Source organism: Anolis sagrei, chromosome 6 (genome assembly GCF_037176765.1).
Source record: "Anolis sagrei isolate rAnoSag1 chromosome 6, rAnoSag1.mat, whole genome shotgun sequence".
NCBI classification, from domain to species: domain Eukaryota; kingdom Metazoa; phylum Chordata; class Lepidosauria; order Squamata; family Dactyloidae; genus Anolis; species Anolis sagrei.
The window spans coordinates 76,301,206-76,834,751 of NC_090026.1; the positions used below are offsets into that span (position 1 = coordinate 76,301,206).

General features: G+C 40.0%; 2 protein-coding genes and 1 long non-coding RNA gene across 4 annotated transcripts; 2 read left to right on the forward strand and 1 right to left on the reverse strand.

Moving 5' to 3' along the window:
* Positions 1–70,136: 70,136 nt before the first annotated feature.
* On the forward strand, positions 70,137–271,052 carry ULK4 (unc-51 like kinase 4). The gene is made up of 37 exons (XM_060781768.2): positions 70,137–70,211; positions 72,810–72,978; positions 74,607–74,706; positions 76,278–76,417; positions 76,517–76,676; positions 79,239–79,340; positions 79,540–79,623; positions 81,152–81,227; positions 81,341–81,436; positions 82,148–82,278; positions 82,396–82,465; positions 83,203–83,308; positions 84,009–84,113; positions 86,284–86,344; positions 87,376–87,557; positions 89,192–89,238; positions 91,146–91,224; positions 94,630–94,737; positions 98,149–98,232; positions 105,821–105,982; positions 111,012–111,194; positions 113,061–113,188; positions 115,659–115,792; positions 122,377–122,498; positions 125,097–125,153; positions 129,922–129,973; positions 130,067–130,161; positions 137,529–137,580; positions 137,672–137,813; positions 139,140–139,232; positions 141,667–141,715; positions 163,180–163,285; positions 194,230–194,396; positions 196,243–196,341; positions 204,686–204,871; positions 268,281–268,369; positions 270,187–271,052. The coding sequence occupies exons 2-37, from the start codon at positions 72,841–72,843 to the stop codon at positions 270,257–270,259; spliced, it is 3,858 nt and encodes a 1,285-aa protein (XP_060637751.2). The 5' UTR covers positions 70,137–70,211; positions 72,810–72,840; the 3' UTR covers positions 270,260–271,052.
* CTNNB1 (catenin beta 1) lies at positions 270,666–303,105 on the reverse strand. The gene is made up of 16 exons (XM_060781769.2): positions 302,992–303,105; positions 283,906–283,964; positions 283,374–283,601; positions 283,041–283,294; positions 282,603–282,841; positions 282,318–282,519; positions 281,253–281,397; positions 279,899–280,002; positions 278,452–278,790; positions 277,927–278,085; positions 275,975–276,094; positions 275,252–275,402; positions 273,686–273,807; positions 272,485–272,545; positions 271,668–271,888; positions 270,666–271,423 (listed from the first exon to the last, which is right to left on the reverse strand). The coding sequence occupies exons 2-15, from the start codon at positions 283,916–283,918 to the stop codon at positions 271,680–271,682; spliced, it is 2,346 nt and encodes a 781-aa protein (XP_060637752.1). The 5' UTR covers positions 283,919–283,964; positions 302,992–303,105; the 3' UTR covers positions 270,666–271,423; positions 271,668–271,679.
* A 3,824-nt stretch (positions 303,106–306,929) lies between these two features.
* Positions 306,930–452,069, forward strand: LOC137097273 (uncharacterized). Of its 2 annotated transcripts, none has more exons than XR_010910104.1 (3): positions 306,930–307,203; positions 343,748–343,790; positions 451,707–452,069. It is a non-coding gene; the product is annotated as an uncharacterized lncRNA (long non-coding RNA). The 2 variants fall into 2 exon arrangements; XR_010910105.1 differs by lacking the exon at positions 451,707–452,069 and adding an exon at positions 359,216–359,536.
* The last annotated feature ends 81,477 nt before the right edge of the window (positions 452,070–533,546 follow it).

Sequence of the window (533,546 nt, forward strand, 5' to 3'; positions counted from 1 at the left end):
ATGGTGGCAGGTGCTTCCTGACAGAAGGTTGCTAACAACAACAGTGATTACAATGATAAAGACATATTCCTACCAATATTTATTTTTAGGGAACCCAACAGTTCTTTTGGTATATGGATCTCATTATGTTTGCCATCAAGCAAGACAAGACAAAGAGAGCAATGTTGTTCCCTTTCTTTCTGAACACCACCAATATCCTCATTTAAATAGAGGTAGTTTTCAGTTTTGGTGCAACAGCCTAATTTACAAAAAATAAAACGGGAGACAGAGTTATTTCCGCATAGGTCATAGGATTTCACATCTATACATGAGCACGTTTATAATGGGGCTGATTTTTTTCCTGGTCAGTGCTGAATCCATCTGGGAAATTCAATCTCAACCCCTGAGTTTCACAATCTATTTTCAAAATTTTTATAAACAATTTAAAAAACACTACAAGAGCTATCTACTTGAATTTTATAAACAGTGCACAAGATAACCAGGGCATCAATCTCAAGAAGTTTCAGAAGGATTCACACATCTAAACATTTTGGGGGATTTTAAAAAGTAATTAATCTCCCCAAAAACAACAGCAATCCTCTTGAATGTCTCTCTGTCTTTATGACACGCAACAACATAACTTCAACTTAGCACAAATTTTTATTTATTTATGATTTTACTACATTTCTATCCTGCCCTTCTCACCCCAAAAGGGGGAATCAGAGTGACATTACAAAAAGGCAGCAATTTGATGCCGAGCACATCCATACATACAGGAAAAATAGACATATACATATCTGACTTGGCCACGATAGTCCACGGTCTGGTTACATCCCGTATAGACTACTGCAACGCGCTCTGTGTGGGGTTGCCTTTGAAGACTGTCCGGAAGCTTCAAATGGTCCAACGGACGGCAGCCAGATTAATAACAGGAGCAACGCTCAGGGTGCATACAAATCCTCTGTTGCGCCAGCTCCACTGGCTGCCAGTCTGCTTCTGGTCACAATTCAAAATGCTGGCTTTAGCCTATAAAGCCCTAAACGGTTCTACCCAAATTACCTATCTGAACACATCTTCCCTTATGAACCTGCTAGGACTTTAAGATAATCCGGGGAGGCCGTGCTCTCGATCCTGCCTGCATCACAAACACGTTTGGTGGGGATGAGAGACAGGGCATTCTCAGTAGTGGCCCCTCAGCTATGGAATGCCCCTTCTGGGGACATTAGATCGGTCCCCTCCCTCTTAATATTTCGGAAAAGAGTCAAGACTTGGTTGTTTGAGAAAACATTTGAAAATGCAAGGTAAAAGACATAGGAATTGGAACGACTGGATGAGGAGATGGGACAATGTTTTTTTATTAAGAGACGCAAATGATCTATGTTTTAATACTCTTGTTATGGTTTTATATTATGTGTTAATGTTTTTAAATGTTTAATGATGATTTTGGGCATCGAACCGTTGCCATTGTAAACCGCCCTGAGTCACCTGAGGACTGAGAAGGGTGGTATACAAATACAACAAATAAATAAATAAAACCAAAAATCAACAGTAATATTAAAACGATTATTATACTATTACTTACTTTAGTCCTCTTTGCAAACTCAATTGTTGTTGTTGTTGTTGTTGTTGTTGTTGTTAGACTGATTCTAAATGGCTGGTTGTTGTAGCCCTCAGTGGGGCTTTCTCGTGCTGAGCACTGCATGCTAGGAAATGTAGGTTAGGGCAGGGCATTTTGCATTCTCTGCCACAGGGAGCCTCGCCTCCCAAACTACATTTCTAAGAATGCTGTGTTCTCAATCTCCCGCCAAGTTTGCTAGTTCCACCCCCAGTGCCTTTACTTGTGGTGATCGTGCCAAAGAAAAACAGGAAAACAATGTTTTTTAAAACACTCTATGTTCTCTTAGCTTTACCAAAGTTGCTTAATGCTTATAGTGAAAATTAAACTGACCTTAGGAGGCATCCAAATGTTACAGAATCTGAACAAAAATGATGAGTGTTTTGATTCTTAGATCCCCCCACCAAAAAAAACCACATTTCCTGCATGTTTCTAATATTAATTCGTATGGACAAACTTAACAAATTTGATACAAAATACAAAGAGTAACGATAACTTTGCACACCCCTAGTATACAGGACAGCAGGGGTATTTTTGGATGTACAAGTGGTTCAAGCAGCTGGAAGTTGCTAGCAGCAATCCTAGTGCCAGAACACATAAAGCCTTATTTAAAGGATGGTAAGAAACATGAAAGAAAAACTAGGTTACATAATGGCAATTATGGAACAAAATTAAAGAGTTTTGTATTAACGAAATTGGCAGTAGACAGAGACTTCTTTCTAAATTAAATGTCTAAATTAGAATATCACTGTGGATATAGCTAGGAGGACTGTTTCTGTATTACCAAAGACATTAATTTCCAATTGCAATTCTTGGAGCGCAACGAAGTTTAGTATATAGCTAGGGTTGGGGCTTGGAACTGTTATACAATGACTAATCTATGGATTCTAATCCAATTTGCAAGCCGCCTTGAATCACCTTTGGGCTGAGAAAGGCGAGATAGAAATACGGTAATCAAGCAAATAAATAAATAATGCACTGAGCACTTCTAGAAATGTATTTTAGTATGTGTATTTCTAGAATCTTTTAAAAATGTGTTTTAACTATGTTGCAAGAAATAATATTATTATGATTGCAATTATTATTCTAAAAATATTAAACATGTTTTAAGTTGTTATGCCATGAAGAAATCATACTCCATTATGTACATGTCACTAAACACTCTTAAGTTGTAATGATACAATACTTTCAGAGTACTTCAAACATAAAGCGAAGAGAGCCCTACGGTATTGCACTCCTGAAAAGGTCAAGTGATCAAATTTAGAGATGGTTCTTCAGACCAAGTGTCTCACTGGTGCATTTTTAAAAAAGCACCAGCTGTCAGATCTTGGCTCACCTCTACAATCATTTCAATGTACATTTGAAGCCCTCGTGTTCTCTGCGCAGAGATGTGTACAGTAGGGAAAGGGTCACTTCTATTCTAAAAAGAGATCCATCGTGTTCTTGGTCAGGGGCATGATCATGGATGGCTGGATAACTGGGTCGTTGCAACTAAATTACTCAGCTCGGTAACATAGAACAGGAGAAATCACTAGTCTTCTATGGATATGAAATAAGAACTGCCCGATTGAATATCACATCTGGAGATCAAATCAGTTTGGTTTGGTTCGGTTCATATATTAGATTCCGAATAATCTTTCATGTTCAAGGCGTACAGGAATATCACTGTTCAGAACGGTTCCTCTTTTCTCACCTTCCCTGAAAATCCCAGTTTACCACCTCAAAAAAGATTGCAAGGGCAGGAAAGGCTCCAAATATTTTTGTATGTATGTCAAGTCACATTTTCCCCAAACCTGTAATTTGAAGGAACTTGAATGTTGTTGTTGTAAAAAAAAAACTATACTTATTCAACAAATACCATTAAACAATTTACTCAGGAGTTTTTATTTAGCAGTATTCACCTCAATGGAAAATCTAAAAGCTGTTACACTGTTATAGTTATATTATGTTACAGCTGTTATATTATGCTCTCAAGCAAAATGCTGTCACGTGGATCTATCCTTCACAACATATATTAGACTATTTTTAATGAGAAATAGACTAATAATGGATACTAACAAAAAATTTACTGTATTTTTACTCTGCTCTATCTCATCTGTCAGGACCCAGAAGCCTTAAACAATGCCAGACACAAAATAAAGGTTCAAAACAGCTTTATTGAATACAAATGGACCTGCAGAGCACTTAACTTCAGTGCTAAGGGCCTCAGGAGTGATTTGGCATCAAAAAGAAGTCATTACAAGAAACAAAAATATAATCCAGATTATAATGCTGCTTTATAATCCAGATTAAACAAAAACTGAAGCAAACTGCTTGAAAATCGAAATGGTATCAAAACACAGTCACAGAAGCAGGGAAAACGTGGTTTCAAAACTAAGAAATGTTTCAGTCACAAAGATATTAAAGTTCAAAGTCCAGAAAAGCCAAAAGCGTAGTCAAACCGGTCCGTGGTCAATCCGTTGGTAAACAAGGCTGGGATGCTGGAATCACGAGGAAACAGGAGTACAGGAACACATGAAGCTGTAACCCAGGACCCAAGATTGAAAGTTGGCAGCACAAAGAATTATGTCCTATAAAGACACTTTGCCTTCTGCGAAGTATAGTCCAAACTGAACTCCCTTTAATCTCAAAGGTCTTCCTCAGAGCTTGATGAGCTCCCCACCCTCTCGTCATCACTCTCAGCTGCCCCCAAACCTGCATCTGAGTGCCCATCCCTCCACCTCTGCCAACGACTGTCAGGGTTCAGATCCTGCCAAGAATCCCCTGGCTGCCAATCCCCAGTGAACCCCTCAAACTCCTCACTAGAGGTGGGTTGGTTACAGATGTCCCTTATGTGTTGCACACGGGTCCAATCTAATTCCTCCTCTTCTTCCATATCACTCCCAGGCCCAGAACTCCTTTCAAACCCAAGGAAATCTTCATCTTCTGTTGGTGCACAAAGTATTTCCTGAATATGCTTCCTTTGTAATTCCCCCTCAGACTCTGGCTCATGAACAGCCCTTTTTACACCTCTGCTTACTTCCCCATCCCCCATCTCACAATCGGAGAAGCCTGGAAACGTATCAGTATCACTTGGAGCCATAATGATTTCCCTAATGCACTGACGCTGCTGTTCTCCCTCTGACTCCAAAGTAGACCCGTTCTCCCTGCTACCAGGAGTAGCAACTCGACCAACACACTGAACTACAACATCATCTCTGAAGGGGATGATTACCAACAGTTGATTGCCTCTAATTGTGACTGTTTGGGTGCTTATTTGTGAAATCACGTATTTGGGGTCACTCTGCACATGCTCAGCAATCCTTGGAAGCTTCTAGAACTAGGCATATTGGCAGAAGCCCTACTCCTTTCATATCATACACATGTACATAGCTTTTCTCCCTCTTTTTTCACTTTCCTGTTTAATCATAGGACATAGCCAGAAAGGGATGGGCAATATACAACAGGTAAAGAAGTAGGATTGTGGGGTGCAAAGATGACCATTTGCAGAACCACTGTGAGAATGTACCACAGCCCACATGAAATGGCTCTTCTGTTGTAGTACAGCCTAAGCAGATGGGTTCACTGATTATTTAGAGCAGGGGTCCTCAAACTTTTTAAACAGAAGGCCAGGTTGTGACCTCAAACTGTTGGAGGGCTGGATTATAATTTGAAAAAACATGAATGAATTCCTATGCACACTGCACATATCTTATTTGCAGTGCAAAAAACACATCAAAATAATACAATAATGAAGAATTTTTTTAACAAATATGAACTTATTAGTATTTCAGTGGGAAGTGTGGGCCTGCTTTTGGCTGATGAGATAGGATTGTTGTTCTTGTTGTGTGCTTTCAAGTCATTTCAGACATAGGTTGACCCTGAGCGAGGGCCGTGTAAATGACCTTGGAGGGCCGTATCCGGCCCCTGGACCGTAGTTTGAGGACCCCTGATTTAGAGACTATTGTGGGATTTCCTGGGGCCCAAAATGGTGAAGATTCAAGTCAGGGGAATAACGGTTCTCTCTGAGAGTAACCTGACTCAGAAAGTGCAGGGCTTCAAGGTCAGTCAGAGGATCCAGAAACTACAACATTAGATAAAGAGCCAGAAGACTCCCAGGGAAAACACCTGGAGGTACGGAAATCAACAAAAGTCTTTGCTTTTGAAAATAAAGCAATCACTTGGGAAGCAGAACTGATGCTCTGTTTAGCACACATGTTATCTTTTAGATATTAAAGAAATTGAACCCAGTTGCTAACCCAGGGTGAGGAAAGCATTTGTGTATTAATCAGCAATGTAAGATTACCATTACAGTTTCAAGACAGTGTGCTAACAGCTCTTTTGATCTTTTGGACCATATTACTTCTAGTTAGTACAGATAGGGACAGCCTCCTCATCATTCAGGGGTTTCCTGTCATGGTGGCGGACATATAATTACAAGTAGTCTGACTACATATGATCAACCTCCAATCCTAATGTTAATGCATCATTATACATTAGCTGGGACCACACATTGATACAAGAGGTCCCATGCTTCCTCTTTTTTGCATTTCATGTGTAACTTTTTGTGCATCCGTTTATAGATCCCAACTCCCTTTATTGGTACAGCACACTTGGCTGAATGTCCCAGTCTCTAAATCATACTTTTCTACAGCTCAAGTATGATCTCTTCTCAGTTATATTATAGCATTGTCAAGCCGCTATATCATGCTCTCTGCTTCCATTGTTGATTTTTTTCTGAATAGGCTTCTAGGAGACATATGTCTTTCATTTGAGTTTATTATGTAGCTATTCTTATCGATATTAAGGACATTCCAAAGAACTATGGCAGGAATCCCAGACTAAGACAATACAAAAATTAAATAAAGCACAGCTTCAGCATGGCTTCAAAACTGTAATCTTCACTGGGCTAAAACTACCATAATTCTTGACAGATCTACCAGGGCAAGAAACAGATCTGACTATTTCAAAATGATGCTCCTTAGTGAACTATATGATTAGGAACACTCTGAGATGTTCTTTTCATCTCCCTCTTTATGTCTTGTCATTCTAACCACTTTTCATATGGCCTACTCCTCTGGCATCCAAATCAACAACTGCAAGATCTATTTTCTCTTTCTCTTCCTTCCAATGTTCACTTTTCTCCTTTTCTCCCATTCTTTCCTTTCAATGAACACGCATTCATGGAACACATTCAACCTTCACAGTTTTTCCCACTTAAAGCCAAAAAAAAAAAACATTACTACTGTGACTGCTTGATCAAGAAAGAAACGAAGGTTAGCTCATTTTTGAAAACATAAACCCAGCTGTTCCAGAGAATTATGGTACACGTGATGACTCAAAATCAAATTTCAAACTTTTATTTAGTAATCTTTTTGCATGATGCAATGTGTAACAGTACTCGCTAGTACAGGGGATCAGATTCCCCTATGATCTATTGGTACTAGGATAAATTATAAAAATTAGGCAGTGATCAGCCTTTGCTTTGTAGTACACTTTTGGCTGTTTTCCAGAATTAGTCTTTCCAACACTTACTTTCTTGCTTATCATATGCATACTCTAGAACAGAACCTCTTAATTTATTCAACCTATGGCACCTTTTGCTCTGAGAAGTTTTTATGTGATTCCTAGTATATACAGTAAGTATTTCCCTCCAAGCTTCAAAGAGGCAATTTCTTACTCCCAAAGACTATGACCCTGTGAGGGAAATGAAGTAGAAACAATAGAACACATTTTATTGCAGTACAGCTATTTCACAGTGCAATGTAGACCATTTTTATATCCACTTTTGTCCTGCATGACCAGCCACACACACCCCCACCGCAGGGGAGTGCGAGATATCTTTTAGAGCAGGGGTCCTCGAACTACAGCCCGAGGGCAGGATATGGCCCTCCAAGGTATTGTTTTAAAGTGTTTTTGCACTACAAATAAGATATGTGCAGTGTTCATAGGAAATCATTCATTTTTTTTCAAGTTATAATCTGACCCTCCAAAAGTTTGAGGGACTGTGACCTGGCCCTCTGTTTAAAAAGTTTGAGGACCCCTGTTTTAGAGGATAAGTGCCACAGGGGCAAAATACCTCGCAGTGACAATAAGGCTGAGTAAGAAAGAAACCTCAGTTAGGGTTATTACTTGAAACCATATTAATCTTGGACAATGTACTTCTCCTGAGATGGGAGAATTGATTAATAAATGTTTGTTCACCGATAGGTCTGTGGACCATAAATAAAACTGTATGTATTTCGTATATAAGTATATAAAATAGGTATAAAGATCAAATATTTACTGATAATAAATCAGCATTTGCAACACTTGCTAAACAGACGGAGTTTTCTTTTTATGAAGTACAGCCGAAGAATCATCTGCAGAGTCAACTGTAAACACTATACCACAGATTTGTGTAAATGTGTAAAACGGTCGCTATGTGACATTCAGAAAAACCTTTACTGTTGGCAGATTTTCCAGGACCCCAACATTGAGGTAATGGGGCCCCATTTGAGGTTGGAACCCACAGCTTAAGAAGTAGTGTTCTCAAAACTATCACCTAAAAAGGCTATCTTCCTTTAACCGCAGAAATTTCACTTCACTAATTTCCCTCCATGCCCAAATAGAATCTATATAAATAAAAATGTAATATTCATTTGTGGGATTAACATAACTCAAAAACCACTCGACAGATTGACACCAAATTTGGACACAATACACCTCTCAGGCCAACAAGTGACCATCACGCATAAAAACATCGAAAAACACAGCTGAAGGCTCTTAACAAGCCAAAAAAAGCAAAAAGATACTATAGCGCATGTGCAAAAATGACTCCCCCAGCAAACAAAACACACAATAGCATATCCACACTCTCTTCTGGACTACAGCTCCCAGCATCCCCTAGACCAGGCCTTTTAGGAGAGGAGGATGATCCAAATGCACTGCTTCCAAGCTGCAAGCTTTCTTCTTCTTGGATTTCTTTGAGAGCATCCCAATCCCAATATTTCCAATTTCCTATTCCTGGACTGCAATACCCAGCATTCCTCCAGATAGATAGATTAGATAGAGATAGGTAGTAGATGGATCAGGTGGACTGCTGGAAGTTGCAGTCCAATAACAGGTAGAAAAGGAAGAAAGGGGAGTAAGAGGAAGGGAAAGAAAAGGTGGGGAAGGAAGAGGAAGAGAAAGAAGGAAGGAAGGAAGGAAGGAAGGAGAGAAAGAAAGAAAGGGAAGGAAGGAAGGAAGGAAGGAAAGAGGGAGGGAAGGAAGGAGAAAAAGAAAGAAGAGAAAGAGGGAGGGAGGGAAGGTTGGCCACAGCAACGCCTGGTGGGTACAGCTAGCTTTTATAATATTTTTATTCAAAAAACAGACAAAATAAAACACAGACAAGCTTTTTGATGTATAAAATTACCAAAAGTATACAACTACGTATTATTCACTACAGTGGATACTACTCTCTATAGAAAGAGAGAAAGGTCAACGCAAAACATAGAACTGCATTTTTTTCTATTTCTCTTCTCTCTCTTTCTCATTTTTCTTTCTTTCTCCTATACTTCCACTACTTTACTATACACACATTGTTCCCCCACTTTACATGCGAAGAAAACTTTTTCTATATATTCCTTTTCTTTATTTCTATTTTTAAAATTTTTAATGATGATTTTTTTCTCTTCTCTCTTTTTATTTTTAAAAAATCAATTAAAATTAATAAAAAATATTCACTACAGCTAGAATTTTAAAGTACTTGTCTTCTACAATGCCACGATGATCCCAAAGATTTACAGTATCTTCATTTGCTTTTTAACAGCTATCTCTGTTTGGGGTTTTCTAAAGAACTTGTATCTAACTTCCTTGGAAATATAATGATTTGGCTTTTAAAAATCAATCCCTTTTGTTCCATTTGCACTGGCTGCCTCCAGCTCTGTTTCTGCCAGGACTATGTCCCTCAGTGACTCTAGGGAAGTAGATTGCAGCCATGTTAATTCTAAAAATAGTCCCTTTGCTAAAAAGGCATGGACATTATCAGCAAAATGCAGGCCTGTTCACTTGGTAGCAATCCAGGAGTTACTGGATTGCACTGTACATAGACTGCAGTGGTCAGACAGGAAGGTAACAATACAATTCTGAAATAATATCAGCAAAAGGATACATAAGTGTGGGATTCTGCAGAATACAAAAGGCAAGAGTTGAGTTAAAAACTGAATACATTATCATCACTATCAAAATTATCATTTTAAAAAGATTTAACTAGAAACAAGGAGGAAACCATTAAAATGAACAAAATCTGGCTACCAGTATTAAAAACCCTAAAATTACAACAGCAAAACAACAGAAGGGAAACAATTAGGGACATCTAATCACCTCTCAACAAAAGATTGCCCCAGGCGCAAATCATTTGATGGCCTGGGGCAAAAGATTGCCCCAGGTCATCAAATGCTAATCAAGGTGGTCAGTTGAAACAATCACACCTAGCTCCAACAGACAAGAGTTCTTTCTCCCACCCTGGTCATTCCACAGATATATAAACCAATTTCCTAGTTCCAACAGACCTCACTACCTCTGAGGATGCTTGCCATAGATGCAGGCGAAACGTCAGGAGAGAATGCCTCTAGAACAGTGTTTCTCAACCTTCCTAATGTCACGACCCCTTAATACAGTTCCTTACCTTGTGGTGACCCCCCAAACATAAAATTATTTTCATTGCTACTTCATAACTGTAATTTTGCTACTGTTATCAATTGTAATGTAAATATCTGGTGTATTTTCATCAACTGAACCAAATTTGGCACAAATACCTGATACACCCTTGTTTGAATACTAGTGGAGGTTCGGGGGGCGGGGGAATTTGGGAGTTGCAGTTGCTGGGATTTATAGTTCACCTATAATCAAATAACATTCTGAACTCCACCAACAATGGAACTGAAGCAAACTTAGCACTCAGAACTTCAATGACCAACAGAAAAAACTGTAAAGGTTTGGTGAGCATTGACCTTGAGTTTTGGAGTTGTAGTTGACCTACATCCAGAGAGCACTGTGGACTCAAACAATGATGGATCAGGACCAAACTTGGCACAAAAATTTAATATGCCCAAATGTGAACACTGGTGGAGTTTGGGGAAAACAGACCCTGACATTTGGGAGTTGTTGTTGCTGGGATTTATAGTCCATGTAATATCAAAGAGTATTCTGAACCTCACCAATTATAGAAGTGGGCCAAACTTCCCACACAGAAACCCCATGACCAACAGAAAATACTGGATTTTCTGATGGTCTTCAGCGACCCCTTTGACACCCCCTCGAGACCCCTCCAGGGGTCCCGACCCCCAGGTTGAGAAACACTGCTCTAGAACATGGCTATATAGCCCGGAAAAAAAAACCTACAACAGCCCAGTGATTCCGGCCATGAAAGCCTTCGACAATACGATGGCTACATTGTTTGTGAGTGGATGGAAATGTGCCTTGTAAAGAAACAAGTCCTAGAAGAGGTTATTCAGGACTTACTGTTTATTGTGATTTTTTAAAAAAATCTGGAACACTTCAGAATAGTCTGAAGGCCAGATAATTTTGAAGAATATATATTTTTTAAAAACAATTTCAAGAAAATATATTAGGAATATATAATGAATGATACATTACAACATCCAGTGCACAAACTTCTAAAGATTTCTCCTTCTGTTTTTACTCTCATTCCTCACTAAAGAAGTATTGAACTAACACTGTCCCATCTCCTAAGAAAGAAAGTTCAAACAGAACTTTTCCATCCAACAACTTTCTTTTTTCTTGTCCTGCAAAAATTATCTTCCACTTCTTTCAGGTTTTGGGTTAATCGTGTTTGGCATTTTGTCTTCATTTACATTTTTGTAACCCTAGTAATCGTCACACTCAATTGAAAAAACTACTTCTAGTCATGAATGCAAATGTGGCTTTGGAATGTGTTGCTATTGTGTATAGTTAGCTAAAACTCAGTGCAGACCTATAGTTAGCCATTTCCAGTTGAGCAAAAAATGGAACAGATAAGGTAATTCCTATAATAAGATGAGAGGATGTGAAGGGAAAACCTTTCAAGACAATCTCTTAACTATGGCCAAAAGTCTTGAGTACAGGAAAACATTAAATTGCCAAGTGGAAAGGGAAGGCGAAGTGGAATAAAGGAAATTGCTCATTAAGAAAGGTTTGCAGACTACAAAGCTATCAAAACTGTGTTGTCGGAGGCTTTCATGACCAGATCACTGGATTGCTATGAATTTTCCGGGCTGTATGGCCATCTTCCAGAAGCATTTTTTCCTGACATGTCACCCACATCTATGGCAGGCACCCTCAGAGGTTTGGAGGTCTGCTGCAAACTAGGCAAGTGAGGTTTATATATCTGCGAAATGTCCAGAGTGGGAGAAAGAACTCTTGTCTGCTTGAGGCAAATGTCAATGTTGCAGTTGATCACCCTGAGTAGCATTTAATGGCCTTGCAGCTTCAAAGCCTGACTGGTCGCTGCCTGGGGGGAATTCTTTGTTGGGAGGTGTTAGCTGGTCCTGATTGTTTCCTGTTTGGAATTCCCCTGTTTTTTAATGTTGCTTTTTATTTACTAACACCTCCCAACAAAGGATCCCCCCAGGCAGCAATCAGGCAGGCTTTGAAGCTGTAAGGCCATTAAATGTGGGTGAAATATTAGAAGAGAATGCTTCTGGAACATGGCCATACAGCCCAGAAAACTCACAACAAGCCAACTTTATTGTACTGAAAAAAAGGTCCAAACTTGGCACACAGAGCCCCCATGACCCACTCTACATCCTGGTACAGTTTAGAAGAGTTTGGACCATGGATGATGGGATTTACAGTATCTTCACTCACTTCTTGGGACCACTGTGACCTATACCAATAACTGACCAAGAGCAAACTTGGCACACAGAGGCCCCATGACCCACTCTAGGTCCTGGTGTGGTTTGTGGAAATGACAGACCATGGACAATGGGATTTGCAGTACCTTCACTCACTTCCTTAGACCATTGTGACCCGCACCAATGACTGATCAAGACCAAACTTGGCACACAGAGCACCCATGACCCACTCAACATTCTAGTGAAGTTTGGAGGATGATGGACCGTGGACAATGGGACTTGCATATGGAAGTTGCAGTTCACCCGCACCCACTGAACCCAGATGACATTGGATGTTGACTAAACTTGGAGCACAGACAAACTATGCCTTTCGCAAATAACCCGGGCACTGCCAGGTCCCCAAGCTAGTATATAAATATAGACATGGCTTCACATGTTCAATCATTTAGCTGTATTGTGGCAGATATGAAAATATTAACATGCCAATTAACTATCAAAACTGTCTTCTGCTCAAAGGTTTGTCAAACAATAAAAGGTGATTTTAATGTATCTTGAGACACAGATATGATGCGGCAGTGAAGTTTCACACACATGAGATCACATTACAAAGTAGCATCTGTCTGCTTTCTTTCCTGTTCTACAACAAAAAAAGTAAATATACCTGAAGTGCAAGCCAGGAAATATTTACTGACGTGTTATCTCTGGCTCAACCAATACGGAACAAATATTGCCAGATCACCAACAAAAAGACTGGTGGTGAAATAGAGGGAGAAATGAAATATTATTATTATATTTATAAAATCTGCATTTTCCTCATCACAGTATTCATTGTCAGCGTTCCCTCTGAATAATCCTGAATAGTTATACTCAATAGTTCCATAAAGATGTAAAATACTGTTCTAATTCATTCCCTAGTATTAATAAAAGCAGTGCTTGTATGGCTGCTGGATGATTATGTCAGATTCCTGACTAGTAGTGCTGAAGTAATGCAACATTTATGAAGAACATTGTGCCCTACTTTTTAGAGATTTAGTAAGAGGTAGAATGAAACACAAAAAGTGGGATCCATTATTATCTTTAAATATTAGTGTATTACTGACAGCTGTTCAGAGCCATTCAAAATCATAGGAGCATTCAGTCAAAGTACAATAAAAACATAGATTTAAAAAAAATAATAATTAAAAAAACACTAGATGGTAACAAAAGCAAGGTCTCTGACAAACAAGTTCCTTTAGAAATAGCTTTTTTAAAAACTTTCCTGTTTAAATACCCTTAACACATCAGGTCCTATCTGAGCTTGGAAGTTAAGCCTGGTCAGTTCTGTTTAGTTCTTGAATAGGAGACTATCAACAAATACAGGACATTGTGGACTATATTTCAGAACTCTGTGTATTCCTTGCCTAAGAAAACTCTGTGAAACCATAAGCTGACATACAACTTTGAGGCACATATACAATGCTTCTTGATCCCTGTTCTCAATCTTGTTGACTTTGGAAAGGCCTGACCTTATTAGAAATCATAACCTTTTGAAGAAATGATGCCATAACCTTTTGGAAAATGGAATCTTCCTGAAAACAGTTAAAACCTCACTTGAGTCAACCTCCCTAGTGCCTCTCACCTCTGCAGGAGTCTACCGTATACCATGCAGCTGTGGACAAGTCTACATAGGGACCACCAAACGCAGCGCCCAAACAAGAATCCAGGAACATGAAAGGCACTGCAGACTACTTCACCCAGAGAAATCAGCCATAGCAGAGCACCTGATGAACCAACCTGGACACAGCATTTTATTTGAGAACACAAAAATGCTGGACCACTCTCACAACCACCATGTCAGACTACACAGAGACGCCATTGAAATCCACAAACATGTGGATAATTTCAACAGAAAGGAAGAAACCATGAAAATGAACAAAATCTGGCTACCAGTATTAAAAAATTCTAAAATTGCAACAGCAAAAACAGCAGAGAGAAAAACAGGCAGGGACATCTAATCACCTTTCAAGAAGAGTTTGCTCCAGGCACAGTCAGCCCATTGTATGCTAATCAAGGTGGTCAGTTGAAAGATTCACACCTAGCCCAACTTACAAAAGCCCTTTGTCTCACCCTGGTCATTCCACAGATATATAAACCCCCTTTTTCCCCAGTTCCAGCAGACCTCACCTCTGAGGATGCCTGCCATAGATGCAGGCGAAACGTCAGGAGAAATGCCTCTAGAACATGGCCATATAGCCCGAAAAAAACCCACAAGAACTGAGTGATTCCAGCCATGAAAGCCTTTGACAATAGGATATGAAATAGTTTCTCTGTGTAGGTAACACAGGGCAACTATCTTATAATCAATAGTCCATGGTCTAAAGCAGGGGTCCTCAAACTACGGTCCCTGGCACCCGATATGGCCCTCCAAGGTCATTTACCCGGCCCTCACTCAGGGTCAACATAAATCTGAAATGACTCAAAAGCGCACAACAACAACAACCCTATCTCATCAGCCAAAAGCAGGCCCACACTTCCCACTGAAATACTAATAAGTTTATATTTGTTGAAATTGTTCTTCATTTTAATTATTGTATTTTAAAGTGTTTTTGCACTATAAATAAGATATGTGCAGTGTGCATAGGAATTCCTTAATTTTTTCCAAATTATAATCCAGCCCTCCAACAGTTTGAGGGGCTGTGATCTGGCCCTCTGTTTAAAAAGTTTGTGGACCTCTGATCTAAAGTGTCTCTCTGTTCAGAGAGTCTAATAGAGTCTCTGTCCAGTCTGAAAGTTCAAAGGAGTCTAAACTGTACTGTTTTTAAAATGGAGTCTGAAAGTATACCGTTTCTAAAATGGAGTCTGAGTCCTTAATTATCCCGTTTCTGATCACATGGTCTGCAGCCCCTCCCACAACCTAGCATTAAGGAAAACTGCATACCAATGCATACATATACAATACAGTAAGCAATTTGAATTATATACATAAAAAACAACTAGTATAGGAGGCTTAAAGAAGGCTGCTATTTCCAACAGTTGTGTCCCATCAGCATTGAGAAGATGATCTGGAGAAATAAGATTCAACACTAGACAATCCCACTGTCACTTTGTGCGCCTGTCTACAATAGGAAAAGTGAACACTATCTTCCCCCAGAAGCATGTGTGAACAGCAGGACAGGGAAAAAGGGGGTGAACACAGATAAATTAGTCCCACAAACAACCTCCAAACAAGTTATAGAGGCATAGACTGTCAAATTTGGCCAGAAAAATGGAAATCTTAAAAACAATAAATGCTAGGGGGGGAGGGGCACACATATCCTTTAGAAAAAGCATATTCGATATCCTTTAGAAAAAGCTTTCAAGTGGTTTCTAAAAGTTTCAATACATTATTTAGGCAAGGCTGACCTAACCTAGTTTTCTTCATTTCACATATGAACACGCTACTAGTCTTTTATGCAGAAATGTATTTCTATTCTTTCAAAAGTATTTCTGTCTCTAGTGCCAAAGTTTTTGATAAAGAAGCAATGCTTTGGAACAAATATACTTTGTTCTAAGATATACCTGTAAAGATAAATGCTTTCCAGAATAAAACAATTTTCCTCTATTAGTGAGGACAAACATAGGGCCACCTAAAACTCATATGGCAAGACATGCCACAATGTTGATAGAGCCACTGAAATTTACAGAATCAACCAGCAAACTGTGTGCTAGTTATGAACTGGGTAATAACAAGCTTATCCAGAATGCTAAATGACAGAGGTATCCCTGTTCTTAAAGATTACATTAATTTATTATTTCTAACAACTCTAATTTCAAACCTGCAATAGATTTTAAAAACTGAAATCAAACTCTTTGAATATATTAACTTTGCCATGAAAACAGATTGTTGTTCTATTATCCGCTCTCAGTAGTTCATAGCAGATGCACAATTTGAAATATGAAACAGAATTCAGAAGGAAGAAAGTCCTGCTCAGAGTTCCCTGACAGCCTTCCAGATTCATTTTTCCCATGACACTTCTGTTAGAGGGCAAGTCACATTGGAACTAAACTTTCCTGACCCATTATGCTAATGACAATTCCAGAAATAAATTCCAAAGTTCTAGACTGATGTTCACTGTTAATGTATTCCTCACACATTATAAAGATTTTTGGATAATGGGAAAAGATAGCTTGCTTCCCAAGTTTCTAAATAGACCAAGATTACCAATCAACCTTTAAATCACAAAGTCATTCACAAACTGTAGAAACAAATCTCTCTCACACACACACACATACACACACACATACAAAACTGAATATAAATCATGCGATGTGAAGCAAAACATCCAAAACCATAAACATACCGAAAATGTATTTATTGATGTTTTATTGATTTATATTGACTGTTTATTATGCTACTGTTTTAATTGTTTTTAACTGTTTTTTGATATTTTTGAGCATCGAATTTTGCTATTGTTAACCGCTCTGGGTCGCCTGAGGGCTGAGAAGAACGGTATACAAATATAGTAAATAAATAAATAATAAATATTTATTAAAATATGTATATCCCTGCTCACCTTGAAGGGGACTCACCCCGAAGCACCAGTCTCACCCGAAGGGGACATACAAACAGCAAACATTCAGCCGGGACATGAACTCATTACCAAAAAACTCCTGACATTATTCCAATTAAAGATCATTGGTCAATTATGATAATGAAAAGCCACTAATTACTTGCTTCTCCCTTAATTAAGACTCTGGCTCACTTCCTCTCAGCAAATGCCCCAACTTCCTGAGATCAGGTGTTCAAGCAGATGACCTGAAGCTACAAACACTAGAACAATAGACTCTAATAAACTCTTAAGCAAGTCTCCATTCAGTTCACACAAATAAACAACCTTAGCACAGCAAACACAACAGTTTTGATACAATAAAATAACTCTGGGACTGGGAAGGTTTAAGCCACACCTCTCCATTTTGGTGACACACTTTTTACACATGCATCATTTTGTGTTACAGTAATTCAGTTTTACTAGCAAACCAGAGGTTAAACCAACCCCTTATAAGAGATATAGATACATAGATAAATTGTAATAACGAGATGTATGGAGGCACAACAAATCTCATAAGAACTTTTAATTATATTTTATATATTTACTAGCTGTCCCCTGCCATGCATTGCTGTGGCCCAGTATGTGTGTTTTTTGTCTGTATATGTGTGTGTATATATTTGTGTATATGTGTGTATGTATGTTTGCATATACATATATATGTAGTTTTACACATGCATTGTAATGCATTTTTTTTGCTTTTTTGGCTTTTTAAGTCCCTTCCACTGTGTTTTTCAGTGTTTTTATGAGTGATGGTCACTTGTTGGCTTGATACGTGTATTTTGTCCAAATTTGGTGTCAATTCCTCCAGTAGTTTTTGAGTTATGTTAATTCCCACAAACAAACATTACATTTTTATTTATATAGATAGATGTATAAATAAATACATACATACATTTATATGTTTAAAATACATGCTTATTTCACATAGATGCAGAGGCTTCTTGTTACACTGCAGCCAACACACAAACATTTCACAACACACAGTTTGGAAAGCTCTGGTTTAGTCCAACAGATGCACGGTTACTTTATGTCTTCCCTTCCACCACATCTATTCAAAGTACCCCTCTTGACTTGCCCCGTGTATGCCGAGTTCAACGGACTGGGGCCTCAGCTATAGATACAACCAGTGGCTGCTAGCTGTTTACCCAGACAAGTCATTTCCTCCAGCAGATGCCCAGGTGCTCAGCCAGACATCTGGAGCTACACAGACTAGAACAACAGAACCCTAGCAAACCCTGAAGCCAGCCTCCACTCACAAAGCCTCAATGCAACATAGTCTGTCAAATGACATACCCAGAGAGGACATCCATTATTTGTCTCGTTCCTGCATGTTGAGCTCCAAGGACTAGGGCTGCAGCTATATAAGGGATCTAATGGCTACTTGCTCCTCCCACAACTAAGTCCCTGACTCACTTCCTCTCAGCAGATGCCCACGCTCCTGAGACTGGTGTTCTGGTAGAGGACCTGGGGCTACGCATACCAAAACAACATAACCTTAATGAGCTTTTAAGTCAGCCTGCATTCAGCTCACACAAATGAATGGTCTTACCACAGCAGAATGGTCTTACCACAGCCTTCTAACCAAGGTGAATGAAGAAAGTGCAAGAGCTGGGTTGCAGTTAAACATCAGAACAACCAAGATTATGGCTACAAGACTGATTGATAACTGGTAAATAGAGGGAGAAAACACTGAGACAGTGAAAAACTTTGTATTTCTAGGTGCAAAGATTACTGCAGATGCAGACTGCAGCCAGGAAATCAGAAGACATTTACTTCTTGAGAGGAGAGCAATGTCCAATCTCGATAAAATAGTGAAGAGTAGAGACATCACACTGGCAACAAAGATCCGCCTAGTCAAAGCAATGGTATTCCCCGTAGTAACCTATGGATGTGAGAGCTGGACCGTAAGGACGACTGAGTGAAGGAAGATAGAAGCTTTTGAACTGTGATGTTGGAGGAAAATTCTGAGATATCCATTCAATATCCATTCAATATCTCCTGGACAATGTATGCATTTTAATGCAAAAAGAAAACAGAGCAGTTAGAAAAAAGGTCATGTTTCCATCTTGCAAGAGGCAGAAATAAACACAGATTCATTTATATTAATAATACATACCTACACTGGAATTTCCACATGATATCAAAGCTGTCTATATTAAGCTGCTCCCACTCAACTAAATTAAGCTCCTGAACGTCTTATCCTTCATCTGATTTTTAAAGTTTCATCAGAGAGCTGGCTCTGTTTGCGTTTAACTATCCTACGGCTTCTTATTCTTTAATCAAGTTTCTCTGCAGCTGGAATCTTTCACCAAACTAGTAATGTACCAACAATTAAAATTAAGTGTCAAAATACAAATATCTCCTTTTCTAAGAGATAATTATCATAAAATCGAGTTTTGACACTACACTAAAAGTTCAGAGGTAAAATCTCAGTATTTGTATTTTTATGAATGTGTGGCATCAAATTGTTGCCAATCTGTAAGCCGACTTGAGTTGCCTTAGGGTTGAGAAAGGTGGGCTAGAAATACCATAAATAAATACAATATGATGTTCACATCTAGTTTTGAAAAGTGGGGGAGGGATACTTCAAGTAGTAGAAGGCGACATTGGAATTTGCAACTATTGCAAGGAAATTAATCTTTTTTTCCCTTTTTAGGCAAAGGGATAACAGCATATGAAAACAGAAAAGATGAGTAAAAGTTGTACTTTGCCCACTCCTCCTTGCTATATGTATCTACAAGTCATATTTATCTCATACCGGTATTTTAGTTCCTGCATATTACATTAGCTGAAACCTCCATGCTGTCAAGGATAGGCTGATATAGAACACACAGCACTAATCTCATATATTAATGCATTATTTACCATGGCTAGATTATTCTCTCTAGGGTAAATAGTACCTAATGGGCCAAATGAAGCTGCTTCCAGCCATTCTGTAATACCTAGTCCATATGGCACAAGGTGGGTCCACAATAAACCAAAGGAGCTCATTCCCAGTAGGAGTTCCACACTATCTAGAACAAATTGCTTGCCCAGTTCCCAGATACAAGAACCACCAAGCTTGCATTATTTTTTTAAAAAAAGCTTGTGCTTCTTCTTGAAACTCCTGACTAGTTTCCCAAACATATCTAAAGTACTCCTGTACTAGAGTGAACTTGCCATGTTATCTCCTCCATTAGAAATGACTGTCAACACAGGACATGAAACTCACCTCCGATATGTTCTACAGTGCTTGTCCAGTCATGAGCCAGGCAAGCATTCCTACTTTCCACCAGAGTTGAAGAGGAAAGATAATCTTTGAACAACTCCTTGACACATTCTTATGGGATCCTCAAAAGGTCTAAAATGTCTACACTGGTGATTTAGGGGTGATTTGTCAAATTCGTGCTCACTCTCATGGTATTACTTCTGAGTGAAATATATTAGTATACGGTACTTATTGGCCTCACAGATAGCACTATAGGAATTGATTTCCTTTGTTATTAAGAAACAATTTTGAAATCAATGAAATATATTTAAATTAAAATCCATCACCAGAAGTCTTTATTCTAGTAACTATCACCTCAGCAATAAACCCATGTTCGGTGTTTGCTGTAGCTGACAGTGTCCCCGAAACCAACCTAGTCACCTGTAGCATGCTACTCTCATAATAAGTTGTGGCACAAACTCCAGAATTTTACCAACTCCAAAAAGCTTCCTCCATACCAAAACCCACTCACCCAATAAATACACAAAGGATTGTAGATTTTTCTCAAGTTATAGTTATTGCTTTACAGCAGTGTGTTTCTCTTTTCTCTCTCTATTGTATATTGTACTTCCAAATAACTGGCTACTATGTTCACCACAGCAGTTAGCAGCACTTCATGTATTATTAATTAGTCTTTTTGAATGTTGACGGTGTAATTACTAGCAAAATTATCGAAATGGGATGGAGATACTGCGGGGAGATCTACAAACTGCAAGAGTAAGAAGCAGTGGGGATGAAGCACTTATCTTTGAAATGTTGCATTCTGTCTTACTTAAATTGAGCATTTACTGTCTTACAAACCAATCTCCTTTGGTCTCCAGCATACTCCCTTTCTCTCTCTAATCACTGATTGTGAATACAAGCCATTATATCCTCTGCCCATCTACAGACAACCACTTGATAGCTCTATCAATCTTTAAAAAGAATATCACTTCTATATTGCTTTTGTGAACGTGGGAGGAGAAATAATGCTTGTGGATTGAGGAATGTAGGAATATTTTTATGCTTTCATTAAAATACAGATATACTCACTAGCAGCCACTGAAAAAAATACTCACAATAACCTGTTCCTTTGTGCAGATATTTATCCTTCCCAGTATTTCAGAGAGCTGTAAAAATGAACTGCAGAAGGAGCAATGACAGATGTAGGCCAGGAAGTGCTGAAATGCTATCCCAGCTTGTAGAAAGTATCGTATTTTCCAGTATATAAGACAACTGGGTTTGTAAGACGCCCCCCAAGTTTTCCAGTTAAAATATAGAGTTTGGGATATACTCGCCATATAAGACTACCCCTCTTCCAATGCATACCAAATAAAATTTTAAAAAGCAGCAGATTTGATTTCAATATGGTAATTTTCCTATTACTGTACCTCCTTCTCTGCCTCTCAGATCTATTATATGTACACCTGCATCGCTTCACTGCAGTCTTCAGGAGCGAGATCTGAGAGGCAGAGGTGGAAGTACGATAATAGGATACAAGGGTGGGCCAGACAGGTAAAAGAGGTGTGTTTTTCTGGTCCCAGAGCCACTCTATCTCATTTTTCCATACTCCGGGAGCCCCAGGCACCTGTAGCTTGCGCCGACCTTCACTTACACCTTCCTGGTGAGGCGCACCTTGACCTCACCATTGGGACCGCATTAAGTCCACGAATCCTCATGAATGGGTTTTCTTCTACTGTACTTGTACAGCATCACCCTCAATGCTTTCATACAGTCGCTGCATACGGCAGGGACGCGGCCACTGCCATTTTTGAGCTCTCCCCACCATATGCTGCAACAGATTCTCCAATCCAGATTGGAAGTTTCAGCACCCGCTCTATAAGACGACTCCCGGTGTATAAGATGACCCCTGACTTTTGAGAAGATTTTCTTGTGTTAAAAAGTAGTCTTATACGCCAGAAAATACGGTACTTCCAAAATGAGATTGATTTTTGTCTTAGCATTTTGCATATTTTTTTCTTCCTCTCTCCCAAAATGAACATGCCACAGTATAAATCAGTGGTTCCCAGCCTTTTTTTGACCATGGACCACCTCACTAGGAACCACTTTGTCCAGGGACCGCTTTGACCAGGGACCACTCTCCAACATGTAACAAAAGGGTTACAAATCAGTTCTTGGGTCAGCTTTAGATTCAATTTGGTTACCTGGGGTGCTGATTCAGAAAACCGCATGGGATAGACCACATCAGCTCTTGTTTCTGATTCAGAACATATGCCACCCAGTAGTCGCCATCTGCTTGCCCACAGAAAACCATATTTAATAATCTAGAGCTGTGGTGATATAGCCAATACAATTTTCTGAATCAGCACCCCAAAGAGCCCCAGGATCAGGCCTAAAGATGAAGAGACCAAGGCACCCCCACTTCCAGGTGCCACACGGAACAGCTCTGCTCAGGGGGAAGGAGGAAGAGCAGAAACAGCAGTCAGGAGGCTTGTTGTCGTGCCTTTTGTGGGTAGTCAGCCTCTCCCCTCCTGACATTCCAGTTGCCTCAGCACTATAAGAGGGTTTCGCAAGACCAGTTGCTCTCGTTGAAACGGTGTAGTAACGGTGAGGCCACGGACCATATGTATTTCTTGGGGGCCAATGGTTGTCCACAGACCACAGGTTGGGAACCACTGACATAAGCAACTTGATCACCATGAAAAGATACACAAGAATCCAATGTCATTTTTGAGATTAAATGGGGGGAAAGCTGGTTTTTGCCTCTGTGTCCATATCATCTGATGAACTGAACACAAATGCTAGAAATTTACATCTGATAACATGGTCTTAAGTCAACTGAAGATCATATTAGAATTTCCCACCCATCACAAAGCTGCAACTGAAATTGTTTGTGTCTTTTTAATGTTAAAACTGATTAATATGGCTATCATTTTCAATACTGGCTCCCATGGTGATGACTTCATGGGGGTGGGGGGCGGACGCAAAGGTCTCAGGAGCAGATAGCAATATGAACATACTTTCCAAGACAACGGTTTGGCCAGTGGCATAATCAGGGCTTTGAGGTCACACGTTAAACTGTCCTAGCAATAGAGCTGTGAAAATATTCATATCATGAAGGAAGGTATTAACCAATCCTTTCCCTTTCAAAGCTATTTATCTTGAGCTCCAAGATTAGGTCACCTAACAAAGAACTATATTGTGATTTTAACCCGGCAATCCTGGATGGATGTTAGTAAGTAAAGCAAAGATCTATTTTTCCTTCGCTGCAAAGGAGCAATGGATAGATAGGAAATGAACAACTCTATTTTTAAAAGGAGCTGGTTGAAGGCAAAATTCATTGTTAGGTTCAGAGGAGAACACATTTGGGGAAAGTGACACTGGAAGTAACTTAATCGGGTTCATTTTCTAGTTACTCTTGCTTTAGGTCTCTGCTGTCTGGAAATAGCACAAACCAGAACCAAACCTGAGATTCTAGTTCACATGTAATGATAACCAACTCTTAAATCAATCTGAGATTCACAATAAAATTATAAATCACAGCTTCAAGCTGCCAAAAACAAAATAACTCTCAGCTGCTTGGTGTAGGCTTGGATGTACATATTTAGGGCAAACAATTCCAGCTTTAGAGATCTAATGTTGCGCATAATTTCAAGACATAGAATCCTATTTTCACTGGTGGAGGCTAAGAGACATATTTTAGACCACAATAGAATGAACAACACTGTAAGAAAGGAGCGATAGGAAACATTACCAGGCCAATTAGACTGATGATCAAGATGGTTTTAAACACTGTATTTTAATATTGAGCCAAATGTTTTTAATGTTTGTGTATGCATATAATGAATTCTTGTCCCAGCATTGAATGTTTGCCGTATATATGCTGTACTCTCTGCCCTGAGTTCCCTTCAGGGTGAGAAGGGCAAATTATAAATGTTTAAAATTAATTAAATAAATAAACAAACACTGAAGTATGAGGCACAATTTGCTCATAAAATAAAATAAAAAATCAGAGCTTTTTTTAAAATTTAATCTCGCATTTACAATATTCAAAAAGCAATGATGTGACTTTGTGTATATTCTTGTACAAGGAAGTGAAAGGTAAGGCAGAAAAACCTATGCATACCTAGAGTCTTTGACTCTCTTTTTTAATGTTCTTTTTAGGATAATAAGTTCTCTAGATTTCTATCTAATTTAAAGAGGCAACCATTATTCAAGTCCATGAATAAAATGTCCAGTTTAAATATTAACATTTACAATCGAACAAAACTTTGCCACTCTAAGGTCAGTACGAAAAAAAGCTACTTTTAGTTTACTAATTAAAGCTTTTGGTTGCACTCTATGCCTGGGAACACCTATGACCAAAGCATCATACAAGAATCCAGAATATAAGCAAACAGTTTCTTGTAAACACACATAAGATGTATAGGACAAATCAGGAATTAAGTCAAAAGATCTCTCATCCAAAAAGGTTTAGCAATAGGTGATAATCCAACAGGAATCCAAATGTCTCACATAGATTCAAAGGTCATATAGTCCAGGAATAGCCCAAAGTCACAAGAACGGCTTAAATCCACAAGCAAAAGGTATACTTAGTGAAATTTTAACAGGGACCCCAAAAACAGGAACATAGCAACTTCCAGAACACTTTAATCCAAAACCAAAGCTTGTCTTGAAACAAGAATCAAGAGAACTCAGGCATCGTTTCTCTCTTGAACGCTACATTGCCTGAACTAACTTTAGGTAAGCAACCAGATACCTTATAGATACCCATGACAGCAATCCGTTTCACACGAATTCTCTCCACAACTTTCTCACATAATTGCTTTCAATGCCTACATTCTGCTCTGATCTGTAAACAAAGATCTTTGTTGATCACCTTAGCTTCAGGTGTTTTTTTCCTGGGACCCTTAGCTCTTCGCCCAAATCCTTATCTAAAGTTGCAGTTTCTGGCTCCTCTGACTGACCTTGAAGCCCTGCACTTTCCAAGTCAGATTTCTCACAGGGAGAAGCATCATTCCCCTGACTTGAATCTCCATCCCTTTGTGCCCCAGAAAATCCCACAGTCAATCCCACAATCCTTTCTAACTCATCAGTGAACCCATCAGCCTCAGAAACCTCAGGCTGATCTACAACATTTTCATTCATGAACCTCTCTTCTATTTTCTCTCATCAAACATCTTCAATGTAAAGTTACACCCCACAACTTCTCTCACACAAAAAAATAAAAATTACATTCGAATCTGAAAGAGATTGGATCTTAATGAACCAAATGTATTGATAAAAAAACACTTTTAACACACATACAAGTGCTATTTGAATTTCTCTTCTTTCAGCTATTAATTTAGCTTATTAACCAATCTTATGTGTCTTTAAAAAAATCCCACCAGATCCAAAAAGGACTTACAGTATTCCCGGGAATGTACATATAAAATTACAGCCAAACCTTTATGTTTTATACTTTTGTTCTCCAATTTCTTGAAGTTGTATCGCTTCACGTGGCTCATACATTATTGAAGTTTGACTTTTGTTCAGTAAAAAGAGATTGCTGCATCAGAAAGATCAATATTGTTTCAGCATGCCTGAAATCCTCCAGTTTCTAACAAAAGCACAATATCCCAGTCCTTAAGAGACCCCTTGAAACTAGGTTAAAGATTAATAGTTGGAGTATTATTAGTGAAAGCATACATGGCTGCTAGTCCAGCTCCAGATTCATTTTCTCGTAATACAAGTTACCCCAAAAGTTAAAGATTACCCCCAGTAAAACAGCCAGAATGGTAGTTAATAGATGTATATGCGCCTATCTATGGGGATTACTGGCCTGTTAGTTTACGGACAAGGAGACCAAACAATAATTACCTGCAAAAAGGTAAAAAACGAAAAAGGAAACCAGCAAATAATGGACTACTGTAACATACTCTACACAAGGAAGTTTTTGGAAAATGTTTAGAAATTTCAGCAAGTTTCAAAATGCTGTGTTCAATGTACTGATTGCAGATAGCACAAGAGAAAATTTAAGCCCCCTTGTTGAAATATCTGGCTAATAACTTATCTGGGAATAAATAAAATATGACTTAGGTCCAGATTATCTGTAATATCATATCCTCCTATATGAACCTGCAGGAATCTTTAAGATTCTCAGTGGAGACCCTCCTGTCAGGTCCCTTCTACACTGCTATATAAAATCCAGATTATCTGTTTTGAACTAGATTATATGACAATCTAGACTCATATAATCCAGTTCAATGTAGATAATGTGGATTATCTATTTTAATAACCTGGATTATATGGCAGTGTAGAAGGGGTCTTAGCCGTTATCAGGACCTCAAAATCGAACTGCAAAGGCACTGGCATAAACCAGTACAAGTGGTCCTAGTGGTCATCAGCACACTGGGTGCCATGCCAAAAGATCTTAGCCGACATTTGGAAACAATAAACACTAACAAAATTATGATCTGTCAACTGCAAAAGGAATTATGTGTGGATCTGCACACATCATTCAAAAATACATCACACAGTCCTAGACGATTGGGAAGTGTTCGATTTTGTGATACAAAATCCAGTATATACAAGGGGTATTTTTAAAGTAAGGTCCGTTTTGTTGTAGACACTAGTAGTTCACGCGCATACCGCAATGAGCGTGTGCGTCGTGTACCGGCATGCCTCAGGAACAACTATGCTCAGTTTCCGCTCTGTAGCTAACCTGTATGGTTCTGTTCTGTGCCGATGAATTTCTGCAGCTGGCAGGTTCCTTGCTGACAAAAACCGTATCACTGAGCGAACCACATGCAGCGGGTGAGTTGATAGTCTTAAACATTTTTAAAGCACAGAACAGAACCGTACAGGTTAGCTACAGAGCGGAAACTGAGCATAGTTGTTCCCGAGGCATGCCGGTACACGACGCGCATGCTCGTTGCGGTATGCGAGCGAACTACTAGTGTCTACAACAAAACGGACCTTACTTAAAAAATACCCCTCGTAGATCTCATTTGCTGTAACATACTGTATTTTTGTGTCAGTAAAATAAATAAATAAATAAATAATAACTTTGGATTGTTGTAGGTTTTTTCGGGCTATATGGCCATGTTCAAGAGGCATTCTCTCCTGACGTTTCCCCTGCATCTATGGCAAGCATCCTCAGAGGTAGTGAGGTCACTACCTCTGAGGATGCTTGCCATAGATGCAGGTGAAATGTCAGGAGAGAATGCCTCTTGAACATGGCCATATAGCCCAAAAAAACCTACAACAATCCAGTAATTCCGGCCATGAAAATCTTCGATAATACAAATAACAACTTTATTTTTGTACCCCACCTCCATCTCCCCCCAAAGGGACTCAGGCAGCTTACATGGGGACAGGCCTGAGGTTCAACACAGTTAAAATATAATAACAAAATTCATAAAAAACATTTCAACAATATAAAACAACCACAAAATACAATACATAGCAAAATCTAACAACTTTCAATGGTCTGAGTAGTGCATAGTTCTGTGTTCGGGTAGGCGACTGGTGCAAATCACTTGCCAAAGGATAGGGTTGATGGAATAAAGTGCTAAAGGCAGATGGCAAGATTAGGACCTGGGGGGTAGTATAAGGAGGGCACTATGTCTCTAAAAGGGAATAGTGGTCATATGCAAGATCTAATCATCCATCTGTATAGCAAGCCCATTGCCCAACACTGCCCTCCACAGTAAGTGTTCTTAGGAAGGGTCCCCATGAAGGCTGCACAATAAAAAGGCAACAATTTTAGTGTTGTGTCAGAATACTGCAAATTATGAAATGTCATTCGTTATGAAAAGAAATGTTTGCATCTATCAGCTCTATGACTATTTTTAGTGCATTGGTAACATGGCTTTCTCAAATTGTAAAAACTGATTATTAGTCACAATGAATGAAAGCATTTAAAGACTGAGAAGGGTCTTTAGTTTAGATCTGATCATAAAAATACTTTAAAGAAGCAGATTCTAAGACATGCACATAGTGTTTCATTCCATGATTTTTTTTAAAGTGAACATGGACAATAGTCGAAGACTGCATAAAATGATGTCTGGAGAAGTTTCCAAGGCTATGACACTGACAGCTGTATAGTGGAATATTAGACCTTCAGATCAATAGTCCCCAGATGGAATCCGGCAGCTCCAGATGGCAACTTGCGACTGGGAGAGTCCCCAGACAGCTTGTGAGAGCCAAACTCAGCCGCATAATTATCTTGGTCAAAAAATACATTGGGTATAAGCCAGCAATCTAAGAAACATCACAAATACAGACCAATCTATTGATTCATGTTTGGCATTTATCATGTGTTTCTGTCAAGCAAACTCATTTCTAGTTTCAACTCCAGATGCTCTCTAAGGTTTGCTATTCCAAATGCCGGATACTGGTATTTTAGTTCAAAGTCTCTCATGCGTTGTATCAGGATGTATTTTTTATGTTGGACATATGCACCAGTAACTCGTTTCCCCCTTGTACAATAAACCTGCATGGAAGTGCATGGAAGATGTGTGGAACTGTCAGTGGAAACCTAGGAGGTCAAATACTCAATTTTTGCACTCCAGCTCCCTCCGTCATTGAAACATTATACACTTTTCTGGCTCAAAATCACCAACATTTGGCAAATGGATATTCATTACCTTTTGGGAAAACCAGGAATCTCTGCAGGCTTTTGGAAGCATGATCCTTTCAGAGATTAACTGCCATTCACACTATTTGGAATAATTATAACCTATTGGAAAGGTATGATCTTTTAGAGATCCTAACCTTTTGTAAAGTACGAACTTCCTGAGAAGAGTTAAAAACTCACTTGAGCCAACCTTCTCTTCAGTGGTAAATATCCACCAGCATTCATGCACAGCGATTAGGTTTCTCAGCTATTAGATTGATATACCTAGATATCTCTTTGAACTATTAGGAACAAAGATATGCCAATGCACAAAAATCAGCAGAATTTCAGAAGTGTTCTTTCCAGTTGCCCAAAAATTTCTACTGTCCCTTAAAACATCTTGGTTTACACCATGCTCTCAAGAGACCAAAAATTAAGTAGTCATCGTTAAAGTACATAGTTTGTTTATTCACAAACTTCATGTATTCAGCATATAGGAACATTGCTTATCAATCCAGTTACAGATAGGATCTGAAGTAGTTTCTCTGTGCAGGTAACACAAACGTATTTCGTATAATTAATAGTCCAAAGTCTAAAGCAGGGGTCCTCAAACTAAGGCCCGGGGGCTGGATACGGTCCTCCGAGGTCCAGATACGGCCCTCCGAGGTCATTTACCTGGCCCTCAGGATCAACCTAATGACTAGAAAGCACACAACAACAACAACAACAATTCTATCTCATCAGCCAAAAGCAGGCCCACACTTCCCACTGAAATACTAATAAGTTTATATTTGTTAAAATGGTTCTTCATTTAAATTATTGTATTGTTTTAAGTGGGGGTTTTTTTTTTGCACTACAAATAAGATATGTGCAGTGTGACTAGGAATTCATTTATGTTTGTTTGTTTGTTTGTTTTTTCAAATTATAATCCGGCCCTCCAACAGTTTGAGGGACTGTGACTTGGCCCTCTGTTTAAAAAGTTTAGGGACCCCTGGTCTAAAGCATCACTTTAATCTGACAGTGTAATAGGGTCTCTAAAACATTCTGTTTCTACTGACTTCTGAAAGCATACTGTTTCTAAAATGAAGTCTGAGATCTCAACAGTCCCAGATTTGATCACATAGTGTGCAGCCCCTCCCACAACATAGAGTTAAGGAAAACTGCACACTAATGCACACATATACAATACAGTAAGCAATTTCCATTATAGACATAACAAACAACTAGTAAAGGAGGCTTGAAGAAGGTTGCTGTTAAGTCCCACAGCATAGGGGTGGAAGTTGCTTTTCCTCACTCTGTAAAGTTCTTTGTTTTTTCTGCCCTTCCACCATCTTGTCACTTTCCGCTTCAAAAAGAAACAAACAAAACTCGAAGAGGTACATATAAGGAGAGGAGGATTGGGGAACTTCCCAGAAAAAAAACCAGAAGAGATTTGGTCACCTTGGTCCACCTTTATTTAATACAAAACAACCATAACATAGGAGCCCCCGGTGGTGCAGTGGGTTAAACCCTTGTGCCGGCAGGACTAAAGACCAACAGGTCACAGGTTCGAATCCGGGGAGAGGTAGATGAGCTCCCTCTATCAGCTCCAGCTCCTCATGTGGGGACATGAGAGAAGCCTCTCACAAGGATGATAAAAACATCAAATCATCCAGGCGTCCCCTGGGCAACGTCCTTGCAGACGGCCAATTCTCTCACACCAGGAGTCACTCCTGACACGACCAAAAAAAAAACATTAACATATATTTAGACTAAATTTTTTTTGTTGTTGTTTATTCGTTCAGTCGCTTCCGACTCTTCATGACCTCATGGACCAGCCCATGCCAGAGCTCCCTGTCGGTCGTCACCACCCCCAGCTTCTTCAGAGTCAAACGAGTCATTTCCTGGATACCATCCATCCATCTTGCCCTTGGTCAGCCCCTCTTCCTTTTTCCTTCCATTTTCCCCAGCATCATTCTCTTCTCCAAGCTTTCCTGTCTCCTCATTATATGGCCAAAGTATTTCAACTTTGTCTCCAATATCCTTCCTTCCAATGAGCAGACAGGGAAAAAAAAATACAAGGACTCAATTCCTATGCAGCACTGCTCTCACCATTGCAAACTCCGAGTGCCAAATGACAGTTACCCACACTACAAGTGATCAACAAGTAGGTGAAATTAGACTGATTTATTTTAAGTTTTCTTTCAGATTATTTGCACCATAGACAGACAAATCCTTGCCACTTTTTACCTGTTTTTCTTAAATAAGCAGAAAACAAGCAGCACAAGAAGATGGGAAGGTATAGCCTGATTGATAGAAGCTTTGTAAAACGTTGTTACCTATTATTCCACCTCACCTAGTCAAGTTGGCATGGAACTAAACTCTAGCAGCAGTACCGTACCGTTATAATGCATCGGACTAAGTGGCATTCCGTCAACCTTGACCATCCAACACTCTTTGAATACAATCTTGCCAATCAAAACAGCGTTTAATTGCAATGTTGCAAAAACATTGTAATTATTAATCAGATTATAACTTGGAAAGAATAGAACAGTTAACGGCCCGCTGCTCAAGAATGGACACAGTCTTGTTAGGCCTGAATACATTTACTGTACTGAGTAAGCCATGAAGCAACAATTACCACTGAATTATTAAAGGGAGCCTGGAATGCGGCAGTTTCCTTCATGATGCCAGAGGAAACATTCTTCCAGACAACAAATCCACACAATGAACACTGAGGCATCTTGCTCTCATTGTGGTTCAAATGGCACCGCATTCCAAAAGAGTACACTAATATCTCTAATAAGTAGGTGACAAAAAAAAAGCCTACAGCCTGACGTGTTTGTGCAGTGGTTGCTTGCTATTTATAGGTAATTTGTATGAACCAGAAAAGGCTTGTATGAATAGTCACTACTCTTCTTTAAAAGTTGTAGCATTTATGTGTTTAACCGTAAACAGACACACAAGCCCCAAAGCAATTCTGTATTTCTGTTTCCAGTGTTTGTTTTTTAAATTGAGAATAATCTGGTCCTGCTGCCCAAGAGGAATTTTCTAGTTCTCAACAACGGAATAAAACTGCAATTCCCACTTTCAACAGATATTTCCGAGACACCCTTTTTTTGGCCTTAAAAGGCTAAATGACCATGGAATGGCTCATAAAGGGTAATGACACACTTGGGCATTAGGCAGCTGATAAGGAGGAAATGCCTGCAGAATTTGTTATAGTTTGCTCTCTATAGTTTAAAAACAACATGCATGTGCACACAAGTGTGGCTGTAATTGAACCTCAATCGCTTCCCATGATATGGCCTTGAACTGGCCACAAAGCATGTGTGGAAAAGTGATATATCCCACTTTAAACGCCAAGAACAAGTTCAACTCTCCAACCAACCTCCCTCCCCAAACACACACAGAATGGGGCACCCTCATTTACTTTATCAACACATATATGGAATATGATAAAATATTATGCTTTGGCACAGCAAAGCTTGCTAAATTTGTCACCTACATATCGAAAAGGAAGGTACAAACACTGTAACAAAAAGAAAGCTGAAAAAGCTTACTTAAGAACAATTTATTAAAGTCCAATAGAAAAAAATAATAAAGAGAGCCGGTATAACATAGTGGCCTCAATGGTAAACTAGGATTTAGATAGACCAGGATTGGAATCCCTGATCAACAATGGAAACCCACTGGGGAACCTTAGGCAAGTCATACTCTCTCAGCCTCAGAGTAATAATTTATTAAAAAACCTATGAAATGACCACCACATGTCAAAGTCAACTTGAAGTACTATAACAAATAAAACAAGCTATACTGTTGTTGGAAATGAGATTTTGCTAAGCTGCCTTGAAAATGTCAATAAGGGAAGAAAGCTGCACAGATTTTAAAAGTAAACGAATAAATGTGCAGGCAGTTCCCAAGTTACAAACAAGATAAGTTCTGTAGGTTTGTTCCCAAATTGAATTTGTATGTATGTTGGAACATGTACAATTTTAAGTGTAACTCCAGCACACACGCACACACATGTAAGCTTTGAATTGCATAGGGAAGGGTTAACACCACTGTGGTGTTTGTTCTGCGGTCTGTACCCCTGTTCAAAAGATTTCACCACACTTTCTGTCTTTGTGAGAATTGGATTTTGAAAAACATGGCTTGTTGTTGAAATAGGGATTGGTGATAAAGCTTCAGTGGAAAGCCCCTTTCCCCATGATAACTCTTTCAGAACTGAATTTCCCTTCCAAGGGGTAGATTTCTTTTACTTCCTGTTGTCTCACCCCCGTTCTTAACTATGAATCATTTGTAAGTCAGATGTTTGTATTTCGAGGACTGCCTGTATTTCAAATTGTTGTCCACAGAGAATCTGAGCTAATTTGCTCCCTTAATTAAGTTAGTTGTATCTGAAAAGGGGTGGTAGCCTGCTATGATTGCCTTTGTAGATAATCTCAGTCTCAACACTAAAAAGGGTTTTGTGTCCCTGTGTGCTTTTAGACCACTCAACGGCCTTTGATATCATCAACCATGGTATCCTTTCTGGAACACCTAGAGGGGCTGGGAATCAGAGGCACTGAGATGCAGTGGTTTCCACTGTAGCTCTCGGGCAGGTTCCAGATGGTGGTGCTTGGGGATAGCTGCTCCTCAAAAAAAGTTGTTATATGGTATCCCACAAGGTGCCATTCTATCCCCAATGCTCTTTAATATTTGTATAAAGAGATAATCCATAGGCATGGGGTGAGATGTTATCAGTATGCTGATGACACCCAAATATATTTCTCTATGACTGCCAAAACAGTTTCAGCTAAGGATAGTGTGTTTCCTCTAAATAAATGCCTAGAGGAGGTAATGGGCTGGGTGAGAAAAAACAAATTAAAACTAAATCCAGACATCAAGGGTTCTCATCTGGGGATGGGGGTGTGTCAACCAATTCTGGATGGAGTTACACTCCCCCTGAAAGACTGTGTTCAAAACTTGGGAGTGCTTCTAAATGTCAACTCAGATAGATACGATAGTCAGGAGTACTTACTATCAGTTTTGGCTGATACCACAGCTGCGCCCCTTCCTAAATTTGGAGGACCTTAAGATGGTAGTATGTGCGCTGGTAACATCAAGGTTGGACTTCTGCAATGCGCTTTACATTGGGCTACCTTTGTAAACAAGTTTGGAAACTCCAATTGGCTCAAAATACAGCAGTTAATTGGTTACAGTAACATTTAGTAGTGAGCATATTACACCTATACTAAATTACTCCACTGTTGCCAATTAGTGTTTTTAAATGATTGCGTGTTTTTATTACTGTATGTTCCAGCATATAAGACGATGGGGCGTATAAGATGACCCCAACTTTTCCAGTTAAAATATAGAGTTTGGGATATACTTGCCGTATAAGACTACCCCTCTTCCAATGCACATCAAATAAAAATTTGAAAAGCATCAGATTTGATTTCAATATGGTAATTTTCCTATGACTGTACCTCGTTCTCTGCCTCTCAGATCTCACGCATGAGCATCTGCACCGCTTCACTGCAGTCTTCAGGAGCGAGATCTGAGAGGCAGAGGAGGAGGTATGGTAATAGGATACAAAGGCGGTCCAGACAGGTAAAAGAGGTGTGTTTTTCTGGGCCCAGAGCCACTCTATCTCTTTTTTCCATACCCTGGGCATCCCAGGCCCCTGCAGTTTGCTCACTTATACCTTCCTGGTGAGGCACCCCTTCACCTCACCACCGGGACCGCATTAAGTCCACAAATCCTGATGAATGGATTTTCTTCTACCTTACTTGTACAGCATCGCGCTTAATGCTTTCATACAGTCGCTGCATACGGCAGGAACATGGCCACTGCCATTTTTAAGCTCCCCTCACCATATGCAGCAACCACAGATTCTCCAATCCGGATTGGAAGTTTCAGCACCCGCTCTATAAGATTACTCCCAGCGTATAAGACTACTCCCGCATATAAGACAGCTCCCACGGATAAGGCTACTCCTGCATATAAGACAACTCCCGCGTATAAGATGACCCTTGACTTTTGCGAAGATTTGCTTGGATTAAAAAGTAGTCTTATTCACCAGAAAATATGGTATGTGTTTTACCAGTGCTATAACCCTGATCAAGCCATGAGGAGAGGTGGGTAAGAAATAAAATAATAATAATAATAATAATAACAATTATTATTATTATCATTATATAAACTGTTTATGGCACACCTTTCAAAAATTCTTCTCTCTTCCTCCTAAATAGCCTAATTCAGCAAGGAATATAGCTTTCTCTGTTTCCATTTTCTACTCATCCCATCAGCATTTTTTAATTCTGGTTTCATCCTGGAGACTCAAATAATTTGTAATGCCTTTTATCTTATCCATAAGCTTTCCCCATTATTTGGAGCATATTTGTGTATTGTTTTTCAAGTGCACACACTTTTTGCTGCCCACATTTTAAAACATGCCAACAGTTTTGTGCATATTTGATATTGTGAAACATCCCTCTCAAATGTGCAGCTTTTTAAGGGAAGTGTATTTCTCCTTGCAGCAAGTCTCAAGCAGCTACTTTTCAGGCTTCTGCATTGACCCAAGGAACTCTTTTCCATCCCTGGTCTCAATTGTCAGAAACCCTCCAATAGACAGGTGGCAGTAATATGAGCCCACATCTATATTGCTTTCCATCTTGACAAAACATAAGCCTCCTAACTAAGGAGATAGACGTGCTGTGAGGCCATGCATATCAAGAGGAATATGCTGCCTTCCTTTCTGTCTTGGCCCACTGCCTCTCGAACAAGCTGAGAACTAAGAAAGGACTGCTTGTCTTTGAGTTCGAGATTCAAATGCACAGCTGTAGTCCCTGTTGCTCCAGGTTCATCACATGCAGAGATTTTGCAAACAAAACAAGTTAATATATAAACTATGACAGTACTTGGTATTTAGAAAAGCCCGTCACATTCGCTTCATGATCACAAGGGGCTCATTCTTCCTGGCTCAGCTGTCCATATCAAAACAGAAACATTTCCATTTTTCAAATTCTCGCACTGGTCAGGAAAGAAGCAGCAGCAAAAGTCTTTGTAAAAGACAAAACACTTTTCACAGTTTTCCAGGACGATAATCTTCAAAAAGTCTTTCCAGTGAAGTAGACAAGCTTAGCCCAATGCTAAGTGACTAATCCTCTTAAAAATTTTTCCTAGCTCCTGAATCATAATTTCAGTTGTTCTGTACGGAGGGACTCTTCGAAGGGCAACTAACACATTCTAATTCATAAACACAAATATTTACTGCCTCTAGATCAGGGATCCTCAAACTTTTTAAACAGAGGGCCAGCTCACAGTCCCTCAAACTGTTGGAGGGCCAAATTATAATTTGGGGAAAATGAATGAATTCCTATGCACACTGCACATATCTTATTTGCAGTGCGAAAAACAAACACACACACACACACACACTTAAAACCAATACAATAATAAATGTAAAAACAATTTTAGCAAATATAAACTTATTTTAGTATAGTATTTTAATGGGAAGTGTGGGTCTGCTTTTCGTTGATGAGATAGGATTGTTGTTGTTGTTGTTGTTGTTGTGTGCTTTCAAGACATTTCAGATTTAGGTTGACCTTGAGTGAGGGCCGGGTAAATGACATTGGAGGGCTATATTCGGCCCTTGGGTCTTAGTTTGAGGACCCTACTCTAGATTAATATTTATTAGGTACTTCATAGACCACCATTCATAAGCATATCAGTTCAGCAAAGTTATACTTTCCAGGGTAAACTTTACAGATTTTAAGGATCCACCAGTTATATAGCACTTCCCCATGCTAAATTTAGTTGATTACATGAGAGATATTAAAAAGACAAATTGATATCAGAAAGAAAAGAAAGTATTCTTTCTTTAAAAAAAAACACAGAGTAGCTTATATGTAATCTTTCATGTACCCTTAAATGACTTTAGAAGTATACATATATTGCCTGGACTAAAGAATTTTGAATAAGCAAAGCAAAATAATCTCTTCACAAAAGATTATCAGAGCAGCACATTTGGCACAACTAGCATTCATCCTCTTTTGGAACCACCTCACCATGGAAAACAATGCCAAATAACACACTTGATAGTTGAACGGACAGTATACAACTATCATACAAGTCACTGAAGCAAGCTGGTGCCTTAGTGGGCATAATAAATCTTTATAATATGGCATGATTCCTGTACCAGTACTTATGGTTTCACCATCCTGCATTCAACAAAATGTGTCTAAAGAATAGTTTAAGTCCTCCAGGTAATTCAATGGGTTGCTTTCATCAAAAGAGTCTCCCTGAAGGACCTAGTAAATCCTTGGAGAGGATTGCATTTGATCACATGTCAGACACTTCCCAAGTGTCTAGGACTGTGTGATGTATCAGCAAATAATATGTGCAGATCCGATTATAGTGGCGTTTGCATCTATCAGATGGTAATTTTGTCAGTGCCAATTGTTTTTAAGTGCAGGCCAATGTCTTTAGGCACTGCACCCAGTGTGCAAATCACCACTGGAACCACTTTGACTAGCTTGTGCCAGAGTCTTTGCAGTTCAATCTTTCAACCCTCGTATCGTGTAAGCTTTTCCAGTTGCTTCAATCCTGCTGTCGCCTGGGATTGCAACATCAACAATCTATACTTGGTTTTTTTCCCCACGATTGTGAGGTCAGGAGTATTGTGCTCCAAACCTTTGTCAGTCTGAATTGACAAAGTCCCAGAGTAGTTTGACGTGTTCATGTTCCATAACTTTTCAGGCTTGTAATTCCACCAGTTCTTCGTCACACACAGATGGTATTTGTAGCACAAGTTCTAGTGGCTCATCTGAGCAACTGTGTTGTGCCTCTACTTGTAGTCCATCAGCGCGAACTTCTTGCAGCAGCTGGGTATGTATTCCATCATTTCATCTGCTTCCTTGCAGAATCTACATTTGGATTCTGTCGTCAACTTTTCAACTCTGGCTTTGATGGCGTTGGTTCTAATGGCTAGTTCTGCAAGAATCAGGCCCTCTGTCTCCTTTTTTCAAAGTTTCATTAGTGAGCCACATCCATATTTTTCCTTGTCAATTTTGTTCTTAATTTCTCCTAGGAACTGTCCATGGAGAGCCTTCTCCTCAACATTTAACTATAACAACAACAACAACAACAACAACAACAACAACAACACACTGAAGAAAGAGACAGAAGGCCTGATTCTTGCAGCCCAGGAGCAAGCCATCAGAATAAATGCAGTTAAGGCCAGGATTGAAAAATCAGCTGATGACCCAAAATGCAGACTGTACAAGGAAGCTGATGAAACCATTGATCATATCCTTAGCTGCTGCAAGAAAATCACACAAATGGACTACAAACAGAGGCACAACTCTGTGGCCCAAATGATTCATTGGAACTTATGTCACAAGTACCACCTGCCAGTAGTAAAGAACTGGTGCGATCATAAACCTGCAAAGATAGTGGAAAATGAACACGCAAAAACACTGTGGGACTTTCGAATCCAGACTGACAAAGTTTTGGAGCAAAATACACCAGACATCACAATTGCGGAAAAGAAAAAAGTTTGGGTTATTGATGTCGCCATACCGGGTGACAGTCACATTGAAGAAAAACAACAGGAAAAACTCAGCCGTTATCAGGACCTCAAATCGAGCTGCAAAGTCTCTGGCATAAACCAGTACAGGTGGTCCCAGTGGTCATCGGCGCACTGGGTGCCGTGCCAAACGTTCTCAGCTGGCATTTGGAAACAATAAACATTGACAAAAATCATGATCTGTCAACTGCAAAAGCCCACCTTACTTGGATCTGCACACATCATTCTAAAATACATCACACAGTCCTAGACACTTGGGAAGTGTTCGACTTGTGATTTTGTGATACGAAATCCAGCATATATCTCTCATTTGCTGTGACATACAGTGTTTTTGTGCCAGTAAAATAATAATAATTAATTGAACGGAAAAGGCTCTTGCATAAACCAGTACAAGTGGTCCCAGTGGTCATCGGCACACTGGATGCCGTGCCGAAAGATCTCAGTCGGCATTTGGAAACAATACACATTGACAAAATCACAATCTGTCAACTGCAAAAGGCCACCTTACTTGGATCTGCGCACATCATTCGAAAATATATCACACAGTCCTAGATGTTTGGGAAGTGTTCAACACTTGGTTTTGTGAAATCCAGCATATATATCTCATTTGCTGTGACATACTGTGGTTTTGTGTCAGAATTTATTTTATTATTATTATTTTTGTCGTGTCAGGAGCAATCGCTCCTGTTGTGAGAGAATTGGCTGTCTGCAAGGACGTTACCCAGGGGACGCCTGGATGATTTTTGATGTTTTATCATCCTTGTGGGAGGCTTCTCTCATGTCCCCGCATGAGGAGCTGGAGCTAATAGAGGGAGCTCATCTGCCTCTCCCCGGATTCGAACCTGCGACCTGTTGGTCTTCAGTCCTGCCGGCACAGTGCTTTAACCCACTGCGCCACCGGGTGCTCCTTGTGTCATAATAATAATAATAATAATAATAATAATAATAATAATAAAAATGAACACATCAAAATAGTCTGGGACTTCCGAATTCAGACTGACAGACTTTTGGAGCACAATACTCCTGACCTCACAATTGTGTTAAAATACAAAGTATGGATCGTCGATGTTGCAATCTCAGGCAACAGCAGGATTGAAGAGAAACAGCTGGAAAAGCTGACACAATATGAGGATTTAAAGATCAAACTGCAAAGACTCTGGTACAAGCCAGTCAAGGTGGTCCCAGTGGTGATCGGCACACTGGGTGCAGTGCCTAAAGACCTTGGCCTGCACTTAAACACAATCGGCGCTGACAAGATTACTATCTGCCAGCTGCTGAAAGCCACCTTACTGGGATCTGCACGCATTATTCCCCGATACATCACACAGTCCTAGACACTTGAGAAGTGTCCGACGTGTGATTCAATACAACAGCCAGCAGAGTGATCTTGTCTGCTGTGGACTCATCTTGTTGTGTTTCAAATAACAACAACAAGTATTCAGGTTTTCGCAAACTGCATTTTCTATTAATGTGTACGCCTTTTGCAATATATGGTCTTTCCCTTCATTTTTTCTCATGCCCAGGATCTTCTTACCTAGCTTGGGGAATATTCCTAATAATATAAATAATAATATAAATAATATCCTCCATAACATCACTCCGCCCCTAAATGAGCAGAGGAAGGAGGGAAGAGAGGGGAAATCTTTTCACGGAAAATAAATTTGGCAGATATTTCGCTTCCACAGAGTTCATGAGCCAATATGCAAGCAGCCTGGAAAAGAGCCTTGAAACATCCAAGGCAGACGTTATAAGCCTCTAATAATAGTGCAGCTGGTGTTCCCTGCAGAGTGATCTCACCACCACACCATGTGACTATTCCTCCCTCAAAGGCACACTGCAACAAGCAGCAGGGACACGGTCCGTCCATTCATTCTCAAGGTTTTATTTGCATTGGAAATTAACATTTGTGCAATGGTGAAAAAGATACACATATAGCAGGAAAAATCCTCCTCTGTATTTTTTTTAAATCTTCAACAAGATGACTAATAATTATCAATTTACAGGGTTAGTCAAAATGAATAGGCCAATTCATTTTGACTAACCCTGTACATTGGCCTATTCATTTTGACTAACCCTGTATAATCAGACACAAGCCTCTAAAAATCCAGGCATATTAGGTTGCAAGCAAAAAATACAAAAACTTCAATACTTCTCAGAGGGCAAAGCTTATGCCAAAACCTGCCTAGAGTAACTATTAATATTACTGCTTGGAGAAGAGAAAAGGGAAAAATTATTTATTCATTCATTTATTTATGACATTTATATGCCGTCCTTCTTACCCCGAAGGGGACTCAGAGCGGCTTACAAGTAATATGTAAATACCATATATTATATTATTACCATAGCACAATATTAGTAATAAATTAAATTAAATTAAAACAGGAATTGGTGTTATTTTACATCACCCATTTTCCAAGATCGCAATCCAATGCAATGTTATAGAACTTTATATATGATTTTATATGATTTATATGTTAATGTTTTAATTATATTTTATGTTATTGGAAGCATTGAATTTTGCCGTTTGTAAACCGCTCTTGAAGTGACTGGACTGACCTTGAGGGAGCTGGGGGTGGTAACGGCCGACAGGGAGCACTGGCGTGGGCTGGTCCATGAGGTCACGAAGAATCGGAGACGACTGAACGAATGAACAACAAACCGCTCTGAGTCACCTCGGGGCTGAGAAGGGTGGTATATAAATATGGTAAATCTATATAAATAAATATATATATAAATAAAATATATATAAATAAAAATGGGCAAATTGACACCAAATTTGGCCACAAGACACAATCACGCCAATGAGTGTCCATCACCCCTAAAAACACACAAAAAACCACAGCAGAATGGACTTTTAAAAAACCCAAAATAAACCATATATACATATACACATTCATTCATACACATATACACACACATATACAGACACACATATACGCAAGCACACACAAATATACACATATACACACCTACATATACACCTACACACACATACATATACACATATATAAACATACATATATGCATCTACACAAGCACACATATATACACAATATACATATACACATGCACACATACAGACAGACACACGTATATATACACAAGCACACGCAAATATACGCATATACATACACATACATATACATCTACACTAGTGTTTCTCAAACTGAGGGTCGGGACCCCTATGGGGGTCGAAAGGGGGGGTCAGAGGGGTCGCCAAAGACCATCAGAAAACAGTATTTTCTGTTGGTCATGGAGGTTGTGTGTGAGAAGTTTGGACTAATTCTATCGTTGGTGGGGTTCAGAATGCACTTTGATTGTAGGTGAACTATAAATCCCAACAACTACAACTTCCAAATGTCAAGGTCTATTTCCCCCAAACTCTACCAGTGTTCACATTTAGGCATATTGAATATTCATGCCAAGTTAGGTCCAGATCCATCATTGTTTGAGTCCACAGTGCTCTCTGGATGTAAGTGAACTACAACTCCAAAACTCAAGGTCACTGCCCACCAAATCCTTCCAGTATTTTCTGTTGTTCATGGGAGTTCTGTGTGCCAAGTTTGGTTCAATTCCATCATTGGTGGAGTTCGGAATGCTCTTTGATTGTAGGTTAACTATAAATCCCAGCAACTACAAATCCCAAATGACAAAATCAACCCCACCCCCCATCCCACCCCCCCACCCCCCGGAACCAAATTTGGGCATATTGGATATTTATGCCAAGTTAAGTCCAATGAATGAAAATACATTCTGCAGATCAGATATTTACATTACTATTCATAACAGTAGCAAAATTACAGTTATGAAGTAGCAACAAAAATAATTTGATGGTTGGGGGTCACCACAACATGGGGAACTGTAATAAGGGGTCGTGGCATTAGGAAGGTTGAGAACCACTGATCTACATGCATATACATGTACACATACACACACACATATATATATACACACATATATGCATATGCCCAAGCACACACATATACACAATACATATACACATATAAACACAAATACACAAATATATGCACACATATCTATATAAATAAAAATGCAATGTTCGTTTGTGGGATTAACAGAACTCAAAAACCACTGGGTGAATTGACACCAATTTTGGACACAAGACATCTAACAACCCAATGTATGTCCTTCACTCAAAACAATGTTTTTGTCATTTGGGAGTTGTAGTTGCTGGGATTTATAGTTCACCAAAAATCAAAGAGCATTCTGAACCCCACCAACGATGGAATTGAATCAAACTTGGCACACAGTTCTCCCATGACCAACAGAAAATACTGGAAGGGTTTGGTGAACAGTGTCCTTTGGTTTTGGAGTTGTAGTTCACCTACACCCAGAGATCACTGTGGACTCAGACAATAATGGATCTGGACCAAACTCTACACGAATACTCAATATGCCTAAATGTGAACACTGGTGGAGTTTGGGGAAAATAGAATCTTGACATTTGGGAGTTGTAGTTGCTGGGATTTATAGTTCACCTACAATCACAGAGCATTCTGAACCCCACCAACGACAGAATTGGGACAAACCTCCCGCACAGAACCCCCATGTGGGCCACAGCAACGCGTGGCAGGGGATGGCTAGTACACACATAAATACACACACACATATATACACATATACACAAATTATACACAGACATAAACACATATATACACACATAAAACACATATACACAGACTGGGCCACAGCAACGCATGGCAGGGGACAGCTAATAAATAAATAAATATATGCTATCAAACTAAACAAACTTAAAGAAGTTGCAAACAGTTACTAAAGGTTGATCGGCCAAAACAAAGTGTGGGAAGATTCTCCTTTAAATTTGCTTTCTCGGAAATAAACTGTGACTCTACAAGCCCTTTTCAGTCCTGAGTGACACTAATCCGAGGAGCAAGGAACCCCCAATTAAGAAAATAACTTGCCGAAAAGTGAAGACAGCTTTTCTTCAGAGTTATAGTCCATTAGCAAAGTACAAAGAAGTGAGTGTTGTCAGTGCTGGTTTCCACAGTAACTTAGGACATCTACACTGTCTATACTGGAGCCTTCTACACAAAAGACCATCCATCGTACAGCTTACCCTGTGATTAACTAAAATGCCTTGCTGCTATATCTCACAGACATGGGAAAAGGAAGTTTTGTAACTAATCAATAGTCATGTTTCCCTATCACACACAAAAAAAATACAAAACATTTTCTTGAATCCTTCGTTATATATCTATTTATTTTTGTAGAGTACTCATACCCCCCTTTACAGTCAAAAAGGCTTTCGGAGCAGCTTACAATGTGTTGATTTGAGTTATTTTAAACAGGGGTGCCTACTGAACAACTTCATTATACTGAGAAGAGAATATGCTATCACATATTATATTTGTGTTAAGAGTATCAGTTTACATACACTCTGTTCATTACACAATTACTTTAATCCAGCAAACAACTTAAATTCTAATATTAATTTTCCATAAACCAATTTCATTATTGGGTTGTTGTGATTTTTCCGGGCTGTAAAACATCCTCAGAAGTTGTGAGGTCTATTGGAAACTAGGCAAGTGGGGTTTATATATTTGTGGAATGTTCAGGGTGGGAGAAAGAACTCTTGTCTGCTTGAGGCAATATAGTAATAATAATAACAACAACAACAACAACAACAACAACAACAACAACTTTATTTATACCCCTCGGGGCGGCTTACATGAGGCCAAGTCCAGCAAAACAATACATCAATAAAAACAGAATAAAGCAATAAAATCTAAGAAAATGAAAATACAATACAAAAACCATTATAAATAACACATTAACAATACAAAATCACAACGTTTAAAACACAGAAATCAATCACTGTGGGCAACTGTGAATTTTGCAACTGGCCATCTTGATTAGCATTGAATGGCCTTGCGGCTTCAAAGCCTGGATGGTTGCTTCCTGGGCGGGATCCTTTGTTGAGAGGTGTTAACTGATTAATTCTTGTCTCGAATTCCCCTGCTTTTTGAGTGCTGCTATTTATTTACTGTCCTGATTTTAGAGATTTTTTAATATTGGTAACCACATTTTTTTTCTCTAAACTCTGAAATCAGGACAGTAAATAAAGAGCAACACTAAAAACGGGAATTCCAGACAATAATCAATCAGGGCCAGCTAACACCCCCAGTAAAGGATTCCCTCAGGCAAGAAGCAGCCAGACTTTGAAGCTGCAAGGCCATTCAATGCTAATCAAGGTAGCCAATTGCAACATTCACACTTGCCTCAAGCAAACAAGAGTTCTTTCTCCTACCCTGGAAATTCCAGATATATAAACCTCACTTTCCTAGTTTCCAACAGACCTTACAACCTCTGAGGATGCATACCATAGATGTGGGCGAAATGTCAGGAGAGAATACTTCTGGAACATGTCCATACAGCCCAGAAAACTCACAGCAAGCCACTAATTAGGAATACACTATTACCTAGTTTCCAAGAGACCTCACAACCTCTGAGGATGCCTGCCATAGATGTGGATGAAACGTCAGGAGAGAATGCTTCTGGAACATGGCAATACAGCCCGGAAAACTCACAGCAACCCAGTAATTCCGGCCATGAAAGCCTTTGACAACACTTTCATTATTTCAGTTATACATACATTCTCTATCCTTTTCCAGTGAATAGCGAGGGCCCACTGTATTAAAGAGCAAATATATAAATATATACATGTAATCAAATGCTTTCATGGCCAGAATCACTGGATTGTTATAGGTTTTTCGAGCTGTATGGCCATGTTCTAGAAGCATTCTTTCCTGACATTTCACCTGCATCTATGGCAGGCATCCTCACAACCTCTGAGGATGCCTGCCATAGGTGGAGGCAAAACGTCAGGAGAGAATGCTTCTAGAACATGGCCGTACAGCCCGAAAAAACCTACAACAACCCAATGTATACATGACTTTACTTGTTCAATCATTTATCTGTATTGTGGCAAATATGAAAATATTAATATGTCAGTTAAGAGCCCCACTAAATTGGTTTCTCCCTTCACAAGTTCCTTTGGGTAAGATCTTATGTTTCTCCTTCCTCCCACCTATACAATAAAAGTTCTGCAAGCAAAGGAGGAAGTCAAACAACAGGAACATCCTCAACGGGAGACCAAAACCTCTGTTTACCGTGTTACTTTTGTTGGTGGTATTACAACTGAACCATATATTTAGTCAGGGTGGGGATGCTGTGATCTTCAAATGTTTTGGTCTACAACTTCCATAATCCCATACCACGGACTGTGCTTGGCAGAAATTGTGGGAGTTGACATTCAAAACATTTGAACAGCAAATTGATCCCTCGCCTTGCATTACTTAGTTCTTTGTCATGTATGCTATGATTCTGTCAAGACTGATCACCCTGTGGAAACTAATGCTGAGTACACACAAAGTTGTGCTGGCAAAATAAAATACTGATAATTTTTAGCCATGCAAGAAACCTGTCTATCAAAATGTTTGACGTGCATGGCGTTAGACCAGGCTTATTAATAAACATCAATTTAATACAGATTACATATTGCAAAGATGGCACAAGAGAACTACCACATAAATAAAAAGGAATCATGTTGAAAGCAGGTTAATCCTGTATTACTGGCAGTTGCTGTGTTGAGAATAAGATTTGAAACAGCCAAGTTATTATCAGTTCCTGAACAATTTTGTTGCTCCAACTCCCAGCTTCAACAGCCTTCCATCCATAGATGTAGACTGAGTTAATGATATCTTTTCTACAGCCCCATTAAGTAGATTAGGAAGAGGGACTTACTTAACCACTAAGATTAGTGAGTGGCTCTGGCTTAAAGTCCAACTTCTAGTCCAATTCTATGGAGCTTGCTTGATTTCCACTACCTATAGAGATAGCGTTAACATCACTGGGATTTCATAAATCCATTCAAATAGATTCATTTTACATTCTTTGTGTATATCTTGATAAATGGATTACTGTATAGATTTTATTAAATGAAATATCATCTATCCATATCTCTATATATAAAAATGCTCTGTGCATAATGAGTACCTTACAAACAAAAGAACCAATGAACGAAATCACACCAAATTTGGCAACAAAACGTCTCACAACACAAGGAGTGACTATTACTTATATATATATATATATATATTATATATATATATGATTTTGTTATTTGGGAGTTGTAGTTGCTGGGATTTATAATTCACCTACAATCACAGAGTATTCTGAACAATGGAATTGAACCAAACTTGGCATACAGAACTCCCGTGACCAACAGAAAATACTGGAAGGATTTGGTGGGCATTGACCTTGAGTTTGGGAGTTGTAGTTCACCTACATCCAGAGAGCACTGTGGACTCAAACAATCAGGCCCATAGCCAGGATTTTGATTGGGGGGGGGGGTGAGTCTGAGTGAAAGAGGGTCTATCCTAGCAAATCTTTTGTATCGTTACCCCAATACCCCCATGCATATGGGATATATTGAGTATGGTGATCAGATCATGATATTAATAAACATAACAGTTTAAATAATGTACCTGTAAGGCCTTTTCGCAGACCACCATGAGAATTTCGGGGGGGGGGTCTGAAGCCCCCATAGCGCCCACCCTCCCCCTCCCCCCAGCTACATGCCTACAAACAATGATGGAACTGTACCAAACTTGGCACAAGGTATCAATCTACAAATGGTATAAATTTGGTGTGTTCATGAGCAAGTATATGACTGATTTTCTATTAAACTGCATTTTTAAAATAAGAAAGCTTATTCAACAACTACATATTTTTTAAAAAAAATCCATGACTACTGCTATTTACTAAGATACTTACACTTAACAACAGCGGAATGTTTGGAATGTTTACAACAGCGTGTACCACATTTGTTGGCCGTGTTTACAAACTTATCAGTGGCTCATTTTTCAGCATACCCTTTTCTAGTTTGATGGAGAACTCACAGATCTCAATTCCCCTGAACTACAACACTAAAGTTCTCTGGCTGAGAAGTTCAAGTCCCTCCTCAAACTGCAGTCTCAGGAGTCCATGAGGTGGAGTCATGGTAGCTAAAGTAGAGTGAAACTATGCAGCCAGCTACAGTGAAGAGAGGAAATGAGGTAATTCTATTACCACTGACTCTTTTCATTGCCATATATAAGAGATCCTCCATGTTAATAGAAATTAAGTGTGCAAGACTCCTACAAAAGTCTGTGATTTTTTTAAAAAAGAGGAAATATCTTTCTAGGAATCTCTATATCCTCTAGCATGTATATATGCTCAACATCGGACAGAGGTCAAACACAGAGTTACACTGAAGGACCCAGATATTCCTTGAGAGAACATATTAATCAAATCGGCAAATGACTAAATTTGAAAAAATTAAACCTGGAAGTGTGAGTGGTCTCTATCACTAATAAGCCTTTATGATTCCAATATACTAAATTCTGTAACTGGTAAATAGATGCAAACTGCCAATCTGCTGCCGATCACAATTCAAACTGCTAGCTTTAGCCCATAAAGCCCTAAATGGTTCCGGCCCAGCCTACCTGTCCGAATGCATTTCCCCCTATGAACCATCATGGACTACACAGAGAAGCCATTGAAATCCACAAGCATGTGGACAATTTCGACAGAAAGAAGGAAACCATAAAAATGAACAAAATCTGGCTACGAATATTAAAAAAACTCTAAAATTACAACAACAAAACAACAGAGAGGAAACAATCATGGACATCTAATCACCTCTCAACAAAAGATTGCCCCAGGCGCTAACAAGCCACACCAAACAACTGCCAGGCCATCAAATGCTAATCAAGGTGGTCAGTTGAAATATTCACACCTAGCTCCAACAGACAAGAGTTCTTTGTCCCACCCTGGTCATTCCACAGATATATAAACCCATTTTCCTAGTTCCAACAGACCTCACTACCTCTGAGGATGCTTGCCAAAGATGCAGGCTAAACGTCAGGAGAGAATGCCTCTAGAACATGGCCATATAGCCCGAAAAAACCTACAACTCAACCATCATGGAGATTAAGATCATCTGGGGAGGCCCTGCTCTTGGTCCCATCTTCTTCGCAAGCAGGGTTGGTGGGGACGAGAGACAGGGCGTTCTCAGTGGTGGCCCCTCGCTTGTAGAACTCCCTCCCTAGTGATATTAGGACAGCCCCCTCCCGCTTGATGTTTAGAAAGAGAGTCAAAACCTGGCTCTGTGAGCAAGCATTTGAAAAATAGAGCAGTGCAGGAATGTTAGTATGGAATACGTTCAATTTGATTGGTCTTTAGACTACAACTCTGGATGATGTGATTCATTGAAATGTATTTTTATTATGCTTATGTTTTAAAGTTAAACTTATGTTTTAACCGATGTGGTATGTTTAAGGCACCATGGAGGTGCGATTGTAAGCCGCCTTCAGTCCCCCTCGGGGTAGAAAAAGACGGGATATAAATAAGCTAAATAAATAAATAAACTGTGTTTATTCTAGCAACCAAGAATGGTGGTTCTATAAAAAAACACCTCTGTGAAGAATAAAGTATATGGAGATTGGGTTGCCGTGAGTTTTCTGGGCTGTATGGCCATGTTCCAGAAGAGATTGCAATATGGAGATTGCAATCCTACACACACATACCTGGGAATAAATTCCGCTTAGTTTAATTGGTCTTACTTCAAAGTAAACATGTATAGAAGTGCATTGCAGTATTTACACTTATCCAACTAAGAGGCTTATTGATACTCGAGAGATTAGCCATGGCATACTGATTCCAGTTAATTATTCTGGCAGATTAGTCTCTGTAATTTAGTACAGATTACTTCGCATGTTCTGCTCCAGCCTGAGAAAGTTTTCTGACTCAGTGTCTTAAGATGCTTAACCATAAGTCACTACAAAATTCATTTGACTGCATCGTCCCTCAATGGATTCCTTGTAAAAAATTTGCCCGTAGTGGGGCACCGGTTTCTGCTTACTGAAGAAACGTCAAATATACTTTATGATTTGCCGCTGACAAAGCTTTTTGTTCTCCAGCACAAGCGATACAGAAAAGCTATGGATACATTGTTGTTTGTTTCTCAAACTGAAGGCAAGGAACTTGGGAAACAATTTTGCACACTGTGCATAAATGCTGCAGTTTGAAATGACTCATGCTGAAAACATGGTCTGGATGGCTGAAGTATGTCACAGTGGGAGTTGGGGGACCAACAAACAGGGCTTGGGAAAACAGAACAAAGCAGATAGAGATATTGTGTTTAATACAGTGGAGTTTATATACACATGTGTGTATTGTATACAATCTTTTACTTGTTGAGAATAAGCCTTGCTAAACACAGTGGGACCTACTTTGGAAGAAAGATAAATACCATTCTGTTGCACTCCAAAGCAGGATCCCCTCTGCCTTTAAACACCACATGATTGAGTTAAAATAGCAAGCAGTTTATTGAAGGTAATAAAAGCCAAAGCAATAAAAAGTAAAAGGTAAATCCAATTCATTGGGAAGAAAATGGAGCAATTAGACCAAAACGAAATAGTCCAAAGAGGTCCATGAATTAGATGCTTGATTTCAAAGGCAAATAATAGCAAAGGCACTTTAAATAGGAATCAAACAAAGACAAGAGCCCAGGAACTTGGCATGAAGAACTTAACATGAATCCAACGTTGCTTCGTCTGAAGCTAGATTCCGTGCTTGGCACTTATATCCCTGCCCTATTTCCCAAACAGCTAAAATGGATTTTTCCATAACTTTGGTTTCACTTATAACTTCTGCTGTAATCTGGATGAGCACCGTAATTGCTGGTTTGTTTGTCTTTGTTGGCCAAAAACACTTCTGTTCAAGGCTTCATTAAAATCAGTACCTGGAGATAACTGACCAGGGGAGTGCGGTGCAAAGCCTTTCCCAGGCTCAAGAACTTGAGAATCCTCTTGCAGCAATACAAGCCTCTCTGACCCATTAACTGAACTGCATTCAGGCCCCATGTCTCCAAAACCAGGCCCAGGAAACAGACCATCATGCCCATTCCCTTCAGGAACATCTTCATGGACAGCATTCCCATCAGAGGAATCAATTTGAACACGAACAACACTGTCATTCCCATCATCCAAAGCAACCTGATTATTAGACATAATCACTGGCTGAACAGGCTAACATACAACACATTCTGATATCCGGAAAATTAGATAGGCACAAAACTCAAACATCTTTAAATGTACACTTCCACCTATTATTTAGAGTTGCAACTTTTTAAAGCATTAATTGAATGACTTCAAATATCAACAATAACTTACCAGGTTAGCACTCATACTGTTGACTGACAGTATGAGTGCTAACCTAGTAAGTTATTGTTGATATTTGAAGTCATTCAATTACTAGAATTTCATTCTAAAGCAGGAACCCAGCTGTTGAAAATCCAAGGAGAAAGTTACTCTAGAACCACAGCTCATGATAAATGAAGTTGGCAGCACGACACTATTACACCGCCGTATTTCTGCCACCCTCTTCCTCTTGAACACAAAATCAGCAATCCCTCCAAGAACTATGGCAAGAAAAAGCAAAGGCTGCAGCATCAAGAGAGCTATGTGACAATGAAAGCTGCCTTAAATTAGGTCGAAGGCTGCAGCTTCCTCCCCTCAGGCATAAGGAGTCTTCAGATATGCCAGCGAAAGGTCAGAGAACTGACACAATGGACTAAGTAAAAGAATCAATACAGGCTGGCAAAGATCCCAAAACTAAAATATTAACAGCTAAAGCATACTAAAATTGATCCAACAATGATTGCATGAAATAACACTGAAGAAGAAAAGGTTTCATGTTTTTTTCACAAAGCAAAAAAAGGGTAATCTGTATATATAACAAATAGTAAGAGTACCATATATACTCATGGATATGTCAACCTAAAGTTGGTGGAAAGAGGAGAGGTCAGTGCTTCTTTTAGATTCTCCTGAGACAAACTAAGCTCTTGCCATTAGTCACACTACACAGAGAAAGGGTGGTTCCTTTTTTGTTTAGAGTTAAGGGACAGATCTTACATTGTCCCATGGATAAACTAACCTAGATTTTTGGACTGATTTTTAACAAACGTTTCTAGACTTATACCTGAGTATGCCAAAAGTTTTCAATGAAAGATATTGAACTAGATGCTTGTGACCAATTTGCCTGTTTTTCAGATTTGTCTTTATTTTAATAACTTCCATAAGTGAACAATTGCATTGTAAGAGAATGTGCAAAGACAGATGGATAGAAACACACATCTAGAAACCTTGACTACTACAAACTATAACAAAGTAGGCTGTTGCCTGGCATGCTTTTTTGCAGACAATGTATTATATTGTACCAACTGCTCTGGCTTCTCATTTCTTTTCAAGTCTGATTTAATGTTCTGTTTTTTATGCAAAAGACACTAAGTGGCATTGGTCTGGAAACTCATAAGATGTCTAAATGCTGAAGTCTTTGCCAGAGCCATTCTGTAGATCTCACCAACAAGATGGACAATATACTAAATACTGACTTTTCTGTGACATCACCTGGACTATGGAATTTCCACTCAAGGACTCCATCCCTCTCTTAGACAGATAGTAAAGCTGCATTGCTTTGCCAAAAGTTTGGATTTTCACATTGGTTTGACATGTATTTGGCCTAATTTCTGAAGCACTTTACAAGTGATCAATTCTCTAGCCAATGCCATTTGTCTTTCTCTCGCCTGACAATCTAGATCAGTGGTTCTCAACCTGGGAACCCCAGATGTTTTTGGCCTACAACTCCCAGAAAACCCAGCCAGTTTACCAGCTATTAGGATTTCTGTGAGTTGAAGGTCAAAAACATCTGAGGACACCAGGTTGAGAACCACTGATCTAGATGGAGGCCTGGGTTGATTCTGGCCAATCAACTGGAATATATGGCAGTGTGGACTCAGATAATCCAGTTCAAAGCATAGATTGTCGGATTTTCCGCCTTGATATTCTGGGTTATATGGCTGTGTGGAAGGGCCCTGAGACTACCCTTCTGGGATTGAAAATAATTCACTAGCCCTGATGTAATAGATTTACTATCCAAATAAATGTCATGCAAATCTACACACTTCTACAGATACCCTTTTAAACCTGACTGATTTAAAATGCACCAGGTTCCTGACCAGACAGGAAAACAACATATACAATAGACTCTCACTTAGCCAGAACTCATATAACCAGAACTCTCAAACAACCAGCAAAATTTTCAGAAATAATACTGCATTCATAGTAAAACTGTGATAAGTTAAGACAATCTGACTTTATTGATCTTAATTTTATTTTTATTACTGTATTTCAATATTAATATCAAATCAATATGAGTTTATTGTATGCTATAGTATTAGTTAGGCCTTTTTTTAATAGGAACTGTCAATCAAGCAGAAACTACATTTATCTGGCATCTATCAATCCCCATGGAAGCTGGTTCACTGAGAGTTTACTGTATTTTCATGAGTACTCCTTCAACATTCATTAGCTCAGATATAGTTTTGCAATCTGCTTGACCTTCTGCTACATTACTAACTGCTTCTGTAAACCCAGCTAACTAGAGAAAGGTAAGAAAAAATATTCATTTTGCTGTCCTAAAAAAAATATCTGCTAAACTTCATGCATTATAACATTTCCCACTAGAACTTTGTTGTGATCATGCAACAAGACATAAAGAACACATACTTCAGGGATGAGAATTATACAGCCTATAGAATTCATACACATGATTATTTTTGTATGCTCTGAACCCCATCATTGAAAAAAATGGAAAAATCATACACCCAGAAATATTCAATGGGCACAGTTCTTTTTCACTGGAAGTTCTGCTAGGTGTGGAAAAAGATCCCCAACCCTTCATGTTTCCTCACCTTTAGTATACTTCCTACTTGTGGGTAATTAGGATAACTTTAAACAATACTTTTTTAAAAGATCCCAGGATAATACATCATGCATTGAATAATTTTGGCAGTGACTCTTATTTGAGAAGAAAGAGCATCCAGGCCAAAAATTTCCATGAACAAGTCAGGAAATTTCCATGAACAAGTAATTAAGAAGCAATTTCTTCAACCCTGCATTCAGATACACATACAACCATAACATTTTAAATGAGTTCTATTTTTCTAAACTGTCAATAGGACCTCGGGGTACACTCCTAGTTAGCTTTAATTCAGAGGCAGCTCTTAAAATTTATGTTGAAAGTTATCAGTCCCAAAAGGACCACTAGTTTCCTCCCCTCTTGCTTCATATTATAAGATTTGTGTCACACAGCAAGAGTTCTTAAGATTTATTATTCAGAGCATTGAAAAAAGTACAGCCCATTGTAAAAAAGGAAGGCAGACAACCCAATTCTTTGTTCAGTGCATTAGAAGAGAACCATGGAAAAGTGCTAGGCTGACCAAGATAAGCAAATCTCTAGTGATAAGAATGGTTATTACTACGATTTTTTATCCACCTACTCTTTCTCCAGCCCTGGCACACAAGGCAACTTACAAGAGTTAAAAAGATACAATTGAAAGTTTGCTGCAGAGAAAAATTAAAACAAAATTATGGACATTAAAAGTAAAACAAAAACAGAGAATACAACACCTTACAGAAGGCCTTTTCTCAAGATGCACTCAGACCTCTGAGTCCTGTAGAAATTTCATTCAAGATTGCAAAAGTTGCCAGTCTAACCTCTCCACGAAGGGAGCTCCAGAGTTTGGGAAGGGTCATAGTTCAGTAAGCAGAACTTGATAATGAGCAAGCAAACAATCCAGTTTGTTCTGTCACTTTTTAAAAAACAATGTAATATATTGTAATATATTACATTGTAATATATGGCCATACTGGCCATATAAAGCAGTTTCAAATTGCATTATATGGCAATGTTGATGACGCCAGAGAAATACTACAGACACTTCCAACATCTGCTCTTCTCCTATAAAAGGGCATTCTTACTTTGCCTCTACAGAGCAGAAAGCTAGACAGTCAAGCATAGCAAGTTATAATAGTGGATGATAGAGCCATAACTTCGATTTTATGCTATCTATACATGTAATAATCGGCCTTTGGTGTCTCCAACCACTTAGGAGACACCAAAGGCCGGCCCTCCAATGGCATTGCAGGTTTTAGTGAGTGCCATGAAAATGTACATGAACCCTAGAAATGTCCTCCACAAACATAATACTGACCACCATCCAAGTGAAGGCTTTCATACAGGGACTATTTCATACTAGATTTTGTGTGTTTCCTCCACCATAGACATCTCAGTGTTTCTTACTCTCTCCATTGGTGCGGAATTTGCATGACCCCGTTTCACTGGCCCTCCCATAACTCTTTCCTAGTCTTCTCAATGACAAACAGCAAACCGAGAGAAATTGATCAGAAACTGAACATACTGGAGGGGTTTGGGGAACTGACATGATGGAAGTTGTAGTTCACCCTGCACAGATAACAGATTGGGATCACATTTGGCACACAGAACCCCCATGACCAACAAAAAATACTGGAAAGGCTTGGGGGGAGTTGACCTCTATGTATAGAAGCTATAGGTATTGGGCTGTATAGTTCACCTACAATCAAAGAGAACTCTGGACCCCACCAATGATGGACCTAGAACTAACTTGGCACATGAGCAACAAAAAATACTGGAGGTCTTTGAGGGGAATATATAGGAGTTGTAGTTCATCTACATCCAGAAAGCACTGTGAACTGAATTTGGGTCAAACTTGACACACAGACCCAACATGGCCAAGTTTGAATTTTTGGGAATTGCAGTTCACCCACATCCTTATGCATTCATAAGAAACAAAAGCAATGACTGACTTTTTTCTAATAAATGATGTTACAAATTACCTAACAGATATTAAAAAACAAACAATGCCTTTTTCAAATAACTTGGGCATCACCCAAGCTAGTTATTAATCAGACAAACTTCCAATATTAAGGGGAGGGAGGGACATAAGTAATGGGTCACTATAAGGACAATGGGCAACCAAATATCTTAGGAAGATATCTTAAATAGCTTTAGATGCACTAATTATACCTGAATCCAATAGGCCAGGCTAGTTTTCAAAATGGCATGTCTATCATTAATGGCATACCACTTGAATCTAGAGCAAATTGATGCTAAATAGACTGAGGAGAAAATCAAAAACATTTTCTCTAGGCCAGCATTTCTCAACCTGGGGGTGGGGACCCCTGGGGGGATGTTAAAGGGGTCACCAAATACCATCAGAAAGCACTGTATTTTCTGTTGCTCATAAGGGTTCTGTGTGGGAAGTTTGGTCCAATTCTATTGTTGGTGGGGTTCAGAATGCTCTTTGATTGTAGGTGAATTATAAATCCCAGCACCTACAACTCCCAAATATCAAGATCTATTTTCCCAAACCCCACCAGTGTTCACATTTGGGCATATTGCCAAGTTTCGTCCAGATCCATTATTGTTTGCACCCACTGTGCTCTCTGGATGTAGGTGAACTACAAACTCAAGGTCAATGCCCACCAAACCCTTCCAGCATTTTCTGTTAGTCATGGAAGTTCTGTGTGCCAAGTTTGGCTCAATTCCATTGTTGATTGACTACGGAATACTCTCTGATTGTAGGGGAACTATAAATCCCAGTTATTACAACTCCCAAATGAAAAAATCAATCCCCCGTTAACCCCACCAATATTCAAATTTGGGTGCATTCAATATTTGTGTCAAATTTGGTCCAGTGAATGAAAATACATCCTGCCTATCAGATATTTACATTACGATTCATAATTACAGTTATGAAGTAGCAACAAAATAATGTTATGTTTTGAGGTCACCGCAGCATGAGGAACTGTATTAAGGGGTTGCAGCATCAGGAAGGTTGAGAATCAATGCTCTAGGCACTTTTGTTCCATAGCCCTTCATGATCCCAGGAAAAAAAATATTATTCTTTAAGCATACGTTGACCAATGCAAACTAGAATTCCTGGCTGGTTTAAAACTTTGTTATATGCTAACTGATTACATTAAACTACGGTGAAAGTTTCTAGTATTAAACATTTAATTGTAGCTAAGGTGATGGACAGGATTTTTGCCCTACACATTGAAAGGATAGGTGAAGAATATGTTCTACTTTCAAACTGGTGCAGTTGCTGGAAATAGAACAACAATAGTCTGCATGGTGTAAACAAAGAGGGAAACACTACTGTTTTAAGCTACTGCAACCAATGCTCTTAAACTCCTTTTCAATCCATTTATCTCTGCACCTTTCCCCAGTGACATCTGGCTTGATGGTGGCATCAGCATGATCCATAGGTCCCTGCGGAGACACTGATGATGACTGACAAGCCTTAATAACCCATTAGCATGCATTAAGATATCCATGTCTCAGCCGCTGTTACTAGTCAAATATTTATTACAGTTGGGTTAATTTATTGCCGAAAGAGGGCTACCATTCTATAAGTTAGACTTTATTTAGTCATAAGCTTCTTGAAATCCCAGATTTTTTTTCTGGGCCATGTAAAAGTCAGCTTGGGGTTGAAATTGGTATAATATTTTTGCAAGCAGATCCCTAAGCAGACATGAAGAACAGAAGCATGCCCATAAATCTTTACTAGATTGACACTAACCACAAGTACATGTAAATATGACCACATTTTGTGTGGCAAAGGGCTCCAGATCTGTTTCCAAAAAAATAAACATACTAAAGAAATGCTTATATCATATGGGGAGATTTCTGCTTCAAGGGGATGAGAGCTAAGCACCAAGGAATGATGGAGGGCAGGATTTTAATTGTCACTGCACTGACAATTACTTGGCATTATATCGATATGTGTGATTTCAGGTAACGTGTAACACAAGCCAGCACCACTCTCGCGTTAACTTCAAAACATATGCTGTTACAGTAGCAAAGCCGAGTTTCATGTATTTGCCAACCAATTTCTTGGATTCAATCTTCCTTTAGCAGTTCAGTGGGATTTGCTCCTGAACTGTGTAGTGTATTGCTTTAAGCACTGGATTAAAACTTTAGAGACCAAGGTTAAAATCTCTGCTCGACCACAGAGTCACTGGGTGACCTTGGGCAAGTCACGCTCTCGCAGTCTCAAAGGGACACAAAGGCAAACCTCTTCTGAACAGATCTAGTCATCTTACATTGGAAACAGCCATAAGGTACACAACAACAACAAAAGCTGGCTGTGTGTCAGCTGCATTAAGATAACTTCTGACCAAAAGGTCATGAGTTCGAAGCCAGCCCAGGCCGGAGTGAGCTTCTGACCAATTGTTTAGCTTGTTGTTGACCTTTACAACTCGAAAAGACAGTTGCATCTGTCAAGTAAGAAAATTAGGTACCACCTATGTGTGGGGAGGCTAATTTAACTAATTTACGAGGCCATAAAAAAGACTCCAGCAAAGCACTCCAGCAAAAAGCATGCGGGGAATGCGGAAAGTACTTCATCAGTGTCGCAGATGGATGATGAAAGCGACAGCTCCCCTGCAGCCAGAAAAGTTAAATAGGCTCTGACTGTCTGTCTGTATCTGCTGTGTGTCTTTGGCATTGAATGTTTGCCATTTATATGTACACTAGCCATCCCCTGCCACGCAGTGCTGTGGCCCACATGGGCATTCTGTGTGGGAGGTTTGGCCCAATTCTATTGTTGGTGGGGTTCAGAATGATCTGTGATTGTAGGTGAATTATAAATCCCAGCAACTACAACTCCCAAATTTCAAGATTCTATTTTCCCCAAACTCCACCAGTTTTCATATTTGGGTATATTGAGTATTCGTGTAGACTTTGGTACAGATCCATCATTGTTTGAATGCACAGTGATCTCTGGATGTAGGTGAACTACAACTCCAAAACCAAAGGACACTGCCCACCAAACCCTTCTAGTATTTTCTGTTGGTCATGGGAGAACTGTGTGCCAAGTTTGGTTCAATTTCATCGTTGGTGGGGTTCAGAATGCTCTTTGATTGTAGGTGAGCTATAAATCCCAGCAACTACAACTCCCAAATGACAAAATCATATTTTTTTGAGTGAAGGACATACATTGGATTGTTAGGTGTCTTGTGTCCAAATTTGGTGTCAATTCGTCCAGTGGTTTTTGAGTTCTGTTAATCCCACAAACTAACATTACATTTTTATTTATATAGATTGTAATCCGCCCTGAGTCCCCTGCGGGGTGAGAAGGGCGGAACATAAATACTGTAAATAAATAAATAATAAATAATGCACAGGAATGCACCATGACTCTCTAAGATCTATATGATACCTGTCTACAGAGGGAATCCTGACAGAAAGAGTATATACACAGCTTGGAAAAAGTTAGAGGAAACAACCAAATCCAATACATAAAATCCTGGAAGGATGGATTAGTATGAAAATGGCTCAAGAGCTCAAGCAAGGCTTGAGTAGATAGCAATAAATCCAGCAGTTACCTTAAAACTCTGCTTCCTATCATCACTTTTTTTTCCAAAGTAAAATTCGAAGTCCAGTATAATTTCTGGGCCAAGTTTCACACAAGTCAAATCATTTATTTCGGTCATAGACCAGCACAGGAAATAAAAGTCACACACACACACACACACATATATATATATATATATATACACACACACATACACACACACACACACATAATAAAAGCAAAAACATGTATGTGTGTGTGTGGCTGGAGTGTCCACTTACACAGACAAGTTCCTACCTCCACAAACAGCTATACCTCCCACTACTCAGGAGACACCAAAGACCCTCCCTCAAATGACACTGCAGGTTATAGTGAGTGCATGAACATGTACAAGAGCCCTGCCAATGTCCTCTAGAAACACCATACTGCCCACCACCCAAGTGAAGGATTTTCTGTTTTTCCTCCACCACAGACATCCCAGTGTTTCTTACTCTCTCCATTGGTGTGGAATTTGCCCACTGCCTCTCCCTTAATCCTTTCCTATTCTTTTCTATGGCACACAGCAAACAGAGCAGCAAATGAACATACTGGTGATAATTCACCATGATTTATAGGAGTCATAAGTGCTGGGATGTATAGTTCATCTGCAATCAGTGAGCACTTTGAACTCCACCAATGATGGACCTGGAAGTAATTTGGCACACAGAATCCCCACAACCAACAAAAAAATACTGGAGGTCTTTGGGGAATTTATAGAAGTTGTAGTTCACCTACATCCAGCACACACTATGAACCCAAACTATGATGGATCTGGTCCAAACTTGGCATGCATACCTGGTATGCCCAAATTTGAATACTGGGGGGTTGGGGGGGGGGATTGGACTAGACATTTTGGAGTTGTGGGTCCTGGGATTTATAGTTTACCTGTAATCATTGAGCACTCTAAACTCCATCAAAGATGGAATTGGATCAAACTTGGCACACAGAACCCCCATGACCAGCAGAAAATACTGAAGGGACCTTGATCACGGGGAGTTATAGCTCACCTGTATTCAGACAACACTGAACCCAGCCAGTGACAAATCTGGAACAAAACTGGCACACAGACCCAACATGACCAACTTTGAATACTGGTGAGGTTTGGAGTGATTGACTTACAATTTTGGCAAATTGTAGTTCACCCACATCTTTATGCTGGCAATGGGTTTTTAACTCTTTGTGTGTTACTGTTTATTGGTTATTATTTATATGTTATTTATATCAATTGCCCCGCATCTTAGTCTCCAGGGCAGCAGAAAACAAGCTTGCCCCTCCTCCCTATGACTTCCTCTCACATATTTATACATGGCTATCATGTCTCCTCCATACGAAAGCTGACTGGCACAACCTGGGGATCACAACCAGATACAGTGAAGACATCTGCCCTTGCGCTGTGCTACACTGCTGCTGAGTATGCATGCTCAGTGTGGAACACATCTCACCACACTAAAACAGTGGATGTGGCTCTTAATGAGACATGCCGCATTATCATGGGGTGTCTGCGCCCTACACCACTGGAGAAATTACACTGCTTAGCCAGTATTGCACCACCTGACATCCGCCGGGAAGTAGCAGCCAATAGTGAAAGGACCAAGGCAGAGTCATCTCCAGCTCATCCCTTGTTTGGGTGTCAGCCAGCACGCCAACGACTTAAATCTAGACATAGTTTTCTAAGATCTACAGAGACACTCGCTGGAACACCTCAGCAAGCGAGAGTCCAAAAGTGGCAGGCCCAAACCCAGCACCTCAACCAATGAGAGAGACCCTCCTGGGCACACAGAAGACTGGGTGACTTGGAAGGCGCTGAACAGACTGCACTCTGGCATCACAAGATGCAGAGCCAACCTTCAGAAATGGGGCTACAAAGTGGAATCCTCAGCATGCGAGTGTGGAGAGGAGCAAACCACTGACCACCTGCTGCAATGCAACCTGAGCCCTGCCACATGCACCATGGAGGACCTTCTTGCAGCAACACCGGAAGTACTCCAAGTGGCCGGATACTGGTCAAAGGACATTTAACCAACTACCAAACTCACAAGATATGTATTTTTCTGTCTGTTTGCTTTGTTCTGTTAGAAATGTAATATATAATGGACTGGTTGCTCTGACACGACAAATAAAATATGTCTCCTCTCAGCCTTCTCTTCTTCAGGTGAAACATGCCCAGCTCTTTAAGCCGCTCCTCATGGGGCTTGTTGATCATTTTAGTCGCCCTCCTCTGGACACATTCCAGCTGGTCAAGTTATGAAGTAGCAACGAAAATAATGTTATGGTTGGGGAATCACAAGATGAGAAACTGTATTGATGGATGATTAATAAAGGCTGAAAAACACTGCTGTAAACTGGAAAAAAAAAAAACAATTTTCCAAGGAGTCAACTCCCCATTCATTCTCTGGGAGAGTTTGCAGTGTCACCTGACCTCTGGCTAGCAATATACATACATAAACACACATTAGGGGTTCATATAGCTCTGAATTAACCCTTCCCAAGGTCTGCCAGCACAAGCTTTGGTAAACAAGCGCCAAGCAAGAGCTACGGAGGGGGAAACGGGTCAGAAGGGAGTGGAGGACAGGTTTGGTTTTTAAAGGGGCCGCTGTGTTTTTTTTCCAAGGTCAGGGGGAGAAGAGAGAGGGAGAGAAAGAGAAGGGGGCAGGAAGAAGCCGGCTTTTTCCCAAAGAGAGCGGCCTTCCTGCCTCTTCTATTAGGGGATCGGCCTCGAAACATGACCCCGGAGGGATGAATGATGGAGAGCCCGGGAAGTGGCTAAGAAGAAGCGGAACTCACCGATGCGGGGCGGGAGGGAAAGGGTTAGGCTGCTCCGCTTCTTTCTCCAGCAGGATCTTGCCACTCTTCTTCCCCTTCTTCTCCTTCCACGCCGCTTTCAGAGAAGCCCCGCCTGCCAAATGCCCGATCCGGGCTGCATGCGCCCAGCCGGCTTCACACGTGGAAGAGAGACTTAGAGAGAGAGAGATTGAGAGAGGAAAGGCGGCTTAGGCGGCTTCCCTTCCGCAGGACGGCGCTCCCGCTACGTGCCAGGACCCCACGCCCCGAGGAGGAGGAGGAGGAAGAGGAGGAGGGAAGAGAAGCCCACCCGCTGCTGCTGCTGCTCCCTTCCCTGCTCTCCTCGGCCTGCTGCTCTTCTGGCCGCCCGGGCTGGCTTTGCCGGCAGGGCGGGCCCTTCTTCCCCCGTAGGCCCTGCCTCCTCCCCTCGCCTCCCCCCGGGAAAGGCAAGCCAGGCCTCCAGGTTCCCAAGCAACAGCCACCCCGGCCCCAACAACAGCTGATTCCCGGTTTGGCCAGGCTTTCAAAAGGAAGCGCCGACCTTCCCAAGCATGCCCTTGTCCACAAGGAGCCACTTGGGCGCCCTAGCTTCACTTTGGGAACGTTTTCAACACCCGACAAGCTAATATATACTACTAGGGCGCGGAATAATGGCTTCAAATTACAAGAAAGGAGATTCCATCTGAACATGAGGAAGAACTTCCTGACTGAGAGCTGTTCAGCAGTGGAACTCTCTGTCCCAAGGTGTGGTAGAGGCTCCTTCTTTGGAAGCTTTTAAACAGAGGCTGGATGGCCATCTGTCGGGGGTGCTTTGAATGCAATTTTCCTGCTTCTTGGCAGAGGGTTAATCATAGAATCAAAGAGTTGGAAGAGATCTCATGGGCCATCCAGTCCAACCCCCTGCCAAGAAGCAGGAATATTGCATTCAAATCACCCCTGACAGATGGCTATCCAGCCTCTGCTTAAAAGCTTCCAAAGAAGGAGCCTCCGCCACACTCCGGGGCAGAGAGTTCCACTGCTGAACGGCTCTCACAGTCAGGAAGTTCTTCCTCGTGTTCAGATGGAATCTCCTCTCTTGTAGTTTGAAGCCATTGTTCCGCGTCCTAGTCTCCAAGGAAGCAGAAAACAAGCTTGCTCCCTCCTCTCTGTGGCTTCCTCTCACATATTTATACATGGCTATCATATCTCTTCTCAGCCTTCTCTTCTTCAGGCTAAACATTCCCAGTTCCCTAAGCCGCTCCTCATAGGGCTTGTTTTCCAGACCCTTGATCATTTTAGTCGCCCTCCTCTGGACACATTCCAGCTTGTCAATATGGTACTGGATAACCCATGAAGTCTCTTCCAACTCTATGATTCTACTTTCAAAGCAACTTTTTCCAAAGCTTTGGGTTCTAATTCAGATGCTGGAAAGCCACTGTTTGCTCTCCCAAAGCATTTTAGGATTCACTAGCAGTCCCCTGCCACACCTTGCTGTGGCCCACTCTGGTGGTCATGAGGGTTCTGTGTGGGAGGTTTGGCCCAATTCTGTCATTGGTGGGCTTCAGAATGCTCTTTGATTGTAGTGAACTATAAATCCCAGTAACTACAAATCCCAAATGTCAACGTCTATTTCCTCCAAACTCCATCTGTGTTCATATTTGGGCATATGGAATATTTGTGCCAAGTTTGGTCCAGATCCATCATTGTTTGAGTCCACAGTGATCTCGAGATGTAGGTGAACTACAACTCCAAAACCAAAGGACACTGTCCACCAAACCCTTCCAGTATTTTCTGTTGGTCATGGGAGAACTGTGTGTCAAGTTTGGTTCAATTTCATAGTTGATGGGGTTCAGAATGCTCTTTGATTGTAGGTGAACTATAAATCCCAGCAATTACAACTCCCAAATTACAAAATCGATTTTTTTGAGTGAAGGACATACATTGGGTTGTTAGGTGTATTGTGTCCAAATTTGGTGTCAAGTTGTCCAGTGGTTTTTGAGTTCTGTTAATCCCACAAATGAGCATTACATTTTTATTTATATAGATGAGGATACAATTGTAATGTATGGGTTGTTGTAGGTTTTTCGGGCTGTACGGCCATGTTCTAGAAGCATTCTCTCCTGATGTTTCACCTGCATCTATGGTAGGCATCCTCAGAGTCTGTGAGATCTGTTGGAAACTAGGATAATTGGGTTTATACAGAGTGAGACAGCATAACTTCCTTTTTTCAAAACTTAATAAAACCCATTGTATGAATCAGAACTTTTTTTTATAATGTAGGCGCATACCTAAAGTTTTGTTTTACGTAGTTTTGAAGTTCAAATTAGGTAGGTGACGTCCCCCATTCTCCATACACTGAGTAAACCGATTTCTGGCATTTATCATGACTCTTGCCAGCATAGCAGGCGTTATGTTGGCAATTTCTTCCTGCATGTTGGTCTTCAAATCTTGTAGGGTCCTTGGACAGTTCACAGAAACATTGGATTTTAAAAAAACCCATAGAAAAAAATCACAAGGGGCCAAATCTGGAGAGCGGGCGGGCCATTCCAAATCCGTTCGAAAAGTAGGCCTCAACAGCAAAAGTACGCTCCTCACTGTTCCTACACATGATGGCGACTGAACTGTGTCAGGACAAAACTTTATACTCCCGCCTCTTGAACGAGACCACTAGCGCTCCGCTACGTCTTCAACCGACTGAATGGCACGCATTTTAAAAAAGGAAGTTATGCTGCCTCACCCTGTATATCTCTGGAAAGTCCAGGGTGGGAGAAAGAACTCTTGTCTGTAGGAGCAAGGTGTGAATGTTTCAATTGGCTATCTTGATTAGCATTTGATGGTCTGACAGTTTTTAGGTGTGTCCTGTTATTGCCTGGGGGAAATCCTTTGTTGAGAGGTGATTAGCTGTTCCTGTTTGTTTCTTGTCTGGAGTTCCCCTGTGTTTGAGTTTTCTTCTTTATGTACTGTTATAATTTTAGGGTTTTTTTTTAAATACTGGTGTTCTCCAATAATATGCTATGTCCAGCACAGAAATGATGGACTACTCTTAATAACTACCATGTCAAGAAAATACTGGAAGGGTTGACATTCACCTACATCCAGAAAGCATTGTGGACTCAAACAATGATGGATCTGGACCAAACTTTGCACAAGTCCTCAATATGCCCAAATGTGAACACTGGTGAAGTTTGGGGAAAATAGACCTTGACATTTTGGAGTGGTAGGTGTTGGGATTTATTGTTCAGCTACAATGAAAGAGCATTCTGAAGCCCACCGATGATAGAATTGAGCCAAATTTCCCACACAGAACCCATGACTAACAGAAAATACTGTGTCTCCTGATGGTCTTTGGTGACCCCTCTGACTCACCCTCACAACCCCTCTCCAGGGGTCCTGACCCCCAGGTTGAGAAATGTTGGGCTAGTTGGGAATCGGCGTCTGTCAGAGGACTTCAGTATCCTAAAGATCTATCAGATTGTACAGAATTGTTCATACCTTTTGTATAGATCCATCTTAGCTATTACAGAAACAAGTGTCCTCTGTGTGCAGTGGAAATGGGTGAATTGCATGTCAATGGTGTGATATATACACTCTGAATTGTCTCCTTCAAAGTTTAGGCAAGAATTTGACACTGATTCTCCACCCCAGTGACATCATCTGTTTCAAATACCAATACGACTTGGATTCCGCCTTTCTGGCCGACTGTATCTTTCCTTGTGAGTCTGCCCAGCCCAGAGATCCTCATGAGAGGATCTCTGGGTGCAATGACACTCTACAATTAGTGCAGTTTGACACCACTTCAATTGCCACAGCTAAAAGCTATGTACAGTAATCCAGGGAGTTGTACTTTTACAAGGTATTCGCTCTGTCTGCCAATAAGTGCTGGTTCCTCACCAAACAACATATTAGAATTCCAAAGCATTAAGCTATGGCAGTTCAAGTGGTGTCAAGCTCCATTAATTCGACAGTGTCACAGGCATGAGTGGTGAAGATGCATGATAGGACCTCATCAGTGTCTGCCCCTAGAGCTTTGAACCCCCTTCCAAAGAAGACTAGAATCTCTGTTGTCCCTCATAGAGGCTTATAAAAAGTTATCTGTTTTTAGTTGTATTGTTTATTTTTAAATTGAAAGCACCTTGAGTTTTGGAAGACGCAGGATAAATACTACTGTTACTGAAACATATATACACAGAGCTGTCCTTGAAGGAGATTTGGAAATTTAACTTGGTACAAAAGATAGGAGTTGGGATACTGGTGGAAACTTGGCATTATGATTTCATTATGCCACTGTTGTATAATCTTCACAGTCTCATTTAATTTTCAAGTCCAGTTCAAAACATTGCCCTGTATAGATCTTTACTGACCAACCCTGTCATAACAGGAATAGTTCCTATTCCTATATATGTGTTAATTGTCCTTTTATTCTGGGGGATGATAACTGCACAGGACTAGACCCTTTCAGTAATATTTAGTTGTGGAATATTATATCCACAAAATTCTGCTCGGTAAAGCTTTGTTATATTTCTGACATTGTTTATTCTTTCTGCCCTTTTAATCACATTATTTCTATTACTAGTGGTTTTTGTTTTGTTTTTAACTTTTGTGATATTTTTAGATTTTGTGTGGGTCATGTCTATTTTAACCTCTGCCTTTTTTAATTGATTGCTGCTTAACTTCATTTGTATGGATTTTATGTGTGGGACATTGCCTTGGGAGATATAAATTTGGGAGTTTGCCCATATATTGGTCATCTATAGGGTGGTATTTGAAACAACTGTCATGCAAAGATCCTCGAAATAAAACACTATAGACTTGTTTAAATGACGGATTACTATGGGGATATATATGTGTGTGTGTGTGTGTGTGTTCGTGTCAGGAGCGACTTGGGAAACTGCAAGTCCATCCAGAGAGCACTGTGGACTCAAACAATGACGGATCTAGATCAAACTTGGCACGAATTCTCTATATGCCCAAATATCAACACAGATGGAGTTTGGGGTAAATAGACCTTGGCATTTAGGAGTTGTAGTTACTGGGATTTATAGTTCACCTACAATCAAAGAACATTCTGAACCCCACCAATAGAATTGGTCCAATCTTCCCACACGGAACCCCCATGATCAACAGAAAATACTGTGTTTTGGCGACCCTTTTGACACCCCCCCCCCTCATGACCCCCCCAGGGGTCCTGACCCTCAGGTTGAGAACTGCTGCCTTAAGACCATCCAGTCCAACTCCCTTCACCAGGGCAAAAAACATAATTAAAGCCCTCCTGACAAAGAGCCACCCAGTCATAGATAAAGATAGATATCTATATGATTTACGCACACATATATGTATATGGCAGATATAGTATCATAGATTTAAAAGGGACCCCTAAAGGAGGACAATTATATGTTGCATGTTCCAGAGCAGGCAAACCAGACTGTCTCTACATCAACACTGACAAAGAAACAACAACAAAAAACTGTTTACCCACAAGCATAAAGAAATTACGGTACATATATTAGAAATCAACACCTTTTCATTACTTTATTTTCTAGATCACCAGACTGGGCCACAGCAACGCGCGGCAGGGGATGGCTAGTAGCTTTATAAACAAGCATCTTGGTCTCCCAAGGAATGTCCCCATCCTCAAACACTCTGCTTCTTTCAGAAGAATGCTATGATTGCAGATGGTGTTGTATTTCAGCATCAATGTTGACTTTTGTGGAGAGGTGGCTGCCAAAGTAGCAGAAATGGTCATCATTGTCTAATGTTACACCATTAAGCTGTATTTCTGGCATTGCAAAGGGATTGGGGATTTTATACTGCTGTGTGGAAGGGCCCGAGTATTCCTTGATGAAGAAATCCCTGTGGAATAAATGGGGTTGTCCTAAGCTGACAAACAGCTTGAAGGCATATACATAGGCCAGTTAGGCCTTTTCTTGGGATCTATACTAAATGTGACTCCCTTGTTGTTATTTCTCTCTTTGTTACCTCACGGACCAGCCCACACCAGAACTCCCTGTTGGCCGTCACCACCCACAGCTCCTTAAGGGTCAAGCCAGTCACTTCAAGGATAACATCCATCCATCTTGCCCTTGGTCGGCCCCTCTTCCTTTTTTCCCAGCATAATTTTCTTATCCAAGCTTTCCTGTCTTCTCGTTCTGTGGCCAAAGTACTTCATCTTTCAACAGAAAGGAAGAAACCATGAAAATGAACAAAATCTGGCTACCAGTATCAAAAAACTCTAAAATTATAACAGAAAATAAAGAACAACAATCAAACACAGGGGAACTCCAGACAGGAAACAATCAGGGACAGCTAACCACCCCTCAACAAAGGATTCCCCCAGGCAGGAACAAGTGACATCTAAAAACTGTCAGGCCATCAAATTAATCAAGGTAGCCAGTTGCAACATTCACATTTATCTCAAACAGACAAGAGTTGGGTTGTTGTAGGTTTTTTCGGGCTATACGGCCATGGTCTAGAGGCATTCTCTCCTGACGTTTCGCCTGCATCTATGGCAAGCATCCTCAGAGGTAGTGAGGTCTGTTGGAACTAGGCCCAAACACGAATCAAGGAACATGAAAGTCACTGCAAACTACTTCAACCAGAGAAATCAGCCATAGCAGAGCACCTGATGAACCAACCTGGACACAGCATTTTATTTGAGAACACAGAAATGCTGGACCACTCTCACAACCACCATGTCAGACTACACAGAGAAGCCATTGAAATCCACAAGCATGTGGACAATTTCAACAGAAAGGAGGAAACCATGAAAATGAACAAAATCTGGCTACCAGTATTAAAAAACTGTAAAATTGCAACAGCACAACAACAGAGAGGAAACAGGCAGGGACATCTAATTACCTCTCAACAAAAGTTTGACCCAGGCACAGTCAGACCATTGTATGCTAATCAAGGTGGTCAGTTGAAACATTCACACCTAGCTCCAGCAGACAAGAGTCCTCAGTTTCACCCTGGTCATTCCACAGATATATAAAGCCTTTTGCCTAGTTCCAACAGACCTCACTACCTCTGAGGATGCTTGCCATAGATGCAGGCGAAACGTCAGGGGAGAATGCCTCTAGACCAGGGGTCCTCAAACTAAGGCCCGGGGGCCGGATACGGCACTCCAAGGTCATTTACCCGGCCCTCACTCAGGATCAAACTAAGTGTGAAACGAATTGAAAGCACACGACGACAACAATCCTATCTCATTAGCCAAAAGCAGCCCCACACTTCCCATTGAAATACTAACTAAGTTTATATTTGTTCAAATTGTTCTTCATTTTAATTATTGTATTGTTTTTAAGTGGGGGTTTTTTGCACTACAAATAAGATATGTGCAGTGTGCATAGGAATTCATTCATGTTTTTTTTCTCTTCAAATTATAATCCGGCCCTCCAACAGTTTGAGGGACTGTGACCTGGCCCTCTGTTTAAAAAGTTTGGGGACCCCTGCTCTAGACCATGGCCATATAGCCCGAAAAAACCTACAACAACCCAGTGATTCTGGCCATGAAAGCCTTCGACAAGACAAGAGTTCTTTCTCCTTCTTTGGACATTCCACAGATATAGAAATCCAATTTTCCTAGTTTCCAACAGACCTCACAACCTCTGAGGATGCCTGCCATAGATGCAGGCGAAATGTCAGGAGAGAATGCTTCTAGAACACGGCCATATAGCCCGAAAAACCTACAACAACCCAGTGACTCCGGCCATGAAAGCCTTCAACAAGACTTCATCTTTGCCTCTAATATCCTTCCCTCCAGTGAGCATGTTGTTGTTGTTGTTGTTCATTCGTTCAGTCGTCTCCAACTCTTCGTGACCTCATGGACCAGCCCACGCCAGAGCTCCCTGTCGGCTGTCACCACCCCCAGCTCCTTCAAGGTCAGTCCAGTCACTTCAAGGATGCCATCCATCCATCTAGCCCTTGGTCGGCCCCTCTTCCTTTTACCTTCCACTTTCCCCAGCATAATTGTCTTCTCTAAGCTTTCCTGTCTCCTCATGATGTGCATTGGGCACGATTTTCTGGAGTATGGCCTGGTGGGATCTTCTTGCAATCCATGGCACTCTTAGAATGTGACTCCCTACTGAAGGTGAAAAACAAAAATAGCTGCTGTGACTGAGAATCAAGAGAGGCTTCTTTATCACAAGGCTCTAAACTCGTGGCCTCCCTCCTGGGCCCCTCAGCCAGCTCTGAGCCCATTGCTCCAGCCCTCTAGTTTGTAGTGGAACAGGTGAGACAGGAGAGGATGGGGTTGCCATGGCGACAGGGCGCAGCCCTTCCTCTGCTCTTGTTTGCGCAGGATGGGGGAACATCCGGGAACATCTGATAAAAATGGGGCGGAAGAGGAAGAGGAGCGGTTGCGAAGGATGGAAGAGCGCGAGGCGCCTCTGCTCCCTCCCCTTTCCCCCTCAAAAGAGGCTCTAGCCTTGTTTCCGGCGTCCTCTACCGTAGCTAAGAGACTGAGAGAGAGGTTGGACTAAACCATAATCCATAGCGGGGGGGGGGAAGAGAAATTGTTTATATTGATTTCCAGAGTCGTAAGCAACTCTTTCGAGAAAGGAAGCAGCTGGACTACACTCACTCCCAAGACGAAATTCTAACCTTTCTTTTTCGCAAGGTGAAAAGTGACATTTTTCATTTCCCTATAAATATTAACACCCCCCCCCCGGCGCTTGTGAGACATGGACCAGTCCGCGAGGGGCCGGGCTCGAGTTTGGGTTAGCGGCGGCATTTGTAATTTGCTCGTTCCCGTTGCAGGTGTTTCCAGGTTTGGCTCATTCTGCGGGGAGCAGGTATTGGTGGCTTACCTCGAAACAGTGCAGGCGGGGAGAAAGTTTTTTTATGAGGTTATTTGAGTGTTTGAGGAATAGAGTTTTGCGACACAGTTTCCCCTCAGCTTAAGCGGCTGAGAGGGAAAAGGGAAGGGCCTGAGGCTGTTAGGAATGGGGGGAGTTGAAGTCCAAACACCTGGAGGGCCCAAGTTTGCCCAGGCCTGTCCTAGAGTCTTAATCCATTCAACATAGTTTGTGGCAGCCACTAAAACGAAGTATCTGGGTTATAACAACAACTTTCAAAGTAAGGACTGCACAATTAAACAGGAAATAACACTTTCAAACCAGGAAAAAATCCCCCCCCCCCCATTTTGTTGTATAGTGTAATGGAACCTGATAATAAAGAAATGGAACCTCCAGATTGGACTACTGTAATGCGCTCTACGTGGGGCTGCCCTTGAAAACGGCCTGGAAATTCCAACTGGTCCAACAGGCGGCCAGGTTGTTAACTGGTGCTCCTTACAGAGAGTGGTCAACCCTCCTGTTTAAGGAGCTCCATTGGCTGCCGTTCATTTTCCGGTCCCAATTCAACCTACAAAGCCCTAAACGGTTTGGGACCCGCCTACCTACGTGACCGTATCTCCGTATACAAATCCACACCATCTCTTCAATCAACTGGAGAGGCCCTGCTCATGATCCCACCTGTGTTGCATGCACAATTGGTGGGGACGAGGGACAGGGTCTTCTCTGTGGTGGCCCCCCAACTCTGGAACTCTCTCCCCAAGGACATCAGACAAGCCCCAACATTGGCAGTCTTCAGGAAGAGCTTGAAGACGTGGCTGTTCCAGTGTGCCTTCCCAGAATAGGAAACTCCAAGCATCATGTACCAAATGCACTTCACTAGAGATTTAAGATTGTCTACATACCGCACCTATCTCCAAAAACTTATTCATTTCACCTGGTCATAACAAATAAAAACCATCTATAACATAAAACATAAATAAGCATTTAAAACCATTTTAAGCAGTTACTATTGTTGCGGGAATTCGTCAATTCAAGTAACATGCTTTGCTCATCTCACTACAAGTTAGCCTTTTTGTTCCTTCAAGTTCAATTTCTTAATTGAATGTTGACTTGAACAGGAAGGTCTTCAGCTGTTTTTAAAAAGATATCGGGGAAAGGGCTGTTTTAATCCCCTTGGAGAGGATTTTTATAATAATTCTTATAATAATGGATTTTTTCCCACTATAAGGTCTGCTCAAACTTTTAGACATAGCAGTATTAACTCTCAGTTAACCGGCATCCATGGGGATTGGTAGATGACAGATGAATGTAGTTTCATGTTTGAGAGTTCCTATTTAAAAAAGGTCCTCATACTAAGTGCTATATTGCATACATGAGTGCTGCCCGATTACTCATGGGAAAAGAAGAAACCACTGCACTTTGCATTCTTTGATCTTGAAAAAGCATTTGACTGGGATCCCCATGACCTAATCAGGGGCCCTTCCACACGGCCATATAACCTAGAATATCAAGGCAGAAAATCCCACAATATCTGCTTTGAACTGGGTTATCTGAATTCACACTGCCATGTATTCCAGTTCAAAGCAGATAATGTAGGATTTTATTCAGTTGTGTGGAAAAGGCCTTGGCGAGCACCACAGTCACATGGAATACTATTTAACATGGATAAAGCTATTATACAGTAATACAAGTATGGTCCGTTGCCCTTCAGGGATTTCACGAACCTTCAACATCAGTGTTGGCATGCATCAGGGATCAACTCTCTCACCATTACTATTCATACTCTACATGTTAGAAGTGACAAACTTCTTCAGGCTTTCTCTAGGAATGTTTATCTATGATCCTGTTGCTTACTGTTTGTATGTATGTTCTGGTATGCAGCTTTCTTTATTCTATGGTTCTATTCTGAATGCATTAATCTGACTCAAGTGGTCCCGAGTGCAACCCCCCTCTCAATAACACTGGCTGATGAAAGAGCCCCTCACAAGAGTTATGGAAACCCCAAGTCCCATGAACTCTTGTGATAGTAGATCAGCAACCAACATGAAGTTAGAAAGAACCTGGGTGGGGAAAGAGCAGTTGCTAGTCTTTCATAGAACCCCCCCCCCCCCCCCAAGCTTGATCTGTAATGAAACCAGTTGTTGTGTGAATTGGGATTTTCTTGGCACAATTCGTTCAGTTCGGGTTTGCCTTTGCTTTCCTCTAAGGCTTGAAAGTGTGACGTGCCCAAGGTCACAGAGTGGCTGAGTGGTCATCCGAAACCAGAATCATAGTCTGATGTTCAAACCACTAGTCAGATCACTTTGGTTCCTTAATGAGGCCATTGCTGCATAACAAACACTGCCAGATCTGTTTCTTATGAGTACGGCTGGCATCTGTTCTTCCAGCTCACGTGGCAGGTTGCCTTTGTTAAAGCCCTGTGCAAAATGGGATAACTGGCAAGCCTGCCAAAGACATAGCATATAAAATATTGTGGTTTTCAATACAACCTACATTGTCATCACTTGTAAAATTATATGACTCAGGCCTTCTTTTTAAAAATTATGCATAATCTTGATGCATTACACTGAAGGTGCTTTTTTTTCTGTCCTGCAGGCGGTGCTTTTCTATTGCAGCATACATTGTGATGGAAAACTTTATTTTATATGAGGAGATTGGAAGGGGGAGTAAGACCATTGTTTATAAAGGCAGAAGAAAAGGAACAATCAACTTTGTCGCTATTTTATGCACTGATAAATGCAAAAGAGCTGAAATCACAAATTGGGTAAGAAGCAAATTTATTATTTTGAGAAGAGATGTGTGCTAACCCATTTTAATTTAAAAGGAATTCCTAACAGGCTTCAGGTAATTCTGTCCTGGACATATACGGTTGCTTTCCTGTGCTAATAAGACAGCAATGAACTGCAACACCTGTTTGAAACAAAACAGAAACTTTTCAGACTTGGATTGATTCATGTAATCGGCATTGATTATAAGAACACTTACGTTGTGTTTTTTTGTTTCTTCAGATCTATCCTTATATTTCTCAGTTTTTTTAATATCTTAATTTATTATCAGGGATTTTATTTTTTATTTTCAAAATGCATGAGAAAAAGAAAATTCCAATGGAGTGTGTTTTATCATTGTTCTTGAAATTTAAGGTCATGCACCCAGCTGTGTTTCAATATTTTGAAATCAGACGTAGTCTTTGTTTTCAACAACCATTTTAAAGCTATGTATTGTATCCAAACTATAGATCAACAATGTTAGAAATGGTTAAAAGAGTTTTCAAGAAAAAAACTTAGTTCTTACAGGATTTCCATATACCGTATATACTCGAGTATAAGCCGATCTGAATATAAGCTGAGGCACCTAATTTTACCACAAAAAACTGGGAAAATGTATTGAGTATAAGCTGAGGATGGGAAATGCAACAGCTACTGCTAAATTTCAAAATAAAAATAATGTGGATACCAATAAAATTGCATTAATTGAGGCATCAGTAGGTCCAATGTTTTTGAATATTTACATAAAACTGTAATTAAGATAAGACTGTCCAACTCTGATTAAACCATTATTCTACACTTCTTCAATGTAAACGTGCTTTCATATCCTTCCAATAATAATGAGAGTAAAATAATAAATGTTATAAAATAAATAACAGAGTAAAATAATAACTTTGACTCAAGTATAAGCCAAGGGGCCTTTTTCACCCTAAGAAAGGGCTGAAAAACTCTGCTTATACATGATAATATACAATATGTATATATTTTTCTTTTGTCTCAACTGATTTGGCAATTGTTTTGTTATTCTATCACTTCTGAAATATTATTTTTAAGCTGTTCTCTCATTGTGTTTGCTGTGTTTTCTGTCTATCAGTCTGAATATGTATAAACAGTTACTATCTTTTATGTTTTCTGCAGATGAGTTTTGTCTTTTTTGAACTTTTAATGGTCCCTTCTCATGCAGTTCAGTAAACAAAGCCTCTGACAAAATTCCTTGTTGCCAACTCTTTTTGGAAGATCAGCCAATTTTTCTGGCCTTCTGTCTAGCTAGAGGTTTTTTGTTTGTCTTTGCAGCATTGGGTTTGAGGCGATGGTAAAGAGGGCTGGAGATACAGCCTTTAAAATAGATTAAACCCCATATTAATGCTGTTCCAATTTTTTATTAGTGTGTGAGAAGGGTTTCTCTATGTTTTGGCCCAGACTTCTCCTGAATTAATGGGGTTGAATACAATTCTTAATTAAAAGTATGCCGGTTGAATTCATTTGGGCCTACATTACACATAATCTATTGTGAGTATATTCCAAACATGACTAAATCTGTGCCCAGCCCTTATTCCTGCAGAGCAATTGTTTTTCCAATTTCTGATTGAGCTCAAACTATCCCATATGTATGAATAATCTGTTACAGGTGCGCCTTACTCATGAAATTAGGCACAAGAACATAGTAACATTTCACGAATGGTATGAAACAAGCAACCATCTCTGGCTTGTAGTGGAATTATGTACAGGTAAGAAGCTTTCTAGCCAAATATTGAGTGACTATTCCTTAGTATAGCCTTTGAAATAACTGTTCTTTGAAGTAACAATTCAGGGAGGTGCCTGAAATAATGATTGGTTAGGGTTCAAAACTTTACTCAAGTCTTCATTTTGGTGTCATTAGATGCCAGATTTGGTGCTTTGTTTAGAACAAGATTTGGTTTCAGATGTTGCTGAACTAGTACACCCACTAGTTAGTTAACATAACCAGCAATGCTGGTTATGCTAGTTAACATTGCTAGTTAACATAACCAGCAATGAGGAACCAGCAATGAGGAATGCTGGGCATTACAGTCCACAATATTTGGATGACCATATTATTTTCACCCCTGGTTTGCATAATGGATCATCAAAGACTTCAAATTATAGCAAAAATAAATATGTGAGAAGTCCTCTCTCTTCTTTAATTCAACAATTAGAATACTGTATTACTAAAAGCAGATTTCCAAAGAAGATTTAGTCTAGTTTCTCCCAAACAATGACATTTCCTTCCCTCACTTCACTATTCTATGACAAACATATTTTGATACTGAACTTAAAAACAGCTTGTAACAGAACAATGTTACAAGCTGTTTTTAAGTTCAGTATCAAAATATGTTTGTCATAGAATAGTGAAGTGAGGGAAGGAAATGTCATTGTTTGGGAGAAACTAGACTAAATCTTCTTTGGAAATCTGCTTTTAGTAATACAGTATTCTAATTGTTGAATTTTTCATGTAATTTTCTTTTATGTTATGAATTTCCAATTTCTATTGAGACCATAAATTTGGTGCAAAGTAGAATTCTAACTTATGTAGAACAAACATGAACAGTAATGTGTCTCCAGTTCCCTAGAAATTTAGGGAAAAAATGTTGCAAGGCTCTTAATTGAGAAAATATAAATATTGTAAACGTTTTAAAGTATTCTAAATAGATGTACATGCTTTTAGTTCTTCTCCTTTGTATCTTCACAAACCTGTTCTCTACATTTACAACAGTGACCCGAACTAATAAGTCATTTTACCTAGGTTTGCGCCTTAATTAGAGTAATTGCAATGAATCAAGTCTTGGTAAATGCAAGCATATTGTCTATTTGTTTATATTTGTACTGCTTTTCTTCTCAGGCATGTACTCTAGACAGCTTACAAAATTATAAAAATATCAAAGTGATAAAAACATACAAAAATTATAAAATGTTATTAAAATAAAGTATTTTAAAAATTATTTTAAAATATAAAAATGTTTTAAATAGCACTTTATGAATAGCAAACTGTTCAAATCCTTTTTTTTAAAACACGAGTCCTTGCTTGCTGCCAGAAGGGCATCAAGATTGGGACCCTCCATCATTTCTAGGAAGGTGGTTTATGAGAAGTTACTGAGAACGTTCTCATGTTTCCTTTTTCCTCAAACCCTTACTTGTGAATAGTCTGTAGGTTACTATTGTGGGATCTGCTTTGTCAGGGCAACATCTTCACAGAAAGGGAAAGATACATCAAGACAAATGTAACATTATACTTATTAGTTGTAATTCTTTTTACAAATCATTACTGATTGTTTATAAATAGGTGGATCACTCGAACTGCTAATTACTCAAGACAAACACTTACCTGAAGACGTTATAAGAGAATTCGGTACTGATTTAGTTGCTGGACTTCATTATATTCATGAACTTGGAATTCTCTTTTGTGATCTTACACCAGGAAAGGTAAGAGGGAATGTATTTTATGGTGATACATGATTTCTGGAAATAGGTAACAACGATTTTTTTTAAAGCAATGACATTTCTAACTGCTGCTTATTACAGATTCTTCTGGAAGGGCCTGGCACTTTGAAATTCAGTAACTTTTGCTTGGCTAAAGCAGAAGGTGAAAACTTGGAAGAATTTTTTGCTTTAATTGGAGCAGAGGAACAGGGAGGCAATAGTGGTGAAAGCAGAGGAGAAATATTGAAAAGCAGACTTAGAGGTACTTGCAATTATATCGAGCTAACAGCTGATGCAGTAATATAATTATAAAACTGTGTAAACCATGAAATGGTTGGTGGTGGAGACAGAAGGAGGAGAGTTCAATGATTATATCATTGAAAGTGACACTACTATATTGATATAAAAATGAAACCAAACCAAGAGTATACCATGAAGCATTATCTGTGCAATGGCATTGCTCCTGTTGGAAGCGTCATCAGCTAATGGAAGCTGCTTTCTGCCCTGGCTTTATCTCCAGTCCTTGCTCGATCCTCCTACACTATGTGATTGTGTAAAAGTGGAGAGCCAGCTGACTTCATTTTAGCTGTTTTTTAAATCACTACATATTTAAACAAAATTGATAAAGCAGTGGAAACAATGCAGTTGTCTTCATCTGAATCTTCAAGCTTTCTCCTTTTTCCTCCCTGTTCTCTCTTCTTCTTTTTATACATTCTTGCTTTCTTGGTACACGGGGCTGCAGCATAGGTCAAATAATGGAATTATCACCCGGAAGAAATAAAGGAAGGTGGATCATGAATGTTGTATGCTCCTGAGGACTTCATTTTGAATGGAGTCATGTGAATTCCAGCTCAAAGCATGCATTTCCCTTGAGTCACTAATGGGAAACCGTATGTCTTCCCTCCTCCTCCTACACCTTGGGAGAGCAAATGAATGGGCTGACTCTATAGGATGGATGTTGATTGAAAATTATCACTTTGTTTACTCTAAGGGCTAGCCCTTATATAATTCAAACAATGAAAAGTGCCCCCCCCCCTTTTACAATTATTGGAAATGATTAGCTGCCCCCTGGTATTGCAGCGGGTTAAACCACTGAGCTGCTGAATTTGCTGACTGAAAGGTTGGCGGTTTGAATCTGGGGAGTGGGATGAGTTCCTGCTGTTAGGCCCAGCTTCTGAAACCAAGCAGTTTGAAAACATGCAAATATGTGTAGATCAATAGGTACCACTTCTACGGGAAGGTAACGGCACTCCATGTAGTCGTGTTGGCCACATGACCTTGGAGGTGTCTACAGACAACGCCAGCTCCGGCTTAGAGATGGAGATAAGCACCACCCCCCAGAGTCAGACGCAAAATAAGGTCAGGGGAAATCTTTAGCTTAATAGATACTTCTTGATGTGTGTAATCAGTTTATACAAAGTATGTCACAATTGCTTTGTGTGACGAGATCAACAATTAAGTTTTATTTAATTTGTTTTGCTTTGTCAGAAAAGATTTGTTTGATGTTTACATTTTGATTTATAGCCTTAGTTAAAATAGTGCTTGCTTTTGTATTTAGATCCTCCGGTTACATTATAGCAAGCAAAAAATGGGAAAAGAGCTTCATTCGTTTTCTCAGTCCCATCTTCCAACTGAATTTTATCTGCCCAATAAATTTGTGTGACCTGCAGGAATCTCTTCCTCTCCCAAATATTGTAAATGATTTTATTTATTTATTTATATATTTATTGAAGATACTTCTGTATCACCGGGGAGCGCCCAGTGGCACAGTGGGTTAAACTCCTGTGCTGGCAGGACTGAAGACCGATAGGTCGCATTTTCGAATCCGGGGAGAGGCAGATGAGCTCCTTCTATCAGCTCCAGCTCCTCATGCGAGGACATGAGAGAAGCCTCCCACAAGGATGATAAAAACATCAAAAAATCATCTGGGCATCCCCTGGGCAACGTCCTTGCAGACGGCCAATTCTCTCACACCAGAAGCGACTTGCAGTTTCTCAGGTCGCTCCTGACACGACAAAAAAACAACAACAAAAAACAACCTGCAAATGCATGTGTGCTTGCTGCAGTAATTGTGAAAACAAAGTCTGAAAATCTGTTTCCAGATACCTCAAAAGTTAGGCTGCACATTTTTTGGATCCTTGAACTCTTTCATCTCATTCATCTCAATTTCCTACATAGAACTGGGAAGAGAGGAGGTGAGAGAAAAAGAATGGTTTTAACCCAAAATTTGGTTGCTTTACCTACTATATGGCAAACTGTTGGCTGTTTTCACAATTGGCGCATTTGTACTTTTTGCTTCCATGACACCTAGCTGTTTCTCTGGCCTGGTCCACCTCCGAGTCCTGCTCTCACAGTCTCCCTTTGGTCCCCCATGCTATGCTTTCTCCTTTGGGTGACTTAATGCACATAAAGTGGTTGATATAGGTCAGAGTGGGAATTATGTGGCCCTCCAAGTATTGTTTGATTACAATTTTCCAGCCGGTCTGAATTCCTCTGCGGAGGTAGAGAAAATTGGGATATAAAAGTTTTAAATAAATAAATGAATAAAGGATGAAGAACATTGACAGATATATTTTAACAACATCCCAGAGAACTACATAATCATTATCTCCTCTGAATGTTTTCTAAATATCTCTGCATCTTCTTTCTTCTCTTGAATGGATTTGCAGTTCTGTGCTGCATGGCTGCATTTCTAGATGTTCCAGTGGTGGGAACTGGTTTAGGACTGAGCAAGAAATTTGGTTTAGCTGAAATCGTTAATAACTTATACAGAAAAGTGTATTCGAGCTCAGAACAAATCAGACTGCTTGATTTTCTTTTGCAGGTTCACTTAAATATGTTGCACCCGAAGTGATAAAGGGAAATGACTTCTCAACAGCTAGTGATCTGTGGTCGTTGGGCTGTTTACTATATGAAATGTTTTCAGGTATCATGATAACTAGTATTATTTCATTGTAAGAAAAATAAATAATGTAAGAAGTTTATTTTATGCTAGAAATCCTGAAAATTATCTTTTAAATAAGCATATTGCAAATGTTGTAGTAAGCACACTTTTAAAAAATTACTGTTTTGGAGTTTACTCGAGTGTTGCTGAATTTCTCCCCAACTGTACATTACATTTATAGGAAGACCACCTTTTTTCTCTGAAAGCGATACCGAATTAACAGAACAGATTTTAAATGAAGATCCCTTTCCATCTATACAGCAAGGTATGTTTTAAAGGATGAGCAGTTCAGTTATGGCTTGTTAAAAATAATCTTTAAAAAATATGAATTGGAAGAACAATATACTGTATATACTGTATAAGCCGACCCGAATATAAGCCGAGGCACCTAATTTTTCCACAAAAACTGGGAAAATGTATTGACTCAAATATAAGCCGAGGGTGGGAAATGCAGCAGCTACTGGTCAATTTTGAAAATAAAACTAGATACCAATAAAATTACATTAATTGGGGTACCAGTAGGTTAAATGTTTTTGATTTACATTTAGCTGTAATGTAAGACTGTCCAGCTCTGATGAAACCATTATTCTAGCCTCCTTCAATGTAAACGTGCTTAATTATGTATCCTTCCAATAATAATAAAGAGAGCAAAATAATAAATTTATTAACAGTAATAAATAGAGTAAAGTAATAAATGTAATAGAGTAAAATAATGTAAATGTAATAATATCAATAATATTATTGAGTAATAACATAAATATAATAAAAGTAATACTAATAACAGAGTAAAATAATAAATAACCTTGGTTCAAGTATAAGCCGAGGGGAGCTTTTTCAGCCTAAAAAAGGGGCTGAAAAACTAGGCTTATACTCGAGTATATACAGTATATGGCTCTTCTCACTTACCATTGAAGGTCAGCTGTGCATCTCTACATCGTGTTTGCTCTCTGCTTATTAATGAATCTGATAGCTGTATCAGAATGATAGAACATAAACTTGCTTCCATCTCAATAACAAGGTTTCTTGGAGTTCTCTCTCATAATGCATGGAAGAAAGAAAATACCAGAAGAGATTTCCATACACGCAGTTTCTGTTTACAGACATCTGACTTACAAATGACTCATAATTAAGAATGGGGGTGAGACATTAGGAAGTGAGAGAAATCTACCTCTCGGAAGAGAAATTCATTCCTGAAAGAGTGATCATGGGGAGAAGGTGTCTCATTTGAAGTTGTATCACCATTTCTGTTTCCATAACAAGCCAATATTTTCAAAATCCAATTATCACAGGGACAGAAAGTGAGGTGAAAATTTCTGAATAGGAGCACAGACAGCAAAACAAACAGCACAGAATTGTTAGCCCTTCCATATGCAATCCAAAGCTTATATATATCTAGAGTTACACTTAAAATGGACCTGTTCCAACTTATCAGCAAATTCAACTTAAGAACAAACCTACAGAATCCATCTTGTTCATAACTTGGGGACTACCTGTAGTTGCTTTCCTACAACTGTCAACACAGTTACCTTTAATCTATGCATTACTGCTTTAAGAGATAATGCAGTTTGATAGTGTGCCATTTGTTTTAGTCTATGCCATTGGTTCTCAACCTGGGGTCCCCAAATGTTTTTGGCCTTCAACTCCCAGAAATCCTAACAGCTGGTAGACTGGCTGGGATTTCTGGGAGTTGTAGGCCAAAACACCTGGGGACCCACAGGTTGAGAACCACTGGTCTATGCTATTTATTGGAATCACATTTATTCCTAACCATATGTGATGTGGTTGTCTTACAGGGTCTGCAGTTCCAAAACCATCTTCTGACTTCCTTAACTTGCTTGTCTCTTTGCTTCAAAAGGATCCCCAGAAGAGGTAAACTGATGATTTGATGGTGTAGCAATTTGTATTTTTTTTTTCAAATGACTAGTAGTTTGTGGTATTTATACATCACTCCTATACTTTTTCTCATTTTGCTATGTTTAAAGATTGAACTGGATAGAACTGTTGCAGCATCCTTTCTGGCAACATGCTTTTGTTCAGATTTCCAAAGAATTGATCACAGGCAAAGACACCAACTCCAGGTATATTGGTCACATTTCGTTTTAGATTTTGAACAGCACTGTATAACAAATGTAATATAGCATAATCTTTCATAAGCCAGAGCCAAATTCATCACATGCATTGTGGTGAAACACCTTATTTTGCTTCTGTTAGAAACTAATGTTATTCATCTTCACCTTGGGCTTCAGTTTTCCTTGTGGCATTAGTTTAGAGGAGCAGGAGAAACTGCCTCAAGAACCATTAAGCTATTTTGGATTTTATGTTAGGCAGCATTCTATTGAACTGTATCCCTTGCAATGATTCCACAATTTCCCATTATGTAGTTTATTCTACTTAAAATCATTGGGAGTAAACCAACTAATGTAGCCTGGGGCCAACCTTCTTGTGCATCACTGTAACATTAAGCATCTCCACAATATTACATTTTTACCAATTGCAAAAAATAATATTTTTTTATTATTGTTCTTTAGTTAGCAAATTGTTTTCTAGGAAGTGTCCTGAAGTTAGTTTCCCCAAATTATTTCAGTATTAAATAGTTCTTAGCTTATAAAGCATAACTCTATAATTTCTGTTTGATATGTAGACAGATCTCTTTATTATTTTTTGCCATAAACAACCCTATTAATTGATCTTTAAAGTTATTTTTCCAATCATGGTCGGTTCAAAGTTTTGACCAAAATAGAATACAATGAAAGCTGCATTAACTTCAAAGTGAATTTGTTTTTCTTTAGTTTGAACAACAGTGGAGATGCTGGGTTGTTTGTATGTGGAAAGTCTGAGGATCAGTTGGAGAGTAAAAAAACGCCAGATGCTCTTAATCTAAGAACATCAAACAAACAGTTGAACAGATCTTTCAAGCTGGGTGAGGTTACAGTTTCATCTTACAAATTACTCTTACATGAAACTGAATAAAATTAATATTTGGAATATTACATTCTTAAACTTCAGATTGGTAAATGAGGTATATTTTATTTGACAGAAAAGCCGGAGGAATTACGCCCTAAAAGTGCTGTTGATGGTGAATCAAATGAATCTATTTTCCTTCTGAGGTATGAGTACAGACGTTTGAAACACTTTGAAGACATTTGTGGAACTCAATTTTCTGAAGTAGAAAAGATTTATTTTGTAAATCTTTGGTGAGAGTGAGAAGTAGACATGGAAGTCTTAAAAACTTTCAAAGAACCAACTTCCTTGTGGAATCTGCAGACTATATTTATATCAAACGTATCACATATTAGAATACTGAAATTCTTAGAAGTGTAAGAGTGAATATTCTGTGTGAATGGCTATTTCAGAGAATCAGAATTCCAGAACCCTAAGATAAAAGTAAAAGCTTCTCCTTGACAAGTTTAGTTGTGTCCGACTCTGGGGGGTTGGTGCTCATCTCCATTTCAAAGCTGAAGAGCCAGCATTGTCCATAGACGCCTCTAAGGTCATGCAGCCGGCATGACTGCATAGAGCGCTGTTACTTTCCCACCAGAGTGGTACCTATTGATCTACTCACATTTACATGTTTTCAAACTGCTAGTCTGGCAGAAGCTGGAACTCACCCTGCTTCCCTGATTCAAACCGCCAACCTTTTGGTCAGCATGTTAACCCGCTTCACCATGAGAACCCTAGTGATAGAGAAATATTTAAGAGTCAACAAAACTAGAGAGCCCAAATCCCAAGGAAATCCAGCCTCAGTGGATTTATTTTGTGAATGATAATTGTGTGGAGAGTTCAAATTACAGGAAAAATATCTGTATTTACTTTGAAATATCTGTTTTATTTATCTATTTTTTAGTTCCCGTCCTACACCTAGGACTAGCAACACAGTAGAAATAAGCTGTACCACTGCCATTATGTCTTCTAATTCATTACAGAGAACTTTTCCATGTTCTTCTGTAAAGGTGAGTGCAGGCAAAACGAAGAAAGAGTCTGGATATGTTTTTGTGTAGCTATTGTATTAAAACAAGTAAAGAATTGAGCTGTCAGTTCTAGATAGGAAAAATGACCAAACCAAAATAGAGTGAAAAGAATGAGGATAAAGATGTCCTTATATTTGACTGAAAAATGCAGTTGGGAACTTTTGGTAAGACTAAGTTTAGTGGACTAAAATATGCAGAAGCTAAATAGGAAATCGACACAGGCAGCTAAAAGCCACAAAACAAAAGTACAGCCTGTGATCTACTCTTATATAAAGTAGGGGTTTCCTAATCTTGAACTACTGCAAATAGGAAGGGTATTTTAGAGACAGTCAGCTTAAATTCAGATTGGCTTATGTTTGGGTTGTCTTATACTCAAGTATATAGGTAATCAGAGTTGGACATTCTTATCTTAAATTACAGTTTTTACTTTCAAAATATTAAATATTCAAAACATTTACCCTACTGATGCCTCAATCAATGTAATGTTATTGGTATCTATTTTTATTTTTATTCTTGAAATTTACCCTTAGCTGCTGCATTTCCTACCTCATCTTATACTCGAGTCAATAAGTTTTCTCAGCTTTTTGTGGTAAAATTAAATGCCTTGGCTTATATTTGTGTCGGCGTATACTTGAGTATGTATGGAGGAAAATGTTTGTTGTAATTTTTGCTTATATTCTAGGATAAAAACAGACCCTACAGTCCACAGGATATGGAATCCAAAGTGAAAGAGCTTATCTACACAGAGTCTGATCTTATTGTGTCTCCAATTATTGACAATCCAAAGGTATTGCAGAACATTCTTGATACCTTTCCAAATATGTTCAAAATAGTGCAGTAGGTTTTGCGTTACATTGATGCATCTTTTATTCCTACACTTCCACCTAGTGTCCATATCTGGGTGGTTTTTTGGGTAGCTTTGTATAAAAGTATTATACTTTTTTTCCGTGTCAGGAGCGACTTGAGAAACTGCAGGTTGTTTCTGGTGTGAGAGAATTGGCTGTCTGCAAGGGCGTTGTCCAGGGGACACCCATATGTTTGATGTTTTTACCATCCTTGTGGGAGACTTTTCTCTTGTCCCCGCATGGGATGCTGCAGCTAACAGAGGAATCTCAACCTGCTCTCCCCGGATTTGAATCTGTGACCTGTTGGTCTTCAGTCCTGCCGGCACAAGGGTTTAACCCACTGTGCCACTGAGGGCTCTAGTGTTGTACTACAAGATTGGATTATTTTACTAGTATATGTCATAGCTTCTGGGTATGTTGATGTTTTCAAGGTTGCTATACATACGCCATGGAATCCACTGAATGTCTTGAGACATCAAGCTAAATCTCATGCATTCCTTTTTATTTGTGAAACATATTCATATTAATTTCACATTAGAACGATGAGGCAGAATAGTCAGGGACAGTGATGTACTTGCAGTTTGAATTCAAGTGCTGGAATACATAAGTGTCATACAAATGATAACAAGAAGTTGAAGTAATTTGTACTTTGGGTTGCTGTGAGTTTTCCGGGCTGTATGGCCATGTTCCAGAAGCATTCTCTCCTGACGTTTTGCCCACATCCATGGCAGGCATCCTCAGAGGTTGTGAGGACTGTTGAAAACTAGGCAAGTGAAGTTTATATATTTGTGGAATGCTCATGATGGGAGAAAGAACTCTTGTCTGTCTGAAGCAGGTGTGAATGTTGCAATTGGCCACCTTGACTAGCTTTTAATAACCTTGCAACTTCAAAGCCTGGCTGCTTGCTGCCTGTGGAATCCTTTGTTGGGAGGTGATTAGCTAGCCCTGATTGTTTCCTGTCTGGAATTCTGCTGTTTTCTGAATGTTGTTCTTTATTTTCTGTCCTGATTTTAGAGTTTTTTTTAATAATGGAAGGCAGATTTTGTTCATTTTCAGAGTTTCCTTCTTTTTATTAAAATTGTCCACAGGCCTGTGGATTTCAATGGCTTCTCTGTGTAGTCTGACATGGTAGTTGTTAGAGTGGTCCAGAATTTCTGTGTTCTCTTATAAAATGCTATGTCCAGGTTGGTTCATCAAGTGCTCTGCTATGGTTGACAATTGAAGTTTCAATCTTTTGTCATTAAGATTACATTATTAAAAGTATGCTCATGTTATTAAGATATAAAGAAGAACTTTTCATACTTAAGATAACTTTGACTTTGAGTGTCTCAAAGAGCAACTCCCCATCTTACATATAAAATTACTCCAGGAACTGGGGAAAAATCTAAAATTATGCTATAATATGGCATAGTAGAGAAACCTGCAAAAATACTGTTTAACTCACCTAAAAGTGTGTATTTGGATCTTGGGTTGTATATAAACATCGATGGATGGTCTTCAGTAATATTTAGCAGCTGCAAGTATATTATACAAAACTGTTAAAATTTAAAGATTTAAGTACCTTTTAAAAAAGAATGCTAGTGCAAGTATTTGTGTTGCCACTTACATGCAGCTTTGTTTTTAAAAAATCAAAATAGCTAGGAGATACCTAAATTTATTTAGCTACTTTAGTTCTGTAGTATAATGAGCCTAACATTTAGGAGGGTGGAATTCTTGGGGTTTGGAGAATGTGGAGTTTGTTATACTTCCAAGTCAGCCCATGTTTGCTTTTCAGTCTTATTCAAAGATTTTATACCAGTTTTGTAGTTTGAGTTAATTTTATAAATTCACATATCATTGGATGATTATGGTAGAAAGTATTTTGTTCCATAATGGCTGTTGGTTGATATATTGGGAGGTGGTAATTGGTTATATTGAGTATTTGATTTTAACTATGTTTTAACTTCTGTATTGTATGGTTTATATGTTGTAAGCCCCTTGAATCCACTTGCGGAGAAAGGCAGTATAAAAATATCTTAAATAAAATAAAATAAAAATAAATATTGGCTATGCAGTTTTACCTTGGTCTGTGATATAGTTTCCTCAGTTCAATCCATTCTTTTTTCCTCTCAGATAGTGAAGCAAGTAGCGATGAGATTTGACATGAAAAATTTGCATATACCAGCACATTCAGGTATTTTTTTTTTTTTTGCAAATTAATTGCGGCTATTAACTGTGCACTTAGATCAGTGGTTCTCAACCTGATGTTTTGGCCTTCAACTCCCAGAAATCCTAACATTTCATAAACTGGCTGGGATTTCTGGGAGTTGTAGGCCAAAACACCTGGGGACCCCAGGTTGAGAACCACTGACTTAGATGTTGTTTTCTAGACTAATTTTGAAGGATGCAGCTTGAGATATGTTTATAAAAACCCCTTTGCTCTATGTGCTCCATGTAATGCATAATTTTCTGAGCAAGATTTGTTTTGGTGTGCTTCCTTGAAACTAGGATTGACAACTATGATAGCAAATTATGTAATGAAGTTTTCGATTTAGCCAATCCAAAATTTCCCATTGGTTTCTCTGAGTAGGATGATGCACATAAGTGCAGATTTTGTACCTGATCTTATAAACTATAATGTACAATTATATTCAGTAGTTGCTGAAAACTGTAATTGAGATTCTTATACAAATTACCTTTTCTTAATAATTTTAGTTTTAGCTGATTCTGGGGTTTATATTTTCTAACAGGTGATTGGATTATATACATAACTGCCTCTGTTCTGTTTTTGTTTATATATTAAAACTACATATATAGGCCAGGGATTGGATTTGTGCACACATCCAGATGTTGTTGGACTGTAATTTCCAGGAGTAGCAACTAGAGTAAACACACCGAATCAGTAGAATTAAGATAATTTGTTGACTTACCTGGTTTCAGCTGAATCCATGAAACTTCTCTAGCTGGAACTAACAATTTTGTTTGGGTCTCATAGATCTGAATGTAGTATTTAACATTGAATTGAGGATAAACCAATGGATATCATATTTTAATTCCTACTCTATTCACTGAAACAGTGTGTTGTTTTACAATTATTTAAATACATATTGCCTGATAAGAAGCTTTTGATACACCTTAATTAACAAACATATTTCAGTATCACAATCTAAAATACAACAATAGAGTATTTTCATGCAACTATTCTTGCTTTATTTTTCTGTGTAGCTGAGAAACTATTGATGCAAAAAGAAGAAGAATGGAATGACTTCTTACAACAAGTGCATCAGCTGATTGATTCCCAAGAAAAGACTACAGGAGCGGCCAGAGTTAAACTGAATTTACTTTGCTATTTCTGCACTGTTGCTGGCAATAAAGAAGTAGCAACCAGATTAATTAGCACACAGCTGGTGAGTTGTACAGTTTGTCAAAACCATAAAGGTAGATAATACCAGGAATGTGGAAAAGTCAGCTACCTCTTGTATTTTGAGAAACCAAGGCTGCAGTTCTGTGGACACTGAGTTTTAATTAAGTCCTGTCAAGCACATTGGAACTTTCTAATAAACATAGTGGCATCCTAGGGAATTGTGGGATCCTCCCACCTCTTGCCAGTGCCAAAAGACATTTACAAGGTCTTTTGATGACCTTCATTTTCTGGCTTTTCTCAATTACAGCAGCATCTGAAGGAGAGGGGAAGGCAGGCACAATACAGTTTAGTTGTGCTGTCACCATAATCTAACATTTCATTTAGAAGTTCTTTGTCACAAAAGGAGCATCTCTAGATCCATTCCATTCTGATGGATGAGCTATGCTGTTGATACTATTGATGATGATATCCTTCTGAGTCACCTCTCTGGAATGAGGCTTGGAGGTACTGTCTTCATTCTTGGAAAGTCTTCATTCTTGGAAAGGGTGCTATTATAAAATAAAACAATTCCCTCTCATATTAACTATACAGATATACAACTGACTAAGACTAGGTACCACTGTTGAGGTTGGTCATTTGCTTGTGCACCACACTGATCTAACGTGATTGACCAGAAGCACCTCTGTCATGTCTGGATAAAACTTCAGTTTGTTTCTCTTCATCCAGTCCATTACAGCCGCGGGACAATAGTTTAGCACAAAAACAGCTTCCTTGGAATTAAATGGAAAGAAGAGAGAGCTAGATATCAACATACTGATGTGACACCTGACCCCAGAACTCCAGAAAACCTCTCCAAGTGGTTGCATGTAGATAGCATGAGGAACAAGTCTGAACACTCTCTGTTCAGTACCCTTCCAAGAATTATACCATAAAAGATTGTGTCTTACTCTCAGAAGAGGAAAATTAAGATAAAAATTGATAATCAGATCTAGTTCAGTTAAGACCAGCAGATGTGATGCACTTGAAAAGAGTGTTAGGTGTTTTGATGTCAACAATACAGCTACTTCAGTCCAGCTGATGTGTGTGGTTCCATATGAGAACTCTGAAAATTTTCTTCAGACCATGTCAATTGGCAATAATAAAAAAAATTGTTACTGATCATACCACACACCATTTGGTCAGATTTGTAGTGATGCCTGGAAGACAATTCAATCTTTTTCATTCCTCAGGAGATGTTGGTTATGACAACAGATGCCACTCTTTACGGATGGGGTGAAAGAGGGAGAGCAAGTGGATAAAATGTTTAGGGCAGGCAGTTCACGGTAGCAAGACATGTGAAAGGGAATGCTAGACTGTTTACAACGGGGAGGCTTTCTAAATCAAGGATATAACATATGCAAGGATTACTAAAATACCAATTTTGGCACTCAAAAATGGGACTGCAGCTATCATGCACTGTCAGCTATTATGGGATGAAATATGGTAGTTAACCCATGTATACTGGATTGCTCCTTCAGCCTCACTAGAATGACCATTCACAATGGATATCAATCTTTTATTTTCTTCAGTGCCTTGGACCATTGAAAATAAAACAATAACACTAAATTGTAGTTTTTTTATTTGCTAACAATTCATAGTGAATAACTTAATACCTTTTTCTGTGTTCTTAAATTCTAGTTCCCAGCATTATTACAACAGTTGCGAGTAGCTTCAAACTGGGACATGTAAGTATCATGTAATCATTATTCAGATTCAGTACCGTGGCTTCATCCTGCTTTTTCCATGTTCTTTCTGATGGACACACTTTGGAGCCTCTGTGCATATTATGGGTCAGTATAGTACCTTACTGGACATACACAGCTGAGGCAAAACCAACCATTATCATATAGTAGTCTGAGCACATGGCATTTTGAGCCTTTACTTGTGGTCTACTCTTATATAAAGCAGGAGTCAGATCCTCCCAACAACAGCTCCGCAGTGCCAGGTTACTGTAGTGCAGTGGTTCTCAACCTATGCGTCCCCAGGTGTTTTGGCCTACAACTCTTAGAAATCCCAGTCAGTTTACCAGCTGTTAGGATTTCTAGGAGTTGAAGGCCAAAACATCAGGGGACCCACAGATTGAGAACGACTGTAGTGGATTGCCTGTTGAGGTTTCTCCAGAAAGAGTTCAGTTATTTGTTGCTAAATCATGGATAAAGAAAAGTTGTAGGCTGTTTGACAATATGCCTACTAATTACTGAGTTCTCTGTGGATCTGTTAGCTTTTTCATATTTGTTTAGCTTTCTTGTAAGTAAACAGAACTTCCCAATCCCAAGCAAGAGACATTATTCTGTTAGTGTATCCCTTAATTGCTGGCATCCCTGCATTTCACTCAAAGAGCAAGATCATGTCTGCTTCTTAAGTGGCTTCTCTGAATTTAGAGAAAGCTTATAAATATCATATCAGGGCCTATGAACTGGTACCTAAGATTTACTGTGAAAGAATAGTCAGCAATATCAGCTCAAATACTGCAAGGCTTGTTGAGATTATGGAAGGGGTATTGTTGAGTGAAATGCACTCTATGGGGATCTAATATTTCTAGAATACTCACTCAACATAACCTTTCTATTATTTTATTGTTAAAGATGCAAAAATGTATATATCTATATCTTCTAGTCTTCTGGTTTTGAAAAAAGGCATAGCTTTAACTTAGTACGTTTTATTGATTAGCCCATTCGCCATATCAAAAACATTTGGCAAACACATACACACACATACAGTACAACATGAGTTAAAATAAACAAGCTGTTAATGAGGCCCCAATCCAAATCAAATATCTACATCACTTTAACTTGACATTTTGAGAGGAAGGAAACCAGGAACGGATTAAGTACAACACTCACTAAGACACACAATTTCTACAGTCATCCCTTCATATTTGCTGGGGTAAGGGTCACAGGAGTGGAAAAACCTTGGATTAAAAAACCCACTGTTTTTATTTAGCTGACAGAATACCTCACAAGGCACTCTAGTTCTGCCAGCATGACTCTGAGGTCAATTTCCAAAAGAATTTTTCATAAGGACTTATAAATGTCTAAAGAAGTGCTCTCGTTAGGAATTTATATAGTTATTTTCTACTGGAAGTTAATGGTAGAAAGCACATATTCATCAAATTGAATCCAAAAAAGTGAAATTTGCAAAATTGGAGGGCCTGCTGGAGTCACTGGTAGCCCACTGGGAAAAGTACACTATAGGTAGCAAACTTTGACAGTAAAGCATATTAGTTGTTTGCTAACAATTGTCTATCCAATTCTGGTACTTACATAATAGCAATACCAAGGTGCTGAATGAAACATAAAGTCTTCCCATGATGTCTGTTTTTCTGTCTTTCATATCAGTCCATGTGAATGACACAAAAACTTTCATCATGGGAAGACTGCATATTTCACTTATTACATTTTTTAAAATCTTTACAGTATAATTATGTAGTGAAATGATTTTGTGCTAATTTGATGCTAGTGATGTTATCTAGAGTGTATGATTCCTTTCAATTCAATTTTTTATGTCAACCAGTTTATATAACATGAGCTCTGCAATAGTTTCTAAACTTGCTGATTTGTGGTTTTCATTAAATTTTTAAATTTAATTACAGACGTGCTAAAGCAGCCCGAGTTATTGGCTTGCTTGCATCTCATACAGCTGAACTTAAAGAGAATGTTCCAGTTGTAGAGGTAATATTTTGTTTTAAAACAGTGGAATATAAGATGTGAGTTAACTTCACAGAGAAATCAGTGTTTCAATTTTTAGAGCGACTTAAAAGGTGAAAGCTAAATAACTGTGATTAATTATTTCTTCAACTTTTATGCCATTCCCTTGAAAATTCAGAGCTGTGTTTTTATTATCTCCCCACAAAAGAGATGGTCACTGGGCAAGATCACTTGGTGAGCTTTGTAACTGACTGAGGATTTGAACATTGCAGACAAATGTCCAAATGTCTGTCATGTGCCATCCGTTTTGTTTCTGACTTATGACAATGTCAACCTATTACAGGATTTTCTTGGCAGAATTTGTTCAGAATGGGGCTCTCCTTACCTTTTCTGAGAGCAGGTAAGGTGCTCAAGGACACCAAATGTATTTCCATATCTGAGTGGGAACTGAAACACAAGTTCCTCAGTGTTCTACTCCAACCACTACAACATGCCAGCACACTGTGTAACCACCTACTATGTAACATTTTGTTAAAATGCATTTCTTAGGCAAAGGGAGGACTGGAATGCTTGGTTAAGGAAATGTTTAAGGGGATTAAATATAAAATATTTTTAAAAATGATGCAGTCTGCTCAATATCCCTTAAATAACCTGCAAAAAAAGCATCAGCACACCATTTTGAAGAATGTTTATCTCTGAGACTTTAGAAGAAAATTGCATTTGGGTAAACCTGTATTTAGTGAAATCTTATCTTTAGTTAACAGTGCACTGCAATAAAGATTACAGTATATAAGATGTTATCAATCCCTGCAAATAAGTTGGTATTGTATTCCTTGGATTTTTGTTCTTGGTTCAACCACCTGAAAGTAGTCTTTTCCGTGTGTGAGTATAATGCTTCTCAAATGCTTTAAAGATGACAAAGGAATAGAAACGGTGAACTGAATGTCCCAATGCTCTCAGTTGATAAATACAGTATAAACTTTATACTATTATTGTTGTTTTAAGGACTGCATTGATAACATCTTTTAATGGTTGATGATCATTTTAGTGGCATATTCGATTTGTGTAAAAGTTGTCTGTGGCAAGAAATACCTTAGATATTTCAAGGGGAAAATATTATGTTTCATTTATTCACCTTTAAGATCAGTTTCCCTTTTTAAATGCTTGGTTAGATAGTAGCAGCACACACACACACACAGAAACTATGTGTGTATATGCATATGTACACATGTGTGTATCAGGGGTTCCCAACCTTTGGGCCTCCAGGTGTTTTGGACTTTAGCTCCCACAGTTCCTAACATTTCGTAAATTGGCTGGGATTTCTGGGAGTTGAAGTCTAAAACACCTGGAGGCTCCAAGGTTGGGAACCTCCTATATATATGCTTTTCTTGACTTGGAGGAGATTTTAGGCCATGAGAATGCACAACTTTTCCAGTCATGTGTTGTTATGTTTGCAACAAGGTCTAAAGTTACTGGTCTTTAGGTTTTAAGGCAGTTGGGAAGAGTTGCTGATCTCTTCTTTTAGCAGAAGGAACTTCACATGGACAGCAGCAGATGAGGATGAATGAACCATGCAAAATTATTTCCAAGATCTTATCATTTCTGCCATTGTCTCAGTTAAATAATTGCTAGCAAATAGATTAGTAATTGATAGGCTATTCCACATTATTTGGACAGATTGGTGTTGCATTGTTATAGAAACCTCCACTAGAGGTCACTTATACATCAAGATTAAATACTGGAGAAAGATCTTGACTTAGTAACCAATGTAAGCCTTAATAAAATTAAAGAATTATTGTGTTAACCACTGGAAGTAGCTCTGTTTACCCCATATTCTCTGCTTGACATAATTGTATATTTTTCCAAACAATTTTATATCACTTAAATTGCAATGATATTACAATGGGACATATTTATCTGTTTATTATTTAAATTGACAGTTTGGGAATGTTGATTTAGATCACACACCATCCTCAACTACAGATTTTATCCACAGTATATGTCATGACCCAGAAGCCTTAATTAGAGCCAAACACAAAGTAAGAGTACAAAACACAGCTTTATTAAACAAAAATAGTCTTCAAAGCACTTAACTTCAGTGCAAATAGTCCCAGGAGTAAATTGCGATACCAGAAACAAAAATATAACCCAGATTATAGCGTTGCCTAATAATCCGGATTAAACTCAAAGTTAAGCAATTCGCTTGAAAATTGGTAGAGCACAAAAACACAGTCACAGAAGACAGAAAAACAAAGTCCCCAAAACAAGGAGTTGCTCAAACACAGAGTAATTAGAGTTCAAAGTCCAGATAGCCAGAAGCATTGGTCAAACCGTTCCGAAGTCAAGCTGTTGGAAAACAAATGCTGGAATGCAGGAATCACCAAGGAGCAGGAAAACAGGAACACATAAAGCTGCAGCCCACGACCCAAATTTAAGAGTTGGCAGTACAAAGAGTTATGTCACATAAAGACGCTTTGCCTTCTGCGAATTAGCATGCAAACAGAGCCCACTTTTATCTCAAAGTTCCTCCTCAGAGCTTGATGAGCTCTCCACCCTCTCGTCATCACTCTCAGCTGCCCCCAACCCTGCAACTGAGTGCCTATCCCTCCACCTCTGCCAATTACTGTCAAGGTTTAGATCCTACCAAGAGTCGCCTGGCTGCCAATCCTCAGTGAACCCCTCAAATTCCTCACTAGAGGTGGGCTGGTTACAGATGTCTCTTATTTGTTGCACACGGGTCCAATCCAATTCCTCCTCCTCCATATCACTCCCAGACCCAGAACTCCTTTCAAACCCTAGGAAATCTTCATCCTCTGTTGGTGCACAAAGCATTTCCCGGATGCGTTTCCTTTGTAATTCCCCCTCAGACTCCAGCTCGCGAGCAGCCCTTTTTACACCTCTGCTCACCTCCCCATCCCCCATCTCGCAATCAGAGAAGCCTGGGAATGTGTTAGTATCACTTGGAGCCATAATGATTTCCCTAATGCGCTGACGCTGCTGTTCTCCCTCCGACTCCTGAGTAGACCTTTCCACCCTGCTACCAGGAGTAGCAACTCTATCAACACGCTGAACTACAACAGTATATGAGCAATGCTTCCAGAGGACTCATTCTGGGAGATTTTTATGGGTTGTTTTTACTGATATATTGTATTTGTATGTTTATGTTTATTGTGTCATTGAATTATTGCCAATTTGGAAGCTGCTTTGAGTCCCCTTCAGGGTTGAGATAGAGCGGGTTAAAAATACAGTAAATAAAATAAATAAATAAATAAATAAATAAATAAAATGATCAGTTATACAAGGCATTGTATGAAGCTTGTTTTGTTTTTGTAATCCTTTGCATTTTTTTCTGTTAAAATGAGAGTTTGCCACTTTCCATGCTGCATTCCTCTTTTGCTATTACATTTTTTGTTGTCATTATTGTTACAGGCAGTCACTCTCTTAACAGAATTGATTAGGGAGAACTTCAGGAACAGTAAACTAAAACAGTGCCTTTTACCTACCCTTGGGGAGTTGATTTATCTTGTGGCCTGCCAGGTAAGATAAACAGTTCTTTGCCAGACTCATTCGATGTGGCAATTCTAAACAATTCTTAGGGTCTTACAATCCTTAAATGCATAACTCATGTTTTATTTCATGAGAAAGAGCAACATGTACTTATTTTAAGGTATCTAGTCTGTCCTTTAGTCTGCTTTACGGATTTCAAAGTTTAGGATTAATCCACTGTGTTAATCCAAATTAAAGTAGATGTACTGAAATATGTAGTTGTTTTCTGTGAAGAAATTGCTGTTCTCAAAGCAAGGATCTGTCAGTAGAGGAAGTGTGCAACTGTTACCTATCAGAAGTATCTGATGGGATTTGACCACCAATTGTCACTATTACTACCAGTGAGGTGTCATTGTGGCAATCTGAAAATTCATATCAATGATATAATTGGAAGAGAGCACACCAACCATGCAGTGGTTCCCAACCTTTGATCCTCCTTTGATCCTCCGGGTGTTTTGGACTCCAGTTTCCACAATTCTTAACATTTGGTAAGATGGCTGGGATTTCTGGGAGTTGAAGTCTAAAACACTTGGGTTCTAGAGTTCTGTTTTCAAGGCTATTGAGATGTTCAGATCTTTTCTTTGGCACAAAGCTATTCAGATTGTCAACAATTTTACTGCGGCATACTGTTTGAACAAACAAGATGGTATGTGATCCAGACATCCTCTCTGCTTCTTGCTTCACATTCCCATTCCCATTTGAACATTCCCATGCCCATCTATGTTGTCAGCATGGACAATGTTCTGGAAAATACAAAGAGCAGGACAAAATAGGCCACAGACAAATGTGCCTACAATATTCTTGCAGATGCATCTGCTCATGTTGGAAAACTTTGCATCTCTTCACAGTGCAGCGTGGCTCACACGGGTTAAGATATGTATGTTTGTGGAGATGCAAATGAAGGGAGAATTTCTATACACTTTCCTCATTCTGTACACTCTTTCCCAGATCAGGAACCTTTGCAATTCAGTGAGGTCTAGGCAGCATTCTTTTCTTGATAACGAAAATCCGTATCTTCCTTGTCATTGGACTATTGCAGTGGTTTCCAAACTTTTTTTTTTTTTTACCAGGGATCACTCTCCAACTTTAGTGCCAAAAGGTTTTCGGTCAACTTTAGATTCGGTACGGTTATCTGGGGTGCTGATTCAGAAAATTGCATTGGATAGACCCCATCAGTTCTAGTTTCTGATACAGAACATATGCCATCCAGTAGTTGCCATCTGCTCATCCACAGAAAACCATATTTACTAAGCCTTGGCACTATAAGAGGGTTTTGCGAGACCACTCACTCTTGTTGCAACGGTGTAGTAATGGTGAGGCCACGGACCATATTTTAGTTCTTGTGGACCACTGGTGGTCCATGGACCACAGGTTGGGAACCACTGGGCTGTTGTGACCCCAGGTGGCAACACAACAGATCATTTGAATTTGGCCTTCCTTAAGTTGTCTGTCTGGAGACTCCATCCTCTGTACCATAAGATATAGAGGTGCAGATAGTTAATGTGGTTTGGTAACCTTTTACTTCTCTGCCCTCAAATAGAAAGAAAATCTAGAAATTTCCTCAAACTGACCCAACCTGCTTTTTGAGCTCCTGGTGGTATTGTAGTTCTTTATCTTTCTGTATACTAAAATATTATTCTTCTCTCAAAATGTATTTGGCTTCCAGTTCTTTTTATCAGCAGGACTGTATTAACAGTCCTGAGTTGTTTGCTGATCAATCACTGAAAAGATCCATCAAGGATTTGAAATATCTGTATCCTCTGGTTGCAGCACTTGTACCACTGTGGTCTCTATTTGAGGTGCTCTCCCAACTCATGGGCAAATCCTTTGACCCTCTCATCATGCCAGAGCTACAGTGTTACACTTCAATGTCACCTTTCTAGTAGCCGTTACATTGGTTACGTTCTATAGTGTAAAAGGATCTTTTCATTCCTTAGGCATTTGTAAGTCTCTTGCCTTCTTTGTTTCATACACTAAGCACAGCAGAACTCACTCTTTTTGCACTGTGGTGGTGTAGGGAAGGGGATGCCAGTCTCCTCTCAAAGACTGTTTATGTCAGGGGTCCTCAAACTTTTTAAACTGAGGGCCAGGTCACAATCCCTCAAACTGTTGGAGGGTCGGATTATAATTTGAAAAAAGCATGAATGAATTGCTATGCACACTGCACGTATCTTATTTGTAGTGCAAAAAAACACTTTAAAACAATACAATAATTAAAATGAAGAACAATTTTAACAAATATAAACTTATTAGTATATCAGTGGGAAATGTGGGCCTGCTTATGGCTGATGAGATAGGATTGTTGTTATTGTTGTGAGCTTTCAAGTAATTTCAGACTTAGGTTGACCCTGAGCAAGTGCCGGGTAAATAACTTTGAAGGGCCGCATCTGGCCCCTGGGCCTTAGTTTGAGGACCCCTAGTCTATGTGGATGTCAGATACCATTTCCTTGACATGCAATCTGGTCAAATTACCCTTAATATCAGACATATTCTACCAGTGATAACTACATGAACTGCATTTATTGCAGAAATATAATTCCCAGACTCATTCCATGCTGTTACCTAGTCATAACAACCCACCTTTGTAGCTCATTACAGGTTGTAAGATAGAACATGTGTTGATATATGTCTTATCCATTCTGTTATTTCTTCACTACTAGCGTGTCATCTCCTGACTCCAATAAGTAAGGTAGCTAGTCTTCCATTTGCTTGAGCCAAAGACTTTACACAACTCCCCCATTTCTCATCTACTCATATTCTGTTAATTTTTGGACTTGTTGGAGAGTAAGAACCGCAGGAGGTGTATTGGTTTGAAATATGCATGATGGAGAATGATGACAATGTTCTGCCAAAAAGCTATTTAGCTCTAGAGTGCTCCAAATAAGGCAGAAAATCAATTTGTCTGAGTTCACAAATGACCATTCAGAGAACCACAATTCCAAGTATGTAACACCCAAGTGTAAATCATGTGACATTTTGCATACTATAAAAAAGAAAAAGTAGATTCAAATATTTGCCTTTGGTTAGTATGTGGGAATAGTCTAGCGACATTAAACATGTAGTGTGATGCTCAGAAAAGAGAGAAAGCGTGTGTCATAATCTCATTCCATAATGTAATCTAATTCTGTAATCTAATTGTCATAATTTCATGTGTATTTTCAGTGATTTCTCTGAAATGCGTATTGCACCCATTATTTGGAAACCTGACAGAACAGCTGCTAATTTGTACAGAAGTTAACATCTTGCACAGAGGTTCAAAATGGTATTCGCTAGACATTAAAGGCACAATTTAAAACAAACAACTTCATAGAGATTATGTTTTTTTAATTATAATTTTTGCAATATGGGGGTTATCCTTTTTTGTGCTGTTCATTTCATTTCTTCCACAACTCCTCTTTACAGGAGGAGAAAAAAGAGCACTCCAGAGAACGCTGGGTCCTTCCTTCAGCTGCTTACACTGTGCTAATGAGGTGCCTTCGGGAAGGGGTAAGGCTTTCTGTTGTTTTCAATAGAATTTCTTCATTGTAATGACCCTTTAGGCATTATGTGAGAATTGTAGCCTGCAGCAGTCCAAAGCATTATCAACCGATTGCTTCTGAATTTAAATAATTGTAAGACCATGGCCAGTAGAAGAACAAAGTACAAAAAATGTTTTTTCTAGTGTGCTGCACATGTATAAATTATTGTTTAATTTTGGAAATAAAATCAACTTGCTCAATATTTTTTTAAAATTATATAATTCTTTTAAAAAGTGCTTGACAAATCATACAATTTCTGTCAAATTGACATTTGTACATTTCTAAATTTTTTGTTTTGTTCTGCTAGCTAAACATTATGCCTTTTATATTATATTCGTTCTCTTGAGTTTTGTCCTATCAGAGATTACTAATTTTGGTGTACTGATTTCAACAATTATTTACTTAAAACCCAAGATTGCAAGTATATTATTTTTCAAAATGGAAAATGGATTATCACCAGATAAAATAATGCATTTACTATTTACGAAAAGTCAATTGCCATTGCCTCATCCCAAAGTAGAGAATGTATCAAGCAAACACTTTCAGCTTTAGATTTATATCCTTTGAAATATAATTTTAAGATAACAGCAGGAGACAAAAAGACAGATTTCTTCTGGAATAATAGGGCAGTTGTTATTATTGGATTTGTGTCTAAAATAAACAATGAAATAGAATGAAAGATTATGTATCAGAAAGAAAAAATGAAAGGGGTTGATATTTATCTTGGTATATATGTATAAATCCATGTTTTAGTTCCAACTAGAATTGGGTTGTTGTAGGTTTTTCCGGGCTATGTGGCCATGTTCTAGAGGCATTTTCTCCTGACGTTTCGCCTGCATCTATGGCAAGCATCCTCAGAGGTAGTGAGGTCGAAATGAGATAGTGAGGTACTGAGAATGCTTGCCATAGATGCAGGTGAAACGTCAGGAGAAAATGCCTCTAGAACATGCCATATAGCCCGGAAAAACCTACAACAACCCAGTGATTTCGGCCATGAAAGCCTTCGACAATACCAACTAGAGTTGTCCAATTAAATCTATTGCTGAATAAAATATTAGTTGCAGTTTTAAAATATTGATTATTGATCTCTGTAACCAGTCGTATTTAATTACTAGTTCTAGGACTAGCCTTGGTCACCAAAATCTGGGGATGTTCAAGTTCCCTTATGTACAATGCCATGGTTAAATGGTGTGCTTTGACACCATTTGAATTTGTGGATGAAGCATCTGTGGATATGGAGGGCTGGCTGTGCTTCCATATGCTAAATGTAGGAGTGGCTGCTGAAAGATAAATTCAGCCGAAGTTGCAATTATGTTCTCTAGATGTCTGGAGGAAGAATCCCAGACACACATATTATTGAGAAAGGAGTCCAAAGTATTGAGATGTTGGTACTCACTGTGAATGGTCATTGTTGGATAACTTGAAGAACAATCTGCACCCATTTGGGGTTGGGACTGAGCATTTAAAAAAATTCCTTTTTTTCTGTATTTTAATTTTGATTAGAACTATTCAGCTCTTTGTTGATAGATAGATAGATGTAGATATAAAACAAAATCTTGTATGAGAATTGAGTAAATGTTTGCAACTGTCAGTGAAGTGCTGAATCTTCTCTAGATAGGGGATGATCTGGCAAGGGGGAAAGCTTGGCCTCTCATCTAATGTTGATAAAACCAAAGTGCACCAACCAATCTGTCTGCAATGTCAACAGTACAGCTTTATGGTGTAATTCTAGGTAATGTTGACCATTTCTACTACCTAGGCAACCACCATGCCACAAAAGTTGACATTGACGCTGAAATACAACACCGTCTGAGCTCTGCAAGTGCAGTATTTTTTTCTAATGAAGTATAGAGTGTGTGAGGATTGGAACATTCATGAGAATGCCAAGATGCATGCTTATAAAGCTGTTGTGGTTCCAGCTCTGTTGTACACCTGCAAAACATGGACCACCTACAAATGTCACTCTCAACTTCTGGAATTCTTCCATCAGTGTTGCCTTTGAAAAATCCTGCAAATATCTTGGGAAGACAGGTGGACAAATGTTAGAGTTCTGGAAGAAGCAAAGACACCTGCATTGAAGGGATGATCCTTCAACATAAACTTTGCTGGACTGGCCACATTGTCGGAATGCCCAATCACCATCTTCCAAAGCAGTTACTTTATTCACAATTCAACGGAAAATTGAATGCCAGTGGAAAACAAGAAATGTAAAAATGGGCTTAAAGCTGACCTAATAAAGTTTGGAATAAACACCAAAATCCGGGAAGCCCTGGCACTTGAGTGTTCTAACTGGAAACAATCTGTTGTGAACAATACTATGAATTTTGAGGAGGCACAAATACAGGGTGAAAGGTAGAACTGTGCCAAAAGGAAAGTACACCCTTGCCATTACCACCTTCCATCTGGAAATATTAGGACCACATTGTGAAAAACCATGTAAATCCAGAGGAATCTTAGCCTATTTAGGGTTTAGCACCTTGGGTAACTTTTTTAGAAATGCAACCTAAAAAGTAGAGTGGACATGGAAGCCACCATCTGCCATTTCTTTTAGTTTTTATTAAGAAATGAAGTACCCCTAAATCCACTAAGAATGATTTTTTTTTTAAAAAAAGTGATTAATTTTAATCCATTCCAATTGTAATTGGTTAGGATGAAAATTACTATATAATAAAGTCAATGTATACTGGATTTGCTTTATTTTTAAAAAAATAGCTAAGGAACACATGAACCCTAACTGAAATGACAAAGTAGCACAGGCAGTAGTGGTGGCGGGAGAAGTAGCCAGTTCTTTGTTCCAGTTGACTTCATTTTGGAAGCACTTCAGATTGTCTCCCCAGTTTCCTGGAATGGAGTAGTCAGTTGGACTGTGTGGTCTCCATTTAGACTGGCAATTAACAAGGTAGTTGACCGAGTTAGTCAACTGCATTGTGTTAGTGCACTTGGCAGCTAGCCACTAAGTTTCAGCAGCAGATCAGAGAATTTTCAATTTATCTTTCTTCTGAGGTCCTTCATGGGCACAAAGAGGGAATTGAGTGTTGCATGTATGTAGTGTGATTGCATTTGAAATATGTAGCTGGTTCTGCCATCTCAAAAGAAAGGGAACCATGAAGTCACTTCCTTATTAGGATACACCATTAATTTAAAATGTATTATTATTTGAAACACAACAAGATTAGTATACAGCAAATAAGATCACTTTACTGGTTGTTGTATTGGATCACACACCGGACACTTCCCAAGTGTCTAGGACTATGTGATGTATCGGCGAATAATGCGTGCAGATACCACGGTGGCCTTTTGCAGCTGACAGATGGTAATTTTGTCAGTGCCGATTGTGTTTAAGTGCGGGCCAAGGCCTTTAGGCACTGCATCCATTGTGCTGATCACCATTGGGACCTTCTTGACTGGCTTGTGCCAAAGTCTTCATTATTATTATTATTATTATTATTATTATTATTATTATTATTATTGTTATTATTATTATTATTAAAATAATTTTTATGTCTTAAACAGAGACTACAATTACAAATGGCCTTTTGAAGGCAACTATAAAGTTGATATGGCCCTCTGTGAAAATGAGTTCGACATCCCTGATGTAGAAGGTTGCTTAGAAATATTACTAGTACTAAATAATTCTATTTTTAATTTTTACTAAGGAGAAAAGCAGCCAGCTGATCTCAAAGCTCTATAAACAAAAAGCAAAATATACACAATTATACTGATTTGCATGCCTCTTTTTTATGTTGTCATAACTTACTAGTTTCGTATTTTCCATATTTTATTATCTTCGTACAAAGTAGTTGGACTTTGGAAAAATTCTGGTAAGTTTTTAAACCAAACTCTAAGAATAGTTTGAGTTTGTACAGGACAGGTTTAAGGAAGCTTGTACCATTACTTCTAGATTCACTATAGCTCATGTGTTTGTGAAATGATAAAGTACAGAAGACTAAATATTAGTTTACTTGAGACTTCCATTCCAGGGAGGTAATTAAGCAGAAAATGGCATAATCTTCCTGCCTCTACACTCTTTGATAATAGGTCCCAGAGGGGCTTAAGTGAGCCTAGCTCAGGTGGCAGCAAATTGAATTAGTTTGACAGCCTCATTGAGTTGATAGAACATAGTGACAATCCATGACCCTTTCCCAGACAAGATGCTGTGGTTATCCAGCCCAGGGCATGCTTCATGTCATTACTGGCTCCCATACGCAAAACTAAGGAAAACCTCAAGGGACACATTTGAATGTGTGTAACCAAAATCATGGTTCTACATTGGTAGAGATTTTTTTGCCATTCATAATCATGGATGTTTGTTGAATTTATGTTGTTGTTGTTGTTCTTTTGTTACTACTATTATTTGACACAGTCAAATTTACAGTTAAAGTAACATGCAAGCATAAGATTACGGAATAGAAAGAAGAACAGAAAAAAGAATAAGAAAAAATATATCAGAATAGGTCTCTGATCTCTACTTGCTCAATCCTAATTACTGAAAAACAAAGAATTTTTTTTGTGTCAAAAGGATTGCATAAATAAGTATAAAACTGATAAAATAGAGGGAGCACAAGCCCTAGAGCTCAAAGTATTCAGAAAAAGAGGGAAATATGAAACTGGGGCTAGAGTGGCATTCTTCCGATCCCACCTAAAGTTAATAAATATAAAATATATAATATGTGGTAATAAAACAATTCTAAACACCGAGTTAGAAAATAAAAGTATTAGTATATAAAACATTGGTGTATAAAATGTATCTCTATATAGAACATTGTTCAGTCTACATTTATATTGCAAACAGTTTTTTTGCAATGAATGTGTGAGAAGGAAATCTACACTGGATTTCTACTTTGAATTGATTATCTTGGTATATTATCTTGGAATAGGATTATATTCTACAATATAATTGTGTGATGAGAACAGTAATATTGTTGATATTGATCTTCTACATTAACCTCTCTGGAGATATCCCCTCCCAAGACAGGAAAGGCTGCAAGACTATCATATCAGATATAATTGGTTATTCTCAAATCCATGAATAAACTATTGTTGCTGTACACAGAAGTTGTTTCCAATGTGTAGCAATCCTAAAGTGTACCTATCAGAGGGTTTTCTTGGCAATATTTATTCAAAGGGTTCTTTGCCTTCGTCTAAGACTGAGAAAGTGTGACTTGCCATGCAATTCTGATTCCTGCCCTGGAACAATTTTATTACATACTGGTCACAAATCATTCAGTGGAAAGGAAGAAATGGATGTTACCCTTCAGAAGCTCTTGATCACTATAATTATAGAGAGATTTTTGCAGAGAAAGAAATGAACACATTTCTTTAAATACTGCCTTTTAGCCATTATAACAGTGGTTCTCAACCTGTGGATCCCCAGGTGTTTCGGCCTACAACTTCAAGAAATCCCAGCCAGTTTACTAGCTGTTAGGATTTCTGGGAGTTGAAGGCCAAAACATCTGGGGACGCACAGGTTTAGAGCCACTGCTTTATAAGGATATTTTCCACCGTTTCCCAGCAAGTGGCTGAGTAGGCAAGTTCTGTTGGAAACATTATCCTATCAAAAGTGTAGTCAAAGGAAAAAGTCCAGCATGTTTGTGAAACAAAAATAATGGCACATCCCATTCTTAGAGATATCAGAGGTGGGTTGTCCATTGGGAATATTTGGATGTCCTTACTCATTTTTGTCGGCCCAGTCTCTCTTGAAAACCACCATATTTTTCACAAAGAGATTGCCACTTCAAGGTTCAAAGAGGTGCTGCTAGCCCCCTTGATACACCTCCAAAAAAGGTTCTTACTAGGCTTGTGCAATCTAGGCAAACTGCAATCTGTTTTGGTGTCCTGGATTTTTTTTGGGGGGGGGGGGAATCTGTTTTTCGGGAGCCCCCCAAATTAGGAGGACAGAAATCTGTTTTTGTTCTGGGAAGCCGAAAGATTTGTTTTCTATCCGGCTCATTATGGGGGATGACTTCCCAGTCTCCCATTCCCATCATTTTAGGCATTATCTGTTTTTATATCCTTCATTAAGATCTGGATTAAAAGCATTTCTCTCCTAGTCCTGGATTAAAAACATTTCTTTCCAAGGCATTTTAAAGAGGGTTCTTAAAGCTGTTTCTACTCTAGAGGAGAGGTGGTACAGGCAGGCAGTCAGCCAAGCTTTTTCTCCCAAGCCTGCACTTTCTCTAGAGGAGAGGCGCTGCAAGCAGGCCTGAACACACTTTCTCTCCCGGGCCTGAACCACACCATACACTCTTTCCAAGTCATTTTAAGGAGGCTTCCCACTTCTAGCGGCTATCTCCCACACTCCACTTGCAACTGAAAACAGCCAGATTCAACAGCTACTGTTTTGTTGGGGCTGAAAAACGTGGAGACTGAGCCCTTGCTGTTAATGGCCACCTGAGCAAGCCGGACCAGCCAGATTATCCAAAGGGAAATGGCCAAAACAAATCAGTGCACAAGCTAAACTAAAATAAAAGTCTTGTTCCTGTTATTTGCACTATTTGGCCCTTGGTGGGTGCTGAGACGGAGCAGTTGGCACTTGGATTCAGGCTTTTCCTGATTTTTTTTAAAAAAATACAATGTCATTTACAGAAAATGAGGAGTAAAAAAACAATTTGAGATCAGGTTACTGGGTTAGTGGTCCTGTGATCATATACTGTAAACCTATTGTCCTCCCAACCTTGCTATACGCTTGTGAGATGTGGACAGTCTACACACGTCACACTCCTGGAACGATTCCATCAGCGCTCCCTCCGAAAAATCCTGCAAATCTCTTGGGAAGACAAGTGGACAAAAGTCAGCGTGCTGGAAGAAGCAAAGACCACCAGCACTGAAGCAGTGGTCCTCCGCCATCAACTCAGCTGGACCGGCCATGTTGTCCGGATGCCCCACCACCATCTCCCAAAGCAGTTGTTCTATTCTGAACTCAAGAATGGAAAACGGAATGTTGGAGGACAGGAAAAGAGATTTAAAGATGGGCTCAAAGCCAACCTTAAAAACTCTGGCATAGACACTGAGAACTGGGAAGCCCTGGCTGGCCCTTGAGCGCTCCAGTTGGAGGTCAGCTGTGACTAGCAGTGCTGCAGAATTTGAAGAGGCACGAGTAGAGAGCAAAAAAGAGAAACGTGCAAAGAGGAAGGCGCATCAAGCCAACCCCGACCTGGACTGCCTTCCACCTGGAAACCAATGCCCTCACTGTGGGAGAAGATACAGATCAAGATTAGGGCTCCACAGTCACCTACGGACCCACCGCCAGGATACTACACTTGGAGGACCATCATCCTCGGATTACGAGGGATCGCCTAAGTAAATATATACGGTAATGAACTTCTTTCCTTGCTACTGCCAAACAGGTGCTGTTTAAGAATATAGATGTCACTGCAGGAAGCACTGTAATTTATTTGTGATAAAAAATAAATAAACAATAATTTTAATAAATAATCATAGTTATGGAAAATCTATTAACAACTTAATCAATTAACAACGGTTACATTTTTGTGTTTAGTTTCTTTATAGCTTTTACCAGTGACAGTTGACTAAAAAATCATTTTTTTTCTTTCCAGGAAGAACGCATTGTAAACCACATAGCGGCAAAGATTGTTGAAAATGTGTGCTCCACTGTCTCTTCTCATGCTCAAGGATTTATTACTGGAGAAATTGGACCTGTATTGTGGTTTCTCTTTACGCATTCAACCATAGATTCTTTGAGAATAACTGCTATTTCGGTAAGATTTTGTTGTTCATGTCTAGTTTCTAATTTTCATATTTCAGTGTCTTTTAAAATGCTATACTATAATCAAAGTTCACAGATCTCAAGAAGTTTTATTCATCATTGAGTGCCATCAAGGTGCATGGCAGTTTACAAAATGCCTGCTCCAAGGAGCTTGTGGTATTAAATGTGAATAACAGAGAACAACAGATTGGAAAGAAAAAAAGGGAAGGAAGAATTTCATTTATTTGGGGGATCACAGGACCATGCTGAAAGCTACCTGAAAGCTACCTTTAGATGATGTTTTGGCAAATATTTCAGGATTTAAACCTTTTAAGGAAAGGCTGTCTAATAAATTAATATAGTTAATATTAACCAAAAAACTGTGATTCCTGATTAAAATATTAATTTCCATTCGGAAAATATTTTTAGGATAATAACAGGATAAAATGGGAGTTGGAATCATAAATCTTATGGATCAGTGTGCCCTCAAACCATTTCTGTGCCTCCATGCCCCTCCTGTCCCTTCAATTTTTTTTTTTACAAAGATGAATACTACTGCTCTTGGAAGTCACTGGGAAGGGCATTTCTTTTTCAATGCAATGCACCCCCCCCCAACACCTTTTTCCTCCATGCCCATCAAAAACCCTCAAATGCATCTTACAAAATTGGAAGTAGATAACTGACTATTTCCAGTTTTCCAATAAAAATAAACAAACAAAAATTACCCAGTAAAGTCATGTCAAAGGATTTTTATTAGGTAAGATAAACCCGAACATGTTTTGACACATAGTCTAACTTCAGCAACAACGGTGATATCAATAATCAGACTTAAAGAAGGGAAATCATTTTATTTACAGCACCTGTCCTTAACATCCAGTATGGATAAACATTATTTGTTATAATGCCTTCATAATATTGATATCTGGTTTCAACTGCTTGATCCACACTGCCTCCTTTATCTTTTTCTTTGAAGGCTTGATTGAATTGCTGAAACAAAAGGTCTTAAGTGAGACTGCTCTGCCATATGTTTATCTTTCTCTCACATGTGTATGAACTACAATTTCCCCTGTATTTTATTATACTAAATGTTTGTTTACTTAATGTTACTTATAACATTGAGCAATGATCTTCTTTTCCCCCTTTGTAGAATTTACTGCATTCTGGACAGTTTGATGTACACCTCATTTCAGTCTGCGCTCAAAATCATATTAGGTTTTTATTTTATTTTTTCATTCGGATGAGATGTTACTATCATTACTGGGATGATACAGCATTAGTCTTAATTTACTGGTGATTTAAGGTCTTTTGATCTTCCCATAGAAGCAGTGTGAAGAGTATATTAATAGACAGCAAATGGTAAAGGGATGAAAAAGTCAACTTTATGAACAAGTCTACAACACTGAGTGATAGGTCTGAATGATAATTAAAAAGTAGACTGCTAGCAAGATAGAAAAGATTATATTAGGAGGAACCTAAACAATGGTTGATAATACCATTGGGGGGTAATGGCTATAAATATATTTACCAATATAAACTGTCAGAACAGGACTGCCTGTTCTGAAATTTTCATTTATAATCACAGGTTTGAATGAGCAGGTTTTATTAATTCCTTCATTCTTGCTATATGCTTGATTATGCAACCCACTCTTATTGATGAAACTGGCATGTACACAGAAGCTTTTAATGCTTTACAAGTTTGCCAGTGTTATTTTAGTGGGGATGAAAATAGGTTTATAGTGATTTGGGGCAGAAACTGAGTCCTGTTTGTTGTTTTCATCATCCGTATGATTATGTGTTCAAGGTTGTCTGTTTCTTCTTTAGCACTCCACTCATTTTTTATCACTAGTATGTCATGTTTTGGTTTCACTCGTTCATCTCAAATATTGCAATATTTATATATTTCTTTTCACATTTTTTACAATGTTTAGCTTTCTCGATTCATTCTTCTCACATCCCATGTTTCCCTTTTGTGAGTTATATAGCTTTGGATTTTTCTTTAACATCTGAGCACGTCAACAACTTGACTTCAATTGTGTCATTAGACTAAGGACTTCATCCCATGGGTTTAGAGCGCTGTTTCCATGTGCTTCAAAAATGGAGCCCCGTGGGAGTCCCACGGAAGCCATGACATGACGTAAGGGCACTTCTGGTGGAACTCCGTTAGGCTCAGTTTCCATAACACTTGGAAACTGAGTCCTAAACCCATCTTCGGGAGTCAGGTGTTACTCGACTCCAGATAGAGAAAAGTAGGAGAAAGTGGGAGGGAAACAGACATTGACGCGGCAAGAACATGGAATGGCTGGCCATCCCAGAAGATGGGAAAAAACCAAGAGGAAATGGGTTAAGACAATTCCATTCAGTTTCCCCAGTTTTCCCCCTGTTCTTTTGAGAAGTCCACAGAGCTATTCATGCTTGTCCTTTGTTCTGGTCTTCTGAGTCTTGTTTAACTTTTTTTCTTTTGGATTGTGTCATCATAGGGTATTCAAGGTAAAAGATATTTAAAAGTTGTTTACCATTGTATAGCAATAACCAGAGCCAAGTACACTGTCATTGTCATTTGCCACTACTCCTGCTTCCCAGTAGGCTCCCCTCATCAATTTAAAGTGCTTGGCACATTTAGCGTGGCTCCTTGCCTCCCAGGAGTACCAACACCCACTACTTTGAGAAGTTAGTTCCATGATGGACAGCGTTTACACTATTGTGTTTTTCATTAGCATAATTTCTGTGCATTTTTATTCTTTTCTATTGGGAAAACATGTAAAATAGCTTATATATTGTCTGAAAAAATCCATGCTAATGTTGGGATTTCTTTTCAATAGTAACACCAAATCTAGTACAAATATTAAGGACTTTCTTTATATCAGAATTATGAGCTATGCTGCCTGTGGGTCATATAGCAAACATCACTGCCCTCTACAATCTTATCTGTCGTGGGTGATAAGCCAAAATGTCTTACAACTCCTTCTTTTTGCCTTGAAGCATAACCTGCCTCAGGTATGTGTCACAGGTGTGCATTCTAAAGGGATTGATTTTTTTTACCATGTTGGTGGTGGCAGAAATGAGAAATAATTCCATGAAATTTCACAAGTCAAACATAGTTTATCCTTCCAAGTTTGATGGTTACTTATTTCCTGAAGATACGTAACACAGCTGTGTCTGTCTTCACCACAATGTCTTTGAAGCCATAGCCCTGCATATTTACTAGCAAATAGAGAGAATGGGCTTCACTTTTGTGGTCTTTGTGACTCATACAAATGGATTATCTTGGAACCTTCATGTGAGATGAACAGCATAAGCATAAAAAAGAAGAAATAACCAAGGAGAAATATAAACTCTTCAGACTGTATCCTTGATTTATCTGTTTCATAGATGCTAACTTTGTTTCACAGTGGGAAGGTGTGCACACTAGGTTTGAATCCTTCCTTTTGCCCTTTGAACAACCCCTCAGATTTTTGCCAAATGGCAGTCACAGTTGCTTGACTTCAGCAGAAGCATGTTGTTCTTGTTCCTTTTGCCTTTTTGGGTAGAGTGTCTCTAGGGGAAGTCTGCAGAGTTGACTATCTGGTTCCAGCCTTTCTTACCACCTGATAAATGGAAGTTCCCAGGTTGATGCTCCTTTTGGGATTGTATTCCTATCTTATCTGAAGGCACAACACTCTGTCCTTCTTGCTTAGTTCCCATTTGAATGAACCACAGAGAATATGAAAAAAAAACCCAGATTGCTTACCAGTAACTGTTGTTCATTGAGTGCTTATCCATGAACACACACATCCCTGCCAGTTTTCCCCTCATTCACATCCTGCCTGCCCTTAGTTTTTTGGGCTATTGTGTCAGCATCCATGGAACTTATATAATTAGAACAGTGGTTCTCAACCTGTGGGTCCCCAAATATTTTGGCCTTCAACTCCCAGAAATCCTAACAGGTGGTAAGCTGGCTGGGATTTCTGGGAATTGTAGGCCGAAACACCTGGGGACCCACAGGTTGAGAACCACTGCTCTAGAACCTTCTCTAGATTAATTATATAAGTTCCATGGATGATGCAGTGCAAGGCACATATAACATATATGTGGGAATTCGCAGACAATCTCTCAAAGAAACCACAGTTACTGGTAAGCAACTTGTTCTTTCACATGCACCAACGTGTAATAGAAGATTGGCTGCCCAAGTGGGTAGTCACCTGCATATACTAGTTTTAGTGGCATTCCCAGAGAAAATATAAATGGATGCAAATTTAATTATAATACAAAGACAATAGAAAGTGCTAAACCTTTCTCCCCAGAACTTGAAGTTCTCATTGTTTCTCCTTCTCCCAAAAATATTTTTCTCTTATACGAACTATCAACCACATGTTACACTATCGTCCGTGTGTTTTTTTAATAATACTATATACTAGTGCAAAGTTGTTTGACTTTGAAATAACTCCGAATGTCTTCACATGTCTTTCTGTAGACAACTGTGGAGATTATAGAATCATAGAATCATAGAGTTGGAAGAGACCACATGGGCCATCTAGTCCAACCCCTACCATACAGGAAAAGCACCCCTGACAGATGGCCCATAAATAATTAAAGCATCAAATAAATAAAAGCAGCATTTAAAATGTTTACTCCAAAATAGTTCTGCCCAGTAAAAGGTCTTTAATATCTCTAGGCATTTGTCATTATCACTTGCTTAACAAGAGCTGTTCCCATCAGATAGTACCACTTGCATGTTGACTACACAGCACAATGTTGTATAATTTTGTCTGCTTATCACCTTTGCACTGGCTTTTTATCCTGTTGTTTTGTTGAAATGACTATGAGAGAGAGAATTTATGCAACCTGCTTCCAAATACTGCTTACCTCTTTCTCTGGTTATTAGCTTTCATCATCATTAGATACTGTGGAATGAGAGAAAATGGATGAGTATATTCAGGAGACAAGGTGACTGCTATGCTTGATGTATGAGAACTTGAAGGACTTTAGTTTTCAGGTGACACCTACTTAATAATGGCCAGCAGTTCCCGGATTACTCTGTTTTTGTTTGTTTTTTTCTTATAAAGGCATTATGCAAAATTACTCATCACTCACCAAGTGCCTTCCAGAGTGTGATTGAAAAAGTGGGACTGCCAGCTGTGATACACTCCTTGGCAACTGGAATATGCAAAGTTCAGCAGTACATGATGACTATGTTCTCTGCTATGTTGTCATGTGGTATCCATTTGCAAAGGCTAATTCAAGAAAAGGTTTGATTTGAATGGCTGTTTCTTACAAATATATATTCATAAATTTCCTGTTGTAGACATTAAAATACCACACTAAGGTTGAGTGGCATGTTTATGTGTCTTGAAGGCTTGATTGAATTGGAATCATTATTATTAGAAGCAGTAATGTGTAAAGAAGGGATGGAAACCTCATAGTAGCTCCTAGCATGTCTTGCTATTGATTATGCTAAATAAAGGCTTGTGGGACTTGCCGTCCTACATCTGAAAACCTGAACCCTGCCCCAAGGTCATGTGAAATACATGATCATAAAGTTTGTTGTTTGGCTGAAACATATATATCTTGGTTCTTGTGGGGTTTTTTTGGGCTATATGGCCAGAGGTCTCACCTCTGAGGATGCTTGCCATAGATGCAGGCGAAACGTCAGGAGAAATGCCTCTAGAACATGGCCATATAGCCTGAAAAAACCCACAAGAACTGAGTGATTCCAGCCATGAAAGCCTTCGACAATATATATATCTTGCCTTACCATCCAAAACTGTCACAAAAGTTTAAACTTACAAAAAAAAACCAGAGACTACTAAACTTCTGATATAAACAATAAACCATTGCTTTTAAAAAAGTAAAGCAAGAGGTTAGGGTGGTGGTTCCATATGCTGCTTCATTTTTGTTCATTTACCAAGTCACTAGATTTTATTCTCATACTGCTTTTATTGTTCTAGGTCAGGGGTTCTCACACTTTTTCAAACTTGGAGCCCTTTTTGAAGCAAAAGGTTCTCATGGAGCCCCAATAAATGTTTATATATTCTATTATATATAATGTATATGTGTCTGCCACAGACAATTTTAGACGCATTGTTTTTTCAAATATGACATGGGCTGGGTCAGTGACAGATAGGTGGAGATTAGTTTGTGTGGACTAATTTAAAAATGAACAAGTTTCTATGTATACTGCACATGTCTCATTTGTAGTGCAAAAAAAGGGAAAGAAATTACAAAACAATATTTAAAATGAAGAACATTTTTAACCAACATAAACTTGACAGTATTTCAGCAGAAGGCCCCAGGGGAAATCTAGTCCAATCTCCTTTTGCCATGCAGAAAAAGCACAATTAAAGCACCCCCAAGAGATGGCCACTCAGTCTTTGAGGTAGTAGTGGTAGTAGTAATAGTAGTAGTAGTAGTAATAGAAACCTCAGGGGTCATCCAGTTCAACTCCTTTCTGCCATGCAATAAAAGCACAATCAAAGCACCCCCTGAGTGGTGGGTGGAAAATAGGGTTTTCGAAGCAAGGAAGGCAAGGGGGAAAGGATTTGGGCAGTAATGAAAGTGACGGAAAAATGATTCTGGCAGGGAGGAGGAAGATGGAACGATGGAGCCTCTCAGTATGCTTCGTAGAGCCCCAAGGGCTCTGCGGAGCACATTTTGAGAGCCGCTGTTCTACGTTATTAAATTATTAGCAAGTTGGGAATTATTTAGAGAGATGTGGAGTGAAAAAATTAAGACTGAGACTGATATTTGAAATGGAACTTCTGTAGTATTCTAAATAAATTGCATGTACAAGGAAGGGAGTGTAGGAGTGGGATAAAACAATAATATAACAATTGAAATAAAAAATTAAATCATTAGCAATACCATAAGTAAGAGATCTCAAAGCAGAAGCTAAGCCATCAGACAAAAAAGCTGTGAACACACAATATTACAGTTAGTAGGGGATGGATTTGAGTATTGGTATAATCAGTTGACTTGTGACATAAATTTATATATTTATAGATTTTCCTTTCATCAAATTATTAGAAATTCAGTCTTCCAATTCAAAATAATTAGAATAAGTTGGATTCTAATGTTCCCCTTACTGAAATAATGTTTGCATTCTTCCTTCCCTCCAGGACTTTGTGACTACAGTTATTACACTCTTTGAAAGCCCTTCCTCTCTTATACGAGCAAAGGCTTTTTTGGTCCTGTTACAAGTTTTAATTAATAACAAAGACATGCTACTTCTGAGCTGTCAAGCAAGGTAAGGTGGTGTTAAAACTATAATTGAACCCAAGAGTGTATATATTTCAGATTTTCTCTGCCATTTCTATCATGTTTATATCTTACTAGCTTACAATACTGAGGCTGTAGATGATTAACTAGGAGGTTTTAAAACAGGAATGAAAAATGCAAAGTGGACTTTATCTAATATCTAAGACAAAGATTCTGTACTACTCAAGAAACTTTTGTAGGCAGATAGAATACATCTGGCCTCTCCATAATTTAGTTACAAAGTTGTGATATGATTTATTGATAAGTTACAGAACTAGCTTTTCCAATATGTTCTGAAATGCTAATCCAGGTTGCATTGATCATCTTACTGTATGATGATGGATAAATTGAAATTTCTCTTAAGCAACTTATTGATCTGGGTTCTTGAATGCTCTTTAATTCTCTTTTTCCTGAAGCATATTTATCCTGCACCAGCTTGTTACTATTTTTACTTCTGTCCTCTTTGTTAGACATCTGTTTTTCCTTTGTTTATCTTCCTGGTGAATTACTACGTTTTTAAACAAAACATGGTTTTTCTGCTCCCACTTTTCTTTTCAGCATCAGCTTCCCCTATTATTGTCTATTTTTGTTTCTTACCATTTCTGAATGCACGACATTTCCCCCATATGTTTTTCAAACAAATAGAAACTTGGCTTATCTTTTTGAGTGAAGCTGGGGAACAAGAAGTAAAAAAATCTCAAAGGTTTTAGAAAAGAGAGTGGTAAGGATACACAAAAGGTATTGAAATATTTGCCCAACAGCAGATAGTATGAAGAGAAATAAATGTCTTGATTCTTAGAAAATGCTGCCAGCCACTTGAAGGCTTGTTTCCTTGATTCTCAATAAGATGTTTTGATTTCTTCTTTTAAGTCAATATAGAGCAGTTTATTTTGTTCTGTATCAGACGATTCTCACAATAACAAGCAAGTGTAGTCAAGATGAGTAGAAGTAACACTCTGTAGGCACCATGTGCTCTCCATAAATCTAAGAGGATGAAAAGTATTTCCCCCTTTTTTGTACTTCTCCCAGGAGATAGATTTACACAAAATTGTGACTGGAATTAACAAAATCTCCACCAATGAAGCAGGCATTCTACAAGATGTTTAGCTATAAAGACAAGATATTAAGAGGCAAAATAATAGAAGAGGCTTTGTAATGGATGCATACTGGCAACAATATTAATTTCAGATTCCATTCAAAAACCAGCCTGATTTTTCCCAGACAGACTTCTTCCAATACTATCTGATTCTCTTGTGTAATATCAGAATCTCAATTTGGAAAATCCAAAAATGTATATGATCTCATGGGCAGTCTCTTGGAAATCAATCAGCAACAGTAGCAGTTGCTTGTCGAAAAATTAGATAATTTTTTCAGGCTCTTCTGTCTGAACAGATAGACAATGAGATAGGTAAATAATAGAGTAATAGAAATACTAGAATTGGAAAAGACCAATCTCCAACCACCTCTTGAAAGATGGCCATCCAACCTCTGTTTAAAAAACATCCAAAGAAGGAGACTTACCTGCACTCTGTGAGTATGTATTTCACTACTGAACAGCTCCTACTGTCAGGAAGTACTTCCTGACATTTAGATGGAAACTCTTTTCTGTAGTTAGAATTCATTGCTCTAAGCTTGCTCCTCAATATAAAGTCTTTTAAAATTGTTAAACATGGCTATCATGTCATCTTAACTTTCAAGCTAAACAAACCAAGTTCCCTAAGCTGCTTCTCATTCGGCTTGACATGGAGCGGTGGTGATGCTATGGGTTAAACCTTTGTGCCGACTGAACTGCTGACCTGAAGATTGCCAATTCAAATCCGCAAGACAGTGTGAGCTCCTTTCTGTGAGCCCCAGCTTCTCATGTGGGGACATGACAGAACATACATACAGGAAACAGTAAGCAACAGGATCATAGATAAACATATTACTAGAGAAAGCTTGAAGAAAGTTGTCATTTTCAACAACCACATTATCGAAGGGTTATTTAATGAAGGAAGTCATAGCCCTGAGCCCTTATAGATGTTTTCAAATGGAAAATTCTTTATTTTAGCACTTAGAAGGCACTGTGGAGCTATTCCATCTTTTTCCCCCTCAATGGATTTTCCACTGTAAGAAAAAGATGAAAGAAGGAAGAGGTATGAATAGAATGCAACATTGGCTGAGGCACCTGCAAAATTCACTGAATTAGGCAGAGCTGCGTTTTAGTATAGATCATCAGGAACTAATCTCAGAGGATTTTGGTTCTTAAAGTTGCAGAGTTAGCCTGTTCTTGAAATAACTCACATCCATGAGGTTTCCACAGTTGTGACATTTTAAATTCAGCATACATTTTGATGTAACTTTTTTTGACTTAGCCTTAGTATGATTATCTGGGTAAGTCTGAATACGCCCACCTGTCCTTTGACAGCCATGCCATTTTTTATCATATAGCGTAATCTTTTACACTTCTTTGTGTGTAGGTTGGTGATGTATATTGAAAGAGACAGCAGAAAGACCATGCCAGGAAAAGAACAGCAAAGCAGCAATGAATACCTGTCAAAATGTCTGGGCCTTCTCATCTGTCACATTGTGCAAGAGCTGCCACATATTTTAGGTAAATTGAGCTGCACCGCTATAAGAATCTAGTCCCCCTTTTTCTGTTAATTTGATATTCTATTAATCTCTGAAGGGAGACGTGGCCATTTTTCTTGGACAGAGGGTGTCACTGGTGACTAAATGCATCATACCTTCCTGGTGGGCAGAGTCACAATCTCCCCCATCTTTCATCAAAAACATATTAGACCAGGAAAGGTACACACAATTGCCTGTTGTGCTTGTAGTTCTATTAATTGGGTGAAACATACGCTTGTCTGGTAATATATGCATTTCTTAAAATTTGTTTCTCACTAGATTTTGTACAGAATGGACCAGAAATAGCAATTTTCTGAGGGGAATGGCCCAAGTTTAGTAATGGGCTCAAATATTTGGGATATCCACCAAGGTGTAAATACCAAGTTTGGTCAAAACTTTGCATTTTAGAGCACATTAAATTACATAAATCTGAATTCTTTTCAGTGGGAGGTACCTGAAGTAATTGATATTACTTTATTATAGTCTTTGTTTTGGTCCCATTTAGTAGCACACTTTGATTACTCGGTGGTGAAGTATGTGGATTTTTATAGCCCAACACACAGCAACACATTCTGAACCAGGGATTCCCAACCTAATGGGCCAGATGCGGCCCTCCAAGGTCATTGACCTGTTGCCATCATCCTCTGTTCCCCCACCCTAAATTTTAGACTTAGGCTTGCTCTAAGTCTGAAATGACTTAAAGTCATGTCATATAACAACAATCCTAATTAACTTGGCTATCTCATCAGCCAAAAGCAGACACACACTTCCCACTGAAATACTGGTAAGTTTATGTTGGTTAAAATTGTTCTTCCATTTTCTTCATTGAAATTAAATCCAGACAAGGCAGAGGTACTCCTGGTCAGTCGGAAGACAGATCAGGGTATGGGATTACAGCCTGTGTTGTATGGATCGCATTCCCCCTGAAGACCCAGGTCTGCAGTCTGGGGGTGATCCTGGACTCATTGCTGACCCTGGAACCCCAGGTATCAGTAGTGGCCAGGAGTGCCTTTGCACAGTTAAAATTTGTCCACCAGCTGCACCCATACCTTGAGATGCCAGATCTGACCATGGTAGTCCACGCCTTAGTTACATCCTGTCTGGACTACTGCATCCTGTCTGGACTACTCTACGTGGAGCTACCTCTGAAGATAGTTCAGAAGCTATAACTAGTGCAGAGATCGGCAGCCAAATTACTAACTGGAGTGTCATACAGGGAGCAGACGACTCCTATGTTATGGCAGCTGTACTGGCAGCCGGTCTGCTTCTGGGCTAAATATAAAGTGCTGGTTATTACCTATAAAGCCCAAAACAGTTCAGGCTCGGGCTATGAAAAACTGCTGCGGTCGACAGAGGTGGTCCTCCTCTCAGTCCCGCCTGGCTGGTGGGAATGAGAGAGAGGGCCTTCTCCATGATCACCCACCACCACCACTCTGGAACTCCCTTTCTGAAGAATTAAAAAAGGCCCCCTCTCTCCTCTACTTTAAGAAGCTTTTAAAACGCATTTATGCACTTTAGTCTATGGAGAGGAGGAGGACTAATTTCACTTTTATATACAGCCCGCCCTGTTGAACATCTGACTTTGTTAATCCGCTGTATACCATCTCAACCCCAATTATTTAATCAGATATTAAGAGTTTTAATTGATTTAATATGTTAAATGTATTATGTCATGTTCATTTAAGCTGTTTTTTTAATTTAACTGGCATTAAATGTTTGCCACTGTGTCTTATATTGTTGTAAGCTGCCCTGAGTCCCCTTGGGAAGATAGGGTGGGGTATACATAAAGATTATTATTATTATTATTATTATTATTATTATTATTATCATCAGTATTGTATTCTTTCATTTTTGCACTACAAATAAGATATATGCAGTGTGCCTAAGGATTTGTTTATTTTTTTAAAAAAAAAACAACTATAGTCTGGTGTCTCAATAGTCTGAGGGACCATGAACCGGTCCTCTGCTTAAAAAGTTTGAAGACCCCTACTCTAAATTATAGTGAGAACAGAGGAAGAGCAGGGTTAGCTTTCATCTTGGAGACTGGCAGTATTACTACTCCTAAAAAGTAATATCAAAACTAGTACATGTGAGAAAAGATAAATTAGACATTATTAATGTATACAGAAATTTTGTTTTAGTGGTATCAATAGAAACTTGTTTGGACCTTACAGTTGGAAGGACTGCTTCATTATAGTCTACATCTCTACCGCAAATTCTTTCCTCCGAAAAGTTTCCCTTTTTCTGAGAAAAAGGTTGGATGGTTGTTATTCATGCTTGTGAATAGTGTATAATTATCTTAATTGCCAGTGTCAAATTTCTATGCATTTCTATGTAAATAGCATTAAAGTATTTATCTTTTCCAGTAGGTGTAGCTATGAACCACACATTCAAACCTGTTTATTTTAAAACGGAAAGTCACTGCAGCACATTTTTTGAATTTACGTTTTATTGACTCTAAACATGCTTATTAAAGACTGATTAATTGCCTTTCAGCCTGAGTGTCAGCAGTTCAAACTGTGAATTTTGCCACTTCTGCTGAAAGCATATCTAATTTGCAAGCTATGTCCTCCTTGCTATGTAGCTCCTTTTACAGGAACTGCTGAATTCAATAGGGAAATACCTTCCCTGTGTCAAATATAAATTGTTTCATGATGGAAGCAGACTACATGATAAGGTCAATAAAGTCTCACAAAAGTAAAGATAGTTCAATTTTATTGAATATGGATTTTATGCATTTATCAAGAACAACAGGGTGATATAATTGATCATGATGGTATATACAAACTAACTGGATACCTTTAACAGTTGGCATGACCAGTCCTCCAGACCTACGTAGATGTAAAGCTTTAGATTTCCAATTAATTCAGGACAATGTTTTGGTTATGGTTGAGACTGATAGAGCTATTCTGGAATCTTGATGTTCGGTTTCCTTTTTCAGACACATTGAAGCTAATTATATTGGACAAGTTTTGCTTGCTTTTTCTGTCACTTAACCCACCCACCCCCCTTGATTTTTCTGTTTTTATATTCCTGGTTGCTTTCATGAAAAAAATCTACCTCCCTTCGTTGTCCTTGTATGCAAAGATAAATAATTACACTAGTTTGGGCCCCACTGTGAGAGAAAACAAATATTCCTCGGTAGTATTGTCCATGTATTTGAGTGCCCCAATTTGTTATGGGGGTATTATTTGACAAGAGAAAAATGTGTAGCGTTTTTCATTAATAATCCTGACTTTTGTACAGAAACTCACTTTTTTCCATACAGAATAATTCTTCCACAACACTTTGGGCCATTAGAAACTGGGACAAAATTCTCACTGATCTGTTACTTTTCCCACAATATAGCTTTTAAACTGTAGGTAAAACTGATTTTGATTAAGGAATAGATAATTATTAATATTACTTCATTTCCTACATTGGGGCTAAAACATAATCATGATCTCATCTTTATATTTATATATTTTGAGAGGGGACATTATAGTAATCAATACAGAAATAAAGATCTGTTATCTCAGTGAAAGTGGAGTATCCACAAAGCAAATTATATATAGCCCTCTCCATGACTGTCTTGTTCATCTATACCAAACTCGGCACATTTCCTTTTTATTTTCTCATTCCTTTCCCAAGTGTCAGTAGCTTTGTGTCATGACTTTTTAAAAAGTTAACACTAATTTCAGATTGTCACTGAAGATATCAGTGTCTGATTGTAGCTTCCTATCTGTGCGAACAGCAGTTGGAAGGAATTATTTTTGTCGGGACCATGACATAGAAGAAAAGAACTAATTGAGACTTTAAGATTCAAAGCAATGCTAAGAAGATGTCACCTCAGAATGTATGCATAAAGCCTCATGGTTGGTAGCATGATCTGAAATGAGTTTTATAAAAATCTGTGAGGAAGGTACAGTTTTTTATTCAAAATCTGGAGGGTTATGAATATAATTGTTCTGTAATAATAGTAATGGGTAGTAGTATGAGTTTTATTTAGTCATGACTAACAAATGGAGACCCTGGTGGTGCAGTGGGTTAAACCACTGAGCTGCTGAACTTGCTGATGAAAAGTTCCACTATTGGAATCCAGGGATGAGCTCCCGCTGTTAGCCTCAGCTTCTGCCAACCGAGCAGTTCGAAAACATGCAGATGTGAGTAGATCAATAGGTATCGCTTTGGCGGGAAGGTAATGGTGCTCCATGCAGTCATGTTGGCCACATGTTGGCCACATGATCTTGAAGGTGTCTACAGACATCAGCTCTTCGGCTTAGAAATGGAGATGAGTACCACCCCTCAGAGTTGGACATGACTAGATGTCAAGGGGAAACCTTTACCTTTATTTATTTATTTATTTACGACATTTCTATGCCGCCCTTCTCACCCCGAAGGAGACTCAGAGCGGCTTACAAGATATATATACATACAATATATTATATTATTAGCATAGTACAATACAATATCAGTACAATATCAGTATTACATATTACTATACTGCACTATACCATTATATTGTAATATTATTGTAATATTATTAGTAATATCACATGTAATATAAATATTTAATTATAAATATTTATTGTATTGTCGAAGGCTTACTGTATAAATATTTATTATTGCTAGTATTATATTGTATTACATTATAATATTATAAATATTATATGTATACACAATATATTATATTATATTATATTATATTATATTATATTATATTATTAGTAAAGACATTTTTGCCTCATTCCTCCCACCCGCCATTTTGCCCACCCACCATTCTTGCCTCCTCATTTCCTTCAGGGAGGAAGGCAACCCACATTGCCATTTTGGTATTTATTATTATAAAAAAAACCAACATCTTGACCAACATCAAAGCCCCCATTTAACTTTAGGACCTCTTGCTGGGCCAGCTCCATAAATAGAAACAGCATAATTTACAGCAGGCACGGGCTAACAAGTATCCATGATGAAATACAATCATGACAGAAGAAGAAGAAGTATAATACCCATATTTCAGCTGATGCCAAAATACACCTGAAGCCCTATGATGGAATAATTCAAAATGAAACAAGAGATCATGCTGCAAGCTTAGACTCAGACGCTAAAAGGCTACTAGGGAAGAGCAGAGGACAAGTGCCAGTAGCACTGTGACGAATGATTCAGCTGGACTCATGCCCAAAGGACGATTCCAGTTATGCTCAGATGTGAAAGTAAAGTCCAAATCTGCATAAAATAGGGACCTGAAATGTCAGAAGCATGAATCTGAAAAACTGAACATTGTATACCAGAAATGGAACATACAAACATTGCAAAACGTGCTGGGATAAAAATGGGCAGGTATGAAACATTTTCAATAAAGTACATAAAGTGTTTTATTCAGGAAATGGCAATCAAAGATGAAATGGAGTGGCATTAATGGGGGTGATGAGCCAAAATCAGTCAAGGGATATAGTGCAAACTTTGATTGAATAATATAAATATTGGGAAAACCTATCAATATAACCAGAATCCAAGTTTAAGGTTTAATTACAGAGAAGAAAAAAGTGAAATTTAAACATTCTGTGCTAGAGGGAAATGTCCAGAGGGAAATGGATCACATACCAAAACAGGATACTGTATTTCATTGCATTTCAGCCACACTTTGTCCCCCAAGGCAGCCCTCTAAAACTTGGGGGAAAGAGGAGCGCAGTTGGGCAGAGCTGCCAAAATGACAAATAAATCAAGCCTGAATTTTTCTAGAACAGATAACTTACTTGATGCTATCATTTTTGAGGCATATCATGAGATGAAATGATTTATTACAAAATACAATAGTATTTTCTAAGGTGGGAGTCACAATGGAGGAAAAAGAGGATGGATATAGGAAGTTTCCTAGCTACAAAAATCTGACTTACCAAAGATTCATAGTTATGAATGGGGGTGAGATAATAGGAGAGAAATCTATTCCTCTGAAAGGAAATTCATTCCTGAAAGAGTTATCTGGGGAAAAGGTTTCTCAACTGACGCTTTATCCCCAATCCTTGTTTCCACAACAAGCAAAATTTTCCAAAATTTTAGGAAGAGAAAGTGAGGTGAAATCTTCGGAACAGGGGCACGGACAGCAAAATAAACACCACAGGAATGTTAACCCTTCCCTATGCTATCCAAATAATGGCTGGAGTTACACTAGAAAAAATGTACCTGTTCCGACTTAACAAACATGCAACATCAGAGCTAACATGCACCTCAATTTTAGCCAAAAAAAGAGTGCGTTACTTGAATAAATAAGGTTTTTAAGGCTAAATTTGCTTGTTAAGATCCATTGAGACCTTTTGAATCAATTGGAACTTGAACACTTACGTGTGTCTCATTGACTCAGGGATGTGTTCTAATTGGCAATAGTAACTGGATTTAGATGTTAGCATCTAAGACAGATAGACATGAAGGGTAAATCTAAACTTGATTTAGAAGTAACCAAAACAAACTTAACAGCACTTTCATGGGGATGTTTTCTTAGCAGTCAGTTCTTCTGTGTTTATTTCAAGGTAATTTTTTTAAAAAACCCAGTGTTAATCTAATGTATTTATTTTTTAATTTGTTTTGTAGGTGACATTATTTCTGCTTTATCCAATGTATCAGGACGTAAGCATCCATCAACAGTTCAAACCAAACAGCTGAAAGGGTGCCTTCCTATGATGCCTGTGGTCCTCCATCTTATGACATCCCAGGTATTATTTGCAAAAAACCAAAGCAAACAGTATCACAGGTTGTTGTAGGTGGCTTGTTTTGTACTCTGTCCAGAATTTCTCCTTGCTTATTTCTTTTTTTAAGGGAAATAATTAATGTATGCCACTCAGTTATACCAGGTTCTTCCACTTTGATTTTATTACACTAATGAAACATGTCACATTTTCATGGTTCATTTTCTCCCACTGCAAGCTGTCATGTATTCATAAAGCCATGACAGAAAGCCTTACAAACTTATGTACGAACTTAGAGAGCCTCAGATCTCAGACCTCAGATGTGCTCTAGATGTAGGTTTTAGGGCAAGTTATTTCCCCTTTCTCATTTGATTGTGTTTAGGAAAATAGATGTTTTTCTTGCAGAGGCAATCCACTACATCTGAGTTAACCTTTACCCTGCTAATCTAGGGGCAGGTGTCACATGATATTCTCAGGAACCCTCCCTGTGGACTCCTTTCCCTAACCTTTCAGTTTTCTATCTCCTGCCTAAGACATGTCCAAAACTTATATTGTTATTGTTATTATTATATTTTGTTACCTGTCTTTCCACTTAGCTTGAGGTGGGACACAACATGCTTAAAACATATCATAACATTATAATACATATATTAAAACATATTTCTATAAAATTTTCACATTAAAATATACGGAACAAAGATTAAAACACAATAGTCATAGAATGTAAATTTAAAATTGACTAGATAGGCTGCTTGAAGAGATAGATCTTCAGTTGTATCTTGAATTTTGACAGCTGGTTTAGCTGTCAAAGCTCTACCAGCAGGTCATCCCACAATTTTGAGGCAGCCAATGAAAATGCCCTCTGGGTGCTGGTTGCCAGTCAGATTCTGGCTGGTTGGTGTAAGCATTCCCCAGAGGACCTTAGTGTTTGGGGTGGATTATACGGGGAGAATGCGATACTGTAGGTAACCTGGACACAAACCATGTAGGGCTTTAAAGCTCAAAACCAACACCTTATATTTTATATACTAATTGGCAACCAGTATATGGCTTTAATATTGCTGTAACTCCTAGATGTTTCAGTAAATAGTCTGACTGCCATGTTGTTAACTAATTGGAGTTTTTAAATTTGGCACAAAGATAACCCAATGTAAACCTTCATATGATACAACTAGAAGGGTTTTTAGAGAGAAGACAGTCTCTCAGGTAACCAGGTACCAAAAATGTAGGGCATTTTAAACTAATAAAAAAAATACTCAAACCAGATACAGTAGCCACTTCATGAACTTCAGAAATTTCAGTGGCCCCAAAATGCTGCAGCCAATCTGCTGGCTGGGGCTGATTATAGGGAATACATAGTTCCCTTCTTGCAACAGTTTCAGTAGCTAATCAGTCTTTCTGGAGAGAGTTCCAAGTGCTGGTTATAAACTTAGGCTTTATATGGCTTGAGTTTAGACTACTTTAAACATTGTATCTCCCTGTATGAGCCTGGCTTGAGTTTTAAGATCTTTGGGGGGAGAGTCCTGGTCCCACCATTGTCATAGACACATTTGATGAAGACTTGCAAGAGAGTCTAGAATGTTCTCCTCCTATCCAGTTAGATAGCTGCAAAAGTATTTTCAATTTTCATGACAAGTGAGATATCTACTTTTTCTAATGTATTTGTCATTGAGCTCAGTTATTCTTTCCTTTGTGTTTGTCTTTCTTTCCCTTTATAACTAGTTCTAGTCCCTTTTTGTTGTCTTTTACTGTCAGTGATGAAGCTTTGTCTGAAGCCTTTTATAGATTCTGCCCACAGTTTATTTTTCTGTGGTGGTGATTTTAGGATTGACTCTTCTGAGTCACTCTTGCTTGTTTCTGAAGACAATAGATCTGCATTTTTATTTGTCTATTGCTCCATAACCTGCTGAGCTGTGGTTGGTCACAGGAGTTGGTGGTTTATTTAAATAGTCTTCCACTTGTCTTTTTCTCAGACAGCAACAGCATTTTTGGATTACTATCTATAATTTTAAATCAAGTATATTTCTCTTTTCCTTATTTTTTTTAAATTTTGCTAATCTAAAGAATAAAAGGGAGGGAAAAAAGTAAAAAAACAAATATTTTGGAAAGGCAGGAAATTAAAAATCAGAGGAAAGGAGAACCAACATTCCTAAAGAAAATTATTGTAGACTCCTCCTTTGAGCTGTCGGTGCATGGGGAGAAACTCATGCGTCATGGATTTCTCCTCCAGATATCCAAAAATGATCATTCATGGTAAGTCAGATCTCTCATTTTTTAATCTGTTTCTCATTGATCAACTGAAGAAAAGGAGAAAGGGAGTCAACAGAAAGTTTACAGAAAAGCAAAATTGTGAATCTTGCCTGTAGTGTGTCAGAGTAAGTGTTAACCCACATGGCAGGGATTACTTCTTTGTCATGTGTGTCTATTTTTGGCCACGTTAGCTTGTAGTCATTTTCTGCCCTGGTCATGAATGCTTTGATATTAGCCATGAGTGCCCACTCAAAATTCCAGATGTACCCACTGACTTAGAAAGGTAAGAAACCCTTGACCCCAAATTATATTACATACAGTGCTTACAACAACTTCCAAGTACATATTAATGTTTTTTCAAACTCATGCTCACAGGTATTTCGTCCACAAATTGTAAATGAGGAGTTTCTTTTCAGCTATGGAACTTTACTGGTAAGTAATCTAAAGTCAGTCTCAAGATAATGGATACATATAACCAAAATGAGAACAACTTGTATGAAAGTTGAATTTGTATGGGTAATATATTAACGGTACATACAAAATAATTTAACTTTAAGATTACTCCACTTGCTTTGAGAAAGAACTATTTGTGTGACTTTTCCTACAGAAATATTCTAAAATGCATTTTTAAACTTTTACTTTTCGTTGATTGTGACATTTTAATTAAAATAATAAAATAATTAAAACTAAAATATATTCTAATTCAAATTAGTTAAATTTATCCACAAGTGATAATTTATAATAATCCAGAAATGTATAGTTTACTCTGTTGCAGATGCTACACTTTGCATTCAAGTTTGTTGTTACCCATCAGATGTCCATTGTTGTACCGATCATTGTAATCTTGATGCCACATGGCAGTTCTCTCTTCAGCAACCTTACCGTTAATCTCTAGAATTACCATTGTTTCTTGGATGTCACATAATCTTGGTGTCACAACGTCATTATGACATTAGTTTTGTTGCTTGTTATTGATGGGGGTTAGTTCTGCCACCAGTGGATTAGAATTACCACCTGATGAAACGGATGCTGGAGAAATGGGAGCAACAATGAAATGTTGAAGGGCAGAACTCTGTGCCACATAGCTAGCTCAGTATGTTATACAGTAGCCTCCTAACCTCAAATGTAGTGGAAGATGTCATTATGTTGCCAGCTTTGAAATACCATTCAACATTGAGTCTGATTATCTACTGTACATTGCATAGGGTAATGGTGGTTCTACCTTGCTCTTTATGTCAGGGAGCAATGTATCCTGGCTCAGATGTAACTTCATTGTGAGGCTTTAAGGAATGCCATTTTACTTGCCTGTTAGCTGACAGTTGCACATATTATGTATTTAAATGACTTACCAAAAATCTCTCATCCACTTACACTAAGGGTATAGTAAAAGCCAGCCTTGTTGAGAGTATTGTAAATGGGAGGAGAAATCTTTTCTAACAAATATTTTGAATAATGAAATATTTCTGGTAATTTTTATTAATATAGTAACTAACAATATCCCTGGGATCAAACTTTAAAATGGAAGTATGAGTAGAAATGAAAGATTCTTTCTCATTTTTTTGGTAATATTTACTTTGAAACATTGTTTTGTATGCTTAGGATGCTGTCTGCAAAAATTACATTCTTTTTTTCTCTCTTTGCCAGAACATTTATGTTATATTTAGTTGATGAAAGTTGTATAAACTAGAAAACCCAGACATTTATCACACTCAATGTCAGCTCTACAGCTTTGATATTAACAATAAGATCTGTATTGAGATTTCCAGGGTGCCACAAAGGGCTGCAGTTAAAATGAAGCACTACTTCCATTTCGTATTGTTAGTTTCAGCTACAACTTGTCACAGCTGCTGTCAGATGACAGTTATATCTTCTAAAAGGATCATCTTTCTTTTGAAACAAAATTAAGTGGATATACATGTCACCAGAGTAGTTACTGAGGTGAATGTTACATACACAGCAGACTGCAGTATTCTGTCATGGAAGGACTTATTTGTGTGTAACTCCAAGACAATGAAACAAAATAGCTGGGATTTGGTGTGCATACTAATGGGACCCCAGAAGTGTGTGCTTTGGGGTTATGTTTTAAATGTGTTAATGAGTTTTAATTAATTTTGATGTGTGTGTTTCCTATGGTAGCATCTTCCAGTAGTAGTCATAGAAATTGCTTTGGAGATCTGAAATATAGCTAACTACAGAAATCACACACTAACTACAGAATATTTAATGTTTCCAAAATATTTTTACTTCGATTCCCCCTTGGGGGTCCTGGTGAGTTAGAAAGCTTTCATAAGCTAGGATCACATGGGCCAGAGGCACACCAGGCAAAATATACTGGACACAATTGCACTATGGTACTCCCAAACTATTCCGCCTAATAAGGGAAGGCAAAAAAAAAAAATCTGATCAATTAATTGAAGAGAGGAAATCAAAAACTAGCATGAAAAAGAAGACTTGTGGGACAAATTGGAGCACCACAGAAGGAGGTAGAGAACAAAACAGTGTTTGAATGAGGGAGGAAGAGCACCAAGGTAGGTAAGGAAAGACAAAGAACACTTAGCTCAATGGGAAAGAAAGTACATTGGAGTAAATAGATTGTTGCGGAAAGGGAAGGGAACCATCTGGGTAGGTAAGGAATGAGAAATATTGTCAAGTTGGGATGGAGAGGCAGATAAGGAATATAATAATAATAAGAATAATAAGAATATTCTAATCTTTTTTTGAAATTGAACCGTTTTGCTGGTTTGTTTGTAGTTAGCATTACAGACCTTTGGTTGTTAGTTAGGAGTAAAAACATGCTTTTGTGATCCTAGTGAAACTAGTCATTACTTCAGTGTAGGGATCCTTGTGCATACTTGACAGAGTATGCCTGTTTTAATAGAGAGTCTGCTATATTACCTTCTATTTGTCACACTATTCTACCAAGGAAAATGAACAGCATTGTCGTTTATTTCGATTTAAAACTCTTGAGAAAAATAGAATAAAGTGCTGTGCTATGAATGTTTTGCAGAAAGGTCCTATTGGATTAGCAGCCAGTGGCATTTCTTAAAAGGAAAATGTTAGAATAGCTGATTCCATAGTAACCCCACTTGTGAAATAGCCACCACTCCTAGTGTCTGCTTATTAGTTTCTCAACAGTTTGCTTTCTACTTTGTTGTCATAGCAATCCTGTCTTTCATTTACAAGCTATCATTCTTAATCTTTGCTAACATTTCAAGATGGTGTATACCTTACTCTGCCTGAGCTCATAGCAGTCATTCTTACACGTTTCCAGCAGTATTTGACTCTCAGAAGTTTCCTTATTGTTCCATTACAGTTGGAATTTGTAGGAGTTGGCATAGGGCTTTTCTAACCACATACTTTTATCAGCTTTCTACCTGTAACTGGCACTTTGAATTCCAAATTATTTCTCTCACTCCAACTCGGATGCTTTTCTTCTCTAAGATAAAACAGCCAGACTCTGGAAAATCTTGTGTATAGTTATGGCTTGTGCTCTTTTTTGTCATTATGAATTCCAAAAATTTTGTTCATCATTTAGTCAGTACAAACTGCGATTGTCTGTATGGAAAAAGGACAGATGCTTTTGATGAAAAGATCTGATCTGACCAATTTCAGAAAACTTTGTAAAGAATGCCCATGCTACAGTAGTTTTAACAGTTTGTCATGAAGTACATGAAGTTGCATCCTATCTGAAGTTGTTATTGTGCAGAACAGAGAGGTCTCAAATTAATCCTATTTTCATATAGATGGCTTTCAAAAGTTCAAAACATGAAAATGTAAGTGTGAACAGAAAATCTATAGCATATTCCTCACATGATGAGGTTTCAACATTCAAATTTTAATGAGTAATTTAATGGCATCATGCATTTATTTGGCAGACTAAAATTTCCATGTTGTAACTGGACTTTATTTTGTTTGATGTGTTATTTATAATGGTTTTGTATTTATTTTTACTTCCTGATTTTATTGCTGTGTCCTGTGTATACTGATGTATTGTATTGCTGGGCTTGGCCTCATGTAAGCCACCCCGGGTCCCCTTGGTGAGATGTGGCGGGGTATAAATAAATAAATAAATAATAATAATAATTATTATTATTATTATTATCATTATTATTCCCAGAGCCATTTGAATGCCTCAGCTGAAGTACAAGTCACCCCCCGCCCCACTCACACACTTAATTTACAGAAGCTAAACAGACTAGCAGTTGAGTATTACCTTGTTATTTACAGCAAGACAATGTCTTCACTAGGCCCCAAATGTATGGGGTTTGTTTCCAGGCATCTACAGTTCTGATTTTCAACAACTTGCTGATGCTTTTCACCTCCCCAAGCTTCTCCCACTCCCTCTTTTACTCTACCTCAGAAAGATGATTTACTAGGGTTATCCTTAAAATGTGGGAAAGTATACATTTCTGTAATTCTTTCTGCAAGTAGGGTAGGTATTATGTGATGAGTTCACAACAGTGATAAAAATGAAAAATACTGTATTTCCAGAGTATAATTATTTTAGCATAGCTGTATCCTGAAACTGAATTTTTTTAAACAAAGTTTGATCTACTAATAATGCTCATATCTTTAAAAAAATTGGTAATTATCTCATGTTTATTTTTTAGCATCCTGTAGTTTTGATATTGCTGAGCTTCATCTGATTTCCAAAATTATGGTATTTTCCAAAGAAGGAATTGTGTTAATCTCTTGCAGCATATAAAGGAAGAAAGAAATAAGGCAAAAAAGAAATATAGCAGCACATTTAAGACAATCTGTTTTTTATTTTTGTATGCATTTTCATGGGTATATAATATATATATCTTTCCACAATATGAGTTTACATTCATAAAGGCTCTTGTGAAAATAAAAGCCAGTTAAATGTGGTGTCACATTTCTTTTCCCCCCCTTCAAGCCCATTCCTTCCTCCTTTTTATGTTTCAAAGTTATGTTATCAGCTGTTGAATCTGAAACATTGATGCTTCATCTTGTACAGCATGTATTTAGATATAAATCCAATTGAATACAATGTATTATCGGTAGCAAAGTTTTTAAAAAACTATATTCCATGTGTAGGGATCTTCTGCTACTTAAACTACAGGGGCTGCCTATATTCGACATTATTTGTGTTTAACAAAGATACAAGTCATTAAAAAGAAGAAAAATGTGCTAACATTTTATTATTTGTGCATTCTTTTCCACCGTGCGTTGACAACAGAATTTTGTCGTATTAATAGATTCAGGAGAAACTAATTTAGATGGAGCAATAGGTAAGAGCCTTTTTGGATATTTGCAATACTATTTAAATATAAGCATTTTTCTTCTTGTATTAAAGAAGATGTGCTATGATTTTTCATCAACAGGTCAAACAGGTACAGAAGAACTGATTAAAATTACTTTATCAACATTTGAAGCAATAATTCAACATCCAGTATTGCTGATGCCTCACCACTCAACAGTAAGTCCCGATATCATATGAAACACTAGCATTCTTATTGTCTGTACCCTCAGTAATAAATGGATTATGTCCACATCAACCACGATGATTACGTTCATGGCTTTAAAATACTTTTTCTTGATAATTTAGCACAACTGTCAAAAATAATAAATAGTTTGCACCATATTACATTTGTTTGCCAATAGTTTCACTATTATTTGTTTTCCAACCAAAAAAAGGAAGAGGTCTCTAAAGTTGAGAAAACTCAGAGGTGAGAATTTTGCACAGTTTTTGCTTGGTGGTTGAATTCTTGAAGTGTTTTTGGAAGTTATACTGCTTTCTTTTGCAGAAAGATCATGTTTCTCGTGCCCCCCCCCCCCCATTTCACACTGTCTGGAGACAGTGGTTTTCTGCAGTCAAAAAGAAAGTTTCCTGTTGACATTACATCTAATTGAGTCTGACTCTGGGAGGTGGTGCTCATCTCTATTTCTAAGTCGAAGAGCCGGTGTTGTCTGTAGATGCCTCCTAGGTCATGTGGCCAGCATGATTGCATGGAGCACTGTAACCTTCCCACCAAAGTGGTACCTATTGAGTTACTCACATTTGCATGTTTTTGAACTGCTGGGTTGGCAGAAGCTAAGGCTAGCAATGGGAGCTTACCTTGTCCTGTGGATTCGAACCACCAACCTTTCTGGTCAGCAAGTTCTTCAGCTTAGCAGTTTAACCTGCTGTGCCCCCACAGCCCCTCTTTCTGCAGTAGAACCTGTGATTTTCGGCACGGAACTATTTCCTGAAACACGTAACATTCAAGAACTGCTCAGAAATATTTGTTTTCTTTTATAGCATTATCCATCCAGGCATTTGAGAATTAAATAGCCAAATATTGTGGTTTTAATTTCATCCTATGATACTTATTTTATTATTTATTTATTTATTTACAGCTTTTATATTCCGCCCTGCTCAGCCCACAGGGGACTCTGGGCGGATTGCAGTGTACACATATATGGCAAACATTCAATGCCAGTTTTTGACATACAAACATATACAGACATACACAGAGGCTATTTAACTTTTTCTGGCCGCCAGGGGAGCTGTCGCTTTCATCGTCCATCTGCGATGCAAATGAAGCACTTCCGCATTCCCCGCATGCTTCCCCGCTGGAATGCTTTGCTGGAGTCTTCTTTATGACCTCATAAATCAATTAATTTAGCCTCCTCACTTTTAAGGTGGTACCTAGTTTTCCTACTTGACAAATGCAACTGTCTTTTGAGTTGCAAAGGTCGACAACAGGCTACACTCAATTGGTTGGAAACCCACTCCAACCTGGGCTGGTTTCGAACTCATGACCTTTTGGTCAGAGTGATCTTAATGCAGCTGACACTCAGCCAGCTGCGCCACAATCCCGGTGCTTATTTTATTTGTTTTTTTAATTTCTGTTTGCTGTCATGGGATCCAGGGCAACACTCAGTATGATACATTGTAGGCTGTTCATACTTTATTCAACAATATGAAGAAAATAAAACTATTGTAAAGCTATGAATGATCGATCATGTTGTGTAGCTATGGCAATAATGCTAAATCAGAATTACAATTTTAATTTGTAAAGGTGAATAAATTCTCCTTTGATTCACTGAACCATCAGAGGGAGATCTTGCACAGCTAATAGGCAAAACAGTGGGTTTCACTGTTTCTAGCATAGAAAAATGAACAATGTTAGATTGTAGAAGGTGCTAGTTTTCATGTATGTTGCTGAAAATCATAACCAATTTTCACGATCTCCCCAGCTCCTTGTTAATCATTTTTCTATCTCGTTCTGTAAAGCTTATAATTGTGTGTTACTAAATTGTATGATTCCCTTTTTTCTTTGTTGACATAATTATAGGGAAGGCTAAAATGTTTATTTTTTTTCTCCCTTGTTAATATATGAAAGGATAAAAAAATAAGCAGATTGTGACCTAGTGATGTATTAGATTATTTCAATAACTAGATTATGAAAATAACTATTATTCCTTAAGCACCTGATAAATACTAGATGATTGATAGTCACTTATTGGCAGTATACGTGTGTTTGGCATCTCATTCAATTTTTTTATTATATTGCATATAATGCACACTAAATACTTGATTTTAGAATTAGAAGTCCCAAAATATACTTCCTGCTTAGTCTATCACTGTACCCCTCTCTACCTCTATGAAGATAATAGTGAATATGCCTAGCATTCATACTTAGTTAAAACTTCCTTCTTGCAACATAGTAGGGTTAATTTGCATAAAAACAGTATTTTAAAGGGTTGTAAGGGTATGCTGAGATCTCGATAATAAGCACATTCATTTCCTTGTTAAACAGAATTGTACTTACTATTCAAGAGATTGAAAATGAATATTCGTACAAACATGTGGTTACTATATATCATATTTGGAACAAATTCTCATTCGTGTTTGGTTATAAATACATAAAATATATTTATGTGTCATGCATAACAAATGAAAATGAAGTATGCAATTGCATTCTAGCAACGTTTGTTTAAACTTTTTTTCATACAGGCATCTATGATAACTTCTCCCTGACTTTAGTAGGTGTTAGCAGTATGACAAGTAACAAAATGTGTATGATTTTATTTATTTATTTATTTACAGTATTTCTACCCCGCCCTTCTCACTCCGAAGGAGACTCAGAGCGGCTTACAGAATACACACATATGGCAAACATTCAATGCCAATTATACACTTTATACAATTATATTATTAACAAGGACAGACAAACACAAACAGAGGTAAAGGCAGTTGTTCTAATTTTATTTCTGGCATCTTGCATGCTGTGATCAACTCTGGTCACCGGAGAGGCGTGCTGTCGCTCCATCTTCCATGCCAAGGAGCATTGATGTCCTCAAGGACACCTTTCTTACCTCCCCACTAAAAGTGGTACCTATTTATCTACTCATATTTCTGCTTCTAACCTGCTAGTTGAGCTGGGACTAACTGCGAGTGCTCATCCCAACCCGGGATGTAACTGCTGACTTTTTGATTGGCAGGACTTTTCTACAGCACAATGGTTTAGCCTGCTGTGCTAAGCCAGGCCCTATTCCAATGTATTCCAATTATCTGGAATACATTGCTTCCAGACATTGTAGATTAATATAGCATATTCCTTGCGTGACACATAAAGCATTCTAGCAACATTCTCATTTATGAGATATCTTCTAATTGGTAGTTGAGCATGACTTGAAATCTGTTAATACAACATTCATTGCCCAAAGCAACTTGTTGCTTTCCTGCTAATTGAAACAAGACGGGTTCACAGTTCCAGATCAATACTTTAAATATAAAACTTCTTTGTTGTTGTTGTTCATACGTTCAGTCGTCTCCGACTCTTCGTGACCTCATGGACCAGCCTACGCCAGAGCTCCCTGTCGGCCGTTACCACCCCCAGCTCCCTCAAGGTCAGTCCAGTCACTTCAAGGATGCCATCCATCCATCTTGCCCTTGGTCGGCCCCTCTTCCTTTTGCCTTCCACTTTCCCCAGCATAATTGTCTTCTCTAGGCTTTCCTGTCTCCTCATGATGTGGCCAAAGTACTTCAACTTTGTCTCTAGTATCTTTCCCTCCAGTGAGCAGTCGGGCTTTATTTCCTGGAGGATGGACTGGTTGGATCTTCTCGCAGTCCAAGGCACTCTCAGCACTTTCCTCCAGCACCACAGCTCAAAAGCATCGATCTTCCTTCGCTCAGCCTTCCCTAAGGTCCAGCTCTCGCATCCGTAGGTTACTACAGGGAATACCATGGCTTTGACTAGGCGGATCTTGGTTGCCAGTCTGATGTCTCTACTCTTCACTATTTTATCGAGACTGGACATTGCTCTCCTCCCAAGAAGTAAGCGTCTTCTGATTTCCTGGCTGCAGTCTGCATCTGCAGTAATCTTTGCGCCTAGAAATACAAAGTCTGTCACGGCCTCCACGGTTTCTCCCTCTATTTTCCAGTTGTCAATCATTCTTGTTGCCATAATCTTGGTTTTTTTGACGTTTAGCTGCAACCCGGCTTTTGCGCTTTCTTCTTTCACCTTGATTAGAAGGCTCCTCAGCTCCTCCTCGCTTTCGGCCATCAGAGTGGTGTCATCTGCATATCTGAGGTTGTTAATGTTTCTTCCAGCAATTTTCACCCCAGCTTTGCATTCATCCAGCCCCGCACATCGCATGATGTGTTCTGCATACAAGTTAAAAAGGTTGGGTGAGAGTATGCAGCCTTGCCGTACGCCTTTCCCAATCTTGAACCAGTCTGTTGTTCCATGGTCAGTTCTTACTGTTGCTACTTGGTCCTTGTACAGATTCCTCAGGAGAGAGACAAGGTGGCTTGGTATGCCCATCCCACCAAGAACTTGCCACAATTTATTATGATCCACACAGTCAAAGGCTTTAGAATAGTCAATGAAGCAGAAGTAGATGTTTTTCTGAAACTCCCTGCCTTTCTCCATTATCCAGCGGATATTGGCAATCTGGTCTCTCGTTCCTCTGCCTTTTCTAAACCCAGCTTGAACATCTGGCAACTCTCGCTCCATGTATTGCTGGAGTCTTCCTTGCAGGATCTTGAGCATTACCTTACTGGCATGAGAAATAAGGGCCACTGTGCGGAAGTTGGAGCAGTCTTTCGCATTTCCCTTTTTTGGTATGGGGATATAAGTTGATTTTTTCCAGTCTGATGGCCATTCTTGTGTTTTCCATATTTGCTGGCAAATGGCATGCATCACCTTGACAGCATCATCTTTTAAGATTTTAAACAGTTCAGCTGGGATCCCGTCGTCTCCTGCTGCCTTGTTGTTAGCAATGCTTCTTAAGGCCCATTCAACCTCACTCCTCAGGATGTCTGGTTCTAATTCATTCACCACACTGTCACACTGTCACTATTCACAGGGGAGAATAAAACTTCTTTACTATATATATTCTCCCCTGACTAGAAGTATTTAAGATTAATCCCAGAAGCTGGACTTGTGAGTGTCAATAGATTTCCTGGTATTCACAAAAATTGGTTTTAAAGCTACATTAAATTGTGGACAATAGGAGAACAAAATAACTTATTTGAAATTTTAAAGCTTTAACAATAGGGATATAGTTATGCTTCTTTATGTTTACAGCCATTTTGAGGTGATCTGTAAGTACTTGATTTTAATTGTATATAATTATACAATCAGTATCATTCAATTGCATGGTTGACATAGTTCCCTTTTTTTGCACCGGGCAGCATTGTATTACTGACATTGTCAACATAAATTACATGTTAACTAAGTATGAATTTAATATGATGTAAGTAAATGTCAGTAGAGTGATATTTCAGTAATCACTTTCTAACACTTTTATGGCACAGTGCTGTATATCTCTGCCTTTGTAATTAAGCTGACTTTGTATTTAGGTCTTATTGGGTACACATTTTCTTTGTAATTGACTATGAGATTTCAATGAACTATTGTACAAGAATGGATCCTAATGTTTTCCAGCTTCTCAAGTTTTGAAACAACAGTACTACGACATCGTTCTAATGTGTAGGAGTATTTGAGAGGATAATCTCTTAGTCCATTTATCAAGTTGTTTTGGTGATAAATTGAAAAAAAGCCAATCCAGTTGATGAATGAGTGTACAGGCAATCCTCGAGTTATGAACATCTGACTTATGTACAATTCAAAAGGGTCTCTCCCCTCCCTCCCCGCCATGAAATCTTAGCACTGAGCTCCACCCTCTTTCCCTTTTCCTCCTATCAATATCTCTCCAAATCACATTTCCTTTTTCTTCTTACGGATCTCTCCATCGCCTTTTCTTTTTCTTCCTGTCAATATCTCTCCAAACCCCCTTTCCCCTTTCTTTTTGTTGGTTTCTCCAAACCCCTTTTTCCTGTTCTTCCTATCTATTTCTCCAAACCCATTTCCTCATTTCTTCCTATCTCTCCAAACTCTTTTTTCTTTCTATCCATATCTCTCCAAACCTCTTTTCCTCTTACAGATATTTCTCCAAGTCCCTTTTCTCTTTCTTCACCTCTCCTTCATGTCTGACAGCACTTTTAATTGTCCTGGCACAATGCTATGCAATGCTGGGATTTGTAGTTTGGGGAGGCAGCAGCAGCAGGTTTTTTTTTTTGTGGCCCATTATGGGGGAGGGGGTTTCCCACCCAGGCTCCCCTTCCCAGAGCACTCTTTAAGGAGGCATTTTGTCAGGGTTTGGCTCATCTTCATCTGGAGAGTCAAAAGGGATCCCTGGTTGGGGCCTAATACACCCCCGAGACAGAGGAAAGAAGAGGGATTGCACTCAGGGTGAAAAACTAGCCAGCTCCGCTGCCATTTCTTGCTGCCATTTCCCCCTTCAGTCAGGAAACCTACCTTGCATGTTTTGGTTTTATTCTGCTGTAAAATGTTGTTCAGGCTTGGCCCCATGTAAGCCGCTCTGAGTCCTCATTGGGGAGATGGTGGCAGGGTATAAAGATTATTGTTATTATTTTTATTACTATTATTATTATTGCACCACTACTGAGGTCTCTTCATCAGAGCCAGGGGTGGGCCCTCGGTGGGATCCTTGGCACGGGGCTGGGACGTGCCACATTTGCTGGTGGCTTGCTGGGGTTTGCCCTCCATCGTGTTTGCCAGCAGCCTTGTTCCGCAACCATGCAGGCCCAGAAAGGCATGGGTGCTTTCTGGGTCTGCATGCCACACACACACTCACTTTCCAAGGAAAGTGCATGTGCGCATGCAGGCCCAAAGCATCCATACCTGCCAGGGCCTGCAGCCGAATGCTGAGTAAGAGGCGCTCTTACTCAGCACTCAGCTGTAGGCCCTGGCTGGCAGGGGTGCTTTAGGCATGCATGCGACACACGCACTCTCCTTGAAGTGAAGGGGGAAATGGCAGTGAGAAATGGTGGTGGAACTTGCTTTTTTTCACCCTGGGCGCAATCTCTCTTCTCTCTTTTTTAACTGTGATGCCAGAAAGCAGGCTTGGAGCCTGTACCCCCTCTCGCCTGCTTTTGTGTCGAGTTTATTTTCGTACCGGAAGGGGCCTTCCCATTCTGTGCCTCTGAATGAATGAAGTAAATGAAATAAACGAATGAAACAGGAGAAATGAATTTTGTGGACATGACTAATGCTCAGTCCTGCTGAGGCTAATTAATGTAATGGTTCTGTGATGTGTTGATTTATTAATCTACTACAAACCTGCATCCTCCTCTAGAATGCATTTATTACGTTTTCAACTTTTTGTACTACAGTACAATTAGCAGTTAAAGCCATATATTGTATTATTGCTGCTTGCTGTTTTTTTTTAATTCAGAAAAGAAAGATTGCAGTATATGGGAGTTATGTTTTTTATCTTAGAATAATATGAGCCAGAACTTTTCTGTTTTTTGTTTTTTTTCCTTTTCAGGTTATAGATCACATCCTGCCACCCTTAGTTACTTTGGTCTCTAGTCAAAATGGTAAGTACATCGCCACATCAATTAAAATGCCCATTTTGCTTTAATTAAATGTCAGCATGGTTACATACTTGGCACATTGATTTTTTTCTAGTGGAATGGAGACTCTTCAGTTTGCGGTTGCTCTCTGAAACCACATCACTGCTTGTTAGTCATGAGGTTATGGCTGAAGAGAAAGAGATCCTTAACTCAAGCAACAAACTTCTGTCTCTTGTTAGAGGCTCCTTGCTGCCTCAGTAAGTACAGAACAGTTTTTCTAATCAGAACTAATTCTATGACCGATCTGTTTTGACTGAACATTTTAAAACTGCAGTTGATTTAAATGACAGAAGTCAGTCATAATTAATGGTGAGCAATATCATACTTTGCCATATGTCTCGATTTAAGGGCTTTATGCTGGTTTCCATCATGTATATTGTAGGAACTATACAGCTGCAGCACAGACAAGTTTGCATTGCAATTTTACAATCTGCCTGGGTCTCTCCAAAGAGAAACGAGGTACCCCTAATTATCTGAGTGGAATACATTGCCTTTCCAACAATGTATTTTGTTGGTTATACTCAGCTTGCTCGCTCTTGGATTGAAATACATTGGACTTTGGTTTATTCAGTGCTGATTTGTTTTTGTTTCTTGTCCTCTGAGTTGGTTGCATTGTATCCATAGTGGGAGAAATAATAGGATTAAGAGAAAAACCTTTTGGGAAGAAACAGAGTTGGAATAGGTGCCTGTCCTAGAATAAAGGGACAGCAAATGTGAAGTTAAAAATGTAGTGAAGCACGTTTAGAAGAGGTATAGCTTGCGTAATTTCTTTTACTATGCAGCGTCACTTTATGTAGAATTACTATGTAAGTAATGTGTGATAGCATCCCTTTGTAAAATGCAAATGAGTATGCTATTAGTCAGCATCTTTTTAAAATAAATGTGGCTGTTGAGGAACTTCCTATCTATATTTACTTGGAAGTAAATTTTAAGATGTCCAGCAGAAACTGCTTCCAATTTAAACTGAGAAAATATATTGCGTCTAAGATAAATGAACATGGGAAAATGCACATCTATTACTAGAATTCAAAGTAGTAGCAATTTAGCTGGAAAAAGCTACCAGCTTTGTTTTTCTGTTAGTCACTAAGATGTTAAAACATCCCTTTGCATGCATCTTTTAGTAAAGTTCGATTTAATTTGCTTGGTGCTAAGGAGTACTATATAGAAATAGGGAAATTCATATTTTGGAAAGCACTACAGTTGGATTTCTGTGACTGATTTGTTGCACAAGCAGGGAACCTGCTGACAGATTGGCATCTTGTTTTTGCTTGACACCCCTGAGGAATTAAGAAACCTGTGTACTATAGTTGGGCTAAGAGAACAGAGATCATGAGCAGGAATGTATCATGATATTAGGGGAAAGATAAGGCCAGGGACTTTGAAAGTCATGATAAAATTCCTGTATTGGATTTTTGGACAGACAGGAAGCCAACGCAGGGATTTTTTGGAGAGGGGGATTATTTAATCAAATCAGATATTTCCCCACAGAAAATATGTTTCATAATTTTTTCTCTTGGTTTCAGATTAGAACACATTTTAACTGCACCTCACCCAGTACCAGCTTATGCTCTGAAACTCCTTGTTGCCCTTACAGAGTACAGTCCTGCTTTTATAAGGTAAAACAACTATATTTTAAACCAAAGTCCAAAGAGATTGACTCTTATGATAAAATCATAAAGTCTACGATTGATTGTATGACTCTGTGATAAACTTCCAACAGAAGCTTACCATGGAGTTGCATCTAGAGTATTCTGGAGAGCACATTTTAATAAAATCTGTGTATAATCAAAAGTCAAATCCACAAATGTGGAGGGGCAACTCTGTATCTGTGTGTGTGAAAGAGAATGTATTTATGTATGAATATGGTTGGAAGTGGTGGAGAGTCTCAGGATTGTTGGAATAAAGCCCAAGATTAAAAACTTCGGCAAGTTCCAACATTACAAAATTTTTGGCAATTTCAACCAGAGGCAGCCAGGTTAGTAACTGGGGCAGCATATAGGGAGCACACAACTCCCATGTTAGGTCAGCTCCACTGGCTGCCTCTTTGCTACCGGTCACAATGCAAAGTGCTGACTTTATAATAATAATAATAAATAATAAACTTTATTTCTACCCCGCTACCATCTCCCCAATGGGCCCCCGGCTATGGAACTCCCTTCCTGGTGAGATTAGATCAGCCCCCTCTCTCCTGTCATTCAGGAGGATGGTGAAGACCTGACTGTGGGACCAGTGCAATGCGGCAATAATAGGTGTTTTAAGATGGTTTAAAACAGTTGATTTTAAAGTAGATATAAGTGATTTTAATGTTTGTATATATTTATAGTTTATGTCCAGCATATATATAGTGTGCTCTGCCCTGAGTCATTTGCAGGGTGAGAAGTGTGAAATATAAAATTTTCAAATAAATAAATAAATAAATACATGGTAGTCCTACTCCCCCTTCTTTCAATAATATATTAAGGAGGTTGTGTGCACACTCTCTTTAACAGTCAGTGATTTTCTGCATGATTGCTTCTTTTTAAGTAGATGACCATAATACTCCTTATGTTGAAGAGTTTTGTGCTTAAAATATTATACTGATTTCAAATAGTAGAAGTATTGGAAAGATTAAGACCATGCTTCATTAGAAACATCCAGATCAAATGTCAATGTATTAAAAAGCCAAGCTACAAATGAACACACTCTGAAAAACAGATGTTTGCATGTTTTCATTATTTGCTTTACCTTTCAAATTTACAACTATCTAAACATTCAAATGTCAAAACATTTTAGGGAGGTATTCACTTGAGCTAGATTTGATCAGCTTGATAAAATGATCAGAAATGGGAGATTTAACAGCATCCTTTATAATGAATGGATTTGTATCTGCTGAGCCCCTGAAATTGAGAATGTAGTACACATATTATTTGGTTGTAAATTGTACCAGAAGATGAGAGACATATACCTTGGTTCGTATATCAAACGGACAATTTGTTGGGAATCCCACATCAGAACGACATATTTTATGTTTGACCAAGACTCAAAAATAACATATAAAACAGCTCTGTTTTTAAGCAAAGCAATATGTCTGAGAACCACATACGTGAGGCTGATTGGGGTAAATTTTAGGGGTGATACGGAAACATGATGTATACATTCAGTTTTATCATATTTATTTACTTCATTGTTATAAGTGTTTTACTAAAGTTACTATATAGAGCGTAATCAAGTTTTATCAAGCCTTTTGTTTGATTTAGTATTGTGATATGTCCTAGGGCTAATCAGTAAAATTTTCTGCTACTATTATTTGCTTTACCTAGCCATTATCGAGCTCTAATATGAAGGATAGAGACATTTTAGCTTTTGGCCCACTTTGGGCTTAATTTAGGTCAGGAGTTGCAAAATACAAAACTAAGTCAAACCTGCACTTAAAAGTGGCGTACTTGACAAACGTTACACACACTTTAAATGGTTTTATAGTACTTTTTGAAGCTCCTGTTATAAAGTTGCATGTCCTCTATTTGAAATCTGCTGGTTAATCACTTTTCAGATACACAAAATATGATTCTAATGAGATTCTAATATAATTAAAAGTGTTAATGCAGAAACTGTAAAAGTAGTTAATGAAGCATACATAAAAAGCTGCTTTGAGAGTATGTGTTTTAATTTCAGCATATTCATTATAGACTGCTGGCTCCAATTCTTTTACTAACTATGTTCCCACTTGGAAGACTTAATCATATTCCTCTACAATAATCCAGTGGGTCATCCATATTTGCTGGCTCCAGATCTACAATTTTCACCAAACACAGATTGTCACACCCTGTATTTAAAATGGTAACAACATCAACATGGACACACAATAGCATCTGAGTGGATTCTGCCACCATTTAATAATATGGAATGTGATCACTTGCTTGTTTAGAATACCTGTGTGTGTGTGTGGAGGGGGTGTTTCATAACCAAATCACCATGGAATCAGAGTTCCCACAATATTTGTCTTTTAAAAATATTAATTTACATACTTTTCATATACAGCAGTTGAATTCGAAATGTGTTCTTTCTTCACAGCTTGATTGAAGAGATGTGTCTTGTTCCAACAATTTTTCAAGTTATTCTGGTAAGAATGTGTTTTATAGAATTTGATTTTAAAATAACCTGAAAACTCTGTTCCTCCATATTTTTCATACTGGTCTGCTATTTAAACTAGTATATAAATGACTGGGAAGTCTTAAGTAAAGGTAAAGGTTTTCCCCTGACATTATGTCCAGTAGTGTCTGACTCTGGGGGTTGGTGCTCATCTCCATTTCTAAGCTGAAGAGCCAGCATTGCCCGTAGACACCTCCAAAGTCATGTGGCCAGCATGACTACATGGAGTGCTGTGACCTTCCCGCCAGAATGGTACCTATTGATCTACTCAAACTGCTAGGTTGGCAGAAGCTGGGGCTAACAGCAGGAGCTCACACCACTTCCCGGATTCGAAGTTCAGCAGCTCAGCGGTTTAACCCACTGCGCCACCGCGGGCTCCCTTGGGAAGTCTTATCGGACGTTATTTGTTATATTGAGTGGTAGATACGTAGCTGCTCTCCAGTTCCTAATATACCAACTTGGTTGTCTGTTTTTAATTAGCAACACTTCATCAATTGGGATAAATATAAGATCCTGTATTTAGACAACAAAGATTAGGGACAAAATCTCTCTCAGTGTTTCTGGACTGTAAGGGGAATTTGTTATCATCTCACTTTAGTGTGAAAAGAATTTTTTTGGAGGGACTTCCAACCATTCATAGATTTCCTTCATGCAATTTAAATCTGGTATTAAATATGTTAATCAAGTCACAATTTGAACCATTGAAAAAGGCTTCACTATGTTTTTGTCATTCAAAGTAATGCTTTTGGTAGAAGCAATGGCACTGGCTAAAAAAGGTGAGTTAGTATTTTTGTCCATTAATCCAAGTTTTGACTAGTTCGAAAGAGAGAAGCAATCTTTGATGATAGATCCTTCAGTTGTGACAAAGTCATTGACACTGAGAATTGGAGCAATATTCTGTCCTTTGGGGAAAAGTGACCTTATTTGAAGGTCAGAAGAGTTGTGAAAATTTATATTCAGAGAACAAAAGGGTGTAAAAGAGCTGAAGCCTTATTTGTTTCCTTCCATTCTATAACTGTGGGTAATAAAGCTTGAAAGCAAATGATAGCTTGATGATAAAGCATTGTGTTGATGCATGTTGCAACTTTGCTGCAGTACGAAGAATGTTTGGACACATTAACTCATTTGCTATATACTAACGGTATTATTAAGAGATGTTTGCAGAACGGCAGGATGGAAGGAGCCATCCACATTTGTCTGACATTATAAAGTCAACAATATAAATAAAGACAGACAGTCTTTGGAAAGTCAGTTTACTGAGTAGTGTTGTAATAGAATAATAGTCGTTAGGTGCAGCTAAAAGGTAGTTGCTTAGAAATATCCTCCTTCAGCCTGTCAGAGAATGCAAGATTGATACATGTGACAGACAGTCATTCTAGGGAGTTAGATAATATCCCACACACACTTCTTCTGTCCATCTTTTTGTACTCAGTGTTTTCTATCTGGGTAGCAAAGATGTGAAATCAACTCAAATGGCAACAGTGGAGTCAATCGTATTAACAAAATGGAATTGAGAACTTCTGCCTTGCTGTTATTGGTGCATGTGGTAAACCCACACGTGAATTGCTCTTTCAGCCTTTCTAAAATGGCTTTTTATTATAAGTATCCACTTTTTATTTACAAGCGATGAGATCTGTCATATGTGGAGAGATAAATGTGTGAGAAACAAAAATTTTTTAGCCTGATGATTCTGTGTGAACCAGGCTTTAAGGCAGTGGTTCCCAACCTGTTGTCCGTGGGCCACCAGTGGTCCGCAAGAACTAAAATATGATCTGCAGCCTTACCGTTTCCGTGCTCTACAGACCATGCTCCCTTTCTCGTAGCCATGCGCCCATGGTGAGGAGGCAAGAGAAAGCCAATAGGGACAGTTTCTTGGGTTTCATGCATCCTTTTTTTTTTTTCAACATCCGCTCCTTCCCCTTCTTTTTTTCACCCCATGAGCATTAATAAAACCTGGTCAAAGGACATTTAATCAACTACCAAGCTTGCAAATTCTGTGTTTTTTCTGTCTGTCTGTTTGTTTGTTTTTGTTAAAAATGTAAAACAAATGTCTGGTTGCTGATGACACGATAAATAAATAAATTAACAAAACCCACAGGTAGTAACAGCCCAACCAATTTTTTTCTTGGTGTCTTCATTTTTAGGCATGTTCCCGGGGTTATTTGGACTGTTGATTCAGAGAATTGCATTGGATACACCATATCATCTCTAGATTATTAAATATGATTTTCTGTGGGCGAGCAGATAGTGATTATTTGATGGCATATGTTCTGTATCAGAAACTAGAGCTGATGTGGTCTATCCAATGCAATTTTCTGAATCAGTACACCAAATAACCAAACTGAATCTAAAGTTGACTAAAAACTGATACGTAACCCTTTTGGTGCTAATGTTGAGAGAGTGGTCCCTGGTCAAGTGGTCCCTGGTCAAAAATAGGTTGGGAATCACTGCTTTAAGGTAATTCAGAAATAATGGTTAGGAGCTACAAGTATACAGAAAAATAGATTTGGTTGATTTTAAAAGGAATTTTATAATGTTCTTGAGCAATTATTACTGATAGAATAATTGTTTCTACAGGGATTAGAGCATCACTTTTCTCGCATCAGCAGATTTCGTGACTAATTCATAGCGCCTTGTTTTAGCAGCAGATCTCATGGCAAATTCACTCTTTAATTGCTGTGAATTGGTTTTAATGTATATAGATTGTTAAAAGACTGGAATAGATGAAATGACAGGGGAAAATATTATGTTAATGTTAGTTTCCAGAAACAAATTTCAGTCTTGTAGGCATGAGTTTCTTCTATTTCATTAACTTCATTAAATTTCAGATGCTTTGAGTGAGGACACTATTTGGAGCACAGTGGATATGTTTTTTCTTAAAGTTAACGTATCTGTAAAACAAAACAGAACATTTGTTTTATCTTTTAAAAAATTAATCTCTTTGGGAAGTAAATAAAATATAAACAGTAATTAAACAATTAGACAATTAAAATAATCCCGATCCCGCCTGCAACACAGGCTCGGTTGGCGGGGACGAGAGACAGGGCCTTCTCGGTGGTGGCCCCTCGGTCCGTGCCCTTCCCACAGACATTAGATCGGCTCCATCGCTAATGGTATTTCGGAGAAAGGTGAAAACCTGGTTATTTGAACAGGCGTTTGAATAGGCAGTGCAATGAATATAGGAAAGGAACAACGGATGACGAGCTTGGATCATGTTTTCAGTTATGAGACGCCAGTGAGTGGTTATTGTCGTTAATTGATTAGTCTGTTATTGTGTTAATTGTTTTTAAATATCTTGTTGTTGTTGCATTGAATTTTTGCTGCTACTGTTGTTAACCGCCGTGAGTCGCCTAAGGGCTGAGAAATATATATATATATGTATATGTATATGTGTATGTGTATGTGTATATATATATATATATACACACTCCACTTGCCTCACTACCAACAGAACCTCTGAAGATGCCAGCCACAGATGCAGGCGAAACATTAGGAGAGAATGCTGCTGGAGCATGGCCATGCAGCCTAAAAAAAATCACAGCAACCCAGTGATTCTGGCTATGAAAGCCTTCAACCATACAGTCAAGCACTTAATTTGAGAAAACGTCTACATTTTTTCTGCCACCACACAAAAGGGAAACTGGTGGTTTCTTCTTCGTGTTGGGCTGCTTGGACCAACCATCATGGAGCTTTATTCCACCTCTACACATCGAGGCATATTGTGGATATGGCAACTGTGGCCAAGATAGTGAAAACTGTAAAGAACAGTAAAAAAGATATGGAAAAATAACATCAGCACAAGAAATTTGGGGCAGAACAGTAGGACTGCTGAATCAGCTCTAGCATATCAGAACTAAGCCCATATCACATGAAGCCATAGGCATTATCTAGGCATGTGGATTTACACTGGATTTCTGAGGCTTGTGTACAAAGTATTTAAATTTCACACAATCAATCAATGAGAAAGGGCTGATCTAATTTATGTGTACGACACCACAGACTGTGGACATTTAATGAATAGTGCTCTTGACAGTTTTAATAAAACATAGCATTTGCCAGCAGAGATAATTAGAACTGAAGCAGCAAAATTCTAGTGTTTGGCAACACAGATGAAACAACTTCATTAAAATGTACAGCTTCAGCAAATGAAAGGCAAGAAAGCACTGGACCCTGAAGAATCAGCCTTCTCAAAACTAATTGCTTCAGTGCTTAAACAGGCCAACTATGAAATACCAAGGGCATAAGAAGGAAAGCAAAGAAAATAAGGGACTGGTTTGCAGAAGAGAACCCACTGAAACAACTACAGTCTTTTTAGGGCACAAGATTTTTAATTTGCATTTTAAGGAATGCAAGATGATAGAAGAAATTATTTCTGAAGATTGAAAATGAGCCTGGCATATAGGGATAAATATAATCTCGCAGAAACTCTGCAACCAGTAATTTGCAGTTTAGATCTTAACATCCATCTACACAATATGTTTTGAAACAATTTAACCTTTGGAGATAATCAATTCAATATTAATTCCAGTACTTTGACAGATCAAAAACACCGTAAGGGTTAATTTCAGATACGTAATGTAACTAAATCACTGGGTGCCATGACATTTCACAGTGTAATTTTATTCCACTTAATAAAATTAGAGTGGTTAAATTGCAATTACTTGGGGCATCTTTTTCTCCCTCTCTTTCTCCCTCTCTTTCTCCGAGTGACTGCATGACCTTTGTTGGCAAACAAGATAATTATTGTAAAAGGGGTGTGTGCCTACATACTGTCTGCTACAGATTCAATGGTTTAGAAATTATATAAAGCAAAATATAGTGATATCTAACCTAGTAAATGTGATCTAGTTTATCCTTGGTGAAAAAGAAAATAATAAAATATACATCAATATTTGGTAAAAACTGACTGCTGAAAATATTTAATAGGGTTATGTTTTCTTATTAATCACTATACAATAATTTCTCAGATCCACATTGAAGTCCAAATAGCAGCACCTAAAGACAGCTGTTTGGATCATGGCTATCTGAACTAAAAGACAGCTACTCCCAGATCGCTAAGGACATTAATTTTAATATAGTACACAACTTTGCTTCTTGGTATTACAATGCAGAAATGCTTGGAACTATAAAAACAAGCAATCATATAGTATGTTGGTGTTGTGTGTCATTTGCAATCTAGAACAACCCTAAGGTGAGCCCATCATGGTTTTTTGTTTTTTGGTAAGAATTTGTTCAAAAGGAGTTGGTCTTTGCCTTCCTCTAAAGCTTGGACTTGCTCAAGGTCATCAGTAGTTGGTTTCAATGGCCGAGAAGGGTTTCAAATCCTGGTCTCCAAAATCATAGTCCAATACTGAATCCACTACATCACACTGGCTCTCTCATATAGTAAGCTATACTGCCAGTATTAGAAAAGTTCTCCCTTTAGCTTTAATTTTTGTTAGTATTAACAGACTTACACTTTCCAGTCAGGCATGAAAGCATACCATTTTTCAGTTATGATGAAAGAATAAAGAGATAATAAAACCTCAGCTGTACTTCAGTTGGGTGTCTCATTCTTCCTCAACCTTTCTGTGAATTAACCTGCAGTGCATTGCTAGGACACCACACAGTGAAATTGAAAGCAAGCACATGAATTTAAATTATGAGAAATTCTAGATGTAAGCATTATTTTGCAAGTGACTTCTTCCCAGAACTAGATTTTAATCTTTCTACAGTAGCTCGAAGATGGCTTTGAATTGCTGCATTATTATTTTTGCTGTCCTATCTAAGAAGTGTTCCTGACTGACTACATGAAAGATCTCAGAGCGGGTGGTGAGCAACGAAGTGTAATGAGTAGGAAAACCAGGAGGACAAATCAAGTAGCAGAACTAGGAAACAAGTCAGAGATAAGTACTAAAGAAAAGTACTAAAGAGAAGATTTGCTTTGGGATTTTTTAAAAAATATATCTTCAACCTATGAATGGTCAAATCCATGGATATGATGGGCCAGCTGTAATCCACCGAAATCTTTTTGCGTTAAGGGTTCTCAAGTTCAAAATGGGAGTTGGACAGATCAAACACAGAAAGCCAGCTTCAGTTACATAGCTTCTACAATAGCTGTGTAATAAGATGTTAAATCACATGCAGGCAGTCTGCGAGTTACAAACATCCAACTTACTAATGACTCATAGTTAAGTACGGGGGTAAGACAGCAGGAAGTGAGAGAAATCTGCCCCTCGGAAGTGAAATTCACTCCTGAAAGAGTTAGAATGGAGAAAAGGTGTCTCCACTGAAGCTTTCTCACCAATCCTTGTTTCTACAACACACCAAATTTTTCAAAATCCAATTATCACAAAGACAGAAAGTGAAGTGAAATCATCTGAACAGGGGCACAGACAGCAAAACAAACACAACAGGGTTGTTAACCTTTCCCTCTGCTATCCAAAGCTTGTGTGTGTGTGTGTGAGAGAGAGGGGGGGGGGGAAGAGAGAGAGACTGAACATTTTTAAATGTTTCTGTTCCAACTAACATACAAATTCAGTTCAAGAACAAATGTACAGAACCAATCTTGTTCATAACTTGTGGGCTGCCTGTATACTACTTTACCAAAAATGCCTTTTTTTTTGGAAAAAAATCAGTATCTGGGATGTGATACATAATGTATTGGAAGCCCTTACAGGGAAACCCAGTCAAGAAAAGGAAACAACTTTGACAGCAAAACGGAATGGTTTTCTAAACAATTCCTGCTTTGCTCATGTGAAAAGAATGAGCAAGCTTGTCTACATCCTCTGTGAGTGATGATCAACTGCCTTTCCCCCATTTAACTCACTTTTGATTGCATTTCAACATACGAGGTCTGCTCTTCTTTAACTATCCAGAAGCAAAGTATAATACATACAAGCATCAAAACATTCACTTTTGGGATTTACTCTTGCCTTTAGGGGAATATGTAAGGGTTTGGATGTTTAATCAAGGCAGGAAAATATGTTAGACAAATGCATTGATCTTTGTTGCTATCAAATGCTACCAGAAAGGACTTCAAAAAACAAACAAACCAACAAAAAGGACTTTAAAGGAATAGTATTTTTACAAAGCTAGGAATACACATCTCACAAAATTCAGTATTTCATGGGAATCAGATGGTTATAAAAACAGCATTATATGAAAATATCCATTTACAGATTGTACCATCAACAGTCTAGACTTAAGTCTGTATTGTTAATGTTTTATTAGTTAACAATGAAACAACAGAAAGTTTGTCATCATCTGTTAATATCTGTTCACTTGAATCTCATACAGTAAGGGCTTGCCATTCAGTTCTGGAAGCTGCCACCTTTAGCTATTTCTGAGGCCACAGCCAGTCTAATGATGCTTCTAGTCATATAGGTGTGCACAGGTTCAATTTTAAGGAAAGAATATCAACTGTGTTTCCCTAATTCCATATTTTCTTGATTCATGATTACGGTGCAGATATGAAGGAAATGGTGAGCCCACCATATAGTGAGCAAAGGAATTGCTCTGGAATGAGCCCAGTGACCTTATGTGAGGAACTGTGAAATCCAAGGATATGAACAGAATTTGTCTTTCTCACTTTTTGCTGAGGTTATGGTGATGTAAAAAAATCAACAGAAGTCAATTTCCCCTGTAGCTATTTCCACTTCCCACAGAATAAAGGATTCTCTGGAGGAGGCATCTTATAATGGCACCCTAAAAGAATGTGAAAGTGTTTTGTGAAGGCAAAGTTTTCCAAACCCTGTGTCATAAAACATTTGTGTAGGCTGCTGCATATAGGTGTGTCGTGTGAATGTAACAAGAAACCTCTGAATTTATGTGAAATAAGCAATAAATCAGATATTTAAAAAATACAAATGAAAAGTTTTCATGAATCCCATACTTGATCCTTGGTGCAGGAGGATGGGAAGTCTGAAGAGAACAGTTGTTTGGAGGTTTGTGGAACTAGAAAATGAAGAATGTGTTGGCTAGTTGAGGCCAGAGGAAATACATCCACATCTTGCTCTTTAATCACTTACATGGTGCTGCGGGTTCTGGTACTTGGGATTCAGAGAAAGGAGAGGAAAGGCACAGCAGAACTTTTAGGCAGTCTTGAGATGAGTTTATCTGGCCTAAATCTTGACCATTCTGGTCTACTGCTCAGTATGTAAAGAAAACAAGCTCATTATCATTAAAGGTTTCAGTTGGAGTGACCACACTCCTGGCAGTTGTGCCATTTGGCCTGGATGTTGAACATGTTCTTTCAATCCTCAATTTCTAGGAATTGAAGGATATGCCATGACTATTGCCATGACTACTTGAGGAACTTCATGGCTTCAATTATCAGAGTTCTGGGTTTTCTGCTCCTCTCTTTGTTGAAGAAGGATTTTTCTTAACTATTTTTGTTATCCTTACTAGAATGGAATGGATTCACAGATGTGTAGAAAAGGACAGAAGGATGGTTCTCTATTCAGGGAAACAGATGGTCTTCTGTGATTCCTCTATAATCCTCTACCAAGAGGGTTCCTGCTGGGTCAGGCTGGCATCTATTGTCATAATGGAATTGTGTAGTTTTGGGATGTGGACATGTCTGTTGTTGATCTACCAACTTAAGAAGTGCTGGATCTGTGTGAGAAAGGCAGGCTATTTGTGGTTTCTACCTGGAAATCAAGGAGAGAACTCTAGAGGCATAAATCTCTGGCTTGCTCAGTGGAGTGAGTCAAGCTAGAAATCTATCATTTCCAGTAGTCTTGTTCTGGAAATTATTTTATGATGCTCCTATTTAAATGTGTTTCATTTCATGGGTTGCTTTGCTTTTATGTTTCTACGTACAATTGTTCCATATGTAAACCACCCTAAGTCCCTTTGAGCAGATGGTGGCAGGGTATAAAATTAAAGTTATTATTATTATTATTATTATTATTATTATATTATTCTGCTCATGATTTGGAAGTGACTACCATTTGAGTGATTGGCACAACATGGTCTGCTGACAGAAAGACCCCTTTGGAAACAATTCTCATGTAGAGGAGAAAAGTCACTAAGTAGTACTGTTTGTGGTCCCTGGCCATGAGTTACTGCTTTGGGAAAGGTTACTGGGAATTTTGGGCTTTGGTGTCACCAGTATAGTGATGTTTGTTCTATCTATTTAGTATAGAAACTCTATTTAAATCCAACAAAACTGTTTTGCTGTCAGTAATGGACTGGATGAAGGAAAACAAACTGAAGTTTAGTTTAGACAAGACGGAGGTACTCCTGGTCATCAAAAGACAAATCAGGAAACTGAGAGTCAGCCTGTGCAAGATCCACAGCTTGCACATACTCCTGGACTTAGATCCGAATTCTCACACAAGTTTTGGCAGTGGCCAGGTGTGCATTTGCACTGCTAAAACTTCTGCACCAGCTACATCTACTCTCTGAGAAATCAATATAACTACAGGGACACATAACTTGATCATATAATAGTTGGATTACTGTAACATTCTACATGGTCAGTTCTATTCAGAAACTTCAGCAGGTACAAAATGCTGCATTTAGGCTTCTGACCAGGCTTGTCAGAGACAACAAATAGCTCCCCTGTTGAAATGGGTTCATTTCCAGGTTAGATTCAAAATGCTGGGCGTGCTGTTTAAAGCCACATAAAACTTGGGTTTAGAATATGTGAAATGCTTCTATTTTCATATACAAGTCTTTGACGGTGGGCTTTCTCTTGTCCCATCCTCATCAGAAGCATATTTGATTTGGGATACTTTAAAAACATATTTTCTTTAAAAAGAGCCTCTCGTGCCAGAATGAGCAATAAGGAAGAGATTGCTGCCCTCCTCAAGGTAAGAAACTGAGCCATGCCCTACAGCTCTGAAAATTATGATGGGAACATGCCTCTCACCCTCATCATGAGCTCTTCATCATACTAGTTGGTTTTCTGAATATGAAGCAAGGAAGAAGAGCACAACCAGCACACCTTCTAATCTGCATTTTTCTACAAACCCCCCCCCCCTCTTTTCTTTTAAAATAACATCGTTGATTAATAACACAAATTTTAACCATTCTTACATTATCCAAAAAGGATTTTATTGTCATACTAATCATAACGCATTTTGAGGTATTCTTTTTCATACAGAAACAACAAACAAAACTATATTAAATTCTCACATGGTCAAGTTAGCAGGAATACTTGATACCAAAGGATCTGATTTCTAACACAGCACAGACAGTATAACATCATTACTGGCAACAAAACGACTACTCTTTCAATGTTGTACACTCAATGTCTAGTGTAAACTCATAAAACAAGAAAAGAATCAATGGAAATAATTGGTTTCTGCACAGAAGATAGAAGAAAAGTATTATTTGCCTTGACTACTTTGGAAGTATTGTGAGACATTTCCAGTTTGTGAACAGAAGTGTGCTGATGATTGACACCATCTCCTTTGAGGAATCTGATTACTACTGCAAGCCCTCATATCAGTACTCAATTTTATTCCATCAAATTTATTTCCATAGTAAACAGTTCTTTATACAAACAAATGATTTTACTTACCAAGGGTTTCAGTTTAAGACTGGCAACAAAGTTTCCAACAGGAAATATCAATATTATATTATTTATCTTTTTTATTTCCTAACAATGTATGTTTCGGTAGCTGTTACAAACCTAACTCTGGAGATTCTGCTAAATAGTCCAAATTAGGTGTAAGGAAGGATAATGTACCTTAATGATTGAGATAGTATGAAAATTAAATCTAATCTTGTTCCATTAAGCAAGTTCTCAGTTCCATTTTTACAAAATTATTTTATTACGGTTCCTCTACTGCCTATTGAAACACGCTTTTATAGCCATTTAATTTTCAACTATAAACAAGCCCCATTTTTCACAATGCACCCCCTTGAGATTAGAGAAGGATAATTTAAATTTCTCCAGTCTTGCGGCTATACTAAGATAACCATTTGCAGAGGCAAAGATTTTGTTTTCCTTTTTGCAGTAGAGATCATTAAGATATAATTAGACTCTTATTCATGAGTATGAGCACGCTTGCTATGGAGATGCTAGTCACCCAATCAGCATCCTCTGGACTTATGTCGAATATGAAGGGCAGCAGGCATAATCCCCACTTCATTCTCTGGAGAGTTCTACATTAAACACACTGCACTAGACATCTTTTTCTCCCTCTTTTGTTATTAATGGAATCCTATTCATGCCTCCAGTGTTTTTTCAGACTCTATTATTATCGATCAAAATTGCTAGACTATTTGCTTTCAGCAATATGCTGCTGCATTGCCATCCAGATGTGAGTCCTAACGACAACTACGTGTGGTGAATTTTAATCCCACCCTGCCTGAAATCTATCACAAGTCACACAAATGTGGAACTTGTGCTATATAGAAAAAGACGAAGCACCCTCGGTTGCTTCAGAAACCTTTTTTAATTCAACCTTTTTTACCCTGGTTGCAAAAAAAGTTCTAGGATGATATTGTATGGATATAAAATGGATATAAGCTTGTCTCTAATTCTTTTGTGGTTGCATAGAAGAAAGAGTAGGAAAAAGTCCACAATGAACTCCTAAGGAGATGCTGGTAGTGTAAACCAGTGTTCAGGCTACAGGCTACAGTTGAACAACTGTAGCCTCAAAGTTGTTAGACTGTGACTCTCATTACTTTTAGACAAACAGCCAATGGTGAGAAATGACGGCAGTTGTTTAGAGTCTGATAAAATATGGAGGGTAAAAGGTTTCCAATCTCTGATGTAAACATTGCTCAAATAGACAGACCAATGATCTGATGCAGTACAGGCTGAGTATTATTCGAAATGCTTGGGAATGTTTTGGGCATGTTTTGGATTCTAGAATACTTGTATTTGCACATATGTATATAATGTAGTATCTTGTAAATGAGACCCAATTCAAACATAAAGTTCATTAAAATTTCATATTCACCTTATACACATAGCTTTAAGATAATTTTATACAATATTTTTAATAATTTTGTGCATGAAACAAAGTTTGTGTACACGGAGTAATCGGAAACAAAGGTATCACTATCTCAGACACTGATGTCAATAAATTTTGGAGTATTTCAGATTTTGGAATTCTATATAAGGGATGTTCAACCTGTACAAGGCAACTGCCTATAAGATCTTCAATTTCTGCTCATCCAGCTCTCTAGCTGCAGCATCTCCCCACCATGTTGAACCCTATTTGTGGGATTGTTTCCATAACCAAAGTAATTGCTTTTAGGGAGAACCAAAAGAGGTATGACAGTGCCTTTCTGCAAACAGGACTCTGCACTAAGGATAAGAAAGACTTTCTCAGGTCTAGGCATTGATTCCTACAGGGACATCTTAAGAGTGATTCTGTCTGATGAATCTGAGCCGATTGGAACCAAAGTAAAGCACAAAATCATAAGGCAAAGTGTCAATAGGAGACCCAATAGAGGTCAAGAAGAGCAGTCTGTTCCTTAGCCACACAGTATGCAGTTTAAGGAAAGCCTTAAGTCTGGCGCAGTGGTTCCCAACATTTGGTCCTCCAAGTGTTTTGGACTTTGCTTCCACAATTCCTAACAACTGGTCAGCTGGCTGAGATTTGTAGGAGCTGAAGTCCAAAATAACTGGAGGGCCAAAGTTGGGAATCACTGGTCCGGAGGAACTAATGTGATGTGCCAAAGGTTGAATGCTTGATAGTACAAACAAGCCCCTATTTTGTGCTCTTCTGCTCCCATGCACTAAAGACTTTGTATGGCCATCTTTTCCAGGGATAATACCACAGAGTAAGAAGATCTCTTGAAGGGCCAATAGCAGCCATAAGTCCTTGAGTACACTTGCAAAACAAATAGGCCAAAACCCAGAACCAAAGCCAAAACATGAAGAGCAAAGTAGAGCAACTAAGTTCACATTCAGAGAAAACCAAAAAAATCAAGCTGAAAAATATCAAAGAGAAACTAAAAAAATCCAAATGATGGTGGCAGATGTAAAGAACTAAAGATCTTGAGTGGGAGTGCTGGTGATATGGGCCAAGTGGAGAACAGGCTGCCAAGACACTTGTTCCCTAGCTCTAGAAGGTTCCGAATAATCCACCAGGCATATCAACCAGGGGAGGTTGAAAGAAAATGAATGGAACTTAGAATTTATTTCTACTGTTTTCATTGTAATGAGTTTAATACAGAAATGAACCTGCTCTAAAGTAATTAAATCTATGAACACAGGCACATTTGCCCAAGTACATAGGTACCTGCTACGTTTGACCTTTCCAAAATGAAATCCTCTTTCTCAACTACCAAATTCTTGAGTCAATGTATTTAAAGTGTTGCATACCATTTTGATTCTACCAACCTTAAAAATAAAGATAATTAACAGAAGCATAATGAAGAAGTATGTTCAGATTATGACAGCATCATTAACCTGAAAACATCATCCAACTTGTTATTCAATTACAAAATGGGCAATAAGATTGAGAGGTTTATAATTAGTTCATTAGCTGCATTTAGATTGAAATGACTATCCATTCAACAAACCTGAGTTGTATGAGAACATAGTAAGAGCACATCTACACGAATGTTTAACCTCAAAAGGGGGCTAGAGAATCATGACACACAGAGCTGTTTCGAGTTCATGTAGACCAACGTCATTTAACATAGCCTTGAATTGAGTTTTTAAAAGTTGTAGGTTGCCCTGGAGTTTACTCAAAACTTGGGAGCAAACCCAGATTCTGGACCTGTGTATCAAAACAGGCTACAACTGTTTACATGGCAATGCTGTATTCCCCATAGCATGGGCAGCCTGAGGACATGGGATGGCATTTACTATCCCCTCCTGTTCTCACTGTAGCAGTAATAACTGCATAATTATCCATTGGTGTCAAAGCTATAGTCTCCAAATTGGAAATTACGACTTTTTTAAACTTCAAAATGCAGTGCAAACCTTTGAAGATGTCCCAATTTACCCTGTTAGGCCTAGATTTAGCAAGGTATACAGATTCAAGACATCCCTGTTGGTCAGCTTCATCACAATTACTGCCACAGATAAAGGCAAAATATTGGTTCCAATATGTGCTTAGACATACAGTTCAATCACCATAGCTGTAAAACCAATATACAGGCAGTCCCCAAATTACAAACATCCAACTTACAAATGACTCATAGTTAAGAACAGGGGTGAGTCAAGAGGAAATAAGAGAAATCTACCCCTAGGAATGGAAATTCACCCATGAAGGAGTTATCATGGGGAAAAGATGTCTCCAGTGAAGATTTATCAATCCTTGTTTCCTCAACAAACCAAATTGAGGTCTGTGCCCCTGTTCAGAAGATTTCACCTCACTTTCTGTCCCTGTGATAATTGAAATATTTAGAAAAAAAATGGCTCATTGTGGAAAAAAGGATTGGTGAGAAAGCTTCAGTAGAGACATCTTTTTCTCATGATAACTCTTTCCCTTGCCTTTGATTGAGGAGGTGAGGAATAAAGTTGTGCTTTTAATCTTTTTCTCTTTTTAGAAAAAAATGGAGTATAGTTTGTTTTAGACAGTAGGGATAGATATGACATTGGGGTGGGAATGGCATTGGAGTGAGAAACATGTTGGATTATTTTTAGGTTTTATTTTTCTGTTTCATTTTATTTTTATTTATTTATTATTTCTTTGTGTGTGTTTTTTTGTATTGATATATTACTGTTATTTACATCGCATGTTTAGAAAATCTGATACAAATTGTTTTTTTAAATAACTATCTTGATATTTTTTCATAACTGGGCTCAATTGTTAATCAGAGTGGAGACTGCAGTCAAGAAATCAGATGTCGAGGATTTGGAAGATCAGACAGAAGTAGACAAGATAACTGACTATACAAGTTGGGATGGTGCATGCCATAGTATTCTCCATTACTATATATGATGTGAAAGACGGACAGTAAAAAAATGTGATAGCAAGTAAGTTAATTCATCTGCTAGAGAAGTTCTGCAGATTACATGGGCTGCTAAAAATCGTAAAGGAATAGATTACCCTTTCCGCTACCTTGGCAGCCACCTCTCCAGAAAAGTCATAATTGAACTGAAATACAACACCGCCTGAGCTCTGCGAGTGCAGCATTCTTCCGAATGAAGCAGAGAGTGTTTGAGGGTCGAGACATCTGTAGGGATACCAAGGTGTTTGTTTATAAAGCTATTGTCCTCCCAATCCTGTTATATACCTACGAAATGTGGACTGTCTACAGACATTCCACAAACTTCTTGGAATGATTCCATCAGCGTTGCCTCCGAAAAATCCTGCAAATATTTTGAGAAGATAGGCGGATAAAGGTCAGCATGCTAGAAGAAGCAAAGACCACCAGCAATGATCCTACACCATCAACTCTGCTGGATTGGGCATGTTGTCTAAATGCCCAGTCACTGTCTCCCAAAGCAGATACTATACTTCCAACTCAAGAACAGAAAATTGAATGTTGGTGGACAGGAAAAGGGATTTAAAGATGGGCTTAAAGCTATCCTTAAAAACTGGAATAGACACCAAGAACTGGGAAATCCTGTGGTCAGCTGTGACCAGCAGTGCTGTGCAATTTGAAAAGGCATGAATGGAGGGCGAAAGGCAGAAACATGCCAAGAGGAAACTGCATCAAGCCAACCCTGACCTGGACTGCCTTCCACCTGGAAATCAATATCCTCACTGTGGAAGAATATGGAAGTCAAGAATAGGGTCCACATTCACTTATGTATCCATTGCCAATACACTACACTTGGAGGGCCATCATACTCGGACAACGAGGGCTCGCCTAGGTAAGTGACTATATGTCCTAAAGGGCTATGCTGTCTCCAGAACTTAAGATGGCTGAACTCAGGCTGTTGTACTTTGGTCAGATCATGAGAAGAGATGAATAACTAGAAAAGACAATAATACTTGGTAAAGTGGAGGACTGAAGTGAAAAGGGATATATTAAATGAATCTGTAAGATGTAAACAGATCTGTTGAGAATAGGATAAAGTAGAAGTCTATCATAGAGTTGCCACAGGTCAAAATCGACTTGAAAGTAGTTAACAAGTAGATTGAAGTTTTGCATACTTTTCTTCTGTATTATATAATTCCAATAAATTATTATAAAAAGAAAATCCAAGCTATGAAGGTACTTATGGGGGGAGCAAGCACTTTACATTTAAAACATTTAATCTACCTTGTTTCAACCTTTTCATAAGCATAGTTTTAAATTAAGAGATTTGAAAGAAACCCCCCAAGGATGTAGTTTAATTTGAAAATATAATTAACTTTGGAGTAATTATTCCAGCTACTTTCATCACCACTCTTCCAACTTCCCTAGAGAAAAAGCAAACTTTTGCCTAGTATCCATGAAATGAGAAATTCGTTGTAATTTTACAGTTTTTAAGAAACAGAACTACTGAGTACTGACCAAGACATAATAGACTTTTGTTGCTTAAGGAACAGAAAGCCATATTTACAACAAAACACTCAAGCAAATTTTTAAGGAAGTAAATTGTCAGTTAATCTTTAAATTGTTTTTCAAAAGCTAAAGCCTCCAATTAAATTTCTTTTGTTCAGTATGCTTTGTTACTTCAATTTTGAAAGTTCTGCACACTATGCTCTCTTAGTAATTAGCGAGGTTTCCAAGCTCTGCTCCCAAGAACTGAATAAATCATGTTGCAAAATTATTTCCATCTAAAAATTTTGGGAGCATAGTTTCTTTGCCAGAACTTTGAATGTATGTATGTATGTATGTATGTATTTATTTACAGTATTTATATCCCGCCCTTCTCGCTCCAAAGCAGACTCAGAGCGGCTTACAGAACACACATATGGCAAACATTCAATACAGGTTATACAAATAACAAGGACATACAACACAAACAGAGGTAAAGGCAGTTTTCCGATCTTATTTACGGTATCTTGGAGGCTGTGCTCAACTCCGTCAATGGGGGGAGGGGATACTGTCATTCCATCTTCCATGCCGAGGAGCTTTCCTCTGATCAATGTCCTTAAGGGCGCCTTTATTACCTCCCCGCTAAAAGCGGAGCCTATTCTATCTACTCACATTTCTGCTTTCAACCTGCTATGTGGGCAGGTGAGCTGAGGCTAACGGTGGGTGCTCACCCTGACCTGGGTTCAAACTGCTGACTTTTCAATCAGCAGGATTTTTCTGCAGCACAGCAGTTTAGCCTGCTGTGCTAAGCCCGACCCCTAAAGTTGCAAATTTAATTATTTTAAAACTAGAATCAATATAATTCTTGAAACAGAACCTAGATTTCCTTTTAACATTGACATCAAACACCTACACTCAGTTTTTCTCTACACCCACCTATAAGGAAGAACACTTTGTATGTTTCCTTAAGCACTGATAGCTTCAGTGGTGATGATAGTAATGGTGACACATGTTATATGTAGGGGTGGGCCCTACATATAGTAATGGTGACACATGTTATATGTAGGCGTGGGCCCTATCATAGGATTTTCTTGACAAAAGTTCTTCAGGAGAGGTTTACCATTACTTTCTTCTGAGGATGAGGGAGTATAACTTGTCCAGTGGGTTTCAGGGCCACATGGAGATTTGAACCCTGGTCCCAGAGTCAGAGATTTAACACTCAAACTCTACAACACATTTTTACAAAAGGTATTTTATCACACATCTTTAGTTACATCAGTTTTTAGGAAGAAGAGCAAAAACAACTAAATGCTCTGAAACAGTATCTGAAATGGATTCAACATAACATCAGTTCAGATTTGTAGATATGTGGATAAGAGACTTAAATTCATTTTCAGTTATACCAGTGTTATGAGTAAAGACAAACTATATCCTTAGGGAAAACACATATCACTAATTTCTTTCTCGTGGTCTCAAAGGTGCTGCAGTACTTCTTTGCACAAAGAAAGCTATGTCTTTGAATTCTTTTGAACCTATTTATTTATTATTTATTTATTTATTTATTTATTTACTTTATTTGTATACCGCTGATACACACACACACACACACACCTGTGGAAAGTCCTGGATGGGAGAAAGAATCCTTGTGTGTTTAAAGAAAGTGTGAATGTTAGTAAGCTTGAATTAACATTTGAGTAGTCACAAAGTTTGCAAAATCAATCTTTGAGGGTATCTGCATAGAAGTAGCCTGGTGTTTGTTGCCTGGAGTCATCCTCTTCTTGGGAGGTGAAGTACTTCACTTTTTCTTTCCTCAAGGGGCCTCCTCCTTTCTCAGGTCTTGATTTTGGCCAAGCATTGAGGTTTCAGGGCAAAAGACTAGCCCACATCATACTGTCTAAATCAGGGTTTGACATCCTTGTAAGTCACATAATGCTGTTGCCAAAGATAGGCATGGCGCTAATTTAAATAGAACATTCTGCAATATCTACCTTGAGTTTATGCAGGTTTATTTTTCATTCCATGCCAAAAGCATTGCATAATAAGTATAAAACTGATAAAATGGAGCATATGTGGCTAAATAATTTTAAACCGAAAAATGGGCAACAGCAACCACATTCTAGCTTTAAGCAATTCTTCCTCTGTGTATGAGGCAGGGCATTGTGGGTAAGCATACAGATGCGGAGTTGTTTGTTCTACTCTACAGTTGCACAAGGAAGTGGAAAAGCCATTTAGGTAGTGTCATTTAGCCAGGTTGTCTTTTGATCTGCTCACTCCACTTCTGGGTCTGTTCAGGGACTTCCAAGTTGCCCATTTTTGATTTGCTCCTGGAGGAAGACCCTCATGGGGGATGGGCATCCAGTTGGGGTTTCCTGGTATAGTTGCCCAGAGGGATACTCTTGCTGTTGCTGGGAGAACGCTAAGAGGAGTGGTGGTTCTCATGAAGCTTTTCCTTGATTTGAGTCTACTGGGAGGCGGCTGATATCCATGCAGTGGATGGCTTTCTCAGTGTTCAACCTCATTTCTCTCACAGTTAGCAGCAACTTCCTGTCACACATCAGGTGGGGCAATGCCAGCTAGCTTACAGAGTCTATCAACAGGTGTAGTTTTGAGAAATCCTGTGATTATTCTGCATATTTCATTCAGTGCTATATTCACCTTCTTTGCATGGGCAGACTTGTGCCAAACAGGGCAGGCATACTCAGCAGTTGAATAAGACAAGGGCAGGGCTGATATTCTTACTAGTTACCCCATGCACTGCCAGTAAGTTTCCGCAGGATGTTATTACATGCAGCTACTTTGTGCTTGGTGTTCATACTGTGTTTCCTAAATGTTAGTATTCAATCTAAGGTGACACCAAAATATTTGGGATGGGAACAGTATTAGAGCTCTTGGCCTTTCCAGGTAACTTTCAATTTCTTATTGGCTTCACGGTTACGTAGGTGGAAAGCACACACTTGCATCTTGGCAGTATTAGGCTTCAGGTGGTTATCTTTGTAGTAACTGGAGAGATCTTTCAAGTTTTCAGTTGTTTCAAAGTCTTTTGCTTGTGTTATTAGGCCAAGGTCATCAGCATATAAAGAGCTCTTAAAGCATTGCTTTACAATATTATGCAGGTAATGCAGTATTGATGTTAGTCATTGAATGCATGTAAAATTGTTTCATTAGACAGGTGTATAATCTGATGATTCATTCTGATAAGAGAAGTATAGTATCATTAAATCCCGTTAACCTTGTGAAAAATTATAGTGCACAGATTTTTTTCTCTATTATACTGATTGATTTGTCAAAATGAATTTTATTATGAGGGTGTTTTAAACATCAAATATATGCTTTGGACACAGATTGGCAGATTTATTCTGCTGAATTGAATTGTATTTGATGCATCATCATCCCTGACTTTTATCTTGGAGATGATTTTGCTAGTTTTGCAATTTGCATTTAACATAGGGGCATGGTTTCCTACAGCCATTAATTTTATTGTAGCTAATATTCTTTTCCCTTCACATTTATTAATGTCTGAGTTCCAAGCATTCTTTAAAAACACTGTCTAGAATTGGAATACTTAGCAATCATGCTGCTTTGAATATATTCCTATCTGCAATTGGTAACAGGCAGAAGTATTGAAGGTGATAACTCCTAGATGCAGAGATTTGCCCATTAATTATATCCTTCAGTTGTCTTCTGCGGTTTGAGGGATTTGCATCTTAGTCTGATATAAAAAAGAGTATTTCTGGATTTACTTCTTACTCCAATTTTGGATCTTCATACAGAAGCATAGTTCAGCAGGTATACAAAGTAGTGTACAGTCCTTTACTAGTTTTATTGGCTTACATGACATTCAAATGAAAGAGGAAGAGTAGAGAAAACATGTTGAGCATTTTCAGAGCTGCCTTTCACTAATTCACTAGTTAGTTACATTCTGTAAATTGTGTCAGTGCTGATAAATGTAGAATGGGTTTCACATTATCTGCTGTTCTTGGCTACATACAAACTGAGAAATTACTGAGGAGAGTAAGAACTGGTTGAGGGCAGGATAGCTTACATGAGCCTCCTAATGGATGCAACGGCTTGTGTTCTGTGGAGCAACTCTGCTCCAAGGGTTAGGTTGACCCCTTCTGGCTTATTGAACAGGCCGCAATGGGGTTGTCTGAGTAAAGTTCAAGCATAGAGTTATAGAATTGGAAGATACAACTATTAATGCTTCTTTAAGGCAGGTTCCCAACATGCCTGACAGAAACCTATGTAAGACCGTTTATTGAAAAATCTTCCCTGGATCATACTAAGAATAATTAACATTTCCAACTTTCTGTTTTGTGGCACAGTACTTGAGCTTATGGTGGCTTCCCAACTCCACTTATTACTGAATGAGAAAGGTTACTTAGATCCATTTGAGTCTGGTTTCAGGCCTGGTTAGGAGACATAAATAGCCTTGGCTATCTTGGTGGGTGCCCTTTGACTAGAACATGGAAGTGCATCTCAAGACCCGAGAGTCACATCTGAAAACGATCCATTTCTGGTCACTAACTACACAAATAGGTCAACTTGATCTTAAAGTTCAGGCAGATAGGAACTTTGCATAAGTCCCAAACTGTTTATGGAATCAAGTGTTATAGTCAGTATCTTAAATTGTGCTTAGAAATGAGTCTAGAAATGATAGAGTTATTTAAAAACTGCTAGATATATTCTGTACATCATGTCCTAGTCAGTAAACTAGTTGCTGCACTTAAAACTGAAGTCTCTTGTTTCAAAGGCTGCTGCATGTGGAGTTCATTTCTATAGTCCTGATAGGATGTTTTTATACAATTAGTGGGAACTGATTAAGAATGTAATATCTAACTAAGTCCATGCATTTGAGTCAGATAGTTCTTGCTAATAGTAACTCTACAATAATGTCTAGATCAGTATTGTTTATAAAATTACTGCTTTAAATGCTCTATATTATTATAATGGGGCAAAATAAAATCTTTCAGAATGATTAAAATCAATATGTGTTATGCTCAGATCTTTCAGTAGTCCCAATCCAGAGGACTAATCAAATCAATATGATCCTAATTATGTATTGCATGTATACTTGCTGGGAAATAACCTTACACAGTTGTTTGTTTTTTTTACTCGTTACAGGATCATCAGGATATGCTGCTAGGAAATACTATTCAGAGTGCGACTGCTCTCTTAAGTAACCTAGTTTCCAATAAAAATACAAACATGGCATTACTTTACGAACAAGGTATGTATTTCACATGTCTATTTTTCACTATGCATGTATTGCATACCATTGTTTGATAGCAGGCTTCTGCAGGAAAATGAAATTCCTCAGAAGGAGGAATAGTTATATTGCGGTTGTTGGGGCCTCATTAGTTCCACTTACCTTTCTTACCATGTCAGCTTTAATTTTTCACCTCAACTGTGATGTGGAACTAGTAGTTGTGCATAACAATTGCCCAACATTCCAAAAATTAAAAGAAGGCTTAGTGTTTCGTAATAATCATATGGCCAAGGCCGCTGGAAAACCTTGGGGAATCCATAGCCAGTAAAACTGAAAAAAAAACCAAAACACTATATTTTCATTATGCAGATCAGAAAAGGCCAAGCATGTGTATGTGTGTGTGTGTGTGTTGCTATTTGAGGAATCTCTGAGTTAAGAGGTCTACCAGTTTTTCCATTCTCTACATCTGGGAGTGAGGAAAGTGGGTGCAATGGATATCACAGCTTTTGGATACAGAAAAGTGCTTAGGTACTGATTCTTAAGCAGTGTACCCCTAACTGGATCTTCTGAACAGGAAGAGCCTTATGGAGGAGAGGAAGGAGGGGGATAGCAATCTAACAAAAATGTGGTATACAATAGTGCATTTATGGGTGATTAGTGCATTATAATCATAGCTTCTAAGGTTTTCAAGATGGCAGTCTCCTCAAGCTAACTCTGATAAACTACTATCCAGGCATTCCATCTTTTGCTTCTTAATTGATGTTCTAAAGATGTGTAAGAAAACAAATTAAAGTAATGGTGAAAAAGGATGTATAAGTGGAGGATATTGTTGTCTGACATCCCTGTAGAATCAATTGAATGGCGCAAGGCGATAGATTTCTAAATCTTGTGTGAAAATACTTGTTTTCAGATTCAACTACATGAACAGAGTGGGACATAATATTATTATAGATTGGGAAGATGATGTTAATATGATGTTTATAATACTATAAAGTAATACAATACATTACTAGTAATAATAATACAATATTATAATTATAATTATATATTTACATTACATGTAATATTAATAATAATATTACAATATAATGGTATAGTGCAATATAGTAACATCATACTGATATTGTACTATGCTAATAATATAGATTTGTGTTTTTTTATCTGTTTGTTTTATTGTTCTGTTAGAAATGTAATACAATGTTCTGGTTGCGGATGACACGATAAATAAATAATTTAATATATTGTATGAAAATATATCTTGTAAGCTGCTCTGAGTCCCCTTCGGGGTGAGAAGGGCGGCATAAATGCCGTAAATTAATTAATTAATCCATCCATTACTACTTCTAACCAAATCCAGTGATTACTATTATAACAGGAGGATGTGTTTGGGAAGATATAAGTGTTTACTAATATGACTTCAAAATCCTTATATCTGAATTTCACAACTAATAGGTGAGAAAAATTGTTCTCAATGTATAGTTTCTCACCCAACCATTACAGTTCTTACTTAATAAGAATGCAAAGTCCACCAGAAACTCACCCTTTATTTTTTAGTTTTGGGGCAGGTACATTCCAGCTTGGGAAGCCTTGGAGTTTTCCTGGGCCCTGCTCCCTCATTAACCAGGTTTTCTGAATGGCTATTACATCAAATTTGGAAAGGAAACCTACTAATTCACTATCCACCACTTCCTTCCAACAGCTACATTCCAAGTGATCATTAGGTGGGACGTAAAGGTCTCCCATAATTCAAGGGGCAATGTGTGGACTGTCATGGAGAAAGAGAGGTTGGGCAGGTCTAATTTGGTAGGTTAGATTGCCATTTTCAGTATCCATCCTGAGTTGGAGCAGTGAACATTGGGGCTTTGGTGTTCAATTGTATTACGAGAACAATCGTTCTGTGGTAATAACGCATAATCTCCATGCAACCGGGTCCACAGTGTAAAGAAAATCCCTGGTAGACCTAGGACCACTGGCGTGCCAGAAAATGCGGAAGCAGTAATAGCATCATCCACTCAGCCATCGCCAAAACGGATAATCATGCAATGGTACTGAGGATACCAAGTAGGGTTGAGGTGTATTCTGCATGGAGATTTAAAACTGCATCCCTCCAAAATGATTTGTCTGGTATGATTTTTAAAATCCATTAAAACAAAACTGTTTTTATGTACTTTTCAGAAATATATAACTTTTTTTCTAGATCACTTCATTCAGTTTTTATACACCTTCAGAATGTGGGCGATTTTTATGCCCAACCTTGTATTTTGACTTGTTCATCAATTTGGTTCACTCAGCTATTTTATATCATAAGAATCATGCCAGTTCCATACCTTTAGCCTCCATTTCATATAACATCTTGTCATTATTAACTCTAGAGGGTGTTTGATTTTCTTGGGGTTCTGAAAAGGCATTCCAGTTATGATTAATTTGCAGGCTGAGCAATCATTTTTGAATTAGTGTGACGGCATTTTCTGAGCAGGTTCCATTGTGTGGAAATTGATATTCTCACTGAGTTTCAAAACACAATCTGATAGGAAAAATCCGCTCCTTGGGATCAAGTATTTTCTAAAGGAGCAAGAAAACTTTTCTTTTTTACCTGCAAATCATTAGTTTGGTCTGGAAAACCATTGTGAGAACAGAATGGTTCATGATTACCCTGAAAAGTATTTTGACTGAGTATAGATATGAATTCAGTTCTCAGTTTAACCAATTTATCACACAGTAGGATTGTTCCTCGACATTGCAGGTTAAGTGTTCATAGATTTTATTATTTGCTACTGCCTCTGCTGCTCCTCTATATGAAGCCAAAAATATGTTCTCTCTAGGCATTCGTAGACCCGCCTGTGTGGTTCTGTGAATAGAATAACTGGTAGATTTAGAAATGTTTAGGAAATGTTCTCTTTGGTTAAAACAAATAGCAAGCCTATATTTGTGGTTTTTCCTACTTTTGCAGTGATTCTGCATATCTAACCTCTGCAAAACTTGAGGGTCAATTATATCCTTATTTTAATCAAGCATATTAAAAAGTACATTTTCATGCTTGAAACCACCAGAGCAGCAGGAAGGAAGCTATTTCATGTCCTCATACTAATTGGAATGAATTGCCAGAAATTTGTGTGGCTGAGCTGTATTATATTGTTATAGTTCTTGGATCAATTTGCAATCACACTTGATTCTAAACAGGGCAATAAGTTATTGATGAAAACATTTCTCAGTAACATTTGCTCATATTAAGACTAGGGTTTCCAAAGTTGGCTAAATAATCTTATGGCTGTTGGATAAATCATCTTTCCAAAAGTCTAATAATTCATAGATCTGTTACACAAATAGGAGAGATGCATATGATGTAAGCCCTTGGTTGCCCTGGTCAGATCGTATCTATTCTTTCTCTTAATCAACCTTTAAAAGTTATAATTATGTGCAATAGCTTCAGTAGTTGATGTGGCACAAGGGGTGCTCATTATGCAAAGGGATCTTGAAGAGCCTTTGAGACTGAGAAAAAAAGTTGATAACATAATCTGTCATAGTCTTAAATCTGCTTCATTGAATGTAGATCAGTTGTATCATTAGATATGGCTGAAGTGAAACATGATCTGGGATTTTTAACAGAACAATCCTCCAGATGTCTTGAATTACAACTCCCATAAATTGTAATAGTGTGGCCACTGGTCAGGATTATGGGAGGAGTTGTCCAAAACATAGAAAAAGCAATAATAATAATAATAATAATAATAATAATAACAACACTTTATTTGTACCCCGCTACCATCTCCCCAAGGGACTCGGTTACATGAGGCCGAGCCCAAACACAACAATACAAGCAATAATTACAACAATACAAGCAATTAAAATAAGAACATAGACAATAAACATATAACATTATCAATAAGACAACATACAATTAAAACTGTGGGAAGGCCAAATGTAAAATTAAAATTGGAAATAGTGCTGCAGTAGAGCAGTGGTTCTCAACTTATGGGGGTCCCCAGGTGTTTTGGCCCACAACTCCCAGAAATCCCAGCCAGTTTACCAGCTGTTAGGATTTCTGAGAGTTGAAGGCCAAAACATCTGAGGACTCACAGATGTTGAGAACCACTGCAGTAGAGGTTGAGGAATTGATTGCTCTGGCAGTGTAGCCTGTTGTTCTTCAGAAGGCATCCTTGAACTGCCACCCTCCAACTGTTTTGATCTCCAACTTCCAGAAGCCCTAGTCAGCCTGTTCAAAGGTTAGAAATTCTGGGAGGTGGAGGGCCAAACAACTGGAGAGCCGCAGTTTGAGGAAGCCTGTTCTTCAGTATCGCCTATGGGGTTTCCCTGGGCACAGTCTTATATTCCTTGTATATTTCAGATCTGATCATAGTAGCACAGCAGTTTCTTTTAATGATGTTGGCATATCTGCTAGTTATGCTAGTATTAGAATTTTGTGCATTGAATACGATTCTCTCATGTAGCAAAACTACCAATTTCTACCCATTCAAATTGGGATTTCAAAGTTTCAAATATCTAACCATCACTAATCTTCTCCATGAGAATATAAATTTGTAGGATGGAACAAAGAATCGGTTTAATGTCATCCAAGAAGACAGTGATCTCTGTGGCTCTTCAGTCCAGAAAACTGAGATGTCCTGAAATGGGTAGATCTACCTACTTTGATCTACCTACTTAGATCAAAACAACTAGTAAGGACATTAGTGGGTGGCTAAACAGATTTTTTAATCTATGAAGCTTGTGTTCTCCCCAGAAATTAAATGTTGATAAATCGATTGAAGATAGGTTCATTTCACATTTTCAATGCTCAGACGGTATAGGCATGCTAGAATTATTATGATCACTAGGATTGCAGTAGACTTTTCTGTCCACCAGACTGATGCCCAGAATGATAAAAGAGATCATGTGCAAAAGATTGTTGCCAGATAAAGTCATCATTTGAGGCCCATGCGAGATTATAGATTACAACAAGAGAGAGCATATTTTTTAGAAGTGACCCACATCTATGGGATGTCCTTCTCAGAACCCCTGGTGTTTACATGATGATCTTTTCAGTGCTAGGTGATGATGTGTAAGAGTCTGCTTTCTGTCACTTTTCATTAGATTTACATAAATACATTAGAACCAACATAGTTAAAACATTAACAACATTGTCCCTAATTGCTAGTCTCAACTATTTAAATTACTTCCTGACCCTTTACTGGTGAGTGAGCAAGTGATCAAATGGGTTAAAATATACAGTTGCAGTTAATATGTGATCAAAGCAAGAAAACAAGATAGTTCAGGAAAATTGTAGGTCCATTGCCATTGATCAACTTCAAACTGAAACCTGTACAGAATCATAAGCAGACCAAGGTGTGATGCTTCATTTGACTACAATAAGAACAGATTAATTTGAGATACCTTTTAAACATTTTTTGTAGTGATGTTTGTGATCCATGGATTGTTCTGCAGTTGTGTTTTGAATTTTTTTTAATGCAAACCAAAGCATATTAGCAGGAACCTTGTCACCTTATAAATGTCGATTCCTAGGGATGGTTCATATTATTGTCTTGGCTCCTTTTTGTCTCCTGGACCAACCTGCCAAAATAGTCTTCAGTTGTTATCCAAACCTGATTAAAGATGAATGTTCTCTTTCAATTGATGTTTTAAAAAATATATTCCGTCTTATCTTCCTCGATTTTCTGTCTGTCTCCTTTTCTATCATCCTCAATTATCTCACCAGCCCTCAGGTCTTCTTACATGTAAAGGCTTAGTCGAAAAGTGTGTCAGTTGCAGGTGTATCATTCCACCAGCTGATGGACACTCATAGAGTTTGTTGTGCCTTAGGGAAGTACACGTCATGCCAATGCTGCTAAATATTTGCTAGGTAGGCGAAAGAAACTGCTGTGGGCTGAAACTCTTGCTTAGTGCCAATGGCACAATGCCTGCAGTCATATTGATCTGTGGAGTTTCTAATTCTTCTGAATTTATTCTCTTAAATGTGATAGAGGATTATAACATATAGTGTAATAATTTTATATGCTATGGCAATCCCATTTTATGATGATCAGATAAATTTTAGTAACATGACCAATTTTGGATTATTATGTAATGAAACCAGCAAAGGGTCATGTGATGAATAATAGCCAAAGATCACATGGTTCTCTGAATGCATGTCTGTTATTTCTAAAGGCGGGAAGCAGTGTGCAACTGTATATTTATATTGAATAAAATCTACATGAAATAAAATTTGAATTGAACATATTACATGTGCAAACTACAAAAGATACGCACAAATCTTAAAACATTATCTATACATAGATCTAAACTAGATAACAAAAACCACAACTAGAAAAAAATAATGACTTCCAACTATATTTTCTGTGATTGCTTTTTACGAGGGTTGAATGAAAAGTAATGCCTCCACCTTCGTTACTTGGGTTTGGATGGGAATATTTTAATAAATCAAATGCAGAAATAATCCTTAGAATGTGCTCTTTAACTACCACTATTAACTTTTCCACATAATCGCCAGACAATTGGATACATTTCTGCCAACAATGAACAAGTTTTCTGAAGCCGTCATGGAATAAGTCGACACTCTGCTTCCGCAACCCATCGTGCACAGATCTTCCGATAGCCAAGCAAAGCAATAATGTGACCCACACATTCTTGTGAAATGCCAATTATGCTTGAAATTCCTCTCTGAGTGACAGACGATTGTCCTGAATCAATCTGTCAACCTTTTGCTTGTGAAACTCAGTGGTTGCTGTCCCTGCGTGATCACAACACATCTGAGCGTCCCTTGAGCAACGTCTTTATAGATGGCTCGTTCTCTCACTCCAGAAGTGACCAGAAGTGACTTGCAAAGGCAAAAAGCTGCACATCACAAGTGTTGAACCTGACTCCACACTTAGAAGATGGTTTTTAAAAGGCACCAGATTTTAGGAGCTGTCTTCGTAGACCTGTCAGCAGCCTATGATACTGTAAATCATTGCCTTCTCCTGAGGAAAATTTATAATATCACAAAGGACTACCACTTAACTCACCTCACAGGAATTCTGCTATAAAAAAGGAGGTTTTTTGTTTAATTCCATGACCAGAGAAGCAGATGTCAAAAACAGTTGTACAAATTGTACAAAAGTCCAATGTCTTTATCATAATTTATATGCTAACAAACTCCCAGATTTGTCCAAAAATTCAAAATCCTTTTGTTTTACATATTTCAACTTTTTCAAATGTTTTCAAATTATCATTAACTTTTTCAAATTATCATTAACATTGATAATTGCCTCGGTGGAGCTTTAATCTGTCCATTAGTTACAGCCTTTGAAGGATATTTTTAAACACTTCTTGTGTATTTATACCTCGTCCAAAATCAGCTGAATCATCTCCTTTTTAAAAAAAATATGTTTTATTGCATTTATTCAATTTAACATAAACACATTAAGTAAACATACCTTTATCACTAAATTATTCCTATACTCTATAACTACTACAAATTCTAACTAAATCAATTCAGACTTCTCTCAATTTACAAAACAAAATAATAATAATTAGAATCTGATCAATCCTTATAATCAAGTCACTCATTCACTCTCCAAATACAATATGATCGTAACATATATGCAACATGCAAATTCTAGACATGTCCCATCATTCAATCTTATTCTGTTTTGGAAACATAATGATGAGCACTCTTTGGATATTGACCATGGTCCATTCCTGATGTTTCTCTTTGATACTTTTTCCCCCTCCCTCTTCCCCTTACCCTTAATTTGTGCCCCCTCCATCAGGAGGGGGCACAAATGTTGTAGGTTACTACAACATTGAATGAAGCATTCGCTCATGAATACTTTACTGGCATCCCTGACCATTCTAATATAGTTATCCCTATCATAGGTGTACTCAAACATATATTTTTTTGGTTATATTTCTCGACAACCCTCTCATTTTGCAAAATTGACTCATTTAAACTCTGTCTGAAACTTCCTCTTATTCTTTTAACACAGGATTGCAATCTGAAAAATCTTTGATATTGAATCAAACTTTTCTGCCCTAGTAACCAAAAATTTCAAACCCAAATCATATCCATGTTTGAATAAAGCTCTGGGTCTTTTCGAAAAATATGTATAGTCCTTTGTCATTCCACTTATAAAACCATTAATCTATTGTGTTCAGATTATCCATTAAATTGAAATGCACCTTTGGTCATTTATCTTGGGTTGTCTTAGGGCTCTTCCAGATAGCCCTACATCCCAGGATCTGATCCCAGGTTTTATATTATCTGGCAGTTCAGACTCATATAATTCAGTTTAAAGCAGAAAACCTGGGATCAGATGCTGGGATAAAGGGCCTGTCTGAAAGGGCCCTTAATCTTTCTGTCCAAAGTCCTAACCTTTTTGGAGAATGTAACTGCATTCCGATCACTCAATAAACACCAACTGTTGTAAGGCACATCCAACATTTGCCCTCCTTAAATCCAAGAATTCTCAAATATTATTGCCATTGGTTCTGAAATTACTTCTGCTAGTTCCTTCAATACTCTTGGCTGTAGTACATCTGGCCCTGGAGACTTGCATTCATTTAGAGTAGCCAGGTATCCCCCATTACATGTTTTGCTCCTTATCTCCTCCTTATTTTTAGAGTTTCTGTACTGGTTGAGTCGTGGAAACTGAAGTCCCTTTAAAAACCACCAAACAAAATTCAGATTATCTGCTTTGAACTGGATTATATAGTAGTGTAGACTCATATAATCCATTTTAAAGCATATAATGTGGATTATCTGCTTTGGTAATCTGGATTTTATGGCCTTTCTACACTGCCATATCAAATCCAAATTATCTGCTTTGAATTGGATTGTATGACAATGTAGACTCATCCAGTTCAAAATAGATAATGTGGATTAGCTGCTTTGATAATCTGGGTTATATGGCAGCGTAGAAGGGGCCTGAGTCTACACTGCCATATAGTCCAGTTCAAAGCAGATAATCTGGATTTTATATGGCAGTGTAGAAGGGGCCTAACAAAACTGAAATTCTAGGTTACCATCTAAAGTGGCTTAACTGCTCTGTTTTGAAAAGAACTTGCACAAACTAGCTCTTTGCACACTCTACTTTGTCAAGCTGTCAGACTTTGTCAAGCTCGGTAGGAGTGCCTTCTCCACAGCTGTAAATACACAAAGAAATCACAAAATGAGATAATGCAGCAGTTGTTGTATCCAAAACTCTGTTAACGGAAAACAATAGGCACTTAACACACAGGCAGTTATTAAAAAGAGGATTAGGGCTGCAATAAAATTTGGTACAAGACATGTAATAATTCATTTACAGCTCATGAAAAAAAAGATAATAGTAGTCAACCTTCACGGGTGAGGTGCTTTGTTCGTCTTGTAGTCCATTGCTTTGACTTTTAGTCAAATGTCAAGAGATTAATTAGATTTCAAATGTCTTTGTGCCCGTCGTATTGTTAAAGTCTGTTAAATCTTGCATCCTTAAAGTGACTCCTCTGAGAGCATCAATCCAGCATTAACGTTTTTAATCAAAAAAAGGTCATGTGTCGCCCTTTTATATTTTAAATATATAATGGGCAATTTTCAAAAGGTTCTGAGATCCTGTTAAGTCCCCAAAGGAGTAAAACATTCCTAAAGACCCTTCCCATACTGGCAAGTAATTGTACAAAAGTCCAATCCCCAGAGTCAACTTTATTTTCTCTTCTGTCAGTCATTAGCCAACTCCTGCATTACAGAATGGTAAAATAGATATTCAGTCCCTCATGACTTTCCATAATTTCCATTTTCTTCTCTTACCTGATTCCTTTTATCTTCAGCATTGTCTTGAAGATAATGCATACTATTTCCAATATCTTACAGTGTAATAATAATATTGGACGAAGCCTCATTATGGTTGGGCTTAAGGAAGAAATCGCGCATGATTTATAAACTATTTAGTCCAGAATTGACTGGGGATTTTTCTTGAAGCAAAGAGTTCAAATAAATTGCAGGAAAGACATAGATAATGAAATAGGTCACCTTTCTAGTTGTTCTTTTGGAAGCACCCAGTACATAAACTGCAATTGCTTAAGTTAGAGATATAGCTGAAAATAAATGAAATGCAAGTAATGAGTTACATTTCTGAACATACTTGTGTTGGCTGTTATATCTTTTCTAATTTGGGAGTAAGAACGTCTTTCCTTCCTTACTGCTTTCTTCTCTTCCTCTCTCTCTTCCTTTTTTGGCTGATGGATAATTCAATTAAATCTAAGTGTTGTAGATATCCTGAGTAAATGAATAGAAGACATGAATGAATTGAATTTCTATAGATAATTTCCGGACACCCTGTAGATGCAGTTGGCCTGGAGGTAGCCTTGATCGTGCTGGTTAGATTCAAGTGTGAATCTAATAGGCCAGCATAGTGTAGTGGATTGAACATTGTAACAGGATACTTGGAAGAGCAGGGTTCAAATCCTCACTCGGTTATGAAAACTCACTGTGTGACCTTAGCCAAGTCACACTCTCTTGGCCTCACAGGAAGGCAAAGGCAAACCCCCTGTGAATTAATTCTGTCAAGAAAATCCAATAAAAGGGTCACCTTAGGGCAGGGGTATCCAAACATTTTAAGCCAAAGGCCAGTTCATGGTCCCTCAGCCTGTATGGAGGCCAGACAATAGTTTGAAAAACAAATGAACACATGACACTGCATATGTCTTATTTGTAGTACAAAAATGATATGTACAACAAAGAACAATTTTAACCTACCAGTCTTTCAATGGGATGTGTGGGCATCATTACACAGTCCCAAAGGCTGCCTTGTTACACAGTCCCAAAGGCTCGGTCCCACAGCCACGTTTATATCATGCTTCTAAAGGACAAGCGGGAGGAGGCTGACCAGATCTTATTAGGAAGGGAGTTCCATAGCCAAGGGGCAATAACTGAGAAGGCCCTCTCTCTCGTCCCTCTCAGTCGTACCTGAGAAAGTGGCAGGACGGAGAGCAGGGCCTGCCCGAAAGATCATAATCTCCTTGATGGTTCGTAGAGGGAGATGTGTTCGGACAGGTAAATTGGGCTGGGGCTGTCTAGGTCTTTATAGGCCAAACCAGCATTTTGAACTGTGCTCAGTAGCAAACTGGGAGCCAGTGAAGCTGATGTAACATGGGAGTTGTATGCTCCCTCTATGCTGCTCCAGTTAGTAACTTGGCTGCCTCTTGCTGGACTATTTGAAGCTTCCGAGCAGTCTTCAAAGGCAACCCCACATAGAATGTGTTGCAATAATCTAACCTATATGTGATGAGAGCATGGACCACCATGGCCAAGTCTGACTTTCCAAGGTATGAGCGCAACTGGTGCACAAATTTTAATTGTGCAAAAGCCCCCTAGCCACTGCTGCAACCTGAGATTCCAGGGTCAGCGATGAGTCCAGGAGGACTCCCAAGCTGTGAACCTGTGCCTTCAAGGGAAGTGTAACTCCATCCAGAACAAGCTGTAACTCTATACCCTGCTCGGCCTTGCGACTGACCAGGAAGGACCTCTGTCTTGTCTGGATTCAAATTCAGTTTGCTCACTCTCATCCAGATTATCACAGCGGCCAGGCACCAGTTCACAACTTCGACAGCCTCTTTGGCATCTGGTGGAAAGGAGTAATAGAGTTGGACGTCATGTGCGTACAAATGGCATTGGACTCCAAAACTCTTGATTTCACCCAACAGCTTCATGTAGATGTTTTATGTGCTGCTATATATGAAGAGCTGCTGCATTTGTGCAAGCCTGTGACTTTGACATTAGAACCACTATATCATTTCTCCTCAGAGTTATTGCGTATGTTGGGAAGGAGTTTGGAGTATCTGAGTTAGCCCTTAAGAGGAGAAGTTAGTAATCTATGGATTACATAGAGGAGCATCTCGGCGTTCTCTTCCCTGGATCTCTATCTTTCCCCATTATAGAAAAACCTTGCAGCAGTGAGGGCAAAAGCTGTTTTTCCTCCAAAAAAAAAAAAAAAAAGCCACCCAACAATAACATTAAAACAGGTTTCATATGCCACCTGCTTTCTTTAAGAAGAACATAGACCTCTGGAAACTTTCTTAAACGTCTAGTAATGTTGATACATGCACAATGCATTCTTTGTTTCCAACACAATTTTTGGAATGGTATTAAAACATTTGTTGCTTTAGTGTTAATAAGCAATAGGGGTAGGGTGAGATTAGATTTCTACTGCTGCTGCCACACATTACAGTGTGAATTTGGCCCTCATAAACAAAGGTGTTGCCCACCACTGTTGCAGGTATTTTCCTAGTAGAGAATTGACAAGACAATGTTATGGTGTTGTCAGAGTAAGTTTGTATAATATGCAAATCAATTCATGATATCAAGGACAGAGATTTTCTTGCAGATTTAATTTACTTTAACATTAAAGGCAGAATGACAACTTTAAATTCCCTTCAGTTATCCAGCTTTTTAATTTGCTGTGGTGTGGTGAACTTGAATGGTGGTTGTAGAGAGGGGGTATGTCTTCCAGATACCAATCTTAAGTTTTAAGTGTAATTTCCCTTTCTCATATACAATGGATTGACATTTCTTTTCATACTAGACTGTGGCCTGCATTCTATATTCTACTGTGCAATGAAGGGCCTTATTGAAGGGTCCAGATCCATTGGTGATTGGGTTCACAGTGCTCTCTGGATGTAGGTGAAAGACAACTCCTACAAATCAAGGTTAAATTCCTTCAATGACCTACAGTATTTTTTGTTTGTCATGGAGGTTCTGTGTGCCAAGGTAATTCCAGGTCCATCATTGGTGGAATTCAGAGTGCTCTTAGATTGCAGGTGAACTGTATATCCCAATACTTACAACTCCTATAAATCATGTGGAATTCTCCCCAAACCTCTAGTATGTTCAGTTGCTAATCAATTCCTCTGTTTGCTGTGTGCCATGGAAAAGAAAGGGTTATGGGAGAGGCAATGGGCTGTATCATGCAAATTCCACACCAATTGAGAGAGTAAGAAACACTGGGATATCTGTGGTGGAGAAAATCTAGAATGAAAGCCTTCACTTGGGTGATGGACAGGATTGTGTTTATGGAAGGCATTGGCAGGACACTTGTACTTGTTTACAGCACTCTTTATAATCTGCAATTTCATTGGAGTGAGGGCCATTGGTGTCTCTTGAGTAGTGGGAGTTATAGCTATTTGTGGAAGTGGGAGCCTGGACACCCCAGCCACACACATACATATACATACACATTTTCCCTTTTATTATGTGTATAGATTTTTTTTGTGTGTGTCAAGAGTGACTTGAGAAACTGTTTCTGGTGTGAGAGATTATGTTATGGAAGCAGGGAGTTGTGAACTGGACCTTTGAATGAAACAGGGAACATAGTTTTCCTGCAGATAGTTCCCGGTTCAATCACTGGGATTGCTAAATAGAACTAGAAAAAAACCCTTGTCTGAAAACCCAGAAAGGCACTGTGTTTCAGCATAGTGACTTGAGTTAAATTATCCAATAATTGTTCCTTGCATAGGATGGCTTGAGGTGTTCCTATGGTACAGAGGAACAAAGGCATTTTACAAACAGCTGTTCTGTATTATGAGAAAATCAGGTTAAAAAGGTAGATTTGTTTAATACAGCTTTTCAGTTTTGGAAGATCTTTGCAATGGTCATTCTTGTGATAGAAATGCCCCTTCTTCCATTGCTCTTCGTTTGTGGTCAAAGTGAGCTTTTCAGTCATGCTCAGAATTTCAATCAGAGACATGTCCATGCTTTAAAAAAAACACCTCCAAAAGAAACAGTGTTGTGGTGTTGTATGTTTATTTCTGCAGAATTGAAAGCAGGCAATTTTCAATATATATTAATTTTTTTTCATAGAAATGTGGTTGTCATATAAAACATGATCCACTATCACTGAGATACAGTAATCATAGATGATGAAATAGGATTTAAAAATGCCAGTGCTGCTGTGTAATTTGTCCAATATAATTATAAAAGCACTCAGAAGTTGCTGGAGAGTAAAATTCAAAATATGCTTTTAAGCTATCCCTTCCAATCCCTTGTAATACCTGACAGACAGAATTTATCGTGATTTCTGTCAAAAAGACACCCTAAATCCAAGATCAATGTGTGACAGAGCAGTTAAGGCTTGAACAGAACTTTGAAGATGAAAAGTGCTAAAACGTAGTGAGAATTAAGCATTTTTAATTACCCTTCCACCATTCCACCAAATATCTTTATCTGTGATATTTAATTGGCTCCAATGGAATTAGCACATTTTATAAGTGTTTGAACTCAGAATATCCCTTGGAAGGGACAGTTCAGTGCAGGAATCAGAGGACCTATATGATCTCATATGTTTATTATTTGGTTGTGAAAATAATCAGTACCTAATTTCTAGAATAAGAAATGGAAATCAACTTTGCCTGGAAACCCTAATTTCAGATCTGGATGTGTGTTGCTAATATAACGTTGTTACAAATTCTGTTTTCAGATAGATACGGCTGTGTGCCTGGTGCAGTTATTTTAAGACTGGCATTCTATGCTGTCTATATATATATTCCAGTCAGGAGTAGAGTTGCTGAATTTTGCACGAGCTGCACCTTCCTAGCCTCCTTCAAGGGCAACCCAACATGGTAGTTAAATTTAGAGGCTACTAGTGCATTGTGGTTATATTACCTCTTCCTAATAAACAATATAACTGTTGTATCAATCATGACTGGTGCCATGATTTATCAGACATTTGTTAAAATCTATTAAACTAATTTATAAAATTACTAATAATAACATGAATAAATTCTACCTTTCCTCCCCCACCTTCCTACTATACATTCGGGGGGGGGGGGGTTAAAAATCTTGGCTTCCATCTACCACATTTACACCTAAAATCGGTGTCTGTAATCAGTAACGGACTGGATGAGGGTTAACAAGTTAACAAGTTGAAACTAAATCCAGATAAGACGTAGGTGCTCCTGGTCAGTCAGAAGGCAGATCATGGTATTGAGCAGGGGTCCTCAAACTAAGGCCTGAGGGCCGAATATGGCCCTCCAAGGTCATTTACCCAGCCCTCGCTCAGGGTCAACCTAAGTCTGAAATGACTTACAAGCACACATCAACAACAAACAATCCTATCTCATCAGCCAAAAGCAGGCCCACACTTCCCATTGAAATACTAATAAGTTTATTTTTGTTAAAATTGTTCTTCATTTTAATTATTGTATTTTTTTTGTACTACAAATAAGGTATGTGCAGTGTGCATAGGAATTCATTCATGCTTTTTTCAAATTATAATCCGGCCCTCCAACAGTTTGAAGGACTGTGACCTGGCCCTCTGTTTAAAAAGTTTGAGGAGCCCTGGTATAGAGATACTGTCTGTGTTGGACAGGGTTACACTTTCCCTGAAAACACAGGTCTGCAGTTTGGTGGTAATCCTGGATTCATCGCTGGCCTTGGGATCTCAGGTGGCAGGAGCGCCTTTGCACAGCTAAAACTTGTGCCCTAACTGTGCTGTACCTTGAGACACCAGATCTGGTCATGGTAGTTCACGCCTTAGTTACATCCCGTTTAGATTACTACAACGCCCTCTATGTGGGACTGCCTTTGAAGATCGTTTGGAAGCTTCAACTGGTTTAGAGATCGGCAGCCAGATTACTAACTGAAGCGCCATACAGGGAGATAACCACTCCCATGTTTCAGCAGCTCCATTGGTTGCCGGTCTGCCTCAGACTATTTGAAAAACTGCATCTCCATTTACAAACCTGCTCGGGCTCTACAGTCAGCAGAGGAGGCCCTGCTCTCGATCCCACCCTTGTCTCCAGAGCAGCTGATGGAACGGGAGAGGGAACCTGCTCTGTGATTGCCTCCCACCTCTGGAACTGTCTCCCTAAAGAAATAAAAACAACCCCCTCCATACTCATTTTTTAAAAAAACAGCTAAAATGCATTTATGTACTTTAGCATACAGAGAGGAGGTTTAGAATATTATGTATAATGGTATTTCATCTTAGTTTTGTTGGCTGCATAACATTTTAATAATTGTAAATGTATTTTTTGATTTGACTAGATTTGTGTTGTGTTTTAATGTTGGATATGAAGTAATTGATCAGTTGTGTCATTGTTTCATTTTTTATTATGTGTTATAATTTTATGTTATATATGGATATATTTCTGGGATTTGGTTGGTTTGTTTATTTGTTTTGTTGCTTTATTACAGCATTGCATGTTTGCCCTTCTTTTGTTGGAAACCATTTTGAGTCCCTTTGGGGAAATGGGTGTGGGATATAAATAAAGTATTATTATTATTATTATTATTATTATTATTATTATTATTATTATTATTATATAGCAGAAGTGCTGAGTACATTTTTGCTGTCAAACTGTTATTGTCATAAATTTGAGGTAGTTTAGATGTTATGATGACACTTCGTACAAATGATGTCTTTTATCGACAAAAACTCCTGCTCATTGAGATCAATGTCTGTGGACCTAACTTTTAGTACATCACAGCCTTCCAGGGATTGTCAGACTACAATTTAAGAAATGCTGCCTTATACCGATACTAGTTCCCCTAACAAAACAATATGGAAAATAGTTCTTTCGCAGTGAAGCTTTTCAAATTACTTGATGCCTTATACACATTTTTCTTGGGGCCTGTTCACAGGTGGAAAATATTTTTATTTATCATTGGTCCAAAAAAAATCCATGTTAAAAACCTTATCTCTTTGCCCTGAAGAGGGCCTATAAACTCTTTTAAACTATTATGACTATATTTTAAAAGCTTTAATAAAGATACCAGTGATACCAAAAAGAAACTGATGGTTAAATTAGTATCAAGCCCTTTGATAAAGAAAATGAAAACATTTGAAATATCTTTCTTTGGCAGTGTTCCTTTTGCAGATTTGATGCTGTCAACAAAATTCTACCGAGCAAAAGCAGGCCTTGATGTTGTGTCAGAAAAAAATGCTTTCTTCCTTTATCATCTTTCAAAGAATTTAAAGAAAGAGATTTTTTTAAAAACCGAGTAATCCAGTGGACTCCATATGTTAAAATCAAAGATCAACCCAAAACAATTTGGCTAGATGGAAAAAGGTTAGGTATGACCTAACAAGCAGCCACACCATACTACAGTGTCTTAAATAATCTTAACTGGAACTGGAGAAATGCTCATCTGGTCAACATTTTTTGGACCTCTTTAGATTTCTGGCAAGACTAGACTCTTGTTCCCAATATCATGATACATTGGATATAGCGAGCTTATCCAGATTACTGAATAATTTTACTCATTTTTCAGATACTGCAGAAGAGCTGTACCTGATAGATTGGAGGCTATAGTACAGATTTGTTTCAAGATAACTTGTAGTAAGGTTGTTTTTCCCCAAATGTTACGATATCTCTTTGCCTTTCTACCAAGCCAGTCTGCAGCTGCAACCAATAGAAGTTTTAGCCAACTAGTTTCAAATAAAATTGTGTTAGTGTTGTTGTTAACCAGAGCAGAATTTAGCTCTTCAAAAAGTTCTTATTTTCTTTTTTCACCTTAGGAAATAATAAAATTTGTCTAAGATTCCATGAGAATTAGATATCAGGGAAGGGAGAGGTATAAAATGAGCATAGCTCTCCATGTCTTGTTTACATAGAATGACAGCATTATTTTGTTTTGCTGGGAGGCAGGATCGAGAGGTTTCTCAAATATTGCAAATGTTCTATATAGATTCCTGATTTCTTTAAACATCAGATGCTGTGTGTGTATCTCTGACTTCTATTTGTTCCCATTGTTGTTTACAGAAAGGAGTATGCCCTGTCCTATTGGAAGCTCCTGTACTGATTGCTTTTTGTATTGCTCACACCATCAGAATCCAGGGTAGACTTGAAGAAATATGAAAGAATGGGGCAATATATTCTGCTGGGAACTTTGTGTCATTATAAGCTACCCCCTTCCCTGCAGCACACATTGTTTTTGGGTCAATATTGACACCATTGAAGTCCCTTCAGGAGCTCTCTTTCCTCCTTTTTCTTTTTTGAAGTCAGACTCTACCACTAAACTTTCAATACCAAACCTAATTCATCCAAAAAATATAGCCCACTGGGGCTATGGGACTTTTTGCATCATTTGCGGAAGGGGTCAATTCTACTATTTCACATAATCACCTTTTAAAACACCTTCCCCCTGCTCGATGAGTAAGGTGCATGTAACTACCCACTAACTCTGCCTTCTGCATCCAACCATAATTAGAATGATCAATCAGTATAGAAGCATTTGTTTATTTTGAATTTGATTATTGTGTAGTAATGATAAAAGAGGAAATTTAATTTGAAGAAGGAAAATTGAGTTGGATCATGATCTGCCTGTAAAATCCATTGGGGCATTAACTTGAGAGGAATATTTTGGTGTTCCAAGAATGGGCTCAAAATTAATTGACTTGTGAATTTTAAATTGTAGTAATAAATCTCAAGATTCTCATCTTTATGTGTAATTTAATACAGTCTGCTCTCTGTATCCGTGGATTCTATATCTCTGGATTCAACCTCCCATTGCTTGCAAATAAGTCCAAAAGGCAAATCTTGATTTTGGCATTTTATATAAAAGGCACTATTTTATTATGCCACTGCATATAATGGCACTTGAGCATCCATGTACTTTGGTATCCATGGGATGTCCTGAAACCAGACTCCCAAGGTCTCACTGCATATGTTATTTATCATATTATACCATATTATATTTGGATATTTTTGCCACATTTCAACATATTTTTCCATACTACGTACAGGTTTTTGGTGATGTGCAAGTGACTATTCTAATAAATAAGTTATACCATATTTAGACCATGTTTTTGTTAGCATTTAGCACACCATACGACTCCTCTTGGCATCCCCTCAACAACAGCAAGGGTATCCCTCTGGGCAGCTAAATCAGGAAACCCCAACTGGATGGCCCCCCATGAGGGTCTTCTTCCAGGGGCAAACCAAGAATGGGCAACTTGGAAGTCCCTGAACATACTCAGAAGTAGAGTGGGCAGAACAAAAGACAACTTCACAAAATGGCACTACTTAAAAGAATCCCACGCCTTATGTGACTGTGGAGCAGAACAAGCAACTCCGCATCTGTATGCTTGTCCATTATGCCCTGCCTCATGTACAGAGGAAGAATTGTTGGAGGCTACAGACAAAGCTATTGCTGTTGCCCATTTTTGGTCAAAAGATATTTAACCACCTGCGCTCCTTCTATTTTTATCAGTTCTATACTAATTTATTGCAATGCTTTTGATACGAAATAAATAAACAAACCATATTTATTGCAGTAAAATAGCTTTTAAAGAACCTCCGGAGTCTTGGTTTGTGTTATTTGTTCTGAATCCATATATCACAGTTTTCTAATCTACAGCTTTTGTAAAACTGCTTTTGTTAGTTGTTTATAATTTAAAACCTCCCATTTTCCCCCTTCCAAGATCTTTTCTACATGATGAATCTGACATTTCAAAATGTTGTATAGGCTGTTTCATGTTGCAACATTCATGTAGAAAGAATGATCATAACTAGGTGTTGTAACCATCTATCTTACGGAATAGAAACAGCAGATTTATTATTAATTTCACTGACTGATTGCAAAGTGCAACAGTTTAATTCAGTAAAGTTCTACTAAAAAGGAACTCATACTAGTTAGTCTTCAGGCGATTATATTCCCAAATAATTATATATAGAAGTGCAGCTTAAAGTTTTGGCTCTTGCTTTCATCAGGACACTTCGCTGGTACAATATCTCTCAGGAAGAACATGTGAGATTGTTGTTGTGGGATTCAACCTTGGAAAAATGCAGATAAAATTTGATGATGAGTCTTCTCTACTCTTCTGTGTCACTCCAAGTAGACTGATTTTGTTCTTGTCCTAAGAACTCTAGCTTTTTTTTTTTAACTGAGCCATAGGGGAAAGCTGAACCATGTTTTCTGGTAAGCACTAAAGACATCACAAGCATTTCTCCTCTCTAGCCAAAAGTGGGAGCTTGTTTTCATATTGGGTTGTAGAAGTGCTAAGTACCCAAATTGTAAGCCCTGGCCTTTTTTTTTTTTTTGTCTTGCAGTTGGGGAGAGAGGGTAACAATGAGTACAACTACTGCTTCTGTAGTGTGTTTCACCTTCTGAAACTCATCACAACTGCCAGGGGTGATTTCTACCACCACATCTCTAAGCTTGAAAAGAGTGATGTTTTCTCTGTCTTCATGACAAGGCAGCAAGCATAATTGTTGACTACAGCTTGATCTGATGAGGCAGACATCATAATCACCATGGCCTTACATATGGAACAAAATGTAGTCCAAAGGACCATCTGTCCCCTTGATCGCTTACAGATTTCAATTTGATAGGCATCAGTGGTATTGGAGTGTTTATTCTGGCTTACTAAATTTTAGCTTGGTTGAAAAGAAAAATGACTGATGACAGGTTTTAAACAACATATATATGTAATTACATTTGTGTAGTTTCTTTTTGTGGGCACAGTGACATCACCTAAATATATCTGTGTATAGTCTGTTATTTGTGCACAGTGTGCTAAGTGCTAACAGAAACATGGTCTAAAAGGAAAAGGACATCAAATAAAAAGATTATTTAAAATACAGAGATCTTGATACAAGTATTACAAACTTTTGGCTTTTCCTCTGCCCGTTGTTGGAATAATAAAACTGAATTGTGAATATTCTGACACTTTAAAAAGGCTCTAGGCAATGCTTTTTAAAGTTTTAATTGCCATCATGAAATATAAGATGTTGAAATTAGAGTCTAAAATGCCTTGATGAAAGGATTTAAAAGGTGTACTCTCAAATGTAAGGAAGTGCTCAGATTGATTGATCACCATATTCTCTGTTCTCCCACATGAATTCCATTTAGATTTTGAGAAGGGCATGCAGGATAAAACATTTCAAAATTAAATAGCAGCAGCAGTGAAAAATGATCACTTTCAACCCTCAGGCTCACGCGTGTTGGTTAAGAACCTGGAGAGTAACAGTAGATAAGTGGACAATACTTAGGGAAACTATTCACAGTGGGTACTTAATACCTCTTCTATGGTCGTAATTGAAAAGATATGTGTCAATAGTTAGAAAACAGCTATTTTTGTTATAGTGAACAAAGAAGAAAAAGATTTATGGTCTGTTGAACTTTCTGCAGGTGGGTTTATCTGCAGAAGCAAGTACCAAATATTTAAGCATCTGGATAATATCTGTATTGCCACTGAGGCCGAAACAAGTTCAGTAATCCTATTCAGAGTATTCCTCTGCAAGTGTGGGGTGGGGTGGGGTGGTGGTGGTGGTTAGCCTGGCTATGGAAACCTACTGGATGATCTTGGGCAATTCATACATTCTCGGACTAGATCTACACTGCCATATAATGTAGTTTAAATTGCATTATATGCACCTACCAGAGGTTCTCAAACGTTGATACTCTAGGTCAGGGGTCCTCAAACTATGGCCCGAGGGCCAAATACGGCTCTCCAAGGTCATTTACCAGGCCCTTGCTTAGGGTCAACCTAAGTGTAAAACAACTGGAAAGCACACAACAACAACAACAACAACAACAACAACAACAACAATCCTATCTCATCAGCCAAAAGCAGGTCCACACTTCCAGTTGAAATACTGATAAGTTCATATTTGTTAAAATTGTTCTTTATTTTAATTATTGTATTGTTTTAAGTGTTTTTGTACTACAAATAAGATATGTGCAGTGTGCATAGGAATTCATTCATGTTTTTTTCAAATTATAATCCGGTCCTCCAGCAGTTTGAGGGACTCTGTTTAAAAAGTTTGAGGACCCCTGCTCTAGGTGTTTTGGACCTCAGCTCCCACAATTCCTAAAAGCTGATTAGCTGACTGCAATTTCTGGGAGTTGAAGTCCAAAACACCTGGAGGACCAAAGGTTGGAAACCACCAGTGTAGACACATATTATGCAGTTCAATGCAGTTCAAATTCTATTATGTGGGTCTACACTGACCTTACAATGCAGACCAGACTGCATTATTTAACAATAGAGATTCAGCCTCGGAGGTAAACAAAGCAAATATTTGACTAAATCTTTCCAAAATAACTCTGCAATAGGTTTGACTTAGGGTTTCCATAAATCGGAAACAACCTGAAGGCATTAAACAACAACTAGACTATATCTTTAAATTATTTTGACTTGGTGCACTGATATCTTGAAATTTAGAAATATCCGTATGCTCTTTAATGAATCCTAGCTAAAAAGGCTTTGAACCTCAAAGGTAAGGAGCATATCATATTCTGTTATCTGTGTATATCTTGAGAAGAGTATAAGAAAAACCTATATACTTTATTCTGCCTTTGGACATGGAAGACATTTAATGGAATCCACTCGAATAATCTTTACTTAAGTGCTTGTGGCTTAAAATCTAGCATCAAGAAACAGTGATGTGAGTTTGAACTGATAATATCTCTATTGTTTATATACTACCTCTAAATTGCAGCTGTGCCCGTCTTACTAGATTTGGCCTTTGTACCCTTGTCACCAAGCATGGATTATAAAGGGAATTAAGTTTAGTATAAGATTCAAAATCCAAGCAAATGCCAGTGGTGCATTATTCTTTAGAACAACCACCCACAGTAATTATTTGAGAATATTCCAGTTTACAAAATAAATCATTACTTTTTTTAAAAAAATATTAATTGTAGACACAAAAAGAGTAATACAAACCTCATTAATGAAATTCCACTTATATTTTTACTCAATATAAAGTATCTTATTTTATTGAGCCTCCGGTGGTGCAATGGGTTAACCTTTTGTGCTGGCAGGTCTGCTGACCAACAGATCAGAGGTTCAAATCCAGGGAGAGCGAGATGAGCTCCCTCTGTCAGCTCCAGCTCCCATGCAGGGACATGAGAGAAGTCTCCCACAAGGAAGGTAAAGCATCAAAAACATCCATGCGTCCCCTGGGCAATGTCCTTGTAGACAGCCAATTCTCTCACACTAGAAACGACTTGCAGTTTCTCAGGTGGCTCCTGACACGAAAAAAAAATCTTATTTACTTCACCTTACCAATCCCAATTCCATCCTTATCAACCACTTGTGTCCAGGAGTTTTTCTCCCCACTCCTCAGCTTCTGACAAATTAGCAAGTCAAAAACATGCAAATGTGAGTAGATCAATAGGTACCGCTCTGGCGGGAAGGTAATGGTGCTCCATGCAGTCATGCCGGCCACATGACCTTGGAGGTGTCTACAAACAACACTGGCTCATCCGCTTAGAAATGGAGATGAGCACCACACCTCAGAGTCGGACACGACTGGACTTCATCTCAGGAGAAAACCTTTACCTTACCTAATTTCCAAAATAGTACATGCAAATATAATTTTCTTATGAACCAGAGTCATAGTGGAGGTCATCACAAAAGACCTAGGTATGCAGAAATCTCTGTTGCTCTCCTAAAAGAATAAAATACCTAATCTTTACATGGGTTGATGTAGGTTTTTTCGGGCTATATGGCCATGTTCTAGAGGCATTCTCTCCTGACGTTTCGCCTGCATCTATGGCAAGCATCCCCAGAGGTAGTGAGGTGATTATATTATATCAGAGGTCTATTTCTTACAAGTCCTTAAAAGTATTTACATGAATTAAGTTTTTGGTATTTATTGGGAGGAAAAGAAGCCACGTCAAATGGTTTACATTTTTTTAAAACTGTGGTTATATCATTTGAAGATCTGTCCTTCGGCACTTCTGGTTGACTAAGCCTGTCTTTAGGGAAAGAATCTACAAAAAATCCACCGTGGGTACATTTAGAAGTATATTGACTAAATCCAACATCCAGATGAGTAGCAACGGATACGCTGTATTTTGAAAATCCTGAAGTATTTTCCCCTTTAAAGATGGAAAAGACTGGCAGAATCTGGTCAATATTCTGAGCTTTGAACATAAATATTTTTTTTCAGCTTTAGTACATACCATGTGTATATACAAGTTGATCTCATATATATAATTATTCGAGGGCAGGTTTTGGGGCCAAAATTATGGATTTTGATATGATCCATGGATACGTCAAGGGACATTCCTCAGAGAGGGGAAACAACTCATGCTGTCTCAGCAACTGACACCATTCCCCCACCCAGGTAGTCAAAAAGGCCAGATGTGGGACCACAGCAGAGAGCATAGAGGGAAGAGGTTTGATGCATCTTTCAGCTTCTCCTGGAACAGAGTAAGCTCTCGTTTCACAACTCTGCTCAGAGAAGGGGATAGTTCCTGTCTGAATACATCTCCCTTTATGAGCCAGTTAGAGCGCTAAGATTGTCCGGGGAGGAGCTGCTCTTGATCCTACCCCTCCTCACAAGTGTGATTGGTGTGGACGAGAGACAGGGCCCTTCTCGGAGGTGGCCCCTCGGCTGTGGGACTCCCTCCCCAGTGAGATTAGATGCCCCCCCCTCCTCCTGGTGTTCAGAAAATAGCTCAAAACTTGGCTATGCAAGCAGACATTCGGCTATTAGAAATACCGAAGCAGCTAAAGGAGAACCACAGGATTGATGCAATGTTAAAATGTTTTATGGTCATGTCTGATGGTTTGTATAGTTTAATGATTTTAATTTAGAGTTATATGTTATTGTTTAAGATATATAATGTATTGTTTTTATGTGTGTGAAGCATTGAATTTTTGCCTTTTATTATGCTGTACACCACTTTAAGTCCCCCTAGGCATAAGAAAAGCGGTATAGAAATTCAATAAATAAAATAATAATTGCCGATAATCACATAGTCCTAGACACTTGGGAAGTGCCCAACGTGTGATCCAATACAACAACCAGTATAGTGATCTTGTTTGCTTTGTACTAATCTTGTTGTGTTTCGAATAATAATAATAATAATCATCATCATCATCATCTTACAGAGACAGTTAAGATACATTGACTTTTGGATAAGTCAACTCAGGGTTTTAGGTATTTTTTTTAATTAAAATTTCTAGACATTATGAGTATATCAGGTACATCACAATATATTGTAAAATATGAGGAAATTTACTATTAGAATTAGCATAGCTAACACTGATTACTGATGAAAATAAACATTTTAAATTATTTAATAATTTAAAAGATTTTAGGTAGTTGAAAGCACCATTGTGACTGTGGCTGCAGTTAAGACATTGTACCTGTATCATTTAACTCTTCAAGCCAGGTACTCTACCAGACTTGGAAATACTAGATATATTGCAGTTTTTGAAAATGATAGGAATTCCAGTTTCAACACACAAATGTCTGTTTTTGTATATATAAGATGAAATATATCTAGATTTAGATGAGCTCCAGGCTAAGTGGGCATCCAAATTAGAGATTTTGTTAAAATAACACATGTGGACAATTGTTTCTAAAATGGTAACAGACATCTTTCCATTTATGTTTGTAGTTGATCCAGCGTAAAATCATATCATTATAATGAATGTTTGAAATCTTCACTTGCAAATTCAACATTAAGACATATTTTAGAGTTCTGTCCTATAATTAACTCTTTTTGGAATGAAAAAATTTAAAACATTAAGAGTGTGATAAATACTACAAAGACCACTAGCCGTAGCTCTGGCTAAATATATTTTTCTTAAAAATTGAAAATTGCATTGTGTTCTCAATAAAAGATCTATTTAAAGATTCATTAGATTTTGCAACTAAAGTAAGGGTTGCCATTGGTTATTGAGAAAGTGTCAGGAAAAGACCAAATATTGCAGATTTATTTTATTATTTTTTGGTAATTGAAAAAAACAATAAAAATAGAATTAATAAAGAAAGAGTCATGTAAAACTTTTCCATCATATGTGTTTTATTGATTGGCTAGCCTGGGAGAGTTTATACCTTTTCATTTTGAGTGTCTTTGAGATCATTGTCCCATCAACATAATCAGCATCACCATCCTATAACTTTCAGACAATTTACAGAATATCAGACTCCACAGTATTTTTGAGCTGATAGTCAAATTTGGGATTTTGAGAAGATGATAGCGATACTCTCACAAAATGGATACCATGGTAGAAATGGGCAGCCACAAAGCACCAATTTCCCAGAAGGGCAGTGTGTTACAGCCAGAAGAAAAACCACTTGCTCAAGAGCCTAAATGCAAGCTGAAAATTCTATCAGAGCTTCAGAACAAAACAAAAAAAACCAAAAACCCTAATTTTTGGAAATGAGATTTCCTCTCTAGCATAAGCTCCACAGAAGGCAAACAGAACAGGCTCTTAGATAAATACATGCAACAGATGGTATTTAGAGAATTAGCAAGATATTATTACTAACTTACTCTTTGGAGACCTTTCATAAACCTAGCAGGAACATAGCAGGAAACCTGAAATCGGAATAGTTTACAGTCTTTCACCTTGTAATAGTCACACTCTTTATCCCTCGTTTTTCTCCAAAAAAGCGGGTGCAACTATTATGCAGTGAAAAAAGGGGGCCTCCTGTCAGCTATGGTCCTTCTCTTCAACTTAGTGCTTTTGGATTCATGTGCCATAACTAACAGGAGCGGGTGGGCACACAGGTGAGCAAATAAAGGGGACAAAGCTGTTTGTATAGCGCAGTGAGACACATGGAGAGGGAAGCCTAGGTAGACTGTTGTAAATTGTCTGCTGGCAGGTACTTTGGGGAGAGGAATTGCAGGTGTGACCATTATGTGATGAAAGCAAAGAAAATACTGATTTGGAGGGCCAAAAAAGTATGTGCGACCATTACTTGGTTAAATGCAGTAATTTCCCCTCCATTTTATTTACATATTTTAAAATTTATCAATGGATTTAAAAAGCACAGGTCGCAATTTTGTCTGTTGTGGAAGTTTGTTTTACCTAACATAGCTAATGTCAATAGTGTAAACCAAATCACTGTAATTTTTCCATATTGCTAAAAAAGCAAGCCATGTCACTATTGTGAATAAAACGGAATTACATATGTAAAAAGGACTAACTATTAATCAAGGTTAAAACAGTAAATGGACCTTGAAGAGGAATTCAAATAACATACATTTCTAACATTTACTAGTACACGCATGCCCAGAGTTCATCCTGAATATACAGACAGGTGGTTCTTTATTTATTTATGTATTTATGTATTTATTTATTTATTGTGTTAGAAGCAAATGGAGAATACAGTTATAATGTATAGAAAAACCATAAACAAAGTTACAAACTTGGCATTGTACTAAATTTCCTTTGACCTGAAACTGGCCACTTGGAGTACCTATGGGGTCGCTGTGAGAAGGTCCTCCATTGTGCGTGTGGCAGGGTTCAGGTCACATTGTAATAGATGGTCTGTGGTTTGCTCTTCTCCACACTTGCTGGTTGTGGTCTCCACTTTGTAACCCCATTTCTTTAGGTTGGCTGTGCATCTCATGGTGCCAGAGTTCAGTCTGTTTAGCACCTTCCAAGTTGCCCAGTTTTCTGTGTGCCAAAAAGAGAGTTTCTCATCTGGTATTAGCCACAGATTGAGGTGCCAGGTTTTAACCTGCCACTTTTGGACTCTCTTGCTGAGGTGTTCCTGTAGATATCAGCCAACAAGCCAACACCTTAAATCAAGAAATAGCTTCCTAAGATAGATGGTTAAGAAAAGAAAATAATATCTAAAAACCTAGCATTTGAAGAATGCTTGGAGTGGTGTGCACTTAATATCATAGGACAAAGTGATATCATTGCTTTGGATCTTCACATGAGGATATTCTTCCCTGAATAACAGTTAATTTTTGAAATGGTAAGGAAAACCAGCTGTTCAGCCTCTAAATCCCATGCCTCATGAGCACAGCCAATAGAAAAGGGCACTCTGGATCAGCCGTTCCCAAATATTTTCAGTCCTGAATCTCTCCAGAAGGTTTTTCCCCTGCGGAACCTTAACTCTGTCCCTGATTTTCCCACAGAACTCTAACTCTGTCACTGAACATTATCAACCCACAGTGTTCTTCATTTTTTCATCCACCCCTCATTGCCCGAGTGCTTTGTACAATGCATTAGGTTTGGAAATAAAGACAAAACATTTTAAGTATAACCATACATCCTTATTTTCGTACAAAATAAGGATGTCCTTGCAGACGGCCAATTCTCCCACACCAGAAGCGACTTGCAGTTTCTCAAGCTGCTCCTGACACACCAAAAAGAAATTTGGTACAAGAAAATATTGGATATTGGATATAACCACATTTATTCTGGTACAGGAAAATTTTGAAATTTTGAATGGAATTTTTGTCCTTAAAATAGTTTTGAAGTTGGGCTTTAAATCCAACCTCTCAATGCATAAATCTGGGGCAGTATCTAACTTTGTTTTTGGTTTAAAATAATCTGAAAAGCCTGATTTTAAGTGGCCTAATAGATGGACACAAAGAGGAGTATTGCTTAGATAGCCTTTCTGGCTACTGACAGCTAGACGTACTCAAAAGTCATTCAGTGGCACAGATTCAAATCTTGTTTTTTAAAGCAGAGATGCAATGTATTTCAATAAGATCTTCATACTCTGGCATGGATGGATATGTGTGTGTGTGTAGATAGATATATATATATATATATATATATATTGTGGAACCTCTGTAATGTTTTTTCAGAATCCCAGGGTTCTGCGGAGCACAGTTTGGGATTGCTACTCTATATACACACAAACCTGACGATCTAGTACCTGAGATGAGAATTACCACAAATATTGGGGAGGCCAGCTTTGTTTGTAGGCAGTGTTCCAATACATTATGATTTGATCAGTTTGTTCGTTAAATCACTTTGTCTTAATTTGATTCTCGTCTGATTTTATATTCGAAGATTGGGATTGACCCTGCTATGTATCTCATGATAGACATAGCTTAACAGCTCAACTCATGCTGTAGTCAGAGACCAGCAAAAATTCTTGGCTTCATTTTTGAGGCAATTTATGTTGGACTGCATGTTGAATTAGTTGAAAGAATCAAGATCTCAGTTGCCCTGGGGTGGCTGTAAAGCACACTTCTTAAATAGGTTTTTTTCCCTTCCTCGTGATTCTGGGAAGCCCTGTTTGCCTTTGTAGTGAGCACTGCCAAGCCAAAATTAATGCTTGTAGCAGTCTGCAGCTGTGTCCATAACTGAAGATTGTTTTTGTTTAGTTATGGGTTTTTTTTTTTCTTTACGAGGTCACAAGTTTGCAGGAGTGCCTGCTTACGGGAAGTTTAGTAATTCAGTTAACTCTGTGTTTTCTGGATATTGGGAAGCTGAATCCAGGGAACAGCAAAGTGAAAAATCACTAGAAAATTCAAACATATTGTGGAACCAAAGCAAGAAAGTGATATTTCAGAGCTGATCCTTCGCTATATGGTTACTACAACAGCAGTGCTTGTCCAACGACAAATAGCCTTTTAATGTTTTCCTTCCCTAAAGGGTAACTGTATTGGAATAAATGCTTCATTTGACAACATTTATAAGATACTTGGAGCTTTCTGCAGAAAGGGGATATATATGTGGTTCATTTAGTACAACAAATATTCTGTGCCCACTGGCTTATCGACCATGTAGATATGATTCCATTTCAAGAAATAGTTTCAGAGAATATACTTTCTGATACTGTGCTCTAACATTTTCATGTAACAATTTTATTGCAATGTTACTTGATCAGTCCATGCCAGGTAATCATCTAGCATTTTGATTTTTTTAAAAAAAAAATAGCTCATTTCAGTCATAATAAGACTTATTATAGAAAAATTAGCAATTTATAACAAAGCTATCTTTAACTATATAGGGCTGTGGTTGTGTAGTGGGTTAAACAGCTGAGCTGCGCAACTTGCTGATCGAAAGGTCAGTGGTTCAAATCCGCAGACAGGGTGAGCTCCCATTGTTAGCCCCAACTTCTGCCACCTGTTTGTTTATTATTTATTTATTTGCGATATTTGTATACTGCCCTTCTCAACCCCGAAGGGGACTCAGGGTGGTTCATAGTGTTGCCAACAATTCAATGCCATCGATAAAACAGTATAAACCATCAAAATCGACTCTCCCCAAATAAAATATAAAATATTATTAAACACATCACATAAGATAACATCACCTATCACGCAGAGACATAGCTGTTGTCGTAAACAGTCCTGGGTCATTGGACTTTCAACTTTCACTTTAACTTTAAATATTCCTATGATGGGCCAAACCTAGCAGTTCAAAAGCATGCAAATGTGAGTAGATCAATAGGTACCCCTCCGTTGGGAAGTAACGGTGCTCAATCCAGTCATGCTGGCCACATGACGTAGGAGATATCTACGGTCAACGCCTGCTCTTCGACTTCGAAATGGAGATGAGAACCACCTCCAGAGTCGGACTCAACTAGACTTAATGTCAGGGGGAAACTTTTGTCTCTAACTATGCAGGATTTTATATAGTTTTTAAAGGGATCTGAGGGAACAAATCTGTTTTCTGTGTGCTTTCCTTAATGAGAAAACACACATAAGTATTTTAAGCATACATGACTGCCGTGTGGCAGGAGGATAGGGAGGAGGGTGGCTCAGAATGAAAGAGACAAGGAGATGGAGTTGTCTGGAAGGGTGAGAAAAAATATCTTTGTTGAAATGCGTTTTTGTTGTAGCAGAAAATTGTGGGTTAAAGGAATTGTTTCATTTCACAAGTCTTAGAACTTGTTTCTCCTTAGATTCCATCTGCTTGCCCTTCGTGATTTTCCACGACAGCCCGAGGCAATTTCTTAAATGTGTCCATGTTCTAAAAAGGCTGTAGACATCTGATCTATGGACTTGAAAAAATTGATTCTTTCATCATGGTTCTTCTAATTATCTAGAAGCAAATTGTCTTAAATTCCATGTGACTGCCTCTTCGGTAGAAGCCACAGATTCATCAATTGCCTATAAAGGCATCTTTCAGAATACAATTGAAGGCCCTGTTTTTAAATGAGCATTCTATTTGTTTAAGATTTCATTCATCCTTTAAAATATATGAAGAGAGAAAGAACAGTAATGTAATTTGAAATGAAATCTCTTCTTTCTTGTGTTTTCTTCTTGGCTGCCTCTTGTATCAATTTTCTCAGCAAATACTGTGTACATTTATTCTGTCTGGCTATCTGTTTAGGTCTGGTCCATCACATCTGTAATCTCCTAATAGAAGCTGCTGCTCTGTGCTTGGATGCAGATGATAAAAGCAACATCAAGATGGCAAATGCTTTTCTCCTCTCCTTGCTTGACATTTTGCACCACATGCTGATACATACAGCTAATATCGTCCGCCTGACACTGCAGGTATAGAGTCTATTTTCTGGTAGAATGAACATTGTCGTACAAAATTTTAGTCTCTTTTCCTTCACTCTTGCTGGATCCAATCCACCAAATTAAATGGAACAGATTTGTTTAACAAGTGAGTATCTACAAGATTTTTTACAGGCAATGGCTTGTTAACTACCTGTGGGTTAAACAACCATAGTGGGTATCTTTGATTTTCACAAGCCCATTTAGGTAATTTGTTTCTTCTGGGTTGTAGATTTTTCGGGCTATATGGCCATGTTCTAGAAGCATTCTCTCCTGGCATTTTGCCTGCACCTATGGCATGCATCCTCAGAGGTTGCGACACCTCACAATCTCTGAGGATGCCTGCCATAGATGCAGGTGAAACGTCAGGAGAGAATGCTTCTAGAAGATGGCCATATAGCCTGAAAAATCTGCAACAACCCAGTGATTCCAGCCATGAAAGCCTTTGACAATACAATTTGTTTCTTCGTTTTTTGTTTGGTTTGATAATTAAGTCATTTCTATACTGTATTGTCGAAGGCGTTCATGGCTTCTGATGTTTTGCCTGCATCTATGGCAAGCATCCTCAGAGGTAATGAAGATGCTTCCATAGATGTAGGCAAAACATCAGGAGAGAATGCCTCTAGAACATGGCCTTGTGGGTACAAGGGAGAGAGCCTTCTCCTCTGTGGCCCCCCGACTCTGGAATTCATTGCCTGGAGAGACCAGGAAAGCCCCTACTTTGGAAACTTTTAAAAAGAGTCTCAAGACCTGGCTCTGCCGTTGTGCTTTCAGAGAGTAGCCACATAATTTTATGCTAGTGCTCCCTCAACTTTCTTGTCCCAGGACTCCCCCCCTATGTACGAAGATTTGCTTATTTTCCTATCTCTCTATGAGTTCTCCCTTACAATTAGTTCTGCCCCCTTATCTCACCCGGGGCTTTAAAAATCATTTTATGTACATGCAACCCGTCCTCTGTCATTTTGTTATTATGTTTAGTTCCTATGGTCTGTGTATATTGTTTTATATGCTTTGATGTTTTATTTTAATGTTATTTTGCTTATTTTATTGCAATTTGCAATTTGTATTGTTATATTGTAATTCTTGTTCGGGCTTGGCCCCATGTAAGCTGCTCTGAGTCCCCATCGGGGAGATGGTGGCGGGGTATAAATAATAATAATAATAATAATAATAATAATAATAATAATAATAATAATAACAATTATTATTATATAACCCGAAAAAACCTACAACAACCCATTTCTATACTGCTTTTCAGATATAAAAATCTCCAGAGAGATTTGAATCCCTACATTTTGGATGTATCTTCAGGAAGTGCCAAGATTATAATACACTAAAATATAGTTTAGGCAGTGTGTGCAGTAAACATGTGACTATTTAAAGTGTTCCTGATATAACCCTGCATTTCTACTCATCACACTGACATATTGACAACGTCTTCTGAGTAACAATTGTTTTTATATCTTAGTTTTCAGTTGCCCCTTCAAACTTTAATAAATAAATATTATGGTGAAAGTATAATAATGTCACATCCAAATGCTGGTATTAAATGAGGGCAGATGTAGACCAGATGGAGTGGTCTATGTTGTTCTGAGTTCCAGATGTGGGGTTAAAGCAGTACATGTTTAATTGTGTTTTCTTTATTAATTTGTTTTCCTTAGCTTGATTCTCCCATGAAAATGCTAATCAAAAATTAAAATTATCAAAGTAATTGTAGTATTTAAAAACTATACTTGTAATACCTGCAAAGGAGTATAATCCTGTTTATATAGATTAACACAATGATAGTCTCTGTATTTGCTTCCCAAGACTGTTTTTTTATTATATTTTTCTCATTAAGGCTCAGAAATCTGGCACTGGAGGGGATACCCAAACTGCTGAAGACCTCCTGCTTATCAATAAACCCTTGACAGATCTAATCAGCTTGCTTATTCAGCTGGTAAATACTTCCTTCTTTGTAATATTGTTTATTTAGATTTTACCCTGCATATCCCAAAGATTCAGATTTCATTATAATGTGACAAAAAAAATCAAATGTTATCATTTTTTAAAAAATACTTATCCTAAGTTACCAGCAAAGGAACTGCATAGTATTAATTCACCATCTCAGTGCCTGAACAATTTTTTAGCAGTACCTATTGTCTTCCAGACCAAATGCCTTACTGCCTGAAGCAAAGGGCAAAAAGATAATACACACATGCATATGTTCAGTTTACAGAATCTGACCAGCTATGAATGGAATCGTATGTCAGTATTGGCTGCCTCTGTTCTCTTGAGTTCAGTGATGGGGAATTGCCTTCTCTGATAATTCTAGGATAAATTAGAAAAAGAAGTCTGATGAATCAAGGATCCACCTTTGCTGAAAGAAATACATTTCTGTCCCACATCCTGAGTTACAGCGTTTTGGGGGTTTCCATTTTCATTTTCAGAAAGGAAAATGATTTTGTTCTCCACACTGATTTTGTTCTTTCCACACTGAGACATGTCATGGCATGAAAGTGCACAAGTTGGCCCAAAATGAATCAGAGACCCCAAGTGCAGGTTAAACCGAAGTACGATCCTCTTAAACTGAGCTCCAACCAGAGATCTGGAGTCACAGATCTTTTTTGTTCGCCAACCAACCAAGAATGACTTCAGGCCAGTCTACCTTCTGTGTCCAAGGTCTCATAGTTCGACATGTTCATCAGAACTTGCCAGCAAGGAGAAGCAGAACTCTATCTCTTCATTTCATAAAAAAGGATTAGTGGGAGAAAAAAGAAAGAAAAACAAACAACTATTGGCACAAGCCCAGAACAAACACTGAAAGGAATATGAGTCTAAGCAAAAGGTTCCCTCTTGCTCTTCTTGTTCCTCCTTGTCACAGCAATAAGTGACCACTATTTTAAGAATTTTATTCTTCAAAAATATGCTTTGTCCATGTAATTGCTCTCTGACATCCCAAAGGAAACTCTTTGGAACTCCTGAGAAAACAAAAAAAAATGATTCTGCATGTGAATTTGTGTTCTGTGAGCTTTACAAAGACAACTCCACACTTCCAAGGTTATTCTACTTGAATTTAATGTAGCGGATCACAGCTTTTGCCACTATTAATTTCACAAATGCTCAGAAGAGATTCCCAAGATCATAGTCCTCTCTCTTCCTAATATTTTCTCAACATTTGCATCTTTTTATTCCCTATAATTGCTATTATTAGTTTCACACAACTTGGCAGAGTTTTGATGTCTCTTTGAGATGACTCAAGGGTTGAGGATCTTTAATTGCTCACCTAGCTGTATGGGGTTATTGGATAACTCCTCCCACTGAAGAAGCAAAATTGTTTTTTGTATGCTCCAATGGGAGGTGCCAATCAGAAGCACAAAAACATGTGGTTTCCGGAACATAAATTTGTGAGAAGAGACAGATTTCCATTTTTGTCTTCAGTCGAGACAACAGACGAATTTGAAAGCAAGCATAATATTTTCTCACCCCTTAGTCAAATTCAGTCTGTTAAATAATGCAAGATTGCTGTTCTTGAAATATTTTAGAGAAAAATAGCCAAAACTAACTTTAGCTATAAAAATGCATCTCTATATCGTTAAGTTTAATCATCCAGTGTAAAATTTACTTCTAGGTTTTGCTAGAGTTAACTTTAAATAACTTAAAAAGTGATTACTGAATTGTTTAATAAAACTATTGTAACTATTAAAGCAGATTTCTGCTATTTTTGTGCAATATAGTGTTCTTTCAAATACTATAAAGGTTTGATAAATGTTCCTAAACAAAACATTCATTTTGTTAATATTTACATCATTCAATTCCGTATAAGTCAATACTGTGTATTATTTATAGATGTCAATTTTAGTGAATGTTATCCACTTTTCAGTTTTTATCTTTTCTTGTATGAATCTATTAATTGAACAAGAAGTATAGATTGGCAAAACTTAATACAAGAATTGAAAATACTGCATGTTGTTCAGGAAAGGGAATACAAAGAGGAATGCTATGTAACCTGAGAAATGGATAATATTCTAGGAAATAGGAAGCTAGAAAGTTAAGCAGATTGCTGAAGGCTAGAAAGTCCAGGCAGTCCCCGAGTTACAAACATCGACTTACAAACAGCTCATAATTAAGAACGAGGGTGAGACAACAAGAAATGAAAATAATTACCTATAGAAAAAGAAATTCAGTCCTGAAAGAGTTATCATGGGGAAAAGGTGTCTGAACTGAAGCTTTCTTACCAATCCTTGCCCAGTGTTAAAATAGTGGATGTGGCTCTTAATGAGACATGCCGCATTATCGCAGGGTGTCTGTGCCCTGTACCACTGGAAGAATTATACTGCTTAGCTGGTGTTGAATCACCTGACAGCCATTGGGAAGTAGCAGCCAATAATGAAAGGACCAAGGCAATGACCTCTCCAGCCTATCCTCTGTTTGGATATCAGACAGCATGCTAACGCCCTAAATCAAGAAACAGCTTTCTAAGATCTACAAGGTACTCACAGGAACACCTCAGCAAGCGAGAGTCCAGAAGTGGCAGGCTAAAACCCAAAACCTCAATCCATGGTTGATACTGGATGAGAAACTCCTCCCGGGCACACAGACGACTGGGAGGCTTGGAGGGTGCAGGATAGATTGCTCTCTGGGACCACGAGATGCAGCGCTAACCTTAAGAAATGGGGCCACAAAGTGGAGACCATGACATGCGAGTGTGGAGAAGAGCAAACCACAGACTACTTACTACAATGCAGCCAGAGCCCTGCCACATCCACAATGGAGGATCTTCTCACAGCAACACCAGAGGCACTCCAAGTGGCCAGCTACTGGTCAAAGGAAATCTAATATAATGCCCAGTTTTTAACTTTATGTTTTAAAAATACATTATAACTGTACACCCAATTCCCTTCTGACACGATAAATAAATACCAATCCTTGTTTCCACAGCAAGCCATTTTTTTCAAAATCCAATTATTGCAGCGGCATAAAGTGAGGTGAAATCTTCTTAACCTGTTTCAAGTTACAATCAAATTCAACTTTAGAACAAACCTACAGAGCCTATCTTGTTTGTAACTTGACTACTGCCTGTAGACTAAAAAGCAGCGGTAATGTCAATATGAAATGAGATAAAGGGGGAGAAGGGGCAGTGTGGTGTAACTGGGTAATGGATTAGTACTCTGGAGATTCTGGAAACAGGGTTTGAATCCCTTCCCAGCCATATAAATCCATCAGTTGACTTTGAGCAAGTTGCTCTTTTGCCCACAGAGGTGCCTCTCAGGTGGCAATAGCAGTGCCAAAGGAACACCCTCTGGGCGTCCCCTGGGCAACGTCCTTGCAGACGGCCAATTCTGTCACACCAGAAGCGACTTGCAATTTCTCAAGTCGCTCCTGACACGACAAAAAAAATCCCTCTGAAGCCAATTGTCAAAAAAATGTGTGATGAGATAGGAAACAACTTGAAAGTAAACAACAGCAAAAGGGTGAGATGGGGGACTAGATTTATCTTAGTTCTACTAGGTACTAATTCTGAAAGGGAGAGGCAGTGTGCTTTGGGTGTTGAATTAGAATTGTGGGAGATCAGGGTTTGAACCCTCATTTGGCAGTGGAAAACCCACTGGGTTACCATGAGCAAGTCACACTCAGAAGTAAGACAATGGCATTCCTGTCTGAACACATTTTTTTTTAGAAACTCCTATGAGAAAGTTGTCTTAGTGTTTCCATAGATTTGGATGACTTGGTGGCATACAACAATAATAACAAAATACAAAGCAAAACCCTACAGCTTCTGCTTCTGGACTCAGTCTAGTTTCTCTCTTGTTCTGATATGCTCTCATTGTAAAGCAGGGGTCCTCAAATTTCTTAAATAGAGGGCCAGGTCACAGTCTCTCAAACTATTGGAGGGCTGGATTATAATTTGAAAAAAAGAAAAGAATGAATGCCTATGCACACTGCACATATCTTATTTGTAGTGCAAAGAAAAACCACTTAAAAACAAATAATTAAAATGAAGAACAATTTTAACAAATATAAACTTATTAGTATTTCAATGGGAAGTATGGGCCTGCTTTTGGCTGATAAGATAGGAATATTGTTGATGTTGTTGTTGTGTGCTTTCAAGTCGTTTTAGACTTAGGTTGACCCTGAGCGAGGGCCAGGTAAATGACATTGGAGGGCCGTATCCAGCCCCCGGACCTTAGTTTGGGGACCCCTGTTGTAAAGTAAGGGATATAGCCACCCAGTGGCCTTTGGGTTTCTTGACACATGGATAAAGTTCAGAATGTGCTACCCTATATAGAATATATTCATTAACTTCAAAATTATTTCATTTACCTTTCTTTCTCTAAGCAGCTGACATGTGGAGTCAGTGTACAAGTCAAGATAATGCATATGCTTTTAGCATGCAGTGCATACTTGACATGAATCAAAAATCCCATGGTAGGACAGAACAATACAGATATGGACATGTATTATTCAAGTAGTAATGTAATAAAAATCACAGGTTACACGACTAATGAAGTTTGATTTTACATTTTTCTTAATATTTGATCTTGCTTATAACTCTCAGCATCCCATCCATTTCAGCTTGTTCTGTTATCATATCTCTTACATAACGAACACCTATCTCTTGTCATAATAAGCCCTCTTTGTGTGCAATCTCATTAATGTGCTGAAATAGGCTTCCCTCTGGGTATTAGATGTTCTAGCAACTCTGCTGGTGTTAAATCTGCTATTTAGCAAAAATCATCGTATACATTTCTTGCAGTTCTTCAATGCTGTGCTAGCGAGGCCAAGACAAAATGCTGTTATTCACCTGAAACTACATAAATATGACAATAGCATAATATTGTCTTAATCAATGCTGTATTATGCTGCTGCGGGATTTCTCCATGAATCATAGAGTTTGAAGAGACCTCATGGGCCATTCAGTCCAACACCCTGCCAAGAAGCGGGAAAATTGCATTCAAAGCACCCCCAACAGATGGCCATCCAGCCTCTGTTTAAAAGCTTCCAAAGAAGGAGCCTCCACCACACTCTGGAGCAGAGAGTTCCACTGCTGAATGACTCTCACAATCAGGAAGTTCTTCCTAATGTTCAGATGGAATCTCCTTTCTTGTAGTTTGAATCCATTGTGCGCCAGCTGCGACCTTACCTTGAGAAGTCTGATTTGACCATGGTGGTCCACGCCTTAGTTACCTCAAGATTGGACTACTGTAATGCTCTGTACGTAGAAGACGTACCCTTGAAGACGGTTCGGAAACTACAGCTGGTGCAAAGGTTGGCGGCCAGGGTGCTAACTGGAGCAAGTTACAGGGAGCTGTCAACCCCCCTGTTTAAACAGCTCCACTGGCTGCCGATAAGTTTCCGGTCCCAATTCAAGATGCAGGGTGTTACCTATAAAGCTCTAAATGGTACAGGACCTGCCTATCTGTGCGACTGCCTCCTCCCCTATGAGCCCACGCGATCCTTAAGATTGTCCGGGGATGCCCTTCTCTCGCTCCTGCCCCCGTCTCAGGCGTGATTGGTGAGGACGAGGGAAAGGGCATTCTCGGTAGTGGCCCCTCGTCTCTGGAACTCCCTCCCCAAGGAGATCAGGCTGGCGCCCTCCCTAGCCACATTCCGTAAGGAATTAAAAACATGGATATTTCGTTGTGCATTTCACTGACGACCCCATGACATACGACCGGTATCGCAACCTAATTATCACTCAACCTGAATTTCCAATATTACACTACTATTCAGATTTTATAAGTCAAACTGAATTATTTCTGATCCTGTTGGATTGCTCTGTTTTAATGGTATTTCCTATGCTATTATACATTTTCATCCACCTTGTTGAACCAATTACTCTTTAATCAGGCCGTATTTTGGCCTCCCCCTCCCTTAGTTCTTTTGTGGCTTGATGCTTGTCTATTATTGTTATGTTTGTTTTATGCTTTTAAATTGCATTTTGTTATTGCTCTGCTTTTAATTGTATGTTCTCTGGGCTTGGCCCCATGTAAGCCACCCCGAGTCCCTTCAGGGAGATGGAGGCGGGGTAGAAAAATAAAGTTGTAGTTGTTGTTGTTGTTGTTGTTGTTGTTGTTCTTCTTCTTCTTCTTCTTCTTCTTCTTCTTCTTCTTCTTCATCATCATCATCATCATTCTTCCTAGTCTCCAGGGCAGCAAAAAACAAGCTTGCTCCCTCCTCCCTATGACTTCCTCTCACATATTTATACATGGCTATCATGTCTCTTCTCAGCCTTCTCTTCTTCAGGCTAAACATGCCCAGCTCTTTAAGCCGCTCCTCATAGGGCTTGTTCTCCAGACCCTTGATCATTTTAGTTGCCTTCCTCTGGACACATTTCAGCTTGTCAATATCTGTCTTCAATTGTGGTGCCCAGAATTGTACGCAATATTCCAGGTGTGGTTTAACCAAGGCATGAGATGTCTACATGTTCACAATAATGGTTCTTTAGACAAATATAATCTTGCATTTATATGTTTCTGAAGTCAAGTGCATTTGCCATTCCATAAGCTTGTCTTTTGTTGAGTAAAGGTTACTTTCAAAGTCTTCATGATTGCAAGTCATCCTCTGTGGAATGTAGTCTGTGGAAAATATGCTTTGGAATAGTAGAACCATTCTATCTTTTCCTAGCCACATAAGGCGAATCTGAACCAGCAAAAAAAATGCCAGTTCTGAGTCACATTAAGGCCCCACAAGGATGTTCTGAGTTGCCTTGGTGATGAAACATTAGCCCGACATACCAGCTGTGCCAAAGCTGGTTCTTTTAGAAAATGGAAATCTCTATAACCTTTTGGAGATTTTATGAGCTTTGGAAAGGCATTACCTTGTTAGAAATCATAACCTTTTGAAAAATGATGCGATAACCTCTTGGTAAAAAGCATGACCTGTTAGAGTCATAACCTTTTGGGAAAATGGCATTCATACAAGGCAATTGGTTTTCTCAGCTGTTAAAAGGATGTACCTAGGTATGTCTTTGAACTGTTAGGGACAAAGATACGCCAATGCACTATATATATATATATATATATATATATAGAGAGAGAGAGAGAGAGAGAGAGAGCAGAGTTTCAGAAGTGTTCTTTTTAGTTGCCCAAAAAACATCTACTCTCCCTTAAAATGTATTTCCCTTTAAATCATGCTCTCCAGACACAAAAATAAGTAGACTTCTTTAAAAGTAACCCAGTGATTCCGGCCATGAAAGCCTTCGACAATACATATAACTATTTTTTTTTCAGGGGGATATGGATGCTGGAGGACAAGAAAGGATTGCCATCCTACCTCCACAGGCTGCTTGAACCTGAGGTAGTTTGATATGGCTGTGGGGGATATAGGGATCCAGGACGGTTGCCCCCTGTCCCAACACAGGGGAAGGTCAGAATCCTGCTGCAGGATTTGAACCTTCTCCAGTGGATTTTTTTAAAACTCTGGGTCTAGTCACATTAAATGTCTTATCTTATCCCAAGTTAAGTTGCATTAGCCTATGTGCATTGTATGGGCGCACCAGCCTAATGCAATTCCCACACTGAATTATACAGTTGTATAGATGAAGTCTCAGAGGGGATGTTTAATTTTTATTTGAAGTTGGGGAAGGAGTTTTTATCTTTTTTCCTCATTAGATTTTTCTTAAGTCTCTTTCTTCCTTCAGAGTCCAGTAGGGGATAGTAATGTGCCAACTTCTTCTGTTTTAGTCAACAGGCTTCAAGTTATTTTTGATTTATGGTGAGCATATAGTGAACTTATCATAGGGTTTTCTTAAGGAGGAGTTTGCTTTTTGCCTTTGTCTGAGGCTGGGAGAGTATGATTTGCCCAACGTCACCCAGTGAATTTCGAGGGCTGAGTGGAGGTATTGCCACAATCATAGTCCATCATCCAAACCAGCATAGTACGATGTCTGTTAGTGTCTCAAGTACACTAATTAACATATATATTCCATCTTTCTTCTATTGTGGAACTCAAGACAGTCATTTCCTGACAGTCATTCATGCCAGTACTCAGAAGACTGGTGCATCATTTGTGCTTTATTTAGAACCTTACTATTTATATGTTAACCCTCTGTTTGTTTGCCAGTGAGCAAGTCATAATACAGTTTGTGCTACATGCAAAATACGTAGTTGACAAAAACACTTATTTCACCATTTGACAGAACCTCTCTCTATAACCTTTACAATATGTATTGTCTATTTTTACCAAGAGAAAATGAGATCAAGCATCCAATGAAATTAAGTAAAGTGTCTGTTACTAAATCCAAAAAGCCATCACACTGAATTCTGCGATGTTAAGGACTATGTTTATTATTTTATTTTTAGCTTCCCAGTGAAGACACTGAAATATATGAAAATGCATCACAGTGTTTATCACTGTTAGTTCAACTGTATGGTGGGGACAACATGGATAGTATGTCTCCAGAAAACATGGACAGCTTCACTGAAGTACTGCAGTCGAAAACCGAAGTGAAAGATCAGAAACTTTTGCTGAGAGTTATTAAGAGACTGGTAAGTTAACTAGTTTCCAGAATTTTATGAAATATACCTATTGCTTAATTTGCATACTGCAATATGGAAATTAGATAACCTTTGGGAGGTGAACTTGAAGGCGATGATTTCTCTGCTTATGCAAGTATAATCCTATTTAATACTAAGGCAGCTTAACGTTTTCCTATGGGTGGCTTTTTTATTTGCTTTCTAATGAAATTAATCATAAATAAAAAGATAATTAATAAAAATAGTAAATAGCTTAATATGCACAACAGTATATTTTTGTCGATATCAAAGGATGACTGACAGTTCCTTTAGCCATAGTAAGTATGAAAAGAATCTGAGGACCTTCATAGACCCCAAGGTAAAAAGTAGACAATAGTGCAATGGAGTGGTAAACAATTGAAACAGAAACAGTTAATGCAATTTTCTATTACCCTCAAGAAGTATCTGATGTCAAGGAAGCCAATAATATCACTTTCTCCTTTGGTAAGACCCCAGCTAGACCACTATATGAAGTTTTGTGCCACACAAATGTTTGAAAGAGATTAGCAAATTGGACCGTGCCCAGAAGAATGTGAGTATGATAGTGAAGGGCCTAGAAAAGAACCCTTGGGAGGAATTGTTGTGAGATAGTTGGATAGGTTTAGCCTGGGAAAGAAGAGTGAAAATGATACCCATCATCAGATGGACGGTGGAAGATGGATCAGATTTGTCCTGTGCTGTTCTTAGGAACTAAATCATGTAATTCTGAAGATAGAAGGAATCCCAATGGTAATCTGGTCCAGTCCTCAACCAGTGCAGGGATCCACATGTGTGCTTGAGCAAATCAGATTGCTCATTTTGGATACTGAACTGCATATTAGTTTGTATTCCATATGCACAAGACAGAGAATATTTGTGATAAAGCAAAATAGAGTGTGAGATAAATGTTATTATTACTTGTGTCATAGAGGACTTTTTTCTCTCTTCTGCAAGGAAAATTGCTTTGATTTTTGACTCTGGTAATTTTGTTGCCTTGCAGAACTACAGGTTATTGATGATTCTTATTAAAAAACGGAAAAGCACTAATGATAGGGAGGTTATGACACATATTAACAATCAACAAAATCACACAACAAAATTCAGGCTGTCAGTAGAACCATACTGAAATGTAATGATTTTTCATTCCTTTCACACTTCTCCGCTATAAGTAGCAAATTAGTTTCTCAAAAGTAGATTGGATGGGAATACATGGCAAATCATGTGATATACACACTTGTGATAAATCTTATTGTACATCTCACCTCTATGTCTCTTGGGAAGATATTTTAGCTGGATTTTCAGGTAATTAGCTCTTCCCCTACAATATCAAGTGCAGTAAAGTTCTTCTAGTACAAAAATACCTGTTCTCAGAATTTGTCATTTCAGTTATAATGAAGACAGACATGTAAGCATTCTGCAGGATATGTGGGAGTTATGACTGAATACATAGTAGAGCAGATGCAAAACAAACAGACAGAACCATAGTACCTTTCCTGACATTTATACCCGAGGCTGTGCAAGTTTATAGCAGATATGAATCTCACTGCAGCCCTTCCAGTTAATTCAGAATTCGGTCTAATTCTGCCATATAAAATCCATATGAATTGACGTGTTATTGTGTTGAAGGAGAATCCTTTGGCATTTGGAAGGCTAACAAGATACACTGTAGAATGAGTTCTGATAGGTATTCTAGTAGATGCATTTGATACCTCATGGGCTCTCATATCCTCATGGTCTCTTATATTCATGCCTATGGACTCTATGCTTGGTTTTAGGATGCCACAAAAGCCTGTTGTTTCTGCTGGATAATATCCTTATAATCATACAATCTCATAGGGCTATTATCTAGGCTTTTGGGCAGGTTCACTGGCTATGCCTTTGAGTTCTTGTAATGTGTTATTTGCTCAAGGCTACCTGTCATTCTGTGTCTTTTAGTTCTTTTCACATTTCGGATTGCAAAATGGACACTAGCAGTATTACGCAGAGTAATTTCTCTCTCCCATATAGTTAAGGGAATATTATACTTGAACAAGGTTAACCAGGCCAGCATAATTTGGCTCATTTCCCAAATTTACTATCATGCCCATCTTGTTTTTTTACATAATAGACATAGCATAGCTCTACCTAGTCCAACTGTTGTTGACACTTTTTGTTGAGAGTAAAAAGCAATGTAATTTCAAAGACATTCGTAAAACTTCATAATAGGCCCGATGCTTAAGGACAGTGCTACTCAAAGTGGTGGTTTCACCAACCCATCTGTTACTAATCTCTGAAGAACTTATGGGAAAGAAAGACAAAATTATAGCCAATGGGTACAAATATGGTACTGGTCCCCAGAACACTGGAAAAAAGACATTGCTAGTCCTGCTTAAGAAGCACTGCTTTAGGATAGTTCTGAGTTGTTGGATTGCAGTTAGGGCTGTTGCAATATTTATAAAATGTTGCATGTATTTCTGTCACTAAACATTCAGTTCTCCTTTATAAGTTACTACATCCTCACAGTCTTTCTTTTCAAAATAAAGTTTGTTGGACCTTATCAATGTATGTCCCTGAGGTATGTAACAAAGCACCAAACTAGATGTAGTTCAATTGACTTGTATTGTGTCATCTTTTTAAACATTTAAAAGGATTATATGAAAGGAGGAGGACAGAGATTGGTTGAAGACTTCATTTTGGGAGTAAGAGCTTAATTTTCCCCATCCTATGCTATTTTCCCATTCAGAAGTTTCTTCCTCTAATTGCTGTTTAATTCAGCATGGAAAATAACAGATAATGTTGCCTTTTTTTCTTCAACAATGACCCTATTGATAGCTGAACAGGGGGTCGTAGATTGGGGAAAAGAAGTGGGGCAGAAGTGGGGCATCAGCTCCCTAGCATGTAACACTGTTCTATTTTACCTGCCTTGTGACTTTTTTGAGGGTGGAGGCCAGGGTGTGGATGGCCATACTCAACCTCTGGCTCATAATATCCCATGCACCTCTTGGTCTTGCCCCACTAACCATGGAGGATGACTTCCAACGAACATGGAAGCAAGCGATAACATCCAAAATCTCCTCATTGGGATTTTCTCCAGGCCTACTACTCACTATGGATTACAATAAAGCCAAAGAACTTATTAAAGAACGTATCACAGACACAGAGTGCCAACTAGATCTGGCCTCTGTTCCAACCTTTTTTATCAATGAATACAGCAGATATTTTGCCTCCCCTATGGCATATTTAACAAATTTAGAGGTTCCTATTCATCAAAGGGCTTTCACTCTGGCTCGATGCCATGCTCTCCCATCAGCTGTACTCGAAGGCCGCTACCGGAAGATCCCTTTCCCAGAGAGATTCTGCCCCTGTGACTCGGGTCATATAGAAACCATAGAACATGTGCTCCTCTAGTGCCCGTTCTACAGGGATATTCATGCCAGGCTTATCTTACCTCTGATATAAAAGCACCCGGGCCATTCAAGACAATTTTATACCTCCCTGTTAATTGTAGATACTAGTTCAGCTACAACCTACAATGTTGCAAAGATTTGTGCAGCAGCATATGAAATCCGTCAGGCAATGACTGGTCTCAAAAGTTAACTGTGTATCCAGTAATCATCTTCCTTGATTCTAAAATTTGCTGATAGACCTGTGCATTGTATGTTTTTACCCTGTTTCCCCTTCCGCTCCCTCACCCTTATTGTGCTTCAGTATTTATATTTACATTTTAAATGTACTAAACATTCCAAGTTCATATGAAACTGTGGCTTTTATTTCAGTGCTGGTCTATGACCTAAATAAATGATTTGATTTGATATCTGCCTTGTGACACCATTTAAGTTTTGAAGAGATCTCAAAAGATCCTGTCATTGACCTAGAAACGTAGAGTTGGAAGGGGCCTCATGAGCCATTACGTTCAAACCTGTACCCAGTGATGATCTCCAGAAAAAGCAGCCTCTTTTTGAAGGTGCTGAAGGAGATCTAGGCAATTTGTTCCATAGCGAAATCACTGTTACTTATTGGTTAGCATGAAGTGTAGGACTTTAGTGTTGTCCCTCCCACTAATTCAACTTGGCCCTTATAGCCCAAACTTATTATCTAGCTCTTGCATTTCTCTACCAGCCTTGTCCTTGCAGTTGTATTGCACAAGCCTTTGCATCTCCCCTTAGTTTTGAAATGTCCACTATGCTCAGTTACTGGTTGCTGTATGATGAATTATGTTTTTATGATGTTGTGTATGTATTTTATTGTGTATATTTTAACTCTGTTTGACTGGGCTTTGTCCCCATGTAAACTGTCCCGAGTTCCTTCAGGGAGATGGTGGCAGGTTACAAAAATAAAGTTGTTGTTGTTGTTTTTGTTGTTGGATTGCCTACCCCCTTGTTCCTTCCTGTGTTTTTTTAATAGGAAATTATCTGGAAGGAACATCAGGAAATTTTAGGATAACCGATGCTTAGCAGAGTTAGTCTCCTAGCAATCAGGGTAGTTGAAAGCCCCTGTGAAATTGTTTGTGTTTCATCTATATTCTTAAAAAAGATGCTTCAGAATGAAAATTAAATCAAAATTAAGATACATTTATACTTATTCAAATAAGATGCAAGACAAAACGTTTGGGGGCAAAGGATGGTATTGGTATTAATATCAATATCCGTATTAATATCTCTAAAATCTATCTCTTTGTTGTTGTCGTCATCCAGGCTTTTTGTGCAATAGTTATGAACATATTTTAATGACGTGCTATAGAAGACTTTACCATTATAGAGTTGCTTAGCAACCTTAAGCCTTTACTTTAATAAGCTCTTTTATAACATATAGCTCTCTATTACAAGTACCTGAAGAAAAAGGAATGGAATTCATCACTTTTTAGGCATTGTGTTCTAGGGATCAAATGAATGTTCTCTGTATCGGCAGCAAGAAAGGTTGGCACGTTTGTCCAACTACCTATATTGCTTCCATATACCTGGTTAGATTGTTCCTAAAGGTGCACCCCAGGCACAAATTTTACAATGGCACACAATAATTATTCAGAACTTGATTATTTATTAATACCTAGTAAAATATCTACAGCCTTAAGCTATACTGGGAGAAGCTTCAGTTTCAATGTCTATAGGAGTCTTCCGGTTGATCTTGAGAATGTCATCCTTTGTCTAAGAGGAAATAATGACAAACCTCCTATGAACAAATCTTGCCATTAAACCCTAGGATGTGATCATTATAATTAATGCCTACTGGAAGGTATATCATAACAACAAAGGAACCTTTTGTAATTTCTTTATGGCAAATTCATGTGTAAGATGTACCAGATCACCCCTACTTGTTCAAACATAATTTCTGAAGCAGACATTTTGAACGTTTATTTATTGAGACTATTAGTCCTCTTGTTGTTTTCCAGTTGATTAGAATATAATTGTTCTATACTCCATATGTCTAAATGGGAAGTAGGAGACAATCAGTTAGGAAAGTTCCCAATAATGGGTGTTATGTGCCCATGTTTCCAACTTCCACTTTATAGAAACAATAAGAGGTGAGAGGAGAAAAATAGTTAAGAAAATATATCATGGCAGATGAAAAATCTTTCTGGCTAGCCAAAAGGAAGTGAAAAGGATGCTTCCAACCTATGACTGCCTCCAGAACTTTGATAATTTGGCTGCCTTCTTTGTATCTTTTCGTGCTCTGTAATATACTTTCTGAGATGGAATGACGATAATTATATATAGTAAGTAGTTCAAGTATACAGTATATGGTAATCCAAAGGTGGTGAAAACACAAGTATGTTTCTAAAAATGAAAGATTGTATTTTCAAAGAAGAAGGCTTTAAAGATTATGTTCTATTCTCGAGTTCTCATTGGATGGCAGTTCAAGATTTGCATGTGTGTATCTCAGCATTCCACTGGTACCTACTGAAAACTTGATTATGCTTACAGAAGAGGACCACCACTTTGCCATATACTGTATGACTATAATGGAAAGCAGTAGAAAATAAAAAAGAAGGAAAGAGCAACATATAACTGTCTAGTGCTCTATGAATTCATGATTTGAAAAGACATCTATTGTGAAACTATGATTTGCAAGGGATGTTTAAAAATAGCACTGGAAATTGGGTTGTGCTTTCAGTGTATTTCACAGTAATTGACTTTTTTAGGTTTAGTCAATGTTGCAATTCACATTTTCAAAGATGAAGCCTAAACATTTTTGAATTATGAAGGACATGCTAGTTAAACATTTATACATGCACCCATTGCTGTCATTCCTTCAGACTATTAAAATGTAATGTTTTTGTATGAATAGCATTATAAATTTATAACAAGTGTAATTTGTATAGGGATGGTGATGGTTTATGAGCTGTGAACTACAATATCAAATTTCAATCAGCGTATGCTTTTTTGGCAGAATGTTCTATATTAGCACAAATGGATAAGGCTATCACTCATGTATATGCCCACCCCATCTATGAGTCAAGAGCAGGCCTGGGGGCCAAAATTATGGATTTTTCTTTGACCTGTGGATAAACCATAAATAAAACTTGGGAGCATATATCATTTTTTTAAATAAGTAAATTGGCAGAAAGAGAGAGTCTGTTTATTTGAGTGGTTGCATTGCTGATATTAAAATGTCGACATCTGTACAAATACAGATCAGAAAAGTGATACAAGTTAGAAAAAGAATGAGAAATGTGGCCTGAAAGAAGTGAGTGGGAGAAGAGCAAGGAAAGCAACTTACCTCTATTAGTAACCCAGTGTGAAGGTTGGTTCCCTAACAGAGGCAGAGGTAAATCTGTCCTGACATGGTGGGGCATGGAAGCAGTGTTCTCACCCCATTACCCCTCCTTTGCCCAGAAAAGAGAAACAAAGACAGCCCTCCTTCTTTCCCTCCTTTCTCGCCTATCTTTTTGGACCAAAAAGTGTTCAGCGGCAATGTCGGGGAACCCAAAGAGGGCAGCACACTTGAGGTGAAGCAGAACAGCAATGGCCATTTTGCATAGAGACTTCCTGTGATCTCTCTGCAAGTACTGTGGGGCTTGCCGAAAGACAACTAAGCCCCTATTAAAAATGACTGCCACCACTATGCTTAATTTCAAGTGTCCAAAATAGTGGGGAGCATGGGGCATTTCTAGCATTAACATGTGTGTAAATTAACCCAGGTTATTTTAGATTGCTTTTCTTTTGTGCTTCGTTTCAAGTGAAATTAAGTTACTTATAAACAAATTTGCTACTAATTACATTATTATTTAAATTCATCATGAGATATTTATTTTTTGAAAAATGAGAAATGTTGAATGAAAGTAAGATTCCCACCATCACCATCCTATTTTTATATTTTCTAATGAGTTTTGTAGATGGAAAATAGTTCATACCTATTTTTGTTCCCTAACTGCAATCAAATAGGTACAGTGCAGGAAAATCTTTTTCAATTGATTCTATGCAATACACGCACACGCGCTCATGCACACATACGAGGGATTTGTAATCTGCGGTTCACTCAATATTATTTAACCATAATTGCCATTGACCATTTCCCATGCTGGCTGAGGTTGGAGTTCAGCAACATCTGAATGATAAGTTGTGCCTAATTTATAATATACTTCTAGCATGTGATTGTGAGCTATTCCCTTTTTCTTTACAGTTGAGGTGGGGAATGGATGGCCTTTCAAATGCTGTTGGAGTGCTGCTCTCATCAGCTTTAGCCAGGATAGTCAATAGTTGTGTTAGTTCAACAAGAACTGGAATTCTCCATCTTTGTTTTTAAGGAAATCAGACTGGATTATTTTTGGAGAAGGGGTGACATAAATTGAAATCCTACCTGAAATCTCTCTTTTTGTATTATTCTAGTCTCAGCATTTATAAGTAACTAGTTACAGATAACAGATACAGATAAATTCCTTTTCCCAATTACAGAGAGCATGTTTTGTACTACTGTCCAATAGCTTATAGCATTGTGATTTTTTAAGGCAAAAGTAACTAATTTTGTTATCTCAAAAAATCAGAAAGCTGTTATTTACTTTTTAAAATTTAATGTTGACTGCAGTTAACTAATTTGAGGGCCTTGGACCCATGACACATATTAATAACTTTTGAAAAGTAGCTTTGCATGCTTTCTTTCTAACACTTTCCCATGTTTCTTCATTCAATCCTTCTGAATAGTGAGGTATTAATTTCTTATTTCTACCTTTTCAGCTCAACTAAGGCATAAGCCACACTGCAATGAACTGATCAAATCTTAAACATAGAATATGTAGATATCTACAAAAATGAATTATTCTATAAAATCATCATGCTAATTTCGTTTTCATTTTTAATTGGTCAGGAAATGTCTCATTTTAGAGACTGTGAATGAAGCACAAGATCCCACTAGAGGGCTGTAGCAGCATGCTTGTATATAGTGAAATTTGCACCTTCACAAATTAGTTAACATTTACACGCAGATAATTGTCTGAATATGATTTTTGTAGTGAAAGATTTGCTTGACCTCTACTGCCATCTTTGTGTCACTCAAAGTACACTAAAAGGCTCATTCAAAAATCTTCATAGATAGTAATAGCAGTATTTTTAAATTATTTATTTCGTATCAAAAGCATTGCATAAGTTAGTATAAAACTGATAAAAAATAGAAAGAGCGCAGGTGGTTAAATATCTTTTGACCAAAAACGGGCAACAGCAGTGGCATTGTCTGTAGCCTCCAACAATTCTTCCTCTGTACATGAGGCAGGGCATTGTGGACAAGCATACAGATGCGGAGTTGTCTGTTCTTCTGCACAGTCACATAAGGTGTGGGATTCTTTTAAGTAGTGCCATTTTGCCAGGTTGTCTTTTGATCTGCCCACACCACTTCTGAATCTGTTCAGGGACTTCCAAGTTGCCCATTCTTAATTTGCCCTTGGAGGAAGACCTTCGTGGGGGGGCATCCATTTGGGATTTTGTGGTTTAGCTGCCCAGAGGGATACCCTTGCTGTTGGACGCCAAGAGGAGTGGTAGTTCTCATAAAGGTTTCCTTGATTTGAGTCTACTGAGAGGAGGCTGGTGGCCATGTAGTGGGTGGCCTTCACAGTTTTCAAACTTATTTCTCTCACATTTAGCAGCAACTTCCTTTTGCACATGGGGAGGGTTGGACAAAGTCCTTTTAGAGTTTATCAACAGGTGTACGTTTAAGACATCCTGTGATTATTCTGCATGTTTTATTCAATGCTATTTTCACTTGCTTTTCATGGGCAGACCTATGCCAAACAGGGCTGGAATGCTCAGGAGTTGAGTATGACAAGGCTAGGGCTGATGTTCTTACTAATTTTGGGCCTGCACCCCATGTGCTGTGAGTAAGTTTCCGCAGGATGTTATTGCGTTCAGCTACTTTGTGCTTGGTATTCAAGCAGTGTTTCCTATATGCTTAGTGTTCAATCTAAGGTGACACTGAAATATTTAGGATGGAAATAAATTAGTTAACTGGGTGGACAACTAATTTATTTCCAAATTGTCCACATAGTAGGGGAAATCAGGCTATGTTGATAATGTGTACAAGGCTATAAATACATCATTTTATCTGTTTAAATGCCACATGCACAATGGAGGACCTTCCCACTGTGTCACTAGAGGCACTCCAAGTGGTGAGAGGCCATTTAGTATAATGCCAAGTTTTTAAACTTTGTTTGTGGTTTTCTATACATTACAACTGTACCCTCAATTCACTTCTAACACGATAAATAAAAATCTGTATAAATTTGGCATTGTCTTTGCTCAGTTGAGGACAAGTTGTACCTTGGGTGTTTTGAACTTTAGCAATTATAATAATTAAAAATATAGGTAAATCTGGATTGCCAGAAGTGTTTTTTAATGTTTATTTATATATATGTTCTTTTACTTTAATGCTTTGCTTATGTAGAATATTTAGTAATAAATATTGTTATTATATGTCACTCATTACTTTACCTGAGAACCTTTTACCATCCTATGTTCCTGCTCTAACTACAATACAAATCTCATGTCTGTGGGGGGATATATTCCTGAACTTACCTAGAAACAGGAAACTGTGGATCATAGCAAACCCTATTGAAATGAACATTTACCTATGGAAATTACCATAGAGTCACCCTAGAAGTATCCTCTCTAGGAATGTGCTCTGTCCTCCAGATCAACTGTATGTTAACTTCCAGCAGAAGTATATCATAGCATCACCTGAAGGACCTAACAAATTCCTAAAGATAACATATTTTGTTGAAAGCGGGTAGGTGAAACCACAAGTACTTTTCCCGCAAGCACAGGAGTTGTACTTTCTAGTGAATTTGTGGGATATTTGCACATTGATGTCAGCATGCTAGGTACCTGCAAACCAAATATCAGTGGTAGCGGTCTGTGTGCAGATTGTAGTTAGCCTTTACCAAAGTCAAATTAGAAAAAAGGTAGTAGAAAACCAGTCCAGAAGCTCAAAAGCTTTGCTTTATAATACTTTGCTTTTCATTTGTTGGCTGTCATTTCCAGGTAAACTAACAGCTGGAAAAGCCCCAAGTCTTGTTCTCTTCTCCCACCCACTCAATTTTCTTATCTCTTGGGCTTTTGAAAAATCTTTTCAGAGTCCAATTCCTCCACCCACATTTTGCTTATTCTTTCCTCATCTTCTGTCTCAGAGGTATCTGACAACTTCTCCTAGCTTATCTTCGACAAAATGAAACTGACAAGTTGTATAAGACTCAGGAGTAACAGTAGAATATTAAAATATCTTGCCTTAAATCGCACTGTGACCAACACAGGTTCTGTGTAGCTCTCTCTCCTGAGGCTTTGTACTTTCATTTTGTAATTGATTACAAAATAATAGGAGATACATAGAATACAAACATGGATGTATGGCAGTTTACCTATTTGTAGTTAACTAGAATCATTTGTTCTGTCAATTTTAGGAATATGAATACTCAAATCTTTCTGCAGTTACCAGTAACTGTGTCTACTCTAATGGTGACATGTTTAATTTCAGTTATACTGGAGAATCTGGGTTTTGTAGTGAATATCAAGTACAGATCTCAGTTTACAAATCCTCTGACAATGGATCTCCTTTCTCTGAAGTATTTTATATCCATCTGGATCCCCCCCCCCCCTTTCATCCTTAACCTCAGCTAGATATCTCTTAGAAGCACTGGCATTGGGAGAATTGTTAAAGAGGACTGGAATCACAGGTGTTGATTCCGGGAAAAAAATCCATACCCATCTTGATTCTGGTGCTGTAGAAACACATGACATACGACTGCTTTCATATTGATATAACTTTGGAATTTAACCCATTATTATTGAGGTACACTTGTTACTCCACAGTTCCCAGAAAAAAATGTTGCTTTTCTAGTGTGTCCGTCTGGGTTATATTGGGGGAGTGGGACAGATTGGGGTCCTTACTGTTGAAAAGGAATTGAGTATTTCGGGATTCTGAAGAGCCACACTTACAAAGTTATGAGGTCTGAAGCCAGAATGAGGCATCTGACCCAAATGATCCTCTTCTCACAGATCTCGTTGCTGGATGGCTGATTCTGACCTCAGAGCAAGCGATTTCACAAGTGGTGTATGAACCTATTATTTCCATGTTATTGTGGTCTCTGCTATCATTTCGTTTGATTATGCCTAGAGTGACATTTACTTCATTAATTGAGGTACACCTGTATTTAGAAATCTATGCCAGATTGTGCTACCAAACATAATTTTCTATTTTTGAATGTGTTGGTAAATGTATTATTGGTTTCACTCATACAAGACATCTGATCTAGGACGGGGCTCCTTTACTTTTCCACTCACAACCCTTTTTGACCTGAGAAATTTTTACATAACCACATGTAAATAGGTGTGTTAAATAAGTATACAAATCAAAAATATACTGATAACAAATCAGCATGTACAAGACTTGCCAAACAGGCTGATTTTTCTTTTTATGAAGTACAGCTGAAGCATCTTCTGCGGAGTTCATGTAAACACTACACAACAGGTTCATGTAAATGTCTAAATCAGCCAGTAGGTGGTATTCAGAAACCTTTTTCTGTTCCCAAATTTTTCAGGACTAAAACATTGAGCAATGGGGACCCTATTTAGGGTAGGGATGGACAGTTTAAGAAGCAGTGCTCTAGGCTAATAAACAGGTATGTTCATCTAGTGGCACATATATCAGTTCAGATTTTCCAATTGCCTTACTGTTTTAGTTCAGGGAAGTATTATTATTTTCCTACCAACTGCTTTATATCGTTCAGGGCCAGATTATATCACCCTTTTTATTGCCTGTCTTTTCCCCAGTGAGCCCAGAGTCATTGGGACTATGGTCTAATGAACCTGCTTTGATAGTCTGTAGACCCTTTCTTGTTAAACCAGCTCAAGGCAACAGGCACACTATCTGACTCCAAAATCATCACTTCTTTCCTCTGCATACTTTTTTAAAACTGCATTTGATGGTTCTGAAAGTTTGTTTACTTGTTTGGCTGGCTTAATAAATGTGTTACCATAATATGAACTTAGGGCATAAATTGGTCTTAAAGGAATTGTACTATTGCCTGTAATGTTTTGTAAAACAATGAGAGCATTAGGTCACACAGCATGCTTTTTTTGGAGAAAAGAAGAACCTTTTAATCTAGATTCTGATGTATGCAGATTCCAGAATATATTTATATCAGGAACAACATTTATAGCTTAAGATCTGTCAAACAGACTTTGATTCTTATACTGGAAAAGGCAGACTTTTCTCCCTGCACATAAAATAAGATGTTATTTTGGGGTCAGATGTCATTGACCCCAGATGATGTTCAGCTCTGTCACTCCTTCCCACCTGTTACTAAGGAGGCTGTGCAGGTCCTGAACCGGTGCTTGGCAGCTGTGACGCTCTGAATGAGGGCGAACAAATTGAAACTGAATCCAGACAAGACAAAGGTCCTTCTGGTAAGTCATAAGACTGAACAGGGCACAGGGTTACAGCCTATGCTGAACGGGGTTACACTCCCCCTAAAGACACAGGTTCACAGTTTGGGAGTGATCCTAGACTCATAGTTGAGCCTAGAACCCCAGATCTCGGTGGTGGTTAGGGGAGATTTTGCACAATTAAAACTTGTGCGCCAGTTGTGCCTGTACCTTGGGAAGTCAGACTTGGTCACGGTGGTCCATGCTCTTGTTACATCCTGAATTGTTTACTGCAACACACTTTACGTGGTGTTGCCTTTTAAGACTGTTCGGAAGCTTCAGCTAGTCCAACAGTCGCCATCCAAGTTGCTCACTGGAGCTGCATACAGAGAGCATACAACCCCTCTGTTACGCCAGCTCCACTGGCTTCCAATCTGCTACCTCACACAATTCAAAGTGCTGGTTTTAACCTTTAATGCCCTGAATGGTTCCGGCCCAGATTACCTGTCCGAACATATCTCCCACTATCAACCATCACAAAGTTTAAGGTCAGCTGGGGAGGCCCTGCTCTTGATCCCACCATCATCGCTAACGCGGCTGGTGGGGATGAGGGACAGGGCCTTCTCAGTGGTGGCCCTTCGCCTACGGAACTCTCTTCCCAGTGACATCAGATTGGCCCCCTCCCTCCTGTCCTTAAAACAAAACTAAAAACCTGGTTATGGAACCAAGTGTTCGAACAATAGACGCAGTAATCAAGAATAAAACTTAAGTGATACGAATGATAATGGACTGACCCGGACTCTGATATTAATCCTGCATGATTTTAAATGAATGTTTTATTAATGTAGTGCTTTTTAATGAATTGTTTTAAATGTATTCTATTTATGACTGTGGTCGGCATTTGAATGAAGGCCTGCTGTAAAGCCGTCCTGAATCCGTCCGTGTCCTGTCCCCCCGGGGTGTGTGCGAGAAGGATGGGGTACAAATATGCGAAATAAATAAATAAATAAATTGGTAGAGAAAAGCTAGGACTGGATCTTAATCCAATTTTCTTATGTTCTGTTGGGATTTTGTTGGCATCTCTATGTCCTAATAACATAATCTGTAATTTTCTCATTCCATGTTTTCAATTCTCCTTTGCATTCTGGTTTTCAAACATTTAGACTATCCCAATCCTGTTGCCAACTTCTTGGCTCTTGCTTTTGTTACTTCTTCTATACACATATATTCAGTGTGCATATCTTTCTTTGGATAGTTTTTAAAACAACAATGGCTTTTAAACAGCCTCTCCCAAAAGAACTACTTAGGTCATTACTTGTTCATTGCCTCGTATAAACTTATTAAAAAATTAAAATTACAAGGGCAGGAACATGGATGTAAGGTGAGCAATGTTCACAGATTGTACAGCAACAATTCAGTAGAAATAAGGGAGGTTGGGAAATATAAATTGGAAGCCTGAGAGAAGAATCGGTAGTGATAAAACCAGTCTGTCTTAGATGACAGGCATTGGAGATAGTATGGTGAATGGTAGCCCTTTGGGGCAGGAGCTGTCTTTGACTGTGTCTGTTCTATGGCTAGTCTTGATAATGAGCTCAGCCTTTGGGCACTGTTGTTATATATTTTTGCAGCACTAATGATTACCGTGATCACAAACAAAAGATAAATCTAATGTGGGGGTGCACAAATCTTACAGAGGAATTTTTCTGCACATCATCTGTTGTACTCCTATTCCTCTTTGAGGCTGGGAAAGGCTTGAGTAAACTATTCTGGGCTGGAGAAGATGACAGATTGTGTGGCACACCTCAACAAATAGTTATGTGGTGATTTGTTCAAAAACTGATAAAACTAAGATAAAAATTAACTTTTCAGTACCTATACTGTATAAAAACACATTGTCTTGCTGTGTTTTCCCTTCTTTGCATATATAAGGTATTACACATATGCACAAACACATAACTTTTTTTCTGGAGATGTCAGAGCAAAGCAACAATCATTTTTTTAGAATTGTTTCCTTTATTGGCTACAAGATGTTAATTGCGCAGATACAAGGAGAGAATTTTCCGACTAACTAGTTACAGGGTTTTGTTGGGACTGGGAACTGAACTACCTAAAAGATTCTCCTTTGGTTGTTGTTTTTATTGTTGTTGTTGCTGCTGCTGCTCTTATTGCTGCCTCACCATTTCCTTCATTTCAAAAGGAAATTCTTCACAGGAAAGAGACATAGTTCCAGCCAGCTTCCAGCCAGCTTAAAACAAGCTGTGATAAAACCGCTGTTGAAAAATCCATCACTGGATCCCACTGATTTGAACAACTTTTGGCCAGTTTCCAATCCCCCCTTTTTGAGCAAAATCTTGGAACGTGCGGTTGCCTTACAGCTCCAGAGATTCTTGGACGAAACTGATTATCTGGATCCGTCGCAGTCGGGTTTCAGACCAGGACATGGAACTGAGACAGCCACGGTCGCCTTAGTGGGTGATCTCCACAGAGAGCTCAACAGGGGGAGTGTGTCCCTGTTGGTTCTCCTGGACCTTTCAGCAGCCTTCGATACTCCCTTCGATACAGAGAGTTCTCCTGGATTCATCACTGAGCCTGGAATCCCAGGTTGCAGCTGTGGCCAGGGGAGCGTTTGCACAATTAAAACTTGTGCGCCAGTTGTGCCCATACCATGGGAAGTCAGACTTGGTCACGGTGGTCCATGCTCTCGTTACATTTAGAATAGACTACTGCAACGCCCTCTACATGGGGTTGCCTTTGAAGACTGCTCGGAAGCTTCAAATAGTTCAACGAGAGGTGGCCAGGTTAATAACTGGGGCAGCATACAGGGAGCATACAACCCCCATGTTACACCAGCTCCATTGATGCCAGTTTGCTACCGGGCACAATTCAAAGTGCTGGCTTTGGCCTATAAAGCCCTAAATGGCCCCGGCCCAAATTACCTGTCCAAATGCATCTCCCCCTATGAACCACTGCGGAGATTAAGATCCTCTGGGGAGGCCCTGCTTTCCATCCCGCCATTGTCACAGGCACGATTGGTGGGGACGAGAGACAGGGCCTTCTCGGTGATTGCTCCCCGGCTATGGAACTTCCTTCCTGGTGAGATCAGGTCGGCCCCCTCCCTCCTGTCCTTTAGAAGGATGGTAAAAACTTGGCTGTGGGACCAAGCTTTCAGGACAGGGCAATGAAGCGGCAATGGGAAAGATGACAGGGCCAATTGGATTTGATGCGGATGGCTGGGACGGTTTTAAATGGTGTTATTTTAAATGGTATATTTTAATATTTCGATAAATGTTTTTAATGTTTATGTATTGTATCCAGGCATTGAATGTTTGCCATGTATATGCTGTGCTCCATTCTGAGTCCCCTTCGGGGTGAGAAGGGTGGAATATAAATGTTTTAAATAAATAAATAAATAAATAAATAATAGTTCTGCATGTCCCCTCATGACTGTCTTTCTGAAGGATAATCCCCTTTGTCTTGACATAACAGGCATTGTTTCTCCGTATTTCATGTGGAAAAACAGTTTCCATGCTAAAGTGCAACATTGGTGTAAAGGCGGCTTTCTTCTTCTTTCCTATCCTGCTGGTGCGAACCAAGTTATTCATGCCCTCCCCATAGATGGATTGGGTATGTTTCTGGGGCACAAGCAGAACTACCCAATCCAGATGACTGGATGGCCATCTCTCAGGGGTGTTTTGAATGCGATTTTCCTACTTCTTGGAAGAGGGTTGGACTGGATGGCCCACAAGGTCTTTTCCAACTCTATATTTCTATGATTATTTCCTCTATGCCATTGCTGGGAAACGAGCAGGCTTTGTTCAGATTGGTACACAGGACTCTTTCTGACCCATCTGGAAGAAGCAGAATGTGGAGGCAGTTGGTCTAGCTTACACATCATTTCAGCAGCTACAAAACACATCTAACAGGAATGACACCTTGTTTGGATGGTAGCAGGTGCCCAAAGCATTGGCACTTACACTTGCTGAGATGCTATAAATCATTCCACCCAAGGGATACCATGACATATCCTCTCATTTTGTTTTACCGTAGTAGTACTTCTGGTATTGCCTTGCAAATGTCTATTTTTACTTCTCTTTTGTAGCTAACAGATGAATTTCAGGTTAGAGATGTGAAGAAAATTCACCAACGTTCTTGTCCTTGCTGGAGACACTGGGCTAAGGAAACCAGCTCTTGGGGTCTTTGTTTGGGAAAATTAATTTGCACAAAAAATGGGGTCTTCCTGAATGGAAAACCTGGTTTTGGGTCCTCTTGTGTGTATTTAGATCCTTAGGCTTAACTTCTTTAACAGAAACATTTTATTAAAAATGAATATTGTGAATGTGTGAAATGAAACATCCAAGTCAGGTAAGCTTTCTATAAGTAAACAAGAACATCTTGTCAAAGGCTTTAATGGCCAGAATCATTGGGTTTTTGGGACTGTATGACCATGTTCCAGTAGTATTCTCTCCTGACATTTTGCTGTCATCCTCAGAGATTTGTGCAGAGGTTGGTTTGTTCAGAGGTTTATTCAGACCTCTGAATAAACCTCTGAGAATGCTTGCCATAGACGTAGGCAGAACATCAGTACAGAATACTATTGGAACATGGCCATATAATCCAAAAAACCCGCAGCAACCCAAGAAGGTTTTGAATATTCTAGAGACCACTGTTCTTTCAACAGCCTCCATGTTTCTTGTGATTTTCATTTTCCCAGTAATTGAGAGAGGAACATCCTGGAGTTTTAGTAGCTCCTCCCATTCTAGAATCATAGGGAAGCCCAAATTGAAACTGACATTTAATTCACATGATTCATAGAATGCAGAATAATTTTTTTAATTTATTTAACTTCATTTCTATCCCACCCTTCTCATCCTGTGGATGACTTAGAGCGACGTACATCATAGATTTAAGCAAAAATTCAATGCCTCATTATACATAAACAAATAATACAATATAAAATCAATAAAATCAATAGACATATAAATACAGATTAAAGCCCCCTAAACACATTAAAATGTAGTAAACCTCCAACACAAATAACTCATTGCACCAATCTCTTAATCATATTTTGGCTGTTTCATTTCTGTATCTGATAGGCTGTTAAAGTACATTTCTGTCACTCGCTGAAGGCTTATTTGAACAGCCAGATTTTAACTTGTTTCCTGAATACCAGCAGGGAGGAGGTCGATCTAATCTCATTAGGAAGAGAGTTCCACAGCCAAGGAGCTACCACTGAGAAGGCCCTGTCTCTCGTCCCCACCAATCACACTTGTGACAGCGGTGGGACCGAGAGCAGGACTTCCCCAGCAGATCTTGATGCTCGAACTGGTTCGTAAAGACTTAAAACACTTGAAAACAGAAGGAATCAGATGAGGCTGTTATGTTACTAATTCAGGAGGGTTTACTACATAAGTTGTTGCTTTTTGTTGCTATTGCATTTCTTTTTAAATACTATTAAAATTAAAATTACTTTAAAAATAAAATCCTACCTAGATGCCTCAAGAAGCTTTTTGAGCCCATGCTTCCAGGAAAAACATACTCATGGCACACACAAAAATTGAATGATGTTGCCAATGATTACCTTGTTTTTCTGTCCTTGTTATTGTAAAAAAGTAATGTGCTACAGGTAACATAATTGCTTGATCTTATTTATAAAGATATCTGAGCTGAAGTAAAGGACTGGTTGTCCACAAAACTACAGTCAGAGTTTTGGTTGTAATCAGCTTCCAAGGTCAATAATCATACGAATAATAAAAGAATATTTGTAGATCATGCGGATGTTTGTTTCCAAATTTATTGCGTGTCTATTTTTATTCAGGCTTTATCTACAAGAAATATGAATATCTTTTCTCTACAGAGCATTCCCCTGAAACCCAGCATAGAATATGGATCTTACTGCTAAAAATAGTTAACATCATAAACCTACAAAACTAAAATGCTAAACATTGTGGGTCTATGTAAATTGCTAATTAGGGAGCATTGCTAGCTTCAAAACTACCATTTGTTGCTATATAATCTTAAAGAGAAGGTTGTCTTCCAGTGTTCCTGCAGAATAATGTCTTGTCAAGCAGATTTTCTAATACAGCCAAAGAAGGGCATAAAAGCCAGCTCATGCTTAACAATTTTAGACTTCTATCAATCATATTATTAAACCATTACATGCATGCTTGGTGTTTTTATCTAATGATAGCATCAATATCACTAATTACGGGAGTGTTGTGTGGTTTCTGGGCTGTATGGCCGTGTACCACACAACACTCCCGCCATGAAAGCCTTCAGCAATACATATCACTGATTATATTCTCTCACTAACATTAATTTAAATCCTGCATCTATTGATTAACCAAATAACATACATATTCATGTATAAATCAATCTCGTGTATAAATGGCGGGCAGGTTTGGGGCCAAAATGATGGATTTTGATATAGCAGATGGATAAGTAAAGTGTCATTCTGCAAAAAGGGGAAAGTGCCAATGCTGCCTCAAGACAGAAAGCCAGTTGTCCTGGCCACGACCACTGCCATTTCCTCATCAGAAAGGCATTTTAAAATTCCCTTTGCCACTGGGTGCCACCATCACAGGGGATGACACTAAAACGACTGCCACTTTTGCAGTTTCTAGGATCCTGCAATATGTGTAGGATACATGGTGTCATCCCCATGGACCTTCTCCTGTACCACAATTCCCATGCTTCATGTTCCCTTCTAGACATCTCAGAGTGCAGAAAGATGGTTTACCCATGAGTAAGTAAAAGATCATGCACCACCACCACCACCATCCCCTCCCCCCCCCCCCCCCCCGTCACTTTTGTCTCACCTATTTGGTGTTGCAGCAACCATTGCCACCATCCTTTCCTTGCTCATGTTCCTGTTCCATCTCCCTCTTTCCCTTTGACAATGGCACACTTCCCTCCTCTGGCTGTCGATGACATTTAAGGCTGGTCCAGCCTTCTATCTTTGTTTCTTGCTACAAATTGGATCTCCTATTTCATGACTAAATAGCTTTTGGTCAAGTCATATTGTCTTTGGCTATGATGGGACTGCTTCCCAGTATCCTGGTTAGTAGCTTTATTGTCACCCTTATCTGTGAGTGAATGTGTTCATGAGGAACATAGACAGGTTGCTTTGCTGTAACACATTCTTTGAGTAGTCATCTCTAAACTCATAGAACCGTAACCAGCCCTCTGGGTAATCCTGGTCTGCCTCTTTCCAGGTTTGTTGCACACATAGCAGACTGCAACTGGAGGGATGGGACAGGAAGGTGCTGGAAGGAGGGGCAATAGATAATAGCTGAGGCTTCTTCCAGACAGACATGTGAACTCTAGACCAGTGGTTCTCAACCTATGGGTCACCAGATGTTTTGGCCTTCAACTCCCAGAAATCCCAACTGCTGGTAAACTGGTAGAGATTTCTGGGAGTTGTAGGCCAAAACACCTGGGGACCGACAGGTTGAGAACCACTACTCTAGACCCATTTCTCATGGAGGGTCACATTAGCCTTATGGTTGCTGTGAATGTTGATACCAATAAATATGTAGGGGGAAAGAGTAGAGAAGAATAGTGTGGTTGAGCACCTTTTTATTATATCTGTTTGTATGAGGTTTTACTTTTTAAAATGTTTATTTGTGTCTTTTTAATGTGTAACCCAATGCTGTAAACTGTATTCAGCTCCAATATGATCTTCAGACGTCTTCCTGTAGAATATATTCAATTTATTTATTTATTTGGGGTGCTTCTACCCCGCCCTTCTCAACCCCCTAGGGGGGACTCAGGGCGGCTTACAAAAGGCACAATTCGATGCCTAACAATTACAACATACAATGCAATATATAATACACAAATTTACCACATAATATCACAGTTATAACTGATTAAAATAATCAGACAGCTCTCCCATCGCCTTAGCCCAACAGCACCTGTGGCTCTGAGGTTGTGGAAAGGTTAAGGGGCTTTTTAAAGTGGAACATCATATCCATAAGCCTTGTATATAAATTCAAACCCCACTATCCTGATTAAGCAGCAAACTGCAGCCTTCCAGATGTTACTGTATCACAATTCCCGTATGCTCTAGTCATGATGCCTAATGATGAGGAATACAGGAGTTGTAGTCCAGCATCTGGAGGGCTGCATAAAATTACATGGCAAGCCAGATTCAGCCTATGGGCCTTAAGTTCAACATATGTGCCCTAAACATTTCCAAACATTCACAGGTGACCATTTGAAGAACCCTATTTGTAAGCAACTTGTATTTCTGCTGGACTTCTCGGATGTTTTTGATCCCATCACCCTTGGCAAACCCAGAAGCTAATGCTGGGGGATTCTTATTTGATTCCTCAGCTTCTGGTCTGTGAAGTACCTCAGGCCTCTATTTGACCCAGATGGTATTCAAAAAATGTATATGCGATGTATGATACCCCTAAGAAAAATTGTGCAAAGGTTTGGGTGTAAATGCCACCAGTACACTAATGACACTCAACATTATTTCCTATTTCAAGTAAACTTCAAAGAAACTTAGTTCTTTGGTATTAATTGGACAAATATGAGAAAAAAGTCAGCAAGACAGAGGTGCTTCTGGACAGTTGAAAGGAAGCTCAGGGAATAAGAATGTAGCCTATACTGGATGAATTACAGTTTTGGCTGAAATTCAGTTTTGGCTGAAAAGGAAGATTTCCACATCAACATCTCAAGAAAACATCTGAAGGCCAGCAGATTACATGATGAATGATTAGAGTGTGCTGGTAACAAATGAAGATGACATTTGAAGGGCGTTGGATTAAATTTAGCATATTAATCCTGTAGTATGGAACAGCATATAAATGTAAGTAAAGAGCAGTGTCTAGGTGTACAGATTGAGGTACATATTTTATATTGACTCAATATTAGAATATTGGTGTAGAGCAGGATATAATATAGCTTAAAATAATAGTAAAATAGTAACTATGGATATTATTTATTTATCGTGTCAGGAGCAAGCCAAACAGTTGTATTGCATTTTTGGTAAACAAACAAAACACAAAGTTTGCAAGCTTGGTAGTTGATTAAATGTCCTTTGACCAGTAGCTGGCCACTTGGAGTGCCTTTGGTGTTACTATAAGAAGGTCCTCCATTGTGCATGTAGCGGGGCTCAGGTTGCATTGCAGCAGATGGTCTGTAGTTTGCTCTTCTCCACACTTGCATGTCGTGGATTCCACTTTATAGCCCCATTTCTTAAGGTTGACTCTGTGTCTCGTGGTACCAGAGCACAGTCTCTTCAGCCTTCCAAGTCGCCCAGTTTTCTGTGTGCCCAGGGGGGAGTCTCTCATCTGATATCAGCAGGCATGTAGCCGGGGGGGGGGGGGTGGGGGCTTGGGGGGCTTCAGCCCCCCCCCCCCCCGAAATGGTGGTCTGTGAAAAGGCCTTACTGGTACATTATTTAAACTGTTATGTTTATTCATATCATGATCTGATCACCATGCTCAATATATCTCATATGCATGGGGGTATTGGGGTAACGATACGATAGGTTTGCTAGGGTAGACACTCTTTCACTCAGACTCAGCCCCCCCACGCCCCCCGAATCAAAATCCTGGCTACAGGCCTGGGTATCAGCCATTGATTGAGGTTCTAGGTTTGAGCCTGCCACTTTTGAACTCTCTCTTGCTGAGGTGTTCCAGCGAGTGTCTCTGTAGATCTTAGAAAACTATTTCTTGATTTAAGTCATTGACATGCTGGCTGATACCCAAACAGGGGATGATCTGGAGATGTCACTGCCTTGGTCCTTTCACTATTGGCTGCTACTTCCCGGCGGATGTCAGGTGGTGCAACTATGGATGAGAGGAGTGACACATGTATATTTTTACAGATTCCACAGTTATGACCAATGGGAGATCTGAGAGATAGTCTGTTCCAAGGCAGACATTGATCAACTGATCTCCTTTGCACCACTTATAATGCAGACTATCATCTGTAGAGTCCCTCACCAGGCATCTTCTGATCTGTTTAATGTATGTGGTTTACACATGCCTATCCAAACCAATACATTTTGCATTCCTTCCAAATGTTTCCCCTCCACTCTTCAATCTCATTCCTGTCACATATATGTATACTGTGGCTATAAACACACATAGTTTTACACTCACGTTAAAATCACTAGAACTATTGAGTTCTCCCACACACCCACGCTAATGCTGTTACTATAGTGCTTAGCTGCTCTATAAAGAAACTACAGCACTGTGTTGAATAGAAGGGCTAGATTTTGAACTGAAGGAAAAGTGCTTGGGGCTGTATCCAGGGTTTAGCAGTTAGGAAGACAGATAAACATAATTGTCACCTTGAAAGGCTTTTCTTCAGCAAGACAAGAGCAAGTAAATAGACAAAGAAAATATAAACGTTTAAAATAATATCCATTGCGGCAAGCTTTCTGAAGCAAGGCACTCTTGAATCTACCTGTGGGAAGGCTTAAAGTTACTGTGCTGATTTTCTTACTGTTCAGGTTTTCTACTACTCTAATTTATTAAAACAATGCAAGCATTATCTTGAGCAATACACCATTCCACAGGGAAGACTTCAGTAAATTTTAACTAGCATAATATTTGGGCTGTGAGGTATTGCTGATCATCTCCTTCTGTATTTAAAATAAATTTTATGGGATTTTTAAATGGAAGGTCTTCTGTAATTATCGAGACTCAGAGCGGAGGCTGAAAGGAAGAGGAATTACTGCACAATGTGGGGTCTTGGATGGATGTCAGGAAAAAAACGCCACCAAAGTTTTCTTGGAAGCAGCTGTTTAAGCTCTTTCATGCTGCTTTTGCGTACATTTGACCACCCAAAAAGTAAAACAGATTTTTGCAAGAAGCAGCATTCAACGCCCATGCTGGTCATGGACCGTAATAAAGTCTTGATTGATTGATCGATTGATTGATTGAATACCCATTCTTTAATTATTCATACATTTGAAATAACACTGGCTTTTTAAAAATGGCATAATTTTGTTTACTTACCAATTTGCACAAGTGATCTCTGCATTTATATCGAGTAGCACTAAATATTTTCCATATGTGAGTAATCTTGACATACTAATTAATATGTTTGTCTTATGCCACATAGACTTAAAGATCTTCCAGCGATTTTTTAAAAAGAAATGTGATGGAAAAGTAGAATTTGGGATTGGCAAATCTGCAATGGTCTCTGCCAACAATAAGGTCTTTGCTGTCTTCCCTAATATAAAAATAAAATACCTATTGATCTATATTTATTTAATTCTTTACTTACTATCCTGGTAGAAATTGATAGATGTTTCTGGATGTTGGTGGCATTTAGTTCTCTCCTCAGTGAAAAAGAAAGCTAGTGACGCTATTGGTGATTAGTTTATCTTCAATATAGTGCTTGGGGGCCAAGCTTGGAGTCTACATGGACAAAAGGTAATCCTTACCTTTTAGCTGCCTTGATCCTAACAGACAATATATAACCCCTTTAGCAGTTAAAGTGCATGCTTTTGACTTTAATGCAATATACAAAGGCTTCTTGCTGTGCAGTTTCTAGGAAAAGCTGGTCTGTTGAGGTGTGTCGCTATTTATGTATAACTAGCTGTACCCGCCACGCATTGCTGTGGCCAACCTTCCCTCGCTCTTTGTCTCCTTTCTTTCTCTCCTTCCCTCCCTCCTTCCTTCCTTCCCTTTTTTTCTCTCCTTCTCTCCTTCCTTCCTTCCTTCTCTACCTCTTTCCTTTCTTCCCCTCCCCTGTTCTTTTTCTGCTTTCTTCCTTCTCTACCTATTTTTGGACTGCAACTCCCAGCAGTCCTCCTGATTGATATATCTACCTACTATCTATCTCTATCAAATCTATATATCTGTATTGTCATTTAGCTTTTTGGGGTGTTTAAGTCCTTTCCACTATATTTTGGGAGGGGTTTGAGTGATGGTCATTCGTTCGTCAGTTAGGGATGTAGTGTCCAAATTTCTTGTCAATTCATTCGGTGGTTTTTGAGTTATGTTAATCCCACAAACGAACATTGCATTTTTATTTATATAGATTTATTTATTTATTTATTTATTTATTTATTTAGGTTGCTGATCATCTGGTAGAGGGGGCAGGACAGGTTGCTGGGTGGCAAGCATTTTCAATTTTTTAGGGTTTCATTCCCATTGCTACTTGTTGTGGTGTGTGTTTTCTGTCATTAAAGATCCTTTTATTTTTGCAGTGGGGGGAGAAAGGCAATGAACAGAGTTGGTGGACCTAAACAGAAAAGAAGAGTCATAGACATCCTTAACCCCTTCCCCTTGCTTCCTTCCAGTGCAAAAACGAAGGGCAAAGGAAGGCAATTGCATTCCTTTCTTCTTTATTTTGTGCTGGAAAGTGTCAATGGAGAGTTAGGGAGGTCCTGACTCTTCTTTTCTACTAGGGTTCATCACCGCTGGCCCAACAGCCATCACTGCTGGCCCAACATCAACCGCTGGCCCAATGGAAGAGCCCCATTGGAGAAGTCGCTTGCTTAGAAGGAGGTGGCAAGTGTCAATCAAGTGACCAAGATTTGGCACCATGTTTTTATATCCAAGTAAATAGACTCCCCAGCAGAGTTTAGCTGGAAAGCTGTTTGACTTGAAAGGCAGCAGCAGGCAAATCACTTCTGACTATAAAAACAGCGCTGATTTGAATTTAGCATGTAGAAAGCCATACATTTTCAGTGCAGTATATTGCTGTTAGGTATGGTGCCAATAGGATGAAGCTAGGGCTAAATAACACTAGGTAACAAAATTTGAAAAATGTTCTATTCCTAGTTTTAAAATGTTACTTTCAGTTTAACTGTGTGGTACATAATTTGAAAGTAGTTGTTATACCCCAAAATTTAATTGGTTGAGACTCAAATGAGATATTCATTGAAAAACTATAGCAAAATATGCTGCAGGATTTCCCACAAAAACAAAGTTTTTGCCGTTTAATAAACGTTTTCCATGTTTTTATGATAGAACCAATTAGGAAATGACATTTATAACCCAGGAATAAAAATTGTGTTACATAGTATAATTTGTATTTATTTATTTATCATGTCAAAAGCAAGTTGAGGACACAGTTAAAATGCATTTAAAAACTCAAACGAAGTTTTAAAAACTTGGTATTATGCTTAATGTCCTTTGACCAGAAGGTGGCCACTTGGAGTGCCTCTGGTGTTGCTGTGAGAAGGTTTTCCATTGTGCATGTGGCAGGGCTCAGATTGCATTGTAGTCTGTGGTTTACTCTTCTCCACACTCGCATGCCGTGGACTCCAATTTGTAGCTTCTTTTCTTAAGGTTAGCTCTGCATCTTGTGGTACCAGAGCGCAGTCTATTCAGCGTCTTCCAGTTCGCCAATCTTCTGTGTGCCCAGGAGGGAGTTTCTCATTCAGTCTCAGCCACTGACTAAGGTGCAGGATTTTAGCCTGCCACTTTTGGATTCTAGCTTGCTGAGGTGTTACTGCAAGAATCTCTCTCTCGAGCTTGTTGGCATGCTGTCTGATATCTGAAGATGAGCAGGAGATGCCACTGCCTTGGACGTTTCATTATTGGCTGCTACTTCCTGATGGCTACTACTTCCAGGTGGTGCAATATTTGGTTTTATTTAGTGTGAAGCCAGAGGCTCCTATGAGTACTTTCTGTTAGAAAGCCTGTATTTCATCTACTTTACATTTCAGCTTTGAAGTGCATGAAATACATTCAGTTACCTGGTTAATAAAGTTTAGAAACTAGCAAAGCCAATGAATGCAAGTGCAAAGGATTCCTTTGGTTTTTTTTATTGCATTTTAGTTAATTGTTACTTCCACATAAGAATTGCAAAACTGAGTTCAGGAAGTCTTACTTGGTAAATAAAAAGAAAATATCTATTCATGGTAATCAGGCATGTAGCTTGGGGGGGGGGCTTGAGGGGCTCCCCCCCCCCCCCGGAAATTCTCATGGTGGTTCACGAAAAGGCCTTACTGGTGCATTATTTAAACTGTTATGTTTATTCATATCATGATTTGATCACCATACTCCATATATCCTTTATGCATGGGGGTATTGGGGTAATGATACAAAAGATTTGCTAGGGTAGACCATCTTTCACTCAAACTCAGCCCCCACCCCCGAAACTCAACCCCCCCAACCCCCCCTGAAAAAAAACTCAGCCCCCCCCCCCCCATTGACAGCCTGGCTATGGGTCTGATGGTAATTGAGGCAAAACTGCATGCAACTAGATAAGGTGAAGTAAGTATGCTTCCTACATCAATGTATAATTGATGTTTCGTTGGTATGCTATTGCCCTTGAAAAGAATAGCATCTAAAATAGCATTCATTCAAATGAAATACTAGATTCATATCTATCCGTTTGTTTAGCTTTCTAGCTATCTAGCGCTATCTCTATCCATCCATCCACCCTCTCTCTTTGTTATGTGCTTTGCTGTTCAATCTGCTGTTTCGGAAAATATAAATATCTTCCTCATTAGGAGCACTGCTATATAAGTATATTTTGCAGTTTTGCAAGCATTTTGTCAGTAAGAAAATATGCGCCATTTAATTTAATCTCTGGAGGTCCGATTAGCACTGGTGATGCTTTCATTCTGGCACAGTTAAAGACAGCTTTGTATTAACACCTTTGGACCTAATGATTTTATAGTTTCAAACACTTTTAAAGGTTGTGTGTTTTCAAAATTGTTAAACTATTTTGACTCTTTAATTTTTCTTTTAATTGGTACCCATTCAGATTTTTATTTTGTGTACTATTCTGGAGTAAGTGAGTTGAGAAAATAAAAAGGAAATCCGCTTTTAAAAGCATCTTCCATCATTAAAAATATTGACATTAAAAAGGTTCAGTATATGCCATATCATTTGAAAGGCCTTGGCATGGATTTTCTGCATAAAAATACAGGGTAACAGTATATAGGTATTTTGGCTAATATTGCATACATGTGGCAGCATAAGGCACATCAAGGAAATGAAATACAAAAGCACATACCTGTTATTCAGAAAAACCCCCATAATATTCAAGTAGCTCTGTGTTTATATATTTTAGGGAAACAGGACTCTGTTGCCATTTTCTGGTATGAGTTGCCATCTTCAAATGATGCATTCTGGAGTCATTGTTTACTAATTATGTAAGAATTGCAGCCTCCAATCTTGTGTATACCAGTTACAAAAATTATCAATCTCTGCAAAAAGTTGGTAAATAAGGCTTCTTTAAAATTCATATCCAGAGTGTTAAAAATCTTAGGATCTCCAAAACTCAGATATAACAGCTTCTTTCCAATAAACTAGTGTATGTGACTGAGTGTCCACTTACACAGACAAGCTCCTGCTTCCACAAACAGCTATAGCTCCCACTAGTTAGGAGACACCAAAGGTCCTCCCTCCAGTGACATTGCAGGTTATAGTGAGCACCATGAACATGTACAAGACCCCTGCCAATGTCTGCCACAAACTCAATCCTGCTTTCATATGGGGACAATTTCATCCTAGATTTTATGTGTTTCCTCCACCACAGACATCCCAGTGTTTCTTACTCTCTCCATTGGTGTGGATTTTGCATGACCCGCACCCACTGCCTCTCCATTAACCCTTTCCTATTATTTTCTATGGCACACAGCAAACAAAGGAAGTGATCAGCAACTGAACATACTAGAGAAGTTTGGAGAGAATTCACCATGATTTTAAGGAGTTGTAGGTACTAGGATTTATAGTTCACCTGCAATCTAAGAACTACATGCTGCACTCCACCAACAATGGACCTGGAACTATCTTGGCACACAGACACCCCATGACCAACAAAAAAATACTGAAGATGTTTGGAGGGATTTATAGGAGTTGTAGTTCACCTACATCCAGAACACACTATGAACCCAAACAGTGATGGATCTGGACCAAACTTGGCATGCATACTCAATATGCCCAAATTTGAATGCTGATGGGTTTTCAGGGAAACTGGCCTAGGCATTTTGGAGTTGCAGGTACTGGGATTTATAGTTCACCTGCAATCAGTGAGCACTCTGAACTCCACCAAAGATGGAATTGGACCAAACTTGGCACACACAGGCCCCACGACCAGCAAAAAAAATTACTGAGAACTTTGGGGAAAATTCACCTTGATTTGGGGTGTAGTAATTCACCTACATCCAGAGAGCACTGTGAACCCAAACACCAATGGATTGGGACCAAACTAGGCACACATACCTGATATGCCGAATTTTGATTACTAGAGTGGTTTGAGGGGAACTGACCTTCCTTTCTGGGAGTTGTAGTTCACCTACAACCAGAGAAACTGTGACCTCCCCCGATGATGGACCTGGACCAAACTTGGCACACAGAAACCCCCCCCCCCCCCATGACTAACTCAATCTATAAATACTAAATCCAACAGAACTGCATTTTCTGGTGGTCTTTGGCAACCCCTCCGACACCTCCTCACGACGCCCCAGGGGTCCCAACCCCCAGATTGAGAAACATTGTTCTAAAACATGATAACAGAGCTTTGCAAACTGTGTGTTGTGACATGTTAGTGTGACAGCTGTAGTGTGTAGGTGTGTCACGGGGACATGATGCAAAATGACAAAAGTCTTGGATATGTATGTTATTATCTTGGAAATCATATTTTTTTAAAAAAAAAATCTTAAGGAAAGTTTTTCATGAGATATCTTGTGTCCCCCATACATTTCATTATTGCAATGTATGTATGTACTGTATCCCTTATAAGGGATTGGTTTAACCTCTGGTTTGCTGTGTTGCAAAATGATGCACCAACATGAAATGTTTGGAAAGCTCTGTATGATGGGATGCACAACATAACAGCTGCAGTGAGTAAGGTAGATAGAAGGGGCACATGGCAGAAACCGTGTGCCCCTTCTTCGTGTGAGCAGAAGAGCTCCTAATGCAAACCCAGTGTTAGTCACAAATCAGTATCAGAATGAATTCACCTCATCATAATTTTAAACTGTATTTTATTGGTGCTGTGACTCTATATCTGTTTTCACCGTGTTGTACCCTGCCTTGAGTTGTAGGGAGAGATGAGTAATAAATTGTTGTTGTTGTTGTTGTTATCATCATTGTCAGAGGTAGTGAAACATATTAAAGTTCCATTGTCTCAGGTATATGAAATACATATGCACTGTAATAAGCAGGCAGTTGAACTAGATGGGTCTTTTGGTTTTATAATTTTAGAAACTATCAAATATGTGAATCAGTATTTGTTACTGTGAACCTAAAAGATCCCATGAATTATTATTGCTTTTGTTGATTTTTTTTCTGACTCTGGTCCTTTAAAGTGAACACTTGGTTTCCAGCAGTTGCTTTTTTCCCAGAAAATGGGGAAGAAGATTTCCTGGCCATTACTGCTCCAATTAACACCTTTTCTTTTTCTTCTTTTCTCCCCCAAATGAGCCTGAAAGAGTGCTAATGGAGCCATGGGAGCTTTTGTAGGGAATGATATCCTGGTGTGCAAGCTTGCAGCATGAAAGAAAAGATGGGGGGAAGGAGGGGATCAAGGTGTGAGACAGAACTCACTTTTAATGGTCCAGACAATTGAAAGAAACTCTCCAATCGAGAAAGATAAATACTGCCAGTCTCACGGGGAGATTCTGCAATTCTGTAATCTGAAATAGCTGTGTTGAAGTCAATGACACTAGATTTATTTTTATTTTGGTTAGAAGCTGTTCAGGAAGAGAAAAATATCCTAGATCCTGCATGCCATGTTCTACTCTGTGGCAGTTTTAGCTCATCACTTCTCTGGTTATTGGGCATTTTTAGTGGTGGGAAATGTTACAGGTTGTGCATCCCTTATCTAGAATTGTGAAGTACGAAACCCTCCAAAATTCAAACTTGTCCACCTGTGTTGCTGATATAGTGACACCTTTTACTTTCTGATGGGTCAGCATGTGCTTTGTTTCATGCACAACATTGTTTGAACTGTATATAAAATTACTTTTGGACTATTTGTATAACATATACATGAAATATAAATTGATTTTGAGTTCAAACTTGGGTCACACCTCCAAGTACATATATGCAAATACATGTATTCCAAAATAAAAAAAACTCCAAGCAAAACTCAACCTGTAATGATAGTTGAGTCCAAAGGATCCCACTGACCATTCAGCAACTTAACTCTGTCCATCAGGTGGCAGTATGTTTTAAATACTGTGGGTGGTGCTGTGCCTCTGTGTAATTATCATTATCTGGAATTGGCAGTTGGCAAGGAATGCAACTCAGAATTAGAAACTTTCCTTTTATTGGCACAGGCCTCTTGAATTCATCTATGCAAAACTCTCAACTTCATCCAGAAAATAAAAACAACTCTTGCACTGAGTCCAGGTATTAACTTGTTCAATTCCCCATGTTCTTCCTGACTTCATTTAATATCTGATTGCTATCACTGTTGTGTCATGAACTTTGTCATGTTGACCTTCTTCACAAGCATCTCTGCCACCCAGCATCCCTTCCAACCTATCTTAGCATCAGGAATAAACAACATGATTGAGTCATCTGAATGGCATCTTTGACTCTTTGATCAGTCATCTCACTTTGTCTCTTTGTCAGGGTGGGCAGTTGCCAAAAGGTGGAGCCTGCATTGTTCTCCTCAGAATCCTGCAATGCTCTACATGTGTTTCCCCATGCTTGTCCCTACTCTTGATCAGAATGTTGCAGGTTTAATAATACCTACCTAGAAAAGCCTATGGTGCTTTTCAAGTTCTCCAGGTGATGCCACTGGCCAGTATGCTACAATTATTAATCATTAAACAAATAATTAAACATTGTTAGATATCTTTTGCTTTGGCAAGGGGCTTTATGTTTCGTTTCTTTTTTTTCAGAAGAGAAAGTGAGAACCAGTTGAAGAAATGTAGTTGCAAACAATAGTCTGCAACTACATTTCTTCTTCTGCAACTACAAGGCTGCAAACTACTTCTATAAATATTTTGCCATTCTTCCCTTCCTCCATTTGCGCCATGTCAGATCTGGCCGTGGTGATACATGCCTTAGGCCTGTTGGGTAGAGCTGGCTTTGAAAAATGTTCTGCAACGGAAACTTCCATTGTCCGATGAGCTGCAGCCACATTGTTAACTGGGGCTGTCTACAGGGAACACAACTGTTCACCAGGTCCACTGGCTTGTTGCACCAGGTCCACTGGCTGCTGGTATGTTCTGGGCACGATCCAAAATAGTTTTCTAACCTATAAGTGGCTCAGGTCCTAGTTATTTGAGGAACTGTATTCACCCTTAAGAATCTTCTCATGTTTTGAGATCTGCTAGGAGACCCTTCTCTTTGTCCCAACACCATCACAGGTCCATCTTGCGGGAACATGGAAGACAGCCTACAGGCTGAAATGGCAATGTAAGGTTAGTGTAGACTCATATAATGCAATTTAACTATTAAAGTGTGTTTTATGAGTCTATGGCAGTAGTTCCCAACCTTTTTTTGACCAGGGGCCACTTGACCAGGGACCACTTTGACCAGGAACCACTCTCCAACATTAGTACCAAAAGGGTTATGAATTGGTTTTGGTCAACTTTAGATTTGGTTTCGTTATTTGGGGTGCTGATTCAGAAAATTGCATTGGATAGACCACATCAGCTCTGGCTTCTGATACAGAACATATGCCATCCAGTAATCACCATCTGCTCTCCCACAGAAAACCATATTTAATAATCTAGAGCTGATGTAGTCTATCCAATGCAATTTTCTGACTCAACGCCTCAAATGACCCTAGGAACAGGCCTAAAAATGAAGACACTAAGGCGCTTTTGCTTCCAGGTGCCACGTGGAATGGCTCCACTCAAAGGGAGGGAGGAGGAGGAGAAGCAGCAGTCAGGAGGCTTGTTGTCGCACCTTTCGTGGGTAGTCAGCCTCTCCCCTCCTAACATCCCCATTGCCTCGGCACTATAAGAGGGTTTCATGAGACCAGTCGCTCTCATTGCAATGGTGTAGTAACGGTGAGGCCGCAGGCCATATTTTAGTTCTTTGGGACCACTGATGGTCTACAGACCGCAGGCTAGGAACCATTGGTCTATAGACTGGATCTATACTGCCATATAATGCAGTTTCAGAATATTGATTAACTGCATTGGACTGGATTATATGAGTCTACACTGCAATATAATACAGTTCAATGTGATTTATCTACATTTTGTAACTGCATTAGAATCATAGAGTTGGAAGAGGCTGCATGAGCCATCTAGTCCAACCCCATGTCATGCAGGAAAAGATATTCAAAGTACTCCTGAGAGATGGTATATATTTTGGAGTAATTTCAATTCTTCCTAAAATGGTGAAATGACATAACATAATCATTTTCTTCTTCTCTTCTTTTAATTCTTCTACGTGTTTTCTTCTGAGCCCTAGGTCTTCCTATTGCACCTCATGTGTTCATCGACTACATGGTAGTGGTGTTGCTGCAGATGAGCTGCCAACAGTTGACATTTTCCCCATTTCTCTATTATTGGTTCATCTCATTAACTCCAGCAGTAAAGCTAGTACGTCATACTTATATGCTGTCTGACCTTAGCCCACAGGTGAACTTGTAAAAATAGCAGTGTCACCATTCAAATTTAATGCAATTCATCCGTCATCATATTTTTTCTCAGCCCTTTTCTTTCCCATGACAAGACAAAGACTTGTTATGTATTGTTCATCTGATATATGCTGCTTAGGTTCAGCTGGATTCTTCAGCTTCTTAGCAGTATGGTGACCACCAAATCTATCACATTATTCACATGGTTGTCATGTTTTGGTGAGCACTGCTCCTGATACCCTGTCAGACATTTATTCTCCCATTGAACATGTTCATTGTGCTTCTTTTGGCTTGTCCCAGGGCAGACTAAGGTTTTCCTTTTTGCCACTCTACTCAGAGAAGAGAATGGTTCCTTTTTTGAGAAGAGTACTCATGTTGACCTATAGATAAGTCAATCCAGGGTTTGGGGGTTGATTTCTGATTAGAATTTTTAGACTTATACATAAATATATGGGATAGTATTTCATGGCATTTTAAAAAAACAACTAGAATATCATCTAAAATAGACACAAATTTAATGCATAATCCTTAATGAAGGATATATAAGGGTAGTTCTGACTCTTTATACTTTGAGTGGGGATATGGTCAGGAGATATTCTGTATGGTTGGGGGAAAAGAATCTTCATGTATTTACCAATAACAGGGCATTTATTTAAAATGTTGTCATATGAACATGTTGTTTTGTGCACTTGTACAATGAGTTATCAACTGGTTAAGGCAACTTTAATATTGTGTAGCCCAGATTGCTCATTAGTTGCCCGTAGTTTTTTGGGAGAGGTTTCAAGCATAGATTGCTTTCCATAGATACCAACATGAATCAGGAAAGACTATATAGCCTTGAAAAGGAAATATTTGAGAACTCTGCCTCTGTCACCTTTAAAGGAAGAAAAATGGGGAAAGTTTGGTGCACTTTAACAGCAGGTTGAGAATGTGGAATAAGAATCCAAACCTGAAGCTAAAATTGTCCTTGCTGTCAGCTGCAAATATGCACGCTGAATGGAGGTCATGCTATTCTTTCTAGAAATCTGGAGGAGGCTTATATTTTTATTTTAACAGTTACAGGCTGTCACTTCTCTTCAGCAAGAATGCTGAAATTGCTGAGGACATGGACATTTCCCTGTCATGACTTGAAAGCTGAGTTATTTTTATACTTCATTTACTGTGGATTTTTCTTGCCATTTTTTTCAACTAGAATATGGCAAGTTTAGCATTCATCTAATGCTTAGCTGACCTATGCTTGTTTGTCTCCTGTACAGAGAGCCATTTAAGACATGTGAATACCTAAAAATCCTTATAGTGATCAAATATTGCATATTCTTTACAAAAGTTAGCTTAACTGTATTTCCCTCAAAGCTGCTAAGAGGGAGATGGTCTGGAATTCCTTACTTTCAAAGACTATGCCCCTGTGAAGGAAATGAAGTAGAAACACATTTTGCTGAAGTGCCGCTATTATGCATTGTAGCCAATTTCTATATCCAATTTAGTCCTGCATGATCCGCCACAGGGGATTGTTAGATATCTTTGAGAGGACAAATGCCACAGGCTAACCCTCATAGTGGCATTTTTTTTTTTTTTGCAGTGGCAACAAGGCTGAGAAAGAAATTGACCACAGATAGGGATATTACTTGAAAACATGTATATTTTCCGGTCCCAATTCAAGGTGCTGGTTCTTACCTACAAAGCCCTGAATGGTTTGGGACATGCCTACCTGCGTGACCTGCGTGACCGCATTTCTGTGTAAGAACCCACGTGATCTCTTCGATCATCTGGAGAGGCCCTGCTCTCGCTCCCCCTTCTTCACAGGCTCGATTGGTGGGGACAAGGGAGAGGGCCTTCTCTATGATGGCTCCCGACTCTGGAACTCACTCCTCAAGGATATCAGACAAGTCCCCACATTGGCAGTCTTTAGGAGGAGCCTAAAAACGTGGCTGTTCCAGTGTGCCTTCCCTGAATAAAGGAAGCAATGCCCTGCACTGACCAATTCCTTGCAAAATGTCCTCTGAAGCACCTTAACTACCCATTGAGTTGATCTCCCTACATTTCTTTTAAAACCCTCCTGCTTAGATACATCCTACCTCTGTTCACGCCCAGTGTTTATTTTAAAAATTTTAACTTTTACATCTGGCCTGGCCATAGGTTTTATACATTTGTATTTTTTGTATGTTATTGCCTATATGTGAGTTATATTAATTGTATTGTTTTATTTGCTTATTGCTTTGTTGTTTTACTGATGTGTTTTTTGGGCTTGGCCTCATGTAAGCCGCCCCAAGTCCCCATGGGGAGATGGTGGCAGGGTATAAATAAAGTATTATTATTATTATTATTATTATTATTATTATTTATCTTGGACAATGAAATGGGAGAATTTATCAATGACTGTTTGTTCACTGATGGGTCTATGGTAATAAATGTTGTTGTTGTTGATGATGATGATATCTCATGTTGGATAGAAGCAAAACGCTACTCAGAAATCAAGTTCCTGTATCCAAAGAAAGGTTTGGCCCACCACTAGTTTTTTCCAAGCAGTTATATTCCAACCAATGATGGCTCATTTTGGCATCAGTGCTTAGAGACAAAGCAGAACCCTGCAAAGTGGCCTTTGAGTCCAGATATTAATAGATTGTTTTTATTTCTGATATCCAGGTGAGTCCTAGTCTCATTGTCGACCTAACACAAGTAATGTAGAGGCCTTTACTCTGTAAGCTGTTCATGACTGTCAGCAGATAATGAAATTTACTAGGCTCTCATAAACTGGGCTACAGAGGAATGACAAAAAAGAAATCTTCCAGCCGTCTTGTACTCTTCCCTCAGCTCACAAAATAGTCAGATGTACATATGTGGAAGATGCTTCATGAAGGTCAGGATTGCAGAATGGAATTTCATTAGGCTATTGTCAAACTGCATTGGTATCTTGTAGGTCAAGGAGTCAGTGTGAATCAATTTCCATCGTGTGCTTTTATCACAATATGTCTTCTATTATTTTCTTTCAAAAGACCACCTTGGTGTCATTATAAATACGTTTATATAGGGACAATTGACTTTCAACATTATAGACAGGAGAAAAGGGGCATTGGGAATTGAATCTGGTGAGAATTATTGCTGAAAGGGGTTTTGTTTAGCTGTTGTCAATAGTCAGTTATATGTAACAGTCAGTGTGTGAGAATCCTAGAGCTTAGAATGTTATTTTTTTTTAAAAGCATTGTATCAGACATCATTCAGTATTATTTCAGAGTAAAGAGCCAGTTATTACTAATGCATTATATTTTCTTTCCTTATAAAAATACAAAAAAGCCGAAGTCCATCCATATGGCCTCTATTGAGCGGTATTTTAGAAGTAACAAATTCGTACTAGTTGTTATACAAAAAAACAGGCATGTTTGTAAAAATAACATTTTCCTCACCATTGTCCCTGAAACCAAGGTGTTATAGGTACCTGTGAAATAATATAAGGAATGATGTAAAATTAAAATGGGATTTGTATGGTAAGTAGCTCCAGGGTTGTATGTCTCTGAATAAAAAAAAAAGTGCATTGACATATGGTTGGATATGAGTGAAAAGGAAAAGTTAGAAGTTACCATTTGAAATCATGTGGCAAGTAAGGATAAAAGATATAGATAGGACTGGAGAGGCCAGTTTGTAAGCTAGACAGCCTACTAACACTGTGTTTCTGAGTTGCGAGGAAAGCATATCTTACAAGGAAACAATTAAGAGTGCATGTGAAAGATGGCATACAAACAAGATTTAGTTATACATAGAGATCTATCACAATATTTGCTGGTAACCAAATATTAATATCCTGCACTACAGTTAGATGAGTGGTTAGATGTAGTTATATAATGTCCCGTGGTAGTAAATAATAAAATATCCTTTGTATTGTCGAAGGCTTTCATGACTGGAATCACTAGGTTCTTGTGGGTTTTTTCGGGCTATAGAGCCATGTTCTAGAGGCATTTCTCCTGACGTTTCGCCTGCATCTATGGCAAGCATCCTCAGAGGTAGTGAGGATATCCTTTGTTTCCTTTGTTTCCTTTGATAGACTTTGCTTACAAGTTGTCACAACTGTAGGAAATAGGGAAACTAATAATAAATGCTCAACACATGTATGCAGTTGGGACATTGAAAATTGAATTTGTGTAAACATCCTGGTGGAAGTGAAAACCTAAACAGAGAAATAGTCTAAAGCAGGTATGGGCAAACCCAGGCCTGGATGCAGCCACTTGGGCTTTTTTCTCAGGTCCTCCTCTCTCTCACTATCCTATTCTTTCTTCATTCTCTCTTTCCTTTCTCCTTCCCTCCCTTCCTTCCATCCTCCCCTCCCTCTTTCTTCCTCTCTTTCTCCCTTCTTCCTTTCCACCCTTTTGTCCTTCCTTCTTTCCCTCTTTCCTCCCTCCTTCCTTCCCTTTTGTTTGTCCTTCTTTCTCTTTCCTCCCTCCCTTTCTTCCCTTCCTCCATTCCCTCCCTCCATTCCCTCCATCCTTCCTTCCTTCCTCCTCTTTTTCTTCCTCCTTCCCTTCCTCTTCCTCCCTCCCTTCCCTTCCATCCTTCCTCCTCTTTTTCTTCCTCCTTCCCTCCCTCTTCCTCCCTCCCTTCCCTTCCTTCCACCCTTTCATCCTTCCCTCTTTCATCCTTCCTTCCCCCTTTCTCTTTCTCCTTCCTTCCTTCCTTCCTTCCCTTTTGTCTTCCCTCCCTCCCTTCCATCCTTTTCTCCATCCCTCCTTATCTTCTCTTTTTCCTTCCTCCTGGGGGATATTTAGCTGGGAGAAGAGAAGGTAGAGAGGGAACATGAGGATCATGTTTCAAGATTTAGAAGGGTGTCCTGTTGGGGGAGGGGGAGGGAAACTGACTTTCTGCTGCTCTAGAGACCAGGGTACAAGGGAGCAATGGGCTCAAATGGCAGGGAAAGAGGTTCGACTGAAAAGATTAGGAAGAATTTCCTGAGACTGTTGGAGAGTGCCATTGGCTGCCTCTGAGTGTGGTATAGTCTCCTTCTCTGCAGGCTTTTCTGCATAGCCTATCTATCTGGGATGCTTTGATTATGCCTTCTTGCATGACAGGAGGTTAGACTGGATCGCCCTTGGGGGTCTCTTCTAGCTCTAGGATTCTAGGATTTTATATCAGGAGTAGGCAATACAGGTTCTAATGAATACAATTTTTCTCTCCTGTCCACCATCTCATCCTGACCAAGGCAGAACCTTTTGGGAGACAAACATTTTCTGTCTTTCCTTCACTTTCTGCCTCCAAAAGGGAATAGGAAGGGGAGGAAAGGACAGGGAGGGGACATAAGGAGAACCTCCTCCCTTCTGGCCCACCTACCCTGCTCCAGCCCGCCAAGCAGCTCCCAAGTTAGACAGTTTGCCCATACCTGGTCTAAAGGCATGCAATTGGCTTAAATACCCCAAAGCCAACAAACCCTAGTTGGGAGGCCACCAACAAATCCCAGGTGCTATATTTCAGAGGAAGTAATTGACAAAATCACCTCTGAGTTTTCATTTCCTAAGAAAGCCCTGTGAAATTCAAGAGGTTGCCTAAGTCAATAGGCAATCTGAAGACACAGACATACACATACCAAGACATGAGCCTAAAGTCATGAATTGGAAACAGACATCACTCCTTAAAAAACAGGGTTTAGCAGAAAGAAAATTTCCATTAGAGAATGACAAAGATGTGTAACACATTACTTCCATAATACATCAGAAAAGCTATACATCATACAGTTATGAGAGTTGACTTTGTCTGAAGGTCCCTACTATGTATACCTTCAGCAGCATGTTCTGCTTCCTCGTTCTGCAACATGACTCATCTCTGTACATGTGCCTCCTCACAAGTAAGACTTGTATAATACTATGACCTTCCGAATTGTTACCTTTGTAGGAGATGCTTCCATGTAGTGCATTTACTATATTTTTCAGCTTATGAATTATGACATCATGGTAATTTGCTTGTTATTTGACAGCTCAGGATTTCCTAAGAAACACAGACACCCAGAGGAGCTATTTTTTTTAGAAAATGTATTTATTTATTTTAAGGATATAGTGCCTACCCTTCAATAGCTTTTCTAGGATTTCTTACCTAATATACCTGCAGTAACTGGTCTTCTGAAGTTAAAACAAGCTGCAAGTAAAGTCATGCCCTATTATTATTAATGCAATCTTTCCTCTCGCCTCTGGAAACACTGCAGGTAGCAACAGTTCTGTGTTGTACTTGTGGCCCAAAGTATATTCCCAGTTTCCAGTGGTAACTGTCACTTAGGGAGCATCTATGCTGTACATGACATCACTTTAACTGTCATACTCAATGCGATGGAATCATCTCAGCCGTAGCTTTACAGCTAGATATCCCAGGATCCCATATCATTGAGTCATGACAGTTAAAGTGATTTCAGCGTAGGTGCATCCTCTGAACTGGATGTGATCAGTCAAATAGAAGTGAAAGTGTTCATATCTCATTAATGATCCCTTGATATACTTGAGGGAAGCAAGAACATTAAATGTTCTTCCTTCCCCCAAGTATATTAGAATTAGATATATCAGCTATTATTTAAACACCTGGATTTAACTTTGTCTCTGACATGATAAGACTTTCCCTCTTGCTACTCAATTCTTCAATCAATCCCAGTGGGCTTTAAGCTTTGATCATAAAAGTCCTCTTTTAAGCAATTAGTAATTTTAAATGTTGTTTTCACATATCAAATCGTTTGGCAGAAAGTAATACAAATTTTATGTGCAAGGCTGATGCCTTCAAAAATGGAACTCCAAGCTAAATTTGATTGATGTTAATTCTTAGACTAGTTTTTTTTAACAAAACCGTTCTTTAATGTGTAAGGTTATTTCTAACCTGGATCACAGACTTATTGGAGGGCATATGAGAAAAAGAAGGGGAGGTAATATATATTCCTGAAAGTGTATATAAAAAAATAAAATCTTAGGTTATTAAGACTGTTGGGCGGATCCAGTCTTGCCCCTTTAAACATGGAGGAAGAAGAAGAAGAAGTTTATTTTTCTACCCCGCCTCCATCTCCCCGGAGGGACTCGGGGCGGCTTATATGGGGCCAAGCCCAAAGCAAAATACAATTAAAAGCAAAACAATAACAAATTAAAACAGCAAAACAGCATAAAACAGCATAACAATAATAACAAGCATCAAAAGCAAAAGCATCCACTTGGAAACCACTTTGAGTCCTCTTGGAGAGATGGAGTGGTATATAAATAAAGTTGTTATTATTATTATTATTATTATTATTATTATTATTATTATTATTATTATTATCCAAAGGAGTCTTCCTGATCTTCCAGTGCAATGTAGCAAAGATTTTCCTTTCCTCTTGCATCCTCCAGCCACAAACATGTATAAATAAAATGTTTGGGACAGTGTTCTGGAAAGTTTTTCTGAATCAAGTTGTTTCAACAATATGTAAAAAAAAAAGATGCGAAAGTCTGGCTAGGTGTTGATGTGTTCTTTAGGTGGAGTTGTTAGTCTCTACTGTTCAGCAAAACTATTGCAAGGAGCTGCGTCATCTGGTTGTGACACTAACAATGCTGATATTATCTTGACACAATTAATATGTTTGCTTCATTGTAAAAACGGCAAAATCCTGGTCTCTCTGAAGCTTACAATAGCAAGTGAAACTGTAATCTTGTCATATTCCTATTTTGAAGACAACAAAATTGGACAGTCATCTATAACCCCATTTACCATTGTTACCCCATCAAGTTTCAAAACATTTCACTCTTATACAGATTTTTGGGGTATTTTCAAAGTTTTTATAAACATAAACAAAAACTACAAGAGCTAACTCCTTGAATTTTCTATACAATGACACAAGATAACAGGCGATCATTCCTTCCAACTTTCAGAAATACTCATACATACAATATACACCATGGGGAGAAATCTCTCCCCTATCCTGATTGGGGCTTTCTGATGCAGAGCAGAATTCTGGGAAATGTAGTTTAGGGCAGGATCTTTTGAATTCTCTGGCATAGGGCTTCTTGCCTTCCTAAGCTACATTTCCCAGAATTCTGTGCTTTCTCAGTCTCTTTCCCAGTGAACTCTGCTTTCTCCCTGCTGCTTTCCTCTTCTAATGGCGAGAGGCCATTAATTTAAAGAGGAATGGTAGCCTTTTTGGCTTTACTTTGCTAATTTGTGCTGAAAATGAAACTGACTTTGGGAGGCTTCCAAGGTTTACAAAATTCAAACAAAGAAGTATTGAGTAAGTTTCGATTCTTAAGTTTTTGGTGCGGGCCATGCCCATGTGTTGTATATCTCATCGTAAGTATGAATTTAACAAATTTGATCTGACTTACAAGGACTAACGATAGTTTTGCACAGGCTCTATCTATCTATCTATCTATCTATCTTACAACTTTAGCATTCTAAATGATCTACAGGTGTAGCCATCTTCTATTAAATGTGCCTTGTTTTTAAGTGTCTCTAGAATAGGGTAGTGTCTATGTCCCATCACCATCTGAGCTACATTTGGCAAGGACACATTAAAAACTTGCCCATAGCTGTACCTAGATCTGATCTTTAAGCTTCGCATCAAACTTCCACCAGCACAAAAAAAGAGAATGCTGCCTTATTTAGATAGTAATTCAGCCTGCAAAGGTGATATGTTTTTCTGCAGCACATTTTTGTTTTTGTCTAACCTTGCTTTTATGTACGGTCTTTGAAAATATAAATTTGCTTTTATGCTCTATTTATATATTAGCATTGTTAGATGCCTTTGTGCCTCTTGTGCAAATGCAGACATAAATTTAAATGCCGGTAATAAATATTTTAAGGACTTTTTGTGCCTGCTTTTTTGTTTGTCTTCTTCCTAACAGATCTTTTGGAAGAAGGTATCTGAACTGATTATGAATCCTGTATTTCCTCTCAGATCAGATAATCTGTACTTTTACAGCACTGCTCCAGTTGGACCACCTAGAACAGACATCATGACAGTTCCTAGCTTTGAATGTTAGATTGGGAATCTCTAGAATAGTTGGGAATTACTGCTTTTAACACCTAAACTCTGGGAAATATGGTTCCCATTTGCACTGCCAAAATGTAGTATAGCTGTTACATTAGGGAAATATCAGGGAAATACAGTTTAATATGGAATAAGATTTTTAATCTAGTTTACACCCAGGTTTAAAAAATACTTGTAAAGATCCAGATCTCCCATAAAGATCCAAATCTTTGCAGGTGCTGAGACAGTGGAGACTTGTCATCTGGGTTTGTCACCTGTGATCCCAGGTGCCATCCCATGCTCCCTGGGCTCAGACTGCCTGGGAAGGTTGAATAGCAGTACCTTCTTACCTTCTCTGCTCCCTATCCCACCCCAAAATTAATAGAAGACCTCCTTACTATTCCTAGAGGCGGTCCCATTTCCTTGTTCACCCTCATTGATGACACAACTGAGTTTTGGAGAAAGACAGAGGGCTTCCCTCTCCAGAGCTGCAAAATGGACAGCTTCCAGAAACAGTAAGAAGGATTTCCATGATGGGAGAGAAGGAGAAAAGGAATGGGATACGGTGCACTGTCCATATCTACACGTGGCAGACCAGTGTCAATATAGATGGACTGTATGACCAGTCCCATGCCAATGGGGCTTGGAACTGGCATTTTTGTGTCAGTCCTAGGTGCATTATGTGACTATGTAGGAGCGACCAGGGGCGGCTCAACCCATTACACAAAGTAAGCATTTGCAGTATAGTTGATTTTGCCCAGGGGTGCTCTTGAGGCGCTCTTGGGGAAAATAGACCTTGACATATGCGAGTTTTAGTTACTGGGATATATAGTTCACCTACAATCAAAGAGAATTCTGAACTCCACCAATGATGGAATTGAACCAAATATGGCACACAGAACTCCCATGACGAACAGAAAATATATATCAGTGATTGGTTGGGGGGGGGGGGGGGAGTGCCAAAATACTGTTTGCTTATCGTTGAAAATTACCTAGGGCCGCCTCTGGGAGCTACCATATTGTTCCTATCTAAATAGTTTTAATTTATTCCTCAAGCTTATAGAAGTAACCAGTTCTGTCAATTGGGGATGGGAATCTTAGAGGGAAAACCAGATCCCACTTCTGGAACCTGCATAGGCCAAATGATCCCGAGTGATGGGACTGTGACTCTTAAGATTGGCTGGTCTTGAGAAGCATCTGGGAAAAGCACATGTGCAATGAAACCAGGTCACTCCCAGTACTCTTCCATCCAGCAGACTGTCTTTGCTTACCCTGTGGATAGATACATAACCAATGAAGCCCTTAGCATGCTATTCACTCTCTCAGGTGAGACAGCGAGTAGCATGTGGAAGAATCAGTGATTGGAGGCAATGCCATGGAGTTCTCTTAAATGCACTGCCTTCCCTTCCTAATATTACCTACTATGGCTTAATTGTCTAGTAGGACAGTTCCCCATTACAAAAGATACAAGAGGATTGGTTGGAGACCATATTTCTAGATCTTTACTTTCTGGTGCTAATCTGTTGTTGATAGAGCATTCTAGCCTTTCAAGTGGCAGGTGTCAGAGGGAGAAAAAACATATCCCTCTGACTAAATTCCATATGTATGTCGCCTTTTGAAGTATTACCTTATTTTTCTTGATAGTCTCCAGGAAGGGAGTGCTTGAGAAGGTATTTGTGGGAGGGCTTAGGTGGGTGCCTCTGTGACCCATACTGTGTAAATGTTTGCAGCAAAATAATTAAACCTCTATTTTCTTGGTAAATTTCATTTTGTGAGATCAGTGGCCAGTCAGGTCAGTGTAGGATGTTGCAATCAAAATGACAGTTGTCTGCTTGGAGAGTTTCTTCCCAAGGCTGTCCATTTATGGTAGCAGAATGCATTTCCCACTATCTTTTGAAACATATGGTGCAATTACCTGTTTATTTCATCAGTTTTGTCATCCTACTTATCAGCAAGCAATTCCTATCTATATATATCCAGATTTTGGCTTGATTTTTATGCAGCGTTGTAAGTGGCTAACACAAGTATAGTATTTTGAATGATATTTGTATTACATCAAAAATATCTAAAATTGCAATTGTATGATTATTAGAATGATATCTTTGCTTCTGTAATAATTGTGTGAACTGTGGTCACATTCTCATTAGTGATACAAGTGATTGCGTATTCTACCATGTTCAGATAATGTTTATGCCCCAGTTTTGAAAATAGGAGCCCACAAATAGTGTGAACATAACCTTTTGTTAAAATCAAAAGGAGGGAGGAAAGAACATGCTTGATGAATTGACTCTGCCACTTTACTGAGGAGCCGAGTTAATGTAATGTATTTGGTTAACGCTTGTTCATCTTCGGAGCCAGTTTCTAAATGCTATCTCACATGAAGCACATTGCAGCCACCCAGAATGCATTGCATTCAGGTACTGGGCTTTCAGCCAGCCCATTATTGTTTTCAAATGTGACAGGGACAGACTTGTCCCTTTTTGGAATTCAAGGAAAAGCATTGCTATATCTAGGTCAAATCAATATAATGATGATTCTAAAGTCAAAAGCTTGCAGAATATATAATAAATAGCATAGAAGACAAGTTGTATTGTGGGACACCTTGCAGGACTATTCCCATGGGTCAAAATAACCATCTTCCAACACTTTCCTCTTAGGAGCAGACTGTTGTAAAGTATGAGGGTTGAATGAAAAGTAATGCCTCCACCTTTGTTACTTAAGTTTGGATGGGAATATTTTAATAACTCAAACGCAGAAATAATCCTTAGAATGTGCTCTTCAACTACCACTATTCACTTTTCTACATAATCACTAAACAATTGGATAAATTTCTGCCAATGATGAACAAGTTTTCTGAAGCCGTCACAGAAGTCGACACTGTTTCCACAACCAGCGTCTCACAGTTCTCTCAATGTCTTCATCAGAAGCATAATGATTTCCCCGCAGATCTTCTTTCATTATCAGGAACAGATGGAAGTCAGATGGTGCTAAATCTGGACTGTATGGAGGATGTCATAAGGTGGTGAGATCCAGTCTCTGAAGTTTCAAGTCTGTGCACTTTCCTTTCAGGCGTCAGCATCCTGGGTACCCATCGTGCACAGATCTTCCGATAGCCAAGAAAAGCAATAATGTGACCCACATGTTCTTGTGAAATGCCAATTATGCTTATATTTCGCTCTGAGTGATACAACAATCGTCCTGAATCAATCTATCAACCTTTTGCTTGTGAAACTCGGTGGTTGCTGTCACAGGACGTTCAACTCTTTGTTTGTGATGCAAGTCAGATGTTCCCACCTCAACATCTTTAAACTTACTCGCCCAGTGACGCACAGTACTCACATCAACGCAATCACCATAAACAGCTTGCATTCTCTGATGAATCTCCTTTGGGGTGACATCTTCTGCTGTTAAGAATTCAATGACTGCATGTTGCTTAAGTCACATTGACTGACTGTCTGCACACGGTTCCATATTTTGCACTTTAACAACACAACCGTTCAATGCTAAGGCTTCCCGTCAAAATGAAACTGTAGAGGAGAGTCTACTGAACAAGCTAGTACCTGCCGCATACCAGTACTGTCATCTGCTGAGGAGTTACGGAGGTGGAGGCATTACTTTTCATTCAACCCTCATAGTAGATTCTACTCCCATCCGGTCCAGAAAGATGTTGTGGTCGGTAGGATCAAAAGCTGAGCTGTCCAAACTAATGAAAAGAAACAAATTCTCCTTTCTACTAATGAAGGAAGTCATCTATTCTGACCAGATGGTTTCTTGGCTCAAAGAACACATCTTGTTTTGTTGTGATGGTGCCTCATCTTTGGATCTTCCCTTCTTATGTTACAACTCAAGAATATAACTAATCATTCACCATGAGATAATTGTGATCCTGTAAGGAGAGTGCCTGTGAGTCAAAAGATACTTTTAAAATATGTTATCACAGGTATCAGAAAATGAATATCATTGGCATCAAAAAACCACAGATCCCAGCTTAGATAAAACTTGTTTAGTTAAATGATGAAAGAAAGGGTGAAGTACAAGTTTGTTTGAAAAGTAATAATGTCATTCTCTTGCCTGTATTAATTTCCTGATGGAAAAATGCACAGGAATACTTAAGGTGTGTCAGACGGTAAAACTTCAGTGATTCACATGTTAGCACATCTGTCTTCTGACAACAATTTCTAGAGTTTCCGCCAATATTGCACAAAAGTAAAATTCAAATTAAATGCAAGGTTTCTTCCTCAGGCAGAACACCTGAGGAATCTTGAAGTAAGCCAAAATGATTTTGAAAAGATTAATAAAATTTCTCAAGGGGGGGGGGGTCTAACCAGTCACTAGATTTGGCCTTAAGCAATATTTGAAGCAAGCATGGGGCTTCTTGCTCTAGTGAACTGCCAATGGAATTTAGATGGAAGCCAAAAGAGAAGAGATGAGCAACATTTTGGTGGCTTATTATCAGGTGTGCTGGATGAGTTCCTGACCACTGTGACGGTCTAGATGAGGATGAACAAGCTGAGGATCAATCCTGACAAGACAGAGGTCCTCCTGGTCAATCGTAGGCCGGATCAGGGTATTAGGTGGCAACCTGTGCTTGACGGGGTTGCACTCCCCCTGAAATCACAGGTCCGCAGCTTGGGTGTCCTCCTGGATTCAACACTGACGCTTGAAGCACAGGCGTTGGCGGTGGCTGGAGAGTCTTCGCACAATTAAAACCCGTGCGCCAGCTGCAACCATACCTTGTGAAGTCAGATTTGACCACGGTGGTCCATGCCTTAGTTACCTCTAGATTGGACTATTGCAATGTCCTCTACGTCAGGCTGCCCTTGAAGAAGGCCTGGAAATTCCAATTGGTAGATTACTAACTGGTGCGAATTACAGAGAGCGGTCAACCCTCCTGTTTAAAGAGCTCCACTGGTTACCGTTTATTTTCCGGGCCCAATTCAATGCCCTGCTTCATGCACAGAGGAAGAATTGTTTAAAACTACAGACAATGCAATCACTGGCGCCTGTTTTGGTCTAAAATTATTTAGCTGTTTGTGCTCCCTCTTTTTTATCAGATTTATGCTTATTTGTTTATGCAATGCTTTTGACACAAAATAAATAAGTGCAAAAGAAAATCATGCAATAATCTAAATCGTTGTTTAACATGAACATTTTCTGGGCACTGCCACTAAACCAGAACTTAGAAAGTTTGCACTAGAATCTCCTAGAACCATCTGTTGTAAAGCAAACAACAGATAATTTATAGAATTATCAGCCTACAAAGCAAATAATATCTGATAGCATATCAACACTTCTGGGAAGGATGGTTTTTTTCCCCCTCTTATTTTCATCAGACGTCTACTGAGAAACAATTCACTTGATACCTGAATTCACTTAGTTTCTTCTTTCCTCTTTCCTTTTGAGTCATGCATTTTAGGGCTTCCAATTGTGTTTTAATTCATTAGACATCCTGGGAAGCTGTCTGGATGAAGAGTAATGTCATAAAGAAATAAAGCAAATTTAAAGAAATCTTCCTGGAGATGATGTTCCATAAGCCAGACTCTTAAAAGCCTTATCCTAAGACAGGGCTTCTTGAAAATTTTCCACTCATGACTGCTTTTCATTGGATAAAGTTCCAGTGACCCAAGTATACCGATATATATAATAGGTATAAAAATAAAACATTTACTGAAAATAAACCTGCATTTGAAGGCTTGCTCAACAGGCTGATTCCCTTTTTTGTGTTGTAATCTGAGGCGTTTTCTGCAGCGTTCACTGCAAAACTGCACATTGTTGCAAACGAGTTTGTGCAAATAGGTAGTGTTCAGAAACTTCTTACTGTTGCCAATTTTTTGTGATCTCAACATTGAACTTAGGGGATTCCATATGTGATCGGGACCCAAAGTTTAAGAAGGTTTTTGTAGGTTTTACGGGCTGTATGGCCATGTTCTACAAGCATTTGTTGTAGGTTTTACGGGCTGTATGGCCATGTTCCAGAAGCATTTTCTCCTGACATTTCACCTGCATCTGTAGCAGGCATCCTCAGAGGTTGTGAGGTCTGTTGTAAACTAGGAAAATTGGGTTTATATATCTGTGGAAAGTCCAGGGTGGGAGCTTGTGTGTTGGAGCTAGGTGTGAATGTTTCAATTGGCCACCTTGATGGCCTGACAGTTTTTAGGTGTGCCTTGTTACTACCTAGGAGAATCTTTTGTTGAAAGGTGATTAGGTGTTCCTGATTGTTTCTTGTCTGGAGTCCCCCTGTGTTTGAGTTTTGTTCTTTATTTACTGTTATAATTTTAGAGTTTTTTTAAATACTGGTAGCCAGATTTTGTTCATTTTCATGGTTTCTTCCTTTCTGTTGAAATTGTCCACATGCTTGTGGATTTCAGTGGCTTCTCTGTGTAGCCTGACGTGGTAGTTGTTAGAGTTGTCCAGCATTTCTGTGTTCTCAAATGATATGCTATGTCCAAAGTTGGTTCATCAGGTGTTCTGCTATGGCTGATTTATCTGGTTGAAGTAGTCTGCAGTGCCTTTCATGTTCCTTGATTCGTGTTTGGGCGCTACAAACTATCTACAGACACACTAACAAAATCCAATAAATTCTACGTTCAGCAAAGGACAAGAGGGACCCTCTCACCTCTGCAGGAGTCTACCGTTTACCATGCAGCTGTGAACAAGTCTACATAGGGACCACCAAACACAGCCTTGAATGCCCACTCGCATGAACAACTTAAGCAGGATGGGCCTGTGGTCTGAGTCATGTAAGGCAACTATGTGTGTATGGAATGCATGCTTGCCTGAAAATGTGATTTCTGCAAAATTTTGACCTTATAATGAATTCAAATTATATGTTTTCACCATCTAAAAGGTTCAGAGTTATTTAATATGTAGCAAGCCTTGTCTTTAGATCTCTAAGGTTTAATATTTTCCATAATTCCACCTGCATTAATAAACTCGGCCATCCTGGGAAATGATCAGATGGTAGTTGCATGACTCTATGAGAAAGTCCAATTTGCCGTGTACATATGGCATGGCTTTATTTAATTATTTTGGGAAAGAAAAACTATATGAAGAAGGATTGCTTGATTCATTGTCTTTTCTTAAAATCAATATCTTTGAGTGTGGGAAGGAAATCCTGGTATAGACAAGTAAATTCCTAAATGAGACTTATCTATAATTAACCTAGAAATTTTTTCTTCCCCACCACTGATATGTTTTCAATACCATTTTTTAGACTTGGTACCTCTCTCCCATCCTCTCCCTTTCCAAAGTTTGCTATTTTAAAACAACAATAACATTTTAATTTTGATAAAGTAACGGTTTCTGCTCAATGTATTCAGATTTAACATAATCCCAGCTAAAGTATTCTATTAGTTTCAAAGACACCAACGAGAAAGCTTTACTGGATCAGATCAGAGCTGTTTTGAGGCCAGAATTTGAAATGTAATAATAATAATAATAATAATAATAATAATAATAATAATAATAATAATCTTTATTTATACCCCGCCACCATCTCCCCAAGGGGACTTAGAAATGTAGGATGTGGCTTTTACATATCAATGAGGGGATTGTTGTCTGAATTCTCCTCTGCCCCTTTTTTCTTACGCTCATTTACTATGTAATCTGAGATTAGTATCGTGATGCTGATATGTCAAGGAAGTAATATGAAATAATTTGTTGCACTATTCATGTATGTTTAAAATAAGCATCTCTTTCGTCCGTCATTAATTAAGCTTGGTCTTTTCCCATAGATAGGGCTCCACAGATAGCACAAAGATAGTTCTGTACAGGCAGATACTCTACTCAGTTGTTCAGTATTTCGGAAATACAGTCCCTCTATTTCATTCCTCATGGTTGGAAAAGGAACCTGAGTCCCAAGTGTAATGGACGAAGTAGAGCACTGTGAATGATCCTTAATCTTTGAGAAAGTTCAGAAGGCATGACGCAGTGGATCCTTGGTATCCATTGGGTTTGGTTCCCGGACCCCGGTTGTGTTATACAATCAATGGATTCTCGAGTCCCATTATATACAATGGCATATATGAAACAGCAAAAATAAAAGCTATTTTAAAATATTTTCAAACAGTGGATAGTTGAATCTAGGTATCAGGAATCAGTAGCTATGGAGGGCTGACTATATATGTATGTTCAACCTTGTAGTATTATTTTACAAATAGCCAATTACTAAACAGAGTAACAGCTTCAGGCATATGCATACAAGTCTAGCTAAGAGCTGGCTGACCAGCAATGTTCTCTTCCATCCTCTCCCTCCCCCATTGGTTTTCCACTCATTTAAAATACTATACACTGTTTTCTTACCCCATGAACAAGGAGTACATGACATCTCAGGATGCTCACATAATTCCCCCTATTATTGTGAAGAGAGGGGAGAAGAGCTTCATTTTATTATAATGAGACAAAGATCTACTTACAGCTTGATTTGTAATAGCCTTGATTACATGTCATGCACTGTCTCTGGAACTCAAAACCATAGTCAAGATGCTACAGTTCTGAGAAAGTGAAAAGATTTCTTAAGAAGTGAGTTAATGTCGGGAGATAACTCTATTACATTATCTACTTTAGGCACAATCTTGCACTGTATTTATTTCTGAGATTTTATTGAGTCAGAAAATGGTCTGTCTTTCTTTCTGCGTAATCCCGTATCTTACAAAATAAAAAGGTACTACCTTGAGAGCTGGTTTGGTGCAGTGGTTTTGAATGCTGTGATGCTGGGAGGCCAAGGTTTGGATTCCATCTCAGCCATAGAAACCCACTGGGTGACCTTGGACAAGTTACATGCTTCCAGCCTCAGACAAAGGCAGACTACTTCTGAACAAATCTTACTAAGAAAACCCTGTGACAGATTTCACCTTAGTGTTGCCATAAGTCAGAAAAAAACTTGATGGCACACGAGAAGTACAAACATGGATGTTAGACATGCCCTCAGTTGTCCTTTATAGAATCCAGGTTTCTAGAAAATTGAAATCTCATACGTTCTGGAGAATCTTGCTTAGGTTTAAGGGTATTAACAAAGGCTAGTTGAGAAACTGCATCAATCTTGGGATCCTGAGCTAATTTCCTACTTAAAAGGCATTACAGTATATAGTTTAATACTCATTGCTCTGCACTGTGTTAGGAGATAGGGCAGCAATCTGAAGACCTGTTTCCATATGTTCATTAGGCATTATCATGTCAGTACGTTTGCATTGTCTGAGGCAGCTTTTGTTGATGTGTTCTTACTGAGAAACAGCCTTGATGTGTGAGAGATAGTGTTGTGTACATATACATTCATCATAATGTCTTGGCAAAATGGAGATATAGTGTACAAAATAGGGCCCATTTTGTCATTTACCATACTGGACTTTAACTGCCAAAGAATGGCCATTGGGTTAATTCAGTCTTGAGTATGTATATCAGTGGTTCCCAACCTGTGATCCGTGAACCACCAATGGTCTGCAAGAACTAAAATATGGTCCACGGCCTCACCATTACTACACCATTGCAACAAGAGTGACTGGTCTTACGAAACCCTCTTATAATTCCGAGCCTTATTAAATATGGTTTTCTGCAGGTGAGCAGATTCTGACTACTGGATGGCATATGTTCTGTATCAGAAACTAAAGCTGATGTGGTCTTTCCAATGCGTTTTTCTGAATCAGCAACCCAAATAACCAAACTGAATCTAAAGTTGACCAAAAACTGATTTGTAACCCTTGTGGTACTAATGTTGGAGAGTGGTCCGTGGTCAAAGTGATCCCTGTTCAAGTAGTCCCTGGTCAAAGTGGTCCCTAGTAAAAAAAAAAAAAGTTGGGAACCACTGATTTATATGGATACTGAGCATCCCAATAATGTTGAACTAATTGGTCAATAGTCAAAATTGTGGTGAAGATGATTGGTGAAGGAGGAGGAATCCCCAAAAGTAAAGGTTATCCCAGCTTAAGAGTGGACAGATATGCTAAATTCAGCTTTTCCTCCCATCCCCTTCCTCCAGCAATTTCCAGGTTTATATATATTGTTACTCTCCCCTCACCAATATAAATTAGGCTGAAAAGTATTCATTAGGCTTAGTAGCTGAATAGAAATTCCATAGAGCCATCGTGTTTTTAGTTATACATGGGCCATTTTGTCCAATCCCCACCATACGTTTACTCTCAGATTTCTCCAAGCCAAGTTTGCACGTTACCATATAACACACTGAGTGTTGTGTGTATACATAATACATGTTACTTATGTATAATATACTGGGTTGTTGTAGGTTTTTCTGGGTTATATGGCCATGTTCTGGAGGCATTTTCTCCTGACATTTCGCCTGCATCTATGGCAAGCATTCTCAGAGGTAGTGAGTTCTGTTGGAAGTAGGAAAATGGGTTTATATATCTGTGGAATGACCAGGGTGAGACAAAGGACTCTTGTCTGCTGGAGCTGGGTGTAAATGTTTCAACTGACCACCTTAATTAGCATTTGATGGCTTGGCAGTGCCTGGGGGAATCTTTTGTTGAGAGGTGATTAGATGTGCCTGATTGTTTACTCTCTGTTGTTTTGCTGTTGTAATTTTAGAGTTTTTAAAATATTGGTAGCCAGATTTTGTTCATTTTCATGGTTTCGTCCTTTCTGTTGAAATTGTCCACATGCTTGTGGATTGCAATGGCTTCTCTGTGTAGTCTGACATGGTGGTTGTACAGGGTTAGTCAAAATGCATAGGCCAATAAGCCATTCAATTGAATGGCTTATTGGCCTATGCATTTTGACTAACCCTGTATAATATACTTTATGTATAATATACTTTATTATATGTATAATAATGGCTCTATATGTATAATATACTTTATTTATATTCCGCTCCATCTCTCCGAGTGGACTCAGGCAGATTACAGAGCACATATGGCAAATTATACAATTAACAAGGACAGACAATACATAAACAGAGGTAACAGGCTTTTCCTGTCTTTTTTGCTCTATATTTAAAGATATAAATGTATGCACACATACTTATACTGCAATGCATTGACTGCAGTATGTAACAAAATTTGGAAAATGTTCTGTTCCTGGTTTGAAAATGTTATTCCTGTTTTATTGTGCAGTCCTTACTTTGAAAGTCATTGTTATACCCCAAAAACTTCATTTTTGTGCTGCCACAAACTAGGTTGAATTGGTTGAGACTTGCTGAGATATTCATTGAAAAACTATAGCAAAATGTGCGGCAGGATGTCCTGCAAAAACAAAGTTTTTGGAGTTTAATAAACTTTTTTTCCATGTTTTTATGATAGAGCCAATTAGGAAATGACATTTATAACCCAGGAACAAAAACCATGTTTCGTAGTGTGATATATCCCACTGAAGATCTCACTCCTTCCTGATTTTTGCCCTTAATCTTTCAGTAGAGTATACATTTCAAATGAAGAACACCTTGTCGGTTGTGAGGCCAAAGAGCAATCACAGACATATTGAAAGAGTTGCTTTCAAGCAGTATATGCCCTGCCAAGTTTTAAGTGTAAACGACTTTGAACTCTTAAAAAGATATGTCACCTTGTAAAAGAAGAAAGGGAAAATAAGTTCAGGTGTTTGAAATGTAAGCTCTCCTCTCCTGTCTTTCCACTCTGTTTTTTCCTCGCTTGTTCTAACGTGTTTTTGTTGAGATCTGAAGGGTTACAAATCTTTATAATCTGTCTGAGTATACAGGTCTGTAATGATGCGTGCCAAGGAACACCTGGAACGCTTCGGCTTTTATCGCTTTTAGTTTGAGTTTAAATGGCAAATCATCATTACCAAGGCCTGTTTGTACAAGTCAGCGGCTGACAATAGGAACTGAACTTGCCTAACTTGCTTCGCTCTTGCCACACACACACTTCGTTTGTATACAAGCAATCCCCAAGTTTCGAACAAGATAGGTTCTGTAGATTTGTTCTTAAGTTGAATATGTATGTACATTTTTGAAGTATAACTCCAGCCAAATATATTTCGCCTCACATTTGGTCCCTGTGATAATTGGGTTTTGAAAAACTTGGCTTGTTGTGGAAACAAAGATTGGAGATAAAGCTTCAGTGGAGACCCCCTTCCCCCATGAAAACGCTTTCATTATATCTTACATTTCATCTTATATTGCTGCTCCCCTTCAGTGTTAGGTTTCTATAGTACACTTCCCCCTCCGGTATGAAGGTCCTTTCTCGACCCCATCTTGATGAGGTTCTCCCGCACAAACAATCTGCTCCATTTCTATCTCACCTCGAGTTTTTAGCTTTTAGTTTTAGCTTTTAGTATTTTATCATGTCCATGCGGCCTGCTCTCTGTCACTGTAATTGTGAAGGATTTTATTGTAATTTGTATTGCTTACTGTATTTTTATGTTTTATGTATTTTATTTGCTGTTGTTTTGTGTTTTGATTTTATTTTATTGCATTGCGTTGTTGGGCTTGGCCTCATGTAAGCTGCCCTGAGTCCCCATCAGGGAGATGGTGGCGGGGTATAAATAAAGATTATTATTATTATTATTATTATTATTATTATTATTATTATGAATAGTTTTTATTGATTTTATGTGATTTACAACAATAGGCAAAGGTAGGACATGAAAAAGAAAAGAGAGAGGGGGAAGTGCTTTAGGGGTTGTGTTGGAAGGGGGTTGTGATAAAAGAAAGGGAAAAGAAGAAAAAAAACCAGGGTCCCTTAGGACCCTTTGTGCCTGTGATATGACTTCCCAATGTCTTCTGAGAATATCTTAAGAGATAGGGAGACCTATATCTCTCCTTATGTTCATTCTTATGTTCTCGAGTCCATTTTCCGGCTTCTCTTCTGCCGCTGATGTTCTCTATATGCGTTATTATTATTATTATTATTATTATTATTATTATTATTATTATTATGGTTATTTGAAACACCACAAGATGAGTCCACAGCACTCTGTTGGCTGTTGTATTGGATCACACGTCAGACACTTCCCAAGTGTCTAGGACTGTGTGATGTATCAGCGAATAGTGCGTGCAGATCCCAGTAAGGTGGCCTTTTGTAGCTGGCAGATGGTAATCTTGACAGCGCCAATTGTGTTTAAGTGCAGGCCAAGGTCTTTAGGCACTGCACCCAGTGTGCCGATCACCACTGGGACCATCTTTACTGGCTTGTGCCACAGTCTTTGCAGTTCAATCTTTAAATCCTCATATTGTGTCATCTTTTCTAGTTGTTTCTCCTCAATCCTGCTGTCACCTGGGATTGCAACATCGACAATCCATACTTTGTTTTATAACACGATTGTGAGATCATTATTATTATTATTTCAGGAGTGAATTTCTCTTTTGAGGGATAGATTTATCTCACTTCCTATTGTCTCACCCCGTTCTTACTGAGGAACAGCCTTGAAGTGTGAGAGATAGCATTCATTATAATGTCTTATAGGCCATGATACGGCAAAACAGAGATAGTATACAAAATAGGGACCATTTTGTCTTTTACTGTACTGAACTTTAACTGCCAAAGATTGGCCGTTGAGTTGGTTCAGTCTTGAATATGTATATCAGTGGTTCCCAACCTGTGTCCGTGGACCACCAGTGATCTGCAAGAACTAAAATATGGTCCGCAGTCTCACCATTACTACACCATTGCAACGAGAGACTGGTCTCACGAAACCCTCTTATAGTGCTGAGGCTTATTAAATATGGTTTTCTGTAGGCAAGCAGATGGCGACTACTGGGTCGCATATGTTCTGTATCAGAAACTAGAGCTGATGTTGTCTATCCAATACAATTTTCTAAATCAGCAACCAAAATAACCAAACCAAATCTAAAGTTGACCAAAAACGGATTCGTAACCCTTTCAGTACTAATGTTGGAGAGTGGTCCCTGGTCAAAGTGGTCCCTAGTCAAGTAGTCCCTGATCAGGTGGTCCCTGGTCAAAGTGTCTCTGGTCAAGTGACACCACCAGTGATCCACAAGAACTAAAATATGGTCCGCGGCCTCACCATTACTACACCATTGCAACGAGTGACTAGTCTCGCGAAATCCTCTTATAGTTCTGAGGCTTATTAAATATGGTTTTCTGTAGGCAAGCAGATGGTGACTACTGGGTAGCATATGTTCTGTATCAGAAACTAGAGCTGATGTGATCTATCCAATGCAATATTCTAATTCAGAACCCCAAATAACCAAACCAAATCTAAAGTTGACCAAAAACTAATTCGTAATTGTTTTGGTACTAATGTTGAAGAGTAATCCCTTGTTGTTGAAACGAGGATTAAAGATAAAGCTTCAGTGGAGACCCTTTTCCCCCATGATAACTCTTTCAGGAGTGAATTTCCCTTTTGAGGGGTAGATTTTTGTCACATCCTATTGTCTCACCCTGATCTTAACTATAGTCATTTGTAAGTCGGATGTTTGTAACTCAGTGACTGCCTGTACTTGCTTCTTGGGGTTGACCTTGCAACTTGGGCTAGACCTGTTGCACTTGGGACTGAAATCTGCCTGTAAGCTGTAAGTGCTGAAACTGAGCTTTGAGAATAAATGGTGGTCCCCACAAAGATACACTTTAGAGCAGTGGTTCTCAGCCCATGGGTCCCCAGATGTTTTGGCGTTCAACTCCCAGAAATCCTAATAGCTAGTAAACTGGCTGGGATTTATGGGAGTTGTAGGCCAAAACACATGGGGATCCACAGGTTGAGAACCACTGCTTTAGAGAGATCCCTCTCCTATTTGGTTTCTCATTGCCCTGATGGTTTCACCTTCTTCTATCCCTTGGCAGCACTTTGTCGTCGTCCCCCCCCCCCCCCATTCATGCCCTCTTCTCCGTGGGGAGCCCATTAACTCTCTCTGCTGTCTTCTCCCTCCCTGATTACCTAGTGTCTCCTTTTTTCTTCCCATATCCCCAATTCTCTCCTTGTTCTTGTTCTCCAATTACCACTACCAGCTCAACCTTTAACTTCATCTGATGCCTTCTTTTTAACTGTTAGCAAAAGCCAAGCACGCTGCAGAGAAGGTTGGGAGTCATTTCCCCTCCTTGCCTCTGGGCCTCTGCAGCTCTGTCTAAACACACTTTGGGTTAATGAAAGTTTCAGGCACAATTGCGGTGCACCAGATCCTTACTCAACATTTAAAAAGGCAGTGGAAGAAAAGGTGTTTCTGCTACTTCCTTGTGTTGGGGAGCAAGCACTAGGAGTATGGAAACCAAAGGGAAAAGATGATGGAATGTGTGTGCTGGGAGGAGGTTATCTTTTCCTTAAGATAGCAGTTCATTTGGGAAGACCTGAAGAATGTAGTCCTTGGATGTCTTCCAGTGCTTCAAGGCTGATACTTAAAACCTTTTCTTGCCCTGAGAACCAAAGTATGAGAGGAAGAGCTTGCAATATCCTATCTTCCACCAAATAAGACAGGGATTTATATTAATTTTTGGAACCCCCAGTGACACAGAGGGTTAAACCACTGAGCTGCTGAACTTACTGACCGAAAGGTCAGAGGTTTGAATCCGAGGAGTGGGGTGAGCTCCCGTTGTTAGCCCCAGCTACTTTTTTGTGTCAGGAGTGACTTGAGAAACTGCAAGTCACTTCTGGTGTGAGAGAATTGGCCGTCTGCAAGGACGTTGCCCAGGGGATGCCTGAATGTTTTGTTTTACCATCCTTGTGAGAGGCTTCTCTTATGTCCCCGTATGGGGAGCTGGAGCTGATAGAGGGAGGTCATTCATGCTCTCCCCGGATTCAAACCTGTGACCTGTTGGTCTTCAGTCCGCCGGCACAGGGGTTTAACCCACTGTGTCACAGTTCCTGCCAGAACCTAGCAGTTCGAAAACATGCAAATGTGAGTAGATCAATAGGTACCACTTCAGCAGGAAGGTACTGGCACTTCATGCATTCATGGCAGCCACATGACCTTGGAGGTGTCTACGGACGATGCTGGCTTTTTTGCTTAGAAATTGAGATGAGCACCACCCCCCAGATTCATACACGATTAGACAATGTCAAGGGGAAACCTTTACCATTTTACCTTATATTACTTTTTACTCCAAAAGACATATTTGAGAAAACGGGGTAGTATTGCTCGAGATAGAACACTTTGGTTGTACTTTGAGAGACACCTCTTTATGACTTCTTCGGGACTGTACTCTTGACTGTGGAAACAAGTAAAGAGGTGTGAACTTTACCTTAAATGAGCACTTGTTTTATTTACAGGAGTAGGAAAAACAGCATTAATATCATTCTGTAGACTTTCTTTACCCTTTCAGGTGTAAGTGGCCCCTTATTGTTGCTTTTGTTGTTTATGGCCAGTATGAAACAAAAATGCTTTTGTAAGAAGACAATAGTTTTTTTTCTTGTGTCACTCTTACACCATAAGGCATTGCGTTCTATAATCTCCTACACAGCCACGAGGGCTCCGTGAACATTGCAGATTCCATTATAAAAGACTCTGGCAGGCATTTGATTACTGCTAAGAACAAATGTCACTGCAGTAAATACTAAGCGAGAAGCACAGGTCAGCCCTCTGTGACTTTTGAAGATTTACATGGGAGGGAAGAGACTCCTGTCCAAAATGCTTAGCCTTAGCGTGCTTCTGAATAAAGTTGCACAGGCACAATAATAATAAAAAACAGTTTTTGCTCTGCATTGAAATGTCAAGGGGCGAGAGAGAGAAAAAAGTTGACTAAGGTGGCTGTGCCGAGTAAAATAGGATGCAAACAGAACTGTCGAACACAAGAAGTGTATGGAACTCTATTGTCAAAAAAAGACTAGTTCAGATTTTCAGGACATCCATAATTACAGACAAATTAATGAAAGGAATTATAAATGTACAAAACAATGCAAGTACTCTCAGACTTCTGTGTGGAAAACCATTATCCATGCAGATAGTTACAAGGGGCGTTCATTAAAGATGTCCCCTGACCCACTTCTATTTATCACAGGATGCTGAAACTGCACATGTGTAATGATATAAGTCTCTATAGGTTGTGTGCCAATTTACAACTCAAAACTGATAACGGTCTTGATTTTACAGGTGCTGAAGTGGTGTGAGGTTTGATAATGGACCCAATGGAATACAGAGCAGTCATTAAGTTCCTTTACTTGAAAGGCCACACTCCAGAGGAGACGTTTGATGAGATGAAAGAGGTTTATGGTGATGATTCCCCATCATATGATGTAGTCAAGAACTGGCATCGCCAACTCAAATATGGTCGGACTTTGGTGCAAACAGCTCGTTTCAGGGCGAACCCACTCTGCTATTAATGAAGACACCATCCAGCAAGTGGAGGTCGCCAGTTTGGAAAATTGCTGCATAATAATAATACTTTATTTATACCCCGCCACCATCTCCCCACTGGCTTACATGGGGCCAAGCCCAGACAACAAATTACAGCAGAATAAAACTGAAAACACAAACAATAAACATAACCATTCACCATCTAGCTCAAAATGTCAATATGGAAAAAAACCATCCAAGACCATCTTCACATGCATAAGGTATCCACTTGCTGGGTCCCCTGTCTGTTCACACCTTCCCAGAAGTAGGAACAAGTCGAATGCTCTCAGTCTCTATTGACAATGTGCCATAGAAACCAGGAGGATTTTTTCAACAGGCTGATCACACAGGATAAAAGTTGGACTCATCACTATGATCCTGAGACTAAAGTCCAGTCGATGCAATGGAATTATCATGACTGCCTCCAAAGAACGCACATGCCAAACTCTCGGCAGGCAAGGTGATGCTCACAGTATTTTGGGACCAGCATGGAGTAGTATTGATGGATTTCCTAGCAAAAGATATCATGATCACTGGAGCATACTATGCTTCACTACTTTGGAAATTGCAGGGGGGGGGGGGGAGCATGCTCACCAAAGGTGTCCACCTTCTGCAAGACAGTGCACCAGTTCACAACTCACTTGCTGCCCAAATGGAAGCATGCTCCTGTGGCTTTGAAATTCTACTGCAACCCCCTTATTCACTCCACCTCACACCTTTGGACTTCCATCTCTTTCCAACAATGAAGGGCAAGCATTTTTCAGATGATGAGACTCCGATTTCCGAAGTCACAACGTGGCTTTTGGAGCAACCCGCGAGGTGTTTACAATTGCCTAAAAAGATGGTAGACGTGTGTGTCCGTAGTTGGCACCTATGTAGAGAAGGGCTAACAACTGTGCCAAGTTCCATTGCTCTCAGTCCATGGGAAGTGGATCAGGGGAAATCTTTAATGAATGCCCCTTGTAAGTCTATCGCCTTTCAGATGCTGTTGCATTGACTGCATTAAAAGAGCAAGTTCTTTGCCCTCACTCCAGCATTGCCAGAGTCTCCTTCAGTCCTCTGTAGTAGCTTTCCTAACCAGAAACAAAACTTTGACATAATTGAAGTTGCAATGGGGCAAGAGAAAGCCATCCCTGCAACAAGGATAAAAGTAATTCCTTCTTCAGGTTAATTGATTTTGAAGGTCCTTGTAAATTGAAAACAAGTTGTGAGTAATTGCATTGAGAGGGGAGCCTAACTCAGTAGGGTTGGAAAATTATTTATTTATTTATTTGGGGTTCTTTTACCCCGCCCTTCTCACCCCGAAGGGGACTCAGGACGGCTTACAAAAGCAAGGCACAATTTGATGCCTGCATCATAAAAACAATAAAACACAAAATTACATCAATACACAGTTAACACCAAATATACATTATAACCATAAATCAATAAAATCAATAAAACCAAATACAAACCCAGTTTCTCCTCTTACATAGTCAGTGTTCGCTACTCATAGATCTAGTTTTACGTTCCACTTCATCAATCCTGCTGGTCTTACTCGCCTGGTTGTCTGATTTAATTGCCGGAGTGCCCAAAGGCCTGGTCCCATAACCAAGTCTTCACCCTTCTCCTAAAGGCGAGGAGGGATGATGATGCCGATTTCCCCCGGGAGTGAGTTCCACAGGTGAGGGGCCACCACTGAGAAAGCCCTGCTCCTCGTCCCCACCAGCCTCACTTGTGACAGTGGTGGGGTCGATAGCAAGGCCTCCCCAGATGATCTCAGACTCCGAGGTGGGACGTAGAGGGAGTGAAGTGAAGGAAAGGTTTTCTAATTTATAATTAGAACTCTTGTAAAATACTTTTTTTATTGGTGGGGAGCAAGTCTTTACTGAATTTGCGAAATGTTCTTACTACACATTTCCCAACTAACTGGGATATTTATACACCAGTGATGTTACTTGTGCCTCATCCTTGTCTAATTGCATTAAACAGAGGGAAGCTGTAATATGCTTTATTAGCTTCATAAAGAAAAGTCATTTTGAAATTCTCACAGAATTGCACTGAATGGACACTGCAGTGAGAGTTAATTACAATGTTTTAATTAAATGAATAGCTACTGCAATTGTAAAGAATTCAGCATGTGCTTGGAACTCAATCACAATAAATTGGTGCAAGCAGGAGAAAGGAATTTGCATCCCTGAAGTGATGTCACAAAAGTATGTTGAGAGTGCATGTACATTTCTCATTGAGATGTACTGCAGAGACATTTGTACTTCATACACTCATATAAGTGCTCTAAGACATTGTGTGGAATACCTATTTGCATATAACCAACACACAGTAGTTTGTGTTATGATTTAAGCCTTAGGTCTCTTGGTATTAATATCTGTCTCAGCTCACTTTTGGCCAACTCCCTGTTGTAGTTTAGTTAGCTTCCTTTTATCATGCAGGTTTTTTGTCTTCACACCAATTGCAGGGAAGGTTACTAGGTGATGTCTCAGATTATAAGATTTTATTTCTCAAGACTGTAATGAAAACAATAACCACATCATTGTAACACATTGTGCAGACTCAGGGTGCATCGGATTTACGACGACTGCGGTCACCCATTCCAGTTCAACAGGAAACGGTTCCTGCACATTGCTTGTTCATTTTAATGGTGTGGGAATATAATTATGCTGCTGTGTTTCTGGCAGATGATGCATTGTGATAGTCCAGCATTTTGTGAGACCTTTTCTAAATCAGCAGTGATTTTAAGCACTTTCCAAATGTTTCTCTAAACAAGCATAAGAATTAATTGCCCATGAAAGTTTGTGTGTTGCCGTTCATCCTACCATCAAACAGGAGGGGGAAAACTTATGGCTGCCTTCCTGTGCAGTATTCATTGTATGACAGACTTGCACTCTTGTAACTTTTTGGATTTCAGTTAGTAGTTGTTAATGAACAAATGTGATCCCAAATCTTCCCTCTTAAGCCAGGCAGTACCAAAACGGAAAGATTCCTATGGCACTGCATTTCAGGGTCCTGGGAACGGACATCATAATGTCTTGCCTGTTTGTGGGGTGCATTGAGACAAGGACCTATGGAAAGACCCCTCCTCCAACTGCCTGTCTCAGCACACCCATGACCTTATCAATTCTTTGGTTGAGGATGGTTTAAGAGGTGGGTTTTAGCAGCATAGCAGTAGCAGAACTAGCTACGATAGTGGACCTTTGACTTTTGAGTCTGCCAATGCAGGTTCTTGATCAGCAAAATCTGCCCTTACGATTTTGGTTAAGTCACTTTAGGTCAACTAAAATAAAATCCATTTTGTCAAAGCCAGTGGCCTCTGATTCATCAAATGAACACTGGGATAAAAACCAGAAATGAAGAGTTCAAGAAACAAAGCACATTTTGTGCACAAAGTCAAACTTTTCTGTGGAAAGTTGCCGACAATTAATTCTGGCATGAAATTTGTGCAATTCTATATTGTGTGCGACTGGGATAAAATATACATGATTTAAAACTAAACTTCTACAGCAACATGTTCAATTCCATGTGAGGTTATAGTTGAGGGCATAGGAGCATAGAACTCTTGTCAAGGTGCCACTCCAGATGGCATTTCTGGATACCCTGTAGCTGAAGCAAATGCTCAGAAAGGAGTAATTCTTGGAATCTAAGACTAGAGAAGACAATTATGCTGGGGAAAGTGGAAGGTAAAAGGAAGAGGGGCCGACCAAGGGCAAGATGGAAGTGACTGGACTGACCTTGAAGGAGCTGGGGATGGTGATGGCCGACAGGGAGCTCTGGCGTGGGCTGGTCCATGAGGTCACGAAGAGTCGGAGACGACTGAACGAATGAACAACAAGAAAAACTAGGGTGGAGTAAGAGGGAGGGGAGTGCAACAGGTGGTCAGGTTGGAGTTCTGCTTAACTGTTGTCATCCCCCCCCCCCCCGCCTTAACCAGAAATGTCTTTATAGATCTTTGATAACTTTCCTTTGTGATTACAGATAACTTCAAACGAGAAGCATGCACAAAGCCTGAAGAATGATGGAGGTGGTCTTGTCCGTACACTAGAAAGATTGACCCAAACGGCCAGGTGAGATCCTTTGGGCTTTTTAGAGTTTACATTCCATGTGTACACCTCTCTGCACATGCTTCTTGTATTGCCAACACCTCTTCCTACACAATGCTGTTATCAAGCTCGACTCAAAGTTTTATCGTTTCTTTCCCACACTCACCTTTTCTTTTCAGCATTTCACTTCATGTCCAGAAAGGAGCCGGTTGCTCCTACATGCTGTCAGAAGATGGTCTCTCGACTTCTTTGATTGCAGTGGTGGTGAAGGACATTAAATATGTTTATAGAGTGGTGTGTGTGCTTTGTATCTTTTATGAGAAGTAAACATGTGAACCTGTAGGATACACACGCGCACACAACTGGCTTTGGCTATAGCAGTTCAAGCAGTGCCTTAAGCCATTATAGCAAAAGCATTTGACCATCTGACAAGGCCAACACCACTGTCCACAGACGGTCTGCTTTGGAGACTTGCTGAACCCAGGGTTATGCCTCTGGTTCAGAGTTCTTTGTAAACCATCGCCTTCAGCTGTGAGATAGTCTAAACGCTAGAAGAATGCATCTATTAGTTTGCCCAGCATCTTAGGGTATTATCTATAAGGTCAATATCAACTTAGTTTCTCTAACTATTCAAGCTGGTGGCGTATTTTGTAAAGCTCCCTTTCATTTGCAAATGGGAAATGGCTCATGTGGCTGAAAAAGTCAGAATGAACTTTATTCTTTTCTAATCCAGTCATTTGCTTTGGATATGTGCTAACATTTTAGCTCAGACCTGGATTCCGTAACAGGCATTGGGCTTGCCGCATTTTCCTCACTGCCTGTTTCCCTTCTGCAAAATGAGAGCGCGCAGGAAATACCACATGTGTGATTCACAGGCTGACCACGGGGGTAAATCTAGATAGACGTACAAACTGATTTTACCTAGATAAGGACTGATGTAAAAATGTGTCAATCTCAGTATGAATAAAATTATTGAAACACAGGTTACTGAATGTTCTTTGAAAATGATTTTAGATTCCACTGCAGACAGAAATGGCAATAAAATTTGAGGACCTCTGTTTAGGGCAGAGGTCCTCAAATTATGGCTCACAGGCCAGATACAACCAACAAGGGTGTTTGCCCTCACTTTTCCAAAACTTTCCCCTCAATCTCCCAAGTTTTTATCCTTGAAAGAAAAAGGAAGGAAGGAGAGAGAAAGGGAAGACAAAAAGCTAGGTAGGGGGGAAAGAAGAAAGGAAGGGAGATAAGAAAACAAGAGGGAAGGAATTCAGAAAACACATAGTGGTATGAACCTTGGACTATGGCTCAGAACCCACTGGATGACCTTAGGCAAGTCACTCTCTGGGTCTCAAATGAAATTTGCTATCTGTTATGATGGACCTTTAGCCACCGGTTTGGTACATAATGCAAACAGGAGAAGGGCCTTTTCCCCCTAGATACACCCCACATTTTACATTGCTGAAAATGGTAGTGTGTTGAGAGATAAAACTATTTTTTCCCAACTTAAGAGTATTCCAGATGATTGGAGTACATTCCAGATCACTGGCCATAGTTGGCTAGAGCTGAGATATGAAGACTATATCGTATATGGTGTGCTATGTGAGCTCATCAGGGCAAAATCCAATTATGTGGTATTAAAATATGCCATTTTCCAATTCTGCGGTGGTTTGGTAAGTGAGAAGCTCTGAAGTAAAGGACATTTTCTCCTAATCAATGGGGGAAATGAAACTCATGCACCCCTACCACTTCTAAACAATGGTTACAATGGAATGTGAAAGAAATACTTCAATTAATCCTTTAAATGTAGTGTGCTAACTGGTGTTTTATTCTATTTTTGTTAGCTTCCATGCAGATATAGTAATTGCTTCCTTGGCTTCTGAAATCCTCAAGAAAATTGAACACTATCAAGGCTGAGTCAACTAACGCCAATACAACAGAGAGAAGGGGGGAGGGGGAGGTTCTGAATATGTATTTCTAAATAAAATGATAATTTTTCATTGTTTTATTTTTTTATATACAAGTTACTCTTCAAGGAATGTCTTTAATCTTTTGCATATATAAGTGGAGGAGAAACATCAAAGAATAGGAAAAGGGCCATCTTAGATATATAATACATGTTATTAAAGACACAGGGACTTCTGAGTAAACATGCTTAAAACTACTGCAGATCTAAGCATCGTACATCAAATACCTGATAACAGTGCATGAGGTTTATGTAACGTGTTATGACAACAAGAACGTTCTATCAGTTTGCCACATTTTGTATTTTACCGCACTGAGTTTGTACAGGAAGTAGCTGAAATAACTTGACACAGCAAAATGAATTAAAAGTTTACTTTAATTCTGAACCATTTGTATAACTGTTCTCATGAAGCATCTGTATCACAGCAGGCTACAATAACTTTGGATAAAAGGCAACTGGTAAACTGTCCAATACAAGGTTCCATACAACAGTTCTTTACTGGCCCCTACCCAGACATCTCCAGATAAAGTTTTTGATCAAAAACATGAAATAGATCCACCTGCTTATTTTAAGCATATTAAAAAGGAAACTAATTGGACCATTTCTATTTGTCTAATTTTTTTATACAAAAAGGCTACACAATGTTACACTTGTCAGATTACAATTAGAGTGATTATGAATTAGTGTTCTACACCATTACTCGATCCTTAAAAATCAGAAGTTGCTGTAGCATGTTCACTATAACTTAAACACAGAGACTTAAAAACCCTACAAGTTTACTGCAAAAAAGAAAACTACTTTGAAAGCAAGCAAGGTCAGTACCATTACAGAGATTTAAAAATTAAAAAAAAGTTTTAAACAAGCAAGGCTAGGTTTGATAAATTCCATCTTGAGATTCATTCTTGTGCATTCTTCGTTTTCGTGAGTCACTCCCCAAATCCATTTTGTTACTCCTCGACCAAAAGGACCAGAACAAAAAGTTTACTTCGGTTGTTCCCATAGGAAACTCAGCTTGGTTAGTGTGTCAGGCACTTTCTGAGATACTAGCCCACCCCTCGAGCCCTCTCAGCAACTCTACAGGCCAATCACAATGCAAGATCATTCAGACAATACAGCTGCGTGGGAGAAAAAAAGAAAAGAAAATTGGGTTAAAATCAAGACACAGCTGCTCCTGTTAAGACTTGCATCTGGCCTACAGCATGACACTCCTACGTTAATCACGTCCACAAATCACATCATGAGTCAGTTTCAATGCAGACAATGCACTAGACATTTGCGACTACAACCAACACGGACCATTCCAAACCGTTCCCTCCCTGCCAGCCAAGTTCTCAGGTGTAGGCGAGTGGAGCGTCTTACCTAAAGGATGATTTACAGGTCAGTATCGAACCAGGCCAACTGATTACTGTCACCTGGAGGCAGCCCATCCATAAGGTCCTGGGCATGTCCTAGATCTGGCAGCCCATCAACTGGGTAGTCAGCACCCGGGTGGTGGCCCCCCATTTCATGTTCCATCATTGGGTCCATGCCCAAGGCATCCTGACCGTATCCTCCAGAGTGGAAAGAACGGTAGCTAGGATCTAAGAAAGTTAAGGGCGGCAAAGGGGAGAAGGGGGGAAAAGCAGGTTAACATGTTAGAGGCTCCAAAAGCTTCAAAAATATCAGCATGTGAGAGTTTGTAGCCCAGCCACACTGAAATCACATTTTCTAGACTCAAAATTGTATGGACAAACTGACAAGTCAGTAAATACATTGGGATAGCTGTACAATAAAGCATGCTACCACCAGAAGCACATCTCAGCCAAGCTTATTAGGTCTGCTTGCTACTGAAAACCTTAAACAGCAATGCGGCAATACTATCACAACTGAAACACACACTATAAGCCTTTCTAGTTGCACAATTAAGCATTCGTAACCTACTTTTTGAAAAACAAAATGTATCACTAGCACATTTTAAAGAAAAGTGCCCATTATGCATTTTTCATGGTTAGAATACACACAATTAATTCATAATGCCTTGGTGAGGATCTCTCACTGAACAGTGCAAGGAACCCATAAATTATAATGAGAACTACCAACAGAACAAAATGGGTTTGCAGTTCTCTACAAATACACTGCGACTACAATTTTGGTTTGTTTGTTGCTTTTACAAGTCAACTAACCAATTTATACATACCATCCGGGCGATAGCCAAGAGGTTCTCCCTGTGCACCAATGTCAAGTCCCAGATCAGCAGTCTGTAAGGAATATGTAAAGTAGCACCTGAAGCAGGCAGTTCATTCCAGGAGTAATATAAACCCTTACGGCTTTGAATTAGTGCTAACATCTACTTAAATATGTGTACGCTTTCCAGACATAACTAAAATATACTGTTTAGCTAGAGATACAGAAAAAGCAAGGGCAACCCCCCCTCTGAACAAATCTTACCAAGCATAACTAAAATATATTGTTTAGCTAGAGATACAGAAATCACACGTACAGAGAGCTGGACCTTAGGGAAGGCTGAGCGAAGGAAGACAGATGCTTTTGAACTGTGGTGTTGGAGGAAAGTTGAGAGTGCCTTGGACAGCGAGAAGATCCATCCAGTCCATACTTCAGGAAATAAAGCCTGACTGCTCATTGGAGGGAAGGATATTAGAGGCCAAAATGAAGTACTTTGGCCACATCATGAGAAGAAAGGAAAGCTTAGAGAAGGCAATGATGCTGGGGGGAAAGGAAGAAAAAAGGAAGAGGGACCGACCAAGGGCAAGATGATGGGTGGTACCCTTGAAGTGACTGGATTGACCTTGACAGAGCTGGGGGTGGTGACGACCGACAGGGAGCTCTGGCGTGGACTGGTCCATGAAGTCACGAAGAGTCGGAAACGACTGAACGAATGAACAACAACAAACAAAAAAGGCAAGGGCAACCCCCTCTGAACAAATCTTACCAAGAAAACTCCATGACAGGTGGGTTGCCCTAAGTCAGCAAAGGAACACAAGAACAGAATAGGCAGTTCCAGGCATGTTTCCATGTGGCAAGCATGTCACTTTGCCTTGCTAGGGATGATTTTTTGCTGAATGATTGGAGACCTAGAATTGCTGCCTTATTATTTAGAAATGTACAAGGAAAATTTATTCTCTCTTGTGAACTTCAGGTGCTTTTTATAAGCATCATGCAATTCAAGGGAACTCGTCTGGCGCCAAGAGTCCATTTGGCTCAGCCTGTTAGCAATGTCAAACAGGAGCCAGCAGGTGCCTTGTCAGATGCTTAGTGAAGCTCATTTATTCCTGCTAACGAAAACAGGCCTATCCTTCACTATCCCTTTAGCCACAACGCACTCTTTGAAACAGTCCCAACTAAATTCTAGGAACAGGAAGGGAGTAAAGAGAACATACCTCATTCCAAGCCATTGGTTCAGTCCTGAAGAGAGAGCTGGTCAACTCAACTGAAAGCCGTTTCTTATAATCCTGTGGTTTATCTTCAGACATCCTAAACAACACTGCAGCTGCGTATGTTGCTGTTCAAAGAAAAAGGGTATCAAAACCTCTCTCCTGCTTCACTTATTAAATACGCACTCAAACTGTCCGCCAATTGACATTTCCTGGGCAGTATGAAGACTATATATATATGTGTGTGTGTGTGTGTGCATGTATATGAGAGACTATGACTAAAAACATAAACATTAGCACTCGTGTGATTGAATCTAGTTTATTGGCTCTGATTAAGTCCCTATACATGCTCAAGGACTTGTTCAGAGGGTCAATCTGCATTAAATAAAAATGGGGGGAGAGATGACACCTCAGTCTTGGTTAACACTGCACACTTCATGTAGATGGAAGGGGGTAGAACAAAGTGTGGAATTTCAAAGCTTTTAGAAAGTAATTTCCAGCACTTTACCATTGCGTATGCCTAGCTAAGGCTGAGGGGACTTGCAATCCATCAGAATCTCCACTTTGCCCGTATCTTATGGATCAAACCTTTCCAAATTTTTCATGTTGGTGGCATGCATTTTACATATGATCCTTGTGCAATATGATAATTCAGTTTTACTAAAAAAAACTAGAAGTTAAACCAATTCCTTTTAAGAGTTTCATAACATATGTATATTATATGATATATCATAAAAATATGTTTCATATAGTATAAACAAAGTTAGGATGAGTTCCCCAGCCAAGGATAACAGGGAAAAGGAGGATGGCGAGGCCACCCTCAGTGTTGTGTTCAGTGTCAGTATTGTTGCTGCTGCCTGTCTCCTCCTCCAGGGGCAGTCAACACAATCGTGTGCCAGGCACAGCCAGTCTTTGTTTGTGTGTGTGTGGAGGGGGGGGGGGAGGGGGACTTTTCATGCTACACACTTGTGGACTAATGTGTATCACCTGTAGTTAGGAAAGCTCTGTTATAGATATTAAGGAACAAAATAGCCGTGAGTATCACCATAGCACCAAAGCCACGGAGCAAAGCAGCAAGCCCCGAGTACTACCATTCTGGATCAATCATTCAAAAGAAATATAAACCACTACAGTACAACAAGCCCTTAGTATCCGCTGGTGTTTAGTTCCAGACCCCCAGATGCCAAATTCCTGTTATATGTAATACCACTGTAAAATGCCATCCCTTATATAAAATTGCAACATCAAGATTTGCTTTTTGAGTTATTGTGGTATTTTGGGAGAGTGAGGGAGTTGGGGGTGGTTTCCAGCTGTGAAGTATTCAGTATGTTTCCAGCACGTATGTATTTAAACCAGTGGTTCTCAACCTGGGGTCCCCTGATGTTTTTGGCCTTCAACTCCCAGAAATCCTAACAGCTGGTAAACTGGCTGGGATTTCTGGGAGTTGTAGGCCAAAAACATCTGGGGACCCCAGGTTGAGAACCACTGATTTAAACCGTCTCTACCATGCTCCCATGTCCCAAACTACCTATCAAGAAGGATGCCATGGTGTAAGCACTGATGGCCACTTACCCACACCCTCGTTCCTAGAGTGAAGCAGTTCTGTCAGTGGTGCCGTTGCTCCTTCTGCTTCTATTGCTTCAGCTGCCTCTTTGTCCTGAGCCAATTCACACAATACACCTGCAGCCACTCTCTGAATGTTCTCAATAGGAGAATACAGCAGCTGGGGGGGGGGGGGGGGGTAAACAGAGTGAAGGTAAGGAGTTGCATCCATCATCAAACTCTGAGGAACAATTACATTTCCTTCTTCATTTACTGAGAAATTGCCCTTTAGTATCTTTGAATGATCAACTAGTCATGTAAGTTTGCTCTGGTTGTAGTTTCCCTAGAAAATCTGTTCTGTACTTGATTTAGGGGAAGGAATAAAAAATTTCTCTTAAATTTGGGATACTGAGGGTTAAATCCAATTGCAACGTTCAACTAGCTGAATGCTAGGCCAACATTTTGGACAAGTTCAATGATTCTGGGTTTAGATCTCAAGCTGCTCGATCCACTCAAATCTTTCTTCCTGGCCACTGGAAATAAACTTTGGAGATTTCAATTCATTTTAGGATAATTTCCCAAGATGCCAAATGCTGTACACAACATCAAATTCTACATTTCTATGCAAACACAGCAAATATATTAAGCTTTACCAATGTATGTTGCAGCTGCATGGAATTAAAAAACACCTCCTGCATTTTCCCACAAAATCAAACCTGTCCAGCAATTTCCTTGCTAAGGGATTCTGCTTACCTGCACGAACAGTGGAATGGTGTTAAGACCTCTGATAACAATTCGATTGTGAACATCTCTAGCCAGGATATGAAGGGCCCCGGTACAACCCTCAACTATTTCCTCCATACGTACACCCTCCTGCAAAAAAAGCCAAAACAACAACATAATGGAAAGTGGTACTAGCACTTTATGTAGCAAACAGGTCAAATATGTCTATGATCTGCTTCCTCACAAAGAGCTAACTGCACCAATTACCCTGATGCTTTCATTTGCTCTAATTAAATAAACAATATTGTCAAAATATAGACAATTGAACCATTAACCTCTAAGAGTGAGATTTTTCACCTTAAAGGTTTATTAGAAATAAGTACCAAGTTTATTCTGAATTTTGCATAATTTAACAGATGTTTTCTAGTGCATCACTGAGACATCAAATCCATTTTGGTGTGTACGTTTACTGAGTTACCCAGAACTCCCCGACTATGATGCTTTCTTTACTTCAGATAGACTAGCAAACATGGCCATGTGTTGGGTTTTTGTTGTTGTTTTTGTTTTGCACATTAAATGAAACCAACCCTCAAATTCTTTCTGGTTAACAGCTATGAAATATGAACAGTTTTGTGATATTTTCTCTCTAAAACAATTAACTCAGTATTTGGGGAAGGACTTTGGAAAGAAATAGCAAGATAAGAACTGGAATTCTGACAACAAATCTGTAACAACACTGACTGGTAGGATGCCATCAGTTCCTTTAAATATTGGTTGCTTTCCTTGGCTGCTCAAGATAATCAACAGTGAGATACAGGGCCAGGTGAAAGGGAAGATACTAATGTTTAGGTGTATCACCTAAGAACTGTGGGTTGAATGCACATAACAAAACAATTTGACAAGTCACACTTCAACCACAGAAAGAGTGGACAACTGCAACAAGAGAAAGCTTTAGTCCTCATACTGCTCTTCCACAAACTGCACTTTTCAAGTAAAATTAACCAAAACTGAATTAACAGTCTTTTTGTTTTTATCTCCCATATTTTGCCCTTCAAAAGCCACTGATATTTCGGACAGGTGATTTTTCATTTTAATCTTTTATAAAGTAGTGGTGCATCTGGAATCTCATGGCACTTCTCAAAATAGGTTAAAGGACATGTAGCCCTTGGGCCACACTTCCCCCTTTTATTAGAACACCACCATGTTCTTGTTCGATTACACCTGAATAAATTATAAAGTCAAGGCACATGTGATCTTCACCAAGTCACAGAGAGCCTTTAGATCACATGTCTCAAACTCAAGGCCTGGGGGCCAAATCTAGCTTTCAATGTCATTTTGTGTGATCCTACATAATGTAATGCTGGATAATGCAGATTTGAAATAAAGACATCAACATATCTTGACAGGTCTTATATGTATATGTATGTGTGTGTGTGTGTGTGTGTGTGTGTGTGTGTGTGTGACAGTGATAGCAAGAGCAAAAAAAAACACAAGTCTTTAGATGAAATTAAACTAAATTATTCTAAATTCAAATGAGGGTGAGGGATAGAAAATATGTGTAAGTGTAAAAGTAACAGTAGTTGCCAAAAGTAATATATGGTAGATTGTATTGAATATTATGTGTCTGCTGTAAACCAAATGGCATATACCAAATGAAAAAATAAATACAATATATTTAAATAGTCTACATTACCTGCACAGAACTCTTCAAGACTCTGTATGTAAGAGAGCTCCTTGGTAACTAATATTGCATTGATAAACTGATACATCAGACAGAAATTGTTTGTATTAGTGAGGTCTATTAATGATTTTAGTAATTATGGCACATTTAGTGTATATTGCATATTGAAATTTATATTTAAAGTATAATGGGATGGATCTGGAATCTGAAAAGGCTTTTGAACAAACACAATGACATTATCATTTTGGATCATGTCTGTACTACATTTGATCAATGCCATTCTTTATGAAGAACTACATACCACAAATTGCTGCTGTGTGCCACCCATTGAAGTACGACGCTGGGTGTCCTGATGGGCTCTTACAAGCAGCTGCACTAGTCTTGGAATAGCACCTTGCTCACGCAGCGGAGCATGATTTGCTGGACAGAGTGCAAGATTGCGAATAAGACCAACAGTCGCCTGCAGGAAATTACAAGAAAGGCAATTAGAAATATGACATTCTGTAAATCGACCAGAACTTAGCTTCATTGTTTGGTTTAATTTGTTACATTAATATTTCAGCTTTCTGCCTATCTTAAGACCAATGGTTCTTTCCGTTGTCATTTTCTTCCTCACAGTAGGCAGCTTTTGAAGTAGCTCAGTCACCCAGTAAGGTGTTTTGTAGTCCACTGCACTTCTGAAATAGTATTAGTCTAACGTTCAATACAGAAATAGTGTTCTCAATTCTTTTTGCCCTCATCCTGATAGCCACCAGCATTATAGGTCCACCTATCCTTCCCCAAATATAGAACTATACTATTAACATTAGTTTCCGGGTAGCCTCACCTTGATAAGAGGCCAGTGAGATGGTGGATGCAAGAGTTTGACCACCACTGGAAGTCCATAATGAAGACGCACTGCATTTTGTGCCATCTCTGCTTCTTGATGCCGACTTGTGAGGTGACGAAGCGCACAGATGGCTGGTTCAGTGATGTCTTCCCTGTCGCCAGCTCGGAGAACTGTGCGCACAAGAGCCTCAATGCCACCCACTTGGCAGACCATCATTTTATTCTTGTAGTTGTTACAAGTAAGATTGGAAAGGATGCCAGCAGCACAGGTCACTACATTGATATCATCTGAGCCCAAAAGCTGGACGAGGGTGCCAAGAAGGCCTTCCATCCCTTCCTGTATATATATTAATATAAAAAAGAGGGGCACATTTAACATCAGATATTTTCACCTTTTAAAAGCAAGCCATTGTTTTCAGCACAACCATTAAAACATAAATATTTTCCACCGATATGCTTTGTATCAGGCATTTTTACTGTATCACACTTATGTAAATTGCCGTAACTAGGGTTGAAATAGTTGGTCACATATTATCAGGGTTTCTCAAAAATGTATAAACTATAAAAGGAGCCTTAGCAACACAGGACAAAGAGAACAAGCTGTTTTCATACACATACCATATTTCATTGCATAATAGTCATACTCCTATTTTTAGAGTTTTGGTATTTAAGGATATTTCACATAATAGTCGCATCCTTGAGTTAGGCAACCCCCCCCCCCCACAAAACACCCATCCATTTGTGCATCCACCTGCCCAAAGACCCACCCCGCCAGCTTCCCTCGCTCGCTCATCTGCCCAAAGACCCATTTGCCCAGGAATGCCAGTTCAGGCAGCGTTCCTGGAAGGGACAGAGGATGGATGGGCATCCCAGTGAGTGCATGGGCACGTGAGTGGGTGAGAGGATGGTTGAGAACCTGCTAAGTAGCAGTTTGTTCTCCAACTAGGGTACACAAGTCTAGTACAGAAGAAATGGAAATAGCCTTGCCCTGCCTCAATTTCTTTTATTGTCAAGTTTAATCTTCAGGTTAGTCTGTCCTGTAATGCTTTTCAGCTAGACAGCTCTTGCACTGCTGGAACGCAGAATAGCTTTTTAAGGCAGTCACATAACAGTAAATGCAGGGATAAAGCAAGTTTTTTTGTTGTTTTGTTTTGTTGCAAAATCACAAGCAGACACACAAGTCCTAGCCTCCCTGTCTCCCCTACATGTAGACAACTAATGCATTTCCATTTTAGCAACAAACCATACTATGCCATTCCATCTGGCCCCAGCAAACTATGAAATTCTTGCTAAGTAGAATGAAATTGGTTTCCATTCTGGTTTGCCACTAATTAGAAATGGAGGTATTCCATTTTGTGTCATCGCTTATCAATCTCTTCCTACACCAAAGAGCACTCCCTAGCTTCGATTGTCATTAGAACATGTCACATTCCTGTTGTTTTTACCTGCTTAGTTGCAGCATCTGAGAGATTTCTAAGAGTCCAGAGACAATTCTGAACCAGTCGCTGGCTTGGATCTGTAAGATGGAGTCCCAAGGCCTGCATTCCACCTAAAAGATCAAATCATTTGGTTTCCATATAATTATATACCATTCTCACAATCCTCATCTTTTATATCAAAAATTAGTCCCAGACTGTCACTGTTATTTACAGTGATGTTTTGAAGAAATATTTAAAATGAGCATGGGTTCTCAATCAAACTGTTGTACCTCTATATACTATTCACTCCTTCAGGTTATAAGGCAGAGTGAATTAGAAGTTATGGTTTCCATCTCAAAAAAGCAGACAACCATGTCAGTCTTCACGGGTGAATAAGGGTACATTTACACTGACCAAATAGGTTTGTGTAGATGTGGATCAGTTCCACTGTGGCAAGACACTGCATGGGCCCTGATCCTGCATGGATCCCAGAACTTAGAGCACAGCCTTGCCCTGGGTTACACTTCATCAGGGAGAAGACCAAATCCCCGACCTAGGATTCAAGCTTTCCTTGCTGCCCCTTGATCTATTATCAGACAAAGTGAGTGCAAGCACTGGGAAGAGAGGAGGGAGTCCCAATGAGAACTCTATTTGGACTCAATCTGGCACCTAGCATGTCACATAGGGCCCAAATATGGAGTCAATATAGAAGCAGTCTGAGAGTCAAATACTAATTTGAAAATTCATGAACATCCTTATTTATTTTTTTACTTTTATTTTTATCCCACCTTTCCCTCTGTGGGGAAATGCAAAAAACAAACTACAATTTATTTATTTATTTACTATTCTTGTATACCGCTGTATCTCAAGCCCGAGGGCGACTCAATTGAACAGTACTGTGTGGATATAAGGTTAAAATAAAGTCAAACTATAATAAATGCAATTAAAATCACATTTAAAACTCACCCCCCTCCCCACAAATCCCACCCACAACCTCCCCAGTAATGTGTCCCTCAACCTCCCCCAAATGCTTGCTCATACAGAAATGTCTTAACCTGCTTGCCGAAGGCAAGTAGAGATGGGGCCATGCTGGGTCTCGCCACTATTTAAGCAATTATGCATGTCATTCCATTTTAAAGTAGAACCTATCTCTGAGCAAGTAAAACAAATAGCTGTATGAAGTGATTTCAGATTTTAGTTACATCACCCCATACAGCTGTGTTGCAAGTGGAAGTTTCCACTGGTTTTGAAACACCTTCTGTATAGCAAGGTAGGAGCTTTTCATTTCATCAGATACAAAACAACAGCTTCAGCAGTTTTCACATGAAAGCGGAAGGACAAGTCTTGACACTGGAGCTGTGAAAAAGAGGGAGGTACTTACCAGCCTCAACAATTGCAGGTTTGTTACTTGAGCAGACTGACAGCACCTTCAGCACTCTGCTTGTGGTCCAGAGTAATTTCTCATAGGTGTAAGTCCTCATTATATTTACCAGAGCCTGGGGTCCACCACTTGCCAAAATTATAAGCTGCATAAGGAATACATTTTTTAAAAAAAAAACGTACAGTAACATAGATTTATATTTTATCTCTACTAAAAATCTGAGAGGCAAGGTAGAGTGGCAGATTGAAACTAGTCACATGTCAACAGAAGCATCTAAATTGTCATTTAATTAAATTTGTCATTCCTTGTCTGACACTGTTATGTCATGTTAGGTCTCAGCTAAGGTTATTCTCTTTCAGTCTTAAGGACTATTCCATGTACTGTGCATGCAATAAACAATCTAATAATAATAATATAATAATAATAATAACACTTTATTTGTATCCCGCTACCATCTCCCCAAGGGACTCAGTGCGGCTTACATGAGGCCGAGCCCAAATACAACAATACAAGCAATAATAACAATACAAGCAATTAAAATAAAAACATGGACAATAAAAATACAACAATTAACAATAAGACAACACACAATTAAAACTGTGGGTAGGCCAAATATAAAGTTAAAATTGAAAGTAATGCCAGGGCATGGGCAAAAAGGTGAAAGTGGCGTTTGTGGAAAACATACAAGCAGACCTAAAATGTAAAGTGCTATAGAGGACAAAGTGCTATGGGAACATTATTCTGGGAAGGCACACTGGAACAACCACGTCTCCAAACTCCTCCTAAAGACTGCCAGGGTTGGGGGCCTGCCCGATGTCCTTAGGGAGTGAGTTCCAGAGTCGAGGGGCCACCACCGAAAAGGCCCTCTCTCTCGTCCCCACCAATCGCGCCTGCGATGCAGGTGGGATCAAGAGCAGGGCCTCTCCAGATAATCGAAGAGATAATGTGGGTTCATATACAGAGATGCGGTCACGTTGGTAGGTATGTTTGGCAAACATATTTTTGGACTCAGGCATTTCTATGGTTTCCTTGCATAATAAGACATTTGAAATGCACGATAGTTACCTTGCTCTCTTGATTACCATAAGCAAGAATCTGAAGGCAGTCTGTTGTAATGGCCAAAAATTTGACATTTGTCTTGTTGAGCAAGGCAACCATTTTCTGTAGACCTCCAGCTAGACGTACAGCCATTTTGGCGCCTTCTTGGTGCAACAGAAGGTTGTGTAGAGTAGTGATGGCATAGAAGAGTACAGAATCCACTGGGGAACTATATAGAAAAATCAGTTAGCAAGCATCTAGGTCAGGACTGACAGATGTTATGAAATTATACATAGTCGAAGATCAACATACCCAAGCATTTTAACTAGAGCAGGAATGCCTCCTGATTTGAAGATTGCCAACAAGCCTTCACGATGATGAGAAAGGTTGTGAAGTGTCCCTGCAGTACAACGGGCTGTTTCCACATCATTTGTATTCTGCATAGTACGCACAATGGCGGATACCATTTGAGGGGAACGCATGATAGCATGACGAGAAGCTTCTTTTTTGGACAACTGATGGACCATGACTGCAGCTTTGTTCACCACCACCTAGAATACACATTTGAAGTCTATTTATTTTGGTTTCCAGTTAAGCTTGAAAATCTCTGAAATATGTCCAGGAAAATCACAACACAGAAACAGGTGGTCTCCCATCCACCTATCAAGCCAGAACAACCATAGCTCTGTGTATCCTGAATGGAACACAGGGAAATGCTATTCACGTCATATGACAACAATAAGTATGTACCTGGTCCTCGTCATTCAACAATTTGGTCAGTTCTGGGATAGCACGGGTTGCAAGTTCTGCATCGTCTTGGTAATTTATCAAATTAACCACAGCATGTTTTAACATCTGGGAAGGTTCGGCAAGGCGCTGCACGTTGGTTGGATGAGCTGCATCAAACTGTGTTGATGGAATTTGCATGCCTTCATCCAATGTTTCTGGAAACATGGCAGCACGCACTCTTTGTGCTCGAGTCATAGCATATTGCCCATCAATATCTGGAAAAAGGAGTAAACCCTTTTAATACTTAATTAGCAAAGAAATGTCCAGTTAGCAAAGTTGTGAAACTGAACTTACCAGCAACTTGTTCCTGGGTGAAGGACTGCGAGAACCCCTGGTCCCACTCATACAGAACTTGGGTGGTATCGACATCTTCCTCTTCAGGATTTCCCTTGCCACTCAGAGATGGGGCTGTTGTTGTGGCACCAGAGTGAATACCAGAATCCAGGTAGGACTGTTGCTGCCAGTGGCTGACGGCTGCTTTTCTATCTGGCTCCATTGCCATGTCCAGCTCCATCAAGTCAGCTGCAAAAGATCAGGGCTTAAAAATTAGCTTTTAGAAATGTGTTTTATTGTTTCAGCAAAAATTCTATTTAGTATTTCATACAGGTACAAGTCATGTACATTTAAGCCATCACAGCTGTCTGTTCAACCGAATGCTATATATGTAGCTAGTTCAAACTATATTTCAACTCAAGATACAGTGATATAAACCAAACTTCAATTCTTGTTTTCCTAAATATACAGCTGTTTCTCACTGGCTAAAAAATGATTCCTGTACCCAAAATAATCCTTTTAAATCAGCTCTTTGGCTTATATTAACACTCACCCTGGGTTGCCATGTTCCTTGGTGTGCTTCCAGAACTGTGGTCTGATGCACTTCAGACCCTAAAACAGAATTTTAAAATGTTAAAACATACATTGGCCTTAAGAGTTTAGCAACAAAGTTTAAATCTCTATTACAACAAGTATGGAAGTCAACTTTACTAAACAACAAGAACAAAGTATAACTTTTAACATCCAAGTCATCTTACATAAAGAACTAATTTGGAGGGAACTGATGGAAGAGCAGCGTGCACTATTTTTGTATTCTTATATAAATGCAAGTTTCTCTGCGATTTCTTTTCAAAGAAGGAAGGACCCATATAACCACTGCACTCCTGGAACTGTTTTGCTACTAGGTGAAGTGGGGTGAGCCAAGTTGGATTTCTCTTCTTAGAGAGGAAATGACCAAGCTAGTGTTAGACTGAGTAAAAGGAAAAACAGCAGCACCTAAATTGAATTAATATTGGAGGTCATGCAGCTGCAGTTTGTATCTGCTCTAGGAGTTATGATCTAACTTTTTAGAAGGCACTCCTTATGCATTTAACATAAACTTTTTTCACTGTGTCAAACACATCTTTGAAGTTACAAAATGGTTGATTGGTAAAGAAGTATGGAACATCACAAAAAGAGTATATTAATTTCCCATATGCTCACCAAGGGTGGTTTTCAACAAAACACACAAAATGCTAACAGATACACTGCTCTATCAAACTACACTGTTACGCAGGATGAGTATCCCTTATCTGAAATGCTTGGGACGAACTGCTTTGGATATTTTTTTGAGAATAAAAAAGTGCATTATGTACAATATTTTGATTCATTTTGTGCACGAAATCAAATCTATATATACTGAACCACCAGAAAGCAGTAAATGCATTTGAACAATTTTGATTTATGGAGTATTTTTGGAAGTCTGGCTCAACCTGTATTTCACTATAATTACCATAGCAATATCCTTTCGAATTCTGAGATTTGCAGTTTAGGCCCAAGTGCTCTTTGGCTGAAAATTCTAAATACCCCTCTTCCTAAACTGTAAATCCCAAGATTTCATATGATTGTGCTATTGAAGTGAAATATAGTACCATAACCTTGTACATAATAGCTATATAATAGCTAGGACAGGGCCCCTGGTTTGTTGTAGGCTTCCCTATTTTAGAACATTTTCCTTGCACATCAAGTACACTGATCCCCACACAGCCATATCTTTTGCAGAACTACTAGCATCAATAGAAGTCTGTTATTCTCAGCAGGAGATACGGGTTGAATCCTTGTGAAACGTGACTGTTAATTCAAGTTCCACTGTATAATACAATTCCAACCTTTATTTCCACTTTTATAGGTTAAGCATTGTCTTGTAAGTGAATTTGCCATGCAGGTTCTCTGCTCAATATAAAGCAAAATATGACTAGTATACTACATGGATGATTTTACAACCTTGCAAAGTAGTTCATTTTTAACTATTTAAGATTTACATCATACAGGGTAACAACCTCACTCTCATATTACTTAGCTAAAAAAACAAAATATAAAGTAGTCAGAACACATGGTTTTAGCATACCAACTAAAAAGAAATCAAGTAAATGCAAAGAACATACTGACACAGGCCAAAAAATATCCACTAAGCATAGCTATATGATGGCTTAACAGTTTAACCCGCATTCATTCAAGACTTTACACTGGCACTAAAAGAATAATGTAGCCATACCTTATCATAAATTCTGGCTTATTGTAAGAAAAAACTCTACATAAATGTGCTCTGTAAATCTCCATCTCAACTACACAGTGCATAAATATTGCTCTAAGCACAAACCTAGTTGTTCTAAGAAATTTAAATCAGTATTTTTCATATTAAATGTTTTTAATTTCTACGTTAAGTATAAATAAAAATGTTGCCAAGTTTTCCTTTGATCTGAGAAGTGTTCCCCAATTATTCATCTTTTTAAAGCTTCCATTCTCCTTGTCCCATCCTGCATTGAAAGTAATATCAGTTCAAATCATTTCTCAAGTTCAGTAATTTGGAGTTGTTGTTCCAAAAGGTGTAAGATTATGGCAGCAGTCTTATTTTTACTGCCAACCAATTTGAACTCCCATAAGACTGAATACAATTGCTCAATGTCTAAATTACCAATACTTACTATATGCAAATTCATATGCCCTTAGAAAATTGCACTAAAAGACATGAAATCTTAAAATCTTTTTAAAATTATTGCTGACATTACTGCAAGTACAGTAGACCCTCCACTTTTGTGGGTGTTAGGGGCACAGAACTCCTACAAAAATAGAAAACCCACCAATTTAAAAACTGCAATTTTTTAAAATGTTGTTTTATAATAATAATAATAATAATAATAATAATAATAATAGGAAATAACAGACAATCTTAAATTATGCACTGATTAAAATCAGAGGCTCAGAAGTGAAGATCCCAGGGCCCTTCCACACAGCCCTATATCCCAGAATATCAAGGCAGAAAATCCCACAATATCCGTTTTGAACTGAGTTATTTGAGTCCATACTCAGATGTGGGATTTTCTGACTTGATATAGGGTGGTGTGGAAGGGCCCCCTGACCATTTTAACAAGTCTGCACCAGGTTAATGGAACAAGGCTGAAAAGGCAGATATCCTGGAACATAACTAAACACTTGTAACAGAAGCTAACTTCCTTTTACATTTTAAAACATTTTTTTAGGATTAAAAAAATATTGCTGTATATCCTCATGTACAAGTCGACCACAGGGATAAGTTGAGCAGGTTTGGGGCCAACATTATAGATTATGCTTTGACATGTAAAAAACTCAAGGTTAAAACTTTGGAGAAACTAACATTTTTTTCTTCTGTATGTATATATACACAGAGGAAATGTACTTTAAAAGAGCTAAAAAGGAAAGGATCTGTTTAAGGGACAGATGATAATTTGGGGGAGATGTAAACTGAATTCTTGATCTTAAAATTTCTATGTAAATGCAGATGGAGAAAGGAATATGAATGAGAATATAGCATGAAAAGGGGGTGGACTAGTAGAGCAAGGAAAACAGTCTGTCTCTATCACAGATCCAGTGCAAAGGCAGTATCAAACCTTTATTAGAGATCCATGTAAAGGCAGTATCAAGAGGCAGAGGTGAGAAGCTCCCAACTCAATATCCTTCCCTTGCCCAAACTAGAGAAAGAAAGGTAGCCCTCACGCTCCCTCCACCTCTTTTTTGGTTGAAGTCAGGAATGGGGAAATTTCGGCCCTTCAAGGGTTTTGGACTTCAACTCCCAGAAATCCCAGCTGGCTTACTGGCTGTTAGAAATTGTGGGAGTTAGAAGTCCAAGTCACCTGGAGGGCCGAAGTTTGCCTATGCCTGGTCTAAGTGATATTCATCAGCAACATAGGGAAACTTGAGGAATGCTCGAGATGATGTGGAATGGTGGAGGCCATTTTGAATCAAATGCTTATGGCATACACTTCTTTGCAGCAAGATTGTGATCACCCTTTCTAATAGAGGCTTACCATAAAAGCCCATCTGCCCATACAAAAAGGGGCACTAGCGTTTCTCTGCAGAACCTATGCAGGAAAACCCACTGCTCCACCTCAAATATTCAAAATGGCAGGTATACCACACTCATCAGGTACTGTCACTCTAAGAGCAAAAAAACATCTGGTTATTTTGCTGGCCATGTCTCTGAAGCTGTACCTTTTAAAAGATTGGGGTTACATGCTCAGGCTGGAAAAAGTGAGAAAAGATAGGATGGCTGTGTTATCCCTGGTTTGAGCAGGTTTTCTTTGGGGGAGGGAGAAGGGGGAATTTATTTTAAAAACTTATACACAGGTATATACAGTAATGACCATGAAATTAAGATTGCATGTAAATGCCAGCCATTGGTCTGGGAATTACAGCTGAAGAATGTCCCTCAAACTAGTTACTTGATACATTTTCTAAAGTAGAAATATTAATGTTTTCACCCAAAGATAGAATATTACAGGACTGCATCAAAATTAATGACGAAATGAAGTTTTGCTAAAGAAATCTTACAAATAAAGAAAAGCAATTAATGTTAAAAACTCCAACTCAATACATAGCACAAGGCAGCCAAGATGGTACTATACCAGTATCCCATCCTTCATATGCAGAAAAGTTCTAAAATTGTTCAAAGCACGTGCCTTTCAGCAGCTTCATGTAAGCTATGAATAAGCTAATGGAAGATACAATTATTACAAACTAAGGGAAAGGACAAACATTTCATACAGGGTGCTTCAAAGTAATGGACGCAATTTTAAAATAGTGTATTTCATGAGGATAACATAAAATAAACTGAATAAAATAAAGAATATCCCTGTGGGCAGCAAAATCAGGCAATTTCAACTGGGTCTTCCTCTAGGGGCAAACCAAGAATGGGCAACTTGCAAGTCCATGAACAGACTCAGAAGAAGAGCTGGCAGATCAAAAGACACCTGGCAAAATGGCACTGCGTAGAAGAATCCTCCACCTTGTGCGACTGGGGAGCAGTACAAACAACTCAGCTTCTGTATGCTTGCCCACAATACCCTGCCTCATGCACAGAGGAAGAACTGTTTAAAGCTACAAACAATACAGTCGCTGTTGCCCGTCTTTGGTCTAAAACTATTTAGCTGCTCGTGCTCCCTTTATTTTATCAATTTTATACTTATTTACGCAATGCTTTTGACACAAAATAAATAAATGATGGCAACATGTTACAATTATACAAAAGGTTACAACTGGCTTAATGAGTTATCAAATTGCACTAACCATTTTGAGCCAGAAACCATATCTAAAAAATAACTTCATAAATAGAGAATCTCATTAGGAGGTTATTGTGGGTTTTTTCGGGCTATGGAGCCATGTTCTAGAGGCATTTCTCCTGACGTTTCGCCTGCATCTATGGCAAGCATCCTCAGAGGTTGAGAAGGTCCTTGCCATAGATGCAGGCGAAACATCAGGAAAAATGCCTCTAGAACATGGCTCCATAGCCCGAAAAAACCCACAAGAACCTAGTGATTCCAGCCATGAAAGCCTTCGACAATACATTAATCTCATTAGGAGTTGCAATCCTGTAAATAACTAAAACCAGGGGCTGTTTGTGTGCTGGGAGGTATCTAGCAGTAATCATCTGAAACTCTATGTCCCACCCTTTCAAGTAGTAAGAATTTCATTCATGGATGGTTCATGATTGGAGAATACAAAGATTTCAAATCAGGTTCATTGTTTTGAAATATCCTGTATCGCAACATGCCAATATTTTATTTCTGCAAATTAGAAGAAAAATAAGCAGATTTTCTAAATATGTCCATAAATGTCTTTTGTTATAATCCTCTCATTTGTCTAATGTGCACCCAACTCATTCAGAATTGACATACTTGTTCTACTAGTTCAACTGGTTTTAGCCTGAGGAGTTGCAACTATCCAGATGTTTATCTAAACACTTAGAATAAAACACTTTAACCTGTAGGCCAATTAACTAAGGAATGCATTCAGACAACTAGAGAAGACTTCTTTGCCCCCTGGAGTCTGGAGATCCTACTGAATGGAAATGACTGTAGGGATAGGGAAGGGATGAATCCACAAAATCAGGGAGAGTGATTTTACAGTAACATAAGACAGGGCCTCAATCAAACCCATTTTTTTTCCACAATTTCACTGATGACATTAACAACTGGCACTGCAACAGCAACAATTTACACCTTCATTGTGGTTTCAATTGTCCAAAGAACTCTGCATAATCTAATGACAGTCCTTACAATTAACTTCGTACTGTTAGGCTATATTTTAGATTATGGGAGAGACTGAGACAGCTGTCTATCTAGTGACTTCATAGCAAAAGATTCAGAAAGGGAACGTTTTTTATTTGTTGCTTGGCACATTAAATCAGCTCTTGAAGAGTGCTCAATTCAAGCATCTATCTGAAATCTATAAGCATCTTAGATTTAATAATCCACATTTAATAATCCTCAAGACAGAAGCAGCTATGTTTAACAGCAGATCTGTTTTTCACTTCCAGAACTTTCATACTTAGTACCAGAATATATCCTATGATCTGATTGCTAGCTTACCAATATTGGAACAAAATTTTTAATTTCCTGTTCCATGACAGGATGAAAGTGAAGGTTTCATAATGTAATCATGATGGTTTTATGATTTCATATAACTATGATTACTATATAATAGAAGCTGTGCTCACCACATTTAAAAACAAATATTGCAGCATTGGAAAATGTACTGAGAACAAAACAAACTTTGAAGGGTTCAATCAACTCCTCCCAACTAGAGAGGTTGCATTTGGGACTCTACTGCTTAGGAGAAAAGACAAATGAGATTATTACAGCAGTATACTTGTGCAGGTAAAGGTTGACGGAACGTGCATTTCTTCCAGCCTTTTAATGCTATAACCCACAATGATTTAGGTCACGTTGAATTCAGAAAAGATGAAAGTACTTACATTGTATACAGTAAAACTAAATAATATGCTATTGCAAGTGATAGTTATCAATATGGATGCCATCAAAGGAGACTAAACCTTAAATACATAGTATAAGACTCTCAATTGCTACTACAGTGGGCCTTCCTTATTGTTGGGCTCTCAATCAATGGATTCAACTAACCATGGACCAAAAAAAATTAATTCAAATATTCTGAACTGCATGTACCCTTGCTGAAGGTGAAAAAGCTGCGGAGGTAGGATAGAGGAAAGAGCAAAAAGGAGGAAGAGTGGAAAGTGGTTCTCGTGGAAGGGAGGCTGGTGCTTACATAGAAAGTGACAAAAGGGAAGAAGAACAGGAGGTTTAGCCATATCACAACCCCAAGTGCTATCACATTCCACTAAGGGTCTGCTGTCATTGTTACCACAGGACAGGGCACTGTTGCAGCAGGCAGGCAAATAAAACTGAGGACAGACAAGACTTGTTGCTATTTCACCTCTGTCTGCAGTGCCTCCTTCCAACTTTTCCAATGCTTGTGTCCTTTCTCGATTTCTGGTCTCAAAGTATGATGCTCCCACATCTCTCCCCAAATAGCCCTAGCTATCTGATTTATGTGGACCTTGCTCACTCCTGACTACACTCTCCCATTCTACAGGAACGGGTTATGACAAAACCTGGTTATGACAAAACCTGATAACCAGGGTTCACACCATGGTGACCATGCTCCCTGTTTGTGTGTGTGTGGGAAGGGTGAGGGGGGACTTTGTGAAGATACCTCCCACTTTTGAGGTAGAAAGTGATGAGATGTGACATTGCTGACTATGGTCCCAGTTTCTGGGGAGGTTTTGACAGAGGTGCTCCCTACATGTGAAATAACAGCATTAACTCCAAGGATGAAATGTGATAAGACTTGCCAGCTGGGTCCTGTGAGCATGGGGAATCAAGGGAGAGGGGTGATGGTAAGCAGGCTGGGGCTCATGTTATATATTACTTTCAGTATCAACGACAATGCGCCTCTGAATACTTGAGCAAAAGAGGATCAGGAAAACAGCAGTCTCTGCTTGACAGAACACATTCCTTGGCACATTTCTAACGTCTAAGCATGGCCATTTTACAGGATGTGTCTATTGTGACTGCTTGAGTCACATATTCCAATATTAAAGCATTACAGCTGAAAAAGTTAAGTCACTATGCCTTAGTTTTTGATTTTTAAATTTTATTACTGGTATATGCTATTGTGATATCTGACTGACTAGAGTGAAACTGAATGCTAACCTTCATAGGCTCTTTTGTCTCCCTTATTAATTGTGCTTCTTGCACAAACAAAGCTCATTGCCAACAGTGATTCATATAACTCATTTTTCCTTCCAATCATGTCTATTCACCTGAATATGGGGACAGAATAAAATGTCTGCAAAACATGCCTATATTAAGTATTTTATCTGTGGGTTTTTTTAAAAAAAAAGCATTGATATTTAATCAGTGGCAAATCTAAACCGTGTCTCTGATTAAGGTATGTTGCCTTATTTCTCTTCTTCAGTTAAATTATGTTCCAGATTTAGACCATTTTAAAAAACCTTCCGCCAAAACAGACAAAATCATTGTTGAACTCAAGATGTTTTATTTAAACATATGCTGTACAATAAATCTCAACTGAATAGTAAACTAAAAGCTGTAAAACCTCAGAATTATATTGAAGTTTAATATAAAAGATCTATATACCATTTATTTTATGTAGTACATTTATATTTTTACACGTCTATACTGTAGTTATTTTTATGTGAACAGCCTATGGCAGTGGTAGCGAAACTATGGCATGCATGCCAGGAGGAGGATGCAGTGGCCGCTTCTGGCATGCAAGCTGCTGCCTGCCCACCACCACCACCACCGAGTGACCAACACCACCACCCCCCAACCAGGTTCAGTCACTCAATCTCTCAAAGGTTTACTATCACTGGCCTATTGTCTAAGCGGTAATAAGCTACTACAGTACTATTCATTTAACCTCACTATCATATAAACTTATAGAGAAAAATAGCCTGCTTATATTGCTCTCAATGTTAATATTTATAAATAACTGTATCATGTTTTCCCCAACTGAAAGGAGGTGAACTACACAGATGGCACTCAAGACTTTTCATTCTCTTCAGCATGTGTGAGTTAATCATTACCAATCACTACATTGTAACAAACAAATGAAATGTATTTCTAGAGGAGGAGTTCTCAAACTTTGTCAGCCACAGAGCCCTTTCTGAAGCCAATTTTTTTCATGGAGATCGAAGAAATGTTATATATATTATATATAATGGAAGTGAGGAAAAAGGCTTTTGGTGGCAAGGGAGGCAGAGGAGGGGGAGGAGCAGGAAAGATGAGGAAAAGCTTGAAGGGGGAGAAAGCATGGAGCCCTTCAGTATGATTTGCAGAGCCCCAAGGGCTCCTCAGAACACACTTTGAGAACCATTGTTATTGAGTAACACCATTTTTCACTTTAGGAAATAGTTTCTCTCTAGTCCTGATAGCAACTGCAGCAATGTTGTGTTATTTTTAGGAAACTGTCTCCAAGAGAAAACTTTCACTAGGTTGACCACTATATAAACTGACTGAGCAAGCACCATAGGCACAAGTGGTTTTTGTGATAGCCAAATAGTCATTCCTCCTTACTGCTAAGAATTCAGAACCCTTATTAGTAGAAACGCGATAGTGCTATTCCAAAAGCAGCTCTCGCTCCAGATGAGAAATGCCATCAAGGGTAGCAAAACTCACTTAATTGCCTGAACATTTTGCAATCTTTTTTGTAATTTAGTTTAAGGCTACACTTGCTAGTTTACTATGATGTTTAAGGCAAAGTTGACAATAAGCAAGCAATTCCCTCTGTAGAAAGCCGTCCTGCTTTTTCTATCCACTACAGATATATCGGCTAGACTAAACAGATCTAGAATGTTTTTACAAAAAATTTAATCCGAGAGTACACTAAAGATTCAACTGGTCTGCTTACAACTGATTATTGTCATTTTAGAGATCTTTTAAAAGCACAGCCAGACAACCATTCAGCCCAAACGCAACTCTGGGTTTTTATTATCTAGCTGTAACTTACGTTAGATGCCAAAATTTCAGTTGACAAGAGTTTAGAAATGGTTCAGGTATTTTCTTAATATGTACAGCAACCATTCTAAAGCAGTGATTCCCAACCTTTTTTTAAACTAGGGGCCACTCTCCATTCTCCAAAGTTAGTACCAAAAAGGTTACGAATCGGTTTTTGGTTTGGTGATTTGGGGTGCTGATTCAGGAAACTGCATTGGACAGACCACATCAGCTCTAATTTCTGATATAGAACATATACCATGGAGTAGTTGCCATCTCCTCACCCACATAAAATTGTATTTAATAAGCCTTGGCACTATAAGACACTTTACAAGACTAGTCGCTCTTGTTGCAATGGTGTAATAATGGTGAGTCCACAGACCATATTTTAATTTTTGCGGACCACTGGTGGTCCACAGACCACAGGTTGGGAACCACTGCTCTAAAGGCTCTGTCTTTGGAGTAAAGGGGTTTGTTTTTAACTCCCAAAATGGCAAATCTTTTTTGGTCATTTACAGTTTTTTTAAAGCCTGTTAATGGAGGAGCTAAAATGCTTTCCCCCACAGAACAAACATACATGAAAGTATTGGTCTAACATGTTACAAAGTAAAACATCTTTTGTTGAGATTAGGAACAAAATGGCGGAGTTATGTTCTTCGTTAAAACTTTCATCAGGAAGGGATTTGAAGGTAAATTCTTTTAAATAAGTTTATTTTAAATAATGACTTAGCCAATATTAAATAATCTAAATACTAGTGCATCACTCCTGCAGTTAAATCACTAAACTGAGTATATGTCTTTTAAGATGTAAACTGGATGGGTGAGACTATACAACAGCAAATAACCAATATGAAAAGTGAACAAATATGAGACACCAATCATACTATGTGTATGTGTGCCTTAAAGTCGCCTATAGGCAATCCCATGAATTTCACTGGGGGTTTTTTCAATGCAAAGAATGCTCAGAAGTGGATTTACTAGTTCCTTTCTCTTGAAATGTAGCCTACAGCACCTGGTATTCATTGGCAGTCTCCCAAGTACTAACCAAGGCCGACCCTTCTTGGCTTTCAATATTCCAATGGTCCTCTTAGGATATTTTTTTTTAAAAAAAATATCTCTAGATCACCCACTGTCACACTTACTACTTTATGAAAGTTATGCTGGGCAAAGTTACACAAAAATCACTCGATCAAAAGATGTTTTCCAATGAGCAGGTTCCTGCAGTCCCATACTTAACTGCATGAACTATCAATGGTTGCTGATCATCTGACACACCAGTATGAGGGTATTTTAAATAATTTCCCACATAATTGAAACAGGAAAAAGCTTGTCATGTATGCAATGCAAGCAGCTGCATTATCAAGTTGTAAGAACTAAGTGAGTAAATATTACCCCATTTGTAAGTTTATGGGTTCAGATATGCAACACTGCATAAGAAACATGATTTTAGTATCAATGGCAGGCATGTTTTTTTTAGTCTGCCACTAGGTTTTTTCTTCTTGTTCATTTAAATTAACCCATCCTGATAAATGTTAATTCTGAGATCACCAGAGAAAAGCAACATTCTTCCATAAACTACATATTTATTTCTGCTTGGTTATTATTGCATACAATTTAGGAAGTACCAGTTAATAAAACAATTGTTGATTTGATAGAGTATTTTTCCAAAGCTAAGTGTGCCCATTTTAAGTGAGGTATGTCTTAAGCACAATTTACACTCAGATAATGTCCTATCTTGATTCACCAATATGGAAGCACAACAAAGTGAGAAAATTAAGCCACATAGGTTCTGTCTTCTTTGCTGAGCAGAAGTTATGTAATCTACACATTTCTCATTGCTGAATTTGATCAATAAAATATACTTTCACAATTGATTGGAACATAATTCTGAAATCATGTTGAATTTTCTTTAAACCCACTATATTATAATATAGAAAACACCTGCAACAGCTCCTTTTGTAATTTTATTGCCATTCCTCTGCTCCATGTGTTCCAATAGAAGAAAAATAAAATGAAGTATCTTAAGAGAAATGTTGAAATATTTTTTTTCAAATCTTTGCAAGTTTATACATGGCAGTTAGTCAATTTGTCTATCTATTGCTATTTACATAAAGCAAATGATGTATTACTTTACCATGAAAATTCAGAGTCATAGTTCAGCGGCAATAAATTGTTCTTCATGGTAAGTTATCTATAGAAGCACAAGCATGTTGATGTTAAAATATTAAACCATCAGCATTAAAAGCAATTAATGCTTTATTTTTCAAGAGGTCCATTCCAACAGGAGAAATAACCAGTGATGCCTACACACAAAGAACAGATGGTGAAATTTCCTCTACAGTACAACCTTAGACATTAACTTTAAATAGCATGAGCAGAGGGGTTTTGAACTGCAGTGCTGTGAGCTGGGGAAAATTCAACTTCTGCCTGCAGAGGTACTGGTTAGCATTTCAGGTCAGCAGTCAAATCTGTAGCAATTATTTCAAGGCACCTTGGTCAAACCAAACAAAATAACCCTTAGTAGCAGAAACAGTTCAACTTCAAACAACAGTAACAATACTGTCAAATTTACTCCCTCAATGTGTCAATGTATTTACCGTATTACGGGCGTATAAGACAACCCCCAACTTTTCCAGTGAAAATATAGTGTTTGGAATATACTCACCATATAAGACTACCCCTCTTCAAATGAACACCAAATAAACATTTTAAAAACCATCAGATTTGATTTCAATATGGTAATTTTCCTATTACTTCTCTGCCTCTCAGTTCTTGCACATGCATGCCTGCGCTGCTTCACTGCAGTCCTCAGGAGCGAGATCTGAGAGACAGAGACGGAGGTACGGTAATAGGATACACGGGAAGGCTAGACGGGTGAAAGAGGCGGGGTTTTTCTGGCTCTCTTTTTTTCATATCCCGGGCGTTCCAGACGCCTGTAGCTTGCTCCGCCCTTCACGTACACCTTTCCGATGAGGCGCCCCCTCATCTCGTCATTGGGACAGTGTTGAACTCAGTTCTTTCCACAAATCCTGGTGAGTGGATTTTCTTCTACTGTACTTGCACAGCGCCATCCTTGCTGTTTTCATACAGTCACCTCATATGGTGGGGATGCAGCCATGGACATTTTTTAGCTCCCCCACCATATATGGCAACTGCAGATTCTCCAGTCTGGCTCTGAAGTTTCAGCACCCGCCCTATAAGACGACCCCTGACTTTTGAGAATATTTTCCTGGGTTTAAAAAGTAATCTTATATGCCAGAAAATATAAAAAAAATGTCCATTAAGTATCATGGAACTAACTTGTAATATAATGGTTTCTTAATTCATCCACTGATCAGTTATTAGCTGGACTAGGCATATCAAGCCATCCCTGGCTCCCCAAAATAAAGGTACAGACTGCACATTTGAAATGTGAAGTTGAATGGATAAAAAAACCTTTTGGTATCTCCTAGTGACACTAAAAGGCAGGCTCAAGCAAGTAAACTACGATGTTCCCCCCTTATGCTACTGCTAATACACACCCCTTTTCTTCCTCTTTCAGTCCCCTTCTCATGAAAGAGTTCTGCAGCTCAAGTCAAATCTTGTATTATGTACTGGTTACAACCTTTAATTACGGACCATTCCAAGGCTAACTTGCAAGTGCTTGCCACAGGCATCAAAGCAGCTCTAGTCAAACACTACAATTTTGAAACTATGTCATTAGTGTTCATATTGTCATAAAGTACACCTAATGTCGTTACTGTTCTTTGCTACTGTTGTGCGGATAAACACCTCTGCATCGTTATGATTTATGAACAGAACTCCCAAACATTGTAAGCTTCACAAACTGTAACTTAAATTCCTCCTCCATTATTGCAAACCATAAAGGTCAAGTTTTAAGAATAAACCCCACTGAATTATAATAGATGGTCATGTTTTGTAATCAAGGAAGGCCACAATTGAAGCTTATAGAAAGGTAATCTAAAATTATTAAAATAGAATTGTCATTCTGATGCTTTTCATTTAGGTTTTTGCAATCCCTATCCTACAAGTTGTATTTTAAACTAGAGCTTTTGAAACATCATTCTGCTAATTAAACAGCTGAATTGTGAGCAATGAAATCATTTTTGATCTCTGGCATTTTGACACAGAATTAGTGCTTTCCTCGCTTAGTAAAGTTGTACATTAGATCCTAAGTCTTGCCGTGCATCCGAAACCAAGTACTACATGTGATTACCCTGCACAAGTACAGGCAATCCCAAAGTTACTCATTAGGAAGTGGGGGGGGGGGGTGAGACAACAGGAAGTGAGAGTTATCAAGGGAAAAAGGTGTCTCAACTGAAGCTTTCTCACCAATCCTTTTTCCACAACAAGCCAAATTTTTCAAAATGCAATGACCACAGGGATAGAATGTGAGATTAAACCAACTGAATAAGGGTACAGACAGAAAAACAAACACCACAGGGGTGTTATCTCTTCCCTATGCTATCCAAAGCAGGCACTCTCTATATCAGGGGTCCTCACACTAAGGCCCGAGGGCCAGATACGGCCCTCCAAGGTCATTTACCTGGCCCTCGCTCAGGATCAACCTAAGTCTGAAATGACTTGAAAGCACACAACAACAACAATCCTATCTCATCAGCCAAAAGCAGGCCCGCACTTCCCATTGAAATATGAATAAGTTTATATTTGTTAAGATTGTTCTTCATTTTAATTATTGTATTGTTTTAAATGTTTTTGCACTACAAAGAAGATATGTGTAGTGTGCATAGGAATTCATTCACGCTTTTTTCAAATTATAATCCGGCCCTCCAACAGTTTGAGGGACTGTGGCCTGGCCCTGTTTAAAAAATTTGAGGACTCCTGCTCTATATATTTGGCTGCAGTTACACTTACAAATGTGCCTGTTCCAACTTACAAACAAATTCAACTTAAAAACAAACCTACAGAACCTATCTTGTTTGTAATTTGGGGACTACCTGTACCTATCACTTCTAAGTTACAGAATTACCATATCATGCTTGACAGAATTTAAAAAAGCAACTGAATATATTATTCTATAACAGGGGTGTGACAACATGTAGATCCAGTGGTATGACTTTATGAAAGTGCATTTTCACACTAAATGCATATGCTTCAAGATTTACAGTAGCTATCACTCCCATTGTGGATTTATTCATGATAACCAATTTGGACCTCAACATCTGAACTGCTGCATTAGGCATGAAGATGTCACACACATTTTCATTTCTCCCAGAAAATTGTAATCCAAAGTTTATGGCAATTTTTCAGAACATGGCTTTTGCAAATACAACGGTGTAACATGTCTCAATTCACAGTAGGCATTTATTATTTCGTCTCATCATTTACTGTAAAACAAAAGCAATGTTTTCCTCACATTGAGGATAGAGATGAGTGTGTAGATGTGTGGGGGAGTCATACAGCTCTTCAAATGTTGCTAAACAATTGGCAGCATTCCTTACTACTGAATATGGCATAAAGTGACTCCCATCCCTGTTTTAGTATTTCATACTTTGCCAAAACAAACTAAGTTTCAGAGCCAATAAACTTTTTCTATACTAGAGTTACTTTGTGAAGGAGTGTTATAGTGTCATACATGTATATGTTGTGCTACAATCACTGACTGTACGTTGAGGAACTGGCTGCATGTACTAGACCAAGGTAAATGTAATATCCATTAATATAAAAACAGACTGATTTGATTATATACATGTCATTTCCACATCAAACAAATTACAGCAACCATTTTCTTGGATAAATGTTACTATTATCCTATAAATGTGTGCAAGGTAATGTGTGCTAAGGGAAAAATCAAAAGCTTGAATACCAAGCTTGCATGAAAAATATGTACCTTGGATTCTGCTGGTAATACCTGACTAAAAAAATGCTGCTTTTAAAAAAACCTGGAAGAATATAACAACTGACTCAGGAAGCCCAGAAATGGGGTGTTTTATTTCTAAAGAAGTCGATCAATTCACCAAACCCTAAATGCACATATATAATCATATAATTTTTACTCAATTTAAGGTCACAAAAGTTGTTCAACACCACACTAGATGTGATGCTACCAATACATACTCAACGCAAGATTAGGATCATCACCTTGGTACTTAACAGCGTATTCCATTCTTCTTCAACCTGATACCCCAGAAATTTTATGAACATCAATATCAACCCCACTCCCACCATGGTAAACTGCCACCAAATACTTTGAAGGAGTAATCTAGTGCAATAGAAGAATCCTAACAGGAAAAACAATTAGCATCTTCATTTTCAAACTATGGAATGCCACACTCATAGTTTGACAACAGAAATACTTTCTTCTGCATTTCTTATATAAAATTATAAAATTATTTCAAAGCTCTCTTTTCAAGACTACAGATCTGGGCATAGTCATATGCTTAAGGTGCAGGAACGGAATATTGTTTTGTAAGAAAATGAATACATTTGATGCTAGATGTGTGCAAATTGTGCAATTCTATGTGTCTGTAATTAGGCATCTTAATTAAATATAAAGAGAACAAAAGTGATTCGCCTATGTCAATGTAATTTTCCTCACATTTTAAGACAAGTACTACTTCCAGTTTGTGTTAAACAGAGATGTTATAAACTGAACGTGTATTTGAGAAACTAAGTGAAATAAAGTATGCATCTGTACTTTAACTCTTCTCAAATATCTAGTTGTGGGAAGATAATGTGTCATGTTATTTTTCCGTGGTAGTACTGCTAATTTGAAGTACTCAGTGATGATTATTTCACTGAAGATTATGGATTAAACAACTATTCATTTTTGTTGTTGATATAATCTGTGGATTTATGAAGGAGATCTATATATCTATACAGGAAGGAGTCAACTATCAAGTTAGATAAATTTATCTTATAAACATGCTGTATTATGAGGGGAGCATTTCTAGGTACAGTGAAAGACAGGCATAAAATACTTTAGCAAACGTGTTACATAGTTTTCTGCTGAGAACTGCACTATTTTAGCAGCTTCCAAAATTGCTACTTAAACTGCAGGAACAAGGCAACGCCCTCAAGTTAGGTTAGGCATTCAGGTCAGGAATGCAAACATTTCCAACTTTGATTGGGCATAGTGGAATATTTAAAATTATGCTTGAAGTTTTATTGAAATACCTAGGCTTGTACTGTTACTCCAAGATATCAGGAAATACCATTAGAAAACACTTATTGATAAATCACAACTTCATCTAGATTTGTTTTTACATTCCCATTGACACACATGTCTTGAGCTCTTTTTAAAGGCAGTACTAAATTATTACAGCTTCTTTATACACCTGAAAGACAGAAAGCACAATTCTGTGGATTTAATGTATTTAGGTAACAGCTTTTCATAAGTCATAGCAGTACTCTCAGGACCCTTCCACACAAGCCCTTTATCCCAGAATCTGATCCAAGGGGCCTTCCACACAGCCATATAACCCAGAATATAAAAGAATAACCCACAATATTTGCTTTGAACTGGGTTATCTGAGTCCACACTGCCACATATTCTAGTTCAAAGAAGGTATTCTGGGTTACATGGCTGTACGGAAGGGCCCCAAGATTATCCCAGGTTATCTGGCAGTAGGGGCTCATATATTCCATGTTTCAAGCAGATAATGTGGAATCAGATCCTGGGATGAATGGCAGTGTGGAAGGGCTCTCAAAGTAATATGCAGATACACCCCTCCCTCTAAATATGGGGGAGGGGATAAATCAACTTTCATAGCTAATGCAATTTCAAATTAAATGGCAGGACCAACAGTCCCAAAATATCTTCCAGGTGAGATGTCTAAACAAGCCTTGGGATACTTTCCCCTGCTGGAGACAACAAATGAAATAGTACATTTCCCTGGAATGGGAATGGCTTCCCAAGTGCCCTTCCACACAGCAATATAACCCAGAATATCATCCTAGAATATCTGCTTTGAACTAGATTGTCCGAGTCTACAATGCCACATATTCCAGTTCAAAACAAAATAAATGTGGGATTGTATTCAGCTGCGTGGAAGGCATCCCACACTCTCCCCCTCTGGCTGTTAGAAATTGTGGGAATTTAAGTCCAAAACACCTGGAGGGACAAAGTTTGCCCATGCCTGATCTACACTTTCAAACTGAGCTACAAAACACCGTGATCTTAGTCGGATCCTGTACGGAAGCCTGCCCTACATCTACTATCTACACTTTCAAACTGAGCTACAAAAGGTTCTTGTGGGTTTTTTTGGGGCTATATGGCCATGTTCTAGAGGCATTTTCTCCTGACGTTTCACATGCATACGTCAGGAGAAAATGCCTCTAGAACATGGCCATATAGCCCCAAAAAACCCACAAGAACCTAGTGATTCCAGCCATGAAAGCCTTCGACAATACATTGAGCTACAAAACATTGTGTGCTTAGTCGTATCCTGTACGGAAGCCATCGAAGCCTGCCCTACATCTACACTTTTTAAGTGAGCTACAAAACACGGTGTGTTTAGTCGGATCCTGTACGGAAGCCATCGAAGCCTGCCGTACATCTACCATCTACACTTTTAAACTGAGCTACAAAACATAGTGTGCTTAATCGGATCCTGCACAGAAGCCATCGAAACCTGCCCTACATCTACACTTTTAAACTGAGCTACAAAACATGGTGTGCTTAGTCGGATCCTGCACAGAAGCCGTGCAAGCCTGCATAGTACACTTTCAGGGCTCCAGCAACCAAGAGCGCCCCTCCCGCAAAGTATGCAACCTGAACCAAAGCCAAAAGAAGAGGAACTTCATTGCACACAATGCAAACAAACCCGAGACGATTTCCCATCCCCTCCCCCCGCCCCTCGCTGGAGGTTTGGAGGCGACACCCCGCCAGGAAGTCGGGACGGAAGGGCTCCCAAATCCCATGTCGTGCAAGGCGCCCGCTCGCGAGGCATTGCGGTTTGAGGAGATCTTTTGCAGGGATCCCCACCTCCAGGATCCGCGTGAGGAAGGAGAGAGTTGGGGCGGATCGCTGCCTGGAAACCTCCCTTCGCCTCAACACCGTAGAAAGTACAACACGCAGGCCGAGAAAGCCTCCCCACCGCAGGACAACAAACAAGGCACGGAGCGGCCCTTGTGCAAGGCGATCCCACTGCGAGAACTTGCATCGCGGGCACACAAGGGGCGAGAGGAGGGGGTAGCTCCGTCCCACCCACTCACTCACTCACCCACCCCCCAAAATGGGAGCAAACACGCCGGGACCTCCCCCTCTCGGACCCAACTCTCCCCCTTTCCTGCCTCAACCGCTCCCTCCCTCCTTCTCTCCCTCCCCAAGTTCTGCCCCACTCACTTTGCCATTTCTCCCCGCCTCACACTTATCTCCCCCTCCCTCCAAAACACACCAAAATCCACTCACTTCCTGTAGGGAACACACCGCTGCCTTATTATTGCTCCCTCCGCCAACCTCAAGGAGGAAAAGTAGTGCGACCAAGCCCAAGTTTCTCTGAGGAATGAGGGGAAGCGCGAAGGGGGAGAGAGGAAGCCCCCGAAAGGAAAGAAGCTGCAGCAAACCGCGAACCCTTTATCCCTCGCGTCAGGCGACGGAAACCCCCTTTCTTTCCCCCGCTTCTCACCTCGCCCGGAACGGTCCTTTTCCCCCCGTCGCCGTCGCTCCCACCGAACCAAGAGAGAGAGAGGCTTAAAATGGCGCCGCTCACCAGGAGCCTCTTATAGTGAGGGTGTAGACTTCTCTGTGTATCCTGCCGCCGACGAGCCCCGAGCGCGCGCGCGCAGCATTCCACAAGGTAGAGAAAATAGTCCCCGCTCCGCCCAATCAGCGGCCTGCTTCGTGCTCGCGCACACATACACACACAGAGGCGCGCGCGCCCTCTCTCTCTCTCTCTCTCTAGGAAGCAACTAAACGCGGAGGGAGATAAAGTGAGGGGAAAAGAAGAGCTTCAGTGTGTATCGAGAAGGAAAGGGATTGTGGGAGCGCGCGGGAGGGTGCAGGGATTCGCCTCCGAGTGTAATGAGGCGCGGAGGGGGCTACTTTTGGGAACTGAGAGAGAGAGAGACACCTTTTTCTACGCGAGGAATGAGGCGGCTTCCCGCAACCTGAGGGGAGAGAGGCGCGAGCGCGGGCTGCAGAGCCTGGCTTCTCTCTCTCTCTTTCCCCCCTCCTCCTTTTTTAAAGCTACAGGCACCCCTTTGCATCCTAGTATGGTTTTTATACCAGAAGACTTGTATTTCTTTTATTATTATTTATTTACAGTATTTGTATACCGCTTTTCTCACCCCGAGGGGGACTCAAAGCGGTTTACACATAAGTAATGGCAAAATTCAATGCCACTACAAACAATTAAAATTATACACTACAATTGAAGGAGCTGGGGGTGGTGACGGCCGACAGGGAGCTCTGGCGTGGGCTGGTCCATGAGGTCACGAAGAGTCAGAAACGACTGAACGAATGAACAACAAACAATTAGACATAAATCAAGTTAAAAACAGTGCATCCACAAGTAATAAAACAATCGTTAAAACAATAAAACAGTTTCGTCAGTCAAATCGCCATTCCAGTCATTGTCTTTCTGAAATGCTGCATACATTTCCTTCTACTGCCCAAAGGCCTGGTCCCAATACCATGATTTTAATTTTTTTCTAAAAGCCAGGAGGGAGGGAGCAGATCTTACCTCATTTGGGAGTGTGTTCCATAGGCAGGAAGCCACAGCTGAGAAGGCCCTGTCTCTCGTCCTCGCCAGACGCCTCTGTGCTGTTGACAGGAGCGAGAGCAGGGCCTCCTATGCGGTGGGATGTAGGGGTGGATGCGTTCGGACAAATAAGCTGGGCCAGAACCGTATAGAGCAGTGGTTCTCAACCTGGGGTCCCCAGATGTTTTTGGCCTACAACTCCCAGAAATCCTAACAGCTGGTAAACTAACTGGGATTTCTGGGAGTTGTAGGCCAAAAACATCTGGGGACCCCAGGTTGAGAACCACTGGTATAGAGCTTTATAGGTCAAAACCAGCACTTGTAGTCCCCAATCATGTCGTTTCAGGGAAACCCAGCAAATACTTGGGATGTTATGTCTCCCTCAGGATCCGCGAAGAGGAAACAAAAACGAAGGAATTCAAAAGTTTGTCTTACCTCCTGACTTTTCCAAGCCTTTTTAGTGTTGCTTGTGTGACTGTGGAGTGGAACAGACAACTCCACATCTGTATGTTTGTCCACTGTGCCCTGTCTCATGTACAGAGGAGGAATTGTTGGAGGCTATAGACAATGCCATTGCTGTTGCCCGTTTTGAATCAAAAGATATTTAGCCGCCTGTGAGCCTTCTATTTTTATCAGTTTTATACTAATTCATGCAATGCTTTTGCTACAAAATAAAATAAAAATGTTGCTAGATATGAATATTGTTTGCCACTCCTTTCAAACTCCAGAAGACTTCCATCCTCATGCCTCTCTCAAGGATCATCCAGTTTGAATTGGGAAAGCACAACTGGCCATCACCCAGCCTCTGTTTCGAAGCCTCCAAAGAAGGCGCTTCTTCCCTATCCTTTCAACAAGGCAAGTTGCTGTGTTTACATTAGTGCGTTCTCTTCATAGAAGGCCTTGAAAGGAGCAGAAGGGCTTCAAAAGTCAAAATAAACAGAAAAAGGTGTGGGAAACTTCCTAACAAAAGTCCCCCACATGTTTCCAAACTTCACTCCAGGCTGGAACGGGAAAGTCAACAAGAGAAGTGGATGGGAAGTGTTTCCACATGAGAGAGCCTGCCATTTTGAGGCCTGGAAGGAAAAGATGAAGGGAAGTATATCTACAACAGACATGGGTAAACTTGGGCCCTCCAAGTGTTTTGGATTTCAGCTCCCACCATTCCTAACAGCCTCAGGCCCCTTCCTTTCCCCCCTCAGCCGCTTAAGGGCCCAAGTTTGCCCTTGCCTGATCAACTGTAGGATTAATGCATCTTGGCCGATAAGTTGCTGAGCCAAATTCATCTAAAGCCCTAAACAATTCGGGCCCCACCTATCTCCCTCTATGAACCGACATCTCCCTCTATGAACTGGCACAGACACTAAGATCCACCAGGAAGGCCCTCCTCTCGCTCCCACCACTGTCTCAAGCCTGGCTGGTGCTGACAAGAGAGAGGGCCTTCTTGGTAGTGGCCCCCCAACGCACTCCCCAAGGAGATAAGGCTGGCCCCATCCCTCACCTCCTTCCGTAACATCTTGAAGACCTGGTGGTTTCATCAGGCCTTCGATAAGAACTAGTTTCAAGCCCTTGGTCCAACAGTTAGGAGTTGGCCTTGTACTCCATTCATTCCCCAGTTCCAGGTCATCTGAGGGCACCTTTTCTTCTGGCCTAGACCTTTTTTTATAGTCCTTTAATTGACCCTAGAATTGAGTGGCCCCTAGTAGGGTAATTGCTGAGACTGATCCTTGTACTATAGTATTCTGCTACAATAGAGGAGCTTTTTTGTTGAGTTCCAGGGCCAAAGAACTGCCTGTCTCAGGGGAGCGTGTTTGCTCTATCAATGTTCAACATTTACACAAATGACCAGCCATTGCTAGAAGGGACAGAGTTTCATCTATGCTGATGATCATGCCATTACTGCTCAAGCAGGGAGCTTTGAGATGGTTGAACAGAAGCTCTCCAAAGCTCTAGGAGGGGGCTGAGGATCTACCCTAGCAAACCTTTTGTATCATTATCCCAATATCCCCATGCATATGGGATATATTGAGCATGGTGATCAGGTCAGATTAATGGAACATCTCAGCAAGAGAGAGTCCAAAAGTGGCAGGCTCAAACCGCATATCGCATTATCACGGGGTGTCTGTGCCCTAAACCACTGGAGAAATTACACTTTAGTCAGTATTGCACCACCTGACATCTGCTGGGGTGTAGTAACCAATAGTGAAAGGACCAAGGCAGTGACATCTCCAGCCCACCCCGTTTGGGTATCAGCTAGCACGTCAATGCTTTAAATCAAGAAATAGTTTTCTGAGATCTACAGAGACACTCGCTGGGACATCTCAGCAAGCGAGAGTCCAAAAGTGGCAGGCTAAAACCCAGAACCTCAATCAATGGCTGATACCGGATGAGAGACTCCCTCCTGGGCACACAGAAAACTGGGTGATTTGGAAGGTGCTCTGGCACCACGAAATGCAGAGCCAACCTTAAGAAATGGGGCTACAAAGTGGAATCCACGACATGCGAGTGTGGAGAAGAGCAAACCACAGACCACTTACTACAATGCAACCTGAGCCCTGCCACATGCACAATGGAGGACCTTCTTGCAGCAACACCAGAGGCACTCCAAGTGGCCAGATACTGGTCAAAGGACATTTAATAGAATACCAAATCTGCAAACTTTGTGGTTTGTTTGTTTTTAATGCAATACAACTGTTTTGGTTCGCTCTTGACACGATTAAAAAATGCATTGGCTCAATCCCAGAGTCAATTTGGCGCTTTGTTTACAGCCTTAGCCCCGCCCCCTTGTAAGTGGGCGGGGCTAAGGGCAGGGAGGCCACGTGAGGGACGCTCGGACCCGCGCGCCGCCCTTTCATCCTGGTCTTTGGTGGGGGATTCAGAGAGAGAAAGAGCTCTCTGATGCCTTAAGATAGCTCTCGCTTGATTGATCCCTAATGCCATTAATCCTATGCAAACTGCTGGAGGGGAGGAGTAGGAAGCTTACTTGGAGGGGATACAACCCAAAAGAGGAGGGGGGGGGGGAGTCAGAGTTTCCTTCTGCAGCCCAGATGCAATCCACATCCTGACGCAGGAGCCAGACCCTCTCTCTCTCTATAGCAATCTCATCGGGACTCACGTCTAAATCAGGCTACACAGAAAACGGTTTGTGTTGTGCAACTTAGATTTGTAGTTGTCTGGCGTGGGCGGGTCCCTTAAGTCTTTTGTGGGCGCTGAATGTATCATCTAATTCTAACCCATTTTATTCTCTGTCCCAAGGCAGCAAAAATGCAAGATACTCCACTTTGGCAGAAAAAATGAAATGCGAAGATACAGAATGGGGGACGCCTGGCTCGAGAGCAGTACGTGTGAAAAGATCTTGGAGTCCTCGTGGACAACAAGTTAAACATGAGCCAACAATGTGATGTGGCGGCAAAAAAAGCCAATGGGATTTTGGCCTGCATCAATAGGAGCATAGTGTCTAGATCTAAGGAAGTCATGCTACCCCTCTATTCTGCTTTGGTTAGACCACATCTGGAATATTGTGTCCAATTCTGGGCACCACAATTCAAGAGAGATATTGACAAGCTGGAATGTGTCCAGAGGAGGGCAACTAAAATGATCAAGGGTCTGGAGAACAAGCCCTATGAGGAGCGGCTTAGGGAACTGGGCATGTTTAGCCTGAAGAAGAGAAGGCTGAGAGGAGATATGATAGCCATGTATAAATATGTGAGAGGAAGCCACAGGGAGGAGGGAGCAAGCTTGTTTTCTGCTTCCTTGGAGACTAGGACGCGGAACAATGGCTTCAAACTACAAGAGAGGAGATTCCATCTGAACATTAGGAAGAACTTCCTGACTGTGAGAGCCGTTCAGCAGTGGAACTCTCTGCCCCGGAGTGTGGTGGAGGCTCCTTCTTTGGAAGCTTTTAAACAGAGGCTGGATGGCCATTTGTCAGGGGTGATTTGAATGCAATATTCCTGCTTCTTGGCAGGGGGTTGGACTGGATGGCCCTTGAGGTCTCTTCCAACTCTTTGATTCTATGATTCTATGAAAAAGTGGCAGAAGTTTTTGAAACCACCCTCCCTGCAATTATTCCCATTAATAACCCTAATGGTTGTTTACTAACAGTGGTATATATGTGGCCTCAAAAAAAAAAAAAGGATGTTCATTCAAAAATCTTGGAATCCCATTCCCAAAGTGCTGCATTAGTAGATTCACCCTTGAACTATATGAAAGATGCTGCCAAAAATTGGAACTTTAGCTGGTAATGGGAAGTGAACTTCCTCAATGTCCAAATAGCATAACAAATGTGTTTTTGCCTTAGTTCTAGATTCTGTTGCTATAGCCATGGATAGCTTTATATACTCTATATAGAGTGTGGTGGAGGCTCCTTCTTTGGAAGCTTTTAAACAGAGGCTGGATGGCCATCTGTCAGGGATGCTTTGAATGCAATATTCCTGCTTCCTGGCAGGGGGTTGGACTGGATGGCCCATGAGGTCTCTTCCAACTCTATGATTCTACTCTGTGGATTAGGATTTGAAAAAAAAATCATTTTTTTTAGGGAATGAGCAGAAATATTCTGGAATTTCATTATATAAAATCCTACGATCTGATTGCGTTTTGTTCTCCAACCCCTGCGGCTTTTGCTTCTGTTTGTTTAGCCTGAAGAAGAGAAGGCTGAGAGGAGACTTTTTTTTTTGTTGTGTCAGGAGCAACTTGAGAAACTGCAAGTCGCTTCTGGTGTGAGATAATTGTCCGTCTGCAAGGATGTTACCCAGGGGACGCCTGGATGTTTTGATGTTTTACCATCCTTGTGGGAGGATTCTCTCATGTCCCCGCATGAGGAGCTAGAGCTGACAGAGGGAGCTCATCTGCGCTTTCCTCGGATTCGAACCTGCAACCTGTCGGTCTTCAGTCCTGCTGGCACCTGGGTTTAACCCACTGCGCCACTGGGGGAGACATTATGTTGTTGTTCATTCATTCAGTCGTCTCTGACTCTTCGTGACCTCATGGAACAGCCCACGCCAGAGCTCCCCGTCGGCCGTCACCACCCCCAGCTCCTTCAAGGTCAAGCTAGTCACTTCAAGGAGACCTTATAGCCATGTATAAATACCTGAGAGGATGTCATAGGGAGAAGGGAGCAACCCTGTTTTCTGCTGCCCTGGAGACTAGGACACGGAACAACAACAATAATAATAATAATCTTTATTTATACCCCGCCACTATCTCCCCAAAGGGGACTCAGGGCGGCTTACCTGAGGCTGAGCCCAGAAATATATTACAGCAAAATACAATAAAATAACAGAACATCACAATAAAATAGATAAAGCATAAGAATACAATAAAAGCAAAATAAAATAGAACAAGATAATGCAATGATTAATCAATCACAATTACAACATATACAACATAAAATGATAAAGCTCTGCCTGAGAAAAAGAAAAGGAAATGTTTGTGAGGGAATAAACCCCGTAGGATGCAATGGAACAATGTCTTCAAACGACAAGAAAGGAGATTCCATGTAAACATTAGGAAGAACTTTCTGAGTGTGAGAGCTGTTCAGCAGTGGAACTCTCTGCCCCGGAGTGTGGTGGAGGCTCCTTTGGAAGCTTTTAAACAGAGGCTGGATGGCCATCTGTCGGGGGTGGTTTGAATGCAATTTTCCTGTTTCTTGGCAGGGGGTTGGACTGGATGGCTCATGAGGTCTCTTCCAACTCTATGATTCTATGACAGTCACTTTTAGCTTGGTTGAAATCTAAGAGCCCTTCCACACAGGATATAAAGGCAGAAAATACCACAATATCTGCTTTCAACTAGGTTATCTGAGTCCACACTCAGATAATGTAGGATTTTCTGCCTTGATATTCTAGGATATAGCTCTAACTCAGAATATCAAAGAAGAAAATCCCACAATATCTGGTTTGAACTGGGTTATCTGAGTCCACACTGCCATATATTCCAGTTCAAAGCAGAAAATGTGGGATTTTATTCAGCTGTTTGGAAAAGGGCCTAAGTTATACAAGGAGGCTATTTAGTGTTTGCAAAGCATGACTTAATCGTAAATCACTGTATAGTTTGTATATGTAATGTGTAAATGGCCTTATGATTAGGATTGGGTGGAGGGAGTAAAGTTGCCTCATCAACTCTTGAAAACAGCATCAGGAGCTTCTGTGGGCATACATTTATTGCCAGTGGTGGTATCTGTTGGTGGTGATGCTACTGCATGCTTTCCACATTACGACAAGCCTAAAAGTGACCCTATCAAGGAGTTTTCGTGGCAAGATTATTTTTTTTGCTCTTGCTTTTCTCTAAGGCTGGGAAAGTGTCATTTCTCCAAGATCATGCAGTGGGTTTTTGTGGCTGAACGGGGATTCCAGAGTCATAGTCCAATGCTCAAAGCGTTACAATATGCTGGCTCTCCCTCGTTGGTCGTAAGTCCCCTAAAGGATGTTTGGAGATTGGACTGGGACAGCCAAGTGTCTGCTCTGACTGGGCTAAATTAATTACCATTCATTACTTTCAATTGGAGACTGGCTGTCCTGAAAAGTCCAATAAATAAAACCCACTGATTTTTATTCTGGCTGCTGAAAGCTGGCTATGCTTAATAATAATAATAAAATCTTTATTTATATCTCGCTTTTCTCCCTAATGGGACCCAAAGCAGCTCACAACGTAATACAATACAAAGCACATTTAATATAAAATACAAGATTTCTGGTGGTGCAGCGGGTTAGACTGCTGAGCTGCTGAACTTGCTGATCAAAAAGTTGGCAGTTTGAATCTGGGAAGCAGGATGAGCTCCCGCTGTTAGGTTCAGCTTCTGCCAACCTAGCAGTTCAAAAACATGCAAGTGTGAGTAGATCAATAGGTACCGCTTCTGTGGGTAGGTAGCAGCACTCCATGCAGTCATGCTGGCCACATGATCTTGGAGGTGTCTACGGACAATGCTGGCTCTTCAACTTAGAAATGGAGATGAATATCACCTCCCAGAATCGGAAACAACTGGACTTAACGTCAAGAGAAACTTTTACCTTTACAAGACAAAAATCGCACAAAGCATAATAGCGTCCAGAAATAATATTAAGCATTAAAAGCATTTTAAACCAATTACAATTATTGTGGAGACTCATCCATTAAATAGTATGTTTTGCTAAGCTCAGTGCAATCGACTTTGCTGTCATTAGCAATTGAATTCATTCCTCAAAAGCTTGCTTGAACAGGTAGGTCTTGAACTAGTTCTTGAAAGACAACAGGGAAGGGGCAGTTTTAATCTCAATGGGGAGGGACTTCCAAAGGGCCGGAGCAGCTACCGAGAAGGCCCTCTCTCATTGCCGCCAACCGTATTTGTGAAGAGTTACCTCAATTTTTCTTCCCCACTATGTACAATTCAGGCCGTTTTTGGTTTATTTAAGTATCTATAGCGAGGGAGGCAAATTGTAGCACTCAAGGCATTATCCATCTACAGTTCCCATCATCCTTGACCATATAAGCTATGGTGGTTGGGGTTGTGGGGAATTGTAGTCCCACACCACCCAGAGAACCACAAGTCACCCATCTCAATTTGCAGAATCCGTAACTAAATCAAGGTTGAGTATCTCTTAGCTGAAAATCTGAAATGCTCTTACATCCAAAATCATTCAGTTGCTTAAAATTGTCAAAATTACCATACCTTTGCTTTCTGTTGGTCCAGAGTACACAAACTTTGTTTCGTACACAAAATTATTTAAAACATCGTGTTATGCCTACAAAGTGTATATGAAACATAAATGAATTTCATGTTTGGAATATATATATATATATATTCCAAAACCTGAAATCTAAAACAGTTTTGCTCTCTAATATTTCTAATAAGAAATACCCAACCTGCATACATTTTATTCCAAGACATTTTATTCCAAGACAGTGTGATGTGGTGGTTTGAGAAATGAATTATGGCTTTAGAGACCAGGTTTGATTCCCTGCTCAGCCATGGAAACTCATTGACGGACCTTGGGTTAGGATCTCAGCTTTTTAAAAGAAAACATGATAAAGTGTCCTTAGGGTCACCATAAGTCACGAACAACTTAAAGGTACACAACAAGAAGTAGCTGGAAAACTGCGCTTACCTCTATTCACTTAGAGAAGAAAATTATTGTGCAAGTATTTACAAGCGGATAGATTCTTTGCTCCAAAACCTATACAGATATTCAGGCCTTGATTCAAAATTTTACACTGAACTAGTGGAATGTTACAAAAATTCAAGAGTTTTAAAGTTTTCCCAAAATTCTCATACCACATTAGATACTAGGAAATAAATATAATTTTAGATCCATTTATTGCATTGAATGTTCATATGCATCACTTTGAAAAAAATTAAAAGAAAAGAAAAAGTATGTGTGTGCATGAAAAATAATAATTAAACTTTCCCTCTCAATAAAACAAAACCAATATAACACACAAAAAACCCCAACAGTGCCTGAAATAAAGAATATATGCTCTTATTATGAATCTCTCCTAGTCTCAAAAAACCTTTTTAAAAAATTGAGAATGCTTGATAATGCTCCAAACGTAACAACCTAGTCTTCAGTGTTTTGCTTCATTTCTATCAAAATTATTGTGTGTCTTACTGTAAGTGTAAGCAAGAAAAAGTATGTTTTGAACTGAATCCTAGCTGTTGTGGCAACATGACAGTCATCTTGCAGTAAACATTTACCTGTGCAACTGTGGTAACTCCAGGGTACCACTGACTGAGCAAGAGTAAATGGATTTAGGTTTATTGCCTAAAGGCCTACTCCCATCCTTTATAAAATGCGGGTGGGGTATTCCTGACCCAATTTCTAGGCCTCGCCACAAAGACCCACGTTATCAAAAGTATTGGTGCTATTGGGTATTACCATCAAGTTGTCTGTAAGTAATTGCACTGGGTATTTGATCACAACGGGGGAATCGGTCTGCCGCCCTTGAAGCATTTCATGGTCCCTGATACCTTTCAGAGGCTCTTTGTGTGCCATCCCACCCTCTGAGGTCTGAAGAGCGGGTTTATTGAAGTCGGCATATTGCTGGAGCAGAAGGGATACAGTTTGTATCTATCTCCTTCTCCGGCCCTGGGATCCGGGCAGACCGAGGAAAGATCATCCGCACTGGGAACCACATGAGTAGGTTTCTAAACTTTATTTCAAATTTATGTCAAGGAGCCTTTGATTTCCCCTCCCCTTTTGTGCATTAGTCTGTATCTTATTGTAGCTTTTTAATGCATAGTGTGTATGTTATGAAATACTAGGTTCACTTGGTTTGCATATTATGTGTGATTGCTTTATTAGATCCTTTTAAAACCACCTTTTTCTATAGTCAAAGATGACAGGTTTGGGGGATTAACATGCTCTAAATAGTCTAGTTGTTAACGGGACTAACTTCAAATAACGCTTTGCATTTGAATTGTTAAGCCCTGCAACGAGTTATAGTTTACACAAAAATGTGGCCATTAATTATATTTTAGCACTCACTGACCAGGTTTATTTATTTATCGTGTCAAGAGCAAACCAAACAGTTGTATTGCATTTTTAACAAACAAACAAACAAAAAACAAAGTTTTACACAAAGGCTTACTTTAGTGGATTCCCACTCTTTGTAATTATTGTTCTCTCTCCCTCTCTCTCTCTCTCTCTCTCTCTCTCTCTCTCTCTCTCTCTCTATATATATATATATATATATTAGTTTCAGAAGTTTCCTCTGAGGCTGTAGTTTGATGTTTGTTGTGTTGGCTGCTCTTAATGCAGTACAGGTTTATCATTCCCTTATCCCTGGCCAAAAACACACCCAAACAACTACCTTCTAATATCATTATTATCTGTGTCTACATTCAGAAACAGGATTTTCTAGTTCTCTTAAATATGTAAATACCTTTAACAGATCACGCTAAAATCAGATTCATTTGTTTAAACTTAAACAGCAGGCAGAAAATGATGATTGCACTAATTCGTTCTAACTTACACTGAAAATATTAAATTCTGCTTATGTATGTTTCAGAAATATATTGAAGAATTAAACGGCAGTGCCCCTGAAAGAGGAAAGAAACATCAAAACACTGGGCCTCGGCCTTTGATGTGTGGCCTTGAAAGATGTGTATAATTGACTTCTAATCTTGCGTATTCTAAAGAAAAAATCCAGATTAATTTTAAAAATATTTTATTTTCTAAAAGGGTTCAGTCAACACCTTAATTTCATTTTGGGTACAACCTGATAACACAATATCAGTGCTTTCAGGATACAAAATGTTTCCATACCTGCAAAAGAGAAGCTGTTGTGTAGATTACATGTTTTGGCTTTTCTGATGGAATAGCAGAGCTATAAATAATTGCAAAAGAGTTATAAAGCACTAATATTGGCTGGTATTGCACTTGTCAAATATCAACGACTAATACAGTGTCTTTCACGCAATTGAAAAATATATTTGAGCCTAAACCAAAAATTTACTGCTGTAACGGAATTATTCTGATCAAATATAAGGATTGTAAATATTATCCATAGGAACAATTTCCCGTTTTATTTTTTACAGTTGCCATATTATAAATATTAAGATTCTTCTCTGTCTTTGAAATGTTTAATTGTTGAACAGACAAACATTAGACTAAAGCATGTAGGAAGAAAACACACAACCTTTTTGTATATGTTTCTACAGTACACCTGTTCACATTCTCATATCTCAAAAGGAATTATAGCATTCACATATATCTCCAGTTTATTTTTGGAGTGTCATAGAATTAATATGAGCCAAAGCTGAAGTTCAAAATGTGTGACTGTAACCGTCTAAATATCTTTCAATAATGCAATAACCGCTTTCAGTTACAATTCAGAGAGAAAAAAACCAGACTACTACTACTACTAATAATAATATATTTGTTGCTTCAGATATTTATAAGAAGAATGACATAAGGTAGAATATATTTTTGTAAAATGCGACATTTTTAAAAAGACACGCTTTCATCCTAGGTAAATACAACAGAAGACTGATTGGTTCAGTTTTTGTAGTTGTCCTTGTAGGTACACTTTCTAATTCTGGTTTGGTTTAGCAACTGAAAGTGTCCTAGGGATTTAGGTTAGCAAGAGGCACATTAGTCATGCAGTATCTGATGAAGCTGTGGGCGTAATGAAACCAAAACAGCATGAATGGGAGGATATCTGCAAGGCCATTCAAACATATAAATAGGCATTATATGTATATACTTTGTGCAAAACGGTAGAGGATAGATTCAAGAATCAAAGATACCAATTTGATTCAACTCATGTTGCAGGCTTGATACCATTGTAAGTGGTCCTCTGGCATATACTGTTCTGAATTGAGTTGGTAGGTTTCCTTTTTGAAGCACTTTCTGTCCAGTTTCCCATAAAACCAAAATTATCATTAAATATATATCTAATCCTTTCTTAATTATGTTATTCATATTCTCTGCTTCAGTCAATATGGGATGTTTGAGTGAAGCCAGCCTTACAGGGAAAAATTAATGTCAATCAAATGGAAAATAATCTTAGAAGCAATGCTTTTCCATACCTTCATCTCTACCTGGTCCCACTATTTTCAGTCATAAGATGCCACTTAAATATTGGCCAATTGCGATGGGTGTGGAATTAACTACTTTCAACTACTTTGGAAACGTTCTATTTCAGCTCCTTTTATTTATTAACAGTTTAGAGCAGATTTCTTCATCCACATGAATCTTTTGTGATTGGACAGCTAATTTGAAAATATTTGGCAAGAGAATTATATTTAACAGACCTCTGAATCGGATAGTGTGGTCTTCAAATTTGCAGTGTACATATTAGCTTAACTAAACCTTTTCAAAAACGATTTCCCCCCCAATCATAAAAGGCTTAACTGCTCTGAATACTGATTGTCATGCTGGATACATTTATACATGGAAGCTATGTAAAAGTTCATTGGATTAATTTAAAAAGGAATCTCTATGAAAACAAAGAGAATCTCTATAATTGTCCTGTATCTGTATCACAACTTCTAAGCCTCCCATTCCCAGTGCCCTTACTAAAGAGTAAGCTTCTTTCACCACAATGCTATAGTATACTGCTTTAAATTTTGCCCATTATCTCCTATCTCAGATATTAGCTCTGGATTTCTTAAGCACATGGAACACAGTTACTGTTCTCTGCTAGACATATGTCGGCGTGGCATCCATTGATGGAAGATGATGAGCAATGGAGACAACCGCTAGAAACTCAAAGGACATAACGCGCTTACAGTATGTCTTCCTTTCAGTTTGTCTTCACTGTCGAGTCAATATCATTCCATCCCTTAGTATTCATCATCCTTCTCATCTCTTCTCAAATTTCAAAATGGTTGCAGACTTCTTCTTTCTTTTTCTTTTTTTTTGTATTCACAAGGAGGTTAAAGGCGTTTCCCCTTCGCAAGGGGGATTATCTTACCAGAGGATTCTGGGACTGCAGATGTACACTGCGGCAAAATCAGAAATTCGTCGTTTTTTTAAAAAAAAATCACTTCCAGACCCCAGCTGTTAAAAATAATAGAATTATAGTAAATCATTGATAAGATTAAAACATAAAACCATTTTACACCCTAAAGCATCCTAAAACACTGGGCTTTTCCCTGATTCCATTCCTTAAATAATGCAAATTTTCAAGTAGCTTTTCTATCCCAAGCACGCAGCGCCATGAAATCGATAATTTTTGATCTTTTGGTTAGTAGGCAACCTGGTGAGCTATTGCGGTGACTGCAGGCTGCAGACATGTTCTTGTCAGCTCAAAATTTTCATATTGTTTTTGACTCCATGGAGACTTGTCGATGGGATATAGAGCCAGTTATATCTTCAGGCTTCCTAAGATGCTGAAGGGTTGTTTTTAAAAACGCACAGATATATGCACTCGTATACAAATACGGGTCCCCTATATTTTGCAGGGCGGGGGGAAGGAAAATAAGAAGATTTACTGGATTTTTTTAAACAAAAAATTATGTAAAAAGGATGGCTGGTGTGATTATAATCACATCATGCAAGGTCCACGGTTTCCATTTAGTGAAATTTCGCAGAGGGCAACTTCTTAAGAACATCCCTGCTGTGCAGAGTGAAAAGCATGAACAAACCAAAGACAGAATTCATCTGTGTTTATATTTTACAGACAATGAAAAACCTACTCTTTGTGTGCCTTTTTTCTCTACCTTATTATTTCATGAAAACTGCAGCATTTTCCCCGCCCCCCCATCCGAACACTCACCGCCCCAACACTGCAGTGTTCGGTATTCCTTTCTTTCTTTCTTCCCCCCTTCTTCTTCTTCTTCTTTTCCTCTCACAATTTCTGCACGCGCCATCTTTGTCCATTGTTATCCTTTTTCTGAGTTCAGTTGCCCCATCCCTTTTCGATCGGCCACCAAATAGGAGTTGAAATACCCGACCAAAGAAGCCTGTATTTTTTTGTTTACTTATTTCTGTATACACCTGAAAGGTGGAAAGGAGACCCAGCCCATGATTTTTCCCCCTGTCTATGAGGCTGCCATAACCTGTTGTAGAGAGGGATGCTGAAAATATTAACATAATAGCAACAGCTGCAGCCTAAATAGAAGCTATGAGATAATTAATGTGCGACAACAAATTAATTTGCTGCAGGTGTGTGAGATCTGAACCACATAACCCAGCCATTTCCTCTTTGAATATCATTATGCCCCCACCCCACCCCTGCACCAAACTATATATGTATATGTGTGTGTGTATATATATATACACAGACACACAGACACACATACATATGCAGATTGAGGTGTCCTGTTATTAATATCTCATGTGCCTGTTGTCAAGGACCAACACTTTTGAATGTCATAATCCTTGGCAGCGAAGGACAAAGGGAAAGAATCCTCAACCACAATCAGGAATGATGGGGTTTTCTAGAAGCCATTAAATAGACTTGATGCAATGTCCAGCCTTGAACATAAAGCCTCTCTTGCAGCTTTGTCAATAATGGAGGTAAACACACAGGCATCTCGTATGCATATGTGTGTGAGAGTGATAGAGAGAGAGAGAGATCAAGGGTGGGGAGGCTGTATGGTATGTGGTTCTGTGTAGTAGCTAGTGCAGAAGTACGTCTTTTGTGCCATCCATTGGAAGAGAAAAGGAATCAAGCCCCTAATCTGAAGCATGACGGACAAAAGTCTCATTGAGTGCAATTGGACTTGGTGCTGAGTAAACTTGTTTTTTATTGGCTTGGGAAATGATTTTTTGAGTGTGGCGTGTAGGGCCTGCAAATGAGTCAGAAGGAGAAATCTACCTGCCTCTGGTGGTAAATATAATTAATTCAAGAGTCTGAATACTAATTAAATACCTGATGGGCATATGCCAGTAATGTAGGACAGCATTCAGACACTGGCTAAGGTGAACTCAGAGTGCTCTAAGCAACTGCCTGTGGTCATCCTCATGCCAGGAGGACAAAAGAATACCTCACTGCATACAAAGAAGCACTAGCTACATGTGCATCATCCAGGCAACCTATGTCGACTTATGGCAGCCCCATGAATTTCATAGGGGTTTCTTAGGCAAGGAATACTCAAATATGGTTTTGCCAGTTCTTTCCTCCAAAACAATAGCCTTACTGCACCTTATTTGACTAAAACTATCCAGGTATTCACATTATTGGAAATGTTAAGGCTCAAATGCCAACATTTTTTTTGTATTTGATTTTGCTTTCTTGTTGCCATGCCTAACTCCAAAGAGAAGCTACATAATTAAAGCAAACAATTATGTCCTATGTATTTTTAAAAGGTTGCTCTGCCTTTCTGGTTTAACCTTGAGATGTTTATTCTTTGATCGGAAAACCAAAGCTCTGTGCATGCACGTATGCTATAAAAGATGCTGTAAACTTAATTTCTTGGAGTTTGATTAGATTTCCTTGGTATTTTCATTTAACTTCCCTCTGATCTGGATGTCAGGGGAATGTGAGCGCTGAGTTCCGTTTTGCATGGCAATGAGGCCATTGGTGTAACTTCTTTTTGACGTACATAAGCAGCCTGGTTGAATCACAACCATGAGCAGATGTACTCCAGTATGTGGAGCCTGCCATCCTAGGAGGACTTCCCCCCTTCTCTGGTGGAGCCCTTCTCCATGCCAACCATTCTTGGCAGACACAGAAGCTCTGCTGCACTTAATCATATGCAGTCTCTGCTTCCTCATTGGCATCAGTAATATTGCATCTCTATATACACATCCCCATATGTATTGATGTTTTTTACTTGGAATTTTAGGATTTTTTTTTTTAAAAAAGCAATGAGAATTAAGGTAAAGGGGAACAGCTAAAATGGCTGTCCCTCACCATGTAAATGTGCATGAGCAAGCCCATATTTGAACTCACACATCCAACACTTCTTATCTGCAGTTACTGTCATGTTAAGAGATAATGCTCAGGACACATTTAGAACTGGGCGTCTAATGTTGGCTACTTCTTTCCCATGGCATATTTTGAAAGTGTGAAAAGTGATCTTAATACTGTTCAGAATGCAAATCTTTGCGAAGATAGAGACTGGGGGATGGATCCAGACCTAATCATCCCTTTAAAAGTGGATCCAACAATGTCAATGGGACTTAAATTAGGCATGACTAACCAAAGTCCTATTGATTTTTGTGACTGCTCTAAGGATGATTAATTCTAGCTCCAGTCCACTAGAAATAAAATGTCATTTCTAACATTAAAGGTTCGGCTTGAAGATTTGTACCAGTAACAGAGCAAAAGAGATTGTGGTATTATAAAAGCATTGCACTGACATTCAGAGAGGGAAGTTAGTGCCATTGTTGAAAAGAGGATTGGGGAAGATGATGCAAAAATGCAACGCTATATAATATTAACGTTTATTTTAAAATGTTGTACTGGAGCTCGGAATAGCAACTGCAATGAAAGACCCCTTTCACATATAAGACATCAAAACAATGGTTAATTTTTAACAAATATGCAGAATATGTTATGGACCCTTTGTATCTGCTGCAGTTTTGTTCCAGGACCTGCTGCAGATGCTAAAATCTGTGGATGCTCACGTTCCAATATACATAATGGCACTAGCTGTCCCCTGCCACACGTTGCTGTGGCCCAGTCTGCTGATCTGGAAAATAAAGTAATAAGAAAGTGTTGCAATATATGTAATTTCTTTATGCTTGTGGGTAAACAGTATTTCTTGCTGTTTCTTTGATGTGGAGAGTGTCTAGTTTGCCCACCCTGGAACATGCAACATATCATTGTCCTTCTTTAGGGGTCCCTTTCAAATCTATGATACTATATCTGTGTGTGAATCATACCTATCTATACCTATGGCTGGATGGCTCTTTGTCAGGAGGACTTTGATTACATTTGCTTGCCCTGATGAAGGGAGTTAGATTGGATGGCCTTAAGTATTTTCTGTTGGTCATGGGGGTTCTGTGTGGGAAGTTTGCCCTGATTCTGTCATTCGTGGGGTTCGGAATGCTCTTTGATTGTAGGTGAACTGTGAATCCCAGTGACTACAATTCTCAAATGTCAAGTTCTATTTTTCCCAAACTCCATCTGTGTTCATATTTGGGCGTATTGAGTGCTTGTGCCAAGTTTGGTCCAGATCCGTAACTGTCCCCAGTGCTCTCTGAATGTAGGTGAACTACAACTCCCAAACTCAAGGTCAATGCTCTAGTTTGGTTCAATTCCATCGTTGATGGAGTTCAGAATGCTCTTTGATTGTAGGTGAACTATAAATCCCAGTAACTACAACTCCCAAATGACAAAAATCATAATTTTTGAATGATGGTCACTCCTTGCTTGGTGAGACGTTTTGTTGCCCAATTTGGTGTGATTTCATTCATTGGTTCTTTTGTTTTTAAGGTATTCATTATGCACAGAGCATTTATATATATAGATAGTACAATAGTGTTGCTTATATAAAATGGCAAAATCAAGCTTTTCTCTTTAGACTTAAAAAAAATTCAAGCTGTAGATGGTGGAATTTGTGGATGCTGAATCTGTGGATATGGAGGACTGAATGTATATTCCAGATTGCTGTAGGCATCTGAGAATAGTGACTATAGTAACCTGGGAATTATAGGTTCTAACATATATATTTTTCTGAGAGATGTTGCATCCCTTCTTCCTCTAACGCAGAGCATTTATCTCTCCCTTTTTTGATACTAAATAAATCTTTTGAGATTTTTCCCATTTTTACAGGAAATTCCAAATCCCACACTTTGCATCTCTGTTCAAAGCAACATGTCTTGCTTTAGGTGCCAATTCTCCTGCAGGATAGGATCTCCATTTTCCAGGCAGCCACTGACTAATCCTTACATGTCATTGCCTTTTTTGTATTTCTTCTGCTTCTTCGTGCCATTCTGCCGGTCTAATCCTTAAGCCCTTAATCGGACCAAACTTTCATTGATGTCAGCAGCTCTTTTGTCTGGATAACAACTGCCAAACCCCTCCCCATAGCTGCATCACTGTGGCAATATTCGTAACAGTTTACTATAATGTCTGCATGAATAAAAAGTATCCCATTTACTGCTGGGAAAGAAAGCAGTTTATGGTACATCCTGCACACAAGAAAAATTGCTGAATATTTTGGCTCCGCGATTCTGAAGTAAATGTATGTTTTTATGACTGAAGTGTGTGTTCCCTCCCTCACAGGAGAAAAAGAGAGAGAACTCCATATATTACGGCTCTTTTAAAACTATTCAGTGGTGTAAGTGGCTTCGTAAGAAACAAGAATTGATTATTCTCCGTCATGCAGAAACCTGAATTAGTCGTTATAAAAGCGGACTTATATTGGTTCAGATTTAAAGCATTAATCAAGCATTAATCATTATAGGAAAGTGAGTTTTCCAGATATTTTGGTTGAGAGCTCCTTGAATTTGTATCATGATTAACTGGACACCTGCTCTCGTTATATAGATGCATTTTGTGACTTTTCTGCTCAGATGTTTTTAATTTTAAAAGTTCTGAAAGGTTTAAAAAATAAAAATAAAATGAGAATGAAAACCTTGAATATGTATTTTTTTATGCCTTGCTTAAATGGGATTAAAGCATTCCGTTCCCTTGCCATTGATGACTTTGATATTGCAAGCAGCGTCTATAATTTGGAGGAGCCAAAAAGCACTTACATTGTATTTGGGGCAATATTAGACTCACAGTTCATGCATACATTTGTTTCTGTCTCACTGAACAAATTAGTTTTGTGGGTTCTTATTCAGTTCAATCTGTACTTCACCTCAGCAGAGAATCGAAGACTGCAATTCTTTACATACTCTCTTCAGATAAGTCCCAGTGAATAACATAGCATTTGTTTTAAAGGAAACGTGTATTGAATCTGGCTGAGAGACTGGTAGCACAAATATATTCTTTAGGATTGAAATATAGAATTATTACCAGACAGTTGCATATCCTTTTCCTGAATTGATTGGGAAAGTCACTTTTGGGGATTGGAGTTCCCCAAATCCCATAACTGGCAAGTCCATTGCCCATCTTGTAAGTGGGAATCGAATCTACAGTCCAAAATGTAATTTCATAAAATTCTGGTTCCAACTCACTAACAACCTAAATTTAAAGGTATACAGGTTTACATTCTTAAATGTTAAGGTTGTCCTCAGTTTTTCTTGTTTTTGGTTGACTACTTACCATTTCCCACATGCCCTCTTATGTGTCTGTGTTCCTTTCAGTTTAGAATAATGTTTCATGCATCTAACAAAATGGAGTCGGGTCCACACAAGTGATGCATTTCTTAGCCTTTAAAGACTTCATTGGCTGGAGTAGTTAGTGGTAAAGGAGGTTTATTGTTTGTCTATTATATGTTAAAATATCATGTTGCAGAGCTGCTGCCTTCTTGGTATGTTCTCATTAATGAAGAAGACTACATTTTAAATTATTGAAGCAGAAGTTGTAAGCATAATTCACACCATACTTTAGATTGAGTGGTTCCCAAATCTGGATCAAAAGGCAGGTCTCTTGGATTACAGCTCTCACCATCATTAGCAAGGATGTTTGGTGATTGGATTTAGTGTGTGATCAAACAGCATCTAGGGACTAAGGAAGCCCCGCTTTAGACTTGATTTAAAGTGCTTTGTTTTTCCGATAGCTTGGTAGATAAATGGGCATTCATACAAGGTGTTTCAAAATGATGTAACCAATTTCAGAGCAGTATATTTCACAATAGCAACACAAGTTTGCCTTTTATATGTATGTAAACTGCCCTTAGTCCACATGGGGAGAGAAGGCTGTCTGGAAATAAAGTATTAGTATTATTATTACTATCATACAAAAAGTTACAAATGCTTTAATGAGTTATCAAATTATTAAGTTTTACTAACCATTTTGAGCCAGAAAAATATCTTTAAAAACCCACAGATGGAGAATATCTCATTAGGAATTATGTTGTGGGGTCACCATGTTGCAAATGACTGGAACTAGGAACTGTTTGTGTGCTAGGAGGTGTATCTCGCAGTAATAATTTGGAACTCTGTGCCCCATTCTTTCAAGTGATAGGAGTTTCATTCATAGGCGGTTCAAGGTTGCTGTGATATGGCAATTTCAAATCAGGTCCATCATTTTGAAACAGCCTGTATCCATCTGGTTCAGTGTTCCAGGATTGATGCAAGAGCAAAATCATACCTAAGGTGTCCAGTTGATGTCTAAACTTATGCCATGTCAGACTTATCTTTAAAAAAAAACCCCACCAAAATACCATGATCAGACCCTGCCATTTCTCTTTAACCAAAGGCAGCTTGGGGTATATGTGCAGGGATCCAGACTGGGATGAGTTCACATACACACACAGAGAGAGAGAGAGAGAGAGAGAGAGAGAGAGAGAGAGAGAGAGAGAGATTAAGGCCTTTTCTTGCTGTCAATTTCCTGCTAAAAGCCATCCCCCCCCCCCCAAGGCATTGTTGCTTATCAAAGGTGCTAGGTAGGTACTGCAAATATTGCCGTAGGTGAGTGGAGGTGACTTGCATCTGAGAGAAAAGGGTTATCCCCATTAAAAAAAGGTTTGGAGCACTCTAGATCTGCTTATAGTGGTGGTTAATTATTGTTTACCACAAGGGTAGGAGTCATATAGTCCTTAAAATTCCTCCCCAAAAAGTGGCTGGAAAATGTACTTAAACATTTGTTCAGGGGATTCCCTAAAACAGCAAAATAATAATAACAACAATAACAATCATTACCAATGTGACCAGAACTGATTGGAATGTATGTTGTTTATTGGTGTCTTTTTATTGTTTGTGTGTATGAAACATTCGAACACATAGATGCAACTTCTTTGCACCGTAGGGTTGTAGGCACATTGCAAATAATATGAATGTTATTTTTAGACTTGGATCCCATTTCCAAGATATTATAAGTAAAGGTAAAGGTTTCCCCTGACGTTCAGTCTAGTTGTGTCCGACTCTGGGGGATAGTGCTTATCTCCATTTCTAAGCTGAAGAGCCAGCTTGTCCATAGATTTTTTCAAGGTCATGACTGCATGGAGAGCTGTTACCTTCCTGCAGAAGTGGTACCTATTGATCTACCCATATTTGCATATTTTCAAACTGCTAGGTTGGCAGAAGCTGGACCTAACAGCGGGAGCTCACCCCGTTCCCTGGATTTGAACCACCGACCTTTCGGTCAGCAGCTCAGTGGTTTAACCTGCTGCAGTACCAAGGGGTATATACACACGCAAATACATGTATTCCAAAATTGTAAAAAAAACTACAAACACATAGACCCTGAAATCCAAAACACATCAGAACCCAAGTATTTCAGATAAGGGATAATCAACCTATAATATTATCTAGTTATTTTTAACAGCCTGGAAGTATGTGGTGAACAACAAGCAACAAAGTTTTGTTTTATTTTTTTATAACAAACTGTCAGCAAAACCACATTTTCAAAAGAAATGTAGTGTTTGTTTGTATTAATTGTATTAGTATGGCAATGAGTTATGAGATCTAGGTACTTTTAAGAGATACATTTAATAACAACAACATTTAATAGCCACACTAAGGATATTTTAACAAGATTTTTTTTAGCTTTATGCCCCTTTTATTTTCAAATAAAAAGGACAAAAAACAATGAATGAACACAAGTTTTTTTTAAAAAAAAACCTAACACATAATGAAGGCAAACTTTTAAAGAATGGGTGGAAGTGGGAAAACATATTTAAAAGTGGCTTTCCAAGATGGGTGTAAAACAGTGGCTCAGTAAGCCGGGCCTAGAATTGTGATACAAGATGCCTTTGAGCACATGCTCAACCCCGCAATTCGTTTTCAGAGCCAAGTCTTTTCATACAGACGTCTACTATGTTCCCCAAAGGCTTAGGGCCTAATCTGTCTTGACTTCAGCAGACTAATTTAGGAGGAATGAAAAGACATGTTGGTTTTGCTATTGTTAAATTATCAGGATACCGTAAGCCTTGCTGATCTTTTGAAAATCAGCACAGAGCTACCCAAAGACCCTTCCTCCTGCTCCTAAGGTAGGATAGAAATTTTTAAATAAATTAGTGTCCTATGCATTTTTTCCATTTTCCCTTTGGTTGTGTGTACCATCTCAGTCTGACAGCAGTGTATTCTTTATGTCTAGTGTACCTGTATATATGCTTCTGATATTCGGCCATAGTGATGCAGAATATAGTTCAGGGCTGCCACATAAATTATGCAGCAAGGCCTCCCAATTTGATGTGGCACACACAGTACAAGGGACCTTGAATAAGGCTGAGCTCAGACTGGGGAAGAAAGGGAGAGCCAATTAAGAGTTCGGTCAATAGGAGGGGCTTTCTTTACAAAAGGGGAACATCCTAATAGCATACTAACCAGGCTTCCCTTAAATATCCTTTGCAGCTGGGGGTTTGGGGATGGGGGATGAGCAGCCAGGTTGCCAGATGCTATATATATATTTAATCCTTGGGCTAAAGAGAGACAATTGGCATAGGCAGAGGCTCTATTCCCTGACACATTGTTCCTGAAGTCCCCAGTACAGGGAAGCTCTGGACTGTTTCATAGGTTTCTTCCCCCCAGATTTTAGAAATGTGACTGTTTGGATTATTTGTTTGGATGAACTTTCAAGTTTGCTGTATATACACAAATAGAGATGCAGAGAATGCTTTATTAGTCTAAGAAGGAGTATAGAAAAACTTTGGATGGTTGGTTTATTCTCCAGAAGCCTTTTATGCTACTCAATAGTAACATCTATTGTCGAAGGCTTTCATGGCCGGAATCACTGGGTTGTTGTAGGTTTTTTCGGGTTATATGGCCATGTTCTAGAGGCATTGTCTCCTGACATTTCACCTGCATCTACACCAAGCATCCTCAGAGGTTGTGAGGACCTCACAACCTCTGAGGATGCTTGCCATAGATGCAGGTGAAATGTCAGGAGACAATGCCTCTAGAACATGGTCATGTAGCCCGAAAAAACCTACAACAACCCAATCGTAACATGGTTCAGCTAGAGCTATCATGACATCATCCAATGGAACTATAGGATTTGTATCTGGAGGGGCACTAGATTAGCTTCTGGATGAGAATTCTAAATATCCCCTCCTAAACTGCAAATGCCTGAATTCCAAAGGATGTAGCTGTGAAAGTTAAAGTGGAATTATAGTTGTCCTCCACATTTGTGGGCTTCGTTTTTGTGGATTTGATTATTCTTAGATTTGGTTAATATCCTTTCTTTAGAATCTCTAAGCCTTCCAGCATGACTCTTTGGTCAACTTCTGTCGTGTATTTATGCTGGAGGACCTAGATATTCATAGAGAAAACACTTTTCAAGGCATTTGTAGGTCCTCCAGTGTGATTCTATGGTTAACTTTTGGCAGAAGTTGACTGCAATGTTGTGCTGGATGACCTAGAAATTCCTAGAGAGGTGTTTTCTCAGGTTTTTCATGTTTTTCCACTTTTGCAGAAGTCCTTAGCCTCTAACTCCAGTGAGTGTGGAGAGTTGATTGTGCAGCTCTATAACTGTGTGGAGTGAAAATACCCTAGATGACTCCAGCAAGTGGGAAACTTTTTGTTCTTTTGTGGGCATCTTTTGAGGATCCGCTATTGCAATAATGTGTATACCTATCAAAGTCTTCAGAGCTTTCTCTTTCAGTCAACCCCTTTTCTTGCTCTTAGTTTTCCACACTTTGTCAATGAGGATAACTCTTTGCTTTGTTATCTCATCACTTCCAAAACTCTTATTCTGTATTAGATTTTGATATGCCTTTTTATTTATAAAGATATAAGCATGTTACTCTAGAAGTGATGATCACTTTATAAAAATATTGTTGTTATCAGAGCTGAGTTTGAAAGAAAAGAGCTCTATATCATAGAGAAAAATCAAAGTCAAGACACCTGGAGAGAGTATTTTCTGTCCTCTTTGTGGGTGAAAGAGCCTAGCTTAGAATCCATCTGAAGAAAAAAACAACACATAATAATATGAGCCTACAATTCTCCTAATGGACAGTAAACATATTCCTTTTCCTGCACTCTGACACTAATGCATTCTTTTAGAAGGTCTGGAAACTATCTTCTTGGCTTGATTAAGAGGGAACTGGGTTAGAATTCACTAACATTTGTGGAACTGCAGATGCTAAACAATCTGGTAAGGAAAGCAGCAAGTCATAAAGGACAGGAGTTAGAAAGAAGGAGTAACAGAAGACAAATGTGCATTGCTTTCTAATTCACCCACTTCAAAATCAACAGTTCGTTACCTCTCTTCTATGTTGTTGTTGTTGTTGTTGTTGTTTATTCGTTCAGTCGTTTCTGACTCTTTGTGACCTTATGGACCAGCCAACGCCAGAGCTCCCTGTTGGCCATCACTACCCCCAGCTCTTTCAAGGTCAAGCCAGTCACTTAAATGACAACATCCAATCATCTTGCCCTTGGTTGGCCCCTCTTCCTTTTTCCTTCCATTTTCCCCAGCATCATTATCTTCTCCAATCTTTCCTGTCTTCTCATTATGTGGCCAAAGTACTTCATCTTTGCCTCTAATATCCTTCCCTCCAGTGAGCAGTTGGGCTTTATTTCCTGGAATATGGACTGGTTTGATCTTCTTGCAGTCCAAGAGACTCTCAGAATTTTCCTCCAGCACCACAGTTCAAAAGCGTCTATCTTCCTTCACTCAGCCTTCTTTATGTCCAGCTCTCACATCCATAGATTACTACGGGGAATATCACTGCTTTAACTATGCAGATCTTCATTGCTAATGTGATGTTTCTACTCTTAACTATTTTATTGAGATTGGTCATGCTCTCCTCCCAAGAAGTAAACATCTTCTGATTTCCTGGCTGTGATCTGCATCTGCAGTAATCTTCACACCTAAAAATACAAAGTCTGTCACTGTCTCCATGTTTTCTTCCTCTATTAGCCAGTTATCAATTAGTTTGGTTGCCAACATCTTTGGGTTTTTTTTTATGTTTAACTGCAACCTAGCTTTTGCACTTTCTTGGTTTTTTATGTTTAACTGCAAGTAGTCCATCTTTTGCATAAATGATGTTTCCAAATGTGGATGATGGGACAGTTTGTTCCGATCTGCCAAACATGTTTTCCCATTGGCTATGTTGGCTAGGGCTGATGGGATTTCCAATCGATAAACAGCAGGAAGACTGCATGTTCTCAACTGACAAAGACTTTTTGGAATTGTACTTCTTAGTTGATGTTGGAAAATTCATGGTTTGGGCTGTTAACTCCCAGACTGGTTGCTATAGTGGCTGAAGGATTCTGTGGGATTATAATCCAAAAAAAGTTTTCCTCCTTAGTTCTATTTTATTGTGGAAAAATCTTGCTCAGCTCCTTAATGTTCCACCTGGTTTTGCATGAGCACTTGGATGAGGTCTGTCATTCAGCAGCAGAAAATGACATACTTCCTGAATTTTGTTTACTTACGGAGATCCAAGATGGCTTACAAGAAGTTAAAGTCTCATTTTAGAACCATTTAAATAATAATAATAATACCAAATCTTAAAGTTTATTTATTATTTATTATTATTTACTTTGCTTATATACCGCTGTTCTCAGCCCGGGGGCGACTCACAGCGGTGTACAACATAGAAAGAACAAGGTTCAAAATTCAAGACACAATATAAAATAATCCACAATCCAGCATTAACAAAAACCATCATCATCAAAAAGTATCATCATTACTGCGAAAGCCATTCCGCGTCGTCTCATCGTCCAAACCACAATCCAGTATCATTTTCCGTTGTTCCATTCCTATAGTCATTACCAATCATTGCACTTCTTGTTCGAACGCCTTCTTGAACAACCAAGTCTTTAATTTCCTGCAGAATATCATCAGGGAAGGAGCCAGTCTGATGTCCACGGGAAGGGTGTTCCACAGCCGAGGAGCCACCACTGAGAAGGCCCTATCTCTCGTCCCCGCCAGCCATGCCTGTGAAGCAGGCGGGATCGAGAGCAGGGCCTCCCCGGAAGATCTCAAAGTCCTGGTGGGCCCGTAGGCCGAGATGCGGTCGGATAGGTATCTTGGGCCGGAACCGTTTAAGGCTTTATAGGCCAACGCCAGCACCTTGAATTGAGCTTGGTAGCAAATCAGCAGCCAGTGGAGCTGGTACAACAAGGGGGTTGTATGCTCCCTGCGTCCCGCTCCTGTTAGTATCATGGCTGCCGCACGTTGGACCAATTAATTTCCGGGCCATCTTCAAAGGCAACCCCACGTAGAGAGCGTTGCAGTAGTCTAAACGGGATGTGACCAGAGCGTGGACTACCGTGACCAAGTTTGAGCCAGTTTGTATAGAGAATTAAGGTTTTCCCAGTTATCATCGTCTTTATAATTCCCATCCTAACTCTAATCTTCTAATGTTCAGTTCCTCCATCTCATATGATCTGGTCATTATCACATGTTGGTTTTAAACTGTTTAAAAACTTAAGGACTAAAACACTTTTTAAAATCTGAGATATTGAACATGTGGAACTCACCCAGTGCACACTGTCCTGCTTTGGCTAATGTAGAAGATGAGCAGTGTAAGGTGACCTCACCTCTGAGGATGCTTGCCATAGATGCAGGCGAAACGTCAGGAGAAATGCCTCTAGAACATGGCCATATAGCCCGAAAAAACCCACAAGAACTGAGTGATTCCAGCCATGAAAGCCTTCGACAATACAGTGTAAGGTGAATTCTCCAGTAGCGGCTGAAGTGTTTTATGGAGATTTGGGATCTCATATCCAGAAGGATATACAGTATCAACTACAAAGTCACCCACAAGCCAAGCTGCCCCACAAACAATTCCCTTCAACATCCCTCCAGTATCCAAAGGCACCACTGCATAGCATTGGGAGATGAGATTTACACACATTGAATGCACTGTTGTTACTTTGACAAATAAGATAATCCCTTGGAGCAACTTCCTGCAAAATCATTTTGGTATGTTTTCCACTGACCTTAGAAGTAGGTATAGGAGTTGAGGAGTTCTCCTACCTTTGCTTGTGGGGAAAATGACTTCTGTGAAAAATCATAGGAGAGGCTTTCATTATTATTATTTTTAAATCCGAGCTTCCCATTATGCTAAACATAAAATCTAAATTCTGTAGTTGTAATAAATTGTAGCAGCTAAATTTGATTTTAATTGTCCTTTAATGTAAATGCCTTTCCTTGTTTTTGGATTTTATTTTTTTCCACCACAAAAGGCAATCATGGTGACTAAGAGTAATCAAGTATAAAGAAGAAAATCTTGATTAAAGCATAACTTAATGATGTTGTCAAGCTGCCGGGGTGTTGCAGAATTTTTAATGTCACAGATCAATCAAACAGTTCAAAATCACAATTAAATTAAAAAAAAGTTGGAGGCAGAGTTAGTCATACTTAACCACTGAAATCATTAGGAGTTATGTGATTAATCTGGCCTCCTTCTCAGTATGACTAACTCTGAATTCAACCATAGATTCCCTTGTTATACTTAGCAATTCTAACCATTAAGGCTGTAAGTGGCTTACAGCAGTGATTTCCAAACTAGTCTTCTAGGAGTTTTGGACTTCAACTCCCAGAAGCATCAACTGCCTTGGCCAATGCTTACAGATTCTGGGACCTGAAGTCCAAAGGTCCTGAAATACCAGGTTTTGGGATACAGTGGCTTAGAGCCTGGCTCTCTGATGGACTGCTTGTATAGGTTGAAATATACTCGATTATTAGGCTCAGCAGGAAGGGTCCATAGGACTTCTTGTCATACTTTCAGTAGATGACTTTCTCTTGCATTGCTCCCAAACTCTTGAATATCTTCCCTTTGGAATTCCAAACTGATCTCTATTTTCTCCAGACCTGGCAAAAGAAGCAAGATGAATCTTGTTTTTTAAGTTTTTACTAAAAAAAAAAAAAAAAACCTAGGCCTGAACCCAATGGATTGGTTGAACTAGAGCAGAACTACTGAAGCAATGGAACTTATATAAATGATGACTTACAAAATCAAAAAGAGGAAGGGAGAATGTGACAATAACTTTAATCGGTTTTTGTTTAAGTATGTGGACTTATAAAGTTTGGTTCAGGTTGAGTGTAACAATGGGATTTATGACTTACTGCCTTGTGGAGATGAAACGTAAATGTTTTACATGTAGAACAGCATTAGGTTCTTGTCTCACCCACTGATTAGCTGCAGGAGCCCTCCTCCCCATTTAAGGACTTTTGGAAATCAGGGATATCAGAGAAATCTTTGACTATACTGCTGTAACATGAACAGACAATGCCATCATTTGCCAAGACCTCTAGAGTCCTGTCTGCAGAGACTGGGCAACTATAAGATGCATTGGGAGGGATTTTGATCCTTTCATGAGGGCAGTAGAAAATTCTGATCTTCACAACATACAAAAAACCTTACAATGGTGTACTTTGCATTTAAACTGCCAATTTTTATTTCATGTCAGGAGCAATTTGAGAAACTGCAACTCGCTTCTGGTGTGAGAGAATTGGCCATCTGCAAGGACGTAAACCAGGGGACGCCAGGATGTTTCTGATGTTTCACTATCCTTGTGGGAGGCTTCTCTCATATTGCCGCATGGGGAGCTGGAGGTGCCAGAGGGAGCTCAACTCGCTTTCTCTGGATTCGAACCACTGACCTGTTGGTCAACAGTTCTGCCGGCACAAGAGTTTAACCCATTGCACCACCAGGGGCTCCATACACTGCCATAAGTCACAAAGACAGGGGTCCTTAACCCTTTTCATTCCACTGACCCCTTTGCCAGTCAGGTGAAAACTCCAGACCTCTTCTCAGATTGTATAAGCAGATAGTTTTATGGCGCTCAACATCATGTCACACAACAGTTTGTACGCAACAGGGCTGTGATCGTGTGTGATCTAGCATAGAGTAGAGGCTTCTGTAATTTCAAAGTGTGGATGAGTGCAAGCAGTTCCTTGAGATATGCAACTGTAATGTGATATGAAATGGATAGTACTCTAATTGATTGCATACATTCATAAGTTAAGGAAATGCTAGATTTCAATTAGAGGTCAGAGAAAATAAGGATAATACATTTTTTTCAATTCAAGTTCATGGACCCTCTGATATTTTTGTCCATGTACCCCTGGTTAAGAACCCCTGCATTAAGTGGATGTCAGCCATTGTGTTTTTATGTAATTTCTTTATCTTAAAGAAATGTTAATAAACAAAACAACAACCCCCTCCTCCTAAACAATTTAAATCTAATAACATAAAATGCAGAAATCTATTTTGTGTGATACTGCAAGGCACGATGCAGTAAACAGTGGCAGCAAATCAAAATGAATAATCCCAACGCTTACAATAAGGCTTTAAATATTTTTATTGCTAAAACAGCAAGAGCAAACGTAATAGCAGATAAAATGCCACAGACCATTTCTGTTCCCTCCTTCTTCCCCACCATCAACTCAACAGCTCTATAATTAATAATAATAACTTCTATAATTATTGAAAGCACAAATATTGCTGACAATAGTAGAAAAGAAAAAGAAAAACCATTTGAAAAGGAATGCCCAAAAGTAAGTCTCATTGTGTTTTTGGAATATACTTTAGTAAAGATGATCAGGATGGCATGATCTCTTACTTGGTGAAGGCATATTCATTTTTTTATGACAGCATATCAGAGTCTTTTCAACTTGGTCTGTGTTTCAATTTCTGTCTTTAAATCTAACATCCAGTCCTTGGCACTAAGATACCCACCGAAGTTTATTCAAGGAAGCATGATGCCAACAGTGAAAGACAGATTTGAAATTTTGACTCCTCAGCAGTCAGCACAGGTATATGCCATTTATTCAGAATTGGTTCGGGCAAGTGTGCAAGTCGTGTTTTTTCATTGTGATCATCAGAGTGCTTCAGGTATTATGACCATTTAACACTCACTACTGACACAAGATTTTCCAGAAGCAGCTAAGAGAGGAATAAAAATGGTGCCTCCACGTGGCATTTAATATAATATTATATTATGTGTAATACCCATGGCCACAGTCAAGATTTCCTATTATGTTTACTCAGAAGTAATCCCTGTTTAGCAAGTTCTGCTTTCTCCCTACATCCGGTGCTATGACCGTATCACATGATGCAAGTAAAAATACTGCATCATGGTATGAGCACCTTCTGTGGTGAATTATCATATGATACTGTCACTCTGCAGTTGTTGTCCCATGGGAGATAGCTTAAAAACACTTCTTTTTTTCTAACTAAAAATACCTATTAATGAGCTTCTTGCCCAGCAATGATTTTCTATGCAAAAGTTCAACTACTTCTTTAATCTGTTTTTGGGTGGTCAGGGAAGGTCTAGTGCAGGGGTCCTCAAACTAAAGCCTGGGGGCCGGATACGGCCCTCCAAAGTCAGTTACCTGGCCCACACTCAGGGGCAACTTAAGTCTGAAAAGACTTAAAAGCACAGAACAACAACAACAATCCTATATCATCAGCCAAAAGCAGGCCCACACTTCCCACTGAAATACTAATAATTTTATATTTGCTAAAATTGTTCTTCATTTCAATTATTGTATTGTTTTAAAGTTTCATGTATCCGGAGTCTGGAACATGTTCCCTGTGAATATAGAGTTGGACCATACAGTGGATGTGTGCTTAGGAATTCATTCATATTTTTTTCAAATTATAATCTGGCCCTCTAACAGTTTGAGAGACTGTGACCTGCCCCCCTGTTTAAAAAGTTTGAGGACCCTTGGTCTAGTGGGTGTGCTTAGCATGGGGAGGCATAACGAAATGAATGGTAGTGGTGATTCTCATAGGGTGGCTTCAAAACCTGTCCTTTTCCTTTGAGGCTCAGCGACTGGAAGTTCAGGGTGGATGGGACTGATTGGCACTACAGGTGACGTATCCCAGGCAGCTCATGCTCCTTTGCTGGGATCTGATTAAACTTTGGGGAAACAGCAGTGGTACATTGCTATATACAGTGCACCCTCGCTACTTCTAAATATTCATATAAAATAAATATATTATAAATAAATATATACATTACAACGGGGCTGAGAAAGGGAGGCTGGTGTGCGGGCCGGGACTCCCACTGCCAGTTTCGCTTGCCCTCCTGTGACTTGGAGCACTTGTGCGGCAGCTCCTTCTCTCGGCCCATCCCGAGGGTGCCTCCCTGGCCTCCGCAGATCCCAGCAGAGCCTCTGGAGCCACACAGGCAGCAGCTATAACAGTATAATGCCATGGTGTGTTAGATTTGTTTTTGTGCTTGTGTGTGCATGCCAAACAATGAAAAGAAGCAGGGATAATGTCTTGGGGTAGTGGACAAGAAATCCAAAATATTGTGTGTGACAGATTTAATATAAACTGATGCTATAGCTCCACAATGGTTCAAAAGATGTCATAAGAAAGAAAGCAATATTGCTTTAATAACATTTTACAGTCAATACAATTATAGTGAGAAGGAGGGTTTGTGCAGTAAGGCTCATCTTTCCTTCTTATTCCTTAAAGCAGCTTCTTCCCTTTTACATTATTTCATCACTATCAAATTTGCAAACTGGCTCTTAGTCAGTTTCTGTTCCTTAAGAGGCAAAGCTTTCATGACCCCATTGACACAGATCTCAACTAATACAGATCACAATCTTTCTATGCACAGTTGCTGTGGCTAGTTCATCACCAGGTCGCTAGGTTTCTGTACTGCTTCTTGGACCCAAAGCTTGCCTCTGGGCTGTCCTCAAAGCCCTACCAACTTGGTGTAACCAGCTAGAATTTGTCGTCTGGTAATAGAACACAGAATTACCTTCATGTCACCATGGCAGAAAAGACTTTGTGGAAGATACAGTTAGTCTAAATATAGATACTTTCCACAAGCGATATGTGTATGTCATTATCTAGATATAAACATCTGGATACAAACTGTACCTGCCACACATTGCTGTGGCCAACCTTCCTCTCTCTCTCTCTCTCTCCTTCTTTCTTTCTCTCCTTCCTTTCCTCCTTCTTTCCTTCCTTCCCTCTCTTTCTTTCCCTTCTTCTTTCTTCCTTCTCTACCTGTTTCTTTTCTCCCTTTCTTTGCTCTTTGGTTCCATCCTTCCTTGTCTCGTTCCTTCCCTGCTTCCCTCCCTCTTTCTTTTGTTCCTTCTCTCCTTCCTTCCCTCTTTCTCTTTTTTCCTTCTCTTCTTCCTTCCTTCTCTACCTTTCTTTCCTTCTCTCCTTCCCTCTCTCCCTCCCTCCTTCTCTCCTTCCTTCCTTCCTTCCTTCCTTTCTTCCTTCCCCCTTTCTGTGTATGTGTTTTGTGTGTGTGTATATGTGTGTATATATTTCTGTATATGTTTCTGTATGTGTGTATTTGTCCAGTGGTTTTTGAGTTATGTTAATCCCACAAACAAGCACTATATTTTTATTTATATAGTAATCTGTATATGTGTATATATGTGTGTTTGTGTTTATATGTGGTTTTGCGCATGAGTTGTAATGGGGTTTTTTTTGCTTTTAAAGTCTCTTCTGCTGTGTTTTTCAATGTTTTATGAGTGATGGTCACTCGTTGGACTGATAGGTGTATTGTGTCCAAATTTAATGTGTATTTTTCCAGTGGTTTTTGAGTTATGTTAATCCCACAAACAAACATTACATTTTATTTATATAGGTATCTGCAATCCTATGTTGTCAATGGGCCTTACCATTAGGAAAACCTGAATAAGGTTGTACCTGTCACATACAAAGTAACCGAGAGCACAGAAGAAGTGGCCTCTTTCATCACTAGTGTATGATTTAGCTAAATAAGAACCCCCCCCCCCATTTATTTCTTAAACTTACAGAAGTGATACTGGCTTGGTCATTAATCAATTAAAACTCACTTGGAGTCATTACACCTTTTAAAAAGTATGATCACTGGACTCCTTGGTACACTACAACCCTTGTATCCATGGAATCAGTATGTGCAGTTTCATTTCTCAGTGGTTTTGCTTATTCACTGAGCCTCCTGTACAAATAGGGTTTATTATTATCCATGGTTTCATGTATCCGCACAGTCTGGAACATGTTCCTGTGAATATAGAGTTGGACCATACAGTGAATGCTTAGTAAACTGGAACTCTCAAGTAACCGGCAAAAACGTATTGACTGCCATAATTGCATATTGCATTCACAAAGCTGGTTTTATAATACAGCAACACCATGTTACATTAAGTTAAGTTTGTCTTTATTTGCTTTTAATTACTGTATTTCAATATTCATATGAAGTCAGAGAGTTTATGGTATTTATTTATTTATTTATTTACTTACTTCGCTTATATACCACTTTTCTCACCCCGGCAGGGGACTCAAAGCGATTCCCAACACAATTACGGTAAAATTCAATGCCTCACATTCAGAAACCTAACATAATAACATACAATTATCAATTATATCATAAAACATGACATCATTTAACATTAAAACTTGGAATTAAAAACATATCAATATAAACAATTAAAATTACACAATCCAACAATTGTAGTCATATCATATCTGTTGCACATAATCCCTGATCATTCCTTGTACTACTCACTGCCCAAAGCCTTGTCTTTACCCTTTTTATGAAGACTAGGAGGGAGGTACAATATGGTACAGTATGGAATATAGTATTAGTTAGGCCAGTTTTAATAGTAACTCTCAAGAAACTGGAAACTACATTAGTCCAACATCTACCAATCCCCATGGTTGCTGGCATACTGAGAGTCTTCAGCATTTTACAAAAGTAATTCAACCAAGCATATTATGAATCAGTGAAAATTTCCTATTTGCCCCCATCAGTTCAGGTAATGGAAGGAGTCTGCTCTCAAAGCCCCATTTATCTTGACGACCTCTGCAGAATTATTCTTGTTATGGTTGTTAAATGAAAATGAACTTGGTCATTATATTTAACTTGGCCGTTGACTCCCCTCAGAAGGCCCATTGTTGGTCTGTCATTTTCCCTCTGTGCACTTTGGATGCTTATGAAAGGCTCTGAGTGCTCAATAGATATTAAGTATTATAATCTGTTAAGTACTCGGCAGCGTTGTTAATAAACAATTGACTCTTGATATAAATCATCTACTAGTGATGATATCCATTACTGCAAGACCAAATAATATGACAACTATCATCATAATGATTAAAAACTATTGCATAGAGTATGCTTTTGTTCTTGAGGTTCAGATAAGGTCAAGGACCTTCCTATCCTCCATTATAAATGTCCACCAACCCATTTATTTGAAGGAATAAGTGTTGATTTAAGAAAAACCAGTGCTAACTGATCAATTATCCATGTCTAACTAGTCAGTTTATCATATCTATATAGAACGTATTAGTTTTGTGACAACTGAATAGTTCTATTTGCATACAATATATTACTGGTTTTAAGGGAATTGCACTGTTTGGCAGTACACTTCACATCTACATTCTAATGATAATCGAAATCCCAAATGTTTAGGACCTTGATACAAGAAAGAGAGTCTGATGAATTTATGGTTCAGATGTGATCAGGTATCTTCCTGTTGTCCATTTGAATCCCCCCCCCCCAGATGATATTTGATGTGAAATGTTGATTTAGTTTAAACTGGTAAACTGGCTGGGATTTCTGGGAGTTGTAGGCCAAAACACCTGGGGACCCACAGGTTGAGAACCACTGGTTTAAGTCATTGTTCCATGTGCTGGGCAGCAGTAAATTTCATTGATTAGCCCTTAGGACATAAAACAGTACCAAACCAAACATCAAGGCTTGATAAGATTTGATTTCACTCTATATAGTAAATTAAATAAAATGCTTATAAACAATACAGTAAATAAATATGATAAAACTATATATATCTCCTTATCACCCCAACAATTTACCCCAATCAGTTCTCATGGCTTTTTAGACAGGCCTTTGAGCTTGTGTAATTTATGGTCAGATTTGAGGACTTAGCAATTACTTCAACCTTGTATTTTAGATTGCTAATTGTAGACAGCCAGTCATATTCACAGATTTTACTGTGTTTCATGAATTTTATAATTTTATTAGATGGGGTTTTATGTGTGTTCGTTGTTTTATAGACTTACATTGTTGTTTTATATGCTTATGTATTGTTGTTTTATGTGCAGCACTTGAAGCTGGGAATACTTGTATGTCATGTATGTACATAATGAGATACCTTGGAGATATCTCCAAGTCTGAACACAAAATTCATGTATATTCCATAGACACGTTACACACCCACAGTTGAAAATAATTTTTAAAAAATGCTAAATAGGGTGCATAAATCGGAGTTGCTTGAAGGCACAGAACAACAGCAAACAACACTCCTCCATGCACACAAACACACACACGCACACGCACACTACTAAACACTTTAAAACTAGAAGTGAATTATTAGCTACTTCAGGCTCTGGCATTTAAGCATCTATATTATCATTCTTAAGAGCAGAGACCTTATTTATGCACCTTACCTAAGAATATGTTTATGAGCAGTGGTGGTTGTGTGCCATCAACTTGTTTCCATTCCACCTTATGGTGATTCTAATCATAGGGTTTGCTTTTTGTTTTGCCTTTGGTGTGCTTTGAAGCAGAGAAATTGTGACTTACAAACAGAAAGCTAAAAAAAATATAAGACATTCTTATATGGTGTATTCACCTGTTTCTTTCTTGATAGAAAGGTTTGTCCTGTAGGTTGAAAAATCTGGGACAAAAGAAAAATCTCCTTGCTTTGGCTAAGTGTCATCTTAGGTAAAGGTAAAAATAGTCCCCTGACATTAAGTCCAGTCATGTCTGACTCTGGGGTGTGGTGCTCATCTCCATTTCTAAGCCGAAGAGCCAGCGTTGTCCGTAGACACCTCCAAGGTCATGTGGCCGGCATGACTGCATGGAGCGCCGTTACCTTCCCGCCGGAGCGGTACCTATTGATCTACTCACATTTGCATGTTTTCGAACTGCTAGGTTGGCAGAAGCTAGGGCTGACAGCGGAAGCTCACGCCGCTCCCCGGAATCGAACCTGCGACCTTTCGATCAACAAGCTCAGCAGCTCAGTGCTTTAACCCACTGTGCCACCGGGGGCTCCACAAGTGTCATCTTAATCAACCAGTAAATCACATTGTGTCCAAAAGAGAACGCTGCTTTTATATCTTTGGCACAAGAGAAAATCAAGCCATATTGAAATGGCATTTTAATGCCTATAGGTTTATCAAGTTATACTGAATGTTTGGTATTTCTTGCTATCATATGACAATGCTGGCAATCGCCGAAAACATTTGTGAATGTTTCAAAAACACAAAATATAACAGTGAATGGGGACCATCTCCTAAATATGATTATCAGCATTCACTTGTATATGTTCAAGGAATGGTGAAGGGCATATGCTTGGAGACATTCATAAAATTAATTTGTGAGCCTCGCCATTCATCTGCCTATGTTGACATCCTCCAAATTCAGGAGATGTCTATCCAACAACTCAAAAACAAATGCTTTCCAGCATTTGTGTTCATCGTGCAGGAAATGGGATCTCAAGTCTCTTACACACTCCCATCTTCTAATCCAGGTTCTCTGTCAAATCTCTTTTGAAATATGCACACTGAGGAAATTGCTTTCTTTGAGTACAGATTTTAAAATGTATCACCTTATTTACATTTATATTGTCCAGAGTGTGCACTTCCTCCCATTCAATGCTCTCCCTATTTCCTAGTGTGTAAAAGAGCCCCCACATCACTGTTATTGCTAATGCATTTCACAGTGGTCCTATTTCCACAGGATACTTGTACTGTAATGCTATAGATGTTCTTTACCATATAAGGATTTCTATAACAAGAGTCAGGCGACCAACATTTCCTTCATTTCGTAATCAGCTTAGCAATAGTTTTTAAACAAATGAGTGTGATCCATAACTGTCACATAGAAATGGGCTGGTCATTTCCACTTAACTTCAGAAGCTTAAATTTCCTACACAGATATGCTGAAATATATTCCTTTGACACCAACGTCATGTATGACTCAAGTGGGATTCACTGAGGAGAAAAAAGTATTTTATTTATTAAATTCATAGCTCTCAGAAATGACCTTAGAGTACCATACACCTTTCCTTTCTTTTCCAGAACTATCAGAATTTGGTCATTGTTGATAATAGCAAACAAATCTTGAAACTTTCCCTCCATATGTTGGGCTTCCGGGGGTCGTGGTGGTATCATTTGAATCAGCTCTAAGAGTTTCGGGTTGTTGAATGAGGTGGCATCATTGCATAAACTTCTTGGAAATGTGTTGTTCATGCAGCGTTGCTATCTTTGCATCTGGCAATAGAACAAGAAATCTGGAAGTCCTCCACAACTGGTTTCATATTGTGGATGTGTGCCTTCAAGTTGGCTGTTGACTTGTGGTGACCCCCATGAATTTCATAGGGTTTTCTTAGACAAGGTGTGCATGTATAGATCAGTGGTTCCCAACCTTTTTTTTTTTTACCAGAGACCACTTTGACCAGGGACCGCTCTCCAACATTAGTACCAAAAGAGTTACAAATCAGTTTTTGGTAATTTTTGATTCAGTTTGGTTATTTGGGGTTCTGATTCAGAAAATTGCATTGGATAGACCACATCAGCTTTAGTTTATGACACAGAACATATGCCATCCAGTAATCACAATCGGCTCACCCACAGAAAAACCATATTTAATAATCTGGAGCTGATGTGATCCATCTAATACAATTTTCTGAATCAGCACCCTAATAACCCCAGGACACTATGAAGACACTAAGGCTTCTGAGTGCCACATGGAATGGCTCCGCTCAGGGGGAGGGAAGAGGAGCAAAAGCAACAGGCAGGAGGCTTCTTGTTGCACCTTTCATGGATAGTCAGCCTCTCACTTCACGACATCCCCGTTGCCTCACTCTAGTTGCAATGGTGTAGTAACGGTGAGGCTGCGGACCATATTTTAGTTCTTGGGGGTGATAGGTTGAGAACAACGGGTAGAGAGAGAGAGAGAGAGAGGCAGGGTCAAGAAATCTTATTAGAAATGGCCTGGAACTGACTTCTGTTGGTTATCCCCAACCACAATGGCTTCCCTGAACCAACTGTTGAATTTTGAGTCAATGGCTGTGCTCCTTTTGGGTATGGCAATAGGATACAGGGTCTGGTATTGATTCTTGTAGTTCTGCTTTTCAGACAAAATTGTTATTTACTTGGAGAAAGTTTAGTCTTGACCCAGGTTCCTTTCGTATTTATTGTAGGTTGCCAGATAGAGAAGGAACAAAATGCCAGAAGTATCTTTAAGAAAATGGTGAATGTAAAAGCTCTTGGCAAGGCCTTTAATCTACATTGCAACTGTTCAGAAGGCTAATCAGTGTCTATTGGAAAGCTTAAAAGGTATACTTGAAAAGAGAGACTAAAAATTCAGCATTTTACATGGCTCCATTAATGGTATTTGACAGGAAGCTAAACAAACTCCCGTCATGTATTACTAATTTATAACAATGCACAAATAGTGTGGAGAACCAATTGCTTACAATCAATAGAAATTTAATGACCTGTAGAAGGGAAAATAAAACATTATGCCAACATATAGAAGGTACTGATGAAGTATATTAAGGCAACAGGCAAGAAAAACAAAATTAGGGAGGAATCCATATGCATCTTTTATGATAAAATTTACCCATCCAGAGAGGAACATGTATTGTCCATTAATAACCTCAGCCACATAACAATCTAATTAGAGTCTTCTTCACCTAATACCTGGTTGAGATAAATATACCTCCCTTTAATCCCTTTTGCTTTTACTTTTATTCATGTTTATTTATTTCAGTTTATTCACTTCTATCTCCTTTAGGTTCAAGACAGTTTATAATATATATGATAATACCGGTTGATTATTCCTATCTGAAATGTTTAGGACCCAAAATGTTCTGTATTTTTGGGGGGGAGGGGGTGAATTTTGAAATATTTGCATATATGTAATGAAATATCTTGGAAATAGAACTCCTAGTCTGTACCCAAAATTCATTTATGTTTCTCATACACATTCTATACATATTCTGAAGATAATTTTAAAGTGTATATTTTGAATAATTTTGTGTATGAAAAAGTTTGCATACATTTGAACCATTAAAAAGCAAAGATGTCACTAGCATACCACCCCACTGTTAAAACAGCTCCATTGGCTGCCTATGTGTTTCCGGGCCCAATTCAAAGTGCAGATCATCACCTACAAAGCTCTGGTTTGAGTCCAGCCTATTTGTGTGGCAATGTCTCCCCTCATGAACCTGTTTGGGTCCTGAGATCTGCCGGGGAGGCCCTTCTCACGGTCCCCCCTCAGTCACAAACACGGCTGGTAGAAATGAGGGAAAAGGCCTTCTCGGTGGTGGCCCTCCAGCTCTGGAATGCCCTCCCTAAGGAGATAAGGCTACCTCCCATGCATAAGATTTTCAGGAAGGAACTGAAAACGTGGCTCTGGAAGCAGGCTTTTGACAATGGCTAATTGTAATCTAATTGGTGGAGGACTCTAAATGCAGAAATTTTAACTGGATCTTATCGCTTTCACCGACTAAAGCAGGTCCTGGGATGTTTTAACTGTATTATTATTATTATTATTATTATTATTATTATCTATATAAAAATGCTCTGTTTGTTGTGAGTGACATCATAACTCAAAATCCCCTGGACAAATTTGTACACAAGATACCTAATCCAAGGAGTGACCATCACTCAAAAATTGATTTTGTCATTGGGAGTTGTAGTTACTGGGATTTATAGTTAATCTACAATCAAAGAGCATTCTGAACTCCACCAGAGATGAAATTGAACCAAACTTGGCACACAGGACTCCCATAACCAACAGAAAACACTGGAAGGGTTTGGTGGGCATTGACCTTGAGTTTTGGAGTTGTAGTTCACCAGAGAGCACTGTGGACTCAAACAATGAAGGATCTAGACCAAACTTGGCACGAATATACCATATACCCAATTATGAACACAGATGGTGTTTGGGGGAAATAGACCTTGACATTTGGGAGTTGTAGTTACTGGGATTTATAATTCACCTACAATCAAAGAGCATATTGCATTTTCTGGTGGTCTTTGCCATCCCAACCCCCAGGTTCAAAAATGCTGCCTTAACGCCATCCAGTCAAACTCCCTTCACCAGTGCAAGAAAACATAAAGCCCTCCTAATAAAGCCATCCAGTCATAGATTTAGATAGATATATATGATTCACACACACACACACATGTATATGACAGACATAGTATCATAGATTTGAAAGATACCCCTAAAGAAGGACAAATATTCGTTGCATGTTCCAGAGTAGGCAAACCAGACAATCTCTACATCAACACTGACAAAGAAACAAGAAATACTGTCTACCCACAAGTATAAAGAAATATTAGAAACCAACGCTTTCTCATTCCTTTATTTTCCAGGTCACCAGACTGGGCAACAGCAACGCCTGGCAGAGGACGGCTAGTATGATATAATTATTACCTATTTTATTTATGGATGATGTTTTTTGAGTTATGTCGAACATGTTTTGGTGATTTGTTTTTCTTTCATATCACATTTTGTTTCATTTGTTATTTGATTTAATTTATAAATTGTTATGTGCTTATTATTATTTTATATTGTTTTTCCTAAGTTCTAAGCTGCTCCGAGTCTCATTGAGGAGAGACAGCCTCTATAACCTATTTATCCCTATTTATATAAATATAAAATGACTTTTGCCAGGAGAAACAAAACTGTTTAGGGATGTGATGTGGAGCAAAGGATTGGCTACCATGGAAAGAGTTGATTACCATCCTTTCTCTGATTGTAAAAGAAAGGATTTGCAAAATTACCAGTTCAATGACATTGACATATCTACACTGTAGAATTAATGTTGTTTGATACCAGCATTAAGGGCTCAAAGGTATTAAATTGTGGGATTTGTAGTTTGATCTTTAGCTTTCTCTGCCAAAGAATGCTGGTGTCTCACCAAACTACACATCTCAGGATTCCATAACATCAAGCCGCAACAGTTAAAACGGTACTAAACTGTATTAATTCTACAACATAGATATACTAATTGTACAGCTGTTCCATCTATTTTTCCTTAAAAAATTGCCACATGGGAAAAAAAGTTGTGCCTAAAACCTTGGAGGGTTACAAATAGTAGACATTGCTCTAAAAGTCTAACTCCTCTTCCATAAAATTAGAATGAATCAGAGCAATTGCAGGACAAACATAATCTCTAAAAGCATTCTCTGTTCCAAACTCATTGCAAACCATAATTATCAGAAAGATATGGCAATCATTTCCATTTCATTTCAGAGGCCGCCATTTGAAATGACCGCAATTCTCAGTGTAATTCTGAAATGCTGAGAAAGTTAAATTTCAACAAGCAAACAGGGAACTGTGCTTTTGTTGTGCAAATTGTCCTATCCCATCCATTAATTTTAATAATGAATCCAGTAGCTTTATAAAAAATGAACCACACAGATATTTGGAGAAAACATACTTCAAGCAAAGATCGGTTCCATGAATCCAAGATTACTGCCCAATATAACATCCAGAATAGGACATCCTTGGAAAGTTACTTCTGCAGACTACATCTCTCAGATTATTTTAACCATCACAACCAGCAATCATGCTGACTAGAAAACCCAGGGATTGCAGTCCAAAAAGGTAACTTTTCAAGACAGGACAATGCCTCCATGATAAAGAGGGCTAGAGGTAATCATGTTAGAATGTATTCATAACTCGATTTCACACATAGATCCAGATTTAAGATAAATGTAATTAATGCAGACAGAAAAAATGTGTTACAGTGGGCCCTGTGTAACTGCTAGGGTTTGTTTCGAGAACCCCCCATGGATACCACAATCTGTGGATGCTCAAGTCTCTTTATATACAAATGTAGGAAAACAGTGCCCCATACATCAAATGTCAAAAGCAAAGTTAGCCTTGTGGAATTTTTTTCCTTTGGAATATTTTCAAACTGTGGGTGGTGGCTTCCATGGATGCACAATCCATAGATATGGAAGGTTGAACGTACAGGCAGTCCCCGAGTTATGAACAAGAGAGGTTCTGTAGGTATGTTCTTAAGATGAATTTGCATATAGGTCACAATAGGTACATTTTCAAGTGGAACACCAGCCATATCTATCTGTCTGTCTGTCTGTCTGTCTATCTAAGCTTTGGGTAGCACAGGAAAGAATTAACATCTGTAGCGTTTGTTTTGCTATCTGTGCCCCTGTTGAGAAGATTTCACCTCACTTTCTGTCCCTGTAATAATTGGATTTTGAAAAATATGGTTTGTTATGGAAACAAGGATTGGTGATAAAGCTTCAGTGGATAATCTTTTCCCCATGATAATTCTTTCAATTCTTTCCCCATGATAATTCTTTCAATTTCCCTTCCAAGGGGTAGATTTCTCTCACTTCTTGTTGTCTCACCTCATTCTTAACTATGAGTCATTTGTAAGTCAGATGTTGTAACTTTGTCGTGGTACAAATTAGCTAGAGTTTAGAAAAGCCACTCTTTTGGACAAGATGCCCACCCAAGGTAAGACATTCTGGGAGTTGTAATTCAAAACAAGAATTATTCTGAGCTCAGAGTTTTGTTCATTCATGGATATCCGCTGTGATTCTGAGTAGAGGACTGGTGCAAAATGTTTTGCTGCCAGGGACAAAGCAGGAAATAAGCTCCCAACTACAAGGGTTAAAAAACAAGAAGTCCAACTTCCCCCTTGTAGTAACAGAATAACAACAACAACAACAACAACAACAACACTTTATTTATACCCCCCCCCCCACCATCTCGGGGCAGCTTACATAAGCAATAAGCAAATAAAACAATACACTATATATATATATATATATATATATATATATATATATATATATCGTAACAATTTCTTGCCATTTCCTGGCCCATCCACACCCAATACCTGCTGCCTAAGGCAGTTATCTGATGGCTGGGTAAAATGCCAGCCCTGCTCCAAGACTAAAAAGACAGGCCACCAGTTGTTTTGCTGCTTTCTCTAGACCATTGTGTTGCTTATTATAAAGAGACAGATTTTTAGGACCATATTATCCATTTCTACCTTGAAACCAAACTAGAAACGAGAGAGACTGTTGGGAAAAATAATTTCTTGACCTGCCCTCCAAAACTGCATTATGTGGCTTAATTAGCTCATATGGTATGAGGTATGTCTAACACCATCTGCAGTCGGGATCTTGGTAATAATAAAGGTTAACGATTCGATGCAAACCTTTAAACTAACACAGTTAATGCCAAGTGCTGTAGCTAATTCACAGAGATGGCATGTCTTGTTTTGTGTAAAACATTCAGTGTTGGGAAGCACCTTAAACTGCTTTTTTATTGGCCTGTAAACAGCAGACTCCAGCTTTTGTTAATTTTCTGATGGAACCTCACAATTTTCCTAGGATATAATAATGACAGGCTGATGGGCGTCTGAAATATAAACAGGATGAATTTTGGAGAGAATTGGAGGAGATTTAGAATATTTATTCAGGTTCTGCTTTGCTTTGGATTGCCAACATGTAAAATAAAAACTGGGTCTATGGAGTTGGCCTTGAGACCCTTGTCATTAAAAATAATTTGACCACAAAAATACTGAGATTAACTTTTGTTCACTTGGGCCCCATCTGCAATACACGGAACTAGATTATATTGTAGAGATTCCATCTAAGACCATGGATAAGGATGTCTGTGCCCGGTGAGCTTCTGGCAAACCAGACCAGCCAGGATTGAGGAGAAGCACTCCAAGTTGAAGGCAAAGCTACAGAGGTGTATTGCAATTTGGCCAAATAGGATATAAGTTCAAGTGATATGCTTCAAAAGGTACAAGCACAAATTCATTAAGCAACACAAGATATTTTATGCAATTCTGGCAGCTCAGACTTCCCACTCCCTCCCCTGATTGACTGAAAAGCAGGGGTGGTCAGAATCCACATAGGGATTGGCTGAACGTTCCCTTGCCATCACAGCCAGAAGGAGGAGATCCCTGTGCTGGAAAGGAGAACAGCTGATGGTTGGTCAGTTCAAAGACCCAGTCCATTGCAGAGACACCTATGTGGAGGGTGTGAAACAAAGGGAAGTGGTGACATGGATATGCAAGTGATCTTTTGATTAACTTTAGTGTCCAGCTCCATGGATAAAAAAGGTGCAAGACCCAAAAGACAAAGAGTGACAATATTAAACAATTGGGGGCTTGGCTGCCTATTCAGAAGATTAATGTATTCATGTTTGTTTAGCCTTCTCTTCCATGGGGCTGATTTCTAGTAATGACCAAACAGGAAAACATCTTAAGCTCATCTTGGTAACAGAAAGGTTCATCTGGTTCACATCTGTACACAAAGGGTTTGAATTTATCTGGCTTGGGAGGGTGCTAGAAAAATCTATTGTTAATTGTGTAGCAATCTCGGTTCTCGGGAACTTATGCAAATAGGATATGGGGACATTGGATGCCTTCAGGATACATTTGATACAAGTTTATACATTTAGAAATTGATACTGTAGACAAGCAATATATTTATTAAAGGGTTTAGATTCTTAAGGAGCCTCTAGTAGCTTTAACATTTTGAAACTTTGAAACCGTGGAAAATGTTTTTAAAATAAAGAAAAATAATATTTCTTGCTTGAAGTCCTCTCATTGTTCTTAAACTTTTGGAGAGGAGACTGCCGTGGCTCAGGAACAAAATGGCAGCATAGACTTATATAATCCAGTTCAATCTGCATTTATGAGTCTACACTGATCATTATAATCCAGTTCAAATTGCATTATATGGCAGTGTAAATGGAGCCTTACAGCACTCAATTCACTGAGGATAGGGATGCAGCACACTTGTAAAAGTAGGGGGGAAACACAATAAAAATCCCCCTTTTTACCTGGGAGAATAACTCTCTAATAATCTCTAGGTCCTCCAGTGTGATCCTATGGTCAACTTCTGGTATAATTGGATTGTGTAGAATTGTGTTGGAGGATCTACAAATGTCTAGAAGAATGTTATCTCTAAAAGTCTCTAGGTCAAGCATGGCTGTAGGAAGATCATACAGTTGCAGTGGAGGACCTTGAGAATCCTAGAGACAGCATAATGAAATCTATGAATAATCAAATTTCCAAAAGTAAAACCTGCAAATGTGGAGGGCCAGCTATATTTAATTTTGTGAGACCATGGTTATGAGTAATAAAAAAGTACAAGATTTAGTAGTGTTTAATTTGGAAAAATAATTAAGTTGTTACTATTGGTCATGGGTGGCTTCCAATCTTCAACGTACCTTGCTCCCAAGCATTAATTCATAGCATATAAGCAAGCACTATAAAAGAGTCATACAAAGGAAAGAACTCAAGGAGATGAGTTATAAGCAGAGCAGACAGAAGTTGTTAAAAACAAAGCATGTAGAGGAAAGTTTAGAAATATTCACTGAGTTTACAGATAACCAATACTAAGACAGGGACAAATCCCAGGACAAATTAGGGAATTTGTGGAACACAAAATAAAAAAGTTGATAAAGTAAGTCAATGATTATACAGTAAATCATGTCATATGTAATGGAATGAAAAGTAAGTGTAAGACACATTATGGAAAGCACAGGTTCATTCTAGAACCAGTGCAAAGAGGTGGTATGAGTATTTGTTATATCTCTGGAGACCAGGTTTGAATCTCCACTCAGCTATGGAAACCTTCAGGGTGACCTTCCACAAGATACACTCTGGCAGTCTCAGAGGAAGAAAGAAAACTCTGGGATTGGATAGCTGTAGTGTTGCCAGAAAAGAACTTGAAGGCACACAACAATCACTTGCTCATTGTAGAGCAGATGCACATTTGTGTTTGTCAGACATGTTTACGAACACTTGTTGAATTCATTTTGTATATACATGACAGTCACAAAAAGCATAATCTCCAACATTTCACAAATGAAAACCAGGACACAAGTGGCCCAGCAACATCAGTATGTGGTCAAGCTGGCAAACAATATAGACGAGGAAAATCAGACAAACTAGGAGAGACTGAGTAGTTTGCTTTTGCATTCTGCCCTTCCTCTCCCCCACCCATCTGCGCACATTATTTTTGCACTTTGAACTTAGTTTGCAACAATGGAACAAAGCTGAAACAAAGAGGGACAGAGGAGAGAAAAATGGACATTTAATAATTAGCAGAAAAGTGGGATTATAGAGGATCTTTCATTTATGTATACAGTGGCTAGCTTGCTGCTGCTGGCTACTTCCATTGTACTTGCATATCCAGTAGTACCTTTATTGCCATTTCTGGTTATCCACCCTCTCCCCTTACCTTGACTAATACATGAAATCGACCTATACATGAGTATATGTGGCAAATAAAGTAACATTATTTTAAGCATCAGTAGGGGGTTAAAGGTAAAGGTAAAGGTAGTCCCCTGACATTAAGTCCAGTCATGTCTGACTCTGGAATGTGGTGCTCATCTCCATTTCTAAGCCGGGGAGCCAGCGTTGTCCATAGATACCTCCAAGGTCTTGTGGCCGGCATGACTGCATGAAGCGCCATTACCTTCCCGGCGGAGCGGTATCTATTGATCTCACATTCGCATGTTTTCGAACTGCTAGGTTGGCAAAAGCTAGGGCTGACAGCGGAAGCTCACGCTGCTTCCTGGAATTGAACCTGCGACCTTTCGATCAACAAGCTCAGCAGCTCAGTGCTTTAACCCACTGCACCACCAGGGGCTCCTATCAGTAGGGAGAGGGACTGGAAATTAGGCTTGAGCATGGAACCGCTTTTAACTGTTTCCTTCGGCCAATCCGGCTTCTTCAGTTTGTTGAGGTGCTCATAATGGCAAAGGCCCAACCCTGACGTATTCCCCTCCAAAATGGGATCACATGGCAGCCTATCTCTGCTCCTCCTCCCCTATTCGGCATCACAATTTAGTTTTTTAGATTTTCCTTTATTTGCTTGTTTTTTTTTTTTTAATTTAGTAAGACTGACTGGGAGTTGGGTACATGCGGGACAGTATTTGGGGCAGTGGTTCTCAACCTGTGGGTCCCCAGGTGTTTTGGCCTACAACTCCCAGAAATCCCAGCCAATTTACCAGCTGTTAGGATTTCTGGGAGTTGAAGGCCAAAACATCTGGGGACCCACAGGTTGAGAACCACTGATTTCGGGGCTTGGAAGACTCGCCCTTTCAGGTTTTTTCCTCCTTTCCTTCCTCTCCTTTAAATCCATCTAAAAATTATTATTATTATTATTATTATTATTATTATTATTATTATTATTAATCCCAGAAAACAAAAACAAAACCTTCATTCTCTAAAAACTACTACTACCTAGTTACCTCTCCTCTAAAGTAGAAAGTAGAAACAGTTTTAAGGAAGCATTAAACCTGAAGCAGAAAAGAGATTGAAGCATGCCCACTCCACACAGGGCCTGCAGTAGAGAAAAAAGAGGGGTTTTTAAAGGAAGCCCAGGGAGGATAGCTCTAGGTCAGGGGTCCTCAAACTAAGGCCTGGGGGCCAGAAATGGCCCTTCAAGGTCGTTTACCCAGCCCTCGCTCAGAGTCAACCTAAGTCTGAAACGATTTGAAAGCACACAACAACAAAAATAATCCTATCTCATCCGCCAAAAGCAGTCCCACACTGCCCATTGAAATACTAATAAGTTTATATTTGTTACAATTGTTCATCATTTTAATAATTGTATTGTTTTAAAATGTTTTTTGCACTACAAATAAGATATGTGCAGTGTGCATAGGAATTCAAATTTTGTTTTGTTTTTTACAAATTATAATCCGGCCCTTCAACAGTTTGAGGGACTGTGATCTGGCCCTCTGTTTAAAAAGTTTGAGGACCTCTGCTCTAGGTCATTGCTCTTGCTTCCCTCCATAAAATGCCTTGGAAAGCTGTGTGAGGTGCTACAGGGAGAAAAAGCACATGCCTGCCTGCAGCACCGCTCCTCTAGAGTAGAAACAGCATTAACAAAGCATTAAACCCAGTCTCCTCTACAAACAGAAGGTAAAGGATTGCAGAAAGTGTGGTATCTTAACTCTGATGCTTTTAATCTAGGTTTTAATGAAGGGTGTGGCTCTCCTCTGGGGAGCCACACCCCAATAATGGGCTGAATAGGGTGATTTCTTAATATCATTGCTGACTGTGCCGTCGCGCCTGGGGCTATAGAGAAAGAGGCATGGACGTGACTGCTTTCCCCAGGGGATTGCTTTCTTGCCCTCCTTTAGGGAAACTGGAACTCCCAAGGACCAGAACACAACAGTTAACTCAAAATGATGTTTATTGTTAACAGTTCTCTTTCTTTGACACAAACTTTATGTTTCAACTGGGAAAAGATACTTTATAAACTCTAAGTCCAGGGTCCTAGGAGTAACAAGCTGAGAAGCTTTTCCTGTTCCCTCTCTCTCAATGGCTATGGATGCCGGAGCAAACCACAACCCCAGTTCAGTGGCCTAAGCTGAAGGACAAGACCTTCCTATGGTGCCACAGAACCGGTGTGAGGGCGCCTGAAGTCTTCACATGTTCGTTCAGGGGGTTTGAACATAAAGAATAAGACTCAGGGGTAAAACTTAAGAACTGGTAGTAAAAAATGCCTTGACCAGGGGCTTTTGGGCCAAGCTTTTGGACACGTCCATCCAATGAGTCTTTTACTGAGGTAAAAAAGGTGAGGGAGAAACCTTCCCTTTCTCCCTTGGAAAGGGCGGAGCCTAAACAACTGAACTGGGGAAACAAACCAATTGGTGAACAACAACAATAAATTGACAGCTATAGTAACCAATGAAATTTAACTATACATGTACAAGGTAGACAGAAATAAAATGGCAGTTTAAAATCCTGCAACTAACAGTTCTAAGTATATGAGGCGCCACACGCGCCGTCACACTGACAGCCAGGCTCCCTGGAAGGAAAAGAAAGGAAAGGGTCCCTTCTTCGTTGTTGACAGCCAGGCTCCCTTGAACCAAAAAAAAGGAAACTCCCAGGAAGGGTGCTTTTTTAACTTTGTTGCTGACACTCAGCCTCCCTTGAAGGAAAAAAGGAAAGGCTCCCAGGAACAGAAATGGGAGCCTAGTAAGCTCCCCATTCCTGCCAATGGGCCAGATCTAGCCATATTTATTTGGCTACAGACTGAAAATTGTTATTTGGCTACCCACCTGTTTTTGGGAGGCGTGCAAAAATGGATATGGGGCTCTACGGTATCTATCCATCAGAAATGGATTGGGGTTCACGAGCCTACTGAAAATGGTTTTGCTTATGTGGCAACTGGGAAGAGGGAAAACTCTCTGCACAGGCCACAAACCAATTGATTGCTAGTCCGAACCATGCTATCTTCACATGCAAAATATGCCGGACTTTAATAGCCCATAATTTCAGTCAATTTCCTTTGTTTGGTTTGTAGGATATATAGAAAGACATGATGGGCATTAGTCATATGGATGCAGAAGCAAATTTGATTATGATGGTCAGAATAAATATCCCTAGAAATGGAAATAAGAGCTGCACTTGATTAAAGAAGGAAACCAAGTATAGCCGGGTTGCTTTGAAGCTTAGAAAGGAGACTGGGTTTTTAATGGCTTTTCTTTTGTGAAAAATGTGCATATTCATCTGATAGTGGAATGAGTCATTTAAAAGATGCAAAGCTTTGGGGCAGATATTGTTGTTGACACAATGGGAATGTACTTCGACGTAAGCTCCACGGATTCAGTCCGGCTTTATTCTTTGCAGCCTTAATTAGTATGTGCTAATTTTCTTTGTTAAATGTACTTCTTTATTGTAATCATTTGTTGCCTACCCCACCTTCAACCCCCAAGATTGCAAATATTATTTTCTTAAATTTTTAAAAAGTAATAAGTACTTAAATCAAGAATGCTTTTTGTGCTCCAGGATATAATATATATAACAAAATTGGATTTTTTTCTGTTCCTGGTTTGAAAGTGTTATTTCCTGTTTAATTGTGCAGCACTTACTTTGAAAGTAGTTGTTATACTCCAGAAACTTCATTTTTGTGACTGCCACAAAGTATGTTGAGTTAGCTGAGACTCGATGAGGTATTCATTGAAAAACTATAGCAGATTGTGCCGCAGGATGTCCCGCAAAAACAAAGTTTTTGCAATTTAATAAACCTCTTCCATGTTTTTATGATAGGACCAATTAGGAAATGACATGTATAACCCAGGAACAAAAATTGTGTTACATAGTGTAATTGATTTTGTGGATACTTAACTGAAGGATTATATTAATTTTTACTCAGGAGTAAGTTGCACAGTGGACTCTATGTGAAGTTCCATACATATTAAAACATAAACTGGACTTAAAGAGCCAGCATGGTGTAATGGTTTGAGTGTTGGGCTGTAAGTCACACTCTCTCAGCCTCAGAGGAAAGCAATGGCAAACCTCATCTGAGAAAGAAAAACCTGATAAATTTCCATTTACGAAATATTTTGAAGACACACAGCAGCAAAAATTGGACTTACTTATGAGAAAATATGGTCGGATTGTGCCTACAGATTTGTTGTTCAGTCGTTCAGTCATCTCTGATTCTTCGTGACCTCATGGACCAGCCCACGCCAGAGCTCCCTGTCGGCCGTCACCACCCCCAGCTCCTTCAAGGTCAGTCCAGTCACTTCAAGGATGCCATCCATCCATCTTGCCCTTGGTCGGCCCCTCTTCCTTTTGCCTTTCACTTTTCCTAGCATAATTGTCTTCTCCTCCTACAGATTACTTAATTCGAAACATTGTTTCCCTGATAATTTTAAAATATATGTCCTAACATCATGACACATATTAATGGTTCAATGAATAACTAATCCCACTTAGCCACGTTAACTGGTACCTAGACTACAACTGGAGCAAGAATGAAACTCACTCCAATGTATTAATGTCAACTCAAAGCAATGTCAAGTATGTTCAGTGGCGAGCATCACTGAGTAAACAAATGTGAAAGCAACATTGTGAACGTAGCAATTTTCAGAAAACGAGATTTGTGTTAGTCTATTTTGCTCTAAAAAGAAGGCAGGAGAAAGGACCTTGTGGCATTTTTAAGATTAGCCAATTTATCACAGCACAAACTGTCATAGGCTGTAGCCCACTTCTTCATCTGTCTGAAAAATGGGCCCTGGTCCTTGAAAACTTATGGTGACATAAACTAGTAAGACTTAAAGGTGCCACTAGATTCCTCCTTCCTTCCCTCTTTTTATTGCATAGGTAGGCATTTATGGAGTCTGTAAAACAAAGTCACAGTATACCAGAAATTCTGAGAAGATGATCAAACTGGGTATTGAGTTGCAGTTGCATTTCTAACTTTCCTATACCTACCCAAGTACCTGTGCTAAATAAAGACCCATGAATACAAGGGTTTATAGTGTCTCCATGTAGGGCCGTGGTGGCAAAGTAGGTTAAACTGCTGAGCTGTTGAACTTGCTGATCAGAAGGTTTGAATCCATGGATGGAGTGAGCTCCTGTTGTTAGCCCCAGCTTCTGCCAACCTAGCAGTTTGAAAACATGCAAATGTGAGTAGATCAATAGATACTGCCTCGGTGGGAAAGTAATGGCGCTCCATACAGTCATGCTGTCCACATGACCTAGGAGGCATCTACGAACAACACCGGCTCTTCGGCTTAGAAATGGAGGTGAGCACCATCCCCCCAGAGTTGGACACAACTAGACTTAATTTCAAGGGGAAACATTTACCATGCTGAAAGGGTTCCTAAACAAGCAGAAGAATCCCCTTTTGCCCACAGTTGCACTGTCCTCTCCCAGGCTATATTCAGACTGTAAAGTGATGTGAACCTAGGCCAAGGCTGCCCCGCATGCGCACTGACAGAGCATGTGGCTCCCTTAAGGGAGCGAAGCAAAGACAAAGTATCTCACTTCGGCATCTTGCAATCTCTGAAGCCCCAAAGTTTCCTCTTCATAGTGTTCCTCCTGCATGGGATGGCAGCTGCGCGCCTTGCTTCAAGCTAGGATCAAAATGTTTTTTTCAGTATCAGAAGGGAAGTGCTTGGCAGTGCATGCCCATCGGGAGCACTCTCTACCCCAACCCATTCTCGAGCACAGCAGGAAGGCTCCAAGTCAAGGGGACCCATGCCGAGCACCAGACGCTTGCGGCAACTTGGGGAACTCGCAGTGTGGACTTCAGGAGCCCTCCTGCAGTCGTGTGGCCTTGGAAGATTTCTCCCTTCCAGGGATGGTGGTTTTTAATCCAGTCCTGATAGCAGTTGGAGGAACTGCCAGGCATACTTATTCCTGCTCATCAGGAGCAATGCCCTGGAAAGAAACTAGTTATTCCTTTTCTTCTCGTATTTTTAAAGCTTGAGACCTGTGAATGTACCATCTCCCCCGAGGCTGTGTCTTATTTTTGTTTCTTCTTAGTTCATCAATGTCAGTTTTTGGGACCGTGTTTCATTCCTTGGAATGGGGGTTGGGGACCAGGTGCTGTAAGACTACCGTTCCCATCATACTTGGCCTGGGTCTTTCTTGATTGGAACTGATAGGAGTTAAAGTCCAATAACATCTAGACCAGGGATCCTCAAACTAAGGTCCGCGGGCCGGATACTGCCCTCCAAGGTCATTTACCCAGCCCTCGCTTAGGGTCAACCTAAGTCTGAAATGACTTGAAAGCACACAACAACAACAATCCTATTCCATCAGACAAAAGCAGACCCATACTTCCCATTGAAATACTAATAAGTTTATATTTGCTAAAATTGTTCTTCATTTTAATTATCGTATTGTTTTTAAGTGTTTTTTACGCAACAGATAAGATATGTGCAGTGTGCATAGGAATTCATGTTTTTTCCTTCCCACCAACAGTTTCAGGGACTATGACCTGGCCCTCTGTTTAAAAAGTTTGAGGACCCTTGATCTAGACAGCCACTGTTCTCCCCTTGTCTGCCAACCCAAAATGAGGATACCAAATAAATCTGAAGTAGTGGGGTACATAACTGAAATGGAGATTTCTGTACTGAACCTCTCAATTGCTCTTAGGCCCCTTTCACACAGCTGAATAAAATCCACATTGAACTGCATTATATGGCAGTGTGGACTCAGATAATCCAGTTCAAAGCAGATATTGTGGATTATCTGCCTTGATATTCTGGGTTATATGTTTGTGTGGAAGGGCCCTTCATTTTTCTTTGATCTCCCTAAAGTATCACAGATATTTGTTTCTCATAGGACAACATCTGGACTCTTAACAGGGGACCTTTTGTTGCAATAGCAACTAAAATGAGTATTTGGCACTCCTGTTGGGAGAGAGGGAAGTCCACATTCTTTCCAAAGCGAACAATCACAATTGAAATCCTTATTTATGTGTGCAGTGCGCTGCGTTTTCAAAATGTCACTACAAAGTTAATTTAACTCAATTAACCCAGTAGGATAGCTAGTTGGAGCTATTGCCATTAATTAAGGATTCTCCAAGTAGGAAGCAGTCTGTTAAAAGAAGGCTTTTCTCTCAACATCTCATACATCCCCCTTAGGTACTACTGGCATCCCTTGCTTTTTAACAGTCCACTTTTCAACATTCTTTCAATCCTCATCAGTTATTGACGGAACTTATACATTTGACACGTGGTTTGTTCTGTTATCATGTTTGTACTACACTTTTGTGACCACATGCTGATTTCCCTCTCAATCAACTTCAGTCTGGTACAGAAATAATTCATGATGAGTTTCTTAGAATGGTGTGTATTGTTTCTCTTACATTTATATATATAAAATTGGGTCCTGCATTTCAACTATTTATACTTTTTGATAGTGTTCTGACTCCCAATCTGTCAAATCAATGGAAAACACCTATATTAGTATATCACATCATATTATCAGATTAGGAAGGAAATCTCCCCAGTGATTTCTCTAGGGAGTGGTTCCCAACCTTAGGTCCTCCAGTTATTTTGGACTTCAACTCCCAGAAATCCCAGCCATCTTAACAGCTGTTAGGAATTGTGGGATCTAAAGTCCAAAACATCTGGAGGACCACGGTTTGGGAACCACTTCTCTGTTGCATTGCTCACTATCCTAAATAATGTACAGTGTTCCCTCGCTACTTTGTGGTTCACTTTTCGCGGACTCGCTGTTTCGCAGGTTTTTGCTTCCCAGTTTATGAATGGTTGCCATTGCCCAGAGTGGCATTCTAAGCCCACCTCCTGACAACAATGGAATGTGGAAGGGAGAGAGGCAGCCAATCGAGAGAGATTGCAAAGCAAAACAGAGATAGCTAGCAAAAAAAGGTGTGCGGTGCCTTTTAATCTCTCCTCGCTTCTGTGTCATCCTCGGAACGCGATATATATTGTCCCTACTTTGCGGATTTTCACTTTTCACGGGTGGTCCTGGAACGTAACACCCACAATAAGTGAGGGAACACTATATCTCTTGGGCGAAACAATTCCAAGGCACAAAGCATTGTCAGGAAATATTGACAATCAGGGTATAGCTACATGTGGCTGGCAAATTGGGTGACAAAGTGTGGACAGTGACCCCCAAATAACATTTCTACTCACCAAAGAATGTTTCTTTCTGTTGACCAAATGTTTAGCATTGCAGAGTGAGACACTGAAAATACATATCACCCCAAACGTATTGCATTTAGTGTGTTTGCATTCCTTTGGTAACTTTGCTCCTTTGTCCAAACTTGCTCAGCTGAAACTTCAAGCGGCTGCAATGTTACAAATTTGGGGGCTGGAGGAAAATGCCATGGTGAGGGGAAGAGTTCTTACCTGGTTTGGGCAATGTCCTCATTCCCTCCGACCCACTGCCCTCCTATCTATACCCATGCCATCACAGTACAAAGAATAAGAACATTACAATGTAATTGTAGTGCATATGAACATGTCCACAAACATAGACAAACGTTTAAGGTAATCTAATGCGCAACATCCATTTTATGAGAGGAGGAAATGGCTGGTTGCCTGTTGTTTGCCTCTCCACTAGGATTTTGCTAGATAACTGGTCAGGGCTTTTGTATGATCTGGTAGAGTAGATAAAAATAGAACTGCCAAGCCACATGGAACGCACCCACAAGAGATTTGGAAGATGAATGGCACTTAAACAACAAAAAGACTGTAAAATCAAGCCATTAAAAAACAATCTCTTCTCCAGTCAGCTCCCCTCACCTCCCTTCTACTATGATAAAGAAAGCAATAGAAAAGTGCTAAAGATTTCCCTTTAACCCGCATAACCGGATAGGCGGAACTCTTCACAACATTTACTACCTCTTGCCTTATTTAAAACATGGAACATATTTTAGGACAGCTTCTTTCCTCTTACTCCCCAATCCCCAGTCCTATTATAATGGAATTGCTTTCAGCCTTGATTGTGTGGGTTGGATTTGGAGGCGTTAAACCTAATGAAGCAACACAGCTGACTCTCAGCAGGATTCAGGAAAGCGAAGGAGGAGGCACAAAGGGTGTGTAGGAGGGCACTTTCCTACTGACCCAATTTGAAGCCACAATCTCAGCACACTAGGGCATATATATGAAGAGAGGTGCTGCTTCCAAGTTACCACCTCGGGCAGAAAGTATTGAGCAAACACATTATTAGTTATTTACTTCATCATTATTTCATATTTAATGCAGATGTATAAGTGTTTGTGAGGCTTTTGGTTATTGTTATGTGACATGTGGACTCTGACTTAAGACAATCCTATCAGAGTCTTCATGACAGGTTTTGTTCAGAGGAGGATTTGCCACTGAAGTCACCCATTGGGCTTCCATGGCTGATCAGGGGTTCAAACCATGGTCTCCAAATGCCTAGAAGTTTGTCACAGAAGGCAGGCAAATCACATTTACAGCTGGACAACAACTTGTTTGCTTTGGATAAATCACATGACACTGTTCCTTTCCTTTCAACTGGGAGACTATTGAAAGGTGTTTCTTTTACAAAAAGAGGTAATTAATGGTTTGTTTTGTGTTTATAAAAGGAATGCTTTCCAGGCTGCTTCCCACCTGCATGGCTTGACCTAAAGTACTATACATTTTGACTTGGAGGATGCTGCTTTCCCTTTTCCAAGACCAGGACAAAGGGAATTCCAATACAACAACAACAACAACAACCATCTGCAAAAGGCCACCTTACTGGGATCTGCACGCATTATTCGCCAATACAACACACAGTCCTAGACACTTGGGAAGTGTCCGACGTGTGATCCAATGCAACAACCAGCAGAGTGATCTTGTCTCCTGTGGATTCATCTTGTTCTGTTTCAAATAATAATAATAATAATAATAATAATAATAATAATAATAATTATTATTATTATTATTATTATTATTTATACCCTACTACCATCTTCCCTGCCACCATCTCCCCAAGTCCAAATAATTACAATAAAGTAAAAGTATTATTGTGATTTACTTCAAACATTTCTAACCACCCTTCTCAACCCCCCCCCCAGGGGGGACGGGACGGGGACTCAGGGCGGCTTACACCGGCAAAAATTCGATGCCACAAGATAAAAAAGTCTAACAAATAAAACATCAATTTAAAACAGTGAATAAAACATCAAAGTAAAACAGATTAAAATCCAATTGAAACATTGTCAGCAATTCATATAGCCAATTCCAGTCCGATCCAAAGTGTTCTCCTGATTGCTGTCCAAAGGCCTGGTTCCAGAATCATGATTTAACCTTCCTAAAAGAAAGGAGGGAAGATGCCAACCTGATCTCGCTGGGGAGCGAGTTCCATAGGTGTGGGGCCACCGCCGAGAAGGCCCTGTCCCTTGTCCCTGCCAAACGCACTTGCGAGGCTGGCAGGACTGAGAGCAGGACCTCCTTAAAAAAATCATCTTTATTGTGCAGTTTTTCTTTTTTACATGTTACAGAGGAAAAAATAGATATACAGATATAGAAAGGGAGGGAGGGATGGGAGAAGGAAGGGAGGGAAAAGTAGAAAATGTTAAAAAGAAAGGTGAAGATATAGGTAGAATTGGAAGGTAAAGCGGGGGGAGGTAGGCAGGGTAAGCAATAAATTGTGGTGGTAAGTATGGTGGTGAGCTTCCAATTTAGTCCACAGGGATAAATAGAAAAAAATACTTGATTCTTGTATTTTATTTGATATTACAGTCACCTTCCCTTTTACTCGATCCATATTGAGTTCTTTTCCTTAAGATATATTCTCAGTGGTTGCCAGTCAGTCTTCTTCTTTATATTTTGGTCATGCAGCATGTTCACCAGGTAGTCTATATCCATATATTGCCTTTTTTTTGAGGATCCAAGATTCAAAGGTTGGGAGTTCTTTATCTTTCCACTGACTTGCTAAAATAGTTCCCTGGACGATCTTAAACTGTGAAGCGGGACAGAGAGGGAGATGCATTCGGACAGGTAACCTGGGCTGGAACCATATGGGGCTTAATAGGTCAAGACCAGCACTTTGAATTGTGCTCGGAAATGGACCGGCAGTCAGTGGAGCTAACACAACGGGGGTGGTATGCTACCTGTAAAAACAGACAATAACATCAAATAAAATGCTTTATAATAACATAGTAATGAAATAAAAATGAAATAAAAATAACAAAACCATGATAAAAACAAATGATAAAATGGTAATAGAATTAGACAGAGTGAGCTAGACCAAATGCAATGGGTAAAAATTGATAAAACCCATGGGTGAGATAGAAAGAAAGTGCTATGACTAGTGGGAGGCTCGGACGGGATAACAGTAGAAACAAGTATGAGTCATATACTCTGGTTGAGTTTTCTTTCTAGAAGCCTTGAGATAATGTTAGTGGCCTCTTCTCCCCTCCCCAGACTATTATTTCAGGGCCCTGATCCACTCAGTTCCAGGGCAACTCAAGGGTCCATCAAAATGAAACATAGGCCCCTTCCACACAGCTGAATAAAATCCCACATTATCTGCTTTGAACTGGAATATATGGCAGTATGGACTCAGGGCCCATCTACACAGCCATATAAACTAGAATATCAACACAGAATACCACAATATCTACTTTGAACTGGGTTATCCGAGTCCACACTGCCATATATTCCAGTTCAAATAAGATAATGTGGGATTTTCTGCCTTGAATTTCTGAGTTATATGACAATGTGGAAGGGCCCTTAGTCACATGCAGATATTCAACAGGATACAACACAAAACGCCAAAGTTATATCACTTCTCTCTGTTAGTTGAAGCAATCCTTCCTTATAGTCAGTGCCCACTGGGATCTCCATGGAATCAGTTTCTTGGGATGGAGTATGGTCTCTCGAAGATGAGACCAGTTATCTGATTTCTCTTAAGCTTTAAATACCCTTCCACTCTTGTTGTAAAATGAGAAGATGGTGACACTTTCCAGACAGAGAAGTGAATTACTCCATCCAGGTTAACAAAGGAACAATTTCCCAGGCGATCTAGGATGAAAATAATCTTATCTCTCTGCTAAAGCTACTGAAAGTCATAACAACAACAACAAGCTTCAGATCTACTAGATTAGTTAGCAAACGCCTAATTAAATGCTCCTGTGTATATAAAAAGTGTAATAGGGTGACTGGGCGTTACCACTTAATGTCAGTTCTTCTGGAGAGTCCAAATCCCTACAAAGACAAAGAGGAGGAAGACTTTTGGTGTCAGAGAGATACTTTCTTATCTGTGCATTTAACTCAGGCCTTTTCCACACAGCTGAATAAAATCCCATATTATCTGCTTTGAACTGGAATATATGGCAGTGTGGACTCGGATAACAAAATTCAAAGCCGATATTGGGATATATGGCTGTATGGAAGGGCCCTCATGTTATCACAATCTCTCATCATTCTCTTACAGAGTGCACGAAACTCAAGCAGACTGCAATTGAAGCTATAAAATAGTTAAATAAACTTAAAGAAAGCTAGTACATACAAGCTGGGTTATACAATCAGTAGTCCACATTCACTGGAGTTAGGGGCATAGGATAACAATGAAAGTAAAAAAAAATTAAGGTCCTCCAGCACGACTCTGTCATTAACTTCTACGTGGAACTGACTACAGAATGGGACTGGATGACCTGGGGTCCTTCCATACAGCCCTATATCCCAGAATATCAATGCAGAAAATCCCACAATATCTGCTTTGAACTGGGTTATCTAAGAGCCCTTCTACACAGCCTTATATCCCAGAATATCAAGGCAGATAATCCCAGAATATCTGCTTTGAACTGGGTTATCTGAGTCTACACTCAGATAATGTGGGATTTTCTTCCTTGATATTCTGGGATATAGGGCTGTGTGGAAGGACCCTCAGTCCACACTCAGATAATGTAGGGTTTCCTGCCTTGATACTTTGGGATACAGGGCTGTGTGGAAGGTCCACTAGAGATTCCTAGTAAAGTGTTCCACTGTAACTCTGTGGTCAACTTCTGGCAGAAGAGATTCCTAGAAATAATATCTTGATCAAAGCCCAAAATAATCAAATCCACAAAAGTCAAATCCGCAAAGGTGAATGGCTGACTGTATATATTATAAAAGATGTATATGACAGATGAGAAGCTCAATTACTAAATTCCTTGCCGATCCTTCACTATGAAGGAGCCTGACTTTGAGGGCCCTTCCACAAAGCTCTATATCCTAGAACATCAAAGCAGAAAATCCCACATTATCAGAGTGTGGACTCAGATAACCCAGTACAAAGCAGAAATTGTGGGATTTTCTGCCATAATATTCTGAGATATAGGGCTGTGTAGCAGGGCCCTCAGTCTGGATAAGGTCTCCCTTACCTGGTTAGCCACACTAGCCCAGAATAATACCATGGATGGTGATGGGAACTAATTGCTTATTTTCCAAAATTGCTGTCTTCCTAAATCTATTTTAGAACTTTAATGCTCCACTCTTGTAACATTAAAAGGCCTAGCTGTGTTATGTCTGGATCATCATCCAAAGGGACCTTGTGGCACCTTTGAGACTAACTAGAATTTGTTGCAAAAGCTTTCACAGACTGAGGGCCCATCCACACAGCCATATAACCCAGAATACCAAGGCAGATAACCCACATAATCTGCTTTGAACTGGATTATCTGAGTCCCAGGGGCGGCTCAACCCATTACGCAAAGGATGCATTTGCAGTATAGTTGATTTTGCCCAGGGGCGCTCTTGGGGGAAAATAGACCTTGACATATGCGAGTTGTAGTTACTGGGATGTATAGGTCACTTACAATCAAAGAGCATTCTGAACTCCACCAATGATGGAATTGAACCAAATACGGCACACAGAACTCCCACGACGAACAGAAAATATAGATCAGTGATTGGTTTGGGGGGGGGGGGGAGCAGCGCCAAAATACTGTTTGCTTACTGTTGAAAATTACCTAGGGCCGCCTCTGCTGAGTCCACACTGCCATATAATCCAGTTCAGTGTGGATTTTATACTGGGATATCTAAGGTCCCTTCCACACAGCTGAATAAAATCCCACATTTTCTGCTTTGAACTGGAATATATGGCAGTGTGGACTCAAATAACCCAGTTCAAAACAGATATTGAGCCCACGAGGACTTTGAGATCGTCTGGGGAGGCCCTTCTCTCGATTCCGCCTGCCTCACAGGCACGCCTGGTGGGGACGAGGGATAGGGCCTACTCGGTGGTGGCCCCCCGGCTGTGGAACACCCTCCCTGCAGACATCAGACAGGCGCCCTCCCTTATGACATTCCGCAAGAAACTAAAGACGTGGTTGTTTGAGAAGGCGTTTGACTAAGTGCTACAACAATTGGCAATGACGATTGGAACGGAACATGGATAACGAGATCGGATTGTGATTCTATGATGAGACGTCGCAAATGATTTAGTGTAATTGTATTATTGACAGTGATGTTGTTATTGTTGCTTGTGCTATTGCTTATATTGTAAGTTGTTTTTATATGTTGTACACCGCCGTGAGTCGCCCTAGGGCTGAGAACGGCGGTCTACAAATGCAGTAATAAATAAATAAATAAATATTGTGGGATTTTCTATCTTGATATTCTGGGTTATATGGCTGTGTGGAAGGATCCTTTGTCCACACTGCCAGTTCAAAGCAGATAATCTGGGATTTTATTCAGCTGTGTGGAAAGGGCCACAGTCTCAAAGCTGCTACAATATCCCTTGCCACTCTTTTGAAGCAGGGAAAATAGTAGGCAACATGTTCATTTCAACAGAGCTTAGTCTGGAAACTTTGCTGGTGGACCATATCCCCACAAAGCAAATTTAACCCCATCCTGATAATGTTTCCAAAAGGAATGTAGTTCAGTATTTTTCCAAATTCCAAGTTTCTGGGCTGGGCAGCCCCTGTGCTTATTTCAGGTTGCTCTCCCTTGTCTTTTCCAGCACACATAAATCCACGTAATTGCTCCTTTAAAGCATATGGGGAGAAAGAGCAAAGTTCAGAAGCATTCTTGTGACTTTTATGCTGAGTGCTACTGGAGTGACAGCAACTCAAGAGACGGGTTTGAACCACACACTTGGTTTCCCCTCCTCCACCTCCTCTGGCCTTCCAGCGGATATTGGATAGACAGCCAAAGCAAACACAAGACATGGGGAGAAGCCAGCAAAACCAAAACAAAAGGAGTGTTCTATTATCAGCTGTTTCCTGTTGTCAGAAAAAAATGGCTTTCAATTTGGTGTGGGTGTAGCATGCATGGAAAATACAACAGATTATTTAATGCTTGAATCATGGTTGAGGTTTCCTTTGAAACCTCCTTTTTCAAAACATTGCCCCTTTTTGTCCTTATATACCCCCTTTTTCTGCAATTTAGGCCTTATGACTTCAGACTGCATTAGTTCAAACCCATATTAAACAAAAGGAATCCTTTGTTTGGTTACAGATGGCTGCTTGATCAGGAACAGCAGCCAATCATAGCAATCCTCTGAAAGCTGTCCCCAACATTTTGCTGCCTAAGGTATAGCAATAACAACAACAACAACAACAACAACAACAGACATCACGATTGTGGAAAATAAAAAAGTTTGGATTATTGATGTCGCCATGACAGTTGCATTGAAGAAAAACAACAGGAAAAACTCCGCCATTATCAGGACCTCAAAATTGAACTGCTCTGGCATAAATTTATTTGTTTATTTATTCATTTACAGTATTTATATTCTGCCCTTCTCACCCTGAAGGGGACTCAGGGTGGATCACAATATACACAGCAAACATTCAGCACCGTTTTTGACATACAAGACATACAGACAGATAGAGGCCATTCAGCAGTTCTTCCACTTCGGATCCTGGAGATTGCTTGATTCGGCCACAGGGGGAACTGTCGCTTCATCCACTATGATGTCAAGCCTTTTTGATCGTGGTATTTCCTCCTTGCTCTCCGGCATTTTTATGTTGTCATAAATTAGCCTTCCCGCTTTAAGCGGTCCCTAATTTCTCTACTCACAGCTGTTTTCAAACTGCTTAGGTTGACAGTGAGCTGGGCATTTTTTTAACAGCTATTTTTAAAAAACAGCTATTAATAGTCGGGCACTCAACCCCGACTCATGCTTTGAACCTGCCACCTTTTGGCTGGCAGTGATTTATTGCAGCTGATTAACCAGTTGTGCTACCAGCCCGGCCCAGTACAAGTGGTCCTAGTGGTCATCAGCACACTGGGTGTCATGCCAAAAGATCTCAGCCAGCGTTTGGAAACAATAACCATTGACAAAATCACAATCTGTCAACTGTAAAAGGCCACCTTACTTGGATCTGCACGCATCATTCGAAAATACATCACACAGTCCTGGATACTTGGGAAGTGTTCAACTTGCGATTTTGTGATATGAAATCCAGCATAATATCTCGTTTGCTGTGACATACTGTGTTTTTGTGTCAGTAAAATATTATTATTATTAATAATACTCTTTTATTTGTATACTGTTCTATCTCCCCAAGGGGACTCAGGGCAGTTTTGAGCATAAGTCAAACACTGCATTCGAGAGTGCGCCTCGATAACTATGGGAGAGTTGGGCTAATATAGCATGGTAAACTAGGGCCAGGGGAATGGATAAAGTTCAAGCATGATCCTGCATGATGGTCAAGGCAGGACCTGGAGCTATTTATTTCTAAGTCCTGAGACACAGATATGAGATGAGAGGGCTGGGCCAATGGGAGACATAGGGGTGGGGAAGTGCGTAAAGTGCAGAACAGGGCCTTAACTAATGGTCAGGGTAGTGCCTGGGGCTATTCGTTTCCAGAGCCTGTTGAATAGCTATAACAGAGCTAGGCCAGGTCAAGGGCAATAAGGTAACAGAGGGCCAGGGAAGCGGGTAGAGTGCAGAGTGGGGAAACTAACTGTTGGCCAGGGTAGGACCTGGGGCTAATCATTATCAAAAACCTGTTGGAACCACCAGGTCTTCAGGTCCTTTCGGAAGGAGGCTAGTGACGGAGCTTGTATTAGCTCTCAGGGGAGGGTGTTCCAAAGGCAGGGGGCCACCACGAAGAAAGCCCTCTCTCTCTCTCGTCCCTACCAACCACACTTGAGACGGTGGTGGGAGCGAGAAGAAGGGCCTCCTCTGAAGATCTAAGACAGTAATTCTCAACCTGTGGGTCCCCAGGAGTTTTGGCCTACAACTCCCAGGAATCCCAGCCAGCAGCTGTTAGGATTTCTGGGAGATGGACAAAACATCTGGGGACCCACAGGTTGAGAACTGCTGATCTAAGAGTCCACTTTGCTTTAATTCTCCCAGCATCTGCCACCTGAAAGAAGGGGGTAGACAGAGGATGAAGCCAGAGGATGAATCCAGGCTGTTCCTGAAGTTGAGTAGTGTGTAGTATTTGCATTTCTAATTAGTAACATCAACTTTGTGAAAAGATATCAAGGTTTCCCCTGGAAAAGGGAAGGCTGCCTCCCAAGATGTGGTTAGAGGTAAACAAAGCAAGATATGGGTCATTTACACATTTTGATTAAAAGTGGTCTGTCTGACATATTTCTTATCTATGTGCAAGTCTGATACTATTTACGTTACAAACTCTCTAGTTTGGAAAGTTGGTTTTAAAAGTAAGAGCCACAAGAAAAAAAATGAAGTTATTCACCATTAATTTAGTTGTAAGGAGCTCGTTATTTATAACTAGTTACTTCTAAGCTATGGCACAATTGGGAATCTTCAGGGTGGTATAGTCCTTGAGTATCCTATGAGTTACCTGAATGTTTTGTCTTGTCCAGCTTCAAACATATATTTCAAAGGGTAGGCATGTTTACTGCAAGTAAAGAGTTTGGCCCCCAGAAATGAACCTCTGGGTCATTTCGTAGTATGCTGCAAGAAAAGAGTTAGTGTATAGAAGCAGCTATATTTTCATTCTAGATACCAGATTGTAGTGAGTTAAATTTATCTCTCTGTAGCACATAGTTGAAATGTTAAGTAGAACCAAACAAAGATACAATCTGGAGCCCATTCTTCTTTGGCTTCAAGACAAATAATGTAACAGCGGCTAGATGCTCCTTAGTAGTAAATTTTGACACTGAAAATGCTATATTTATAGCTTTGTAGCTTATCTTCTTTTAAGTTGCTGTGAGCCAAAGAACTTATCCTTTAATTGCACAATAATGCTGTAAGGATTGGCAAGTGCATAATTGTTAATGGGAATGTTGAACTGTGAGCTCTAATTGGAAACTGGATACTTGCAGGGTGAAGTAGGAAATGAACCCATGTTTTTCCTAAATGTTGGACCATGTACTTAATCCATCTCAAGGAATCAGTTTTTTTTAACTGACATACTAATTTTATCATGCATTGACATTTTGCTAGTAAGACCTCACAGATTTCATCTTTTTTAATGCAGGAGATTTAAATATATTTTATTTAATACCTCTCCTTTCTTTCTAGTGATTATCAGATCTAGATCAGTGCTCTCTGTGGATATTACAATTTTTCCAACATCTCATGGACACTGGCCCTATGCCAAACAGTAAAAAGATGTTTAAAATATTCTTGTGTGGGATGGCAGCTATCCAGTAGGCTTGGTCCTGATCAGTTTGACCGAAAGTGATTTGTAATATTCGATGGTCCATTTCGTGTAATCCCCAGGAAACAGATCGGGGAGGAGGAAACTAAAAACCTAGGCAAAACAGATGAAGAGAGCCGGATTTAGGATGGAGTTACGTCTGTATTATACCTGAGGTAGGGGTCTGCTGCGGGGCTCCCGGAGAAGATCCTGCAGCATCTTTTCTCCCTCCTTAGCAATGGAAACATTCCCTAGGCTCCTTCAGAGAGGGCCCTGCTAGCAACTCAGTTTCCCAGCAGCACTTGCATAGAGCGGGCATTGAAAAGTCTCTGAGTTCCTCTTGGAGCATGATGGGAGTTGCAGTTTCTCTCTCTCTATGTTTCTCAGCCAATAAAAGACCTGGTTGTGTCTATGCTCTGACTGGCTGAGAATGGACACAACCGGCGGCTACAATTCCCAGAATCCTCTCAGTCTGTCTTATTTTAAAAAAATGTTATGTTAAAAAATTAAAATAATTCTTAAAAATTAGTAGATTTGAGAAGTGTTCTAAAATTTGGCAGGCCCACAGTTGTAAATGGATTCTAACATTCAGGTAAGTTTCATGCAGATAGGCCTTAAAATGACTGAGGATTCAGCCTTTAAAGTTTCCCATTGTAGCCAATGGCTGAATCTTTGCCGAATGGAAATAGCAACACTCCTCCTGATTCGAATAACTTCCTGGTAAATAGAATTAGGGGTTAGCTGAGGGGTTAGCTGCCCATCCTTTGTTTCAGTCACCTGAATATTATAATACCATTCAGCACCTGCCATGCCTACCTGTGTCATGTCCCGTTCTCCAACAATGACATTTCCCCTTTCCCAGGAACAGATCACTTAATCACATCGGTATGGACCATGTTTCTGCCTTGGATTCAATGGACAGCAGTGCCAGAGTCACTGGAAACATTCGCTGGGGACTCGTATCTCAATCATATTTCCAATAAACCACATGGGACTTGATGGCCCCTTATTGTTCATCCCAAAGCAGGGACAATTTAGGTTCTTGTGGGTTTTTTCGGGCTATAGGGCCATGTTCTAGAGGCATTTTTCCTGACGTTTCGCCTGCATCTATGGTAAGCATCCTCAGAGGTAGTGAGGTCTGTTGGAATTAGGACAATGGGTTTATATATCTGTGGAATGGCTGGGGTGGGGCAAGGAGCTCTTCCCTGCTGGAGCTAGGTGTGAATGTTTCAACTGATCACCTTCATTAGCATTTGAAGGCCTGCCAGAGCCTGGGAAAATCCCCTGTTGAGAGGTGTTAAGATGTGCCTGGTTGTTTCCTCTCTGCTGTTTTGCTGTTGTAATTTTAGAGTTTTTTAATACTGATAGCCAGATTTTGTTCATTTTCATGGTCTCTTCCTTTCTGTTGAAATTGTCCACATGCTTGTGGATTTCAATGGCTTCTCTGTGTAGTCTGACATGATGGTTGTTGGTGTGGTCCAGCATTTCTGTGTTCTCAAATAATATGCTGTGTCCAGGCTGGTTCATCAGGTGCTCTGCTATGGCTGACTTCTCTGGTTGAAGTAGTCTGCAGTGCCTTTCATGTTCCTGGATTCTTGTTTGGGCAATTCTGCGTTTGGTGGTCCCTATGTAGACTTGTCCACAGCTGCATGGTATACGGTAGACTCCTGCAGAGGTGAGAGGATCCCTCTTGTCCTTTGCTGAACGTAGCATTTGTTGGATTTTCTTGGTGAGTTTGTAGGCACAATTTAATCCAATCATGAAATGATGTCTCCTTTGTCAGAAGTTTCCATCCTGTCCTTCACCAGCTATTGGGGAGCGGGAATCTGCATTGGATGTGGGGAACGCTCTCCCATTGGTCAGTGGGCGCTGCAGTCCCACCTCTGCAGGAAATCTTCATGACGTCAACAGAGAAAGCTTAGCCAATCATGGTGAAGCCAGCTCCAGCTGGAGTGAAAGCGGGAATTTCAAAGAGTTTGACTGTATAAAAATGTCTGTTTTTGAACTGTATGGTATCGCAGCTTACTTTGGTGGATTACTGCGGGCTGGCATCACTTCAGGTGACTTAAGAAACTACCTCGGTGGCTTCTTCTTCAACTTGGTGAGACTTATTAATCAGGAATTTTGAGTGATAGCTTCTTCATCTTGCTAGGTGCATGGACCTACAGGGTGGTCCGCTGTGGTGCCGGCAACTGCGTATCAGGACTCAGTATCCGCACTTCGGGTTTTGCTATCTTCTGCCTGGATCTCACTATCCACAGTTGCTTTGAATTTCTCTATTTCAAATGAACATTACTTCTGAAGTAAACTGAGAATAAAGGGGGAGAATGGGAGGAGAGAAAAGCTAGGACATTTTAAAAGCAATTATTGAAATAATGAGATGACAGAGGATTAACTAGGACTGCCTATACCAAATGAGGATAGCTGGAACGTCAAAATGCTGCACCATGATATTAATCTTTAAGGTTAGGAAAATGCTACCTTCCTTAAATTAAAAATGTTTTTAAGACGGTCCTAACGTTTTGCTGATAAAGGTTATCGCTATGGGATGGTTTGTTAATTTCAAGTTGCGGTTTTGTGCAAACCTTGCAACTTGAAGGCTAATTTAAGGCTGCAAGACTGCAAGGCTAATTCAACGTATCCTATAAGAGGAGAAAGCAAAGCTGATTCCTTTAGATGGAAACACTGGCCACAGAATTATTCATTCACCCAATTTGCCAACAACAATTCAAATGAGAAATACCGCAGCAGCTATGGCAATGGAATTGCCCAAGAAGTTTGCTATAATATCAAAAAACAAACCTCTGTTTTCCCTCTAGAATGCGGTATCTTGTTTCTTAGGCAACACTCTTTTTTTAAAATGAGAGTTTAGATTTTGGTTTAAAACAATTACTGTCATTCACATAAGGCAGTTTATTTCCAGTTTAATTCTATGCGGCTGCAGGAATTGAGAATTCATGTCTTTGAGGCACAGGGTAAACGACTGCAAATAAAACATCTCTTTATGCTACCCTTTGAAGACATGCATTTATTTTCACATGAGCGGAGTGTCTTGTTACTTCCCCAGCATGTCTTTATTTTAAAAGACGGGCGTAAAAGCCCCAAAGGTTTGGCATTTGGGCCAGATATGCCAGCTGTTGTATCAATAATCATTATGACAAGCCTGATGGATGCTTGTGCTGTGTGTAACTTATGCTGGGATGTATCCGTACAAATCATCTGAACGTGATATATTGTCTGGCTTGTTGCTAACAAACAATAGATCTTCTATAGGTAGATTTAGGGCACTGGAATTTCTAATTTAGGGCCTTTCTTAAAAAAAATAAAACAAAATGCAGCTTGCTGCATGCCAGAACACTAACCAACTCAAAGATACAGAGGCAGTAAAGACTGGATTAGCATTCTGCTGATGCAGTACCATCCCAAGACATTTTGCTGCCTGAGGAAGCAATTGGAAAATAGCATCCTGACCCAAGTTGCTTAGTACCGAAAACAAGGCTCACTACTTCATCACACTAGAGAATGAATCCGCTTTAAATCCTATTTCTGCCTCCTGCAGAATTCTGGGGTTTGTGGTTTAGTGAGGCTATTAAAGGCTCCTCCCTAAAGTACAAACCCCAGAATTCTGCAGGAGGCAGAAACTGGATTTAAAATAGATTCATTCTCTAGTGTGAGTTTTTAGCACATGGAGGAAGATGAAGACTGGATCTATACTGCTCTATATTGCAGGAATTGATTCCAGATAATAATAATAATAATAATAAATTATTTGAAACACCACAAGATGAGTCCACAGCAGACCCTCTGCTGGCTGTTGAATTGGATCACACGTTGGACACTTCCCAAGTGTCTAGGACTGTGTGATGTATCGGCGAATAATGCGTGCAGATCCCAGTAAGGTGGTCTTCTTCAGCTGGAAGATGGTAATTTTGTCAGCGCCTATTGTGTTTAAGTGCAGGCCAAGGTCTTTAGTCACTGCACCCAGTGTGCCGATCACCACTGGGATCACCTTGACTGGTTTGTGCCAGTAAAGCTTTTCCAGTTGTTTCTCTGCAATCCTGCTGTCACCTGGGATTGCGACATCAACAATCCATACTTTGTTTTTTAACACGATTGTGAGGTCAGGAGTATTATGCTCCAAAACTCTGTCTGTCTGAATCCGGAAGTCCAAGAGGAGTTATGATTATGATTATGATTATTATTATTATTTAGAAAATCAGGAGGCAGAGGGCTTCTGCAAGTGAAACAAACGGCAGAAGAAGAGAAACATGCACTGGCAGATTATGCGAAAGGCACTCAAGAACCAACATTGAGGGAAGTCAGTAGTAGTGAACTGCTTAAAGTGCAAAAGACAAAGAGCGAATACCGTAAAAACACAATCCAGAGCAAGAGAGAAAACTGGTGAAAGAAGGCTCTCCATGGACAGTTCCTGGGAAAAATAGAGAGCCAAATTGACAAAGAAAAGATATGGCTGTGGCTCACAAATGGAACTTTGAAAAAGGAGACAGAGGGCCTGATTCTGGCAGCCCAAGAACAAACCATTAGAACAAATGCCATCAGAGCCAGAATTGAAAACTTGACAACAGATCCCAAATGTAATAATAATAATAATATTTATTTATTTGATCAATCATATGACCATTTCAAAATAGAACACGAGTAAAAAACAAGGCAACAAGGTGATAAGTCAGAATCTTATTTTCCTGGTTCTTCTTTCAGGAAATCTGCTCTTTTCTTAATAGCTTTCAGAATAAAAAGGCTTACTCTGATTATGTTGGATCTTTCCTGCCCTTGCAAGAGGGATGTCAGAATATCATTTCTGTTGGGGGACCTGCAGTTGGATAATATTGGGTGTAAATATCTGTCTCGCAGTTCAGTGTATGCTGGACAGTCAATTAAGAAATGTTCAATGTTTTCCACTGTTTGTTCTCCCCAGACGCAGAATCTCTCACTTCTTGGGATGTTACAGTAGCGCCTGGTTTGCACCATAGGATCCCAAATGTAGACTTTGCAAGGAAGCAGATGAAACAATAGATCACATCCTCAGCTGCTGCAAGAAGATCGCGCAGACTACAAGCAGAGGCATAACGCCGTTGCTCAGATGATTCATTGGAATTTGTGCCACAAATACCATCTGCCTGCAACAAAGAACTGGTGGGATCACAAGCCGGAAAGAGTTACAGAGAATGAACACGCCAAACTCCTCTGGGACTTCCAGATTCAGACAGACAGAGTTTTGGAGCACAATACTCCTGACTGCACAATCATGTTAAAAATCGAAGTATGGATCGTCGATGTTTAATTATCGCAGTCTCAGCTTAATTATCGTGACTTTAAAGGAGAGTTCAGGCATGATTTGCTCAAGGGCTCATGTATGGGTCTTTTTAGCAGACCACGGTATATGTAGAACTTTTATGCAATACCACATTTCAAAGTAGTTAATTTTCTTCCTATCAGCTTTTTTCACTGTCCAGATTTCATAACCTTATTTAGAGATGAGAAATACGATGGCACAGACAGTTCTAGTTTATTATCAAATGACTTTAGGATCTTGTCTGATTCTTTCATAGCTGCCCTTCCAAGTACAGGCAGTCCCTAAGTTTATTTTGCTCTTTGTGCCCCTGTTTCATCTCACTGTCTTTCCCTGTGATAATTGGATTTTTAAAAAAAGATTTGGCTTGTTGTGGAAACAAGGTTTGATTATAAAGTTTCCTTGGAGACATTTTCCCCCATGAAAAAATCATTCAGGGGTAAATGTCTCTTCCTAGGGAGAGTTTTTTCTCATTTCCTGTTGTCTCACCCATGTTCTTAACAATGGGTCATTTGTAACTTGGGCACTGCCTGTATCAGATTTATTCTGTTTTCTTGACTGCAGTTAACTTTCTGATTAATGACTGAGCCAAGATATATAAAATAATGAAATATTTTAATGTCTTCATCATCTGCTTTAGAGTTATGTAAATAATCTGTGGTCATTATTTTTTATTTTAACATTCAACTATAAACCTGCCTTTGGACTTTCTTTCTTGTCTTTCTTCATTAATGGTTCCAAATGTTTGGTATTTTCTGCTAATAGTATGGTGTCATCTGTATATCTGAAACTGTTGATGTTCCTTTTTTTCTTTTTCGTGCCTTCTTCCTCCAAGTCAGGCCCGTAGCCAGGATTTGATTGGGGGGGGGGCTGAGTTTGATTCTAGGGGGGCTCAAGATCTACCCTAGCAAACCTTTTGTATCATTATCCCAATACCCCCATGCATATGGGATATATTGAGCATGGTGATCAGATCATGATGTGAATAAACATAACAGTTTAAATAATGTACCAGTAAGGCCTTCTTGCGAACCACCATGAGAATTTGGGGGGGGGGGGGCTGAAGCCCCTCAAGCTCCTCCCCCCCCCCCCAGCTACGGGCCTGCTCCAAGTATAACCCTGCTTTACATATAACATGTTAAACACACAACCTAAAGAGATAGAGCGGTTGTTCCCAACTTGTGGTCTGTGGACCACCAGTGTTCCACAAGAACGAAAATATGGTCCATAGCTTCACCATTACTACACCAATGTCTCAAAACCATGTGGCGACAGGGATTTCAGGAGAGGAGAGGTTGACTACTGACAAAAGGTTACTAACATCACATTAGCTCTAGATTATTTAATATGGTTTTCTGTGGGTGAGCAGATGGTGACTACTGGATGGCAGAAACTAGAGCTATCCAATACAATTTTCTGAATCGCCACCCCAAATAACCAAACCGAATCTAAAGTTGACCAAAAACTGATTTGCAACCCTTTTGGTACTAAAGTTGGAGAGTAGTACTAAAGTTGGTCCTAAAGTTGGTCAAGGGATCCCTGGTCAAAAAAGGTTGGGAACCACTGAGATAGAATGATAAACTTCAACCTTGAGTGACCCCTCAACTATTCTATTTCTTGAGTTCTGTTTTAACAGTGTCCTCTTGTTCTGAATACAGGTTATGCATCAGAACAATCAAATGTTGTGGTACACCCATTTATTCATGATCTATAATCTATAAAGCACAGGCTGTTTTTCTTTTGAAATTATTTGGTGAACTCCACTATTGAACATATGTTTGTAATATGATCCCTTGTGTCTTTCCTGAATTTAGCTTGGACATCGGGTATTTCTTATGACATATGTGATTAAAGTCTTTGTTAGAGCATTTTGAAAGTGTTGGAGATTAATACAACAGTCCTGTGTTTACTTCAATCCCTGGTGTCTCCTTTTGTGGGGAAGAAAATGTATATTGAGTGTTTCAAGTCTGTGGGTCATTGTTTTGTTTCTCATATTTAGTTAGAAATAGAGTAGATTCTGTTTCTGTAGATTGAAGCAGATTGTAGTTTGTATACATACTTAATTAGAAGGAAGCTGCACTTAACACCTGGAGTGCACATCTAATAATTACACATTTTAAGCATCTTCACAGTCAAGGATGTTCCATGATAATAGGTGGAAAAAGTAATTGCTCCTCCCCTGCAAATACCTGCAAGTAGGAAAATTAATAACCACCTACTGTTAATGTTGAGTTTCCCACACCTAGAGGTGTATTTGGCTCTTTTCTGAATGTGGCAAATGTTAGGCTTGGGCCTGACTCAGTTTGAACGAAAATGATTTGTAATATTTGGTGGGCCACTTCATATAATTTCCTAAAAAAACGAGGAGGGAACAAAAAAGCTCAGCTAAATGGATTAAAAGAGCCAGATTTTATTGGCTACTGGAGAGGATGGAGTTAAGTCTGCAATATACCTTAGGCGGGTCTACCACGAGGCTCCTGGAGAAGATGGGATTATTGCAACTTCTTTTTCTCCCTCAGCAGCATTCATCCATTTCTTTTGGAAAGTTTCCTAGGCTCCTCCTCCAGAGAGAGCCCTGCTGAGAACTCACTTTCCCAGCAGCACTTGCATGGGGTGGTCATTGGAAAGTCTCTGAGTTCCTCTCATAAATTATGGGCTTTGAAGTTTTTTTCTCTTTCTCTGTTTCTCAGCCAATAAAAAGCGTAGTTGGCTCCATGCTCTGATTGGCTGAGAATGGACACAACTGGTGACTACAATTCCCAGTACCTTCTCTTGCAGTTTGTCTTATTTTTAAAATGTTATGGTTAAAATTTAAAATAATTCTTAAAAATCAGCAGATTGGTGAAATGTTTTGAAACTTGGTGGGCCTTCAGTTGTAAATGGGGTCTAAAACTGAGATAGGTTTCATGCAGACAGGCCTTAAAATGACTAAGGATTGAGGCTTTAAAGTTTCCCATTGTAGCTAATAGGCTGAATCTTTGCCGAATGAAAATGACAACACTTCTCCCAATTCGAGTAACTTCCCGGTAAACAGAATGAGGGGCTAGCTGACAATGGATCTCAAAATGGCATGCCTTTTGGCTGAAATGCACACCTCTAGCAAATATGTCACATTCAGAACTGATATATGAATGTTCTCATTTATTATTCTTGGTTCTTCTTTTTGTTAGATTCATGTTTAATCCTATGGACTATGGTTTGACTTCTGTTGCTAGTCCTACTGAAAGTCAATCTGTGCTGGTATGGCTGTACCAAAAGCTCCAACTTCCTTTTCTTTCTTTGAGTGTTTGCATGTATTCCAAAGTTCCATGCATTTTGCAATAAGGTGGCTTCCCTTGGTTTGCAATTATAGGGCCAATGACCCATCAATCATTGTTAAGTTTTGGTTCTGCCCTTTTCCCCAGGGCTCTGGGAGGAGAGGGAGCCATTTTAGGTCAGTCTTGCATTGGAAAGCTTAGCTACAGGACGTGGATTAGCTCCACCTGTAGAGAAGCTTAGTTTCTAACAGCATCCGGGGGAAACAGCATCCGGGGGAAACAGCATCTGGGGGAAATTCCGGGGGGAAACAGTTCCAAAAGACTCCAGCTGGAAAATCTACAAAGCCTTGACTGGTGGGTCTACTCGGGACCCAAGAAGCAGTTTAGAGCCGGGAATAGAGCCCACACCAGCAAAGTTTAGGAAGTAGATTGCCCAAGGAGGGGTTAAAAAGGGTTTTCCTCTTAAAGAAAAGAAACATTTCACGAAGCCAGTTGCCTGTCCCTTGTGGACAAGATTAAGAAAGCCACCAGTTGATTCAAAGCCTTGAAGCATTTGTTTAATTTATTGAAGATCTAAGAAGTATTTGATTGTTTGTTGAAGACTTAAGCAATAATAAAGGACTTTGTTAAACCTTTCAAGCTTGTCTCTGTATAGGAAAATCCTTAGGGCCTCTCACTCGAGGCACCCTGGCTTCCCCCTGGGCACAAAGAGCACGTCCTGTTCAAAAGCCAACTGCTATAGGCCCAGCGCATGACAACATACAATCCATGGGATTTACCTATGTGTTGACAGTTCATTGAATGGGTCTGCTCTCACTGGAATTAAACAACAGGATGCAAGCATTTCTTTTAAAATGTTTGTACAGCAATTAGGTTATATAGCCGGAAAAAGAATGGGATGCCAATGGAATTGTGCAAGAGGTTGTGGAATAGACAGCAAATGTATATGGCCTGCATTGTGTGCCTGGCTATGCAGTGGAAAACCTCTCTTGATCTTTCCTTTGTGTTAATTCTGGACATTCATGTATGCAACACACCTTGTGTTACTGCAAAAGACATTTATATTCAGGACTCTTAATTGTTCATTACACCTTTTGACCACTGAATAACAATGGCTCTCTGGGCAGTTATAAGTAAATCAAAACCCATAAGCTATAAAATCAGTGTGTTTTATAAATGACTTGCTATTAGTCATTATTACTACCAAGACTAATATATTGCTAAAACATCTCAGGATACCATTTGCTTCACGTAGAGAAACACTAATGTCAAGCCCTTTCTATGAATCAAGTCGTCATGTCACATTATCATGTTCGGCTGTTTTTGTGCACAGCCTCCTAGATTATAAGAGCAGAATCATTTTCTTCCTTTGGAATACATTGAACTTGTTATCATTCATCCTACATGATGTTCCATATTTACAGCAGAAATAAGAGAATTCAATCTGTACAGCCAAGATATTGGCAATTCTGAGAAGTGCAATGATCTAATAGATGCAAGTAGCAGGATGAACAATATGAAAGTATGGCTGTGAATGAAACAGAAGTGAGGATCACAATCCAATGCTCACTAGATACATTCAGGTTAACAGGCAAGTCTGCACAATATGACCTAAATATGATTATTCTATTAGCTATCTAATTTACTATAAAGAAAGATCTGCTTGAACCTGTCATGTTTGATGACATTGGGCATGCCGTACTGTGAAGCTGTTACTCCTAAAATGGTGGGACATCTTGTAGACCTGACACTTTTACTTTAACTTGAAGGGAGCCTATTTGGTTAGTACTACTAAAGGTTGGGAAAGTTCCTTTTCTAGACTACAGTACCGAAGAAAACCCCAATCCTCACAGATATTTACAGAAAGGTAATTATTTTTCATGTCTGATTGCCATTTCCTTTTCAGAGCACAGCCTTCAAACCACATGTTTGCTATTAAGGAAGCTCCAGGAGAAGAAAGAAGTTGTCAAGGGTTATGCATTGGCAAACAATCAATAAAGGTAAAAAGAAGACCTGGGTTTGATTACATTTTCAAAGCCAATTGATATGGATACATACATACATACAAATATTTATCAACATGTCAATTGTGTGCGTGTATGTATGTGTATAGCCTAAAGGCACCAGATCTTGTTGATCTTGGCTACTAAGCAAGATCATACCTAGGGCACTTCCAGACAAGCCCTATATCCCAGGATCTCATCCCAGGTTTTCTGCTTTAAAATGGATTATTTGAGTCTGCACTTCCTGATAATCTGGGATAAACAGAAAACCTGGGATAAGGTCCTGGGATATAGGGCCTGTCTGGACGAATCCTTAGTTTGCACTTGGATGGGAGACAACCAATAAAAACCAGGTGCTGTAGGCTCTGTTTCAGAAGAAGAAACTGACGAAACCACCTCTGAGTGTTCCATTCCTAAGAAAACCTTATCAACGTCATGACTCATAGGGTTGCAATATGTTGGAAGGCAATTTGAAGGCATACACATACTTTGTACCTCTCACCATAGTGGGGAAGACTGTGGTCAGTTAATCTCTTGAGTCTACACAGTGTGATTTTTGGGTATGCCAGATGCAAAGGCCTGATTCTCCCTTGTGAAAGTTAAAAACAATTTATGCCAGACTTGCCACCTCATTACACGGGGGGATTTTGGCCCCTGGTTTCTCTTCGGCAACAGATACTGATGAATGGCATCATATGATGCAGGACATGGCCCCACCCCATTGATGGCTGAAGTGGCAAGGAAGCTTTGCAAGAAGCTTCCATGCCAACGATGGTGAGTGATTTGTCTTTTGAGTAGCTCCAATGGAGCTACCCACGGTTTTTGGGCTCCCCCCTCTCCATGTGATAGGGAAATGGTACCGCGCCAACATGCCTTGCCATGCTTTCCCTTGTCTGATGAGGGAAGGAACAGGGGTCAACACGCCTTGCCCAGATGCCCCCATGTGATAGGGAGGGGAAGGAGGAGGGTGTACGGCTTGCCACAAGGTCCCACACATACCTTCCATTTTGCTGGTGATTGCTGGTGAAACATGACAATAGAGAGGGAAGGGGTTCATCAGTATGATTAGGTCATTAGACTGTTCTGGAAACTAAAGACATCTCCAAATCGAGAGCACATAGCGACTCTAAAGTGATCTTAAGTTTAGAGCAGTGGTTCTCAACCTGTAGGAACCCAGATGTTTTGGCCTACAACTCCCAGAAATCCCAGCCAGTTTACCAGCTGTTAGGATTTCTGGGAGTTGAAGGCCAAAACATCCGGGGACCCGCAGGTTGAGAACCATTGGTTTAGAGGGTAACATATGAAGATGATTGGGGCCAGGGATTTCCAGCCTTGATAAGAGTTACTTTTTTAGTATTATAACTCTTGGAATTTCTCACATGCTATGACTACTGTGCACACTGCCTGGGGGATTCAGTGATTTTCTTTTTTAAAAAACAGCCCGGGGCAGGGGGCATGATTCTTTAGAGCTATGAGAATTTGCACACGTAGACTGCAACAGATTCTCTTCCTTGATACATCTAACATGGCTATGGTGACTCATGCCTTTCTCACATCCTGATTGGATGGCTGCAATGCATGGGGGTTTTATGTGAGGTTTCTCTTGAAGAGTGTTTGAAAACTTCAACTGATTCAAGAAATTGCAGCTGGATTGACAACTAGGGCTGCCAGTCTGTTTCTGAGAACAAATCAAAGTGCTAGTTCTGACCTACAAAGCCATATATTGCTGAGACCTAGGTTATCTGAAGGATACTATTTTCCCACATGAATCTGCCCAAGTTTTAAAGTCTTCAGAGGAAGCACTTCTATCCCGGTGCCTTCACTATCTCATTTGGTGGGCACATAAAAGAAGGCTTCCTCTGTGGCTAATCTCAAACTTAGGAACTGAGGATGGCTATCTTTGTTATCTTTTTTTCTCACCTACAAAACTGGGAATGAATTATTTTCCTGCTGTTTTGCATGTGTGTGAGCTGGGAAAGAATTCTACTTTAGCCAATCCTACGTGCTTGTGCTGCTTGTGTGCTTAGCTGCAACAGGCAAGGGAAAGCAACAGCTGCCTCCAGAATCCCTTACTGAACATGCATGAAAAGCAAAATGGAGAGAACAGATAAATCTGTTTTGCCAGCTCTGTCTAACATGTTGGGGAAAAAACCCAAGTAGATCTTTAAGACTGTTCATCAAAATGGAAATCATCAGAAAGAGGCTGGGTGAAAGAAAAAAGCCTTCCCTCATTGTCTTTTGGAAAAATCCTTCAAGTGATCTGCATAAGGTTCAAAGTGTTTACTTTTGCAAGGCTTACCTGACCTAGTTGTTTCATTAAATATGTGCATATTGTTAGTTTTGAATACAAAGTCTGCAAAACACGTTGAGTTGATCTTTTTGTGCTATCCCTATTCTATGTATTGTCGAAGGCTTTCACAGCCAGAACCACTGAATTGCTGTGTAGTTTCTGGGTTGTATGGCCGAGTTCTAGCAGCATTTTTTACTGATATTTCACCTGTATTTGAATATGCCAGCCACAGATGCAGGCGAAACATCAGGAGAAAATGCTGCTAGATCACAGCCATACAGCCCAGAAACCACACAGTATCCCTATTCTTTCTGTTATTTTTTTGCTTCTGGTAACAAATTTAGTATTAAGTATCATGTCCAGAAACACACCTGTTTTGTTAACTAAGGTATGCCTGAATAGAAAAAACATGGCTAAACACTGATCGGTGGCAGAGAAAACACATCTGAATGGCCACTGAAGATCAAACTGGAAAAAGTAGGTGGTCACGGGCAGAGGGAGCTATCTACAGCCATGAGCCTGTACATCTTTTACCAGATACACATCTTTTACCAGATACACACCTTCCAAGTGTTGGCAAAAATAAGAATTAAAGTATAAACTGCTGATGTGTTTTAGTGAGCCTGATACACCGCATCTTGTCAACAGATGACATCTCCCCATGGGCTGCATTGTTTGCCTAGTTCTGCCATTTGTACTATGCTAGAAATGCTGTAACTGCATTATGATGGGCCCAAGGCCAACAACTAGGAGTTAAGGTTACACACAGTGTCAGACCCTAGAACATTCTCATCAACAAAAAATCTTGAGAAGGATTATCATGCATGCATATTAGATACAGAAAAATAGTTTTTCCCATGTGCATAACTCTGAAGTTGTATAAAATACTGATGCTTGACATACACTTTATCCACCTTGCTCAGTGCTGTAAGTTGGACTGAAAGCAATGTTGGATCCTTTGACTAAAGTTATTGTTTGCTGTCTCTCTTCCTGCTCAATTTCAGGGCTCATCCCACCATATGGTAGGCTGATATTCCTACCCAACACAAGAGTAAATCATAACAGGAAAAAAATCCACATCCAAAAAAGAAGCTTGTAGTAGGCCCAATAAACATTTGTGTTAGATAAACTGTAGAGTAGAATAACCAGTAGGGTTGGGAGGACAATAGCTTTATAACCCTGCTATATGCCTGCAAAACGTGGACTGTCTACAGGCGTCACATGCAACTCCTGGAACGATTCCATCAGCGCTGCCTCCGGAAAATCCTGCAAATCTCTTGGGAAGACAGGCGGACAAACATCAGCGTGCTGGAAGAAGCAAAGACCACCAGCATCGAAGCAATGGTCCTCCGCCATCAACTCCGCTGGACCGGCCACGTTGTCCGGATGCCCGACCACTGTCTCCCAAAGCAGTTGCTCTACTCTGAACTCAAGAACGGAAAATGGAATGTTGGTGAACAGGAAAAGAGATTTAAACATGGGCTCAAAGCCAACCTTAAAAACTCTGGCATAGACACTGAGAACTGGGAAGCCCTGGCCCTTGAGCGCTCCAGCTGGAGGTCAACTATGACCAGCAGTGCTGCAGAATTTGAAGAGGCACGAATAGAGGGTGAAAGAGAGAAACATGCCAAGAGGAAGGTGCATCAAGCCAACCCTGACCGAGACCGCCTCCCACCTGGAAACCAATGCTCTCACTGTGGGAGAAGATGCAGGTCAAGAATAGGGCTCCACAGCCACCTACGAACCCACCCCCAGGACACCGAACTTGGAGGACCATCATCCTTGGACTACGAGGGATCGCCTAAGTAAGTAAAGTAAGTAAGTAAGAATAACCGGTAAAAACAGGGAATAGATACATCACGGCACCATGATTATTATTTGGCTTGAGACAAAGCAAAAATTTGGCCTTAGAGCAAAGAATAAAGTCTGTCTAAAAAGATTTGCAATGTACACAGCAGACTGCTACCATCTCTAGCTGTATGTGCGATGCCATCCTTCAGTGGTCTTGCTATTATAGGTGTGCAGTTCAGCCATACCAAAAGGCATACCATTTTGGGGTCCATTGTCAGCTGGCCCCTCATTCTGTTTACCGTGAAGTTACTCGAATGAGGAGATATGTTGCTGTTTTCATTTGGCAAAGATTTGCCCCATTGGTTACAATGAGAAACTTAAAAGCCTCAATCCTCAGTCATTTTAAGACCCATCTGCATGAAGCCTACCTCAGTTTTAGACCCCATTTACAACTGCAGGCCTGCCAAGTTTCAAAACAATTCACTAATCTACCGATTTTTTAGAATTATTTTAAGTTTTAACCATAACATTTTTTAAAATAGGACAAACTACAAGAGAGGGTTCTGGGAAGTGTAGTCGCTGGTTGTGTTCTGGAACAGCTGTTCCAGGACCTCCAATTTTATTTGCTTTGAATTAAATGTTGGTTTGCAATCCTAGGCTTGGGATTTTGCAGCAGGGTGGCTTCCTGTTACAGTTTGCAATCATAGGGCAAGCCACCTGTCTATTATAGTTAGGATCCCTGGTCCCGCCCCTCTCTGGGTTTTTTGGAGGGAAGGGGCCATTTTTCAGTTAGTCTCAGCAAAGGAAGTCAATGCAGAGGATGTATACAGACGTCCTCCTGTGCAAAGGCTTCGTCCCTTAAGACTTTCCGGGGGAGAACAGTCTTGAGAGCCTCTGAAGATTCCCAAAGGTTCCAGGGAAACAGCCTTACAGACTTGAGGAATTCCGGAGGGAATAACAGCTCTAACCATCAAAGCAGCTAAGTGATTACAAGCCTTTTGATAGGTTTGCTCGGCGTTGAGACGTAGTTCAGCCCGGTAGTGAATCCACATCAATAAGGTTTAGGTTCACAGCAGCCTGGGAGGAGCTAGAAAGGGGAATTTTCCTTTAAACAAGGTTTTTGAAGATAGTGCCTGTTCCCTGTGAACAAGATTGCAAGAGCCAAGAAAGAAAGCTTTACAATTCCTGTTTGTTCATCAATAAAAGACTGTTATATTTAAGCTCAAGCCTCATAAAGACTGTTTAATAAGGGAAATTTCTCTAAAGTCTTCTTTTTGGGGGCCCTGGCTTCCCGCTGGATCCAAGCCATACATCCTCTCTTAAAGGCACTTCATTTCAGGTCCAGCGGTGACAGAACAGGTTGTGTCCATTCTCAGCCAATCAGAGCATGGATACATTCAGGCTTTTTATTGGCTGAGAAACAGAGAGAGAGAAAAAACTTCAACTCCCATCATCTCTGAGAGGAATTCTGAGATTTTTCATTGTCTGCCCCATGCAAGTGCTACTGGGAAAGCAAGTTCCCAGCAGGGCCCTCTCTGGAGGAGGAGCCAGGGGAACTTTCCAAAAATAAATGGAGTGACACTTCTGCTGCCAGGAAGAAAGAAAAAGATGCTGGCCTGCAATAATCCCATCTTCTCCAGGAGCCCCGCCAGACCCCTGAATCAAATATATTGCACTTAACTCTATCCTCAGCAGTAGGAGAAAGGTGCTGGTCTTACTAGTTGAGGTCAGAAAGAGAGGGGGGGAAAGAAACCAATGCTAGGACATTTCACTTTGAATAAAGGATTTGAAGGTTGCATCCAAGTGTTTGTTGCAATTGCACTGAGCAGCAGAAACAAAAGAGTTCTGCAATTGAGTCTTACATTGGTATGTCATTGGATGAATAAACCTTTTGGGACAGTGCATATATATTACATTTAATATGTAGTTTGCTGTACTGTTGCTAAAAATATACTGAAGCTTAAAATGTGATTCTGTTTGCAATATTCAGTTATAGCTGTACACAGGCACAGTGCCCTGCCACATAACTGTAGTTGCCTTATTTTAGCCCAAATAATTTGCCAAGCTAGGATGACACTTTGCTATTTTTTTATAAGGACTCTTTTTAAGGATTGCTAATAGTTGGACTCCTTGTTAGCATGTTTTTTTTTTCTGCCAAATGTCTGGTTTTTACATATGGACCATGCTAACTTTTTATGTTTGTTTTTCACCCTTCCAATCTTCTGCCATGCTTTCCCATTGACAATAATGATGATGGTATGCCAAATTACTTGGGTGCTGGAACTAGGGTTCAGTAGGGTTTTTCTGGAGGACAACACAGAACTTTCTTCTATTTGGATACAAGTGGCTTGAAGGGTAATGGACCATTATAAAAAGCAAATGGCACTTTGAATAAAATCAAATGGAGAAAATAGCACCATGTGAATTGTTTTTGTGATGAGAAAGAGGAAGGAAAAAGACTACTAAAAACATATGTGTACATATGCCTTCAACTTGTCTGTTGTGGTGATCCCATAGGACTTTCTTAGGCAGTGAATATTCAGAGATGGTTTTGGCCAATCCTTTTCTCTGAAATATAAAATGCATCAGCTCATATAAACCCCACCCAAGTATTAACTAGGATTGACCAAGTTTAGCTTCCAAGATCAGATCTATTGCCTTTAGGGTTTTTAGGTCCTCTAAGTTCATACTGTTGTGCAGGCCCGTAGCCAGGATTTCGATTCCGGGGTGGGGGGTGGGGTGGGGGGTGGGTGTGAGTTTGTTTCAGGGGGTGTTTCCGGGGGGCTGAGTTTCGGGGGGGCTGAGTCTGAGTGAAAGAGGGTCTACCCTAGCAACCCTTTTGTATCATTACCCCAATACCCCTATGCATATGGGATATATTGAGCATGGTGATCAGATCATGATATGAATAAACATAACAGGTTAAATAATGCACCAGTAAGGCCTTTTCGCGAACCACCATGAGAATTTCAGGGGGGGGGGGTGAAGCCCCTCAAGCCCCCCCCCCCCGGCTATGGGCCTGATCTCAACCCACAGTAGAGAACCCTTCATGTCAACCAGTTGAGTCAACCATATTCATAAAACCAAATAAACATTAAAATATTTGTAAATGTAGGCAGCACAGGTAACTGGAGAATGTTTGAGGCAAGGACTGGCAAAATGCTAGCTTAGCATGCACCGGATTGATAATAAAGAGGCACTTTTGGGGGTTTTTTGTGTGTGAAACAAACAAAAAATGTGGCAAAATGCATCTGAACTGCAGCAATTTTAAGCTCTTAATACACTAAAATCAGGAGAAGGGGAGGGGAGAGATAATCTCCATTTAAGAATATTAAAAGAGTTGGTGCATGAAATAGAAGGCCCACTAGCTAAGATTTCTCATAAATCAATTAACTCTGGAGCAATACCTTGTAGGAACTGGAGGGGAAACAGATGCTCTTGCACTTAACATGGAAGAAAGTGAATAATAGCAAGGAAAGTGAATAACTGCAAGGAACCCAACTTTAGCAGCAGATCCGTTAGCTTAACTTCAGGATCAGATAAGGCCCAAGTACAAATACTTTCCACTGGACTTTGTTTTGTGAGAGAAAAAATTATTCAACAGCTGAGGGAGTAATTTGGGAACTGAATAACAGGAAGGAAAATATAAGCAAAGTGCAACTGAGAGTATGGGAAATTTGCCAAGTGCATTCTTAAATATACAAGTCTTGCTGTGTTTCCTAAAATTCAGATATGTTATGCTGTTTAATTTGGGCATAAATGTATAAAATATTAACCCTGGTAGCAGCCTTCTACTAGCTGGGAGCAATTATATCTAACTCTTAAAAAACCCCGAGCACAATTGCTACAGAAGATCAACCAAAGCAAAAGGTTCATTAAAATCTGAAGGTGTTGGATATTTAAGCAAAACTCTCTGCACCTATTTACTTTGTTGACTTCCTTTGTCACAGCTGGCTGCAGGATTCTGGGAACTATAGTCCAAAATCATAACTTTGTTCTTCATGATGTATTCACACTCATCCAGTGAATTGCTATGAGGATTAAGCCTCAAGTTGTTGATGATAACTTAAAAAACCCTTTTAAATTAGAAAAGGACAGGCAATAAATCAAGCACACAGTCTATTTTAGTTGGCAATAGATGCCAGCAACAAGATTCTATCTAGAAAATGTTTAAGCCACATCTATAGTTGGTGGTTACAGGTGGTTACTTAATACTGCATCAGATTAGGAACAGTGGTGTTTTCATACGCTGTACTAAACTTGCTAGTGTCTCTCCTTAAAAAATATTGATTTATCGAAATGGAATTATAGATAAAACCATCAACTGATGCACTTTGCTCTTGAATTAGCCATTCTTCCTTAACTGACTGTCCTCTGGTTACTACTTGTATTTATTTGTTTATTTATTTATTTATTTATTTAAAACATTTATATTCTGCCCTTCTCACCCCGAAGGGGACTCGGGGTGGAGCACAGCATATATACGGCAAACATTTAATGCTGGGACACGAATTCATATATGCATACTGTGCTGGTACATCTGTACCAGAAGCTCCCACTTTATTTGCTTTGTATTAAGTGTTTGCTTGCAGCCCAAGGCTTGGGATTTTGCAGAAGGGTGGCTTCCTGTTAAAGTTTGCAGTTACAGGGCAGGCCACCTGTCCATCATCATTAGGTTCCTTAGTTCCACCCCCTTTGGGTTTTCAGAAGAGAAGGGAGCCATTTTAGTCAGTCACACACAAGGAAGCTAGTCTATAGGATGCAGACAGCTCATCCCGTAGGAAAAGCTTCATTCCTCAGAATCATCCGGAAATCATCCGGGGATCATCCAGGGAAATAGGAACAGAAGGAAAAGATCCCAAAGGCTCTGGCTGAGAGCTCACAGCCTCTCAGCCTCACAGCAGCATAGGGGAAAACAGCCCTGAAGTTCCCACAGGACAGCATTACAGAACCACTGAATTCCAGCTGAAGTATCATCAAGCCTTGACTGGTAGGTTTACTCAATGTCCAGACGCATTTGGGATCGGTAGTAAGACTCAGACCAGCGAGGCCCAGATAATAGACAGCCTGGGAGAGATTATAAAGGGTTCTTCCTCATGCTGAGAAAGTACAGTTAATCCAAGTGAGTGCCAGTCTCTTAAAGACTAGAACAAGAAAGCCTTGAAGTATTGTTTGAAGATTTGTTATTTGTTCCTTAATACTTTGTTGGACCATTAAAGACTGTAAAGACCCTCACTTCAGGAAATCCCTAAGAATCTCTCTTTGAGGCACCCCAGCTTTCCACTGGGTTTAAAGTATGCGTCCTATAGAATAAAGACAATTTGTTCAGACCCAGTGCGCGACAGAACACATACATAAACATTAAAAACATTTATCTCAATATTAAAATACACAATTTAAAACCGTCCTAGTCATCAGCGTCAAATCTAATTGGCCTGGTAATCTTTCCTTTTTCTGCTTTATTGCCCTGTCCCAAAAGCTTGGTCCCACAGCCAAGTTTTACCATCCTTCTAAAGAATAGGAGGGAGGGGGCCAATCTGATCTCACCAGGAAGGGAGTTCCATAGCTGGGGAGCAATCACCGAGAAGGCCCTGTCTCTTGTGCCTATTAGGCATCAAAAAGCCAAATGGCATACAACATTTCACAGAAGAAAACTGGAAGATTTGTGGTCAAAAGATTGTGGCTAGAGCAAAAAGGAAGCAAAACTCATTGAGGAAGAACACATAAATCTACTATTTCAAGAAGAGAAATCTTGACATTGATGTACTATTTATTTATTTACCATATTTATATACCGCCCCTCTCAGCCCGGAGGTGACTCGAGGCAGTTTACAGTTAGCAATCAATGGCTGAATGTGAATCCAGCAATTCAACCGTTACTTATTGCTGGCCCATTAATGAAAACTTAGGTATCTTTTTTTTTTTTTTGCTTGTGTCATACTCACTCACTTGGGAGAATTACTATAATATTTCTGTGAGTATGAAAAAAACTGGCAATGAATTTTGAAGTACAGTTGGTTAGTTCTAGTAGGTTTCCAGCTGTTCTTAAATTGCTTAGTGCTTTGCTTTTGAATCAGCGAATATGTTTACAGCACCTGGTATTAAAGGATGGTTTCCCATCCAAGTACTAACCAGAGCTGATCCTGCTTAGCTTCCAAGATGTGATCTGGTGCCTTATGAGATTTGAGTCCTTACTTTATTATGCTCATTTCTCTTCCAATATTGGAATACTGCTTTAAGCTGAAAACTGTATTCTTCATAAATATGCAGCAAAGATGTTGCTAGGGAAAAAATCATCTAGGTTTCCTGACAGTGATTTTAAAACAATGTCCTGGAATGCCTTTTCTGCTGTTACATCACTGAGTGTATTTTATCAAGCTAAAAGATATACAACTTGCAGTAATGAATCAAGAACTGCAATCGTGCTCTAGTTCACCATATTATGCTTTCAGGGCAAGCTCATCAGTATCCATGGGTTCTGCATCTATAGATTCAACCAATCACAATTTGAGGAAAAAAAATCCCAAAAGCAAACATTGGTTTTGCCACATACTGAACATGACTCTGTGTAGGCATATACACTGCTGTAGCTTCTCACTATTTACAGATCTTTTCCATTTCATTTAATAGACAACATTTTATTCCAACACTGTATGTAATGGGACTTGGACATCCATGGATTTTGGTATCCACAGGGGAGCCTGCAACCAAACCCCAGCAGATATTGAGGGTTGACTGTACCCCACTGAAGTCTGGAATCTGAAAACTGAATTTCAAAGAACCTTAAAACTGAAAGAAAATAACTGTACAATTTTTGACATTAAAGTCTATCTCTGTCGCACCTCAGAGTAGAGTCACCTTGCTTCAGACACCAAACAGCACACAAGCAATAGTCTTTATGGTTTATTAAAATATAAAAAATAAAAAGTTCAAAAAAGGCAAAAGTATAGTTCTAAAGATCAATATAAGGTAACACTGGAAAACAGGATCCACGAAGATATAAGCAAGGCAAAGTCCCATGAGAACATGACAAAGTCCTGAAACCATGAACATGAAAACTGTAAGATAAATCCTAAATCTCTTGGCTGAAGCGAGAAGTTGCTCTAACACTGGGGTATTTTTAAACAGCCTATTTAATACCCTTTGGAAAACATGAAGGTGTTCCTCTGGCCCTTGGCCTCCCTCTCTCTCTTGCTAGCGATTCTCACACTTCTTCGAACCTTAAATTCCAAGCAATCAGCTCGATCTAAGGCTCCGGCCTCATCAAGGTCAATCTGTTCGTTAGTGCTTTCTTGCTCATTATCTGTCTGAGAACAACTGTCCTCCCTTCCTGAATCAAAATGCACCTGGCTTTCAGTAGTTTCATTATCAACAGTGTCATCTCTTGCTGTGGGAAACAACTGAACTTCTGTACCCTGGTCTTCCTTGTCTATCACATCACTTTGCACCTGACTGTGAATCTGAATCCCATCATCCTCATCAGACTCATTGACACTATCACTCAGTGATTCCAGCTGAGTCACAACAATCTCAATGTTGGAAGAAAGCCTCCCTTTCTTTGTTTAACTTAATGGTTGGCTACCTGTAGTCTGTGGAGCACCAGTGGTTCACAAGAACAAAAATATGATCCGTGGCCTCACTGCTACCTGAAAGTGGGGACACCTTGGTGTCTGTGTTTTTAGGCCTGTTCCTGGGGTTATTTGGGCTTCTGATTCAGAAAATTGCATTGGATAGACCACTGGTTTTGCAAGAACCCTCTTATAGTGCCGAGGCAACAAGGATGTTGGGAGTGGAGAGGATGACTACCCATGAGAGGCATGCCAACAAGTCTCCTGACTGCTGCTTCTCCTCCTCCTCCTCCCTCCCCCTGAACGGAGCTATTCCATGTGGCACCTGGAAGTGGGGACGCCTTGGTGTCTGCGTTTTTAGGCCTGTTCCTGAGGTTATTTGGGCTGCTGATTCAGAAAATTGCATTGGATAGACCACATCAGCTCTAATGATTAAATATGGGTTTCCGTGCGTGAGCAGATGGCGACTACTGGATGGCATATGTTCTGTATCAAAAACTAGAGCTGATGTGGTCTATCAATGCAACTTTCTGAATCAGCAGCCCAAATAACTCAACCGAATCTAAAGTTGACTAAAAACCAATTCGTAACCGTTTTGGTACTAATTTTGGAGAGTGGTCCCTGGTCAAAGTGGTCCCTGGTTTAAAAAAATTGGGAAACACTGGTTTAACTTGACATGTTAGTCTATCTGAGCGCTACATAGTTATTAATCACTAACTGAAATACTGGTCTTCTTCTCTGCAAAAATGCCTGCCTACTACCACTGTTCTTCTGCCTGTGGTTTTGATTCTGAAATCGGAAACAAAAATAAGAGGTTACGTGGCTCTAAACAGCAGTTCAACAAGCGCTTGGAGTGGCCAGTACATTTCTGCAATGCACAGCATGAGGTAAAATTACTATTCAGAAACAGAGCCAGCTCCTACCGCAAAGAGAGGTCTGCTGGCTTCCAGCCTTGCTGAAGCCTGGTAGATGGGTGTGGCCACTCCCTCAGCAGCATAAATACAAAACATGTGTTGTGTTTTCTTCCTTCCTTTCTTTTCCTCTGTCCGCCTGCTGTGAAAATGCTACACCATACAGTATTCTAACAACACAATGTTCCACTAGGAAATGTCAAGAGTTGCCAACCCTTGTTATGTAAGGAGAAATGTAAACAAGGTAGCATTTTTTATATGTCGGGGAAATCATCTCAAAGAAAGCGGGGAAATACTGCCCCAGCAATCCATGCTTTTGTGCAAACCAGCCTCTGAGTCTCCTTTATGTTCCTCTCACATGTAAAGATGCAACCCAAACAACAAATAACATAATCTGGAAATGTAACTGGATGAGAGCATTGTCCCTCTAAACAGAATTGAATCCCATCCCTCCCATCAGAATATTCATTCAGTCACCACACTTTTAGGTATTGCAGAGACAGAGAGTGAAAATCCTTCAGACAGTTGTATTTGCCGTGTTTACATTCCCTTGGTAATTGTTTCTAAATACTCAACTGAACATTTCAGTTATTGCATTGCTAAAAACGTGAGGATTGACTTCTACTTATGGTGACCCTATGAAACAGAGACCTCCAAATCATCTTATCTTCAACAGCCCTGATCAGGTCTTGCAGATTCAGGGCTATGACTTCCTTGATTGAGACTAGTCATGGGTCCGAAATTTGTCCCATTCGTTTCATTCGTGTTTCCATTTTGTTCTGTCCATTCGGATGGCACGAAATGGAAAGGCCCTCCTGAAAAGAAATGCAATCGATAGAAAAGGCAGGCCTGCCTTTCGGATGGATTGCATGGCACCTGGCAGGACCTGATCAGGGCTGTTGAAGATAAGATGATTTGGAGGTCTCTGTTTCATAGGGTCACCATAAGTAGAAGTCAATCCTCACGTTTTTAGCAATGCAATAACTGAAATGTTCAGTTGAGTATTTAGAAAGCGCTCCTTACTTGGAGCTCAACTGCAGGACCTGCAAGGCCCGGGTGCATAAGCCCAAAGCCTGCATGCATAGGCCTGGGCACTTTGGGCCAACGGGTGCAGGCTTTGAGCCTACGCACCCGGGCCTGACAGGTCCTGCAGCTGAGCTCCAAGTCCTCGGCACTCAGCTGCAAGCCCTGCCAGGCCCAGGTATGTAGATCCAAAGCCTGCACCTGTAGGCCTGGGTGCTTTGGGCCTATGGGTGAAGTTCCCCCCACCAAGAAAATAATGAACATGAAAACAAAATGAAAAAAACAAATATCTGACCTCCCAGATTTCAGATGGAAACAGATCGAGGCCCCAACCAAAAGCCAAACACAAAACAGATCAAGGTATGCACAAGTCTAATTGAGACCATTTATTTGTAATATACAGGCAGTCCCCAAGTTACGAACAATATAGGTTCTGTAGGTTTGTTCTTAAGTTGAATTTGTTAAGTGTACCTCCAGCCTTTATTTGTGTATGTGTGTGCCTTGGATAGCATAGGGAAGGGTTAACACCCTTGTGATGTTTGTTTTGCTGTCTCTGCCCCTGTTCAGAAGATTTCACCTCACTTTCTGTCCCTGTGATAATTGGATTTTGAAAAAAAATGCTTTTTGCGGAAACAAGGATTGGTCAAAAAGCTTCAGCTGAGCCTCCTTTCCCCTATGATAACATTTTCAGGAATGAATTACCCTTCCTAGAGATAGATTTCTCTCACTTCCTGTTGTCTCACCCCAATTCTTAACAATGTATGAACCTCTTCATACAAGGAAATTTTTAGCGGCCTAGGACGCTTTTGTCCCCACTGAGTTACAATGTCTCGCGCCACCCATGTGCAAAAACACTTAAAAACAATACAATAATTAAAATTAAGAACTATTTTAACAAATATAAACTTATTAGTATTTCAATGGGAAGTGTGGGCCTGCTTTTGGCTGATGAGATAGGATTGTTGTTGTTATATGCTTTCAAGTCGTTTCAGACTTAGGTTGACCCTGAGCAAGGGCTGGGTAAATGACCTTGGAGGGCCACATCCGGCCCCTGGGCCTTAGTTTGAGGACCCCTGAAATAGGTCAACTGCATCCAAACATTTTGTGCAATTAGGGTGGCATGGAATAACTCCTTAAGTCAATGTTCCTCAACCTGGGGGTCGAGACCCCTGAGGGGGTTGCAAGGAGGTGTCATAGGGGTTGCCAAAGACCATCAGAAAACACATAATTTTCTGCTGGTCATGGGGGGTTCTGTGTAGGAAGTTGGCCCAATTCTATCGGTGGAATTCAGAATGCAGTTTGATTGTAGGCGAAGTATAAATCCCAGCAACTACAACTCCCAAGCGTCAAGATCTATTTTCCCCAAACTCTACCACTGTTCACATTTGGGCATATTGAGTATTCATGCCAAGTTTGGTTCAGATCCATCACTGTTTGAGTCCACAGTGCTCTCTGGATGTAGGTGAACTACAACTCTAAAACTCAATGACAATGCCCACCAAACTCTTCCAGTATTTTCTGTTCATCTTGGGAGTTCCGTGTGCTGCATATTCAGATATTTACATTACGGTTCATAACAGTAGCAAAAAACAGTAGCAAAATTACAGTTATGAAGTAGCAATGAAAATAATTTTACGGTTGGAGGTCACCACAACATGAGGAACTGTATGAATGGGCCACGGCATTTGGAAGGTTGAGAAATAATACCTTAAGTGAACCCTCTTCCAGACACCCTTCATACACTGTCACTTCCCATTGAAGTAATTCAGTTTTGGCAAGCAGGAGGACTTTTTGTGCAATTAGAGTGGCATGGAATAACTCCTTAAGTCAGTGTTCCTCAACCTGGGAGTCAAGACTTGTGAGGAGGTGTCAGAGGGGTTGCCAAAGATCATTGCATGAACTCATGGATTAGGCCAATCAAGTGACATTTTCCCACTTGATTTGAGCTTTACTATGTCTGATAAGAAAAATCCATGGTCATATTGTTCAAAAAACTACATGGGCTCATGGAAGCATATCTCAGAAAATCACCACCCATTCAGCTGGAGATGACAGGATCTAACATGGCTGGAGGAATCCAGTTTAGACAAAATTGCTTGAAAAGATACAAAACTCTTCGTAAGAGATAGAGCTCATTGTATCTTTATTACAATGTCTGGTTCAACTGTGACAGGGACAAAATGCAAGATTCCTGACATTTTCAAGCAGAGCATGTTTGCTTTTGATTCTGATTTTGTTTGGAAGTCAGAGGGTTTCTGACTTTCCTGAACACTCGGATACCTTTAAAGACTCCACAGCAGTAGGACAGGTTATGAGACCCGTGGGAGATATTAACATCTAGTCAAGGTACAAGAAACCCGAATGCATTTGCAACGAATGTATTGTGAAACAAGACGGAATGCAAGACTGACATTTACCCGTTTCCACTTCAGTACTTACCCTCTTTTGAGTCTGTTGCCTGACTGAACTAACTGGGTCATTTGCTTTGGGTGGCTAGGGTATTTTCCTCCTTTCTTAAAGTAAATTGGCTTTTATGTAAATAATTTCTAGACCCACTGTACTGAACTAATTATCTGGGTCATTCAAATTTCTGCTTCTGGAAGTAATTATGGCCTTTGGGAATGTAGTGTATAATACAGGCTTCTGATTGGAGCTGAAGTGAGAGGCCTCCTTATCTGCATGAACAGTATGAAGCAAGGTTAGCAAATCTTCCTTATATCCTAAGGGTCCTTGTTTCATGAATAAAACTCCCATTGATTTGAACGGAAATCACACACACACACCACATAACTGTACAGGGCCCTTGTGTCTTCACATCTGTCTCAACAGTGCGGAGCAGAGACCCTTTCAAACTGACTTCTGCCCCATAGGAGCCAGAGGACATCATGTGCTATATTGCAGGGATCAAGTGGCAGATGACCCAGATTCTGATTGCATCCTCTCCACAAGGGTAGGAGATAGAAGAATGTACTTATGTAGCTGTTCTCACTATTTCCTACTTTAATTCAAGTAACTCTAGTTTCCTCTCACATTCATTGCTTTCTTATGAAATGCTTAAATCATAAGAGATTTCTTTTTTAAAAGGAAGGAAGGGATAGAAGGAGAGATTTGCTGTTCTTTTTCTTTGGTGCCATTTCTGAGTTATGGTGACCCAAAGGGAATCCTATCATTGGGTTTTTCCTCATACAAGATTTCTTCATAGTAGTTTGTCATTGCTTTTCTCTGAGGTTGAGAGAATATGACTTGCGATCACCCAGGGCGGATCCAGACAGGCTTTCATCCCAGGAGAATCCACATTTTTAAAATGTGGATTTTCCTGGGGGGCTGTCCACACTCACCCCAGAATGTGCATGCTGTCTGGGGTCAGTCTCCAGATGTTCTTCTGAGACTAGCCTAGGAGAATTTCTGGAGGCCCTCCCTGCAAGCTCCCATACCCCTTAGAAAGGTAATGAAAACTTACATGGCCTACATTACAGGCTTTGGCCAGCTCTCCTAGCACATAGAAATGACGCACAGGTAGAATGGGGTTCATCATTTCTATGTGTTGGGAGAGTTGGACAAAGCCTGTAATGGAGGCAAGGTAAGTTCTCATTACTTTTCTAATTGATCTGGGGGCTTCAGGGGAGGGGGTGGGTATTCCCACAGTTTACCGGGCTTATTTAGCCTGGTAAACTATGAGAATACTGTCTGGACTGCAGTATTCTCCAGTCCAGAACTGGTTCATCCCGTGCCTTCTAAGAAGGCCCTCTATCTAATTAATTCGCTACAAACCAGGGTTTTCCTGGTTTGTAGCAAATTAATTCAGAACTGTCCAGAACGTTGTCTGGACAGTCCCTCCTTTATTGCTGTAGATACCACAATAAAGATACTGTCTTTTTAGCCAGAAGTAGTTTAACTCATGTGATGAGCTCAGTGCCTCACCATGCTTGAAAAGAGGCCGAAGTGTCCTACAGCTGGGAAATTTCTCAGTGTGATAAGGTGGTTAGATTTCTAGTCCAACATAGAAATCACTATACCACACCAAAAGAAAAGGAGAACAAAGGCTGGCTGCATAGTATACAATAGGCATGAGGGGTCAGTACCTTTCTGAAGGGCCATGGCCTGTGTTCAGAGACAGATGATATCTGATGCTCATATGGTGGAATAAATAATGGGAAATGTGTGCAATTGGCCCTCTATAGCCATGGATAACTATATCCACAGATTGAGCCATCCATGGCTTGAACACCACCACTACTTCCCAATCCAAAAAGCAAATAATGATTTTGCTATTACTTTCGAGTTTATTGAGACTACAGTATGGCAGTATTACTTTTTTTCAAAGTACTATTCCCTGATTCCCTGAGACAAGCATTTTTCTAAATTCTTCTAGAAACACCAAGCTGGTCATGGACAAAAACAAAGGGCAAAGATGAAGCAGCATTTTATCCATTCATTGTGTTGTTTACACCTTCTAAACCCAAGGTGGAAGTCTTTGAAGATGTGCCACTCCAGACCCTAGAATCTACATACGCAGGCCAAGAAAATAAGATCTGTTGGCATGTATGGTGAAGACATGATGGTGGCAAAGAAGTGAGAGATCTTTGCTGCCATCAGTGCCACAGAATAACCCTAATAATGGGTTTCCACCTGTATTTAAACATATTTGTTGTGATTTTCTGCCACTTTTACCAAAGGGCTCAACACAATTGCTTGAGAGCCTTCTGCTTCCCAGGAGTTGACCCACCTCCTTGATTTAGAATGATCACATGACAATAGTTAGTATCCTGTACAATAAATAACACAATTCCGTGATTTTGAAATAAGACCCACCAAATTTAGTATTATAAACATGTTTAAGACTGGAATATGCAGGCCTGGCCCAAGTTGTTTTTTGCTGAGCAGCAAATATGTTTCTTTCCAGTTAAAACACTAATAACGTTATAATCTATATAAATAAAAATGTAAAGCAAATTTTGGCAGAGTTTACATAACAGAGTTGATTAGAAGGGACATTATAAAAACACACATATATTTGCATGCTTGATATGAACAAGACTTCTGAAGCAATTGTATTTTATAAGTTTATTAGAAAAGAGAAAACAAAAAAAAATGGAAGAAAAAGGTTAAGTGTTCAGGAGGGAGATATACATGTGTGTGAGCTAAACACATACACTAATATGAGCTGCTCAGATGTCCAAAATGCATTTATTGAAAGGTAACGTTTGTAAAATCCATGTTAATGCATAATTATAGATGTAAGATTATGTGACCATTGATTGGTGGATGGTGAATATTTTGTTTTCCATGCTTGGAGCTACAGTTGACCATCAATCATATTTTATGTTGTATAAATGTAATTTAAATTACATGTCTGTCTATAAATTTCAGTGATTTCTCTGCTACAATACTCCCAACCAGAAAAATGGGATCCGTGGGAGGCACTGCCCATATTTTGTTCAAGTGGACAGTTTCTTTCTAAAATGATATACGGGTATCCAAAATCCCTGAAATATATTTTTCCTAAACCAAAACATATTTTTAAATTTAGATTTAAATCATTTTCAGTGATGAACAGAATAAAAGAATCCAATCAAAAAGAAGCATCAAATAGGTTGATATATTCATCTAATTACTTGGCACATTAATGACTTGGAAGATAGGAATTATTATGCAAAATAAAATCTGGAAAATTAAATGCACCATGAACAAAACTAGCAAGTATGCATTTTTGTCACTCTCAACCTAGGTGAAAAGATAAAAATTAGTACAGGAGAAACTATTTCAAAATAATGATGGGAAGGTCGTCTTCCTTCAAAGACTAAAACATGAATTGCTTGTGGATATTAAGAAATACCTTTTCAGCATAAAGTGAAATAATAATAAGTGAAAGCTTTTTATTTATTTTTAGTTTGTTCAGTTATAATTCGTATTTATATGTTGGGTTGTACAAATTTTGTTAGTATGGATGTATTGTTGTATTTGGGCATTGAATGTTTGCCTTTTATGTTTGGAATCCGCCCTGAGTCCCTTTGGGGAGATAGAGCGGAATATAAATAAAGTTATTATTATTATTATTGACACAAAAGCACAGTATGTCACAGCGAACGATATCTCTATGCTGGATTTCGTATCACAAAATCACAAGTCAAACACTTCCCAAGCGTCTAGGACTGTGTGATGTATTTTCGAATGATGCGTGCAGATCCAGGTAAGGTGGCCTTTTGCAGTTGACAGATCGTGATTTTGTCGATGTTTATTGTTTCCAAATGCCGGCTGAGAACTTTTGGCACGGCACCCAGTGTGCCGATGACCACTGGGACTGGTTTCTGCTAGAGCCTTTGCAATTCGATTTTGCGGTCTTGATAGTGGCTGAGTTTTTCCTGTTGTTTTTCTTCAATGCGACTGTCTCCTGGAATGGCAACATCAATAATCCAGACTTTTTTCTTTTCCACAATCGTGATGTCTGGTGTATTGTGTTCCAAAACTTTGTCCGTCTGGATTCATAAGTCCCACAGTATTTTTGCATGTTCATTTTCCATGACCTTTGCGGGTTTATGATCCCACCAATTCTTTACTGCTGGCAGGTGGTACTTGTGACATTATTATTATTATTATTATTATTATTATTATTATTATTATTATGACAGTAGGATAAAATCTTTTAGTAATCAATTTTGTAAGTAATCTTGAATTATGAACTCCGTGCTGATGCAGCAGGTTAAACCACTAAGCTGCTGAACTTGTTGACTGGAAGGTCAGCAGTCCAAATCCGCAGGATGGGATGCGTTCCCATTGCTAGCCCCAGATTCTGCCAACCTAGCAGTTCGAAAACATGCATATGTGAGTAAATCAATAGGTACCTTTTCAGCGGGAAGGTAATGGTGCTCCATGCAGTCATGCCAGCTACATGACCTTGGATGCCTCTACGGACAACGCTGGCTCTTCCGCTTAGAAGCGGAGATGAGCACCCCCCCCCCCCCCCAGAGTTGGACTCGACTAGACTTAATGTCAAGGGGAAACCTTTACCTTTACTACCTAAACCTTTACTACCTATGATTAATAAAATCTAGCTGAGCCTAATGAAGTAATATTGTTGTTCCATTTTGAATCCTAATAGTTAGGATTGCAACTATTATTTCAACAACAACATTTAATATAGAGATTGCTCTATCATACATCCTTCTAAGTGACTATAAACACAGATTTACTTAGGTTTGGAGCCAGTGTAATGCCATGGCACCAACCTGCCATAGTATATGCAAAAAGAATATTAACAGGGACAAACAAATGGAGATACTCACCATAGAAAGAGAGGCCCTGCCAATCATGTGAGGAAATCTTTATGGAAGCAGTTAGACCCTCATTAGCTACAAAGATCACTAGAAACAAACTTAATTTACATCCAAATTCAATAAGGATCTGAGAAGGAATCAGTGAGGACTGGGAGATGAAGATTGACTCTAAAGCAATGCTTTCATTGTGACATTCAAAACAAATAGAGACAACCAGACTGATTGCCAAGGTCACCTGCCAAACCACACAGAGTAAGTTCCCAGTTCCCAATAAAGTGTCGCACAAGAATTTGCTAACCTATTTATCCTCCATTTGAATCAGTAAGACTGGTACAGTTAAATGAGGAACTGACAGATCTTTACAGGAATTAATCATCCTACTAAGAAATGGCTGATCACATAGAAAAAGTGAGAAAATATACAAAGAAATTTGAAAGGAGTGCGCAGAAGTAAAACAGAAATGTACTGCTGTGAGAGACACTCAGATGTTTTGAGGGTATTCAAAATAGTCATCCTTCAAACACAGCAAAAAGAAGAATTCGCCCACTGTAAACATCAAAAGAACAATAAAGACAAAGACCTAAATCCTATTGTTATTCCTAACAGAGTAAACCCACTGAATCGGGGGGATTTCCATAAGTATGGATTTGCCATTTAGTAAAAGTTCAACAAATCTGTTTTATTTGGAACTAGTAACTGAATGTAGATCTATGCAACTATAATGAAAAATGCTACAATGTTAATAAATACTATGGCAGAAGTATGGAGCCCCTGATGATGTAGCAGGTTAAACTGCTAAGCTGCTGAATTTACTGAAAGGTTGGCGGTTCGAATCCGAGGAGCTGGGTGAGCTCCCGTTGTTAGCCCCAGCTTCTGCCAACCTAGCAGTTCAAAACATGCAATTGTGAGTAGATCAATAGGTACCACTCTGGTGCAAAGGTAAAGGCACCCCATGCCGTCATACCGGCCACATGACCTTGGAAGTGTCTATGGACAACATCAGCTCTTCAGCTTAGGAAAGGAGATGAGCACCACCCCCCAGAGTCAGACATGACTAGACTTAATGTCAAAGGGAAACCTTTACTTTGTTATGGCAAAGAACAGTGCAAAGCATGCCCACTTTGTGTTATTACTTACAATAATTGTACCACTCTATATGCTGACATTATCCCAACGAACATGGTCATTAGTATGCACAGAGTTTGCAATTTCTTTCTGTTCATTAGGATCCAGTTGTTATTAAAGTGCACTTCCGATGATCAGGTAGAATTTGTGATATCTATTTTTGTTGAAGCAATATTTCCCGTTTTGTTAATTCCCAGACTGGAGAAAATATTTACTACTTTGTTAATCTCAGATGTACTTTAAAAAGGTCATAATTTGCCTTTCCAATTGCTGGAATCTTCAGTATTTGAAAATTATGCAGGATTTGCTCCCAGGAAAATGCCATCTCTCTGATCCAAGGCAAGCGAAAAACATTAAATACAACCAATGGCATAACAATAACAGCCTAAGCTGTTGAGGGAGGAAGCCAGAAACCAGGAAAAACATGTTTCTATATCATACAGAACCAATTATACTAGAATTATTAATAGAAATGTTCTCACCCAGTTACCAAAATACTCTTATCCTCTACAAGATAATTCTGATGGGTTGTTCAGTCACTAGATAAAATCAAGCAAACGCACAACACAAGCCAAGAAATGTGTGGAAAGATGAAGTTAACATTCTGTGCAGATAAGAAACACAATGTCAATGAATGTGGTGATCACTCGGCCATGGAGACCTCAGGAGAAGACAGGAATACAAAGAGAATTCATTGTGCACGGTGTATTCGGCACACCTTTAAAGTTGAGCTGAACAAAAGCATCAATATCCCTCCCCCAATTCATCCTTCCATTCCATCATCATTTTCTCATCCACTTAGTCTGTGCTTTCAGAGGGAAACTAACAACTCTCCGTAAAAGCTAATCTCCCCTTCACCATAAAGTAGGAAGAGGAATAGCAACAACTTTGGAAAGGGAGAGAAATGAGCAAGACTGACCACTTAAACCCATGAGACCCTTTGCCGGTAAAGAATATTGATCAGTTCATCTGTTAAGATGGATTGACTGTAAACCCCAAAGACAGACTACAAACCCATTTTGTGCAATTTTTGCCTGTCTTCCCCTTCCATTTTAGTGATCCCAAAGAAGCAAGAAAAACCAGGAGATATGCAGTCTCAGCAGAAAGAGGAATCCATGGGATGGGCAGAAATTCATTTCGTTTCCAGTGGGATAAAGAAATTCATTTCAAAGCCACCGAGAAAGAAAAAGGTGATAAATATAGGCAATAATTCAATATGCTAGCTGATGAGGCAGAACCAGCAATGGACAGAGCACAATACAAATGGCAAATGACTTCTCAATATTAGAGAATAGAGCTCTTACACACAGGAAATGAAGACCCAAAGGGACAAGGGAATTGCATATTGGGGCAGAGGACTGCCGTTCTGTTTACAAAAATGTTTGCAGGTCTAAGACAACAGTTGTGCTGCTTCATGGTGCAACCAAGGGCCCTTCCACACAACCCTATATCCCAGAACAACAAGACAGAAAATCCCATAATATCTGTTTTGGACTGGGTTATCTGAGTCCACACTCAGATAATGTGGGATTTTCTGCCTTGATATTGTGGGATATAGGGCTATGTGGAAGGGCCCTAAGGCTTCAGTTCTGTATGCTCATTTCCCTTGGAGCAAGACCACTAAACCCAGTGAGATATCTGAGCAGACAGCAATGCCACCAAGTTACAAGTCAGTTAGTTGTTGCCAGTGTCCTTTGGCCTAAATACAGTATGTTCTCAGTTAACCAGAACTCAAGCAACTGGAACTTTCAGGCAACTGACAAAAAAAAAATCAAAGAAATAATACTTTAAATAAAAATTAAAATAAAATCATTTTTAGTGGAACAGTTTTTCTTATAAAACAGTAAAGCTGTGTGTTGTCGAAGGCTTTCATGGATTACATCAGTGGATTGCTGTGAGTTTTCTGGGCTATATGGCCATGTTCAAGAAACATTCTCTCCTGACGTTTTGCCCACATCTATGGCAGGCATCACAACCTCACAACCTCACAGGATGTCTGCCATAGGTGTGGGTGAAACGTCAGGTGAGAATGCTTCTGGAACATGGTCATACAGCCCGGAAAACTTTCAGCAACCCAATAAAGCTGTGTTTTGTTAAGTGTGTCTTTATTTGTATACATTTGATTTTAATTATTCTATTTCAATATTAATAAAGGAGAAAAAGGAAAAAAAATCCTATACATCCGTATTACCTATTTGTAGTTAAAATTAAAACTGAACTACATTTTTTTTGTCGTGTCAGGAGCAACTTGAGAGACTGCAAGTTGCTTCTGGTGTGAGAGAATTGGCTGTCTGCAAGGAAGTTGCACAGGGGACGCCCAGATGATTTGATGTTTTTATCATCCTTGTGGGAGGCTTCTCTCATGTCCCCGCAGGAGGAGCTGGAGCTGATAGAGGGAGCTCATCCGCCTCTCCCCGGATTTGAACCTGCGACCTGTCAGTCTTCAGTCCTGATGGCACAAGGGTTTAACCCACTGCGCCACTGGGGGCTCCTGAACTACATGAAACTAACAAAATGACCGTCATTCTTCTAAAACACCATTCTATTACAATAAACACAGCCTAACTAATAATAAACTAAAACACAAAAGAACTCTGCCCCCCCCCCCATAAAAGCTGTAATAAGAAAAAAAACAAATATTTTTTTTATTGTTACAGACCATTACTAAATAAATATGGTAGAGTTACAAGTGATCATAACTAGCAATTATTACATCTTTAGATGTTTTATTCAAAAAAATGTTTTCCGATCTTTCAAAAAGTCTTCCATTCGGTTGTCCTTTAAGCCCATGTCAATTTGACAACCTGCACAGTTTTACAACCTTCACAATCTATTTTTCCATCTTTGTTGCTTTGGTTCATTTACATGTTTGGATTAATAGCATCCTTGCTACTATTATATATTGAAGGAGTAGTCCATCACCATTTTTTGATTCCTTTTAACAATGTTCAGCAGAAACATTTCACGTGACATTACTATCTCTTCTATCTATAAAAGTTATTTTTTCATCTGAAAGATATTGGTATGTATTTTGTCCTCTATTGTCATTCAAATAGGACAGAATCAGAGCTTGGAAAAGTTACTTTTTGGGGAACAACTCTCAGAATTCCCCCAGCTAGCATATCCAAATTATTCTGCAGAGAAAACACATTTTCCAAGCCCCGATCAAAATAATGTCCTGCCAAATCATACCTAGTTTGAGTATAGAGAGAAAATGCTTTAGAAAAAAACTAAGAAGAAATTTGTGAGTGGGAAAAAGATGGATGCTGTCTCACGTTGGAAATGTGAAATATCCTGAAATTAAGCATTAATAACATATGCAGCGTTATAGTCTTAAATATTCTTAGAACCTTATCGCCACCTTTTCGTCTCGACAAGCTGTCATTCCCTCCTGCTGACTTGTACATCCCACCTGCAATTATATTACACTTTCCAGTGGCGTATTGAAAAAAAAAGTGAAAAGTCTAAATGACTCACATGGTTGATCAAGGGCCTTTTAAGATTAGGAGATGGGTGGGTGGGGGAAAATCCTGGATTTTATTTTTAGTTCTGACACTCTTCCAGTGGACTTCAGTTCACGAATGCTTGTGCCTATTAAAAGTATTGTCTTTTGTACTATGACTGATCAATGGCCATAATATTGTATTCCCTTACACGAAATATGGAAAACAGTCAGAAAGCCTCACCCTTGCAAGGAATGGGATGGGTTTTCCCTTGGGTCAGTGCAGGTGGGGAGATTTAGCAAAGGTCCCAAAATCATCCTTAAATATATTCAAAATAAAGTGAATACACAAAGTGGGTTAGTGAGATTATTTTCATTATTTATTAATTAAAATAGTCATAACCAGTCTTCTACCTGGATTTTTCAAGGTGATACCATATTTCTTCCATGGCTGCTGGAAACAATTAGGCACAATGAAAAGCACCAACACAAAGTCTTTTATATGATAATTGTGGAAAACAATAGCTATAAAATATTAGTAAGAAGGTTTTTATTTTACCTATGTCAGTCTTGCTGAATATCAGTTTTCTCACACCACCCTATGGCCCTAAACGATTCTGGCCCAGACTACCTGTCCGAACATATTTCATCCACAAACCATCACGAAGTTTAAGATCTTCAAGAGAGGCCCTGCTCTCGATCCCACCATTATCACAAACTCAGTTGGTGGGGACGAGAGACAGGGCCTTCTCGGCAGTGGCCCCCCGTCTGTGCAATTATCTCCCCAAGGACATCAGGTTGGTCACCTCCCTCCTGTCCTTTAGAAGACAAGTGAAGACTTATCACTGGGACTAGACGTTTGATTAATTGGATAGTGGCAATTGGAAAAAAGACTTAGGATATTTACGACATTGAATCTGCCTAGTCTTGGATTTGGTTTTACTGACATGTATAATCTACTATCTAATGAATTGTATAATGTGTTTTATTGATTTTAATTTTTTAATGATTTTAATGCTTTAATTGTACTTTGAATTGTTTACTTGTTGACAGCATCGTATGGTGCTTGTGTGAGGCCGACCTGAGTCCCCCTTCATGAAATAAATAAACAAAAGTTCATGAAATAAATAAACAAACACACACACACATATATGTCTGGTATTCTTTATCAATTCCTAAAAAATAATATGTCACAAAGAAACACATTTAGGCCAGGTTTTAGTTGGCAGTTGTAATTTTAAATAGACATGTACATTCTTGATGCCTTGTATTCTTGTAATATAGGTTTATATTTGAATATAAAGGCATTAAGAACAGTCTAGTGAGCCTTTGAAGAACAGTGCAGTGAGCCTTTGGTATCTGCTGGGGTTTGGTTCCAGAGCCCCTGTGGATAACAAATCCATGGATACTCATGCCCTATGATATACAATGGACTTCATCAAGTTCAAGTTCATTTTATTACGATCAATAACCAGTTCGAGAGAAGAGGGGCAAAGTCCCATACAATCATATCAGAATTAAGTGTTAGGAGATTTAAAACTTTAAAATAAGTATATCATTGTTAAAACATTAAGGTAATTAACTTAAGAATCTAAGCTAAAAGCCATATAGCGGATTATATTAAAATCCAACACAATTTATGGAATTAAAGGGAAGGCGATCTAAAAGAAGGGAATAGGGGTGCTCATGTGGCACAGGGAAGGGATGTCCAGTCAAACAGGATGGGGCAACATCCATACTAAAACTAAAAGACTGTAACCCCAATTTTCTGCTAGTATGAAGCCCTGGCTTGTACTAGCTTGTGCTATCAGTCATCAACCGATGGATTTTAATAGCCGCCGTGCAGAACATGGCAACATTATAAGTTATAGCCGATTTAGTGCCTGAAAGCAGCAGGGAGATGTAAAATTGTCCAGCGCATCGTGGTTGTTTGTATAGCCATGGAATAAGGAGACAGAATCAAATATCTCTATAGAACAGGCACTGAAGAAGTACGTGTTCCGTTGTCTCTATGTGTCCGAGTCACAGGGGCACAGCCTCTCAGAATATGGGGTCTTCCGGTAATGGCTTCAAATAAGGCAGATGGGAGGGACTTCATCACATACACTCCCTCCTGGCACACAGAAGACTAGGCAACTTGGAAGGCACTGAACATACTGCTCTGGCACCACGAGATGCAGAGCCAAACAAGGATGCCTGTTTTAAAAAGCATGCTGGTATCCTTGAAATGAGAGGAGTAATGGGAACTGGATGTGATGGGAATTAAGTGGATGGTTGAGTTAGAAACTGGAGGAGGCAATCTTAGTGTGATGGGAGTGGGTAAATGCTTTGTCTTCTTTAAAGACAGAATTCCATGAAACTCCACACTTTCCTCCACTTTTCCTTGTTTTCTCCAGCTCCATGTGATGAAGTCCAATGTTGTAGTAAAATGGCATCTCTTATATAAAATGGCTGATCTTGAAGGAGCTGGGGGTGATGACAGCTGACAGGGAGCTCTGGCGTGGGCTGGTTCATAAGGTCACGAAGAGTCGGAAGTGACTGAATGAATAAATGACAACAACATATAAAACGGCCAAATCAAAGCCTGCTTTTTTGAATTAGTCCCCCCCCCCTCCCCCCAAGCAATGGATGATTAAATCTATGGATTTAATCTCATGACATTTCAACTCACGTCATGTGTTTTGGTCTCTGTCTTGTGTGATTGATGTGTATTTTACAGAAATGCTTTGATCTGTATCTTTTATGGAACTGATCTTTAATGTCTGTTTGTAGAATTTTCGTAATAGTTGTGTGTTTTTAACTATGCTGTGACCCGCCTCGAGCCGTGATGAGAGGCGAGTAAGAAATATAATAATAATAATAATAATAATAATAATAATAATAATAATAATAATAAATCATGATACAGAATCCATGTATTTGAAAAACCAACTGTAATGTTCAGAGCTACAGCATATACAGAAACAGTCGTTTATTGAATCAGAGTGACTACCTGCACATGCATGTAGCTGTACTGCTTTTTACAGAGCCAGTTTTCTCTGTTGCTGTTAGGGCCTCATCTACACTGCCATATAATCCAATTTCTGAATTCAGATTACTTACTTTGAACTGGATTATATGACAGTGAAGACTCATATAATCTAGTTCAAATCAGATAATCTGGATTCAGAAACTGGATTATATGGAAGTGCAGATCCAGCCTAACAGATTCTGGGAATTGTACTCCAATAATAACTTTATTAATAAGATCATTGCCAGAGGCCCTTTAAGGCAGGATTGGGCCCTTTCTCTGGTGGCATCCCAGTCATAGGATATGTCCTCTAAGGATGACAGCTGGTATTAATCATGATGAATAATTAGCAGACAGTTTAATGTGGTTGTATTTGCCTGTACTTTTATTAATTGCTGAAGATGTTTAGTGCAGCAGCTTAATTTTCTCACCATACGGTTTTTATACATCTTTTAATGCTCCTTATAATGATCTCCTGTTTGTTTTTATTGGAGTGGATTTTTAAAATAAAAAAAAGTTTGTCTCGTTTATTTTAAGTTGAAGGTCACTTTATGTGAGTTTCTTTTTAAATAAAAAAGATGCAAATATTTGAAGTCAGGAGTAGGAGAATTATACTCCTATGAAAGTTGATGCATTGGGATTTCTATCAGCTCTAGCCAACAAAAAACGGATCATGGTGAAGGATCATGGAAACTGTCACCAAACATTTGGAAGTTCACATCTACTTCAACCTTGGTCTAAAACAGTGGGTCCCAAACTTTTTTTTGACCAGGCACCACTTTGACCAGGGGCCACTGTCCAACATTAGTACCAAAATGGTTACGAATCAGTTTTTGGTCAACTTTAGATTTGGTTTGGTTATTTGGGTAATGATTCAGAAAATTGCATTGGCTAGACCACATCAGCTCTAGTTTCTGATAAAGAACATATGCCATCCAGAAGTCACCATCTGCTCGCCCATAGAAAACAATATTTAGTAATTGAGAACTGATGTGGTAGTAGTAATCAGCCTCTCCCCTCCCGACATCCCTGTTGCCTCAGCTTTGTGACACCAGTTGCTCTCATTGCCACATTGTTTCGCAGCAACGCTGTAATAATGGTGACCATATGGACCACTGGTTGTCCACGGACCACAGGTTGGGAACTACTGGTCTAAAAATATAGAATGTAACATTTACACCTTAATACACTTTGAGAACACTTTTATTGAAATGGCTCAATGCCATGGAATCACAGGAGTTGTAGTTTGCTGAGGCACCAGCACTCTTTAGCAGAGAAGACAAAAGACCGTGTAAAACTACAGCTCTCATGATACAATTGGACCATGACAGTTAAAGTGGTGTCAAACTGTAGTAATTATACCGTGTAGATGCACATGTGGTCTTTCAGACTTACGCAATGTAGAGTTTTATATAGACTGTCATGCCCCAGGTCTTGGTTATTCACTGACGTGCATCTGCGATACTATGTTTGCTTTTGCAGTTTGGTCCTCTTGACTTTCTGTAATAGTTCCTTCCCTTCTCTATCAGTGCTATACTTGTTGTTTTGAAGAGAAAACATAGCTGCTCAACTCCTGGGAATGTATCATTTTTCACCTACTGTTGTATGACGTTTACAAGGTTTACCTGGATTAAAGCATCTGGAATCTTATCTACGTCTCCTCAGTTGAGTTAAACACTGTCTGACAACATATATCTGGTATAAGTACTGGCCAAATATAGTTACAGCCAACCTCACACATGCAGCCAAGTTATTGAGTCAGAATACAGACCATAACTAATTCATTGAATACTGCTTAGAAACAGAGTGGTAGCCAGAAAGAGAACTGGATGCTCTCCAGTGGATTAACAGTTCTAAAATTTGACTCTGCCCATGGGGTAGAAACTGTTGTTATTGATAACTAGCAGTCCCCTGCCACACGTTGCTGTGCCCCAGTCTGTGTATATGTGCTTTATATGTGCATATATTTGTGTATATGTGTATATATGTGTGTTTGCATATATATGTGTGTGTGTGTGTGGTTTTGCGCATGTATTGTAATATATTTTTCATTTTTTTGGCTTTTTAAACCTCTTCCGCTGTGTTTTTCAGTGTTTTTATGAGTGATGGTCACCCGTTGGCCTGATTGGTGTATTGTGTCCAAATTTGGTATCAATTCATCCAGTAGTTTTTGAGTTATGTTAATCCCACAAATGAACATTACATTTTTATTTATATCGATGATGGTGCTGATGACAGGACTACTGGTATTTATTCTCTGCTCCCTGTTGTTCCTTACAAGAAAGACAGGAAAGTAGGTCAGCAAAGTATTTTCCCATGCTTTGCCAACCAGTGTTCTGTTGAAGTCAGAATGTATATTGGTTGTAATGGTTCTGGATCACATCCTTCAATTGTAAAACCATGCCTATAAACACAGCAATCTATACTTATGTAATATGAGTCAGACAAATAAATTATTCATGCAACAAGTTGTCCCCCTTTTCTGCATGATGGGAAAAATAGGTTGCTACTTGCATTGAGGATGAGTGAACAAATAATTTCATGCAGGTGACTAGTCATAATGAATAATAAAAGAACTCATGTCTGATTCTAGCCCTCATGCTGCAAAATCTATATACTAATAAGGAGCTGGCAGGTTCTGTGCAAGGTTAATATTAAAAGACTTACTGGTGATCACACAGGCATGGTTCAAGCCTTAAATAAAATTGCAAAATGATAAAGCTGGAGAAAAAAACTATTCTCAACTCATAAAACCCTTCCCATATGGCATACTGTGATCTCCTGATCTTGAGAAGCAATGAAAGTTTTTGGGGTCGTAAAATCTAATATAGTTTTGTTTGGATAAGATAGCACTAGACTCATCTTTCTGGTATCTTTGCAGAAGTAACTACTTATAAAGTTAGTTGAAGTGAGTTCCTCATGCAATAATTCTTAAAGTATTACTATATATTGCCTCTCACCCTAATAATGAAAACATAATTAAGTTACATCACCATTGTTACGTAACAACCACTCCATTAATGGTATATGCAGCTGTTTTAGTTACTTTTAATAGTTATGGAGGTGTGGGCTCACTAAAACAGCTGAGGAGGAATCCCACATAGTTCTCATAGTTAAGGGTTACAAATCATATGAATGGGAGGAGGTTCTTCTTTGCACTGATTGATCACTGGTTTGTGACATTAAGATTTATTTTTTGATAAAGTAACTTAATACATTAGTTTAGGAGGGTGTGGAGAAAGTTGTATTTTAGAAGAAAACTAGCAGCGGGGAAATCTGGAGGTTGTAGCATATGGAAAAAAAACCATTTCACAGGTTCTGCATTGTAGTTACTGTTGAAAAACTGGAAAGCAGTGCAACAAATGATCCCTGTCAATATCAGGGCAAGTAACTGTTTTAGGAGCTTGAAAGTACAATAATAACAGTAACTAACTATAACTTCCTGTTACTGACACTTTTGTGGTATTTATTTTATATGCATCACTATGCAAGCAAAACATAATTGGTGTAGGGGACAGTCATCCAGGGCCCTTCCAGATCCAGGATCCGATCCAAGGTTCTGATCCCAGGTTTTCAGTTTATCTCAGATTATCTGGCAGTGCAGACTCATATAATCCTGTTTAAAGCAGAAAACTTGGGATCAGATCCTGGGATATAGGGTCTGTCTGGAAGGGCCCTCAGGCACCACTTACTGCCCTAAAATATCTCTGATTCAACTTTGGACAAAACACATTTTTCTTATTCCGGTCCTGCAACTGAACACAATAACTGCTTGTTGTGATTTGCTGTCAAGTTGACTTTGACGATGGCACTATGAGAAATCTCTATGAGATGGAGGCCCCTTCTACACTGTCATATAAAATCCAGATTATCTGCTTTGAACTCGATTATATGGCAGTGTAGATCCATATAATCCAGTTCAAAGCAGATAATGTGGATTATTTACTTTAATTATCAAGATTATTTGGCAGTGTAGAAGGGACTTGAGACATTAATAATCCTGCTCAAACCTTGCAAACTCCGGTTCATGGCTTTCTTGGTTGAGTCTATCCATCTGTAACATAGGCCCCTTCTACATTGCTCTATATCCCAGGCTATATCTACACTGCCCTGTATCCCAGGATCTGATCTCAGATTATATGAGTCTCCACTGCCATATAATCTGGGATAAGAAGATAATCTGGGATCATATCCTGGGATATAGGGCAGTGTAGAAGGATCCCCAGGATATGATGCTCTGAGGCCTCTTCTACACTGTCATATAATGTATGTATTTATTTATTTACAGCATTTATATTCTCACCCTGAAGGGGGTCTCAGGGCGGATGACAGAACACATGCACGACAAACATTCAGTGCTGTTAAACAGACAGGACAGACAACAGATGGAGGTATTATGTCAGCATTTTCCCCAACTTCAGCGTCCCGGAGTTTGTGCTCAATTCTAGCCATAGAGGAATGCTGTTGCTCCAACCTTTATGACAAAGAGCATTTGATCACAGACTTCCTTCTTCCTTTGATCACAGGCATTTTCTGGTGTTTGTGTTGACTCCACAATCAACATTTAACATTAGGGGTCCTATTTATTTATCACAGTATTTATATTCTGCCCTTCTCACCCCACGGGGAACTCAAGGCAGATTACAACACACATATACATGGCAAACATTCAGTGCCATTTAGACATACAACATATATAGACAGACACGGAGGCAATTTAACATTCCAGCTTTTTGGCTTCATGTGGGTGTTGTCATGATGCCAAGGCTCTGCCTATACCCAAGTAGAGATGAACCAAACAAACACCCAGTTTGTATCAAACAGTTTAATTAAAACAGCACTTACTTCCTGGTTGTTTTAATGGTCCAAAATATAAAACATAAAGATGGCACTCAGCCACAGAATATAAAACAAAAACTGATAGCAAATGCTACGCCATAGTAAAAGGGTTCAGTCTAGTGGTCAAATGCCAAGAGTTCAATGATCAAAGTCCAGGGATCGAGCCAGTCCAAAGATTCAAGGTTTCAAGGTTTCAAAAGTTCAGGAGACCAGTTCAGGACACCGAAAATCCAGAAACCTGGGGAAAAACCAGCAGCATCTACCACCAAGATAAAACAAATACTTTTCTCCCGAAGAAAAGTAGGCTAGCTCCTTATATCCAGAAACACCCAGCTGCAACCTATCTCTTGCATGCCTCCACCCTTATTTGCTTTCACCCATGAAGTCTTACTTACAGATTACTCAACCGTTGAACTAAGACTTACATTAACCCTTCTACCACCAACTGCTAGGTCTGCCACCACCAACCACCATTAACCGCAGAACATGATACATGACATATATGCTCGATTCTGGCCACAGAGGAAGCTGCTGCTTCACCGTCCACTTGTGACAGAGTCCTTGATGGAGTACTTCCTCATTCTTGCGCACTCTGCTGGAAGGTTTTATGGTGTCCTAAATTAGTTAAATTAGCCTCCCTGCATAAAGTGGTACCTAAATTTCCTACTTGACAGATGCAACTGTCTTTCCGGCTGCATAGGTCAACAGCAAGTTAGACTATTAATGATCAGGAGCTACCTCTTGGTCAGTAGTGATTTAATGCAGCTGGCTACTAACTAGCTGCACCACAGCCCAGGTCCTAATGGCTGAGGAAGCAACTGAAACAGAGTGAAACTTTTCACAGAATTTAGACCGATATTTTTCAACGCAGGCCTGGCTATAGAGTGCTGGGAATCAATGTTATTCTAGAGACCCCTATATTCGGTGATATTTAGAGAGACATATATATTACAGAATGCCAGTCTTCCTTACTTAACTTGTTTCCTTTTTTTGTCATTAAAAACATATGGCAGGAGGGAAGAAATCGAAAGAGAAAATGCTTGTTGCTAAGCAACATCATAGCGCTGACTGAACCGGTCAATACAGTAGTGGATTAAAACTACAACAACTCACAAAACCTATTTAGAGGATTTGTTGGAGGAACAAGAATAGTTACGGTTCTGAGACTCGGGCCTGAAATCCCTTTAGGTTTGGATGTCAAACACCTCTGAAACCGAGTGCTGTGGGCCTTGTGGCGAAGGGCTTTCTCGTCTGCGGAGAATGAAGGCTCATAAATCTCATGCCTACAAGAACCAGCACTTTGCTTCTCGTTCCAAATAAATATTGGTTAATATGTGAATTTTAAATAGTGAGCATTAATAAGTTGGCTTTGGCTGTCCACAGAGCCAGGGTTTTGCATTGAAACATTCTGCATTAATCCTTTTACAGTGCAGTAGGCCAACTTTGAATTCAGTTCCAAAAGACCAGCATGGTATACAGGTTTGATGGTCAGATTAGGGGTATACTGTAGAATTAAAGCAGTTCAACACCACTTTAACTGCCATGGATCAATGCTATGGGAACATGGGAGATGTTGTTTTATTAGGTTTTTATTTTTCTCAGCAAAATAGTGCTGGTGCCTCACCAAACTATAACTACATGGATATCTTCATGGATCTTTTAAACTTAAACTCAGGGTCCTTTCAGACAGGCCCTATATCCCAGGATCTGATCCCAGGTTTTCTGTTTATCCCAGATTATCTGGCTGTGCGGACTCATATAATCTAGTTTAAAGCAGAAAACCTAGGATCAGATCCCGGTATATAGGGCCTGTCTGGAAGAGTCCTCAGTGATTGCCAATCATAAGCTTTTCTCAGGGCTCTTCCAGACAGCGTCAAAATGTGGGTTTTTAAAGTGGGGCAAAAATCCCGAGACCTAACACAAGTCCACAAAGAGACTTGTCAGTGACGGGAAATGCTCCCCCACCATCCTTGAAGTGGGTCAAGATAGAAGGCAAACAGAGGACATCCGATGAAAAGTGATTTTTTTTCAATATCTCTGAGATTCGCTGGACTTCATATGCACACATGCGGAGATCCGAATGTACATACAAGCAGATTTCTTATCTCTCTCTTCACCCAAGTTGAGTGGACTTTGCTTTTATGCACTTTGCTGAACTCTGCCTTGGACTAATTTGTTCCTGCTTATCTTCTTACCTAACTGGATTTACCCATTTCTTTAAAGTGCCTCTTGCTTTACTGTGTTTTTACTTATCTTCAATAAAAGGATTTTTTTTCCTATTCAACGTGTGGTGTGTAAAGTCAGAAGATTATTCCTGTCTTGAAATGCAACAGTATCTTAAGGAAATGGTCTCATATCATCCAGCAAGCTTTGGATGATGTGGGTTGAAGGGAAAAGCACAATGTACGGGACATCTGCTGGAAGTTTTCTTTCCTTTTTTCCCTTTTATTGGTGCTCCAATATGTGCTGCACCTCCTAAACGCTGATGTGGACATAACAAAATGCACACAAGCAGATTTTCCATCATCATCTCTCATCACCTTCCTGGTGCCTTTAAGTTTGCCCTCTTGAACCCCGTTTCCCTTTGGGGTCACTTCCTGGTCATGCTGGTGCCCACTGTGTACATTCAAGGTCTGTTAAATTTCAAATATATGAGAACAAAGGAATGGTTGGAGAGAGTTCTCCTGGGAATTGCTTTCCTCTTGTGCTTCCATTTGTCTACATCCCTCATTAGCTATTTTGGGATTATAAAATGAGGATAAGAATGGTGCAGTCTACAGCAGGGTATCCCAAGGAACTCTCATATTTTTTTGAGTTTAGGGAAATACATGTTTTTCATGACATCCCATGATCCAGCGCACATTTAGGTGTGCATCATCTAGCTACCCTGCCCCCTTTTATCCCACTTTCTTCCAAAATGTAAGGCCTGTGTAAAAGGGGCCTCAGATGACACACAGACAAGATGCCCAGATACATAGAAGAGGGAATTTGTGGGCATATATCTTACCATGCAAGGGATGAGACAGCATTAACTGCTGAAATTCCTTCTTCAACATAGTTACTTTAGACAGGGGAGCCCTCTTTCCCTTTGTTTCTGGTCATCCTACATACACATGTTGTATAAGTCAAGACCTCTGGTTACCTTTGCTATTGGATATTGACACAATTTAACACCCACTGTGTCATACCATCTTTATTCAGCAGTTGTAGAGATTTCATTTCGTGTGCCTGTAGTTTTAGTATCTCAACAGTCATTTCTAACAAAAGTTTGCATCGGACTACATTGACAGAGGTCAAAACCAAACACACAGCAGGTTTCCATTTTCTACCTTCTTCGACCTTTCCTCTGCTCCCCCAGCTAGTTTCTGGAATTAGCTTAGAGGTAAAACATATGCTTTTGAATACAAAGGGTCACTGCTCTGAATTCTTCTAACAGCATCCAAGATAACACGCTGGGCTGTCCACTCTTTTCACCGGAACTCTGATATGCCAGCATTAGCAGGTGTTAATGTGAATAGCTGGAAACTGCAGTGAAGCAGGATTTTTGGTAAATGTTAAGATGTTCGGATGTTCAAAGCTGCTCAGCACTGGTACACACCTTGGGGAAGTGATGGTTTTCAGGTGCTGGAGGTATTAGAAGCATCTTCACTGTAGAACCAGCACTAAGCAAGAAAGTTGGTGTAGAGTGAGATGTACAATCCACTATCTGGGATGACATATAGGCATCACATAGGTTTAAAGTAAATTCATCATCATTGGATGTCTATTCCCATCACAGCTGCTAGCAATAAGAAAACAATGCTCTTGGCCATGTTCTCTGGAGATGTTTGTTAAAAAGGCTCTCCATCCTGTCTCCTAAATATTTTCACATAGATCACTCTTTAAGTTTGGAAAGAATAATCAATATTGGGATTGTCTTGCGAGCAGATAGAAGAAGACTGCTTATTTCCTCCCAGGAAAGAAGTATGTGTTTGTGTGCATCCATCCATTCCTACGGTCCCCAACTGTTGAGGCAGCATTACATGTGGCCCTGAGGACCCCAAAAGCTGTGTATCCCTGGTCTAATTCTGCGAGTGCAGCATTTTTCCGAATGAAGCATAGAGTGTTTGAGGACTGGGACATCCCAAGGGATACCAAAATGCTTGTTTATAAGGCTATTGTCCTCCCAACCCTGCTATATGCCAGTGAGATGTGGACTATCTACAGACATCACACGCAACTCCTAGAACGATTCCATCATCGTTGCCTCCGAAAAATCCTGCAAATCACTTGGGAAGACCAGTGGACAAATGTCAGCATGCTGGAAGAAGCAAAGGCCACCAGCATTAAAGTGATGGTCCTCCGCCATCAACTCCACTGGACCATCAACTCCACTGTCCAAATGCCCGCCCACCGTCTCCCAAAGCAGTTGCTCTACTCTGAACTCAAGAACGGAAAACGGATTGTTGGTGGGTAGGAAAAGAGATTTAAAGCCAACCTTAAAAACTCTGAGAACTGGGAAGCCCTGGCCCTTGAGCGTTCCAGATGGAGATCAGCTGTGACCAGCAGTGCTGTAGAATTTGAAGAGGCACAAATGGAGGGTGAAAGAAAGAAATGTGCCAAGAGGAAGGCACATCAAGCCAACCATGATCGGGACCGTCTTCCACCTGGACGCCGATGCCTTCACTGCAGGAGAACATGCAGATCAAGAATAGGGCTCCACAGTTACTTACGGACCCACCGCTAGTACACCGATCTTGGGAGACAATCTTACTCAGACAACGAGGGATCGCTTAAGAGAGAAAAGGTATCCCTGGTCTAATTCAGAGCTTGGGAAAGATACTTTTTAAAAATATAATCCCCAAAAGTTCATTGCCACGGTGATTGCTAATCAAGCTGGATGGAGAGTTGGTTTGATGGTTTTCAAAATCACTTTCATTTTGATTACTCTGTAATTTGCCATATCTTTGAAAAACACATCAAGCTGTCATTAAAGGTACACAAGCAGTGTCAATAATGGTAGTAGAAAGGTTTGGAAAGATGTCTGTTTTTACAGCTACTGCCAATCAAGTACTGGACTAGATGCTCCAATTGATAATTTCAGTATATCATAATACCTATAATACAAACTTTGCTTTTTGGACTACAATTCCCAGGATCCCCAACCAGAAAATAGCTCTCCTAAGCTGTCCTCTGAAAAGATTTCAGTAATTATTCCTTTCACTTTCCTATTTTCATTAATAAAAACATTCCTGTAAACTGTAAAGCAGATTTAGGCATGTGCAAAGAAGCAGGGAACTAGTTTTAGTTTCTCCATACCCTTAAAAGTCCATTCACCTATACTAGAGGTTAGTCCAATACCTTCTTCCATTGCTTTTCATTTTAGCTTTCTTGCTGAAACAATGACATGCCAAAATTATGGTCCCTAGACAAGGTTCTGGTAAAATATTATCGGTGTTCTGTCACACTCTGGGCCTGTGAAAGAGTCTGTAGACAGGACATGTTTTCTGAATGCCCAACGGGATGCCGGGGGTGCCTCGGCTGAGAGGCCTTTCGGATTTTAAAGACTTAAAAAGTTCAACAAAGTTTTTATTGTTGCTTAAATCTTCAATAAATCAAACAAATACTTCAAGGCTTTGAATCAACTGGTGGCTTGCTTAAATCTTGTTCACAAGGGACAACTTTCTTCATAAACTGTTTCTTCCTCCTACAAGGGAAAGCCTTGACCCCTCCCTGGGCAATCTGACTTAAGCTCTGTTGGCGTGGGCCCCTATACCCGGTCCAAATTGCTTTATGGCTGCTGCAAGTGGTCCTTATCAAACAGAGTCCTTTAGTAGATTTCCAAGAGGAAAGAAGGCTTTCAATTCCCAGCAAAGGCTATGCCAATGGTTCTCAACCTGGGGTCCCCAGATGTTTTTAGCCTTCAACTCCCAGAAATCCTAATAGCTGGTAAACAGTCTGGGATTTCTGGGAGTTGTAGGCCAAAAACATCTGGGGACCCCAGGTTGAGAACCACTGGGCTATGCTGTAGTTATCTGTAGAGCTGTGGGACTGGTTCCCGCCAGCAAAGCTGTAAAAGACGAAGCTTTCTACAGGTGGAACTGATTCACATCCTGTATGAAAGGCTTCTCTGTGTGAACTGAACTAGAGGTTCCCTTTCCCCCTCCTTAACCCAGAAAAAGGGGCGGAACTAAAGAACATAATGATAATTGATGGGTCATTGGCCCTATGCTTGCAAACCACCTTATTGCAAAATGCATGGAACTTTGGAATACATGCAAACACTCAATAGAAAGGAAAAGAAGTTGGAGCTCCTGGTACAGCCATACCAGCACAATGGGTTTTAAAAATAATTTTGGAGGGATACTGGGGGCATCTGGAAGGTGGGTGGGAGATATCCCCATGTTGCATGGAACCCATACATTATATAATTTTCATTCTTGCTATAAAGCAAGAGGGCCATTTTAAAGTGTCTGTAAAAACCTTTCTATAACCTTTAAGTTTTTAATGTACTTGATGGTTTTCTTTCCTAATCTTCCACTTATTTGCATGTAAAGTAAAGTAATTTATCAAAGGACTGTACTTTTCCCTGTGCTGTAATCTCTTCTCTCCTGCTGCTAAGCAAACAAATATTTATTCCACACACCTCAAAAAAGCTACTCAGAAACTGGACGCTTCATAACTGAGCTATATATTTTTTCTGAGTAGTAGTTAAAGGTGTCAAGCGGCTTCACGTTTTCTTCAATGTTGTCAGTCTGCTTAGCCCAGCAATGCAAGGTGTCTCTGTGATTGCCAATCGCAGAGGCGGGGAGGGGTGGCGGTGGCAGAGTGTTGAGAAGCCAAAAATATAAGCAGAAAACATTCCTTTGAAAGGAACAGCTTGTCAAGATGCTTTGGAGCTTCTGTCTTACAACAGCTATATCTTCAAAAGGGTGGAGCCTATATGCAGGGATGGAAATCATGTCACCCTCCAGATGTTGTTTGACTGAAACTCCTGTCTGGTCTAGCCAGCATTTCCAATGGTGAAGAATCTATTTATTTATTTATTTACTGCATTTGTATACCACCTTTCTTAGCCTGTTGGCGACTCAAGGCAGTTTACAACGAATCGGTACACATAATATCATAATACAAATTAAAACATTAAAAACAATATAAAACCACAGCAGAAGCAATAAAAAAATCAACAACATTAGTGTCTCCTTGTTAAAAAACATCATTTAGTCATTCGGTTTCCTATGTCAGTTACTCTGCATTTGTAAACGCTTGCTCAAACAACCATGTTTTAACTTTTTTCTGAAACGTTAAGAGAGAGGGGGCCGATCTGATATCCCTAGGGAGGGCGTTCCATAGCCGAGGGGCCACCATCAAGAAGGCCCTGTCTCTTGTCCCTGCCAACCGCACTTGTGATGAAGGCGGGATCGAGAGCAGGGCCTCCCCGGAAGATGTTAAAGTCCTAGATGATTCATAAGGGGAGATGTTCAGACAGGTAAATTAGGACAGAACCATTTAAGGCTTTGTAGGCTAAAGCCAGCACTTTGAATTGTGCCGGGTAGTAGACTGGCAGCCAGTGGAGTTGGAGCAACAGAGGAGTTGTATGCTCCCTGAGTGCCGCTCCTGTTAACAATCTGGCTGCCGACAGTTGGACCATTTGAAGGTTCCGGACAGTCTTCAAAGGCAACACCACGTAAAGCACGTTGTAGTAGTCTATACTGGAATGCTGGAAGTTGTAGCCCAACAGTGTATGGAGTGCTCTTGGTACACAGCAAAGGTGATCATTGTTCTTGAACCTATGCCGACCCTAAGGTGAACCCCAAGGATTTTCTTGGCATAATTTGTTCAGAGTGCATTTGCCTTTGGCATCCAGTGAGGCTGGAAAAGTATGTCTTGCTCATGTTTGTGTGTGTGTGTGTCAGGAGAGACTTGAGAAACTGCAAGTTGCTTCTGGTGTGAGAGAACTGGCCATTTGCAAGGACGTTGCCAAGGGGACATCCACATGTTTTACTATCCTGTGGGAGGCTTCTCTCATGTCCCTGCATGTCCCTATCTAGATTTGTAATAGTTCAGCCTTACAGTCATAAAGGTGTAAATTATGGTTTACTAAGCCTGATTCACTGGAAGAAAAAAACATAGCTTTGTTACCAGATTCGATTGGTGGGAAATCCTCAGGAGTCCACATTAGTACACCCCACATTGAAGTCTCTGAGTGGTAAGATTTCAGAGACCGTTCCTGTATTTTTTTCTTTGAAATGAGCTCACCAAAGACAGTGTTTTGTAGTACCATTTTCTTTTACAGTCTCAGAGCAGGGTGAGAACTTAAAATGCTCCAATGGATATCTCAAAATGTATTGCTTCCCTTTCATATTAAGGGAAGCCAGAAGCCTCCAGAGGTTCCCTAAATTTTCAGCTCTGATCCTTCTTCAAACTCATGATTCCAAAACTACTGTATTGCTTGCTTGCTGTGAAGCGGTTCTCTGCCTTCCTTAGGGGAAATAGTGAGGAACTTGAGGAAGAAAAACATGTCTGGGGCCAATTCTTTAATCATGCAAAGACCAGCTATTTAGGGCCATTAGTGCACATCTCTTTAACAAAAGGAAATCTGGCTGAGATAACTCATCTAACCAGTTTGACTCAACCATTTCCAGCACCAGATCCTTTCTGGTCTTGGAAGCTAAGCAAGTCTGGGAATACCTATTGTCTGTATGTCTGTGCCTTCACTTTGCCTGTTGACATATGACAACCCCATGAATTTCATAGGATTTTCTGAGGCAGGGGATTCTCAGAGGTTTTCCTCTAAAATATAGACTACAGAGCCTGGCAGTGATGGGCAATGTCCCATCCAAGTACTAATCAGAGTTGACCATGCTTAGCTTCTCAGATCAAAAGGATCTGGTGCCTTTAGGGCATTGATTCTCAACTTGTGGGTTCCCAGGTGTTTTTGGCCTACAGCTCCCAGAAATCCCAGCCAGTTTACCAGCTGTTAGGATTTCTGGGAGTTGAAGGACAAAACATCTGGGGACCCACAGGTTGAGAACCACTGCTTTAGGGTATTAAGATATGGAATACCAGTTATTGTGAGCTATATTTTAAAGAAAAAAATATTGGCAAGCAACCTGTTTTTAAATCTTTGTGTTTTATTATTTATATGTGACTTATATTCATTGTATTGTTTTTGTTTATTGCTTTTTTGTTATTGATGTGTTGTTGGGCTTGGCCTCATGTAAGCCGCTCCGAGTTCCTTGGGGAGATGGTGGCAGGGTATAAATAAAGTTTTTATTATTATTATTATTATTATTATTATTATTACTACTACTACTACTACTACTATTCTTTTTCTAAGGGCTCATCCAGACATTACCTTTATTGCAGTATCTACCACAATAAAGGAGGGCTGTCCAGGCAACATTCTGGACAGTCCCGAATTAATTCACTACAAACCAGAAAAACTGGTTTGTAGCGAATTAATTCTATAGTGAGTTTATTCCGTGCCTTCTTGGAAGGAACAGGATAAGCCCACTATTTCCGGTTCTGGACTGCAGAATACTGCAGTCCAGATAGTATTCTCATAGTTTACCAGGCTAAATAAGCCCAGTAAACTGTGGGAATACCCAACCCCCTTCCCTGAAGCCCCCAGACTGCCTAGAAAAGTAATGAAAACTTACCCGGCCTCCATTACAGGCTTCGGCCAGCTCTCCCGTTGCATAGAAATGATGTGCCAGGAGAGCGGGGGGGGGGATTGCTCCCTCCGCTCTCCTGGTGCATCTTTTCTAAGTGCTGGGAGAGTTGGCCGAAGCCTGTAATGGTGGGCTGGTAAGTTTTCATTACTTTTCTAAGTGGTCTGGGGGCTTTGGGGGAGGGGTGTAGGGCCTCCAGATGTTCTCATGGGCCAGTCCTGTGAGAGCATCTGGACACCCGCCCCAGAAAATGTGCACTTTCTGGGATGGGTGTGGACAGGCCCCCAGGAAAAACAGCTTTTTAAAAACATGGATTCTCCTGGGATAAAGACCTGTCTGGATCCACCCTAAGAAAATCCAACTGTGGTTGCCATAAGTTGACAAGTGACTTGAAGGCACACAAACCTGCCTGCAGCCATGTTAACTTGTTACTTCAAAACCAACAAAGAATTGTAGCATCTCCAAGATTATAGCCATATGTTTTCATGGACTGCAGTTTACTTCATCCGATCCCCCAAATCAAATAAAGTTTTAAATTCTAAGATTCCACAAGACTCTCATTTTAGTGGTTCTCCTTTGTTGCAACTGTAGAATTCTTCAGCTGGGAAGATTTTGAGGGATCATTTAGTTCACGAGGTGGGCAGAAGGTAAATCTGGATCTACTGTTAGATCCCTGGGTGATTTCATAGAATCATCAGTTGGAAGAGACTTCATGGGGCATCCAGTCCAACCCCCTGCCAAGAAGCAAGAAATTTGCATTTGGAGCACCCCCGACAGATGGCCATCCAGCCTCTGTTTAAAAGCTTCCAAAGAAAGAGCCGCCACCACACTCTGGGGAAGAGAGTTCCACTGCTGAACGGCTCTCACAGTCAGGAAGTTCTTCCTAATGTTCAGATGGAATCTCCTTTCTTGTAGTTTGAAGCCATTGTTCTGCATCCTAGTCTCCAGGACAGCAGAAAACAAGTTAGCTCCCTTCTCCCTATGACTTCCTCTCACGTATTTTATACATGGCTATCATGTCTCCTCTCAGTCTTCTCTTCTTCAGGCTAAACATGTCTAGCTCTTTGAGCTGCTCCTCATAGGGCTTATTCTCCCGACCCTTGATCATTTTAGTCGCCCTCCTCTGGACACATTCCAGCTTGTCAATATCTCTCTTCAATTGTGGTGCCCAGAATTGGACACAGTATTCCAGGTGTGGTCTAACCAAGGCAGAATAGAGGGGTAGCATGACTTCCCTGGATCTAGACACTATACTCCTATTGATGCAGGCCAAAATCCCATTGGCTTTTTTTGCTGCCACATGACATTGTTGGCTCATGTTTAACTTGTTGTCCACGAGGACTCCATGATCTTTTTCACACATATTGCTCTCGAGCCACTTGTCCCCCATTCTGTATCTCTTTAATAATTTTATTAGATTTTCCATAATACAGCGAAAGAGTGGGAACAATAACAATATAGAAAGAGAGTAAAAGATAGAAGTATATAAAAAGAAGAAAAAGTGAAAAATGAAAAATAAAAAATAATTAAAAATACAAGAAACATACAAAAAAGTACAAAAAGAAAAAGAAAAAAAAGAAAATTGACTTCCATTCCATCTTCTTGGTTAATGTCTTTTTATTATTAAAAACATATTCCCTAAAAAAATAAATGTCTATCGTGTCTTCTATTTTCGCAATTTCTCCAGGTAGCTGTGGAGAGGGTCCCAATTTGTTCTTTTTAATGTATTGCCCATATTTTTTCAACCAAAAAGTCAATTCATCCATGTCCATAATTTCCCTACTTTTTTCTATCCACTCTTCTATAGGTGGATTTAATTTTTGCTTCCATTCTCTTGCAAAGACAATTCTGGTGGCAGTTGTGATAAATGTAAAAAGCTTATCTTCTTGTTCATTTAGTTGAAGATCTAGATCTGTAAACCCAAGTAAATAGTACTCCTTTTTTTTGTGAACTTTATTTTAAAAATCTTCTGTACTTCTTCGTGTATTTCTGTCCAAAACTTGGATGCTACTTTACATGTCCACCACACATGGAAAAAGGATCCAAGTTGCTCATGGCATTTCCAACACTTATCTGAAGCTGTTTTATACATTTTGGCTAATTGTTTAGGTGTATATTTGCAAAATATTGACAAAAAATTAAGGCTCTCAATTGTGTGTCAACAGCAACAACAAAAGAATAACTTTCAACATCCTAAATTACATTGTCGAACCAAAGAACTAGAGGAAACCTCTAAACATTGTATGTGGGAAGAATTAGGCCCATTTAGTTATGGTACACAGGCCTTTTGAACAGAGAAAACAGATAAATATCTTTACTGGAGTTTTTAGTGCACAGAACACAAAACATTTAATTTCAGAAACATAAAATGCAACCAAGGGTACCAGGATTGTTAACTGAGGGAATGAGGGAAAAGCCCAATGCCTCTTCCTGACTTGAAAGTTTATTTTATATTATACCGGCAAGGCTTGTTAACGCTGAGGTCTCCTGGACTTGCCTGTGAAATCCCCAACACGTATGTTTCCTGGGCTCATGTCTCTGTAATTCTTATTAGTCTTTCATAGGCTGGGTTCCAGAATTCTACAAAAAATCTCCATAGTAGACTCAACAAATGCCTACCTAACACTGATGCCCAGCCCCATAATAATAGATACACTCAGTCTGAGTGTGAGAGTGTATGTGTGGGAAAGAGAATGATTTAGATATATTGAGATGTATTGCTAAGGGAGGTGCTTGTCAGTTGCAGTCTATGAGTCTGTCAGACTATTATTATTTCAGCGTTGCCCAATCTCAGTTTCACCTGGTTCACACCCTTACGGTCTCCTGTGATCGCTAGATGTGGGCAAACACTAATTTACTTACCACTAATGAGCACTGAAAAGCAATTACTTCAGCAATAATTGCAGAGTGCAGTTGGAATAGAAGCAAAGTGGCTCCCATAAAAGGCAAGGTAATAACTCTGGGAACGAGATAAGTGAGAAGAAAATTTAATTGTACCTCGGTGCGTCTGTAGCTTTCTCACTGAGACACACCTAAAACTTCACAGTTATGGACTTCATTGTCTGGTCTACAGAAAACAAAACACTGCATCTCTCAGTGGAAATGTACAACACCATTCTTGGTCAAGTCAAACACACGGTCAGTTTAAAACTGTTTTAGTTACTAACCACACTCTGATTACATCCCGAATAGATTACTGCAATGCAATTCTACGTGGGGTTGCCTTTGAAGACTGTTTGGAAACTTCAACTAGTCCAATAGGCAGCTGCCAGATTACTCACCGGAGCGACATACAGGGAGCATATCACCCCCGTATTGTGTCAACTCCACTGGCTGCTGGTCCATTTCCGAGCACAATTCAAAGTGCTGGTCTTGGCCTACAAAGCCCTATATGGTTCTGGCCCAGCTTACTTTCCGAACGTATCTCCTTCTACGTTTCACCTCATAGTTTAAGATTGTCTGGGGAGGCCCAGCTCTTGGTCCCGCCAGCTCCACAAATGCGTTTGGAGGGGATGAGGGACAGGGCCTTCTTGGTGGTGATGCTCCATCTGTGGAACTCGCTCCCCAGCAAGATTAGGTCGGCTTTAACCCTCCTTTCTTTTAGGAAGAAACTGAAATCATGGTTTTGGGACCAGGCTTTTGGACAGCAGGCAGGACAGCACTTTGTAGGTTGAACTGGACAGGAAGTCGCTATTTGGTTTGATAATAATGTTTTAAATTGTTTTTAACTTATTGTTTTTATTGTTTAAATCAGGGGTCCTCAAACTAAGGCCCTCCAAGGTCATTTACCCTTGCTCAGGGTCAACCTAAGTCTGAAACAACTTGGAAGCACACAACAACAATAATCCTATCTCATTAGCCAAAAGCAGGCCCACACTTCTCCTTGAAATACTAATAAGTTTGTATTTGTTAAAATTGTTCATCATTTTAATTATTGTATTGTTTTAAAATGTTTTTTGCACTACAAATAAGATATGTGCAGCGTGCATAGGAATTCATTCATGCTTTTTTCAAATTATAATCCGGCCCTCCAACAGTCTGAGGGACTGTGACCTGGCCCTCTGTTTAAAAAGTTTGAGGACCCCTGGTTTAAATTGCTGTTATATTTGTTATATCTGTTTGTATGTTGTGGCATCGAATTGTTGCCAGTGTAATCCGCTTTTGAGTTCCCCCTTGGGGGTTGAGAAGGGCGGGGTAGAAATTTTGGAAATAAATAAATAAATAAATAAATAAATTTATTATTTATTTAGAACTTTTATATACCGGTCTTCTCACCTCCAACGAGGGACTCAGGCCGGTTTACAACAAGGGGATTCATACACAATAGTTTAAAAACATCACATCAATAATACACTAATATAAACACATAAAAGTACTATCATATAATTATATCATATAATTATATGCACCCCTGGTGGCGCAGTGGGTTAAAGCACTGAGCTGCTGAGCTTGTTGATCGAAAGGTTGCAGGTTCGATTCCGGGGAGCGGCGTGAGCTTCCGCTGTCAGCCCTAGCTTCTGCCAACTTCTGCCAAGTTCGAAAACATGCAAATGTGAGTAGATCTATAGGTACCGCTCCGGCGGGAAGGTAACGGTGCTCCATGCAGTCATGCCGGCCACATGACCTTGGAGGTATCTACAGACAACGCTGGCTCTTCGGCTTAGAAATGGAGATGAGCACCACACCCCAGAGTCAGACATGACTGGACTTAATGTCAGGGGACTACCTTTACCTTTATAAATAAATAAATAATGCTATGGTAATGGTGATAATACAGAATTTTGGTACCATTTTGTGTGTTTCTTTTTGTAGGCATTTGTCAGCCTAAGGACACTGCGATTTCCACGCTGGAAAATGTGGGATGTTAAGGGTGTCTGGAAAAAAAAGGGGGGGAGGGCAAAAATATCTTGTGCTCTAGTTGTGACAAGAACCCAGCAGCACATCAAATAGCAGAAGTGGGCTATGTAGATAACAGCTGGCTGACAAGGGAGTTGCTGAATGTGACTGGAAGCTATCTCCAAAGAACGAGGGCTGGCTCTTTGCTTATTGACCTTGAAAATAGAACTAGTTTTAGAGATGGCTTCTTCTCATTTGCAAAAGTTTCCGCACATAAATGAATCTGATTTGACATTGTACCGTGCATCTGGGGGGAAAAAAAGTAATTTCCTTTTATCACGATGCTTTATCTTTACTCTCCCTTTCCCTGAGGTTAGCTAGAGGTTTTTTTTAGTTTTTTTTAAAGAAGAACTTTTCCAAAGTTAAAATAAAATAAGCCATAGTTGATTTCGATCTTTCTGTTCGGTATGATTGAAATGCATATTTTCAGCAATTTTCCTGTTGTATTGAGACATTCAGTTCATTCGTTAAATTTATAAGAGAGCTGACAGCATAGTGACTTTTGCAAGGAAAAAAATGTTACAGGTATAAGAGACATATGCATTTATTTTGCTGCAATTCTGAATAATAACTGGAAGCTAAACCTTTTCACTCAAAACAAAGTCACAATGCATTGAGTAGAGTTTAGTTCCCAGCAAGAGCCAAATTAATCACAAACATCTCAACTTTAGTGCTGTGCTAAATCCTGACCATATAAGTATCTTCTGTGCTTAAAAACAATTTTTTAAATGTACATTTCGTCCTTGACATCTAGTAATGTGTGGATTTCAATAATACACTTGAGGTTGATTTCTTAATTCATTCCAGCAAAAAGTAAGCAATCTTTTTACCAGGCTGACACCGAGTACCAGCAGGATCGGGGATGCTAGGCATTCAGGCTGCGGTTTTTCGAATCCTTAGTTCTGTTTCTCACGGTGACCTTTTGTAACCTCTCTGCAAATCTCAGTTTCAAATGAGGTGTCATTGCATACCTTGATAAAATTCCAGACTGGGGCAGCAGGGCCTTTGTCGAGACCAGGAGGGTGAGTTGCATGGGAAGATGAATAGCTGTCAAAGGAACAGAGAGACAACCTGATGGCCTTCTGTTATACAGAACGGTTCCCAAGGCAATTGGCTGCCCGCTTATTCATGAACTAGATGCTTATCCACAGAGGAAATGAAAGGAATAAACAGATTTCTCATGAAACCTCTGAAGCCAATCTTCTGAGCCGAACTTGGAAAAGTTACTTATTTTATCAGAACTCCCAGAACCCCTCAGCTAGCATAGCTGGTACAAGGGTATTTTAATAGGTTTGTTATACCACTTAATTTTTTCTTGGCATGATCTCAACTGTCGGTTAATACCAGCCTGTTCTCTTCATGAGGTGACTTCAGGACCAGGCAGGGGCTTTCATTTTTTACTAAGCCATCACAGATCAAATATTTCATATAAAATAGATACATCTCAGAAATTATGTTGCATACTACGGAATTATTATTCTTCCAGTGCTGAGAAATAGACTTGAGAAAATCATTTCTATCCATGGATGCAAGAAATGGCTTGGAGTTGTTGTAGAACAGTGTTTCTCAACCTGGGGGTCGGGACCCCTGGAGGGGTCGTGAGGGGGTATCAGAGGGGTTGCCAAAGACCACCAGAAAACACAGTATTTTCTGTTGGTCATGGGGGTTCTGTGTGGGAAGTTTGGCCCAATTCTAACCTTGGTGGGATTCAGAATGTTCTTTGACTGTAGGTGAACAATAAATCCCAGCAACTGCAACTCCCAAATGTCAAGTCTATTTCCCCTAAATTCCACCACATTTGGACATATTGATTTTCATGCCAAGTTTGGTCCAGATCCATTATTGTTTTGAGTCCACAGTGCTCTCGAGATGTAGGCGAACTACAACTTCAAAACTCAAGGTCAATGCCCACCAAACCTTTCCAGTATTTTCTGTTGGTCCTGGGAGTTCTGTGTGCCAAGTTTGGTTCAATTCTATCATTGGTGGAGTTCAGAATGCTCTTTGATTGTTTGTGAACTATAAATCCCAGCAACTATAACTCCCAAATGATTGAATCAATCCCCTCCAATCCCACCAGTATTCGAATTTGGGCGTATCGGGTCTTTGTGCCAAATTTGGTCCAGTGAATGAAAATACGTCCTGCATATCAGATATTTACATTACAATTCATAACAGTAGCAAAATTACAGTTGTGAAGTAGTAATGAAAATAATTTTATGGTTGGGGGTCACCACAACATGAGGAACTGTATTAAGAGGTTGCAGCATTAGGAAGGTTGAGAACCACTGTTGTAGAAGCTCTTATTTCAGGATAAAGATTGGCATTGTTCGAAACAGGAACAACATTCATATTTATCATTGAAGTTCTCCACAGTATTGCTAGATTTAATCTCTTCCATCTGAACCAGTGGTTCCCAACCTGAGGTCTGTGGATCACCAGTGGTCCACAAGAACTAAAATATGGTTCGCAGCTTCACCGTTAGTACATCATTGTAACAAAAGCAACTGGTCTAGGTCTTTAAGATCATCTGGGGAGGCTCTACTCTAGATCCCACCTCCTTTGCAGATGTGACTGGCGGGGACGAGAGACAGGATCTTATCAGCAGTGGCCCCTTGGCTACGGAACACCCTTCCTAGGGATATCAGATCAGCCCTCTCCCTTCTAACATTCCAAAAAAGAGTTAAAACCTGACTTTTTGAGCAAGCATTTGCAGATGCAGTGTAACAGGCTAATTTAGATCCGTGGAACGATTGGATGATGTGACTGGAAAATGATTTTAATAATGAGACGCTGAGGAATTGCATTTTATTGTTATTATTGTCTCTATTGTTTTGATATAGTTTATATTATATGTTAATGTTTTAATTATATTTTATGTTGTTGGGGGCATTGAATTTTGCCGATTGTAAACCGCCCTGAGTCGCCTCTGGGCTGAAAAAGGTGGTATATAAATATGGCAAATAAATAAATAAATAAATAAATAAATAAATGAACAAACCCTCTTATAGTGCCAAGGCTTATTAAATATGGTTTTCTGTGGGTGAGCAGATGGCAACTACTGGATGGGATATGTTCTGTATCAGAAACTAGCACTAATGTGGTCTTGTTGTTGTTCATTCATTCAGTCGTCTCCGACTCTTTGTGACCTCATGGACCAGCCCACGCCAGAGCTCCCTGTCGGCCGTTACCACCCCCAGCTCCCTCAAGGTCAGTCCAGTCACTTCAAGGATGCCATCCATCCATCTTGCCCTTGGTCGGCCCCTCTTCCTTTTGCCTTCCACTTTCCCCAGCATCATTGTCTTCTCTAGGCTTTCCTGTCTCCTCATGATGTGGCCAAAGTACTTCAACTTTGTCTCTAGTATCTTTCCCTCCAGTGAGCAGTCGGGCTTTATTTCCTGGAGGATGGACTGGTTGGATCTTCTCGCAGTCCAAGGCACTCTCAGAACTTTCCTCCAACACCACAGCTCAAAAGCATCGATCTTCCTTCGCTCAGCCTTCCCTAAGGTCCAGCTCTCACATGATTTCATAACCCTTTTGGTACTAATGTTGGAGAGTGGTCCCTGATCAAAGTGGTCCCTGGTTAAAAAAAAAGTTTGGGAACCACTGATCTAAACATATCTTCCTTAATTTCATCCCACACATCTACATAATTATTTTGAAATAACACAGACTTTTCTGTTTCTCGTAGTGATGCCCAACATTACAACCTGCCTTCTCCTCCAATTTTAGTTGTCATATTTTGATAAGTCTTTTGTTTATTCATCTTGCACCCACCTAGTGCCCCTCATTTTTTTAAACTTTTGCCATCAGGCCACTTACAAACTCCTATAGGTTTTCCAAAGTTAATTTTCTCATGTTGTCTTCTGTCTCAATTCAAAACCTCCAGTACTAAAATAAACAGGAGAGATGGTAATGGACATACTTGCCTTGAGCCTTTTTTGTATCTCATATGTCCCAGTTTTTATCTGCGAAATGTTGGAGAATATGGATAAGCTTAATAGAAAGGCTGTAATAAATATGCTTTTCTTATTTCTTTTATGCACTGTAGATTATGATGGATTTCCTATGGACTTGTTCACCTTCATTTGACAAATTTATATCCCACTTTTTTCTTCCCCTTAAGGCACTGAAAGCAGCTGAGTCAAAACTTTCGACATTACTTCTTAAGAGCAAGATTATATGAAACTCAAACACAGAGAAAGGATACAGATTCTAGTGTCAAAAAGCAAATGACAGAAGTATTACTAGAAGGTTTTGTCTTTAGAGAATTTCAATTGTGTGCTGACATCTTGTCACTCTGGTTGGCACCTGGGGATTAACCCAGCCATTAGTGAAACAGATAAGAACTGGCAAATAGCTCCGAGGTGGGTTCAGGGCAGGACCAGTGTGGGCAACACTTGCCACGCCAGGTGAAGAATCAAGAGTGGCAATTCAATGGCCCTTGCACATGCTCATCATGTTAATCACTGTATTCTAACTGTGCTTTTATAAGTCTGGTTTTTTTTTCAGATTGACCTCCAGCCAGAGATTCCCTGTTCCTTTTCTGAACGGGTTTCCTTGCTTTAACTTGAAAATAATCAGCCTCATTCTATTACTTATCATACAACTATTTATTTATTTACAATATTTCTAGGTTGTGGTTAAACATCAAAAAACCCATGATTCTGGCAACCGGACTGATCGATAACTGGCAAATAGAGGGAGAAAACGTGGAGGCAATGACAGATTTTTGTATTTCTAAGTGCAAAGCTTACTGCAGATGCAGACTGCAGCCAGGAAATCAGAAGACACTTACTTCTTGGGAGGAGAGCAATGACCAATCTTGATAAAATAGTGAAGAGTAGAGACATCACACTGGCAACGAAGATCTGCGTAGTTAAAGCAATGTTATTCCCCATAGTAACCTATGGATGTGAGAACTGAACCATAACGAAGACTGAGCGAAGGAAGATAGATGCCTTGGACCACGAGAAGATCCAACCAGTCCATACTTCAGGAAATAAAGTCCAACTGCTCATTGGAGGGAAGGATATTAAAGGCAAAGATGAAGTACTTTGACCACATAATGAGAAGACAGGAAAGCTTGGAGAAGATAATGATGCTGGGGGAAAATGGAAGACGGGCCGGCTAAGGGCAAGATGGATGGATGGTATCCTTGAAGTGGCTGGCTTGACCTTGAAGGAGCTGGGGGTGGTGACGGCCGACAGGGAGCTCTGCCGTGGGCTGGTCCATGAGGTCACAAAGAGTCGGAAGCAACTGAACAACACAATATTTCTACCGTTCCTTTCTCAAACCCGAAGGTGACTCAAAGCAGCTTTACAACATAGGCAGCTATTCAATGCCATTAAAACAATGTAAAAATTACAATAAACATTTAAAACAGAATTATAAAATCATTATAAAACTATGTCCAGTAGCTCAGGTAATTGAGCCAAGACAGAACCTGGCAGATTCTGGGTAGGATGTCACAAACTGGTGACGTCATTGCCCCCTCAAATCGGAATTCAGCTTCTCAAAATGAAAATTTTCTTCAGTTCCCAAGTTTCTTGCTTGTAGATAATGAGACATCGTCTGAGAGCCTTTCTATATAGCAAAAATGCACATGGGCTAGAATCTTGCCTTTTTGGTGAGGGAGTAGCCACACCTCACACACCTGCAAAGATCCAGACCTTACTGAACAATCCAGATCTTTACAGGTGTTTTTTTAACCTGGAATAAACCTGGATTTCCAGGTTTATTCCAGATTAATCTCCATTATCATGAGCTGTTGTTTGGACGCCTTGGAGCCCCCGGTGGCGCAGTGGGTTAAAGCACTGAGCTGCTGAGCTTGTTGATCGAAAGGTCGCAGGTTCGATTCCGGGGAGCGGCGTGAGCTTCCGCTGTCAGCCCTAGCTTCTGCCAACCTAGCAGTTCGAAAACATGCAAATGTGAGTAGATCAATAGGTACCATGCAGTCATACCGGCCACATGACCTTGGAGGTGTCTACGGACAACGCTGGCTCTTCGGCTTAGAAATGGAGATGAGCACCACACCCCAGAGTCAGACATGACTGGACTTAATGTCAGGGGACTACCTTTACCTTTACCTTACACTGCATTTTCATGCAATGGAAATGGGGCCTGAATCTACACTGCCATATAATGTAGTTTCGGAATGCAGATTAAATTCGTTGAGCTGGGATATATGGCAGTATAGACTCATACAATCCAGTGCAATGTAGTTAACCTGCATTCTGAAACTGAAATATAAGGAACATTCATTGGGTGGAGAAGTATTCTTTGGAAGGGGCTTTGTTGTCACATTCATGCAGACCTCTTTGTGTTCAATATTTGGCCAAAATGTTTTGGTGACTGGGCAAATAAAACTGGGATGAATTCCTTGGTCAGCATGTCAAACACCAGGACAGGTCCTAATGCTACCTATCAAAAGACCAAATGAAGTTCTTCTGCCCTTTTAACATGCAATTTGTGAAAAGAAAAAAGTGAGGTGGCACAATGAAAAAACATGGGCAGGGCGTATAAATAGAAAGCAAGGAACTAGCCATCCCCTTGTAAAATTCCAGAATGATGCAAGGTCACTGCAGAATAAGGGCCTTATCTAGGAGCACTCCTAGAAATGAATAGGTGCCTGAGGTAAAGAGTAGGCTGTCACAATTCTGTGTATTTAAATCACCAATGAGTCAGATTTAATGGTAAACCTTTCCAAAATAGAATGCTGACAATGTAAAACCACAAAGCATAACACAAAACAACTCTTATTGCGTCTCATTATAGGATAAAGGTTTTGTAAGAACAAATAAACAAGAACACTTTTTAACCCTTGGACAAGTTACTTTTTTGGTCAGCAGTTCATAGAATCCTTCTCCCAGGACAATGTTAGCTCTGATTGCAGTCAAAAGTTATGGTTGTTAATATTTGTTTTAACCAAGCTCTGAAACAACGATAATGTCAGAATGGATTGTAAGCTACTACAGGATCCATTATTTGTTTTATTTACATCTCCTTGCACAGGCTCAAAGTGGGTTTACAAGTGATTAATAACAAGTTTGTTGTTATTGTGTTCCTTTAGATCATTTCTGACTTAGGGTGACCCTAAGGCAAACCTATCACAAAGTTTTCTTGGCAAGATTTGTCCAAAGGTGGTTTGCTTTTGCCTTCTTCTGAGGCTGAGAGCATGTGATTTGTCCAAGTTAACATACATGGGGCTCTCAGGCCCCATCTATATTACCATATAATCCAGTTTAATATGCATTATAATGGCAGTGTAGATGGGGCCTCAGTGGATTTTCATGCCGAGTGGGGATTTGAACCCTGGCCTCCAGAATTCTAATCCTGCTACATCACCGCACAGGATACAATTGGAAAAAATATATTCAGTAGACCCTCAGTTAACCAACACCTATGGGGATTGGTAGATGCCAGGTAAATGTAGTTTCTGGTTACTTGAGAGTTACTATTTTAAAAAGAAGAAGAACTTTATTTTTCTAACCTGCCTCCATCTCCCCAAAGGGAGATGGAGTGGCATACATGGGGCCCAAGCCCAAGGCAGAATACAATTAAAAACAAAGCAAAAACAATTAAGAAAAAAGGCCTAACTAATACTATGCTTCATATTATACCATAAAATCTGTATTGACTTGATTTTGATATTAAATTAAGACAAGTAAAGACAAATTAATGTAACACAGTTTTGTTGTTCATTCGTTCAGTCGTCTCCGACTCTTCGTGACCTCATGGACCAGCCCACGCCAGAGCTCCCTGTCGGCCGTTACCACCCCCAGCTCCCTCAAGGTCAGTCCAGTCACTTCAAGGATGCCATCCATCCATCTTGCCCTTGGTCGGCCCCTCTTCCTTTTGCCTTCCACTTTCCCCAGCATAATTGTCTTCTCTAGGTTTTCCTGTCTCCTCATGATGTGGCCAAAGTACTTCAACTTTGTCTCTAGTATCTTTCCCTCCAGTGAGCAGTCGGGCTTTATTTCCTGGAGGATGGACTGGTTGGATCTTCTCGCAGTCCAAGGCACTCTCAGAACTTTCCTCCAACACCAGAGCTCAAAAGCATCGATCTTCCTTCGCTCAGCCTTCCCTAAGGTCCAGCTCTCACATCCGTAGGTTACTACAGGGAATACCATGGCTTTAACTATGCGGATCTTTGTTGCCAGTCTGATGTCTCTACTCTTCACTATTTTATCGAGACTGGACATTTCTCTCCTCCCAAGAAGTAAGCGTCTTCTGATTTCCTGGCCACAGTCTGCATCTGCAGTAATCTTTGCACCTAGAAATACAAAGTCTGCCACGGCCTCCACGGTTTCTCCCTCTATTTTCCAGTTGTCAATCATTCTTGTTGCCATAATCTTGGTTTTTTTGACGTTTAGACGTTCGTTTAGACGTTACTGTGTTATAAAAACAGCTTCGTGAATGAAGCATGAAGTTTTAGTTAAATGACAGTCAATCAACTTTTCAGCTTAATAAACATGATTTTTTAACTTCAAGTAACTTAGAAAACATGTACATGCATACTTATAAAACTTACATTTCTGCTAAAAATTAATTTTATTTTAGTTTTTATTTAAGTATTTTTTTCTGGTTGCTTGAGAGTGCTGGTTGCTTGAGTTCTGGTTACCTGAGAGTTAACTGTATGTGCAAAAGTTTAACAAAAAACCATTGTTGCTCCCCCCATTCCCCCCCCGCCCGGTTACATAACTACAAATCGATTGTTAATTTGGGATGATCTGTGATCACAAAGAGAAATCGTGAAATTTGCAAAAAGTACCCATTATTTTGTCTCAAAATGACATGTGATGGGGTCCGTGACAGTCTCCATCCCGTTTCGGCACTTGGTATGGTGAAGAGGGGCATCCTGATAGGCGGTCCTCAGAGCAACAAGCTTCCATCCCTGTTTATAGAAATGCATAATTACGCCTTCACAATTTCCTTTTAAAAAATTAGAAATAACAAATATTGCGGAATAGAGGCATTTGAGAACAAAGAAAATGGGTGGTTTTCTATCGTTGGTTGGCTTATATTTATTATTGTTTACTCTTAAGTCCTTTAATTGTTTTCCAAGAAATTACTTGGCTTTCTTCTTGCATTCTTATCCTATTATTGTATTTCAAAATGTAATTTGATAGAAATTGAGTCTGTTTTAATTTTGAGATGTCCGTGTAAGAACTCCAAATCCAAATGGTAATAAATATTAAAGAACATTTTGTTATTATTTTCTGTTATGATACGTATGCAATCCTATGTTGATTATTTGGCACACAACTTCTCTGGCACTGAGTGTTAAAACTATCTTTCCCATCATCGCTACTTCTAAAATGTACTGTTGAAAATACCTTGTAAATGATAGTTCCGCAAAGGGAATTCTTCTCTGCGAGGAGAATTTCCCAAAGTAAGTAACACGAGAGTTCACACTTCTGGGATTTTGGAAGATTCTCAGTAGTAGTAGTAATAATAATAATAATAATAATAATAATCATCATCATCATCATCATCATCATCAATTTATTTATATTCTGTCTTTTTCCCTGAGGGGATTCAGAGCATATTACAGCATATCAGCAGATACAGGCAAACATTCAATGCCTTGTTACAATGAAATACAATGAAACACAAATACACAGACAAAGACAAAGGTTTCTCCTTTCATTTCCAACTGGAGCTATTGCTTATCTACGGCTCTGGGGAAGGTGCTCTTCTCCATTTTCAAGCTGAGGAGCCTGTGTTGTTCATAGACACCTCCTGGTCATGTGGCCAGCATGATTCCTTGGAGCGTCTTTTTGCCTTTTCCTGCCAAAGCGGTACCTATTGATCTACTCATATTTGCATATTTTTGAACTGCTAGGTTGGCAGGAGCTAGGGCTAACAGTGGGAGCTCTCCCCATCTCACGGATTTGAATTGCTAACCTTCGGTTCAGCAGTTCAGTAGTACAAGTGTTTATGCACAGCACCAACAAAAAACAGAGGGGAGCGGAGCCTTCTTGGCTCTGTATGATGAGGAAAATATCCAGTACCTACAAGGAAGCACTCCAAAGCTTGATATGTTTGATGAAAGGAAAAGTCAGAAAACTCTATGAAATTAATGGAGTCAGCAGAATTCAGCAGGCGACCTGAAGGTACACACAACAACAACAACAACAACAACAACAACAACAACAACAACAACAACAGGGTCTTTATCAAAAAGATGTACCCAAGAATAAGCGAGTTCAAGAGAAATTTCTGTGTTGATATGAATGAGTACACTTGCTCAGTCTTCTGCCTATCTCACCTAAACAAACTGAATTTAGTTCTGAGCAAACATTACACATGCTCTCATTTCAGTACATGGTTCTTCTCCCATTAAGTCCACTTCTGAAATGCTCAAAACATATCGTTACTCCTCTTACCCCATTTGGAGAAAGGCATATTCTTCAGATGAAGCAGAGTCTTCTAGACAACCACTCTAGTTTCAAAAGTTCATCTTGGCCTCATTGGGACTGACAGCCTGAGTGGAGGAAAAGCTACAAATCGTGTTTTTAGCACTAAGCAATTATAGCAACGATTACAGTGCCAGGGACACTAAGAGGATTTGCACTGGATTATATCTAATATTAACATGATCTAATGCTGCATGAAAATACAGCTCAGACTGGACCTGATTCTCAAAGCCAGTTTATTCCTCAAAGTCATCCGCATTTTGAAAAATGGAAACAGCAGAACTAATCCAGCCACACCAAACTCAATATTTGCCATTTTTTATATCTTGCTAATTAAGATTTTTTTTGAAAAAAATAACAGACACTTAAGCAATAGGAAAATTGTATCTGGACTCACTTTGACTTGCCAGCCAGAAAGTTGTGATCTCAACATTCCCTGTTACTGAGCATTTTTAGTTTTAAGTGCATAGTATGCATCTGTGATATTTGCGTGGAAATGAAGTGTCCAATCTTGAAGAAAAACACTTGATTTGTATCTCTTGCTATTGAGTACGATCCCTGTATCTGCAGGGATATGTTCCAAGACCTCCTGTGGATACATGAAACCATGGATAATAATGCACCCTATATTTTGACTATATAGGTAGTAGGATGTGCAAAAAGTTGTTTGTACTTCGTATGTCGTATCTATTTTGCAGGATTTGTACATATGATGCAATATTAAGAAATGTAAAAAATGAAAGATTCAAAACACTAACCCTATGACTTTTCGAAAGAGTTATGTATGGCTTGTAAGTGGTTCCAGGTCTCCGTTACAGAGCAAATAGCTAGAATGGGAAAGAACTACTGAAAGCACTTTAGGTGACTTCCCACCAGAAGAATCTAATGCCCATCCAGAGTGGTCAAAGCTAGAATATTACTGCTACACTTAGGTCCTTCACAACGACACATTTATGGCACTATGATGGCAGGGACTAGATAACTCTTGTGGTACCTTCCGATATAATGATTCTCTGATTTCAGTTTAATGCCCATGCCTACCTCCTGAGAATGCTAGGATTTGTAGAGCAAACTAAGGGCCCTTCCACACAGCCAAATTACCTAGAATATCAAGGCAGACAATCCACAATATCTGCTTTGAACTGGGTGATCTGAGTCCACACTGCCATATAATCCAGTTCAATGTGGATTTTATACAGCTGTGTGGAAGGGGCCTAAAATTCTTTTGCTGAGAATTTGACCACCCTGAGACCCTTCAAGAAGTTAGGACATAATATAAATAAAGTATTATTATTATTATTTGAAACACAACAAGATGAGTCCACAGCAGACACTCCGCTGGCTGTTGTATTGGATCACACGTCGGACACTTCCTAAGTGTCTAGGACAGTGTGATGTAACAGCGAATAATGCGTGGAGATCCCAGTAAGGTGGCCTTCTGCAGATGGCAGATGGTAATTTTGTCAGCGCCGATTGTGTTTAAGTGCAAGCCAAGGTCTTTAGTTACCCAGTGTGCCAATCACCACTGGGACCACCTTGACTGACTTGTGGCAGAGTCTTTGCATTGAAAATTTCTGCCGCTTCTGTAGTTGTTTTGCTTCCAGTTGCTCTACAGGCCCATGCCCTTGTTGCTCAGCAGTGGGTCCTGGTTCCTGTAGCCCACTTGTCGACGGGTGCCCAGGAGAAGCACTCGCCGTGGTCCTTATTATCCTGGGCGATGACCGAGCCAGTATAGACTTCTTTAAAGTTTGTTTCACCATATTTAAATGGGTTGGGTGCACTTAGTTCTACTTCACAGTTGAGACCACTCTGGCTCGGTTGAACCTGCTGGTAGTTTACACTACCTCCAGCACAGCTCTAAACATCATAGAAGCAGTTAAACCCCCCACCAACGACAAGGCGGCACCCGATGGGGGGATGATGATGATGATTATTATTATTATTATTTAACTTGTTGTTGTGCACTTTCAAATATTTTCCGACTTATCGTGGCCCTAAGGTGAACATATCATGGGTTTTTCTTAGCAAAATATATTCAGAGGGGGTTTGCTTATTCCTTCCTAAACTGACAATTCCATGATCCCATAGAATGACACTATGGTAGTTAGCAGAGGAATCAGAGTCTTGAAATTGTGTAGTGTGAGAGGGCCCTCAGTCTGCAGGTCCTGCCACTCGGTTTAAAGGTATGTACACCGTTAACGTATTATTTTGAAAGTAGCAGAAGCGGTTTTGTTGCCTCATAAACACAAGAATTCCTATTCTGAAGCAAGCTCTTAAAAATAACAATCAAGCATGTTCTCCAAGTTTTGATGTGAATATAAAATGGCAATTGACAATTTCTGTGCATCATAAGCCTTTTCCCTGCTTCGGTATATGAAGAACTTTTGCAAATTGGTTTCAAATTATTTTAAAATTTGTTTCTTTGAAAGGCAAAGACAAAACGAATGCACGTTTATAGGTAATGTCCTTTTTATATAACTCCACAACAAAACAGATTGCCAATTTGACACATGGGTGGCAAGATAACATATAACTGGCTGATAAACCATTCTTTCTCTTAATAGGAAGTTTTGACATGAAAATTTGCTATGACAGGAAGGGCAAAATCTACTGGATGATCTAGATTTGAGATTTGGGATCCTAAAGAGTGTTCCAGAAGCCCCCACTACCTGAAGACTCCCATATGTTTGGGGCACAAACTTAGTCCTCCATATATATGTATATATACGGAAGACTAAGAATACACACACACACACACACACACACACACACATGGAGGATTAAGTTTGTGCCCCGAACATATGAGGGTCTTCAGGCCCTATATATGGAGAACTATATATATCTATATAAATAAAAATGTTATGTTCGTTTGTGGGATTAACATAACTCAAAAATCACTGGACAAATTGACACCAAATTTGGACACACCTAACAACCCAGTGTATGTCCTTCACTTAAAAAAATGATTTTGTAATTTGGGAGTTGTAGTTGCTGGGATTTATAGTACACCCACAATCAAAGAGCATTCTGAACTCCACCAATGATGGAATTGAACCAATCTTGAGCCACAGAACTCCCATGATCAACAGAAAACACTAGAAGGGTTTTGTGGGCATTTATCTTGAGTTTGGGAGTTGTAGTTCACCAACATCCAGAGAGCACTTTGGACTCAAACAATGATGGATCTGGACCAAACTTGGCACGAATATTCCATATGCCCAAATATGCACACAGATGGAATTTGGGGGAAATAGACCTTGACATTTGGGAGTTGTAGTTGCTGGGATTTATAGTTCACCTGCATTCTGAACCCCACCAACGACAGAATTGGGGCAAACTTCCCACATAGAACCCCCATGACCAACAGAAAATACTTAAGGCCATCCAGTCCAACTCCCTTCACCGGAGCAAGAAAATGTAATCAAAGCCTTCCTGTCAAAGAGCCATCCAGCCGTAGATATAGATAGATAGATAATGATTCACTCACACAGATATAGTACCATAGATTTGAAAGGGACCCCCAAAGAAGGACAATTATATGTTGCATGTTCCAGAGTGGGCAAACCAGGCAATCTCCACATCAACACTGACAAAGAAACAGCAAGAAATACTGTTTTCCTACACAAGGATGAAGAAATGACATATATTAGAAACCAACAGTTTCTAATTGCTTCATTTTCCAGATCACCAGACTGGGCCACAGCAACGCGTGACAGGGGATGGCTAGTATATCTATCTGTATCTGTATCTGTATCTGTATCTGTATCTGTATCTGTATCTGTATCTGTATCTGTATCTGTATCTGTATCTGTATCTGTATCTATCTATCTATCTATCTATCTATGTATCTATTCACACACACCCACACATACTAGCTGTCCCCTGCCACACATTGCTGTGGCACAATCCGTGTATATGTGTTTTGTATGTGTATATATGTGTACATATTTGTGTATATATGTGGTTATGCGCATGTGTTGTAATGTATTTTTTTCTTTTTTGGCTTTTTAAATCTCTTCCGTTGTGTTTTCCAGTGATGGTCACTTGGTGGCCTGATAGGTGTATTGTGTCCAAATTTGGTGTCAATTTGTCCAGTGGTTTTTTGAGTTATGTCAATCCCACAAATGAACATTACATCTATCTATCTATCTATCTATCTATCTATCTATCTATCATCTATCTATATGAAGGACTAAGTTTATGTATATATGGAGGACTAAGTCTGTGCTCCAAAACTCCATCCTGTCAAAACCACCCCAGAATATGGTGGTTTCCTTCTTCTAACCACTAGAATCATCCAAATTTCCCCACTCACAGGCAAAATTGGTCAAAAATGAACCTTGTATCAATGTATTGTCGAAGGCTTTCATGGCTGGAATCACTAGGTTCTTGTGGGTTTTTTTGGGCTATAGAGCCATGTTCTAGAGGCATTTCTCCTGACGTTTCGCCTGCATCTATGGCAAGCATCCTCAGAGGTGTGAGGTCCAACACGGAGAGACGAGGGAAAGAAGGCGCCTCTGCTCGGCGTGTTGCGCTTTGTGTGGACCACACAAAGCGCAACACGCCGAGCAGAGGCGCCTTCTTTCCCTCGCCTCTCCGTGTTGGACCTCACACCTCTGAGGATGCTTGCCATAGATGCAGGCGAAACGTCAGGAGAAATGCCTCTAGAACATGGCTCTATAGCCCGAAAAAACCCACAAGAACCTAGTAACCTTGTATCACTTTGGGCATGCCAAAATAGTATCAGTGAAGAGGTGATTATATAAGTCTACAGTACCATATAATCCAGCTCAAAGCAGATCATCTAGATTCAGAAACTGGATTGTATGGCAGTGTAGATGGGGCCATAGACTACAGAATAAAAATAACATTTTAAATGTGGCATTAGTCTTATCTTTATCCCAAATAGCTGGATTTGTATGTATAACAACGACGCCTCAACCCACCCCTTGTACTATATATAGTTGTAACCAAAATATGCCACATGCCCCCTCCCTACCCGCTGATTTCAGCATGTTATCAAAGAAATGTATTTTCAGGAGAGAAATCACTGTCAGTATAATAGATCAGGTTAATACCACACACAGAGTCAGCTATGGCCTGAAGCCCTTTCCACTGAGCCCAGGGTGGCTTTCTGTCTCTCAGAAACGGCTCAGATTGAGTTGATATAACTTTTTAAAAAATGAGGCCAAGAAAAGGAGATGGCCTGATGCCTAGATAAAACATACTAATTTGTAATTTTAACATGTCAGTTTCCTGTGAAGGGAGATACAGCCACAGGGTCAAAGAGCTGCAACATTGCAAGTGTAGTACAGCATAAATTTTTCCACTTTAGCACACCGACTGTTACGAGGTACCTCATAGCCGCGAATCAATAAAGTCAAGGCAATTTCCTTAACATGCCATCTAGAAGAGATTATGGGAGAGGTGGAGAGAAGGGGCTCCCTTAGTGGCTAATGCCTTACTAAGGTTCAAATGAGGCAATATATAGTAAAATAAATTCAATCTCCATTTTCACTCCTCGCAATTTTAGTGGAGACTAAATGAAATGGAACTGTGTTGATTCTAACCAGCTCAATATATTCCCGCTTTCTAATAGCCAAGGTCATTTTTACCTTCATGGCCAGAGAAGACATATATATAATGCTTACCCAGACTAAAAGGGGAAGAACATATTTGCAGTTTTTGAACAGCCGAGTTGATGGCTGATATATTATGTAATTCATTTCCTGGCACAGCTGATTTTGTTTTATAGATAGTCTTTAACCTTGTCTATTTTGCTCTGGAATAATCATCTTTGGAGGATTAAAAACCAAGGTTTTCAATTTTTTTTTAATGCAGTGAACAGAGGAGTCCCATAAAATACAGTTCTGCACTTCACAATAAATACTAAAATAACATATCTAGCAATGGAAGAGGGTAATTAGAACAAAGTATCCTACTAACACTTTGCAACTATACCTCTTTGTGTTACCTTTGGGCCACATTAAGTCCCATTTGGGGAGATAAATCAGGGTATTAACAACAATAACAACAACAACAACAACAACAACAATTTATAACTATGCCATTATGATTCTACCTCAACTACAATGGCATGAACTATGGAAACATGGGAATTGTTGTCTGGTGAGAGCCTGGAGTTTGTGGATGAAATTTCCGTATTATTCACTCTAAACTACAAATCCTGGATTCCATGGTAGTTAAACTGGGAGCATAGTGCTATAATTGTGCAATGTTAATGTGATCCAGCATAGTGTAGTACACATCTCCCTTTATGAATCACTGCGAAGACTAAGATCTTCTGCGGAGGCCCTGCTCTCGGTTCCACTACTGTCACAGGCACGTTTGGTGGGGACGAGAGAGAGGGCCTTCTCAGTGATTGCCCCCTGGTTATGGAACTCCCTTACTGGCAATATTAGATCAGGCCCCTCCTCCTTGTCCTTCATAAGGGTGGTGAAGACCTGGCTGTGGGACCAAGTCTTTGGGGCAGTGCAATGAGGCAATAATAGAATGGTCTCCTGAGATGGTTTTTAAGCAACTGATTTTAAAGTGGATATAAGTGATTTTAATGTTTGCATGGTTTTAAGTCCTGGCATTGAATGTGTGCAATATATATGTTTATTTATTTATTTAAAGTATTTATATTCCACCCTTCTCACCCCACAGGAGACTCAGGGCAGATTACAATGTACATATATATGGCAAGTATTCAGTGCCATAGACACACAACATATATAAACAGACACACAGAGGCTATTTAACATTCCACCTTTCATGAGGGTATTCTGGCCACCAGGGGAGCTGTCGCTTCACCGTCCATTAGTGACAATGATGGAGTACTTCCTCATTCTTTTTGCATGGTTGCTGGAGATTTTTATTGGTGGGGATGAGGGACAGGGCCTTCTTGGTGGTGGCTCCCCGGCTTTGGAACTCCCTCCCACTAGAGATCAGATCTGCCCCCTCCCTCCTGACGTTCAGGAAACTACTAAAGACCTGGCTCTGGAATGTGGCATTTGAGGATTGAACCTATAAACTCCTTCCTTGTGCTGAACTGTGATGAACTGTGACTATGAGTATGACTATGACTATGACTGGATTGACGACGTGGTTTAGGTTATTGTGATGATAATGTTTTTATTGTATTTCAGTGTACTATTTTAATATGTAATATGTAATGACTTTGCACTTTGTTGTACCTATATATTATTGTACTTTCTTATATGCTGTAAACCGACCTGAGTCCCTTGTTGAGGTGAGAAGGCCGGTATAGAAAACTTCTAAATAAATAAATAAATAAATAAATAAATAAATAAATAAATTTATGGCATCGTATTAGTTAAATTAGACTCCCTGCATAAGCAGTACCTAATTTTCCTACTTGACAGATGCAACTGTCTTTTGGGCTGAAAAGGTTGACAACAAGCTACACAATGGTTGAAAGCTCACTCCGACCCGGGCTGGCTTCGAACTCATGACCTTTGGTCAGTAGTGATCTTAATGCAACTGACTCCCAGCCAGCTGCGCCATAGTCCCAGTGTTGTGCTCTGCCCTGAGTCACTTGAGGGGTGAGAAGGGCAGAATATAAATGTTTTAAATAAATAAATAAAATAGTAGTTTGAGCATTGGGCTATGACTCTGGAGTCCAGTTTGAATCCCTCTCTCAGCTGTAAAACCAACTAGATGAACTTAGGCAAGCCACACTCTCTCAGCCTCAAAGGAAGGTCATGGCAACCTCTCCTGAACCAATTCTTACCATTTCCCTACATGGCCAGAAATCAATTTTTGGGTCACTGTAGGTTGGAAACAACTTAAAATCGCACAACAAAGGGTTCTTGGGAAGTAGTCTTATCTCTTGTTACTTGTGACCAGGGCAATTTGGGATGAAGCTGGGATATTTCTCTGCTGGCTTTCGTCTCCATTGGTACAGAAAAACACTAATGGGTCAGGTGGAAAGTAGGGAGGAGAATTTCTGTTACAGAGGTTCCTCCTAAATAATGGGCATTTCCCTACATGGCCAGAAATCAATTGCTTGTTTTGTTCCCAGTGATAACTAGCAGAGAGCCCAAGTTGACACGGAAATATTCTGTTTTACTGTGAAGGAGCGGAAATATAAAGGAAAACCACTCCAGTGTTGACAAAAGGAGAGAGACCTCTGCTTCTTTGTTCTTCCCTGTTTGATCTGAGCCAGCAGAGCAGTGAATGAAGTGGTATAGTATATCCACTACTTTGCTTCCTCCAGTACTACCAAGGCACATTGTTCTTTTGGTTATTCAGTGGTGATTGTTGTAGTTTTAATCAGGAGTGCCAGGCAAAATGCCTACCATGCATTTTCTAATAGTCAGTGAAAGATGACAGAATATTTTGACACTTTGCATGCAATGTATTTTGACCCTTACTAATAGGATCGGAAAATGTAAGCATATGATGTTTTCCATATTTAGCAACTCAGCAACTCCAAGGCCATTTGAACACCACTCCAGGGTGGCTTTAAGTAATAGGATATAATAAAGCTATACATCTTAATTCCGGTTAGAATTTATTTATTTGCTTTATTGCAATGGCCTGAATTCTGTTGTTAGTCCAACCTAAAGTAGACCCATTGAATCAATGGAACTTACTCAAATATTGATTTACCATTCAACAATTCAATGAATGTGTCCACTTTAACTGGCAGTAATCAACAGGATTCCAGGGATATTTATAAACTTCCTAGAATGAAGATTTTGAAAGGACAAAGTAAGAGTACAATAATAGAATCATAGAGTTGGAAGGGGGCTTATATTTTATTATATAATGGTGATGTGATGAAACAATGGATCACATTATACACAATTAAAATATTATACTTATATTGAAACAGATCAGAGATGGGGATGGTGACCCTCTAGATCAGTGTTTCTCTACCTGGATCCCGGGGGGGGGGGGGGGTCGCGAGGAGTTTCAGAGGGGTCAACAAAGACCATCAGAAAACGCATATTTCTGATGGTCTTAGGAATTCCTTTGGCAGAGAAAGCTGAAGATCTCTCTGCCTGTCCTTCTCTTCCTTTTTGGTGTTGGTGAACTACAATTCCCAGAATTCAAAAACATCACCCCCAACCCCACCAGTATTCAATGTTGGCCATTGTAGTTACCTACAATCAAAGAGAACTCTAAACCCAGCCCACAATGGATAGTGTGCTAAGTTTGGTACAGATCCATTGTGGGCTGGGTTTAGATTGCTCTTTGATTGTAGGTAACTATAAATCCCAGCAATTACAACTCCCAAATGTCAATGTGTATTTTCCCCAAACACTGTCAATGTTCACATTTGGGCATACTGAGTATTTCTATCAAGTTTGGTCCAAATCCATCATTGTTTGAGTCCACAGTGCTCTCTGAATGTAGGTGAACTACAACTCCAAAATTCAAGGTCAATGCCCACCCAAACCTCTTGATCATGGGAGTTCTGTGTGCTAAGATTGTTTCAATTGTTAGTGGAGTTCAGAATGCTTTTTGATTGTAAGTGAAGTATCAATCCCAGCAACTACAACTCCTAAATGTCAAGGTCTGTTTTCCAGAAACTCCACCAGTGTTCACATCTGGGCATATTGAATATTCATGCCAAGTTTGGCTCATAGTCACTAATGGGAGCCTTGCATCACTTGGTCCATATTTGCTTTGCAAACTATGGTTTATGTCATAAATCTCTCATTATTGCAAAATGGTTGAGAGTAAGACACAATGGCAGTTATCTTAACTACCATAGTATGTAGTTACCATGGTTCTGTTGTTGAACCTTCTCCCTTAAATGGAGTCTCTATTGAGGCAGCAACTCTGGCATTTTTCCAAATCTCAGCCAAATCCTTTTTCCCAAGTCTTGCCCATTCACCCACTAAGTATGCAAGGACACTACACATTCCCCTGACTCACACCTTTGCAATAAACAGGGACTGGCAATCAGTCTGATCCTCTGTCTCACAAAGACTGGTGCTTGGCACAGGCCATAAGCCCATCAACTCGCCCATCAACTCTAGCATGCCCGGAGGTCCTGGGATTTTGGACAAAAAGTTCCTGCCTATGAAATCTTGGGATTTTGGGGTTTAAGGGACATTACCGGAGAGTTCTAGTGCTTCACTAAACTATGAACTCCCAGACTCCAGAGTACAGCCAAGGCAGTAAAAGTGGATTACCGTGTGTGTAGTGTGAAAGGTCTCTGAGTGAGGCATGGATCTGCTTCTTTTGGTTTCCACATAAATGATTAAGAAGATATCCCTTAAGCCCTGTTGTGACATTGTACTGCTCGAGCCTCGCCTTCAGCCTCTCTCTGAAGCTCTTCCTGAGAGGTTAATCATTCATTACACACTACGCTGTAGGAACGGAGTCACAAGGAAAGAGGAAAAAACAAAACACTCCCTTCCAAACTTCCTCACATATTCAATTTGCAGTCCAAAATGTCCCATCTGTTTCTGTTTAACAGTAGGCTAACAGTGCCTGTTTCCTGGCCTCTGAATGAACCACGGCACCAAGCCCTAGACAAGCCTCTGCAGTCAAAACAATTGTTTTTACAACTTGAATATGTCTGCTGGTTCAGTTATCATTTCGTCATATGACATCATTTCTTTCTTCTTCCTGGTTCTACATAATTTCTTGGGCATTGAGATATCTACTTCTCTTTTCCTAGCTCTCGGGGTTGCAATGGAAGATTTAAAAAGCATGGATTATCTACAGAATTAACTCTTTAATCTAGCAGTAGGAGGCAGTGATCTCAGGTTGCATATATTGCAAAATACAGAGCAATCGTAGCATACTAAGGGCCAAAAATGCATATGCCATAAACCAGTCTGTCACCTTTTCAATTAAATTGTTTTCCTATCACTAGTGTTCAAGTAAAATCCAGCTGCTCTTTCAGAGCTCTTCTAGATTAGTTTTTTAAAAGTTACCACAACACAGCTCCCTGCATTGTGTTAGGTTTTCCCAATGGTTGTCACTTCTGCATCCCCTTGTTTCATTCTTTTGGGACATCTTAATAACAATTTTTTGGATCTTTGCTTTTCCAAACCGGAGCATGCTTTGTTGAGGTTGTCCTTTGGTGTGAAGGCCAAATGCTCTCCTTTTAAAATTTTGATTTGAGAGTCATAAAGTTATAGTGCAAAAGTGCACTGAAGCAGTATAGTATTATAACTCTTAGAAAAAAAATTGAATGAAATGAGAATGTAGTGTTCCAAAATGCCTCAAAAATAAAAAGAAACTCACCTGAGCATGGGAATAAAATGTTGCAGTGGTGCCAGATATTTCCAGAAAAAAAGTCTGGGATAGCATGAAAGTTGTTGGATATTTTTTTAAAAGTCTGAGAAGTACAGCAACAAATACTGAAACTTCATGATACATTTGTCCCATCTGGGGACACCAGGCATGCTTGGTGTATGGGAGCATGGGGCGCATGCGCGAGCAAGGGAGAGCATGCGAGACTAGAGGGAGGCTCACCACAGGGGGTTCTGTGTGGGAAGTTTGGCTCAATTTTATCATTGGTGGGGTTCAGAATGCTCTTTGATTGTAGATGAACTATAAATCCCAGCATGTACAATTCCCAAATGTCAAGGTCTATTTTCCCCAAACTCCACCAGTGTTCATACTTGGGCATATTGAATATTCATATTAAGTTTGGTCCAGATCTATCATTGTTTGAGTCCACAATGTTGTCTGGCTATAGAAGAAATGCAACTCCAAAACTCAAGGTCAATGCCCACCAAACCATTCCAATATTTTCTCTTGGTCATGGGAGTTCTGTGTGCCAAGTTTGGTTCAATTCCATCATTGGTGGACTTCAGGTATTTGTGGCTCTTAATGAGACATGCTGCATTATCACGGGGTGTCTGCGCCCTACACCACTGGAGAAATTACACTGTTTAGCCGGCATTGCACCACCTGACATCCGCCAGGAAGTAGCAGCCAATAGTGAAAGGACAAAGGCAGTGACATCCCCAGCACATCCCTTGTTTGGGTATCAGCCAGCCAGTCAATGACTTAAATCAAGAAATAGTTTTCTAAGATCTACAGAGACACTCGCTGGAACACCTCAGCAAGCCAGAGTCCAAAAGTGGCAGGCTCAAACCCAGAACCTCAATTAATGGCTGATACCAAATGAGAGACTCCCCCCTGGGCACACAGAGGACTGGGCGACTTGGAAGGCGCTGAACAGACTGCACTCTGGCACCACGAGATGCAGAGCCAACCTTAAGAAATGAAGCTACAAAGTGGAATCCACAACATGCAAGTGTGGAGAAGAGCAAACCACTGACCACCTACCGCAATGCAACCTGAGCCCTGCCACATGCACAATGGAGGACCTTCTTGCGGCAACACCAGAGGCACTCCAAGTGGCCAAATACTGGTCAAAGGACATTTAATCAACTACCAAGCTTGCAAACTTTGTTTTGTGTCTGTTTGTTGGTTTTGTTCTGTTAGAAATGTAATACAATCGTCTGGTTGCCCCTGACACGATAAATAAATATCAGGTATTTGTGCCAAATTTGGTCCAGTGAATGAAAATACATCCTCATATCAGATATTTACATTACAATTCATAACAGTAGCAAAATTATAGTTATGAGGCAGCAACACCACAACATGAGGGACTGTACTGAAGGATCCCAGCATTAGGAAGCTTGAGAAACACTGTCTTAGAACATTTTTGCTAGGATATTTTGAATTCGATAAATGCACTTTAAATATAGCTGTCAAATGCAATAATTATTATTGTTGTATTAACTTGTCTCATAGGATGATATTTTTAAATCTCCCACAAGGCAACCTTCAGTTATTATCTAGAATCATTTTTTAAAAAGATTCGGGCCCATCTTTTGTATTTTATGATAGTATTTTTCTTTGAAATCATAAAGCAGACTCTTTGATTTACAGCTTGACATTAATGGGCTGCTGAAACCCAAACCCTGCCTACACGAAAGCGTTGGTGCGCCAAAACACACAGACTTCTAGCTTATTTACAAAGGCAGCAGTCCTACACATAGTTAGGCTGTTTAAACCACATTTAACTCAAAACAGTTTAAACACTCTAATCATATGCAGGATGGGCACCAAAATCCTTTCCATCGACACCTAAAGCAGATGTTTGCCCCCTCCTCCGGTTTTCTGACTGCTTCTGTCTGTGTCTAGCTCTCACCCACCCGCCCTGCAATAAAACCCACTTGTATGTTGACATAGAACTTGATGTCTAAATTTCCACCACAGCTATTAAACTGTAAGAGAAGCAAAAGCCTCAGTAAGAGGTACAGAACTGAATGGCATTTGGGTAGATTGAAAGCGATGCTATGATTTCTTTAGCTGCCACACCTTTCCTTCTTCCCCTGGAATGTGTGCAGCTAGCAACTCCCTTCCTGAATCTAAATGAAAACTATTTTTCAGACACATATTTAACTGGATGTACAGGAAAGCTGCCAGGGTCACTAGTCCTTCTCTGGTTTTGCTATATTTTTCAGGAGGAGTTTCCCTGTTATTGTTCCCTGGTTTTCACATTATATATGCAGAGACCTGTGGTTAAATTGAATTTAAAAAAGGAAAAGAGCGACACACAATTGCTTATCTAGAGATGTTCTAAGTACTCCCCTCAGTTTTTAAACATGATTTCCCTTTCCACAAACTAACATTATGGGTTTCCCCCCTTTGAAATGGTGTATTGCATATCTGTACTCCAAGTATATCTCCAAGAAGTGAGAATTAGCTGGCACTTGAACTTGACTAGCGTTTGTAATTTTCTGGGCAACTAAAATGATCAAGAGTTTGGAGAACAAGCCCTATGAGGAGTGGCTTAAAGAGCTGGGCATGTTTAGTCTGAAGAAGAGAAGGATGAGAGGAGACATGATAGCCATGTATAAGTATGTGAGGGGAAGTCACGGGGAGGAGGGAGCAAGCTTGTTTTCTGCTGCCCTGGAGACTAGGATGCGAAATAATGGCTTCAAACTACAAGAAAGGAGATTCCACCTGAACATGAGGAAGAACTTCCTGACTGTGAGAGCTGTTCAGCAGTGGAACTCTCTGCCCTGGAGTGTGGTGGAGGCTCCTTCTTTGGAAGCTTTTAAACAGAGGCTGGATGGCCATCTGTCAGGGGTGCTTTGAATGTAATATTTCTGCTTCTTGGCAGAGGGTTGGACTGGATAGTCCATGAGGTCTCTTCCAACTCTATGATTCTATGATTCTATACTTGGCCTTCTGTATCCTCGGATTCTGTGTCCATAGATTGAAAGCAACCATAAGACTGATGTGGCCCTTGATGAAACTGAGTTTGATACCCCTCTATTGCTTTAGCAGGTAAATGGCTGGCATGAACCTCTCAGACTGTAAAATAAGTATCTCCTAATGCAACTGCCAAGAACTGTTTAAAATATAGCTAGGAAAAGTATAATATCTTATACTGTTGAAAACATCTGCTTTGTTCAAGTGACTACGTTCATGGTCAGTAATGCTTGGGAAAAAGGTCTCTTGATATGACCTTTAACAAGCTCATGTCTCTCTTTCAGATAATTGTCTGTAGAATCTGATGAAAGTTGCTACATTAATCATGGTAATGAAAGACATAAGGCAGAGCTAATGTTACGTTTTGAATTAAAACTCCCACAATCCCTGAGTCCAGAGAATTCTGAAAACTTTCATCCTTAAATACAACTTTTCTGGGCAAGGGACATGGGAGTTTTTTGTCCAAATTGAGCCAGGGTGTTCATTGTATTTCTCTCGACAGATTGCTCTTCTGCTTCCAGACCACAGAGTGCTAGAGGCTACTGCCGGGAGGGATAGCAGAAACTTGCATCATGGAGGTATACATGAGAAGCTCTTTCAAATAGACTGCTAGCAGTACTGGATATATATGAAGAGAAACCAGCGGTGACTTACAACTGGTGACTTCCAATGATGGTCTTTTGCAAATTTGTTTTTTTTAAAGGATGAAAGCAAAGCCTTCTGCTTGTTCTGTACTCTGTCTCTGAACTATCCTATATACTCATGTATAAAGTAAAGGTAAAGGTTTCCCCTGACATTATCTACTTGTGTCCTACCCTGGGGGTGGTGCTCATCTCCATTTCTAAGTCGAAGAGCCGGTGTTGTCCATAGATGCCTACTATTTCATGTGGCCGGCATGACTGCATAGAGCACTGTTACCTTCCCGCAGAAGCGGTACCTATTGATTTACTCAGATTTGCATGTTTATTAACTGCTAGGTTGGCAGAAGCTGTGGCTAACAGCAGGAGCTCACCCAGCTCCCCGGATTCAAACTGCCAACTTTTCAGTCAGCAAGTTCAGCAGCTCAGCAGCTGTGCCACCAGAGGCCACTAGATTATAGTCATGTATAACCTATACAATCTACTCATACTAGAAATGTTAGGCAAAAAAAAAATCAACCCAAAATGTCTGGGTAATTTATCAACAGAACAATGTGAGTACGGTACCTTAACTCTCTCTCTCACTCTATGTGTGTGTGTGTGTGTGTGTAGAACAATTCCTTTTTCTGAGTAGAGTGGCAAAAGGTAAGAGCTTAGTCAATTCTGGGAGAACCAGCCCATTCTAATATTTCTACTGTGGTACAACTTCAGGCCTTTTTGAAGACATACTTGTGGAAATTGTGATGGCTACCATGGCAGCTGGCCTCCTAAGATGGCATTGGTGCTTCTCCTCCTTGTGGAATAACCTTTGACTTATCCATGGGTCATATTAAAATCTGTAATTTTGCCCCCCCAAACCTGACCTCAGTTGCCCTCCAAATTTGGTGTCACCTACAAACTTGATGATTATGCCTTCTAACCCTTCATCTAAGTCATTAATAAAGATGTTGAACAGGACCGGGCCCAGGACGGAACCCTACGGCACTCCACTTGTCACTTCTTTCCAGGGTGAAGAGGAAGCATTGATGAGCACCCTTTGGGTATGTTTGCCTAACCAATTACAGATCCACCTAACTGTAGTTTTGCCTAGCCCACATTTGACTAGTTTGGGTGGTTGTAGGTTTTCCGGGCTATATGGCCATGTTCTAGAGGCATTTTCTCCTGACATTTCGCCTGCATCTATGGCAAGCATCCTCAGAGGTAGTGAGGCAAGCATCACTCTATGTGTGTGTGTGTGTGTGTGTAGAACAATTCCTTTTTCTGTAAACAGAAAGCCATGACTTTCTTGATTGAATCTCCCTTGGGCTAAGATTCAGTCTTCCTAGGAATGGGGAATATTTGGCCCTCCAGATCTTTTGGTTTGTAACTCATCATTAGCCCCAGATAGCACGGCAAATGCTAAGGCACTGTTAAAACTGAAGTCCAAATATCTGAAGGACAGAAAGTTCCTCACCTTTGTTATACTATATCGAGCTTCACATTTATTTATTTGGCATTTATATCCTCCCTTTCAATGATAAAATCAAACTCAAGGCAGCTTACAGATGAAAGAATATAAATCACACACACAAAAGCAAACCCAACAATAAAGCAAAAGCAATAAAGGCATCATTAAAAAGCATCATAAAAATGCTATCAGTGACGGACTCCTATATATATTTAACTGGAATTATGTCCTATTGAACTCTATGGGATTTACTTTTGAACAGACATATATAGGATTCCAGAGTTTTTTTTAAAAAAGTCTTAAGAAATCAACTAAAATGTGGAAGAAATAAAATGTCACGAAAGGTCCATTTAGAAACAGCAAGAAAGGATGCCTTAGCATAATTTAAGACCCACAACTAAAAAGACTCTTTGTGTCTCCATAAACTTCGGCTTTGTTGTCGAAGGTCAATAGTGAAGTTCTCTCTCAAATTAGATGATACCATGTTTTCAGAAGAAGAAATGATACAGATCTCTGCTTGTCATAATATGCAGTTTTTTTCCCATTAGTCTATCTTGCATGTAGTGTATTGGATTTTGTAACTGGTCGTTGTAAGATAACCATTAACTTACTTTGCAGGTCTGGTTGTATTTTTGAGGAAATCCCATCATGGAAAGGAAAACACATTAATCACCTTGAATACACATTTTCCTTCATGACCAGTTTGTCTGAGTGCAATTCTAGAGCAGATTCTTAGTTATGGCGGTAATACCTAAAATCACAGGTCTCATGCTACTTAATAATCCAGTGCGTATTCCTTTATTTATTTTTTAATTAGTTTTAATCAGTTTGTGTTTTAATCATTACATGCAGCCCACCCATTATTACTGTGCCTGTGCATATTGTAATTTTTATATTGTTATGTATTCATATGTTTTATGTAACTATGATGTTATTGTTTATTGTTTGCGTTTTTGATTTGTGTTTTGGTTTTTCTTTATTGTAATTGTCATTTGGGCTTGGCCTCATGTAAGCCGCTCAGAGTCCCCATTGGGGAGATGGTGGCGGAGTATAAATAAAGATGATGATGATGATGATTATTATTATTATTTCTTACTAGCCATCCCCTGCCATGTGTTGCTGTGGCCCAGTCTGTGCATATGTGTTGTGTGTGTTTATATATAATTTATTTATTTACAGCTTTTATATTCTGCCCTTCTCACCCCGCAGGGGACTCAGGGCGGATTACAGTGTACACATATATGGCAAACATTCAATGCCAATTTTTGACATACAAACATATACAGACATACACAGAGGCTATTTAACTTTTTCTGGCCGCCAGGGGAGCTGTCGCTTTCCTCGTCCATCTGCGACGCTGATGAAGCACTTCCGCATTCCCCGCATGCTTCCCCACTGGAATGCTTTGCTGGAGTGTTCTTTATGGCCGCATAAATCAGTTAATTTAGCCTCCCCACACTTTAAAGTGGTACCTAATTTCCCTACTTGACAGATGCAACTGTCTTTTGGGTTGCAAAGGTCGACAACAGGCTACACACAATTGGTTGGAAACCCACTCCAACCCGGGCTGGCTTCAAACTCATGACCTTTTGGTCAGAGTGATCTTAATGCAGCTAACACTCAGCCGGCTGCGCCACAATATATGTGTGTGTGTATTTGTGTATATGTGTATACATGTGTGTTTGTGTATATATGTAGTTGGATGCATGCTTTGTAATGTATTTTTTTTGGGGGGGGGATTGGCTTTTTAAGTCTCCTCTGTTGTGCTTTTCAGTGTTTTTATGAGCGATGTTCACTTGCTGGCCTGATAGGTGTATTGTGTCCAAATTTGTTGCCAACTTGTCTAGTGGTTTTTGAGTTACCGTATGTTAATCCCACAAACGAACATTACATTTTTATTTATATAAATTCGCAGTCAGCATAGAACAACTTTCAGGAAGAGCAAGTCAGGAGAAACTGGTTATGCTATTATCTGATCAAGATATATTTATCACATTCTTAGAGCTTTGGTTGTCAAAACAAGTTAAAAGTCAATGCTGAATAATTCTGTGGCAAACAAAAGAGATAATTAGACCACATATAGCCAGCATGTTGTAAGTCGATTCATGATTGGAGACCAGGGTTCGAATCCCTGCTCAACTATGAAATTCCATTGGGTGGCCTTGACCAAGTCACGTATTCCCAGCCCCAAAACCCCCCACAATCACCATAGGTCACCATAATTGGGAAATGGCTTGATGGCACACAACAAGAACAATTTCATTCTTGGTTTATTTTCCTTCTTAATTAATAGATTGTAAATTTGTCATTGTGTTATTTTGATATTGTATTTTTGTTTTAATATACTTTGTAGGGATGAGATTGTTCTAACTCATTATGGACATTTTTCATGTGTTACTGTATTATATTGTAATCTTTTATTGTTTTGTATTTTTGTATTTTTGTGGCTTTTTGCTGTAGCAATAAAACGGAACTAAAGCAACCTGATTCTATATGTGTATTTCTGGACTTGAATATGAATGCTGTGAATTACCTAAACAGGGGCAATAAATACATTTTGTGCCTGACGAACAGTAGCAAATGCTTCCAAAGTTAACGTACATGGTACCCTAGACCAGCAAATTTACTTTAGTGCCGAGCTTCTCAACCTGGAGATCAGAACCCCCGGGGGGGGGGGGGGTTGTGAGGGGGTTTCAGAGGGGTTACAAAAGACCATAAGAAAACATATATTTCTGATGGTCTTAGTATCCCCTTTGGCAGAGAAGCCAGCAAGATCTCTCCGCCTGTCCTTCTCTTCCCACCAAAATACCTCCTCCGCTGTGATTGGCCAACCTCTCAGTCAAGAGGCGGTCTGTTTCTGAGACTCCAAGCGTGGGAGGGGAGAGCAGGCATGCTTGGCGCATGGTGCACAAGTGCGGGTGAGGGAGAGCGTGTGAGGCTGGATCGAGGCTCGCGCCATCAAGTACATTCAAGGTATGGGAGTTCTGCGTGGGAAGTTTGGCCCAATCCTATAGTTGGTGAGGTTCAGAATTCTCTTTGATTGTAGGTGAATTATAAATCCCAGCAACTACAACTCCCAAGTGTCAAGATCTATTTCCCCCAAACTCCATCTGTGTTCACATTTGGGCATATTGAGTATTCATCCCAAGTTTAGTTCAGATCTATCATTGTTTGAGTCCACAGTGCTCTCTGGATGTAGGTGAATCACATCTTCAAAACTCAAGGTCAATGCCCACCAAACCCTTCCAGTATTTTCTGTTGGTCATGGGAGTTCTGTATGCCAAATTTGGTTCAATTCCATAGTTTGTGGAGTTCAGAATACTTTTTGATTGTAAGTTAACTATAAATCCCAGCAACTACAACACCCAAATGACAAAATCAACCCCCCACCCCAACCCATCAGTATTCAAATTTGGGCATATCGGGATTTGTGCCAAATTTGTCCCAGTGAATGAAAATACCTGTATATCAGATATTTACATCACGATTCATAACAATAGCAACACTGAAGTTATGAAGTAGCAATGAAAATAATTTTGTGGTTGGGGGTCACCACAACATGAGGAACTGTATCAAGGAGTCATGACATTAGGAAGGTTGAGAAACACTGTTTTAGTGACTGAGGCTGCATCTACACTGTAGAATTAATTTACTTTGACACCACTTTAATTGTTATGGCTTAACGTAAACATGGGAGTTCACTAGGGTGGGGTAACAGCAGTATTTGGCAGTGAAGGCCAAAGACATTGTAAAACTCCCAACAGACATGATATCATAGCATTGAGCCATAGAAGTTAGAGTAGTGTCAAACTGGATTAATTCTACAATGTAGATGCACCCTAAGGTAGAAAAGTTTACAAGCATATTTTCTCATTTGTAGTTGCAACAATATAATCATAATGAGTTGAGTTAATAAGTTAAGCTTTTTGCAAGATTCAAAATGTGTCCGAGGAGGCCACTTCATTGTGCCCAAAAGTTGGGATGACCATGCTAAAAATCTGACCCATTTTGGGCATGTGTTCGTACGTTGTGATGGGCTAAATCCTTCTGCCGTCCTCAAAAGAAGGCCTGTAAGAGATAAAGAAAGGGGATTCAGCACATCTCACCATTTCTTGTTTTCCATCCACTTGTTTTTTCTGGGCTGGATTGTCACTTTCCAGCATCTGATGTCCACGATAAAAGATATGGCCCTACCTTGAACTGAAGGCACAGCTCCTCGTGTTTATTTGCTTCTTTCTTCCAGCAAAGTGGCACTATGCACACGCGTCAGTCGATGGGCAACACCCGTGTGCCGCAGTACGGTTCAAGGTTGCCTTGGCAACCAAAATGGAAAGGGTTTTGAAGCGCTGGCAAGGCCTGCGCTAATGAAAATGAGCATTCACAGAGCCGCTTCTCCAGGTGGGTGAAAAGAGACTCCCCGCTGGGTTCCTTGCCCAGGCTGCTTTGAAATAGGGAGCTGTGTTTTTTTCAGAGAAATAAGCGGAGCCCACTTCCTCCCTTTCCATAGGAAAAGGCAGCCGCTGATTAAAAGTTCTGAGACAATTCTTTGAAGCTTCTGATTAATAGGTTCCTTTATGAATCCAAATTAGACCGTCAATGCATTCTCTCTCTTTCCCTCTCTCTTCCCCCCTTCACACCCCAAAACTACCATTATGAAAATGTTTGTTGTTGGTAGCTGTTGCTGCTCCTGCTTTATACATGTTTAATCCCCCTCATGTGCATCTGTGCCAGATGGCCATATGAGGACCGGTGAAGATAATCTGCCAGCCTTTATTGAGAGAAACTTAACACCCTCACTGCTGTGGAGGCCTGCTGTTCCCCCCTGATAAGCAACTCAGGTGAACATACCCGCTTCTTTCAGATGTGGAAACTACCACTGGGTAAACATAAACACCCCATAGCCGACTGTGCATTTGCCTCACTTCACAGTTCACTGTGGAATTCCTCCTCTCCTCTGGAGTCACTCTAGGTGGTATATGGACCCACATTGGTCTTCATCATGGATGCTCCCTTTCATCTGTCCAAGGTCTAAAGGAGAAATCAGGAGATATTTCAGTGCAAAGCCATGCTCGGTCATTTGTGCCCTGCAACATCTGGGGATCTGGACACCTCTTTTGCAAAGCTCCCCTAGAAACTAGAGGTGTGTGTAATAAATAACAATAATAATAAACTTTATTTATACCCGACCACTATCTCCCCAAAGGGGACTCGGGGCGGCTAACATGAGGCCAAGCCAAAAATTACAGTACAGCAAAATAAAATACAAGAAGCAAAAATACCATCCAAATAAATACATGAAATAACAAAATAAAATAAACAGTTTCAAAATAACAGGATAGGGAAATAGAACACTGTGTGGGGGCTAAATGTACTAGGAATAAAATAGATCCCTTTGATGAGATATGTAAAATGTGTTTCTGAGGGAGAATGGGTTTTTGAGAGAGGAATACATAAGGATTGGAACAATAGACTTAGGCCCAGAATCCGTTTTGTTTTTGGGAAGATTCCGGGATATTAAACTGCTGTCAAGTTCCCAGGCCCAATTCAAAGTGCAAGATATTACCTATAAAGTCCTACATTCTTCGGGTCCAATCTATCTTCAAGACCACATCTCCCCCTATGAACCGGCACGAGCTCTAAGATCTGTCAGGGAGGTCCTCCTCTCGGTCCCACCTCCATCTCAAGTGCGGTTGGTGGGGACGAGGCAGAGGACCTTTTCAGTAGTGGCCCCCCAGCTTTGGAATGCCCTCCCTAAAGAGATCAGGTTAGCCCCCACCCCCAAGCTTTCCAGACACAATTGAAAACATGTTTTTTTGTATTATTATTTATTTATTATTATTTACAGTATTTGTATACCACTTTTCTCACCCCGAGGGGGACGCAAAGCGGTTTACACATAAGTAATGGCAAAATTCAATGCCAGTACAAACAATTACAATTATACACTACAATTAGACATAAATCAAATTTAAACATGCATCTATGAGCAATAAAACAATCATTCAAACAAAACGGTCTCGTCCATCGGTCCAATCTATCTTCAATCCTTTGGGCCATGATTACTACCTTAACCACAAAACCCGAGGATCTAATGGCTGATCTATGTTAGCATTTTATGGGATGAGAAGGCACACAGCTTGTTTTTATCTGCAGCTTGTTGAATTTTTAAATTGGTAGGATTATATTAGTATGATTTTTTAATGTAAATGCATGTTGTTTTTATATAAACTTATGTCATTTATGTAAGTGTACACTGTTTGCCTTGGCACTATGGTGTTTCCTTCATTATTATTTTATTATTATTAGGTGGGGGCCGTTCAGATTTGTAATTCGGAACCCAGAGATCTGTTTCCATTTCAGGAAGAATCTGCCCAAAAACAGAATGGGGGGACGGGACATATGGAATTCAGAATGAAAACAGAATGAAAACAGAACGGATTTGCAAAGAATGAAAACAGAAGGCATTCTAGTAGAAACTCATACATAATGATATAAATGTATGAGATATTAACATGCTCAGGACTTGATGAGTAATGTGGCTGAATGATTAAGGGTAGTTATCTATTCATGTATTCACAGCAGGTTGTAAACATGGTGAATGTATTTATTTGTACATGTATGTGATTTATAATTCGCATTTCTTCCCAAACTGGAGGACGCATCTATACCAGGCCTGCACAACTTGGCAGTAGTAAGAGGCCAATACAAAATATGCTAAACTTTCTTTAGGCCACTCCTCCTCCCCCTTCCTCTGCACTCATTCTTGATTGGCTGCAACTCCTCAAGTGACTGCCAGTTTGTCCCATCCCTTTAGTTCTTCCCTCTGCTGCCCTTCACAGAATAAGTGGGCCACATGTTGTGCAGGTCTGCCTTAAAACACACACACACTCTGCTGCCTCAGGATCCTCGCATGACAGAGAACCAAGTTGTTTTGGTTGCTGTGGCTAACAGTGGAATGAGCCTTCCATTACTATTCCTGCTTCCCCAGTAAAGGAGTCTTGTGGGCTCCAACAAAACTGGATTTTTTTCTTTATGACTTTATGAAGTTGGCTGTTGTCATTGTTGTTGTTCATTCATTCAGTCGTTTCCGATGATTCGTGACCTCATGGACCAGCCCATGCCAGAGCTCCCTGTCAGCCATCAGCACCACCAGCTCCTTCAAGATCAATCCAGTCACTTCAAGGATGCCATCCATCCATCTTGCCCTTGGTCGGCCCCTCTTCCTTTTTCCTTCTATTTTCCCCAGCATAACTGTCTTCTCTAAGCTTTCCTGTCTTCTCATGATGTCGTCAAAGTACTTCAACTTTGTCTCTAGTATCCTTCCCTCCAATGAGCAGCCGGGTTTTATTTCCTGGAGGATGGACTGGTTGGATCTTCTTGCAGTCCAAGGCACTCTCAGAACTTTCCTCCAGCACCACAGTTCAAAAGCATCTATCTTCCTTTGCTCAGCCTTCCCTAAGGTCCAGCTCTCACACCCGTAGGTGACTATGGGGAATACCACTGAAGTTGGCTGTAGCAGTTCCAAAATGGATAGACCCTTCCTATTAACCATTCAAGGTGTTAAAAAATAACTTTTCTCTTTGGATTAGAGAGGAAAGCTAGAATGTGCCTCCATGACATGCCACCTCCCATCCCCTTGTTCCAGGCTACCTTTCCCTCTCTTCCTCTTTTAGGTTGGAGCCAGTGGAGAGGATATGGCCTCTGTTAGCAAAGGAACAATGGGGGTTGTAATTGTCATGCGTTAGCATGAGTAGCATGCAGATTGACTCTAGCCCAGTTAACTGTGTGTGTGATGAAATGGCTCATAAAAGAAAAACACACGAGACTTCAGCTTAAAGTAGAAAAGAAAATATTGTAGTATTGGCAGCATACAAAAACAAAGTAGCAGGATTACTGTTTCCACAAAAATAACATGAAACAATATCTTCTGAGAGATATCACTACTCAGCTGAGATAAGCACGAATCCTTGTCCTCTTCTCGTGGCTGTGTCTTCGCAGGACATCTGCAGCATAGTCCCCGGCTTACACAAAGCAGAACGGCACAGAGGCATAGATGCACAAACAGCATAAAGGCACAATGGCAAAGAACTAAACACACAGTAGCTATCTTTATACACATGAAAATAATACTCTCAATTAACTCTTCAATTAACTGAAACAGCTGTAGCACAAACAGCCTTGAACCTTACAGCAACTTAAAGTTATAGCACAAACAACATTGATCCTTACAACAACTTAGATAAAGTACGTTGCAACCTCTTAGTAGCAACATGCCCCTTCACTTTTTCTAAGTTACATTATTTACAGTTTTGTTTTAATTCTACTAGGCCTAACTTTCTGGTTGCTTCACCATGCTTTGCTCCCATTAGTGGTTTTGTAAAAATATCTGCCAAGTTATCTTCAGACCTACAATAAACCATTTTGATAAATCCTTCCTTGATTAAGGTTCTTATATTTTGATACTTCACTGCTATGTATTTTGTTGTATTCTTCAAACTTTCACTTTCTGACGTAGCTATACACATTTGAGAATCATCATGTACAGTAATAGGCAATTTACATTCCACACCTAAATCATCAAATAACTGTTTAATCCAAAGTAACTCATTTGCAGCTTGAGACAACGCCGCATATTCTGCCTCAGCCGTAGATACTGCAACAGTAGTTTGCTTTCTGGACCTCCAGCAGATTGGAGCTTTTCCATGTAGCACTATGTAACCACTTATAGATTTTCTGTCTCTTTCTTCAGCAAAAGAACTGTCGGCGTACATTACCAGTTCTTTGTCAGCCTCTTTTGAAAAACACAAACAATAATTAGCAGTTCCCTTTAAATACCTAATCAACCTTTTTAATGCTAGCCAGTCACTTACTGTTGGTTTTGATACTTTTCTACTAAGTAAGCCTACTGCATATGCAATATCTGGTCGTGACCAATTTGCAATATGCAAAAGACTTCCAACAAAAGAATGATATAACTTTACATTTTTCAGTTCTCTTGTGTCTTCTAGTCTTAAGAAATCTCCTGTTAAAGGAGTTTGCACAGCATTAGCATCTTGTAAACCTGCTTTAGTGACAAGGTCTAAAATCTTTCTTGTTTGGTTTAGGAATACCACCCCTTCATTGCTAACTACTTCGATGCCTAAATAATGTTTCAAACATCCCAAATCTTTTAGCCTAAAATGCTTTGACAAATACGCATATACAGTTTGTATTTTTGAGTCAGTCTGTGCGGCGATACATAGATCATCTACATAAATTAACACAACTATCTTATCTTTGCCTTCACCTAGTGTATAAACACACACAGACTAAATTCCGCTTAAGCGCAACATGATCTACCTTGGAGAATGAATGCAATTTGATACCACTTAATCTGCTGGGGCTCAATGCTATGGAAACATGGGAGCTGTAGTTTGACATGGTCTTTAGCCTTCTCTGCCAAGGAGTGTGCTTGTGCTTCACCAAGATTCCATTTCATTGAGCCATGGCTGCTAAAGTGGTGTCGAACTACATTAATTCCAGTATAGATGCACACTGGGACCCAAATCAGCACAAAACATGGTTAAACAAGTACAAACCTTGATTTTGCCATTTTAGATAAGGGACACAATTATACTACACTATTGTATATATATTGGGACTTGAGCATCCACAGATTTTGGTATCCTCGGAGAATCCTGAAACTAAACAACAGTAAACTTTGTAGGCATTTAGTTGATAATAAATTGACAGCCATCTGTATACATAGTATTACAGTATTATTGGCCAACTAAGGACCCTTCCACAAAGCCATGTAACCCAGAATATCAAGGAAGATAATCCACAATATCTGCTTTGAACTAGATTATCTGAGTCCACACTGCCATATAATCCAGTTCAATGTGGATTTTATACAGCTGTGTGGAAGGGGCCTAAAAGTCTATTAAGATGTGCTTGGGCTTCTCATGTTCTATGTATCAGCTGCTCAACTGTGCTGCTGAATGTAGTGAGAATCTCAACTCCTCACAATGATTTTTTGCATAACCAAATGCAGACTTCGATTGTCCTGCACCAAAGCATTGCATTGTTGTTATTATTATTTATTATTTATGAAGTGCCTAAAATCACAAGGTGGTGTGCAGAAGAATTTAAAAATAGAACAGGTCTTGCCTTGAGGCGTACAAATCTATGATTAAAGTCAAGATACATTAGGGAGGAAAAGAAAGCTAAGTAAAAGGGAAGGAAGGTCAACCAGGAAGAAGCCAGGGCACAAAAACATTCCTTAAGGAGATACCTGCATGTAAAAATAGAGAAAATGTCTGGATATCAGATGGAAGGGTGTTCCAGTCATAATGAGATGCAAGAGGAAAACAGCATCAGTTGGGAACTGGAGGATAATGGTTAGATTAACTAGAAGATTGGTAAGTGTAGATGCAAAAATCTGAGATATAGATACATAAAAATAGGGAATTGGGATGTAGAATAATACCCTCCAACATTTTACAGATGAAAACTGGGTAATATGTAGCCAAGTAATATCAGAATGTGACAAAGATGGAAAAATAGACAAGCTGCAGTCTACTCCCACTGAGTTACCCAGATTTACTTGAGTCTAATGCACTGAATCTAATGCGCACTTCAATTTTCAAAACCCTGAAACCAAAAAAAGTATTTGCTGCCAAACTACAAATCCCAGGATTGAAAAGCATTTATTTATTATTTATTTAGAACATTTATATCCCATCCTTCTTGACCTCTGAGGAGGGACTCAGGATGGCTTCCAAAAGGAAACAATTCAATGCCAACACATTATAAAACACATAATAAATACAACCAAATACATACAAATTGTTACAAATGTACATTAAAAGAGCTTGTAACAAGGGAGTTGTATGCCTCCTATAGCCAGCCAATTGAGTGGCATCTCTTTGGCTCAAATGAAATTTATGAGCATTTTAAAGGCTGTCCAATGTACAACATATTACAGTAATACAATTGTGATGTAACCAATGCACATATAATAAGGGGCAGATCAGACAGTTCTAGAAATCGGCACAACACATAGCTTTGCTTTCACTATGTAGATGTACCTGGGGTCATTCAATTCAGTTAGGACGTCATCACATGGGAAAAATTCACTGTCGTAGTACACTTTGCCTACACAGACAGCATGGAGCCCACCAGATCTCGTCACATGGCACATATCTACTTCCTACGGGGCTCCATGCTGGCTGCGTTAGTGAAGCATTCCAAGAGGGGGAAATCTGAACATGGGAGATTACCTGTGTTCAGATAGAAAATCATGTGGAGAGCATAGGTGCACGCCAGAAAGGTATGCTCTTTGGTATGTGATGGGCATGGACGTGTGATGGGTGCTGGGTGACAAATTCACTCTGCTGTCCCACGATTTGCCCCACTGCCCTATGGATCCACCTGCCATCCCCTTCACTGGAAAATTGCATTTTTGCATATGTAACTTTATCCTTTAAACTAGTGCCCTTTAACGACACACAATCTCAGTCATACCAATCTTTTATTTATTTTTTTACAAGAGTTTCCTCAATACAACTGTTTGTCATAGTTGCGTCATATGCCTCACCTACATATCCTGCATTTCACATTTTGTTTTACAACTATGCTTTGGTAGATAAATATAGATTTAATTTGCAAGTCTGATTGCTGAGGAAATCTCATTGTGAGAAAGGAAATTGTTTAATTGCAGGGAACACACAGAATCCTTAACATCTAGTTTTGATCCTAAGATTACTTCATCCCATGCAAAGGAATGGTATAAATAGTGATACCTTGAGTTAAGAGTTGAATTATTTCAGTGACTGAACTCTTAGCTCAAATTGCTCTTATCTCAAAGTGAATTTTCTCAATGAAATGCTATTAATCACCTTTGTTTTGTCTGGATTAAGTTTCAATTTGTTTTTTCTCATCCAGCCCATTACCTCCTGCAGGCATTCATTCAGAGGAGACATGCTATCCTTAGCTGACACTGTTTTTGAAGGCATGGAGAAATATATTTAGGTGTCATCAGCATACTGAAAATACCCTGCCTCATGCCTATGAATAATCTCTCCCAGAGGCTTCATGTAAGAAGCCCCAATTAAAGAGCATTGGGGATAGAATGACACTTTGTGGAATACCACATAACAGCTCTTTTTTTTTATGAGCAGCTATTCCCAAGTGCCACCATCTGGAACCTGCCTAAGCGGTATGATCGGAACCACTGCATCACAGTGCCTCCAATTCCCAGCCACCCTGCCCTTCCGGCGTTCCTGAAGGATGCCATGGTTGATGTTATCAAAAGCCACTGAGAGGTCCAGAAGCACCAACAGGGACACATCCTCTCTGCCAATGTGGAGATGGAGACCATCCATTAAGGAGACCATAGCAGTCTCATTTCCGTATCCTGCTCAGAAGCTGGTTTGAAATGGATCAAGAAAGTGTGTTTCATCCAATACTGTCTGGAGCTGGAGGCATTACAGATTATGATCTGTAATGATAATGTGTGTTGACTTGAAAGTCTTCATTCCAATCCTGGGAGGAAAAAACCCAAAATATTTAGTGTCCTCCTATATTGCATATCCAGAAACATTAATCACAATGGGACTGATTCCCAGAGACAGTTTTGAAAGTCACAGTTGGTCCTTCACACTTTTGGATTTGACCTTTGTAGATTCGATTATTCATGGATTTGATGCATACTGTTCTCTTTAGGAATCTCTAGATCCTGTATTGTTTTTTCCTACTGGAGGATTCTCATAGAGTTGCACTAGAGGTTCCGAAAGAGAATATTTTAATCAAATCACCGAATAACCAAATTAACAAAAGATTATGGTAATTGACTGCAGAGTCATGCTGAATGATTTAGAGATTCATGGAGAGGTGTTTTTAAAAGAGAAGTGAACAAAAACATACTTTTAAAAAAATTCAATGTTTTCCCACTTTTGTGAGGTTCTGCACTCTTAGCTATACGGAATGTAGAAGGCTGGCTGTACTTTGAAACACCAATGAATTACATTACAGGCCCCATCTGCTTTGATTATATGAGAGTCCAACTTACCTGTCTGAATGCATCTCCCCTTATGAACCATCTAGGACCGTGATGGTGAACCTATGACATGCGTGTCAGCACTGACACGCATGGCTATTTTTGATGACACGCAGACACATGCAGCCGCATACAGAGAAGTACACCTTATAAGAGCCAATCTAATTCCATCCTTAAATTTGTAAAACGCTCTACAAATTTAACATCTGCACATTTGAGCATTGTTCACTCCATAACTCAGCATGGATTATATATTTTTCTTATTCAAAATATAAATATTGCAAAATTATGGTGTGTTTTTCTCTCTCGAAGTGACACCCCACCCAAGTTATGTTCAGGTTTTTGGGGAATTTTGACACACCAAGCTCAAAAGGTTGCCCATAACTGATCTAGGATGTTAAGATAGTCTGAGGAGGCCCTGTTCTCGACTCCACCTGCGTCACAAATATGTTTGGTGGGGATGAGAGACAGGGCCTTCTCAGTGGTGGCCTCTCGGCTATGGAACACCCTTCCTAGAGACATTAGATCGGCTCCTCCCTTTTAACATTCTGAAAAAAGTCAAAACCTGGCTGTTCGAGCAGGCGTTTGAAAAGGCAGTGTAACAGACATAGGATTATGGAACAATTGGATTATGAGATCGTTTTACGTTTTTATCTAGGAGACAAAAATGATTTGTTTTTACTAACTATTATGGTCTTATATGATACTAGCTGTCCCCTGCTACACATTGCTGTGGCCCACATGGGGGTTCTGTGTGGGAGGTTTGGCCCAATTCTATCATTGGTGGGGTTCAGAATGCTTTGTGATTGTAGGTGAACTATAAATCCCAGCAACTACAACTCCCAAATGTCAGGATTCTATTTTCTCAAAACTCCACCAGTGTTCACATTTGGGCGTATTGAGTATTCATGTAGAGTTTGGTCCAGATCCATTATTGTTTGAGTGCACAGTGATCTCTGGTGAACTACAACTCCAAAACCAAAGGACACTGCCCACCAAACCTTTCCAGTATTTTCTGTTGGTCATGGGAGAACTGTGTGCCAAGTTTGGTTAAATTCCATCAAAGAATGCTCTTTGATTGTAGGTGAACTATAAATCCCAGCAACTACAACTCCCAAATGACAAAATCAATTTTTTTGAGTGAAGGACATACATTGGGTTGTTAGATGTCTTGTGTCCAAATTTGGTGTCAATTCGTCCAGTGGTTTATGAGTTTTGTTAATCCCACAAACGAACATTACATTTTTATTTATATAGATGTCAATGTTTTTAAATGTTTTAAATGTTTTTATGATGTTGTTGGGCATTGAATTGTTGCCTTGTGAACCGCCTCAAGTCGCCTGCGGGCTGAGAGGAGCGGTATATAAATATAGCAAATAAATAAATAAATATAATCCAGTTCAAAGCAGATAATCTGGATTCAAAAACTGGATCATATGACAGTGTAGATGGGGCTCCAGTCTTGCAATAGTGTTGTTCATTCGTTCAGTCGTCTCCGACTCTTCGTGACTTCATGGACCAGCCCATGCCAGAGCTCCCAGTCGGCCGTCACCACCCCCAGCTCCTTCAAGGTCAGTCCAGTCACTTCAAGGATGCCACCCATCTATCTTGCCCTTGGTCGGCCCCTCTTCCTTTTACCTTCTACTTTCCCCAGCATAATTGTCTTGCAATAGTAGTTAGTTGCAACTATAGCCACTTTAAAAAATTCTCCCCCCCCCCCCCCAGGATTAAATTGTGCCAAATACCATACCTATCAGAATTTTTCAAGAGACTGCCTATGATATAAACCAACACTGAAATAGAAAGGCCATCCCTGTAATCTGTAACTATAAAAATTAATGATACTCTTAAAAAGAAGTGAAATTATCCCTCATCCCTTTACAATAGTAACATAATGAAGTTATGCCTTAGTTATTGACAAAAATTATGAATTACAGGCAATTTTGGAAGGTGTTACTCATAAATTCCATCCCCGAGTTAATGAACATTGGATTGCAGCCTCAGTTTCACCTCGGTTATGCTTCTGGCTGCCAATCATACCAACAGTGTGTTTTAGGAGAAGAGAGAGTTAGCGAGTCTATTACAAAATTTATAGCAGTCAATCTGCTCAGTGCGGCTACTGAGGACTTCAGCACTACCCAAGCCAATGAAAACATAGAGAGCTAGCTAAGCAAAGGAACAGCCAACTCAGCAGAAACCAGGGCTTGTTGTTCTATTTGCAGTGGAGAAAAGAGGGGGAAAACGCCCTCTGCCCACAGATATGTAACTCCATTTTGCTTTTGCTAACTAGCAGCGTTGGAATGAAATGCATCAGAATAAGAAGAGAAATTGATTTCATGTTGGGGAAGCAGAAAGCATGGGGGGGATCTAGCACAGATTTTGTCCTGACTGCAGGAACGTCACAGGGAGCTCGCTTGCTAAATTCCAACACCAAAGAGAATCTGACTTTCAAGTGGCACGCTAGTTTTAATGAGAGCTCTAACCAGTCGCTGAGAAGCTGCCCTGAATTGCAGAAGAGCTTTCCTAATGTATTAACACTCACTGTCTTCCAAAGAATATTCAGCTGAATATGGATACTCATCAGGAAAATAGAAAGGAACAACATGTCATTAGATTCAAAGCGAACTCAAGCGAACTTTTGGGGACAGAAACTTCAGAATTCTTCTAACACAGTCATTTGTGAATTTAAACAAAACCTGGAAAAGTTACTCTTGAAGGTTATGACTTCCAGATTCCCTCTCCCCATAAAAAAGGGGAACAGAATGTGGAGAAGTTACTTTTGGAGACATTTGGAGACTTTTAGCTATGTTGGTTGGGGAATTCTGTAGGTTGGGGAATTGTAGCACCGGATAGTAACTATTCCATGTATTGTCGAAGGCTTTCATGGCCGGAATCACTGGGTTGTTGTAGGTTTTTTCAGGCTATGTGGCTATGTTCTAGAGACATTTCTCCTGATGTTTCGCCTGCGTCTATGGCAAGCATCCTCAGAGGTAGTGAGGTCTCTTGGAACTAGGAAAAAGGGTTTATATATCTGTGGAATGACCAGGGTGGGATAAAGGACTCTTGTCTGCTGGAGCTAGGTGTGAATGTTTCAACTGACCACCTTGATTAGCATTTGATTGCCTGGCAGTGCCTGGAGCAATCTTTTGTTGAGAGGTGATTAGATGTCTTTGTTTGTTTCCTCTGTGTTGTTGTGCTGTTGTAATTTTAGAGTTTTTTAATACTGGTAGCCAGATTTTGTTCAGACCCACCAAGAAAATCCAACAAAAGCTTCATTCAGCAAAGGACAAGAGGGATCCTCTCGCTTCTGCAGGAGACTACCATATACCATGCAGCTGTGGACAAGTCTACAATGCAGCATTGCCCAAACACGAATCAAGGAACATGAAAGGCACTGCAGACTACTTCAACCAGAGAAGTCAGCCATAGCAGAGCACCTGATGAACCAGCCTGGGCACAGCATATTATTTGAGAACACAGAAATGCTGGACCACTCCAACAACCACCATGTCAGACTACACAGAGAAGCCATTGAAATACACAAGCATGTGGACAATTTCAACAGAAAGGAGGAAACCATGAAAATGAACAAAATCTGGCTACTAGTATTAAAAAAACTCTAAAATTAGAACAGCACAGCAACAGAGAGGAAACAAAAAAGGACATCCAATCACCTCTCAACAAAAGATTGCTCCAGGCACTGCCAGGCAATCAAATGCTAATCAAGGTGGTCAGTTGAAACATTCACACCTAGCTCCAGCAGACAAGAGTACTTTGTCCCACCCTGGTCATTCCACAGATATATAAACCCTTTTTCCTAGTTCCAACAGACCTCACTACCTCTGAGGATGCTTGCCATAGATGCAGGCGAAACGTCAGGAGAGAATGCCTCTAGGACATGGCCACATAGCCCGAAAAAAAGCCTACAATAACCCAACTACTCCATGCTTTGGACTTAAAAGCAGCTGAGAAATTATAGTCTCTACCTTCAGTGATATCTTTGGAAATTATTCTCTCTTGCACACTCTGGCTGAGAATGGACTCAGTCACTTCGACATGATTGATTTTAACTCAGCCAGACAAATAGGCTGCTGTGGCAAATGGGACAGCTACTTCCATCTCTCATCTCTGGGCCGAGCTGAATGAAACTGAAGTTCTAGTGACACAATGAAAACGCCAAGTTTCTGGAAATGAAACCGTTCCTGCAATTTCCTCCAATTTTACATGGCAGAAGCCACCTTTGACTGGAGGGGAGAGAAAGGAGAGGAATTGTGCCAGTCTTTGTACTGTTCTGCCCTCTTGTTCTAGGTTCCTTTGATCTCAGAGACCTTTCTGTCCCAGAAATTACGAACTATGTAAAGCAGCAAAAGTGGTCATTTTGGTAACCAAAGCATGAACACACATAGTCTGCCTGGCAAATATATTTATAGGGCAGTTTTATTTATATGAAAATTTATTTAATAAGGTTTTCATATGTTGTAACTAATTGCTTTTCAGCTATTTTATGTTCAGTTCATGTTCAAAGGCATCATGAGTTCGGAACAGGGAATGAGTTAGTCTATTAAAAGAACAGAAGCTTTGTGGAGAAGGTTGTTTATTGAATAGGAAGTAGTATCCAGTAAGGGGAAATTGGCACATATCAAATAGAATGTAGCATGATGACTAAGGACTTTATCACATTAAGTGAGGGATTTGCCTCACATAATGGCAAATCCATTGGGTCCTGGCCGGGGAGTGGGCGAGTTACCCGGTGCCCCACGTCCAGAGGCGGCCCTAGGTAATTTTCAATGGTAAGCAAACAGTATTTTGCCCCCCCCCCCAACCAATCACTGATATATATATTCTGTTTGTTGTGGGAGTTCTGTGTGCCATATTTGGTTCAATTCCATCATTGGTGGAGTTCAGAATGCTCTTTGTAGGTGAACTATACATCCCAGTAACTACAACTCGTGTATGTCAAGGTCTATTTTCCCCAAGAGCACCTCAAGAGTGCCTCTGGGCAAAATCAACTATACTGCAAATGCTTACTTTGCGTAATGGGTTGAGCCGCCCCTGCCCACGTCACACTCTGCATAACCCGATATGCCACCACCCCCATCCTGGGGTGGTGGGGTGGTGGGGAGTATCCGCCATCTGGCTTCCTCCATTGTAGCAAAGGTGGCATGGGAAGTCTCCAATGTTGCCATGGCCTATGTCGCTTCCTCTCCCCTTTCATCATGGAGCCTGACCATAAGTAAATGTGTAAATAGATGTAAGCATAATGGGTATAATAGGTTCCATGGAGAAAGGGCAAGGAAGCGGCGTACAACCGTCAAATCAGCCCATATCATGAGGTCGTAAGAATGTGATCCTATATGTTCCCCTTCAGCTGTACATTTTGTTAAGCTTAAAAGAACTGACTTTTGATAAGGTGCGTCAATATATCCTCCAACATTTCACAAAGGAAAACTTCTGACACATGTGGCTCAAAAAGATGTGGACAACATGGGCAATGATCTAGGCTCTTAAGATTGTCTGGTGAGGCCCTGCTCTCGGTCCCGCCCCCTTTGCAGATGTGATTGGTGGGAACGAGAGACAGGGCCTTCTCAGTGGTTACTTTTCCTTTAAAAAAATAAAAATAAATCCTAAAGCAGTTCATAAAAAAGATAACTGAAAAGGCAGATGCAGGATTGTATTGTGTGCTATGGATCAAGAAGCCTCTGATTTGAAATCAAATCTCTGCTGGATGTTTTCTGGAGAAATCTGACTCTCAGTCCTGCCTCTATCTGACTCATGGTTGGCCAAATAGTTGAAAAGATTACTGCAGTAAAATAAGGCACTTTGAAAACTCCACTCCCAGTCCTGTTATTCTTATGAGCGAGCATGAGGCTGTCCCTTGTGAGTTAAGTATAGGTGGGAGACAGATCACAGTTTCAAAGTCTTTCTGAAGTCACATTCTAATCAAAATACATCCAGTGACTCACGCTTCCATGGAGTCTGGCTGCCTTCAGTTAAGTCAACACAGAACAGTAACCAGGAGTCCATCCTTTGCTCAGAGTCCAGCTATTTCCATGCAGTCCTTGTTTAGGTTTAAGATTAGCAAAGATCTCATGACCTTTCGCTCTCTCCCTCTGTGACTCAGAGTGCAGTCAGAGTTTTCGGTGCAGAGCCATTGTGAAATTCTTTATCCAGGAAACAAAAGGCAGCCAATCTCAATCTGAGAGGCAGACTCCCTTGTCTCCAAGAGAGATCTACTATTTTGAAGAGGAGGAGGTTATTGACCATATTGTAGTGAAGAAGACCGCCGTGTGGACTCTCTTTCATGAATTATATACAGTGAGACCTTGGTATCCACTTGTGTTTCGTTCCAGGATCTGCCATAGATACCCAAATCCCTGAATGCTCAAGTCCCATTATATACAATAGTGTACTAAAATGGTGTCCCTTCAATAAAATGACAAAATCAAAATTTGCTTTTTTCGTGGAGTGGAGCATTTTTATCTGTGAATGAAGAATTCATGGATAGCGAGGGCCAATTGTATGTCATATAGTGAATGAAATAGAGAATAACACAGGAAAAATGTATTAACTTACCATCATTTGCCTGAACATGTGAAGAACTAAGAGCTTCCAGATCGCAGAACCTGGACTTTCTGTTCCATGCTCAGGGCAAGGGGAGGAATCTGAGAGCAAGAGCACTGCTGTGAAAGGTTTTGTGTGTATATATTCTTAATTCATTACATTCGCCTGTGATTTGTTGTCTGAATGGCCTTCTCTGTTTGTCTCTGGTTGATGCTTAGTGACATTAATAGGGCCACCACTTGTAATATCACTGGGACTAGGGGCCTTTCCAGAAAGTTTGGACTCATATAATCCAGTTTAAAGCAGAAAACATGGGATTAGATCCTGAGATATAGGGCCTGTCTGGAAGGGTCCTAATTCATTGTGAGACACCCACAAGTCTTGTGGTATGGACCTGGAATCTTATGTACAGTTTTGATCTGGTAACGCTAGAAATCCTAAATGAGTCCACATTTGCAGTTGGTGGGGACAAGAGACAGGGCCTTCTCAACGGTGGCTCCCCAACTCTGGAACTCCCTCCCCAGTGAGATTAGATCAGCACCCTCCCTACCAGCCTTCAGAAGAAAACAAAGACATGATTGTGGGACCAAGCCTTTGGTTAGTAAAGTAATGAAGTGCAAACAATAATTGGAGAATATGTGCAATGAAAATTGCAACGGTTACATGATTTTGGATCATGCAATATTTATGCTAGGATGTTTTAATGCTTTGTGTTAATGTTGAAATTTTTGTTTATGTCTTATGTTTAATGGTTTTGATTATTTTAATTCATAGTTATATGTTAAAGGCAAAGGTAAAGGTTGCCCCCTGACATTAATCATCTATTTCTAAGCTGAAGAGCTGGCATTGTCCATAGACATCTCCAAGGTCATGTGGGTAGCATGACTGCATGGAGAGTTACTGTTTAGTTATTATGATTTTTTTAAACATATGTTGACATTGAATTTTTGCCATGAGTATGTTGTAAACCTCCTTGAGTCCCCACAGGGGTGAGAAAGACGGTATATAAATACAGTAAGTCAAATAAATCACATATACTATGTGTACTCCCTCAATGTCTCCACTCATCCATTGTGAGAGATATTTACATGGTGAATGCAAAGATATATGTGGGGGTTTGAAACCATATATGTCTGAGCATGATTATAGAATTTCTACTATACTTTGTAAAGCCCTTATGTTCACAAGATGTCCTGTAGATACTATTAGAGGCTCCCATGATCTGATATGAAGACATACATGTGATTGTTTGCCGTTGCTGTTTGTGCAGGTACAGAGCAGCACAATGAGTGTGCACAGCACCGGGTTTTTGTGCACAGCAAGTTGATGTGGAATTGGAGAGAACTAAAGAAGAACACAGCGGAATCACAACAAAGAGTAATCTTGTCCGGGAACCTGTTTCTCACACTGGCTACCTTGACGTCTATTGATTTCTATAGAAGACCCCTATGTAGTGAAATAGGGAAATAAGGGAAAATAGACTTCTCCTGTTGTTGTTCGGCAGTGGCTAGCATTTGCAGAGGCATGATGCCTCCCTTCTAAAGGTGCCTCTGTAGCTGTCACAACTTGTCTTTGAGAAAATGTTTCAACGTGCCATTTCAGCTAACATGTAAATATCACTGGTTGCCATTTTATGTAATGCACTATTAAACTGTAGTAGTGTATCACATCACATTATGGTAGTGCAGCATGCTTAACTACTTCCAGTTTAATGCTCTTCATGCTGCTATAAAGAAAATGCAATTTGGATTCATAGGATGCAGAACACTGCACTGTTTATAACCTTGCAATAAACATTACAAAATTTTCTGCCATTCTGAACTTTGAAAATATTAGGAATGCTCACTTACGTTCCTAATGTGAGTTTCATAAGATACATTTCCAGGCTTGAGGATCTTCAGATACTATTGGATTACAAATTCCATCATCTCTAGCCCAAATGGCCAATGGACTAGGGATGATGGGGATTGTAATATAACATTATCCATCATCCCTAGGTTTAGAAAGGCTGATATATGTGAAGTCCCATGCTTTTGTCACAAAGTGGGGTAGCATATGTTTTTCTTTTAGTAAGCCATTTGACTATTTATTGTCGAAGGCTTTCATGGCTGGAATCACTATGTTCTTGTGGGTTTTTTCGGGCTATATGGCCATGTTCTAGAGGCATTTTTCCTGACGTTTCGCCTGCATCTATGGCAAGCATCCTCAGAGGTAGTGAGGTCTGTTGGAAATAGGAAAATGGGTTTATATATCTGTGGAATGACTGGGGTGGGGCACAGAGCTCTTCTCTGCTGAAGCTAGGTGTGAATGTTTCAGCTGACCACCTTCATTAGCATTTGAAGGCCTGGCTGAACCTGGGACAATGTTTTGTTGACAAGTGTTAAGATGTGGTTGTTTCCTCTCTGCTGTTTTGCTGTTGTAATTTTAGAGTTTTTTAATACTGGTAGCCAGATTTTGTTCATTTTCATGGTCTCCTCCTTTCTGTTGAAATTGTCCACATGCTTGTGGATTTCAATGGCTTCTCTGTGTAGTCTGACATGGTGGTTGTTGGAGTGGTCCAGCATTTCTGTGTTCTCAAATAATATGCTGTGCCCAGGCTGGTTCATCAGGTGCTCTGCTATGGCTGACTTCTCTGGTTGAAGTAGTCTGCAGTGCCTTTCATGTTCCTTGATTCGTGTTTGGGCAATGCTGCGTTTGGTGGTCCCTATGTAGACTTGTCCACAGCTGCTTGGTATATGGACTCCTGCAGAGGTGAGAGGATCCCTCTTGTCCTTTGCTGAACGTAGCATTTGTTGGATTTTCTTGGTGGGTCTGTAGATTGTTTGTATGTTGTGTTTCCTCATCAGCTTCCCTATGCGGTCAATGGTTCCCATGATGTATGGCAAGAACACTTTTCCTCTGGGTGGATCTTCATCTTTACTCTCGTGGCTTGTTCTTGGTCTTGCCGCTCTCCTGATGTCTGAGGAGGAGTATCCATTGGCCTTTTGACTATTGCCATGCAATATTGATATTGACTATTGCTTTTGACTATTGCCTTTTGACTATGGCCTTTTGACTATTGCCATGCGCCCCCTCGATGGACTGTCACCTTGTCATGGTGAGGGGGCTTGCGCGTTCCGATGAACCTGTAGGCACAACAACTGGGTCGTGCACTCCCAGGAGTGGCTGCGGGGGAGGTTCCAGACCAAGCACAGTCCGAAGACCCAAAGACCTCAACGGCGGAGCAGGCGGAGGATAACATGGCACATGTTACAACGGCTGCGAAGGCGGAAGAAGGCTGCAACAGACTGAGAAGCCACGGTCATTGTGTTAAACTACATCACCAGTGGAACCTCACTCTGTGAAGTCTGTGTTGATCAGTTGTGAAGTCTGTGAAGTCTGTGTTGATCAGAACCTTGTCATTACCAACACGCTCTTCCGCCAGAAAAACAAGTTCAAGACATCATGGAAGCACCCCCGGTCAAAGCATTGGCACCTCTTAGACTATGTAATCACACGCGCTAGAGACCGCCGTGACGTGCTCCTCACAAGAGCCATGACAGGTGCTGACGACTGCTGGACTGACCACAGGCTAATTCGATCCTCGATGGCTATCAAGATCGCTCCCAAGCGCAGACTCCAAGGAAGGAAGACAAGGCGCAAAATGAACACCCAAGCCCTTCAGGAGCCCTCCAGACGAGCCCATCTCCAAACAGCACTCAAGAACCATCTACCCACAGTACACCCCGAAAATGTTGAGGAACATTGGAACAAACTGAAGACCTCCATCATCCAAGCCTGCGAAGAAACTATTGGATACCAAGCCAAGAAACATCAAGACTGGTTTGATGAAAATGACATCGAGATCCAACAGCTAATTGACAAGAAAAGGAAAGCCTTCCAAGCATGGCAGAGAGACATCAACTGTGCTGCTAAGAAAAAGATCTATGCCAGTGCAAAAGCTGAGGTCCAAAGAAGGACAAGAGAGCTCAAGAACATCTGGTGGACAAAGAAGGCCGAAGAAATCCAACACCTGGCAGATACCCATAATGCTCAGGGATTTTTCAAAGCCACAAAGGTCATCTACGGACCAAGAAACCATGGCATACAGCCTCTACGCTCATCAGATGGAACCAAACTCCTGAAGGACCAAAACTCAATTGCACTACGTTGGAAAGAACACTACCAAAGCCTCCTGAACCGCAGCTCCAATGTGGCCGAAGAGGTCCTCTCACAAATCCCACAACAACAAACCAGGGATGAGCTTGCAACACTGCCCAGTTTGGAAGAAGTCAGCAATGCCATCAGCCAACAGAAGAATAACAAAGCCAGTGGACCAGATGGGATCCCTGCTGAAATCTTTAAAGAGGGAGGACCTGAGCTGACACACCAACTCCACCAGCTCATAGAAAAAGTGTGGGTGACCGAGAAAATCTCAGCAGACTTCAAGGATGCCACCATCATCACCCTCTTCAAAAAAGGGGAAAGAACAGACTGCGGAAACTATCGAGGTATCTCCCTTCTAACCTCTGCTGGGAAAATCCTCGCAAGAATCCTTGCAAACCGCCTTCTGCCCCTCTCAGAAGACACCCTCCCAGAATCCCAGAACGGCTTCCGCCCCTCCAGAGGAACCGTGGACATGATCTTCACTGCACGACAGCTCCAAGAAAAATGCAGGGAACAAAACCAACCTCTGTACATGGCATTCATCGACCTTGCAAAGGCATTCGACACAGTGAATCGCAGCGCTCTCTGGACCATCCTCCAAAAAATCGGGTGCCCAAGCAAATTTGTGAACATCCTGTGGCTCCTCCATGATGACATGATGGCAACAGTCTTAGACAGCAGTGGCTCCCAAAGTGACCCATTTAAAGTGGAATCCGGTGTCAAACAGGGATGTGTTATTGCCCCAACTCTATTCTCCATCTTCATAGCTATGATACTTCACCTTGTTGATGGGAAGCTTCCCACCGGAGTGGAAATCATCTATCGGACAGATGGCAAGCTATTCAACCTCAGCAGACTGAAAGCCAAAACCAAGGTTACAACAACATCTGTTATAGAACTCCAGTATGCTGATGACAATGTCGTCTGTGCGCATTCAGAAGAAGATCTACAAGCCGCTCTAAACATCTTTGCAGAAGCATATGAGAAGCTCGGCCTGTCATTGAACATTGAGAAAACCAAGGTGCTGTTCCAGCAGTCACCAGCCAATCCCTCTCCAATGCCAGTAATACAGCTTAATGGTGTAACATTAGAAAATGTTGATCATTTCCGCTACCTTGGCAGCCACCTCTCCACCAAAGTCAACATCGACGCCGAAATACAACACCGCCTGAGCTCTGCAAGTGCAGCATTTTCCAGAATGAAGCAGAGAGTGTTTGAGGACCGGGACATCCGTAGGGATACCAAGGTGCTTGTCTATAAAGCTATTGTCCTCCCAACCCTGCTCTATGCCTGTGAGACGTGGACTGTCTACAGACGTCACATGCAGCTCCTGGAACGTTTCCATCAGCACTGCCTCCGGAAAATCCTGCAAATCTCCTGGGAAGACAAGCGGACAAACGTCAGTGTGCTGGAAGAAGCAAAGACCACCAGCATTGAAGCGATGGTCCTCCAACATCAACTCCGCTGGGCCGGCCACGTTGTCCGGATGCCTGACCACCGTCTCCCAAAGCAGTTGCTGTACTCCGAACTTAAGAACGGAAAACGGAACGTTGGTGGACAGGAAAAGAGATTTAAAGATGGGCTCAAAGCCAACCTTAAAAACTCTGGCATAGACACTGAGAACTGGGAAGCCCTGGCCCTTGAGCGCTCCAGCTGGAGGTCAGCTGTGACCAGCAGTGCTGCAGAATTTGAGGAGGCACGAGTGGAGGGTGAAAGAGTGAAACGTGCCAGGAGGAAGGCGCGTCAAGCCAACCCCGACCGGGACCACCTTCCACCTGGAAACCAATACCCTCACTGCGGAAGAAGATGCAGAGCAAGAATAGGGCTCCACAGCCACATACGGACCCACAAGGAAATCCATAACGGAAGACCATCTTACTCGTCCAACGAGGGATCGCCTAAGTAAGTAAGTATTGCCATGCGGTAATCATAATATATGTAAGTGGAACTTCCCGATTTTGAAAAACTAAACAGGGTTTAAAAAACTAAACAGCCAATACTGTACTTCCCAAAGCTTCACATATTCATTTGAAGTATGGCTAAAACAATTTGTGCATATTCCAGGTTGTACCATTTCATTTTTCTGTGTGGCCTATACCCAATTGCTAATCTCAACTAGAGCAGATTTATTGAATTAAATATTGAATGGTAAATGGGTGTTTATGTCAATTTCATTGCTCATTGCTTCGCACGAACACCTCAGCAAGCAAGAGTCCAAAAGTGGCAGGTTAAAACCAGGAATCTCAATCAGTGGCTGATACCAAATGAAAAACCCTGCCCTGGGCACACAGAAGACTGGGTGACTTGGAAGGCACTGAACGGACTGCACTCTGGCACCACGAGATGCAGAGCTTGTGGTCTTTCTATATGAATACATTATATCTGTATTCTCAATTTGCTTCTGACACGATAAATACATAAATTGCTTCATCGAGTGTACTCGAGGTGGGTATTGAAACTTGGGTCTTGAAGATTTGAATTTGCATTTTGAATATGAAATTGCACTTCAAACTTTGAAATTCAAGTGGTTGAAACTTGTTTGAAAGTTTTAGATTGGATTGATTTGGGCTGACATCAAGTATAAAATATAATATATTCTCTACTAATAGTAATGCTGTGGTATACCAACTACCACACATTAAAAATGAAACACCAGCTATCCAACCATGCCGTCAGATATCGAATATAAAAATCAATTATAATGAGATGACTAATAAAACTGGAAAATGTTTAAGTATTCAGAGAATATTCATTTGCTTATTCTTTATTTTTATTCTGCCTTTGAATTCTGATTTGTCTAGGTTAGCATATGGAAATACAATGCATAGCAATAGTATCAAAACAGCAACAATAACAAGATGACAGAACACACTAGGACAATAAAGTCAAGCAGCCAAGAAAAACAGTTGCAGCTCAAAACCAAACAAACCCCTAGCGATGAATTTGTTTTTACTAAAACCCAAACACCCTGTGAAAAAAAGTGGTTTTCCCCTGATGTCCGAACACAAATGAGAAAAATTGAGGTAGGATTTCTACAGTCTCAGGATAACAAATGAGCTGATGTTTAAAAGTTTATTTTTGAACTACAGCTCTCAGAATCCCCCAGACAGCAAATTTATTTAGGATCTAACCCCGAGGGTCTCATAATATCCCCATCACAGGCCTGTCTAACTCCATTACCACTTGCACATTGGTCTTAATGTCTGGGCAATAACCTTGTTGTTGTTCATTTGTTCAGTCGTCTCTGACTCTTCATGACCTCATGGACCAGCCCACGCCAGAGCTCCCTGTCGGCCGTCACCAGCCCCAGCTCCTTCAAGGTCAGTCCAGTCACTTCAAGGATGCCATCCATCCATCTTGCCCTTGGTCAGCCCCTCTTCCTTTTACCTTTCACTTTCCCCAGCATAATTGTCTTCTCTAGGCTTTGCTGTCTCCTCATGATGTGGACAAAGTACTTCAACTTTGTCTCTAGTATCCTTCCTTCCAATGAGCAGTCGGGCTTTATTTCCTGGAGGATGGACTGGTTGGATCTTCTCGCAGTCCAAGGCACTCTCAGAATTTTCCTCCAACACCACAGTTCAGGGCAATAACCTGCTGCCCACTTAACGTCAACCCCCTTCCCAAGCATCAGGGGAACACAAGCTGTACTTAGAGCTAGGCTAGTGCACTGCGATGGGGTTGTGGGCCATTTGCCAAGATGGCTGAGTACTTATGGACGTGACAATTTATTTGCATTTTCTTTGGTTTAGGGTTTATTTATTTATTTATTGTAAATTCAAAAATACATTAAAATTTGCTGTGCCACGTTGTCTCTCCACATTTGTGGGTTTCATTTTTGCATATTGGATTATAGGCGTATTAGATCAATATGTCCTCTTTAGGAATCTTTAAGACGGTATTCCAGAATGACTCTTGCTCAACTTCTGCCATCCTTCTGCACGAGCCAGGAACAGTATTTTTTAATTAATGTAATCCTAAGGAAGGAGCCCACGGTGGTGCAGTGGGTTAAACTGCTGAGCTTGTTGCCTGAAAGGTCACAGGTTCGAATCTGGGGAGTGGCGTGAGCTCCCGCTGTCAGCCCCAGCTTCTGCTAACCTAGCAGTTCGAAAACATGCAAATGCGAGTAGATCAATAGATACCGCTCCAGTGGGAAGGTAACAGCGCTCCATGCAGTCAATGCCAGCCACATGACCTTGGAGGTGTCTATGGACAACACCGGCTCTTTGGCTTAGAAATGGAGATGAGCACCAACCCCCAGAGTCGGACACGATTGGACTTAATGTCAGGGGACAACCAAAAATCCTAAGGAACAGCACAATTGTAAGATATTACCACTTTGCTTTCACTACATTTTCTCCATAAGGAGCCCCTGGTGGTGCAGTGGGTTAAACTGCTGAGCTGCTAAACTTATTGACCAAAAGGTCGCAGGTTCTAATCTGGGGAGCGGCGTGAGCTTCCGCTGTCAGCCCCAGCTTCTGCCAACTTAGCAGTTCGAAAACATGCAAATGTGAGTAGATCAATAGGTACCGCTCAGCGGGGAAGGTAATGGCGCTCCATGCAGTCATGCTGACCACATGACCTTGAAGGTGTCTACAGACAATGCCCTCTTCGGCTTAGAAATGGGGATGAGCACCAACCCCCAGAGTCGGACACGACTGGACTTAATGTCAGGGGAAAACCTTTACCTTTACCTACATTTTCTCCATAGTAATCTAGGCTTTCAAAATTGCACAGTTGCTAGCTTTTAAACTTTTTTTTAAAGCATCTATAGGAAATTGGGTCTTCTCTAGAGTAAGCGGATTGAGAGGGAAAGTAAAAGAGCCCATACGAGTGGCATCTTAAGAATGATGCCTTGTGTATTCCCTAAGTGGATGGTTGAGGCAGGAGGGGTCTATCTTGTGTGGTGGGAGTAAGTAAATTCTTAGTCTTCTTTAAAGACGGATTCCCACGTGAAGGAGATAACTCTACACAGAAGATGATTTCCCCTGCTTTCCCCCATTGACCCCAGCTCCGTCTGATGAAGTCCCTAGAAAGAATACTTCCTTTGGTATTTCTGCATTCTTCTGATGGAAGTTGACCTTAGAGTAATAATGGAGGACTTAAGGTGTTCTCTCAGTTAAACAATGTTTTTCTAATTTACAATTCCCCCTCTTTTATATGGGGTGGGGGTGTTCTTGCAGTCCTAACCCCAGTGAACGTGGAGGGATGACTGTATATGCAAAAGATATTTAAACTATTAAAATATTATCTAATTCATTTTTTAATTCCCAACTCTATATTCATCAAGAAAATATCCCACTCATATTCAATGAGCTATTATTAAATTTATATTTCTATATAAAAAACCTTAAATTCAAAGAAATTGGCAAAGGTGATAATGACTATCAATATCGAACTAAATTGATTATGATGTTAACTATTTGCAGTGAGGATGGCCTTTGTCACCCGGCAGCTAGGTTTTAGAATCATTACCATTGTAGTTAAATGTTAACAGCTGCCCAGAGGCACATAGAAGATTAATGTGTATTTAGTAGGCCCAGCTAGATAAGTTTCACTTTAGTCTGATAGTTTAAGACTGAAAAAGGATCTACAACTAGAAGTGGACTAAAGGCCCTTTCCACACAGCTGAATAAAATCCCACATTTTTTTTGCTCAGATAACCCAGTTCAAAGCAGATATTGTGGGATTTTCTGCCTTGATATTTGCGTTATATTTATTTATTTACGACATTTATATACTGCCTTTCTCAGTCCAGAGGCAACTCAGGGAGGTTCACAATTGGCAACAATTTGATGCCACAACAATTATAATAATTTAAACAGTCATAAATAGTGTTAAAACATTTAGCATACAATATAAGGATATTAAAAACCGTACAAAGCCTTAAAAACATTATCGTGAGCTTCTCCATGTCAAGTCATTATTCAATAACATTGTCACATTGTTCAGTGATTTCGTATAGCTATGCTGAACTTGGGAAGGCCTGCTCAAAAAGCCAGGTTTTCACCTTTCTTTGAAAAGTCAGGAGGGAGGGGGCCGATCTTATATTCCTAGGCTGGGTGTTCCACAATTGAGGGACCACTGCTGAGAAGGCCCTGTCTCTCGTCCCTGCCAAATGCATCTGTGAGGAAGGCGGGAGTGAGAGCAGGGCCTCCCCAGAAGATCTTAACTTTCTAGATGGCTCATAAGGTGAGATACATTTGGAGTAGATTTAGGGCCCTTTCACACAGCCCTATATCCCAGAATATCAAGGCAGAAAATTCTCCAGTATCTGCTTTGAACTGGATTATCTGAGTCCACACTTCCATATAGCCCAGTTCAATGTGTATTTTATACAGATGTGTGGAAGGGGCCCTAGTTCCTGCAGAATTCTGGGGTTTGTAGTTTGGTGAGACCCTGGACCTCTCTGGCTGAGCAGTTTAAAGGCCCTCCCCTAAGCTACAAGCCTTCGCAGTGCAGATGCTGGGAGGCAGCAACCGGATTTAGAGTGGATGGATGCTTTAGTGTAGTGTTTCTCAACCTGGGGGTCAGCACCCTGGGGGGGGGGGGTCATGAGAGGGTGTCAGAGGGGTCATCAAAGACCATCAGAAGACACAGGATTTTCTGTTGGTCATGGGGGTTCTATGCGGGAAGTTTGGCCCAATTCGGTCATTTGTGGGGTTCAGGATGCTCTTGATTGTAGGTGAACTATAAATCCCAGCCACTACAGCTTCAAAATGCCAAGGTCTATTCTCCCCAAACTCTACCATACTGAGTATCCATGTCAAGTTTGGTCCAGATCCATCATTATTTGAGTACACAGTGCTCTCTGGATGTAGGTGAACTACAACTCCAAAATTCAAGGTCAATGCCCACCCACCAAACCCAGTATTTTCTGTTGTTCATGGGAGTTCTGTGTGCCAAGTTCAACTGTGTGCCAAGTTCAACTCCATCCTTGGTGGAGTTCAGAATCCTCTTTGCTTGTAGGTGAACTTTAAATCCCAGCAATTACAACTCCCAAATGATAAAATGCACCTCTCCCTCCCGAACCCACCAGTATTCAAATTTGGGCATATTGGGTATTTGTGTCAAATTTGGTCCAGTGAATGAAGATACATCCTGGATATCAGATATTTACATTACGATTCATAACAGTAGCAAAAGTACAGCTATGAAGTAGCAATGAAAGTAATGTTATGGTTGGGGGTCACCACCATATGAGGAACTGTATTAAGGGGTCGCGGCATTAGGAAGGTTGAGAAACACTGCTCTCGTGTGATAAGGTCCTAAGCTTTGCACGGGAATAAGTTCAATGCAGTTGCCTCCACCTTGGATGATTTTCTGATTTGTCATTGGCAGGATTGCCTTTTTCTCCAGCAGCCCAGAGGGCATTAGCCACCACTGCACTTACATCTGCACAGCCAGGGCGTTCCTAAGTCTTTTTTGTTTGTTTCCTTTTTACTTTCCCATATTTTGGCATCCTTATTATTCTTTTCTTCTTCCTTCTCCCCTTCTCCTCCCACTGCTTTGGCATTAATCCTTACACCATCCTCTGTCATTTTCCTACACTGTAGCCAGTGGGCATTTTCTGCTGAGATACCATCCTATTAATGTCTCTAAGGAAATAAAAGTGGGAGGAAAACATGAATCTCTACAATATTCTGCTACCAGCAGAGGGTTTGTTTATACACATTAGAGGGAGGCAGAGGGCAGTAGGGAAAGTGATGGTTTTAAGAGGTTATTAATTGAGGTATATAAAATCCTAATGGGCAATGTCATCCAGAGCTGCAATTTTCATTCCATCAGGGGAGATAAGGCTCAAATGGGAATGAAAGCAAAATGAGATACACGAAACTGTCAAGAAACACTCTGTACAGAAGTGGTAACTGACGTGTGGAATGATCCCAAAGTCAAAGCCAGCGAAAGGAATAACATTAGTATAATTAAGAAACACTTAGATGTTATACAGGGAGAAAATGATGAATGAACTTTGGCACCTAATGTATTTGCCAAACCTGACTCAGAGTAACAGCCTTTCCAATTCACAACAAAGCTCAAAAATGATCACACAGATTTGTCTACATTATTATTATGTTCACAGAGATATGGGATGGAGATTGTGTATTCCCAAAGATCTTGTTAACATGCAACTCCTATCATTCTTTATCCTGGTCTATGTCGATGGGCACTGTAGGTCAACCTCTAGAGCTCACTCCCCCTGCCCAATTTATATTATTTGGTTGCCAGTTCATTGTAATCATGTTCAGAAGAGGGGCAATTCACTAACATACTGTATTGTTAATGGAGGATAATAATAATAATAATAATCATCATCATCATCATCATCATTTATATAAATAAAAATGTAATGTTTGTGGGTTTAACATAACTCAAAAACCACTGGACGAATTGACATCAAATTTGGCCATAATACACCCAACTAAACCAATGTATGTCCTTCACTCAAACAAACAAACAAACAAAAATAACCGGAAAGAACTTAAAATACACAAAGCTAAATGACTATACGGAGCCCCCGGTGGTGCAGAGGGTTAAAGCACTGAACTGCTGAGCTTGTTGATCAAAAGGTCGCAGGTTCGATTCCGGGGAGCGGCGTGAGCTTCTGCTGTCAGCCCTAGCTTCTGCCAACCTAGCAGTTCGAAAACATGCAAATGTGAGTAGATCAATAGGTACCGCTCTGGCGGGAAGGTAACGGTGCCCCATGCAGTCATGCTGGCCACATGACCTTGGAGGTGTCTACGGACAACGCTGGCTCTTCGGCTTAGAAATGGAGATGGGCACCACACCCCAGAGTCAGACATGACTGGACTTACTGTCAGGGGACTACCTTTACCTTTACCTAAATGACTATACAGAGCATGTGTTAAAACAACAATCCCTGCCCCTCCCTCCTGCATGAGGGGAAAAACAAATAACAGCTGAGAGAGTGGCGGCTTGAGAGAGGGAGGGAAAGGTGGCCTGTATATCCCTCTTGCTACCCCCTGCCTCTCTCACACAAAACAACAGACATCACGATTGGGGGGGGGGGGGGGGGAGTTTGGATTATTGATGTCGCCATACCAGGTGACAGTCACACTGAAGAAAAACAACAGGAAAAACTCAGCTGTTATCAAGACCTCAAAATCGAATTGCAAAGGCTCTGGCATAAACCAGTACAGGTGGTCCCAGTGGTCATTGGCACACTGGGTGCCATGCCAAAAGATCTCAGCTGGCATTTGGAAATAATAAACATTGACAAAATCACGATCTGTCAACTGCAAAAGGCCACCTTATTTGGATCTGTGTGCATCATTTGAAAATACATCCCACAGTCCTAGACACTTGGGAAGTGTTCAACTTGTGATTTTATGATACAAAATCCAGCAAATATATCTCATTTGCCATGACATACTGTGTTTTTGTGTCAATAATAACAATACTAATTTATTTATAGACAACCCTCTCTCCCCGAGGGGACTCAGATCAGTTAACACACAAAAAGGCAGACATTCAATGCCACAATGAAGTTGAAATACATCAAAAAAACAAAAACAAAACAAAACAAAACAACATCAGTAAACTTACAACAAATAAAAAGAATAAAAATAAAATTAAAAGAATACAAATACTTTAAAAAAAAACCCCATTATTGGATTGAATGAGTTCCATGTACACCTGAAGAGCACATTGTAGACACCTCTTCCCCTTCTGAAGTGCAATAAAGGATCCCAAACAGGAGCTGTCAAAAGTACTCCAAGGTTAAGAGGGGGCTAACTGACCTCCCCCCCAAAGGGGTAATTTTTTGCCTCTACTCGTAATGGTCACTTCCTCCTATTTTTGCTCCCTGAATGCCTTTGAGAAAGGAAAAACAAAACCCACAAAGCAGTTTAAGGCCAGGATCCGTGTTTAGTGCAATCACCTTTCTGGCCTCAAACTGATTCTAGACCTGTCATTCTAATCACCCTGCAGGAAAACGGGTTCCTTTTGAACTGATTCCAGGCTGGATTATAGTTTAAGTGTAGAAGCACCCAGAGAGTCCTAATGTCTCACTAAATCCCAAAGCCCATCTACTAGGAGAGCACAATAGAAAGTTTTAATCAATCATCTCACCAATCTAAAAATCTCAAGGTTCCATTGGACAGGACAATGGGAATTAAAGTTGTATCGAAGTATTATAATTGTGTAGCATGGATACACCCAGAGTGAGAAAAGAAAAGGCAAAAAGAAAATGCTTTACCCAGCAGAGTCTTATTCATTACGAAATAGAGGTTAAGGCTCTACCTTTTAAGCCGAAAGGAATCAGAGAGAGATTGTGAGAAAGTAGAGATGTAAAGACATGGAAATTAAAGAGGGAAAAATATTCCCTCTCCAACCCCTTCAGTTTTCTTGACACCCTCCCCCTCATTTTCTCACAATTCTGAATTTCTAGACAAAAGCCACTACATCTTTGGCATTACTTAACCTTGCTGTGGGAGTTGAAGCTGGTGGATTTTTTTAAAAACTAAGGAAGTACGGTTAAGAGAATTCCCTTCCTCCATTCTCAAAACTCCATTCAAAGCCAAATAATTAGATAAGCAGTAGTGCATTTTGCCAAGAACTGCCTGTGAGATAGTTAAGGATCACAGCTGGTTCATTGTGAAGCTGTGACTGCACTATTCCCTTGTACACCCTAGCATGGATGCCAATGTAGCACTAATCGCTCACCCCCACAGAACACATGGCACCAGGAAGCAAGGAGGGCAGGAGCACGCCTCTGCAACAACAGGTGGGAGACCAACTGGGGTGGTGCCCCAAGGCTGGAGAAAGCAGCAATGGATATGCCATTCGTGGCACTATGGTAACCATCCCATCCAGTGTTCATTCCAGAGGGATTAGGATTAGGGGTGGGGAAACATGTTCTCTAATGAAAGCATGAAGTCAAAAGCAACATTCGGAAGTGGCCCCTTGAAAGGTGTGAAATGCTCATGCATCCATAAAATATATGGCAATCATTGGAGAATGTGTGGGCCAACCAGAACCTGATTGGCAACCGTCACCCAGAGGATCTTTTCATCGGTTGTCCCAAGACTTTGGAATGACCTGCCAGAAGAGATTTGACAGCTACATCAACTGTCAGAATTCAAGATTACTCTGGGCCCTGAAAAGTAAGGGCCAAAACTACATAATATATATGACACCACAGAAATTAGGGAAATACTATAAAAATATGAATACAAAACGCTGGAATTGTGATGAAACAGAAGGATCTTATTACCACATGTGGTGGCTGTGCAGTAAAGTGAAAAACTATTGGTAAAAAATACAGAAAAATATACAGGAGATCTATATAAATAAAAATGCAATGTTCGTTTATGAGATCAACATAACTCAAAAACCACTAGGCGAATTGACGCCAAATTTGGCCACAAGATACCTACTAACCTAAGGAGTGACCATCACTCAAAAAATGATTTTGTCATTTGGGAGTTGTAGTTACTGGGATTTATAGTTCACCTACAATCAAAGAGCATTCTGAACCCCACCAATGACAGATTTGGGGCAAACTTCCCACACAGAACTGCCATGACCAACAGAAAATACTTAAGGCCATCCAGTCCAACTCCCTTCACCAGGGCAAGAAAACGTAATCAAAGCTCTCCTGACAAAGAGCCACCCAGCTATAGCAATAGATAGATATATACGATTCACACACACACACAGATATAGTATCATAGATTTGAAAGGGACCCCTAAGGATAATTAAATGTTGCATGTTCCAGAGTAGGCAAACCATACAATTTCCACATCAACACTGAAAAAGAAACAACAAGAAATGCTGTTTACCCACAAGCATAAAGAAATTACATATATTAGAAACCAACACTTTCTTATTACTTTGTTTTCCAGATCACCAGACTGGACCACAGCAATATGTGGCAGGGGACAGCTAGTATTAGAAATAAAGATACCCACAAAGCCAGATATCTTCTTATTAGGAATGCACGGTTTAAAAATAGATAAAACAAGGATAAATTGTTATTTTTATTAACTACAGAAGCGAGAATCTTCTATGCAAGACTATGGAAAAATGAAGAGATCCCAGAAGAAGAAGACTGGATGATAAAAATACAGGACTTAAGAAATATGGACAAACTCACATATCCAATCTCCAAAAATAAGGGCAATCCGAGGAAAGAAACTGATTGGAACCAAGTTACAGAATATTTCATCTGCTTTACCCTGAGGACTAGAGAAGAGATCCTAGGCCCTAAAATCTGAGACTGTCAACTAGTACTGTCAACTGGGGTTGGATTTCCAAGGACTCCAGCAGGAAATCCTTGGTTTGGTGGGCCCTCAGTATCCATTATAATGGAGAAAGGCAGGGAGTTTCAGAAAAACATCTATTTCTGCTTCATTGACTATTCTAAAGCCTTTGACTGTGTGGATTATAATAAATTGTGGCAAGTTCTTGGTGGGATGGGCATCCCAAGCCACCTTGTCTCTCTCCTGAGGAATCTGTACAAGGACCAAGTAGCAACAGTCAGAACTGACCACGGAACAACAGACTGGTTCAAGATTGGGAAAGGCGTACGGCAAGGCTGCATACTCTCACCCAACCTTTTTAACTTGTATGCAGAACACATCATGCGATGTGCGGGGCTGGATGAATGCAAAGCTGGGGTGAAAATTGCTGGAAGAAACATTAACAACCTCAGATATGCAGATGACACCACTCTGATGGCCGAAAGCGAGGAGGAGCTGAGGAGCCTTCTAATCAAAGTGAAAGAAGAAAGCGCAAAAGCCGGGTTGCAGCTAAACGTCAAAAAAAGCAAGATTATGGCAACAAGAATGATTGACAACTGGAAAATAGAGGGAGAAACCGTGGAGGCCGTGACAGACTTTGTATTTCTAGGTGCAAAGATTACTGCAGATGCAGACTGTAGCCAGGAAATCAGAAGACGCTTACTTCTTGGGAGGAGAGCAATCTCCAGTCTTGATAAAATAGTGAAGAGTAGAGACATCAGACTGGCAACAAAGATCCACCTAGTCAAAGTCATGGTATTCCCTGTAGTAACCTACGGATGTGAGAGCTGGACCTTAGGGAAGGCTGAGCGAAGGAAGACTGATGCTTTTGAGCTGTGGTGTTGGAGGAAAGTGCTGAGAGTGCCTTGGACTGCGAGAAGATCCAACCAGTCCATCCTCCAGGAAATAAAGCCCGACTGCTCACTGGAGGGAAAGATACTAGAGACAAAGTTGAAGTACTTTGGCCACATCATGAGGAGACAGCAAAGCCTAGAGAAGACAATTATGCTGGGGAAAGTGGAAGGCAAAAGGAAGAGGGGCCGACCAAGGGCAAGATGGATGGATGGCATCCTTGAAGTGACTGGACTGACCTTGAGGGAGCTGGGGGTGGTAACGGCCGACAGGGAGCTCTGGCGTAGGCTGGTCCATGAGGTCACGAAGAGTCGGAGATGACTGAACGAATGAACAACAACAGTATCCATTTCAAAACTTTCCTGGGTATCAAACCTCTGATGATTCCAAAATCTGTGGATGCTCAAGTCCCATTACATATAATAACTCAGTGAAATAGTGTGCCTTGTTTTTTTTTTCTTCATGTCAGGAATGACTTGATAAACTGTAAGTCACTTCTGGTGTGAAAGAATTGGCCGTCTGCAAGAACATTGCCTAGGGGATACCCAGATGTTTTACCATCCTATGGGAGGCTTCTATCATGTCCTCACATGAGAAGCTGCTGACAGACGGGAGCTCATCCCACTTCCCAGATTTGAACCGCCAACTTTTTGGTCAGCAGTCCTGCTGGCACAAGGATTTAACCCATTGCACCACCGGGTGCAACAAGCTGAATCCTCCACTGATTCAACATACTGAATCCTCCAATGTTTCACAGAGAAAAAACTAAGACAAAAGTGGCCAAGCAACATCAGAGTGTAACCAAAATGGTGGAACCAATATCTCTGGTTGTACTGATCATTTAGTTTTCATGGCAAGAGTACTGAGGTGGGTTGCCATTACCCTCCCCAGGGATCACGCTTGGTCTGACCTCTCTGCCATGACCTTCCCGTCTTGGGTATCCCTTCACGGTTTTGCTCGTGCATCATTGAGGTGCTAAAGCTCCAGTGCCATGACAAGGCAGCAATCCTTTGCTGGAGAAAATGGCCATAGTTATTAATATTATTAAAAACCAACAAATTTAGAGAGGCAGTGACAACTTGCTCTTGTATGATCCTATGAGGAAGGGCAAGATCCCATCCCCTTCTTGTTTCGCTTGCTGAATATATTGAGCATAAACCATATTTGCACTTTAATATCAATTTGCAGCAATTAAATTAAGCTGAGGACAAAGGCGGAATGGAGAGAGAAACTGGACCATTGTTAAAGTTGTTGAAAAATTGAATAAAAAATTAATTGGGATCAATCAGGACAGTTGAAAGGCATGGCATATACGCAGCTTTACAATTTGATTAACAGTATCATATTATATATTTCTACTCAGAAGCAAAGTTTAGGAAAATCTGCAATTCCCAATCATCTTTAGCCAGGACGTCATTGATTGAATTTCAGTGTTAGGGGAAAAAGTATTTTGAAAGGAGAGCTTCTTATATTCTCTGTAGCTTCCATGGTGGTAGCTGTCAGTCACATATCCAGCTTCCTACGTCTGCTGGGCCCTGAGGAATGCAACTGAATGTTCACATATTGTCAGGAGCTTCCTGTCAGAAGTTTTAACTCAAGTAATGTTTCAAAAGATTGTGAATAATTTTCAAACTGGTGAAAACTATACACCATGAATGTGGCTTTGACAAAGCTAGGGCTTAAAGAGGCAGGCACAATAGTTGCTCAATGTAAATTAGAAATATATGTAAGGTATGAGTTAGGCAGCCCCAAAGTTCAAGTATATTTAGGTTGTTTTCACACCAGGAGAACTTTTACATTTGTGCAACAGTGTGGGGCAATGAGTATAGATGGAAAGAAAAGAAAGGCACATTCTGATGCGTTTTCTGCTGTCACTTGGTTATTTGTAGCACTTCTTAAAATGATAAGAGATCTATCATATACCCGCTAACATTTCACAGACACATGTAACCAATGCATATCGGGATATGATCAAGATGACAATAGTTATTAATGAAGAAGGACACACAAACTAGCAGATGCTGCAGATGTTTCCTTTTTTCTGAGGGCCTGTCCAGACAGGACCTTTATTGCGGGTATCTACTGGAATAAAGGAGGGGCTGTCCAGACGATGTTCTGGACAGTCCTGAATTAATTAGCTACAAACCAGGAAAACCCTGGTTTGTAATGAATTAATTAGATAGCGGGTTTATAAACCCACTATTTCCAGACAGTATTCCCACAGTATGCAGTCCAGACAGTATTCCCACAGTTTACCGGGCTAAATAAGCCTGTTAAACTGTGGGAATACCCACCCCCCTCCACCCAAGCCCCTAGACCCCTAATGGAAACTTACCCGGCCTTGACCAGCTCTCCCAGTGTGTAGAAATGATGCACCAGGAGAGCAGGGGAGTGGGGGGAAGGAGGGTGGAAAATCACACACACACGCACACCCCGCTTTCCTGGTGGGTCATTCTACACACTGGGAGAGCTGGCCAAGGCTTGTAACAGAGGACAGGTAAGTTTTTATTACTTTTCTAAGGGGTCTGGGTGGAGGGGGGGGGGTAGGGCCTCCAGATGTTCTCTCAGGCTAGTCTCAAGATAACATCTGGACACCCACCCCAGAAAGCGCACACTTTCTGGGGTGGGTGTTGACAGGCCCCCAGGAAAATCCACATTTTTAAATATGGATTCTCCTGGGATAAAGGTCTGTCTGGATCTGGCCTCAGTTTATAGGGAAAGGGAAAATACCATATCTCCCCTCCTTTTTATTTGAGTGTAAATCACTTGTGTACTTTGAACTTAATTTGCACCAGCAGAAGGTACAAAGGGGGAAAGTGAGAGGAGAAGGAACTAGGACATTTGAAAAGCATCTGAAAAAATGAGACAATAGAGGATTCATTACTGTTCCAGGCAAATTGGGACAGCTGAAGGATATGCCCCGTAGGCAAAATTATGAATGAGAGGCCTCCATGAAGTATAGTCATCAGTAGTTCTGGTCTTGTCTTAAAGATTAAGCCATGATGGGGCTCACTTACACTGACTACTTAAGTTGGTTTGAAACCATTTTGGCATAAGCTGGTTTCTGGGACAAGCTTGAGGCCAGGAAGGTGATTACAACAACCTTGGAAGGTGGCCTCAAATCTGCAGTATCTGTGGGTTGGAAACCATCAGGGAAGAGGTTAACCATACTGAATCTTTGACTTGTTAAATCCTTCTGTGGTCTTTCTGTTTTGCTATTACTTTCAACCTTTTCAAGCATCTTTATCTTTTCCAATGAGTCATGTCATCTAATAATGTGCCTTGTTTGGCCTAAATCATCTGAAGTCACATAGTGTTGGTGCACTTCTGAAGCTAAGTACTTCTCATTCTCTATATTTTTGTGGATGGAAGACTGGGACCTGAAATCTGTTGGCCATCTCGAGTAGCACAGGCAAATCATGCAGATTCAGTAGGTCTATTCTAGCTGGGATTAACAACAGGACAGAGACCTTTATGTTAGATGAGAGTACAACCCCATCTACATTGCCATATAATCCAATTTCTGAATTTGGATTATCTGCCTTGAACTGAATTATATGGCAGTGTATACTCATATAATCCAGTTCAAACCAGATAATCTGGAATCAGAAGCTGTATTATATGGCAATGTAAATCCAGCCTAAGATATTCTGAATTCTTTGGAAACTGAGCAGGTTATAATATCATTTTGAAAGGATTTACAAATCTTTTTTTGTACACTACACAATTATAGTGCTACATTCTACTATAACTGCCATGGCAACATCCTGTGGCATCCTGGGGTTGCCAGTTTAGGAAGGGGCATTTAGAATTCTCCAGAGTACTTGATGTTGCCATGGCAGTTACAGTGGAGGAATGTAGCACTAGATTTATGTGGATACCTAAAAATAAAAATTGCCCAGTTTTCTTGAACACTATGTTGTTATCTGAGTTGTCCTTGCAATACACTGTGGGATGGTTTGTTCTTGAATAGACAGTTAAAACCTATTAACTTACCAAAACATTTGCTTCTTGGGTGTTCTAGGCACAACTGTCTTAGACTTGGTACCAGAGATCCTATATCTCCAAATCCACTATTTAGTATTTCTTCGCTCTCTAGGAAAGGTAGAAAGGTAAAGTTTACCCACAATACCTTAATGGAGGAGGGTATGTTACACATAGGACCTTGATTCTGCTGAGATGTAGCCAGGACGGAACCCACTGGAGCCCATCACCTGATGCAGGGCTATTTCCAATGGGGCTCCATCCCAGCTTCGTGCATGCTGCATCTCAGCAGCATGATAAGAGGCCACCCCGAGAACATGGGTAACTACTCATGTTCTGATACAGTAAGCTGGGAACAGCGTAGGACTAAGCCAGGGACAGATGGACAACTTCATGTGATGGTAAGGGGGCAATGCGGGACACTGGCTGACAGTTCCAATGCTGCCCCACAGATTGACCCTGCTGTCCCACTAATCCCTACTGTCCCCTGGCTTAAGAACTGCTTTGTGATGAGGTCCCAAGTCCCCTGGTTGGCGCCATAGTTTTCAAAGTCTTGCAATGTCAGTAAAGTTAGTGCAATACTTCAAAATCTTTTGACAGTCCAGGGGATTTAGGCAGGCCTATATGTAGGTCTGTCCCTTGTCAATGCTTCTCTTGCTTCCCATACAATCACACAAAGGCTAAGGCAGGTGGTCTTCAGTGGTAGGGAAGGAACTTTTCCATTTTATGGCAGCATGTCCTCACCCCCTCCTTTTCTGGAGTTTCACCCACTTTACGTGAAGCTTTCTCCTCTTGATCGTGCACATTTGTTTTTTTTTTTAAATTAATTTTTAAAAAGGTAATACACCGACTATATACATTGCAGACATATACGCATACACATACATAGACAACTCACCACCCACAGTAAAGTTACCCCTTATCCCACCCACAGTGCTACCCAACACCTTGGCTTCCATCACTGATCCCCGCAGAGTTTATGCACATCTTGTTTAACCCTCTATACTTCTGTTGTTGTTGTTCATTCATTCAGTCATCTCCGACTCTTCGTGACCTCATGGACCAGCCCACGCCAGAGCTCCCTGTCGGCCGTCATCACCCCCAGCTCCTTCAAGGTCAGTCCAGTCACTTCAAGGATGCCATCCATCCATCTTGCCCTTGGTCAGCCCCTCTTCCTTTTACCTTTCACTTTCCCCAGCATAATTGTCTTCTCTAGGCTTTGCTGTCTTCTCATGATGTGGCCAAAGTACTTCAACTTTGTCTCTAATATCCTTCCCTCCAATGAGCAGCCGGGCTTTATTTCCTGGAGGATGGACTGGTTGGATCTTCTCGCAGTCCAAGGCACTCTCAGAACTTTCCTCCAACACCACAGTTCAAAAGCATCTATCTTCCTTCGCTCAGCCTTCCCTAAGGTCCAGCTCTCACATCCGTAGGTTACTACAGGGAATACCATGGCTTTGACTAGGCGGATCTTTGTTGCCAGTGTGATGTCTCTACTCTTTACTATTTTATCGAGATTGGACATTGCTCTCCTCCCAAGAAGTAATCTCCTTCTGATTTCCTGGCCACAGTCTGCATCTGCAGTAATCTTTGCACCTAGAAATACAAAGTCTGTCACGGCCTCCACATTTTCTCCCTCTATTTTCCAGTTGTCAGTCATTCTTGTTGCCATAATCTTGGTTTTTTTATGTTTAGCTGCAACCCAGCTTTTGCACTTTCTTCTTTCACCTTGATTAGAAGTCTCCTCAGCTCCTCCTAGCTTTCGGCCATCAGAGTGGTGTCGTCTGCATATCTGAGGTTGTTAATGTTTCTTCCAGCAATTTTCACCCCAGCTTTGCATTCATCCAGCCCCGCACATCGCATGATGTGTTCTGCATACAAGTTAAAAAGGTTGGATGAGAGTATGCAGCCTTGCTGTATGCCTTTCCCAATCTTGAACCAGTCTATACTTCTAGTTCAATAAATTCCTCTTGTTTTTATTTCTTGCACATTTGTTAAATTGCTTATTGGTTACTGTTATACTTCTATGGATGCATTGCTACTTTGTCACAGAGTTCGGATGGCTGGGAGAAGCGGGTTAACCTGCACATTTCTGTAATGCTGACATGGCTATTTCTTGCAGAGTGTTTTATTTATTTCACAGACTGGCAAATTTTGGGAAGTTTTGTCAGAGGTTTAGCTGCCCTGTCCTGCTTGCTTCCTGCCCTGCTTGGACAGGTATTTGTCTGGAATTCACCAATTTCTGCATTGTCGTCATCCTCCCTCCTCTGTTCCTACTGTTAGTTACTATAGTTGCTGTAATATGTGTTTTTATGTAATAAAGTTGTGGCCAGTCCACTACATTCAACCCAGCATTCAGTTTGTGGTCTCTATGTTTCAGTGCAACATCCCCCTATAAAGGGAAACAAATTGTGCCCTTTTCTTTGTTCTTCTTTTTCTCTGAACGGTGTACTTCTACAGTAGAATTTTTGAGACTGAGAAAAGTCTATAATAACAACCCTTTTGTTTCAGTGCTATTTTTATAACTGTGTTTCACTTCTATTGCAGAAAGGTTTTTGGAGTAGGATTTTCTATTTTAATAGATTGGCTGTCACATAGACTTGCTTTTTGGAGTACAGCCATAAATTAATTTGCTGCTCCACATAGAATAAAGAACTGCTTGAATTGATACATTTTTAAGATTATTATTTTTCCAGACAAAGATGGAAAAAAGCAAGGTTGTACGAGATCCTCATGCACAAGTTTGGAACTCTATGATTTTTTAATTATTATTAAGGACAACAGGAACAAGGATGACATCTACCAGACTTCTCAGAGACCTTTGGGTTTATTTACAATCTGCATAGTAGCTTAGGATGGCAATGAATTTCCCCAAATATTTTTTAGTGTATTTGCTATATGGGGCTAATCATGACTGAGCAGTTTATGACCAATTAACTTCTGCAAAGTTAACACATACTTGATCGGTACTCTAGGCCCACCTTTTATTGGCTTGGAACCATGTTTTACTTGTTTTCACCATATTTAATTGTTTGCTATCTAGGTTTAGCCTCTCTCTCTCTCTCTCTCTCTCTCTCATCTTCTTTCCCTACCTTGCATTTCAAACTTAACTTTTTTTTTCATGTCAGGAGCTATTTCAGAAACTGTAAGTTACTTCTGGTGTGAGAGAATTTGGCGGTCTGAAAGGATGTTTTGATGTGTTACCATCCTTGTGGGAGGCTTCTCTCATGTCCCCACATGGGAGCTGGAGCTGACAGAAGGAGCTCATATGCGCTCTCCCCGGATTTGAACCTCTGATCTGTCAGTCTTCAGTCCCGCCGGCACAAGGGTTTAACCCACTGCTCTACCGGAGGTTCCTTCAAATTTAACTAAACAAGTTTGTTTAGTTATCATGCCACATTATCACGGGGTGTCTGCGCCCTACACCACTGGAGAAATTACACTGTTTCGCTGGTATTGCACCACCTGACATCCGCTGGGAAGTAGCAGCCAATAGTGAAAGGACCAAGGCAGCTCATCCCTTGTTTGGGTATCAACCAGCACGCCAACGACTTAAATCAAGAAATAGTTTTCTAAGATCTACAGAGACACTTGCTGGAACACCTCAGCAAGCGAGAGTCCAAAAGTGGCAGGCTAAAACCCAGAACCTCAACCAATGGCTGATACCAAATGAGAGACTCCCCCCTGGGCACACGGAAGACTGAGCGACTTGGAAGGCGCTGAACAGACTGTGCTCTGGCACCACAAGATGCAGAGTCAACCTTCAGAAATGGGACTACAAAGTGGAATCCTCAACATGCGAGTGTGGAGAAGAGCAAACCACTGACCACCTGCTGCAATGCAACCTGAGCCCTGCTACATGCACGAGGGAGGACCTTCTTGCGGCAACACCAGAGGCACTCCAAGTGGCCAGATACTGGTCAAAGGACATTTAATCAGCTACCAAGTTTGCAAACTTTGTATTTTTTTATTCTGTTTGTTTTTTTGTTCTGTTAGAAATGTAATACAATGGTCTGGTTGCCCCTGACACAATAAATAAATAGTTTAGTTATGAAGTGTGGCTACAGATAGTTATAAAGTGTGGCTAAAGATAGTTTGACATTGCTTGGACTTCATCACATAAAGCTCCCCCCCCCCCAGTAGTTTTATACTTTATTCTTACCTGAAGAACATAGAAGGACTGATCCATCACATGACATTGTCCCACTTCCAGTGGTCATTTGTTGCCTCCCATCCTTGAAATGCAGAGTTTACAGTGGGAGAGAAATCATGTTGAGAGCTCCAGCTGTGCCCCGAATTGATAAATTAGGTGAAAAACGTGTCTGATGGCAAGCATCTAACTCTTCTGTGCTGTCTTGTAACAAAGTGAGGGAGCACAAATGTGCGGACTTTAGATCCTTAGAAAGCAGGTAGGGAGGGGGAGTGACAATCTTCTCCTTTATCATATGGGGTTTTGGGCAAGGCAATTTTATTGCATGGAAATATGTGGTTTTAATCTGGAGCACTGTCTCTTGTATCATATGAAGTTTGGGACAGAACAATATTATCCTATGGAAAGAAATGGTTTTAACCTTGAGTACACTGTCTCTTGTATAATATGGGATTTGGGGCAGAACAATTTATCCCATGGACTACAATTTGGATTTGTGGACTCAGACTTGGTTGTTTTAATATTTTAAGGGCCAATATTTTTAATATATTTTTATTGCTTTTTAAATGTATTTTTAGTGCTGTTGACCTGTTCATGTTAATTGTTGTGCTCTGTTTCTTTGTTGGCATCTCCTGAGTCCCCCTTTCGGGGTTGAGAATACAAATACTCTAAATAAATAAATAAAATAAGTAAATATAATGGGGAAAGAAGGGAAGACACAAGGCACCCTGTGCAACTGCCTGCAAAACGGCATGACCCCAGGGGCCATGTGAAGAGGTCCTTAGAGTGGCGATTCTCTACACTAAAAGAACAGTCACCCATGCCTTTCCATCTCAATGCAATGAAGTCTTAAAAGGGCTAACTTCAATGAAGGTGGAAAATTGCATGTGTGATTCCTCCTTGCCCTGTTCTATTTTGTGCATTAGAACTTGGTAAGGGCTGCATAAAGTTTGGAAACCCGTTTCTTACTTCCCCCATTTAAAAAACACTTTTTCCCTCTACCTTTCCTCCTCTCTCCCTTATAACACTATGTAACACAATTTTTGTTCCAGGATTATAAATATCATTTCCTTATTGGTTCTATCTTTTAAAAGACATGGAAAAACTTTGTTTTTGTGAGACATTCTGCAGCACACTTTGCTATAGTTTTTCAGTGAATATCTCATTGAGTTTCAACCAATTCAACATAGTTTGTGGTAGCCACAAAGATGAAGTTTCTGGAGGATAACACCTACTTTCAAAGTAAGTACTGCACAATTAAACAAGAAATAACACGTTCAAACTAAGAATATTTTTTATCAAATTTTGTTACATGGTATAATCCTATGTTCTCATCCTTCTCCTTGCTTTATCTTTATTGGATCCTTCATGTATCTCAACAAATATCCCCATTTAAAAGATTCCAAGTTCAGTGTCTTGGCACAGATAGGATCTTCTACAATAGTGTCTGGTGTAGACTACCATCTAGAGCAGGCATAGGCAAACTTCGGCCCTCTAAGTGTTTTGGACCTGAATGTTGATTCAGACTCTAGTCTTCAGAGTCATAGTCCAATGTTCCAACCACTTCATCATGCTATATACCAACAGGATGAAGAATGCATGTCCTTTCTTATGTTGTTGCATTGCAACTACTATCAGTGATAATACTAGCACTGATAGAACAGGCATAGGGAAGCTTCAACCCCCCAGATGTTTTGGACCTCCATCATTCCTAACAGCCAGTAAGCTGGCTAGGTTGTTGTAGGTTTTTTCGGGCTATATGGCCATGTTCTAGAGGCATTATCTCCTGACGTTTCACCTGCATCTATGGCAAGCATCCTCAGAGGTAGTGAGGTCTGTTGGAACTAGGAAAAAGGGTTTATATATCTGTGGAATGACCAGGGAGGAACAAAGGACTCTTGTCTGCTGGAGCTAGGTGTGAATATTTCAACTGACCACCTTGATTATAATTTGATGGCCTGGCAGTGCCTGGGGCAATCTTTTGTTGAGAGGTGATTAGATGTCCCAGATTGTTTCCTCTCTGTTGTTTTGCTGTTGTAATTTTAGAGTTTTTTAATACTGGTTGCCAGATTTTGTTCAGATTTTGGCTAGGATTTCTGGGAGTTGAAGTCCAAAACACCTGGAGGGCTGAAGCTTGCCCATGCCTGATCTAGATGCAAAGGAGATTACCCTTCCTTCTACCATTGGTACTTGTGGCCTAAACAATGTAATTCCCCAACCTCGAGGGATGGAAAAACGACCAAGAAGCAGTTTTGCAAAAAAAGACAACTAGGCTTTGGGTAAATATTCAACTAGTTAATATATCATCTCTTTAACTCTGTGGTTCATTTAATTGCTTAATTAACCTAATTAATAATTTAATTCTAGAAGAATGTTAATGTTGAAATTCCAAACTAAGACAATCACTTCTGTTAAAAATAAATCTAATTAATTTGCTCCCCCTTTTTGGCAAATGTCCAACCAAATCTATAATTTAATTGATGTTAATATACTAGTTCTTCTCACTGCCCAGATGGTATGAAATAGAATCTGCACACTTATTATCATATATTTTGTTGTTGGCAAAGGCCAACTCTTGAAAATGAGAGATTGTGTCATTTGAGGTTTTTGTTCAGCCGAAAAGCTCTCTGTGTGGTTTCTGGCCACTTTTTGTCTCAGGCTAAACTCTGAATTTAGTGGTGTGAATATCGGAAGGGCAGGCACAATGAGATGATTTCCTTAGGCACCAGATGTTTTGCATCTTGAAAGAGCAACAAATGTCAAGGTGTTTACTCAGTTATTATTCTGTCAAGAATGGGGATATATGGTTCTGAGACCAAAATAACTTGCCCGACTCGGATTTTATGCAACTCAGAATGGGTGAATGAAAGGATGGTGATTTCCATGTCAGGGGAGCAGTTAATCTACTTCATGTTTTGGTCTGGGCTTTAAAGATGCTGCTGGATGCTAAATCAAAAATGGCATCAAGCAAAAGAGGTTTCAATAGACCTTTTGAGGGCTCATATTAAACCTTGGAAAAAAATGTCTTGGGTTGGTCTGAATCAAATGTGCTAACCTCATCAATGACTCCAATTTCTTTGGAGCTGGAAGGGATTCCAAGTGTGGTCAATATTATTTTTCATTTGTGGAGCCATGTCCAGGTTATTGTTCAAACAAATGCTGCAATCTTTTAATATGAAGATCACTACTGAGCCTTAATGTCACTATTTTAACAGACATAAGATGCCTTTAGGTGTCATAATATCTCATAGTTTATTGTGACAATAATGGGCATTGGCTCCCCACAGATTCATGAGATTTTCTTTCATGTGTCTGTGGAAAGGGGACTATACGTTTTCATTTTATTAGTCTTGACTTGTCATTCCATCTGAATTCTAAATTGCAGTTAGTTTAAAAACGGCTTAATTTTATAATAATAATAATAATAATAATAATAATAATAATAATAATCTTTATTTATACCCCGCCACCATCTCCCCAATGGGGACTCGGAGCGGCTTACATGAGACCAAGCCCAAACAATAAAATACAATAAAATACGACCAAAAACGCAAACTGAAAACGCAAACAAAGCACAACATCATAATTACATAAAACATGTGAATAAATAACGATATAAAATTATAATAACACAATCACATTGACAGTGGGCAGGCTACATGTAATGATTAAAAGAAAGACTTATTAAAATTGGTTAAAAACTTGGGCAAGATAAAGGAGAAATGAATTGTTTGTGGAGGAGGACTCATTATAGCGGGGATTGAGGGGCAAACTTTCCCACAGGGGGAGGGGGGATGTGTACTCCAATGACAAAAACATTGAAGCTCAACAATAGTGCAGGGTTGAATACCTACTTGCCAAAGGCACAGCTGAAGAGCCAGGTTTTGAGATTCTTTTAAAAGGTTTCTATGGTAGGGGCTTTCCTAATTTCTCCCGGTAATGAGTTCCAGAGTCAGGGAGCCACAGAGGAAAAGGCTCTCTCCCTTGTACTTACCAGGCGAGCTTGTGACACTGGCAGGGGTGAAAGAAGGGCCTCCCCGGAGGAACGGAGGGCCCGAGTTGGTTCATGGAAGGAGATACGGTCACGAAGGTAGGCAGGTCCCAAACCGTTTAGGGCTTTATAGGTGATAATCTGCACCTTGAATCGGGACCAGAAAATAAACGGCAGCCAGTGGACCTCTTTAAGCAGGGGGGTTGATCGCTCCCTGTAAGTCACCCCAGTAAGTCTGGCTGCTGAACGTTGGACAAGTTGTAGTTTCCGGGCCGTCTTCAAGGGTAGCCCCACGTAGAGTGCATTACAGTAGTCCAATCTAGAGGTAACTAAGGTATGGACCACCATGGTCAAGTCAGACTTCATGAGGTAAGGTCACAGTTGGCACACAAGTTTTAATTGTGCAAATGCCCTCCTGGCCACCGCTGACACCTGTGCGTCAAGCATCAGCGCTGAGTCCAGGAGGACCCCCAAACTGCAGACCTGTGATTTCAGGGGGAGTGCAACCCCATCCAGCACAGGTTGCCACCCAATACCCCGATCAGCCAAACTACTAACCTGGAGGACCTCTGTCTTATCAGGATTGATCCTCAGCTTGTTCTTCCTCAACCAGGTCGTCACAGCGGCTAGGCACTGGTCCAGTATCCTCGGGGCTTAATTGTGGTTTATTAAAATAGACCAACTCCACAAATCAAAGTAGTTATCCTACTTCAAACAGACATGGATTAGATTCAAAACTCTTCTCTTTTGGTGCAGGCGCAAATAGTAATGTGTATGTTTTTGTTTCTGTGTTTCATGAACTGTATTGCATTGTGTCATCCAAGCTCAACATTTATTGGATTTAGAGGATAAAACATATTGAGGTTAATAAAATGCAGAAACACACATTTCCAAAGCTTATTTCATGGTTTTAATTCTGTGGGTTGTTTAATTGCATTAAGTATTGGTGTCGTTGTTGTTGTTGTCGTCGTCGTCGTCGTCATCATCATCATCATCATCCAGGAGTGAGCTGGGATGGTGGTGAGAGTTTTTGTCTCACCAAATAAGAATTGCATTACCCCAATTGAATTTTTTTAATAAATCATCTTTATTGTGTGAGTTTTCAATGAATATACATTAAAATTGTGGTCACTTGAATTTTTCTTCAGCCCTCGATTTTATTTTATTTTATTCATGCACCATAATAGCATACAATCTCAGCTGAACATTTAAAATACACTTTATGCATTGTAATAAGAGAAGGGGAGACAAAGTTACCAAGGGAACACAAACACAGCAAATCTAGGAGTACTGGGAGGTCAAGTTTATTTTTTGTGATGCTAGAAATTTGAAGAAGTTGAAAGAAAAATTTATGAGGAGGCAGAATTTGTATTTGGATGGCAATGCCCTCATCCTTTCCCCCATAGATATATATCATGTCACTGTACTACTGCAATGCAGTTTGAGGGGCTATAGTGGCTAATACTTATGGGTGTTACAGTCTACCAAATATCTGAAGGACTACAACTTGCCCACTTTTGTTCTATAGCAATAGTGAAAAACTCTGCTGTCTATACTCCAGCCTGCTTTTGTGGCACTTGATTCCATCTGATTCTGGAAGCTAAGCAGGGTCAGCTCAGGTTAGTACTTGGATGGGAGACTGCCAATGAATACCTGGAGTTTCAAGAATCCTAAAAACTCTACAAGAAAACCCAGGACAGTAAATAAAGAACAACACTCAGAAAACAGGAGGAAATCTTCCAAGCATGTGGACAATTTCAACAGAAAGGATAAAACCATGAAAATGAGGAAAATCTGGCTATTGGTATTTTTTAAATTAAGAGGAACACTCAAATAACAGGGGAATTCCAAAAATTAAACAATCAAGACCAGCTAACACACCCCAACAAAGTATTCCCACAGGCAGAAAGCAGCAAGGCTTTGAAGCTGCAAGGCTATCAATGCTAATCAAGCTGGCCAATTACAACATTCACACTTGCCTCAAACAGATAAGAGTTCTTTCTCCCACCCTGGATGTTCCACAGTTTCCAACAGACCTCAGCACAAATGCGCCTGGCGGGAACAAGAGACAGGGCCTTCTCGGCAGTGGCCCCCCACCTACGGATCACACTCCTAACTGAGGTCAGATTGGCCACCTCCCTTCTAGCTTTCTGAAAGAAACTAAAGGCATGGTTTTGGGACCAGGCTTTTGGACAATAGATGCAAGCAGCACTTTAAGGGAATTTGACTGGAATGACGATATGGCTGATGAAACTATTTCACTGTTTTAATGATTGCTTATTGTTAATTATGCTTTTATGTTTAATTGTCGTTTTTAATTTGTAATTTGTTATGTAATGGCTTTGGAATGGGGTCCATTGTAAGCCGTCCTGAGTCCCCCTTCCGGGGTTGAGAAGGACGGGATAGAAATCCGAGAAAGAAATGCGAGAAGTAAATAAATGTATATGTGTATTATAATCTGCCCTGAGTCCCTTGTGGGGTGAGAAGGGCGGAATATAAATACTTTAAATAAATAAACGCAGGACTACAATTGTGTGGTATAGAAGGGGTTCCTGGTTGAATTCTGGTGGCCAACTTACTTGACTCTCCTCTGGAGCATGGCGACAGGAGACTGTAAAAATGTGAATTTGCATTTCCACACTTTCCACTCTGTGACTATGGACCTCATCACATGGATGAGGGACAGTAAGGCAATCTCACCCTCACCTGCAGCGAGGCTTCCCCATCATATGTGGAGAAGTGCTGCCTCATGGCTTCCCCCCACGCTGGTCCCATTTTTCTGATTGGAACACAGGAAGCTTCTCATGTTCTGGGTGCAGTGTCATAGGACACTTGCACCCCAATTGAGCCACAGAGCCTTGCCAGAAGTGAGACTGCATTTTCTGGTGGATGGCGTGGGACTCTGTGGCTCAGCTGTGGTGAAAGCATCCTACAACGCTGCTGAATTACCTCTTATATTACCTCGGACAAGGTAATATATCTTGCCTGTATATTTCGTACAAGCCATCCCCTGCTACGCGTAGCTGTGGCCCAGTCTGGTGGTCTGGAAAATAAAGTAATGAGAAAGTGTTGGTTTATAATATATGCAATTTCTTTCTGCTTGTGGGTAAACAGTATTTCTTGCTGTTTCTTTGTCAGTGTTGATGTGGAGATTGCCTGGTTTGCCTACTCTGGAACATGCAACACATAGTTGTCCTTCTTTAGGAGCCCCTTTCAAATCTATGATACTATCTCTCTCTCTCTCTCTGTGAATCATATATCTATCTATATCTATGGTTGGATGGCTCTTTGTCAGGAGGGCTTTGATTACGTTTTCTTGCCCTGATGAAGGGAATTGGTCTGCGTGGTCTTAAGTATTTTCTGTTGGTTATGGGGGTTGTGTGTTGGAAGTTTGCCCCAATTCTGTCGTTGGTGGGATTCAGGATGCTCTTTCATTGTAGGTGAACTATAAATCCCAGTAACTACAACTCCCAAATATCAAGGCTATTTTCCCCAAACTCCATCTGTGTTCATATTTGGACATATTGAGTATTTGTGCCAAGTTTGGTCCAGATCCATCATTGTTTGAGTCCACAGTGCTCGCTGGATGTAGGTGAACTACAACTCCCAAATTCAAGGTCAGTGCCCACCAAACCCTTCTAGTTTTCTGTTGATCGTGGGAATCCCGTGTGACAAGATTGGTTCAATTCAATCATTGGTGGGGTTCAGAATGCTCTTTGATTGCAAGTGAACTATAAATCCCAGCAACTACAACTCCCAAATGACAAAATCAATTTTTTAAGTGATGGTCACTCCTTGGGTTAGTAGGTGTCTTGTGGCCAAATTTGGTGGCAATTCACCCAGTGGTTTTTTAGTTATGTTAATACCACAAACAAACATTACATTTCTATTTATATAGATTTCTATTGGTTTGATCAACTCTCAGAGAATGCAGGAGCCTTCGGTTTTCTGTAGCGCTGGGCCTGGCTTCGATCATTTAGCTTTACCATTCCAGGAAATACAGGGATGAAGGTTTAAGGCATAGCAGCAATGTCTTGTAAAATGAAGCCATGTGTGGCATGGGGAGTGCAGGTTTTCCTGCCAAAGCAAGCCAGTCTCCTAAGGATGAAAGAGCAGATTTTTCCTCAGAGAAAATCTATCGCATGTAACAAAGGAATTTATATTCTGACATCTGGAATTGTTGACGAGGGTGTTGGTTTATGGGGAGCAACTGGACCCCATCCACAGCTCTTTCCTTAACTCTCTTGGTGTCTTACAGTGACTATATTTAAAAAAAGAGCTGCTACAGAGATTACAAGTTTCCATTTGGGGCAGGGGACAACCAGATTTGGTTTTGCCATATCTTTTCTCTGAAATATTGTCTACAGTACCTGGGATTTGTTGGTGGACTCCCATCCAATTGCTAATCAGAATTGACCCTTCTTAGCTTCCAACATCAGACAAAATCTAGTGTCTTTATGGTATTTAGGCCCAAGAGGGAAAACTTTAAGTCAAATAAGTACTGAGCATGTCCAGTGAGCATAGAAGGATGGAGTAGACTCGTAGGCTGAATGTAAATGTAAAGATAAAAGGTTTCCCCCTGACATTAAGTCCAGTTGTGTCCGACTCTGGGGGTTGGTGTTCATCTCCATTTCTAAGCTGAAGAACCAGCATTGTCCGTAGACACCTCCAAGGTCATGTGGCTGGCATGACTATATGGAGTGCTGTTACCTTCCCACCGGTGTGATACCTATTGATCTACCAACATTTGCCCGTTTTCAAACTGCTAGATTGGCAGAAGCTAGGGCTAACAGCAGAAGCTCATACCGCTTCCCAGATTCGAACCTGTGACCTTTCAATCACCAAGCTCAGCAGCTCAGCGATTTAACCCACTGCACCACCAGGGGCTCCATAGGCTGAATGTAAGCACATCATATTGGAAGGTTGGGTTGACAATTAGACTTCTTATAGTACAGGAGGCTGGCTTATTACTTACAAGCCCCCTGAACAAAGTTCAGCTATAAATTTGCACCCATGCGCCCATATGACTATGTGTCCATCTGACAATACCTCATTGGCATACATTCCATCCTACACTTTTGATCCAATGTCTGTGCCATTTTTCAGTCCTTATTTATTTATTTATTTGCTTAATTTATACCCCCTGGTGGCACAGCGGGTTAAACTGCTGAACTGCTGAACTTGCTTATTGAAAGGTTGCCTGTTCGAATCCAGGGAGCGGGGTGAGCTCATGCTGTTAGCCCCAGCTTCTGTCAATCTAGCAGTTCGAAAAAATGCAAATGTGAGTAGATCAATAGGTACCACTCCAGTGGGAAGGTAATGGTGCTCCATGCAGTCATGCTGGCCACATGAACTTGGAGGTGTCTACGGACAAAGCCGGCTCTTCAGCTTAGAAATGGAGATGAGCACCAACCCTCAGAGTCGGACACGCCCAGACGTAATGTCAGGGGAAAACCTTTACTTTTACTATATCCCACAATGGCAGCCCCTTGTGGCAAAGCAGGTTAAACCACAGAGCTGCTGAACTTTTTAACTGAAAGATTGGCGGTTCGAATTCAGGGAGTGGGGTGAGCTGTTAGGCCCAGCTTCTGCAATCCTAGGAGTTTGAAAACATGCAAATGTGAGTAGATCAATAGGTACTGCTTTGGTGGAAAGTTAACAGTGCTCCATGTAGTCATGCTGGCCACATGACCTTGGAGGTGTCTACAGACAATGCCGACTCTTCGGCTTAGAAATGAAGATGGGCACCACCCCCCAGAGTCGGACACAATTAGACTTTTTTTTAAAAAAAATATTATCTTTATTGGATTTTTCAAAATGGGTTTATAAAATCGAGAATTTTAAAAAGAGAAAGAGGGGAAAAAAAGAAAAAAAGGGGGAGGGAAAAAGGGAAAAGAGAAAAAAAACGTGGGTGAGTATTTGAAACTCCCACTCTTCTCTATCATGGCATTCAATAGAGAAATTAAGAAAAGTCTTCCAAAACGTTCCTTTTCCTGTTTTCCATTGTCGGTAATTTTCTGGATTTTTAAAAAATGATATATAATTTATTATTGATCTTTTTCTTCTTCCTTTTTAGTTTGTTCATATTAGTATCTTGATATTATTTTCTTTTATCCATTCCTTATTGGGGTCCAGTTAGCTATTTTAATATGTGCATTTCATGATCTTGCTAATATATATGTCAGGTGATCCATATTCATGATGTCTAATATCTTTTCCATCCATTCTTCCTTTGTTGATATTGTGTTTTGTCTCCAGACTCTCGCTAATAGGATTCGGGCTGCTGTTATTAAGTAGATGAATAGTTTATCTGTGTTCTTATCTCACTCGCTGTTGGTTAATCCTAGTAGATAACATTCGGGTTTAAAGGGAATTACTCTTTTCAGTATTTTCTGACATGCTTCCTGTATTATTTTCCAGGAAGACTTCATTTTCTTACAGGGCCACCACATGTGGTGGAAGGTCCCCTCCTTATTCCCACATTTCCAACATTTATTACATATTTTTTTGAGAATTTTGCCAGTTTGCATGATGTTAAATACCATTGATGAGTCATCTTCAGTGTTATCTTAGGTCGTATGAGTAAGTATAGTTGGTTTTCTTATTCCATATTAGGTTCCACTCCTCTAGCGAGATTGTTCTTCCTATATCTCTCACCCATTTTATCATGTACTCTTTGATACATTCTTCTTCTGTGGACCAGTCAAGTAACAATGTATAGGTCTTTGTGATATGTTTTCTTTCAGGACACAACTAGACTTGATGTCAAGGGAAACCTTTACCTTCACTTTATACCCTGTTTTTTCTTCGTGGTCTCTGCGAATGCACACTTGTGGAGAGACTGCACCTGCGCGGGCTCCAACGGAAACTTCTACATTTTAAAACTTTTCAAGTTTTGACGGTAACCCCGCCCAGCCCCGGCAGGGGATAAAAGGGCGCCCCGCGCACACCGATCCAATTCCTTTTTTTTCCGCCGCACGGCTCGCTTCGGTACTTCTAGTTGGATAGAGTTTCGATAGTTTTCTCTACAGAGATTTCCTCGAGTTGTTCGACAGTATTATGTCAACAACTCGCTTCAAAAGATGCGCGAATTGTCCGAGGAAGATCCCTGATTCGGACAAACACGCTCTTTGCCTTTTGTGTCTCGGAGAGGCACACATTACTTCTTCGTGTCGTCATAAGAACCGGGTCCATCGGCTTCGATACCTTCTGTACCAGCAGACGTTGGCTCCGGTACTTTCAACATCGACATCAGCGTCGACGTCAGCTGCGGTATCCAGGCCTTCAACATCAGCATCGACATCAAAATCTGTCGATCCCTCGGCGGAGACCGAGCCTCGCCAGACAAGGGCGAAGAAGGCTGCACAGAAAAGGCCGAGGGCAGCTATATCGACAACCTCTAAGGCCTCGGTGTTGACGGCTTCCAAGGCTACAAAGCCTACGAAGCAAAAAGCTCCATGCATGGTCACGACTGAGACCGTACGCATCCGGCACTCTTCGACCAGCTCTGTGGCGTCGGTGAGATCGATCAGGTCCATGAGGTCGACGTCGGCGACTCCGCCATCTTCCATGGCGGTTCGCATTGCTTTTCGCCGGTCTCAAGAAGAATCTCGGCGTGCTTCCACCCCATCCTCTGTCCCGCCCACCCCGGGCAAATCTGTGTCGAAGACAGCTCAGCCGCCGGCAAAGAAGAAGAAGACGATGCCGCCTCCATCCTCGTCTTCTTCTTCTTCCCGAAAGCAGACCACCGCCTCCTCGGCCACACGTCGGCGAGGTCATCGCCGTCGCAGCCTGCTGAACCCCAACCGGCCCCACAACCTGCCCAGGAGCCACAGCCTTTGCCAGAACTGCCATCGGAACAACCCGAGTCCCCGGTGATCTCGGTGGACACGGTGATCGAGGCACCAACTCGACATGTGACAGCCAGACAGGAGCTTTTCCCGTCGGTCACGACCTTGACAACTGTGACGGCAAGACAGGAGACTTCTCCAGTGTTGGAGACTCCGGAAAGGGGCAGGCAGACTAAGAGACTGGCCCGTGCCATTCAGGCTTCGGCCTCAAAAGCCCCCCCAGTGGCTCTACTGCAGCGCCCGAGTCGAGATGTCTCCTCATCCCCTCCTCCTCAATCCGTGGCTGCCGATGACGAAGAGGAAGATGGCGAGTTGCCGGGATCGGTACACTCGGGCTCTGTGTTGTCTCTCGGGATCGAGAGATCACCCACTCACGATGCCTATGAGGCTGATCCTCCGTCTCCCACTGACAATGTCCGAGCCTTTGCAGATCAAATGGCTCGTATGGCTGATGCCCTAGGCCTGGAGGTCAAGCAGACTTCCAAGGCAGTGCAAGACCCGGTGTTTAAAAGGGTGCAAGCGGAATCCCCACCCGCTCCCCTTCTACCCTTCCTTCCCTACCTCCTTGAAGTGATCCAGGGCTCCTGGAAGACCCCTTCCTCCATCCCTCCAACCTCTAAGAAAATTGAATCATGGTACAGAACGGACGATGAGGGCTTGGAGTGGCTGAAACACCATCCCGACCCTAACTCGGTGGTCGTGAAGGCGGCTCAGGGGTTCGGAAGACAATCGTCGGCGCCGTCCGACCGTGAAGGGAAGAGGTTTGATGCAATAGGCAGGAAGCTTTACTCTGGTGCCCTCCTGCTGGCCCGCATGGCCAATTATGGCGCTTGTATGGGCGCATACCAACAAATTCTCTGGGAAAAGGCAGCTCCATTTTTCCAGAGAATGTCTGATGAGGATCGCACTGCCCTCGCCACCCTAGCTCAAGAGGCGAACTCTCTGGCGCATCATCAGATGCAGATGGCCAAACTCATGGGAGACACGGCGGGCAAGATGATTGCTCACGCTGTGGCAATCAGGAGGCATGCCTGGCTCAGATCTTCTGGCCTCTCTACTTCGTCGAGGCAGGTGATCGAAGACCTTCCGTTCGACGCCCTGGGGCTCTTCAACGCTGGAACGGATGACAAGCTGAACTCAAACCACGACTTCAAGACCTTGGCTTCTAAGTGCGGTTTCGAAAATCAAAACCAGGCGCAGAGGACCAGATGGTTCCAGTACAAACGCCGGCACACAGTTCCGTACCGCACCATACAGTACCGCCAACCAGCCCGTCCCCTGCATGCCTCCCAACAAACCCACCCTCAGCAACCTCAACAGCAAAGGAGGCAGCACCAACAGCAGCGTTCGCGGTCCTGCCAGGCTTCTGGAGGCAATCAGGCCAGGCGCCGCATTTGACGCCCTAATGGACGATACCGTTTGTTCCTTCGTTACAGATGTTGTTCCCATGTCCCTCCCAATGGTACCCGCCCTCATTCTTCCATCTGGCTCGACACCGTTTGGGGATCGCCTGACGAACTTTCTCCCTGCATGGGAAAATATCACCTCAGATGCATGGGTTTTAAAGATTGTCGACGAAGGTTATGCTTTGGAGTTCGAAGAACTCCCACCAACAGGGCAGATTGTCGATACCGAACCATCCTCGGCAATCCTGACAGAGGTCGAGACCTTGCTTCTGAAAGGGGCAATTTCCCCTCTCCCGGACTCTCAAAACCATCGAGCCTTCTTCTCCAGATACTTTACTGTCCCAAAGCCGGATGGCTCCCTCCACCCCATCCTCGATCTCAGAGACTTAAACTCCTTCATCGAACCTCAAAAGTTTCGGATGGTAACGGTATCGTCCATTCTCCCTCTCCTCAGATACAGAGACTTCTTTGTGTCCGTCGATCTCCGGGACGCTTACTTCCATCTCTCAGTCAGAAAACATCACAGACGCTTCCTGGCCTTCAGGGTAGCAGGACTGACGTATGCCTTCAACGTCCTCCCGTTCGGTCTCGTGACGGCACCGAGAACTTTTACCAAATGCATGTCGGTGGTCACAGCAGCCCTCAGGAGGGAAAAAATCCGCATTTTCCCATACCTAGACAACTGGTTGTTGGCAGCACGCTCTCCGGACCTTCTGCGACTTCAGGTGGCAAAAACGCTTTCCCTCCTCGAAGACCTGGGCCTCCAGCTAAACGAGGAGAAATCTCATCTCGAGCCCACCACTTGCATAAAGTTCATCGGCGCCATGTTCGATTCTCTCTCCCAGACAGTCTTCCTTCCAGAGGAGAGGTTCAGGGCTCTTCGAGCCGAAGCGCTCAAAGTGCGTCGATCCCGAGTGGTCCCGGCGAAGCAGATACAGGTCCTTCTCGGGCACATGGTGACACCATTAGCGAGGCTCCGCTTCCGTCCCCTCCAGAGATGGTTCTTGGACCACTTCAATCCCATGCGGGACAGTGCTGCGAAACGCTTGCTGATACCGAAGTCGGTAAAGGACTCCCTGAACTGGTGGATGAACTGCCAGCATGTCTGCAGGGGCGTTCCGTTCCACCCAGAACCCCCAGCTGTCACGGTCACGACGGACGCCTCGATGTTCGCATGGGGATGCCATACAGGAGAACTCTCAGTCCACGACCTCTGGTCTCCACAAGAAAGGCAGTGCCATATAAATTACTTAGAACTTCTGGCAATCTTCAAAGCCCTAAGGGCATTTGCCCTCCTGGTCACGGGGAAGTCGGTCCAGATCCTCACGGACAACATGGTGGCAATGTTCTACGTGAACAAGCAGGGAGGAACGAGCTCGAGAAAACTTCTCAAGCTGTCACTGGAACTTTGGGACTGGTGTGTGGCCAGGTCGGTGTCGATAACAGCTTTGCACCTCCCGGGCGAGGTCAACGTCGAGGCCGACGCACTCAGCAGAACCAGGGCAACCTCTCACGAATGGAGGTTGAACCCCGACGAACTGGCCAAGATCTTCAAGGATTGGGGCTTCCTAGCCGCAGACCTTTTCGCGTCGCCGCAAAACGCTCAGCTCCCTCAGTTCGGTGCCCGGCTTGCTTCGAACACGGTACCGGGGTGTCTCGGGGACGCGTTCCTTCTAGACTGGTCGCGGCATCTGCTCTACCTCTTCCCTCCCTTCCCGCTCATCCTGAGGGTGATCGAGAGAATCCAGTCGGCGCAAACGAACTGATAGCGCCGGAGTGGCCACGACAACCGTGGTTCTCGGTCCTTCTCCAATTGTCCGAGGGACGGATGAGGTGCCTTCCACTTCGGCAGGACCTACTCTCCCGGGAAGATGGTCAGCTTCTCCACCCCGACCTCGCTTCTCTGCATCTTTCGGCGTGGAGGATCCAGTTCTGAGGTCCCTGTGTCCAGGAGTTCTCCCGATCCTGGAGGCAGCTCACAAGCCAGCGACCAAAAAGTGCTACTCGGCGTGCCTTAACCGCTTCCAGGCCTTCCTCTCCGAGAAGGGCCTAGACGACCGTCGACCGTCGGTACCATCAGTTCTCTCGTTCTTGCTGCACCTTACCGAATGGGGCTTGTCGCTGTCGTCACTCAAGTCTCACCTGGCGGCCATCTCTTGGCAGCTTCAACGGACAGGAGAAGTCTCCTTGTTTAAGGATAGCTCCGTGACTTCTTTCCTGCGGGGTTTCAACAACCTGCACCCCCCAGTCCGCTCCCCGACCCCGGGTTGGGACCTCGACCTTGTGCTAGCTCGACTCGCACAAGAGCCTGTTGAACCGATGGCATTGATTGACCTTCGACTTCTGTCGTGGAAGGTGGCTTTTCTTGTCGCTATCACCTCGGCCCGTAGGCCTTCGGAACTTGCGGCACTGCGTGTGGACGAACCGTATTTTGTTGTCCATGAGGACAGAGCAGTCCTCCGCACGGACGTGACATTCCTCCCTAAAATTGTGTCCCCTTTCCATGTGAATGAAGACATTGTCCTCCCCTCGTTGTGTCAGTCTCCCTCCACCCCGAGGGAAAAAAGACTTCATATGCTCGATGTGCGGAGAGCTTTACTCTGTTATAGGGACAGAACTGCTCAGTCTCGAAGGACTCAGAGACTGTTCGTGGCATATGCCCAGGAGAAGGTGGGCCTACCTATCTCGGCGCAACGCTTGTCCCATTGGATCACCTCGACAATCGAGCTTTGTTACCAGCTTGCTCGACAGCAACCCCCCTCGGTTGTCCAGGCTCGGTCAACCAGGGCTATGGCGGCATCGACAGCCTTCCTTAAAGGGATTCCCCTGGACGCTATTTGCAAAGCGGCCATTTGGAAGAATCCTCAGACATTTGTCTCACATTATAGACTGAATACCAGGTGTACACCTGACATGGCCTTTGGGAGGGCAATTTTGGGATCGTGTCCGCCCTAAAACTTTGAAAAGTTTCTTGTACTTGATCGGTACCAAGAGCTTCTTCGGTACCGTATATTGTTGTGAATGTTGTTACCATGTTTTTACTTGAATTCAACTGTTTACCGGTGCTGGTGAATGTAATTGCACCTTTACACTTGATGCCTTTACTGCCTGAGGCACAGGCAACCTTGCACTATAGCCTAATGGGGCTCATCACGGGTAGTGTTTGTGTCGATATCGACGTCTTTTGCCTTGCAAATGTGTTTTGCACTTGTTAACAAAACTGTTTTTGTGTAACTATTTAATGTGCCCTCATTGCAATGAGTGTCTCCAACAATCACCATGTAGTTTCTTTCAGGGGTCATGAGTTCACTTTAATTGTTCAAGAATGCCCTCATTTATTGAGTGTCCTTCACTGTTGGTTGGTCACCCTCACGTGACCGGGAGGATCACGTACTCCCATAAGTTTTTATGCACTGTGCCCTTCTTCGGAAGTGATTGCAATCTCTTGTTTAGTAACTGTTTGCACTTAATAAAATTGTTTGGCCCTTGACTTGAATGGTCGGTTTGCATTCTTCCCGCCTCCGGGACCTGAGCTTGCTAGTCTCCACAAGTGTGCATTTGCAGAGACCACGAAGAAAAATGGTAGGTTACATACCTGTGACCATCTTTCTTCGAGTGGTGCTCTGCGAATTCACACTAACCCGCCCGGCCTCCCCTCTAAGCAAACCTCCAATTTCTCGCTACCGTAGCGGCATAGGAATTGGATCGGTGTGCGCGGGGCGCCCTTTTATCCCCTGCCGGGGCTGGGCGGGGTTACCGCCAAAACTTGAAAAGTTTTAAAATGTAGAAGTTTCCGTTGGAGCCCGCGCAGGCGCAGTCTCTCCACAAGTGTGAATTCGCAGAGCACCACTCGAAGAAAGATGGTCACAGGTATGTAACCTACCAATTTCTCACCCCGCAGCTTACAACTCTGGCAAAATTCAATGCTGTTTAAAACAAAACAATAGCACATACCCCATTAACTAAAACAATTAAAACAGTTAAGCAAATAAAACAGGCAGAACAATAAGCTGATTAAAACATATAAAGTGCATAATTCCGTTCATCCCCCATCCTTGCTCGTAATCCGTATTCAGACTGTGTCGGAATCCATATAACTTATTCTTCAAATGCTTGTGTAAAGAACCAGGTCTTTATCTTTCTTCAGAAGTCCAGAAGAGATGGGACCTGCCTGATGTCACTGGGAAGGGAGTTCCACAGCCGAGGGGCCACCACTGAGACGGCTCTGTCTCTCGTCCCCACCAATCACGCTTGCGATCGAGAGCAGGGCCTCCCCAGTCAATCTTAAAGCTTTTGTTGGCTCATAGAAGGAGATAAGAGTTCTTATCTTGATTGATAGGAGCTGCAGGATTTCCTTAAATGGTTCATATAAGTGACAGCTGAGAACATCCCAAGAAAATACAAAGCTCTATCACTTCTTCAAAAGTAAATACGTCTTCATACAACACATTGTTGAAATGTGGAATTTCCTAGCACAAGAAGTGGTTATGGTTGTGAGCATGGATAGCCTTAAGAAGAGAGCAGACAGATTCAAGAAGGATAATGATTACTAGCCATGATGGCTCTATATTATCAAGCATTTGTTAATTTGTATCGTGAGTGAGTGGATACTGTGGCACTCTCATCCAACGTGTGGTCTTCCCATAGGCAACTCATTGGCAAGTGCATGAAGAGAATGTGGAATTAGCTTTGGTCTATTTCAACATGCCACTTCCTATGTTTTTTTTTGTAACGTTTTAATGTTCCAATTAAAATTTGCTTGTGGAAAAACTGAAACAGGTTTTCAAGTATGCAGTGGGCAAAGAAACGGAAAAACAAGAAGACAAGGAAAGCTCTGCTCCACTCCGAAAGTGATCGTGTTTTCTCTTTCTTTTTATTTGCTTAACTTATAAAAGTTCAAACACAAACAGGGTTAAAAGGTTTTAATTGCATAGGGTGTGTACCAGTACCAAAGTATTTTCTCATAAGCACTTTCTCAGGGGGAAATTGGTAATGGCTTCCTTTTCATGGTTGAAGGCTTTCATGGCCGGAATAACTAGGTTTCTGCGAGTTTTCTGGGCTGTATGGCCATGTTCCAGAAGCATTTTCCCCTGACGTTTCGCCCACATCATCGGAGGTTGTGAGGGTTGTTGGAAACTAGGCAAGTGAGGTTTATATAGCTGTGGAATGTCCTGGGTAGGAGAAAGAACTCTTGTCTGCTTGATGCAGGTGTGAATGTTGCAATTGGCTACCTTGATTAGCATTGAATGGCCTTGCAGCTTCAAAGCCTGGCTGCGTCCTATTTGGGGGAATCCTTTGTTGGGAGGTGGTAGATAGTCCTGATTGTTTCATGTTAGGAATTCCCCTAACATGTTGTTTGAGTGTTGTTCTTTATTTAATGTTTTGATGTTAGAGTTTCTTTAATGTTGGTAGCCAGATTTTGTTCATTTTCATGGTTTCCTCCTTTCTGTTGAAATTGTCCACATGCTTGTGGATTTCAGTGGCTTCTTTGTGTAGTCTGACATGGTAGTTGTTAAAATGGTACAGCATTTCTGTGTTCTCAAATAATATGCTGTGTACAACAAAAGATTCCCCCAGGCAGGAAACAGCCAGTCTTTGAAGCTGCAAGGCCATTCAGTGCTAATGAAGGTGGCCAGTTGCAACATTTACACTTGCCTCCAACAGACAAGAGTTCTTTCTCCCACGCTGGATAGTCCACATACATATAAGCCTCACTTGCCTAGTTTCCAACAGACCTCACAACCTCTGAGGATGTCTGCCATTGATGTGGGTGAAACGTCAGGAGAGAATGCTTCTGGAACATGGCTGTACAGCCCAGAAAACTCACAGCAATCCAGTTTTCTTTTCAATTGTACAGACTAACAAGTCATTGTAAGGCAAGGATGAGACATGCAGGCCTCATCCATATCTATACCCTTATCTTATCAGTCAAAAGGCTGAACAGAGCATAGGGTTACAGCCTATTCTGGATAGGGTTACACTCCCCCTGAAGATGCAGGTTTGCAGCTTGGTGTGATCCTGGACTCATTGTTGAACTTGGAACCCCAAGAGCATTTGCACAGTTAAAACTTGTGTGCCAGCTGTGCCCATATCTTGGGAAGTCTGACTTGGCCACGGTGGTCCACTCTCTTGTTACATCCCGAATAGATTACTGTAATGCGCTCTACATGAGGTTGCCCTTGAAGACTGTTTGGAAGCTTCAAATGGTCCAAAGGGCGGCAGCCAGATTACTAACAGGCGCGGTGCTCGGGAACACACTACTCCTCTATTGTGTAAGCTCTGCTGGCTGCCAATTTGCTACAGAGCACAATTCAAAGTGCTGGCTTTAGCCTATAAAGCCCTAAACAATTCTGGCCCAGCTTACCTGTCCAAACATATCTCCTTCTATGAACCATCTAGGGGCTTAAGATTGTCTGGGGAGGCCCTGCTCTCAATCCTGCCTGCCTCGTAAGTGCGATTGGTAGAGACAAAGGACAGGGCCTTCTCAGTGGTGGCCCCCCGGCTATGGAACTCTCCCCCTAGGGATATTAGATCACCCCTCCCTCCTGACTAGCTCTTTGAGCAAGCTTTTGAGAATGCAATGGAATAGATAACATGGAAGTATGAATGCTGAACATGGAATGGCCGGACGATATTACTGGATAACGTTTTTAACAAGATGACACCGATGATTATGTGTTTTAATGGTATTTATGTATGTTTTATATTGTAATGTTGATTGTTTTTAATGGCACTTTTATGAATGCCTGACCTCAAATCGTGCCAATCTGTATCCTGCCTTGAGTCGCCATATTGCTGAGAAAGGCGGGCTATAAATATCATAAATAAATAAGTAAATAATAAATATACAAACCACAGCTCTTGAGGACACCCCAAAAACACTGACAATTCCTATTTTAAGAAACCAGATTGGAGGATTCCCACCCCCTCCCCACATCCCCATAGAGTAAAACTCCTGCAGAAGATAAGTTTGCTTTCCTTGCTCCAAAACAGCTGCAAAGTGAAACTGGAAATGAAGCGACATCACATCTGGTTCTGGAAAAGTATTGCTGTATAACACATGGGAATGGGGGGGGGGGGGGATTTCCCCTAACGTTGTTGCCCACCCTTGCTTTTTGAGATGAAATGCTTCATTTCCTCTCTGTCACAGCTACCAGAAATATTTGGACCAACTACAGAGCTCAAAGTCTGTGTTGTATTGAAAGAAGACAAATATATTGGCACGCTAAGGAGCACATCCTTCCCTGTAGCATCTCTTACATGTGAGACAATCTGGTTTGTGGTGGGCAGTCAATACGTCCTTCCAATAACACTTCTTGTGAACTGGTCTCATAAAGCTCTTTGGTCTTGGACTCCTTACACGCATTCTTTACACAAATTCTTTGCACGCCCTCGAGATGCCTGGCTCAAAACATCTGGGAGTGTTTTGGAGTCAGTTGGTACATGCCAAGGTATTTTTGAATGTCATGAATGTACTACTGTTTCCATCGATTTGCTATTTCTCATTTGCTGTCAACTCGAAACCAGACTGTTCATGAGCTGTAAGTGCATTTTGCTTTTCTGACAGCCACAGTTGTTTTCCCACTAATGTATACTGTAGGCAGTTTTGTCAGCCACTCCTTTCTATTTACCTGCAAGTCAGTCTTCCTCCTTTCTTAATCAAAATGTTTTTCAAACTAGTAGTTGAAGTGATTTTGCTATAGAGCTTGGAAAAGGTGCTTCCTGGGAGATAAGTTAGAGAAAGAGATCATAATTGTGAGCTTCATGGCAGAATATGGTAGTCATTTGAAGCAGAGATGCTCTGTGATTTTGTGTGGATGGCCTTGTCAGGAGAAACAATTTGATCCTCATTGCTATGTTAATTTCAGAATTAGAACTAAGCATCTTTTTAATGTTGCATTTCTCCAGATTTTGCCATACCGTATTTGGCTCAGAGAAGACATGAGTCAAGGGAATGTCAAAGGCATCTTTGAGGGAAATATTTTATGTGTACTTTTAGAGAAAACAGACTTAGAAATGCTTCTTTGAAAAAGCATTTAGAAGTATTTAAATATGTATTTCCTCACAAAATATATTTAAATATTGATATTTGTGCTGTTGCACGCTAGGCCTGTGCATAAGACTGTAGACAGGACATAAATTCTGTGTGCCCAATGGGATGCCGGGGCTGCCTCAGACTAACTGTAACTAATGGGGAAATCATTAACTTCTAATCTGGGCAGTCTGTCTTTGCCTCTGTTGGCGTGGAGCCCCTGCACCCGGTACCAACTGCTTCTGGCTTTCGCGAGTGACCCTTACCAAGCAGAGCTTTGTAGACTTCCAGGGGAAAAGGAGTTCAGGTTTCGGTGATGGCTGGCTGAAGTCCCTCAGCAAAGGAGCTATAAGGCTGTATAATCTTCGGCCAAGCTATGGGACCTTTCTCCCGGTCAAGCTGTAGAAGACGAAGCTCTCTACAGGAGCTCTTGGTTTTATGTCCTGTGTGAAAGGCTTCTCTGTGTGGACTGAACTCAAAATGGCTCCTATTTCCTCTAAAACCCAAAAAGGGGGCGGGACCAGGGAACCTAACTATAATTGACAGGTGGTTTGCCCTATGATTGCAGCCAAAAGAAGCCACCTATCTGCAGAGTCCCTGAAACTTAGGACTACAACAAACATTCAATGCAAAGCAAACAAAATTGGAGCTCCTGGTACAGCTGTACCTGCACAATATTCAACATATTTAAACTTTTATTTAAGTACAAGCCAGGAGTAGATTTTGTACAGTTTATATTTGTGTGTATATGCGTATTTCAGATTATTCAAAATCCAGACAGAACAAACTACAGAAAATCACAGTTAAACTGACATGCCAGGAATATACTGATCTGTCAATCAGTGTAATAGACTTGACTCTGAAGCCCCCGGTGGTGCAATGGGTTAACCCCTTGTGCTGGCAGGATTGAAGACCAACAGGTCGGGGGTTCAAATCTGAGGAGAGCACGAATGAGTTCTCTCTGTCAGCTATAGCTCCCCAGGTGGGGAAATGAGAGAAGCCTCCCACAAGGATGGTAAAACATCAGAAAGATGTCCTTGCAGAAGGTCAACTCTTTCCCACTAGAAGCAACTTGCAGTTTCTCAAGTTTCTCCTGACTGACACACACACACACACAAAGCTGACTCAAACTTCCATGGTCCTAGTCTGACACCTGAATCAATTCCACTTGCTGGCTCTTTATCTGTCTTCAAATTATTGTGGACTCTGTATTACTACTACAAATATCAAGGACATGAAAATTTGATTGCAACCAGAACAGGGCCATCCCTAGATATTGTTCAGATAAACAAAAGCAGCTTCAAGAGCAAAGATCAGGCGGGAGAAAAGCAGTGGTTGCACTCTGAAGAAAATGCCCAAGAATGCTCGTGTGATTAAAAAGGGGAATCCCATCCTATTTTCTAACTGCCTATGAATGATAAAGGCAAATGTTTCCCCTTGACATTATGTCTAATTGTGTCTGACTCTGAGTGTGGTACTCATCTACATTTCTAAGCTGAAGAGCTGGCATTGTCTGTTGACACCTCCTAGGTGCCGCGGATAGTGCAATGGTTTAAACCCTTGTACAGGCAGGACTAAAGACTGACAGGTCAGAGGTTCGAATCTGGGGACAGTGCGGATGAGCTCCCTCTGTCAGCTCCAACTCCGCATGCAGGGATATGAGAGAAGCCTCCCAGAGGATGGTAAAACATCAAAACATCCGGGCATCCCCTGAGCAACGTCCTTGCAGATGGCCAAAGCTCTCACACCAGAAGCGACTTACAGTTTCTCAAATCGCTCCTGCCATGAAAAAAAACCTCTCCTAGGTCATGTGGCCAGCATGACTGCATCGAGTGGTGTTACCTTCCCTCCAGGATCTACTCAAACCTGCATTTTTTCGAACTGCTAGGTTGGCAGACGCTGGGGCTAACATTGGGAGCTCATCCTGTCTCGAGGATTTGAACTGCAGATCTTCCGGCCAGCAAGTTCAGCAACTCAGCGGTTTAACCATCTGTGCCACCATGGCCCCTATGAATGAGTTTCTCTAGAATATAATTAGGCAGATGTTCATCCACTCTAGTCTGTTCACTATACCCTTGTGGTAACAGCCCTATATAGACATCCTCAAAACATATACAAACTTGCAGAAAGTCAGGTTACATTAGCCCCACCTGTACAACATCACCTTAATCACATCAATGATATCAAGCTACTTTTAGCAGGGTCCCCTCAGGTGAGGAGAACCCGAGGACTGCACCTAAGAGAGTCCTGGATACCTTGGTGAGGCCAGCGAAGCCAATTTCAGCAATTAAAATTTTAAAAATAATAAATCCTCACCAAAGCGGAAAAAGTTCTGATGACCGAGGCGTTTATTAGCAATCCAGCTGCAATCAGATGCAATTGTAGGAATAATTCCACTACAAGCATGCCAATACAAAGAATACAGGAAAACATTTCAAAATTCCCGCCCGCCCTTTGCCGGCCAGCTTCACGCTGATTGGCTGAGGCTGGAACAGCTGGGAGGAGGCTGGGCGGCCCGCCCCCGCTCTGAACCAATCAGCATGCTTCTTTGCCTCTAGAGGGCCAATGAGCGCTCTCCGCTCGCTTCGCAGGATGGACGAATCAGGAGAGAGGAGGCGGGATGGCTGCGGGCAATGGAGGAAAATGATGGGATTAGGGGTTACCGGCCAGCTGGAAGGTGGGCTTTGTCTTTGCCCGGCGAGGTGTGACCTCCCCAAACAAAAGTTTTCCTGTGCCTTGATGAGTTTTGGTGAAGAAGGCAAACAAGGTTGGCAACGGACCTCCCGGGGGGTCAACATCACCTATTGTAATTTCAATCTCTTTCTCCAGGGTCCCATTGATCCCCTCATCTCACCAGACATGCTCAGAAAATGAGATAAGGGAATCATAAATGGCTATTGTTCCATGCGGATGAGTTAATCAAAAGGATGAGTTTCGAGGGAGGCAGGGGTCTTCCCTCGAGCAAACTGTCAGTTCCTGGTCGCCTCTTTTGTGGGGCAAAAGTCAAGGGGAAAGGGGGAAATGGACAATATTTCATGCATTACTTTATACAGAGTTATTTTATATATAATATATATATATATATATATATATATATATATATCCCATACTCATCCCGCACCTTAGTTACTTTATTAAAATATTGATTTTTTATTAAAAATGAACTAGAAATCCCAAGCTCCTGAAGAGGTCCGCAGGAGCGGCAGCCAGCCTGAGGCTCTGGCTGACCGGCAGAAAGTCACTTTTCCCTGGATGAAGTTGGAGTTTGACTGTTGAACCAGCAGAAAACAATTCCCGTTGCTCCGTCCTTGGGAGTCTATAACTCCCGCCCAGGAACCGGGTCTCCTGCCCAACCCCTCTCCCCAAGTCTCCTGGGGGCAGTGGCAGCGAGTCCCCGGTGGCGGGGCTTTGCAGGAACGAGTGGCAGCAAAGGAAAACAGACTGCTTTCGCCGAGCTGGCAGAGTGTTGACAATCAGCTGTTTTCTGTCAAATTATATTCTTTAAAACAAAACAATTATTTCTCGAGCGGAGAAGCCAGAAAATAGAAAAGCGAGATGGTAGTTATGCTTAGAACTAGTCATAGAAAAATACAAAATTTAAACGGAGTCAATCCACCATTCCAAAATTCTAGTGGATACGGGGGTCCAAAATGGCGGTTTCCGTATCTGCGGTTTTAACGAACGCAGATCTCGCGTTCCGGGGATGCCGGGGAGGCATCCCCGCCAGGCTCACGGCTCTCCGGAGCCTGGAAAAGGGTTTGTTTCGTGCTTAGAGAAGGTTCAGGCAAGGGAAGGACACAAAGTATCAAGCGGGAAAGTTTTAAAGTTGCAAATCTCAAGTATCTTTATGAGGGATTGGTTACAAAGACAGGGTTAGGGGAAAGTGAAAAGAAATTAAAAGCAGTCCCATTTTGAGCTGTTGACTGGGGCACATTTCATCCGTTTTTCCCAATTTTTGCTCACAGGAACTGCGGAACTCCCTGCTGCAGTTCACACTAATTTAAATGTGACTAATTTGAGTCACATTGGGTAGTGTGTTGTTTTCAGCATACTTGTATAGTGCCTGAGTAGGGGTTAGGTTGTTTTTTTATTTCCCTTTCTATGTTCCCCTTTTAAGAAACATTTTGGCCTCTGAAAATTCAAGCAAGACTTCTGTGCCTGTGATGTGTCACAACTACAGAAGCAGCACTCATTGAGAAAGAGCAGAGCTGCTCATCATACAATAGGAGTGTTATGCAAAATGCCAGAATTGGGAATATAGTATAAAATAATCTTGTGAATCTAGACTCAGATGTACCCAAGAGGTTACCTACCTATCTCCAAACCTACCCCTATCATTACTTATTTGTCATCTTGACTTATTTTAAACATGTAACTACTTTGAAGGAAAAGCTGGTTTTTGTCACGCTGTGATTCCCCCAGTAATGGGGTGGGTGCCATTTATGCTAGTGTCCTGTAGCTATAAAATCAGAGTAGATGTTTCTTCCATTAGGATGACATCCGTAATAGACACAGTGTGATGAGCCCTCCGCATACAGGAAGCAACCCATTTGCTCTAGAAGGCGATTAGGTGACTGCCTGCCTTTGGGTGATGAATGTTTGCATTCTTTTGCTGCAGTAATATACAGTACATGATTTTCTCTGCAGGGAGGCTGTCCAGATTTAGGTAGATAAGTGCCATCTTTGTTTACCTCAGAATGAATTGTGATGCTTGACTGAACTCGTAGTGTGTCTTGAATTTTTAGAGCAGGATTGACAGCACATGAATATTTCCCATGCTGAATCTAAGCATAAATATTGCATTTTCTTTGTCACTGATTACATTACACACCTGTTATTTCAGGGTTTTCTTAAAGGACAAATTTATCTGATTGGTTTCATAGGAACCTTAATAATTCTGAATCCTTGAGAATCTGTTCAAGGCATTTTGCTGGTTGAGGTAAAACACAAGATATGCCTATCCTATCTCAACAACTAAAAAAAGAAGCAGTAGGAGATAAAATACGAACAAGTGCAACTAATAAAACCCACTTGATATGTATGGCTGCAAAAGAATTGCCAACCTTGTTGATAATACAAAACTGTCCATATAGAAAGAAGCAAGGAGACAAGTCTAGTCCTACCTTTAGATGAAGTAGTGTGGCTGCTTTTGTATCATAGGAAGTGATCAATTTTATTTATTTTATTTATCGTGTCATGGGCAACCAGACAATTGTATTACATTTCTAACAGATCAAAACAAACAAACAAACAAACAAACAGACAAAACACAAAGTTTGCAAGCTTGGTAGTTGATTAAATGTCCTTTGACTAGTATCTAGCCACTTGGAGTGCCTCTGGTGTTGCCGCAAGAAGGTCCTCCATTGTGCGTGTGGCAGGGCTCAGGTTGCATTGCAGCAGGTGATCAGTGGTTTGCTCTTCTCCACACTTGCATGTCGTGGATTCCACTTTGTAGCCCCATTTCTTAAGATTGGCTCTGCATCTCGTGGTGCCAGAGCGCAGTTTGTTCAGCGCCTTCCAAGTTGCCCAGTCTTCTATGTGCCCAGGGGGGAGTCTCTCATTTGCTATCAGCCATTGGTTGAGGTTCTGGGTTTGAGCCTGCCACTTTTGGACTCTCGTTTGTTGAGATGTTCCAGCGAGTGTCTCTGTAGATCTTAGAAAACTATGTCTTGATTTAATTCGTTGGCTGATACCCAAATAAGGGATGAGCTGGAGATGTCACTGCCTTGGTCCTTTCACTATTGGCTGCTACTTCCCAGCGGATGTCAGGTGGTGCAATACTGGCCAAACAGTGTAATTTCTCCAGTGGTGTAGGACGCAGACACCCCGTGATAAGGCGGCATGTCTCATTAAGAGCCACATCTACTGTTTTAGTGTGGTGAGATGCGTTCCACACTAGGCAAGCATACTCAGCAGCAGAGTAGCATAGTGCAAGGGCAGATGTCTTCACTGTGTCTGGTTGTGATCCCCAGGTTGTGCCAGTCAGCTTTCGTATGATATTGTTTCTAACACCCACTTTTTGCTTTATATTCAGGCAGTGCTTCTTGTAGGTCAGAGTGACTCCCAGGGTGACTCCCAGGTATTTGGGTGCACTGCAATGCTCCAGTGGGATTCCTTCCCAGGTAATCCTCAGAGCTCAGGATGCTTGTCTGTTCTTAAGGTGAAAGGCACATGTCTGTGTTTTAGATGGATTAGGGATCAGCTGGTTTTCCCTGTAGTAGGCAGTAAGAGCACCTAGAGCTTCGGAGAGCTTCTGTTCAACTATCTCAAAGCTCCCTGCTTGAGTGGTAATGGCACGATCATCAGCATAGATGAAACTCTCTGTCCCTTCTGGCAGTGGCTGGTCATTTGTGTACACGTGGAACATGGATGGAGCAAGCATGCTCCCCTGAGGCAGGTCGTTCTTCTGTTTCCGCCATCTACTTCTCTGACCCTGGAACTCAACAAAAAAGGTCCTGTTTTGTAGCAGGTTTCCTCTGAGGCGGGTGAGGTGGTAATTCTTTGTGATATTATACATTTTTCTGAGGAGGAGGCGGTGGTTTACAATATCATAAGCCGCTGACAGGTCTATGAAGACAGCTCCAGTGATCAATTGGTAGATACTTAATGCATTATTGTTGTATTTTTGTCACCACATAATAATAATAATAATAATAATAATAATAATAATAATAATAATAATAATAAGTAGTAGTAGTAGTAGTAGTAAACTGCTTAAAGTGCAAAAGACCCCATAATTCTGCAGGAGGCAAAAATTGGATTTAAAATGGATTCCTTCTCTAGTGTGAGTTTTTAGCACATGGAGGAAGTTGAAGACTGGATCTATACTGCTCTATATTCCAGGAATTGATTCCAGATAAATAATAATAATAATAATAATAATAATAATAATTTAGAAAATCAGGAGGCAGAGGGCTTCCGCAAGCGAAACAAACTGTAGAAGAAGAGGAACATGCACTGGCAGATTATGTGAAAGGCAGACAAGAACCAACATTGAGGGAAGTCAATAGTAGTAAATTGCTTCAAGCGCAAAAGACAAAGAGTGAATACCATAAAAACACAATCCAGAGCAGAAGCAGCGAAAACTGACGAAAGGAGGCTCTCCTAGGGCAGTTCCTGGGAAAAACTGAGAGCCAAATTGACAAAGAAAAAACATGGCTGTGGCTCACAAATGGAACTTTGAAAAAGGAGACGGAGGGCCTGATTCTGGCAGCCCAAGAACAAGCCATTAGAACAAATACCATCAAAGCCAGAATTGAAAAGTCAGCAACAGATCCCAAATGTAGACTCTGAAAGAAGCAGATGAAACAATAGATCACATCCTCAGCTGCTGCAAAAAGATCGCGCAGACAGATTACAAGCAGAGGCATAACACCATTGCTCAGATGATTCATTGGAACTTGTGCCACAAATACCATCTGCCTGAGACAAAGAACTGGTGGGATCACAAGCCTGAAAAAGTTACAGAAAATGAACACGTCAAACTACACTGAGACTTCTGAATTCAGACTGACAGAGTTATGGAGCACAATACTCCAGACCTCATGATCGTGTTACAAAACAAAGTATGGATCGTTGAAGTTGCAATCCCAGGTGACAGCAAGATTGAAGAGAAACAACTGGAAAAGCTGACACGATATGAGGATTTAAAGATCAAACTGCAAAGACTCTGGCACAAGCCAGTAAAGGTGGTCCCAGTGGTGATTGGTACACTGGGTGCAGTGCCTAAAGACCTTGGCTTGCACTTAAATAAAAATTACCATCTGCCAGCTGCTGAAGGCCATCTTACTGGGATCTGCACACATTATTCGCCAATACATCACACAATCCTAGACACTTGGGAAGTGTCTGACGTGTGATCCAATACAACAGCCAGCAGAATGATCTTGTCTGCTGTGGACTCATCTTGTTGTGTTTCAAATAATAATAATAATAATAATAATAATAATTATTATTATTATTATTATTTGTAGACCACCCTATTTCTCCAAAGAGACTCAGGGCAGTTTCCAACATAAATGGCAAACATTCAGTGTCAATGAGGAGAAGACATATAAACAAATTTCATCAAAACAGAACACAAACAATATAAGCAGCCCAATTTTAAACTGGACCACAAACACAATTCATCAAAGATAAAACTTAACATAACCGCAACATAATTTATCACAGGGTAAAACATCCAAAACTAACAGCTAAGACCTTAAAGAGTGATGGGATGGTTTCTTACAACCAATTCCACTATCTAGACAAGATTTAACCTATGTAGGCAGAGGTATGTCGAGACATGTTAGGCTTCCTCTTCTCCAAACGACAGAGTGCATAGGTGGGTTTTAAGCATTTTTAAGGTGAGGAGAGAGGGGGCAGTTTTTAGATCTTTTGGGAGGGAGTTCCAGAGGCGTGGAACAACCATGGAGAAGCCCCCCCCCCCCACCTCATTCCCACCAGCCGTGCTTGAGACAGGGGTGGAACCGAGAGCAGAGCCTCCTCCGCAGATCACAATGCTTGAGCTGGTTTGTATACAGAGATGCGGTTCTGCAAATAGTCTGGGAAATAGAAGGGAAAAAATCATTTTGGTGTGCTGGGCAGCTTATTTCAAGTGCTGACAGTTTAAGTAATTTTGCGTAGAATTGCCAGTGTATATTCGAGAAGACAGGTGGTAAGAGATTTTTGCAGGCAGAAAAATTGGTTGAGCCAGCCATTCTGAGAGAGTTTCCCAGTGTTTGTACAAGCATAAAAAGCCCTCTCCTGAATCCCAACCAGCTGTCCCTTGTCCAATGTTGGATTATGAAGAAACTCCTGATATCAAGTTAAACACAATCTCAGAATGGCATCCGCCTGACTTCTGGGCTTATCAAGACTGTACAATCTTGCCCATAAGTTCTATATACAGCAGTGGTTCCCAACCTTTTTTTGACCAGGGACCACTTGACCAGGGACTACTTTAACTAGGGACAATTTGACCAGGGACCACTTGACCAGAGAGCACTCTTCAACATTAGTACCAAATGTGTTATGAATCAGTTTTTTGTCAACTTTAGATTTGGTTTGGTTATTTGGGGTGCTGATTCAGAAAATTTCATTGTATAGACCACATCATCAATAGTTCCTGATACAGAACATATGCCATCCAGTAGTCGCCATCTGCTCGCCCACAGAAAACCATATTTAATACTCTAGAGCTGATATGGTTTATCCAAGGAGGCAGAGCTGGTCAGCAACAGGGAAGGAGTGACAGGCAAAGCAAAAGGAGCGGAAATAAAATAAATAAATACAGAGAAAGGAGGCTCACGGCCCAGATATTTCATCTTTGCGGCCCACTGGTGGTCCGAGGCCCACAGATTAAGAACCACTGATGTACAGAGAAGCAAAATGGATTGGTAGTTAAATTTTACTACTGTACTTGTGATTCAGGTCTTTTACCATAGAATCAACCAGATGGGACACAGAGACCCCTTCCACACTGCCATAGAATCCATATTATCAAAGCAGATAATTCACATTATCTGCTTTGAACTGGATTATATGAGTCTGCACTGCCATATAATCCAGTTCAAAGCAGATAATCTGGATTTTATATCACAGTGTAGAAGGGGCCACAGCTTGGTCTTCCAGAATAGGTTGTATGTCACACACACCTTGGTGCTTCAATGGTTAAAGGGCTCAGGAGGATCAGGTGGGAGCAGTTAGCTCATTCTTCCTCATGGTAGGGTCAGTCATATAGCTTTACATACTGATATAATGAAAAAAAATCTATAGTGAAATTCAATGCGCCCATCTGTATGCACCCTCCCTTTCAAACACCTCTGAAATAGAGGGAATTACGAGTGTTCTCCCTTCCCGCAACCATATGTCTTAAAAATTATGCGAGATATAGTTCTTGTGAAGTTGCTTGGGTTTAGTAGATGGCAAGAAAGGTAGACAATGGTAAAATATCCTTCTTAAGCATCATTCTTGGAAACCGCAGCTGTGCTGCAGCCATTTTTGATTTGTTGAGACTATTTCAGTTGATCATATTCATGAAGAAACTCATTTTGTTTGCAACTGTGATTCATTATAGTGGTTGCTCTACCTGATTACTTATGTTTGCTGTCCTTTTTGTAGTTTTATTTTCAAAACTACTTCCAGCAATAACACATCTGTAAAGCTACAGGACAGGATGTTAGCATTATTGGGGAAATATGGCATATTGTCTATACACGTGGAGCAATATATCATATCTTAACTATCACTACATAACAGAGTTACACTAAAGCATGGCAGCTGTTGAGCTCTTTGAAACTTCATGAATATGCAATATATTGCACTTGGGCTTGTATATAGGTGGTATGCATATGTGTGTTGGCTGCAGTTTTACCAATTCTGCATGTATTAGTCTCAGAAAATTACATTTTATAAAAACTAACAACCAACAGAGCAATTCCAAGTAAAATGCTATGAACAAATGAGTGGATTAGATCCCACCTTCAAAATCCTGCAAGCTCCCACTAGTGACACCAGTGAAAGTAGGCAGGGCGATGGGATCAGAGGTGACAAGGCAGGGAATCCAGTACAAATTACCATAGACTCATAGGGTTCCCAGACTGAAAACTGTAGTATTAATGGTTGTGTGGAAGAGGAAATTTTAGGAGGGGTTGCTTGTTACTTACAACCAGTCCAACCCTTGCCATGCAAGAAAAGCACAAAGTACCCCCCCAACAGATAGCCACCCAGCCTTTGTTTAAAAGCCTCCAAGGAAGACTGACTGACTTATTTAGGCGAGTAGGATAGTCTTCCAAGATCAGTGTACTGGGGATGGGTCCGTAGGTGACTATGGAGGAGTTGATGGTGAAGGACAATCGCTTCAATGCTGGTGGTCTTTGCTTCTCCCAGCACACTGACATTTGTCCGCTTGTCTTCCCAAGAGATTTGCAGGATTTTCCGGAGGAAGCGCTGATGGAATTGTTCCAAGAGTTGCATGTGATGTCTGTAGGCAGTCCACTTCTCGCAGGCGCATAGCAGGGTTGGGAGGACAATAGCTTTATAAACAAGCACCTTGATATTCCCATGGATGTCCCAGTCCTCAAACACTCTCTGCTTCATTCAGAAAAATGCTGCACTTGCAGAGCTCAGGTGGTGTTGTATTTCGGTGTCAATGTTGACTTTGGTGGAGAGGTGGCTGCCAAGGTAGCGGAAATGGTCAACATTTTCTAATGTTACACCATTAAGATGTATTTCTGGCATTGGAAAGGGATTGGCTGGTGACTGCTGGAAGAGCCCCAAGGAAGAAGCTTCCAGAAGCTTCCACTACACTCTGAGGCAGAGAGTTTCACTGTTGGTCAGGACATTCTTCTTAATGTTCAGGAGGAATGTCCTCTCCTGTAATTTGAATCCATTGCTCCAAGTCTAGAAAACAAACCTCCTCCCTCTTCCTTATGACAGCCTTTCAAAAATTTAAACATGGTCATCATGTCTCCTCTCCATCTTCTCTTCTACAGGCTAAACATCTCCAATTCTTCAAGATGTTCCTCATAGAGCAGGGTCTTCAGACCTTTGACCATTTTACTTGCCCTCGTCTGGACATGTTCCAGATTGTCAATCTCTCTCTTGAATTATAATGTCTAGAATTGGACACACTACTCCAGGTGAGGTCTGACCAAAGCAGAATAGAGAGACACCATTACTTCCCTTGATCTAGACACTATCCTCCTTTTGATGCAGCCCAAATTGTATTGGCTTTTTTTAGCTGCTACATCACACTGTTGGCTCATGTTCAGTTTGTTGTCCACAAAGACTCCAAGATCTTTCTCACATGGACTGTTGTTGAGCCAAGCATCACCCACTCTGTATCTGTGCATTTCATTTTTCTGCCTAAGTGAAGTATCCTACATTTCTCCCTGTTGAAATTAATTTTATTAGTTTTGTCCCAGCTCTCTAACCTGTTGAAGAAGTTTTTGAATTCTGATTCTGACTTCTGGAGTATTAGCTATATCTCCTAATTTGGTGTCATCCGCAAATTTGATAAGCATAACCTCTAAACCTTCATCCAAGTCATTGTCACCATAGTTTATTGGTCATTATTCTGAGTTTTAGGGTGTTGTTTTATATGCTATTGGCTTTCTGCTTTTTATTGTACTGTGTTTATTTTTTGCATTGTTTTAGCCACTTTGTGTCATGTGTAAGCTGCCCCGAGTCCCTTTGAGGAAATGGAAGCGGGGTACAAAAATAAAGTTGCTGTTGTTGTTGTTATTGTTGTTGGTATTATTATTATTATTATTATTATTATTATTATTATTTGAAACACCACAAGATGAGTCCACAGCAGACATTCTGCTGGCTGTTGTATTGGATCACACGTCGGACATTTCACAAGTGTCTAGGACAGTGTGATGTATCGGCAAATAATGCATGCAGATCCCAGTAAAGTGGCCTTCTGCAGCTGGCAGATGGCAATCTTGTCAATGCTGATTGTATTTAAGTTCAGGCCAAGGTCTTTAGGCACTGCACCCAGTGTGCCGATCACCACTGAGACCATCCTTTCCGGCTTGTGCCACAGTTCGAGCTTTAAATCCTCATATCGTGTCATCTTTTCCAGTTGTTTCTCTTCAATCCTGCTGTCACCTGGGATTGCAACATCGATGATCCATACTTTGTTGTTTTTTAACATGATCGTGAGGCTGACCTGAGAGTGTTGTGCTCCAATACTCTATCTGTCTGAATCTGGAAGCCCCAGAGTAGCTTGACGAGTTCATTCTCTGTAACTTTTTCCGGCTTGTGATCCCACCAGTTCTTTGTTGCAGGCAGATGATATTTGTGGCACAAGTTCAAATGAATCATCCGAGCAATGGTGTTATGCCTCTGCTTGTAATCTGTCTGTGCAATTTTCTTGCAGCAGCTGAGGATGTGATCTATTTGTTTCATCTGCTTCCTTGCAGAGTCTACATTTGGGATGTGTTGTTGATTTCTCCTTCTCCTTCTCCTTCTCCTTCTCCTTCTCCTTCTCCTTCTCCTTCTCCTTCTCCTTCTCCTTCTCCTTCTCCTTCTCCTTCTCCTTCTCCTTCTCCTTCTCGATGATGAACAGTACTTGTCCAGGACAGAACCCTGCGGCACTCCACCAGTCACTTCTTTCCAGATGGAAGAGGAACCATTGGTGAGCAGCACCCTTTGGGTTTGGTTGCTTAACCCATTACAAATTCATCTAACAGTAGTATCATCTAGTTCACTTTTTACTAGTTTGTTTGAAAGAAGATCATGGGGAACTTTGTCAAAGGCCTTACTGAAATCAAGATATGCTTCATCCACAGCATTCCCTGTCTTTACTGAACTTGTAACCTTATCGAAAAAAGAGATAAGATTAGTCTGGCATGACTTGTTAGTCTGGGATGACTACATCATGGAATGCAGTTTCTTTGCGTGATGAGCCACACACAATTAGTTCATGGTATACCACCCAGTAGTTTAAGCCCATTTATATTTTGGTTTTACGGCATGCCTGTGTATTTTTAGAGTTTGCACAAATTCACGAGTTGTCATTGGAAAGACATAAGTGATAGGCTGCATATGGCTTGCATGACAATTCTGGCATCTAAATGTTTACTGTGTATATGAAGGGATATTTGGAATGCTTGGAGGAAATAAAGTACCGTGGGTTAGAACTCACTGCTAGTTCCATTATGTTAGATCAGGTATTGAGATTATATGTCAATCAATCAGTCATTTTCTTTACATTCTGCCTTTTCTCCAAAAGTGGGATTGGAACAGTAAAAAAAAAAAAAGGCATTTGTGGAAAATTTGATGTTGCAGCCAAGTCTGTGGTGCACAAATCCCTACATAAACACAGTAATCAGCCCTCAGCAAAAAATTAAAGTAGGATTAAAGGGTAAGTTAATGTTTAAGCTTTCAAGAAAACAGTTGGTGAAAATAGAACATGCAGTTAAGATAGTTTTTAAAAAGAATACTATTAAAAAGACCAACAAAAGACTAATTTGACACAATAAAAATCCACA

Excerpts from the sequence above, each read along its gene's own strand:
- ULK4 (XM_060781768.2), top strand. The coding sequence starts at position 72,841 with ATGGAAAACTTTATTTTATATGAGGAGATTGGAAGGGGGAGTAAGACC. Across the intron at positions 86,345-87,375 it reads GCATATACCAGCACATTCAG|CTGAGAAACTATTGATGCAA; the intron begins GTATTTTTTTTT and ends TTTTCTGTGTAG. Across the intron at positions 111,195-113,060 it reads AAAGGCTAATTCAAGAAAAG|GACTTTGTGACTACAGTTAT; the intron begins GTTTGATTTGAA and ends CCTTCCCTCCAG.
- CTNNB1 (XM_060781769.2), bottom strand. Across the intron at positions 281,398-282,317 it reads ATGGTAATCAAGAGAGCAAG|CTTATAATTTTGGCAAGTGG; the intron begins GTAACTATCGTG and ends TTCCTTATGCAG. Across the intron at positions 278,086-278,451 it reads CTCACTGGCCTCTTATCAAG|GCGACTGTTGGTCTTATTCG; the intron begins GTGAGGCTACCC and ends AATTTCCTGCAG.